The sequence below is a fragment of the Saccopteryx leptura genome, chromosome 3 (genome assembly GCF_036850995.1).
Source record: "Saccopteryx leptura isolate mSacLep1 chromosome 3, mSacLep1_pri_phased_curated, whole genome shotgun sequence".
NCBI classification, from domain to species: domain Eukaryota; kingdom Metazoa; phylum Chordata; class Mammalia; order Chiroptera; family Emballonuridae; genus Saccopteryx; species Saccopteryx leptura.
Window position 1 is genome coordinate 167100303 of NC_089505.1, and position 576716 is coordinate 167677018.

The 576716-nt window shown below is 39.2% G+C and overlaps 5 protein-coding genes, 3 non-coding genes and 2 pseudogenes across 24 annotated transcripts; 4 read left to right on the forward strand and 6 right to left on the reverse strand.

The window, feature by feature from the left end:
- The first annotated feature begins 19152 nt into the window (after nucleotides 1-19152).
- Nucleotides 19153-279220, forward strand: EVI5 (ecotropic viral integration site 5). Of its 5 annotated transcripts, none has more exons than XM_066376780.1 (20): nucleotides 19153-19577; nucleotides 82196-82425; nucleotides 98685-98874; nucleotides 99525-99749; nucleotides 100546-100620; nucleotides 111943-112068; nucleotides 113885-114028; nucleotides 115006-115095; nucleotides 115204-115301; nucleotides 143752-143812; nucleotides 152724-152777; nucleotides 154605-154637; nucleotides 155191-155337; nucleotides 181117-181251; nucleotides 184707-184847; nucleotides 187126-187284; nucleotides 196177-196323; nucleotides 205581-205676; nucleotides 237739-237834; nucleotides 276087-279220. In XM_066376780.1, the coding sequence occupies exons 2-20, from the start codon at nucleotides 82277-82279 to the stop codon at nucleotides 276399-276401; spliced, it is 2481 nt and encodes an 826-aa protein (XP_066232877.1). In that variant the 5' UTR covers nucleotides 19153-19577; nucleotides 82196-82276; the 3' UTR covers nucleotides 276402-279220. The 5 variants fall into 5 exon arrangements, with proteins under 5 accessions (XP_066232877.1, XP_066232881.1, XP_066232880.1 ...); XM_066376783.1 differs by lacking the exon at nucleotides 276087-279220 and adding an exon at nucleotides 244554-244648 and having other exon boundaries at nucleotides 19154-19577; XM_066376781.1 differs by lacking the exon at nucleotides 19153-19577 and adding an exon at nucleotides 66812-66965.
- On the reverse strand, nucleotides 23469-23575 carry LOC136401896 (U6 spliceosomal RNA). Its single transcript, XR_010750821.1, has one exon. It is a non-coding gene; the product is annotated as a U6 spliceosomal RNA (small nuclear RNA).
- Nucleotides 162204-169024, reverse strand: LOC136397302 (eukaryotic translation initiation factor 3 subunit L-like; annotated as a pseudogene).
- On the reverse strand, nucleotides 244390-244465 carry TRNAG-GCC (transfer RNA glycine (anticodon GCC)). The gene has a single exon. It is a non-coding gene; the product is annotated as a tRNA-Gly (tRNA).
- Nucleotides 279221-302034: 22814 nt separating the features above from the next.
- On the forward strand, nucleotides 302035-313437 carry GFI1 (growth factor independent 1 transcriptional repressor). 5 transcript variants are annotated; one of them, XM_066376789.1, is made up of 7 exons: nucleotides 302035-302060; nucleotides 304559-304766; nucleotides 305084-305266; nucleotides 307063-307538; nucleotides 307660-307797; nucleotides 309016-309181; nucleotides 311545-313430. In XM_066376789.1, exons 2-7 carry the CDS (start codon nucleotides 304652-304654, stop codon nucleotides 311721-311723), a joined length of 1257 nt encoding a protein of 418 aa, XP_066232886.1. In that variant the 5' UTR covers nucleotides 302035-302060; nucleotides 304559-304651; the 3' UTR covers nucleotides 311724-313430. The 5 variants fall into 5 exon arrangements, with proteins under 5 accessions (XP_066232886.1, XP_066232887.1, XP_066232882.1 ...); XM_066376785.1 differs by lacking the exon at nucleotides 302035-302060 and adding an exon at nucleotides 303546-303715; XM_066376786.1 differs by lacking the exon at nucleotides 302035-302060 and adding an exon at nucleotides 303546-303715 and having other exon boundaries at nucleotides 304562-304766.
- An 81807-nt stretch (nucleotides 313438-395244) lies between these two features.
- RPAP2 (RNA polymerase II associated protein 2) lies at nucleotides 395245-493223 on the reverse strand. Of its 5 annotated transcripts, none has more exons than XM_066376799.1 (13): nucleotides 493093-493223; nucleotides 492322-492367; nucleotides 488495-488609; nucleotides 486657-486755; nucleotides 486416-486481; nucleotides 483212-483300; nucleotides 465978-466013; nucleotides 462475-463408; nucleotides 456716-456795; nucleotides 449772-449852; nucleotides 437171-437239; nucleotides 408915-409064; nucleotides 395246-396959 (listed from the first exon to the last, which is right to left on the reverse strand). In XM_066376799.1, exons 1-12 carry the CDS (start codon nucleotides 493163-493165, stop codon nucleotides 408923-408925), a joined length of 1830 nt encoding a protein of 609 aa, XP_066232896.1. In that variant the 5' UTR covers nucleotides 493166-493223; the 3' UTR covers nucleotides 395246-396959; nucleotides 408915-408922. The 5 variants fall into 5 exon arrangements, 4 of the variants coding, with proteins under 4 accessions (XP_066232897.1, XP_066232896.1, XP_066232893.1 ...); XM_066376796.1 differs by having other exon boundaries at nucleotides 456716-456798; XM_066376798.1 differs by lacking the exon at nucleotides 395246-396959 and adding an exon at nucleotides 399807-401529 and having other exon boundaries at nucleotides 456716-456798.
- LOC136401793 (U2 spliceosomal RNA) lies at nucleotides 455857-455931 on the reverse strand (annotated as a pseudogene).
- A 56-nt stretch (nucleotides 493224-493279) lies between the features above and the next one.
- On the forward strand, nucleotides 493280-540006 carry GLMN (glomulin, FKBP associated protein). 5 transcript variants are annotated; one of them, XM_066376803.1, is made up of 19 exons: nucleotides 493280-493370; nucleotides 494186-494261; nucleotides 494690-494815; nucleotides 499353-499469; nucleotides 501426-501534; nucleotides 503063-503303; nucleotides 504600-504702; nucleotides 511486-511673; nucleotides 513706-513759; nucleotides 515851-515881; nucleotides 515987-516076; nucleotides 517346-517387; nucleotides 517493-517566; nucleotides 519138-519222; nucleotides 519852-519961; nucleotides 520778-520841; nucleotides 536135-536258; nucleotides 537359-537441; nucleotides 539895-540006. In XM_066376803.1, exons 2-19 carry the CDS (start codon nucleotides 494223-494225, stop codon nucleotides 539994-539996), a joined length of 1782 nt encoding a protein of 593 aa, XP_066232900.1. In that variant the 5' UTR covers nucleotides 493280-493370; nucleotides 494186-494222; the 3' UTR covers nucleotides 539997-540006. The 5 variants fall into 5 exon arrangements, with proteins under 5 accessions (XP_066232900.1, XP_066232898.1, XP_066232902.1 ...); XM_066376801.1 differs by lacking the exon at nucleotides 539895-540006 and adding an exon at nucleotides 537553-537919; XM_066376802.1 differs by lacking the exon at nucleotides 539895-540006 and adding an exon at nucleotides 537553-537919 and having other exon boundaries at nucleotides 493352-493370; nucleotides 494196-494261.
- LOC136401540 (small nucleolar RNA SNORA23) lies at nucleotides 501808-501989 on the forward strand. Its single transcript, XR_010750570.1, has one exon. It is a non-coding gene; the product is annotated as a small nucleolar RNA SNORA23 (small nucleolar RNA).
- On the reverse strand, nucleotides 538021-547850 carry C3H1orf146 (chromosome 3 C1orf146 homolog). Its single transcript, XM_066376806.1, has 5 exons — nucleotides 547782-547850; nucleotides 542828-542921; nucleotides 540030-540198; nucleotides 539636-539714; nucleotides 538021-538966 (listed from the first exon to the last, which is right to left on the reverse strand). The coding sequence occupies exons 1-5, from the start codon at nucleotides 547848-547850 to the stop codon at nucleotides 538793-538795; spliced, it is 585 nt and encodes a 194-aa protein (XP_066232903.1). The 3' UTR covers nucleotides 538021-538792.
- Nucleotides 547851-576716: the final 28866 nt, after the last annotated feature.

The following is a 576716-nucleotide window of genomic DNA, read 5'->3' on the forward strand; positions in this document are numbered from 1 at the left end:
GTTGCGCATTGCGACACCTTAGTTGTTTATTGATTGCTTTCTCATATGTGCCTTGACCGCGGGCCTTCAGCAGACCAAGTAACTCCCTGCTTGAGCCAGCGACCTTGGGTCCAAGCTGGTGAGCTTTTGCTCAGACCAGATGAGCCCACACTCAAGCTGGCGACCTCGGGGTCTCGAACCTGGGTCCTCAGCATCCCAGTCCAATGCTCTAACCACTGCGCCACTGCCTGGTCAGGCAGTATACACCTAATTCTTAACACAGCTTCATCATCTTCTTGGTTTTCAGGTTTATCTCTTGAAATTGATATGGGAAAGTATTAGAGCACAAAGGGAACAAAGAGAGTTTCTCTTGAATAGAGTTAGACATAAATAAGACAGGCAAGTGATAACAAGGGGTTATGCAGAACAACCACAACTAGAAAGCTCCACCACTAGTTGATTCCTGCATGTGCTCCTACCACGGATTGAACCTGCAACCCTGGCGCATTGGGAAGACACTCCAGCCAACTGCGCTACCCAGCCAGGATGAGTATTCTTGAAATATTTTCTTTTCTTGGTTTCCCAGACTCTACAATCTCCTGGTTTCCCTTCCACTTCATTGGCTGTTTTTTCTCAGTCTTTTGAAAGCTGTTGGCTAATACTCCATGATTAGAAATCTAGTGATTTATGTAGAAGTTTCACTCAAATGTAAATATCAACACTACTGGGAAGTGAATAGTTTTTAACATTGTCAATAGTTTTCAATACACTGGAGTGAATAGTTTTTAACATTGTTTTCCTAAGAAGAGGAGTTTTGAATGAGATGATGAAGGAGAAAATGTTCCGGCAATGGACTTGTGATAATCATAAAAAGAGATAAATAATTAGAAAATTGAGAAGAGTTGGGTCCCAAAGACAAATTTGAAGGATTTAATGATTGAAATATTAGTAGTTGCCCTGGCCGGTTGGCTCAGCGGTAGAGCGTCGGCCTAGCGTGCGGAGGACCCGGGTTCGATTCCCGGCCAGGGCACACAGGAGAAGCGCCCATTTGCTTCTCCACCCCTCCGCCGCGCTTTCCTCTCTGTCTCTCTCTTCCCCTCCCGCAGCCAAGGCTCCATTGGAGCAAAGATGGCCCGGGCGCTGGGGATGGCTCTGTGGCCTCTGCCCCAGGCGCTAGAGTGGCTCTGGTCGCAATATGGCGACGCCCAGGATGGGCAGAGCATCGCCCCCTGGTGGGCAGAGCGTCGCCCCCTGGTGGGCGTGCCGGGTGGATCCCGGTCGGGCGCATGCGGGAGTCTGTCTGACTGTCTCTCCCCGTTTCCAGCTTCAGAAAAATGGAAAAAAAAAAAAAAAAAGAAATATTAGTAGTTAAGAGAATATCTGCGTCGGCCTAGCGTGCGGAGGACCCGGGTTCGATTCCCGGCCAGGGCACACAGGAGAAGCGCCCATTTGCTTCTCCACCCCTCCGCCGCGCTTTCCTCTCTGTCTCTCTCTTCCCCTCCCGCAGCCAAGGCTCCACTGGAGCAAAGATGGCCCGGGCGCTGGGGATGGCTCTGTGGCCTCTGCCTCAGGCGCTAGAGTGGCTCTGGTCGCAACATGGCGACGCCCAGGATGGGCAGATTATCGCCCCCTGGTGGGCAGAGCGTAGCCCCTGGTGGGCGTGCCGGGTGGATCCCGGTCGGGCGCATGCGGGAGTCTGTCTGACTGTCTCTCCCCGTTTCCAGCTTCAGAAAAATGAAAAAAAAAAAAAAAAAAAAAAAAAAAAAAAAAAAAAAAAAAAGAGAATATCTGCAAAATTTTGATATTGTAGCAGATTATGAATCTGGGCAGTTAGATATTTGTCTAACACAGAAAGTAGAAACTTCAGTCTGAGGGTGATGTTTTCTTTTCTTTTTTTTCTTTTTTCTTTTTTTTTTTTTGTATTTTTCTGAAGCTGGAAACGGGGGAGAGACAGTCAGACAGACTCCCGCATGCGCCCAACTGGGATCCCCCCTGGCACGCCCACCAGGGGGCGACGCTCTGCCCACCAGGGGGTGATGCTCTGCCCCTCCGGGGTGTCGCTCTGCCACAACCAGAGCCACTCTAGTGCCTGGGGCAGAGGCCAAGGAGCCATCCCCAGCGCCCGGGCCATCTTTGCTCCAATGGAGCCTTGGCTGCGGGAGGGGAAGAGAGAGACAGAGAGGAAGGAGGGGGGGTGGAGAAGCAAATGGGCGCTTCTCCTATGTGCCCTGGCCGGGAATTGAACCTGGGTTCCCCCGCACGCCAGGCCGACGCTCTACCGCTGAGCCAACCGGCCAGGGCCTGAGGGTGATGTTTTCTCAACCAGAGTGTTTATGCTTGCCTACCTGCCTCTCATTCTTATATTGCCTAACCGTACTGTTGGAATTCTTTGGAAATGTGTGTGGTCTTGGAAACTAGGAACTGGAATTGAAGGTCACAGTGAATGTACTGGCCACAGATCTGTGACTTCTCAGCTTTGACATAGTTTCCATGATCACTAGAGGCTTGGGGACTAAGGGAGCTCAGGAGATCTGTCAGGAGTTAGATAGGCTTAGGTTTGAGTCCTGACTCAATGGCTTACTCATTGGATTAATTAAACAAGTTGTTTAACTGCTCTAAACCTCAGTTTCTTCATCTGTAAAATAGGATTAAAGGTACTTACCTCACAGAGTTGTTTCAGGTATTAAATAATATAGCTCATGTGAAGTACCCAGCATTATATTTGACACATAGTACATGCCCAATAAAGTATAGCTATATTTGTAATTATTTTCATGTGGGTGTATGATGGTTTGTCTTATGTGTCAACTTGGCTGGGCTATGGTATTCAATTATATAATCAAACACTGTGTTGCTGCAAAGGTATCTTGGAGATGTGATTAACATGTACAATCAGTTGGCCTTAAGTAAAAAAGATTATCCTTGATAATGTGATTAGGCTTTATCTAATCCATTGAAAGCCTTAGGAGCAAAACCTGAAGTTTCCTGGAAAAGAAATTCTGCTTTAAGTACGCAGCATAAAATCCTGCTTGAGTTTTTAGTTGCCAGTCTATCCTATACATTACGAATTTAAGACAGCAGCAACAACTCCTGGCTGAGTTTCCAGCCTATCAGTCTCTCTATAGATTTCCGACTAGCCAATCCCCAAATCACAGGAGCCAATTTTGTAAAATAAAGGTATTGTATGTGTGTGTGTGTGTGTGTGTGTGTGTGTCCTATTGGTTTTGTTTCTCTGGAGAACACTGACTGATATATGGGGTACACTTTGGGCATAGATCAACACAAGAGTTTTAGAAAATTCAAAAGAAAGGATAGAAGGAGATAGGACAAGAGAGTTTATAAGAAAAATAGAATTTTCTAAGTAATGCACTAGACCCAATTAGAATTTCCACAGAAAATGGAAGTCCTTCAACTAATGTGCAACCCAAAATATCTACACAAAGCTGGGCCTGGTCCCCCTGGAGAATCCTCACTTCACTATTGCTGCGGATTTTCTTCCACTGTGAACTGTTTTCTCTACCACATCTGTGGTGATCTGAGATTCATCCAGAAGAGCTGTGAGAGGTGCTTTTCTCCTCATGGCTGAGGGACTTTATAATTAGACTGAAGACTGAATGGTGATGTACCAAAATCGCTGCAGGAAGACTGGCCCTGCCAGCCTTCTCTTATTCCTTCAAGGCTCTGGAAAAAAAGTGAAAGGCAACAAAATGCATGGGAACAAAAATCTTCATCCTAAGGATTTTAAGGACGGACTATTTCATGGTTTATGTCAGTCACGTGCTGGCTGTTATGTGTTCCCAAAAGTACTATAAATATCACATAGTGATAGGGATCAGAGTTAGGTGTTGCTGTTTTAGTGTCCCAAAGGCACCCAGCTATTAATTAAAACTCGGACAAACTAAATGCTGCATCTGAGCAATGAAGTGTTACTTAGGCAGAATTTGTTTAGACATTACTCAACATAATGATTCAGAAAGTAAAAATTCAACTTGTCAAATGACTCAGAAACTCATTTCACTCTTTGCTTAAAACTACTTAAAAATAAAAGCATTACTATGCTTGGATGACATTCTGAACTAAGGGAAGCATAACAAGCATAAAACCAGTGGGGGTTGTCTCAGTGAGAAACATTTTTTAAATATTATAAACATTAAATGCCTAGTTTATTAAATATAGCCAATTAAATATAGCCAATTAAAGTAAGATAAAAGATGTACTTTTATCTTACTTAAGTTTTAACTTTCTAACCTATCACCCCTGTTTTCTTCCTCCATCTATCCTTCATATACTTACACTAAGCTTCACCTTCCTGAAATTCTAATTTTATCAGATCATGATTAATAATGAGCTTCTCCTGATTTAATTTCAAGTACCTAAAACAGTAGTATCTATTTATATATTCTAATTAAAACAGTTTTTTCCATATAAAAAGTGTTTTTAAAGATGAAGGAAGATCATAATGTCAGTGGACAGTTATTGGAAATTACGCAATCATTTGGACAAATTACCTCTGAAAAAGTTTGATCTAAGTAAGGATCCCCATCCTATCAGGGGTTCATATGTTTCCCAGATCTTGCCCAAGAGTAGGGGGAGGAGTGTGGATAAGATTAAGCAGGGCAGCCTGACCAGGCAGTGGCGCAGTGAATAGAGCGTCAGATTGGGATGCAGAGGACCCAGGTTCGAGACCCCGAGGTCGCCAGCTTGAGCTTGGGCTCATCTGGTTTGAGCAAAAGCTCACCAGCTTGGACCCAAGGTCGCTGGCTCCAGCAAGGGGTTACTCGGTCTGCTGAAGGCCCACGGTCAAGGCACATATGAGAAAGCAATCAATGAACAACTAAGATGTTGCAACGCACAATGAAAAACTAATGATTGATGCTTCTCATCTCTCTCCGTTCCTGTCTGTCTGTCCCTGTCTATTCCTCTCTCTGACTCACTCTCTGTCTCTGTAAAAAATAAATTAAAAAAAAAAAAAGATTAAGCAGGGCAAAGTGTGATCCTTAGTATACCCAACAATTTACCAAGCCAAAAAAGCCAAAAAGATGGTGAGAAGGAGGAATGCAGCAAGGACTGAAAACTTAATAAAAGCAATGAGGACTGACTCAAGAATCAAACTGAGGGGTCAGGAAGAATTGGGTATACAGTAAAACTGATGACCGTGAAACTGAATGAGGAGGCAAATAGTGAGCAGATATTGGTAAAATTTTGTATTGTTAGAGACATTTTATCCTATTTCCCATGAAAGAAATAATGTGAGGAAGAATGCAGCTGTAAAATCAGAGAAAAGGTATTGTTCAACTGACCAAAATCTGAGTTTTCATCTCATTTGTATCTCTGTCTATACTGTGTCTGTATTCAGGTGGCTCAATGTGTTTGGAGTAAAATGTACAACCCTGCTAAGTTCCCTCATTTTAAATTCGTGACCATGAACTTCAACTGGCTTGTTGATGATGCTTGGCAATAATACTATGTTTCTCTAGTGAATATTTTTTTTCACTATCCTAGACAACTGTTTCATCCCTTCTCTTGACTCCTTAAACTGCCAATGTTTTCTCCACCCTCACTCTCAGATGATGACATTACTTCTTGTTTCACTGTGAAATTATAAGCACATTCTGAAAAGAATGTCCACAAATTCCCAGCATATCTACACAGCTACCTACTTTTGTGCACATATACTCTGCCTTCTCTTTTGTAACAACAGATGAATTGTTCATGTTTCCATTTGAGGCTAACTCTTCAATTCCAGCACCAGATCGCTTCCAGCCTCCTCTGTGCTGTTGCTCCAGTAGTTCTCCCCTCTCAGCAGATTTCTCACCCTTTATTCCCTTTTCTGGTAGATCTTTCTCGTTAACATCATTTTTAAAACAAAACACACTTTCTTTGCCAGTCCTGCATTTTTCACCTTTCCTTTATAACAAAATCCTTTCAAAGATTTGTCTGTTTCTCTAATTCCACTTTCTTCTTATTTTTTCTCGGAACCATTCCAGTCAGGCTTTAGCCTACACTGTTTCATAAGGAACAGCTCATGGTTACCAATGAATTTCATGTTACCAAATCCAGTGGTCAGTTCTCTTGACCCATCAGTAACATTGACTCAGTAATCTTTTCTGTCATTTATTTTTTTATTTTTAGAGAGAGAGAATTGGTTGATTCCTGCATATGCTCCTACCAGGGTTTGAACCTGCAATCCTGGTGCATCAGGACAATGCTCCAGCCAATTGAGCTACTCATCCAGGGTGAGTATTCTTGAAATACAGTACTTTTTTCCTCTTGTCTTCCCAGACTCTACAATCTCCTGGTTTCCCTTCTACTTCATTGGCTGATCTTTTTCAGTCTCTTTTGTTAGTTCCTCTTCTCCCCAACCTCTAATTGTGCCCTACCTAAGACTCAGTCTTTGAGCCTCTTCTCTTTTTCACCTATATTTATTCCCTTAGTTCAATTTCATGATTTTAAATGTATCAGTATGTCTGATCCCATTTTTATAAATAAGTAAATCAACTATAGCAGGGGTTGGGAACCTTTTTGGCTGAGAGAGCCATGAACGCCACATATTTTAAAATGTAATTCCGTGAGAGCCATACAATGACCCATGTACATTACGCATTATCCAATAAAAATTTGGTGTTGTCCCGGAGGACAGCTGTGATTGGCTTCAGCCACCCGCAACCATGAACATGAGAGGTAGGAAATGAATGGATTGTAATACATGAGAATGTTTTATTTATTTTTTATTTTTTGTATTTTTCTGAAGTTGGAAACAGGGAGGCAGTCAGACAGACTCCCGCATGTGCCCGACCGGGATCCACCCGGTATGCCCACCAGGGGGCGATGCTCTGCCCATCTGGGGCGTTGCTCTGTTGCAACCAGAGCCATTCTAGCACCTGAGGCGGAGGCCATAGAGCCATCCTCAGTGCCCAGGCCAATTTTGTTCCAATGGAGCCTTGGCTGCAGGAGGGGAAGAGAGAGACAGAGAGGAAGGAGAGGGGGAGGGGTGGAGAAACAGATGGGCGCTTCTCCTGTGTGCCCTGGCCGGGAATCGAACCCGAGACTCCTGCACGCCAGGCTGATGCTCTACCACTGAGCCAACCGGCCAGGGCCAAGAGAATGTTTTATATTTTTAACGTTTTCTTATTTTTATTAAAGATTTGTCTGTGAGCCAGATGCAGCCATCAGAGGAGCCACATCTGGCTCACAAGCCATAGGTTCCCAACCCCTGAACTATAAGAATGCATTCATATACACAGAAATGAGACAGAAAGAAAATAAACCAAAAAATGAATAATGATTGTCATTTGGTAATGGGATTACAAGTGATTTTAATCTCTGTGCTTTTCTATAATCATAATTTATACAATTACTGTGTAATGTTTCTGTAATCAGATAAAAAAAGATGCATGGCAGGAGGGATGCAGAGAGACTTACCTAATAAACTTTAAAACATTATTTTCCCACCCTAAGCATCAGAACACTTGGAAATAATCACTGAGATGCAGATTTGAAACAGTGCTTTAGGGATGGGGGAGAAGAACCTTGGTTAACGAAAACTATGCCAACTTGCTTGCATTATTGAAGATGGGACTTATTTATATTTCCCAGGCTCTGAATCACTGAGACTCAAGGATGGTCTTCTGGGGAAATACAGTGGAAAGTCTGAAGGTGTGAAGATCTCCCTGAATCCTTGGCTCCTGGTTTTTCTTTGAAGTAGAGTGAAAATTCACTGAATATTTTGTTTCCTAAAATGTTGGAATTCTGACAGTATTAAAGAGTCTTTCTTTTTTAATTTTTTAATATGTAATATTTGCTCAAAAAAGAATATTTGTGTGTAATGAAACTCAGCAATTAAAATAGCCTTCAACCCAGAACTTTACCTCGTCACTAAACATTGCCACCAATGCTATTGCAATGACCTGGGTCACTCCTTTTCTGTCCTATTCCCCTGCCTCCCTCCCAGGAGGAAAAGAACCCACTAACCTGATTGTGGTTATCATTCTCATCTCTGTTTTAATCATTTTCTTGGGCATGCATATTTTCTTTTTCTTTTTTAATGTACAGAGAGCTTATAGCAGCTTTATTTATTTTCTTCAATTTTAATTGAATTTATTGGGGTGACATTGGTTAATAAAATGATATAAGTTTCGAGTGTATAAGTCTATAATACTTCATCTGTACATTGTATTGTGTTTGCCACCCAGGTCAACTCTCTTTCCCAGCATTTATCCCCCCTTTACTCTCTGCTGCCTCCCCCACTCCCTTTCCTTCTTGTAATGACCATACTGTTGTTTGTGTCTATGAGGTTTTGTTATTTTTTTTTTTTTGCTTATCTTTTACCTTTTTCACCAAGCTCCCCAATCTCCCTCCTCACAGATAGCTGTCAGTCTGTTATCTGTATCTATGGGTCTCTTTCTATTTTTTAAATTTTTGTTCAATAGATTCAACATGTAAGTGAAATCATAGGGTATTTTTCTTTCTCTGACTGGCTTATTTCACTTAGCGTAATGCTTTCCAAGTCATCCATTCTGTCACAAAGGGTGAGATTTCCTTTTTTTTTTTTTTCATGGCTGAGTGGTATTCTACTGTGTAAATGAACCACAACTTTTTTATCCACTCATCTTGGGCTACTCCCAGATCTTGGCTATCATAAATAACATTGCACATTTACAATACTATGCAGCCATAATAAAGAAGGAAATCTTGCCTTTTGGCAACATGGGTAGACCTGGAGAGTATTATGCTAAGTGAAATAAGCCAGGCGGAGAAAGACAAACACCATATGATCTCACTTATATGTGGACTCTAATGAACACAATAAACTGAGGAACAAAATAGAAACAGAGGCAGAGTCACAGGGAACAGATGGACAGTCAGAGGGAAGAGAGGATGGGACTAAAGAAGGTGAAGGGATTAGCACATATATATGGACAACAGGGTAGCAATACCAAGAGGGAAAAGGGGAGTGGAGGTAGGGGAGGAGGACAAAGAAGAAAATTGGGGTGGAAAGAGACTTTGCATGAGGCATGGGGGACACAATGCAGTGTGTAGAGGGTGTTGTATTGACTGGGACTCTTGAAACAATGTCAACACAATAAATTTTGAAAAATGCTGCAATGAACATAAAGGTGCATATATTCTTTCAATTCAAACCAATTAAAAATTGGGCAAAGGCCTGACCAGGCGGTGGTGGCATGGTGGATAGAACATTGACCTGTGACGCTGAGGACCCAGGCTCGAAACTCTAAGGTTGCCAACTTGAGCGTAGGATCATAGACATGATCCCATGGTTGCTGGCTTGAGCCCAGAGGTCACTGGCTTGAAGCCTAAGGTTGCTGGTTTGAGCAAGGGGTTACTGGTTCAGCTGGAGCCCCCTATCAAGGCACACATGAGAAGCAATCAATGAACAACTAAAGTGATACAACCAGAGGCAGATTAAGGTCAGTTTAGGCCCCAGGCACAGAAGAAAATATTGGGCCCCCTAAACTTGGTGTCATTAGAAAAAAGTGTAAAGTTGAGGTTTTGTGGGGCCCTTCAGAAGACGGGGCCCAGGGAGCACGCCTGGTATGCCCGCCATTAAATCCGCCTCTGGACATAACTATTAGTTGATGCTTCTCATCTTTCTCCTTTCTTGTTTATCTCTGTCTCTCTCTCTCTCTCTCTTACTTAAAAAAAAGTGGGCAAAAGACTTGAATAGACACTTCTCCAAAGAAAACATACAGGTGGCCAATAGACATATGAAAAGATGCTCAATGTTACTAATCATCAGAGAAATGTGAACTGAAATTGCAATGAGATGTCACCTCACACCCGTCAGAATAGCTATCATCAATAAATTAACAAACAAGTATTGACAAGGATGTGGAGAATAAGGAACCCTCATACACTGTTGGTGGGAATGCAGATTAGTGCAGCCACTCTGGAAAACAGTGAAGAGTTTCCTCAAAAAATTAAAAATGGAACTGGTTTATGACCCAGTGACTCTTGAAAGTGACTCCACTTTCAGGAATATATCCGAAGAAACCAGAAGCATTGAATTGAAAGAATATACAGGGTGGGGCAAAAGTAGGTTTACAGTTGTGTGTGAAACACAGAGTTTATTCTTGTATTGTTGTTCATTAATTATTGTATTTTTTCCACAAAACAACTGTAAACCTACCTTTACCCGACCCTGTATGCACTCCTATGTTCATTGTGGCATTATTTACAATAGCCAGGATTTTTATTTATTTATTCATTTTTATTAGAGAGAGAGGAGAGAGAGAAAAGAGATAGAGAGAACAGAGGGAGGAGCAGGAAGTATCAACTCCCATATGTGCCTTGACCAGGCAAGCCCAGGGTTTCGAACCAGCAACCTCAGCATTCCAGGTCAATGCTTTACCCAGTGCGCCACCACAGGTCAGGCACAATAGCCAGGATTTGGAAGCAGCCCAAGTGCCCATCAGTAAGTGAGTACATAAAAAAGCTGTGGTACATTTACACAATGGAATGCTACTTGGCCATAAAATAAAAGGAAATCTTACTTTCTGTGACACCATGGATGGACCTCGAGAGCATTATACTAAGTGAAGTAAGCCAGTCAGAGAAAGACAAGTACCGTAAAATTTCACTTATATGTGGAATCTAATGAACATAAATAAACAAAAACAAAATAGAGACTCATAGATACAGAGAACAGACTGTCAGCTGTCAGAGGAGAAGAGGATTGGGGAGCTTGGTGAAAAAGGTAAAGGATAGCAAAACAAAAATACAAAACCTCATAGACACAGACAAAAGTATGATGACTACTAGAGGGCAAAGGGCGTTGAAGGGTGGCAGAAGAGGGTACAGGGAATAAATGGTGATAGAAGGAGACTTGATTTTCAGTGGTGAACACACAATACAATAAACAGATGTTTTGTTATAGAGTTATACACTTGAAATCTATATAATTTTATTAACCAATGTCACCCCATAAATTCAAGAAAATTAAAAAAAGAATTTTCAAAATATAAAGGAATGAAGGAAATATTTTTAAAAAGCTATAATTATTACAGAGACAATCTTTTAAAACTAATATATTTTTTTCAAGGGAATGAAGAATAATAGAGAATAGTGTAATTTAGATATCTCACAAGATATTATTTCACTTGCTTTGGTATTACATAGTAAACTCTCAATTGATAGCCCTGAGTAACACAAATGTAACATCCATTTCTAGAGCATTATAGCCTGCAGTATTATAAACTCTGTTAAAGAGTAAAAAGTAATAAAAAAGGTAAGTCCCACCTAGTTAATAATTTTGTCTAGCGTCAAATTCCAAGAGCTGAAATTACTTTTTTTTTTTCCCCTGCAGTTGGAAACAGGGAGGCAGTTAGACTCCTGCATGCGCCTGACCGGGATCCACCCGGCATGCCCACCAGGGGGCGATGCTCTGCCCATCTGGGGCGTTGCTCTGTTGCAACCAGAGCCATTCTAGCACCTGAGGCAGAGGCCATAGAGCCATCCCCAGCGCCCGGGGACAACTTTGCTCCAATGGAGTCTTGGCTGCGGGAGGGGAAGAGAGAGACAGAGAGGAAGGAGAGGGGGAGGGTTGGAGAAGCAGATGGGTGCTTCTCCTGTGTGCCCTGGCTGGGAATCGAACCCGGGACTCCTGCACGCCAGGCCGACGCTCTATCACTGAGCCAACCAGCCAGGGCCTGAAATTACTTAATATTTCAAAACTTCATGCCAATGCCTCAGAGTCAGAACTCCAAATATATTAACAGTTGACAAAGAGTTGTCATACTGAGACAAATCAGGTCACTGAAGGAAGAGAAAAGAAAGGACAGAAGGAAGGGAGGGAAGAAGAAAAGAGGAAGAAAAAGTGGAAGAAAAACAAAATCAATTACCACTCATAAGACCAAAGAACTTTGGTTACTGCATTCCTAGTCTTCCATGTTCCTGGCTTCTCCTGAAGGCACTACCTAATGAAAGTATAGGGAGGAAATGCAAGGGTGTTCCCAGTGGCAGAGCCGTTGTAAACACTCACTATGAGTCAGCTATAAATTCAATTCAAATCCCCAGTCTCCCTGTTTTCTTTGCTTATCATGATTACCACCAAAATGACTGCTGCCTTTAGAAACTCTAATGGGAAACAGGTAAATGTCTAAAACAATGTTTAATTTTATATTAATACACAAAAATGTAACTTCTGGAACAGGAAATATTTTGTTATTGAGTTAGGGTTTGTATACATTTGCTTAATCTTCAAAACACAGGGACAGCTTGTTAACATTTCTTCAGTTTTATTTTAAGAATATTATCTCTTTGTATTGTGTCCATTTGAGTGATGAACAAGAATTTATGAAGTGTTAGGTTTAATTCCATACCTTTAAGAAAGGGATATTAGTAACTGACTCTTCATAATTCAATACTATATCCTGCTGTGCTGTAATTGGCTGCTAGCTATCTTTTGTGAATGTACATTCTCAGAGGAGACCTGATGTGTCAGTACAGGCTTCAGATTTCTCATGTGGGGATCAGATGAGGAAGATGACTGGTTACCACAGTGTTAGCTCACAAATTCTATTTGGCGGCAACGTTGATGGTTATGCAGCCTTTCAGTGATGACTTCAGCAGCAGTTGCTTCCCAGTCACTTTAAGGAGAGCAGTCCACAACAAAAGCTAAATTAATTGGACTATAAAGCAACACCTTCCCAACATAGTTTCTTCATCTTTTTCGGTGAAGTTGGGTCAGAGTGCTAATTAACATTAGCTGAAGTTTGCATTTGACTTTACTGTTATTAAGCCATTTTCACATGAAATAACACATTTCACCAACACCTCTATTGTTAGCAACTCTTATCCTTATTTGCCCGATTAAGAAACTGAAGCTCACAGAGGCTAAAGGCCAGACAATTGGCAGGTAGTAGAGTCAGGATTTTTGTACTTCAGAGTCTTTTTTAACAATCTGTTTATTTATTCTTGCACATTGGTGCTGTGTGGCTTTAGATAATAGCAATTATAATGACTGCCACTTGTTGAATGCTTATGTGCCTTGCATACATTATTTCACTTTATTGTCACTGCAATGCTTAGGTTGATATTATTATTATTATCTACATTTTTTTGGATGAGAAGATTGGAGCTCCAAGAGGCTAGGCATACTTTTGGCAAGCACACTTGAAATTTTAGGTCATAACTAGTCACTTGCATTAACATAGAGGTTGTTACTAGGTCCCTGATAATTGAATAAAGTGAAATTAGCACGTACTCTAGTTGCATCGAATTTTACTTTGCTTTAAAATGGATATTTTAGGAAGTCAAGAAAATGGACTTTTTCTTTTGTTGGTGGGGTAGATATTGGCAATCTTTTGATGTCTCCTTTTCGTGGCACAATTTCAAAAGCTGTTGTTGGGTTGATAATGTGAATGTCTTAATATCACATATAGAAACCATGCCCAAACTCTAGAGCCAGAGAGCTGGTTCTTTACCACAACTGTGACAGATCTAGTTTCTACCTGTGCACAAGGGCCAAGGGATGGCAATAGAATTGTGTGCCCCTTTAACAATGTTATTTCCTAAGATAACGTGCCTTGCAAACAATGGAATGTGGTGGAGGTAAACTGGTGAGGTTATAGCCATTCTTAAAGTCTCAGTATGTGGCCTGACCAGGTGGTGGCACAGTGGATAGAGCGTTGGATTGGGATGCCGAGGATCCAGGTTCGAGACCCCGAGGTTGCCAGCTTGAGCGGGGGCTCATGTGGTTTGAGCAAGGTTCACCAGCTTGAGCCCAAGGTTGCTGGCTCGAGCAAGGGGTTACTCAGTCTGTTGAAGGCCCACGGTCAAGGCACATATGAGGAAGCAATCAATGAACAACTAAGGTGTCACAATGCGCAATGAAAAACTAATGATTGAGGCCTGACCTGTGGTGGTGCAGTGGATAAAGCGTCGACCTGGAACTCTGAGGTCGCCGGTTCAAAACCCTGCACTTGTCCGGTCAAGGCATGTATGGGAGTTGATGCTTCCTGCTCCTCCCCCCTTTCTCTCTCTCTCTCTCTCTCTCTCTCTCTCTCTCTCCTCTCTAAAAAATGAATAAAAATAAAGATTAAAAAAATGTCTTAAAAACTAATGATTGATGCTTCTCATCTCTCTGTTCATGTCTGTCTGTCCCTGTCTATTCCTCTCTCTGACTCTCTCTATCTGTCTCTGTAAAAAAATGAAAAGAAAAAACTCTCAGTATGTAGAGTGGCCACACTTTTGTGTTTGACTACCTTTTGAATTCATGTTGTGGAAAGCAATGAACCAAGTGTAATAGGTTTTCACTATTTCATTGTAAGCCTTCATTTTTCCAAAGCAAAAAATATTTGAACATTAGCTGGGAGTCTCAATGGAGTGTGTTTCTCCTTTTTCTAGAATTGTGTTGCCAAGAGAATTTTCTGATGGATGGAAAGGTTCTATATTGGTGTTGTGCAAGGCAGCCTGGGTCCACATGTGGCTATTATTAAGCACTTGACTTGAAATGTATACTGTAAGTGCGATGGAGAAAATGAAATTTTAATTAAAGTTTAAATGTAAATAGTCATATGTGGCTCATGGCTGCTGTATTGGACAGCACAACCCTAGAATGTCCTGGTTATCTAAGGAAGCCCCAAATGCCAGCTGCTTGGGTGGGGGGTTCTATTTATCAGTGGGTCTGACTCCACCTTTGGAAGTTGAGAGCATGGTGTTCTTCCGAGACCAGATGAGATCAGGAGCTTTCAGGGTGGTATGGCCGTAGATGAAAGCATGGTGTTCAGAGACTTAACTCTTACCAGGTTTAGAGAGGATAGAGCTCAGACCTTCCTTTCTGTGACAGTGACACAATCAATGCTAAGTTGCAGCGTTTGAACAGAGGCAACTTTGAATTGCTAACTGAATTTACCTTAAATTAAACTTTTCTGAGGAGAGTGGCACTGCTCATTGCATCCATGCTTCCTCTGTCTTCTATTCTAGTTCAAAGTTCCAGAGTATAAACAGCAGAGTGGCAGAGAGCTGGAGCAGAGGTGGTGTTGGTGTGGAATTCACACAGTGGAATTTCACTTACTCAAGTGCTCAAGAACTCATGAGAGGTTAGAATTAGCTATTTAAGTGAAAAGTTAAAGTGTAAGCTGTTTCGTCAAATAAATTGATGAGCTCAGGATGAGTGAAGGAAAGGAATAAATGAGGGATAGTGCTAGAAGCTCAGTGCTAATGGTACAGTCTTGTCTTCTTAGGCGAATGACCTCATTTAAGCTAATACATCTCAGGAACAGCAGTACTGATTATTTAGATTATTTAGATCACACACACACACACACACATCCACAGTACCAACTAAAAAATATATCATTTATACCAATAAAATCAACAGCAAGCGTATTCTTTATCATTCAAAATATACTGAACAGGTACTATGCAAAGTGCTGGGGCTACTGAGAAGCCTAACTCAAAATAGGATTTCAATCATTGCAAAAGCTCTTGATCAGTGGGTAAGTAATAACCCCTTCTGGCATTAGACTGATTGGATTCAAAGCCATGCCCCCTCCCCAGTTTTCATTGTATAAATAGAGGCAAGTTACCTAGTACTTAATAAGTCTTAGTTTTCTCCTATGCAGGGGGGTTATAATATTACTTGCTTCCTGAGGATAGTATGAGGACTAAAGGAAATAACGTATGTACAGCCCTTAGCCAATACTCATACACAGTGAGTTCTCAACTGTGTGTTAGTTTTTTTTTTGTATTTTTCTGAAGTTGGAAACGGGGAGGCAGTCAGACAGACTCCCGCATGCGCCCTACCGGGATCCACCTGGCATGTCCACCAGGGGGCGATGCTCTGCCCATCTGGGGTGTTGCTCTGTTGCAACCAGAGCCATTCTAGCGCCTGAGACAGAGGCCATAGAGCCATCCACAGCACCCTGGCCAACTTTGCTCCAATGGAGCCTTGGCTGAGGGAGGGGAAGAGAGAGACAGAGAGAGGAAGGAGGGGGGAGGGGTGAAGAAGCAGATGGGCCCTTCTCCTGTGTGCCCTGGCCGGGAATCGAACCCAAGACTCCTGCACACCAGGCCGACGCTCTACCACTGAGCTAACCGGCCAGGGCTGTTAGCTTATTTTTAAAATAATCAACTTCATTTATTGTTATACAGTTTTTAGATAAAATTTACATTAAATGAAATGTGAACTGTACATTTTTGACAAAGTGAATACATTTATATAAATCCCACTTCTACCAAGATATAGACCATTTTTATCACCCAAAAAATTCTCTCATGTTCTTCCAAATCAATTCCCTGCCAAAGGCAACCAGTTATAATTTTTTCACAACAGATTAATTTTGTCTTTTCTAGAATTTCTAAGAAGTAGAATCATACAGTATGTACTCTTTGTGTCATTCATTTTTGAATAGGTAATATATTCACATGGTTTGAAATTGAAAAAATACAAAACGTCAGGCAGTGAGGTGTCCTTTCCAGCCCTGTCCCTTAATCATCCAATCTTCCTCCCTTGAAGCAACCAATGTTATTACTGTAGTTTTATGTGGGCCCATTCCACTTATTACATTCAGGGGTTTATTCAAGGTGCTTTGAGAACTCAGTTTTGTAGGTTACCCAAAGACTCACTCTTGTAACAGCCCAGCTAAAACAATATAATTTTAAAATAGCTGGAATTCCTTTCTGATTCTAAATGTCAAATTGTGACATTTTACCCTTCTAGAACATGGGTAATCTTTAAGCCCATCTTGTTCAAGTTCTAGCATTCTATGAGTCTTTCATTTATTAAACAAATATGTATTGAACAACTATGGAAATAAATCATGAGCCAAAGAAAACCAAGCTCCTGGCCTTATGGCGATAGTAGTCCAGTGGGGGAAACAAAAATTCACCAATTACAGTTTCAGTGCAGTGTGATATAGAAAGTGCCAAGGTAGGGAGGTCTGAAGGTGCTTCTTGGAATTAGAGATTAGATCTGAGATTAGAATGAGGGTTGAAGAACTTGCTAGGCACAGAGCAAAGCACGTGAAAAGGCTCTGTAGAGCAGGGGTCCCCAAACTTTTTACACAGAGGGCCAGTTCACTGTCCCTCAGACCGTTGGAGGGCCTGACTATAAAAAAAACTATGAACAAATCCCTATGCACACTGCACATATCTTTTTTTAAAGTAAAAAACAAACAAACAAAAAAAAAAACGGGCCCTGGCCTGTTGGCTCAGTGGTAGAGCGTCGGTCTGGCGTGCAGAAGTCCTGGGTTCAATTCCCGGCCAGGGCACACAGAAGAAGCGCCCATCTGCTTCTCCACCCCTCCCCCTCTCCTTCCTCTCTGTCTCTCTCTTCCCCTCCCGCCGCGGAGGCTCCATTCAGCAAAGATGGCCCGGGCGCTCTAGATGGCTCCTTGGCCTCTGCCCCACGCGCTAGAGAGGTTCTGGTCGCAACAGAGCCACGCCCTGGAGGGGCAGAGCATTGCTCCCTGGTGGGCAGAGCGTCGCCCCCTGGTGGGCGTGCCGGGTAGATCCCGGGCGCATGCGGGAGTCTGACTGTCTCTCCCCATTTCCAGCTTCAGAAAAATACAAAAAAAAAAACCCAAAAAAACCCCCCAAAAAACGGGAACAAATACAATATTTAAAATAAAGAACAAGTAAATTTAAATCAACAAACTGACCAGTATTTCAATGGGAACTATGGGCCTACTTTTGGCTAATGAGATGGTCAATGTTCGGTTCCATATTTGTCACTGCTAGCCATAACAAGTGATATGACGCGCTTCCGGAGCCGTGACATGTGCATCCCGCATCACCGGAAGTAGTACTGTACGTGAGCAACACCGCGCTGACCACCCCCCTTCCAGAAGTGCGGCGGGGCGGATAAACGGCCTCAGGAGGCCACATGTGGCCCGCGGGCTGTAGTTAGGGGACCCCTGCTGTAGAGGGAGGTAGCTTTGAGGGATTCGGAGAGACCTGTGTGTCTGGAACACAGACTACAGGATGGAATGTGGTTTGAGCAGTGAGAAGACATGGAGAGGTGGGCAAGGCAGGGACTATGCAGGGCTAGGTTAATTAAAGGGTTTTGTCTCAGAGAATAGGAAGCTATCGAAGTGGTTTATGCTGGGAAGTGACAGGGTGACAGAGCCTTAGGAAGCCTGTGTGAAGAAGAGATTAAAGAGGGGCTAGAGCCCATGTGGTTAAACTAGGTTAGTTCCTCCTCCCTACACCCCAAAGGTAGTTTAGACTAAGATGGTAATGGAGAAGATAGAGCAGGGCAGATTCAAGGCCAATTGGGATGTAAAATCAACAGGATTTTCTATTAGAGGAAACATAGAAGTGAAAGATATCAAGATGTCTCTCAGTTTTCCTATACAAGATGGATTCAGTTGCAATGAAATTGTTCCAATTGTTTTAAGTTCATTGAAATTAACTTAAAAGTTATGTAAAATTTTGCCTCATAAAATTTCCACATTTCAGTTGTTAGCTGGGTGGAGGGCATGGCTCTACTTCCTGTTTTTTGGTATTTTCTAATCTTGTTAAAAAATTGAGTTTTTCTTCTTCTATAGTATTTATTACATTGGAAGCCTTTCTAGAGATTATAAATTTAAATGAGAAAATAACCAGGGCTAATTTCTAGGCAAATAATTTTGAATTTTCTTTTTTGTGCTGATAATTACTGCTATCATTTTGTCACTTCTAAATGTAGAATGAAAGTAATTTATATTGCCTTCACTGTTTTTCTTGCCTGTTTTTTCTGGGATTAAACCGGAATTAGTATGTCGTTTCTGTTCCAAACTAAGCACTTTCCTTCTAAGAATTTCTTCGTTGATGTTGGATGGCTGCCCGGCTCGACCTCACATATTTGTGTCCAGGTTCTGCCCCGTGCCGGAGTCTGCATAAACACAGTGTGTCGGAGGGACTGACGCTAGAGTGATTTGCAATCACAAGTGTCATTTACAAATTGATAATTGTTTTTGAGTGAGACTTAGGTCGCCTCTTGGGGAGCTCAGCAGCCTTCGGAAGCCCCCGCGTCCGCGTCGCGTGCCCGCGCCTGAAATACAGGCGCGTAGGCGGGGCAGCGGGGCGGCAGCACCGGGTCCGCAGCCGCAGGCGCGGGGTCGCTTAGGGCCCCGAGGGCTGTGTCCTGTACGGCTCTCACATGCCAGGGGCGGTCCTGAGAGACGGAGGAAGTCAGCAATTTGTTAGGTGGAAGGCTGGTGCTTTGGAAGAGGCGGAGAAGGGAGCGGGATTTCCCCGCCCCCGGTGCCCATGGTCCAATCGCTTCGGCTTCTCCTTTTCTCGGCCGGCCGGGCCTCTAACCTGCTCGAACCATTATGCAGTAGAGTCGGCCCGGTCTCTTTAAGGCCCTGCCGCGCCTGCGCTTTGGGCTTTCCTGACGCGGCCCGGCTGGACCCCGGAGGAGCCCGCGGACGGGCGGGCTAGGGTCGCGTAGTAGTGGAGACAGCGGCGGTGCGCGGAGGGTCGGTGCATGTCGGAGGCTGCTCTGAGCCCCTGAGTGAGCGCGGCGCTCGACAGAGTGCGGGGAGGACGGCCGGCGGAGCCCGGAGCGGGCCGAGGCGCTTAGACACGGCGGCGCGGCTGCCGGCTGGATGGGAAGTTAATGTTTACCGCGGAGTCTACCCAACGTTTCCAAGGTGAGAGGCGCCCCGCCAGGCCGGGCGGGCTGCGATCCCGGGTTCCGCAGGGCGCACGGCGAGGCCGAGTCGCCCGCGTGGAGGCCGCCACCAAACTTGCAGCGCGAGCTGGCGGCGCGCCCTGCACCACCCGGGCCTAAGTTCCCTGGGTCGGCTGCGGCCCAGGACGCTCCTCTCGTGGGAACTGGGGAAGAAACTCTCCAGCGGGTCTTCCAGTGGCGTCCCAGGGAGGTGGAGGGATGGGGCAGCTTCGGGGCGCTTCTTCGTAAATCCTGTGCGCTTCACCCCAGCGCTGGAAGCCAGAAGTCCATTCCCTCTGGGTGACCTGACAGGGCGAGACCGTGCGCGCCCCTGGCAAAGTTAGCGTCTTTTTTTGGCCTCCGGGGTTCTGTGCAAGGTCCTGTCTCCAGGCAGGTGATGGGCAAGCCAGGTGTGCTAGCAAGGATGCAGTTGGGGAGCGGTTGTAGCCGTCACTGAATCACCTTATGACTAGCGGGGCAAGCCTCAAAATAACCGCAGAATTTCCGGTAGGTTGAATTGTGGTTTCGGTGTTCGCTTCTAGATGCTCTGATTTTTTTTGTCTCTTTCTGTCTTTTGGTTTTCTTAGATCAACTCAGTTGACATTTTTGCACCGAAGAGTTAATCAAAACTTTGGGATTGGTTCCTTTGCTTTGTTCATATCCATTTCTTTTAGAGGAAGATTTCGAAAAGCAGCATTTTCTTGCTCAGATATCTTTTCTTTGGGTTACAGTGTAGAATAATAAACTCCTTTCTTTGCCGAAGTAAGGAAATCAGGTGCTTCATGAAGATCAAGAAAAATTACCTGTTGGTAGTTTTTACCTTTGTTATGGGGTATGTTAGTAGGTATTTTTGTTTTTTAATTTTATTAGTAAACTTTCATCAATTTACAAGAAAGTCCTTTTACATTAAAATACTAGCCTTAGGTTTCTGAGAACTGTGTGTCAAATAAATCTTAGAAAACTTAATGAAGTATGATGTACAGAAAAAGTGCATAACTTAAGTGGGCCAGCAAAAAGTTCTTCCTGTGCCATCACAAATCAAGAAATGGACTTATCACTTGGTTGGGGATTTATACCCAGGGTGGAATTGTTGGTTTGTAAGGAATGTGAATGATAACTTTAGTATTAGGCCCTGATGAACATTTCCCCAAAGTGGTTGTACCAGTCAGCAGGGAATGATATTTCATTTACTCCACATCCTTCCTGATGCTTTTCAGTTTTTAAAACTTTTGCTGTTCTAGCAGAGATACAGTAATATATTAGTGTGGGTTTTATTTTGTATGTTCTTGATGATTGTGGTTGAATGTGTGAGAGTATGTGTGTGTGTGTATGTGTATCTTCCATTAGTTTTTTTTCCCCACTCTGTTTCTTTTTTTTTTTTTAATTTTAATTTTTTTTTATTTTTACAGAGTCAGAGAGAGGGATAGATAGGGACAGACAGACAGGAACGGAGAGAGATGAGAAGCATCAATCATCAGTTTTTCGTTGCAACACCTTAGTTGTTCATTGATTGCTTTCTCATATGTGCCTTGACGGTGGGCCTTCAGCAGACCGAGTAACCCCTTGCTCGAGCCAGCAACCCTGGGTCCAAGCCGGTGAGCTTTGCTCAAACCAGATGAGCCCGTGCTCAAGCTGGCAACCTTGGGGTCTCGAACCTGGGTTCTCCGCATCCCAGTCCGATGCTCCATCCACTGCGCCATGGCATGGTCAGGCCCCACTCTGTTTCTTGACCTGTCACTCATTTACTGGCTATATTTTATGAGTGGAAATTCTCAAATTTAATGAAATATACTTAATCTTTTCCTTTATGATTACTACTTTTTGTACCCTATTTAAGAAATCTATGCCCTGGCAAGTTAGCTCAGTGGGTAGACCATTGGACCAGCATATGGGCATCTTAGGTTCGGGTCTATGTCAGGGCACATAAGAGAAGTGACTATCTGCTTCTCTCCCTCCTTCCTCTCCCCTTTCTTTCCCTCTTCCTCTCTTGCAGCCAGTGCCCCATTTAGTCTGAGTGTTGGCCCGGGTGCTGAGGGTAGCTGAGTTGGTCCCAGGGCGTCAGCCTTAGGTGCTAAAAATAGCTTGTTTGATTCAGGTATCCACCTCAGATGGGGGTTGCTGGTTGGATGCTGGTCGAGGTGCATGTGAGAGTCTGTCTCGCTATCTTCCCTCCTCCCACTTAAAAGGAAAAAAAATCTATATCTGGTCTAAGACTATAAAGATATTTTCTGTGTTATGTTATAGGAGTTATATTTTGTTCTACTTTTCACATTTAAGGTATATAATTTATAGTAAATTACATATGAATAGTAGGGGTCAAGTTTTACTTTTTATCATTTGGCTATCTATTTGACTCAGCACAATTTATTGAAAACACTATCCTTGCATCTCTGCAATTTGTGGCACTTTTTCATTATCTTCTTGTTTTTTTGTTTTTGTTTTTGTTTTTTGTTTGTTTTTTTTTTCATTTTTCTGAAGCTGGAAACAGGGAGAGACAGTCAGACAGACTCCCACATGCGCCCGACCGGGATCCACCCGGCACGCCCACCAGGGGCAACGCTCTGCCCACCAGGGGGGGATGCTCTGCCCATCCTGGGTGTCGCCATGTTGCGACCAGAGCCACTCTAGCGCCTGAGGCAGAGGCCACAGAGCCATCCCCAGCGCCCGGGCCATCTTTGCTCCAATGGAGCCTTGGCTGCGGGAGGGGAAGAGAGAGACAGAGAGGAAGGCGCGGCGGAGGGTTGGAGAAGCAAATGGGCGCTTCTCCTGTGTGCCCTGGCCGGGAATCAAACCCGGGTCCTCCGCACGCTAGGCCATTATCTTCTTGTTAACATCACAAATTTTGGGAATTGGAATTGAATCTATATATCAATTTGTAAAGAATTGATATTTTAACAATCTTGAGTTTTCCAATTTATGTTGAGTTTCCAGTTTATAAAACTTTCCATTAATTTAGGTCTTTAAAAAATATTCTCAGTAATGTTTTATAGTTTTCTTTGTAAAAGTCTTGCACATCTTTTTTAATGCCCCCCCCCTTTTTTTTTAAAGATTTTACTTACTGAGTTTATAGTGATGAGATAAGGGGGGAACAGCAGGAAGCATCAACTCATAGTAGTTGCTTTTCATATGTGCCTTGATTGGGCAAATGTAGGGTTTTGAATTGGTGACCTCAGTGTTCCAGGTCGATGCTTTATCCACTGTACCATCACAGGTCAGACAAGTCTTGTGCATCTTTTGATATTTGTCCTTAGGCATTTGATATTTTTTGTTATTATTATAAATCATATTTTAAAACATTTATGGCTAGCCCTGGCTGGTTTGCTCAGCGGTAGAGCTTTGGCCGGTGTTTGGAAGTCCCAGGTTCGATTCCTGGCCAGGACACACAGGAGAAGCGCCCATCTGCTTTCCACCCTTCCCCCTCTCCTTTCTCTCTCTCTCTCTCTCTCTTCCCCTCCAGCAGCCAAGGCTCCATGGGAGCAAAGATGGCCTGGATGCTGAGGATGACTCCATGCCTCTGCCTCAGGCGCTAGAATGGCTCCGGTTGCAGTGGAGCAATGCCCCAGAGGGGCCGAGCATTGCCCCCTGGTGGGCATGCTGGGTGGATCCTGGTTGGGGGCATGGCACATGTGGGAGTCTGCCTGCCTGCGCCCCCTTCTCACTTCGGAAAAATACCCCAGAGAAACCTATTTATGGCTGCTATATCAAAATAAAACTGGTAATTTTTTTGATGGAGGCCTCTGGGATTATTTAAAAACAATTCTCAGACATCATTTCATCAATAAATTCTAAGTTTTTTTTTTAAAGAGTTGCAATTTTGCAGTTCAATGCAATACACGGTGTTCCGCCTCAGTTTCCCCTTTGGGCAAATGCACAAAATATGGAACGCTTCACGAATTTGCGTGTCATCCTTGCGCAGGGGCCATGCTAATCTTCTCTATATCGTTCCAATTTTAGTATATGAGCTGTCGAAGCGAGCACAAATTCTAAGTTTTTAATCTTCATATAGGACCTAGTCTTCATATACCTATGTTCTAGTTTTCCAAGTTTTTGTTTGTTTGTTTGCATGGTATCTCAGTGTCTTGGACCAATTAAAGATATATATAGTATTTAGTATATTAGGCTCTAGGGATGTAATACTGATTAAGATGTTGTCCCTGCCCTTAAGAAACTTAGAGTCTATGATGGGTTGTAGAATTTCAAGAAGAGACCTTTGTCCTCCACTAGGAAAAATGCTGTGATGAAAATTGGGTTGGCTGCATGCAAAGGGGGCATTTAAATCAAACTGGGGAGAGGTAATATGTAATATATCTGACTTTCAGTGTTCTGGGACTTGGGCAAAGGAAGTGGCCTGTGGGTGGGGGCTACTATTCACTGTATGTACAGTAGTCTTCCCCCCCCCCCTTTTCTGCAGGAGATACCTTCCAAAACTTCCCAGTGGATGCCTGAAACCCTGGATAGAACTGAATCCTATATACAGTATATGCTGTTTTTTCCAACATATGTATACCTTTTCATTTTAAAGAAGCACTTTATGGCTTCTCATTGTTACATCTGAATTGCCAGCATCACTACCTTTGCACATTGGGGTCATTACTAAATAAAATAAGGGTTACTTGAACACAAGCATTGAGGTACTCCACAGTCGATCTAATTGATATGGCTACTAAGTGACTAATGGCCGGGCCGTGTATACAGTGTGAATACTCTGGACAAAGGGATGATTATGTCCTGGAAGGGATGGGGTGGACAGAGTGGGATGGTGCAAGATTTCATCACGCTACTCAGAACGGCATGCAATTTAAAACTTAAGAATTGTTTATTTTTGGAATTTTCCATCTAATATTTTCGGACAGCTCGTGGATTGCAGGTAACTGAAATTGGAAGGTGAATAAGGGGGGACAACTGTACTTCTGCTTAATCCCTTAGCTTTCAACCTTGAGCGTCACTTCAGTTTCCTCTTCTTGGGTCTGGAGTCTTTGTGTTTCCAGAAATTAAATTTATGAGAGGATGTGATTAGTATGGAAGGGAAACTGGAGGTTCTGTGTACATACTTTATACAGACTTTAAACCACTAAGCCCTGCTTTTCAGCCCTGTACCTCTCCCCCACTGACTGTATACCTGGAGATTCCCAAGTGCTGAGCTTTACTGGAGTTCTGTTAGTGAGGCAAATCATTTACTGACCATATTTCCTTGTGCAGACCTGTCAGTTTAGTCTCTCCTCCTGTACTTAGTTACACATTCCTCCATCTCTTTTGTTGTTTCATGGATGCCATATCTTTTCTTACCTGTTTGAGAATGTTAAAGGTAGTTTCTTTAAGCTTTCTTTTCCTTGCATAGTTTGCTTCCTCCAAGTTGTTTTTTCATGATTAAGAGTGGTAACTAGTCTGACCAGGCAGTGGCGCAGTGGATAAAGCATCGGACTGGGATGTGGAGGACCTAGGTTCGAGACCCCGACGTCGCCAGCTTGAGCGCGGGCTCATCTGGTTTGAGCAAAGCTCAGCTTGGACCCAAGGTCACCAGCTTGAGCAAGGGGTTACTCAGTCTGCTGTAGCCCCACGGTCAAGGCACATATGAGAAAGCAATCAATGAACAACTAAGGTGTTGTAATGAAAAACTGATGATTGATGCTTCTCATCTCTCTCTGTTCCTGTCTGTCTGTCCCTCTCTCTGACTCTCTGTCTCTGTAAAAAAAAAAAAAAAAAAAAAAAAAAAAGAGTGGTAACTAAAAGTGGATTGGAAGCCCTGAGTTTATGGGTGGGGCTTACTGATTTAGAGATTTACTCTGTAATCCAAAAATCTAAAACAGTGGTTCTGAATTTTGGCTGCACATTAGAATCATGGGGAGCTTTAAAACACACACGTGTGCACCACACGCATACATGCTGCTGCTAGACCAAATACATTAGAATATCTGGGGGTAAGACCCAGATAGCAATAATTAAAAAAAAAAAAAGGTGGGCCCTGGCTGGTTGGCTCAGTGGTAGAGCGTCGGCCTGGCGTGCAGGAATCCCGGGTTCGATTCCGGCCAGGGCACACAGGAGAAGCGCCCATCTGCTTCTCCACCCCTCCCCTTCTCCTTCCTCTCTGTCTCTCTCTTCCCCTCTAGCAGCCAGGCCTCCATTGGAGCAAAGTTGGCCCTCACGCTGAGGATGGCTCTGTGGTCTCTGCCTCAGGCGCTAGAATGGCTCTGATTGCGGCAGAGTGAAGCCCCAAGATGGGCACAGCATCGCCCCCTGGTGGGCATGCTGGGTGGATCCCGGTCGGGCGCATGCGGGAGTCTGTCTGACTGCCTCCCCGTTTCCAACTTCGGAAAAATACAAAAAAAAAAAAAAAAAAAGGTGTAATTGCATACAGTAAAATACACAGCTTTTAAGTACAATGCTCACAAAAATTAGGGAATATTTTATAGCTTCATATTCATTTTGAAATATCCCCTAATTTTTGTGAGCAGTATATATAGCTTGATAAAAAGCATTGTGCAAACCCTAGAAAATTCCTTTATATTCATGCCTGACCTGTGGTAGTGCAGTGTATAAAGCATTAACCTGGAATGCTGAGGTTGTCTGTTCGAAACCCTGGCCTTGCCCAGTCAAGGCACATATGAGAAGGAACTACTATGAGTTGATGTTACCTGCTCCTCCCCTTCTCTGTCTCCTCTCTCTAAAATTAATAAATAAAATTAAAAAATATTTCTTTAGGCTCTGGCCAGTTGGCTCAGTGGTAGAGCATCTGTCCAGCATGTGGATGTCCCAGGTTTGATTCTTGGTAAGGGCACACAGGAGAAGTGCCCATCTGCTTCTCCACCCCTCCCCCTCTCTTTTTTTCCCTCTCTCTTCCCATCCTGCAGCCATGGCTCGATTGGAGTGAGTTGTCCCTGGGTGCTGAGGTTGGCTCTATGGCCTCCACCTCAGACGTTAAGAGGAGCTTGGTTGCTGAGCAATGGAACAATGCCCAGATGGGCAGAGCAACGCCCCCTAGTGGGCTTGCCAGGTGGATTCCAGTTGGGATGCATGTGGGAGCCTGTCACTCTGCCTCCCCTCTTCTCATTGAATTAAAAAAAAATTCTTTCATATTCCTTTCTTCTATATTCCCTACCCGTGCCCAAGGCAGCTACTATATTCTGATTTCTATCACCATAGATTAGCATCTGTGTTTTCTAAAGTTGCCAATGTCATTCCAGTGTGTGGCTAAAATTGAAACCATTAGTTGGGTGGACTGTTTGAAGCTACCTCCAGTGTCTCTGTCTTTCCTTTCGTCTTGGTCAGATTTATCAGAGCATGTTCGTTTTCTGCTTAAGGACAGTTCTTGTTGCCAGTGATCTGGGAAATTAGGGAGAGAGGGCTGAATGGGTAATGAGCCATAGAGCATTTAGTGTGTAAGGTCACATAATTGCTTCTTTTTGTTAAAATACCTATATGTGTTCTACCATGTATGGTTTACCCCCTTAAGGGATAAATCTCTAATCAGTTGATGCATTGAGGGTGGGCCAGGTAGCAACTTGGAGGAATGTTGGTTTTAAAATATTTAAAAAGCCTTCAGCCTGACCTGTGGTGGCGTAGTGGGATAAAGCGTCGACCTGGAACACTGAGGTTGCCGGTTCGAAACCTTGGGCTTGCCTGGTCAAGGTACATATGGGAGTTGATGCTTCCTGCTCCTCCCCCTTCTCTCTCTCTCTCTCTCTCTCTCTCCCCTCTCTCTAAAAATCAATAAATAAAATATTAAAAAAAAAAAAACAACCTTCACCTGGTCCTCTCTTGTTTTAGTTTCCCAACCCCCTCTTTGTTCTGGTAGTCCCTGAGCCTGTTCAAGATTCTGCAGTGAGACGGGGTTTCTTCTTAATTGTCAGCGCTGATGACTTATTTGGCTGTCTGAGTAGTCACTTACCACTCATCCATCTTCCTCCCAGCTTCCACAATTGTGTTGCTGTTGTCTCTTTTTCATTTTCTCTGACCTTATAGTTTGCATTCTAAAAACAGAACAAAAGAACAAGGAAAAAAAATTTTTTATTCTTGATTTAGTAGTGTTTTGGAACGGAGCAGAATTAGATGTGTGTGTCAATCTGCTATCTTAACCTGGAGTTTATCATCTGCTTTCCATTATTAAAAAATGTGTTGCCATTTGCTCTCCACTGTTATCTCCTCCTTATGGGATTATAGCTTTTGAATTTATTTACTGTTATCGAAATAGAATGATGTCACGAGGGAGAGAACCTAAATATTGACTCAAAATGTCATTTCTCTAGAAGTCCCAAAATTATTTTGAGAAGTACTCATTGTCTCAGAATCTTAATATCTCAGGCTTAGAAATGATTTTTAAAGATAAACCAGCCTATTGAGTATTTGATAGTTTCTGTAGTGAGAAATGCATGGTAAAGAAATGAGTGCCTGGAGAAACTGATTGAGCTATGGATCTCTGCAACGGGTCTGAAAATCCATATGTGCATTAAACATTTAATATTAAATGAATAAGTAATAGATCTTGTTTACTTAGAATATAAAGTTATTTAAAAAATTATGTGGTTTTCTCATATCGATCAATAATACTTTACTGTCATGGGAGAAGGTGTAATACTCAGAAATTTTCATTTTGAAAAAAGATTCACTACACCAACAAAAGTTAAAAACTATTGCTAAGGTTATAGAGGTCTTAATTTATAGTTAACATAAATTGGTAAATTAATGAGAGCCACCTATTAAAGACTCTTATGTTAAGCTCTTCTATTAGCCTTGTTATTCTTCAAACTTTTCTTTAAAAACACTAAGGCAGCAGGTTTCCAAATGATCTTGGAGACAGAGTTTTTACTATGAAGTTCAGGATGGAATGAAAATAGTATTCTCAATATAATTTCTCTTAGGCTAACTTTATAAAATTTAATTTGTTTACCTTTAAATTATGTCTATCCTTTTCTGTGTTAAAATGTCCTTTCTTATATGAAATTTGTGATGCTAGATATTGGTGGGCATGTCCTTATTTGGTAGAATAAAAGGCTGTCAGCCTTCTGTTCCTCTTCAAATTAATTTTTGATGTTTTTGTAAAATACAAACTTACCACTGTATACTAGCCTTTTTGCTCCTCCAGAAATTAATTATTTTATCTTTATGTTTGCATATAAAATTCAAGCTATCAATCAAAGATAACATGGGCAGTTACTCTGTATCATAGGTATAATAGTTCCTCCTCATTGGAAACAAGTGGGTTAATTAATTTGTCTTCAGTGGGTTGAACCTGTTAACTTTGGCTCCATGTGTTTATTCAGAAGGAGTCATCTCATTTCTCATTATTGCAAGTTGCCTGGTGTGTTTAATTGTTGCCATTTCCAGCTGTTTATTTAGTTCAAAAGAGCTCTTCCTGCCTGTGCTGTCTGTTTATCCTTTAAGTGGCCAAAGACAATGTGGTTTTAGTGCTGGTTAATTTTCTTTGCACTAATCCAACCCTCACTTCTGAAAAGTGTTTCCTGAAGCTGGTTACACTGGCTATAACCAGACCAAGTGGACATAAAACTTCATTAAATTTCTAGGTCATTTACTGACTCAAAGTGGCCAAAGACAATGTGGGTTTAGTGCTTGTTAATTGTTCTTTGTACTGATCCAACGCTCACAGTTGTACTCTGAAAAGTATTTCCTGAAGCTGCTTATGTTGGCTATTATTTGATTCTTCATTGTTGGTTTTACTGTTCATTGTCTTGAGTTCATTATTAGGACTCTCTCGTTAAGGAACTGCTAACTACTGTATTATAGGAAGGGACCTTATGAACAATGGGAACTGAACTGGCTTTATTATGGATAATTGCTCTCTCTCTCTCTCTCTCTCTCTCTCTCTCTCTGTCTTTATTAGGAAAGTGTAAGCATTGACAGAGAACTGAAGATGGGGATATTGTCCTACTTTTGACTTGGTGCTCAAATGATTAGGTGCTGTCTTCTTTGGCCTGGCATAGTTCTTTGGCTATGCCAGAAATGAATCTGTCATTCTCAAAATTATGTTAGTAAGTTTGTCAAAACAGTGTTAGCAAATACTTTATGAAAGTGTAGCTTTAATGAACAATTGTGTAATATGTAATGAGTAATTGGATAATATGATATCTTAATGAGATACATGAGAAAAGGATAGAAGAAACATTTAGTATCTTCAGGTATACTGGAAACCAAAATAGTTTAGAAGACTGAGCCAGAATTTGATAATGAGAAGATAGACTGTGAAGTAAATTGAGAATAAATTTTAGGGAATAAACCCATAAAAAAAGTAATACCTTTGAATATTTATTTGAACTACATATAAGAGATGAGAATAAACTTAGTTTCAACTTGGCTGCCTTTTTGGAAATGTAGAGAAACTTCATTTGTATTGCCAGATAAAAAAGATTGTCAAGCATGACAGTACATTTACTTTTAACACACAAGACAAGGAAAATGAGTCAGTAAATGATCTAGAAATTTAATAAAGTTATAAATATTGTTCATAAATCATTAAAACCACCAAAGAACATATTTAGCATTTTCTTTTCTTTTTTTTTGTATTTTTCTGAAATTGGAAACAGGGAGGCAGTCAGACTCCCACATGCGCCCGACCGGGATCCACCCGGCATGCCCACCAGGGGGCGATGCTCTGCCCATCTGGGGCATCGCTTTGTTGCAACCAGAGCCATTCTAGCGCTTCAGGCAGAGGCCATAGAGCCATCCTTAGCGCCTGGGCCAACTTTGCTCCAATGGAGCCTTGGCTGCGGGAGGGGAAGAGAGAGACAGAGAGAAGGAGAGGGGGAGGGGTGGAGAAGCAGATGGGCGCTTCTCCTGTGTGCCCTGGCCGGGAATCGAACCCCGGGACTCCTGCACACCGGGCCGACGCTCTACCACAGAGCCAACAGGCCAGGGCCATATTTAGCATTTTCTATATGTCATGCACAATGATAGGTATTGGGAAGTCACCGTTGATAGATTCTTGTTTCTGAGAAAGAAAATTTTTTTATAAAAGCATAATTTAGTGATTAAATTGTCTTAAAACTTGAGTCTTTTCTTTTACTACTAAAGAGAAATGCTGAGTGAAGTAAAAGTTTTAAGTCTTAAACTTTTTTTTAGGTAAAATTTACATGTAGAAAAATGCACAGAACTTAAGTATACAATTGATTGAGTTTTGATACATGTATTTGCCTGTGTGAATCCCTCATGGTTCATTTAGTCCAGGGGTCGGGAACCTTTTTGGCTGAGAGAGCCATAAATGCCACATATTTTAAAATGTAATTCCGTGAGAGCCATACAACGACCCCTGTACGTTAGGCATTATCCAATAAAAATTTGGTGTTGTCCGGAGGGCGGCTGTAATTGGCTCCAGCCATCTGCAACCATGAACATGAGCGGTAGGAAATGAATGGATTGTAATACATAAGAATGTTTTATATTTTTCACATTATTATTTTTTTAATTAAAGATTTGTCTGCGAGCCAGATGCTGCCATCAAAAGAGCCACATCTGGCTTGTGAGCCATAGGTTCCTGACCCCTGATTTAGTCAATCCCTATTGTCCTGTTATCTTTTAGATTAGCTTTTCTTGTTCTTTAACTTCATAAATAGGACAATACAGTGTGTATTCTTTTCTGTCTGGCTTCTTATGTTCAGCATATGATTTTGAAATTCATCCATGTTGTTGCTCATATCAGTAGTGTGGTCTTTTAAATTGGTGTGTAATAATGCATAGTATAACACAGTTTGTTTATCCATTCTCCCATTTGGCTATTATGAATAAAGCTTTTATGAATGCTTGGCTACTAGTCTTTTTATTTATTTATTTATTTATTTATTTATTTATTCATTTTTTTTTTTTTTTTTTTTAGAGAGGAGAGAGAGAGACAGAGAGAGAGAAGGGGGGAGGAGCTGGAAGCATCAACTCCCATATGTGCCTTGACCAGGCAAGCCTAGGGTTTCGAACCGGTGACCTCAGCATTTCCAGGTCGATGCTTTATCCACTGCGCCACCACAGGTCAGGCCTAGTCTTTTTATTAACATACATTTTTATTTCTCTTGGATAAATAACTTGGGGCAGAATTACTGAAATGTATGTTTAACTTTAGGAGACATTGCAAAACAGTTTTCCCAAGTGGTTATACTATTTTATATGTCAACCAGCAATCTATGATAGGTTTACTTGAATGGCAAATTAGAATTGAATTTCAGAAAGATTATCTTGGTATAATGGATACAAGACTTGAATTGGGGAAAACCCACAATAAAGTAATACAGTTGGAAATTGATATGTTCCTGTTCTAAGGAATTGATAGGGAGGAAGATAATTTCATGGGTTCTAGAGCTGTGATATATGGGTGAGGCTAAGGGAGGGGTCAGTTGACACCCATGTATCTGCCATGGGCTGCTAGACATCGGTGTGTCAATCATTAATAGAGAGAACACAGCGGAGGTGTGGCTTTTGGAGGGAAACGGGGTAATAATTGTTTTGTCTGTAAATAGTAATAGGGGTGGAAAGAAGTAGATGAGATAACTCTGGAAGTGTGTGTAGTAAGGAGAGAACCCAGGATGGAATTGGAACTTTGGGGGCCATTGACATTTAAGAAATGAACTGATGGAGAGTAGTCTGCAAAGGAAGAGAATATGTAGTAGCTGTTATAAAAGGAAAATCAGGAAAGTGAGTTAACAGAAGCTGGAAGAATAGAGCTTTGAAGGAAGGAGGAGCTTGAATGTTACTAATGTGACTAAAAAATATAGCCTTTTTGGAGGTTAATTTAAAAAATCTATTGAAATTTAAAATATAGCCCTGGTTAGAGCGTCTCAATACACCAAGGTTACGAGTTCTATCCCCAGTCAAGGCACACATAAGAATCAACTAATGAATGTATAAATAAGTGGAATGAGAAATCAATGTTTCTCTCTCTCTCTCTCTCATCAAAATACATACTTTTAAAATAGTGAAACAGACTCCTGCAAGCACCCTGACTGGGATTCATCTGGCAACCAAGCCCTCATCTTAGGTTGATGCTCAAATCAACTGAGCTATATATTTTTTTAATTCAATGAGAGGAGGGGAGGCAAAGACAGACTCTTGCCTGTGCTCTGACTGGAATCCACCTGGAAATCCCACTAGGGGGTGATGCTCTGCCAATCTGGACTGTTTCTCCGTTGCTCAGCAACTGAGCTCTTTTTATTTTTATTTTTTTATTTTTTATTTTTTTAAATTTTTATTTATTCATTTTAGAGGAGAGAGAGAGAGAGAGAGAGAGAGAGAAGGGGGGAGGAGCAGGAAGCTTCAACTCCCATATGTGCCTTGACTGGGCAAGCCCAGGGTTTTGAACCAGCAACCTCAGCATTCCAGGTCAACGCTTTATCCACTGCGCCACCACAGGTCAGGCAACTGAGCTCTTTTTAGAGCTTGAGGTAGAGGCCATGGAGCCATCCTCAGCACCCGGTGACAACTTGTTCCAGCTGAGCGATGGCTGCAGGAGAAGGACAGAGAGAGAGAGGAAGAGAGAAAGAGCAAAGCAAGAGGGGAGAGGTGGAGAAGCAGATGGGCACTTCTCCTATGTGCCCTGACTGGGAATTGAACCTGGGACATCTACAAGCCAGGCCAACGTTCTACCACTGAGCTAACTGGCCAGGGCCCCTGAGCTATTTTTAGCACCTGAGGCTGATGCACTGGGACCAGCTGAGCTATCCTTAGTGCCCAGGGCCAATACTGGAACCAGTTGAACTGGCTGTGGGAGGGAAAGAGAAAGAGAAGGGGGAGAGGGAGGGGGGGGGGGACGAGAAAGCATATGGTCACTTCTCTTGTGTGCCCTGACCAGGAATCGAACTGAGATGTCCATACACTGAGCCGACACTCTATCCACTGAGCCACGAGCCAGGGCCCAAAGTATTTAAAAAAAAAAATTAAATATATTATTGGAATCAGTAGTTGCAACTTATGGAATAATTTATAGAAAAACACATAAATGTAGAAAGGTACACTTAGAAGTGTTCATGGCACCTAATATATTATAGTAAAAATTTGGAAACAACCCAAGTATATCCATCAGTAAAGGATTGTCTAAATAACATATGATGCATTCAAATAATAGAATGCTATGCAGCTAATGGAGTATGGTACACACACACACATATGCACACACACATACTGTATTAGTTTCCTATTGCTGCTGTAACAAATTATCACATACTTAATGGCTTAAAACAGATATTTTTACTGGGCTAATATTAAGGAATTGGCATGGTTGGTTCTTAGAATAGAATCTGTTTCCTTGCCTTTTCCAGTTAAGAGTTGCATTCCTTTTATTTCTTGCATTGCATTCCTTGGCCCCCTATCTTCAAGGCCAACTGCATAGCATCTTCAGATGGACCCAACCCAGATAATTCAGTATAATCTCCTCATTGTAAGATCCTTGACTTAAATCACACCTATCAAATTTCTTTTGTCATTGAAACATTGACAGGTTCACCTGCTGGGGTTTTATCAGAGCCTGACTGACCTGGGGGCAGGAAATAACCAATTCCAGCCCACTCTAAATATCCCAGCCCACAGAAGGGAGTGAGGTGAGGTGTGGGTGAACACTGAGAAGTAATGTGATATTCAGTACAGAGATAAGGCTCACTAAAAGACTGAGATTGACTTCTCCTGTGTGCTCTGACTGGGAATTGAACCTGGGACATCCACATGCTGGGCCGACATTCTACTACTGAGCCAACCAGCCAGAGCCAAAGTGAATTACTCTTCAAGGTGGGAAGCTTGATTAATCATCTCTAATCTTTGAGCAACCATTGTCTGAGTTTTGACAATGGTGTTAGGATATTTGGTTATACAGCACATCAACAATTTGACAGTGAGGAAGAGTGAACAAATCAGAACAATGATAATTAGAACAATTTGTAAACCAGATCTTAAAATGGCCCTGAGTCTGGCTGGGAGCTGAAAAGTGTTAGAAAGTTTAATTTCCAATGAGTTAGGGATGCCAATGGTGACTTTTGAGTGACGTCTAAGGGGCTTTGTGAGTTTAAGATATTTGGTTGTTTCTAATTATATCTGGGAAGAGGTGTTTATCTAAGTTTAGAAGGGTGTTGATTATAGCACAGATGCCACCTTGTGCTGCAAGTGAATAGACAAGAACAATGCAATTTATCAAGTACTATGTGGGCTAAGGAATCCAGAGATTTTTGTTGAACTCTAATAGCTGGTGTACTGGGTCAGGCAATTCTGTTAACTCTTCTAGTCAGTTTGTGTAGCATAACTTCATAGTCAACTGTCAATATTCCAAACCAAGTACTCCAAATCATTAGAAGTCAATTTAACTGATTACCAGAATAACCAGCTGGGAGGTTGTTACATCTTTGTGATTTTCCATAGCTTCATACTCAGAGGAGTCTTTATCTGGATAATCTTCTATTATAGAAAGGGACCTCTGTTGTCTAAGGGTCAGAGCTGGCATTAGCTTTAGAATGGTAAAGAAAGTGGTTATTTGTCCTAGAATGCATTGTACGCACATCCTCCAAGAATACAAACATTTATCGGCCCAGAGGGTATTGTTATAGCCACAAACAAAAGTATATGCAGAAGGTGCACATAAAATGTGGACAGATTTCAGAAATTAAAGAGTTATTAATAGGGCAGCCTTAGGAATACGAAAAAGAGAGTGCATGCTTTCTGTAAGTCTGGCATAAAGGTTAATGATACTGAGCTTCTGTCTTGTTATTACAAATGGTTTTTAGGAAAACCCAGGATTTAGAGTCATAAAAGTAGATTATATTAAAAAGGCAGGTGGTATATATTTCTCTATTGCTTAAGTTTTTATTCTTACAGGCTTTAGAGGTTTAATAGGTGTCTTCATGTAGCCTAAGAACATTTTAGATTGAGAGTGTAAGGAATAAATGAACTGGTTCTAGGGAATAAATTCAGTAGGTCACATTTATGGAAAGTCTTTTGTTTTCAATGGTAATTTTAGGTACAGATGAAAAATTTGTTATGGGGGGAGTGCAATGGGATCATTGTTGTTGAAAAAGTAGTAGCAGGTGAGTGATGGTAAATCTAACAGATGGGTTTCCGGAGCTGGGTAAGGACTGAGAAAATTGAACATAGATTATTTTCTATCTGTTCTCATATACCAAAGATATTAAAAATAAAGATAGAAGAAATTATATGATTAAAATCAGTTGAACACAGTAATTAAAGTTTGAAGGTCCAGAAATAACAGAAATAAAGCTAAGATAGCTAGTAAATGTCTGTCCAAACATGTCATGAACATAGGCTAATAATATGGAATGATTATAGTAGGCAATCCAAAACACAGGGAAGATGACTGGCTTGTCATAGGAGTATTTAAAGCATTTTTGTGGCCAAGAATATAACTACAAAAGTAATTATGAAATAAACATAGGGTTATACGTGGCAAGGATTAGCTTTATTGGCCTGGTCCTGAATCTTGGGAAAGCTGTCTGCTCCTGATATTGTTTGCTTCTCATCCAGGTTGTGGTTGGTGTGGGGTTGATTTGTTGTTTTGTCTTTTTTTTTTTTTTTTTTTTTTAAAGATTTTGTTGATTGATTTTACAGAGAGAGGAGAGAGAAGGGTGGGTGGAGTGAGAAGTATGAACTCATAGTTGCTTCACTTTAGTTGTTCATTGCTTGCTTGTCCTATGTGCCTTGACTGGGCAAGCCCAAGGTTTTGAACCAGTGACCTCAGCATTTCAGGTTGATGCTTTAAAACCCACTGTGCCACCACAGGCCAGGAGAGCTGAATATTTTTAATTTGACATCTCCAAGAGGCTGAGATGTTCAGTTGGATGAATGAGGTGTAGGTGAAGGTGTCTTTTTTTAAATGAAGGACATGAATCCACAAGTCAACACTTTTGAGTTTAGTGGCAAGGGAGTCAATAATACTTGATATAGCCCTTTCCAACAATGTTGGAGGGCATCTTTGTGACAGCGATGTTCCCAGTGGACAAAATCTCCAGGTTGGAAATAATGATATTGCAAATCTGCATTTCCTGAGAGCACACTGTGAAAAGATTGCTCTCCAAGCTTTGCATTATTTTCAGGGGCTGTTACAAGTTCTTTAATTTTTTGGAAGGTCTCTTTTTAATAAGATATGTTTGGCTGGCAATGATTTCAAAAGGAGACAATGTTTGCCAAAAGGAGTAGATCTTAGGTTAAGAAAGAGTTTAGGTCAAGACAGATTAAAAGATTAAATGACTTTGCCAGTTGAGTTTTAATCACCTCATGTGTTCCACAAGGTCGGAGGACTGGAGATGACAAATGTAATGAAAATTTTGCAATATTGGCCAAATCTCACATATCTATTGTAAAATTTGTCCTGTAAAGTAAGTTTACTGGTTGCTTTGGAGTTTGGTGGGGATGGCCCAGGTTGGAAAAATTCTTTCTAGAAGTACTTTAGTGACAGCTGTGGCTATACACTCTGATATGGGAATGCTTCTACTCAATGAGAATGCACGGAAATCATCAGTAATACAGTACATGTTTATATCCTTGAGAGGGGGCAAGATGGTAAAATCCATTTGCCAAATCTCATAATTTTAGCATATCAAGAAGGCCTAATTAGCTTAATTCTCCCCTTTTGTAAAGAGATTTCCTTTGAAATGTTTTTGGGATCCTTCTTAAAAATACCAAAGTTATTTTCTGATTAAAATAAAAGATTAATTTTTGAATTTTGGGAAGTGTGTCAAACATCAAAAGTCTTTTTTTTTTTTTTTTTTTAATTAGTGAGAGAAGTGGAGGCAGAGACAGAGTCCTACATGTGCCCGGACCAACCCAGATCCACCCGGCAAGCATGGCAAGCATGGAAAGCCCACTAGTGGATGATGCTCTGCCCATCTGGTACATTGCTCTGTTGCTCAGCAACTGAGCTCGCCGCAGGCAGAATCCATGGAGCTATCCTCAGCACCGAGGCCAACTTGTTCCAACCCAACCATGGGTATAGGAGGGGAAGAGAGAGAGAGAGAAAGAGAGAAATGAGAGGGGAAAGGGTGGAGAGCAGATGGGTGCTTCTCCTGTGTGCCCTGACTGAGAATTGAACCTGGGACATCCACTTGCCAGGCTAACACTCTGCCACTGAGCCAGCTGACCAGGGCCAACATCAAAAGTCTTAATACACTTGGTCAAATAAGATTGTAGGTCACTATGAAACAATACTTAAAGGATCTCAGAGGATCAGAATCTGGGAGGTCTAGAATTAGTGGAAGACCTGACATGTGCTCCAGGAAAGACAAAGCTAGAGCTTATAAAGGCAAAAGCCAAAAGTTATAACAAAAGAAACTTTTCCTATCTAAAAGGATTGGTCAGGTCTGGGTGATGAGACTCTGAGGTAAGAGTCAGCACGGAAACAGAGAGTCAAGTTTCAGGATGTGCTTCTATGGCAAGCATGCAAGTCCAAAAGTCCAAACGCAATCCAGGTGTAGAAGTGTTAAAGCTTGACTTCTCTAATGGCCTTTTGACTCCAATTTAAAGACCCCAACATTGTTGATTCCATTTGCAGATGATTTTTTTCACAGAAGAGATAGAGCAAGTATCAGAACCAGACTCAGATGTAATAGGGATGTTGGAATTATCAGACAAAGAAAGAATTTAAAACAACTATGGTTAAGATGCTAAGGGCTCTCATGGATAAAGTAGACAGCAATGCAAAAACAGATGGGCAGTGTTAACAGAGATAGAAATTCTAAGAAGCAACCAAAAAGAAATGCTAGAGATCAAAAACATTGAAACAGAAATGAAGAATGGTTTTGTTGGGGCTTTTTGGTAGACTGGACATGGACTGGACAGAGGAAAAAATCTCTGATCTTGAGGGTATTTCAATAGGAACTTCCAAAACTAAAAAGCAAAGAGAAAAATCACACACTGAAAAAAGAAAAAAAAAGAACAGTACAGAATATTCACACCTGACTGTGGTGGTGCAGTGGATAGAGCGTCAACCTGGGGTGCTGAGGTCCCAGGTTTGAAACCCAAAGGTTGCTGGCTTGAGCACAGGCTCATTTGGCTTGAGTGCAGGCTTACCAGCTTGAGTGTGGGGTTGCTGGCTTGAGCGTGGGATCACTGACATGATACCCTGGTTGCTGGCTTGCAGCCAAAGGTCGCTGGCTTGAGCAAGGGGTCACTAGCTTGGCTGGAGTCCCCTGGGTAAGGCATGTATGAGAAGCAATCAGTGAACAACTAAAGAACTGGAACTACATGCTTCTAATCTTTCTCCCTTCCTGTCTCTCTCTCTCTTGCAAAGAAAAAAAAAAAAAAAAAAAAAACCCAGAGAAAAAACCCAGACAAATCTGTGGGACAACTACAAAAGGTTTAATTTACATATAATGGGAATTCTATAAAGGGAAGAAGAGAGAAAGGAACAGAAGAAATATTTGAAATAATAAATGATGTAGAATTGCCCAAATCAAGTCGGATACCAAATCACAGATCCAGGAAGCTTAGAGAACAGCAGATCAGGATAAGTGCCAAACAACTATACCTAGGCATATCATTTTTTTAACAGATTTTATTCATTCATTTTAGAGGGGAGAGAGAAAGAGAGGAGGAGGAAAAGAACAGGAAGCACCAACTCCCATATGTGCCTTGCCCAGGCAAGCCTGGGGTTTCGAACTAGCGACCTCAGTGTTCCAGCTCGACTCTTCATCCACTGCGCCACCACAGGTTAAGCGGCATATCATCTTCAAACTACAGAGAATCAAAAATAAAGTTTAAAAAATCCTGACAGAAGCCAGGGGAAAAACATACCTTAGCTGTGGAGAAACACTGATAAGAGTTAATTATATCGAATTTCTCAGAAACTGTGCAGGCAAGAAAAAAGTACACTAAAATATTTAAAGTGCTAAGAGAAAAATAAACAGCCTATAATTCTTTACCTTGCAATATTTTTCTTCATAAGTGAAGGAGAAATGGAGTTTTGTGGGTGGAGCGCAGAGCGCATTCCTAGCAGCTGTGGCTGATGCAATGCTGTGAGAATACTCCAGCTCCCAGAACCCTCCTGGGCATACCCAGGAAGGAAGCTCGCCCACTATAAGGAAGTGACTCAGCGCCAACCATGCAGCTCCCTGATCTTTTCAGCCATTGACTATGAAGGACATGCTGTTAACACCCTATAGGCTGAACCCATGTATATAAGCTAGCTTACTTCCTGAATAAAGTGGATCTGCGTCACTGAACCTGGTCCCCGGAGTTGGGTCTTTGCGTCTCCATCGTCCTCACCCCTGGCAGGACTTGTCCACAGAGTTTCTGAAACAAACAAAAATTGAAGGAATTTGTTGCCTTGCAAGATGTGTTTAAAAAGTTCTTTAGTGAGAAGGAAAATGACACATGTCAGAAACTCAGATCTATATAAAGTAAGGAAGATCCATGAAAAAGGAATAAGTGAATATAAAAGAAAACCTTTTATTTTTCTTGTTTTTATTGATCTAGTAAGAGTTTGCTCAAAATAATATTAACAGTATATTTGATTAAGTATGTTTATGTATAGATGTATACTTATGCATAAGTGAATGATATAAATTGAACAAGGGATGTTTGGGGAAAGATTTATGATTATTATATGGTACTCTCACTACCCATGCAGTGGTATAGTGCTATTTGAAAGTAGAATTGGAGAACAACTAGTAGAAAAATAAAAAAAGAATTACAGTCATTTCCCTTTATCCTTATCCATGGGGGATATGTTCCAAGACCCCCCAGTGGATGCCTGAAACTGTGGATAGTCCCAAACCATTTATATTCTATGGTATGTATACCTATGATAAAGTTTTATTAAGTAATTTATTTTTATTTATTTATTTTTAGAGAGAGTGAAATAGAGGAAGGAAGAGAGATGAGAAGTATCAACTTATAGTTGCATCACTATAGTTGTTCATTGATTGCTTCTCATACATGTCTTGACTGGGGGGCCCCAGCCAAGCCAGTAACCCCTTGCTCAAGCCAGTGAACTTGGGATCATGTTGATGATCCCATGCTCAAGCTGGCCCTTGCTCAAGCCAGTGACTCCGAGATTTTGAACCCAGGTCCTCTGTGCCCCAGGTCAATGCTCTATCCATTGCACCACCACTGGTCAGGCAAGTTTAACTTATAAATTAAGCATAGTAAGAGATTAATGACAATCACTAATAATGAAATAGAACAATTACAACAATATACTATAATGAAAATATGTGAATTTGGTCTCTCTCTCAAAATATCTTACTGTACTGTACTCACCCTTATGTAGTATGATGTAAGATGATACAGTGCCTACTTGATGTGAAGAAGTGAGGTGAATGATGTGGGCATTGTAACATACTGTTAGGCTACTACTGTAATGGTTACTTAACCACAAGCACTGTAATACTGCAGTAGTTGATCTGATAACCCAGACTACTACTAAGTGACTAATGGGCAGATAGCATATATAAAGGGATGGTTTATGTCCCAAGTGTGATGGTGCAAAATTTCATCATCCTACTCCGAATGGCACACAATTTAAAACTTATGACTTAAGAATTTCTTGGACTTCCCAGTTCATATTTTCAGACTGCAGTTGACTATGAGGAACTGAAACCATGAAAAGTGACATGGTGGATGGGGGAGTACTGTATAACCTGTATCTTAAGAAAGGAGAGAAAAATGGAATAATATAAAATGTTCAACTTAAAACCAAAAATGGCAGAAAAAAGTTGGAAGACAAAAATAGGAACAAAGAACATGGGCAACAAATAGAAACAGTAATCAGTATGGTAGATATTAGTCCAACTATATCATAATCACTTTGAACATCAGTGGTCTAAATTCACAAATTAAAAGATGCTGTTAGGATGAACCAGAAAACAAGAACCAACTATGTTATCTGTAAGAAACTTACTTTATAAAAATACATATAGATTAAAAATAATTGATGGAGAAAGACATGTTATATACTATTGCTAACAGTAATTAAAAGAAAGCAAGAGTAGCTATATTAATATTAGAGAGGATTTCAGACCAAAGAATGTTTTGAGGGATAAAGAGGGGAATTATTTAATGATAAAGAGTCAATTCTCCATGAAGACATTGTAATCCTTAATTTGTATGCACTGTTTAAGAACATCAAACTACATGGGGCAAAAACTGATAGAACTGCAAGGAAAAATAGATTAATCCACTATTATAATTGGACATAAATACTCTTCTATCAGAAATGGACAGGTCTAGCAGACAGTGAAGACATAATAGAACTCAACAACATGATCAGTCAACTGGATATAATGGACATCTAGAGACTACTTCATCCAACAACAGTAGAATAAACATGCTTCTCAAGCTCACATGGAATGTTCACCAAGATGGCCACATTTTGGACTGTAAAGCCAATTTCTTGAAAGACATAATCTGCCAAAACACACAAAATTAGACAACCTGGATAGGCCTATATCTGCTAATGAAATTGAATTAAAAAATTAATAACCTTTCAGTACAGAAAGCACTAGGGCCCAGATGGAAATATACCAAACATTTAAGGAAAACATTATACCAGTTCTCTACAATCTTTCAGAAGATAGAAGCAGAAAAAATACTCCTAACTCATTATATGAGTCTGGCATTACCCTAATACCAAAACCAGACAAAGACATTACAAAGAAAAAAATGTGTAGACCTGAACCTCCCATGAACTAATAATTTGCTAATATTGTCAACAAAATATTAGCAAATTGAGTCCAACAATGTATTAAAAAAATGACATTTTGGCCTGTGGTGGCGCAGTGGATAAAGCATTGACCTGGAACGCGTGAGGTCGCTGGTTCAAAACCCTGGGCTTGCCTGGTCAAAGCACATATGGGAATTGATGCTGTTCCTCCCATCTTCTCTCTCCTCTCTAAAATGAATAAATAAAGTCTTTAAAAAACTGACATTTCATGACCAAGTGAGATTTATCTCAGGTATCAAAGGCTGGTTTAACTTTTGATTATCAATTAATGTAACCCATTTCAGCCACAGTTTAAAGAAGAAAAATCACATGATCATAGAAACAGGTGCAGAAAAGGAGTTTTCAAAAATTCAATACCCATTCATGATAAAAACTAAGCAAACTAGGATAGTGGGGAACTTTTTCAACTTTGTAAAGAATATATACAAAAATATGTAGTTAACATCATACTTCATAGTGAGAGATTTGAAGCCTTTCCACTAAGATCAGAAACAAGGCAAGGATATTCACTATCACCACTGCTTTTCAACAGTATGCTGGAAGTCCTAGTTAATACAATAAGATAAGAAAAGGAAATAAAGGTATACAGATTGGGAAAGAAGAAATAAAACTGTCCCTGTTCACATGACATACTGTCTATGTAGAAAATATGAAAGTTTCAATTAAAAAAACCCGTCTTACCTGACCAGGTGGTGGTGCAGTGGATAGAGCGTTGGACTGGGATATGGAGGACCCAGGTTTGAAACCCCGAGGTTGCCAGTTTGAGTGCGGGCTCATCTGGTTTGAGCAGGGCTCACCAGCTTAAGCTCAAGGTTGCTGCCTCAAGCAAGGGGTCACTCAGTTTGCTATAGCCCCCCGATCAAGGCACATATATATGGGAAAGCAATCAATGAACAACTAAAGTGCCACAACGAATTGATACTTCTCATCTCCCTTCCTGTCTGTCTGTCCCTATCTGTCCCTCTCTGACTCTCAGTCTCTGTCACAAAAACAAAAACAAAAACAAGCCCTTCTACAACTGATAGTAGGGTTACAGGAAAAAGGGTTATACACAAAGCAGGTTGATGACTTATATGCCAGCAACGAACAATTGGAATTTGAAATTAAAAATTCAGTACCATTTTTAGTAACTCCTAAAAAAATACTTAGCTATAAATCTAACAAAAGATGTGTAAGCATCTATATGAGGGAAAAGTACAGAACTCTGGTGAATGAAATCAAAGAATTAATTGAATGAATGGAGAGATATTCTATGTTCACAAATAGTAACACTATTTTTAAATGGTCAGTTTTCCCCAACTTTACCCATAGATTTAATGCAATCCCAATCAAAATTTCAGCAATTTTTTTGTGTGGATATAACAGACTGATTCTAAAGTTTATATGGAGAGGCAAAAGACCCAGAATAGCCAACACAATATTGAAACAGAAGAACAACATTGGAAGGCTGACATTACTTGATTTCAAAGTATATTTATAAAGCTGCAAAAATCAAGATTGTATAACATTAGTGGAAGTATAGAAAAATAGATCCATGGAATAGAATAGAGAGCCCAGAAATTGACCAAAATAAGTATAGTCAATTGATTTTTGAAAAAGGAGCAAAGCAATACAATGGAGAAATGAGTCTTTTTTTTTTTTTTTTTTTAATAAGTGAGAGAGAGAGTGAAGGGGAGGGGTGGAGAAGCAGATGGTCACTTCTCCTGTGTGCCCTGACCGGTAAGTGAACCTGGGACATCTACATGCCCGCTGACACTCTACCACTGGGCCAGCCGGTCAAGGCACTTGCTTTTACTTTTAAAAGTATAGCCACTAGGAAATTTAAAAACCAGTGTGGCTTGCACTTGTGACTCACATATTTTTATTGGACAGCCCTTTTCTAATCTATCTAGATTTTAAATTCCTCAAGGCCTTTGCATGTTGTTCCCTTTTTTGCCTATTTCTCTGCACAGCTAGTTTCTTCTTGCTCATCTTCTAGATCTTAACTTGAATGTTGCCTCCTCAGAAAGGATGTTCTTAACTGTTCTATAAAATTAAGTTCTTGTTTGTTGTTCTCATGTAATACAGTCTTTCCTGCCTTTGTTTGTTCACAATTTGTCTGACTTTTTAACTATCCCATGAGGGGAAAGTACATGTCTCTTTTATGACTGAATTCATGTATATTCAGCGCTCGGAAAAGTACTCCTTCAGAGTAAGTTCTAAATAAATACTTGTCAAATGAGTAATACTGAAATGCCTTCTTCTCATGTCTGTGGTAAGGATCAAATATGTGAAAATATTTTATAAACTCTCAAGGGCTGTACCAAGGTTATTTATATATGTAAAGAAGCTGAAGAAATTGGTTGTGTTGCCCTCTGGGAAATTAAAATACAATTGGATGAAGCATAGTCAGGGAATTTAGCTTGCATTTCAGTGTATTCTTTAAATTTTGCATCTCATAGTTTGACACAGTATTACATGTATTGTGTGTGACCTGGAGGTTTTGATGGGTTTCATATTTTGTAAATAATTTTTAAAAATCATTACCTCCGTCATTTCCTCCTTCCTTCTTGCTTATTGAAGAATATTTATTTTAAATATAACCATGAAACTTGGATTTTTATATTAATAATACTTCACACTTGTTAAATAGTTTTCAAGTCTTTTCCAAATCTTCTAGCTCCATTAATTTTGAAAAAAGTGACACATAGCCAGAAAGAGAATAAAGTAAATTGGTTGGATGAATGATTTGCCCAAGGTCACAAAATTTTTCTATGGAAGACCCAAGATTAGATTTAGCTTTTCCAACTTTTATTTCTTTTTTTTTTTTTTCTAAATTTTTTTTTTTTTTTTTTGTATTTTTCTGAAGCTGGAAACGGGGAGAGATAGTCAGACAGACTCCCGCATGCGCCCGACCGGGATCCACCCGGCACACCCACCAGGGGCGATGCTCTGCCCACCAGGGGGCGATGCTCTGCCCCTCCGGGGTGTCGCTCTGCCGCGACCAGAGCCACTCTAGCGCCTGGGGCAGAGGCCAAGGAGCCATCCCCAGCGCCCGGGCCATCTTTGCTCCAATGGAGCCTTGGCTGCGGGAGGGGAAGAGAGAGACAAAGAGGAAGGAGGGGTGGGGGTGGAGAAGCAAATGGGCGCTTCTCCTATGTGCCCTTGCCGGGAATCGAACCTGGGTCCCCCGCACGCCAGGCCGACGCTCTACCGCTGAGCAAACCGGCCAGGGCCACTTTTATTCCTTTTAACATACAGAAGAGTAAACAGTAATTCCATCTGGTTTTTTTTGTTTTTTTAAGATTTTATTTATTCATTTTAGAGAGGAGACAGAGAGAGAAGGGAGGGAGGGAGGAGCAGAAAGCATCAACTCCCATATGTGCCTTGATCAGGGAAGACCGGGATTTCGAACCAGCGACCTCAGTGTTCCAGGTCGACGCTTTTACCCACTGTGCCACCGCAGGTCAGGCTAATTCCATCTGGTTTTATGAAATCTTATTAACTAGTAATAGAATGGAAACTTAAAAAAATATTTTTCTATCCCTTCAACACTCCTCCCATTTGGCAACTATCAACTTGTTCTATATCTATAGGTCTTTGTTTTTAAGATTCTATATATAAGTTAGGTCATATAGTATTTTTCTTTCTCTGTCTGACTTATTTAACTTAGCATAATACCCTTTAGGCCCATCCATGTTGTTGCAAATAGCAAGATTTTATTCTTTTTTATTTTGTGTGTGTGTATGTGTGTGTGTGTGTATCACATCTCTTTTATCCATTCATCTATTGATGGATATCTAGGTTGCTTCCATATCTTGGCTATTACTAATAATGCTGCAGTGAACATGTTTTTTGAATTAGCATTTTTACTTTATTTGGATAAATACCTCAAAATGAAATTGCAGGTCATATAGTAGTTCTATTTTTAAGTTATTTGAGGAATCTCAATACTGTTTTTCACAGTGACTACACTAATTAATTTACTGTTCTACAGTGTACAAGAGTTCCCTTTTCTCTATATCCTTACCAGCACTTAATTTTCGTTGATTTTTTTTTTTTTTGTATTTTTCTGAAGTTGGAAACGGAGGCAGTCAGACAGACTCCCGCATGTGCCCGACTGGGATCCACCTGGCATGCCCACCAGGGGGCGATGCTCTGCCCATCTGGAGCGTCGCTCTGTTGCAACCAGAGCCATTCTAGCGCCTGAGGCAGAGGCCACAGAGCCATCCTCAGCGCCTGGGTCAACTTTGCTCCAATGGAGCCTTGGCTGCGGGAGGGGAAGAGAGACAGAGAGGAAGGAGAGGGGGAGGGGTGGAGAAGCAGATGGGCGCTTCTCCTGTGTGCCCTGGCCGGGAATCTCATTGTGGTTTTAATTTGCACCCTCTTCCCTGATGATTAGTGTTGAGCATCTTTTCATTTGTCTGTTGGCCTTCTGTATGTCCTCTTTGGAGAAATGTCTATTCAGATCCTCTATTTTTTAATCGATTGTTTGGGGTTTTTTTTGTGGTTAACTTGTTTGAATTCCTTTTATATTTTGCATTTAACTGCTTATTGGATGTATCATTGATTTATATCTTCTCTCTTTATGGGTGATTTTTTGTTTGTTTTTGTTTAAATATTTTATTTATTGATTTTACAGAGGGGGGGGGAGAGGAGGGAAGGAGAAGCAAATGGTTGCTTCTCCTGTGTGCCCTGATCCAGAATCGAACCCCGGACTTCCACATGCCAGGCAGATGCTCTACTGCTGAGCCAACCCGCCAGAGCCTGTTGGAACATTTTTGATTACTGTTTCAATTTTGTTTCTAGTAATGTTTAGATTTTGAATTTCTTTCTGATTCAGTCTTGGACTGAATTACATATATACTTCTTGAAATATATCAGTTGCTTTGAGATCATCAAATTTGTTTGCATATAAATATTCATAGTGTGCTTTAATGATTCTTTTATTTCCATGGTGTCAGTTGTAACTTCTCTTTCATTTATGATTTTACTTTATTGAGCTATATTTCTTTTTTTTCTTAATGAGTTTGGCTAAAGGTTTGTTAATTTTGTTTACTTTTTCAAAGAACTTTTTAAAATTGACCTTTTCTGCTGTTTTTTAGATTTTTATTTTGTTTATTTTCTCTTTGATCTTACTATTTTCTTTCTGTTTAATTTTAGTTTTTGTTCTTTTTCTAGATTTATTAGGTATAGAATTAAATTTGGGAATTTTTTGTTTATTTCTTGAGGTAGGCCTGTGTAGCTGTGAAATTCTCACTTAGAATTGCTTTTGCTGTGAAGAACAGACTGATAGTTGTCAAAGGGGGTGGGTAAAAAAGATGAAGGGAGTAAGCAAAGGGAAAAATAAGGGCATAGAGGCAGACAACAGTATGGCAATTACAACAGGGAAAGGGGAGTGGGAGGAGGTAGAAAAGGGTATGGGGAGATAAATGGTGATGGAAGGAGACTTGACTTGAGGTGGTGAACACACAGCACAATGTACAGATCATGTGTTATAGACTGTACAGTGAAACTCAAATGCAATAAAAATAAATATTTTATTTAAAAATGGTTACTTTTTTTTCTTTTTGTATTTTTCGGAAGTGAGAAGCAGGGGGAAGGCAGACAGACTCTCACATGCACCCTATCGGGATCCACCTGCATGCCCACCAGGGGGCGATGCTCGGCCCCTTTGGGGCATTGCTCCACTGCTGCTGGAGCCATTCTAGCACCTGAGACGGAGGCCATGGAACAATACTCAGCATCCGGGCCACTTTGTTCCAATGGAGCCTTGGCTGTGGGAGGGGAAGAGATAGAAAGAGAGAAAGTAGAAGGGGAAGGGTGGAGAAGCAGATGGGCGCTTCTCCTGTGTGCCCTGGCGTGGAATCAAACCAGGAGTTTCACACGCTGGGCCGACGCTCTACCCCGAGCCAACCTGCCAGAGCCAAAAATGTTTACTTTTATATAGCAAAAAGGAACCGCTTTTGCTGCATCCCATAAATTTTGAAAAGTGTGTTTTTATTTTCATTTGTTTCATGATAGTTTATTTCCTGTTTGTTTTTTTTGTTATTTTATTGTTTAGTAGCATGTTGTTTAATCTCTACATATTTGTGCTTTGTCCATTTTTCTAACTCTAATTGATTTGTAGTTTCATGTCACTGTTGTCAGAAAAGATGCTTGATATTATTTCAGTCTTACTGAATTTATTGAGGGTAATCTATCCTGGAGAATGTTCCATGTATACATGAAACAAAGTATTCTGCAGTGTTTGGATGAAATGTTCTATAAATTTCTATTAATTACACTGGGTCTAGTGTGACATTTAATTTTCTGTCTTTATGATCTATCCATTGATGTGAGTGGGGTATTAAAATCTCCTATTACTGTATGTGAATTTCTCCCTTTATGTCTATTAAAAATTGCTTTTTAGGCCCTTGCCGGTTGGCTCTGTGGTAGAGCATCGGCCTGGCGTGCTGGAGTCCCGGGTTCGATTCCTGGCCAGGGCACACAGGAGAAGTGCCCATCTGCTTCTCCACCCCCCCCTTCCTTCCTCTCTGTCTCTCTCTTCCCCTCCCGCAGCCAAGGCTCCACTGGAGCAAAGTTGGCCCTGGTGCTGAGGATGGCTCTGTGGCCTCTGCCTCAGGCGCTAGAATGGCTCTGGTTGCAACAGAGTGATGCCCCAGATGGGCAGAGCATCGCCCCCTGGTGGGCGTGCTGGGTGGATCCCGGTCGGGCGCATACGTTAGTCTGTCTGCCTCCCCGTTTCCAACTTCAGAAAGAAAAAAAAAATTGCTTTTTATATTTAAGTATTCCTGTGATGGGTGCATGATATTCACAATGTTATATCCTCTTCTTGGATTGACCTTTATAATTATGTAATGTAATGTTCTTCCTTTTTTTTTTATACATTTTTTGTTTTAAGTTCTGTTTTGTCTGGTAAAAGTATTGCTTTCTTTTTGTTTTTGTTTGTGTGGAATTTTTTCTATCCCTTCACTTTCAGTCTGTATGTACCTTTCCATTTGAAGTTATAATCTCTTGTAAACGGTGTATAGCTGGGTCATGTTTGTTCTTTCTTTCTTTTTTTCTCTTTCTTTTTCTTTTCTTTTCCCCCCCTCCCTTCCACCCCTCCCTCCTCCCACCCTACCCCTCTCCTCCCCTCCCCTTCCTTTCCCTTCCTTCCACAGGTTCCTGCCTCACCTTGACTGGGATCCACAAGGCAATCTCCTGTCTGGGGCCAATACTTGAATCAGCCAAATTATTTTTAGTACCTGAGGATGACATACACAGACCAACCGAGCTATCCTCTGCACCCGGGGCCATGCTCGAACCAATCAAGCCACTGGCTGTGGGAGGGAAAGAGAGAGAGAATAAGGGGAGGGTGGGGCTGAGAAGCATATGGTTGCTTTCCCTTACTGGGAATCTAACCCAGAACGTCCATACACTGGGCAGATGCTCTGTCCACTGCGCCAACTGGCCAGGGTTGGGTCATGTTTTTTAAATAAATTCAGCTACCCTATGTCTTTTAATTCATGCATTTAAAGTAATTATTGATAAATATATATATTAATTTTAAAAAATTGATTTTGTTTTTATAGCTCCCCTCTGTTTCTTTAATTTTTCTCTTGTGGTTTGCTTATTTTTAGTGTTTTGTTTGGGTTCCTTTCTCTTTATTCTTTGTATATCTTTTGTAGATTTTTGGTTTGTGATTACTGTGAGGTTTATTTCATTCTATATCTGCAGGCAATCTATTTTAAGCTGATAGGCACTTTAGTTTGAATATTATATAAGGACTACATTTTTACCCCCCCTGCCACTTTATGTTATTGATGCCATATTTAAGATTTGTTTGTGCTGTTTTTCCTAATTACTTATTATAGTTTAAGTTTGCTGCTTCTTTCTTTTGAATATCATAGTAGCTTCTAAAATGTCTGATTCACTATATTAAATATTTGGCTTCATCTGTAAGATTATTTTCCTTTCTCATATATTTAAAATTTTCTGCTTAAAGAAGACCATTATAACATTTCTTTTAAGGATGGTTTAATGGTAATTAACTCCTTTAGTTTTTGCCTGCCTGGAAAACTCTTTATCTCTCTATAAATTTTGAATGATAACCTTGCTGTGTAAATTAGTCTTATTTGTAGATTCTGTTCTCTCACCACTTTGAAGATGTCCTGCCACACGCCCTTCTGGCATGTAAAGTTGCTGCTGAAAAATCAGTTGATAGCCTTATGGGGTTTTCTTTTTATGTAATTTGTTGTTTTCCCCTTGCTTTGTTTGAGATTGTCTCTTGAACTTTTGCCAGTTTAATTACACTATGTCTTGGCATGAGTCTTTTTGGGTTCATCTTGTTTGGAATTCTTTGTGCTTCTGGACCTGAATGTCTTTCCTTTTCCAAGTTAGAAAACTTTTCAGCCACTATTTATTAAATAAAATTTCTTTTTGTTTTTCATCTACTTCGATCTCTTTATAGTGAATATTTGAGTGCTTGATATTATCTCAGAGAGTCCTTAAACTACCCTAATTTTTAAAATTCTTTTTTCTTTTTTCTGTTCTAATTGGTTGTTTTCCTTTGGTCTGTCTCCCAGGTTACCAATCCACTCTTCTGTATTAATTTGATGTTGGTTCCTTTTAATGTGTATTTCATTTCAGTTGTTGTATTCTATAGGCCTGTTTGGTACTTGATTATGTTTTCTATCTTTTTGTTGAAATTCTCACTAAATTTCTTTGGGCCACTCTCCAGTTTGGTTAACACCCTTATGACCATTTCTTTGAGTTCTTTAGCAGGCAGATTATCCATTTCCTTAGAGTGTTCATCTTTTTTTTTTCCCTGAAGATTTTTCTTGTTCCTTCATTTGAGAGAGATTCTTCTGTCTTTTCATTATTGATTGATTGACTGACTTTTTGAGAGAGAAAGAAAAACAATTGATTTCTTGTTCCACTCACGCATTCATTGGGTGACTTGTTATGTACCCTGACTGGGGATCAAATCCACAGCCTTGATATATTGGGATAATGCTCCAACCAACTGAGCTACCTGGCCAGGGCTTCACTTTGTTTGACTTTCTGTATTTGTTTGTATGAATTAGATAAAATATTGATAGCTATCTCTCCCAGTCTTGAAAATGTGGCCTTATATAAAAGTGACTTCTGTGTAGTTTGTGCATGCCAGGTGGTTTTTACGGGCCTGTAGGAGCCAAGTGAGTGCCTAAAGCAACTGGCCTTCTAAGCCAAGTGGCTCCAGATAGGAAGGCTAGGTTAGTGTTGAAATGCTCTGTTGATCCTGCACGCTCCATTTGTTCGAGCCAAAATAGACTTGGAAGGTGTGTCTGGGAACATGCTGGAGCCACCTTGCAGGTAGGCCAGAGCACCTGCAGGTAGGATAGAGCTACCACCCATCTTGTTGAGGTGGAAGGGGATGTAAACAATGGCGCTCACCTGCCCCTCAGACCCCAGAGAATCCCCACAGTTCCTGGAGAGCTCCCATGTCTCTTCCAGCCTTCTCTGCTAGAGATTGTTTCTTTTTGTACAGAAAGTGGTCTTGTGTAGAAGCTTTATGTGCCAGGTAGCTTTGGGAATCTGGGTGGAGCCAGTCAGGCTCATATAGCCCTGGCACATGGGCTTCCCTAGCTGAAGCAGCTGCCAGCAAGGAGATTTCCTGCATGTGGTGACACTGCTCTGGCTTGTTCTGGAGAGTTCCTATTGCTCTCAGAAACCTCCTGTGGTTTCCTAGCCTTCTCTATTTGGTCTCTTTCTCTTGTTTGTTGTTCAGAAGCTGTAATTCAGCCCTCAGTTGCTTTACAGGAGTAATTGCTTTCTGTACACACGTTTATTTGCATTGACTCATGGGGAGGGGGTGATTCAGCATCCTCCTCTACTGCCACCATCTTGAACCTCTCAGGAGTTATTTTTATAGATTTTATTTTCTTTGTAGGGGTAGTTAGGGTGTTTATTTAAAATAGTATCAGACCTGAGAGGTAACAGGTCTTGCAATACTTATAAATGAACCCTTGTTACCTTCAGTTTCGGCTGTATTCTTTTGTCTTTTTTTGGGGGAGGGGGTCATTTCTTAATGTGCTGAGGTTATCAGAGTACAACTTAGTATTTTAGTCAGTATTCAGGTGTATCTCTTGCTTAAGTTAAAAATGTAATTCTTTTAAGAAATCACCTCTATAGGAAGGATGCTTGTCAAAAGGGTCAGTTTGATTTTTTTGCTTCAGTATTTTATTTTATATACATATTTGTATATAAGAAAACAAAGGTTGGTTAACAAAGTTTGTAACATATTGATGATAAGCCCATCAATAGCAGTAAAGGTCTGGAGGAGGGTGATAAGTTTTACTTTGTAAATTTTGGTCAAAGATGGGGAGAGGAAACAATATTCCAAATACAATTAAAAAATTGTTTTATTTATTCATTTTAGAGAGAAGGAGAGACAGAGAGAGAGAGAAGGGGGGGAGGAGCTGGAAGCATCAACTCCCATATGTGCCTTGACCAGGCAAGCCCAGGGTTTCGAACCGGCGACCTCAGCATTTCCAGGTCGACGCTTTATCCACTGCACCACCACAGGTCAGGCACAATTTTGATATAATTAGTTTAAACCTCTGACAAAGCTTAGGAGACATGAGCCTCTTAAGTAGCAGTTGCAGCGCAGCAGCAGCAGTGTGGCAGCCTCAGTGGCAGAGGCAGTGAAGGTAGCAGTAATGTAGTGACAGTGGCAAATATTTGAGTGCTCACTATTCTAGATAGTGGCCTCAGAGTCATATAAACATATTTAATTTTCATGAAAACCATAGGAAATTAATATGCTTATTAACCCACTTTTTTTAGGTGAGGTGTTGAGATATCAAATGGTTAAGTAAATTGCCCAAAGTCACACAGCTAGTAAGTGGTAAGATGGGACTGGAACCTGGTATAGAGTTTGTATTTGATCCAGCATAGAGTGAAAAGAGAAGTTGGTCCAAGATGGATTTGTGTTGGACAACATCTGCTAAAGCATAGAAAGGGTCCAACAAAAAAAGATTCCTGAGTAGTAGAAGGAAAACCCTAACGACACGTCATAAAAGCTGTGGGAATAGAGTACAAGAAGGAAGAAAGGATCGTGAGTTTGAAAATAGCTACCTTTATTGAATGCTAGTCATATGCCGACTGATTTCTGTGCATTTTATTTATGATTATCCACCCATTTTTTAAAGTAAGCAGCTGAGGCTTAATGTCGGTAGTAAGTAAAGGAGTTTGGACCCAGATCTCAAGTTTTAAAATCTTTGTGTCAGTCACTAAGTGGTTCTCCTTTGCAACAATATTATGTGAGTAATATGAAATTAGAACTTGTGGTAAATAGTGATAGATAAAATTAAGAAAGCCAGCTCAAGAAGTACAAACATGGAATAATGTGAATTTTAGAAAGAGAGCAAAGACATAAATCAGGAAAATTTCCCAGAACTGAAGGATATGAGTCTCTGAATTAAAAGGGCCCAATTAACTGCTAAACACTACGGGTTTTTTTTTTTTTTTTTAAATTGAATTGAGGCATTTTATTGCAAACTTTTACAATTAAGGGGCCAAAGAGAAGATGGAAAAGTTCCCAGAGATGAAAGGAAAAAGGGATAATTAATAAAATTAGAGTGATTTAAAATTATTTATTTATTTATTTATTTATTTTTCTTATTCATTTTAGAGAAGAGAGACAGAGAGAGAGAGAAGGGAGGAGGAGCAGGAAGCATCAACTACCATATGTGCCTTGACCGGGCAAGCCCAGGGTTTTGAACCAGCGACCTCAGCATTCCAGGTCGACACTTGATCCGCTGCACCACCACAGGCCAGGTGAAAATTAGAGTGATTTTAATATCTTAAGCAAGAATACTGGAAGGTAATACTGAAGCCAATTATCTTAAAAAATATGAGGGAAAATTATTTCTAGTCTAGTTTTTTTTGTTTGTTTGTTTTTGTTTTTGTATTTTTCTGAAGCTGGAAATGGGGAAGCAGTCAGACAGACTCCTGCATGAGCCCGACCGGGATCTACCCGGCATGCCCACCAGGGGGCAATGCTCTGCCCATCTGGGGCGTTGCTCTGTTGCAACCAGGGCCATTCTAGCGCCTGAGGCAGAGGCCCAGAGCCATCCTCAGTGCCTGGGCCAACTTTGCTCCAGTGGAGCCTTGGCTGCGGGAGGGGAAGAGAGAGACAGAGAGGAAGGAGAGGGGGAGGGGTGGAGAAGCAGATGGGTGCTTCTCCTGTGTGCCCTGGCTGGAAATCGAACCCGGGACTCCTGCATGCCAGGCCGACGCTCTGCTGCTGAGCCAACTGGCCAGGGCCTCTAGTCTAGTTTTTTTTTTTTTCTCTAAAATGTTTATTGTATTGATTTAAGACAGAGAGAGGAAGGGGGAGAGAGAGAGAGAGAGAGAGAGAAAGAGAGAGAGAGAGGGAGAGAGGAACAACTAACCGCTCCTGCATGTGCCCTGACTGAGAATCAAACAGGCAGCCTCTATGCTTTGGGACAATGCTCCAACCAACGAAGCTATCCAGCCAGGGCTATTTCTAGTCTAGTTTTTAATGCAGCCAGGTTTTCAAGTGTGACAGTAAAATATATTTTTACATTTGTAGTGTCTCAAATTTACCTCTCAGGCACCCCCCCCCCCCATAAAGCTATTAGAGGGAGGTATATTTGAAAGTACCCTACCAAAATGACAGAATGTACCAAGAAAAAGGAAGACTTGGGGTTAAGAAACTTATTATTCATATTATTCAACCCAGAAGAGAGGTGAAAGAAATATCTGGATGACAGTGAAGGAAGGTCCCCACATGACACATGTGCCCAGGTGTAGAGAGCAACCAGTTCAGAATAGAACAAGTCAGAAGGTTTTTAGAATTAGGCCTGTTCGAAAATAAAAAATTTATTACACATATGATAAATGTGTTGATATAAAATTGGGTAAATTGGGGAACATTTGGGCATGAATTAATAATTAAGTACATACAGAGCTAAACAAGCAAAATTAAAACATTTAACTCAAGGTAATGTAAAAAGTTGGGCCAAGAAACTTAAAAGTAATCACAGCATACTTCATAAAACAGCTGTTACCAAAGTTACATAGTCATATTGATGTACACTAAATCTTGATTTAACCAAAAGCATGTTTTAATTATATAGGGATGATGAGATATAAGAAGTGTGTATATTTTATGGTGGTCAAGGAGGTAGATGGTTTGGGTGATGGAGAAAGAGAATAAATTGTCCATATTCATTGTGGGAGGTCAGTAGATAAAATATTTAATACTTTATTTTTGGTTATAGTCCTCATATAACTCATAAAAATTTATAACTAAGGGGGAAAAGGTGATGAAATAGACATTAGCTAAAGAAAGACCAGGTATTCTTATAACTGGGTCTCTGGATGATATAAACCTTCAAAAACTGTTTCCAAAATTTTGTTTATATGTGCATGAAGTTCTCAAAGGGATTTGTGACCCCTAAAATGTCCAAATTTCTGCTTCAGTAAGAAATGGTGATGGTGTTTTTCAGTATGCTCATGAGATGTGGTTGTTTTAATGTTGATTCTTTATTTTTTTCTTCATTTATTATTTCATCTTCTATGAAAAATGACTTGGACTGGGAAACTACTATTTTGTTTTTGGTTATTTATCAAAATAAATCTCTGAAGTATTGCTTTGTATCTTTGTGTTACTTTTCAAATTCATGTCTTCAGCTCTTCTGGTTCACTGATTTTTCTCTTTATGAGTGGCTAATACCCTGTTTAACCTTCTATCCCTCCATCCTCCCACTCCTAGTGGGGTTTTTTTCCATTTCATTTATTTAGTTTTTTTCCCCAGAAGTTCCATTTGGTTACTTAAAAAATCTGTGTGATCTTTGTCAGTCTCCCATTTCTTGCTAATTAAAAAAAAATTCTCTTTTATTGCGTTAAGCATTTTAGAAGCATGTTGTAATCTGTATTGATAATTTCAGCAGTTCAAGTGTTTGTGGGTCTAATTCTGTTGGTTTTAGCTGTCACTTTTGCGTTTTGATTCCCTGTGTGCATTAGATTTTTAAATTGTGAACTTTTCATTTGTGACAACTTTGGTGGCTTAATTGAGCATTTTAAGTAAAGGGACTTCAAGAGCAGTTATATGAAATTAGTATGTATATTTGAAAATCTGATGCTGTGAGTCCAATTTTAGCAGTATGTAGACTGTGTGTGCTTAGCTTGAATCTATGTTTAGTGACCATTTGAATGCTTGGCCAACTACTTTAATTCTTTTTTTTTTTTTTTGTATTTTTCTTAAGTTGGAAACGAGGAGGCAGTCAGACAGACTCCTGCATGCGCCCGACCGGGATCCACCCGGCATGCCCACCAGGGGGTGATGCTCTGCCCATCTGGGGCGTCGCTCTGTTGCAACCAGAGTTATTCTAGCACCTGAGGCAGAGGCCACAGAGCCATCCTCAGTGCCTGGGCCAACTTTGCTCCAATGGAGCCTTGGCTGCGGGAGGGGAAGAGAGAGAGAGAGAGGAAGGAGAGGGGGAGGGGTGGAGAAGCAGATTGGCGCTTCTCCTGGGTGCCCTGGCTGGGAATCGAACCCGGGACTCCTGTACGCCAGGCCGACGCTCTACCACTGAGCCAACGGGCCAGGGCTGCCAACTACTTTATATTTGAATATTTTCATGAGCTCTGAATGAGGTCAGAATGATTTGGCTAATTAAAATTAATAGTCATTATATTTACCAGTCTTTTTTTACATATAGAACTTTTCTTTTATTCAACAGACATTTACTGAATATTTGCTTATAATAGACACAATTTTTGATACTAGGGATATAGAGATATTCAGGACACACAGTCTCTACTTTTGGGAAAGCCAATTAGGATATTGAACTGAGAAAAACCTTACTGAGAATTTATGAATGCCCAGCCTTTGTTGTTGTTCACATTATATAATGAATGGTTGCCTTCTAAAGAGTTAAAATTTATAGGGTATATTGGCAAGTTAAAGGGAGATACTTTGTTCTGAGGTAAGAGACAAAGATGTTTTGTAGTGAATGGAAAAGTAAATGAATTTAATTTTAGATCATTTCTGCTTTGTTAAGGCAAGGCTGTTTGTTTGGGACTGTTGAACCATGTGGTGAAGATACATGGAGAAACTATGAAACTAGGAATAGACTAGAGACTTGATTGGAGATGAGAAAGTCCTCAGGCATTGCCTACATCATAATCTGTTCTGTTATTTTATAAGAATTTTGTTCTGACCTAAATTTTTAAAAAGTTTTCTTGATATATAACTTATATATTATACAATTCACCCATTTAAAGTTTATAATTCAATGGTTTTTATTTTTTTTATTTTTATTTATTTTAGTGAGAGAGAGATAGAGATAGAGAGAGAGAGAGGCAGGAAGGGAGAGAGATGAGAAGTATCAACTCATAGTTGATGTGGGATAGGCCATTGACCATGTTATGGGTTGAATTGTATCCTCCCAAAAGGTATGTTGAAACCCTAAACCTCAGTACCTCAGAATATGACCTTACTTGGAAATAGGATTGTTGCAGATACAATTAGAGGAGGAGGCACAGACACCTGTGCTGTGAATGCCATGTGAATATGGAGGCAGAGAGAAGCGCTTGAAATGCTGCAGCTACAAGCCAAGAAATGTTAAGAATTGCTGGCAAACCACCAGAAGCCAGGAAGAGGCAGGAAGGACTCTTCCTACAGATTTCTGAGGGAGAATGACCTTGTTGACCTTGATTTTGGACTTCCAACTTCTAGAACTAGGAGATAATAAATTTCTGTTGTTTTATGCTATCTTAGTATGTGGTGCTTTATTACAGAAGTCCTAGGAAACTAATATAGGGTATCTTTGTAAAACATAGCCAGCTACAGATATGTTGTAAAAATTGCTCCATAGCTCTGCCCCCCCATTTTTAAAATTTTTTATTTATTTTTATTTTTTTATTTTTCTGAAGCTGGAAATGGGGAGGCAGTCAGACAGACTCCTGCATGCGCCCCGCCGGGATCCACCTGGCACGCCCACCAGGGGGTGATGCACTGCCCATCCGGGGCGTCGCTCCGCTGCGACCAGAGCCACTCTAGCGCCTGAGGCAGAGGCCACGGAACCATCCTCAGCGCCCGGGCCATCTTTGCTCCAGTGGAGCCTTGGCTGCGGGAGGGGAAGAGAGAGACAGATAGGAAGGAGAGGGGGAGGGGTGGAGAAGCAGATGGGTGCCTCTCCTGTGTGCCCCAGCCAGGAATCGAACCCCAGACTCCCGCACGCCAGGCCAACGCTCTACCACTGAGCCAACCAGCCAGGGCCTGCCCCCCCATTTTTATCTGATAATGATACCTATTTACGATGCTCATCTATACTTTTTTACAGCCAACAGAAACTTACCAGGAGGGGCTGTTTTAATAGCCATCAACTTAGTTTATATGTTAACATGTTTTGATGAATGAGTACAAAATATTAAGGATTATTAGTGTATACAGTTGCAAAAGAAATTTGGAATAGGAGTTACAGTCATTGAAATATGCTATTTGATGATTAAAGTTAATCAAAAGTTATTAATAGTATTAATTGAGTGCCTACTACTCACATAGCTTTTGTTTCTTAAATCATCAAAATTCATGCAAAGTAAAGAGTAATATCTTTGACCTACTATACTCTTTTTGGGTGACAATATGAATATACAATATATGAAATAAACTTGTTATTTCTTAAGGAATTAAGAGGCAGTACATTTAAGTGGTTAATGATATAATAATATAAGGATAATATGACACATATACCATGGGATTTTAGAGGTTAAGTTAGGTGATAAATCAAGCATCTGAGCATGAGTGCTCAGTTCATATTAACTACATTATCTTTATGTGTTTTTGTTTGTTTTTTTTTTGTTTTTTTAGAGAGAGACAGAGAAGGACAGACAAGGACAGACAGGAAGGAGAGAGATGAGACGCATCAAGTCATACTTGTGGTACCTTAGTTCTTCATTGAATGCTTTCTCATATGTGCCTTGACCTGGAGGCACCAGCTGAGCCAATGACCTCTTGCTCAAGCCAGCAACCATGGGGTCATGTCTATGATCCCACACTCAAGCTGGTGAGCCTGTGCTCAAGCGGGATGAGCCCTTGACAGTGTACAATAAAATAGTTATGTTCCTGAGAAGTCCTATAATAAAAAACTATTTCACTTAATCCACAGGACTTCAGCTTTCAGTAATATGGTTCAATACATATCTTGGAAAAACGCTTCCTATGTAGAGCATCTTCAGATGCAAATATCCTTTTATTTTCTTTCTTTCTTTTTTTTTTTTTTCATTTTTCTGAAGCTGGAAACAGGGAGAGACAGTCAGACAGACTCCCGCATGCGCCCGACCGGGATCCACCCAGCACGCCCACCAGGGGCGACGCTCTGCCCACCAGGGGGCGATGCTCTGCCCATCCTGGGCGTCGCCATATTGCGACCAGAGCCACTCCAGCGCCTGGGGCAGAGGCCAAGGAGCCATCCCCAGCGCCTGGGCCATCTTTGCTCCAATGGAGCCTTGGCTGCGGGAGGGGAAGAGAGAGACAGAGAGGAAAGCGCGGCGGAGGGGTGGAGAAGCAAATGGGTGCTTCTCCTGTGTGCCCTGGCTGGGAATCGAACCCGGGTCCTCCGCACGCTAGGCCGACGCTCTACCGCTGAGCCAGCAAATATCCTTTTAAACGCAAAGTTGTATTTCCAAAAAAAAAAAAAAAAAAAAGGTGGGGGGAGGGAATGCCTCTGGGCCAAAAACAGCCAGAAACTGGAAACCAGATGGCCTTCAAACCTTCATGTGTATTATGTGAACTTATTTACTTTTTGGACTTTTTTGAGTAATTGAAAACTGGAATAGCTATGTCAGTCAAAGCCAACTTGAGAAAGAAAATAATTTAGGCATTTATGTAACAATAAAGGGATCAATTCTCCCAGAAGATATAATAGTTGGTGAGGCAAAAACTGATAGAATTTCAAGGAAAAATACATAACTTACCGCTGTAGTTGGAGACTGAGCACCTTTCTTTCATTAATTTATAGGAACAGAAGTTAGAAAACCAGTAAGGATATAGTTGAACAGTACCATCAGTCATCTGGATTTAATTGACATTTATAGAATTTTTTTTTATCAACACTAGCAGAACACACATTTTTCTCAGACTCACATGCAACCATTACCAAGGTGGACTACATGCTGGGCCATAAAACATACCTTAACTTGTGCTGTCAGCCCACAGTAAATTAAGTTAGAAAAAAATAAGATAGTTAGAAAATCATAAACTATTTGAATATTAAATGACACAGATCTAAATAGTGTCAAAAAAAGTTTCAAGAGAAATTTAATATATTTTGAAGTAAAGGAAAAGGAATAGCAGTAAAAGTAGTGCTTAGAGGTTAGATTGTAGCATTGAATGTATATATTGGAAAAGAAGATTCCCTGGCCAGGTAGTTCAGTTGGTTAGAGCATTATCAGGGTACGCCAAGGTTGTGGGTTTGATTGCTGGTCAGGGTACATATAGGAATCAAGCAATGAGCCTGACTAGGCAGTGGCAGAAGTGGATAGAGCCTCGGCTTGGGATGTTGAGGACCCAGGTTCAAAACCCCAAGGTTGCTAGCTTGAGCGTGGACTCATCCACCTTGAGCTCGGTTCGCCACCTTGAGCACAGGTTGCCAGCTTGAGCGTGGGATCATAGAAATGACCCCATGGTCACTGGCTTGAGCCCAAAAGGCTCTGGCTTGAGCTGAAGGTCGCTGACTTGGTTGGAGCTTCCTGGTCAAGGACATATGAGAAAGCTATCAATGCACAACTAAGGTGCTGCAACGAAGAGTTGATGCCTCTCATCTCTCTCCTTTCCTGTCTGTCCCTATCTGTCCCTTTCTCCCCTTCTTTCTCTCTTGCTGAAAAAATAAATCAACCAATGAATGCATAAATAAGTGGAACAAATTGATGTTTCTCTTTCTCTGGGGCACCAACCTGCCGTGCATTTGGAAAAACATGTATAGCTTTTGACTCCTTAAAAACTTATCTATAGTTCTGTGGTATCTGCAGGGCATAGGTTCCAGGACCCCGTGGACACCAAAATTGAAAATACTGTTTTTGAACTTAGGCTGGTTGAAACCAGCCTCAGTGATACAGAACACTGTGTATTTATTGAAAAACTCCACGGTTAAGTGGGCCTCTGCAGTTCAAATGTGTTGTGCAATGGTCAATTGTATAAGGAATGAAAGAGGCAAATTTTTAAAGAAAAATCTAATTCTGGCAAAATATATATTAGATTTACCATTTTAAGTGTATAGTTCAGTGGCATTCACATTGTTGCACAACTATCATCACTACCCATCTCGAGAGTACCCATTAAACTCTGCATTCACCACTCCCCTTGCAATCCCCATTCTACTTTCTGTCTCTGTGAATTTGACTACTCTGGTACCTCATATAAATGGAATCACACAATATTTGTTATTTTGTGATTGGTTTATTTTACTCAACCTAATGTCTCAGGCTTCATTCATGTAGTATATATCAGAAGTTTCTTCCTTTTAAAGACTGAATAATAGCCTATTGTATGTCTATACACATTTTGTTTATCTGTTCATCCCTTGATGAACACTTAAGTTACTTCCACCATTTGGCTATTGTGAATAATGCTGCTCTGAACTTTGGTGTACAAAGATCTCTTTGAGACTCTGATTTTAATCCTATTGGGTATATACCCAGAAATAGAATCACTAGATCCTGTGGTAATTATGTTCAATTTTTAAAAATTTATTTAGAAAATTTATTTTAACAGGGTGACACTGATTAATAAGTGTACATACACTTCAGGCAAACATCACTCCATCATTTAATTAGTCAATTATGTTGTATATCCATCTCCTAATGCCAAATCATTTTCTGTCACCTTATATTTGTTACTCTTTACACCCTTCCCCCAATCCCTCTTGCCCCCTCCCCGACTTCTCCCTCCCCTGGTAACCACTGCACTCTTATTTATGTCTATGAGTCTCAGCTTTGTATCTCACCTATGTGTAAAATCATACAGTTTTTAGCTTTTTCTGATTTCCTTATTTCATTCAGTATAATGTTCTCAAGGTCCATTCATGTTGTTGTAAATGACCCTATGTCGTCATTTCTTATGGCTGAGTAGTATTCCATTGTATATATGTACCACATCTTCTTTATCCAGTCCACTGTTGAGGGGCACTTTGGTTGTTTCCATGTCTTAGCCACTGTTAATAATGTTGTGATAAACATGGGGCTGCATATGTCTTTACATACCAATGTTTTCGAGTTTTGGGGGTAGATACCCAATAGAGGGATTGCTGGGTCAAAAGGTAGCTCCATTTTTAATTTTTTGAGGAACTACCATACTTCCTTTCATAATGGTGTACTAATTTGTAATCCCACCAGCAGTGAATGAGGATTCCTTTTTCCCCACAGCCTCTCCAACACTTGTTATTACCTGTCTTGTTGATAACAGCCAATCTAACAAGGTGTAAGGTGTATATCATTCTGGTTTTGATTTGCATTTCTTACATAGCTAGTGAAGATGAGCATCTTATACCTGTTGGCCATTTGTGTGTCCTCTTGGGAGAAGTGTCTGTTCTTGTCCTCTCCCCATTTCTTAATTGGATCGCTTGTTTATCACTGAGCTCTGTGAGTTCTTTGTATATTTTGGATATTAACCTCTTATCAGAGCTGTTGTTTGCAAATATCATCTCCCATTTTGTTGGCTGGCTATTTGTTATAATAACAATATACTGTAATATAATAACAGTATAATAACAGCCAGATATTGTAATACCTCCAGCTTTGTTCTTTTTTTCTCAGAAGTGCTTTGGCTATTTGAGGTTTTTTTATGGTTCCATACAAACTTGGTGATATTTTGTTTCATTTCTTTAAAAAATGATATTGGAGTTTTGATGGAAATTGCATTAAATTTGTATATTGCTTTGGGTAATATGGCCATTTTAATTATGTTGATTTTTCCAGTCCATGAACATGAAATATTTTTCCATTTCATTTTGTCTTTTTCAGTTTCCTTTAATAATGCTTTGTGGTTTTACATTCTTTGTTAGGTTTATCCCTAGGTATTTTATTTTACTTTTTGTTGCAACTGTAAAAGGGATTTTTTTAATTTCATTTTCCAAAGTTTTATTGTTTGCATATATGAAAGCAGTAGACTTCTCTATATTGATTTTGTATCCTGCGACCTTACTGTATTGGTTTATTGTTTCTATTAGTCTTTATGTGGAGTCTTTGGGTTTTTTCTTTTTTTTTTCCTTTTTTTAATTTAATTTAATTTTATTTATTTTTAATGGGGTGACATCAGTAAATCAAGATACATATATTCAAAGATAACATGTCCAGGTTATCTTGTTGTTCAATTATGTTGCATACCCATCACCCAAAGTCAGATTGTCCTGTCAACCTCTATCTAGTTCTCTTTGTGCCCCTCCCCCTCCCCCTTCCCTCTCCCTCTCCCCCCTCCCCCCGTAACCACCACACTCTTATCAATGTCTCTTGGTCTCACTTTTATGTCCCATCTACGTATGAAATAATGCAGTTCCTGGTTTTTTCTGATTTACTTATTTCACTCCGTATAATGTTGTCAAGATCCCACCATTTTGCTATAAATGATCCGATGTCATCATTTCTTATGGCTGAGTAGTATTTCATAGTGTATATGTGCCACATCTTCTTTATCCAGTCATCTATTGATGGGCTTTTTGGTTGTTTCCATGTCCTGGCCACTGTGAACAATGCTGCAATGAACATAGGGCTGCATGTGTCTTTACGAGTCAATGTTTCTGAGTTTTTGGGGTATATACCCAGTAGAGGGATTGCTGGGTCATAAGGTAGTTCTTTTTTCGGCTTTTTGAGGAACAACCATACTTTCTTTCATAATGGTTGTACTACTTTACATTCCCACCAGCAGTGGATGAGGGTTCCTTTTTCTCCACAACCTCTCCAACATTTGCTATTACCTGTCTTGTTAATAATAGCTAATCTAACAGGTGTGAGGTGGTATCTCATTGCAGTTTTGATTTGCATTTCTCTAATAACTAAAGAAGATGAGCATCTTTTCATATATCTGTTGGCCATTTGTATTTCTTTCTGGGAGAAGTGTCTGTTCATATCCTCTTCCCATTTTTTTATTGGATTGTTTGTTTGTTTGTTGAGTTTTATGAGTTCTTTGTATATTTTGGATATTAGGCCCTTATCTGAGCAGGTGTTTAAAAATATCATTTCCCAATTAGTTGGCTGTCTGTTTATCTTGTTATCAGTTTCTCTTGCTGAGCATCAACTTCTTAGTCTGATGTAGTCCCATTCATTAATTTTTGCCTTCACTTCTCTTGCCTGTGGAGTCAAATTCATAAAATGCTCTTTAAAGCCCAGGTCCATGAGTTTGGTACCTATGTCTTCTTCTATGTACTTTATTGTGTCAGGTCTTATGTTTAGATCTTTGATCCATTTTGAGTTAATTTTAGTACAGGGGGACAAACTGTAGTCCAGCTTCATTCTTTTGCATGTGGCTTTCCAGTTTTCCCAGCACCATTTGTTGAAGAGGCTTTCTTTTCTCCATTGTGTGTTGTTGGCCCCTTTATCAAAAATTATTTGAGGGTTCGATTCCCGGCCAGGGCACACAGGAGAAACGCCCATTTGCTTCTCCACCCCTCCGCCGCGCTTTCCTCTCTGTCTCTCTCTTCCCCTCCCGCAGCCAAGGCTCCATTGGAGCAAAGATGGCCCGGGCGCTGGGGATGGCTCTGTGGCCTCTGCCTCAGGCGCTAGAGTGGCTCTGGTCGCAACATGGCGACGCCCAGGATGGGCAGAGCATCGCCCCCTGGTGGGCAGAGCGTCGCCCCTGGTGGGCGTGCCGGGTGGATCCCGGTCGGGCGCATGTGGGAGTCTGTCTGACTGTCTCTCCCTGTTTCCAGCTTCAAAAAAAAAAAAAAGAAAGAAAGAAAAAAAAATTATTTGACTATATATATGTGGTTTTATTTCTGGGCTTTCTATTCTGTTCCATTGGTCTGAGTGTCTATTTTTCTGCCAATACCATGCTGTTTTGATTGTCGTGGCCCTATAATAGAGTTTGAAGTCAGGTATTGTAATGCCCCCAGCTTCATTCCTTTTCTTTAGGATTGCTTTGGCTATTCGGGGCTTTTTATAGTTCCATATAAATCTGATTATTTTTTGCTCTATTTCTTTAAAAAATGTCATTGGAATTTTGATGGGAATTGCATTAAATTTGTATATTGCTTTGGGTAATATGGCCATCTTGATTATATTTATTCTACCTAACCAAGAACAAGGAATATTCTTCCATCTCATAATATCTTTTTCGATTTCCCTTAACAATGGTTTATAGTTTTCATTGTGTAAGTCCTTTACATTTTTTGTTATGTTTATTCCTAGGTATTTTATTTTTTTTGTTGCAATCGTGAAGGGGATTATTCTTTTGAGTTCATTCTCAAATGTTTCATTGTTGGCATATAGAAAGGCTATTGACTTCTTTCTGTATGTTAATTTTGTATCCTGCGACCTTACTGTATTGGCTTATTATTTCTAGTAGTCTTTTTGTGGATTCTTTGGGGTTTTCGATGTATAGGATCATATCATCTGCAAAAAGTGATACCTTTACTTCTTTTCCAATATGGATGCCTTTTATTTCTTTGTCTTGTCTGATTGCTGTGGCAAGAACCTCTAGTACCACATTAAATAAGAGTGGAGAGAGTGGACAACCCTGTCTTGTTCCTGACTTAAGGGGGAAAGCCTTCAGTTTTGTGCCATTTAGTATGATGTTAGCTGATGGTTTATCATATATGGCCTTTATCATGTTGAGATATTTTCCTTCTATACCCATTTTGTTGAGAGTCTTAAACATAAAATTGTGTTGTATTTTATCAAAAGCCTTTTCTGCATCTATTGATAATATCATGTGGTTCTTGTTCTTTGTTTTGTTGATATGGTGTATTATGTTAACCGTTTTACGTATGTTGAACCATCCTTGAGATTCTGGGATGAATCCCACTTGATCATGATGTATTATTTTTTTAATATGTTGTTGTATTCGATTTGCTAGTATTTTGTTTAGTATTTTAGCATCTGTATTCATTAGAGATATTGGTCTGTAGTTTTCTTTTTTTGTGCCATCCTTGCCTGGTTTTGGTATAAGGGTTATGTTTGCCTCATAAAATGTGTTTGGAAGTATTGCTTCTTCTTCAATTTTTTGGAAGACTTTCTGTAGAATAGGAACCAAGTCTTCTTTGAAGGTTTGATAAAATTCGCTGGTATAGCCGTCTGGGCCTGGACTTTTATTTTTGGGGAGGTTTTTAATGTTTTTTTCTATTTCTTCTCTACTAATAGGTCTGTTTAGGCTTTCTGCTTCTTCTTGACTCAGTCTAGGAAGGTTGTATTGTTCTAGGAATTTATTCATTTCTTCTAGGTTGTTGAATTTAGTGGCATAAAGTTTTTCATAGTATTCTACAATAATTCTTTGTATATCTACGATGTCCGTGGTGATTTCTCCTCTTTCATTTTGAATTTTTTTTTTTTTTAAAGCTTAGTCTTTCTTTTTTTAATCTTTTTTTTCTCTGTTTTTCTTTATTCATTTTTAGAGAGGAGAGAGAGAGGGAGAGAGAGAGAGAAGGGGGGAGGAGCTGGAAGCATCAACTCCCATATGTGCCTTGACCAGGCAAGCCCAGGGTTTCGAACCAGCGACCTCAGCATTTCCAGGTCGACGTGTTATCCACTGTGCCACCACAGGTCAGGCCTTGGATTTTGTTTATATGAGTTCTTTCTCTTTTTTCCTTGGTAAGTCTTGCCAAGGGTTTGTCAATTTTGTTGATCTTTTCAAAGAACCAGCTCCTTGTTCTATTAATTTTTTCTATAGTTTTTCTGTTCTCTGTTTCATTTATTTCTGCTCTGATTTTTATTATCTCCTTTCTTTGGCTGGTTTTGGGTTGTCTTTGTTCTTCATTTTCTAGTTCCTTAAGGTGTGAAGTTCAGTGGTACACTTGGGCTCTCTCTTGTTTGTTCATATAAGCCTGAAGTGATATGAACTTCCCTCTTATCACTGTTTTGCTGCATCCCATAGATTCTGATATGTCGTATTGTCATTTTCATTTGTCTGTATATATCTTTTGATCTCTGCACTTATTTCTTCCTTGACCCATTCATTCTTTAAAAGTATGTTGTTTAGTTTCCACATTTTTGTGGGATTTATTCCCTCTTTTTTGCAGTTGAATTCTAGTTTCAAGGCTTTATGATCAGAAAATATGCTTGGAACAACTTCGATTTTTCTGAATTTGCTGATGTTGTTTTTGTGGCCCAACATATGGTCAATTCTTGAGAATGATCCATGTAGATTGGAGAAAAATGTATACTCAGTCACTTTGGGATGAAATGTCCTGTAGATGCCTATCATATCCAGGTGCTCTAGTGTTTTGTTTAAGGCCGCTATATCTTTGTTGATTCTCTGTTTGGATGACCGATCTAGAGCCGTCAGCGGTGTATTGAGGTCTCCAAGTATGATTGTATTTTTGTCAGTTTTTGTTTTAAGGTCAATAAGTAGCTGTCTTATATATTTTGGTGCTCCTCGGTTTGGTGCATATATATTAAGAATTGTTATGTCTTCTTGATTCAGTGTCCCCTTAGCCATTATGAAATGGCCATTTTTGTCTCTGAGTACTTTTGCTGTCTTGTAGTCAGCATCATCAGATATGAGTATTGCTACGCCTGCTTTTTTGTGGATGTTATTTGCTTGGAGTATTGTTTTCCAGCCTTTCACTTTGAATTTGTTTTTATCCTTGTTACTTAGATGAGTTTCTTGTAGGCAGCATACAGTTGGATTTTCTTTTTTGATCCATTCGGCTACTCTGTGCCTTTTTATTGGTGAGTTTAATCCTTTTACATTTAGTGTAATTATTGACACTTGTGAGTTCCTTATTGCCATTTTATAGATTGCTTTCTGTTAGTTTTGTGCCTTGTTTGATTCTTCTCTTTCGTTTTTCTATCTTTTGTTTTTATTTGGTTGTGTTCCATACATCTTTCCTCTGTTGCTATCTTTTTTAAATCATGTGCTTCTGTGGTGGTTTTTTCAATGGTGGTTACCTTTAAGTAATGAAAAGGGTTCCTACCCTGTTCGTTGTAGTGCACTATTTTGTGAGTACTTTTGCACTCCATCACCCTTTGCTACTGTTAATCTCCATCCTCTCCTCCCCTTTCTTATTGTTGTCACAGTTTAAAGTTGGTTTTGTTATGTTCTTCTTGGAGCTTTTACTTGTGGCTTTGCTGTTGTTTTTTTTTTATTCTTTGTATCTGATTGGAGAACCCCCTTTAGTATTTCCTGGAGTGGGGGTTTTCTGTTGATAAATTCTCTCATCTTTTCTGTATCTGTGAATGTTTTTATTTCTCCTTCATATTTGAAGGATAGCTTTGATGGGTATAGTATTCGTGGCTGAAAGTTCCTCTCTTTCAAGACTTTAAATATTGGGGTCCACTCTCTTCTAGCTTGTCGAGTTTCTGTTGAGAAATCGGATGATAATCGAATGGGCCTTCCTTTATATGTTGTATTCTTCTTTTCCCTGGCTGCCTTGAGAATTTTTCTTTGCAGTTGGTTTGTGCCCATTTTATTATGATGTGCCTTGAAGTAGGTTTGTTGGGGTTAAGAAAACTTGGAGTTCTGTTTGCTTCTAGAATTTGAGGTTTTAGTTCTTTCCACAGGCTTGGGAAGTTCTCATCTATTATTTGTTTGAGTATGTTCTCCATTCCATTTTCTCTCTCTTCTCCCTCTGATATACCTATTATTCTTATGTTATTCTTTTTGATGGAGTCAGATAATTCCTGTAGGGCTATCTCATTTTTTAAAATTTTTGAATCTCTTTCTTCTTCTCTTTGTTGAGCCTCAAGTTGCTTGTCTTCTATTTCGCTAATCCTCTCTTCTATCTGGCCTGTTCTATTAGCTAAGCTTGTTACCTCATTTTTCAGCTCATGAATTGAGTTTTTCATCTCTGTTTGATTTGTTTTTATAGTTTCAATTTCCTTGGAGATATACTCTTTGTGTTCATCGAGTTGTTTTCTGAGCTCCCTAAATTGCCTTTCTGTGTTTTCTTGTATATCTCTGAGTATTTTTAGGATTTCTATTTTAAATTCTCTGTCGTTTAACTCCAAGGTTTCCAATATCTTAAATTTTTTCTCCATAGATTTTTCCTCATCTCTCTGTGTTACCTCTCTTTCTTTTGTATCCATGATATTCGATTTTCTCTTCTTTAATGGCATCTGAGGGTGGTTTTCTTGATAGTATTAATGAGATTTTATAAGGAATAAAAAGATAAAAAAATAAAAATTAAAATTAAAAATTGCGTTTTTTTAAAAAAATTAATCATTAAATAAAGAAAAATAAAATAAGATAAAAATTTGAGAAAAAAAGGGAATTATTCCTCCCCCTCCTTTTTTCCTCTCCTCTCCTCTCCCCTCTTTCTTGAGAAAATCTTGTGATGAACTGTGAATTATATTGTACTAAAGAGAACAAACAATACCTGTAGTGGAGGGCCTGAATTGGGGAGAAGTAATAAAGGGGTAAAGGAAAAAGAAAAAAAAATATATATATATATAAAAAGGGGGGGGCAGTATAGACCCACAAAAAGCAAATTAGGAAAAAATTTGGGTCAAGAATAAAATGATTTGCTTTTAGGTGTTGGCTGACTCAGAGTTATGATGAGAGGAATAAGAGGGAAACAGGAAAAAGGGGTGGAAAATTAAAAAATTACTATTGTATTTAGTGGAACAAGAACTAGATAAAATGGAGAGCCAGGGATGGGAGCACTGCTAATGTGTTAAAAAGGTGAAGTAAAAACCCTCCAAAATGCCACAAACAAGTTTGAGTCCCAGATAAGATAATTTGTTCGTTATTGAGGTTTGAATGAGAGAAGACGTAAAGGAGAGAGGAAGAGACTAATATAGAGGGAGAAAAGAGAGAGAGAGAGAGAGAGAGAAAAGATGGAACCACTTAAAGAAGAAAAAAGAAAAAGGAGGAGAGAGAAAGAGAGAGTTAGGGGTTTTGGATTGCAACCCTCATAGAGAGAAAGGAGGAGGAAAGAAAAGATAATGGGAGATGTAACACTTATGGGTAGTGTAGTTCAAAGAGAGGCGAGAGTAAGACTGAGAGAGAATTAAATGATCAAATTGGAATAGAAAAAAAAATCAAGAATGAAGAAAAGAGACACAGACGAACAAATATAATAAAATGGGGTAGGTTATAAAGTCTGCAGATTATTCTTGATTTTGAGAGGTTGTCGTCTTGCTTTTTCTTTTCTGTCTTTCTGGTCGGTGACTTTGTACCCCGGGTTCTGCCCCTGTGGCACGCTCTGGAAGAGGTTTGCAGTTGATAATTCTCTATGGCGATGTCATGTATTGGGCTTCAGTCTCGTTGGCAGTCGAGGCTCATTAGTGTTTATAGGCTCCAACAGTGAGAGGGTCTCTCACTGTAAGAGTGTTCCTGGAGCCTCTCTCCTAGTCTTTCCTTCCACAATTAGAAGCCTGATAATCCAGCTATGGGGTTGCTGCTGCCTCTGCCTGGATAGTAAGAGGCTCAAAGAGCTGGCAACTCCCCACTCTATTCCCACTCAGCACAGAGCTCTGAGTAAGGCTCAGTCAGTCAGAGCTGCTAGCATAATCAGGCGGGGCTTCCTCCCACTCAAAGACCTCTGGCTCTGCCCCTCTGTGGGATAACATGGGTGCCCACTCCTGAGGCGTTCGGAGGAATCTCTTGCCCACTCTCCGTGCGCGCCCACCAGGATGTCAGACCAGCCAGGTCACACTTCGAGTGAAATCCCTACCCACACGGAAAAGATCGAGCGTTGGAATTGGCTCTCGCTCTATCCCTGTGCGCGGCGCCCTCAAGGTGCTGGGGCAGCTCAGAGATTCCTCTCCTGACCCGCTCACAGGCCTCTGACTCTACTCCTCTGTGGGAAAACACGGGCGCTCACCCCTGAGGAGTTCGGAGGAATCTCTTGCCCACTCTCCGTGCGCGCTGACCTGGATATCAGGCCAGTTGGAATCAGGCTTTCTCTCACTCCGAGAAAGCCCTCTGCCCACATGGAAAAGTTACGGCGTTGGAATTGGCTTTCGCTCTGTCCCTGTGCGGCTTTCCCAGGGCGCTGGGGCTTCCGCTCCTGGCCCGCTCACAGGCCTCTGACTCTGCTCCTCTGTGGGAAAACATGGGCGCCCACCCCTGAGGAGTTCGGAGGAATCTCCTGCCCACTCTCCATGCGTGCGCGCTGACCAGACTATCAGGCTCAGGCGGGACGCCTCTCACTCCGAGAAAGCCCTCCTCCCGCACAGAAAAGTTCCGTCGTTGGAGATGGCTCCAGCTCCTTCCCCGTGCCTGGTCCCCTCAGGGCGCTGGGGCTCCTAGGAGATGCCGCTTTTTGCCCACACAGAGGCCTCTGACTCTGCTTCTCTGTGGGTTAGCACGGGCTGCGCCCACCCCTGAAGTGTTCGTAGGAATCTCTTGCCCGCTATCCACGCGAGTGCCGACCAGGAGATGCAGAAAATGGCTGCCCCACTTGTCTTTCTTTGTCTGGGTTTGGCGCGCGTGTTAGCTTGAATTGCCCAGGTTTTTCCGCGGCTTGGATCTCCGTGCCACAGCCTGGTTTGGCTGTTTGTACCGCGGCCTGGATCTATTCACTCCCTATGCCCGCCTTAGTTTCTATATTCTCAGTTCTCAGTGAAAGCCATCCTGTTTGGATTAGAGAGGAAGGCGGAGCATTTCTTACTCCTTATTTCCCCCGGGGTTTGACCATATATCTAGCCAATCTTTCGCTCGACCCTACCTTCGGGTGTGTTGTGAAGCATCTGAAGACTCCAAGGATAGGTTTTTCTGTTTCTGGTTGAAGAACTTGTTCAGTTTATGGGGAGATTTTCGGTATCGCTTCCTACCGCGCCATCACTCTGACATCATCTCCCAGGTTTTTTCTATATACAGGATCATGGCATCTGCAAAAAGTGAAACCTTTACTTCTTCTTTTCTAATCTGAATGCCTTTTCTTTCTTTCTTTTGTCTGATCACTCTTGCTAAAACTTCCAGCACTGTGTTGAATAGGAATGGAGAGAGTGGGCAGCCTTGTCTTATTCCTGATTTTAGAGGAAAAGCTTTCAGTTTTTCACCATTTAGTATGATATTAGCTAATGGTTTGTCATATATGGCCTTTATTATGTTGAGGTATTTTTCTTCTGTACCCATTTTATTGAGTGTTTTAAACATAAAGGAATGTTGTATCTTATCGAATGCCTGCTCTGTGTCTATTGATAGGATCATATGTTTTTTGTTCTTTGTTTTGTTGATGTGGTGTATAATGTTAATTGATTTATGTATATTGAACCATCCTTGTCCTACTGAAATGAATCCCACTTGATCGTGATGTATTATTTTTTAATGTGTTGTATTCGATTTGCTACTAGTATTTTGTTAGGATTTTTGCATCTGTCTTCATTAGAGATATTGGTCTGTAGTTTTCTTTTTTTGTAATGTCCTTGCCAGGTTTTGGTGTGAGGGTTATGTTGGCCTTATAAAATATGTTAGGGAGTATTGCTTCTTTTCTATTTCTTGGAAGACTTTGAGAAGGATAAGAATCAACTCTTCTATGAATGTTTGGTAGAACTCACTAGTGTAGCCGTCTGGCTCAGGACTTTTATTTTGGGGGAGATTTTTGATAGTTGTTTCTATTTCCTTCCTGCTTATGGGTCTATTTAGGCTTTCTACTTCTTGGTGACTCAGTCTAGGAAGATTGTGTAGTTCTAGGAAGTTATCCATTTCTTCTAGATTGTTGAATTTAGTGCCATATAATTTTTCATAGAATTCTACAATGATCCTTTGTATGTCTATGATATCTGTGATAATTTCTCCTCTTTCATTTCAGATTTTATGAGTCCTTTCTGTTTTTTCCTTAGTAAATGTAGCCAACGGTTTCTCAATTTTATTGATATTTTCAAAGAACCAGTTCTTTGTTGCATTACTTTTTTCTGTAGTTTTTCTGTTCTCTATTTCATTTATTTCTGCTCTAATTTTTTATTATATCCTTTCTCCTGCTGATTTTGGGTTGCCTTTGTTCTTCTTTTTCTAGTTCCTTAAGATATGATGTTAAGCTGTTTATTTGGTATTTTTCTTGTTTCTTGATATAAGCCTGTAATGATATAAACTTCCCTTTTATTACTGTTTTTGCTGCATCCAGAAATTTTGATATGTCATATTGTCATTTTCATTAGTCTGAATATATCTTTTAATTTGGGTATCTTTGGAGAAATATCTGTTCAAGTCCTTTGCCCTTTTCTAATTTGTTTGAGCTGTTGTTATGTTGATTTTAGTTCTTTATATATTCTGGATATAATCCCTTATCAGATATATGATTTGCAAATACTTTCTTCCATTTTGTGGCTTGTCTTTTCACTTTGTTGTTAGTGTCCTTTCATGAACAAAAGTTTTAATTTTGAAGTCCTGTTTATCTATTTTTTTCTTTTTAAAAAAATTTTTATGTATTGATTTTAGCAAGAGAGGAAAGGAGAAAGAGAGAGAGATAGAAATATTAGACTGTTCTTGTATGTGCCCTGACCGGGGATCAAACAGGCAGGGGCTTTGGGATGATGCTCTAACCAACTGAGCTATCCAGCCAGGACTATTTTTTTCTTCTTTGTTTGTGCTTTTGGCGTCATATTTGAGTAGTCATTGCAGAATTATTGTCATGAAGCCTTTCCCCTTATGTTTTTTTTTTCTAAGAATTTTATAGTTTTAGTTCTTATGATTAGATCTTTGATCCATTTTGAGTTAAGAAGTCTTTTAAATGATCTTAACCTTGGATTTCTTAACCCCTAAAGACATTACCTGTCCTACAGAATTATGAGCATTAAGTGAATAATGGAAGTTAATATTAAGTGATATAAAAATCCTAAAAAAATAAAAGGCTAAATTGTGGAATCAGCCTTGATATTGTAAAATAAGCTAACCCAACAATGATAAAAATAAAAATAACCATAACAACTTACCTGAAGTGTGCCAACCTTTTCTTCTTTTAATAAAATCAAATTAAATTTGTGTCTGTTTGAGGGCATTTTTAAAAAGTAAAGTTTGTTGTACAGTAAAATCCTGAGCAACTTTCTGGAACCGCCAGCCTTCAGGAATTAGTTTGAATTCAGAAGTCTCAAAAATAGGAGGTCATAGAGGTGAACAGAATATTTTGCAGCTCCTAATTCCTCATCTCAGATCCTCCTCAATCTACTGTAATCTTGTTTCTGCTTTTCTTCATGGGAAAACAGGCTGATTGAGGTCATCAGTGACCACATTCATTACCAGGTTTTGGTCTTGTTCCCTCTTGTAGTGGTTAAGAAGAAAGACTCAAATCAGACTGTTTATGATTGACTCTTATTAGCTTTCTGGTCTTACATAAAGTTGTATACCTTCTCTGTGTTATCATTTCTTCACTTTTGAAATGGGGAAAGCAACACCTACTGTAGAGTATTTTAGATTTTGAATTGAAAATTGGAGTCCTTAAAAATAGCCCTTTTTGGAGTTCAGAGCATCCTTGTAGGTTCTAATAAAATGTAAAATAATAAAGGAACTATGATTATTTCTCATGGGTGATCTTATTTAAATATTATAGTAATATCTAAGGCTTTTACTAAACATTATTATTTTTAATAAATTTTTATTAATTTTAATGGGGTGACATCAATAAATCAGGGTACATATATTCAAAGAAAACATGTCCAGGTTATCATCTCATTCAATTATGTTGCATACCCATCACCCAAAGTCAGATTGTCCTCTGTCAACTTCTATCTAGTTTTCTTTATGCCCTCCCCTCCCCCTCCCCCTCTCCCTCCACCCCCAACCCCCCGTTACCACCACACTCTTGACCATGTCTCTTGGTCTCGTTTTTATGTCCCACCTATGTATGGAATCATGCAGTTCTTGATTTTTTCTGATTTACTTATTTCACTCCGTATAATGTTATCAAGATCCCATCATCTTGTTGTAAATGATCTGATGTCATCATTTCTTATGGCTGAGTAGTATACCATAGTGTATATGTGCCACATTTTCTTTATCCAGTCTTCTATTTTTTTTTTTACAGTGATTAAGGCCTTTAAGCAAACTCTTGGCCAATACAGCAAGAATCCATAAAAGAGTAGTGTCCTTAACATGTTCACCAAGTCCAAGTTGGCACCCACACCATTCCAAATCCCTGCAAATACAACCCAACCCTAGTTCAGTCTGTTAGGAGCTGTCCCAAGGAGCAGGAGTCCAGGAAAAGTCCGCATGGCACTGGAATTGTTGTCACAATTCTATACTTTGCAGCTCACGTCCAAGTCCCAATGACCACTGCTTTTAGCTGGTAATGATTCAGGTAGACTGGAAAAGCCATCTGCAGCATGTGTGGAGATGGAGCTTCTGTTCTCCTCTGCCTGGAGAGATGAGACCAGGTTGCTTTTTCCTGGAGCTCTGCGACTGTGGCGTGGTAAAGAGAACCTTGGGATACACTAAGCTGGGTGGCAAAGGTAGATTCATAATAGAAGTTGTCAAAGGGAGGAAAGAGAGCTCTAAATTAGGAGTAGGTCTCAGCCTGAAATATGAGTGGGGCATTGAGGTAGGAGAAATAAAGGAAACACTATATATTAAACAAAGCAGCAGAAAAAGGACTATCAACACCCACAACAGAGATCTTCGAGGGAAGAATAAAAAACCTGACTATTCAGGCAAGACATAGTTAAGTGGCCCTTGTGCAAGTGAGATCAGTTTACCTGCTTCTTGGAAGAAATACCCTAGGCTCGTCCACAGTGTCATAGATGGGGCCGATGGCCCTGAGCACCTTCAGCCTTCAGTGGCAAACCCCAGCATTCTGGGCAAGGTTAGGTCATAGGTGACTAGAGCAGGGCTGGAAGAGACTGAACCCTCCCTTAGAGGAGCAAGGGGGAAGCCTACCTTCCAGTGTCCCTGTTTCCTCACAGCAGAGGCATGTAAGCCTGGCAGGCTTTAGCTCAGTGACCTTCCTATTCAATATTGAAGCAGGACCCAGATGGAATCTTATGAGACCCCTTTGGGGTGTAGGAGCCTTTAAGGGTGTATCCTAAAAGCTGGTAGTTCAAAAAAAAAAAAGCTGGTAGTTCACCCGATCTCTATTGGGCTTTTTCTGCCTCTTGGTACCTTAAAAGCCATGCTCAGAAGATCTCGCTGAGGGGTTTGAGGATCCCCATCCACCTATATAAATCTTTTTTGTATATCTGGACCTATTTGGAAAAAGACAAAACAGTGTTATTAGCTGGATCAAATAAAAGAAGGTAGTAGTTTGCAGGAGAAAAAGATTTGGTGTCTCCTGTTCATCATCATTCAAAAGAAATTTTAAAAATTTTAAGTAAAAAGCATGATATGGTAGACCCGTCGGAGCTCCAGGATATGACTCCCCCTTTTAAATTTTTTAAAATTGACCTTAAAATATTTGCTGGGTACACTTTAATAATACCTTGACTTTAACGATTGTAAGAAATACACATAATTCGAAAGGTTTGACAAAATACAGTAAATGCTTTTGCTACATATGCAGGAGCATTGTCAGTTTAACCAGTTTAGGAAATCCAATAATAGAAAAATGCATACAGACAATGAGCTATAAGATGCTTAGCAGCCTCTCCTATTCTGACAGAGGTTACTATAAATCCAGAATAGGTATCCACTGTAACGTGGACATAGGACTGTTTGCCAAATGAAGGTATATGAGTAACATCCATTTGCCAAAGTTGTCCTGGTAGGAGTCCTTGAAGGTTAACTCCAAATGAAGGAACAGATTGTAGTATAGGACTAAACATTATTTATTCATATTTATTTTATTATTAAGATTTTACTTTTTTAGGGAAGTTCTATGTTCACAGCAAACTCGAGTGGAAAGTACAGAGATTTCCCTGGCCCCACATACATTTCCCCTTTATCAGCATTCTCCCCCAGTGTGGTACCTGTGTTACAACTGAGGAACCTGTGTTGACCCGTCTTCATCACCTAAGGTTCATAATTTATATTACAGTTCAGTCATGGTTTACATTCTATAGGTTTGGACAAACGCATAAAGATACATATTCATCATTAACGTATCATATAGAGTATTTTCACTGCCCTAAAAATCCTCTGTGCTTTGCCTATTTGTTCCTTCTCTCTCTCCAACCCTTGGCAAACACTGATCTTTTTACTGTCTCCATAGTTTTGCCTTTTCCAGAATAACCTAGAGTTAGAGTGGGATTCAGCCAGTTCGCTCCAGTTTGACAGACTGATACCTAATTTTTTGTTGAGTTTGGTGAACTGGTTGTTAAAATGGCACTTGTAATCAGGGTTCTCTCTAAGGTGGGTGCCTGGGCAGCTGCCCAATGTGGAAATCACAACTTTACATTCCTTACTCTTTTTTAGTGTTCATCTGTGCAACAGCATATTCTAAGTGCTGTAGTAATGTTCATTCCGTCCATAGGTGAAAAAAATTTGATGGAACTATGCTTGTAATATTTATTCATTTCATAAAACTCATAATACCTTTGATGAAATACTTATTTTAATCCCCTCACATTTATTACTTCAATAAACAAACATATAACATAAAGAGAAAAAGTGGCCAAACAGCTAGGGGGTGACAAGCTGTCATTGGAAATAAGTAACAGTTTTATTTTTTTTGTCAGGCATTATTTAATATTTTTTATTAATATTTTAAAACATATAACAATCTAATTTTTTGTACCTTTTTTATTGTCCTTATTTAAATATCAAATGCATGAAATAATAAACTACCTTTTGGTATATCATTTTTTTATACTTAAAACGATCATTAGGGCAGAGAACTGTTTGTTAAACTATTTGAATCCTACCACTGGTTAGAATCATACATTATATAGCCTTTTTAGATTGACTAAGCATTTTTTTTTTTTTTTTCATTTTTCCGAAGCTGGAAACGGGGAGGCAGTCAGACAGACTCCCGCATGCGCCCGATCGGGATCCACCTGGCATGCCCACCAGGGGGCGATGCTTTGCCCCTCTGGGGCGTCGCTCTGTTGCATCCAGAGCCATTCTAGCGCCTGAGGCAGAGGCTACAGAGCCATCCCCAGCGCCCGGGCCATCTTTGCTCCAATGGAGCCTAGCTGCGGGAGGGGAAGAGAGAGACAGAGAGGAAGGAGAGGGGGAGGGGTGGAGAAGCAAATGGGTGCCTCCCCTGTGTGCCCTGGCCGGGAATCGAACCCGGGACTCCTGCACACCAGGCCGACGCTCTACCTCTGAGCCAACCGGCCAGGGCCTGACTAAGCATTTTTAAAATTGAGATAGAATTCACATACTATAAAATTCAATACTTTTAAGTGTACAGTTTGGTGGCATTTGGTATATTCACAAGGTTGTATAACCATCACCACAATCCAATCCCAGAACATTTTCACCAATCTAGAAAGAAACCCACACCCATTAGCAGTCATTCCCCCGTTCCTCCTCCCCCTGTCCCTTGAAGCCACTAATCTAACTTCTGTCTCTAGATTTTCCTATTCTGGACATTTCATATAAATTGAATTATATATTATGTGGCCTTTTGTGTCTGATTACTAAGCCTTTTAAATAATGTTTTTAACCATTTCAAAGTATGTTAATGTTTAAAAAGAAATTTATAACACCTCTATGAGGTAGATAGGAACTTTGTGATGTAACAGCAGTGTCAGATTTATTATATCTTCATGACCTCAGTTTACCGTAGGATGAAGGAAAGAGGTTTAGAGGCAGTGGAGTGGAGATTTGGGAAAGTAGGGTTAAAGGGAAAATGGGACATGATGATCTATAAAAAATAACTCAGTCCTGGGGGATTTCTAAGACCATGAGTATTAAACTTTATTAAAGTGCAACTGCAATTAAATACTTCAGTTATATTTAAGAATTTAGAATTTAAAGATGGATTGTTGAACCTTCAATAGTTAAAGACTAAATTTCATTTCAGCAAGGTTGAACAGATGTCTGGATGATGCTCTTGGTTATTTTAACTCTTTAAATGGAAGCTTATTGCTACAGTGTACAGAAGGGGTATGATAAATTTATTTGTTTTAATAAATAACAAATTAAAATTTGATTTAATATAAAAAATGTTGTCTTTGTTGCAGTTATCTTTAGCAGAGGACTTCCATGTAATGAAAATTTAAAGCACTAATTCTTGAAATTTGTATGTATATTTGAAATTAATGGTATTAGTAAAAATAACATTTTTCTATAAATTTTACCTAGTAGATTTTCTGTTTTAAAAATACAGTGTGCTTTTGAGATGCAAATTAGTGCCATCTTCACAATTGAATTTGAAGTTGCAACTATGTAGAGAAGATCAGGAGGATAACAAATCACAAGTAGGCTATCTTGTTGTTTACCATGGCTCTTACCATTTCCTGACAGAAAGGTAGTTCTGGCTAAATTATTCCATGGTTCCTATCTGGTCTTTTGCCCTGATGAACTGTGCTGCTAGACTATATGCATTGATGAGCACTTCTTTTACCTGGAAGGGTAAACGATCTGCCCCATACTTCTTTCCCTTGGGTTCTATCCTTTATCCTGCTTGTCATTCTTGGGGGTTCTTCCCTTAATAGTAAGAGCCCCTGATCTCATCTGTAATACCATTCCCAAGGGAAGTAATTTCCAGGAGAACAGTATCTGCCAAGATAGTCTGCCAGGATTTTTATTTGTGTGTATATATCGGTGTTTTAATTTGTGTGTATATGAATTGCTTTATATAACCAAGGTTGGCTGAGAATATGCTGATTCAGAAAATAATTTATAGTGTGTCAGCCATTTACCTATTGCATAAAATTTAAAATCTTCTCAAAGCATATAAAAGCACTTTGTACTTTTCAGCTTTTATATATTTCTAAGGACTTAAAATCAAGAGGCTTTTTTTATGATGGTTTTCTAAAAGTGTAATCCCTTAAAAATCTACTATACTTTATACCTTATTTATTAACTCATATCATTATGAATAGTTTTATGTAACTTTAAAACTTGGTTATTCAGCCTGACCAGGCAGTGGCGCAGTGGATAGAGCATCGGACTGGGATGTGGAAGACCCAGGTTCGAGACCCCAAGGTCGCCAGCTTGAGCGTAGGCTCATCTGGTTTGAGCAAAAGCTCACCAGCCTGGACCCAAGGTCGCTGGCTCAAGCAAGGGGTTACTCAGTCTGCTGAAGGCTCGTGGTTCAAGGCACATATGAGAAAGCAATCAATGAACAACTAAGGTGTCACAACGAAAAACTGATGATTGATGCTTCTCCTCTCTCTCCGTTCCCGTCTGTCTGTCCCTATCTCTCTCTCTGACTCTTTCTGTCTCTGTAAAAACATAAAAAATTTAAAAAAAACTTAAAAAAAAAAACTTGGTTATTCATATTGTTTTTCACTCTGATATGATATGATAATGCCTTGTTTGAATATTATTTGTGTATGTTATATCTTTCAGCTGAATTTGTTGTATACATATCTGCTTAATTTATGATTTATGACAGATATTTGGACATCTGTATAATTCATTGCATCTTAGAGATGGAAGAGAACTTAAAGGCTTTTCTAGTTCTGATTGCCCACTTAAAACAGAAACACATCTTCAACAAATTTTTTTTACAGCAGTTCTTTTTTTCCTTTTTAAAGACGTTAACTATTCAATTTTTAGAGAGGAGAGAGAGAGAGAGAGAGACAGAGAAGGGGGGAGGAGCAGCAAGCATCAACTCCCATATATACCTTGACCAGGTAAGCCCAGAGTTTTGAACCAGAAACCTCAGTGTCCAGATCGACGCTTTATCCACTGCACCACCACAGGTCAGGCTCAACAAACTCTTGACATTGGGATATCATAATTTCTGCATTATTATAGCCATTAGTAGAGAATCTACTCTTTTTAGGCATCCCATTCTATTTTCTGAATAGTTCTAGCTATTTGAAAATGGTGCCTTCAATCTACTTCACTATGTTAACTGTTTATTATAATTTTGTTTCTTTAGAAGTAGACGCTCTTTAGTAAAAATAGTCTTCAGTGGTTTGAATATAGATGTTATGGATCTCTTTACATCTTATTTATGTCAAGCAAACCCAGTTTTTTTTAATTGTTAGTCATGTTATAGCATTTCCCTATCCTCATCACTTAATGAACATGTTTGCATTTCTTGACTCCCTTTTTTTTTCTTTCTTTCACTACAACCCCAATAAAGAACACATTTTATATCTCAACTCAGTACACCCATACATATCCATATATGTAAGTATATAGTTTCAATACATGTATGTAACTGAAACAAAAAATTTCATAAGACAGTATATCTTCTTTTTTTTTTTTTTTTTTACAGAGACAGAGAGTCAGAGAGAGGGGTAGACAGAGACAGACAGACAGGAACGGAGAGAGATAAGAAGCATCAATCATTAGTTTTTCCGTTGCACGTTGCGACACCTTAGTTGTTCATTGATTGCTTTCTCATATGTGCCTTGACCGCGGGTCTTCAGCAGACTGAGTAGCCCCTTGCTCGAGCCAGTGACCTTGGGTCCAAGCTGGAAAGCTTTTGCTCAAACCAGATGAGCCCGTGCTCAAGCTGGCGACCTCGGGATCTCGAACCTGGGTCCTTCTGCATCCCAGTCCGACACTCTATCCACTGCGCCACCGCTTGGTCAGGCTTCTGCTCTTTTTAATTAAAAAAAAAATGCTGGTGTTACCTACTGAATTGATTTTATCACTCCCTGATAGATTTCACCTATAGTTTTGAAAACATTGTTCTAGTTTGTTGATGCTGGAGAACTGAAAGTTTCCAAAAGCTGGATGTTCCGGTGATCATTGCTAAAACAGGTTATACCTTTATCACCTCAAAGGGAATATTCTGATGGTGATTATTAAGTAAAAGTTAACAGGATTTTCAAGTTCTTGGTAATGAATACTGTAAAACTAAAATGTACATAACTTTTATTTTTATCCTTAGGTGGCGACAGACAAGGTTGCAGAAAAGCTGAGTTCTACTCTCTCATGGGTGAAGAACACAGTATCATATACAGTCAGTCAGATGGCCAGTCAGGTGGCAAGTCCATCTGCTTCATTACACACTACATCCTCATCTACCACACTGTCCACTCCAGCCCTTTCACCATCTTCCCCGTCACAGTTGAGTCCAGACGACTTAGAACTCCTGGCTAAACTGGAGGAACAAAATAGGTGAGTGAAGTTGCTTGACTTTTTCTGTCTCCGATTATCACACAGACTCAACCGTTTATATCATAAGCAAAAATTTAAATAATTACTCATATTAAAAATATCTGGTTCCTAGGCCTTAGTCGACTGGCTCAGTGGTAGAGCGTCAGCGTGGCGTGTGGAAGTCCTGGGTTCGATTCCTGGCCAGGGCACACAGGAGAAGCACCCATCTACTTCTCCACCGCTCCCCCTCTCCTTCCTCTCTATCTCTCTCTTCCCCTCCTGCAGCCAAGGCTCCATTGGAGCAAAGTTGGCCAAGGCGCTGAGGATGGCTTCATGGCATCCGCCTCAGGCACTAGAATGGCTCTGGTTACAATGGAGCAATACCCAGGATAGGCAGAGAATCACGCCCTGGTGGGCATGCCAGGTGGATCCCAGCCAGGCGCATGCAGGAGTCTGTCGCTCTGCTTCCTGCTTCTCACTTCAGAAAAATACAACAACAACAAAAAATGTCTGGTCCCTAGTCTTTGGCTTATTGTTTATGAAAACCATTTAAAAGTATTCAAGTCTATTTTGGAGAGTTTGGTCTTAAAACTAAAATTGGACTAAAATTTTCTTCTGGCTCAGATAGTGTTAGATACTTATTTTCTTAATATACTGTAGAATGTTTCCTAAATTTTTCCCAATTTTAGAAAATAATTTAAAGGCAAACAAAACCATCATGTTTGTTATAAATTCTCTAAAATAGTCTCCTTTGGTTAAGTTGTTAAATAATTTAACCAGGATGGATATTACGTTTTAGAGTGGGAAATCTCTTCATACACTTAATTATGGAGGGCAAAGTACTTATTTGTATCCTCTTCAGTTTCTTTCATCAGTGTCTTACAGTTTTTAAAATTCAGGTATTTTATATCCTTAGTTAAATTTATTCCAATATTTTTTTTGATGCAATTGTAAATGGGATTGTTTTCTTAGTTTCCCTTTCTGATAACTTGTTATCAGTGTATAAAAATGAAACCGAGCCTGACCAGGCTCTGGCACTGTGGATAGAGTGTCGAACTGGGACCAGAGGACCCAGGTTCGAGGCCCTGAGGCCACCAGCTTGAGCACGGGCTCCTCTGGTTTGAGCAAGGCTCACCAGCTTGAGCCCAAGGTCGCTGACTCGAGCAAGGGGTCACTCTGTATGCTGTAGCCCCCGGTCAAGGCACATATGAGAAAGCAATCTTTGAACAACTAAGGTGCCACAACGAAGAATTGATGCTTCTCATCTCTCTCCCTTCCTGTCTGTCTGTCCCTATCTATTTCTCTCTCTGACTCTCTCTGTCTCTGTCACAAAAAAAAAAAGAAATCAATTTCTGAATATTTGAATATTTATTTTGAATCCTGCTATATTACTGAATTTATTTATCAATTCATGTAGTTTTTTTTTTTATTTTTTGTTGGGATCTTTAGGGTTCTCTATATACACGATCATGTTATCTGTAAATAGTGGTTTTATTTCTTGCTTTCCAATTTGGATGCTTTTACTTCTTATCTGATTGCTGTGGATAGGACTTCCAGTAAATTGAATGGAAGTGGTAAAAACAGACATCCCTGTCTTGTTCCTGATCTTAATCGAAGTGCTTTTAGTTTCTGCCCATTGAGTATGATGTTGGCCCTGGGTTTGTCATATATGGCCTTTATTATATGCAGCTGTGTTCCCTCTATTCCACTTTGCTGAGAGTTTTTTTTTTTAATCATAAATGGGTGTTGGATTTTATCAAATGCTTTTTCTACATCTTGTTGCTCTAATCATATGATTTTTAGCCTTCATTTTGTTTATGTGGTGTATCACATTTATTGATTTGCGAAGATTGTACCAACTTTACATCCCCAGAATATATCTCACTTGATTATTGTGTATGACTTTTTTAATGCTGAATCTGGTTTGCTGATATTTTGTTGAGGATTTTAGCATCTATGTTCATCAGGGATATTGGCCAATAATTTTCTTTCCTTTTGATGTCATCATCTGATTTATTTTGGAGTTAGGATAATGCTGACTTCATAAAATGAGCTTGGGAGTCTTTCCTCCTTTTGAATATTTTGGAATAATTTTGGAAAGATAGGTGTTAGTTCTTCTTTGAATGTTTGGTAAAATTTACCCGTGAAGCTGCCCAGTCCATGACTTAGTTTGCTGGGAGTTTTATTATTATTATTATTGCTTTTATTTCATTAGTTGTAATTGGTCTTTTCAGATTTTTTTTTTTTTTTCATTTTTCTGAAGCTGGAAACAGGGAGAGACAGTCAGACAGACTCCCACATGCGTCCAACCGGGATCCACCCGGCACGCCCACCATGGGGCGATGCTCTGCCCACCAGGGGGCGATGCTCTGCCCATCCTGGGCGTCGCCATGTTGCGACCAGAGCCATTCTAGCGCCTGAGGCACAGGCCACAGAGCCGTCCCCAGCGCCCGGGCCATCTTTGCTCCAATGGAGCCTTGGCTGCGGGAGGGGAAGAGAGAGACAGAGAGGAAAGCGCGGTGGAGGGGTGGAGAAGCAAATGGGCACTTCTCCTGTGTGCCCTGGCTGGGAATCGAATCTGGGTCCTCCGCACGCTAGGCCGACGCTCTACCGCTGAGCCAACTGGCCAGGGCTTTTCAGATTTTTTTTATTCTTTCTGATTTAGTTTTGGAAGATTGAGTTTGTAGGAATTTATCCATTTTGTCCAAATTGTCCAATATGTTCTCATATAGTTCATATTATTTTTAAAAAATTTTATTTTTTAAGTTGAATTTATTGGGATGACATTGGTTTGCAAAACCATATGGTTTCAAATGTTAGTCATTTGTAATATTTTCTTATAATCCTTTATATTTATTTGGTGTCAGTTGTGACTTCTCCTCTTTCATTTCTTATTTTATTTATTGGGTCTTCTCTCCTTTTTCCTTAGTGAGTCTGGTTAAAGGTTTATCAATCTTGTTTATTTTTTCAAAGAACTAGCTCTAGGTTTTATTGATCTTTTGTATTTTTTTTTTTAGATTTTATTTTGTTTCTGCTCTGATCTCTATTTTTTTCTTCTATTCACTATGAGCTTTGTTTGCTGCTCTTTTTCTATTTCCTCTAAGTGTAAAGATAGATTACTTGAGATTTTTCTGGTTTCTTGAGGTAGGTCTGTAATGCTATGAATTTCCCTTTTATGGCTGTTTTTGCTGTGTCCCATAGGTTTTGGGTGGTTGTATTCTTTTTTTTTTTTTTTTTTTGTATTTTTCTGAAGCTGGAAACCGGGAGGCAGTCAGACAGACTCCTGCATGTGCCCGACCGGGATCCACCCGGCATGCCCACCAGGGGGCGATGCTCTGCCCCTCTGGGTCGTCGCTTTGCCGCAACCAGAGCCATTCTAGTGCCTGAGGCAGAGGTCACAGAGCCATCCTCAGCGCCCTGGCAAACTTTGCTCCAGTGGAGCCTTGGCTGCAGGAGGGGAAGAGAGAGACAGAGAGGAAGGAGAGGGGGAGGGGTGGAGAAGCAGATGGGCACTTCTCCTGTGTGCCCTGGCCGGGAATTGAATCTGGGAGTCCCGTACACCAGGCCGACGCTCTACCACTGAGCCAACTGGCCAGGGCCTGTATTCTTATTTTGATTTGTTTCAAGGTATCTTATGGTTTTTTTCTTGATCTCCTTGTTATTCCATTCATTGTTTTGTGACATGTTATTTAACCTCCATGTCTTTGTGTGTTTTTCAGTTTTTTTCTTGTGATGATTTCTGGTTTCATGCCATTATCGTCAGAGAAGATGTTTGATATGATTTCAAGTCTCAAATTTATTGAGACTTGTTCTGTGTCCTCATGTGGTCTATCCTAGAAAATGTTTCATGGGCACTTGAAAAGAATGTATATTATGCTTCTTTTGGGTGAAATGCTCTAAAGCAGTGGTCCCCAACCCCTGGACCGCGGACCAGTACTGGTCCATGGGCCATTTGGTACCGGTCCACAGAGAAAGAATAAATAACTTACATTATTTCTGTTTTATTTATATTTAAGTCTGAACGATGTTTTATTTTTTAAAACTGACCAGATTCCCTCTGTTACATTTGTTTAAGACTCACTCTTGACCCTTGTCTTGTAAGTTCGACAATTATATTTTAAAATACCACAGTTTTTACACTGGTCGTATAATTTTATTTTGTGCATTTATCCATCCCACCCTAAAGGCTGGTCCGTGAAAATATTTTCTGACATTAAACCGGTCCATGGCCCAAAAAAGGTTGGGGACCACTGCTCTAAAGATGTCAATTAAATCCATGTAATCTAGTGTGTGATTTGAGGCTCCTGTTTCCTTGTTGATTTTTTGCCTGAAAGATCTATTGATTGATGTCAATGGGGTGTTAAATTCCCCCACTATGCCTGATTTTGACTTTCTTTATGTTCATCAAGATTTGCTGTATATAGTTAGCTGCTCCTATGTTGGGTGCATAAATTTTTACAAGTGTTATTATCTTCTTGTTGGATTGCTCCCTTTATTATTATGTAGTGTCCTTCTTTGTCTCTTATTATAGCCTTTGTTTTAAGTCTATTTGACAGATAAAAATTTTGCTACCCAAGCTTTTTAAAAACTTTCATTTGCATGAAATATCTTTTTTTTTTTTTTTTTTTTTTTTTTTTTATGAAGAGAGATGAGAAGCATCAATCATCAGTTTTTCGCTGCCACACCTTAGTTGTTCATCGATTGCTTTCTCATATGTATCTTGACCACGTGCCTTCAGCAGACCAAGAAACCCCTTGCTTGAGCCAGCGACCTTGGGTCCAAGCTGATGAGCTTTGCTCAAACCTGATGAGCCTCCGCTTAAGCTGGCGACCTAGGGGTCTCGAACCTGGGTCTTCCGCTTTCCAGTCCGATGCTCTATCCACTGTGCCACTGCCTGGTCAGGCGAAATATCTTTTTACATCCATTTACTTTTTTTTTTTTCTTTTCTTTTCTTTGCATTTTTCTGAAGTTGGAAACGGGGAGGCAGTCAGACAGACTCCCGCATGCGCCCGACTGGGATCCACCCGGCACGCCCATCAGGGGGCGATGCTCTGCCCATCTGGGGTGTCACTCTATCTCAATTAGAGCCATCCTAGCGCCTGAGGCAGAGGCCACAGAGCCATCCTCAGCGCCCGGGAAAACTTTTGCTCCAATGGAGCCTTGGCTGTGGGAGGGGAAGAGAGAGAAGGAGAGGGGGAGGGGTGGAGAAGCAGATGGGCATTTCTCCTGTGTGCCCTGGCTGGGAATCGAACCCGGGACTCCTGCCACTGAGCTAACCGGCCAGGGCCTACATCCATTTACTTTTAATCTGTGAGTATCTTTTTTCTGTGGTAAGTCTCTTGTAGACAGCATACATATGTATCTTGTTTTCTTATCCATTCAGTTACCTGTGTCTTTAGACTGGAGCACTCAAGCCATTTATATTTATTTTTTATTTTAATTTTAATTTTTTTTAAGTGAGAGGAGGGGAGATAGTGAGACAGAGTCCTGCATACGCCCTGACCGGGATTCACCTGGCAACCTCTGTCTGGGGCTGATGCTCAGTCAACCTGAGGTTGATGTGCTTAGACTAGCTGAGCTATCCTCAGCATCTTAGGCTGATACTCGAACCAATTTGAGGCACTGGTGTGGGAGGGGAAGAGAGAGGGAAGGGGGAGAGGGAGGGGAAGAGAAGCAGATGGTGGCTTTTCTTGTGTGCCCTGACCAGGAATCGAACCTGAGACATCCAGACACCAGGCTGACACTCTATCCACTGAGCTACCAGCCAGGGCCGCCATTTACATTTCAAGTGATTATTGGTACATATTTATTGCCACTTTATCCTTTTAATGCTGTTCCTCTGGTTTTTTGTTTGTTTATTTTTCTTTTATTCTCCTTCTTCTTTTAAAGAAGACCCATGAACTCCTTTATCTATTTCTTGTCTAAGAAGCTCTTTATTTCTCCAGCCTTGCTGGGAACAGAGTCTTCATTGTAGGTCGTTGCATTTCATTACTTTGAATATTTCATGACAATTCCATCTGGCCTGAAATGTTTCTGTTGAAAAATCAGTCTTTTTTTTTTTTTGGTATTTTTCTGAAGCTGGAAACGGGGAGAGACAGTCAGACAGACTCCCGCACGCGCCCAACCAGGATCCACCCGGCACGCCCACCAGGGGGCGACGCTCTGCCCTCCAGGGGGCGATGCTCTGCCCCTCCGGGGCTTTGCTCTGTTGCGACCAGAGCCATTCTAGCGCCTGGGGCAAAGGCCAAGGAGCCATCCCCAGCGCCCGGGCCATCTTTGCTCCAATGTAGCCTCGCTGTGGGAGGGGAAGAGAGAGAGAGGAAGGAGAGGGGAATGGTGGAGAAGCAGATGGGCGCTTCTCCTGTGTGCCCTGGCCAGGAATCAAACCCGGGACTTCTGCACACCAGGCCAACGCTCTACCACTGAGCCAACCGGCCAGGGTGAAAAATCAGTCTTATGGGAGCTCCCTTGAAGGTAACTTTCTCTATTGCTTTTAAGGTTCTTTATCTTTAACCTTTGCCATTTATATTATGATGTGTTGGTGTGGGTCTCTTTGGGATTCTCTGCACTTCCTGGACTTCTGCATCTTTTTTCTTCATTGGATGAGAGAAGTTTTCAGTCATTAAAAGAGATTCTCAATTCCTTGATATCTCTCTTCTTCTTGTACCCCATATCATGCTGATGTTGTTATGCTTCATACTGTCCCCAAAGTATATACTTTATTTCCCTTGCTTGAGAAGACATTCAAAAAGATAATGCTAAGTGATGACATAAAGTATTCTGCCTATGTTTATTTCTTCTAGAAGTTTCATAGTTTTAGGTCATACATTTAAGTCTTTATTTTGAGTTTATTTTTGTATATGGTATAAGAAAGTAGTCAACTTTAATTGTTTTGCATGTTATGTGTCCAAGTTTCCCAACCCACTTATTGAAGATGCTATCTTTACCCCACTGAGCACTCTTGCTTCGTTTATCATAGATTAGTTGATTATTCAGGTGCAGGTGGTATCTTTTTTTTTTCAGAGACAGAGAGAGAGTCAGAGAGAGAGACAGACAGACGGGAATGGAGAGAGATGAGAAGCATCAATCATCAGTTTTTCGTTGCGACACCTTAGTTGTTCATTGATTGCTTTCTCATATATGCCTTGACCATGGGCCTTCAGCAGACTGAGTAACCCCTTGCTCGAGCCAGTGACCTTGCGTCCAAGCTGGTGAGCTTTTTGCTCAAACCAGATGAGCCCGCGCTCAAGCTGGCGACCTTGGGGTCTCGAACCTGGGTCTTCCGCATCCCAGTCTGACGCTCTATCCACTGCACCACCGCCTGGTCAGGCCGGGTGGTATCTTATTTTAATTTGCATTTCCCAAAGGTAGTGAGCATCTTTTTATGTGCTTATTTGCCATTGATTTATTTCCTTTGATAAAATGTCTGTTTTGAAATTATTTCATGTTTAAAAAAAGTTGTTTGCTTTTTTATTATTATGTTTTAGATGTGCATATTTTGGATACAAGTTCTTTATCATATATATGCTTAGTCAGTGGTTTTTTTCTTATAATAGGAGTATCTTGAAGATCAGACATTTTAAATTGGATTAAGTCCAGTTTGAAACTTTTTTCTTATTGATTGTAGTTTTGATCACTCAAGGTTACACAGATTGGCTCGTACATTATATTTAGAAGTTTTATGTTTTACATTTAGATCTGTGGTTCATTTTGATTTAATTTTGTATAGGGAACAAATATAGATAGATCAAAGTTCATTTGTTGAATATGCATACTTAATTGTTTTATATCATTTGTTGAAAAGACCATTCTTTATTTAATTACTTTTGCACTTTTGTCAAAAATCAGTTGTCCAAAAATATATTGGTCTTTTTCTGGACTCTATTATGTTCCATTGATCTATTTATCTATCTTAATGCTGATATGATACTATCTTGATTATTTTACTTTTATTAATAAAGTCTTGTGTTCACATAGCCTTAATCCTCCATCTTTGTTCTTTCATTTTGACTATTTTTGATTCTTATCATTACAATATGAATTTTACATCAAGTTGTTAGTTTCTACAAAAAATACTTGCTGCAATTTTAATTGGAATTACATATATTGAATCCCTGACAGTATTGCCTTCCACCTATGACCACAATATATTTCTTACTTGTGCATGGTATTTTTTTTTGTAAATTTAATTTTTGATTGTTCATTCCCAACATAGAGGAATACAGTTGTTTGTCTTTATGAATTATGTATCCTGCTTCCTTGCTTAACCTCACTTGTTATTCTGGTAGGTGTTGTTGTTTCTTAAGATTCCATTAGATTTTCTATATAGGATATGAGTGTGTTTCTGTGAGCAAAAGCACTTTTACTTTTTCCTTTGCAACCTGGATGCCTTTTATCTCTTTTTCATACTTTATTGCAACTATTTGTACCTCTAGGACAAATAGTTTCACAGACATCCCTTTTGTTAGGGATAGGGTAAGGATTATATGTGCATCAAGGTATTGATTTAACCTTTTGCCCCTTTGTTTATTACATTTGCAAGATTTTGAGCAAAATCTTTTGGTTGAGGTTTTGGGAAGAGATAATCTAACATAATATGTAGATTAACAAAGTTTTTTGGATAAGATGAATTTGGATAAGGGTTGTGAAAGAGAAAAGTAAATGTTAGGTTGTGTGAAGGCAGTTATGAACAAGTAGGTCCTCAGAAAAAAGAAAATGACAGAGACTATTAAGGAGAATAAAAGGAGGTAATCATGGTAAACTTAGTGAAATATGAAGTTAGGGCAGGACTGGCAAAGTAAAGGCCTTATAGATAGTGCTAAATGGTATAAAGGATTTGTGAGTTTTGAATTGCTTCTTGTGTGGAAAATATTTTGCATAAAAGATAACTTTTGGTGCTGAGTTTGTAAGTGACCAATTTTTAATTTATTTTTATGGCTGTGATCAATAAATAACCTGCACAACTAAAATGCAAAGCCCTATATTAAAAATTATTGTGTGTGATGTATGAGTATAGATGAACTTTTTCTCCAAGTAATTCACAATTAACTTCAGAATACCAGATGTACTTGGCATATATGTTAATTGCTGGAGCTATTTAAAGACGTTCAGAAGAGAGATTTTTCACAAGTAAAACTTGGAAGAAATAAAAGGAACAGGAGATTGTCACCTTTTCTTGTGTGAAATTCTAAACAATATGTAATTTTTTTTTTTTTTTTTTTGTATTTTTCTGAAGCTGGAAATGGGGAGAGACAGTCAGACAGACTCCCGCATGCGCCTGACCGGGATCCACCCAGCATGCACACCAGGGGCGACGCTTTGCCCACCAGGGGGCGACGCTCTGTCGTGACCAGAGCCACTCCAGCGCCTGGGGCAGAGGCCAAGGAGCCATCCCCAGCGCCCGGGCCATCTTTGCTCCAATGGAGCCTCGCTGCGGGAGGGGAAGAGAGAGACAGAGGGGAAGGAGAGGGGGAGGGGTGGAGAAGCAGATGGGCACTTCTCCTGTGTGCCCTGGCCGGGAATCAAACCCCGGACTTCTGCACGCCAGGCCGACGCTCTACCACTGAGCCAACCGGCCAGGGCCCAATATGTAATTTTTTTGTTAGAATTTTGAGTCTCTCTCTCTCTTCCACTCCCCTGTCCACCCTCCTCCTTCCTCCCTCCTCCCTCCTCCCTCCTCCCTCCTCCCTCCTCCCTCCTCCCTTCATCCTCCTCCCTCCTTTGTCCTCTATCCTCCTCTTTCTCCTCCCCTCTCCCCGCCCCCAATTATTGAAACCCAGAATCCATAGGAAGGATTTTTGTGTAAAGAATAGGTGAATGTAATGACATCTTTTTTTATATTTCTCTGACTCTAGTAAAATATAAAATGACAGGGAGCATTTGAGATTTTGATTTCCATAATTTGTTGTCAGTTTGACTAAAATAAGGTGACCAACGTTTTTACAATGAAAAGGAGGACAAAAATAAATGGAAGAAAACAATATCATAAATAAAAGAAACATTTTATTCATTGCAACAGTACTACACTACAGTGTGTCTGTAAAGTCATGGTGCACTTTTGGCCGGTCACAGGAAAGCAACAAAAGACGACAGAAATGTGAAATCTGCACCAAATAAAAAGAAAACTCTCCCAGTTTCATACCTATTCAGTGCAGTTCGATGTGGGCTCACGCACAGATTTATTAGGGCTCCTTAGGTAGCTATCCCATTATAGCCTCTACAGACTCATCACTGACTGATGGCCTACCAGAATGGGGTTTCTCCACCAAACTGCCGGTTTCCTTCAACTGCTTATCCCACCGAGTAATATTATTCCTATGTGGTGGCGCTTCGTTATAAACGTGCCGATATTCACGTTGCACTTTGGTCACAGATTCAAATTTAGCGAACGGCAGAACACACTGAACTTTCGGTAGCGTCCACATCTGGACTGGCATGGCTGTGGGCTGCTCCGCTGTATACACGGTGTTCTGTCATCATCTACGCATGCACACATGCTGCCACATCAACCTACAGAAACTGGGAGGGTTTTCCTTTTCTTTGGTGCACATTTCACATTTCTGTCGTCTTTTGTTGCTTTCCTGTGACCGGTCAAAAGTGCACCATGACTTGACAGACACACTATATAATATGATAAATGCATAATAAAAACATTTGTAATATATATTTTATATTGTAATTATGCTTGCATGCCTATTAATTTTTAATGATAATTATAAGAAAAAAGTACTCATTTAGATACAAATAGGTCACATCACACGCAATGGATCAACTCTGCATCGATCGAATACGGACATTTACAGATTAGTCTTCCAATATCAAAAAGGAGGACGCTTTTCGAGAGAAGACAGAACTTACAAAAGAAGGACTGTCCTCCCTAAAGAAGAACAATTGGTCACCTTAACTAAAAAACTCTTTTAACCCACCCCAGCCCCCACAGCCCTGGCCCATGGCTCCGTAGATAGAGCATCCACCAAGCATAGGGGATTAAGCCCCCAACCCTGTCATGGCACACAGGAGAAGTGACCATCTGCTTCTCCCCCGCTCCCTCACCCCTTCTTTTCCTCTTCCTCTCTCACAGCCAATGGCTTAACTGGTTTGAGCATGGCCCCGGGCACTGAGGATAGCTCATTGATCCGTTTTCTGTTGGAGTGCATCAGCCTCAGGCACTAAAAATAGCTCAGTTGATTCTGGCATTGACCCCAGACGGGTTGCTGGGTGGATCCAAGTGGGGGCACATGCGGGAGTCTGTCTCTCTACCTCCCCTCCTCTCACCTTAAAAAAAAAAGAAATTACCCCTCCCAAAATGGCAAATAGTAGTAAGATCTATCTTTTCTTTCCTTGTTCTTCCCTGCTATCCCACCAATGTATTAAGTCCAAGGAAAAAATTATGAGAATAATTACTTAAATTTTCTCTGACCATTTTTGTGGTTTGTAATATAGATATGCAAGTTATATATGTAAATACATATTATGAGACACAACTACTACTTGTAACGTGGGTTCCTTTTCTTTCTCAAATGTAGATGAACCTTTGGTTTATACTACTCAACTCTCTTTGATTCAGAAAGTATAAAAATGGCAGTGTTTTAGAAAATTAAAATAACAAATTCTATAAAATACATTTTCCTTTTCATATTACTGCAGTTATCACTTGAAAAATAAGTGCATCTGGCAGTCACAGATATGTGAAGAAATGGTTCAATACAATGTCAAAGATCTGTTTGACGAAGGTTAATAATTCATAGCTTTAACATTGAAACAGGACAGCTATTTTTATCTGTGCGGTAAATGTGCTTTTTTTCCCCCAAAATACAAAGAATTTGTATTCTTGGCTTTGGCAGAGATGAATTTAAGAAGGTAAGTTTCAAGAGTAATAGCGATGCATTTTAATTAAGTAGGGGGATGGTGGTGGTTTAAATTTTGAGTGGGCCATTATTTGCATGGCTTAAAAGTTGTATTGCATCTACGTTTGCTTTCTTTTACATTCTATTATTTGAATCATATTTTGCTTTTTAGCAGATTTTGAGTATGAGGATGAGGAAGTGATAAGGGTTCTTATACACTAAAGTAAATGGATTTTATTTTTGATATGGTAAGCAGAAATGTTTGAATCTTTAATTTGCAAATCTTTCTACCTATTATTTTTTAATCTAGTAAAAAGAATGCTTGAAATTTTAATTTATGTATCTTTGTAATATCTGTTATGGTAGCCACTAGCCATATGTGGCAAATAAGCACCTGAAATGTGACTGATCTAAATTGCGTTTGCTCTAAGAGTAAAATATACCCCAGATTTTGAGGAGTTGATTGTAAAAAAGGATATCTCATTAATTTAAAAATTTTATTACATGATAAAGTGATATTTTTACTATTTTTGATAAAATATTAATAATTGCATCTGTTTCTTTTTGAATGCAGTCACTATACCATTTAAAATTATGTGACGCTGTGTTGTATTTCTGTTGGACAATGCTAATCTAGATAACCTTTAATCTTATTGTTATAATTTTACCACCACAGCATTGGTATCTGTTTTCCTAAGGATACATAGCCATGAACATTAAAGGAAGTAAAAAAAGAAATGTTAAAAAGTCTTGTATTTTTAATCATAGGAGAGGTCTTTAGATCTTCACTTGAACTCTTTATTATTATTTATTTATTTATTTATTATTATTTTTTTTTGTATTTTTCTGAAGCTGGAAACGGGAAGGCAGTCAGACTCCCACATGCGCCCGACTGGGATCCACCCGGCACGCCCACCGGGGGGCGATGCTCTGCCCATCCAGGGTGTCGCTCTGTCACGACCAGAGCCATTCTAGCGCCTGGGGCAGAGGCCAAGGAGTCATCCCCAGCGCCCGGGCCATCTTTTGCTCCAGTGGAGCCTCGGCTGCGGGAGGGGAAGAGAGAGACAGGGAGGAAGGAGAGGGGAAGGGGTGGAGAAGCAGATGGGCGCCTCTCCTGTGTGCCCTGGCTGGGAATCGAACCCGGGACTTACGCACGTCAGGCCGACTCTCTACCACTGAGCCAACCGGCCAGGGCCATTATTTTTCTTTTTATTGAAGATTGTTTGGAGTACTTTTTATCTATTGCCTCATTTTCTGAGGAAGTTGATAATATAACTAATTTTAAAAGTTTATTTTACTACTTTTTCTTTTGCAACTTGCTTAGCTTCTGATCATCTCTTTTTTAAATTTAAAAGTCCAAGAAGTTAAGTTTGCCTGGAATTGTTTGTCTATAAAGTAGTTTCTAAACCATGAGTTTCTGATCAGACTATGTATATTTGGGAGGGGCTGTACGACTCATTTCTTTACCTTCTCTAATATCTCATCTCAAAGAAAGAAAACCAGATGAAAATCCTGATGCTTTCAGAACTGGAGAGTTACCTGTAGTTTAGGCATTTCTTTTAAGAGCCTTCCCTGAATTGTTTCCAGTGCTAATTCCTTGTGCTTTCTCTTCTCCTTTCTTTGTTTCTGTTGAGGAGAGACAGGAATTCGTGCTTGATGATGTTGATGTGAAAGAGCGTGACTCCCCTGAGTCAGGCATGTATTTTGCTGCCACTTTTTTTAGCTAGTAAGTTTCTGGCTTTTCCCCAGCACATTCATATCCTGTTTTCTTTGGTGTAACATTACAAGGGATGTTTGAACCCCATGTTTGAAAAGTTGCTCCCTCTGCAATAAGTGCCAGTGATTTAGTTTTCCAAGTGTTTTTTCACGTAGCAGTTTTCTTCCCCAGCTTTCTTAGACCCTTCCTTCCCTTACTTAATTCTTGATAAATTATTGTAGCAGTTTATACATTACGAAGGGCAAGTTGACCCGTTGCTATTTATCCTTCTCTGTCAGTTCTGGTATCCATAGGAAAACATTATGCTGAGTTCAGTAGGATATTTAAAAAGTTTACTATCAACTCTTCATAAATAATTGCCACATTTCTATTTGTAGGCTCACCTCTCATCTGAACTTCAGACTTTTCATCGCCTGTGCTTCTTATCTGCATGGATGTCTCCCAAGCATTTCAAACTCCAGATACTCAAAGGAGAACTCATTCTTCTTTGAATTTTTCAATCATAGTACTGTAGAAAGACTTTTTCTTTGATGTTTCTCAAATACGTGTTGCCACAAGCTAATCTTCTTTCCTCTTCTGTGTCCATCATAAGTGCACACTCTGCCATTTTCCTTACATAGGGCATCCCCTCGGTAAGGAGAAGGCTCAATTCCCAGTAGCAAAGATATGGTGAAGGTAATCTAAGATAAGACCAAGACTACTATGTGTGTTGACATATTCTCTTATCAGTTTAGTCTTTAGTCCTACCCATCAGGGAACTGGAAATGCTTTCTCTCTGCCAACTCTTTTAAGCTTCTGGAAGTAACCAATCCTAGACTTTACTCTTGATACCAATTGAAGTCCACCTGATACTGGTTTTAGCATCTTCATCTCAGATAATGTGGGGCTGTAGCCATTTTGAGTGCTACCATTAGAGATGGAGCTACTCTTAACAGAAACTTGGAGTTGCTTAGTTAGGAGACTGAGGATTATGTATTCCCCAGTTAATAGATCAACCTTTGATGTCTTAGTCTGGCAGTATTCTATGAGGGTGAATAAATATGGGTTTATTAATTATTGTATAATAGTGGCAGATAAGAAATGGCCAGGAGGTCACACAAACCAATGGCAATGCCTTTGGTTATAGCATACAATGTTCTTGCTAAACCAGTATTTTTTTCTTCTGTCTGATAAATTTCTTCTTGTGTTAGTCATAAGGAAATTATGATGGGGTTGGAAGGTAAATTTATTGCAGTAAATCTATGCAAGCCAATGAACCTTTATGCTCTGGGAGGAGGAAAATAGGTAAGTCTTGTTTTGTTTTGTTTTTAAATGAGAGTAGGGGAGATTGTGAAACAGATTCCCCCATTTACCCCAACCGGGATCTACCCAGCAACTCCTGTCTGAGGCTGATGCTCGAATCAAGTGAGCATCAGTGTCTGAGCCCGAAGGTCAGACAAACCGAGCTATCCTCAGTATGTAGGGCCAGTGCTTGAAACAAGCCACTGGCTGCAAGAGAAGAGCAGAGAGACAGAAGAGGGCAAGTGAGGGGAAGAGAAGCAGATGGTCGCTTCTCCTGTGTGTCCTGAGCAGGGATGGAACCTGGGACATCCACATGCCAGGTCGACACTTTATCCACTGAGCCAACTGGCCAAGGCTGTTTTTTAAAATTTTTTTGAGGCAACCCCATACTGATTTCCACACTAGCTGCACCAGTCTGCATTCCCACCAACATTGCACATCCTCAGCAATATTTTTGTTGATTTATTGATGATAGTAATTCTGACAGGTGTGAGGTTTCATTGTGACTTTAATTTGCATTTCTCGCCCTGGCCGGTTGGCTCAGCGGTAGAGCGTCGGCCTAGCGTGCGGAGGACCCGGGTTCGATTCCCGGCCAGGGCACATAGGAGAAGCGCCCATTTGCTTCTCCACCCCTCCGCCGCGCTTTCCTCTCTGTCTCTCTCTTCCCCTCCCGCAGTGAGGCTCCATTGGAGCAAAGATGGCCCGGGCGCTGGGGATGGCTCCTTGGCCTCTGCCCCAGGCGCTAGAGTGGCTCTGGTCGCAATATGGCGACGCCCAGGATGGGCAGAGCATCGCCCCCTGGTGGGCAGAGCGTCGCCCCATGGTGGGCGTGCCGGGTGGATCCCGGTCGGGCGCATGCGGGAGTCTGTCTGACTGTCTCTCCCTGTTTCCAGCTTCAGAAAAATGAAAAAAAAAAAAAAAAAAAAAAAAATTTGCATTTCTCTGATGATTAGTGATGTTGAGCATATTTTCATATGTCTATTGGCCATCTGTGTATCCTCTTTGGAGATGTGTCTATTGAGGTCCTCTGCCCATTTTTCAATTGTATTGTTTGTTTTTTGGGTGCTCAGTTATACAAGTTCTTTATCAATTTTGGATACTAACCCTGTACTAGATATATCATTGGCAATGTTTTCCCATTCTATGGATTCCCTTTTTATTTTATTGATGATTGTTTTTTGCTGTTCAAATGCTTTTTAGTTTTATGTAGTCCCACTGTTTATATTTTTTCCTTTGTTTCCCTTGTCCAAGAAGATATATCAGGAAAATATTGCTGTAAGAAGTGTCTGAGATTTTACTGCCTATTTTTTTTAACTGAAATTAGGTATATTTTAAAACTATGGCTAAATTGCTGTAGTGAAGCTCCAAGTGTCACCATTACTTTATCTAGTATCACTGTGAGATTGGGTCTTCAGCAGTTTTTAATTCTGTTTCAGATTGTTAGAGACGGATACTAAGTCTTTAAAATCTGTAAATGGGTCAAGAAGAAACAGTGGCTCCTCTCTTGTATCAAGTTCATCAGCCTCTAGCAACCTCAGCCACCTTGAAGAAGATTCTTGGATACTTTGGGGAAGAATTGTTAATGAATGGGAAGATGTACGTAAAAAGAAGGAAAAGCAAGTTAAGGTAATCATATTCTGTGTTGAAGTTCTTCCTTTTGTCTTAAAGGGCATCACGCATGGATTGATAGAGGATTAAAAATCAGATTCAAGTACTTTCCAAGTACTGTAATAAAAAAGTGTCTTTTATAAGTTTCATTTATTTGTACCAATAGAAGTTCTGGTTTGTAGATATCAGTTGTTATAGAGGTTTCCTAATTGTAGAAATATATAGGTGGAAATTATTTTAGGAATTAAATTCTATCATTTTATAGTTTCAGAAATGAAGTTGTGACATCACATGTCCTTGAATTTATCAGTTTTTTACTTTTTTCTGCTTGATAACTGTCTTTTATAAGATGGTTACTGTACTGCCATTCATAGTTCAGCAGATTATGAAGTCTTTAGTACTTTTAGAGGTCATACTTTGAGTGAGGTTATAAGAATTTATCTATAACATTGTAGCCTCTTTTTCCCTGACCATACAGGATATGCCCAAGGGCGAAATCTTAGCCTTGGTTAAAAGGTTCCCTAGCCTTATTATATCTATAAGTAGCTTTGTGAATTATGAATTTGATAAAGTTTTCCATTCCACTCCAACCTCCAATAAGTCTTCTTTGGATTTCAAGGTAGGAGTCTTAAATAATTCATTAAAAAATTTTTTATTTTTATTTTTAGGAACTTGTTCGTAAAGGGATACCACACCATTTTAGAGCATTAGTTTGGCAACTTTTATGCAGTGCACAAAGTATGCCAATTAAGGATCAGTATTCAGAACTCCTGAAAATGACTTCACCTTGTGAAAAATTGATCCGAAGGGACATTGCTAGAACCTATCCTGAACACAATTTTTTTAAGGAAAAAGATAGCCTTGGGCAGGAGGTTTTATTTAATGTAATGAAGGTAAGTTCTATTTATTTATTTTTTGAAATGAAGTGAATTCTCAGAAGGTTGGAATTACACATTTTTTTACAGCGAAGCTAAACTCACTCCAGTAATCAATTGCTTTGGCAATAAGTTTGGCTTTAGTGTAATTTTTACTTTAATTCTAATGCGACATTACTGTCTAGTTTAGAGAACTTGTTAGAAGATTCATTCCATTGCTTGGTATTAGGTGGCCAAAATAAAATAACCTAAAAATCACTACATGTTCAGAGATCTTCTATGAAAATGATACTTCTACGAGTTTCACAATCTGTGAGCAAATTTTTCTACTTGATGTGATCAGTGTTGTTAAGAGCTCTTAGCCCTTGAAAGTGTGTACCACTGTAAATTTTTCTTCAATATTGCCTTTTCTCCTTCCATAGTTTTTTCCCTTCAATCTACTGCTGAGAAATAATGATTTATTGTTAAAACCATTTCAATTTTGCCACTGCTTTTTTTTATCTTAACCTACTCTGGTTTTATCTTTATCAAACATACATTTGAAATTATTTTTAAGCTCTGTTACTTTTCTGAGAACAAATAATTTTTTTTTTTTGTCTCTAGGAGCAGTTAGTGTGTAACTGGGAAATTGTCAAAAGAAAATGTTATATAATCCTTTGCTTTTTAAATATCTATAGGATAATATCAACAGCAAGCAAGTAAGAGTTTGTCTTAAAAATGGTCTTAATTTACTTGTTTCACTATTTTTAGGTTTTTAGGAAAGGAAGGTATACTACATGTTAAAGTATTTTGAACAATATCTTTTACTTTTTAGGCATATTCTTTAGTGGATCGTGAGGTTGGTTACTGTCAAGGAAGTGCTTTTATAGTTGGATTGCTGCTTATGCAGGTAAGTTAGTACCAGAGTTTAATGTCCAGTTAAGTTCTTTATTAAAGTTGGACTGGAGCATTTAAAAAGCATCCTTATACTTAAGTAGATATTATTTTTTCCTAAACATAATTTAATTAGGAATATTTAGTTTGCCCATAAAAGATTACCAAAAGTGTTGAAAATAACATACAATAATATCCTGCCAGTAAATGAATTTCAACTTTTTGGCATTTACATTTGGATCACAGTATTTACTAAAGCTTATATTTACATTTAAATCATAACTTGTCAGTATTTAAGGAGGAGTGAGCTTTTTTCAACTAAGAGGACATAATTAAAATGTTGGTATGAAATCTTATGTTGTACAGACTCTGGAAATTATTCAGGAATTTTGTTTGTGAAGGAGCTAAGAGCTTGTTATAGGCTGTAAAATGTGGCACTCAGTAATCCCAGGGGTATAATATATATTTCCATTGACAGTGACTTATTTTGGAGTGGATTTGACTGGGATGTTTTCAGAAGTCAGGGACAGAATAATCATAACTTTGTAGGGAAATGTCATAGAGTGTTATATCTTCAGTCTTGTTAAAAAATTTTTTAAAGAAAAGTTCATCAGAAGGCCATCTATGACAAACTGACAGCCAACATCATACTCAATGGCCAAAAATTAAAAGCTATCCCCTTAAGATCAGGAACAAGGCAGGGGTGCCCCCTTTTACCTCTCTTACTCAACATAGTTCTGGAAGTCCTAGCCACAACTATCAGACAAGAAGAAGAAATAAAAGGCATCCAAATTGGAAAAGAAGAAGTAAAACTATCATTATTTGCTGATGATATGATACTGTACATAGAAAACCCTAAAGTCTCAGTCAAAAAACTACTACTAGACCTGATAAAATGAATTTGGCAAGGTGGCAGGATATAAAATCAATATTCAGAAATCAGTGGCATTTTTATACACAAACTGTCTGAAGGATAAATTAAGGAAACAATCCCCTTTACTATTGCAACAAAAAAATAATAATAAAGTACCTAGAAGTAAATTTAACCAAAGAGGTAAAAGACTTATACCCCGAATACTTTAAGACATTAAAAAAAGAAATCAAGGAAGATACACACAAGTAGAAGCATATACCGTGTTCATGGTTAGAAAGAGTAAACATCATTAAAATGTTTATATTACCCGCCTGACCTGTGGTGGTGCAGTGGACAAAGCATTTACTTCAAATGCTGAGGTTACCAGTTCTAAACCCTGGGCTTGTCTGGTCAGGGCACATATGGGAGTTGATGCTTTCTGCTCCTCCCTCCTCTTTCACTTTCTTTCTCTCTAAAAATGAATAAATAAAAAAAATTTTTTTAAATGTTTATATTACCCAAAGCATTCTATAGATTCAATGCAATTCCTATTAAAATACCAATGATATACTTCAAATATAAAACAAATATTCCAAAAATTTATATGAAACCAAAAAAGAACATGAATAGCCTTAGGAATCTTGAAAATGAAGAATAAAGTGGGAGGTATCCTGATATCAAGTTATACTACAAGGTCATAGTAATCAAAACAGCTTGGTACTGGCATAAGAACAGGCATATAGGCCTGGCTGGTTGGCTCAGCGGTAGAGCGTCGGCCTGGCGTGCGGGTGACCTGGGTTCGATACCCGGCCAGAGCACATAGGAGAAGCACCCATTTGCTTCTCCACCCCCCCCCTCCCCTCCTTCCTCTCTGTCTCTCTCTTCCCCTCCCGCAGCCAAGGCTCCATTGGAGCAAAGATGGCCCGGGCGCTGGGGATGGCTCCTTGGCCTCTGCCCCAGGCGCTAGAGTGGCTCTGGTCGCAACAGAGCAACGCCCCGGAGGGGCAGAGCATCGCCCCTGGTGGGCGTGCCGGGTGGATCCTGGTCGGGTGCATGCGGGAGTCTGTCTGACTGTCTCTCCCCGTTTCCAGCTTCAGAAAAATACACACACACACACACACACACACACACACACACACACACACACACACACACACAAAAGAACAGGCATATAGATCAATGGAACAGAACAGAAAACCCAGAAATAAACCCACACCTTTATGGTCAATTGATATTTGACAAAGTACGTAAGAGCTTACAGTGGAATAAAGACAGTCTCTTTAATAAAAGCTGTTGGGAAAATTGGACAGGCACATGCCAAAAAATGAAACTAGACTACCAACTTACACCATTCACAAAAATAAACTCAAAATGGATAAAGGACTTAAATGTAAGTCGTGAAACCATAAACATCTTGGAAGAAAACATAGGGAGTAAACTCTCTGATATCTCTTGTAGCAATGTTTTTGCTGATTTATCTCCATAGGCAAGTGAAATAAAGGATAAAATAAACAAATGGGAGTATATTAAACTAAAAAGCTTTTGCACGGCCAAAGACAACATGAACAAAATAAAAAGACAAACCACACAATGGGAGAACATATCCGCCAATATGTCTGATAATGGGTTAAAAACCAAAATTTATAAAGAACTTCTAAAACTCAACACCAGGAAAGTAAACAACCCAATTAAAAATGGGCAAAAAGAACTGAATAGACACTTCTCCAAAGAGGACATACAGATGGCCAATAGGCATATGAAAAAATGTTCGACGTCATTAATCATCACAGAAATGCAAATTAAAACCACAATGAGATACTACCTCACACATGTCAGAATGGCGCTCATTAACAAATTAACACACAGTAAGTGCTGGTGAGTGTGTGGAGAAAAGAGAACCCTCCTGCACTGCTGGTGGGAATGCAGACTTGTGCAACCACTGTGGAAAACAGTATGGAGTTTCCTCAAAAAATTAAAAATGGAACTGCCGTTTGGCCCAGCTATCTCACTTTTAGGAATATATCCTGAGAATATCAAATCACTGATTCAAAAGAAGATATGCACCCCCATGTTTATTACAGCATTGTTTACAATAGCCAAGATCTGGAAACAGCCGAAGTGTCCGTCAGTGGAAGAGTGGAGTACAAAGCAGTGGTACATATATACTATGGAATACTACACAGATGTGAAAAAGGGGAAATACTGCCTTTTGCGATGGCATGCATGGACTTGAAGATTATTATGCTAAGTGAAGTAAGGCAGACAGAGAAGGACAAATATATGATCTCACTTATATGTAGAATCTAGTGAACAAAGTGAACTGAGGAACGACATAGAGGCAGAGGTGAGGTCACCAGAGCAGATGGACAACAATCAGAGGGAAAGGGTGTGAGGGGATGGGCTCAGAGAAGGTGAAGGGATTAGTGAAATTATATATACATAACACATAGATACAGATAATAGGACAGCAAATCCTAAAGGGAAGGGGGATGGAGTTGGGGGAGAGGGGGCAAAGGGGATATAAAAAGGGACATGGGAGAGGGGGGTGAGGGTGTTATATTGAGTGGGACACTTGAATTCATGTTAACACAATAAACAAATTAATTTTAAAAAAAGAGAAAAGTCCATCATACTCTATTGTTTAGTCTCAGATTACAATATCTGAAAAGAAACATTGGAAATAATTTTATTTGAATTATTTGGCTGCTTTTTGCATTTTAATTCTGCACTGAATTCTATGATTATTTAACTTAGATTATTTAACCTCTCTCAGAGTCTTTATTACAGGGGTTGGGAACCTATGGCTCGTGAGCCAGATGTGGCTCTTTTGGTGGCTGCATCTGGCTCACAGACAAATCTTTAATAAAAAAAAAATTTTTTTTAAATGTAAAACATTCTCATGTATTACAATCCATTCATTTCCTACCGCTCATGTTCATGGTTGCAGGTGGCTGGAGCCAATCACAGCTGTCCTCTGGGACAACACCAAATTTTTATTGGATAATGTGTAACGTACACGGGTCATTGTATGGCTCTCACAGAATTACATTTTAAAATATGTGGCATTCATGGCTCTCTCAGCCAAAAAGGTTCCGACCCCTGCTTTATTAGGTAATATTGTCCACTTTCAGAATTATTCTGAAGGCTAAATTAGGTAGTATATGTAAAAACCTAGCATGGTGTTTGGTACATAGTAGATAAAAAATAAAAGTTTAGTGACTTCCCAGGATCACATATCATTGTAGATAAAGCAGAGTAGAAATAAGGAACTGTGTTTCCTGATACTTTGCTTCAATTAGCCAACAGTTCTTCCTGAGTTTTAAAAATGTGTAAGTACCAGGAATGTACACATTTCTTTTCTGAGTGTCAAAAACCTGATGTTAGAGATGCTGGTTTATAATAAAAATAACTGATTTTCACTTTGTTTTTATAACAGAAGAACTGCTCTTCAAAGTTATTATTGCAAGATACTTGTCTATTTTTAGTATCAGGTTATAAATAATAATAATAAATTAAAAATATTAATGTTGGAAATATATCTGTTTTATAGAATTGTGATTTTCCTAACTTGTAATTGGTTAGTATTGGTAGGCCTTTCAGGATTGAACTCAAACAGCTCTATTATCAGTCCAGTGATTGTGTCATAGTTCTGTTCCTTTTACTTTCGTATCAATTCCAAAATAAACTTTCAGTAGCCTTTCTGTTCCTTTTACTTTTTTATTGGCTCCAAAATAACATTTCTATTGAGCATCTGCAGAGCAGGTTTTCTCTACTTGAGCTATGAACCCTACAACACCTGACCCAGCTCTCTAGGAAGCCCAAGGGGCTGTCCCACTTTTTTCTTCTGGACACTGCCGTCAGTGCTGGCAGTGATACAAACTTTTATTCAGTAATTGACTTACTGTTCTCAGTGGCAGCTAGTACACTGCTATAACAATAGTTTAATAGACAACCAGGGCCATAAGTTAGAAAGTGTGGGTTCAGCCAGATTAAAAAACCCCTCTTTGTTTCTAAAGCTTATTCTCTTATACCCTGTGCTATACTGCCTCCTACAACTAATTTAGAAACATTTTTTGCAACATTAGCTTGTTTAGCACATGTGTTAAAATAAAAGTGTATGTTTTGTGTATATCTTAGTACTCCTATAAAATTTGTAGATATTGTTAAAGTGTTCATATTTTTTTCTAATAGAAAGGAATGACCATACAACAACTGGGTGATTGTTCTTCATACTTATATTTTATGTGGTGTCATACTTTTTCACTTTGTGACCATCATTGTAATCTTCTTGAGAAGGACCCAGTGATATATATCACTTTTTAAAATCTCCTTTTTGTTTTTTGTACACTCACTTGAACTTTTTTTTTCATGTCACCATTTTTCAAACCTTCTCCAGTTCCTGTATCAGTGCTATTATAGAGAAGAGAGAGACGAAACTTTTTAAATATGTTCACAAGAAGAAATTCTTGTAAAACAAAAAGAGGTTAATTGATTCATTCCCACTATAACTGGCATAGGGGGTCAGGAGAGAATTGGAAAGGGGAAGGTGGTGGCAGGAGATGGGGTTGGAGAAGTAGCAAGGGGTTACGTCATGTAAGACCTTGTAAGGAATTTGGCTTTTATTGAGGGAAGCCACTATAGAGGCTTTTTGTTTTGATCAGTGGAATGAACTGATCTAAGTGATGATTTGAAAGGATCACTCTGGCAGTTCCATGGTATGTGGAGAATTTGGGAGGGAAGAACAAGGGAGGCAGGGTGATTACTGAGGGAGCTCTTGCACTTGTCCAGACAATGTACTACTGTCTTCATGGTGGTTCGACTAGGTGTTATGGTGAGAAGTGGTTGATTCTTGAAACATTTTGCATCTAGAACCAACAGGATTTACTTTTAAATTGGATGTAGAATAAAAGAGAAAGGAGGAATGATGACTCATAAGGTTTTTGAGCAGAAATATGGGGCTAGAAATAGCAGGGTAGGAAAATCAAACTGTGGTTTGAGATGTTTGTTGGACATCCAAGTGGAGATGTAACTGGGCAGGTGGGAATATGAGATGAGAATTGGGGGAAAAGTCAGGGCTGATAGAAGAGAGAGACTGAAGGCTATAAAAATGATTACATTATGGGTAGAATGGTAGATGTTATGGTGTGAGAATAGGATAATTGTCTTTTAATTACATCTGTTTAAAGAAAATTGAAAGGACTCTGGCAAGGTGACAGCATAGGTAAACAGTACATGGTACTTGCCTCCTTTCACAACCACATCAAAATTACAACTAAATTACAGAACAACCATCATTCAGAACTGCCTGAAATCTGGCTGAATAGAAGTCATACAACTAGGGAATTAAAGAAGGAAACCACATCAAGACTTGTAGAAGGGGTGGAGATGCAGAATGGGCTGGCCCCTCACCCACATGAAGCAGATAAGAAACCAGGAGGGATAACTCAGCTACAGAGGTTCCTCCTGAGGAGTGAGGGGCCCCCATCCCAGGCTTCCAGTGCCAGGAAGAGAAGTTCCCATAACTTCAGGATGTAAAAACCAGTGGGGATTGTGGCTGAGTGAGACAGAGGCTGCTGGAGTCCCGGATATTCCTCTTAAAGGGCTTATGCACGTACTTACTTGGATTCACTCTGAGCTCCAGTGCTGGGGCAGCAGCTTGAAAGGCATCAGAGACATACTGGAGGAACTGAATTGTCCAGCATAAGAGTAAGAGTTTGGGGGGAGGGCGGCTTTCTGCCAGTCCAAAGAGGCACTTTGATGAGCCCTCCCCCTACAGAGCCAGTCTATGAGTGCCATATCTGAGACTTCATCAGTCTGGCTCACACTGTTTGGCCCCATCCTGGTGATTCCCAGAGGCCCTGGCTACCCAACTTTTAGGCCCATCTAAGCTGTTTACAGTGGCTTTTCCATACAACTGTCCTTTCGTCTCATACTTTAGACTTTCCTAAAATCTCTCAACAAGCAGTATCCGGCCTCAGCATGCCTCATACCTCTTGCTAAGTGGCCCTAGGCCACTAGACCTTACCTGGGTAACTCCAAGCCCAGCATAAGTAGCGTCCAGCTGCAGATTGCTTTGTAGCTCATGTAAGGTAGCCCCGGGCAGGTGGCTGACCTTGGCCTGAACCTTCTAGGAGGCCTCAGAGCCAGCGCACCCAATGAACAGCTTTAGACTATATCGAAGCATCACCACCCAACCACTTCCAGAAGTGACATACTCAAGGGATGGACTCAGCAGACACCAGAGCCCAGTTAAAGTAAGTCCTGTTGGGGAGTGGGCCCCTGCACAGCTTATCCTCCATGGTGATTGGAGGTCAGAGCCAGTCCTTGCAGCTGCTTAGCCTAGGGGGTAGATCCCTCCCAGTGACACCAATAGCAATCAAGCCTCAAATATAAGAGGAGGGTGCACACAGCCTACATGGAGGGTACACCTTGAGTAACCAGCAGAGTAATTGGGGAGGCTGTGCCACTGGGCCCTACACAACAACTACATTAGGCCACTCTACCAAGTCTGGGAGACATAGCAGCTCTACCTAATACATAGAAATAAACACAGGGAGGCAGCCAAAATGAGGAGACAAAGAAGCTTGTCCCAAGTGAAAGAACAGAACAAAACTCCAGAAAAAGAGCTAAACAAAGTGGAGACAATTTACTAGATGCATAGTCCAAAACACTGGTTATAAAGATGCTCAGTGAATTTGGTGAGAACCTCAACAGCATAAAAAAGGACCAGTCAGAATGAAGGCTATACTAACTAAAAGAGGAATAATTTACAGGGAATCAACAGTAGAGTAGATGAAGCCGAGAATCAATTTAGCAATTTGGAATGTAGAGAAGCAAAAAACACCAAATCAGAACAAAAAGCAAAAGCAAAAATATGAGGATAGTGTAAGGAGTTTCTGGAACAACTTCAAGCGTACCAACATTTGTATTATGGGGTGCCATAAGGAGAAGAGAGAGAGCAAAAAATTGAAAACCTACTTAAAAAAACGGTGACAGAAAACTTCCCTAACTTGATGAGGGAAATAGATATACAAGTCCAGGAAGCACAGTCTCAAACAAGATGAACCCAAAGAAGACCACACCAAGACACATCGTAATTAAAATGCCAAAGGTTAAGTACAAAGAGAATTTTAAAAGCAGCAGGAGAAAAGTGGTTAGTCACCTACAAAGGAGTTTACATACAGACTGTCAGCTGATTCCTTAACAGAAACTTTGCAGGCCTTAAGGAGTGGCAAGAAATATTCAAAGTGACAAAAAACAAGGACCTACAACCAAGATTACCCTGCCCAACAAAACTATCATTTAGAATCCAAGAACAGATAAAGGGCTTCCCAGACAAGAAAAAGCTAAAGGAGTTCATTACCCGCAAACCAGTTATTATATGAAATGTTAAATGGTCTTCTTGAAAAAGAAGAAAGAGGAAGGGAGGGATCAATAATATGAGTAATAAAATAGCAATAAATATATATCTATAAATAATTGAAAAAACAAACAAACAAAAGAAATGAACAAGCAGAAGAGAAACAGATTCATAGATACCGAGAACATTTTGTCAGTTGCCAGATGGGAGGCGGGTTGGGGGATGGGTGAAGAAGGTGAAGGGATTAAGAAGTACAAATTAGTTGTCACAGAATGGTTTTGGGGATGTAAAGCACAGCATAGGGAATGTAACAATATTATAATTATGTATGGTGTCATATTGGTGCAAGATTTATTGGGACAATCACTTAGTAATGTAATGCATAATCACGGGTATACACGTGAAACTAATATATAGTATGTCAACAATAATTGAAAAATAAAAATTATTTAAAAATGAAAAAAAGAAGTTGAAATAGCAAACAAGGTTAACAGCTTAGAGATGAGTGGGGAGGAGGTTTTGGAAGCTTGAGGACAGAGAAGAAAGTTTTAAATGGCCTAGAATGAGAGTAATTGAATTTGTGAAGTAAAACATACTAGATAGCATTGAAGATTCACTGAGATTAGTAGTCCTGAATTCAAAGTGAGACCAGTCATCATGGATAAGTGTTTTTATTTTACTCAGTCACTCTCTGCTGCCTAGATGTAGTTATAGAGTTGGATTTATCCAATGGAGTTTTGCAGTTGTAATTATAACTGAGGGAGAATGACTAAGTAATTGTGGATTTAAGAGAGTGAATACATAGAGCAGCAACGTGAGCAAAGGAGAGAGCTGGGAACACAGTAAGGTAGTATTGTGTAAATGAATGAGAGGACTTCAAGGTCAGATCATTGTAAATACTTTATGTATATTAATCTTCATTGCATCCCTGTGAAGTAAGTGCTATTATTTTACTCATTTGATAGATGGTAAAACTGAACAATGGAGAGGTTAAATAATTTGATGAGGGTTGTGTAGCTATTAGTGGGATTTGAACCATAGCTAGTATGGCTCTACAGCCTGAGTTAATAACTGCCTGCCAAGATCATTGGAGCAAAGGAGGGCGAAGATGTGCTAGGCCAGGGAATTAATCCACATGAACATGAGTGGGGTTTGAAGGGATGACCCAGAGGTTTGTAGTTGCTGAGAAAAAGAGGAGTACTGGGTAATATCTGCTGGTAGATGTTTCAGAGAGAATGGTGAGTTAATGCTGTGGAAGTGGCAGTGAGGTTGAAGAAGGGACACGTGCCTCTCTACCCCCTGGCTTCTTCCAGTGTTGTGGGAAAGAACACAGCCGCCTCACGGTAGAGCTAGGTTTTGGATTCAAATTGTTCTTAGGGGAAAGCCAGATTTCAAGTAGAGGAAGAAGGTGAAAGAACATTTGATAAAGACATAGAAGATATAGTTAGGATATTTTGTTGAGGCATATTTCGAGTTCCAGAAAGTGATGTAGAAACGTTTGGGGACGGTTGGAAGTGGGGTTAAATTAGTGGAGCAGTAGAATCACATAGGATGAGAGTTCTGGGATGTTGCGTTTCTTGTAGTGATGGACTGAAATCAGTGGTGCTCTAGGGCTTAATTTGATTAATAAAGGTGGTTTCTGTAGCAGACTTGTGGCTATACGTGTTGGAAGGAAGGAAGGAAGGAAGGAAGGGGAAGGGAAGGGAAGGGAAGAGGGAGGGAAAGGAAAGGAAAGGAAAGAAAGGAAAGAAAGAAAGGAAAGGAAAGGAAAGGAAAGAAAGAAAGAAAGAAAGAAAGAAAGAAAGAAAGAAAGAAAGAAAGAAAGAAAGAAAGAAAGAAAGGAAAGGAAGAAGGAAGGAAAGGAAGGAGGAAGGAAGGAAGGAGGAAGGAAGGAAGGAAAGAGGAAGGAAGGAAGGAAGGAAGGAAGGGAATAAGGGAATAAGGGAATAAGTAAATACATACATACATACAAGTTGCCAAGAGTAATGCTTACCTCCTGTAATGGTTGTGTTAAGGCCAAAAAATAAAAAAAGGTTTTGTTATTAGAAGCAGTCTTCAGTAAGAAGAATGCCTAAAGATCTTTGAGGTTTTCTTTTTTGAAACACACTGGTATAATGATTGAATAAGCATTAGAAAATTTGATCTTTTTGAGAAAGATGGCTTAATAATTTAGATAAATATTATGCTTGTATATTATGAAAATGAATATCAGTATAGCTCTTTACAGAGCTTTTACAGTCATCTTATTTGATATAATTTCCTAGTGAGTTACACATAAAATGGGAAGTTGATACCTTGAAACTCCAATTACAGACTCTTTGAAAACTTATTTTACAAGTTCTTGTAACACTATACCCTATCACTTTTGCTCAGAAACTTCAAAAGGCTTCTCACCTCACTTAAGGTAAAAGTCCAAATCCTTACAATGAACCTCCAAAGCCCTGTGTAATTTGGTTCCCTGTTATTTTTCCTCCATAACCTAACTACCACTTGTAACATTACTCTTAATTTAATAGCCCCTTATTTCCTGTTCTTTGAACATGCCAATCTTGATTCCATTTCAAGGACTTTTTATTATTCTCCCAGGATTGTTTCCTTAGTTTTCCCTTACTTTCTTCAATATTCTGATCAAGTGTTGTCTTATCAAGGGACTTTTCCTGACCTACTTATGTAAATAGCATCTCCCCAGCATTCCCTGTTACCCTTTATTTTATTTTTGTAGTACTCATCACCACCTGACATATATTGATTTTTTTCATTTATTGTCTATTCCTCTCACTGGAAAGTACAGATTTCTTGAGGGCAGAGATTGTATTTATTTTGTTCCCTGCTATATACCCAAAGAGAGAGAAGTATCTGCCTCTAAATGAATATTTGTTGATTGAATTAATGAATTAGGTAAGTGAGACAGTTAGTCTCAGAGATTGTTAAATTTGGCTAATTTTTCATTCTCTGTAATAGAATGGGAGATTAAAACTTTGATTTCTAGTCTGTTGCTCTTAACATTATATCATATGGCCACTCAACAGTGTTTACAGTTGGATGGGTACTTAGTTTAAATATATTTTAGCTTATTTGTATATCACAGAACATTAACCTTAGTTGCTTTTATTTTCCTAATGTAGATGCCAGAAGAAGAAGCTTTCTGTGTATTTGTTAAATTAATGCAAGATTATAGACTTCGTGAACTTTTTAAACCAAGTATGGCAGAACTGGGCCTTTGTATGTACCAGTTTGAATGCATGATACAGGTAAAAGTGTACTGGTAAAAAAATGCATATTGCCTTTATATTTTGTCATCTTGGTTTGAGTGACAGCTAAGCAAATTTAATGTTAGAAGCATCATAACAATTGGAAAAAAATTGTTTTAATCTCATGAGCATTTGTTGCTTAATTAACACACACTTTAGACCTGCTTTCCATTTAGCATTATCTGCAGATATCTGGACTGTCACAATCTGGAACTTGACTGCAGTTTTCATATTCAAACCTTAAATATGTCTGCTAAATGTATTATAACCCCATTGCCTAAATGCCTGAGTTTCCTTAGTATGCCTTATTATAGCCTGTTATTGTTATGTAGATATGCTTTCTTACAGAGCCCATGACATTATAACAATGACATCAGTTTATTTTCTTTGAGATTGCCTCTTCTCTCTTTCAGTTCTCTCCTCTGCCTTTGCCTTTTATCTCACATTTTGCTAGCCTGTAATCTTTTCAAAAAATAATGTTTCCAGCCTTTTATGGTGCTGTTTTAAGACTCAGATTCTAGTGACAGCATGAGGGTGAAGTGAAATGGAGAGGAATCAAAATTAAGTGAAAAATACCTTTGAAATATTTTATCTTTCTGGATTTAATTTTTATATTTTATATGTAAGTAAGTATACTACATTGTCCTGTAAAATAATGATGTGAATGTTCTCATTTATGTAAATGTCAATTAGATAAGCAGAATTTGAGAATATAGGTTGATGATTCAGCTGGCACGAGAGACATTTTTGCCAGTCTCTTTTTCTCTGGCAGCCTTACCCACAGGAATTTTTTAATGCTCCATCTTTTCTATGTGTGGTGGGAGGAAGGGGATATGTAAAATGGTTTTTTTTACATTTTAACACAAAATAGATCTTGAGATGATAGTTAATTCTTTTTCTGAAATAATAAGCTTTTTTTTTTTTTTTAAGTGAGAGAGAGGGGGTGTAAGAGACAGACAGGAAGGGAGAGAGATGAGAAACATCAACTCGTAGTTGCGGCACTTTAGTTGTTCACTGATTACTTTCTCATATGTGCCTTGACTGGGTTGGGGGGACCTCCAGCTGAGCCAATGACCCCTTGCTCAAGCCAGCGAGCTTGGACTTCAAGCTGGTGACCTTTGGGCTCAAGTCAGTGACCATGGGGTCATGTCTGTGATCTCATGCTCAAGCCGGTGACCCAGCACTCAAGCTGAGCTTAAGCCTGATGAGCCCGTGCTCCAGCCGGCAACCTTGGGGTTTTGAACCTGGATCCTCAGTGTCCCAGGTTAATGCTTTATGCACTGTGCCACCAAATGGTCAGGATAAGCTTGTTTTTTGTTTTTTGGGTTTTTTTTGGTCAACCCTTAAATGCTCTATTTTCAGTTAATATGTCATTTATGTTTTGAATTGCTAGTATTGCTGAAGCATCTGTATTTTGGGTGTGAAGGTAGGAAGGTAAGGTGATTAATGGTAGATAGCACCTGAAAGTATTTTGAAATAGTATTTCTTCCCTTTAAAAATTTTTTTAAATAGTATAGTTTTTAAGAGTATCAGATAACCATGTACCCACCAATAAGGTTAGATAAATATAAGAATTTTACTTTATTTTATTAATAAATCAAATGTTATAGATAAAGCCAGAGTCCTAACTCTACATTCTTTTCCTTTTCTGTCCTTCCCAGATAGTAATGTTTATCTGGAATGTACTAATTTTTACATCTTAACTTTTCTGTGTGATGTTTGATTTTATCTTTGTATATAGTAGGGTAACCTAGTGTATATCCAATCATTTGGTTTAAAATAATCAATTTTACTGAATTCTTTTTCCCCCCTTTAGGAACATCTTCCAGAGCTCTTTGTTCATTTTCAGTCTCAGAGTTTTCATACCTCAATGTATGCATCATCCTGGTTTCTGACTATCTTTCTTACAACTTTTCCGTTACCAATTGCAACAAGGATATTTGATATCTTTATGTCTGAGGTAAGCTAATGGGCAGACTGGGCAAGGAATCATTGGGTTAATTAGAGCAGGACAGTGAGGAGAATGATAAAGGAGACCCATGTGTCCTGTGCTAAACTTCTTGCATGGATGATAGCATTGAACCTTATAACAACACTATTAAGTACTGTTCATTTCCCCATTTATTAGATGAGGAAGCTGAGACTTTGAGGAATGCTAAGTAGCTAGCTTGTCTATGGACACATAAGCACATAAATAGGTATAGTAATCAAGATTCAAATCTAGGCATTCAAAATCTGGAGCCCACACTCTTAAACCTATATATAACCTCCTGATTAATTTCATGAGAATTATTGAGAGATAAAATTTGCCTTGCAGTTAATATGTTGCAATGCAAGAAGTAATGAATTTTAAGTTCCTTCTCTTCCATGAACACATTGCAGGTAGTCCTTTTAATTATCATTGACATGTAGTAGTGATCCTCTGTCTTCCGTATTTTGGATGAGACTGTAGGAAGGTAAGGATAGGTTAGATGAGACTGTAGGAAGGTAAGGATAGGTTAGTAGATAGCCCCTGAAAGTATTATTAATTGTTATGAATTACATCTTAACCAAACCCAATGTTAACTGTTATTAATTATATCTAGGGAAGATGAATTTGTGTTACCTAGCTAAATTAATTTAGTCTGGAGCCAGTAAACTATGACTTGTGTACTGGTTTGCAAACCACTTGTCTGATAAATAAAATTTTCTCAGAACACAGCCATGCACACTTATTGATGTGTTGTCTTTGTCTGCTTTGGGCTGCAATGGCAGAGTTGAATATTTGTGAAAGTATATGGCCCACAAAACCTAAAATATTTACTGTCCGACACTGAAAAATGTTTGCCAACCTCTGGTTTAGATTCCTAAATTTTTAACTTATTATTCTTTTGAGTGATTAGTTTTTGTTAATGGAAGAGTAAGATAAATTTGACTTTATATAATTTGTTTCCTCAGGGTTTAGAAATAGTGTTTCGAGTAGGATTAGCACTTCTTCAAATGAATCAGGCAGAACTGATGCAACTAGACATGGAAGGGATGTTACAGGTAAGTCAGTTTATGATTTCTTGAATGCCTTTAGATTTTACTGTTAATTAGTTGATAATAAATTGCACCAAGTTGCTCTTTATATATATATTTTTTATTGTTTCTTAGCACTTTCAAAAGGTCATTCCACATCAGTTTGATGGAGGTCCAGACAAATTAATCCAGGCAGCTTACCAAGTCAAGTATAACTCAAAAAAAATGAAAAAGTAAGTTTTTTATGTTTTGCTTTTTAGTTATAGGGGTTTGTTGAAGCATATAGGAAATTAAATAGAAGTGGCAAACATTTTAATGATAAGTGCAGTTTTCCTCCTCAGTTTATACAACTGTAGTATTTTATTTGGTGGTAATGGTTTTAATGTAACAAATTTAATATTGAAATTTCATACTGCTCTTAATGGTGGTACATAGACAATTGTGAATTACCTTTAAAACTCTCTCTTCCAATCCACATGGATTAGAATTAGGAACCTGGTAAGTATATATGTGTGAGCGTGCTATTATTTTGAAACCACTTTTTGGTGTGGTCCAATTCACTGACATTCTTTTTCTTTCAGTTACTGCAGAGTATCTCTTAAGTTTGAGATTAGCATAACCAATAAGAAAGTCACTACGTGAATTAAGAACTTCCATGTTTATTTATAGTATATTACTTTTTGGTGAAACTTCTTGGTATATATTTCATAAAAGTTCAAGATAAGCCACCTTAGCTCATAAATATTAATTTTTTAAGTGTGCTAAAGGTGTTAATTAAGAACGACAGCTCTTCTAGCTTTTAGTACTTAAATAAACCTTAACCTGAGGTCATAGTTAACATTCCTAATACTAGTTTCTATGGTTACAAAATGCTTTATAATGATAGCCGTACTATGTGCTAACAGTCCTCAATAGCTTTGCCGCTGTAACATGAAATTACATTAACATGTAGGACATTACTCCTATGATGTTACTACTCCAGAAAGTATATATATTAGAATGTAAGTGAGAATTATGTTATTAAAATTAGTTGTAAAACAAGTCTATGAGTGTTAATTGTTACTATTAGTAAATTACTTGTGAAATTTCTAATAGCAAGCACATTACACCATCATGTTGAGACATTATAAACCAAAAAGCTGATCTGTTCTGTAACTGATAAAAACCTAAAGGAGCCCTCTCAATTTTCTCTTCTTTGTAAAACTATAGTTAAATCACATGAGCTAGAAAGAAAATTTATATTACTTTTAAAAAAGCTTATAGAAATCAATGTTCTCTTTTCTTTCCTCTTCATCTCTCTCTTTAAAAGTAAATTAAAAGGCTTATAGAGAAAAAGATAGTTTTTTAGATCTTATTTATTACTAGTATAATCCCATTTCTGAAATTTCAGTTATCCTACTTACTTGTCAAACTTCTGACCCTTGAGTTCTTTTACTCCCTTACTCATATATCTCTGTTGTGCTTTATCAAGATCATCTCTAGTGTGATGTCTAACAGCCTTCCTCTCGTCTGAATGAGTATACCTGCTCTGATGTTGGTACCCTATACTCATGTAGCCAAGTGTTGGAGAAAATTGCATAGTGAGTGAGAGTCTGGCAGTGAATTTTGTCTCCAGTGCCACCCTATGTATAATTTTATTGACCTAATTTTCTTCCCATTCCCCACAGTGGTTATTTCAAATCTTACCATTCTTCCCAAGATCCCATCTCAATTTGCCATATCTGACTCTCCAGCAGATTACCTTACTTTTTAATTCATCAGCCATCATTTTCAAACTTTCTGAACTTTTTTCCCTGGTAACTTCCAGTTTACAGATTTAGCAATATTTATTTTCTCTCCTTTTCTGAATATACTTTTTCTATTCCATTATAATGCTAAATCAGAATACAGGATGTTATTCATCCCCATCTCTTCCATGTCCTTGCCTCATTAATTGTTCCTTTTGTCTTTTATCTTCCAATGTCTCTTTTTGTGTTCACGTTATTCAGTATATAAAGAGCATTTTTGAGTTCTGACTTAAAAGCAACAAAAACAAACCCTTCCTTAGTATAACATTCCGTTCTCTTTTTATGAAGCTTAACTTTGAAGGAAAGAATAGTTTATACTCATCAGCTCCAGATCATATTTCTGTGTCCTTTTTTTTCAATTGTGACATTTTTCAAACATACGTATGACAAAATAAGCTAGCATAATAAATATTCATATGCTTCTCATCTAGATTCAACAATTAATATATTGTCATATTTCTTTTTTTTTTCTAAGTGAGAGGAGGGAATATAGACAGACTCCCACATGCGCCCCCACCGGGATCCACCTGGTGACCCCCCATCTGGGGACCATGCTTCAACTGAGATATTTTTAGTACCTGAGGCAGGGACTACATGGAGCCATCCTCGGTGCCTGGGGCCAACGCACTCAACTCAATCCAGCCATGGCTGCAGGAGGGGAAGAAAAAGAGAAAGAGAAGGGGAGAGGGGAGGAGAAGCAGATGGTCACTTCTTCTGTGTGCCCAGATCGGGAATCGAACTTGGACTTCCACATGCCAAGTCAATAGTCTACCACTGAGCAAACCGGCCAGAACCAGTCATATTACTTTCATGTATTTTTTTTCTTAGGTATTTCAAACTAAATTATAGAAATCATGACATTTTAATCCTTACTACTTCAGTATTCATCCTATAAGATAAAGGCATTTGCCACCTGTACCACATTGCTATCACCACTTAACAATAATTGCATGATGTCTAGTACCCAGTCTATGTTCAAATTTCCCCCAGCTGTGCCAAAAATGCCTTTTTAACTTTAATTGCATTTCATTCAGCCCTTTTTTTATATTTCTTTGAATTTATTTATTTATTTAATTTATTTCTTTGAATTTAGATCAGCACTGCCCACTCCAAATCCTCTTTTAAATACACTGAGTAGTAGAAAACAGCAAGTTAGTTTTACAGAGAATATTCAATCTTAAGGATTTGTCTGATCATCGTCATGAGCTCATTTAATTTCTTTATCCATTGTATTTTCTGAAAAGTAGGAGCTAAATTTAAAGGCTTAGTTACATTAAGTACAGACATTTTTTGCAAGAATACTTAATGTGATATTGTGTACTTCATATTCAACTAATAAATGTGTAATGCCTGTCTCCCCCACCTCTATTAGTGATGCCATGACTGATGACTGGATGAAATTAATGACAGTCAGATTTGTTTTTCTATTTTAAAATTATATTTTTCCCTTTGTAATCATTGAATAATCTTTATTTGGTACTTGAGCATCATGAGACTATCTAGTTCCCTGGTCGGCAAACTGCGGCTGGCAAGCCACATGTGGCTCTTTTGCCCCTTGAGTGTGGCTCTTTCACAAAATACCATGTGCGGGCGCTACCTCGATAAGGAATGTACCTACCTATATAGTTTAAGTTAAAAAAATTTGGCTCTCAAAAGAAATTTCAGTTGTTGTACTGTTGATATTTGGCTCTGTTGACTAATGAGTTTGCCGACCACTGACCTAGTTCATCATGAGTTTCCACCCAGGTGCTTTAGCATCCATTTGATAATGATACTTTTCATGTTTAAATCATTTCACTTGGGATAACAAAATTATGACTTCTCCAGAAAGTCTCCCATCCAAGTACAAACCAGGCCTGACCCTGCTTAACTTGTAAGGTCAGACAGGATCGGGCGCGTTCAGGGTAGTATGGCAGTAGACAAAATTATGATTTTTCTAATACATTTATTAGTTGGTTTTATTGCTTAACACTTTAATTAACTAGAACTAATTTTACCCTACTGGAAACAGAAATAAGTGCTTCATTTTTTCTCTTTAACTACCAATATCCAGAGAAGGGAGTTAATAGAAGTGATTTTTAAAAAATAATAATAATAATAATAATTATTATTATTTAGTAGGGTCATTATTAAGGACTTATGGAATTATATTCAGTAGGCTTTAACCTAATATAGTCATTATTTTTGTTGTTCATATAGACGTAATTTTGGTTGCAGGAGCCCTTTTAGGATGGCCCCTGTGTCTTTTTAGATATGGTTCTGTTACCCTAAACACTATTCTGTTATAGGAACAAAAGATGTCCTGGCCTCATTATTTGTATGGGTTCTTTTTAGTGAGGAGTAGTATTTAGAGAACAAAATTAGGTGTGAGAGGGCCTCACTATTATTTAGGGTGTCATAGTTTTTAGGGTCTTCCAATGGACAGAACAAAATATGTATTGGGAAACAACATAACTTCATAGCACCCTCTTTTTTTGTTTTGTTTTTTTAAGTGAGAGGTGGGGAGGCAGAGACAGACTCCCGCATGCGCTTAGACTGGGATCCACCGGGCATACCTCCTACTGGGGGATGCTCTGCCCATCTGGGGCCGCTGCTCCATTGCTTAGTGCAACCGAGCTATTTTAGAGCCTGAGGCGAGGCCACCAAGCCATTCTCAGTGCCTGGGGCCAACTTGCTCAAACCATTTGAGCCATAGCTGTGGGAGAGGAAGAGAGAGAGAAGAGTGAGAGAGAGAGAAAAAAGGAGAAGCGGTGGAGAGGCAGATGGTCATTTCTCCTATATGCCCTGATTGGGAACCTGGGAATTCACACACCGGCCGATGCTCTACCGTTGAGCCAGCTGGCCAGGGCCTCATAGCAACGTCTTAACTACTTCTTAACCCTTTGTAATCTGGTATTTGCTCTTACTCTTCTACTAAAACCACTCTTTTTGAATTCTTTCTATTCATTTATTCAAGAAATACTTTTTTGTGTATTCAGTACATGCTGACATTGCTCTACGTGCTGAAAATAAAATATTAGATAAAATCCCTGCTCTCATGAAACGTATGTTCTGGTGTTTGTGTGGTGAGGCAGAAATTAAAATTACATGTCAGGTGGTGATAAGTGCTGTGAAGAAAGACAGTCTGTACAAGAACACTAAAGAGTAACAGGTGGGTGCTATTTTTTTTTAAGTAAGGTAGTGGGCAAAGACCTTTCTTAAAAAGTGGCATTTAAAGAGGCCTAATAAAAGCAAGAGACAAGCCAGAAAGATAATTTAAAAGGGCTTTGCAGACATGAGAGGACAAGCAGTGCAAAGGCATGGAGGCAGAAGTGTGCTTGGCATATTTAACAAAACCACTTTGGCAGCTGTGTGAAGGAGATGGGGTCAGGGTAGATTCAGGAAGAGGAGTTAGTAAAACTATTAAAATAATCCAGGCTAGAGAATCATGAAAACTTAGATTAGGATTTTAGTAATTGAGATGCTAAGAAATAATTGTTTCCCAGTTGCAAATCAAATAGATGTTTTTTTATTCCTAATCATACTTGACATATTAACTTTGGAGGTATGTGATTATTTCCTCTTATTTTTAGTTCAATTTCTTAGATTAACATTGATTAATAACATTAGTTTCAGGTGTACAGGGTTTTTTTGTTGTTTTTGTTTGATTATTTTTTGAGAGAGAGAGAGGGAGAGAGAGAGAGACAGGAAGGGAGAGAGAGGGTGAGAAACATCAACTTGTAGCTGCTTTCACGTTAGCTGCAGATTGAGCTTCTCATCTTGCCAGTGTCTCCTTGCTCAAGCCAGTGACCTTGTGCTTTTCATGCCAATGACCTTTGGGCTCAAGCTGGCAAGTTTTGGGATTGTATGGACGATTCCCTGCTCAAGCCAGCAACCCTGTGCTCAGAGCCAGTGACCTCAGGGTTTCAAATGGGTAACCTCAGTGCTCCTGGTTGACACTTTTCCAGTGTGCCCCCACTGGTTAGGCAGGTGTGCAATTTTATAAGACATGTATATATTGCATTGTGTCCTCACCTCCCAAAGTCTAGTCTCCTCCTTTCACCATGCATTTGACCCTATTTACCCTTTTCATTCTCCTTCCATTCTCTTTCCCTGCTGGTGACCACCATACTGTTTTCTGTGTCTATGAGTTTCTCTGTTCATTTGTTGCTATCTGTTTTATGTCCCACATCTGAGTGAAATCATATGGTTCTTCTTTTCTTGAGTTATTTCACTTACCATGGTACTCTCAAGATGCATCCATATTATTACAAATGATAATATTTTACCATTTTTTATGATGAAGTAGGATTCCATTGTATATACCCCGTTTCCCCGAAAATAAGACATCCCCCAAAATAAGACCTAGTGCAATTTTTTTCAAGCTTAGAAATATAAGGCCTCCCCTGAAAATAAGACCTAGTGCGTCTTGAGGAGCAAAAATTAATATAAGACACAGTCTTATTTTTAGGGAAACAGGGTAGATTGTTGTACATGAAAATAGAGTCACAAGAAATTCTTGATGGAATTCAGAGTTTGGCTGGTTATGCTGATGTTTGTGATGATATGACTACAGTATATTAATAAATGTTGATTTTTTTGTTCAACAATAATTGTGAATTCTTGTTCATGGAAAAATAAGACATCCCCTGAAAAGAAAACCTAGCACGTCTTTAGGAGCAAAAATTAATATAAGACACTGTCTTATTTTCAGGGAAACACGGTAGTACTATATCTTTATCCAGTCATTTGTTGGGGACACTTAGTGTGTCTCCATGTCTTGGCTATTGTGAATCATGATACATTAAACATAGAGGTACATATATCTTTAAGAATAAATGTTTTCAAAATTTATGGGTAGGTTCCCAAAAGAAGGATTGGGTCATTTGGTAGCTCTATTCTTAATTTTTTGAGGAACCTTCATACTATATTCCATAGAGACTGCATCAGTTTACATTGCCATTAGCAGTGTACGAGGGTTCTCTTTTCGCCACCATCTTCTCCAGTATTTGTTATTTCTTGTCTTACTGACAATAGCCATTCTAACAGGCGTGATGTGGTATCTCACTGTAGTTTTGATTTGCATTTCATTTAAAGCTATTGGAGTTGAGTGTCTTTTTCTATATTTCTTGGCCATCTTCATATCTTCTTGGGAAAAGTGTTTGCTTAGGTCCTTTGCCCATATTTTAATTGGATTGTTTGGTTTTTTGTTGTTGAGTTATGACTTCTTTATATAGTATTTTGGATATTAGACCCTTATTAGAGGTACAGTTACAAATATCTTCTCTTGTTCCATTGGTTGCTCTTTTATTGGTGGTTTCTTTTGCTATGCAGTAGTTTTTTAGATTGATGTAGTCCCATTAATTTATTTTTGCCTTTACTTTCCTTGAGTTTGAGGTCAAGTTCACAAAAACTCCTCTGAGACCAAGTCCATAAATTTAGTATCTATGTTTTCTTCTATATATTTTATTGTTTAAGGTCTTTTATTTATTCAACTTTTTCATGTATTTTGAGTTAATTTTGTGTATAGTGTCAGATAACAGTCTAGTTTCATTTTTTACTTGTGATTTTCTCATTTTTGTAGCACCATTTATTTTTTTTTATTTTGTATTTTTCTGAAGTTGGAAACGGGGAGGCAGTCAGACAGACTCCTGCATGCGCTGACCGGGATCCACCCGGCATGCCCACCAGGGGGCGATGCTCCGCCTATCTGGGGCGTCGCTCTGCTGCAATCAGAGCCATTCTAGTGCCTGAGGCAGAGGCCACAGAGCCATCCTCAGCGCCCGGGCAAACTCTGCTCCAATGGAGCCTCGGCTGCGGGAGGGGAAGAGAGAGACAGAGAGGAAGGAGAAGGGGAGGGGTGGAGAAGCAGATGGGCGCTTCTCCTGTGTGCCCTAGCCAGGAATCGAACCCGGGACTCCCGCATGCCAGGCTGATGCTCTACCACTGAGCCAACCAGCCAGGGCCAGCACCATTTATTGAAGAGGTTTTCTTTTCTCCATTGTGTGTTTTTGGCTCCTTTGTCAAAAATAATTTGCCCTTCTATGTGTGACTTTATTTCTGAGCTCTCAATTATGTTCCATTGGTCTATGTGTCTGTTTTTCTGCCAAAACCATACTGTTTTGATGATTATAGCTTTGTAGTACAAGTTGCAGTCAGGGATGTGATATCTCTGGCTTGGTTCTTTTCTCAGAATTGCTTTGGCTGTTCAGGGTCTTTGTGGTTCCATACTATTTGAGGATTTTTTGTTTTATTTCTTTGAAAAATGCTGTTGGGATTTTGATGAGGATTGCATTAAATCTGTATATTGCATGGATAAGATGGCCATTTTAATATGTTAATTCTTTCAAATTATAAACACAGAATATCTCTCCATTTCATTGTGTCTGCTTCAGTTTTTTTTTTTTTTTTTTTTTTTCATTTTTCTGAAGCTGGAAACAGGGAGAGACAGTCAGACAGACTCCCGCATGCGCCCGACCGGGATCCACCCGGCACGCCCACCAGGGGCGATGCTCTGCCCACCAGGGGGCGATGCTCTGCCCATCCTGGGCGTCGCCATGTTGCGACCAGAGCCACTCTAGCGCTTGAGGCAGAGGCCACAGAGCCATCCCCAGCGCCCGGGCCATCTTTGCTCCAATGGAGCCTTGGCTGTGGGAGGGGAAGAGAGAGAGACAGAGAAGAAAGTGCAGCGGAGGGGTGGAGAAGCAAATGGGCGCTTCTCCTGTGTGCCCTGGCTGGGAATCGAACCCGGGTCCTCCGCATGCTAGGCCGACGCTCTACCGCTGAGCCAACCGGCCAGGGCCCAGTTTTTTTTTTATCAACAATATTTTGTAGTTTTCAGCGTATAGGTTCCTCACTTCCTTTTTTTTTTTTTTTTTTTTTATTTCTCTGAAGTTGGAAACGGGGAGGCAGTCAGACAGACTCCCGCATGTGCCCGAGCAGGATCCACCTGGTTCGCCCACCAGGGGGCGATGCTCTGCCCATTGGGGCGTTGCTCTGTTGCAACCAGAGCCATTCTAGCGCCTGAGGCAGAGGCCACAGAGCCATCCTCAGCGCCCAGGCAAACTCTGCTCCAATGGAACCTTGGCTGCAGGAGGGGAAGAGAGAGACAGAGAGGAAGGAGAGGGGGAGGGGTGGAGAAGCAGATGGGCTCTTCTCCTGTGTGCCCTGGCCGGGAATTGAACCCGGGACTCCTACACGCCAGGCCGATGCTCTACGACTGAGCCAACCAGCCAGAGCTCCTCACTTCCTTTGTTAGGTATAGTCTTAGGTATTTTATCCTTTTTGTTGCAATTACAAATGGGATTCATTTTCTTTTCTGATATTTTATTGTTAGTATATAGGAACATTACAGACTTTTGCATATTGATTTGTATTTTGCATCTTTACTATATTTGTTTATTGTTTCTAATAGTCTTTTGGTGGAGTCCTTAGGGTTTTCTATATATAGAATCATGTCATCTGCAAATAGTGACAGTTTTACTTCTTCATTCCCAGTTTGGATGCCTTTTATTTCTTTTTCTTGTCTGATTGCTCTAGCTAGGACTTCCAGTGCTATGTTGAATAATAGTGGCAAAAACCACTATTAACTTGTTCCTGATCTTAGAGGAAAAACTTTCAGTTTTTCTCCATTGAGTGTGATATTAGTTAGTTTTTCTCCATTGAGTGTGATATTAGTTGAAGGTTTGTCATACATATATGGCCTTTATTATATTGAGGTACTTTTCTGTCTATTTCCATTTTATTAATCATAAATGGGTGTTCTGTTTTGTCTGCAAATGCTTTTCCTGCATCTATTGATGTGATCATATGATTTTTATCTTTTATTCTGTTAATGTGGTATACACATTGATTGATTTGCATTTGTTGAACCATCCTTGCATCTCTGGAATGAACCTCACTTGATTGTGATGATACATTATCATTTTAATGTATTCACTTTGCTAGTATTTTGTTAGGACTTTTGCATCTATGTTCATCCGATTTATTGACCTATAATATTTTTGTGTATATTGTTCCTACTTTGTTTTGGTATCAGAATAATGTTGGCCTCATAAAATGAGTTAGGAACAATTCCCTTTTCTTTGTTTGGGAGAGTTTGAGAAGGATAGGTATTTAAATCTTGGAATATTTGGCAGAATTCACAAACGAAGCCTCTAGTGTTGGACTGTTGATTGGTCTACTTCGGTTTTCCAGTTTTTCATGGTTTAGTCTAGGAAGATTATATATTTCTAACAATGTATTTAATTGAATTTGGTGGCATGTAGCCTTTCATAGTATTCTGTATAATCCTTTTGTATTCCTGTGTTGTCCTTTGTAATTTTTCCTTTATCATTTCTGATTTTATTTATTTAGGTCTTTTCTCTGTTTTTCTTACTTAGTCTAACCAGAGGTTTGTCAATTTTATTTTAAAGAACCACTTCCTTGTTTCATTAATTTTTTATTTTGCCTTTTTTTTTTTTTTTTTTTTTATATATAATTTTATTTTTTTAATGGGGTGACATCAATAAATCAGGATACATATATTCAAAGATAACAAGTCCAGGTTATCTTGTCGTTCAATTATGTTGCATACCCACCACCCAAAGTCAGATTGTCCTCTGTCACCTTCTATCTTGTTTTCTTTGTGCCCCTCCCCACCCCCTATCCCTCTCCCATTCCCCCCTCCCCCCCGTAACCACCACACTCTTATAAATGTCTCTTAGTTTCACTATTATGTCCCACCTACGTATGGAATAATACAGTTCCTGTTTTTTTCTGATTTACTTATTTCGCTTCGTATCATGTTATCAAGATCCCACCATTTTGCTGTAAATGTTCCGATGTCATCATTTCTTATGGCTGAGTAGTATTCCATAGTGTATATGTGCCACATCTTCTTTATCCAGTCATCTATTGATGGGCTTTTTGGTTGTTTCCATGTCCTGGCCACTGTGAACAATGCTGCAATAAACATGGGGCTGCATGTGTCTTTACGTATCAATGTTTCTGAGTTTTTGGGATATATACCCAGTAGAGGGATTGCTGGGTCATAAGGTAGTTCTATTTTCAGTTTTTTGAGGAACCACCATACTTTCTTCCATAATGGTTGTACTACTTTACATTCCCACCAACAGTGTATGAGGGTTCCTTTTTCTCCACAGCCTCTCCAACTTTTGCTGTTACCTGACTTGCTAATAACAGCTAATCGAACAGGTGTGAGGTGGTATCTCATTGCCGTTTTGATTTGCATTTCTCTAATAGCTAAAGAAGATGAGCATCTTTTCATATATCTGTTGGCCATTTGTATTTCTTCCTGGGAGAAGTGTCTATTCATATCCTCTTCCCATTTTTTTATTGGGTTGTTTGTTTGTTTGTTGTTGAGTTTTATGAGTTCTTTGTATATTTTGGATATTAGGCCCTTATCTGAGCTGTCGTTTGAAAAAATCATTTCCCATTTAGTTGGCTTTCTGTTTATTTTGTTATCAGTTTCTCTTGCTGAGCAAAAACTTCTTAGTCTGATGTAGTCCCATTCATTAATTTTTGCCTTCACTTCTCTTGCCATTGGAGTCAAATTCATAAAATGCTCTTTAAAACCCAGGTCCCTGAGTTGAGTACCTATGTCTTCTTCTATGTACTTAATTGTTTCAGGTCTTATGTTTAGATCTTTGATCCATTTTGAGTTAATTTTTGTACAGGGGGAGAGACTGTAGTCCAGTTTCATTCTTTTGCATGTGGCTTTCCAGTTTTCCCAGCACCATTTATTGAAGAGGCTTTCTTTTCTCCATTGTGTGTTGTTGGCCCCTTTATCAAAAATTATTTGACTATATATATGTGGTTTTATTTCTGGACTTTCTATTCTGTTCCATTGGTCTGAGTGTCTATTTTTCTGCCAATACCATGCTGTTTTGATTGTCGTGGCCCTATAATAGAGTTTGAAGTCAGGTATTGAAATGCCCCCAGCTTCATTCTTTTTCTTTAGGATTGCTTTGGCTATTCGGGGTTTTTTATAGTTCCATATAAATCTGATGATTTTTTGCTCTATTTCTTTAAAAAATGTCATTGGAAGTTTGATGGGAATTGCATTAAATTTGTATATTGCTTTGGGTAATATAGCCATCTTGATTATATTTATTCTTCCTAGCCAAGAACAAGGTATATTCTTCCATCTAATTATATCTTTTTCGATTTCCCTTAACAATGGTTTATAGTTTTCATTATATAAGTCCTTTACATTCTTTGTTATGTTTATTCCTAAGTATTTTATTTTTTTTGTTGCAATCGTGAAGGGGATTATTCTTTTGAGTTCCTTCTCAGTTGTTTCATTGTTGGCATATAGAGAGGCTATTGACTTCTGTATGTTAATTTTGTATCCTGCGACCTTACTGTATTGGCTTATTGTTTCTAGTAGTCTTTTTGTGGATTCTTTGGGGTTTTCGATGTATAGTATCATATCATCTGCAAAAAGTGATACCTTTACTTCTTCTTTTCCGATATGGATGCCTTTTATTTCTTTGTCTTGTCTGATTGCTCTGGCTAGAACCTCTAGTACCACATTAAATAAGAGTGGAGAGAGTGGACAACCCTGTCTTGTTCCTGATTTAAGGGGGAAAGCCTTCAGTTTAGTGCCATTTAATATGATGTTAGCTGATGGTTTATCATATATGGCCTTTATCATGTTGAGATATTTTCCTTCTATACCCATTTTGTTGAGAATCTTAAACATAAAATTGTGTTGTATTTTATCGAAAGCCTTTTCTGCGTCTATTGATAAGATCATGTGGTTTTTGTTCTTTGTTTTGTTGATATGGTGTATTACATTAACCGTTTTACGTATGTTGAACCATCCTTGAGATTCTGGGATGAATCCCACTTGATCATGATGTATTATTTTTTTAATATGTTGTTGTATTCGATTTGCTAGTATTTTGTTTAGTATTTTAGCATCTGTATTCATTAGAGATATTGGTCTGTAGTTTTCTTTTTTTGTGCCATCCTTGCCTGGTTTTGGTATGAGGGTTATGTTGGCCTCATAAAATGTGTTTGGAAGTATTGCTTCTTCTTCAATTTTTTGGAAGACTTTGAGTAGAATAGGAACCAAGTCTTCTTTGAATGTTTGATAAAATTCGCTGGTATAGCCGTCAGGGCCTGGACTTTTATTTTTGGGGAGGTTTTTAATGTTTTTTTCTATTTCTTCTCTACTGATAGGTCTGTTTAGGCTTTCTGCTTCTTCTTGACTCAGTCTAGGAAGGTTGTATTTTTCTAGGAATTTATCCATTTCTTCTAGGTTGTTGAATTTAGTAGCATAAAGTTTTTCATAGTATTCTACAATAATTCTTTGTATATCTACGGTGTCCGTGGTGATTTCTCCTCTTTCATTTTGGATTTTGTTTATATGAGTTCTTTCTCTTTTTTCCTTGGTAAGTCTTGCCAAGGGTTTGTCAATTTTGTTGATCTTTTCAAAGAACCAGCTTCTTGTTCTATTAATTTTTTCTATAGTTTTTCTGTTCTCTAATTCATTTATTTCTGCTCTGATTTTTATTATCTCCTTTCTTCGGCTGGTTTTGGGTTGTCTTTGTTCTTCTTTTTCTAGTTCCTTAAGGTGGGAAGTTAAGTGGTTCACTTGGGCTCTCTCTTGTTTGTTCATATATGCCTGAAGTGATATGAACTTCCCTCTTATCACTGCTTTTGCTGCATCCCATAGATTCTGATATGTCGTATTGTCATTTTCATTAGTCTGTATATATCTTTTGATCTCTGCACTTATTTCTTCTTTGACCCATTCATTTTTTAAAAGTATGTTGTTTAGTTTCCACATTTTTTTGGGATTTTTTTCCTCTTTTTTGCAGTTGAATTCTAGTTTCAAGGCTTTATGATCAGAAAATATGCTTGGTACAACTTCAATTTTTCTGAATTTGCTGATGTTGTTTTTGTGGCCCAACATATGGTCAATTCTTGAGAATGATCCATGTACACTGGAGAAAAATGTATACTCAGTCACTTTGGGATGAAATGTCCTGTAGATGTCTATCATATCCAGGTGCTCTAGTGTTTTGTTTAAGGCCACTATGTCTTTGTTGATTCTCTGTTTGGATGACCGATCTAGAGCCGTCAGCGGTGTATTGAGGTCTCCAAGTATGATTGTATTTTTGTCAGTTTTTGTTTTAAGATCAATAAGTAGCTGTCTTATATATTTTGGTGCTCCTCGGTTTGGTGCATATATATTAAGAATTGTTATGTCTTCTTGATTCAGTGTCCCCTTAGCCATTATGAAATGGCCATTTTTGTCTCTGAGTACTTTTGCTGTCTTGTAGTCAGCATCATCAGATATGAGTATTGCTACACCTGCTTTTTTTTGGATGTTATTTGCTTGGAGTATTGTTTTCCAGCCTTTCACTTTGAATTTGTTTTTATCCTTGTTACTTAGATGAGTTTCCTGTAGGCAGCATACAGTTGGATTTTCTTTTTTAATCCATTCTGCTACTCTGTGCCTTTTTATTGGTGAGTTTAATCCGTTTACATTTAGTGTAATTATTGATACTTGTGAGTTCCCTATTGCCATTTTATATCTTGCTTTCTGTTAGTTTTGTGTCTTGTTTGATCCTTCTCTTTTGTTTTTCTATCTTTTGTTTTTATTTGGTTGTATTCCATACATCTTTCCACTGTTGCTATCTTTTTTATCTCATGTGCTTCTGTGGTGGTTTTTTCAATGGTGGTTACCTTTGAATAATGAAAAGGGTCCCTACCCTGTTCATTGTAGCGAACTATTTTGTGAGTACTTTTGCACTCCATCGTCCTTTGCTACTGTTAATCTCCATCTTCTCCCCCTCTTTCTTTTTGTTGTTGTCACAGTTTAAATTTGGTTTTATTGTGTTCTTCTTGGAGCTTTTACTTGTGGCTCTGTTTTTTTTTGTTCTTTGTATCTGATTGGAGAACCCCCTTTAGTAATTCCTGGAGTGGGGGTTTTCTGATGATAAATTCCCTCATCTTTTCTGTATCTGTGAATGTTTTTATTTCTCCTTCATATTTGAAGGATAGCTTTGATGGGTATAGTATTCGTGGCTGAAAGTTCCTCTCTTTCAGGACTTTAAATATTGGGGTCCACTCTCTTCTAGCTTGTAGAGTTTCTGCTGAGAAATCGGATGATAATCTAATGGGCCTTCCTTTATATGTTGTATTCTTCTTTTCCCTGGCTGCCTTGAGAATTTTTTCTTTGCCGTTGGTTTGTGTCAATTTCATTATGATATGCCTTGGAGTAGGTTTGTTGGGGTTAAGAAAACTTGGAGTTCTGTTTGCTTCTTGAACTTGAGGCTTTAGTTCTTTCCACAGGCTTGGGAAGTTCTCATCTATTATTTGTTTGAGTATGTTCTCCATTCCATTTTCTCTCTCTTCTCCCTCTGATATACCTATTATTCTTATGTTATTCTTTTTGATGGAGTCAGATAATTCTTGTAGGGCTATCTCATTTTTTTTAATTTTTGAGTCTCTTTCTTCTTCTCTCTGTTGTGCCTCAAGTTGCTTGTCTTCTATTTCACTAATCCTCTCTTCTATCTGACCTGTTCTATTAGCTAAGCTTGTTACTTCGTTTTTCAGCTCGTGAATTGAGTTTTTCATCTCTGTTTGATTTGTTTTTATAGTTTCAATTTCCTTGGACATATATTCTTTGTGTTCATTGAGTTGTTTTCTGAGCTCCCTAAATTGCCTTTCTGTGTTTTCTTGTATATCTCGGAGGATTTTTAGGATTTCTATCTTGAATTCTCTGTCATTTAGCTCCAAGGTTTCCAATATATTAAATTTTTTCTCCATAGATTTTTCCTCATCTAGCTGTGTTACCTCTCTTTCTTTTGTATCCATGATATTCGATTTTCTCTTCCTTAATGGCATCTGAGGGTGGTTTTGTTGATAGTATTAATGAGATTTAATAAAGAATAAAAAGTTTAAAAAAATAATAAAAAAAAATCGAAAAGAGTTGTTTTTTTTTAAAAAAAATTAATAATGAAATAAAGAAAAATAAAATAAAATAAAAATTAAAAAAAAAAAAAAAAAAAAAAAAAAGGAAATTATTCCCCCCCTCCTTTTTTCCTCTCCTCTCCTCTCCCCTCTTTCTTGATAAAATCTTGTGGTGGACTGTGAATTATACCAAACAATGCCTGTGATGGAGGGCCTGAATTGGGGAAAAGTAATAAAGGGGAAAAAAAAAAAAAAAAAAAAAAGAAAGAAAAAAGAAAAAAAAGAGCATATGGACCCACAAAAAGCAAATAAGGAAAAAATTTGGGTCAAGAATAAAATGATTTGCTTTTAGGTGTTGGTTGTCTAAGAGTTATGATGAGAGGATTAAGAGAAAAACGGAAAAATGGGGGGACAAATTAAAAAATTACTATTGTATTTAGTGGAACAAGAACTAGATAATATGGAGAGCCAGGGATGGGAGCACTGCTAGTGAGTTAAAAAGGTGAAGTAAAAACCCCCCAAAATGCCACAAACATAAGTTTGAGTCCCAGATAAGATAATTTGTTTGTTATTGAGGTTTGAATGAGAGGAGATGTAAAGGAAAAAGGAAGAAACTAATATAGAGGGAGAAAAGAAAGAGAGAGAAAAAGAGAGAGAAAAAAAAAAGAGGGAACCACTAAAAGAAGAAAAAAGAAAGGAGAGAGAGAGAGAGAGAGTTAAGGGTTTTGGAGTGCAACCCTCATAGAGAGAAAGGAAGAGAAGAGAAAAGATAATGGGAGATGTAACACTTATGGGTAGTGTAGTTCAAGGAGAGGAGAGAGTAAGACCGGTAGAGAGTTAATCGGCCAAATTGGAGGAGGAAAAAAAAAAGTATCAAGAATGAAGATAAGAGAAACAAACGAACAAATATAATAAAATGGGATAGGTTATAAAGTCTGCAGATTATTCTTGATTTTGAGAGGTTATCTTCTTGCTTTTTCTTTTCTCTCCCTCTTCCTGGTCGGTGACTCTGTACCCCGGGTTTTGCCCCTTTGCCACGCTCAGGTGGAGGTTTGCAGTTGATAAGTCTCTATGGCAATGTCATGTATTGTGCTTTAGTCTTGTTGGCAGTCGAGGCTATTAGCATTTATAGGCTCCGACAGTGAGAGAGTCCGTGTTCCTGGAGCCTTTCTCCTAGTCTTTCCTTCCTCAATTAGTAGCCTGATAATCCAGCTATGGGGTTGCTGCTGCCTCTGCCTGGATAGTAAGAGGCTCAAAGAGCTGGCAACTCCCCACTCTATTTCCACTCAGCACAGGGCTCTGGGTAAGGCTCAGTCAGTCAGAGCTGCTAGCATAATCAGGCGGGCTTTCCACCCACTCACAGACCTCTGGCTCTGCCACTCTGTCCGGTAACACAAGCGGGTGCCCACTTCCGGGGCGCTTGGAGAAAACTCTCACTCACTGGCTGCGTGCGCAGACCAAGATATCCGGCCAGCAGTCTCACGTTCTGAGTGAAACCCCCGACCGCAGGGAAAAGTTGCAGCGTTGGAATTGAGTCTCGCTCCGTCCCCGTGCGCGGCTTTTGCAAGGCGCTGGGGCGGCCCGAGATTCCGCTTTGGCCCACACAAAGGCCCCTGACTCTGCCCCTCTGTGCGATAACAGGGGCGCGCACTGCCGAGGCACTCGGAGGAATCGCTCACTCCTTATCTGCGCGCGCAAACCAGGATATGAGGCCGGCCGCTTTCCCTCTGAGTGAAACACCCTCGGCAAGGAAAATCTCCACCATTGGAATTAGTTCTCACTCCCTCCCGTGCGTGGCTTTCCCAGGGCGCTGGGGCTGCCCAGAGACTCTGCCCTCGGCCCACAGAAAGGCCTCTGACCCTGCCTCTCCGTGGGGCAACACGGGCACTGACTCCCGGGGCCTAGGAAGAAATCTCTCGCCCACTAACTGCGCACCAACCAGGAGACCGGGTAAAATGGCCGCGCCGCTTGTCTTTCTTTGTTTGGGTTTGGCGCGAGTGTTAGCTTGTATTGCCCGGGTTGCCACAGGATCAGATTTTCCTCGGCTTGGATCTCCGTGCCACAGCCTGGTTCGGCCGTTTGTATTCACCCCCTTTGCCCGCCTCAGTTTCTATATTCACAGTTACCAGAGAAAGCCGCCCTGTTTAGGTTAGTGAGGAAGGCGGAGCATTTCTTACTTCCTATTTCCTTCGGGGTTTGGTTATATATTTAGCCAATTTTTCACTCAATCATACCTTTGGGTGTATTGCGAAGCATCTGGAAGCTCCAAGTAAAGGTTTTTCTGTTTCTGGTTGAAGATCTTGTTGAGTTTTGGGGGAGATTTATCGGTATCGCTTCCTACCCCGCCATTACTCTGACGTCTATTTTGCCTTTTTTGTTCTTTGTTAGGTTTAATTCTGCTGTAATTCTTCTTATTTCTTTCTTTTTACTGATTTTGGGCTTCATTTCTTGAAGATGAAATATTAGATTGTTAATTTGAGATTTTTCTTGTTTCTTGATATAGGCCTGTAATGCTGTGCACTTCCTTAGTACCACTTTTGCTGCACGGCAAAAATTCTGATATGTGATATAGTCATTTTCATTTGTTTCTCTATGTCTTTTGCTCTCTTATTTTTTCTTTTACCCACTGTTGTTCAGTGGCATGTTGTTTAACCTTCACATATTTGTGATTTTTCCAGCTTTATTCTTAAGGCTAATTTTGAGTTTTATACCATTGTGGTCAGAAAATATGCTTGGTATGATTTCAGTCTTCTTAAATTAATTCAGACTAGTTTTGTGTTCCAACCTATGGTCTATCCTTGAGAATGTAACATACACATTTGACCAGAATGTATATTTTGTCAGTTTGGGATGTAAAACTATATAAACTGGTTTTGTCTTTTTGGTTTAATGTGTTATTTAAGGCCCTTTTAAAAAAACTCTCATTGTATAACACACTAAAGACTATATATAACATGTTTGGTAAAAACACAAAGATATGTATAATATCTTTAAGTTATAAAGTATAACAATAAAACAAATACTTCTGAATTCTTCACATAGCCTGAGTGCCCCACTGCAAGTGGTAATCACTATCCTGAATTTGGGGTTTATCAATTTTCTTGTTTTTTAAAAAATAGTCTCACTACATACATAGGTAGTTATGCTTATTTTTGAGTGTTATGAAAGTTGTATCATGCTATATATAGTCATCTGTGACTTGTGTTTGTTGATTACATTATGATGGTATAATCTGTTAGAATTTTTGTGTTGCTGTAGTTTATTATAATTTTCACTGCTGTATAATATTCCATTGAGTAAACCTACCATAATGTATTCATTTTTCTCATAGTCATTTTAGACTTTTAGATTTGTTTGTTTGCTGTTATGCTATTGAAATATGAATATTTCTGTGAGAATTTTTCTATGAGGAATATTTAGGAATGGGATTGCTAGACTGCAGAGTAGGTCAGGTTTAACATAAAATTTTCCAAAGTGCTACTATATAATAGTCTCACCCAGCAATGTGTAAGAGTTTTCTTTGTTCTACTTAGTCATGAACACTTATTATTCTTAATTTTTGCTGAATTATTCAGTATAAAACATGCCTATCTCATTTTGGTCTTAATTTATATTTTCCTAAGTATTAAAAAGAATAATCCTCTTTTTATATGCTAATTGGCTGCATATTTTCCCTCCATTTTCTATTACAGTGTCTACTTCTTATTGTATTGACTACTTCTTAGGGGTAGTAGTGTTTATATATATTTTGGTTAGTAATACTTTATCAGTATTAAAAGATGAATCTCTTGTCCTGGCCAAACAGCTCAGTTGGTTAAAGCACCATCCTGAAATGCAGAGGTTATGGGTTCAATTTTTGATCAGGGCACATGTCGGAACAGATCAGTGTTTCTATCTGTCTCTCTCTCCCCCTTCCTCTTTCTCTGAAACCAATTAAAAAATAATAAACAAATAAAAGATTAGTCTCATTGATTTATACTAAGGACCTCTCTTAGAATATGTAACAAAAGACTTGGACCTGGCTCTGAAGAAGGTTTAAGCTTCCTGTAGGTTGGAATATGGCAGAGTAGAAAAATAAATAACTTGTTATAATTACAGCTTGGTAGTTCCAGTATATCAGGTTCTATAATATAACATATAAGAGATGCCTAACTTATTTGTCTTAAACCTGCATACACAGTCTGTTGGGGGTCAGTATAATATTCAGAACATGGTAACTGGATTTTCAATTTCCATCTATATTTTCCTCACATTTATCTGCCTGATAACATTCTTATGGTAGAAATAATCTTGGTTCTTCTTTGCACATGCCCTTTCACAGTTTGTCTTCTGCCACTTTATAAAAGAAAAGCTGCCCTGGCTGGTGACACAGTGGATGGAATGTCATCCCAAAGCACCAAGGTCACAGCTTGAGCCTGGGGTTGGCGATCCTGAGGTCACTGGGTTGATCCCGAGGTTGCTGGTTCAATTCTGAGCATGCTGTCTGGACCTCAAAGGTGCCAATTTGAGCCCCAGTCAGGGCTCCACCTCAAAGGTGCTGGCTCAACCCCAGCAGTTGCTGGTTTGAGCCCTGGTCGCACATATGTGAAGCAACAATGGCACAACTAAGTGGAACAAAAGAAAAAAAGAAAGAAAAGAAAAAAGAAAGAGAAAGGCAAACATGTCATACTCCGAATCTTATACTGATATATTGCTTTGGGATAAAAAACAATCATTGGGGTACCAAACAAAAAGGACAGTTTTAGAATGCCTTACTCTATAGGAAGTGTGTCCTGAGAAAGCAAAACAAGAAAAATTGAATGGAGCTTGACTGGGCAGTGGCGCAGTGGATAGAGCATCAGACTGGGACATGGAGGACCCGGGTTCGAAGCCCCAAGGTCTACAGCTTGAGCGTGGGCTCATCCAGCTTGAGTGAGGTCTCACCAGCTTGAGCACGGGGTTGCTGGCTTGAGTGTGGGATTATAGACATGATCCCATGGTTGCTGGCTTGAAGCCCAAGGTCACTGGCTTGAGCAAGGGGTCACTCACTCTGCTATAGCCTTCCCAGTCAAGGCACATATGAGAAAGCAATCAGTGAACAACTAAAGAGACTAAGGAGCCACAACAAAGAATTGATGCTTCTCATCTCTCTCCCTTCCTACCTGTCTGTCCCTCTCTGTCCCTCTCTCTGTCTCTCACAAAAAAAGAAAAATTAAATGGAACACCTTCTATTTCATCGAGCTGACAAATGTTTCACAAGACTGCTTTATCTTGAATGTAATTGAATACTTCAAATCATGAACAGAAACAAATGTAATGGTAATAAAACACTGTCAAACTTGTATTACATCTAATCTAAAATATATTAATATCATAGGTTACAAAAAGATTACCTTATCTTTCTTACCATTAGAACTGGAAATAGAGTGGTGGTCACAGGGGCAAGTATTAATGTATATTTTATCTGAGTTGAAAAATGAAAGCAAACTTTAATGACAGAAAGAAAATATAATTTGACTCATTGGTTCAATAACAATGACTGACTTTGCCATTTAGGCTATAGAATAGACATTATCCATAAATTAAATGAGAATACATCTCATTTAAAATTTAGTGGAAAAGTTTAAAGCACATACAAATTACATTATTTGCAAATATATACACTTCAGGTAAAAATAATTATAAAAGTTTTTAAAATGTATGAGAGAAAATATTCTTTTAGCAGGAACATGAAGAGGAAAACTGGAAAAGCACCAATATGACTGGGTAAGGGTATGGCAGAGGCTGAAGACTCAGTTTGTTTTCTGAAGGAGATGGTACCAGTGTACCTTTCCAAAGACCTTATGTTTCTAATTGCTGCAGTTTAAATGATGACTACAACAGGAAGTTCCTCCTGTAGGTAACTTACAGAAGTACAAAAAACTGACACAGAATCAATATACCATATGATGTCCATCAGTGAAAATGCCAGGAAGGAAAAATGAAGCAAGATGAAGGACTTAGAGCAGGTGTCGGGAACCTTTTTGGCTGAGAGAGCCATGAACGCCACATATTTTAAAATGTAATTCCGTGAGAGCCATACAATGACTCGTGTATGTTACACATTATCCAATAAAAATTTGGTGTTCCGGAGGACAGCTGTGATTGACTCCAGCTACCCGCAACCATGAACATGAGCAGTAGGAAATGAATGGATTTTAATACATGAGAATGTTTTATATTTTTAATGTTATTGTTTTTTTTATTAAAGATCTGTCTGTGAGCCAGATGCAGCCATCAAAAGAGCCACAGCTGGCTCATGAGCCATAGGTTCTCGACCCCTGACTTAGAGTGATGCAGTGCTCTTTTAGATAGAGCATGCAAAGATAAGGCACACAGACTAATAAGGTGCCATTTGAGCAGACACCTGAGGGAAGTGGAAGAGAGTCATGTGATTATCTGGGGGAAGTGTATTTTATCCTGAGAGAACAGTAAATATAATGACTGAGGCAAGAATGAGATGGCATGTTTAAGGCCAAGATGACTAGTATAGGCAAATAGGAGTGTGGTAGGCATTGAAGTCTGAAACATGGGGAGATATCTTTAGCACTGTGCTATCCTATGTGATAGCCATTATATACATGTGGGTATTGAAATACAATCATAGCCCTGGCTGGTTGGCTCAGTGGTAGAGCGTCGGCCTGGCGTATGGAAGTCCCGGGTTCGATTCCCGGCCAGGGCACACAGGAGAGGCGCCCATCTGCTTCTCCACCCCTCCCCCCTCCTTCCTCTCTGTCTCTCTCTTCCCCTCCCACAGCCAAGGCTCCATTGGAGCAAAAGATGGCCTGGGCACTGGGGATGGCTCCATGGCCTCTGCCCCAGGCGCTAGAGTGGCTCTGGTCTCAACAGAGCGACGCCCGGATGGGCAGAGCATCGCCCCTGGTGGGCTTGCCAGGTGGATCCCAGTCGGGTGCATGCGGGAGTCTGTCTGACTGCCTCCCCGTTTCCAGCTTCAGAAAAATACAAAAAAAAAAAAAAAGAAAAAAAATACAATCAAAGATTCACTTCATCACTTATATTAGCCACATTTCCAATGCTTATTAGCCACATGCTACTATATCAGCACAAAAATAGAACAGTTTCAAAAGTTTTATTATGCATTGTTGGCCTCCTCAGGGACCTGACTTACAGTGTGTAAGTCTGAGGAGAGACCATTAAAGAATTTTGAGAAAAGTAACATCATCTGATTTTAAAAGTTTTATTCTTTTTGCTGTTTAGGATTATTAGAGCTTGGCCAGGTGAAGATAAGGGGAGGGCATTTTAGGCAGTCAGTCTTAGCCTTTGCTTTTTGTTTTTTTATAATTTTTATTTTGGCATACTTTTTAAAACTTTTTGAAAAGTTACAAATATAGTACCAGGAATTCCTATATACCACTTACCTAAATTCACCAGTTGTTTACATTTTGTTCCATTTGCTTTATTATCTATCCTCTCTCTCTCCATCTGTAAAAAGGTCATGTGTGTGTGTGTGTGTTTGTGTAAGTAAAATTTATACCTATTTTTGGGGGGATGCATTTGAGAATAAGTTGAAATATAGTACCCTTTATCCTTTGAAACTAGAGTATGTACTTTCTAAGAACAAGGAGGTTTTTTTTTAACATAACCCAGGAAATTATCTTAGATACAACACTATTATCTAATCCATGGTACATGTTCAAGTTTTATCGCTATATTAATAATATTATTTATTGCTGTCTATCCCTCCCACCCCCAGCTCCCACCCGCACCCACTCCCCACCCTTCACCCTTTGTCCAATCCAAATACTTAAGTACAGGATTAGTATTGCATTTAGTTGCTGTGTTCCTTTGATTTCCTTTCTTCTGAAACACTCTCCTAACCTTTCTTTGTGTTTCTTGACCTTGATATATTTGAAGAGTACAGAAAATTCCACGGTTTGTGTTATTTTGATGTTCCTTCATGATTTAGGCTGCACATTTTTGGCAGGTATACCACTGATGTTATATCTTCTCAGTTCATACAATAGGTATTCAGCATCAGACGTCTTTCCAAGGGTACCTGGGATGTTTTCCTAGAAACCATATATTTAGGCCACAAATTAAGTTTCAATAGATTTTAAAAAATATAAAACAAAATGAACTTAGAAATCAATAACAGAAATAAAACTGGAAATATCACCATTTTTTGGAAATTACACAACACACTCTTTAATAACCAATGGATTAAAAAAGAAATCACAAGGGAAATTAGAAAATACCTAGTGATGAATGAAAACAAAAACACAACATACCCAAATTCATGCGATGTAATGGAAGCAGTGTTAAGGGAGGAATTTATAGCTATAATACTTACACTAAAAAATTAAAATGATCTCCTGTCAACAACCTAATCTATAATTTAAGGAACTAGAAGAAGAAGAACAATATAAACCTGAAGCTAGCAGAAGGAAGGAAGTAAAGATTAGAGCAGAGATAAAATAGAATAGAAAAACAATAGAGAAAATAAAAATAAAACTCGATTCTTTGAAAGCATCAACAAAATTGACAAACCTTTAGGTAGATGGACTAAGGAAAAAAGACTCAGTAAATAAAAAATAGACAATTTGGACTTGATACATTTTTAAATTTTTATGCAACCTAAAACACTTTTAACAGTAAAAAAGGTAATAAAATGGAAGAAAATATTTATAAATGATATATGATAAAGGGTTAATATCCAGAATATATAAAGAATTCCTAAAAGTCAATAACAAAAAGCAAAGAGTGGATTTAAAAACTGGGCAAGGGACTTGAATATATATGCTATCTACAAGAGACCCACCTCAGAGCAAAAGATACATACAAACTGAAAGTGAAGGTATGGAAAAAAATATCCCTTGCAAGTGTAAACAAACAAAAAGCTAGGATAGCAATACCTACATCAGATAAAATAGACTTCAAAAGCAAAGGCCAGCCTTGGCCTGGTGGCTCAGTGAATAAAGTGTAAAGCCAATAGCCAGGGCCACCATCACAGCCGCCTGGCCCATGCAGGTTCTCATTGGATTCGGACAGTCGGTAAAGAAACAACGGAGCCAAAAGCTGGTGGGCTATCATCTTTAATCCTAGCTTGCACCCGGCGGGCAAGTAAAACCACACACTGGGCTCCAAAACCCACTCATTCAGTGCTCACAAAGCTTTCGACTTATCCGAGTTTCCTAGAATCAAAGGTTTCTAGCTCACCAGACTTATTCACCTCTGTTCCCCAACTCCTTCCTTCTCTCTGCACAAACTGCACAAACTGGCTTTTCCTACAGTACTCTGCCATCTTGGCTGCTTCTCCTGGCCTCCTCCACGTGGCTTTCTCTGCTCTTCTCTCTAATGCTAATCTCAGGAACCGAGAGAGCAAGCTCCCAGTTTGTCCCACTTTATAGTATAGAAACAAAAGCTTTAATGCAATATACAAAATAGGAAAGTCTCTAATACAAAGTCACTTATCTGAGGCATGATGGGATGGCACCACCCCACATCAAAAAGCGTGGGAAAGGCCCTGGCCAGTTGGCTCAGTGGTGGAGCGTCGGCCTGGCGTGTGGAAGTCCCAGGTTCGATTCCTGGCCAGGGCACACAGGAGAGGCGCCCATCTGCTTCTCCACCCCTCCCCCTCTCCTTCCTCTCTGTCTCTTTCTTCCCCTCCTGCAGCGAGGCTGCATTGGAGCAAGGATGGCCCGGGGGCTAGGGATGGCTCCTTGGCCTCTGCCCCAGGCGCTGGAGTGGCTCTTGTCGCAACAGAGCGACGCCCCGGAGGGGCAGAGCATCGCCCCCTGGTGGGCAGAGCGTCGCCCCCTGGTGGGCGTGCTGGGTGGATCCTGGTCGGGCACGTGTGGGATTCTGTCTGACTGTCTCTCCCCTTTTCCAGCTTCAGAAAAAAAAAAAAAAAAAGCATGGGAAAGGCTTAGTCCTAAAACCAAGCCCCAGGCTACAAGGATCCTGCCTGCCCACAGCCCGCCCCCAACACACATTAATATCACCTGGGTGATGGGCATCCACGTGGGCAGCACCATCTTTAACAAAGTGAGGATAATATATTTTATCTGCCCAACAAAAGCCATCCCAGTGCACTGAGGTTGTGGGTTTGATTCCAGGGTACATATGAGAAGCAGTCAATGAATACACAACTATATAAATGGAACAACTAAGTGGAACAACGAATTAATGCTTCTGTATCTCCTTTTTCTCAAATCAATGGAAAAAAAAAAGAAAGACCTTAGCAAGAGACAAAGAAGGTCACTACATAATACCAAAGGGATTGATCCAGCAAGAGGATATAACCCTTGTAAACATATACACACTCAATGTAGGATCACCTAAATATGTTTTAAAAATCTGGGTGACCATTAAGGGAGAGATCGACAGCAATACAGACATAGGATTGGGGATTTTAAGACTCTACTGGGTTAGATCTCCCAGACAAAAATTCAACAAGACAATAGTGATCTTAAATACCACGAAAAGTGAGATGTCCTCAGTATATCCTAACAAGGTGCATGATGTCACTATATGGTAATCTGTATATGGTGATGGTAATCTTGATCAGTTGTTGGCTCAGCTCTTTCCTGCTAGAATACTGTCCTATGAATTTACTATTTTCCCCTTTATAATTCGTAAATATTTTGGAAGAGATACTTTGAAACTATGCTTAAATTTTTATTCACTAATTTTGGAATCCATTGATTTTTTTTGCCTGTGGCAGCTATAATATTATTGTGGAGTTCTAATGGTGATTTTTATATTTGCCTCATTCCTTCTATGTTTATTAGTTGGAATTCTTTTGTTAGGAGTAGTTGTCCCTTTTTCTCTATTATAAATGTTAGTTGATTTTAGTATAGTAATACATCACATTAAAATGTTTTTGGTCAGTGGCGAGCCATATATACTGTACAAAGGTGGTTCCATAAGATTACAGTGGAGCTGAAAAATTCCTGTCCCCTAGTGATATCGTAGCCATGGTAATGTCATAGTGCAGTGCATCACCCATGTGTTTGTGGTGATGCTAGTGTAAACAAACCTGCGTTGCCAGTCTTACGAAAGTATAGTACATACAATATATACAGTACATAATAACTTTGATAAACAACTATATTACTGGTTTATATATTTGCTTTATTATTCTTTTAATTGTTATTTTAAAATGTATGCTTTCTACTTATAAGAAAATTGCTTGCTAAAAAAACAGTGTGCTATGTTAACGTCTCATTTACCTCTGCAGCAGCCTCATACATCTTTTGGTTACTGCTTCTCTTGATTGCATCATTTTCTCTTGTGCTTGCTTTAATCTAGTTTTGTTCTTCGTGGCTCCTGAGCTTTTGTACAATGATGAAACCACCTAACAATGCATTTCTCAGAATATATCCCTGTCATTAAGCTTTTCTTTTTTTTTTTTTAAATCTCTTTGGTTGAACTCTACAGATGTATTTTAATTTGAGAGGGGAGGATGGGCAGTTTCTTTGTAAGTTTAGGGCTGTAAACTTAGTGCTGTCTTTGGTGCCTTATACATTTACTTTATAAAGCAGTGATTTTTCAACCAGTGTGCCACATGAATTTTTAAAACATTCAATACTTGACTATTCAGCTAGAAACTGCCTCTTTTCCCTTAGATTGTTAAATTAAAAAAATGACAACAGCCAACACAACAATAGCTGTTCCATGTAAATGCCCTGTCTTGAACCATAAATATATGAGTCATACCATAGAGTTGCATCTTATTGGTCATGTCACATAATTAGGTTGCATTTGATTGTTTAATTTTTGGTGCCAGAAATTCTTATATAAAAATACAGACGCCTGATTTTTTAAAAAGTCACTTTGGAGCAAAAAGGATAGGTAATTACTATTATTTTTTGTAAATCAAAATTATACCTTTTTTTTGTCAGATAGACAAAAAATAAATTTTTTGGTGTGCCTCAGAATTTTAGTAATTATTTATGTGTGCCATGAGATGAAAGGGGTTAAAAATAGCTATTCTTTTATTATTATTATTATTATTCAGTGAGAGGAGGGAAGGCAGAGGCAGACTTGCATGCGCCCAGACTAGGATCCACCCAGCAAGTCCACTAAGGGGCACTGCTCTGCCCTCTGCAGAGCAATGCTCCATTGCTCAGCAGCTGAGCAAGTCTTCCTAGCACCTGAGGTGGAGGCCATAAAGCCATCTTCAGAATCCAAGGCCAACTTGCTCCAATTGAGCCATGACTGCAGGAAGGGGAGAGAGAGAGAGAGAAATAAGCGAGAGGGGGAGGGGTGGAGAAGAGGATGGGCGCCTCTCCTGTGTGTCCTGACCAGAATTGAACCTGGGACTTCCACATGCAGGGCTAATGCTCTACCACTGAGCCAACCAGACAGGGCCCAAAATTGCTTTTCTAAAGTTTCTTTTATATGGTGCTTATTTTTTATTTTTTTTATTTTTCTGAAGCTGGAAACGGGGACAGTCAGACAGACTCCTGCATGCGCCCGACCGGGATCCACCCGGCTCGCCCACCAGGGGGTGACGCTCTGCCCACCAGGGGGCGACGCTCTGCCCCTCCGGGGCGTCGCTCTGTGTGACCAGCGCCACTCCAGCACCTGGGGCAGAGGCCAAGGAGCCATCCCAAGTGCCTGGGCCATCTTTGCTCCAATGGAGCCTCGCTGCGGGAGGGGAAGAGAGAGACAGAGAGGAAGGAGAGGGGGAGGGGTGGAGAAGCAAATGGGCGCTTCTCCTGTGTGCCCTGGCCGGGAATCAAACCCTGGACTTCTGCACGCCAGGCCGACGCTCTACCACTGAGCCAACCGGCCAGGGCCAGTGCTTATTTTTTTGTGAAGTAATTTTTTTGTAAGAATTCATGTAACTATTTGGATTTTAGTTCTCATATCAAATATCTCAAGTTATAAGTTGGGGAAACCTAATGAAATTATGTTTTGCGTTAATATATAGTTTTAAATTTTGTAATTTAAGAACTACTTTTGAATGAAAAAACACTTTTATTTATTTATTTTCTTCCCTTAGGCTTGAAAAGGAATATACTACAATTAAAACTAAAGAAATGGAAGAGCAAGTCGAAATTAAGGTAAGCATCTCAGGACTTCTAAAAGTGCTGAATATAAATTGATTGGAGTCAGTTAATTTGGCTGTAGATGTTAGGTTATGTTAATATACCATATTTGTTACCTACTTATAGCACATTTAGCAACGATGTTTGTATTTATTAATTGATAAGTTTATTTCCCATTCAGTAATTATAGTTAAAATAGATATTTCAAAAACCAGAATAATATGACTGGAGTGGTTTTCATTCTAGTGTAAAAGAGAGCAACTTTTTCTAGTTATGTTGTTGGATCATCAGGAAAAAATACTTCCATGGCGAAGAAAGTTTTTCCATTTAAGCATATTTTTTAATGTTGAGAAGAAGATAATTTATAGCATGCTGAGCTAACAGCAATAAAGTCTATGGTAGACCAAATAGAGCAAATCATTGCACTAGAACTAGTCATGGCTGCTTTAGAGATACAGGAAGCTTTGGCTAATTCAGTTATTTTTATTACAAAGCAGAGGTTATACTTGTGAACTACTCTCCAGAGAAACAGGTAGATTTCCAACTTAAAGGCCATATAAATTCCTATATATACCTTAAAAGTCTTATTTGTACTTTCAGTAAGGTCAGAAATTAAGTTGACGATCTTTTGGCATTGTTTGAGCTGGGAGTTAAGGAAAGTTGTATTGGCTTTTATGCTGATATTTTAGGATGGGGTTGAGGAGTAGGAACATGAATTAATGAAGGAACTCAGTGATTAGCTGATCCAATGTCTTATCTCTTAGTTTCCCCCCCCCCTTAAAAAAAGAAACAAAAATAAAACAGTATTTGAATGACTCCACTTCTTTTTTTTTATGTTTGGGTATGTCTGTCTGATTTTTTATTTGGACCTGGCAAGGCATGAGGTGACCACCTTATTCACAGTTAATTTACTGTGTATTAATTCAGCCTTGCTGTATAATACACTATATTATTCACACCCTACACTCCTTTTTACAAGGGAATGGGTTCTGTTAGTATTCCTTCTTGCCATGATCCTCCTCAAAAGCCTACTGGGATACCATCTTCCCTAATTTCTTTTGTGACCTCTCCATCAACTCTCTCTCCCTTCTCTAGATGTTTTATTTCCATTTTGTTCCCTATTCCCGTCAATTGTAAATAGATAATTCTACATATTTCAGACAGACACAGAGAGAAAGAAAGGATCCCTGTGGATATTTTTCCTTCCTTTTAAAAATTCTGTCACCCGACTTCTGCTCTACCATTTGCTTTTTTTTTTTAGGTACCATGAGTAAGGGTAATATTAAATCATACCCTCCACTTCAAGCTACTGAAAGTAAAAAAAGTACATCATCCTGATGACTGGGGAGAGAGTATGGGTTATCGCATACCAAGAATATTCGGAACTACAAATCAAGAATCTGAGGATGGGGAAGCCATCCTGTTCATTTCACCATGCTATGTTATTGGGGAAAACAAACAAACTCAGGTCTATAAACAATTCTTGGTCTTGAAGAAGTTTTTTTTTTAATTAAGTCACATGAATATAGGAATAACAAAAGTTCCTTTTAAAAAGGTCTTTAGCAATTTTTAGCCTATATTTGCAGGGTTCTTTTTTTCAAATTTTGGTTTTTGGGGGAAGTTATAGTTCAGTTACCTCACAAATACTTTTCCTTGCCAGCTCCATGTGTCTTAGGCAAAAACAGGTGGCATAAAGTGATTTATAGAGAAGAATCTGGGAAACAAAAAATATTAAAGGAACATATCAGGTAAATAAAGTATGCTGATCTCAAAGGTAGTCTCTTCCTTTTATAAAATCTTGTTTGCACATAGTTATTTCATATTCTTCTACCGTATCCATGTCTTCTTTTATTCCTCCTGGCCCTCCTTCCTGCTTCCCACCAAAAGACAAAGCCAAACAATTTTTGGGTGACTGTACTATTTTTCACCTTACGTTTGGGTGTGTCTCGTTTTTGACTTGGACCTGGCTACTCATCTCAGTCATAATCAGATGACCACCTTGTTTGTAGGATCGGTCATGATCAGATAATGATCAGATATTTACATTTATTAGCTATGTATTATTTGAGGCTTTCTCTAAAATGGGATATGCTACTTTCTTATTCACAATCTTCTCTGTCTCTCAAGGTCCCTTTTACAAGGGAATGAGTTCTGTTAAACTAGTACTTTCTTATCTTGGTTCCCCTCAGGAGCCTTCAGGGACATAGTCTTGTACTGTTCTTGACACAAGCACATAGTATGATCTTCAGTTTATTTGATGTTTTGATATGAAAGTAAAGAAAAAACAGCCTTTGGTATTGTACAGTATGTTCAAGTTTTTCATTGTTTTTACTTTAATTAAAATTCTAAGACCTTTGGTTTGATGACCTTTTATTCTAAGAATTATATCTGTTGGTTGGCTCCTTGATCAAGATGTGACTTTTAAGTATTTTCCACCCTTCTCTGAAAGTGTTATAAACAGGAAGATTTTTATAATAATGCTTTCATATGGAGACTCTTCCATTTTACTGCGAGAAATGTTTTGGTAATAGAAACATTTTTATTAGTATCTTCTTCCAATCTATTGATGTTTCACCTGAGGGATAAGAGATATGAAATATTAAGATTCTAGCTCAAGTTAGGATAACCTACAAATCTTTAAAAAAGAAAAACCTTTGTCCTTCACTTTAAGACAAATGTATGAACTGATAATATTTAAATTTGTGCTTTGGGGCATAAAGGTCTAAAGCTCTGAAAATAGGAGGTGTTAGAAATTCTGACTTATTTTTATTCAGCAATTAAGTTTTTTAATTTCAGAAATTATGAAATATTCCAGATATGTTGAAAAACAGAATAATAATAATAAAACATTTAGGTATCTACTGCCTAGCATGAAAAAAAGAAATTATGAAAAATATCTAAATCAGTCAGTAATAATTTTTAGCAATGTGAGGTATTAGTATTGACAATCATATTTATTCAACACTTAATATATAAATTTCTATATGTATCTTAAAATTTTTATTTGTACTCCCTGTAAGGCCAGAACATTCTTAAGTAGATAAAAAAGAGTCGAATTGAAGAAGTGAGCCTACGGTAAGCCAACATTTAAACATTAGGAAGACGAGGGTAAAGCAGCAAAGTAGGAGAATATCAGGGAGGTGTAGATAGTGTCCTAGAAGCCAAAAGAAAAGAGTAGAGGGCAGTTATTTGAGTGTTTTGTTTGTTTTTCCTTTTTTAAGATAGAAACAAATGTTTTTAAAATATGCACATATTTTTATGGTGACAAGTAGGAAGAATTGATACATGAATAACAGGACAACTGATAGAATCAAGAGGATATGGGATTTAGTGCATGAGCAGGAGATTTAAATTGGTCTACTAACAGTTAATCCACAATAACAGTAGAGAAGGAAAATATATGGGCAAAAACACAGGTAAAATGTAGGATGTGGTTGTGGGAGCTTGTGAAGTTCTCTTCTGACTTCTTTAATGTTTTCAGTGAAATACGAAGCTCATCTGATAGTGGGCTAGGGTTGCTGGTTCAAAGAAAGAGGTGGAAGTACAGAATAGTGGCCTATGCGTGGGAGAAGGCATGGACTAAGTAAATGCGTATTTATTGCTAGGATGCATTAAGAGTCCAAAAGAAGTCAGTGATTGTTAATTTAAATAAGCATCATGGTTATCTTTTTTTGGTCATATTTACCAGCATAGGTGCAGACACAGTGTTGTCAGTAGTGATTTCTGCCCTAGAGTAGTGATTTCAACAGGCAAGTATATTAACTACTAATAAAGAAATGGGGAATGTGACATAAAAGCAAAGGAAAGTCTATAATGATTGGAAATTAAACTTTGTAAAGAGGGAAGATAGACATCAGGGAGTGAGGAACGATGAGAAATTGATAGGCTCACTGGATTGTCCCTATGAGAAGGAGAATTGTTAAACTTAGGTTATGTCACAAAATAAGTAAGTTGGAAGGAATAGGAAATGATGATTGAAGAGTGGGTTTGAAACCAAGATTTTCCTATTTTGGGATATTTGTTCCTCACTTTTCATGATTAAAAATGTGCTTACAGATAGCATATTTTACATACATTTTTTTGCACCTTGAATTTTCATAACCAGTTCTTAGAAGTAGAATTATTGAATTATAGGATATTAATAGTTTTAAGACATTTGATATGTACTAAGTGAATTTCTTAAAGAATAGTTCCAAAGTATATTTTTCTTAGCAGTGAGTTTCCATTTCACCAATACTTCGCCAACATGAGGTATTTTATTCTTGCTCTCATTCTCATTTTTTCTTCTCTATATTGGTGGGTCAAAAAGTCTCTTTTAAAAGGGCCCTGGCTGGTTGGCTCAGTGGTGGAGCATTGGCCTGGCGTGCAGGAGTCCCAGGTTTGATTCCTGGCCAGGGCACACAGGAGAGGCGCCCATCTGCTTCTCCACCCCTCCCCCTCTCCTTCCTCTCTGTCTCTCTCTTCCCCTTCCGCAGCCAAGGCTCCACTGGAGCAGGGTTGGCCTGGGCGCTGAGGATGGCTCTGTGGCCTCTGCCTCAGGTGCTAGAATGGCTCTGGTTGCAACAGAGCAACGCCCCAGATGGGCAGAGCATCGCCCCCTGGTGGGCATGCCGGGTGGATCCCGGTCAGGCGCATGCGGAAGTCTGTCTGACTTCCTCCCAGTTTCCATCTTCAGAAAAATACAAAAAAAAAAAAAAAAAAAGGAAAACTTTAAGTGTACATATCTATTGGTATTTTTGTGGTTTTCACTTAAAAGTTTAGAAAACACTTTTAATTAGTTACAGAAACTGTGATTAAAAAGAAAGATGCTCAAAAATTTGTGAGAAATCAGGTGATAGATTTTAGTTAATAACTTTCCTGTGTATCAGCCATAAACATTTCAAAACTATCTTCAAAGAGATTTCATTTTTTTAAATTTTTATTTATTTATTTATTTTTTACAGAGACAGAGAGTGAGTCAGAGAGACGGATAGACAGGGACAGACAGACAGGAACGGAGAGAGATGAGAAGTATCAATCATTAGTTTTTCATTGCGCGTTGCAACACCTTAGTTGTTCATTGATTGCTTTCTCATATGTGCCTTGACCACGGGCCTTCAGCAGACCGAGTAACCCCTTGCTGGAGCCAGCAACCTTGGGTCCAAGCTGGTGAGCTTCTGCTCAAACCAGATGAGCCCGCGCTCAAGCTGGCGACCTTGGGGTTTTGAACCTGGGTCTTCTGCATCCCAATCCAACGCTCCATCCACTGCACCACCGCCTGGTCAGGCCAAAGAGATTTCATTTAAAGTAAAAATAAAACAATATCTAGGAGTAAGCTAAATGAAAAATAAGATATAACCTAAGAAATAAATACTGAAAAACTCTGCATACAGACATTTTAAAAAGATGAGTAAGGTACAGATAAAAATAACTCCATGCTGTGTAACACATGAATTTCCCCACAAAATGCACATTAACAAACCCAGTCAAATTTAATTTTTTGTAATTTTCCAGAGAAATTAAAAAACCTAAAGAATAATTATAAAAAAGACAAAAGTAACAAAATGATATCCATACCTGACTTTAAAAATGAGTAATACTTATCACTAACCAAATGTTTAATATATATATATTAAGCACTATGCTATCTCATTTAATTTTTCTGTTATTTTTGGAGGTGTTATTATTCTAATTCTAGATGAGGATATGGAGAGTCTAAGACACTGAATGACATGCACAGGTGTTAATTGTAGAGTAAATATTTGAACTGAAATCTGCCTAACTTTAAAACCCAGTCTCTTTACTATTTTAGTATACCAGTAAAGATCTGGGTAGGATAAACAAAACAATATAACGGAGGGGAAAATTAGTTCTATCAAATATTAAAAAGCATTACAAAGCTATGTAATTACCAAAGTACTGTGATACTAGTCCAGAAAAAGACAAACACCTGATATTTAATACATAATCCTGAAATCGTCTTTACTGACTGATAAAGCCTATTATAGTTATCAGTTCATGAAGTAGATATCACACAAATGGGAAATTGATATTTATTTAAAAAGTGGTATTAAGAAATTTGGATTGATGTTTGAGGGAAAATCAATTTAAATTTTTATTTATAATAGAATTTCACAAGATTTAAAGGGGATGGGATAGGAAATCCAGGTAAATGTTATTTTATTTTATTATTTTAACAGTATTTCTATTGTAACATTAACTTTATTCACTCAATTATTTGTTTGAACTTAATTTTCTAAATCTTTTAGTATAGGCAAATGTTATAATTTTATTTTGATGAAATATGTTGAAAATATTTTGAGAATCACATTTCTTGCGTTGGTTTTCCAGACTTTATCAGCATTTAATTATTGCTTATTTGTGTAGACCACCATGCTATTTTGTATTGTAGTTTGGGATCATATATTTCAAATCATCTGAATATATTTTAGTGGACAAGACAAGAAAATTTAATTTACATAGTATCTTTGTCATAACTCTTAAGATTTATTTGTTCTAATTTCTAGTTCACTTAATAAGATACAGTAATTCATAGAATCTTTTATTTTTTGATTTGAGACTTTATGTGTTATACTTTAGTATTTATTGGCAAAATATTAAATTGAATTAACAGAAGAATTTTCTGAGGAAGACATTTTTATCAGGAATTTAGAGGGAGAGTAGGGTTGGAAGAAGGCTGGATTGAGTGGTGGAACAAAGTGGTGCAAAAAGGTAAGAGGAGCCTGACCAGGCGGTGGCGCAGTGGGTAGAGCGTCAGACTGGGATGCTGAGGACACAGGTTCGAGACCCCGAGGTCGCCAGCTTGAGCATGGGCTCATCTGATGTGAGCACAAGCTTACCAGGTTGTACCCAAGGTTGCTGGCTCAAGCAAGGGGTTACATGGTCAGCTGAAGGCCCATGGTCAAGGCACATATGAGAAAGAATCAGTGAACAACTAAGGCAGGGGTCTCAAACTCGCGGCCCGCTGAACAATTTTGTGCGGCCCGCAGACTAATCCACGAAGTTCAAGAAAAGTGTTGCGTAACAGTTGCCTTTTGTAGACCTAGTGCGGCCCGCCAAACGGCTGTGATCTTGCTCTGCAGCCCACATGCTGAGTTGAACTTGAGACCCCTGAACTAAGGTGTCGCAATGTGCAACAAAAAACTAATGATTGATACTTCTCATCTCTTTGTTTCTGTCTGTCTGTCCCTGTCTATCCTTCTCTCTGACTTTCTTTCTGTCTCTGTTAAAAAAAAAAAAAGGTAAGAGGAGTTTTGAAATTAAAGTGATGACAAAATGGAGGGATAATATTTAGCAGAAGGAATAATTTATATAGAGGATTAATATGAAATTATATTGGTTATACAGTGTGTCCGTAAAGTCATGGTGCACTTTTGACTGGTCACAGGAAAACAAAAGACGATAGAAATGTGAAATCTGTACCAAATAAAAGGAAAACCGTCCCAGTTTCTGTAGGATGATGTGGCAGCATGTACGTATACGCAGATGATGATGTAACACTGTGTATACAGCAGAGCAGCCCACGGCCATGCCAGTCGAGATGTGGACGGTACAGAGGAAAGTTCAGTGTGTTCTGTGGCTCGCTAAATTCGAATCCGTGACCAAAGTGCAACGTGAATATCAGCACGTTTATAACAAAGCGCCACCACATAGGAATAACATTACTTGGTGGGATAAGCAGTTGAAGGAAACCGGCAGTTTGGTGGAGAAACCCCGTTCTGGTAGGCCATCAGTCAGTGATGAGTCTGTAGAGGCTATACGGGATAGCTACCTAAGGAGCCTTAAAAAATCTGTTCGTGAGCCCACATCGAACTGCACTGAATAGGTATGAAACTGGGAGAGTTTTCGTTTTATATGGTGCAGATTTCACATTTCTATCATTTTTTGTTGCTTTCTTGTGACCGGTCAAAAGTGCACCATGACTTTACGGACACGCTGTATATGCAAAAATAATGTTTTTAAATGTAGAGTGTTTTAGATTACTACTTGATGGCAGTATTTGACAGGGTTTTGGGAGTCAGGCATTGAACAGTTAGGTGAAGATTTTTTTTAAGTCTGGTTTTACTTAAAAAAAAATTTTTTTTTAATATTTATTTATTGACTTTAGAGAGAGAGGAAGCGGAGAGAGAGAGAAACAGAAACATCAATCTGTTCCTGTATGTGCCCTGACTGGGAATCGAATCCACAACCTTTGCATATCAGGATAATGTTCTAACCAACTAAGCTATCTGGCCAGAGCTGGTTTTACTTTTTGAACTATGAGGAAAATGCTAGTAATTGGAGCTTTTAATTTTTCTTACATTTACAACAACTCACGAATAAATCATTCAATGAAAACAAGTCATTCTTTATATTTTCAGAATGTAAAGGATTTTTTTTTCCAGAATGTAAAGGATTTTGCAAGTTGGTATTTATAATGCATTATAAATGGCGACTGGTCTGACTCAAAACTGACAATTTGATATTCATCTTATGAGCATGCGTTTTTCAGATTTTTCATTTTTTTATTTGATAGGCATTTGATTACTGTTTACATAGATAGGCTTTGTCAGAGATAAATGAGTTAGAATCTATTCTGTCTAATGGAATGTTAAGACATAAGAAAATACAGTATTGGTTGTAAGTCATTATGATAGATCCAGAAGAGAAAGGGATTATTTCTGTATGTATTGTAGCATATATTTAAAATTCAGTCACAGCTGACATGATAAATGTGGTCATTTTCTTTGCCATGTATTTCTTACTCTGAGCCTTTAAAAATTTGACAGATGATAATATAACCATTTCTTAGACTCTTTTCTTATTTATAAAAGGTGGTACATTTTTAAGGACTATGATTTAGGTATCTTTGTTCCCTGTCAGGAATGCTTGCAAATAAACCTTTTTGTTCGTTCCTTTGCATCTTTTTTTTTGTTTTCTTTTCCAGAGGTTACGCACGGAAAATAGACTTTTAAAACAGCGCATTGAAACATTAGAAAAAGTAAGTAAATGGCTACTTATGCAAGCTTCTGTTGAATATACGGTATTTTTTCTATTTTACATAAAGGCTCTAGAAATCTAGACATACATCTCTGAAGTAGTGGTATTGACTGCTTAGCTTGCCTAACTCTATACTTCTTAACTAAATAACTTGTCATTAATAAAAATTGATCACTACTAGTTTTTGAATTTTAAAGTTTTAACGAAGGTTATTATAATAACATTTTATTTCTTTATATATAATCTCTAAAATGTCTGTTCTTCATAGGTAACTTGAGAATCTATTCTGTATAGTATTTTAAAGATGAATTTCAAATTTTGCCCTGTCTCTCTAGCCACATAGTGAATGTGTCAGTGATTCCTGTAAGGCCTAGCTAGGATTGCTTTAAGTTTAATCAGAATGACTGACTGATTTCTTATATAAAAATTCACCATGATTTTCAACACAAGGGAATTGTGCTTAAACTTTTGTTTCTTAAAATTATTTTGATACCACTTGTTACATCTTCCTCTTTGTTTCATATAATAACCGGGCCAATGTGGAAATATTGCATTCTTTCTGATATAGTGTCTTTTGTAGTCTTGTTTCTGATGCTATAAGATTATATTGAGTAATAAAAGTATAGTGTAAGAGTTTTGGTTTATTTGAAGAAAAACACCTGAATTTGCAAAGTATTTTAGTGTTTTGGGAGGTTTGTGTGTGTGTTCTTTTTTAACTAATGATGAGAAAGAGTAGATTTAAAAGTACTCTTTATGGTATTACCAAGTATATAAAAATCTTCCTTGAAAATCTATAGATCAATATTTAAGAAAGCAGAAAATACAACATAGTTTTGCATATTTGTCTTTTGTTTGAATGTGTTGATGGTTTTATATTAAATAGTGCTACACAAGGACCAAGATGCTTATTACACGTCTATTTTTGTTTCAGGTTTATTATATTAAGTCAAAAATAGTTTTCTTTTGTTTTCTACATCTTATTAGAGTTGCTTTGATAATAATTCTACTTTTTTGGTGACTGCAAAAAAAGTTGAGCTTAGTTTTTAAGTTGTTTTAATTATATACTTTTTTTAAAATTTCACTAAACTCAGTGTACAGTAAAATATATGTTTTCTTAGGTGGTCTTTTATCTTTGGAGTCAGCCATTTTTACAGAGAAAGCATTTCTTTTTCATTGAACCTCCTGAATGATAAAGGTGCTGTTAGGAAGCTTGGATTTTGCTTCTAAAAACTAAATACCGTTTTTACTGGCTTAGACGGCCCATGTGTGTCCTTTAGCACATAGAATTCTGTAAATACATATGTATCAATTAAATTCTACAACCAAAAAAGTTTACTTACTCAGTTATTGCTAGAGTATATTACATTGAGCTCATTAATTTTATTTGTAATATTTTTCTTGCTTTACGTCTTTGGAACTTGGGGTTGCACAAATTGCTGTCACACTTTGTAAGTGGAATTGCTTATTCAAATTCCTTCTACCTTTCATATAAGTGGTTTGACAATATGGCTGTCTCTAAAATATTTAAAAGTATGCTTTAAGAAGAAGATACTTGCTTGTCCCAAATAATGAAAAACCTCTTGGAATTTGTGTTGTCTTTTCTAGAAGCACATGACTTTCTGCATCTTTATTTTAATATATATTTTTTAAGGTTTAAGAATAAAAACACAATCAGTAAATAAAAACATTTTTAAAATGTACATGTCTATTTTAATTATGTAAAAAGTAGGTGGAATTTGGGTATGCTTTGTTTCTTCTTATTCCTAATTTTATCATCTTTATTTTATTTCTTTCTCTTACATTTCTATCTGAATTTTTCCTTTTGTAGGAAAGTGCTTCCTTGGCAGATAGATTGATACAGGTATAGTTTTTGGTATTTTTTTTTTAGCATTTTCTCTAACTCCTAAGAAAAGTCTTAAATCTAGAAATTTGTATTTTAATGTATGCAATTTTACATGCATTTTCTGAGAAATAATTTTTTTGGGTGGCATATATGGGTATAAACTTATTTTTTATAACACTATTATTATCTTGGTTTATTAAAATAAGCACCTTTTGCACGTTTTAAAGCTAACCTTATTTTAAAGTATTACGAAATGGCAATCAGTAGATTCTGTAAAATTAACTGCTATTCATTGAAATTTTAGTCCTGCATGTACAATTCAATAATATTGCATGAATTGAATTTTTATTGACTGAAAGAATTGTCCTTAAGATTGCCAGATGAATTTTCCATTTAGTTCTCCCAAATTTGCTGGAACAATAACGAGCTGCTGGCTAACAATTGCTTAGGCTGTTCTGTTCTTTGAGGTGATTTTTAAAAAATATGCCAAAGTAAATAACTAAACCTCACAAAGGCAGTCTTTCTTGACCTTATCCTAAATTGCTTTACACACACAAAATTATGTCCTAAGGGACAAGTGACAAGAGCCCAGGAGGCTGAGGAAAACTACCTCATAAAACGGGAACTGGCCACCATCAAACAGCAGAGTGATGAGGCCAGTGCTAAACTGGAGCAGGCTGAGAATATCATCAGGAAGCTCCAGCACCAACAACAATGGGTAAGGAGTCTGGTAGTACTTTCTCTCACCTTTCTCATCCCCTTTCCATTAAACCTTTTTAAAAAGCACAACTTCTATGCTCCTGTTAAAAATAATTTTGTTTTCTACTTTAATAAAATTCTTAATTTTATGATCTGTAATACTTAGTGGTCTTATTGTGGCCTAAAGACTTCTCATTCTGACTTTTTTTTTCTGTATACACAGTTTTGTTAGAAATAGATAATATTTTCATTTCTTTCATTATGTTCTCAAGTCATGGAAAATAAGTAATGTATGTCAGACCTACTTTACAGGTTTTAGAAATCTGTTTCATAATAGGTATTTTATGGGTAATTTTTAAAGCATAACTTCAGCTAGTTTTCGTTAATGATGTAGATGAAGTATTATTCAATATAGAATATATGTAATTATATTATTTAAAGCTTTGATAATGTGATTTATGTCTTATGAAATACATTAGCCTTAACTTCTTACATCAAGACATTAAATTTTGGATTAAGGTATATGCTTACATTTTTTTCAAAAGTAGAGACGTTGTCAAAATGAGAAGGAATGAATTTATAAAAATTATGTTAACTGACTTAGGGCACTGAGCAACTACTAATTGTACAGCTATCCTCAGGTATCTTTTGCCACTTATACATCACTTTCCGTTGGCAAAATCAGACTAGTGTTATCTTACTCAAGAACATGAGAGTTAAAAAGAAAAGTCAGCTGTTAACCTTTGAAAAGTATTTCTTGTTTCAGTTCTCTGTTTTCAAGTAGGTGTTGGATTGTAACAGGGTAGGCAGAAAAAAGTTGTGTTAATCTGGAACTCTACATGGATTGGAGAGTGAAGAGAATGACTAAAAAGCGGACATAACTTTTAGTCAGTAAAATTAAGAAACAACATCTGGATTTAAAAATCAGAATACTAGACACAAAAATAAAAAATGACAACTGAAAAAACAATTATTTTCTATTATATTTTTAAGATGATTAAGAAAAATGAGTAAGAAAGTGGTAAAGAATACTCAAAAGATAGGAACTCAGATATTTTGCTCTGCCTTTGTATGAAATGTCAGTAATATCAAAACATAAAATAAGAGATACTAAGGCTTTAGGGTTGGCAAATACAGTTTTTCTATTTAGTAATAGTTAGAGATCTGAAAAGATGACCAGTGACCTTGATGGTTTATTAAAAATTCCTAGAACATCTGATTTGTAAACAATTAGAAAGATAACTTTTACTCACTAAGAGCCAGTTTACTCGTCATAACAAAGTAACTTTGTTTCTGTACTAAGCAAAAACTTTCATAAGTAAAGTTTTACAAGTTATTTGGTATGCTTTCATCACAACTTTCTAGTCAAGTAGAGAAATATAGATGAAAGTAGTAAATTTAAGTGGTTTTATAGCTGATTAACTACATCCAGTTGATATTCATGTTGAAGAGAAGAAATATTAGAGATCAATGCCTCCTGAACCTATCCTTCAAGTATTTTAATCTATTATCTATTTAATCTTCATATGTGAGGTATATTTCAGAATTGTATATTTCAGAAATCTAGTTAATATGTTGAATGATGAATCAGTATTCCAAAATATTTAAACAATCTATTCATAATAAGAAACTAAAATACAGTGGTACCTTGAGATACGAATTTAATTTGTTCTGTAACCGAGCTCATAAGTCAGTCAACTTGTATATCAAACTGCCGATACTGGACCTGTACGCCAACACGCCAACTAGCGGCAGCTTCCCAACTCACGACTCGTATCTCAGAATTTCATTCAAATCTCGAACAAAAATATGGACCGAGTCGCAGCTTGTATCTTAAAAAATGTGTATGTTGGTCTGTTTGTAGCTCAAGGTACCACTGTAAAAGATTATTTCACAGAAATAAATCTGTGACTTTGCCTTTAAGTTTAAAATTCAAAGCTATATCTTAGTGATGCTTTATATAACAAAGACCTAGAAATTTTAATTGACAGGAAATCAGGAATTAGCCAATACTGTAATATGGCTGTCTTTTCCTTTCTGCCCCCCATCACAAATATAGTCTTCCTAGAAATATAATGATCCAATTCAATTCTAAGTAGCTTGAAGAAAATTGGTAGTGTTGTATTTAGTTTGAATACCATAACTCTTGTGAATGTTTACAGACTATATACTGGTAAGTATAGAAAAACTGGAAGCCCTAGATAGTTTTATTTTTATTTATTTATTTATTTTTGTATTTTTCTGAAGTTGGAAACGGGGAGGCAGTCAGACAGACTCCTGCATGCACCTGACCAGGATCCACTCGGCACACCCACCAGGGGGCGATGCTCCGCCCATCTGGGGCGTCGCTCTGTTGCAACCAGAGCCATTTTAGCTCCTGAGGCAGAGGCCACAGAGCCATCCTCAGCGCCTGGGCCAACTTTGCTCCAATGGAGCCTCGGCTGCGGGAGGGGAAGAGAGAGACAGAGAGAAAGAAGAGGGGGAAGGATGGAGAAGCTGATGGGCGCTCCTCCTGTGTGCCTTGGCTGGGAATCGAACCTGGGGCTTCCACACGCCGGACCGATGCTCCACCACTGAGGGAACTGACCAGGGCCCTCTAGGTATTTTTAAACTATACTAAAAAAGATTTCATAAGAATATCATAGGTATAGCCATTTTCAAGTATTTGAGAGGTAATCTTATGGAAATTATTTAGCATTTTTTTGGATAATTGCTTCAGGGGACAGAATACGCTTAAGATCTAAGGATATAAATCTTACTTTTTGGAATTTTGACAGACTGAGTAGTTGCTTTGCAAATAGTGAACATACTACTAGTACAAAGTGAACATCTATTACTAAAGATTTTTATTACAGCCTTCCAATATAACTTCGTGAATTCTACAAAACTCTCAGAATAAGGATTTTAAATCTGTATTCCAGCAGGAAGTATTGAAATACCAAATAATCATCTACCACCACCACCCTCTACTGGCAATGTGGTGCTCCTTGACTTACAATGTGGTGGTTATGGCCCATAAAGCCATCATAAGTTGAAAATATAGTAAGTTAAAAATACATTTAATATACCTAACCTAACAAACATCGTAGCTTAGCCTGGCCTACCTTAAATATGATCAGAACACAGTATCCAAAAAACACTGACATCACAATGAACTGTGGAGTATCGGTTGTTTACCCTTGTGATCACATGCCTAACTGGCAGCTGTAGTTCCCATCTTTTTTTTTTTTTATGTTAAAATTCTTTCAATGCAAAGAGCATTATCAAATGGACATTAAAGTGTTATTTTTTGACCCGGATTTTTATATAGCACTTCTCTTTCCCCTTTTCTCCAAATACAAGTAGCAGCCAATTACATAATCATGAAAAAGAAAACAATCTGACTGTTCTGTACCTATTCTCAAGCTATCAGGTTTGTATAATCTTTGTATTTTGCTCAGCTCTATATGGCTCTGATGTGATAATTTTATAAAGGAGTTTTCATTCATTCGTTGGAAGAATAATGTACAAAGTATTGTCCTACTTGCTGAGAGTGTGATAGTAAACAAGAAAAATAAGGTCTGTTATTACATGAAGTGTATGTTCTAGTTGAGGTGAAATATATTAAACATACATAGTTTTAGGTTATATTGATACTAAGGGCTGTGAAGAAAAATAAAGCAATAGCAAGGTGGTAGTTGCAGTGCTATTTTAAATAAGGTAGTTTAGGAGAACTTCCCTAAGGTAGTAAGTTTGACCAGAAATTGAATTATATGAGGAAGGAAAACATTTGAAGATACGGGAAGAAGCATTCTAGACAAAAAATACACCTAATATTAAGGCCTTGATGAAGGAAGAAGTTGGAGGTTTTCAAGATACAGATTTATAAACCCGATGGAAACTGAAAGACATATTTTTTAAAGAAATATATATAAATAGCAAATAATAGAGGTAGAGTAGAGTCATTTAAAAAATTACTACACATACAGACCAATGGGACAGAATTGAGAGCACAGAAATAAAACCACATATATATGGACAAGTCATCATAACAAAGGAGACAAAAGCACACAATGGAGAAAAGAAAGCCTCTTCAATGAATGGTGCTGGGAAAACTGGAAAGCCACATGTAAAAGAGTGAACCTTGACTGCAGTCGTCCTCCTGCACAAAAATTAATTCAAAATGGATCAAAAACCTAAATATAAGACCTGGAACAATAAATTACATAGAAGAAAACATAGGTACTAAGCTCATGGACTTTGGCCATACAGAACAATTTATGAATTTCACCCCAAAGGCAAAGGAAGTAAGCACAAAAATAAATCAATGAGACTACGTATATCAAACTAAAAAACTGCACAGCAAAAGAAACTGACAACAAAACAAGTAGCCAGCCAACAAAATGGGAGATATTTGCAAACAACAGCTCCAATAAGGGGTTAATATCCAAAATATTCAAAGAACTCCCAGAGCTCAGTGATAAACAAACAAGTGATCCAATTAAGAAATGGGGAGAGGACATGAACAGACACTTCTCCCAAGAGGACACACAAATGGCCAGCAGATACAGTGGTCCTTCATCTATCGGGGGTTAGGTTCCAGAACCCTCTTCCCCACAATAGGCGAAAATTCGTGAAGTAGCAACCTTATATTTTATTTATATAATTTTAAGGCTTTATAAACCCTCCCCACACTCTTATAATAAACCTTTCCCACACTGTTGTTAACCTTTCCCACACTCTTATAAACACTTCCTATGCTCCTAAACACTTTCTACACTCTTAAACCTACATAATTTTAACAACATATAAAATTCTATATAGGTACTCACCAATGAATACTAATATTTTTAATTAATATTTTTTATATTTTCAATTTTTTAGGCTAGAAAATGTTTATTTTACCGCAAAAGATAATTAAAACAATAAATATATAAAAATACCTATATGCTGCAAAATTCTGCAATATAGTGAAAAATCCACGGTACAAAATTAGAAATATACAATTTAAAAATCTGCAATACAGTGAGACCACGAAAAGCGAACTGCAATATGGTGAGGGATGTATATGAAAAAATGCTCATCTTCACTAGCTATTCAAGAAATGCAAATCAAATCCACAATGAGATACCACCTCACACCTGTTTGATTGGCTTATCAACAAGACAGATAATAACAAGTGTTGGAGAGGCTGTGGAGAAAAAGGAACCCTCATTCACTGCTGGTGGGAATGCAAATTAGTACAATCACTATGGAAGAAAGTGTGGTGGTTCCTCAAGAAATTAAGAATAGAAATACCATATGACCCAGCAATCCCTCTCCTGCAGGGGTCTCAAACTCAACTCAGCATGTGGGCCGCAGAGCAAGATCACAGCCATTTGGCAGGCCGCACTAGGTCTACAAAAGGCAACTGTTACGCAACACTTTTCTCACTGCAGTTGAAAACAAAAAAAAAATCAGTACAACAAGCACAATCGTACATGCAGTTTACTCAGTGTCACAAAACGACCAGAAACTGTAGTTCGCATCACAACTGCTATTAACTAAGCTAATATCTAGCTAGGATGCTAGAGAAATGAAAAATAAAAGTAGGCCCCTAGGCTTACTTAATTTTATCCAAAATATTTTGAACTTCGTGGATTAGTCTGCGGGCTGCACAAAATTGTTCGGCGGGCTGCATGCGGACCGCGAGTTTGAGACCCCTGCTCTACTGGGTATATATCCCCAATACTCAAAAACATTGGTACATGAAGACATATGCATCCCCAGGTTCATCGCAGCATTTTTCACTGTGGCCAAGACATGGAAACAACCAAAGTGTCCCTTGATAGAGGATTGGATAAAGAAGATGTGGTTACTACTCAGCCATAAGAAATGACAACATAGTACCATTGACAACAACATGAGAGGAACTTGAGAACATTATACTGAGTGGAATAAGTAAATCAGAAAAAACTAAGAACTAGATGATTTCACACATAGATGGGATATAAAACTAAGACTCATGGACATATATAAAAGTGAAGTGTCTATGGGGGAGGGGTCTTGGGGGAGGGGAAGGAGAGAGGGGAAAAGGTGTAAAGAGGGATAAATAAAAAGTGACAGAAAATGATTTGACTTTGGGTGATGGATATACAACATAATCAGCAGTTCAAATACTATAGATGTTCACCTGAAACCTGTGTACTCTTCTTGGTCAATGTCACCATGTTAAAGTTAATTTTCTAAATAAAAAACCAAAAATGTTTAATCAGGTAAAAAAAAAGAATGAATAAATGAATCACACAGAGAACTGGTAAGGTTGCAAGTTTTAATTCAGCCATATCAATTATTACATTAAATGCAAGTATTTGAAACATACCAATTAAAAGATTGGTTAATAAGACAAGACCTGTCTATAAGAAAGTCACTATATGCAAAGACTTTGTTAGGTTAAAAGTAAGTGGGTGTAGTAGCAATGAATAATTGGAAAGGAAATTAAGAAAACAGTTCCACTGACAGTAGCATCTGAAATAATAAAGTACCTAGGAATTAATATAAGAGGATGAAAGACTTGTATGCCAAAAACTATGAATTCTTATTTATTCATTCATCTATTGATTTACTCATTCATCTGTTGATGAAAGAAATTAAAGATATAAATAAATGGAAAGCTATCCCATGTTCACGGATTTTTTCCCCCCATGTTCACGGATTTTAAGACTTAGTATTGTTAACATGTCAGCACTTCCCATTATGATCTACAGATTCAATTCTGAACCCTATCAAAATTCAGGTCTTCTGCAGAACTGGGAGAGCTGATCCTGAAATTCACATGGAATTGCAAGGAGCCCTCAATATTGAAACTAGTATTTTTTCCCCAAAGATCCTTTACTGAGATCTATTTAAAACATTTCAGCCCTGGATTCAAATAAACTTCATCTCAGTTGACAAGCTGATGGCTGAACTAGGTAAGGGCTTCACAGTGGTAAAAATACTACCTACTGGCAATGACATCAAAACAAATTCCTGACTAATGTGAGTGGAATGTACACAGGGTCTCTGTCCCATCTTCTTCAGGGTTCTTTTGAGCTCCTCAAATTTGTGAATCAGCCTTATGAAAAAGTCCCCAGTGACTGGCGACTTTGATGTCTGCTATGTGGATTATGTCCTTACTTAACCTCAACAGCCGACTGAAATTCACCATGAAGAGCAGAGATGTCACTGGTCCACACCAGGTTCTTCATTTTGTGCTTGAAGGCAAGAAGCTGGATCCAGAAATCCTGCTCTGTGAGGTCAGGAAGCCAGCAAGTTTGGCCACAGTCATAGTGGTGTAGAGCTTGGGAAGCTGCAAATGGTTGAGAGCTGAATCTGCTGCTGCACTTCATCAGAAAATACCTTCAGCTGCTGCAAGAAAGGTTCCTTGTGGTAGTTGGGGTACACATTGTCATAGTTGGTAGCTACAGGAGACAGGAATTTGCGGGAGGAATAGCTGAAAAGTTCCTTGTAGACCTATGAGCCACCTTTCTGCATGTGTAGCATCTTATTCCTGTATTGATCCTGCAGCTGCAGGCGAATGCTCCAAAATTCATGGGGTACATGGTGAGGACGATGGCCGGTAGTGCATGCATATATTCATTCTACTTGTTAATCATCTCATACTTTTATGTGGTCCTCTGGAACATGCTCTTGGTCCTCTGGATATAAAGTAGGATGTTGGCCAAGACCTGGGTGGTATCCCAGTGATGACACACCATCAGATATGCAAAACCAACATAATAGTATGTGGTGACCTAGCACTCGGGCACATGGGAGTACATGTTCTTCCTGTTCAGTTCAATATTCTCCAGCACCTTGGTGGCCTGCTGATAATCCCCAACAGGGAGTGCAGATGCAGAAGCCCCACCAGGCTGAAGTGCCCAATTATCTTATAGAGAGAGTGCTGTCCATGCTCCCCAGCCGAACTTTCAAGGTCACCCCCACTTGTGTACATATCCAACTGACAGATGATGTTGGACTTATCTAACAGAGTGGAGGATACTGCGAGCATTCCAGATTTGGGGATTAGAATGAAGGAAGTTGATTTCCTCCTCCGACTTCTTGGCAGTCTTACAAATAGTACTGACTAGGCCTGACCTGTAGTGGCGCAGTGGATAAAGCGTCGACCTGGAAATGCTGAGGTTGCCGGTTCGAAACCCTGGGCTTGCCTGGTCAAGGCACATATGGGAGTTGATGCTTCCAGCTCCTCCCCCTTCTCTCTCTCTCTGTCTCTCCCTCTCCTCTCTAAAATGAATAAATAAAAAAAATAAAATAAAATAAACAAATAGTACTGACTAAATGACTAAAACTGATGGATGAACTCATCAGTGATATCCCAGAGCCACTGGTTGGGTTGTTCAAGGGACGAAGTACCATCAGCTTTAAGAATGTAGTTGAAGAGATTGCAGTAGTTGTAATAGGATTCAAACCTCTGCTTCAAGGAAGGCCTCCCACTGACTTTGGCTCATATATGCCTATGGTATAATTATTTGTACAAAATCAGGAAAAGAGCATTGTTGCCAGTCTGTGAAGCAATGGCTTTGGCCTCAGCCCACATGTATTCTTGAATAATCTTTCTGTCAGCTTTGTCCAGCTGTTCTCATTAGATGTCCTGGATCTCATATACTTTCTAGTCAGTGTCATTGCTGGAGACACAACTTGCCTGTAGCTCAGCTCATACACCTACTGGTCAATCAAATCTGAGATAGTTTTGTAGAAATATTAGATGAAGTTTTTGATCACTTTAGAGATCACCTGATAGGTCTACTGTTTATACTGATGGTCTTAAGCCAGATCCTGCTTTGAATCTCCTGTGTGCATAACATAGTTGCCTGGGTAAGCATAAACATTGTATGCAGCCTCCGACTCGTAATTATCAGTGGAGTAAGACATGGCTGCAAGACTCATGAACTTGCTGGAAGAGCTGAATATAGTCTTGAAAAAGAACAGAGTTGAAGGACTCACATTTTCCTCATTTGAAAACTTATTACAAAGATAGAGTAATCAAACTGTGATACTAACATGAGGATAGACATATACATATTGCTAGTGTTATATATGATCCATGTATTCAGACATATAGAATAGAATAGACATATAGAATAGGAATTGAGAGTCCAGGAATAAACCTATACATCTGTGGCTAATTGATTTTTGACAAAAGTGCCAAGACCACTTGATGAGGAAAGAATATTCTCCAACAAATTGTGCTGGGGAAACTATAATAGATAGCCCCATGCAAAAGAATGAACTTGTACCCCTACAAGACACTATATACGAAAATTAACTCAACGTGAGCAATGATCTAAATAGAGATTTTATAGCTTTAACTCAAAACAAAAACAAAAAAAACTCTTAGAAGAACATATGGGGATAAATCTTTATTACCCTGGAGTTGGCAATGGGTTCTGAGATGTGGGTGAGCAACAAAAGAAAAAGAAAACAGTTAAATTGAACATCATCAAAATTTAAACCTTTTGACATCAAAAGATATTATCCAGTAAATGAAAAGGCAGGCTACAGGATGGTAGAAATATTTACAAATCATGTATTTGAAAAGGATTTAGCATTCAGAATATATAATGAACTCTTACAACTCAACAAAAGGACAAACAACCTAGTTTAAAAATAAGTAAAGGACTTAAATTCACCTTTCACCAAAGAAGATATATAAGCGGACAACAAGCATATGAAGACAGCATATTTAGTCTTTGGGGAAATGCATATCAAAATCACAATGAGGTGCCAATTCATGTTCACTGAGATGGCTCTAATAAAAAAAAGTGAAAATAACAAGTGTTGGCTAGTTGATGGAGAAATTGGAACACTTGTATGTTGTTAGTGGAAATATAAAAGGGGCAGCTGCTATGGAAAACAGTTTTGCGGTTTCTCAAAAATTTAAACATGCCTGACCAGACGGTGGCGCAATGGATAGAGTGTCAGACTGGGATGCAGAGGACCCAGATTCGAGACCCTGAGGTCACCAGCTTGAGCACAGGCTCATCTGGTTTGAGCAAAGCTCACCAGCTTGCACCCAAGGTCTCTGGCTTGAGCAAGGGGTTACTCGGTCTGCTGAAGGCCCACAGTCAAGGCACATATGAGAAAGCAATCAATGAACAACTAAGGTCGCAGTGAACAACTGATGATTGATGCTTCTCATCTCTCTTTGTTCCTGTCTGTCTGTCCCTGTCTAACCGTCTCTGACTCTCTCTGTCTCTGTAAAAGAAAAAAAAAAAAAAAGTTAAACATAAAGTTATCATATGACCTACATAGAGTTGCCATATGTCCCATAATTCATCTCCTAGATGTATACCCAAAAGAATGGAAAATTGATATTCAAACAAGTATGTAGCAACACATTTGTAGCAACATTATTTGCAAAAGCATGGACACAGTCCAAAAGTCCACCAGTGGAAGAATGGATAAAATTATTGTGGGGTGTGTGTGTGTGTGTGTGTGTGTGTGTGTGTGTGTGTGATGAAATATCATTCAGCCAAAAGAAGTACTGATACATACTCTAATATGAATGAACCCCCAAAACCTTAAATGAAAAAAGCCAGACACAAAAGACCAAAAGATCACAGATTGTGTGATTCCATTTATATGAAGTACCTAGAATAGATAATTCATTGAGACAGAAGGCGGATTGATGGTTGCCAAGAGTGTGGGTGGGGAAAAAGCAAGGAACTGCTTAATAGGTGATCTTACTTTGAACTGATGGAAATGTTTTAGAACTAGATAGAATTGGTGGTTGCCAACATTCTGAATATTCTAAATGCCCCTGAGTTGTTGTTCACTTTAAAATGGTTATGTGCCTCATAAATTTTGCCTCAATAAATTGCTTAAAGGAAAAAAAAAAAAAGACTAAAGAAATGATGGTTTAAGGCCCAAGGAAACAACAAATTTAGTTTGAGGGATACAGCAGAAGAGAGAACATAAAAACATCCCAGTGCTAGATCCCATTTGTAAAGGTCAGGGTAGGACCAGAGTAAGCTAGTTTATGTGAGGAGCCTGAGAGGATTAGGAGCTGGGATTAGACATGTCTTAATTAGAGTTGTAGTTTGCATTTAGACTAAAGGAAGAATGCAAAGAAAAGCAAAGGTCAGTGGTGGCAGCTGGAGAAGTGACAAAGCAAGTTGTCAGACCAATGGACTAGACCAGTGGTGGTCAACCTGTTCCCTACTGCCCACTAATGGGCGTTCCAGCTTTCATGGTGGGTGGTAGCGGATCAACCAAAGTATAAATGAAAAGATAGATTTAACTGTAGTAAGTTGTTTTATAAAGATTTATTCTGCCAAACTTAGTGAAAATCTGACATAAAGTACTTGGTAAGTAATTATTATTATATGCTTTAACTTGCTGTAACTGCTTTATAAATTTTATAAAGTAAAGTTACTTCCCTACTTTATAAATCACCATTACTGTGGAACCAGTGGGAAGTTAGAAAATTTTACTGCTAACAGAGATACAAAAGTGGGCAGTAGGTATAAAAAGGTATAAAAAGCCCAGACTACCTCTGAGCTATACGAACTATAGCTCAAAAGGCAAGAGAATTAAGATATAAAAGAAACAAGAATTTGAAATATCAGGAGATTAGTGGACAAATGGCAGAGCACCTTGGGCCAGGTGTTGAATATGAGGCGATATTACCGACAGCTACAATTTAACACGATTGGGAGGATGTGATGTTTGGATAGGCTAGCTCTATTAATGTGCCAGAGTAAAGCAGGTGTGAGGTTTTTTTTATGTTCCTCTACCTAGGAATAAGGTTGTTCACAGAATCTGAGTGAATCTGAAGTGGTCTCAGTTATAAAAGGAGTAACAGAGGCCAAGTAAATTGTTATATGAATATTAGGAATATAGATAGCATGATAGCTAATGAGGGTGATTCTCTGCACCGCCCCCCCCCACCCACCCAGTGAATTTCCAAGAGTGAAGAAAGATCAAGGTGGTCTGCCTTTTTTTTTTAATTTTTTTTTATTTTTTTATTTTTTACAGGGACAGAGAGAGTCAGATAGAGGGATAGATAGGGAAAGACAGACAGGAACGGAGAGAGATGAGAAGCATCAATCATCAGTTTTTCGTTGAGACACTGTAGTTGTTCATTGATTGCTTTCTCACATGTGCCATGACCGCGGGCCTTCAGCAGACCGAGTAACCCCTTGCTTGAGCCAGTGGCCTTGGGTCCAAGCTGGTGAGCTTTTTGCTCAAGCCAGATGAGCCCACGCTCCAGCTGGCAACCCCGGGGTCTCGAACCTGGATCGTCCTCATCCCAGTCCGACGCTCTATCCACTGCGCCACCGCCTGGTCAGGCGAGGTGGTCTGCCTTTAACTGTTGGACACAATGTACTAATTTCACTGGGAGGAAAAATGTAGAAAGATGAAAAAGATATACCATGGAAACACTAGAAAGCTGAAGTTTCTGTATTACCAGATAAAGTAGACTTCAAAACAAGGGATAGTTCCAGGAATAAAGAGGGACATTTGGTGATAGTAATAGGGTTAGTTCACCAAGAAATCATAACATTCTCATTTAGGATTGTCTGTATTTAGGAATATATGTCTCCAAACATATGTATCCTCCTAATAGAGGATCATGAATCTGAACGAACAGAACTGAAAGGTGAAGTGGACAGATCCACAGTTATAGCTGGAGTCTTCAATACCCTCTCTCAGTAACTGACGAAACAAGTAGGTGGGAAAATAGTATGGATATAGAAGACCTAGACAGCATTATCAACCAACTTGACCTGATCAGTTTTATGTAACACTTTAACAGAATGCATATTTTGCAGAATACATAGTCTTTTTAAGCACAAATGGAACGTTTACAAAAATAGAATGTGTTCTGGACCACAAAATAAACTTTAACAAATTTAAAATAATTGAAGAATATACAGAATATCTTCTTTGATTCTAACAGCATTCAGTTAGAAATTAATATGTACCTGGAGAATCCCAAAATATTTGAAAATTAAACAGTATGTTTCCACCTATTATCAAAGAGAAAATTTCAGAGGAAATTAGAATGTATATAAAAGGAAGACAAAATTTTATCAAAATTTGTGAGATCCACCTAAAGGAGTACTTGGTAGAAAATTTATAGCATTGAATGCTATATTAGGAAATGACATTAAGTTTCAAACCAATGATCTAAACTTATACCTGAAGAAACTAGATATATAAGAGCAAATTCAACCTAAACCAAGTAGAAGGAAGCAGTGATAAAAGGAGTAGAAACAAGTAAAATTAAAACAGTACAAAACAAAAATAGAGAAAATCCCTGAAATAAGCTGTTCTTTTGAAATGACCAGTAAAGGTGATAAACCTCAGTCCAGACTGACTAGAGAGAGGAGAAATAACCAATGTCAGAGATGGTGTTGACTTTTTACAGGTGTAGTCAAGTTGTCTCCTATTCAGAATTTGTCTGATTCCTTTCTCATGATGTCATATTTATGGTAAATTAGATTCAGTTAAACATTTTTAACATTTAGATGATAGATGATGTTATGAACTTTATTTTGCTTTAAATCAGGAAGTATGTAATATAAGTTGTTCTTACTATGTAGAAATGTTGAGTTTGATAACCATGCTAACTTTAGTTACCACAGACTCTTTACCTTGTAAAGGTATGGTTTCTTCTTTGCAAGTCTTAAGTAATCTGTTGGGAAATACTTTTGTACCAAATAAATATCTTGTTCTCTATTCATTGACCTTTTACTTGATGGTTTTAGCAACCACTGATTGGGTTTCCAAAATAATGATTTTCACATTTTTTCATTCGTTCTACACTTAGTAACTTATGTTCCTCTATAAAGATACCTTTCTTTTTTATCCCCTTTCATCTCTCTTTTATTTACTCACCATAGAGTATCACTCCAGACTCATAGACTTTTTGTTTGATTAATGTTTTATATAACTTTAATGGTTTTGATAGTTTTTTTTACAATAATAGATCAAACTTTCCCAAACCAGTTTTGTTTTTTTTTTTGTATTTTTCTGAAGTTGGAAATGGGGAGGCAGTCAGACAGACTCCCGCATGCGCCCAACCAAGATCCACCCAGCATGCCCACCAGGGGGCGATGCTCTGCCCATCTGGGGCATCACTCTGTTGCGACCAGAGCCACTCTAGCGCCTGAAGGCAGAGGCCACAGAGCCATCCTCAGCGCCCGAGCCAACTTTGCTCCAATGGAGCCTTGGCTGTGGGAGGGGAAGAGAGAGACAGAGAGGAAGGAGAGGGGGAGGGGTGGAGAAGCAGATGGGCGCTTCGCCTGTATGCCCTGGCTGGGAATTGAACCCGGGACTCCTGCACGCCAGGCTGACGCTCTTATCACTGAGCCAACTGGCCAGGGCCTCCAAACCAGTTTTTAAAAGGTAAATTTTATTTTTAATTAAGTTTAGGTGTTGATGTTTTTTAAAAAGGATTTCTGCTCTACAGTTTTTGAATTGTTGTTTTTAACAGAGAATTGATTTTATTTTATGCTGGCTCTTGATAATTTGAACCTGATATTGTTGGTTTTCAAAAATTACTAATTTCTTATCAAATTTAGTATGTAATAAATTTTGTATATGTTAAGTATATACATACACTAAATAAGTATATATATATATATACACACATTAAATGCTAACTTAATTATTAAATTTTAAATATTAAATTAAGCATAAGATAAAACCAAGCATTAAGATTAAACTGTCCCTTTAAGTATTTGTTTTGTGTTCCATGTTGGTTTTTCCAAGGAACCTATACCAATGAATGATACAATAAATGATCCAATAATATTTTATACAATTGCCTCTTCTGACTTTGTCCTTTTTGAATATTTTATGTTGGATAGTTTTTCCTGAGATCAACAGTCTTTTAGAGTCTTGAACACGATCAATTTAAAAAGCTTTTTGCCTACACATGACTAATTATTATTAAGGTACCCTGAATAAATAGTTTTGTCTAGCAGTTGTTGGCTAAGATCGGCATGAAGAAGGATTGTAACAGTTAAAGTTGCCTAATAGTGGAATGATTGCCTTTTGAAGTTCTTGGGACCTTCATACTAGGAAATACTTGGAAAGGTAGGCAAGATATCTTCTGACCTTCCTTTTGTTTCTTATAATTCTAGAAGAAAATGTGAAGAAATTATGAGATACTTTTAAAAACCAAGGATTTGATATGAGAAATAAATACTACTCTTACTTAGATTAAACTCATAAATAAACTTTACTAAACTAAAAACCACCTGGTTTTCAGTGGAAGTTGTGAAATCTCCAGATAATTTATTTTAGGAAATGTGTTTGTTCAGCAGCATTTAGGAATTGCCCTACGCCTGATTTACCTAGCGACTTTGTTTTTCTTTATAAATACTGAAGTTAGTGTTTAACATCTCTTCCTGTGTTATAACACTGTTTAGCTTTAGTGACATTTCAAGAAAAAGTCATTTAATTTGTAATTACTGGTAAATTGATATGTCTTTCTAAAATCTTCAAAATATAGTGATGACTTTACAACCTAAGAATTTGATAAACTCTTATGCTGTTTATATGCCTATAAATCTGGACAGAGGTTTTATTCAAAAAGTAATTTTGAGCTTAGTCTAAGATTAAATGTTTTACATTTATACATAGTCACCTTTTCTTTTTAACTTAAATAATAAATGTGGGTTCACTATAATGGTAGTAATTATTTCATCATTTTTTTCAGCATTAAAACAAATCTTAGAGTTAAGAGTATGTAAATAACCAGAGATGAACTTTCATCCTAAAGTATGTATGTAATTTTTCAGATATTGGGAAGAAATCATTTAAAGATGATGTGCCAATTTAAAAAAATTCAGTGTGACACATATTTAAATAGTACATTCATATTGTTTGGAATTTTTTTAAAAAGACTCTTTGGAGCATGTAATAGGATTACAAGCATTACTTGGGGGTCATATGCAGAGAGGGAGAGTAAGATACAACTTTTCATTTTCTTTTTCTCTTGTAATTTTGTCCTGTGGTATAGATCCTATTCTGGACTATTTGCCTTGTGTAATAGTAGTTTTTTTCAAATGCTTGAGGTTTGACAGTAGAAATGTACCATATGTTCACTCTCTTATAAATTTAATTGTTGAAACAAGTGGATTATAGGTTATTTTTGCACCGTTCAATTCCCACTCTGCATTTTTAATATAAAGTGTGCAATAGAGGGGTTTTGTTGGTGGTGTTTTTTAAACCAAGAATTGACTAATTTATTTAATAAATACTCCTGGCTCACCTACAATGAAAAGCACAGTGTAGTTCTGGCAGTGCAGTGGTAAATCAGTCAGACTATCCCTGGCATTGCTGGTATAATGTATATACAAATAGACATTTAAAAAATTATTTGCACAATTATTTAATTGGTGTTGTGATAAATGACACAAAAAAGAAGATTACAGGGTTCCAGTAAATGTGTGAGTTCCTGAAGAAGACATACAATTGTCAGGTCTTAAACTTGTTGCTTAATATATAATTAAAGTTAGACACTATTTGATACATCTGTATGGACAATTTTTTTTTCAATTTGAATGTTTTTTACTTAATAATACAAGAAGCTTCTTTAAATACAAATATTTGCAGCTCACTGTATCACTCAAATATCCTTCAAACATTGAATATGAAAATTTATTCTTTTGTTTTACTCAAGACACAAGCAGGAAAAATTACTAAGGGCTTTCCATCTTATCTTTACCTTTGTAATTTTTTGCAACACCAGAAAAGCATATGGGATTGAAAAGAGACACTCCACCTACTAAAATGTTTTTTCCTGTCAATTTCATTAGCACAGGATTGCTGGAATTACAGGAACATTAAGAGATTCATTGACAAAAGTGAACTTGATGTAAGTGTAGTGAAGTCACTCATTATTTGTAGACTTTTAAATGAATGGCTGCTTGCTGACTTATTAGTGATCAAAATTGTGGCAGTTGTCTTGGTAAAACAAATTGTATATTTGTCCAGATTACTAATTTGAAAATAAATATACTCTTCTAAGAATTTCTTATTATAAATACATTACGTGAGATGTCTAATTTTTTTTAGATGCTTAGATTTTAAATGTTATACCGTTCTTAGAACAGTACATATAAAAACAATATACCACTCTCTTTAAAACAAGGTGGGACAAAAGTAGGTTTACAGTTGTTTGTATGGAAAATAATAAATAATAATACAAGAATAAACTCTGTGTGTCACGTACTCACAACTCTGAGCCTACTTTTGCCCCACCTTATATTATTTCAATTCTTATATGGCTTAAAGGCTAAGAACATAGGTTCTGTACTTTGTAGTCCCTATTTATGGAACTGATGATTGCTATTTGACCTTGCTATCTTTTTAGTTACCTTATTAGTAAAGTCACAGGGCTGTAATGTGACTTTATTATAATAATTTTGTATGGTTCCATATGGTTACTAGACTTATTATGGTAATCACATTGTAAGGTTTATAAATGTCAAATCACTATGTTGTACACCAAAACTAATACAATATTGTATGTTAGCTGTACTTTAATAAATAATGAAGTATAAAAAAATGAAGTAGTGAAGGATAAGTGACAATACAAAGCACTTAGCATTTGTGTGGCACATAATAAGTGCTCGCTCAATTATTAGCTGCTGTCATCATTGTCATTATCATGATAAACTTTAAAACCTGTCTTATAAATTATACTTTTTTCCTCTGTGGGGGAAAAAGAACAAGTAGTTTATAGTCCACCGCAGCCTCTTTTAACATGACTACTTTGATGCCAATCCTGCCACTCACTGTGTGTCCTTGGATAAGTTCCTTAACCTCTCTGTGCTACAGTTCATCCTATGTTTATGAGAGGGTTGTTGAGACTCAAGTGGGTTGTTATTCTCTAGAACAATGCCTGGTACATAATGAATACTCAATCAGTGGTAGCTGTTATTAGGATTAGTATTAACATTATTCCATTATTATGATTCTACCAGCTTGCTTGGCCAATGGCATAGACTGCTAGTAATAAAAAGCCAAAACTTACAAAGAACTAAAACAGATAAGGTAAAAAATTTTAATTTAGACTAAACATTGACAGAAGTATCATAAGTATCACTTTCCTGACAAAATTTAGATCTGCAAAGGTTTCAATAGGGAAAATTTTAAATGGTAGAAATAATGACCAAAAAAAGAGAATTTAATTTCTGAAGCACCAGTGGGTCAAATTTGAAATGGACCAAAAAAAAAAAAACAAACAACAATAAAACCTCTAATTAATACATTTAATCTTATTTGTAAAATTTATATTTATGTTGTATTAGGGTTCACCAGAGGAACAGAAGCAATAGGATACAAATACACACACATGGAGATTTATTGTGAGGAATTGGCTCATGCCATTATGAAGGCTGAGAAGTCACACAGCCGTTTGCAGCCCAGAGACGTAGGAAAAACAGTGGTATAATTCCTGTCTGAGTCCTGAGAACCAGGAAAGCCAGTGGTATAAATCCTACTCCAAGGGCAGGAAGGGCAGGAGGAGCCCGATGTCCCAACTCAAGCAGGCAGAAAGGAATTGAATTTTACCTTCCTCCTCTTTTTGTTCTCTTTAGGCCCTTAACTAATTGGATGCTGCCCACTCACACTGGGGAGGGCAATCTGCTGAGTCATCTGGAAACACCCTCAGAGACACACCCAGAAGTAATGTTTAATCCTGGCTCCCCATGGCCTAGTCAAGTTGACATACAATTAACCATTAGAAGTTCAGCCCTTTTCAACTTGGTACCCATGTGATCTCCTTAAACCATACTTAAGCCTCCCTATGAGACAATAAGTGTAACAAGGCCATGATTCTGCCTAATGTGATACAGTTATCTTACACACAACCAAAAATGCTTATGCCTTCCTCCGAAGAGAAGTTAAAGACCTCGAGTGATATTTTCTCTTCTCAATATCCTGTAACTTAAATACTATGTCATAAAATTAACAATACTTATATATTAATAGTACTGAAGTTAATGCATCTTATACAAGGGAATAAGAGGAAAGAAGATAGACAGCCTGACCTGTGGTGGCGCAGTGGATAAAAGCGTCGACCTGGAATGCTGAGGTTGCCGGTTCAAAACCCTGGGCTTTCCCGGTCAAGGCACATATGGGAGTTGATGCTTCCTGCTCCTCCCCCCTTCTCTCTCTCTCTCTTCTCTAAAAGGAATAAATAAAATTTAAAAAAAAAATAAAAATATAAATAAATAAACACTAGATTTCCAATTAAAAAAAGAAAAGAAGATAGATGATAGATAGTTGATAGATAGATAGATATAGATATACAAATGTATTTACAGCAAAATTAAAAGAAACTATTCATGACAATTACCATCCTTGTTTCTGTAACAGTTCACGTAGTAGTAGCTAGTATTGATGACTGACTACCTTCTTCTACTCTGTATTTCCTTTGCCTTCAACAGGTACCTCAGCTGGTCATGATTCTTTACCCTGTGGGGTGACCCAAACCTTTATTTCTGGAGAATCTAGGCCAGGGGTCCCCAAACTTTTTACACAGGGGGCCAGTTCACTGTCCCTCAGACTGTTGGAGGGCCAGACTATAAAAAAAACTATGAACAAATCCCTATGCACACTGCACATATCTTATTTTAAAGTAAAAAAAACAAAACGGGAACAAATACAATATTTAAAATAAAGAACAAGTACATTTAAATCAACAAACTGACCAGTATTTCAATGGGAACTATGCTCTTCTCACTGACCACCAATGAAAGAGGTGCTCCTTCCGGAAGTGCTGCGGGGACCAGATAAATGACCTCAGGGGGCTGCATGCGGCCTGCAGGCCGTAGTTTGGGGACCCCTGGTCTAGGCCCTCAGTAATCCTTCCTATATTGGGTTGTTGTAATTTTTTGTTGACCTCGACCACAAGCATGATAATACTGAGAGCCATCCTAAAGCAGTGATGGGCAATCTTTTGAGCTTGGTATGTCAAAATTCATCATAAAATCAAGCATAACTTGGGTGGTGTGTCAAAACCTATAATTTTGTGATATTTATAGTTTAAATAACAAAAAATGTATAATTGTAATATATAACTGTATTTAATAAACCAAATACTAATTATTTAACTTACCTGCTTAGTGACTTCTTTGTTTATCTGTCAGTCTGTTTCTTTTGTTGATCTTGATATTATTTAACTTGTATGGGGTGCCGTGAACTAAGATAAGTGAGGGGGAAGGGGAATTCTTTAACTAACCTGCCTATTAGTGACTTTTTTGTTGCTGAATTTCATTGGCTAAATCTTCAATTGAAGGTTGGTATTTTGTACACTTCAAGCCCAAGCAAGCGCTACTAACTTCATCTGTCAATCTGTTTCTTTTGTTGGTTTTGATATTACTTAACGCTGAGAATAAGGTCTCACAAAAGTACGTAGAGGGAAAAATTGTGAGTAAAGCCATTGCTATATTTTTCAGGGTGCTGAAAGTGTCTGGTAATCGGTTCCAGGCACTCCACATTTCCTGTTCATAGTGGCACTCCTCTTGATTCTCCAAGCGGCACCTTTCCAGATTCTTTGACCTCAAGTCGACAAACACCTGAGCCCAGATGCTGTCTTGAAGTTCTGCAAGTTGCATCTTATGTAAATTAAGATGGCTGCTGCTATTTCTAATGGCGGGAAATGGCACCCATAGCACAGGCCCTCGCCTCTCCCAGCCTTCCCCTCACTTATCTCAGTAATGATGGTCAATTAGAAATCCACGACACCCTAGAACAGTAGATTGGATGATGGTTGCTGTGGTTATGTGGTTGCTGATAATGGCGATCACAGGGCCCCCAGAGATGCATCCCCCACGGCATTCCGCTGCTCCCTGCTTGGCCGGCCGGAAGTGAGGTCAAAGATCCCCTAACGGCCTAACCAGAAGTCCCAGAACTAGACTCTCTGTGCTGGAGTTCTGTTGTTTTGGCCTACAGACCTCCGGCACAGAGTGTCTACAAACAGCAAATGTTTTATCCTCGGCTACTGCACCTGGCTGTGCAGGCGCCGAGGATGAAACGTCCTTCTTGGCATGTGGCCCCATACTTCTCTGGTATGCGGCCGCATGCGGCCATGTGTCATTGAAAGTGGCTATGCGTGTCAGTGCTGACACGCGTGTCATAGGTTCGCCATCACGGCCCTAAAGGAATTATTATACTCCAGACAAACTCTTCCTAATCTCTACTGTGGAATAGTAGGCCAGTGTCTCCTTGGCAGTCAGGATCAGTCACTCTAGCCAGCACTATAACTCCCTTCTTTGCCTGTTGCTCCAGAGGCATAAGGACCCCAAAGTGCCCAGATGAGTTTTCACTTTTGGTTTAGTGAAATTATTGTTGTGTTGCTTGGTGGAAGCATTCCTCCCTCTCAACTAAACTCTCTAGATCAACAGAGTATAAAGTCTCAAAGTAAATACTTTGCTAGTGAGTCACTAGGGGCAATGGTGAGTGGTATCACTACTAATATATATTTCCACTTCTTGATTCCTGTATCTGTGAATGCTTATTATGGAAGAAATAGCACCACATATTAGATGCTGATTCAAAGTATATTCATACTTCTGGAGAACCTTGCTCCAGCCCTGTGAAGTATTGCTACCTAGCTGGCGCTGTTACTGAGCCTTCAAAAGGCCATTCCACTGTGCTGTCAACCCATCTGCTTCAGGATGTTAGGGAAGATGGTAAGACTAGTAAATTATGTGAGCATAGGCCCGTTGTTGCACTTCTTTTGCTTTGACATGAGTTCCTCAATTAGAAGCAATGCTGTGTGCAGTACCATGCATGGATAAGGCATTTTGTAAGTCTATAGATGGTAGTTTTGACAGAAGCATTGCACATAAGAAATGCAAATCCATATCCAGAGTGTCTTTTCCAGTAAGAACAAAATGCTACCCTTTCCATGATAGAAGCTGTCTAGTGTAATCAACCTGCCACCAGGTACCTGGCTGGTCACCCCAGGGAATGGTGTATATTATCAGGGACTCTGTGTTGGTCTCTGCTAACTGACTGATTGGGATGCTCAGCAGTGGCCATAGCCTCAGCGAATGGAAGTCCATGTTATTGAGCCCATGCATAATCTCCACCTCTGTCACCATGGCCACTTTGTTCATAAGTCTGTTATTGGGCAATGACAGAGGTGGCTGGGAAGAAGGCTGGCTGGTATCCACAGAATGGGTCATCTTATCCAGCTGATTTTAAAATCCTTCTATACTGAGCTTACCCTTTGATGAGCCATTCACATGGAACCAAAATTTCTTCACGTTCTCAGCCCATTCAGAGAGAACTATATACATACAAATTTCTGTCACCAGTTTTTCCTTATCTATTAGACCAAGGCATGTCCAGCATTTTCAGTTCACTCACTGTGGGTCACCTTTTGGTCTCGTTTCAACCAACAAGCCAAACAAATGCTGGAACTTTTTCTAACTCCCCAAGCTACAATACTAAGTGTAGAATCGCTGTTTAGTGAGACCATATCAATGTTAAGAATTAATCCCAATGAAAATACTTTTTTTCCAACAACAATGCATATGAATATAATTGGCCAGGGTGAAATGGGCTTAGTGAAGTTAGAGTCATTCTGAATACTTTTTAAAAGTATATCAATGGCCCTGGCCAGTTGGTTCAGTGGATAGAGTGTCGGCCCAGTATGTGGAAGTCCTAGTCAGTATACACATGAGAAGCAACCATCTGCTTCTCTTCCTCTCCTTCTCTCTGTCTTTTCCTCTTGCAACCAGTGGCCCGATTGGGTGAAGTATTAGCCCCAGGCACTGAGTATAGCTTGGTTGATTCGAGCATCAGCCCCAGATGAGGGTTGCCAGGTGGATCCCAGTTCTGGACCATGCAGGAGTCTTGTTTCCCCATCTCCCCTCCACTCACTTAAAAAAATAAGTATATCAATGTTTGTATAGTTTTCAGTAATGCATTTGTATTAAGATACATGGAATCAAAACTTCCAGGCTCAAAACAATAAGGCCTACATGGAAGAATTGTAAAAATGCCTTCTACACTTCAATTTAGTGTGAAAAGTAACATTAAATATTAAATAATGATACCCACTGTAAGAGCTACAACAGGAGGGGATCTATGTAGGACTGTAGGATATATGTAGGACATGAATAAAAAAGAATGAAGGTGGAGGGGAACAGACAAATTCAAGAGGTGTCTGAAAGAAAAATTACTCAGGTTTTGTGATTGAATAGTATGGGTTGAATATAAGAGGTGAAGTTGTGACCTGGTCATGTGTTAAATGATGGGATTCTTAGCAAAACAGCATATACATTAAGAGGAAAAGATAGGGAGTTTAGTTTTGACATGTTGAATGTGAGGTGAATATGAGGCCAGCCAGATGCAGAAGACCAATAGGAAGTTGTGAGTATGGATCTAGCTTAACAGAAAGATCTGTGCTGGAAATATAGTTTTAAGGGTCATGCCTGTCTGTCTGTCCATCTATCTGTCTATCTATCTATCTATCTATCTATCTATCTATATCTATCTATCATCCCTAGAGTTTCATCATTGTATGTTTTCTTCCTCTTCCTGTCCCTCTTCCTGTCCTTCCAACACCTTCTCTTTTTTTGCTATTTTATAGATGCCTCCTTGGTAATTTCATTCTTTTTGTCTAAGTAGACTATATAAAGACAATATCTGATACATATAGACAGTATCTGACACTCCCTACATGTATAAACCTGTATAAACAATGGATGAAATAAAATGGGATGGATCTACAAAATAAGAAAATTAATGGAAAGATTGATAGGAAGCACGGTATTGGGGACTACTAATTGATACAGACACACCAGACATAGCTACTTGTCTAAAGTAGAGTTGGTAGAGGAGACAGAGAAGATAGGTAGGAGAACTACAGAAGAGTAACACCACAAAATCTAAGGGAAGAGAAAGCTTTAAGAATAATCATTTGGCTGATGAAGGTAAGAACTGAATAAAAGGGCTTTCACTGAGTTTTTATGTTGTTATTAGGTATTGGTATTGTTAATAATCAGAGCAGTTTTATCAAGGACTACAGCTCATTTACAGTGTTGAGGAACAGATGGGAAGTATGAAAGAAAAAATGACATATAAACTATGGAATTTAGAATTTATCACTTGAACAATAGAATACAATTAGAAGTTTTGTAAATTTTATTGAAAAAAATTCTCCCAATATCAGTACATGTTTTTTGTGCTTGATTGGATCATTTGATTTCTACCAGATCAATGAGTCCATTCTCAAATGGGCCATTAGGCTTTGATGTATTCCTGGCATCTCCTAATCTAGAGCCTTAGCCAACAAACCTGAACTGCAGTTCTCAGAGCTTTAGATTAAGAGCAGAAACCCTAGTATTATTCATAAAGTAACTAGGATCTCATTAAACAAAAATTATGGCACCTGCAGTGTGGTCATTCCAAAAGATTACCTTTCTCTATTTGATAAAATAAGTATTTGCTAAAATGCTATACCTGTTGCAGATGTACTTCTTCTATTGAAATGTTTAATATCAGAAAATTACTAGGAAAAATATTATTTAATACATTGAATTAAAAAGTCCTCATTTGCTTAAGTGAACTGTTCGCTTAAAAAATGACATCTTTTTAGGTAACCGGAGCAAGGGAATACCAATATGTTTTAGTTAAGCACTTAGTAGTTTTTAAATAGAGTTTTAGTTTGACATCTGTTTTGTTCCAATATACTGAAGAGTAAAAGAAACCATTGTTTCCTCATGCTAATTCAGTAAGAGATTGTTCTCTGTAACTGTTTTGAAATTTTGAGTTACCACTTTTTCTTCAGTACATGAATTAAAAGTGAAGTGATAGTTTATTTGAGGAAGTCTTTTACAGTAGTGAATTAGATATCTTTTTGCTTTTTTAGAACACCTTTTGTATAGAAACTGGTTTAAAAAGGGCTTTCTTAAGTGGCTGTATTAGTAATTCACATTAGAGAGTAGGAAAGGGAATGGACAGGTTTCAAGCTTTTCTGGTTACTTTGTTACTGCAGCATCAGCGTTTTTCTCTGCTTCCAGAGATCATTTCCATGCATATCTTCAAAAAGATCTACATTACTAAGAAAATATATTTTTGTTTTGCTGTGATTTAGGATGGTTGACATTATTGTGGATTCCTTGTATTTATTTCTATTAGATTAAAATAGAATTTTCAGTAAATGTGTACTTGTCTTCTGTAGTCTCTAACCAGTACTGTCCAATAACAATATAATGTGAGCCACATATACATTTAAAATGACAAATTAAAAGTTGTAATTAATAATTACAGATAAAAATATTTTTTGTTTAGCTCAGTGTATTCAAAATATTATTTGAACAGTGGTAATCAATATAAAAGTTATTAATGAGTCATTTTGTTTTCTGTATTTCATATTTTCAAAATTCCGTTTGTATTTTACACTCACAACCTTTCTTCATTTGGCCTAGCCACATTTCAGGGGCTTGACAGCCACATGTGACTAATGACTACACTATTGCACAGTGCAGTTCTGCAGAGTCAGAACAAATTCTTAGTACCTGAATGGATAGAAAGATTAAAAGAGATATTTTCTAGAAATTGGATTTGATTACTGTAATAACCAGTTACCAACACCCAATAATGTGATCATCTCTATGAATATCAAAGCTGGACTTTTTTATTCATTAGAAAGTTAATTGGAGGAGATATGCTGAAAATACTGGTAGATGGAACTTACACTGTTTGGGTATCCTTAATAACTGTGTTGTACAATTGCATTTATTTCTGTTGTATATATGTATTTATGCTTCATGGAATTTCAGTCTATGTCTATAATTTTTAGCATAAATGCAGTTCCAACTACAATGAAGATTTTGTGCTACAGCTAGAGAAGGAACTGGTTCAAGCCCGGCTGAGTGAAGCTGAGTCTCAGTGTGCCCTAAAGGAGATGCAGGATAAAGTCCTGGACATAGAGAAGGTGAGAGCAACACAAATGCGGTTACTCCCAAGTTAGACGGGACGTGGGTTAGAATAGATACATGTTAAGTACTTATTGAGCCATTAATTTAGACTTGGTGTTTTTACACATTAGAAACCTTACATGTTACTGAGAGAGGAAAGGAAAAAAACACGCTTCCCAATTATTCTTTGTTGTTGCCGTACTATTCAAAGCCTCATATTTAAGGGTAAAAATGGAGGTTAGAGTTCTTTTAGATAAAAACAACCAGGATAATTAAAAAAAAATTCATTGAGGCCCTGGCCGGTTGCTCAGTGGTGGAGCGTCGGCCTGGCGTGCGGAAGTCCCGGGTTCGATTTCCGGCCAGGGCACACAGGAGAGGCGCCCATCTGCTTCTCCACCCCTCCCCCTCTCCTTCCTCTCTGTCTCTCTCTTCCCCTCCCGCAGCCAAGGTTCCATTGGAGCAAAGATGGCCCGGGCGCTGGGGATGGCTCCTTGGCTTCTGCTCCAGGCGGTAGAGTGGCTCTGGTCGCAACAGAGCGACCCCCTGGAGGGGCAGAGCATTGCCCCCTGGTGGGCAGAGCGTCGCCCCTGGTGGGCGTGCGGGGTGGATCCCGGTCGGACGCATGCAGGAGTTTGACTGTCTCTCCCCGTTTCCAGCTTCAGAAAAATACAAAAAAAAAAAAAAAAAATTCATTGAGAGGAGAGGAGGCAGAGAGACAGACTCCCACATGCACCCTGACCAGAATCCACCCACCACACCCACTAGGAGGCGATGCAATGCCTATATGGGGCATTGCTTGGTTGCTCAACAACCAAGCTTTTCTTAGCACCTGAGGCAAAGCTATGGAGCTATCGTCAGTGCCCCAACCAGGATAATTTTAATAGGAATAATTTAAATATTGGAGAAGAGAAACTTAGGGAATAGAAATTAACTGTTGTCCTCAAATATAGTAATATCTTCATCTGTAAGAGTTGGATATAACTAATACATAAACATTTCAGGGAAATTTTCATCTGAATATAACTTAAACTTCCCAAGCTATAGTAAGCCACCTCAAGATATATAGGAAGATCTTAGTCTGAGGTATGCTAGAGAAGCTAACTTACCACTTTTCAAAGTCACTAAAGAACTTTAAGGATTAGATGAGTAGTAGAAGTAGAAACACTTTTAGGTTTCTTATAACCCTCATACACAAGAGTTTGTGTTCTAGATAACAAACTCTTTTTCTCATCTATAAAATCATTGACGGCTTGGGCTCCATGTTGAGTATTTTTCTTTCACCTCTGGGTAATACCTAGCTATTGAATCAAAGGCTCATAATAATGGACATCACAGACTCAAGTTGTTCTTAACTATTTTTTTGATAAAATAGAGGAGGATATAGCTACAGTCAGTAATTGGGATAATTTTGCTAGAAATCTACTTGTTTTTATATGATTTTTGGAAAATTTATTCTCCTATATGAGAAAACAATACTATGAGAAATACCTAACAGAATATTTGGTCTTAGGAGTAGTCTGGGTCCCATGATTTATTTATTTATTTATTTATTTTTCATTTTTCCGAAGCTGGAAACGGGGAGGCAGTCAGACAGACTCCCGCATGCGCCCGACCGGGATCCACCTGGCATGCCCACCAGGGGGCGATGTTCTGCCCCTCTGGGGCGACGCTCTGTTGCGACCAGAGCCACTCTAGCGCCTGAGGCAGAGGCCACAGAGCCATCCCCAGCACCCGGGCCATCTTTGCTCCAATGGAGCCTTGGCTGAGGGAGGGGAAGAGAGAGACAGAGAGGAAGGAGAAGGGGAGGGGTGGAGAAGCAGATGGGTGCCTCTGTGTGCCCTGGCCGGGAATCGAACCCGGGACTCCTGCACGCCAGGCCAACGCTCTACCGCTGAGCCAACTGGCCAGGGCCTGGATCCCATGATTTAAATGAGAGTCTGAAATCTCTCTGTTTTGAATTTTTGGTAGTAATAAATGTCCTTGAGTCCAGTTTGAAAGTAGATTTCTTAAGGAACTTTTTTGGTATTCATGGTATGACGGATAAAGGAAACTAGTAGCTCTCATGCTTCTTGTGGTTGATTTCCTCATGCACGTTCTCCTTTCGTGCGTGTGCAGTGAATGTCTGATTTTCAGTAGAGAAAATATTTAAAGTTCATCATAAAAATGCCTATTTGGCAAGAATAACTTTATTCCGTCATCACTGTGGGCTAAAATTTTCATGTCTACCATCAAATATTTTAAAGATAGAAAATTTTATAGATTCAAGTTAATCTCATTAGTACCCATTTTACCTAGGGAGCTTTTACTGGGGGCCTAATTTAGAATCTCTTGGTCACTCCCCAGAGCAGTTTAATACAGGTATACCCTATATTCTAAGGTGGGTCTTTCAGTATGGTAGGAGAGTAATCTAAATCCTGTACCCTTGAAACAAATATTTAGATCACCTTGGTATTAATTGTGTGACCATTGATCTAAATAGAGACAAATGTACAAAGATTTTACACTTCTTTCCAAGGTGACATGCTGAGAAAATACAACAAAACAGATTTTATACTATTCTTTTCCATATATCTATAAAATGTAAATGATGTTTATGCTTCATTTGGAGTCCTAATCACAGGTTAGTAAATTTATTGCCATGTTGAAACACATTTTTAATCCTATTGCTTTGTAGCACTGATTACTATTTTATGAAATAAAACAGAGTTAGACTTTCTGGTCTCAAAATTAAGTAGTGACCCTCACACATTCCTTCATTACCCTCACATATTCCTGGTGGGAATGTAGAACACTGCAGCTGCTTTGGAAAAGTTTGATAGTTTCTAAAAATTAAATGTGGAATTGCCATCTGATTTAGCAGTTCTGCTCCTTGATAGATATTCAAGAATTAAAAACCTAGGTCCACAGAAAAACTTCTACACAAATAGTCATAGCATCATTATTCATAATAGCCCAAAAGTGGAAATAATACACATTATGTATAGATAATACACCTGATGAATAGATAAATAAATGTGGTCTAACTACATAATAGAATATTATTTGGCAATACAAAAGGATAAACCTTGAAAACATCCTAATTGAAAGAAGCTAATCATAAAAGGCCACATATTGTATGGTTCCATTTATATGAAATGTCCTGAATAGGCAAATCCATAGAGACAAAAAGTAGATTAGGGGTTGCCAAGGGTGGGGGTGGGGGAAGTGGAATGACTGGTAATGGGTAAAAAGTTTATTTTAGGAGTGATTAAAATATTTTCAAATTAGAGTGTGATGAAGGTTGCACAACCCTGTGAATATGCTTAAAAACCACTGATGACTATACATTGAAAGGGTAAGTTTTATGGTCTGTGAATTATATCTCAAATTATGTCAAATTAAGTATAATTACTTATGGGACAAAATAGCTCACATTTTATATGCTTTATTTCTTAAAGTTAAAAATCCAAAATTAAATTTTCTCTTGCTTTAGAGAAACAACTCGTTTCCTGATGAGAATAACATTGCAAGGCTTCAGGAAGAACTCATTGCGGTAAAACTGAGAGAAGCAGAAGCTATTATGGGTTTGAAAGAACTTAGACAACAAGTCAGAGATTTAGAGGAGCACTGGCAGGTATATCAATGTATTTTGTGTGCTTTTTAAAAAGAGGGTAACATTGCAACACTATTTACAGTGGCCAAGACATAGAGACAAAGTGCCCTTCAATAGAGGATTGGATAAAGAAGATGTGGTACATATATACTATGGAATATTATTCAGCCATAAGAAAAGATGAAATACTGCCATTTGTGACAACATGAATGGACCTTGAGAACATTATGCTAAGTGAAATAAGTCAGTCAGAGAAAGCTAAGAACTATATGATTTCACTCATATGTGAGATATGAAAATGAGACTCATAGACATAGACAATAGTGTGGTGGTTACCAGACGGAGAAGTTGGGGAGATGGAGAGGGGAGGTAAAGGGGGCCAAATACACGGGAAGATGGTTTGATTTTGGGTGATGAACACTCTGCACATATACAGATCATGTACCATGGAGATAAACACCTGAAACATATATGGTACTATTTTAATTAATACCACCCCATTAATTTTTTTTTTTTTTTTTTTTTTTACAGAGACAGGGAGAGAGTCAGAGAGAGGGATATATAGGGACAGACAGATAGGAACGGAGAGAGATGAGAAGCATCAATCATCAGTTTTTTGTTGCGACACCTTAGTTGTTCATTGATTGCTTTCTCATATGTGCCTTGACTGTGGGTCTTCAGCAGATCAAGTAACCCCTTACTCAAGCCAGCGATCTTGGGTTCAAGCTGGTGAGCTTTACTCAAACCAGATGAGCCCGCGCTCAAGCTGGCAACCTCAGGGTCTTGAACCTGGGTCCTCCACATCCCAGTCCTCTATCCACTGCACCACTGCCTGGTCAGGCCCACCCCATTAACTTTGATAACATAAGTAAATTCTTTAAAAAAAAAATAAATAATAAAAAGAGGATAAAACTTGAGCATTCAATTCATGTGAGTTTGAAGTCATTGATCAACACTAGGATATGAATGTCAAGTATGAAACACCCTGTATAATGTACACAACTGAGAGCACTTACAAACTGTTTCTCCCTTTTAACTCTTAAAGATAAAATAGAGATCAAATAATATAATTGTTGTCATACCATTGTAATTTATTCATCTTTTTCTAAAAATCTGTAAGGAAATAATCTTTTATATAGTACATATTTCTTTTGTTGCCATGAAATCCATTTTTCAGTGTGGAACAGTAGAATATAGATTTGTCTATAAATTTTTAACTTCTTTTGAAAATTGGTATCTCATGAGATAGATCAGATATTTAGCTAGTTATATGCCAACCAGTTTATTCACATATGAGGGAAACTGTTGACAGGGATAAGAAAAAACAGAATCTGTAAGACGAAAGGGAGAGAAGAAAACAAAAACTACGTGGTATTTTTTTTTTTTTTTGTATTTTTCTGAAGTTGGAAACAGGGAGGCAGTCAGACTCCCGCATGCGCCCGACCAGGATCCACCCGGCACACCCACCAGGGGGCGATGCTCTGTTGCAACCAGAGCCATTCTAGCGCCTGAGGCAGAGGCCATAGAGCCATCCTCAGCACCCGGGCCAACTTTGCTCCAATGGAGCCTCGGCTGCGGGTGTGGGAAGAGAGAGACAGAGAGGAAGGAGAGTGGGAGGGGTGAAGAAACAGATGGGCGCTTCTCCTGTGTGCCCTGGCCAGGAATCAAACCCAGGACTCTTGCACACCAGGCCGATGCTCTACCACTGAGCCAACTGGCCAGGGCCTACACGGTATTTTGGAGTAGTGATTTTGGTTTGAATTGGGGCAAGTGATGCATCTAGCAAAGACTGAAATCAGTCTTTGGCATGGCTGTAGCTTTTCTTTCTTCTGCTGCTGCTGCTTTTTATTTATTTATTTATTTTGCAAATTATTAGGCAGCAATAAACTGGAAATTAAAAACAAGCAAACCAATACTTTTACCATGAGTATTTTGAGAACACTGTTCTTAATTTCAAATATTGCTTCCTTAATTCATGAATAGCTTCATGGTTTTTTTTCCCCCCTTTCTTGGGATTTCATTACAAATGATATGAAAATCTCATTAAAAATTAGGGTAAAAATTGTATTGTTTGCAATAATTTATGCACAGTATAAAAAAATTGAGCTATATTTGAGTTTTCCCAAATCTGCAACTTACTGGCAGAGAGATCTGCAGTGTGACCTTTCTGAGGTTACCAATCACAATTTCCATTTTCATACCTTAATAAAGAGGAAAATAGTCCTAACTTTTTACACTTTCTGGGGATTAAATAAAATACTGGGAAGATTTGTTGCAATATAATTTTTTTTTGTTTTAGCGCCACTTAGCTCGTACTACTGGGAGATGGAAAGAACCACCTAAGAAAAATGCAGTGAATGAGTTACAAGATGAACTGATGACCATTCGACTTAGAGAAGCAGAAACACAGGCAGAAATAAGAGAAATAAAACAAAGGATGATGGAAATGGAAACACAGGTATGGTAGAAAGCTCAATAGCTTTAAAAAATATTGTTAGCACATCAAAAGTTTATGCACAGATTGTATCATCCCTAGACTAAAAGTAACAGGTGAACATATAAAGCTGTCTAGATGACAATTTTGTAGCCCAAGTAAAAAGGGCTAAAATTGTGTTCTTTGATATCAGCGTTTTAATGTCTTTGACCCATTCAACAAAGTTTAAACAAGTAAATAATACTCCATTTGACTTTGTTGCCTGCCTTGTTACACAACTTGAGAGGGAATATTCATGTAAACAAAATTTCTCAACACTAGTAACATTTTGGGCCAGATAAATCTTTATTGTGGGGACTGGCCTGTGCTTTTAGGATGTTTAGCATCATCCCTGACATCTACTCACAGATGCCAGTAGCACTGAATGCCTTCCCTTCCCCCATCCCACACTGGAATGACCAAAGTATCTCCACACATTGCCAATGTCGTGGCAAAATTCCCTGTTTTAGAACCACTAATATAAAATAGAATGCAGATAATGCTTTCTAAAGTTGTGTAATGTGGTGATTCTGAGTAGTCAATTCCAAAATTATACTCCTTTCTTCTCAAGTCCTCCTGTCTCTAATAAACTCTATCTTAAATATACTTAAGTTCTGAAAGGTCCTTCTGATGAAATCTATTTGTATTAAAAAGGTACATTTGGGTTTTATGTGGTGCATTTGTGCAGACTGTATTCTTTGTTCTCTGTAATGTCATTTTGTTTCCAAACACTTATTCAGTCAGTAGGGGGCACAGCTAACTCATGTATCATACTTACCTGCAAAAATCAATCATTCCACCTTGAACATAACATGAATATTTAAATCCTGTAAAATAAATATACTTTGTTTTATATTGTTCAAAGTTATTTTGTATTTTTATTGTATTAAAAATAACTAAGATTATGAAAAGTAGAAATCGAGCTGTATAATGGAAGTTTTATTTTTATAATCAAATTTTATCTCATATAGATATTAAAGATGAAAACACAGCTTTTAAGCCACGTTCAGGATTTATTTCATAGTGGGTGTAGATGAATGAATCTAATTCAACAAATATGGTTTTGAGAACTTGTGACTACAAAGTACTGTCCAGCCTACAAAGAACTTACGGTTGAGGAATCAGACATTCACAAACTATATTTAATACAATTTATTATCTGATATTATGGATGTTAACCAAATATTGTGGTAATCACTTCATAATACAGGGCAGAGAAAAAATAGGTTTACATTTGTAAGTACATGAAACAGAATTTGTTATATTATTATATATTAATTACTGTATTATTTTCCATATGAATAGCTGTAAACCTACTTCTGCCTCACCCTGTATATGTAAGTTAGATCATTATGCTGTACACTTTAGGTTTATATAGTGTGTATGTCAATTCTATCTTTTTTTCTTTTCTTTTTCTTTTTTTTGTATTTTTCTGAAGTGAGAAGCGAGGAGGCAGAGAGACAGACTCCCACATGTGCCGTACCGGGATCCACCCGGCATGTCCACCAGGGAGCGATGCTCTGCCTGTTTGGGATGTTGCTTTGGTTGCAACCGGAGCCATTCTAGCGCCCAAGGCAGAGGCCATGGAGCCGTCCTCAGCACCGGAGCCAACTTTGCTCCAGTGGAGCTTTGGCTGCTGGAGGGGAAGAGAGAGAGAGAGAAAGGAAAGAAAGTGGGGAAGGGTGGAGAAGCAGTTGGGCGCTTCTCCTGTGTGCCCTGGCCTGGAATCGAACCCAGGACTTCTACATGCCAGGCTGATGCTCTACCACTCAATTATATCTTAATACAACTGGATAATATATAATTTGGAAATATAGTAATTAGAGAGTTAGAAATTACTCTGGAGAATAGTAGGGGAAAATTAATTCCAACCAGGTGGTTTGGGGGAAGGCTCTCCAAGGAATTTGTATTTTGAATTGTGCCTGACTAATGAGTATGATTTTGGATGAATTTTGCTGGAAGAAGAATTGTTCCTAAGTGCCAGGCTTAAACTGGAGATGATCCATGAAGTTTTCTCATTTTAAAATGAGAAAAATAAATAAGAACAGTGTGATGTAATGGTAATGCTATGTTAGTCATTCAAAGAGTTTTATATCAAACACCCAGCACCCAGATTAAGAGATGTTTCCTTGTTGGTACATAGAGCTCCAGTTCCTTCATTTTTAAGGAATTATATGAAAGTCTACCAAGCGAGTATGTCTTATTTTATTGAGCCACATTCCTCTTTGTATCAATGTGTCACAAACAGTGCTGCTCTGAACATTCTTGCTCATATTTCTTTATGCATATCTCTAAGGAAGAGATGCAGGGGTTTTATTATTTTTTTGTGCCATGAATCCCTTTTGCAGTCTGAAGGCCCTTCTCAAGATAATGTTTTGTTTTTTGTTTTTGTTTTTTAGGTGAGAGAAGGGGAGATAGTGAGGCAGACTCCCACCTGCAGCCCGACCAGGACACCCAGCAACCCCCATCTTGAGTTGATGCTTGAGTACCAAGCTATTTTTAGCACCTGAGGCTATTGCTCTCAGACCAGCAAAGCTATCCTCAGCACCTGGGGCTGACACTGGAACCAATTGAGCCACTGGCTATGGGAGGGGAAGAGAGAGAGAAGGGGGAGAGGAAGGGTAGAGAAGCAGATGGTCGCTTGTCCTGTGTGCCCTGACTAGAATCAAACCTGGGATGTCCATATGCCAGGCCAACACTCTATCCACTGAGCCACTGGCCAGGGCTAAAATATTGTTTTTTAATACATAAGATAAAATATATAGGATTGTAAGACAAAACACTTTAATTGAAATACAGTTATTAAAGTACTAAAAGGTAAACAGGTTTGTGACGTTTACACAGAGACATACACAATACATCCCCATTGCTGGATTCAGGTTTTTAAAAGATGTTTTTGTACGTAAGTTAGATTGTACTACATTTTCCTTTTTGGGTGATTCTTTCCTGATTTTTGTCCCAAGGTGTGTGCATTGCATTGTATTTTATCTTTTTCTAGTCTCAGAAATTTTATGTAAGATTGGAATTACCCATTACTTTAATATTTGCCAGAATTTATTTAAAGAATTTTGTATGGTAACTATTGATCCTAATTGTTTAAGGGTTACAGATCTTTTCAGGTTTTCTTTATCTTTTTGAGTCTGGTTTGGTAAGATAAGGCAAACTTCTGCAAGATTTCAAGAAAATAAAAAAGGCATAACTAAAAACTATTAGGAATAAATAAAGGGTCATAAATACAGGGTGGACAAAAGTAGATTTACTTATTTTAAAAAAAGTAGATTTACAGGCCCTGGCCGGTTGGCTCAGTGGTAGAGCGTCAGCCTGGCGTGCAGAAGTCCCGGGTTCGATTCCCGGCCAGGGCACACAGGAGAAGCGCCCATCTGCTTCTCCACCCCTCCCCTTCTCCTTCCTCTCTGTCTCTTCCCCTCCCGCAGCCAAGGCTCCATTGGAGCAAAGATGGCCTGGGCGCTGGGGATGGCTCCTTGGCCTCTGCCCCAGGCGCTAGAGTGGCTCTGGTCGCAACAGAGTGACGCCCCGGAGGGGCAGAGCATTGCCCCCTGGTGGGCAGAGCGTCGCCCCCTGTTGGGCGTGCCGGGTGGATCCCGGTCGGGCGCATGCGGGAGTCTGTCTGACTGTGTCTCCCTGGTTTCCAGCTTTAGAAAAATACAAAAAAAAAAAAAGTAGATTTACAGTTGTTTATATGGAAAAATAATGCAATAATTAATAAATAATAATACAAGAGTAAACTTTTATGCACTCAAAACTGTAAACCTACTTTTGCCTTACCGTTTATAGATTCAGTGAAAATAGTTCATTTTTAAAGATTCGCATATCAACTTAAGTAATACATTTGAAAATTAGATGAAATAGACAGTCTCTTTAGGGAAATATGAGTTGAGTGTTTTTGCTTTGAATTTTCTCAAAGTTGTTGGACTGTGTCTTCCATAAAGTTTGGAAAATTCTGGGTCATTATTTCTTCAAGTATTTCTTCTGTTTTATATTGTCTTCTTTGGTGATTTCAATTATACATATGTTAGTTTGATGTCCAGCAAACTCTTAGATCCTCTGTGCTCCCCTGCCCCTATTATTTTATTTCTTTGTTTTTAAGCTTCTATTGACTTATTAAGTTCATATTCTTTCCTCCATTTTGTGAGTTGTCTGAGAAGGCATTGATGTCAGTTTTCACATCTATTACTATGTTTATCTCTTTTTTTAGAGAGAGAGAGAGAAAGAGAGAGAAAGAGGGACAGACAGGAAGGGAGAGAGATGAGAAGCATCAACTCATAGTTGTGGCGCCTTAGTTGTTCATTGATTGCTTTTTCATATGTACCTTGATGGGGGGGCTCCAGCCAAGCCAGTGTCCCCTTGCTCAAGCTGGTGACCTTGGGCTTCGAGCCAGTGACTTTGGGCTCAAGCTGGCAACCTCAGGGTTTCAAACCTGGGTCCTCAGAGTCTTAGGCTGACGCTCTATCTGCTGTACCACTGCCTGGTCAGGCATGTTTATCATTTCTAGCACTTCATTTTCAGTTCTCCACTGATATTACCTAGCTGGTAATATCTTGCATGTTTTTCACCTTTCCCTTGGAGCCTTTAGCATATTAATCACCCTTTATTTTAAATTTCCTATCAAATAATTCCAACATCTGTGTCATATTTGAGGCTGGTTCTTGTCTCTTGGTAGTATTTTGTCTTTTCTAACTTTTCCTATAGTTTGTAAGTTGTTTCTGTTGAAAACTCAGTATCTTGTGTAGGACATTAGACTAAGGTACATCCTTCTTATGCCTGATCTGCGTGCCTCTTTCCTTCTGCTAGGATTTTAATGTGGGGGGTTTGAGTTAGTATGGTCAGGAGTTGGGCTGGGTTTGAGGTTTGTTGTTTCTGTGGTTACCCTCATTACACCACAGGCTTCAAATTCCTCTAACAATATCTTATTTTTAGATTGGGGGCTGGTTTGACAAAGTGTTTACTTAGTGTCTTTATTCTTCCCTTTGCACAGCACTTCAGACAGGATTGATCTTAGCAGTATTCCACTGTCACCTGTTCCAGGAAGCTGGCAGGGCAGAAAACACCTCTGCCCTATTGTTCTGATAAAGCCTCAGTCTTAGGCTGCCCTGTTTCTAGATCTAGGGTATTTGGCCTTGTTAGTGCTCCTGCCTGACTCCTAGCTATAATCCTAGGCCTGAAATACAGTCCTACCCCTTTCTAAGGTACAAAGGTTTTCCTAGTGATCCAAGGAGATTAGTATTGATATTTTAATCAGGTTAAACCTTTTATTCTCTAGAGGAGGAAAGAGTTAGTGCTCTTCCTATATTGGCTGCTTTTCCCCCACCTCAAACCTATACCCTTGGTCTCTCTCAAGATTCTCATCAGTCTTTTTTGTATGTACCTGTGGGAGTCCATGAAGAAGAAAGTTGTGAACTATGCTGTCCCATTGGGTGCCATACTCTCAAGCCAGCCCACATCTGGCCTCTACCAGTTTGATATTTATTCTAACCGAAGTATGCTTAATAGCTCTGCCCTTATCTTTTTTTAGATTTGGGGCTTGTTGTTGGCATCTGAACTCACCTCTCTGGGTTCAACAAAAGTCATGAAATGGATAAAGTTGAAAATTCCTGTCTTAGAGCATCATTTCTCACCACCTTTTTTTTCTATTTTATCTTACAACCCCTATTAGGCAGTATTTTTTATATTTTCTTATTCTCTTTTCTGTCTCTTGACTTCTGGGATACTAATTGTTTCTTTATTGTTTTTTATCGACTTAACCCTTTAATCGAATTTTTAATGTCAGTGGCTATATTAATTTTAGAAATTACATTTGCTTATTTTTAAATTTGCCAAACTTGGCCCTGGCCGGTTGGCTCAGCGGTAGAGCGTTGGCCTGGTGTGCGGGGGACCCGGGTTCGATTCCCGGCCAGGGCACATAGGAGAAGCGCCCATTTGCTTCTCCACCCCCCCCTCCTTCCTCTCTGTCTCTCTCTTCCCCTCCCGCAGCCAAGGCTCCATTGGAGCAAACATGGCCTGGGCGCTGGGGATGGCTCCTTGGCCTCTGCCCCAGGCGCTAGAGTGGCTCTGGTCGCGCAAGAGCGATGCCCCGGAGGGGCAGAGCATCGCCCCCTGGTGGGCAGAGCGTTGCCCCTGGTGGGCGTGCCGGGTGGATCCCGGTCGGGCGCATGCGGGAGTCTGTCTGACTGTCTCTCCCTGTTTCCAGCTTCAGAAAAATACAAAATAAATAAATAAATAAATAAATAAATAAATAAATAAATAAATTTGCTAAACTTTTTTGACAGTGGCTTGTGTTTTACTTATGTTTGTGCCTCCTCTTTTTATGTCTAATAATGTTAAACATAAATTCTTTTTATAAACTTTCTGTGATTTTTATTATCTAGAGTTCTTTAAAATCTATGCTTGCTCTCTTTTATCTACTATTTATCATTCATAGGTAATTTTGTGATTTGTTTATATGTGAGTGTTTTGTAATTTTGGATCATAGAATTGTAATCGGGGTGCAAGGAGTTTTATCTGTGGGAATTCTTTGCAGCTTATCTTGGAGGTATATCCCTCTGCAGTATAGCTATTTGTTTTAATGATAGCAGGCATGACAGTAGTAAAAGTTTGTGGAACATTTTGAATACAATACTATAATTTTATAGACAGACAAAGATAAGTAAAAATGAAGATGAAGAAACCCAGAGGCAGTGGAAAGTTTTGGAGCTTTAATCTATTAGATGATCCAGATTTTTCTTATTTTTTTAATTTATTATTAATTTTAATGGGGTGACATTGATAAATCAGGATGCATGTGTTCAGAGAAAACATCTCCAGGTCATTTTGACATTTGATTATGTTTCATATCCCTCACCCAAAGTCAAATTGTCTTCCGTCACCTTCTATCTGGTTTTCTTTGTGCCCCTCCCCCTCCCCCCACACCCTCCCTCCTTTCATAACCACCACCCACTTGTCCATGTCTCTGAGTCTCATTTTTATGTCCCACCTATGTCTGGAATCATATAGTTCTTAGTTTTCTGATTTACTTATTTCACTTAGTATAATGTTATCAAGGTCCATCCATGTTGTTGTAAATGATCCGATGTCATCATTTCTTATGGCTGAGTACTATTCCATAGTATATATGTACAAAGCTTTTTAATCCACTCATCCACTGATGGACACTTGGGCTGTTTCCAGATCTTCGCTATTATGAACAAAGCTGCCGTAAACTTGAGGGTGCATTTCTCCTTTTGAAACAGTGCTATGGTGTTCTTGGGGTATATTCCTAAAAGTGGGATAGCTGGGACAAAAGGCAGTTCGATTTTTAATTTTTTGAGGAATCTCCATACTGTTTTCCATAGTGGCTGCAGATTTTTTCATTAAAACTGGAGGCAGGGTCATTTACAGAGAATGAGGTAGAAAAGGTATAATGATATCAACAACTGAGCATTTATTATCTTTTAAATTTCAGGCATTGTATGAGACTGATTTCATAAACTTTTCTTATATAATTCTCACAGCAGCGCCTTGAAATGCAAGTGGTAATATCTATGCTTATACCAGTGTACTGAAATTTGATGGGATTAGATAACCTGGCCAATGTTGAAGAACTGTTAAGTGAGGAGCCAGATTTTATTTCTCTTTGGTTATGAACATTTGTACTGTTTCACACCCTTGAGAGAATAATTTGGGGTTGAGAAAATTCAGGCATGGTCAAGCCTGAATGGAAGAACTTTCTCAAGTTACTTGAGTCAGGGTGTGTGTGTGTGTGTGTGTTTTAAACATGCCCTATAATTATAATACACTAAGCAGCTAGTGTATATTGAGTTCTTACTATATATTAAGCTTGTTACATGTGTTAATTCTGAAGACAATCAAATGAGAAATAGGTAGTGTTTTTCAAATGAGGAGATAGAGATTCAGATATTAACTAAGTTTACTTAATCTAGAATTCAAAGTCAGTCCATGCTCCATAAAAATAGATTGTGCTGTGCATTGGAGGAATGTAGACATGTACACAACGAAATTCGTAACATCAGTTTCACAGTCAGTAGATGGCGATGGTACCCTCAGTTGGCCTGCACTTTCTTTGAGAATTGGAAAGAGGAACTAAAGTCATCTTCTTCCTGTATCTATCTACCCACTTTGCACCATGTTGCCTATTTCAGCAATTAATACTTTCAAGTTCTGTGTGACCATCTTTTTATAGTTTATAGGTATTTATTGCATAAATGGTAAATTGAACTATAATGAGAGTTTCTAATATGAAAGTTACATATTCTTTTTTTTTTTTTTGTATTTTTCTGAAGCTGGAAACAGGGAGAGACAGTCAGACAGACTCCCGCATGCGCCCGACCGGGATCCACCCGGCACGCCCACCAGGGGCACGCTCTGCCCACCAGGGGGCGATGCTCTGCCCCTCCGGGGCGTCACTCTGTTGCAACCAGAGCCACTCTAGTGCCTGGGGCAGAGGCCAAGGAGCCATCCCCAGCGCCCGGGCCATGTTTGCTCCAATGGAGCCTTGGCTGCGGGAGGGGAAGAGAGAGACAGAGAGGAAGGAGAAGGGGGAGGGGTGGAGAAGCAGATGGGCGCTTCTCCTGTGTGCCCTGGTGGGAATTGAACCCGGGACTTCTGCACGCCAGGCCGACGCTCTACCACTGAGCCAACCGGCCAGGGCCTGGAAGTTACATATTCTTTTAGATGATTTTGTTTTTAAAGCCATTTATAGATTTTTTTTTTTAGTTTTTAAGTATTTATTGAGTAACTTTGACCATAACTAATAATACTAACATTTTTTTTATAATTTATAAGCATGAATGGACAGATAGAAATTTGTAAGATTTTTCAGGCCTATTACCTATATAATCTGAATATTTTTATTATGATTAGAACCAGATCAATAGTAACCATCTTCGAAGAGCAGAACAAGAGGTGATCAGTCTACAGGAGAAGGTGCAGCATCTCTCTGCACAGAACAAAGGACTGCTTACTCAGTTAAGTGAAGCAAAGCGCAAACAAGCAGAGATTGAATGCAAGGTAACTATATCAAGTAGCTAGTTTGTTTTTGTTAATATAAAAATGCTTTTTTTTGTTTGTTTTACCTCATCATTATTACATTATCTTAAAACCAAATAAAGCTATCAGAACCTTTTCCTGAATTTTGTTTGGTGGTTGCTTTCAGACCAGGTTAGCGCATCTTGCTCTGATGTGGATTTTAGGCAGGAAACCTCATTTTCAATCACTTGGTTAAATGCCAGTGCACGAAATTAAGTTAACTAAGGAGTTAAAACTGGTATCTCTTTGCAGTTTTTCTTTTGACCAGTAGCTCTTTAATAAAACCAAAGCTTTTAAGTTCTCAGTAAAAAAAAAAAAAAAAAAAGGTAATTTAGAGAGGTAAAGCTACTTTGCTATGATAGATACCTTATTAGTGGGCAGTGAATGTTGACATGTTTTCTGGATAGAGAGCAAGAGAAGAGTGTGTGTGTACCAATGGGTTGGGAAAACTGTACATTTCTCATTACTATTTTAATAAATTTTTATATTTTTTGTGTGAAGTGTTTAGATTCATAAAGCATGAAAAATTACTTGAATGCAAGTGCATTTTTACCTGAAATAAATTTACAGTATAACTGTTGTGAAAGAGAAAGAAGATGAAAAGTAGGGTGGGCAGAGAGGGTGTGTGTGTGTGTGTGTGTGTGTGTGTGAAATAACTAAAGAGATGACTGTGTTCTGAGTATTAGAATGGATTCCTGAGGACACGTTGTGGGATTTAAAAAATAAACTAGACATCCATCCTTCCATGGTGAGATAGTAGGAATGATGCCCTTTAGAGATTCCAGCTCTATTATTCTATGATAAGAAATAAGACTTTCAATGGCACATATAAAGCTGTAATTCCATCAACTTGTTCTGATGTCATTAAAAACCAAGAGTGAAGCTTGAGTGGTTTATCAGTGTCACTGAAATCCAGAGATGAAATTACATCCTAATTAATATGCATGGCTGTTACAATTTACACTGACAGAAATCTGTAAGCAGTACTGAAATTTGTACTAATTTAAGAGTAGTCCCTCTTGAAGGATAGGACTAGACTATAGTTAGAAATAAAATGATGTGGCATGAGGTTATATCAAATCTGACTGAGATATTATTATGCTGTATTGTCTGTGCTGACTTATTTTTAATAAAGAATTAAATGTAATTTTTTTCATTATTGGCCTAAGTTTTTTTTAAAACGTGTTGATAGCACTGTTGGGATTTAATATTGTCCCTCAAATGCCTTACCACATTTTAATCAAAGTAAAGTGTTTTTTGGAAATAAATATTTGGGGAGTTTGCTGATTAAAATAATTGTTTTCTTTGAATTTATTTAAGCAATGGGCTCAGGTTCAGAATTTCAGGGAATTTTAAAAACTGTTTTGAGATTTTAAAAATATGTTAATTGTTCCTTAATACTTCTGTGAAATATGTTACAGATGCTGACTCTGATCATATCTCCCCTGTGTTTACATTGTATATTGATTTATTTAATCTTTTATAATGCCTTTTGCAGATTTCAAGAAAGACTAGTGTGTTGTCAATCTAGCACCTAGTCTGTTCTGATTAAATGTGTGTGTGTGACCTTGTTATGCTGGAACAATTCAAGAACAACCCTAAGTTTCAAGGAAGTCAGTCCTTTAATTGTATAACCCTGATTAATTTTCATTTTGTTTTATACGATTATACTTTATTAATTGTTGGTAGGTAGTTTTAGTTTTCACTTATTTAAAATGTCCGGATATTGTTTTAACATTAATGTTATTTTCCCTCTGTAACTGAATTTGAATGTTCCCACTGAAAGATGAAATAGTACATGTCCATGATCCCCAATATGAAAATTCCAAACACTATAAAACCCAAAGGTTGTTTTCATAAATTTTACACAAATTCTTTTGGAAGCAAAACCAGATTTGAATTGAAATATGGCCATTTATCATTTTTGTTTATCCCAGGTGGTATGGGTGTTTCTATTTCACTGCTTCATGGTGTTGAGCACTGAGTATACTGTTTCATTATGGATGCTGCCTCAGACCCACTGGATAAGACTAATGTATGGTTTATATACCATATTAAATTTCTGAAATCTAAAATATCTAAAATTTCGTAACACACCTGGTCCCAAAGGTTTCAGTTATGAGACTGTGGGATTTTCTATATAAATTGAAATTTGAAGATTATAGGAAGATTTTTAGATTCTCTACTTATATATTATATATATTATAGATTATATATTTAATATATATCCATGTGAAAACATATTAATTTCTATACCAAATTGTAAAATTCTGTAATAAATAATGTTAAGTGAGGAAAGTCAATCAAAGTGTTTTGCTATGATTACAATATTAATATTATAACTCTCCTGTTTGCTTCTACCTCATTCTCTTCCTGAATCTACCACATACTTCTTTTATTTTTCCCAGGTAATGCTTTTAAATTTATTTATTTTTTACAGAGACAGAGAGAGAGTGACAGAGAGTCAGAGAAAGGGATAGATAGGGACAGACAGGAACAGAGAGAGAAGAGAAGCATCAATCATCAGTTTTTCGTTGTGACACCTTAGTTGTTCATTGATTGCTTTCTCATATGTGCCTTGACCACGGGCCTTCAGCAGACCGAGTAACCCCTTGTTCGAGCCAGCGACCTTGGGTCCAAGCTGGTAAGCTTTGCTCAAACCAGATGAGCCCGCGCTCAAGCTGGCGACCTCGGGGTCTCGAACCTGGGTCCTCCGCATCCCAGTCCGACGCTCTATCCACTGCGCCACCACCTGGTCAGGCTGCTTTTAATATTTTTTGATATGTACTTTCAGAGTTTCTTTTAGGCAAATACTAATAAGTAAAAGTACATATTTTTTCCTCTTCACTCTTTTGCATGAAAGTTAGCTTACTATATATTCTGCTTTTTGCTCTTTTGTGTGATATGTGTTGTAGAACTTTAAATATCAGTCCTTGAAGAGTTTCCTCATTAGTTTCTAAGGTATATTGTTATCTATTTCATGGATGTAGCCTCGTATACTTAACTAGGTCTTTATTGATGAACACATGGCCTGTTCCCTGTGTTTTGCTACCATAACAGAGTATAGTGAATAACCTTATGACATATCTAATTTCATATTTATAGAACTATATCTATATCTACACTTCCATATAGGATAAATTCATGTAAATTTTATTGTTTGGTCAATGGGTAAATATAATTGTACTTTTTGTAAGTTTTACCAGATTACCCTCCTTAGTGTTGCACTATTTTATACTTTGACCAGCAGCAGAGCATTATAGTACCTGTTTTGTGTTAACTTACAAAGTGTGTAGGCAAATCTTTTTGTTTTAAATAGATGTCATTTACATATTCTAGGACAGTGATTCTCAAATAGGGTTGGAAGGTAGTGAGATTATGAGATTTCAGAGAATGATAGTGTCTACTTATATATTCTTCAAATATTTAGGCATCTTCTATTTGTCAGTTCCTCTTTTAGGAAATGAAGATACAGTAGTGAAGAAGGTGGATATAATGTTGAGTGAGATAATAAGTAAAAATAGGTAAGATCGTTACTAATGATAGACTGTGAACTGGGAGTTAAGGGGAAGTGGTAAATAAGGTCCAGTGCCAGAAGGTGGTGTCCAAGCTGAAACCTAAAGAGTAAGAAAGAATCAGCCTTACGAAGAGCCAGGGGAAGATCGCTGCGTGAATGGGTCAGAATTCAAGACCTCAAAGCAGGAAAGAACTTGGTGGTTGAGTCTCAGATGTAATGGAAAGCTTAACGAGACAAAGCCAGTGAGGTAGGCTGGGACTCTACATCTTACTGTGTAGATTTTTTCCAGTCCGTGGTAACTAGTTTGGGTTTTTACTCCTAAGTACTATTGGAGGCAATGAAAGATTTTAAATAGGAAAGCAATATATATATATAATATATATAATATATTATATATATTATATATATTGTTTTACTACATTTGCTTCAGTTTTTTTTTTTTACTTTTGATTTGGAAATAGTTTTATATTTAAAGAAAAGTGGCAAAGATAGTACAGAGAATTCACATATACCCTTTAATCAGTTTCTCCTAATGTTAATGTCTTGTATAACCATGGTACATTTATTGATGCTAAGAAATGAATGTTGACACAATGTTATTACTCAACTATAGATTTTATTCAGATTTTCCCATCATGTCTTAATATCCTCTGACCTGTGACAGTTTCTCAGTGTTTTCTTATCTTTAATTATATGATACATTTACTATTGAAGAATGCTCATCAGATATTTGGTAGAATTTTGGATTGTCCCAATTTTGGAATGTCTGATGTTTTCTTATGCTTAGACTGAAGTATTTTAGGAAAGAACACAGAGATGAAGTGTCCTAATCACATCATATCAGGGGCATGTTTTATTACTTCTAGATATTTTTTATCGCTAGTGCTGTTAACCTTGGTCATTTGATTAAGTTGGTATCTGCCAGCTTTCTCTACTACAAAGATATTTCTTCTCAGACTTTATTACAAGCAAGTTAGTAAGTCCAGCCCATGGTTCAAGGTGGGGCAAGACCATTAAGATACACTTCCTGAAGGAAGGAGTATCAAAGAATTTGTGGACATATGCTAAAACCACCACAATAGTTAAATATTTCGGAGGAAATTATTTTGAGGCTCTACAAATATTCTTAATGTTTCAGCAAGTAATTTTAGCATTTATTAGGGGATGTTGCTTGTAGCAATTACTGCAATTATTTTTAAAAAATAACCACATGCCACTGTGTGTGGAAATGGGTTTGAGGTAGGGTTGGAGAGAGATCTGATGTGAGATCATCGCTTATAATAGTACAGGACAGAGGTGCTAGCTTGGGCCCAGGAATTGGCAGTTAAACTAAAGAGAAATAGATCAAATTAAGATATACTTTTCTGAAAAAATAAAAAAAGATATACTTATATACTTTTCTGGAGAACAATAAGACTTGGTGATTAGATAGATTGGAGAGGGAGAAGATTAGGGGAAAGTGATGTCTAAATTTTTGTTTTTATACTTGATTGATATATTGTTTATATAAAATTAGCAGGGTATAAATTACCTGTAAAATTTAGTGGCTTGAAATGGCAGTTAGCACCAATACCGCAGAGTTTCTATGGGGTCAGAAATTCAGGAGCAGCTCAACTAAGTGGTTCTGGTTCATGAAGCCACAGCCATCTGAAGGTCTAACTCACACAAGAAGATAAGGTTTCTTAGGTGGTCACTCACATCATTGCAAGGTGGAACTGGCTGTTGGAGAGATCACTGTCCTCAAGGGGCTTTCTCTTAGGAAAAGATATAAACAAACACACAAGGACAATTCAGTAGGAATAGTGCTATGATTGAGGAGAAATATAGGACACTGTAGTGGAAATTTAGTATAAGAGTAATGGTTCAAAGAAGGCCAACTAAGAAATGATTAAGCTGAGGCCTTAACAATATGTAGGAGTTAGTCAAGGAAAGGCAAAAGGAATAGCATGTGTGAAGAGCAGAAGTGAAAAAGAAAAACATGGGCCCTGGCTGGGTAGCCCAGTTGGTTAGGGTGTCGTCCCAACATGCTGAAGTTGCAGGTTCCATCCAGTCAGAACACAGAGAAGGGTCAACCAGTGACAGCATGAATAGGTGGAGGAGCAAGTCAATGTGTTTCTCTCTCTCTTTGTCTCTCTCCCTTCCTCTCTTTCTAAAATTAATTAAATAGAAAAATAGCAACATGTTTGAACTAAAAGAAGTTTATTCTAGCTGGAGAGGAGGTTGGTAAGGAATACTGGAAAGATATGAAGCTAAAGCAATGAATGGGGAGCCCAATATTATAGAGCCTTGGACACCAATATAAAGACCTGGAACATTATTTCAATATCTGTGTAGTGCCATTACGCGTTTAAAATAAAGGAGTGACAAGACCAGATTTGAATTTTATTAAACACAGATACTGGTTTGTTAGATCCAACTAGTAAAGGCTTGCAAGAACTGATTGTTAAATTTTCAAGAATTTTGTGGCACATTTGTTAAACAGCCATGTTAAAATTGTTATTTAACAAATTAAAACAAGTTTTGGTAGAACAAAGGTAATAAACATTCAAACTTCATAGTTCTTAATTATTTTGCATTTTACTATTATCTGTGGCTTCTGAGGTTCTTTATACCTGCTGTAACTATGGTGGAACTACCATACAGTAATGTGCTACAGCATATTTCTTCCCAACTCTATATTTCAGCCATTTTATGCTGGCAGCTTGAAAGGAGAAGTATTTACACCACATAAATTGGCAAACTACATATAAGGACTTGATTTATTGTTTTGTTGATTATCTACACCAGGATTTGGCAAACTATACATATATACCATAGCCCAAATCTGTCTGGCTGCCTGTTTTTGTAAATAAAGTTTTATTGGAATACAGCCTTTTTCATTTATTTCTGTATTGTCTGTGACCATTTTCACACTCCAGTGGCAGATAGAATAGTTGTGATGAGACTATATCACCCTCAGGTATATAAAATACAATGTGTCTGTAAAGTTATAGCGCACTTTTGACCAGTCACAGGAAAGCAACAAAAGATGATAGAAATGTGAAATCTGCACCAAATAAAAGGAGAACTCTCCCAGTTTCATACCTATTCAGTGCAGTTCAATGTGGGCTCACACACAGATTTTTTAGGGCTTCTTAGGTAGCTATCCCATATAGCCTCTACAGCAGTGGTTCTCAACCTTTCTAATGCCGTGACCCCGCAATACAGTTCCTCATGTTGCGGTGACCCCAAACCAAAAAATAATTTTGGTGGCTACTTCATAACTGTAATTTTGCTACAGTTATGATTCGGAATGTAAATACCTGATATGCATTATGTATTTTCCGATGGCTTTAGGCGACCCCGCTGGGGTCGCAACCCACAGGTTGAAAACCGCTGCTCTACAGACTCCTCACTGACTGATGGCCTACCAGACGGGGTTTCTCCACCAAACTGCCAGTTTCCTTCAACTGCTTATCCCACCGAGTAATGTTATTCTTATGTGGTGGCGCTTCATTATAAACGCGCCGATATTCACATTGCACTTTGGTCATGGATTCTAATTTAGCGAGCCACAGAACACACTGAACTTTCCTCTGTACCGTCCACATCTCGACTGGCATGGCCATGGGCTGCTCTGCTGTATACACAGTGTTACATCATCATCTGCACACGCGCACATGCTGCCACATCATCCTACAGAAACTGGGATGGTTTTCCTTTTATTTGGTGCAGATTTCACATTTCTATCATCTTTTGTTGCTTTCCTGTGACTGGTCTAAAGTGCACTATGACTTTACGGACACACTGTATTTACTATATGACCCTACAAGGAAAAGTTTTGACTCCTGCTCTAGACTAATAATGCAGATTAAAGCTTAAAAGTTTGTTGTATCTTCAACCTTTACATTGTGAACAGCACAAAATATTAAAGTGCTTTTTCTCATATTTACTATAATCAGAAAAAATTTACTCCTGACAAATGAGTGAAATTCTCACTTTCATCTACTCTCTCTAACAAACAAAAATACTTAGCCCGTGTTCATATTAAAATTTCACTTACTCCTTAGTTTCAACCATATGTGTATTATGGATACAAGAGTTCGGTAAAAATAAGTGAAAGCATTCTGTGAGAATATATTGACTAAATAGAATTTACAATAATGAGTATTGAATATCTTATTATCTGAGTGTTTCGTACTATGCATCCTGTATATCCATTTATATTAAGATATATAATAAACTAAAGCATAAACCTGTGTATATACACACAAATATACTGCTCACAAAAATTAGGGGATATTTCCAAAATGAATATGAAGTGATAAAATATCCTCTATTTTTGTGAGCAGCATATATGCATGTGCACATCAACACACACACACACATGCACATGAACGTCCCTACCTGGGTGCTGGTTGTTAAATCAGCACAGCATTGGCCATATGCACATTTACAAATAATTTAAAGCAGTATTTGCTTGAAGTAAAGTACCAATATCATATCTGAAATACAAGAATATAAATTTTTATTTAAAAGCTTAATTATTATACTTTAAATTTACTATTTTTAAAATTTTGGTATTATAATATTGTCAATATTGTATAATCACCATGCTACATATTTTGTATACTAATTGGTAAATTTCAACTGAATGTAATGAAGGAGCAAAATATTTTTGCATACCCCTTTTCTTGATCGTATTTGCTTTATATTTTGTTATTTCTGGATGAGTATTAGCATGGATATTGCAGAATATGGTTTTAGAATTTTTCCTTTGTGAAATTTTGAGGTAGTGGGATAAATAAGCAGAACTGTAATATAATCTAATTTTTATTATTCTTTGTAATATAATGTTAATATTCATTAGCATGTATTGCTTCAGAAGAAATATAATTTTGAAAATACTAGCTAGCACACTCCGTTAGTATCCATATTCTTGATTAGTCTGTTGTCCTAGTTACTTAAGTGTTTCAAAGTTCTCAATAATTGTTCTTTCATGAAAACTTGACTTTCAGTCACCAGGAATTTGAATACTTTTAATTGTTATTTTTGAAAGATCTTTAGCAGTGTTTATTTACATGAATGTTATTTCTTTTCTTTTTTTTTTTTTTTTTTTCCTTTTTTTTTTTCTTTTTCTTTCATTTTTCTGAAGCTGGAAACAGGGAGAGACAGTCAGACAGACTCCCGCATGCGCCCGACCGGGATCCACCCGGCACGCCCACCAGGGGCGACGCTCTGCCCACCAGGGGGCGATGCTCTGCCCATCCTGGGCGTCGCCATGTTGCGACCAGAGCCACTCTAGCGCCTGAGGCAGAGGCCACAGAGCCATCCCCAGCGCCCGGGCCATCTTTGCTCCAATGGAGCCTTGGCTACGGGAGGGGAAGAGAGAGACAGAGAGGAAAGCGCGGCGGAGGGGTGGAGAAGCAAATGGGCGCTTCTCCTGTGTGCCCTGGCCGGGAATCGAACCCGGGTCCTCCGCACGCTAGGCCGACGCTCTACCGCTGAGCCAACCGGCCAGGGCGAATGTTATTTCTTAATATTTAATAATGGAGTGCTATTATATATAGTCTTCATTTCATATCAAGTTTAGGAGATAATAGCCTTTTTTCATTTAATCATGGGTTTATTTGTTATTTTCTAAAGTTGAGACAGGTTACTGTGTTTATGTTTTATTAGTAGTTTATTATTAGTTTGGTTTATCCTATGGTTTATTATTGGTTTGTTCTGTTTGCCGCCCTAGAACAAGGAAGAAGTGATGGCTGTGAGGCTCCGGGAAGCGGACAGCATCGCTGCAGTGGCTGAACTTCAGCAGCACATTGCTGAGCTTGAGATCCAGGTACTGTGTGACAATAAGAAAGTGCACGTAAAAACAGTGCATAGTTCCTCTTCCCTCTGCCTCTGAACAGTGACATATCTTCACCCTAAAAATGACTGATTTTGTTTTCAAAATTTAATAATTTTCAAGTTTATTCTTTTTATTGTGGTAAAATACACATAACACATTTTAAAAGTGTACAGTTCTGTGACACTTAGTACATTCATGTTGTTGTGCAACCAAACTCCAGAACTCTTTTCACATTGAAAAACTGAAACTCTATGCCCAATAAACAACAACTCCCCATTCTCCGGTTCCCCCGAGCCCGGGAAACCACCCATTCTACTTTCTGTCTCTGAATTTGACTACATGTAAGTAAAAATCATGCAGTATCTGTCTTTTTGTGATTGGCTGTTTCACTTGGCATAATGTCATTAAGTTTCATCCATGTTATAATATGTGTCAGAATTTCCTTTTTTTTTGTATTTTTCTGAAGCTGGAAACGGGGAGAGACAGTCAGACAGACTCCCGCATGTGCCCGACTGGGATCCACCCGGCACGCCCACCAGGGGCGATGCTCTGCCCCTCCAGGGCGTTATTCTGCTGCGACCAGAGCCACTCTAGCGCCTGGGGCAGAGGCCAAGGAGCCATCCCCAGTGCCCGGGCCATCTCTGCTCCAATGGAGCCTTGGCTGCGGGAGGGGAAGAGAGAGACAGAGAGGAAGGAGGGGGTGTGGGGGGTGGAGAAGCAAATGGGCGCTTCTATGTGCCCTGGCCGGGAATCGAACCTGGGTCCCCTGCACGCCAGGCCGACGCTCTACCGCTGAGCCAACTGGCCAGGGCCAGAATTTCCTTTTTTAAGTCTGCATAATCCATTGTATATGTGTGCCACATTTTGTTGATCCATTTATCCATTAATGAATACTTGATTTTCTTCCACCTTTTTGCTATTATGAATAATGCCACAGTGATCATGGTGTATAAATTCCTGTTTGAGTGCCTGCTTTCATTTCTATATGGTACATACCCAATAGTAGAATTGCTGTACCGTATGGCAATTCTATGTTTAATCTTTTGAGAAGTTGCTATACTGTTTTTCACAGCAGCTGCAGCATTTTAAATTCCCACCAGCAATGCACAAGGGTCTCAAATTCTTCACATCCTTCCCAACACTTATTAATTTTGTTTCTTTTAAAAAAAATAATAGCCATCCTGCCTGACCAGGCAGTGGCGCAGTGTATAGAGTGTCGACCTGGGAGGCTCAGGAACCAGGTTCAAAACTCCGAGGTCACTGGCTTGAGCACAGGCTCACCAGCTTGAGCACAGCATTGCTGGCGTGAGTGTGGGATCGTAGACATGACCCTGGGTTGCTGGCTTGAGCCCAAAGGTCGCTGGCTTGAGCCCAAAGGTCACTGGCTTGAAGCCCAAGATTGCTGGCTTGAGCCCAAGGTCGTTGGCTTGAGCAAGAGGTTACTGGTTCAGCTGGAGCCCCAGTCAAGGTACATATGAGAAAGCAATCTATGAACAACTACAGTGCCACAAGTTGATGCTTCTAGTTTTTCTCCCTTCCTGCCTGTCTGTCCCTGTCTGTCTCTGTCTCTTTCTTTTTTTGGTTTACACTCAAAGGTAACCTTTTATTCTTTCCAATTAGGATGCTATTATTCTGCAGACTTAGCAGATGAGGCTGTGTTATATAAATAGAAGTGATTTTTGTAGGGTTCTTCTAACTGAAATATGGATGTGGTCAAATTATAATCAAGGTAATATATATAAGTAATGAGCTGAGCCTACATTCTAATTCATTTATTTAATGGTAATAAATGAGCAAAGATGAAAACACTGATTTAGGCAAATAGCAAAATAGTAACGTGTGCTTGAGCACAGGAACTTATTCTTTGTAGTGAATGCTTGCTAGTGGTAACAACTTCATTTGTTAATTGTATCTGTGATATTAATTAGTTAATTAGCATAACAGTCATATCCTGTTCTCCTGTGGTCAGTCTAAGAAATCACAAGTTTGTTTGTGTATTTATTTATTTATAATTTAATTTATTGTGGTGACATGGTTAGTAAAATTATATAGGTTTCAAGTATACAATCGTCTATAATAATACATCGTCTGTATGTTGTATTGTGTGTTCACCACCCCAAGTCAAGTCTCCTTCCAACACCATTTATCTACTTTTTAGCTTCTTACTTCCCCCACCCCCTTTTCTTGATAATCGCCATACTGTTGTCTGTATCTATGAGGTTTTTTTCTTTCTGCTCAATTCCTTCACCTTTTTAATCCAGATACCCAATTTCCATCCCCTCTGACAATTGCCAGTCTGTTCCCTATATCTATGAGTCTGTTTCTATTTTTTTTTTTAGTTTATTTTGTTCATTAGATTCCACATATAAGTGAGATCATATGGTTTTTGTCTTTCTCTGACTGACTTATTTCACTTAGCATAATACTCTCCAGGTTCATCTGTGCTGTCACAAAAAGTAAGATTACATTCTTTTTTTTCCAGCTGAGTAGTATTCCATTGTGCAAATGTACAACAGTGTTAAATCCACTCATCTACTGATGGGCACTGGGGCTGCTTCCAATTCTTGGCAATTGTAAATAACACTGCAGTGAACAGAGGGGTGTATATTTTCTCTCAATTCAGTGTTTTGAGGTTTCTTCAGGTAAATTCCCAAAGGTGGAATAACTGGGTCATAAGGCAGTTCCATTTTTAAGTTTTTGAAGTAACTACATACTGTTTTCACTAGTGGCTATACCAATCTGCATTCCTACCAACTGTGCTCAAGGATTCCCTTTTCTCCACATCTTCCTCAACACTTGTTTGTTCATTTATTGATGATAACCATTCAGGTGTGAAGTGATCTCATTGTGGCTTCATTTTGCATTTCTCTGATAAGTTGAGCATCTTTTCATGGTCTATTGGCCATCTGTGTGTCCTCACTGGAGAGGGTCTATTAAGGGCCTTTGCCCATTTTTTAATTGGATTGTGTTTTTGGTGTTGAGTTTTATAAATTCTTTATACATTTTGGATATTAATGCCTTATCAGATATATCATTGAGAAATGTGTTCTCCCATTCAGTGGGTTATCTTTTCATTTTGTTGATGGTTTCCTTTGCTGTGCAAAAACTTTTTAGTTTGGTGTTGCACTACCATTTATTTTTTTAAATGTTTTTATTTTAATTGAATTTATTGCGGTTACATTAATAAAATTATATAGATTTCAGGTGTACAATTCTATAATACATCATTTGTGTTTATCGTCCCAAGTCAAGTCTCATTTTATCACCATTTATCCTCTCTTTACCCTCATCTACCTCCCTCTTCTTCCCTTTCCCTTTTGGAATTGCTATACTGTTGTCTGTGTCTATGCAGAGTTTTTTCTTTGCTTAATTCCTTGACAATTCTCTCTAGAGTATTATCTTTAGAGAATCTTTAGAGAATTGTCTGTTCAAATCTTTGGCCATTTTTTAATGAGATGGTTCTTGAGTTTTAGAAGTCCCTTATAGAACATTGTTAGTGTCAATCCCTTATCAGATATATGGATTACAAACATTTTCTCCCATTTTGTGGGTTGTCTTTTTGCTCTCTTTTTTTTTTTTTTTTTTTTTGATGTACATTTTCTTTTCTTTTTTTGAAGTCCAACTTACCTATTTTTTCCACCTGGAAATTGTATAGACACTTCAAATTCACCACGTTTAAAATCAAATGTTCCTATTCCAATTAAATTTTTTTTCTTCTTTTATATCTCAAGTCTTGTGATTGAATTTTTCAACCTAGTAGGAATTTCACTTATGCTTTTTTTTACCCTCTACCATATATACCAGGGCTGTGGTATATAGAGTGTGCAAATTTTCAACTTTACCTGGTAATACCCAATTATTTTACTAAGTACTTGTGCTAGTTAACATTTCTACCAACATTTTACCTCCTCACTTGCTCTTGTAGATTTACCTTCTAATAAATGTCTTGTCCAACTCTTCAATTTCTTCAAAAGAGAAAAAGTCCAGAGTAAATCTAAAACTAAATCAAAAGTAATTTTAATCATTCCAGGAACACTTAAGAACTTCCTTGGCCTTTCTGTACTCCCTGGCACTCCATTCATCTGCCCCCAACAAACATTTAGTGACTTCTTCTCCAGTTTACTTTTCTCCAGCCTCAGCTCTTCCACAGAGCTACCAGAGTTATCTTTCTAAAACATAAAAACTTTTATTGACTGCCTTTTATTTACCAAATCACATCAAAGCTCCTCAACATAAAATGTTTCTCTTTTTGTTATTGCCCAACCTACATCTCTAGCTTCATCTCTCACCATTACCTCCCAGCCTTCCTCCCCACTGGCTACACACATACACTCTTTTCAAAATTTTTGCATTCTTTCAAAATTCTGTACCATTCTACATACTGCTCTGTCTTCATACATTGCTATATTTTCTGTACCCCTTGTCCTCTGCTTTTGAGGTATTTCTGCTTACTGAGTTTTTCTTGGCTAGCTTACTATTAATACACTTAGTTTTCACCTGGAGTTTTCAGTGAACATGTTATTGATTCAAATTCTACTCATTTATTTACTTATTACATAAAGATTAATATTCATAAACAGACCTTTTGTTAAAACCTAGAACTTATTTTTCAATTCTAAGAATAAAACATTTTAGGTTAGTCTTAGTCAAGGAAATACCTTAGATCACTTTCAAGTTCCACTAGGGGGAGAACTCAACTTAGTCAAACATTTATACTTCCAGTTGCTTCACACCAACCCTTTCAATTACTGTTACTCTAGTGAATAAATGTTTTAAGCTCTTCATTTAATAAATTATATTATATAATCTGTTATTTGGTATCATCAAAGACTGCTTTTTAATATAGTTAAGAAAATTATACTTTTGTAAATGTTATATTTAGATGAGAAAATACATTAGATGAAATGCTCATTTTTATAAACACTGTAGCATTATGTAGTAGATATGAGGCTGAAGTTTAGTAAAAGATTCTTTAGTCAGTGGGACATTTTTATAATTTAAAGTTTATAATTTCCCCCATGTTATTGTTCTGAAATAATTACATCTGTAATACTTAATATTCTTTATGATAATGTTCTTCCACCCTGTCTTTGGAGGAACTATTTTATATTAGGGTCTCATAGTGATTTTAATCTTTTTTAAGTGTAGCAGCTTTCAAATTTTGGCTATTTTCCTAAAACTGTTTATAAAAGTTATCACCTAAGTGTCTTCTTTCTCAAACAGAATAGCACTTTTTCATTGATTTTAGTCACCATACTTTATTGCTTATTTGGGTTGAACTTTAAGGTTCCAATGTATATCATTTTAATACTTGTGACAGTTGTTACAATTATGAATTTTAAATACAGATCTCCATTGTTTTCTTAGGTAAAATTTCTCTGGCCAAATTTGTATGTAAAATAATATTCCTGTTCTAATCAGTATTTCTAATATACTCAGCTTTATGTTTCTTCAAAACAATTATTTCTTTGCCATCAATGATACATTTTTGTTGTTCACATTCCCCACCAGAATGGAAGCACCATGAGAGAGAAATTTTTTTTAGAGAGAGAGAGAAAGAAAAAGGGGGAGAGAGACAGAGACAGACAGGGAGGTAGAGAGATGAGGAGCATCAACTTTTGTTGTGGCACTTTAGTTGTTCATTGATTACTTCTCATAATTCCTTGACTAGGGGGCTCCACCAGAGCCAGTGAGCTCAGAGACCATGGAATTATGTTTGTGATCCCACGCTCAAACTGGTGAGCCTGTGCTCGCTCAGTGAGCCTGAGCTCAAGCCAGTAACCTTGGAGTTTCAAACCTGGGTCCTCAGTGTCCCAGGTCAACTCTCTACCCACTGTACCACCACCTGGTCAGGCAAGAGAGGAATTTTTGCCTATCTTACTCAATTTTTATATTACTCTGTGCTTGGTATATAATGTCTGGGACATTGCCATGACTCAAATACTTGTATTTGAAGAAACTGAACGAATACAGTAATTCACTCATCTGCTAGTGTTTCTACAATAAGCGACGTTTCATGTATGTGATTTGAATATTCAGTTATTTAAAATTCAGAGATTATCATTATATTCACACATGTATGAATTTGCATACATTCTTTCTGACATATTAGGAAGGATTAAATGAATTCAGACTCAGCCTAAATGCATTTATCATTGTACAGAAGGAGTTACTGAGCCTGGGTTTCTTATTTGAAATGTCATTGGATAGAATTTAAACCTCTGAAAATTTAGGCACATTTATTGTTGGTGTTAATGGCTTTTATTACATATAAGATAATAGCAATTATTTTTTAAAGGAGAAATTAATTTTTTCCTTGCCTTCTACACCTATACATTACAAGCTAATTTTCAGGTAGAATGCCTTAGGCTAATGGAATTTCTGTAAGTAGCCTGCAAAAATAAACATGACATACTCTGATCAAAATAAAAGGCTTCAAGAAATTTAATTTTTATTAGGAACAAGAGGATTTTAGAATCCTAAATGACTCTGTGGTCACAACATTTTGTCTTTTTGGTTTTTTTTATTTTGAAATTAAATTTAATGAAATGACATTGATTAACAAGAGTACATATGTTTCAAGTGAACATCTTTATAGCATTTGAACTGTCGATTGCATTGTGCGCCCAAAGTTAAATCATTTTCCGCCACCTTATATTTGTCCCTTTTTTCTCCTCTCACCCCAACCCCTCCCCCAAGTAACCATTCACTTTTATCTGTGGTCTTTTTGTTATTTTATAATTGCTAGAGATTTTGTGTTGGTTAACAATGTAGATTTTGAAGTCAAACTTTTTATAACTGCCTCTTTTACAAGTTATTTTTATTTACTCATTCAAAAGTGAGGATCCTAAAGTTACCTACCTGTCTTACACTTGGGATTAAGTGGTAAAGCATGTGTAAAGTGTTCTTTCTTCCCTAACTGTCCTCCAGAAAAACTGCTCATAAATGATCTTATATTAAAAAAATCACACACATTGTAGGGGATTCCAAAAATTACAACCAAATTGGAAAGTGCAGAAGGTATTTGATTTCCCTTTAGAATGGTTTTTATCTGTTCCAGATAGTGAACTTATCCCCTTGCAAGAATTGTATATAGCTTCAAATCAAGAATTGCTTTGACTTTTTGGCTTTTCCTAAAATGTACATTTGCATAAGCTTATTTCTGTCCACTGTGAGCCCTGTTATTTCACTTACTCTTTATTTTTTTTACATATTTTCCATTTGGGAGAACACATACTTTATTATTTTAACGTTAATTCTTTCAGGATACTAATAATAAGACTATTATTAATACTTAGCATTATTGATTGCATAAAACATGACAGGTGGTATTCTTAGCCACTTAAGTATATATATTCACTTATTTAGTTTTTACAGTAACTACATGGGAATAGGTATTGTTAATATCTCTTCTATTTTATAGTTGAGAAAACAGGCAGAGAGAAGATTGTAAAATGAGATTTTGTTGGTTTTTATGAGAACCCACTCAAACTTAAATTCTTTCTGGGATTAAAATGAAATTTTTTCTTTAATATTAAAAATGTTGTCATGGTAGTTTTATAATTCTTCTTAGCAAATCAACTGCAGCCTATAACTCTGCTTATTATATAGTTACTCCTAGTCCTACTAGGTACTGCTAGTTCCCTGTTCATCATTTAAAAATCTTTCAGTAGTTTCCCATGGCTTTCAGGACAGAGTTCAAATTCTCGCTCTCCTCCACAAGATCCTTCCTGCTCTGATTCTTGCCTCCCTTTCTAGCTTCATTTCATACTTTTCTCAGCATGTGCCTGTACTAGAGCCACCATGAGTTAGTTAAGAATCCTTCAAATCTGTCGTCTGATTCACTCTCTTGTTTTTCTTCTCTCCTCCTTTCAGCTTATTTCAAAGGTCAGCTTAAGCTTGACCTGGTGTGATCAGTCTTCCCTGATGAGGCCACCTCAGAAATTTTGCCATTTCTGCTCCTCGAACACTGTTATAGACCGCTCTTACACCATTTCACGCTATTATAGTCGTTCTCATTTAAAAGCCTAGATGTGAAGGAGATTAAGTTATGAATTTAAATGGGGTATTCGTTTCAGGTCAACAAATGTTTATGGAGTACCTACTATGTGCTAGTCACTATTCTAAACATTTTAGAAGAAATAGTGAACAAAATGAAAGTCCCTTTTCTCCTCAAGCTTATGGTAGAGGGGAAGGCAGATGAACAAAATAAATGAACTGTAGATGGTGTAATTTAGAAGATAATGAATGAAATGGGAAAAAAAACTGTAGGAAAGGGAGAGGGTTGGGTGCTGAGGGTATGGTACTATTGCTATTTTAAATAATGTGGTCAGGAAGGGCCCATTAGAACCTAATATAAACAAAGATTTGAAAGAGGTGATTTGTTGATTTGGGGGAAGAATTCCCTATTAAGGAAATAGGGCAAAGGGCCCAAGACCAAGAGTTTGTCTGAGTATATACCCTTAGTGGAGTTATAGGGGAAGTGGAGGGAGTCTGAGAGGTAAATAGGGCAGATTACGTAGGGCCTAAGAATTTAGGCATTTCTCTGAATAAGATGGAAAGTCATTGCAGGGTTTTGAGCTTATGAGTGATCAGTTAGATGACATTTAAACTATTGAAAAGATTGAATTGATTCAGAAAATAGTGCTTGCAAGAATTCATAGTATTTAGATGTGTGAAATCATGGTTAAAAATTGTTTCCTTGGCTTTGGCCGGTTGGCTCAGTGGTAGAGCGTCGTTCCAGCATATGCAGGTTCGATTCCTGGTCAGAGCACACAGGAGAAGTGCCTCTCTGCTTCTCCATTCCTCCCCCTCTCCCCTTTCTCTCTTTCTCTCTCTTTCCACCTCTTCTGCAGCCATGGCTCAATTGGAGCGAGTTGGCCCCAGGCGCTGAGAATGGCTTCATGGCCTCTGCCCTCCTGCACTAAAACAGGTAGTCAACCTTTTTATACCTACTGCCCACTTTTGTATCTCTGTTAGTAAAATTTTCTAACCACCCACCGGTTCCATAGTAATGGTGATTTATAAAGTAGGGAAGTAACTTTACTTTATAAAATTTATAAAGCAGTTATAGCAAGTTAAAGCATATAATAATAATTACTTACCAAGTACTTTATGTCAGATTTTTGCTAAGTTTGGCAGAATAAATCTTTATAAAACAATTTACTATAGTTAAATCTATCTTTTTATTTATACTTTGGTTGCTCTGCTACCGCCCACCATGAAAGCTGTAACGCCCACTAGTGTGCAGTAGGGACCAGGTTGACCACCACTGCACTAAAAAATGGCTTTAGTTGCAATGGAGCAATGGCCCCAGATGGGCAGAGCATTGCCCCCTAGTGGGTTTGCCAGGTGGATCCCAATCTGGGCACATGTTGGAGTCTGTCTCTGCCTCCCCTCCTCTCACTAAAAAAATAATTAGAAAATAAAAATTGTTTCTTCCTCCTCTTAGTGGAATTTTCTACCTTTATTATAGAGATCCAAATATTATTTTATAGTTGAGGACTTTATTTTTATTTTATTGTTAAACAGAACTCCCCACTTTCCAGGTGGTGGGGAAAAAAACATAGAAAAGTTCATTTTGTTCAGTTAGTTGAAGAAAATAGATGGGAATTGAACCCAAGCCTTCTGATATTTAACCTGGAATTCAGTTTATATTTTGATTGTTATAAAAAGGGCTAAGCACATCTATGAAATTAATTCTGCTTTTTTTTTTTTTTTAAATAATGGAAAGTTTTTTATTTAAAACAGTTTAGTTCTACGCAAATCCGACTTTTTTGTTCTTTTCCTGGTACCCAGTCACATTTACCCACTTCGGTTAGCTTGCCCAGTAGATAACCTCTAGGGTTGCCTCAGATGGGCAATACCCCAACCACTTGGGGCTTAAAAACACCCACTCAGAATTCTGTTCTGACATAAATGAAGGAGTTAGGTTTAAATCAGTGTGCCCAGATCAGTATGCAGTTTTGACTGAGATAGAGAGGAAATGATAAAATCTTTACTATTGAACTTTATTATGTATTTTAATAAGGTTTCATTACCATGACATTACTAAATGATGAAGTTTATCATAAAACTTTGTGATCAATTTGTGGTTTCCAACTTCCTGAGCTAATTTGTTAGTTTCATAACAGGCGGTAGTTTATATGCCAACTGGGCTAACAAACTTCTTTTTGGAAGATTCTCTCCCCCCCCCTCCCCGCCTTGAAGCACAATAGTTTCTGTTTTGAGCAACTTACTTGAACATTAAAATATTTTTTTTTTAATTTTCTCAAAATTTTAAGCATTTTTAAGTTAGAAAAAAATATCTATTCTGTAATCTTATCTAGTCAACACCAATTCTTAACAAAGGAAGTTAAGTATATAGTGTATTTTACTTAGGTTGCTATCTAATCATTAGATATAAAATTCAGTTGAAATTTTTTTTACTAACGTGCTCAGAGATGATTCTTTGGTATCCAATGTTAGTATGCAGTTAAATATAAAGGGATTAAATATCTAGAGGTTTTAAGGGTATTACTATATCTAGAAATGAAGGATATCTTTCAGATACCCCAAACCAACTCATAGTAGCACCTGAAGAATTAGTACCATAATATCAGTGCTCCCCTTGGTGTTATTAAAAATTAGTTTATGTACACCTTGCACGCAGATCTTGGTCTTGAATACCATTTATAATAAAAGAAACCGATGCTTCTCAGAGAAATAGCTGAGTCCAGTACTGGGACAGGAAATATACAAGATGCGTCTAGAGCATCTTACAATGCTAGAAAGTAGTAAAGTGCTACAAAAACAAAACGAAAGTCTATATTAATAGAAATATGTTAAAGGGACAAAGAGGAGCTAACTGAATGAGCTCCCAATCATCAAAGGCAGAACAATGTTTAAAGTAGTAGTGGATCATAACTCAAAGTAGAAAATAAATATTCATGAGTTCATACTGATATAGATAATGATTGAATAAATTAGTAAGTGGGGAAGAAGAGATAAATCTCTGTGTGAAAAATTCTAGATACTCTGCCCTTAAAGAGGATAAGCATAAATCCCTACTCCTTAAGTGTGGGCTATGCACAGTGACTCCCCTCCAAAGAGGACAGTATGGAAAAGCAGGATAAAGAATAACTTTACTGTGGTGAAACCTGACAAACACTACTTTACTCAGATGATTAAGGTCAATATTAACAGTAATAAATCACATTAATAGTATGTACTCGTGCTATGATGTCATAAAAATGGCTGTCACTTTACCTCTGTGGTCTTCCACTAACCCTGAACCCCAATCTTACCGTGAAAAAAAATATCAGATAAATTTTGATAGTGGAGCATCTTACAGAATGCCTGACTAGTACTCCTCAAAGCTGTCAAGGTCATCAAAAACAAGCAGTCTGAAAAACTATCCTAGCTGCGAGCTACCTAAGGAAACATGACAACTAAATGTAATGTGTCCTGCATAAAATCCTAAAACAGAAAAAAGACTTAAAAAAAAAAAAAACTAAGGAAATCTGAATAAAGTAGTAAAAACTGTGTCAATATTGGTTCCTTAATTGTAATAAATTGACCATACTAAGGGAAGATGTTAACACTAGGGGAAACAGTGCAGGAGGTAAATAGGAACTATCTTCTCAATTTTTCTGTCAATCTAAAACTGTTCTTTAAAAGAAGACTATTATAAAAAATAGTTTATGTAAAACCATGGTTTTTAGAAACCCCTGGAATTATACAGAATTTTAAGTATTGGTCACACAATTGATCCATTTCCAATTAAACTATAATTTATAAGAAATATTTTCTAGCTTTTGTACCTTGTACAAATGCTGATTTTTTATGTGTGCATTTAGCTGGTCCTATATGAAACATCTCTCTTAAAATGTGTGTACTTGTATGTATCCTGAAAAGGAATTAAATCAGTCTTAGCACTGAGAAAATTTTTTTCTTTTTTCTATACTTTTCAACTTACCTCATTTTCTTAAAAATATTTATATATACTTTATTCTTTCTAGTTACTAAAATAAAGAACATAAACCCTTTTGTCTGTGACTTTTTTTTTTTTGCTTGTTAAGGTTTTATTGGGGCTATGTGAATAGTTAGATCAATTTATTTATTTTTATTAAATTTGTTGGGCTGACACTGGTCAATAGGGACATATAGGTTTCAAGTGCACATTTCTATGCTACATGATCTGTGTATAGCATTGTGTGCCCACCACCCAAAGTCAAATAATTTTTCATCACCATATATTTGGCCCCCTTATCCTATCACCCATCCCCCTTCCCTCTGGTAGCCACCATACTGTTGTCTGTGTCTGTGAGTTTCAGTTTGATATCCCACGTATGAGTGAAATCATGGTTCTTAGCTTTTTCTGACTGACTTATTTTGCTTAGTATGATATTCTCAGGGTCCATCCAGGTCGCAAATGGCAGTAGTTCATCTTTACTTATGGCTGATTAGTGTTCCTTTGCATATACATATATGTACCATATCTTTATCCAGTCCTTTATCAAGGACACTTGTATTGTTTCTGTGTCTTGGCCACCATGAATAATGCTGCAATGAACATAGGGGTGCATATATCTTTGTGAATAAATGTTTTTAAAAATTTGGGGTAGATACCCAGAAAAGGGATTGCTGTATCATATGGTAATTTTATTCTTAATTTTTGAGGAACTTCCATACTGTTTTCCGTAATGGCTGTACTAGTTTACATTCTTATCAGCAGTGAATGAAGGTTCCTTTTTTCTCCACAGCCTCTCCAACACTTATTATTACCTGTCTTGTTGATAATAGCCATTCTAACAGGTGTGAGGTGATATCACATTGTAGTTTTGATTTGCATTTCTCTAATAGCTAGTGAACTTGAGCACCTTTTCGTATATATGTTGGCCATAACTTTAAGTTACAGGAAACTGTTTTAGAAACTCACCCAATTGTACATGATATGAGTATGATTTGTTTTTAGATGTTTCAAATGAGTCACCTTGAAGTCACAGAGAGGCTACCATTTACCACATTTACTATTCTGATTAATTTGTTTTAGAGCAAAGTACAAATCAGTAATAACTTTAAAGCTAAGAGGTTGCTATTGATGATTCAGTAAGACTATGTTGATTAATCACGGTGATTACTTATCACCTGTGGAGAATTTACTCAAATTATTGGGTTTTCCTCTGTTATAATAATTTCATGTGCAGTTACAGTTTTCTTAATACATTTGCTTTAATACACGAATTGAAAAATATCAAATTAGGATTTAGAAATTGGGCCCCTGCTGCAAGTTAATATGGTTGCCTCTGTGACAGTTGAACATAGTTTCATAATATAGCCTTGAAAAAAAAGTATTATTTAACCTTTAAAACAGTCAAGATTGCCTTTTTATGGTCTCAAATAGTTTAACTTTTACAGAGGAGAGAGAGGTTGAATATATCTTTATGTAGCTAATCATTTTTTTACATTTTTAAAAATCTCTGGGTATAATTTAAAATATTTTTTTAAATGTAAGCTTTACACTTGTATTTGAGACTAAGCAACCTGCATTGTGTCATGACCCTTGTTATACCACAAACCTTCTGTAATACTACTCCCAGTGAAAAACCCACATCCTTTGTATAACCTTAGATTTATTTTGAAATCTCTATGAAGAGAGCATAGAGATTACTAATTGTTTCTGTTATTTCCTTTAAGGGTGTGATGTCTATTTGTAAACTGTGTTTTAAGTTTTAAGTTGTCAGGCTTAAAATGTCAAAGTATATTAAGTACTGGATTTCCTATTCTAAACTAATTATTTACAACTTATTAACTAATTACAAGTTTCAGTTGAGAATTGGATGGTATGTTAGACATCTGTAGAGCATTCGAGAAAGGAGAAAGCAATGTACTTCTGGTAGCCATTACTTCTGATACTACTGGCCAGGATGATACTATTTAACAATTGTAAATTTAATAATAAGACACATGTTTTACTCCTATTCTTGTCTTTATTATTTCCTTCTACTTTAGATTTATTTTGTGTTTTTTAATGTAACCTCTTAAGACAGATCATACAGCCCATGTTGCTCTTATTATTTAAGAGCATTAGCAACTACTTTTGAGTAGGGGAATGCTTAAACCTTAGTATTCATACTTGGAATAGTCTATGTCTTTAAGAATAAAGAGCATGACTGGTGGTGGCGCAGTGGATAAAGCATCGACCTGGGACACTGAGGTCCCAGGTTTGGAACCCCAAGGTCACAGGTTGGAGTGCAGGCTCATTCAGCTTGAGTGCAGGGTTGCCAGCTTGACCGTAAGATCATCGAAATGATCGCATGGTTGCTGGCTTGAGCCTAAAAGGTCACTGGCTTGAGCAATGGGTCACTGGCTTGGTTGGAGCCCCCTGGTCAAGGCACACATGAGAAAGCAATCTTGAACTGAAGTGCTGCGACCAAGTTGATGCTTCTCATCTCTCTCCCTTCCTATCTCTGTCTTTCTCTCTCTCTTTCTTACAAAAAAAAGCATAAAGATCTGTAAGACATATTAAATAAGAAAAACAAATAATAAAAATGATGTATGTCATAACCATTTGCATACATTTAAAAAGTATGTATGTATTATGTGTACATACAGATATGTGTATGTATATATAAAAGTATTTGAATACATTGGAATGTCAACTGTGATACATGTCAAAACTGTTTACAGTATTTCCTATGAGGATAGTGCTTGGTAGGAAAGGGCTTGGTACAAAAGAGTAAGGGTCATCAATTTAGTTTTTTTTTTTTTAATTTTTATTTATTTATTTTTTACAGAGACAGAGAGTGAGTCAGAGAGAGGGATAGACAGGGACAGACAGACAGGAACAGAGAGAGATGAGAAGCATCAATCATTAGTTTTTCATTGAGTGTTGCAACACCTTAGTTGTTCATTGATTGCTTTCTCATATGTGCCTTGACCGTGGGCCTTCAGCAGACCGGGTAACCCCTTTGTGGAGCCAGCGACCTTGGGTTCAAGCTGGTGGGCTTTTTCCTCAAACCAGATGAGCCCGCACTCAAGCTGGCGACCTCGGGGGTCTCAAACCCGGGTCCTCTGCATCCCAGTCCGAGGCTCTATCCACTGCGCCACCGCTTGGTCAGGTGTTTTTATACTACACAGATTTACATGGCTACCATTATAATTTTTTCTAGTGTATATACATTTGAATAATTTTTGAAGTAGCTATTGCTAGAATGGACATAAAAACTAGGAGATCCAAATAATTACAGAAAATAGCAACAAAGAAAACTTGGTCAACCTAGCAAAAGTGACTCACTCCTCTAGCCTTAAAGTCCCTGAGTAGTCTGGCTCCTGCCTGCTTCCCTGACTGTCTTATAAACAACACACCCCTCCTGTTATGCTGTAGCAACACCAACCATCTTTGTTTCTTGAACAAAGAACATTCATTCCTTCCTTAAGGCTTTTGCTCATGTTTTTTCTTACATTAGGAATTCTGTGCTTCCTGATCTTCCCAGTGCTGGTTCCTTCTCATCATTTGTATCTCAATGTAAATGTCACCAACACATAGAGGTAGTCTGTGACCACCACCTTTGTAAAGCAGTCCCCTCACTCTGTGGCTCGCTCTTTCATCATCATGATTTTTTTAAATTTTAATATCTCTTATCAGTGCCTGAAATTATCTTCACTTTAAAAATGAACTCAAACCAGCCCTGGCCAGGTGGCTCGGTGGATAAGCATTCTCCCTGAGCACTGAGGTCGCCAGTTCAGTCCCCCAGTCAGGGCATGTAGAAGAAGCAAGCAATGAGTTCACAACTAAATGGAACAACTAAGTGAAACGAGATGAAACTTCTCTTTCTTTCTCTCTCAAATCAATAGAAAAAAATTTTTTTTAATTAACTCATGCCTACATATAATACATTAAAACCTTGTTTGTCTTATTTCCTGCTATATTATACCTTGTGTCCTGGCATATAACCGGTGCTCAAAAAATAATTGCTGAATGAATTTTAAGGGGCAGAAAACAACCATGTATAAGAAACTTTGATATTGTATGCCATAAGAGCAGGTAGCAGGTTCTAAGTAATGTAAACATTCATTTATTTAAATAAATGTTGCCTTAGAGATAAATTAAAACTGATCCCATAATTTCCTCCCCCAGCCATTGAACAATATAGTAAAAAATAGTTGTTTTTTAAGACAAATACTTTCCCACTAGAAGCAGCCTGACAGGGGAAAAGAGCATAGCCCAATACAATAAACTTGAAAAGTGACAGTTTAGGAAAGAAATAGACTATTCTTTAGCAGAGAGGCCTACCAGGGCTTGGCTGCTAATCTCAGCAGTCTCCCATCTCCTACCCCACACACCAAGCTGTATAGGTAAGTCAGCAAAATCCTCCACGAATTTGTTAATATCTCGGATGTGCAAAGAAGGAAAATGAGTAATTTCCTGACTGAAGAGTTGTAGAAGTTTATGAAAGGAACAACCCTGTAAAAGAGATTGGAAATTTTAACTCAGTTGAAGGCCCTGGAACAACACAGTGAATTCAGGAGATTATCTGAATTCTAAAACTCAGATTTTGACATATCCTCCCAATTAGGTTATACAAGATATTTAACAAAATCACAGAAGACTATGTGGATCCCATGTTTAGCCAGGTTCTTCCTTTACCTGCGCTATCCCTCAGGCCCGCACTAATTACTAAAATGTCTGTTGCACACCAAAAAATACATTTTTTGCCGATCTGCCAAAAAATAGGTGTAATTTAGATTCATTCATACCAGACAACCGGTTATTATTGTATTGGCTATTATCATGGGTTGTGATTTTTTTGTTGTTGTTGCTGTTTTTAGAGAGACACAGAGAGGAAGGGGAGGGGGGAGGGAGGGAGAGAAGGAGAGAAGGAAGCATTCATTTGTTGTTCCACTTAGTTGTGCCTTCATTGGTCATTTCCTGTATGTGCCCTGACCAGGGATTGAACCTGCGACCATGGTGTTTTGGGACAACGCTCTAACCTACTAAGCTAATCAGCAAGAGCCTGTTTTTGTTGTTGTTTTAAGTGAGAGGAGGGGAGATGGGAAGTCAGACTCCCTCATGCGCCCAGACCAGATCGACCTGGCAGCCCCATCTGGGCCGATACTGGAATCAGCCGAGCTATCCTCAGCATCCGGAGCTTACGTTCGAATCATTTGAGCCATTGGCTGTGAGAAGGGAAAAGGGAGGAGAAGAGAGAGAAGCAGATGGTTGCTTCTCATGTGTGCCCTGACTGTAGATCAAACCCAGGACATCCACATGCTGGGCCAATACTCTATCCACTGAGCCAACTGACCATGGCCCTGTTGTTTATTTGACAGTCCAAGAGAAAGAGATCAGTGTCCTTGACTAAAAAGTCAGGTATCCGTGTGTTTTAAAATTTCTTGTGGCACACCAGTTGAATGGCACTGTCTCAGGCTAGAGAAAAGTGAGAACAACTTGAGCTTGGAGAGCAAAGAAAATCATTTGTTGGAATGTCTGGACTATCACCTAGCCATGAGCATGATGAGAAGAAATGCACAGCAACTTAGTTTATGTTATTAGAACAGAGAAAGAGAAAAAAATGCCATTCAACAAGATCCCAACCAAAAAGAAATGTAATTTAAGGATGAGAAGAATTAAATTGCTTCATATTATAAAACAACTAAACAGGAATTCAGTAAAATTGTTATCAAAAAATAAGATTATAAAAAATTATAATGAGGTAAGAAAGAAGATTGTACCACTAAGGAAACAAATTGAAGTCTAGTGCATCATTACCAAAACCAGAAAAGAATAGTTTATTTGATAGACAGTTCTAAAAAGTAGAATAAAGGCATAGAAGAAAAATGTAAGATCAAGTAACTACAGAGGTTAGGATTGTAAAACAAGGCCCTCACCAGTTGGCTCAGTGGCAGAGTGTCGGCCAGGCATGTGGATGTCCCAGGTTTGATTTTTAGTCAGGGCACACAGGAGAAGTTCCCCCTCTCCCTTCTCTCTTTTTCTCTCTCTTCCCTTCCCATAGCCATGGCTCGATTGATTCTACCACATTGGCCCTGGGCGCTGAGGATGGCTCCATGGAGCCTCCACCTCAGGCACTAAAAATAGCTCAGTTGCAAGCATGGCCCTACATTGGCAAAGAATTGGCCCCAGACAGGGGTTGTCAGGTGGATCCCTGGTGGGGTGCATACGGGAGTCTATCTCTCCTTCTTTCATTTGGAAAATGAAGAAAGAGAGAAAGAAAAAAATGGGTTGGCATTTTCCATTGTGAAAAGACTGCTGGGATACTGCTCTGATGATCCTGATCCTATCTTTTAAAAAAACTGCTGGATAGTGAAATCCAGCTTTTAAAAAGTCAAAATAAAGACCTAGAAAATGTGGACACTGCTTGAAAAGATGGTAATGAGTATTGTGTTAATTTAAATTAAAAAAGGTACATGAATAACATAAAATAACACCATTTTTAGAAAAATTCTAACACATATCCTGCTGTGATTTGTCTCACAAATATGGGACCAGGAGTGAAACCTGATTTCACCCCCAGATTTTTCCAAGCTAGCCACGTGATCCTTGTTAAGTTAGCCAGCCTCTGAGTCTGTTTAATCCTCTTGTGCTATTGGAGCCAGGCTGTGCTTAGGTCAAACCATCTCTGAGGACAATGTACAGATAAAGGGACCATGCCATAAACCAGACTTATTATTGGTTGATCGATCTAGGGAAAGTCTTGCTAAGAGGGAAGAGTGATGATAAAAATACAGAGTTTGGAAACAATAGGTCTAGACCAATGGTCCCCAACCCCTGGGCTGCGGACCGGTACCGGTCCGTGGGCCATTTGGTACCAGTCCACAGAGAAAGAATAAATAACTTACATTATTTTCTTTTTATTTATATTTAAGTCTGAATTATGTTTTATTTTTAAAAAATGACCAGATTCCCTCTGTTACATCCATCTAAGATTCACTCTTGATGCTTGTCTCGGTCACGTGATACATTTATCTGTCCCACCCTAAAGGGCAATCCGTGAAAATATTTTCTGACATTAAAGTGGTCCGTGGCCCAAAAAAGGTTGGGGACCACTGGTCTAGACCATAATAATCATTAAGCTGGGAGAGGAGGATTTAGGGAAATAACAGTGATGGGTAGTAAAATGCCAAAAAAATGAAATGATGTTTAAATAGCTCTAGAAAGGCTTTTTGGAACTAATTCTCCTGACCTGTGGTGATTGCATTGGATAATGTGTCAACCTGGAATGCTGAGGTCCTTGGTTTGAAACCCTGGGCTTGCCTGGTCAAGGCACATATGGGAGTTGATGCTTCCTGCTCCTCCCCCCTTTCTCTCTTTCTCTCCTCTCTCTCTCCCTCCCCTCCCCTCCCCTCCCCTCCCCTCCCCTCTCCTCTCTCTACAAGAAATAAATAAATAAATAAATCTAGGAACTAATTCTTCAGAAGTCTTGTATCCCCAAAGCAGCACTCACTCCCCAAAGGTCTGCTCGGGTCTTAACTCAGCCTAGCATGACCGTGTTTATCATTAGTAAACGGGATATATTGACATCTATCCTTTCTTCATAGTGAAAAAAGTGAGGTGAGAGCTGCTTTACACTACACAAGAGCACCTATTTGGAGTTTAACTTTGTGGTATCAAAAACAAAAAACAGTGCACCCTTCAGTAGCTTTAGTTGGTAGCATAAAAAACAAAGCCAAGAAATAAAAGTGGAGATGAATCCTTCACTGAGATTATAACCCCCATGACATGGAATATGAGGATATTAAAATACGACAATTACTACTATCCAGAAGATGAGTCACATTCTCTTTAGCTACTACAGTTTTCTAGCTGTGAATACTGTCTCAGTGAGCGAGATAAAGCTTAATGAGTGTCTCTCTGATGCTTTCTTTTATAAATCCAATCTTTCTTAGAGATTTCTTTATGACCAACCCTATGCTTTTCCCAGAATTTAAAGTCATCTGCCTACTTTTATTTTTATTTAAAATTTTTTTTTTATTTATTTGAGAGAGAGAGAGAATCATCAATTTCTTGTGTCACCTATTTATGCACTCATTGGTTGACTCTTGTTTGTGTCCTGACCAGGAATTAAACCCACAACCTTGGCATAGGGGGACAATGCTCTAACCAACTGAGCTACCTGGCCAGGGCTCATCAGCCCACCTTTTAGAGTATTTTTGTGAAGAGACAAATGACAGGCTAAAAGACTCTTGCACATGTTTAAAGTGATGTCAAATATGGAGAAATTTCTTTGACCCCATAGTTAAACCTGTAGCCTAGTCTCTTAACAAGAGGCAAAAATATCTTAGTCTGTACTAACTCCCTTGGTCCAACCACCCATTAAATATACATTATATTAGTTTTACTTTACTGCCTACTTGGTTTGGAAAAGGGAATAAAAACAGTGCTTTAGTTGGAGTTTTGTTCAATGGGGAGGTTTTTCTATTTCAACTTGTATAATACACAATTTTTAGACTTGGACTTTTCAAAAATATTAACAATGTCATGAAAAATAAAAAAAGTAGACAGACAATTGTATATTAAAAGAGGCTAAATAAATATAATAACCAAATGTAACCATTAACCTTGATTCAATTGTGGACAGTAATAACTATTCTGTGCCTTTTAGGGAAATTTGAATAGGAACTACATGTTCAATGACTACACTATTAATTTAGTTGTTATAATATCATTTGGTTATGTAAGACAAGTTACTTATTCTTAGGATATGCGTACTGAAATAATAGTAGTGAAATGTCTTATCTGCAACTTACATTCAAATGATTCAGAAGCTATAGGTAAATAAAATGAGAGAAAGCAAATGTGGCAAAATAGTAATTGGTGAATGTAGCTGAAGGGCATATGGGTATTGTTATACTATTATTTTAAATCTTCTTTAACTTTGAAAAATTTGTAAACTAAAAAGCTATAGAAACATTTTTTAAGATGTAAATAATATACAAGGTGCTTTTATATTTGCCTCCTGACCTAGAGTGCTTACTACTACCTCATCTATGTATTTAGTACATTAACTAGGTGTTAGAGCCATGCTGGCGAACCTTTTTATAAAAACCACCCGCTTTTGCAGTGCTGGTCAATCTGGTCCCTCGATTGACCAGCACTGCAAAAGCGGGTGGTTTTTATAAAAAGGTTTGCCATCACGGTGTTAGAGAGTATTAAAAAGCCTATGGCTTGTAACGTTGGCTTTTAAAATCTCCTATCTTCCTGTCTAAAGAAGTGTCCTTCCTGTGGCAAGATAGGGTAAATAATAACCAGCATTAAAAAATAGATAAAGAAACAAATAAACAAGAGTGGATTTCTAGGCATGCCTATTACAGTATCTCTAAAGATGAGGCTGACTAAATTCGTGAGTTTAAACCAGTGGTAGTCAACCTGGTCCCTCCCACCCACTAGTGGGCGTTCCAGCTTTCATGGTGGGCGGTAGCGGAGCAACCAAAGTATAAATAAAAAGATAGATTTAACTATAGTAAGTTGTTTTATAAAGATTTATTCTGCCAAACTTAACAAAAATCCAACATAAAGTACTTGTAAGTAATTATTATTATATGCTTTAACTTGCTGTAACTCTGCTATATAAATTTTATAAAGTAAAGTTACTTCCCTACTTTATAAATCACCATTACTGTGGAACCAGTGGGCAGTTAGAAAATTTTACTACTAACAGAGACACAAAAGTGGGTGGCAGGTATAAAAAGGTTGACCACCCCTGGTTTAAACAAACCTGCCCCTGCTTCTTCTCTCGCCTCCACAATATTTTTTAATATTATACACTACTAAACCCCACTATCCTCTCAAGCACTTGTTCAAAGCACCTGAACATATTCATCTCAGTTTTAGTGCAGTATAGCATGTAAAAACATGCTGCTTGGAGCTATAGAGAAGACATTTCACATTTTCTTTCCAATCTTCTAGCTTGAGGAACCACCCCATATAATTATTCAACTTTCTAAATAGTGTGTTGTAGTACAGTAGATGTAGTTGAAGATATCTTTTTTTTTTTTTTTTTTTTTTTCATTTTTCTGAAGCTGGAAACAGGGAGAGACAGTCAGACAGACTCCCGCATGCGCCCTACCAGGATCCACCCGGCACGCCCACCAGGGGCGGTGCTCTGCCCCCCAGGGGGCGATGCTCTGCCCATCCTGGGCGTCGCCATATTGCGACCAGAGCCACTCTAGCGCCTGAGGCAGAGGCCACAGAGCCATGCCCAGCGCCCGGGCCATCTTTGCTCCAATGGAGCCTTGGCTGCGGGAGGGGAAGAGAGAGACAGAGAGGAAAGCGCGGCGGAGGGGTGGAGAAGCAAATGGGCGCTTCTCCTGTGTGCCCTGGCCGGGAATCGAACCCGGGTCCTCCGCACGCGAAGATATCTTTGATTAAAATGTCCACTTTCTACTGTGACGGTTTACACACTGCATAAAGACAGTCACTTTTATTTTCCTGCTGACTACATTCAGATTTACTGATTTTTCAGTCAGCTGTAACAGAAAATGTGGCACATCCTTGGCTCCTTCTGTCTCTGCCTCACCCAGTCTCTGGTTACAGCTCCATGGTTGCAGGGAGAAAACAAGTGAGTGTATATGTCTTAAGTCGTTAATAAACAGTGCAGGTAGACAAACACCTGAATCACTGCTCTTAGTAAAATATTCCTCTCCACAGATTTATGTTATATTAAAGAATATAGCTTTTTAATTACATCAAACTGTTACCTAATGAAAAATGTAAAGAATTAGACTTCATGATTCCCTTATTCATTGCCATATTTACTCATAGATATTGACGCTTTTAAGTTTTTAAAGAATCATTTTGCTGGTCTCCAAATACTTGTTTCTTTTTTTCATTCTTTAGAACAGTTATCTTTGTTTTCAATCATAGAGGTCATATATGTGGAATCTTTTCAGATCCCAAACATTTTTATTTAGTTCCTCATCATATATTACTAAATTTTAAAGTAATATTTTTTGTTTGAAAGCTAGGTTAACCAAGAAAGGGATTTGAGATCAAAATTGAACCACCCTCTGTAGACGGTGAACTGACCAGCTCAAACTAACATAGAAATAATGTGAAGTGAAACTGATAGCAGAATTGAAAGAAATTAATATAAGAACCCTTGACAGTTTTCCTCTATTTTTGTTTTTAAATATATGCTTTCTGGAAATGTAGAGGCTGTTTGTAAATAAGGTTATGAGCCTTGGTCATTTACCTCATTTACCATTGTGGTGGAAGTTGAAAGAGATATTTCTCTCTTTTTTATATGTAAAACTATACTAAGTAATTTTTATAATGAGTGTAAACTCATGAAATATTTGAGATCCTTAAGAAATAGGATTAAAAATATTTTATAATTGGTACATAAATAGAATTTTGAGTTTGTGTTAAAAAGAAAAGTTAATTTTCAAAGATGGTTCAGCCCTGGCCGGATAGCTCAGTTGGTTAGAGCGTCGTCCAGAAGCACAGAGGTTGCCAGTTCAATTCCTGGTCAGGACACATACAGGGACAGATCTATGTTCCTCTCTCTCTCTTTTCCTCTCTCACTAAATCAATAAATAATTTTTTTTTTAAAGTGGTGGTTCAAACCAGGGCGTTTCAAGTTTGGTCTGCACACTGGCTGTATCATAATCACCGCATGTAGCTTCCCACGTGTACTGATTTTCAAGCTTCATTCCCAGACATTGAGAATCAGTAGATCAGAAATGGCTTCTGTTCATCTATATGTTTACAAAATTCCCAAAGTGATTTTTCTCCATAATCATCTTTGGAAATGACTGTTTTAAGCATTTCTTAGATTATGTTGCTTATATTTTTTTATTTATTTACTTAGATATATTTTAAAAATAGGATGTTTTTGCAGATAAAAGAAAACCCAATTCTGAATTTATTTGTGGCTTAAGTAATAAAAGGGATTGATTGACTCATGTACCTGAGAAGACCAAAGGTGCAGGGTGTGCTTCAGGAAAAATGCGATTTGGGCTCCACTTTGTTGCATTTAACCATGATTCTCAAGGCTCTGCCCTTATCATTTTTCTCCTCAAAAGGTTTTCTTTATTGTGTTAGAATGGCTAACAGGTAAGTTTTATACCCACATATCATAATGTACAGAATAAGGAGCTGTACCCATACTTTCCAGCAAAAGTTTTAAAAATTACACTCTTTGTACAACCCTTGACTTAATCACTGTGCAACAAGTTGGGATTATCCTGTTTGGTTTAAACCCTAACAATCAGGGCCTGCACGTGGGGTTAGGGATGGGGGTAATTCCAGTCCTAACACCACTGCATAGTGAGAGGGAGAGAGGATGGATCTTGAGGCCACAACCATAAAATCTACTGTAAAATATTATAAACTGTAATTGAACCCTCTCTAAAATTATATTCTATTTTAATGAGGTACTAATTTATATGATTTAATCACATTGCTTTTTAATTTCTTCAGTTTCCAGTAAAATGTGAAGAAAATAGTATCCATTCCTATAAGCAAAAGGTAGATTTTAAATGAAAAACCACTAACCTTTGAGAGTTATATATCTTGTCACATATGTAAATGAAGTACAGTGCTTACTTTGATGACTTCTTCCTCCCTATATTTTACTATGAAAAATTTCAAATATACAGAAGTTGAAGGAATTGTACAGTAAACACCATAAACCCACTCTCTTCATTCTAAAATTAATATTACGATGTGTTTTATCTGTCATTTTACCAGATATCTGTCCACCATTCTAGCTACATTATTTTTTTGCATGGTTGATGCATGGTTGAGTAAACTAAACTTATTATACTTTATTCCTAGTAACTTAAATGTGCATATTACTAACTAGATTTATGGATGACCTTTTGATTAAGAGGTTTATGTACAAAGCTCTATGGTTTAAGGCCTTATTGTGAATTAGATTATTATAGATATCATAATGGTAATTGCTAAAATAACTATTCAAAAATACATCCAAGAATGAAATGTATATTTAAACTTTTTTCATATGTTACTTTATGTCCCCTTAGTATAAAGTTTCTTTTATTGTGTGCCAAAAGGGTATATAGTTAAGGTCTGTTCAGTGAAATTAGGAATACCAGAATTTCTGATGTGTTGGAGCTCTTTAAGTTTGTTACTTACTTACCTAATTAGTTTTGCTTAGGAAACTGGTTAACTGGCAATCTATTGTTATCAGCTAGACAAAGAAAAAAAAAGAAGCAGGTTCCTGGTAAATTTATTAGTGTAGCTGACATTTTCCCACCTGCTTATCAGAAAGAACCATAAGGACATTGTTTGAAAATAGAAAGCTTAAAAATACTAGCAGAAATACCTTAAATATTAGAATTGAATGAACTGTCTCACAAGTAAAATTAAATTGATATTCATTTCTTAGAATATAATGGTTAATTAGCTTTTGGGGATATTATAAATATATGATTATTCAGATTTTTCATAAAGAGGGTCTTTAAAAGATTTTGAATTAGCACATTTAAATAAGAGCCTAATTGTGGAACATGTAAATCTAAGACTTTTAGATAGTCATTTATACATTTTAAATTTACTAAAAAGCATTTAAAACATCTCACTTTTCACTTCTGTTTTGAAAGCTACACTCCCTTTAAGCAGACTGTTGAATCAGAATACCCCATGCAGAACTTTCCAACTGTTGTATCTGTCACTCTCATGTGCTACTAATGTGTGACAAGTGTGTCTGTCTTATCCTAGGGTTGCCACTAGAGCCTGGGGCTGCTTAATCACCCTTCTTCTTTCCTCAGTTTAGCCAATGTGCCTTACAAGTTATTTGTGGAGTGTGTGTGTGTGTGTGTGTGTATCCAGAGAAACAATGGTTTAATGGGCATAATAGTCTGACTTTTTGTATGTAAAAGTTTTTCAGAAGAAACCAAATATTAAGCTTTACAAAGTTATATTTAAATCTTAAATGAACAATATACAATTGGAGTTAATAAAATATATAAAGCTTTTCTCTTTGAAATTCTGCCTTTTTTTCTTTAATGAATGGAAATTCAAGGAACATCTGGGTTGTTTTAGTCGTAAAACCTAAGAGGGCTTCTTTGATTTCCACAAATGTCTTTTAGGGATCTTTTTTTTTTTAAGTTAAAAACACTTCATTAAAATTTTTTTCATTGGCTCTGACGGTTGGCTCAGTGGTGGAGCATTGGCCCGGTGTGTGGAAGTCCCGGGTTCGATTCCTGGCCAGGACAACCTGGAAAAGTGCCCATATGTTTCGCTACCCTTCCCTCTCTCTTTTCTCTCTATTTCTCTCTTCCTCTCCCACAGCCAAGGCTCTATTAGAGCAAAGTTGGCCCAGGTGCTGAGGATGGCTCCATGGCTTCTTCCTCTGGCTCTAGAATGGCTCCCATTGCAACAGAGCGACACTCCAGATGGGCAGAGTATTGCCCCCTAGTGGGCATGCTGGGTGGATCCCGGTTGGGTGCATGTGGGAGTCTGTCTCTCTGCCTCCCTGCTTCTCACTAAAGAAAAATACAAAAAAGAAAAAATTATTGGTTGATATTAGAGAAGCAAAGAGAGAAAGAGAAACAGAGATTTGTTATTCCACTTATTTATGCATTCATTGGTTGATTCTTGTATGTACCCTGATCAGGAATCAAACCTACAACCTAGTCTTATGGGAATGATGATCTAACCAACTAAGCTACCAGGCCAAGGCCAAAACACTCCATTTTTAATTTTAAAATTTATTAACTGCCTCATTTTTTGTTAAATACTGCCTTTCTCCAAAGAAATCAAGGTGCTGTAACAAAGTTTTTAGCTAAACCCTACTAAGTCTTACTGTTGGAGAAAACATCTCTTTGGAGTGACTTGTTCACTTTTTGTAAAAACGGATTTAATGATTCCTATCTTGACAATCTTTTTTTCATACAAGTCTCCCTGTAGAAAAAAATGTGTATTAATTATTGTTACTGGTCATTTTGCATTCTTTAAAGTATTTCTGCATTCTTGAACTTCTTACAACATTAGAGTTTACATTGGGCTTTGTTATTTTATTTGCCCTGAGATTCTTATTGTATCCACGTGACATTATTGTTGTGGGATGTCCAAAATCTTCAAGAACATTGCCTTCGTTGAGGACCAGATTTAAAGGTACCTTTCTCCAAATCTGATTCTAAACCACAAAGTATCTAGCCTTTCCATTTCCTCCTGAAGGATTTCTTTCTATTAGTGGATAGTATTTTCTATTTAATCCGCCATTTAAAGGGAATTATTATGATGTGATACTAAAATTAAAAGCCATCAAAACAGACAGCTGAATACATATATTCAAATGAGTAATTCTCATCAAATTAGTTTCTTTTGGAAGTATATCTACTTACTCAGTTGCTGCCATTTGTCATATTACATGTTACTTGGGAAATACATTTTAGGAAAATAATGGTTTCATTAGTGAGTAGTCTCTCTCCCTATATTTTTCTCTTTCTTACATTCTTCTCACTTTACTCACTCAGTACTTATTCCCTTCAACTTGACATCATCCTTTCCCTCTTTGGGATTTACATGACTGAGATAGAGTAAGTCTATAGAAAATCAAGGAAAATCTTAAAATAAGAAAGTCATGAAACAGACTGAATTTGGGAGGTGAATTATATACAATATGTTTTTAAGAGGTAGGGCTTAATTCCTTTGAGGAGCCTCAATAGAGAAGGTCTGATAAATGCTCAAAATATTCTAGCTATTATGGTTGCAAGTGACAGAAACCCATATGTAAACTTATTCAAATAATAAAGGAACTTTATTGATTCATATAAGTGAAAAAACAGGTAAGGAAAACTTCAGAGATGATTTCATTAGGACTCTGACTTGGTGTGTTTGCTCTTCTGTTGGTTCTGCCCTTCTCTGGCTGACATTTTAACTAAATTTTCAATTATATATATATATATTTCTTAAATACAGGCTTATGGCTAAAATTCATAGGTATCTTTTGTGTATATTTAAGAAGCCTATCATATTTGGAATATAGTAATTATTAAATAAGGTATATTTTCTTAGTGATTTAGATGTGGTATTCATGTATTTAAATATATAAGTTTTAGAGCCTGTAGAAACTATGGTTGTTCTTTTACAACTGTGCAACTAATAATTACGTTAACTACTTTAGCAGGCTATAAGGCCAGTGGCCATGGCCATGCAGGTTGACCTTAGATTTGGGCAGTCAGTCAGTAAAGGAACTGTGGAGCCAGAAAATGGTGAGCCATTCCGTTTATTAGAGTTGCAATGGCAGATGAGCAAGCAGGCAGGGACTGCTTCCCTCTCTCAGGGCTGATGAGCAAACAGGCCAGGCAGGGGGAGCTCCTTCTCTAGCAAACAATAGCAACAACAGCCTCTCCCAATGGTGGCAGGCAATCTACAGTCTGCCACCTGGGCGGGCAGGCACCTACAGCTTTACATAGACTACACACACATGGTGCTGCCATGTGCTCATGCACCACTCAGGAAAAATAAAAGCGAGCAAGCCTAACACACTTGTTTGCCCAACAAGGCCATATTCCAGTTAAAGGTTTTTAAGGCAGGTTGCCAACAATAAAAGAACTAAAACTCAATAAAGGGATGGGCTACAGCAGCCATTTTCAACACATGTGCCACAAGAATTTTTTTTCTTGTATTTTTCTTAAGTGAGAAGCAGGGAGGCAGAGAGACAGATTCTCACATGCGCCAGACCAGGATCCACCCGGCAGGATCCACTAGGATCCATCTGGGGCCATTACTCCATTGTAACTGGAGCCCTTTTAGCTCCTGAGGCAAGGCCATGATGCCATCCTCAGTGCCTGGGCCAACTTGCTCCAGTGGAGCCTTGGCTGTGGGAGGGGAAGAGAGAGATAAAGAGAAGGGAGAGGGGGAGGGGTGGAGAAGCAGATGGTTGCTTCTCCTGTGTGCCCTGACCAGGAATTGAACTGGGACATCCACATACTAGGCCAATGCTCCACTACTGAGCCAACCAGCCAGGGTTCATAAGAATTTTTAAAACATGCAATATCTGACTAGCTAGAAGCACTGACCTCTTTTCCCTTAAAAGTTAAATAAAATGACAACATTCAACATAACAATAGATGTCCAGTGTGAATCAATCAAAATTATACCTATTTTTTTGTCAGATAGGAAAAAATATATTTTTTGTTGTGCTATAATTTCAGTAATTAGTTTATATGTGCCATGAGATGAAAAAGGTTGAAAATTGGCCCTGGTCGGTTGGCTCAGCGGTAGAGCATCAGCCTGGCGTGCAGGAGTCCCGGGTTCGATTCCTGGCCAGGGCACACAGGAGAGGCGCCCATTTACTTTTCCACTCTTCCCCCTCTCCTTCCTCTCTGTCTCTCTCTTCCCCTCCCGCAGCTAGGCTCCATTGGAGCAAAGATGGCCGGGGCGCTGGGGATGGTTCTGTGGCCTCTGCCTCAGGCGCTAGAATGGCTCTGGACGCAACAGAGCGACGCCCCAGAGGGGCAAAGCATCACCCCCTGGTGGGCATGCTGGGTGGATCCCGGTCGGGCGCATGCGTGAGTCTGTCTGCCTCCCCGTTTCCAGCTTCGGAAAAATGAAAAAAAAAAAAAAAGAAAGGTTGAAAATCACAGGCTTATAGGAATAACTTGATTAAAGGATTCGAGGAATAGACAGTGTAGTTAAGAATTCAATTGAGGTGGCAAAGACAATTAGTGTGGAAGAGCAGTTGTGTTAGAATGGTGCCCTGACTCTATAGAAGGGCTACCAGTTCTGTTGCTGGAGCAGTTCTAGTTAGTTTCTCTTTCTACAAAGGATGTTAGGGGAGTGTGTGTAGAAAGAAAATGAAGGGGAGACTAGCTGCAGTCAGAGGACCAAATCAGGTGATGTCCAAAGTCCCTTCCCACTGTGAATGGAAAGATAGCAGTAGGTATCCCACACTGGAAAATGCTCTTCACTGCAATTCATTACTCTCAAGGTAATTGTACATGACCTAAGGCACATTTAAAACCTACTTTCAAAAAAACCTCTAAATAGTTAGATAACATTAAGATAACTTTTAGAGGACTTTCAAAGCTCTCCCAAATCAAAATGTGTATCTTGCTGCTCTACACATATGGATATTGAATGATCTTCAAATTGTATTCTTGAGAGACAATAGCAAATATAGAACAGTGTGGCCTAACCTGTGGTGGCGCAATGGATAAAATGTCAAACTGGAATGCTGAAGTCCTTGGTTTGAAACCGTGGGCGTGCCTGGTCAAGACACATATGGCAGTTGATGCTTCCTGCTCCTCTCCCACTTCTCTCTCTCTTTCTCTTTCTCTCTCTCTCCTCTCTCTAAAATGAATAAATGAATAATTAAATAAATAAATAACTTGAAAAAATGCTTTATAGGCCCTGGCCATTTGGCTCAGTGGTAGAGCCCCCATGTGTGGAAGTCCAGGGTTTGATTCCCAGTCAGGGCCCACAGGAGAAGTGTCCATCTGCTTCTCTACCCTTCCCCCCCCTTCTCCTTTCTTTCTCTCTCTTCTCCTCCTGCAGCCAAGGCTCCATTGGAGCGAAGTTGGCCTGGGCACTGAGGACAGCTACATGGCCTGCTACAGGTGCTAAAATGGCTCCAGTTGTAACAGAGCAATGGCCCAGATGGGCAGAGTATCACCCCCTAGTGGGTGGATCCCGGTTGGGTGTATGCGAGAGTCTCTCTCTCTGCCTCCCTGCTTCTCACTTCAGGAAAAAAAAAATGCTTCATAAAAAAAAACAGTGTGTACAGAGTCTGTAGTACAAATAAAAGTATGTGTGTTGGCCCTGGCCGGTTGGCTCAGCGGTAGAGCGTTGGCCTGGCGTGCGGGGGACCCTGGTTCGATTCCCGGCCAGGGCACACAGGAGAGGCTTCCATTTGCTTCTCCACCCCCCCTCCTTCCTTTCTGTCTCTCTCTTCCCCTCCCGCAGCCAAGGCTCCATTGGAGCAAAGATGGCCCAGACGCTGGGGATAGCTCCTTGGCCTCTGCCCCAGGCGCTAGAGTGGCTCTGGTCGCGGCAGAGCGACGCCCCAGAGGGGCAGAGCATCGCCCCATGGTGGGCAGAGCGTCGCCCCTGGTGGGCGTGCCGGGTGGATCCCGGTCGGGCACATGCGGGAGTCTGTCTGACTGTCTCTCCCCGTTTCCAGCTTCAGAAAAAAAAAAAAAAAAAAAGTATGTGTGTAAACATATATGTTTGATTATATATGTATATAGTAACATGGGAAGACTACATTATAAAACTGTTAACAGTAGTTGTCTTCATGGAAGAAAATGAGTGGTTGGTGACTGTTAAAAGTAACTCAGTACTTTTCCTGTTTTCAGGAATTAGTAGTTTAAATTAGATGTCTCTGGATCAAAGCTTTTTAACATTGTAAGTATCATATGTGGCTTCCTAATTACAAATAATCCAGAGGTCAAAAACAATTCTGTTTTCACTCTCTAGTAAGTCCTTTATCTTAAAAGTTTACATTTATTTTCAGATGGTATAAGAAGGCAGCAGCTCCTTCCCTCCCCAATCTATATCCCTGGAAAATGGCCCCTGTACAGTTCTGGAACAACTCCTAGGCGTGGAGCACATTTAATCAGCTATAGTCAGGGCTCCCAGCACACATCTCTGAGCTCATTGAGCAGAAGAGATTCAGAGCTGTCCTCCTTTTTAAGAGGGATAGGAGAACCTTTTTTTCCTCCCATTCTCTGTTCCCCAAGCAAAAGCAGATTCCTAGTGTAGCTGTAGAAGTCTCACGACCTTCTCAACTAAGCATTGAATTTCTTACAAAGAAAAATCACTTGCCCTCAAAATGATAAGTGGCTTTGAAATTCTAGGGTAATTATTTCACAAGTAGATCCACTTAACTATTGATTGGTAAGAGTCTCTCAAAAATGTACATTTTGTAAATTGTTTTTATTGTAGCCAGTTCCATTAAACATTATTTAGAAATATTCAGTATAGTTTACTATGAATTATTGTTCAGACATAGTTTGAGAACAGACTTGTTCAGAATTTAGCCACTTAAAGGATGTGCTATTATGCTGTCCTATAATTTCAAATATTTGAGTACATGCTGTGAAGTTTTTCTTTTGTTTTTGCCTTGTTGTCACAAAACAGAAAGAAGAAGGAAAGCTTCAAGGACAGCTTAGCAAGTCCGATTCTAACCAGTATATTAGGGAACTGAAAGATCAGATAGCAGAGCTGAATCATGAGGTAAGTGATAAATTTTGATCTTCACATATTTCTTCCTTCCTCTGTATTGTAACAACACTTTATTACTGGTTATGACTGCCTCTTTCATAATAAATGTTTTCTGTGAGTCCTTGATTATAATTGTTTTAGAAGATTGTCTTCTTTTTAACAAGATTTTTTTCTGTTCCAATATTGAGGATTTAGTTTCCTGAAACCTCTTTAATCACAATCTAAAATAGTCAATTAATATTTGCAAGAAACCTATTTTTTATTGTGATCTAAGGACCCTTGATAGTTTGTCTAAGTGTCAAAGTGACTTTAGTTAAACTAAATTTTTTATACCAATAAATTTGTGGTATTTACCGTTGTGGGTAGAGGGAAGTCTTTTTACTCTTCTTTTCCCCTACATGGTTGTATTTCTGAGATTGCATAAAAGGATACTTGCCTAATATCAGTTAACAGATTTCTTAGTATTTGAGCACTTTTAAACGGGCACTACCTTGAATCTGTGAGATCTGACTCATAAAATTCAGACAGTTTTACTAAGATACGATATTAAATAATTTATTTAAACTAATGTATTTTTATTTGAGAAATACTTTTTGTTAATGTGGCTCTAGGTCAATTCCTTATTCTCTATTATTTTCTAATGATAAATATCTTTCTAAATATGAATGAAAGCACATTTCTCATCTTATCTTGAGTTATTTTTACAATAATGTTTATTTGCAGCAATGAGATTTGATTAGGTAACATAAACCACTTTGTTAAGAAAAAAACTCATTTTGGCTGCTAATTTAATTTAAACCTCAAAGGGAAAAGTTTGGACATTACCCTTTCCTGGTGTTACACTCTTTAGTTAAAGTCTGAATGTTTTGAGTAATACTTGCTGGAGGTAGTCAATCTAAGTAAATTCTGAATGAAGAGACAAAACATTAACAGAAATGATAAATTTTAGATGTGGTTTAATTTGTCCTAAAGTTTGGGAGGTTATTCTTGTAAATTCTGATTTTTAGCTATAATAACATGTGAGGGATTTGGGATTATGTATAATTTTTACTTATTTGTGTGCATTTTCTATAATCTATTCTCATCTAATAGCCAACTATGAAAAAACAAGTTACAAATAAGCATATTCTAGAAATCCTTATTCTTTTGAGAACCCGAGCCTTATTACTTGCACTCAAAAGGTTTTTTTCAAGGAAATTATGACTAAAATTAAAAAATCTCCCATTTTTAATTTTGACTTCTAGTATGAGAAGAAAGTTTTGATGTTGCTGAATTAAGAAAATTCTATGTGGATTGACTTTATTTCTAAGACGAGCCTAAAAATCAGTCAGCAAATATTAAATTTGCCTGTCAACTACCATGACTAAAAATAATAATATTCTTCTCATCAGAACTGTCAGATAATAATTCAGAGGAGGTTTAACTTTAACACTGATTTTTTATGTGTGGCCTATGAAAACAATCTTTTATGTTATAGAAACAAGTGAAGAAAATCAAGGGTGGAATTCTACTGTTAAAATAAAGAGCTAGATTGTGCAAATTAAAAGCTCAAACAGTTAGTGATGAGGTGCTAATTGTGCAATTCAGAATAGGCCAGAGTCCTGGGCTTAAGTAAACCCCAGTCAGAACACGTGCTAGAGAGGAGAGTGAGTGAGTACATAGCTGGGGACCACAAAGCTCAGGGGTGAGAGTGGGCTCAGATCACAGAGGTTGGCAGTTTAGAGGAGGCCAGATTCAATTAAGATTTATGTGACTAAGTTGTGGAAAATAGGGGTAGGTTGAATAGAATCAGTTTATAGTGAAATCTTCAAAGCTAGAAGAGATTAAATTTACTAAATAATATAAATCATGAGTATTCAATTGGAGAATCCTTTTCATTATATTTTCTGAGCAAATTTTAATACATTTACCTGTTTTAAATTTTATAACTAAAGAAAGGATAAATGAAAAAAAGTGAAAGTTTAAGTCAAAATACTGGTTGTAATAGGTTTATTATGAAAATTGCTATTTGTTAGACCAACTTCTTAAAAGGGTTAATTTTAAAAAGGTCACTTTCTTATTTTAGTGATTTTTCATTTTATTTGTTTATTGGTTTATTTTTAATCACAGTTGACATACAATGTTATATTTGTTTCAGGTGTACAATATAGTGATTAGACATTTGTATAACTTACAAAGTGATCACCTTATTCTTGTAATGTAGCACTTCACAGTGAAAAAAATATATAACCAAAATCAGTCCATAATTTTCAGCTTAACTTTTGCCTGTATTGCTAGTATTTACCAGAATCTTTGACTTTCAACATAAATATTAACCTTCAAATATTAATGAAATGAGTGTGTAATCATTAATAATCACTTTATTATCTAGCTTTTGTACTTCTCTAAATGTTGAAGGAAGTATTGAAACACACTTTGCAGATACAGCATTGTTCTACATGTTATAACAACTATGACCACTAAGAACAGTATGGAATAGGAAAGAGGATTAAGCAGGTTATTTTTTATAAATGGCTGAATTTATTGTTGAGCCATAACATAACAATAATAGTTTCTATTTAGTATTACTGTATATTGAGAGAGCTTGGCCCTCTATAGGCCATGCATTTTCAGACACTTTATTATTATTAACTGTTCTTCACAATAGTCTCACATGTTGTTGGTATTCTCAGTTGAGTGGATATAGAAACAAACTCACAATGATTAAGTAACTGGCCCAGAGTTATACAAGTAGTAAATGGTCAAGCCAGGATGGAATTCAGTTTGGCCTATTCTTTTCTGTTCTGCTCACAGAGACATTAGATTAGAGAGTATGTCATCAATATTTAAAATTTTGAGAATGAGGCCTGACCTGTGGTGACGCAGTAGATAAAGCACCAACTTGGAATGCCGAGGTCGCCGGTTCGAAACCCTAGGCTTGACTGCTCAAGGCACATATGGAAGTTGATGCTTCCTGTTCCTCTCCCCCCCATCTTCTCTCTCTCTCTCCCTCTCCTCTTTAAAATGAATAAATAAAATCTTTTTAAAAATTTTAAGAATGGCAATTAATGACAATATTTTAACAATAATATTCCTCTCTTGACAAATGCATTTGCATATATCCCATTAGTGAATTCTGCAGTTGACCTAGCCAGAAGAGCCCTTATCACTTCCTGTTTAATGTGGCAAATGGAGCTTTTTCACTTCCTGCAGTTTACTGTGATCCATTCCAGTATCTTCTTTGATTCCCAACCCCTGTAATTCCTGCTCTCATTACCTAATTAACTTTGTTCCTAATTTTACCTACTGTTCTTAGAAATTTTTTAATTTGGAGCTTCTTATATCCTGTTAAGATCTTCACAGAAGCCACTGTGGAAACCCTCGCCCCAGACCTGGCAAGAGCTATGGTTCAATCTTCCCTGTCCCTACATCTTGTCCTCATGGTATATCTAGAAAAGAACCTGGATCCCAATTCAAGTGCTTTCCTTATCTCATCTTCCACATCCTACCTTTCCTTCCATCTATCATCATAGCACCCACTATGTACTAGGCACTGGATTTTGAACTGAAGATAAAGATTGAAACACAATTCACAGCATCAACGGGGTCACAATCTATAGTGAAAAATACAGCATTATAGTAGCTGCCATTCATTTAACAGTCAGTCTCTGCTAGACACTGTACTAAGTGTTATAGTTTCATTATTTCTTTTAATCTTTACAACAGCCCTTTGAGTAAGTAGCATCATTATTATTCATGTTTTACATATAATAAAGTTGAGGTTCTTGGGTATTAAATAATACCCCATGGTCAAACAGTAGGCAGTGATAGAGGTAGGATGCTACTTCAGACTATATAACTCAAAGCCCATCCAATGCACTCAACCACCATATGGACTCCTTTGAAAAACACAAGGGAAAATAAGCTGGTAACAGCATCTGTGCTGGGTTTTGAAAAATGAAAAGAAAATTTTCAGGCAGATTGGGCATTATTAACATTTAAATAAGCAAAATTATAGGTACCAGGAATGAATAAGACATCTACTTTTGCAATATAGTTCTATCTTACAGCTACTGACTACTAAAAGCAAAGAATATTTTTTAAATGTCAGGAAAGGGAGACAGAAGGAGGTAGAAAGTTAATCTCATTTATAAGCCAAAGGAAATGTACATAGGAATCATTTAGGTATAGACAAATTGAGAAGTATAATCCTGTACTTCAGCCAAATTACCAGTTCACTAAGCTTCTCTTGGTTCTTCAAAGCTTTGCTACTAAATGTATTTACAGTATTGTTTCATAGGAAAATGTATATTAAACAACTAATTTGAAAATGTTTTTGGAATACAGATTATGTTTTCACTTGTTCTTCATGGTGTTTTGATGGATGTTGTAGGAATACGTAAATTTATTCCAGATTAAATATAGTTTGTTTATACTTAAAATTAAATATTTTTCCATTAAACAGTTTTGATCAATTTTTCCTATGGTTATAAGACTTTTCTTCAGCTAGTCTTCAGTTGTTTACTTAGGTTGATTGTTCTATATTTTAGTTGTAATTCCAGTTTGGTCACAGGAGGAGGTGAGTGTAACATCTACTAGTCCAGGGGTCAGGAACCTATGGCTTGTGAGCCAGATGTGGCTCTTTTGATGGCTGCATCTGGCTCACAGACAAATCTTTAATAAAAATAATAATGTTAAAAATATAAAACATTCTCATGTATTACAATCCATTCATTTCCTACTGCTCATGTTCAAAGTTGCGGGCGGCTGGAGCCAATCACAGCTGTCCTCTGGGACAACACTTAATTTTTATTGGATAATGCATAATGTATATGGGTCGTTGTGAGGTCAGAAAGTAAACTTCCCTCATTTTAATCAAGTAGTCAGCTAGCTAATTGCAGAAAGCCCTTTTGATGAAGAAGATGGCTAAAAGAAAAAAAGACGAGAAGTATTGTACTTTTCAGCAGGAATGGACAGAGGAATCTGCATTTGTGGAGAGAGCAGGTTCTTCAGTGTGTCTAATATGCAATGATAAAATTGCATCGATGAAATGGTCAAATATAAAGCGGCATTTTGACACATATTACATTTGCATCGAAATATCCAGCAGAGGACAGCAGGAAGAAAGCATGTTAAGAGCTGTGCAAAGTGCAAGCTAGTCAGCAGCAACTCCGTGTTTGGACCCAACAAAGTGATTGGAATTTGGCTAGCTTTGCTGGTGCTTTAGCAATTGTGAGAAATGGAAAGCCATTCACAGATGAGGAGTATGCCAAAATATTCATGGTTGATGTTGCCAATGAACTTTTTGACGACTTTTCAGATAAAGATAAGATAAATGCATAAAAAACATGCCTCTGTCAACAAGAACTGTTTATGATCATACCATCATGATGGCAAATCAAATTGAGGCAACACAAGTGAAGGACATAAATGCAGCACCATTCTTTTCTCTCGCTTTGGATGAGTCAACAGACGTAAGCCATTTATCCCAGTTCAGCGTGATTGCAAGGTATGCTGTCAGTGACACACTATGTGAGGAAAGTCTTGCTGTTTTGCCTATGAAAGAGACAACAAGAGGGGAGGATTTATTCAAGTCTTTCACTGAGTTTGCTAAAGAAAAAAATCTACGGATGGATAAACATTTCTGTGTGTACTGGTGGTGCTCCATGCATGGTGGGGAAAAACAGGATTCGTAGCACTTCTTCGGGAACATGAAAAGAGACCCATCCTAAGTTTTCAGTGCATCCTACATCAGGAGGCGCTTTGTGCTCAGATGTGTGGCGAGCAGCTTGGTGAGGTGATGTCGCTGGTCATTTGGGTGGTCAACTTTATTGTTGCCTGAGCTTTAAATGATTGCCAGTTTAAAACACTGCTGGATGACGTTGGGAATAATTATCCTGGTCTGCTTCTGCACAGCAGTGTGTGTTGGTTGTCAAGAGGGAAGGTGCTCAGCTGTTTCGCAGCTTGTCTGAGCGAAATCTGGACTTTTCTTGAAATGAAAAACGTCGAGTATCCTGAGTTAGCTAACACTGAGTGGCTCCTGAAGTTTTACTGTCTCGTGGACATGACTGAACATCTGAACCAGCTCAATGTGAAAATGCAAGGCGTTGGAAATACAGTCTTATCCCTTCAACAAGCAGTGTTTGTAGTTGAAAACAAGCTGGAACTCTTCATTGCCGACATTAAAACAGGTCATTTACTACACTTTGAATAACTGGAAGAGTTTAAAGATGCATGCACAGCAAATGACCGAGCTCAACATCTTGGAGAATTTCGTGAGCGCACTTCTCTTTTTTTTTTTTTTTTTTTGTATTTTTCTGAAGTTGGAAACGGGAGGCAGACAGACTCCCGCATGCGCCCGACCGGGATCCACCTAGCATGCCCACCAGGGGGCGATGCTCTGCCCATCTGGGGCGTTGCTCTGTTGCAACCAGGGCCATTCTAGCGCCTGAGGCAGAGGCCATGGAGCCATCCTCAGTGCCCGGGCCAACTTTGCTCCAACGGAGCCTTGGCTGCGGGAGGGGAAGAGAGAGACAGAGAGGAAGGAGAGGAGGAAGGCTGGAGAAGCAGATGGGTGCTTCTCCTGTGTGCCCTGGCCGGGAATCGAACCTGGGACTCCTGCATGGCAGGCCGACGCTCTACCACTGAGCCAACCGGCCAGGGCCTCACTCGTCTTTTTAAGTTCATCACCCATCCACACGAGTGTGCAGTGGACAGCGCCGACCTGAGTTACTTCCCCGTGTCTCCATCAGATATTTGGAGCTACAAGCTGCTGACCTGAAGGCCTCAGCCATGTGGGTGAATAAGTTCAAGTCACTGAATGAAGATTTGGAAAGACTTGCACGACAGCAAGTAGAGTTGGCGAGCAAACACAAGTGGGGAGAAATGAAAAAACTTCAACCTGCGGACCAGCTGATTGTCAAAACTTGGAATGCGCTCCCATCACGGACCACACACTGCAGCGTGTGAGTATTGCTGTACTGACAATGTTTGGCTCTACGTATGCATGTGAGCAGTCTTTCTCACATCTAAAGAACGTTAAGACCAAACCTACGATCATGTTTAACGGATGGAAGTCTCAACGCCTGCATGAAGCTTAACCTCACCACGTATCAACCAGACTACAAAGCCATCAGCAAAACCATGCAGCACCAGAAGTCACATTAATGGTAAGAAGTACTTTATTCATCATTGGTTAGCAACAGCATAACAACGTTATTAAAAAGAATTCAGAGACTTATTGTACTTTAAAAGTGTTGGTCTTACATAAAATGCACACATTCACTTGTATTTAGTGTTAAACATATTGTATGGCTCTCACAGAATTACATTTTAAAATATGTGGTGTTCATGGCTCTCTCAGCCCAAAAGGTTCCCGACCCTTGTACTAGTCCATCACTATCTTGAATCTCCCTAGCTTTTTTTTTTATTTTTTCACAGTTGACATATATGAGTTCCAGGTGTACAGCATAGTGATTGACATTTATATAGCTTACAAAGTGACCACTCCCATAAGTCTAGTACCCCTCTGATACCATACATAGTTATTACAATGTTATTGACTGTATTCCATATGTTCTACTTTTTATATCCTTGACTGGTTATATTTTTAAGTAAGAGGAGGGGAGATAGTGAGACAGACTCCTGCATACACCCTGACCAGGATCCACCTGAGAACCCTAGTCTGGGGCCAGTGCTTGAATCAACCAGGCTATTTTTAGTCAGTGAGGCTGATATGCTTGAACCAATCTAGCCATTGTCAGCACCCAGGCTGATGCTCAAACCAGTTGAGCCACTGGCTGTGGGAGGGGAAGGGAAAGAGAAGCAGATGGTAGCTTTTCTTGTGTGCCCTGACTAGGAATCGAATCTGGGACGTCTATACGCCAGGCTGACACTCTATCCACTGAGCCAACTGGCCAGGGCCCCATGACTGTAAATTTTCCGTTTATAATCATAATCCCTTTCCCCTTTATACCTGCCCCATCAACTCCACCCCAACCTGGCAGCCATTATAATGTTTTCTGTATTTGTAAGTTTGTGTCTGTTTTGTTTATTTTGTTTTTTAGATTCCACATACAAGGGAAATCATATGGTATTTGTCTTTCTCTAGCTGACTTATTTAACTTAGTGTAATACCCTCTATGTCCATCCATGTTGTCTCAAATGGTCAGATTTCATTCTTTTTTTATGGCTGAGGAATATTTCATTGTATATATGTACCACATCTTTATCCATTTGTTTGTTGATGTACCCTTAGGTTGCTTCCAAATCTTGGCTATTGAAAATAATGCTACAGTGGATATAGGGATGTATATGTCTTTTCGATTTTTTTTTTTTTTTTTTTTTTTGGTTTCTTTGGATAAATACCCAGGAGTGGAATTGCTGGGTCCTTTCTTGTCTCTTGTTATAGCCTTTGTTTTATTTATTTATTTATTTATTTATTTATTTATTTATTTATTTATTTATTTATTTTAGAGGGAGAGAGATGAGAAGCATCAACTCATAGTTGTTTCACATTAGTTGTTCATTGATTGCTTTCTCATATGTGCCTTGACTGGGGGGGCTCAAGCTGAGCCAGTGACCCTTTGTGCAAGCCAGTGATTTTGGGATCATGTTAGTGATCCTGTGCTCAAGCTGGAGACCTTGGCATTTTTGAACCTGGACTTGAGTGTCTCAGGTTGGTGCTCTAGCTACTGTGCCATCACCAGTCAGGCATTATAGCCTTTGTTTTAAAATCTGTTTTTCACAAGTGTCTTTCATGCCTGATGCCCCCTTTTCCCAAGCCTCCTTAAATATTGTAAAGGGAAAAATAAAAACATCTTGTGTCTTTTCTATAATTACTAGTAAATCTGCTTATGTTTTAATCTCTTTGATCTGGTTTTGTTTATGTGTTTTTTATATGGTATAGTGGTTTTTTTTTTACTTCCAGAAGGTAATTTTAATATTTAATTGGCTTATATAAATTAAGAAATGTAATAGAAACCAATCCCTTATTTTCAGCATCATGTAACCTAGGAAAATAATATTAAAGCTAGATTAAGTTTGGTTTGAATAGACATGTCTTTTAAAGTTATTAACTGTAAATACCGTATGTTTGTTCTACCTGGGTTTACAAAAATAAGTTTATGTTATCTCTGTTACAAATTTGTTAAGAAAGTAGCTTGGATAATGATTGACTTTAAAATTCACTGAGTTGTTAAGAGCTAATAAATAGAAATAAAAAATTTTAGATAAAACTGGTTAGTAATAATTATGTTATATAACATATATGTGTGCTTAAGCATATATATGTTTGCTTAAACATAGTTTTCCAAAATCATTTGCTAACTTAAAACTTTAGTTTTACTAAGTTAAGTTATTTTAAAATTATTAAATATCAAAAATAAGTTTACCTACCTTTGACTTTTTTTGTGTGTGTGTGTGAGAGGAAGGGAGATAGACAGACTCCTGAATGTACCCTGACTGGATGGAATCCACCTGACAACCCCATGTGGGTCGATGCTCAAGTACTGAGCTATTTTTATTTAACACCTGAGGCTGAGGCACTCAGACCAAATGAGCTATCCTTAGCACCCAGGGCCATGCTCAAACTAATAGAGCCACTGGTTGTAGGAAGGGAAGAGGGAGAGAAGGGAGAGAGAAACATATGATCTCTTCTCCTGTATGCCCTGATCAGGAATCGAACACAGGACATCCATATGCTTTGGCTTATTATAAAGAAATTAAAAGATAAATTTGGATCTATTAATGATTAGATCTTCTTTATTTTTTGAGATATTTCTAAAAAATGTATATTTTGCCCTGGCTGCTTGGCTCACTGGTAGAGCATTGGCCCAGCGTGTGGATGTCTTGGGTTCAATTCCTGATCAAGGCACACAGGAGAAGCAACCATCTGCTTCTCCATCCTTTCCCCTCCCACAGCCAAGACTCCACTGGAACAAGTTGGCTTGGGTGCTGAGGATGGCACCATGGCCTTGCCTCAGGCGCTAAAATGGCTCCAGTTTCAACAGAGCAACAGCTCCAGATGGGCAGAGTATTGCCCCCTGGTGGACATGCCAAGTGGATCTCGGTCAGGCGCATGCAGGAGTCTGTCTCTGCCTCCGTGCTTCTCACTTAAGAAAAAAAAATGTATATTTTGTCTGATATGAGTATTGCTACCCTAGCTTTTTACCATCCCTTTACTTTCTATCTCTTTGTGTATCTTTTGATCTGAAGGGAGTCTCTTGTAGATAGCACATGTAAGGGTCTTGTTTTCTTATCCATTCAGCCACCCTGTGTCTTCAGAGTATTTAACCCATTGCATTTAAAGTAATTGTTGATAGCTAAGTATTTATTTCCATTTTATTCATATTTTTTATCTTTTGTTTTTCTTCTTAAAGAAGACCTGTTAACATTTCTTGACATACTGGTTTGGTTGGTGGTGATATCTCCTTTAGCTCTTTCTTGTCTCAGAAGCTCTATTTATCCTTTGCTTCTAAATCATAGCCTTGCTAGTTAGAATAATCATGGTTATAGGTCCTTGCTTTTCATCATCACTATTTCATGACAATCCCTACTGGCCTGCAAAGTTTCAGTTGAGAAATCAGCTGACAGTCTTATGGGAGCTCCTTTAACTAACTGCTATTCTCTGGATGCTTTTAAGATTGTCTTTTTGTCTTTAACCTTTTGCATTTTAATATTGATGTATCTTGGTGAGGGCATCTTTGGATTCATCTTATTGCACTTCCGTGTGTGTGTGTGTGTGTGTGTGTGTTTTATTCACCAAGTTAGGGAAGCTTCCTGCCATCATTTCTTCAAACAGATTTAGCAATTTCTTGCTCTCTCTTTTTTTCTTCTGGTACCCTATGATGTGAGTGTTGCTATGTTTGATGTTGTCCCAGAGGCCCCTTAAAACTATTATTTTATTTACTTATTTGCTATGCTGATTGGATGTTTTCTGCTACCTTGTCTTCCAAATCACTTATTATATCCGCTTCTTCACTGAATCTACTGTTGATTCTCTTAATGTAGTCTTCATTTTAGTTATTGTCTTCTTCATTTCTGACTTTTTGTTTGTTTGTTTTTCTATCTCAATTTTTATGTTTCCTATCTCTTTGTTTAAAAAGTTTTCACTGAGTTTATCTATTATATCACTAAGTTCATGGAGCATCCTTACAACCAGTGTTTTGAATTCTGCAACTGGTATGTAGATTGCTTATCTCTATTTTGTCTAGTTCTTTTTCTAGAGTTTTGTTCTTTAATTTGGGACATGTTTCTTTGTCTCCTCATTTTGGCTGACTCCCTATGTTTGTTTCTATGTATTAGGTAGATCTGCTCTGTTTCCCAGTCTTGGTAGAGTGACCTTGTGTAGTAGGTGTCCTGTGTGTAGTAGGCCCAGGGGCATAATCTACCCATTTACCTGAACTGGCTTCTCTAGATGTGTCCCTTGTGTGGGTTGTGTGTGCCCTCCCGTTTTAATTGAACCTTCATTGCTGTTGGCACCTCAGTGGTAGGGACTGACCCTCAGACTGATTGGCTGTAAGCAATGGCTGTGCCTACAGCAGAGGAGCTCTTGTACCGGGGCTGTCTCCATGCAGCATGATTCACTTTAGCAGGTCTCTAGTGCCTGCTGAGTCTTCTCTTTGGGTGTGTTGTTGGTGGAGGTGGTTAGGTGCTGCACTGGTATGATCTAAAGCTCCATCAAGTATATTGGTTCTGAAATCTCCTGGGAGGGTTCTGGTGAAGGCCAAGGTCTAGTAATGCCTGTGCCAAGCCTGGGGCTACCTGGTATAAGCTACAAAGTGAGATGCAGATGGCTGTCACTTGTTCTGTGTTTGGAGGTACCTGGGAGAGGCTGAGCTGCGAACCAAAGCTGGCTGCCACCAGTGATCTGATTGGGGCCTCTGAGCCAGTGCAGGGCACACAGGGGCTAGACACTACTTTTTGAGGGTTTATAATCTGTGAGAGATATTAAGAAAATCCACAGCAAAAGCTAACACAGGCAATTTGTATAGAAAAGCCACTGTAAGCGACTTGGGTGGGCCCCGAAAGTTAGATGTGGCTGAGTCTCACCAGTGTGGGCCAAACCAGATTGATGGAGACTCAGAGTTGACACCTGCAGGCTCTGTCGGGGGACAGTTCAACAAAGGAACAATGGCCTCTGCCAGCACTTATGTCTGGGATAAAGCTGCCCCTCCAACTCTCTTCCTGATGCCAGACAATTCAGTTCCTCCCCTTATGTTCCTGGTACTTCAGGCTGCTACTTCAGTGTTGAAGCTTGAAGAGAATGAGTTGATCAATGAGTAAGTCTCTGTGTGAGCTCTTTAAGAGGAATGCCCTTCCATTCCTCTAAAAGTAATGCCTTCCCATCTCACTCAGCTATAGTCCCTGCTGATTTCCACAGCCAGATGTAATAGGGACTTATCTTCCCATCACTGCAGACCTGGGCTGGGAGCCTGGTATGGGGCTGGCACCCCTTTCTTCTGGGGTGGGGAAGTGGGACCTCCTCAGCCTAGGTGTGGCGCCTCCTTGTTCTGCATCTCTGTCCTTCCTACCAGCTTCTAGGTGACTTCTTCTGTATATTCTTAGTTATGGGACTTCTGTTCAGCTGTTCCTCAGGTATTTCTCAATGATAGTGTTTTGTAGTTTAGTTGTAATTTTGATGTGCTTTTGGGAAGAGGTCAATACAGTGCTTACCCACTCTGCCATCTTGACTGAAAGACCAGTATCTTTTTTATATAGAGAAAATTTTTTTTGTTTTTTATTTTTAGTTTTCTATGTGGTAGTTGCTAAACCATGTGTAGATATTTTGGATAATTATTTTAATCTTCACAGTTATCCTATGAAAATTATTTCCATTTTATAGGCTCAGAAAGGCTACATAATTTGTCCACAGTTACATCACTAGTAAGTGGCAGAAACTGGAATTCAGGATCAGGACTCTCAGTCAGACTACAGTGCATTAAACCAAAATGAAATAAAATCAAAACAAGCCATATATTGTTAAAAAGAACAAAGAGGGGGGATCCTTAAAGCATTTTTATTCTTTAATACCTTTCCTTGTTACAGACAGGTTGAAGGAAGATACAAACAGCAAACTACAATTTTTGAGAAAAAGAAAACTGTAGGAATATAATGTAGAACCATGAATAAGACCTATTGGTTTGCAAAAATACATACCATAAAAAATATATATATTTCTTATAAGTGGGCCTCAAACTTGGCTCTAAGGTTTTTAGCAGACAACACAAAAGGGAAACCTGATTGCTATATACATTTCAGAATGTCTATGTGTTAAAAACAGACCAATTGGTAAGAGGAGCTACTACAACTATTCCTAATACTAAAACCAAACAACAGCTTCATTGCGTTTTCATAAAGATGACCTCATAGTGTGAGTTCACTAGCTATTATTATCCTTAACATTCTATAATAGAATGGGTTCATAATCATAATATATAGAAGCATAAAAACTTTTCTATAGTAGTATAACACAGAAGAGTGCCCAGGTGACAAGTTTACAGGTCAATAAATTATCACAAAGTCATCACACACATGTAACTACCACCTGAGACAAAGAAACAGACCCCAAAGCTCCATCCATACTTCTTTCTAATCTCTACTCACTCCCTCTTCCTCAGATAACCATTATTTCTACTAATACAATAATTAAGTTTTTGAGTTTTACATAAATGACTTCTTATAGTATATATTTTGTGTCTTGCTGCTTTTGCTCAAAATTTTTGTAAGATTTAACCATGTTATTTTTAAATATAGCTATAGGTTATTCATTCTCATTGCTGTATAATTTTTCTTTGTATATAACAATTTATTTGTTTATTCTTTTGATGAGTATTTGAATCATTTCTGGTTTGGTCTGTTAAGAACATTGCTGCAAGTGGTCACACCAATTTATACTTCCATGATCAATGAAGACAATTCTTACTCTTCTACATACTCATCAACATGTGGAATTGTTGGTCCTTATCTAATTTTAGTCATTCTTTGGCTGTGAAGAGTTTTCTTATTATGGCTTTATTGTATATTTCCTTAATTACTTATAAGATTGAGTGCCTTCATCCCGGCATCTAGAACAGTGTTGGCATGTAGTAGATATTCCATGAAAATGTTTTTAATTACTAAATAATTGTCAGAGGCTTTGCTGATAAGGTAGCTTATAAGCTGTGATCCAAATGCTAAGAAGCTTCCTGATATGCAAAAATCAACAGAAGGAACTTTTTAGGCAAAAGAAAGAAGTAGCACAGAGACCCTAGAAGAAACTTGAGAAACTGTACTAATGTGGCTGTAGGCAAATAGAGGGTCGAAGAAAACGGTGCAAGATAACTTTATAGATATAGAGTCACAGGGCTCTTTGTAAGCCTAAATCGTTTGGGTTTTATTCTTGGTTTAGTGGGAAGCCTTTGGATGGTTTTAAGCAGAGTGCTGTGATCTGATTTGCCCTGCCTGCTGTATGGTGAATTAATTGTAGGAGAGCAAGAATGGAAAAAGGGAAGTTCATTAGGAAGCTGTTAAATAAATCCAGGTAAGAGCAAAGGTGGCTTAGAAGGATGGAAGGAATGGAAGTGTTAGTGATGTGGATGTACTAGAGATGTGTTTTAGAGGTAGAGCACTTGCTGATGGATAGTATGAGGAACATAAAAGAAAGCAGTTGGTGACTCCTAGAGTCTTTTGGCTTGACAATTGAGTGAATGGTTGGTGCCATTTATTGAGGTTGGGGAAGGATAGAAGATTAAGAGCTCTTTTTATACTAAGGTTGAGATTTGTGTTAAACATTAAAATAAAAGTATCAGTAAGTCAATGAATATGTGAGTATTCTAAAAAGAGTTCATGACTAAAAACAGTTTTAGTTGTCATTGACATATACTTGGCATACATAGATAAATAAAAGGTGGTCCAGGACAAGTCTGTGGCACTCCTGACCTTTAAGGTCAAGAGAGCCAGCGAAGGTAATCATAGCCTCCAGTGGGATAGGAAGGAAACTGGCGCGTGTGGAGGCACAGGGGTTCCCGGCAAGGAGGCTTTCAAGAAGGGAACATTTCAACATAGTTTTTTCAATTGGACTTTCTGAAGAATGAATTTATTTTAAAAGATTTCTTCAGCATTTATCAGAGAATAATGGATGATTTATCTGAAAAGACTCTGAAAGGAGGTATGGTCTGTCACTGAACAATTACTGAGACCCTCTTCCCGAAGAAATTAGAGAAATGTAAGCTATTTCAGGACACGACAAAGAACTATTATAGGATGTTGTAAACAACACACCATCCAGGTAGGTGAAGCCAACTTTCTTTCTAAAGATAGCCATTGTACTGGTTTCTGGTACCCAGAGGTCTTCTGTCACCCTGTCCCCTTTATTGAAAAGGCAGTTTTTTAAGTTATCATATGTCACAAGAGTCTTTTATTCCTATCTGCCAATTACGAAATTAGGAGTTTGTGTAAATAAAAGGAACTCTGAGCAAAGTCCTTACTGAAGTTTGGCTTAGAAAATATTTATACATCTGCTCTTTAAGCTTTTAAATTCTGATTGAATTTAATTAAATATCTACCAAAAAAGTATTTTGATGTCCTAAATATTATTAGTGTTTCATATATGTACCCTTATTCTCATTTTGTTACTAAGTTAGAATTTTTGAAATAAGGAACTTTAAGAATCAAATGAGAGGCTTATTTTTTCCCTTGCCCTTATATTTTTCAGTTTACAAATAGTATCTTTTGAACTTGAATTTTTTTCTTAAAGAAGCATTTTAAAGACTCATTCAACATTGACCTATAGGCATTAAAACCAGAATATTAAAGATAGAAAAGAACTTAGTTATTTGGCTTTAAAATTATTGATAGATAAATTTTTCTATTTCAGACTGAATTTTTTGTTTGTTTGTGTTTGTTTTATTTGGATGCTTGTTTTATACTGACTGTTTCTGCCAATCTCCATTTTCTTTTAAATCTTGCAGTTGCCCAAGTATATTATCTAGTTCACAGACTGGTAACCTAGAATAGAATTGACATTATTACTATCAAACTGCATTGATAGGAACAGTTTACATCTTGAGGCAGATATAAGAATCAAAAATAGTGTTTTCTGCCTGACCAGGCAATGATGCAGTGAATACAGCATCGACCTGGGATGCTGAGGACCTGGGTTCAAAGTCCCAAGCGTGGCTTGAGCGTGGGCTCGCCAGCTTGAGCCTGGGATCACTGGCTTGAGTACTGGATCACAGACATGACCCCATGGTCTCTAGCTTGAGCAAGGGGTCACTGACTTGGCTGGAGCCCCCCTGGTCAAGGCACATATGAGAAAGCAATCAATGAACAACTAAAGTGCTGCAACTATTAATTGATGCTTCTCATCTCTCTCCCTTCCTGTCTGTCTCTATTAAAAAAAAATAATGTTTTCTAATTGTACTGATGGCTGCTGATAATTAAATTTTAGTTTTAGAGTTATTTAAGAGAAATTTCAATATGTGGAGTTACAAATTTTCATAGAAAAAAATGCTCAGTTCCTGTGTATAGTAGATTCTTAATGAAAGAAATTATTTTCTTAAATTTATTCTTTCTCTAGTTAGAGAAAGGTGAGGTACTGTGCAGGAGCTCATACGAGCCTCAGTACAAGTAAATTGCTTTTTGCTACCCAAAAGGTCCCATGTAGCTAATGAGAGATCTTATTTTATATAACTACAAAATACACTTTAGGGCCCTTGAATTAAATGTTTAACACTATTTTTTAAATTTTGAAACCTCCATTTATTTTAATAAATATTTAAGTAAAAATTATTTTAATAACTTATTTAAATGAGTGTTATTCTCTTCTTCTTAATGTTCCATTTTATCTTAGATAAGCAGTTATCTAAGATAAACAGTATTGCACAATGTACAATATCTTATGTCTTGATTAATTCCACTATGTAAAAGACTTAAAGTTGAGATTTCAGATTCATATGTATATTTTTAAGCCAGGCATGTCCTTAAAAGTTTATCTACTTTTTCTCTTGATAAATGAGGAAGCTGAGGGGCTGAGAGTTGAGGGACTTACCCAGAGTTGTGCAGCTAGTGAGTGGCAGAGGCGGAACTGCTGCCCAGGCGTTCTGGCGTCTGAGCTGCTGTGTCCCACTGCCCTGCCACAGGCCTGCCGCCCGCCGAGCTGTCAGTGTCAGGTATAGTGGGAGTTCCATAAGTGTTTAATTAAATTAAAATTAATTCTCTCAGATGAGAATGAAATATCTAGTAACCTGAAATCTGTCACCTACTATTTACTTTTCTTTCAGCATTAGGTTCTGGACTTCTTTTCCATCTGAGGCTGGGGAGTTGGTCTGACTTGCTCCTTCTAATTTGACTTCAGTTTTCAGTGGCTGCTACTAAAATCTTAGCTTTTAAATATTAGGTGATTTTCTGAAAATAGAGGCAACTGAGATTTTCTAGCCAAATTTGACATTTTCAGGAACAGAAAACTAGATAAAAATAGTGAAACCAACTTCATATATTCTTGTTATTTAAAAAAATACGATGACATAAGTCAGCTCAACTATTTAATACATTCTGTTTCAAGAGTTTGTTATTTGACTGATGACCAAACTTCCAGCAATTGTTTCTAAATTAATTTTTTTAATCTGAAGAGCTACAGTGTGTCCATAAAGTCATGGTACACTTTTGACCAGTCACAGGAAAGCAACAAAAGACGATAGAAATGTGAAATCTGCACCAAATAAAAGAAAACTCTCCCAGTTTCATACCTATTCAGTGCAGTTCGATGTGGGCTCATGCACAGATTTTTTAGGGCTCCTTAGGTAGCTATCCCGTAGCAGGCATCCCCAAACTACGGCCCGCGGGCCGCATGTGGCCCCCTGAAACCATTTATACAGCTCCCGCCGCACTTCCGGAAAGGGGCACCTCTTTCACTGGTGGTCAGTGAGAGGAGCACTGTATGTGGCGGCCCCCCAACGGTCTGGGGGACAGTGAACTGGCCCCCTGTGTAAAAAGTTTGAGGACCCCTGCTACAGACTCGTCACTGACTGATGGCCTACCAGAACGGGGTTTCTCCACCAAACTGCTGGTTTCCTTCAACTGCTTATCCCACAGAGTAATGTTATTACTATGTGGTGGCGCTTCGTTATAAACGTGCCAATATTCATGTTGCACTTTGGTCATGGATTCGAATTTAGCGAGCCACAGAACACACTGAACTTTCCTCTGTACCGTCCACATCTAGACTGGCATGGCCGTGGGCTGTTCCGCTGTATACACGGTGTTACGTTATCATCTGCACATGTACACATGCTGCCACATCATCCTACAGAAACTGGGAGGGTTTTCCTTTTATTTGGTGCAGATTTCACATTTCTGTCGTCTTTTGTTGCTTTCCTGTGACTGGTCAAAAGTGCATCATGACTTTACGGACACACTGTATATATCTTTCCATTCATTCATTCTTTTTTTTTTTTAGTGAGAATAGGAGAGGCAGAGAAACACACTCCCACTTGCTCTCCGACTAGGGCCACCCAGCAGACCCACTAGGGGGCGATGCTCTGCCCATCTAGAGCCATTGCTCCATTGCTCAGTAACGGAGCCATTTTATTTAGCACCTGAGGCAGAGGCCACAGAGCCATCCTCAGTGCACAGGGCCAACTCACTCAAACCAATCAAGCCATGGCTGTGGGAAGGGAAAAGAGAGAGTCAGAGAAAGGAGGAGAGAGAGAGAGAGAGAGAGAGAGAGAGGGAAGGAGTGGAGAAGCAGATGGGTGCTTCTCTTCTGTGCCCTGACTGAATTGAACCCAGAACATCCACACACCAAGCTGACACTCTACCACTGAGCCAACTGGCCAGGGCTTCCATTTATTCTTTACCGTCAAAAAGAATCTATAATATAATATACCACATTCAGGGAAAAACTATAATAATCCCACACAAAATATATTACTTTTACTCAAGACTTTTAGACCACTTTCTAGTGTTATGTCATATTTATAAAAAGACGGTGTTCTACTCAATTATATGCATCTATGTATTCTATTCCTACTACAGGTAAAAAAGAGTTTTTAAATTCCTTAATGAAAATATATGTTTTTAATGATACTGATTTCATTAAAGAACTGGAGTTGACTCATGAGAATATGAAACGAAAGATAGGCCTGGTAGAAGAGGGTAAGGTATGATAATGAAATCACTTAGAAAAGAAAAAAAAAAACAGTGAGGAAAGAAATTAGAACCTAGTAAAGATAAGATACGAAGGAAAGAAGCCTCTTGGAAATATTGACTAAATATATACCTCGAGAAGTTTTGTTAAGGGATTTCTAAGATAAAATCAGGGTGAGCAGCCAATTTAGCGAATTCAGAATCAGTCTAAAACTAGGGATTTGGATCTGGAACTCAGAATTAAAGGACCGAATAAATATCCTTGGGAGATAATATCACACTGGCCAAGGGAGGGAACCACTTGGAATTGTAAGATCAGTTTTTGATTTTTAATTTTTCCATTTGATTTGAGATGGAGAGGAGAAAGGGAGAGGAAGAGAGTGAAGCATCAGTTCTTTGTTCCATTTGATTGTTCCATTTAGTTGTGCACTCATTGATTGCTTCTTGTAGGTTCCCTGACTGGGGATCAAACTCATGACCTCAGCATGACGGGACAATGATTTATCTCCTGAACCACCTGGCCAAGGCCAAAAGTACGGTGTAGTCTTTCTGTCAAGGAATTTATAATCTAATGGGGAAAAGTTAATTTGATAAAGACTATATAGTTGGTGCTGATAGTGAGCACTTCATAGTTCAGAAACAGGAGTTAACATAGCACTTAATTTCATTTATTTTACTTAATGGTTTGTTGGTCAAATAAGTTTGTAAATATGATTTTTATGTTTGCTTGCTTATAGTTTGCATTGGGGGCTGGGCAGTGCCTGGTTGTGAAACTGGATAATGTGTCAGGGCTTTGTGAGTTCTGAATGAAGAGGGAAGTGTTTTCCCTGTGTGTTTGCTCGTCAGCTGGTGCAAGACTTTAATAAAAGAATGGCCCACCATTTTTTGACTCCACTGTTTCTTTACCATCTGTTGGAATCTAATGAGAACCTGCATGTGAATGGCCATGACAGTGGTGGCCCTTGGCCTTACATGGTTCTAATATTCTTTTTGATACTTAGGAACAATCTAAACTGTGAATTCCTTGATGGCAAAGATTGTGTCTTATTCAGCCTTACATTCCTTAGAGTCTTTCAAAAGTCTTCAGTACTATGAACTCACAGATTAAGTCAGTTCTTTTGGTTTTCAGATGTCCTAAATTTGACCAGTGGGAACTCTTTCAAGCTAGCACCAGTATCTTTTTTTTGGTATGTCTTTAAGCATTTTTGTGTTTTCTGAGAGTAGGTGGAAAATCTCCAATAGTACTTTACATCAAATGAGTATAGCTAGATATTCAATAGTAAGTTAGTGAAACAATGCTTGTTAGTATTGACCTATAAATTGCTTAATAAATGGTCCCAACAATTACTCTATGACAACTAGATTGGAAACATAAGTCATAAGAAAGCTCTTCAAGGGAAACTGGGTGTCAAATACCACTTGGATCATGAAAAATACAGATGATAATAAGCATTTTAAAAAGGAAATGGAGCTAACTACAAAGCCTGTAGTGACAGGTTTCATAATTACTTAGAGTAGTTCATAAGCAGATTTAATTCAGTATGGGTAGAAAAGACTTTTTTTCTTAAGCATTCCCATGAATAGACCATCTAATAGCATACCCTTAGATCTTACCAATAGAAGTGCTTGAAGATTTCATTCAACCTGATATAGGCCACCAAAACGCTATACTTCTGAAATCCAGTGAACTTACTCATTACTCAGGTTTCAAGACTTGAGTATTTGTTTTTAAATTTTATTTATTTAAATGCTAATTATCCTACCTCTGCATCTAACTCTTGACTTTTTCCTTTCATTATCATCCCTGTGTAAACTTTTAAACATCCATAGAATGGAGAGGGAAGGGGGAAATATATATTCATGTAATTTATCAGGTTCTTGATAGCAGTTCTGAATTTCAGTTTGTTGGTTTTATTTTGTTTTGTTTTGTTTGTTAAGTTTAGTTTCTGGATACTGTGTCTGTTCTCCATCCTACTACAGGTGGTTGAGAAACTGTCATCTTTAGAACAGTGGAACTTAGAGTCAGGAGACCTCAGTTCTCTGCCACTGAATACTATGTATTGTTTCTTAAAAAAAAAAAAAACAAAAAAAAACCTAGCATTTAAAAATTGAATTACTTGATGCAAAAAAAAGTTTTTAAATGATTGCCAGCTTTTTCAAAATTCTGGCAAGGTTGAAAAAACTGGACTCATATTTAAGAATATATAGCACTAAAAACAAGTGTTAAGAATTGGTTAGCTTGGTGAATAACAACAAAAGAATATCTATCTAAATTAGACTGAAATAATTCAAACTGGCTCTGAGAAGCATTGACCTCATAGTTCTGCCATTGATTAACCTTGACCTTGGGAAGCCAGTTGACTTCCTATATTCATTCAGTCAGTGAACATTTGAATATCTTTTAGGTCCCAGGCATCCTCAGTTTCTGCATTCCAAAAGATCTTTAAAGTCCTCTCCATCCCAGCCCTGGGCTAGATGTATAAAATTAATAGTCCCAATCGTTAAGGAATTCAGACTGGTAGGGAGAGTAGTCAGTGTAGGCAGTGCTTTTGGTAGAATCACGTGACACCATGGTCTAGAAACATGTCAAAAAGTCTCTTGGTGTGTATTGAAGGAAGAAGATAGCCAGGAAAAGGAGAGTAGAAGGATATTTGGAGAGAGGCCATCATATGCAAGGGTTTGGAGGCAAGTTAAAGAGCTCACAAAAGAGACTGAGGATGAGCAGCTATAAAAAGTAAGAAGGCAAAGGGCATCTCAGAAAGCAGAGTGAGAGACTGTTCATGTGTGTGGTACTGAAAATAACATTCACAGAGACTGATCTGATGGCCAAGGGTAAAGCTTTCTTAATCAATCAAAAGGAAGTTATTAAAATGCAATTGTCTTCCTTGATTATATTTTGAATTATATTCCTTTTAAAGCTTGGGTCTAAATTGTGCTTCTCAGAGCCAATTTAAATTATTTTAGTCTAATTTAGATAGATACTCTTTGTGTTGTTATTCACAAAGCTACCCAATACTTAACACTTGTTTTTAGTGCTATATATTTTTAAATATGAGTTCAGTGTTTTCAACCTTGTCAGAAAACTTTTTTTTTTGCATAAGTAATACAATTTTTAAATGCTAGTTGTTGTTTTTTAAGAAACAATAACATAGTATTCAAACTAGGAACATTTGGAAATAGGCTCCACAAATTTACTGTCAACGAAAGGAGATTTGATAAAAGATTAACAGCTAGCTGTCTCAGATTTACAAATACTAAAAATTTTACATTGTAGTTGGAAGTCTTTAGTGCAGTAAATCATGTGCTTTTCATGGACCATATCTCACAGATGCAGTTGGACACAAGATAATCAGATTTTTACTCCCTACAAGCTCTACAGCTGAAATGTCATAGCAATAATACGTGTCAAAGACTTAGTGCTACTTTGCTGCCTGTCTGATTTAAGTTGTTGTGGTCAGTCTGAGGAACCTGTGATATGATAAGATATCATTCATTAGGTCATATGGTTTGCAAGTGCCCAGATCTTAACTAAGCAGCCTGGGAGCACTCCGAATGGGGAAGAGAGGGGTACTGACCTTGTCTGTTGGAAAGCTTATTTTGTGTTCAGTGACAAAACAGTGTGTGTAGTTATATATGTATATTATGCATTTTTTAAAATCATTTTTCATCAGGAATTAGTTTTAGTTTCTGAAAAAAAGTGAATACTACAAATGCATTCATCTTCCTTTAATACTTCAGTCTAAAGCATTAAAACTTTTATTGGAAGTATTATCTGCCAACTTAAATGACAGGAGCCACCATTTTTTTTTTTCTGAGGGAAAAACTGGATGTTGAAAATTAACATTGTTGCTGAATTTTTAAAATTAAATTAAATTTTTTATATTTTCTAAATAGAAAGTTATTTATTTTCAATCTGGCAACATCTCCATTGGAAACATGCCCATAAAATATACTGCTCACAAAAATTAGGGGATATTTCAAAATTAATATGAAGTGATAAAATATCCCCTAAATTTTATGAGTATAGATATACACACATATATATATCTTTATTGACATAATTAATATGCAGTATTGTTTACCTGAAGTATACAGTTCAGTGGTTTTTTAATAAAGCCACATTTTTATCACTCTAAAAAATAATCCCACTTTCATTAGCATTCATTCCTCATTCCACCAATCTCCCTTTATCCAGCCCTAGGCAACTAATAATCTTTCTTTCTCTATAGATTTCCCTATGTTAGACATTTCACTTAAATGGAGTTATTTGATATGTTGTCATTTGTGATTGGTTTTTTTTTACTTAACATAATGTTTTCACACTTCATTCAGATTATAGTATGTATCAGGACTTCATTCCTTTTTATTGCCTAATAGTATTTCATCATATGGATATACCACATTTTATTTATCCATTTATCAGTTGGTGGACTTTTGAGTTGTTTTCACTTTTTGGCTATTATAAATAATGATTCATGCATTATAAATAAGCATTCGTGTACAGGTTTCTTTGTAAGCATGTTTCCATTTGTCTTGGATATATTCTTACTAGAATTGGTGAGGTCTTATGGTAACTCTCTCTTTAACCATATAAGGATCTGTCATATTGTTTTCCAAAGCAGTTTTATCTCATTGTACCTTCCTACCACTGTATGTATGAAAGTTCCAATTTCTCTATAGCCTTGCCAATACTTGCTTTATCTTTCTTTTTTATTGTAGCCATCCTAGTAAATGTGAATGTCACCTCATCTAGGTTTTGACTTGTGTTCTCCTGATGGCTAATGGTATTAGGCATCTTTTCCTTTGCTTGTATTGTATTGGGTTATTTGTATTTTTATAATTAAATTGTAAGAATTCTTTTATGTTTTAGATTGAAGTACTTTATCAGGTAAAAGATGTAAAGTTTGGTTAAGTGACTAGATGGCCTTATAAAACCTAGGACAGCTTTAGAAAGGAATAATTCCTCTTAAAAGAATTCAATCTAAGATAAAAAAAAAAAAAAAGAAGTATTTTCATGAGGGTGTTTTGCTAAAGGTTTGAATTTTTTCAGAGCTTCAGCTAAAGGTTAAATCAAATGAAATGTATGTGGTACTTTGATGTAGCTTTAAAAGTTCAGAGTGAAACAAGTGTGAAGTGATTTATTTCCTGTAATTGGTCATAAATTTACATAGAACTTCATATATTCCTAACCTCATCACTATTGACATTAGACTACTGTCTAAATAATGTTAATGGTTTCAATTTTATCAAGATATGTCAGCTGCCAGGAAGAGGACAATGACAGTTTCATTTTGTTTGACCCAGTATACTGGATAAATCTAAGTGTGCACTCTAAAGAAAGACTTTATAAATGACCTTTGCTTCTTCTCCCTCTTTCCTTCTCTAGTAACAAATGCATAGTATGTTTCTTTAATTTCAAACTTTCCTTTCTACCTTTTTCACTTATTAATGTGTAGGTATAGATTTTTCTATGCTTCTAAAACTGTCAGTTTTAACTATTGCATTTTATACATTTAACATAGAATCTATGTTTTTTAAATTTTTAAGTGTTTTACCTGATTTTTTACTTAGCTTACAGCCAGAAACATTTTCAGCATTGTCTATTTTATATTATTTTAATAAAGTTCTTAAAATTTTAAACCCTTTTTTAAGTACTGTAGGTCTGAATTTTGGCTCTTGTCTATGTAATGCAATCATCAAAAAAGTCATGACCTCCAGTTGATCACTTTGATTGGTTTCCTGTCTGATTCACTGGAAATCTTCTGGTTTGTGTGCTAGTTGCTAGTTTTAATCTTTGTCATGTGTATAATTCCGTTTTTAAAGAAGCTGATAATTGAGAATAAATTTAGCATATCATTTCCCATTTGCATTTATTTTAAAATTTGAAAACTATTTTGTAAAGAATTCAAGAAAATTACTAATAAAACTTTCAGGGGAAAATAAAGCCCTCTAGAACTTAGAAATAAAAACCTATGTTATTATTGGACTTTATGTCCAACTTCCTATATAAAATATGAAGTTTAGTTATTTGAAATCTTATATATCATACATCACTTACAGAAATGTTACATTTGGCTTTAAAAGCTTTATAACACTGTATTTTACAGATTGATTATACAAACCCAAATGTACAAATAGGAGCTTTTATAATCTGATATGACTCAGTCTTGGAAACTTACTGCAACTGTTTTGCACTTCACTTGGTGGTATCACATGACTCACTTCAGTGGTTCAAACCCTGTCTAGTAGTGATCAAAGTTCATTTGGTTAGGGGTTTTTTTGGTGTGTGGATGATTTTTTTCCACTTTGTTGTGGATTGATAGTCTTTCAAAATACTCAGTGCAGTCCTTGTTACTCTTTTGAATCTGAGAAAGTGGTAGTTGCACCATTCAACCTCCAATCACACACAGGGGGAAAAATACTAACTTGAAGTAATGCACATGAAGGTACTTTTAACTGTAAAGCATCATGTAAATCTAAGGATTAATTTTTTTAATTTTACTTTTCAATTACAGTTTACATTCAATATTATTTTGTATTAGTTTCAGGTGTACAGCACAGCGGTTAGACAATCCTATATTTTACAAAGTGTTCCCCTCAATATTTCCAGTGCCCACCTGGCCCCATGCATAGTCATTACAGTATTACTGACTATATTCCCTGTGCTGTACTTTATATCCTGTGACTTTTTCAACTACCAATCAGTACTTCTCAGTCCCTTCACCTTTTTACCCAGCCCCCCCACCATACTCCCCGCTGCCAGTCATCAGGCTGTTCTCTATCTATGAGTCTGTTTCTGTTTGGTTTGTTCATTTATAGTTCTTTAGATTCCACACATAAGTAAAATCAGTTGGTATTTGTCTTTCTCTGACTTATTCCACTTAGCATAATACCTAAGGGTTTATTATTAATTCTGTTACCCGGGCATGTTAAAATTGAAGAAGAATAACCTGTTGTTTCTCTTTAAAATCAAGTATAACTTTTCAGTTATAAAATCAACCCTAACTTTTTCAGATTACCAGTATTCTGTAATGTGCTGAAAGAAAGCAGCACATAAAGAACATCTGTCCTCTGCTTGCATGGACACTAGTGCAGGTGATCAAATTTTCTTAGTACAGATTTCTTTGTTATTTTTTAAGAAGTTATAATTAAAAATCTATAAATCTCCAAAACAATGACATTTCTCTGTCTTACAAAAGAAAATTCTATCTTAACCTTTAGTGTTTTAGTTTAGCTAATGAAGTAGACTAATAAAAAAGCTTTTGAATACTTATGTGCTTTTACTGATCATGAAGTCCTTTGGGAATATTCATCTCTGCAGTTTCTTCCTGCTTTAAAATTTTAATGATAATTTTCCTGTGAAATGGCAGTAGTAGTTTTTAATGCTCTTTTTTAGTGTTTGAATTTTTTTATTATTATGCAGTTAGAAACTGCTGTTTCCTGTCAAAACCTACATTCATCAGACTATGAACATGACAGTTTCCTGTTTTCTCATTAACTATACTGCATTTTGTGCTTTATTCTTTAAAGTTATATGATATCTTTTTTTTTTTTTGTATTTTTCTGAAGCTGGAAATGGGGAGGCAGTCAGACAGACTCCCGCATGCGCCCGACCGGGATCCACCCGGCACGCCCACCAGGGGGCGATGCTCTGCCCATCTGGGGCATAGCTCTGTCGCGACCAGAGCCACTCTAGTGCCTGGGGCAGAGGCCAAGGAGCCATCTCCAGCGCCCGGGCCATCTTTTGCTCCAATGGAGCCTCAGCTGCGGGAGGGGAAGAGAGAGACAGAGCGGAAGGAGAGGGGGAGGGGTGGAGAAGCAGATGGGCGCCTCTCCTGTGTGCCCTGGCCGGGAATCGAACCCGGGACTTCCGCACACCAGGCCAATGCTCTACCACTGAGCCAACCGGCCAGGGCCATGATATCTTAGTTATCACTTTCTTTTCCTAGTTACTAAATGTTTTCTTAAGTCAGTATTGTTTAATACGTACAAAGAAATCCTAAAATCTTATCTCTTTGTCAATAGTGAGAGGTTATAATTTTGTATAACTTTTTAAGTTGAAATGAATATGCCAGAATGTACTCAGTATTATTTAAATAAATTCTACGTTTTTACTATTTTTACTCTGTCTCTTAATGCATAACATGATGAAGCAGTCCACATCAGGTAAGAAATAGTACATTATTTGGATTTTATATATATATATTAGTATTTCCATCTGTCTACTTATTAATATTTTCATTCAGCATGTAAGAGGATGGGATGAATAATCAGTACTTGAAAGATTTTCTCAAAAATCTTAAAATTAAAAATAAAATAATAACAATAATGAATACTGCCATCTTTTCGGTATATTTCATCATTTCTTATGTTCCAACTCTTTGTCAAGTCAGAATGCTAAGATCTGGGATACAAAAATGATTAAGAAAGAGTTCCTACCAGCAGGGGCTAACAGAAGAGGTAGGATATATGTACAGCAATCAGTCATTCCATATTTTTCCAGGCAATGCTAATTTTAAATATTTAATTCCAGTGTTAAATCATATAATTCGGGGAAAAAATTATCTATAAATAATACACTCAAATATATATGTGTGTTGATCAGTAAAATACATTAAAGTATTTATGAAATATTTATGGCTGTTGATATTTAAAATGTTATAAAAATTATAAAAAGTTTTATTAAAATGATCACATTTTTAACTTAATATCAAAATAACACTAGAAAACAAAAATGCTTTTAAAAGTAAAGGAAGCAGCATTAATCTTTTTTATTTTATATTATTGGGCTATTTGGGGGTTTTGTTCTGGCGAGTGTAACTACTTTATTATCAAAATGATCATGCTACAAATAAATTTGGAAGCACAGTTTAGAGGTTTTATTGATGACCTTATTTTGAAATACAACTAAACAAATAACTGAAACTAAGAAACTCAATATGCACAGAAATGTTTATTTTGAGATTTATGTCCTACCTTGTTTCCCACAGGTTTTTGCGGGAGTTCGCAGGAATACTTATAATAGAAAAATAACATAATATTAGGTTAATTAAATAAGTGAAATTTCTGATACCAGACTTTCACTTACAAAAATGGCAATAGCATGTAGTTCAGTATAGTGTAATATAGTAGTTAAAAGAATTAGCTATAAGTCAGCAGCTAGTAAAATCAGAGTTAATATTATCACACAAAAATGTGTACAGCCTCAGATGGACGTGCAGAGGTGGCAGCTGCAGGCCTGTGGGCCTGTGGTTGCAGGGGCCTCTGGCCTCCGGGCTGTGGACCAAGGGCCTGCCGCAGACAGGCAGCCCACCGATATTGATGGCTGCTGACTAATCAGGACGGGGTTGCTGAAGGTTGGGTGTCTGTAGCAGTTTCTTAAAATGATACAACAGTGGAGATTGCCTCATCAAGGGACCCTTCCTTTCATGAACCATTTCTCTGGAGCATGTGATACTACTGTTTGATTGCATTTTATCCACAGAAGAACTTCTTTCAAAATTGGAATCAATCCTCTCAAACCCTGCCACTGCTTTATCAACTAAGTTTATGTAACATTATAAATCTTTTGTCATTTTAACAATCTCTACAGCATCTTTAGGAATAGATTCCAGGTCAAGAAATCACTTTCTTTTACTCATCCATAAGAAGCAACTCTTCATCCATTAAAGTTTGATTGTGAGATTGCAGCAATTCAGTCACATCTCCAGGCTTCACTTTCAATTCTGGTTTTCTTGCCCTTTCTACCACATCTGCATTTACTTCCTCCACTGAAGTCTTGAATCCCTTGAAGTCATCTATGAGGTTTAAAATCAACTTCTTCCAAATACTGTTAATACTGATATTTTGACTTCTCATGAATTATGAATGTTCTTCATGGCATCTAGAGTGGTGAATCTTCTTCAGAAGGTTTTCAATTTACTTTGCCCAGATCCATCAGAGGAATCATTATTATGGCATCCATAGCCTTATGTAATATATTTGTTAATTAATAAGACTTGAAAGTCAAATTCCTTCTTGAGCCATGCTGCACAATAGATGTGTTAGTAGGTATGAAAACATTAATCTTGTTGTACATTTCCATCAGAGCTCTTGAGTGACCAGGTGTAGTGTCAATGAGGAATATTTTTTTCTGAGTACAGGCAGAATAGATTTAGCATAGTTCTTAAACACCCTAAGATTTTTGGAATGGTAAATGAGCATTGGCTTAAACTTAAAGTCAACAGCTGCATTAGCCTTTAACCTGTTTTCTGAAGCTTTGAAGCCAGACATTGACTTCTCTTCTCTGGCTATGGAAGTCTCTCCTACATGGCATCTTCTTACACTATAAGGCTGTTTTGTCAACATGGAAAATCTGTCATTTAGTTTAGCCACCTTCATTATCTTAGCTAGATCTTCAGGATAACTTGCTGCAGCTTCTAAACCAGCACTTGCAGGCCCTGGCCGGTTGGCTCAGTGGTAGAGCGTTGGCCTGGCGTGCAGAAGTCCTGGGTTTGATTCCTGGCCAGGGCACACAGGAGAAGCGCCCATCTGCTTCTCCACCCTTCCCCCTCTCCTTCCTCTCTGTCTCTCTCTTCCCCTCCCGCAGCCAAGGCTCCATTGGAGCAAAGTTGGCCCGGGCGCTGGGGGTGGCTCTATGGCCTCTGCCTCAGGCGCTAGAATGGCTTTGGTTGCAACAGAGCAACGCCCCAGATGGGCAGAACATCGCCCCCTGGTGGGCATGCCGGGTGGATCCCGGTTGGATCCCGGTTGGGCGCATGCGGGAGTCTGTCTGACTGCCTCCCCGTTTCCAACTTCAGAAAAATACAAAAAAAAACCCAGCACTTGCAGCTTTACCTTGCACTTTTTTTTAAGGAGATGGCTTCTTTCCTTAAATCCATGAAACCTTTGCTAGCTTCTGACATTTCTTCTGAAGCTTCCTCACCTCTCACAGCCTTCATAGAATTGAAGACAGGTAGGACCTTGCTCTGGATTAGGCTTTTGTTTAAAGGAATGTTGTGGTAGTTTGATCTGTCCAGACCACTGAAACTTTCTCCATATCAGTAATAAGGCTGTTTCACTTTTTTATCCATGTATTCGCTGGAGTAGCACTTTTAATTTCCTTCAAGAACTTTTCCTTTGCATTCACAACTAACTCATTGGCTAACTTATTTAGTGCAAGAGACCTAGCTTTAGGCCTGTCTCAGCTTTCAACATGCCTTCCTCACTAGGCTTATTCATTTCTAGCCATGCAACTCTTCTTTCGCTTGAACACTTAGAGACCGTTGTAGGGTTATCAATTAGCCTAATTTCAATATTGAGTCTCAGGGAATAAGGAGACTGAGGAGAAGGAGAGAGATGGTGGGGGGAGCACAACCAGTTGGTAAAGCAGTCACAACATGTAACATTTCCCAATTGTGGACAGTATTCATGGTTTCCTGAAACAATTACAATAGTAACACCAAAGATTACTGATCACAGATCACCATAGCAAATATGATAATATAGTCATGCATCACTTAACAATGGGGATGCTTTTTAGAAATGTGTCAGGCAATTTTGTCATTGTGCAGACATCATAGCATACACTTACACAAACCTAGGCGGAATGGCCTTCTACATACCTAGGCTATATTGTATAGCCTATTACTACAAACCTGTACAGCATATTACTGTACTGAATACTGTAGGCAATTGTAACAAGGTAAGCACTTATGCATCTAAACATATATGGTGAGAGAGACAGACAGGAAGGGAGCAAGATGAGAAGCATCAATTCTTTGTTGTGGCACTTCAGTTGTTCATTGATTGCTTTCTCATATGTGCCTTGACCAGGGGCTCCAGCTGAGCCAGTGACCCTTTGTTCAAGCCTGTGACCTTGGGCTCAAGCTGATGAGCATGTGCTTAAGCCAGATGAGCCTGTGCTCAAGCTGGTGACCTCAGAGTTTCAAACCTGGGTCCACAGTGTCTGATGCTCTGTTCACTGCACCAATGCCTTGGCAGGGTAACATTTTAAAGTAGAAAAAGTACAGTAAAAATACAGTATAAAAGATAAAAAATGGTATACTAGCGTAGTACACTTACCATGAATGGTGCTTGCTGGGCTGGAAGTTGCTCTGGGTGAGTCAGTGAGTGAGTGATGAGTCCATGTGAAGGCCTAGGACATGCATTACTATCAACTTCATAAGCACTGTACACCAGCATTACCACAAACACAAGTATTTCAGTGCAGTACAGCATGACAATGAATACAACATCACTAGGTAATGGGAATTTTTCAGCTCCTTCTCATGGGCCCACCTTTTATATGTGGTACGTAGTTGGAGCACATGACTGTAATGAAAAAGTTTGAGATATTGTGAGAATTATGAAAATATGATGTAGACACACAAAGTGAGAAAGTGCTGTTAGAAAGATAGTGTCAATAGACAGTTTGGAGTTGCCACAACCCTTCAGTTTGTAAAACTGAAATATTTGTGAGTGCAGTAAAGCTAAGGTGACCAACTTTTTTACAATAAAAAGAACAAAAATAAATTGAAGAAAACAATATCATAAATAAAAGAAACATTGTATTCATTGCAACAATAATATACTATAATATGATAAATGCATAATAAAACATTTGTAATATTTTATATTGTAATTATGCTTACATGCCTATTTTTAATAATTGTAAGTACTCATTTAGATACAAATACATCACATCACACACAATGGATTGACTCTGCATCAATCGAATACGGACATTTACAGATTAGTCTTCCAATATCAAAAAGGAGGACATGTAGGAGGACACTTTTTGAGGGAGGATGGGACTTACAAAAGAAGGAGTGTCCTCCCTAAAGGAGGACGACTGGTCACTTTAGTATGCCTATATAATGATTTTGGTTGTATTAGTACTGTATTCGGTATCAACATTGTTCGTTGACAGTCACCTTGTTGAGTCTATATACATTCACAGTGGAACATCAAGCACACAAGTGCTTAAGTGCACGACTTCTCAGGCCTCTGCTCAGAAGTGGAGACCGAAGGCAGCCTGAGAAGTCTTATTTTTCACAAGTTATGATGGTTTATCAGAGAAGTTTGGAAAACTGTGTCGTTTTCTTTGGGGATGGGTAATTTTTTTTTCTGACTCTATTTTAAACAGCTTTATTGAGATAACATTTACATATAAAGTCCTTCCATATTAGTGTAAAATTCAATGGCTTTTTGTATATTTACAGAGTTGTGCAACCATACCACAATCTAATTTTTGGAATATTTGTCACCCCAAAAAGAAACCTCATGTTTATTTTCAGTCATTGCCTTTCTCCTTCCTTCTCCCCTGGCGCTAGGCATCCACTGATCTGCTCTCTGTCTCCACAGACTTCCTCTTCTGGATGTTTCACATAAATGGAATCATGCAGTATGTCATATTTTGCCTCAGGCTTCTTTGACTCAGCATAATGTTTTTGAGGTTTATCCATGTATCAGTACTAATTCTTTTAAGTTGCCAAATAGCATCCAATTGTATGGGAACAATGTCTTAATGTGATTATTTTCCCTGATACATTTATTCAAATGGTTGTCTTCATTTTTTCATTTTCTTTTACGGTGTCTTTTCTTATGTGTAACTCTCCTGCAGTACCATGTAAGTGCCCTGTATGTGTTCATCTCTTTTGTTCAAAGGATTTAGTTGCAGTATTCATTTCACCTTGATGAAGAAACCCCTCCTCTGACCTGCCCAGGCTATTCAGTGAGGACTGGGTGCCCTGGCCACTTGCACAGCTGCTGTCTCAGGAGCTTTCTTGTCATCTTTTGGATTCCTTTCACCTCACTTTTGTATTGGACTTCCTTTTTCCTGGAACAAAAACAAAAGGATGTGTTTTTCTTTCTTGATGTACTTGAATTTGATGGAGTAAATCACCTATCTTTCTGGAAAAAATAAAAGATTTATGGGAGATTAACTGTAAGAAAGTTTTATCTGATTTTGGTTCTTATGATTCACCCAAAAGAGGGTTTTCTTTGAGGGGGAGGGGTTCAGTCCTTGCAGCTTCTAACTCATATTTTAGTCTCACACTTGACTGATAGTTTGAATGAGTATAAAAAAACATTTTAAGATAATTATAATTTTTTAATGTAGATTAGAAATTATTTTTTTCTCAGAATTTTGAAGGCATTACACTATAGTTGGGAAGTCTGATACCATTCTGATTCTTACTCTTTTATATAAAACTTGTCTTTGTTTTGGGCTGGATGCTTTATTCTTTGTACCCAGTGTCTGGAAGTTTTATTGTGATGTAACGTGGTGTCGGTCTGCTTTCATCCATTGTGCTGAATACTTCATGGGCTTTTTAATTTCAAAGCTCCTGTTTCTTATGTAAGAGAAATTTATGTGTAAGATTGGTTTTTGTTTTGTTTGTTTGTTTGTTTGTTTTTTTAAATTGCTTTTTACAGTATCCTGTTCTTTTTCCATGAATGCAGTGTCTTCAGAGAGATTAAGGGATTTTTTTTTAAGTTTTCTTCTCTTTAGATAGTCTGTTTCCTCCTACTTGCCTTTTTTTCTGGCTTCTCTTAGATACTTTCCTCAAATGTCTGGTAATACTTGACTGTCTACTCAAACTTTAAGATTGGAGAACTTACAAAGCTGATAGGAAGTTCTGAAAGGCTGGGTAGGGTTTGCTGACGGTGACAGTCATTGTAGGGTGATCTTACTGAGACCTTTCTTTGGGGAACCCCTTTACTTACAATTCCAGAGAGTCCTGGTGCCTCTTGTTTGTTTGGTGAATCTCAAAAGTACTTTCAGGCACATTCACTGACTTTAAAACCTATGTTTGATTTCACCTAGAAAAACAATACTTTTTTTTTCCCCATGATCTGAATTTATTACTAGCACTTTGCAAGGTGGTGGTGGTTGTTAGTGTCATGAAGCTATTCCTATAGTCTTTAACTAAAAATTAGAAAAGATAATGGGCCTCAAAAGGGCATACTAAAGTATAAATGTGCACTTTCAAGACAGAGGTAGTCACACCTTTTGTCAGATTCCCAATCCCTTGCTTGACTCAAAAGAGATATCAAACAAAATCAAACTAAGAAACATTTGCCAGAGCAATGGTCCTTACCTAAGATGTGCATCAAAATTGTTCAGTTTTGGCCCTGGCCAGTTGGTTCAGTGGTAGAGCGTCGGCCTGGCATGCAGGAGTCCCGGGTTCAATTCCCGGCCAGGGCACACAGGAGAAGCGCCCATCTGCTTCTCCACCCCTCCCTCTCTCCTTCCTCTCTGTCTCTCTCTTCCCCTCCTGCAGCCAAGGCTCCATTGGAGCAAAGATGGCCCGGGCGCTGAGGATGGCTCTGTGGCCTCCGCCTCAGGCGCTAGAATGGCTCTGATTGCGGCAGAGTGACACCCTAAGATGGGTAGAGCATCGCCCCCTGGTGGGCATGCCGGGTGGATCCCGGTGGGCGCATGCGGGAATCTGTCTGACTGCCTCCCCGTTTCCAGCTTCGGAAAAATACAAAAAAAAAAAATTGTTCAGTTTTGTTGAACATACATTCTTAGACCCTACCAGGAGAAAATTTCAGAAAAAAATGTTTAAATAGACTGTTCCTTACTGGATGGTGGAGTCAGTGTGTTATTCTACTGAAAGATGGTGTCTATTTGTATATACCAGACACACACAGGACATGTTCATAGTTCAGAACCACATTTGTCTTAAATAATTAAGAGTTCCATTTCAGGTGAGTCAGCTTTCTTCTGACTCAGCCCTGTTTGGTTGGAACAGAGGATTACCTACCACAGTGATTCTCAAACTGAGGATATAAAAATCTTCTGAGAAGCTTGCTAAAAATGTAAGTTCTAGGATTTCACTCTCTGACTTTGATTCCTTAGATATGAGAAGCAGGTCTATATTTTTAATAGGCATACTCTTTTATCTTGATACAGATGATCAATAGACCACATTTTGAGGTATGCTAATCTCAGTTTGCTACTGATAATATCCCTGAAAGTTTTGGGGGGAGGGTTGGGTTGAGAAGGTTAATTATCTGCTTTTTAATTAAGGTGTTTAAATTAAGGTGACCAACTTTTTTACAATGAAAAGGAGGACAAAAATAAATTGAAGAAAACAATATCATAAATAAAAGAAACATTTTATTCATTGCAATAATAATATACTATAATATGATAAATGCATAATAAAACATTTATAATATTTTATATTATAATTATGCTTACATGCCTATTAATTTTTAATAATAATTGTAAGGAAAAAGTACTCATTTAGATACAAAAACGTCACATCACACGCAATGGATCGACTCTGCATCAATTGAATACGAACATTTACAGATTAGTCTTCCAATATCAAAAAGGAGGACATGTAGGAGGACACTTTTTGAGGGAGGACAGAACTTCCTAAAGGAAGACGATTGGTCACCTTATTTAAATATAATTAGCTCCTAAAAGTTCAATCATAAGGATAAGCAGTACAGCTCTTAGATCTGAAACCCAGGGGGCATAGCTCTGGTTTTCTTCCTGCCCAATCCCGCTTCACAGGATGAGAGTCCCGAGGACACCCCGCCGGAAGTCCCGCCCCACCCAGGTCACACTCCCGATACTTTGTACCTTGGAATTCCTTGCCTAGTTAGTGTCCACTTTCCTCCTAGGTCCAGGCAACAACTAAGTAAGAGGTTCGGTTTTACCAAATAGTCCCTTACCTTCAACTTTTTCTTTTGTCCACCAAAAAATTTCTGTATGGATTTGTTGTTCTATATTAGCAGTTCTCAAATAAAGAAGCATTAATTGATGTCTTCTTTGTCATTGAGGAAATGACTCCTCAACTTTTAATTAGTTTTATATAATATTTGAGATTGGTTATTAATATCTGATATGAGGCTGTAGTGTTTTAATTGCAATAAATTTTGTTCAAGCAAAGAAAAGCTACAACTTTCCCAACAACTGGGAAGTTGTGGTTCCTCTGCTGTACTCCTCCTTTATAACAGCCAGGAAGAAGGAAGACACGTGTTCCATATTATTTCTTCAAAAGCGTCAGGGGTGAAGAGAGAAAGGAAGAGATTAACTGACATAATTTAACACTTGGAGCTATAAATCATGTGTTGCAATATGGTGATAGGATGTTGCATCAGAAGGTGGCGGTTGTAATGCAGTGAGTATCACAGCCATGGGGAGGCTTTGTGGTGCTCTGTGCCCTTTCCCTGAAGATTCAACCCCAAGTTTGTACCCTTCTGCTCTGCCAAGGACAAAGGTGTTACTGCTGTTACATTGTACCCCACTATAATTTTGTTCTCATGGCCTAGGGCACAGGAATTTGTTTATGGTTGAAAGTTTGCCTGAGGCAGACATGATTGTACTTTCTGAGGCCCAGCACCAGTCCTGTTTCCTGTTATCACAGACAGGCAGGGAAGTGTTAAGGTTTCTTCACATCTTCCTGGAAGTCTGTAGGGAAAGCTGGGAAGTATTATGGCAAAGCTATAATGTCTTTACTCTTAGAACCGTTAGTTTTGAAAGTGCATGTAATATCTCCTGAGTATTTCATCCTGCCTTTATCTCAAGATTTGAAAGATAGTAAGTAACCAGGAATTTTGAGAAACAAAATTGAAGCATCATAGTAATGATAAGGGTAGGAGATATGGAGTATATTCCAGCAAAATTCTTACTAATCAACACAGATTTTGGTAGTTAATTGTTTTTTATTATTATTTTATACTTCCTAACACATGATAGTATCAAGATTAAATTTTATATTTTAAAACAAAGTCTGAGGACAGAACTAATGTCTTAATTACATGGTAGTGCAAATAGTGGCATCCATGGTGGTGGGAATTTGAAGGAACTTAAGCAAAGAAGTGACAGATGATGAAAAGAAATAACCTTACGTTTTGATAAAACTGGTTTTGGAGAATGTGGTTTACATATGTGACAATGGGCTTTTTAATACTGAACTCTAGAATTAGACTTGCTCACCCCATAAAATGTCTCCACAACCCTTTTGCCTTGAGGATCACACCCTATAAAACTCCAGGGATAGAGAAACAGCCTGGTTTCCAAAGCTGAGAAGAAAGGAAAGAATAGCTGAGCTATATGCACAGCCCCTCCCCATCTCAAGGGTGAGAAAGGTGCTCCCTCTCCCTGGGGAGGAGTAGAAGGCAAAAATGTGTGCACTGCTGGATTCCCCCCACAGGAATAACCTTAGCGGGAAGAAGCATTCCTGCCGTAGCAGCGATAGTGATGTGGTGGTTCTAAGGGTATTATACCAGGATATGGAAACAAATTATAATCATTTGTAAATCATTTTCGTCATTCACTGAATTGAGGATATAGGCTCTTAAGACAGTGTTTGTGATAGTTTAGAGCAGGGGTCCCCAAACTGCGGCCCGCAGGCTGCATGCGGCCCCCTGAGGCCATTTATCCGGCCCCCGCCGCACTTCCAGAAGGGGCACCTCTTTCAATTGGTGGTCAGCAAGAGGAGCATTGTTCCCATTGAAATACTGGTCAGTTTGTTGATTTAAATTTACTTGTTCTTTATTTTAAATATTGTATTTGTTCCCGTTTTGTTTTTTTACTTTAAAATAAGATATGTGCAGTGTGCATAGGGATTTGTTCATAGTTTTTTTTATAGTCTGGCCCTCCAACGGTCTGAGGGACAGTGAACTGGCCCCCTGTGAAAAAAGTTTGGGGACCCCTGGTTTAGAGTGTAGTCTTTAAGCCCATGTCTTCTAGAGATGCACACTGAAACATTTACAGGTGAACTGATAGGATATCTGAGATTTACCTCAGTGACCCAGGGAAAGGCATAATGTAATAAGACTTTTCATGCTGTGTTAGTTGTTGAAATGAGGTGCTGGGTACACGAAGTGCATCAGTTACCTCTAGTAAAACAAAGGCTCAGTGTGAGTCTAAACTTTACTATCAGCTACCTGTCCTCAGCAAGTTGCACTACCTGAGTCTATTTCCTATAGAAATGAAGATACATCAATCATGTAGGACTGTTGCAGTGATTCAATTAAAATAAGTTATGTGTCCATACACACAGAAGGAACTCAAAAATTGGTAGTTACTATTATATCTGTAAATGGAAAAAGATCAAAGCCTCATCTTCCATAAACATAAAATGTTTGCTTTCTTGGTGGAAGTGTGTATTTATTTCCCCCTGTTGAGTATATCCATTTGGATTTTGTTTTCACAGCTCCAGTGCCTAAAAGGCCAGAGGGGCTTCTCAGCCCAGCCCCCTTTTGATGGAATCCACATTGTCAACCATTTAATAGGAGATGACGAGTCATTCCATTCCTCTGATGAAGATTTTATAGATAATTCCTTACGAGAGAGTGGCATTGGTTTTCCTTTGCACAGAAAATCTGGCCCAATGTCTTTGGACCCCGCTGTGGCAGATGGCAGCGAAAGTGACACAGAAGACAGTGTGACGGAGACCAGGGAGAGCAGCCAGGGGGCTCAAAAGGAACGGCCCCCAAGAAAAAGAGGATCATACTCAACCACTGTCTGACCATCACTGTGACCTGGACTGTGGGGTTCTTTTAAGGGATCAGTTACATGATTAAGGGTTTTGGGGACATATCTGTTTCATATGTACATATATATATATTTTTTTCAACCTTATCTGCCTTTTTATCTTTGCCAAACCTTCACCACTGACTTACCATTGCCATAAAGTAGACTGGAATATGGTTAATGTGAAAAATACGGTTTTAACAGTATTATTGAATATTAATGTTTCTTGTGTAGAAAATGCAATTATATCTAGATGTGGGAACCATTTTGAAGTTCAGAATTATGAAAATTTTAATTTTCTCACAAAACTGTTCTTGTGCAATATTTTATGCTCAGTAAACAAATTCTGTATTTCTGTTTATCAGTTTGTTTCAGGGCAGCTGTCTGCAAACATTTGACCAAGACATACATCTGATTTATTTGTGCTTTTGTGTTTGAGGAATTTATTTTCAAATGAAATTACTGTTTTATTAGTGGGCCACTGGAAGTTCCCAAACACAGTGTCTTTTTTTCATATAATTTTATATATACAAATTAATAGTTATCTGCCTTGAGAGTTTAAGCTTTAATTTTTTATTTTTATGGCATATGATACATCCGTATATTGCTTAATGGTCAGAGCAGTAAGTCAACTGCAAATATACTGGTTTTTGTATGTAATTTATAAATCTGTGTCACCTAACACTGAGCATCATTTTATATGGAGACTGTACTTGTTGCAAAATGACCGCCTTCGGCATTCTAACAGGACTTCTATAAATATCAAGTTAAAAGGAAACAAAATAAAACCAAACACTAATATTTTAATAGCTTTAGTATTTTGCTTGGCATTCAACACTAGCAGATCCATAACTATACTGATGCTTGTTCAGAAACACTACTGGTGAGATCTTTTACTTCATGTGTATGAATTGTCTGTGATTAAAGAGGTTATAGCACACATTGCGTAGTGCTAATATTCTACTTAAATATAAATTAAGCAATGGACTGAAGTCCAAGATACACAACAATAATATCTGCAAATAATCTAGGAACATTATCTTCAGATTCTCTAATTACTAATCTATAGATAAAGCCATAAGAACTCTTTCCTACCAATTCTTCCTTCTTTTATCATCTAGACTGTTTTTCCTAAGAAACTGAATATCATGGATAAATTGGAGGAAACACCGAATTACAGTTACATCATGGAAAGACAAGAATGTGTTGAGTGGATGCTTTCCACTCTCGTTTTCATCAGCAGCCTATAGAAAAAGTAGCCTTTGAGGATAAGAGGGGAAGGTAGAGTTCAGTATATGTGGAGAGCTAATTTTGCACAACATGTTGCATGCAGTAGAAAAATGATGTATATTACAGAATGGAGTTAGAAGAGACAAAAGTAGTTTTCTGTCTGAAACCAGGAGTGAAGCCTTGTGCCTGTCCAAAGCCTAAGCTTTTCCCAGCAGGCCCTTTATAGCTATCTGCTTGAGAAAAGAGACTGAGGCATGCCTGCTGTGTCTGTGGCACCAGGCTGCATTCTGGTCAGTAAGCAGTTTACCTGTGGCCACTTGTAAGCAAGTAGCAGAGCCAAGGTTTTCATTCAGATCTCTGTGGCACCAAAGCATTTGAAAAGGGTCAGCTAATGAATTTCTCAATACCATGCTTTTCTGACAATGTGATTTTAAATGAATTTAAACCACATTTCACAGCTTATGAGTGTAGATACTCCTAGAATTATATGACTGGTGCTTTTGGGGTGCATCACTGTCAGCCTTGAGGCTGCTGATGCTGGAGTGAAATGAGATGATTCATGGCCACATGATTGCTTTGACACCCACATCAAGAAATCTGAATGATCTAGACCAAAGATCAGCAACTACACCCATGAGCCAATTCCAGCTGGCCGCCTGTCTTTACATGACCTACAAGCTGAGTATTTCTACATTTTCAAATAGTTGAGGGAAAAAAATAAAAAAATATATTTGTCATATTAAAATCATAAAATTCAAATTTCAGTATTGATAAATAAAGTTTTATTGAATGCCCCTGCTTATACTGTCTTGGCTGCTTTTGTGTTACAGTGGCAAAGTTGAGCAACCTAAAATATCTACTGTTGGGCTCTTCAGAGAAAAAGCTGACCTTTGATTTAGATACTCTAAAATATAGGCTTACTTCAGTTTGTCTCAATAGAAGATTGAACCATTTGCTTTTGATGTTGAGCTAATGGTTTGGAAACCTAAAATTTCCTGGTGGAACTATTCAAAATGGAAAGTGTGCCAGCTGTTTGAAATCATGAAGTCTTTGACGCTATAGACAAATTTGAAAGGATATCAGTACCTTCAGAAGTGGAGAAAGAATTCCAGAAACCCAGCATTATTCTATAAAGTATGTATTGACCTTCATTGAGTCAAGGTTATTAATTGACTTTAAAAGAAAACACCTTTCTATAATCATTTTTGAATTCTAAACTTTGAAAGATATTCTTAGAAAAATTCCTAAGTACTGTTTCTGGTTAGGAATTAGGTATTAAAAGAGTCAAGGTAAGTAAATCTGAATCTGTTGATGCTCTTATAATTTAGACAGTTTAAAACAGAAACAATCTTCAAATTCAAGATCTTTGGTTTAAAATCTTTCTGACCTGTAGGATACAGTAGGCTACTAATCTCTGATTTGATTCTGTTTCATTCATATTAAGACTTTGAGGTATTGGACAATGTTTTCTTGATAGATTTTTATTGGTCTCTGTTAATTTTGTGTCATGTAAATGTTATTCAGATCAACAGAGTCCACGAATATTGAGGTGAAGAGGAAGTGAATGAAATAAATTTTAAAAACTCACAATTAAAAAAAAAAACTGCCTTGAGTTCGTCACCTCCCTGGTATAATTGCCATCCTCAGTTGAAAAGCTGAGCTAGCAGCTTACAAGTGATCTGAATAAAATGGAAATTGCATTGAGGTGATACAGCAGACCTTTTAGTGCAAGAAAATCTGCTCACAAAAATTAGGGGAAATTTTATAACTTCATATTCATTTTGAAATATCTCCTAATTTTTGTGAACAGTATATTTCAACAGCCTTTGTAAAAATCAGTGGTAAATATTTCATCCTGGAAAAAGAAGTCAAAGGTGTAACTTTACACAATTTCTATCTTATTAATTGATAAATATTAGGCATTCAATATTTGATGACTAATTGAGATGTCAAATCCAACTAACTTGCTGACTATTTTGGAAGGGAAAAAAAAGTTGTTTTTGTCTTTTGTCTCATCGTGCAACTTGCTACTCTCCAATTAGTGCCTTTGATTGAAAACAAGGTCTAGACCTTTTTTTTTTTTTTTAGACCTTTTTTAAGTATTTTTTTTTCAGACATAAGAAATTATTTGGTTCCTCTTTCTCCTTTATCTTTTACATAACACACTATAATTTTCAGATTTAAATAAGAAAAGTATATAAATTGTGTTTTGGTAAAGCCCTTTTATGGCCAGCTTGATTATTGTAGCACCAAATGTTGACAGTTCACATCTCAGAAATCAATGATTTACTTTATTAAAACAGTGAGCTTTAAGCAAGGAAGTTGCTACTGCTCTATCATTAACAAAACAGTAAGTTTAAAATTTTAATTAAATTTAATTTAATCATTCTACTGAAATTAAAATTTCCAGTTAAATGTGGAATGGATGCTATTTATAATCCAAGTTTTTACATCATATCTGTTGATCTACCTATCCCCTCTTTTCACTCCAAAGAAGAGATGATGGAATAATATATTAGGTATACTATAGAGATGCCAAGTTATGATGTATTCCATTTACTGTTGGAATTTCTTATTGTAACATTGTATGATAACCTGAAATATTTACTTGTGCCTTTGCTTTAAACAATTAAAGTTTTCCATTTTATAAGAATTGTTGTTTCCTTAAACTATTTACTGAAAATGGGAGATGCATCAAAACACTAACAAGTCTGCCAGAGACTGCCACTCACACACACAGGCCTGGTCACAGGAGGACTCCGTCAAACGCCATGAATGGCCAAGGTAATGAGGCAGCTTAGAAAAAAACAAAACTCCAGAAAACAAACTTAAAAACATGGAAATATGTGATTTAAATGAGAATTCAAGATTGCAGTTCTGAAAAAACTCAGCAAGATGCAAAATACTAAAAAAATGCTTGCCGTAACAGATATTCGTTAGTAAGGTTTGTGTTCCATGGGTACAGGGACCATTTCCACCAAGTCACCTATGCGTAATTAGTGGCAGGCAGGCTGGTCTGAGATATTTTCAAATTAATGAAAGGCCAGATACCAAGATATGCTATTTCCTTGGGAACCTACTAATATTTTTGAAAATATTAAGGGCTATATTTTCATCTCATTGTATTTTAGGTTATTAAATTATCAGCGACTGATTCAATAAATATATTTAAATATATTATCTGAATATACATATAGAAGCTATTATAAGAAATTTGTCTTCTATAACTTTATCACAATGTTAATATCATTTAGTTCAGAAGCAGTAGTTCACTATATATTCTGCTTTATTCCCAAAAGGATTTAAGGTACTGTACTTACAAAGGTGTATGAAATATGACAAGATAGTTACAACCCAGGGTTTCTCTACCTTCTCACTTTTGACACTTGGGGCCAAATTATTGCATGACACTGTCCTGTACATTGTAGGGTGCTTAGCAGCATCCCTGGTCTCTACATACTAAATTAGTAATTTTCAACCTTTTTCATCAAGGCACATATAAACTAAAACTAAAATTCTGCAGCATACCAAAAAATTATTTTTTGCCTGTCTGACAAAAAAATAGGTATAATTTTGATTCAGTCACACCAGACAGCTATTGTTGTGTTGGCTAGTTTTTTATTTGACAAGGAAAAAGAAGTCAGTGCCCCTGACTAAATCATTAGGAATGCATGTTTTAAAATTCTTGTGGCACATCAATTGAAAATCACTACACTAGATAGAAGCTAGTGGCACCCCCTCCTTGTGTTGTGACAACCACAGATGTCTCCCTCCAGTTGTTGCTAAATGTCTTTGGTAGGGAAGGACTGAGATTTAAAATTGCTCTTGGTTGAGCCTGACCTATGGTGGCACAGTGGATGGAGCATTGACTTGGAACGTTGAGGTCGCTGGTTTGAAGCCCTGGGCTTGCCTGGTCAAGGCACTTGTGAGAAGAAACAGTTGAAGCTTCCTGCTCCTACCCTTTTCCCTGTTCCTCTCTAAAATCAATAAAATAGGTTCTGGCATGGCCAGCTGGCTCAGTGATAGTGTATCAGTCCAGTATATGGACAATCCTGGGTTCAATTCCTGGTCAGGACACATGAGAAGCAACCATCTACTTCTCTCCCCTCGCTCTCCCCCTTCTCTCCTTCCCCTCCTGCAGCCAGTGGTTTGATTGGCTTGAGCATGGGTCAGGCGCTAAGGATAGCTCGGTTGGAGCGCATCAGACTCGGGTGTTAAAAATAGCTCTGTTGATTCAAGCATCAACCCCAGACAGGGGTTGTCATGTGGATCCCTGTCAGGGAGCATGCAGGAGTCTGTCTATCTCCCCTCCTCTCACTAAAAAAAAAAAAAAAGAAAAAGAAAAGAAAAAAATCATTAAATAAAATCTTTGGGGAAAAAAATAAATTTGTCCCTGGTTGAGAATCTCTGATATAAATTTAGAAATGGATCAAAAAATAAAGAGCCACTAGGGCCAAAACTAAAAATACATAGACCTGTTAAAGATGAATCACAAATCTGGAGTCTGAAAGAAAAGTAAAATATGAACCTCAATGAGGTGCTACTTCACACTTAAGATGGCTATTCAAAACAACATAAAAACAATATAGCAAATGTGATAAGGAAAAATTGGTAATGGAAAAATTGGAACCTTGTACATTGCTGCTAGGAATGTAAAGTGGTGCAGGCATTGTGGAAAAGTTTTGGCAGTTCCTCAGAAAAACTAAACGTAGAATTACCATATGATCCAGCAATTACACTTCTGTATATATAACTCAAAAGAAAGCAGGGGCTCGAACAGATATTTGTACATCAATGTTCACAATAGCCTTACAAGAGCCAAAAGGTAGAAACAACAAACGGTCTGCATGAATGGGTAAATAAAAGGTGGTATATATTACATATAATGAAATATTCAACTGTAAAAAGGAAAGAAATTCAGATACATGCTACAATATGGATGAATCTTGAAAACATTAAGTAAAAAAAATACATACACGTAGTATGGTTTCGCTGATAGAAAGTACCTAGAATAGCAAATTCATAGAAATATAGTAAATGTTAGCAGGAAATAGGGATGTGGGTGAAAGGGAAGTTACTATTTACTAGATGCAGAGCTCGTTTAGGATGATGAAAGTTCTGGAAATGGATAATGATGATGGCTGCACAACACGGAATGTATTTAATGCCACTGAATTGTATGCTTAAAAAATGGTTGAAATGGTTTTTAAAAAAGGCATGTTAAGAACTTAGCATCAGCTTATAAATTAAATGTGTTCAAACAAATATGTATAGAAGGGAAAAGAATTCCAAAACCTAAAAATTATGAAATTTACCCATTGTTATTTACCCATGAAATAAAAACAGCTTTTTTAGGTTTAGAATTCTGGCACTAAACTGGGATGCAAGCTTTGTTATTAATGAAACCTGGACAAGTCACAGGACTTGATGGCCTCCTTGCTGCTCCTTGTTCACCAGACTTGCCCTTGGAATGGCCTTCCGCCGCATTCCCATGAGGTTGCTCCCCACCTCCTCCTGGTCTCTGCTTCAAGGATCTCCTGCACAGGAAGCCTCTTCTGACCCTTCCTTTTCAAAAGCTCCTTCCCAGCTTTATTTTTCTCTATTGCATTGATGACTGTCTGACAGCCTTGTGTTTTACATCATTTTTTTTTTTTTTGGTTTGTTTGTCTACCCACACTAGAATGCAAACTTTATGACTTTTTGTGCATTAACTTGTAATAAATATCTGTTGACTGTGTGAATGAATAGTTGAATAAATCACTGTTTCTTACTTAGTTTGTTCACTATTAAAATGGGATAAACATCTGTGAAATGCAAATGTCAGTGGAAAACCCAGAATCTCCATGCACCAGGCTAGCTCCAGAGCCCTCTAATTATCGAACCCTGCATGGCACAAGGCATCAACCAGGCCCTGCTGAGGTGGCAGAGATGAGCCGGACCGGCTCCCATCTTCACACTTGGAATGAGAGACAGAGCACCGGTACAATGCAATGGGAATTCAGATTACATCCAGCGTGGGGAAAGGGTCTCCTTTGTACTCTTCTCCCTTCTCTGCCCGTCCAAAAGCTCCACGCTGCACCAGGGCAAGAACCATAATCCCTGTCACAACTGTTCTGTAGGCCTCACTGTCTCCAATGTCTCCTGCTTTGGGTGCGTGGCTACATGTCTCCATCCCTCCAGATTTTACCAAAGATGTCTAGCAATGAAGCATCTTAAATCAGTGTGTAGGATTTTAGGCCCAGAAAGTCTTTTTATATCCTCCTGAATTGATTCTTAGAAGACAGCTGCTACTGTGTCCTCACCCTCTTGTCACCCAGGGATGACCACATTTTCAGAGATTGGAAAGAAAGGCTGCCCTCAGTAACAGGAGGGAGCAGGGCAGGTGGAAAGAAACGAGTTGACTTTCAAGATGTTGTTTCTTTGATTTTTTTTTTAAAGGAAATGCACACTGTACACATGAGAGACTCCACGGCCGAGAGATGCTGTGGCAGTTGAGATGCACCTGGGAGCTCCTAACTGTTCCCTGCGTCAATCGCAGGCAGCCTTCCACGCAGCCCGGAGGGGAGCAGCAGTCAAGCCGCTGCACCTCCAATCTCGTCTCCTCCCCCACCGAGAGCTCGAAGTCCTCTCCAAGCAGAGGCTTTCCTGGTCTCTGGTGTCACTGCTGCTCTTCCCACTCCAGGACTGGACTAGGTGGCCCTTCTTGGTGTTTGCTGTCCTACTTTTGAGGCACAATGGTGTGTGGACCTGCTGACCCTGCCAGGCTGACCTCCGGGTGGGCAAGAAAGACACCAGTTCCCCACGCCCTATGTTGTCTCTTCTGTTTTCTGTGTCTTGTGTTCCAGCCTCTGCCCTTATGCCCTTCACAGCTCAGGAGTAGGCTAACCACTCCTTTGTTTTGAAACCTTTGGTGCATGAATGAATGCTTGTCCCTGCAGCCTCCTTACTACCAGATAAGCTTCTGGCCAGGCTTGGGCTGCTCTGCCTAAAAAGGAGTCTCGAGACACATCCCTCAGCTCTCCTCCCGAGCCAGGCCGAGCTGCTACTAGAACTGCAGAAGCAAAGTTCCGGGTGATGAGGTGGAACACCAAACAACGGGGAGTCATGGTAGAAAGCATAAATTCATAACCATGATGAAAAATGTCATGCATTTTGCCCCAGTAAAGTCTTAGTCCACTCAAAGACTAAGGCAAAGTCCAACCTTTTCTGGCAAACTGCCTTCTAGTTGTGTTCTTTGGAGGGATGTTCCTGGCCAGCAGCCCCCCAGCCACTGCTGGGATTTGAGTAATCACAGGCTCAAGTGGGACATGTGGGAAGGTGTGTTGTTTGGTCTGGCTCACAGCCCTTGACACTCTGTAGCTATTTTAAAATGGATCCTGCAGCCTTTCATTTGCTTCACTAATTTCTCTAAAATAGAATTGTTTATTTTGGGGTCAAAGTTGGAGAAGCTTCTTGTTCATCACCACACTGCTCTTTGGCAAGACTAAGATGGCACATGTACCAGAGCCTAAAAGGATTTGGCACACAGTGACTGTTCAATCAATGTTAGCTAAAAGAGAAATGGTGCATTGCACGCCCAAGTCCCCAGAACCAGCACAGGCACTCAGTACATAGCTATTGGCTTAACCCAGGGGTAGTCAACCTTTTTATACCTACCGCCCACTTTTGTGTCTCTGTTAGTAGTAAAATTTTCTAACTGCCCACAGGTTCCACAGTAATGGTGATTTATAAAGTAGGGAAGTAACTTTACTTTATAAAATTTATAAAGCAGAGTTACAGCAAGTTAAAGCATATAATAATAATTACTTACCAAGTACTTTATGTTGGATTTTCACTAAGTTTGGCAAAATAAATCTTTATAAAACAACTTACTATAGTTAAATCTATCTTTTTATTTATACTTTGGTTGCTCCACTACTGCCCACCATGAAAGCTGGAACGCCCACTAGTGGGCGGTAGGGACCAGGTTGACTACCACTGCAATGGTTCTTCTCTTGCCTTGACCTCTGATCTGCACTCCAATTCTATATGTTCCACTGTCTACGTGGTATTTCCACATATACATGTATTGCTTGAGGTGATGGCGTGACAGTTTCTGTGGGGAAGCTGTTAGGCTTGCTCGCGGGGTTACCAGCTGCAAGCACTTTGCCTGATTGGTGTGTGAGTGCGTGGCTCCGCCACATGTGTGTATGGCCTATATAAGGCTACGGGTGCTTGCACTCAAGAGAGATGGGGGTTGTGGATGTGTGGATGTGTGGATCCAGAAGCCTGCCCTCCACTGTGAGGGGCCATTCTTGCTGTTTGTTTGCCTGAGAGGCTGTTTCCCCTGCTTGTGTGCTTGTCCGCCACAATTGTGAGACTTCATTAAATGGAATGGCCCAATGCTTAAGAGCTCCGTGGTTTCTTTACTGTTTGCCCAAATCCAATGTGAACCTACCTGGCCATGGCAGTGGCCACCAGCATTACAGTGTCTATTTCCTAATTCCTGTCAGTGGTGGGAATTATACTAGCCCTTGTTATTATCATCACATATCCTTGAATCTCAGTAGCTTACAACATCATTTCCTGCTCATGCTACATGTCCATCAGTAGGTGAGGGCTGCTCTACTCTACATAGTTTTTACTCTAGGACCCAGGCTGATGAGCATTGCTGATTATTCTAGCAGAAGGAAAGTGACATGGTGAACCACATGCTGGCTCCCACAGCTTCTGCCAGGAACTTACATACATACATACATCCCTTCCAGTCACTTTTTATTGGCTGAGGTATGTCACATTACTAAGACTTCCCCAAGGAGAGGCAATGAATATTTAGAAACACAGAACTTTGTGACGACAACTATTCTAAGTACATTTTTAAGATAACAATTTTATTGTGATATAATTTACACAACATAAAATTTAACCTTTTAAAATATACAATTATATTATCCTTAGTTTATGAACAAAATTGTACAACCATCACCACAGTGATAATAGTTCACACCATTCACATCAATATAATAATATCACCCCAAAAAAGAAACCTGTATCTATTAGCAGTCACTCTCTACTCTCTCCTACCCATAGCCCTCGCTAGGGTAGTTACTGATCCTCTTTATTTCTACGGATTTGCCCATTCAGGATATTTGATATAAATGGAATTATATAATGTTACCTTTGTGTGTGTTTCACTAGCATAATGTTTTTGAGACTCATTCATGTTGTGGCACCTATTAGTACTTAATAAATTTTTTTCTCAATAATATCCCAGTATATGAGTATTCCACATTTTGTTTATCCATTCATTAATTGATAAACATTTGAGTTGATAATAGTATTATGCTTTTCTACCTATTTTAATGGCTGTACTTCATATGAACATTCTTTAATATGTTTAATAATATTCTATTATTGGGCATGTGTTCTCTATTATTGCCATGCAACTGCTCAAAGTAAGTTGTAACACACATCTTTTTATTATTTATTGATTTCACTTTAGTTGTTCACTGGTTACTTGTTATATGTGCCTTGACCAGGCAAGCCCAGGGTTTTGAGCAGGTGACCTCAGCGTTCCAGGTCAATGCTTTATCCCCTTCACTACCACAGGTCAGTCACATCTTTATTTTCTTATGATAAATTACTAAAAGTAGAATTCCCAGATCAAAGGGTATGTATATTTTAAGTACTTTTTTTCTGATACATATTTCTAATATATCTTCCACAAATTAACATTCCCATTAGTAACATATAAGAATGTTCTTTTTCTTATAGATCATACTTTTGGAAACAATATCTAATTTAAACTATAAATGTATATTTATTATAAATGGAAACTTGTGATATTAAGTGGACTTAGGGGAATTTTTCTCTCTAATTTGAGAGAGAGCTTTGTGTATTATCATATTCATATGTATTATTCACATATTTTTGCTATTATGCTTCTAACCATCCTTAGAATGATGACTCTGGCTTATATATAGTTATCTTTTCTCTGTTTTAACTAAGAGCATCCCTGTCCTTGAGCCACAACATATAGGAATTAGATTAGGGTGTTCAGGGCACTGAGGATAGCAGGGTGGCGGAGAGCTTTCAAACCCCTGGTGATTTATCATTAGCTGAATTTAAAATGAGCTGCTTTAAATGTAGAAAACTCATCACCATTTTCCCCAAAAATGAAGGTGTCACCTTCTTAAGATATGATTTGTCAAGGACTGCTGGGTAGCCAAGAAAACCTTGGTAGGATTAATGAAAAACCAAAATTTAGAATGACCACCTAACCCTTATAAAATTAAAAGTCTTCTATAATTTTTTTTTTTTTTTTTGCCTCAAAAGTTGTTGGGAAGAAGGGTCCTATTAACCACAGGCTTGCTATTGAAGCTGGGTGATGGGTACATGGGGTTCAGCTTACTATTCTATTTACATATGTCTCATATTTTCCAGAAAAGAAAACACAAACAAAGTAAAACAAAAACAATAAAAACTTTGTTGCTGTAAACTTGTGGGAAAACTGAGTCAAACTATTAGATCTGGCCATTTGAACGCAATTTCCAAGTCAAGACAACACTTCTGATGTGAGTTGTCTCATGGGAGGCTCACTTATCTCTGCAAACCATGGTCAACGGCCTTGCTTTTTGTAGTTCCCAAGCCAATTTCCAACTGGAGCTCAGTAATGGTCTCCTACTTCCAGAAACAATTTAAAAAATACAAAGTCAATCAAATACCTGGAATGCTAGAAATATTCTACATCTTGACTCAGGTGCTTATCTATCAAAAAATTAACCAAGCTATACTCTTAAGATGTATGCACCTTTACTGAATATATATAAATTATACATCAATAAAAGTTTATAAAAGAGAATAAAGCACCCAAGACTTTATCTCTAGAGCTGTTTAAGAATTGTTATGATCCCTGGCCAGATAGCTTGGTTGGTTAGAGCATCATCCCAAAGCACAGAAGTTGCCAGTTCAATCCCTACTCAGGGCACATACAGAAACAGCTCGATGTTCCTGTATCTCTCTCTCTCTCTCTCTCTCTCTGTGTGTGTGTGTCTCACTCTCCCTAAAATCAATTTTAAAAAATTATATATGTAATAAAAGAATTGTTGTGAATTACAAGCTCTGATTCTTATAAACAAGAGCTATTACTGACTTGCTCCCTCTCCAGGCAGGACCATGCCTGGTTGAAGAGCAGCACTAATCTCATCCCAGCCTGAATACAGGACTATCTAGTGTGTTTGCTTATTCGGGGCGGGGGGGGGGGGGGGGGGGCATAACCAGAGTTAAAAGTCTGAGCTTTAATGTCAAATCCACTTAGGTTAGAGTCCCATTAAGTAACTGTATGACTTTGGGCAAAGTAACTTCTCTACCACTCAGTTTTCTCATTCATAAAATAGGAACAAAAATAACAACACTGCCTACCTCATAGGGTTGTTGTGTTTAATGAAATAATGTGGGAAAGAACTTGACACAATCTCATCAGCAGCAACCAATAAAAATTAGTTATTAGCTTGATTGACAAACTTCACACCTGAATTTCAGGCTAATATTATACCTAAAAAACTAGGCAGACTTTACTGGTCAGTTGGCTCAGTGGTAGAGCATTGGCCCAGCGTGTGGATGTCTCAGATTCAATTCCTGGTCAGGGCACACAGGAGAGGCAACTACTGTATCTGCTTCTTTACCCCTCCCCCTCTCTCTTCTCTCTCTCTCTCTCTCTCTCTCTCTCTCTCTCTCCCTCCTGCAGCCATGGCTCAGTTGGAGCAAGTTGGCCCTGACTCTGAGGATGGCTCCATGGCCTCACCTTAGGCGCTATTTGCTTAGCATGAGAGCAATGCCCCAGATGGGCAGAGCATCCCCCAGTAGGGGGCTTGCTGGGTGGATCCTGTCCAGGAGTATGTGGGAGTCTGTCTCTCTGCCTTCCCACTTCTCACTTAAGAGGGAAACAAAGAGCCTGACCTGTGGTGGCACAGTGGATCAAGCTTCGACCTGGAACACTGAGGTTGCTGGTTAAAAACCCTGGGCTTGCCCGGTCAAGGCACATATGGGAGTTGATGCTTCCTGCTCCTCCCCCTTCCTCTCTCTCTCTCTCTCTCTCTCCTTTAAAAATGAATAAATAAATAAATAAATAAAGAGGGAAACAAAGAAAGGCAGACTTTAGACATGGCTTGTCTATTATATGCCAGCATTATACTTTTTATTGCTTTGAAATTCCTCAACCTTTAGGTCTGTTGGCAGGAATTAAGCATAGGACAACTACACAGGTTCAACACAGAAATCCTCTATCCTGCTACCCTAATTAACACTTACATTAAACCTTTGTTTCTTCTTCTTTTCCAAGTGAGAGGAGGGGAGATAGAGAGACAGATTCCCACATGCGCTCCAACCAGGATTCACCTGGCAACTCCTGCCTGGGACTGATGCCCTGCCTATCGGGAGCCATGCTTGCAACCAAGCTATGTTTAGCGCCTGAGGTGAGGCTCCACGGAGCCATCCTCACTGCTGGGGGGCTGATCCGCTCAAAACAATTGAGCCATTGCTGTGGGAGGGGAAGAAAGAGAGAAAGAGAAAGTGAGAAGCGGGAGGGGGAGGGGTGGAGAAGCAGATGGGTGCTTCTCCTGTGTGCCTTGACCAGGAATCAAACCCAGGACATCCACAAGCGGGGCATACACTCTACCACTGAGACAACTGGCCAGGGGTACATTAAATCTTTAAAACCCTGTCTTGGCCAGATAGCTCAGTTGGTTAGAGCATTATCCTGATGTGGGTACGATCCCTTGTCAGGACACATACAAGAAAGAACTAATAAATGCATAAATAAGTGTAACAATGAATCAATGTTTCTCTCTCTTTCTCCCTTCCTTTCTCTCTAAAATCAATCAGTAAATTAAAATTTTAAATGCTACAGATAAAAAAAAAAATTTAAAAACCTGAGAGATTAAACAGTTTTTGTAGGTGAGTGAGACTATGCCTTCCTGTTGGAAAAAACAGAAAAGCAGGCATTATTCTATATACATATACTGTAACATGATTCTTATTACCTCAAACTCAGAGCACCGGATAAAACCCTCTTTCTGCCTAATCACTGACAAAATGGTTAAATATTTACAAAATAAATTTTCATTTGGTATTTGGTGGCTATTTCTCAACTTTTAACTGGTTTATAAACATTACAATGTTATATAAGTAACTTTGTTTAATTACCGCCATGAATATCACAAATACTTTATCCTATAGTATGGCAGGAAATAGCACTACTCAAAGTTCTGACTTCTGGGGGTGTTAATTCAGATTTTATTTTGGTATTAATATTTTAAAACTTTTTATGTTAAGGTTATGTTGACATTGAAGCTATTGGAGTTATTTAGATGTTCCTTGTACTATTCTTTCAACTTTTCTGTGCTGAAAATATAGAGTTGGAAAAAGTATTCCATGTTCTATGAATATGACCTTTTAGGGTCTCGTATGTGTGCTGCGTGCACTCAAAACCATTTTTTCGGGGAAAGTTTACACCTGACTTTGCTTTTTCCTTGTAGGTGAGAAAAGCCTCTTATGTGCCAGCTGTCCTCAGGTGCCTCGGCTTCAATATGGGTCAAATTCTACCCTTGAATTGTCTATTGAGCATATGGGTCTGAATTCAGACAACTCAGAGTAACTGCATTCCAGGATTTTGCTGGGATTATAATCTCATTCTGTCATCCAATATTTATTTTAAACAAATTCAGTAGGGAGAAGCAATTGTCAGGAAGGGTTATTTGAAGCACACATCAGCTTATGTGCCTTTTCAGACACTCTAGTGTCTAAACCATATCCATGGATTAAACCAGATCAATAGACAGCTGGTGCCTTGCTAGCCAGTGCTAGAGTCTGCCAAAGAATTATTTTTACAAAATTGTATTTTTATACAAATGTCAGCAATGCATATTGAGTGTTGTGAGAAACAATTTTGTTGCATTTATTTTAAGGATGTTTGAAAATATTATTTGTTTCTTTTACACAATAACCACCTTTTAGGATCCAAGAGAGAAATACTATATCTAATATTGGTACCAAGAATAGTTAATAGTAATAGTTAATCTAATCTTTGTGATAAGAAAGAAAAGGAAAAGGGAGGCAGAGAGAAGGAAGGAGAGAGGTAGGGAGAAGAAAGAAAAAAGAAAGGAAGAAAGAAGGAAAGAGGGAGGGAGAAAAGGAGGGAGAGAGGGAGGGAGGAAGTAAGGAAGGAAGGAGGAAGGAAGGAAGGAAGGAAGGAAGGAAGGAAGGGAAGGAGGGAAGGAAGGAAGGAAGGAAGGAAGGAAGGAAGGAAGGAAGGAAGGAAGGAAGGAAGGAAGGGAGGGGGAAGGAGGGAAGGAAGGAAGGAAGGAAGGAAGGAAGGAAGGAAGGAAGGAAGGAAGGAAGGGAGGGGGAAGGAGGGAAGGAAGGAAGGAAGGAAGGAAGGAAGGAAGGAAGGGAGGGAGGAAGGAAGGAAGGAAGGAAGGAAGGAAGGAAGGAAGGAAGAAGGAGGGAAGGAAGGAAGGAAGGAAGGAAGGAAGGAAGGAAGGAAGGAAGGGAGGAAGGAAGGAAGAAGGAGGGAAGGAAGGAAGGAAAGGAAGGAAGGAAGGAAGGAAGGAAGGAAGGAAGGAAGGAAGGAAGGAAGGAAGAAGGAGGGAAGGAAGGAAGGAAGGAAGGAAGGAAGGAAGGAAGGAAGGAAGGAAGGAAGGAAGGGAGGGAGGAAGGAAGGAAGGAAGGAAGGAAGGAAGAAGGAGGGAAGGAAGGAAGGAAGAAGGGAGAAAGAGGAAGAGAGGGAGGGAAAAAAGGAAAAAATATTTTTCTACTTACCCTCTCTGACTCCTTCCTCAGAGAATCCTAGGCAAAACAGACATTTTCACTAGAGGCATAATGGAATACCCCCATATCAAATGCCTTTCTTCAATTCAAGCTGCAAAATGATTCCTAAACCAGAAGCAAAAACATCTTGGTGCAAAAAGCAGATAACTTTCTTCTGCTACTGGTAGAATATGCTGATGCTACAAAATCCTAACCCCAGCCTTATATTACATGAGTTTCAGATCTGTAGCAGTAACTGTTCTCACTGGTTGTGTTCTAATGGAGTCTCCGGAAAAACAGAACCAATAGGGTAGAGAGATACATAAGAGGAAGGTTTATTATAGGAATTGGCTTACACGATTATGGAGGCCAAAAAATACCACCATCTGCAAGCTGGAGAACTAGGGAAACAGTGGTATAACTCAGTCTGTGGATAGGAGGGCAAGTCTGTTCAAAAACCTGAGAACTGGGTTCCAATGTCAGCAGGCAAGAGGAGAAGGACATTCCAGATCAAGATGGGTGGTGGGGGATATGAATGCACGGCTCCTCCACCTCTTGTTCTGTGGGGCCCTCAGCAGATGGCCCGAGGCAGCCTTGCTGCCAGCCCACGTGGGTGCGGGCGGAGCTTCTTTAGGGCTACTGATTCAAATGCGAATGTCTGCTGGAAATACCCTCACAGACACACTCAGAGATAATGTTTTACCAGCTACCAGGCGTCCCTCAGCCCAGTCAAGTTGACACATAAACTAACCATCACACTGGTCAAAAGAAAAGTCCTTATATGCCAGGACATCTCAGAGGCCTGGGACAGGAGTCTTCAAACATTGTCTCTTTTACTCACCGTCCCTGCTATAGTCACTTCTTGATTGGTTGAAGGAGAGCAGAGAAACCGCCATACCCATTTCTGTACCCCCACATATTGCATGGTACGTGACATTCAACCAGTGCTCAGTAAATATTTGTTGAATTAAAATGGATTGTACAACTGAGTCCGCAGCCTCCCCCTCATGTGGGACTACTGTGCCAGCACTGGCCTTTGCATCCTGCCAGCCTCAGCGGCTGCTTTTGAACTCAGCCTCCACACTGGGCACCAGCTTATTATCTAAGGCTGAGTTCATTCTGGCTCTGGCTTTTGTGTTTCCTTGTTGGCACCAGGACATTCTTTCTCTCACTAGTGAACAAAAAGACTGTGAGGTGCACAAGCAAATTCGCGATTTGCACAGGAGCCCTGTTTATTCTTTCATCAGATAGGGATTGGGTAGGGAATTGAGGGGTGCGCGCGCGCGCACGCGTGCGTGCGTGCGTGCGTGCGTGTGTGTGTGTGTGTGTGTGTGGTCTGTGAGAGTGTTTTAATTAAAGCTCAAATGAAAGCCCATGGTGGCCCTTACTGCTATACTGGCCTTTACAGTTAAGAATATTTTAGAAAGAGGCAGTGCTCCTTGGGCATTTCTCCACCTGCATCAGCCTCAATGATCTGCTCCATTTGCTGGGGACCGTGAGAGTTGGAAGTGACCTTGGAAAAAGCCCAGAACCCATGGACGTCTGTGGTAGATGAGGCCTGTGAGCAAGGAAAAGGAATTTGAATCTCTCAGGTGGTCAATCTGATTAAGAATGTCAAAAGTTTATATTAAAATGCTTCCTGGCAAGTCCTGACTGCTGCCCAGAGTGTGCAAGCTTCTGCTCCTACTGTGAAGCCTTTGAGGCCTCCCTCCCAGATCCTGCCGAGGGACTGCAGCCACGTCGGCCTTGGTTTTGAATCTGAACTCTGTCCTCTGGCTGTGTGAACTGGGGAAGGCAACTGGGCTATTTCCAAAGGCTGTTTATTGGGATGGTTGTTACAGATAATGTATGAAAGGCCTTGAAGAATGTTTGCCCTACGATGATAACGGTAAACACCTACTCTATGCTTCACATCTATTAACTTGTTGAATCTGTGCAGCTCAACAGCCTATGACGTAGGCGCTAATATTATAATCATGCTTACTGATTAAAAGAAACTGAGGTACAGAGAGGTTAAGGAACCTGTCTAAGAATAATAAATGACAGAGCTGGAATTTCCAGTCTAGGCATTTAATTACTATAGTTGGCTGCTCTTCAGTTATTATGGTATTTGCATTTTTCCTTGACATGGGTGTAATTATTACACTCGGGAAAATAATTTGTCAATATGTGTTCATAAACTTTAAAGGTTCTTACCCTTTAAAAAAATAAAAATAAAAGGTTCTTACCCTCTGATATGGTAATTCCACTTCTGGCAATCAATCCTAAAGAAAGAATTATATAGCCCTGGCCCCGGGGTTGGCTCAGTGGATATATGTCCCTGCATGGTGAGGTCACGAGTTCCATCTCCGGTCTGGGCACCTACGAGAAGCAATCAATGAGTGCACAACTAATGGAACAACTAAGTGGAACAATGAATTGATGCTTCTCTCTCTCTCTTCTTCTACTCTTTCTTCCTCTCTCTCTCTCTCTCTCTCTCTCTCTCTCTCTCAAATCAATAGGAAAAAAATTTTTAAGACAGAATTATACATACATAAAAACTCAGATGCAGTTCTTAGAAAATCACAGCATCATTTATAATAGGCAAAAAGAGAAACAATCCAACTGTCCAGTAAAAGGTGAGTAAAAAGTTATAACACAATATCTAATTATAGAATATGATCATAGTATGCAAAATAAGCATCTAGATTCTTTTCTTTTTTTTAGATTGGGGAATAAAAACACTCCAAAACAGTACTAAAGGTTAAATTAAGGTGGTAGGATATAGGAGTGTGTTTTCATTTTTTCCTTCATCTACTTTTCAGATGTTCTACCATGCTGCATTTGACAACTTACTTATTGAAGCTGTTTTCTGGGCTGTGGTAATGCCAGGTAACCTCACACTGCTGGGGTAATGGGTTAGAAGCTTGCAGCAGAAGGTGCTGAAGTGTGTTTATGCCGTCCACCTAGTGATGTGCCTGTGAGGGAGAGCTTGGGCGTGTTCATGTGGCTGATTCTCCAAAACTCACAGCTGACCTGAAGTTTCTGGGAGCCTCAAACCCCATCTTACCTCTGGCCATAGGGTCCGATATTCCCTCTAGATGAGCTGTGTTTTGTGAGTAATTTTAAAAGTTAACAATATACAGGCTTTACTGTTTTAAAGTGAAGTGTTTCATCTGGAGTAGGGTAAAATGATCACCAAACATCCTGGAGGAAATGATGAAAAACTTAAAAGAAAAATAATTTTACATTTTCTCTCTTGTTACATTTTCCATTCATCAAGTAAAATCTTTTTTTTTTTTTTCCATAAACGTTCATGCTGGGTATGTTTCTGTGAAGAGTCATCTCATGCAGCCCACACATAAGATGACACTTTATTCAGTCAATCTGTTCTTAGGAACAATGTAAAAATATATATGTGGTGAGGTTAACAATTTTCTTACTTGAATTCTGAACACTAAAGCTAGCAGCTCCCTCTCTCTTCAGGTGTTTGAAATCTTTCATGTAAAGTTTAATTTACAATTTTTTTAAATAAATTTTTATTAATGTTAATGGGATGACATTAATAATTCAGGGTACATATATTCAAAGAAAACATGTCTAGGTTATCTTGTCATTAAATTATGTTGCATACCCCTCGCCCAGAGTCAGATTGTCCTCCGTCACCCTCTATCTAGTTTTCTCTGTGCCCCTCCCCCTCCCCCTAAATCTCTCCCTCCTTCCCTCCTGTGTCCTCCCTCCCCCCACCCCTGGTAACCACCACCCTCTTGTCCATGTCTCTTAGTCTCGTTTTTATGTTCCACCAATGTATGGAATCATGTAGTTCTTGTTTTTTTCTGATTTACTTATTTCACTCCGTATAATGTTATCAAGATCCCACCATTTTGCTATAAATGATCTAATGTCATCATTTCTTATGGCTGAGTAGTATTCCATAGTGTATATAATTTACAATTTTTATAGTCATAGAGTATATTTTATCATGTGTCAAGATTTACATTTATTGGTCCCAAAATGTTTATTGAAAGAAAATAGTGTTTTCCTTCATGTTTGAAAAAGTTCCAAATATTTTTATGAGATTTAGGTCTTACTCATAGCATAAGTCCTATATTAATCAATCTCCAAATTTCTACTTTAATCAATTTTCCCAATTTTTGCACAGTTGGTAAAAAGCATTACCCACTTTCCATAAATGATGATACCATCAAGTCTTTTTTTCTTTTTAAAAAATTTTTATTGAATTTATTTTTCAGAACCCATCAAATCCTTTTTTTTTAATTTACTGATTTTTAGAGAGAGGAAAGAGAGGGAGAGACAGAAGGAGAGAGAGAAGCAGGAAGCATCAACTCATAGTAGTTGCTTCTCATATGTGCCTTGACCAGGCAAGCCCAAGGCTTCGAACCGGTGACCTCAGCATTTTAGGTTGATGCTTTATCATCTGCACCACCACAGGCCAGGCAGAACCCATCAAATCTTAATCTGACTTATAGTGTTATTTGAATTTTATTTTGATAACCTCCTATTTGTAAGAGTAGAGGGGAGATAATTATATTACTTAACATTTGAATTAAGTCATCACACAATTATCACTCTACATTCATTTTCCTTGAATTCATACAACTTAGAAATATGTATATGTATATATATATATATATGACTCATTTCTGTCTCACTATACCCATAAAGACAGCTAATTCAAAGAAAAAAATAGTTTTTGACACCATGAGGACAGAACCAAGGCAAATGATAGGGTGTGGTCACTGTCTAACAAGTACTTCATGTGCATAAAAAAAAGTCTTCTTCTATCTAGTCTTTAATAGAAATATAATGGAAATCATAGTTGATTTTTATAATCTTTTAATCGTTTGTTAAATGATATTAATTCTTTTGGCTTACACATTATATAAACATGCTATCCAAAACACTTTTTCTGGTATGTATCAAAGAAAATATTCATTGTTGGATTCAGAAATTCTACCCCTAAAATTATGCCCCAAAGAAGCAATTTAAAATGTGGGCAAAGCTATATTCAGGAAACTTAGCATAGCATTATTTAAAATAGTAAAAAATGAAAACAAGCCAAATTCTAAGACAGGGGGATTGAATAAATTATAGTAATCTAGTTGATAGAATCCTTTTTATAGCAATTAAGAATGATGAAAAATAATATTAGAGATAGGAAGATGATTGTCATAATTTTTATTTAACTAAATGTTACTATAAAATAGTGTTTGTTCAGTTGGCCCTGGCCGGTTGGCTCAGCGGTAGAGCGTCGGCCTAGCGTGCGGAGGACCCGGGTTCGATTCCCGGCCAGGGCACACAGGAGAAGCGCCCATTTGCTTCTCCACCCCTCCGCCGCGCCTTCCTCTCTGTCTCTCTCTTCCCCTCCCGCAGCCAAGGCTCCATTGGAGCAAAGATGGCCGGGCGCTGGGGATGGCTCTGTGGCCTCTGCCTCAGGCGCTAGAGTGGCTCTGGTCGCAACATGGCGACGCCCAAGATGGGCAGAGCATCGCCCCCTGGTGGGCAGAGCGTCGCCCCTGGTGGGCGTGCCAGGTGGATCCCGGTCGGGCGCATGCGGGAGTCTGTCTGACTGTCTCTCCCCGTTTCCAGCTTCAGAAAAATGAAAAAAAAAAAAAAAAAGTGTTTGTTCAGTTAAAGAAAATTTGAAATATAAAGAAAATAGAAATATAATATTCAGTGAAAAAAGCTGACTACCATTTGTACCTATATGATTACATCTTTTTTAAAAGAAGCAGAGCAAAAATACTGGAAAGCTGTTTTACTGAGGTCTCCTCTTCTCTTTATCAAATTGTGGCTAGTATAATTTATAATGGAAAAATATTTTAAAAGATAAAACACCACCTTTATATAGACAACATCTCTTGTCTGGCTTACAGAGAAGCCTCATGCCCAGTCCCATCCTATGATTTTTCTTTTTACGGTGTTTATTAAACATTGATTTCACTTTCCATGTGTCTCCCACAACTACTCTTTAGTCAGTAGCTCATGGTGTTTGACATGTGGAAGGTATTTCCTGTTTAAAGATGGGTAAACTAAGTCCTAAAACAAGATAGCTATTCATTTAACTTCCCCAAATAAATCCATAGAACTCTAGAAATGAAAATATATCCTTGATTCATTCTTTTTCTGACCTTTAATTTAAAAAAAAATCCAAGTCCCTAAGAATTGCTGTAACAAGGTTAATTCATATAAAGTTGAAAAATTGTAGCAGGACATGGAACAAGGAGGTTAAAGCCAGGATGCCCTCACTGGCCCCATTCTTCCATCCTGGGTGCCCAGAGGAACCTGTGAGGAGTGGACATCAAAGGACTGCTCCATCACCTTGCAAGGTGGGTAGGTACTCGGACTTCACAGTGAGAAACTGAGGCGGGGAGAGTTGAGCTAACTTGCTCAAGGTCACAGAGGTAATAACTGGAAGAACAGAGGTTGATACTCACAAATGACTGTCTACAGAAAGCATGGACTCTCTCCCCTCCTGTAGCATCCTGTGAGCATCAAACAAGGCAAATGTTAAAGCAATGGATGCTGGAAATGGAGGCATCACCCCTCTCTGGCGTTCCTGGATCATCCACTCTTTCTCTGCCTTCCCAGATAGAACAGAAATGGTGACTGTAAAGCTTTGTGAAAAATATAAACAAAATACTGGCAATATCCTGTTACAATTTTCTTTTCTCAATGTTTCAGATCTTTTATTGTAGGGAAATTCTCATGAGTTACTGCTTGAAATAAATGGGACACTGGACAGAGTTTGGAAATGTTTGCCATATGAAGATCGACATTTGTTGTTTGGCATCAACAGATACACTATTATTATTGTTACTTAATAGCAATTAGTAAATTACTGGAAAAAATAGTAAATTTAACATTCTTTTTTGTGAAAATCAGTACTTACAGAAAATTATACCCCAAGCCTATAGTATGCTTATGATTAGATTTATTTCAGTTCCAGAGGAACATATGGAAGTAGGGATTCTTTCTAGCTTTTAAAATTTTGCACTGGGTGGGTGGTGCCTTATTATCTTTACTCTCAGGTTGGTGGTAAATGAGAGGTAGTTTGGAGTAGCGGGAAGTCAGATTCATTCTATCATCAGTTCCAAGTCTGGACTCTTTGCTGTTCTTTTAGACAGTTTCTTAATCTCTCCACGTGCCCCTCTTCTTCCTTTTCTCCTCTGCTCCCCCTAAGTGTGGGAATCACATTTCAACACTATACACCTGGGAAATGACCCGATCTTGCTAATAAATATTTTAATGTGTATTTATTTATTTGAAATTGTAATACAGCCACATCAAACAAAAAGGGGAATTTGATGTCATCTCCACCCACTTGCTTCTCTCTGGATGTTCTTATCCCAATCCCCAGTTTTATTTTGCTAACTCAGAGGTTGGAAAAGGCAAACAAAATAAGCTCACTAGATCTAGTCTGAATAAAATGGATTTATTCTAAGGTGCTATGCAGGGTGATTAGTTGTCCCCTTCATCTTCTCGCCATGTTTTCTGAGATCTTTAAACAGCAACAATCAATTAAACTTCTAAATAGTCACAGTGCCTTTTCAAGAAATTTTAACTTTGAACTTGCTAATATGCAAAGGAAATGGTCCAGCCATTTCTCTAGAACTTGACTGATAAATTTTCTTTTGTCTCATTTATCATTTTCTTTTAAATGTTTACCTTTGTCTGCTTCATATAGGATAGAAGAAATAAGAGAAAGATTTGTTTTGGAATGCTTTAAGATTTTTAGACTTTGGGCCAAGACAAAGCATACAAGAAATAAAAATTTCATTAAAAATTTACTTAATTTCCCTTCAGCTAATTCATTATTTGTATCCTCCTGATTGAAGTTGGCTACCTCTGCATTTACATACTTACAAAAGATGTGTTGAGCAAATGAACAGTAGTGTGAAGAAAACAGCTAGGCAAACATTTTAAAAAGTGCGTTTAGTCCAGCACCTCACATAGTAGGTGTCAGCCATTGCTTTATAAAACATAATTTATTAAAGCATGCTTGAAGCACTGCCATGGTAATCAAATATTTTCCACAAATCTGCAGATTTACAGTGCAAATTAAAAATCACTTTTTATAAAACATTCTTTAGGAAAAGCGTTCTAAGGGACTTTTTGGTGACAATTTTGGATTAATCTAATACATGGTGGTTATTTTGCAAGAATTGAGGAGCATTACAACCTTCTGGTATCTGACACTGGAGACTTACTGTGCATGAAATAGTGACCAAAATCTAAGTCAATTCATTTAGGAAAACAATGTAATTATGATATCCACCCTGTCAGGACAGGGTTTAGGCTTGAATATACACAACAGATCACACTACGGATCATGACATACAGTCTAGCGTTGGAGGTTGCTACATTTGTTTATGTGTGAGATTTTGACTTTTTCCCGTTTTAGTAATAGAATTAATTAATCAGTGCTATTTATTCATTTACTCCGTCCACAGACATTAAGAGACTACCAGGGACGTAATGCTGTAGATCTAGTTGCCCACACTCGTGGAACACACAATCCTGGCGAAGATTTACTTTTCTATCATAATCAGGTTCTTGCTTTTATGGCGTTTTACTACTCCCCTTAGGACAGGGTGCCTGGGTGACATAAGGCAGTGGTGTGGAGCCCGCGCCTGGGATAACGCTCTCCCTGGCTCACCGGGGCTGGGCGGAGTCAGCGGAACAGCCACTGTCGCTGCCCACGCGCGCTCCCTCTTGCGCGGCCTTTAATTTCGCAGCTCAGACCACCGGAAATTAGCCACAGCCTGAGCGGACCCGGCACCGCGCGGGTGAGCGTGGCGTGAGGAGGGCGCGCCCGTCAGCCCAGCCGGGCGCCGGGGGACGCGCCGCCAGCGCCCACTCCGCCGGGGGCTCGGCGCTCGCCCACCTTTTCCAAATTTAACCATTACCTAAATCCGAAGGGAAATGAGCAAACCTCTCGGATTGGGTGTCAAGGTATTTTCAGCCTCGTTGGGCGTATTTATCCCGAAGTGTTTCCACAACAAGCTATTTCGGGGACGCGGGGCAGGTTTCGCTCTGCGGACGCCGCGGCCACTCGCCGGGCTCCAGGCCGGCGGCACCGCGGACTGGTGATTCACGGCCCCAGCCCAGGGGCGGCTCAGCCCAAACTGGCGGCTGGATTCGGGGGTGTCCCGGGCCAGATGGGCGGGTAGGCCTCCTAGGAGCTGGGCGCTTCCACTCCCGGCGCTCCTGTCAATCTGTGTCCTGAATCTGTGTCTTCTTGCTGCGGAAGTCTCCCAGAGCCAAGAATAGTTCATTTTCTTTCGAGTCATTTCTAGTGTCTGGGTCCTCCGGGTCTCCCCACCCCCGCCGTCCCCCAGAGATAAAACGGGAGAGGTGGGCCACCGGGGAGGGAGGCCGGAAAGGCCAGGTCTCCAGCCCACCTAGCCCCCTGCGCAAATGAGCAGCGCGCCCCGCCGCCCGACGGGGGGATGGGGCAGGTCTGAAAGGACTAAGCGATCTACTTCTTAACGCTCAGGAAGTGAAGCTTGTGGTTTTGGGGGCTGAGCTCGGAAGGAGATAAAAAAAAAAAGAGAGAGAGAGAGAGACAGCACGGTCTGTCCCGAAAGCAACTCAGTTTGAAAACTACGAGCGCGGTGCCCGCGCCCTGACCCCGCAGGTAGGTCCGCTGCGCCTGTTTTACACCTCCGTCCCTGGCGGGGGCGACCGCGAAAACTGGAGGGGCGCGGGCACTGCGGGGGAGAGCAGAGAGTGCTGCTAGATTCCCACAGGCTCTCAGTAACTGTGCAGCCGCGGAGAGCTCTATACACTGGGTCTGGTGAGATCCGCACGACGGGGCTGGGGACGCGCTCCAGGACGTTTGGTGGTTCAGGAACGCAGGATCCACCCGGGAAGGAAATCTGCGGCGGGGAGGCGGCGGCAGCTAGGCTCAGGAGGCTGCCTACTCGTTGCCTCCAGCTCCCGCCTTCCTAGGCCCTGACGATGAACAGTGGCCCTGCGGACCCGAGTGCGCTGAAAGGGCCGCTCCGCCCCGCCCCCCCTCCCCCCCCAGGCTGTCAGCTGCTAAGCGAGGTAGCCTTCCCACGCGCTCAGCGCTCGGCCGGCCGGCCCTACTACACCCCTACCCACCCCACCCTCCTAGGAACCCGCAGAACCAGGGAGAGAGAGGCGCGGGGCTGTGGCCTGGGTGGGGAGGCGGCCTCCGCGCCCTCCAGATCCCGCGCGGTCCCAGTCAGTCCAGACGGAGCAGACGCGTACAGCTCGACCCACCCCCCACCCCCGACCACCGAGGTCCGACTCCTCGCCAACGGATACCCAAGGTGCAGCAGGGCCCTTAGGATCGTTTCACCTCGTTTTCCCTTTCCTCCGAGTTTCATGGTTTTTAAAGAAATTATTGTGGGTTTTTTTTCGTTCACTGTCTAATCATATATGGCTAAAGGGGCTCCTCACATCGGGGCGCAGGGGAAACTGAAGTAGCAGAACTGCGCCTTAGGTCAGCCCAGCACCTCGAAGGCTCCCGGAGGGCCGACCCTTGGGGCAGACCCGGACGGGGGTTGGCAGCACCCTCACCCCTAGGGGGCCTTCTGGCACTCAGAACGCGGGAAACGTCGCTTGGGGTTCCGCTACAAGTCCCAGCCATCTTTTCTACTAAGCCTGTCTCCACTCCTCTCCCGAGGAAAGGAATACAGGGGGGCTTGCAATGCTCTCCACGTAATGAGTGCCCTAGAATTCTTTTTGAGCCCGGAGCGCCAACGGGCAGACTTAGACCGTGTCCTGCATCCTGCTCTGGGATCCGCGCGGCTCCTGGTCTGGCAGTTTAGGTTTCGCAAAGCCTAAGAAAGAAGGGTCTTGCTCAGGCCCAGAATCACCTGCGCCCTTGTTTCTGAACTAGCCAAGACCACGGAGAACTGTGGTGCTCGAAAAGCCTGAAGTTCGCAAGTGAACCCAGCCCCTATCTCCTTCAGCCCCGGAGAAAGGCCGATTCATTTCCCCGGGAACTCCTAGCCATCCTAGTTCCGCCCCCGGAGAGAGACCAGAACAGAGCTGGAGGCGCTATCCCGCCTCCCCGCGGGGCTCAGGTTTCGACCCTAGGATTAGGTGAACTGATTGGGGGTTAATGAGAGTGGCATAGCGGACAGTTAGCTCTCTCCCAGGCCCGCGCGGGGACCTCTGCTCTCTGGCCGCTGCCAGAGCAGCCTGCGCTTGCCCGCGCCCGCTGAACTGTTGTTGGCTCTCCGCGGACTCCTAGACACCACGCGCTTCCCAGCCAGCGCGCGCGAATCGGCCTCAGCTAAACCTAGGACAAGGTTTCTGGTGAGCAGAGTGAAAGTGGTTTTCCCTGGGACTTTGTTTCCAGGGTTATGTCTCCATGGTCTGGGGTGTCTTGCCCCGGACCCTGCCTGCTCCCGCCGCACCAGCGTTTCCAGGTCAACTTTTTCCTCGCATGGGGCACAAGTGTGGGACGAATAAGGTCACCAGGATGCGAGTTTTTCTCGGGGCCGGGGTCGGTCCTCTCTGCTACTCCCCCCGCCTAACCTTCTTGTCCCTCTGCTCTCCTACTTTCTTTCTCCGGCCTCTGCTGCCCCCAGTTCCTCTGCGGTGGCGCCCCTCCCCCACCATCCGGCCCCCTCATCTTGCCTAGTGTGCCCCGCTCCTGCCCCCTTTTCACTCCAGTTTGTAGCTGACTCTTGGAAGACTTGGCAAGCCTCTTCCGGGTCCGCCACTACTGACACATTCCCTGGCCCTAAATTTATCACCGCACCCCCGCCCTCTTCCCCAGCCCGAAAACGGAGCTCAGCAGGCAGTGAATAGTCGAGATGGAATAACTGGCGGGTTGAGTACTCCGATCTTTGGAGAGTTTGATTGCCGGAGACAGTGTTGCTAGAGAAGGGGAGGGGCCGAGGGGAGTGGGCAGGGCACAAGGGAGAGGCCTGAGCCCCGGCCGGGGACGGGTTTTAGCGCTGAGCTGTGGCGGCGACTGCAGCGGGCTCGCACCACCTGTCCGAGTGCCACCTGGTGAGCGTGGCGCGGCGAGGCCAAGCTCCTCCTCCCGCGGGCCTTTCTAGTTCCTCCCCGGCCGGAGCTCTATCTCTGCCAGGCTGTCCATTCCCGGGCTCGGAGCGTGCTGACCCGTGTTTCCACCTGGTTCTCTTCTAGCAGGACTCTGCCTAGTTAGGGCTGAGCAAGGACTCGGGTGGCAGTGGGGCTCAAGGAACCCTTGGAACGGAGTGGGGGCCGCGCCCGACCATCATGCCGCGTTCGTTCCTGGTCAAGAGCAAGAAGGCTCACAGTTACCACCAGCCGCGTTCCCCGGGACCCGACTACTCCCTCCAACTGGAGAATGTACTGGCGCCAGGCGGAGCAGGTGCGGGGCGCGCGCGGGCCGGGCGGGGCAGCTCCCTGGGATGTAGACACCGTACCCCAGGAACCTGGAGCGGAGACCCGACGCCCCCTTTGCTGCATGTTCTGCTTCCTATCGCCCGTCCCCCCCACCCGCTACTCCCCAGGCTTGCTGCCTAGGTGCCACGGCCTCTCTGATCTCGCCCTCAGATCCGGGCAGGTTACTGGCCAGGTCTGGGGAGAGAGGAGGACGCCCGGTGCCACGGTCTGGGGAGCGCCACTTCAGAACTGTCGGGCCCAGTCAGGTCCAGCCTGAGCCTCTATGCTGCCTCCTCTCCGCAGACAGCACCTCGAGCGCAGTGGGGGCGAAGACGGAGCCTCGGGGCCGTTTGTCCCCCGATTCGCAGCTGATTGAGGCCCCTGACAGAGCCTCCGCATCCCCCGGCAGCTGTGAGGGCAGCGTCTGCGATCAGAGCTCGGAATTTGAGGACTTCTGGAGGCCTCCATCGCCCTCTGTGTCTCCAGGTAGGGACCCTGGGGCCCAGGCGGCAGGGACCTCTCTGCGAGGAGTAAACCCGTGCTGCTTCGGGCGCAGAAATGCTAAATGGATGGCGGAGAGTCTTTCCTAGAGGAGGGAGAGTTTTCGTAGAGTATAGGGCCCCGTGGGGAGGCATCCGGCCTCTCCGAGACTGTGGCAATCTGCTTGCGGGTCTGCTGCGTGGATCCGAGGGGGCGGGAGCCAGGTTGCTCATCCCTACCTAATTAGTTGGCGCGGGGCGGCTGAAAGAAAATAAGTCGTCTCTATCGACAGCAACGCTGATACTTCGTTTTCCGCCAGAGTTGATTGTTTAGAAAGAAATGGGATCTCAGAATCCAGACCCCCGAGTCTCAAACAAACGGAGACTTGGGAAGTCTGAAAGGAAAGTGTCGTTGCCTTTAAATTCTACTCTCGCTCCCGCGGCGTGGGACCTGGCGTAGCTGAGTGCCAAGCGGAAGGGAGGGACCCACTCCGGGGGGAAATCTTGGCCCCCGCTGGGGCTTCGCGGGCGCAGATTGGGGGCCCATTTTATTTTTCGTTCTGCCTGGTCGGTCCAGTTCTGGGGCTAACAGGCTGGTTTCATTTCCAGCCAGCAATCAGGTTTCGAGAAAACTGAGTGAGCACATTGGGTGGGGTGAATCTAAGTTCGGTCCCGGGGAAGGAGAGCGCAGCCCCATCGAATCTGCCAAGGGCCGGTTAATTCCAGTTGCATCTATTAGTTTTAAAAGACACCCCCAGCCCCATCCCACACTCGGTGCGTTGACTCTCGGCTAAAGGCTTAACTCCAGGGAGTGTGTCTGGGAGACCGCAACCCCAGGGTTCTTCTTGGCTGTGCAGGACACAGACTCTCAGCGCCAGGGCGCCACCAGCATCTCCCCAACGGAAACTCGGGCTGCAGCCTCTCTTTGAAGCGGCTAGCTTGGACTGGAGTCTGCGACGTGTGAACAGATTTGTAAATCCGTGTGCGCTTACAGAAAGTTACGGAATTTGCTTTTAGCAAAATTCAAGTTGGTTGGGGGAGGCAGAAAGCTGCGAGTTGGAAAAGTTATTCCCCTTACAGTTGGTAGCTAAACCTGAATTGTAAATTTTTTCTAAGAAGTTTGGGTGTTTTCCCCCCGTCAAACTATGATGGGAATGGGAAATATTTGGCAGGCAGGTCAAACTCCAAGCCCCCTTTCTGCTTCTCCTTTGTTACCTGAACTGGGTGGGCACTTAATAACTTTAAGTTACTGCCTTCTCAGTGTTTGTTTGTTTTTTAAGGCAGATACGTCTGGGTAGACAGGACTGCATTTTATTGGCCTTCTCCCTCCCTCCTTATCGATCCCAGGAAAGAAGAGGGACGGAGTGAGGACACTTAGATACCAGAGAGCACCCCTGCTAGGCCCTCTGCCCAGGAGCGCTGTCCAGGGCGCGGAAGATGGCCTCTTTCTTCGTCTTTACTGCTCAGCTCAGAGCATTTATTAAGCACAGACAGCGTGGCACGCCTTTCTCTATGGGACCACCAGGTCCACTGGGCCAGCCAGGAAAAACCCTCTGAATGTCGTGCGCTTCCGCTGCCCTGGCACAAAATTTACCTATCTCTTCATCCGATGTCATTTAAATTACCTGTTAGCTGCCTTGCTGCCTCCAGTGGTCCTCGAGGCCCGAGGGACTGCGCGGGTGTTTTATCCTGGGGGCGTCCCTAGCACCTAGCGCGGCACCTGGTGCACAGAGTGCTCCACAAATGCTGGGTGCCTGGCAGCCTGTTTTAAGCCTGACCGGACGCCCTTTTGTGTCTCCGCAGCCTCGGAGAAGTCGGTGTGCCCATCGCTGGACGAAGCTCAGCCCTTCCCCTTGCCCTTCAAGCCGTACTCGTGGAGTGGCCTGGCAGGTTCTGACCTGCGGAGTTTGGTGCAGAGCTACCGGCCATGCACGGCCCTGGAGCGCGGCGCCGGCCTGGGCCTCTTCTGCGAGCGCACCCCGGAGCCGGGCCACCCCGCGGCGCTGTACGGCCCAGAGCGGACGGCGGGCGGCGCGGGGGCCGGGGCGCCCGGGGGAGGTAGCGCAGGAGGCGGCGCGGGCCTGGGGCTCTATGGCGACTTCGGGCCAGAGGCAGCAGGGCTGTACGAGCGGCCGACGGCGGCGGCGGGCGGGCTGTACTCGGAGCGCGGCCACGGGCTGCACGCGGACAAGGGCGCCGGCGTCAAGGTGGAGTCGGAGCTGCTGTGCACCCGCCTGCTGCTGGGCGGCGGCTCCTACAAGTGCATCAAGTGCAGCAAGGTGAGGCTCCCGCGCGCCCGGCTTGGCCGGCCCAGCGCCCGCGCCCCCAGTTCGCACCCAGCCCGCGCTCACGCTCCTCCGCCCCTCTCAGCGGCCTTCTCCCTGGCCCCACCCACCTCAGGTGTTCTCCACGCCGCACGGGCTTGAGGTGCACGTGCGCAGGTCTCACAGCGGCACGAGACCCTTTGCGTGTGAGCTATGCGGCAAGACCTTCGGGCACGCGGTGAGCCTGGAGCAGCACAAAGCCGTGCACTCGCAGGTAAGAGGGGTGGGGGGCGGGGGGCGCGGCACGCGGCCCTGCGTAGGTTTCCGCGGTCCCGGGGGTCTCCTCTATGCAGCACCTGCCGCTCTCCTACTGGAGGCCTTCTCCTTGGACACCCCGGGACTGCTCTCAGTCTCCTCAGCCTTGTCCACTGGCCTAGATGTAGGGAAAGGTGGGTGGTGGCCGGCCGGCTCAGTCCTCGAGTCAGCCCCAGAGTTTGGTGTCACGTCGTTGTGAGCCTGAGTGTGATCCTGATGCTGCTTTGGGCTCGGGGAGAGTTTGGATGCACGCTTGCTGCTGATGTCAGTGTCAGACTTACTAGCTTTGTTTCTTTCACTCAGCTTCTTTTTTACCAAATGACTGTCAACTTAAATTGCATCGATCCCTTCGACTGAAAAGGAGGGATCTCAGGGGCATTTAGAGCATCCAATAGCATATTTGTCCTACTGTGCTTTCATTCATTCGTTTAAAATACTTGTCCAATTTTCAGATGCTAGGCACATGCGCATCTAGGTCCCTAACAGGATGCCCCCGCCGAGATTACAGTTTAGCTGAGGGACAGAGGGTAGATAAGCAAATTAGTATGCAAATAACTATGACAGGACAAGTGCTTACTTACAGACACTTAGTTACTAAAAAGTTTTCTCTTAACTCTCTCAACACCCGTACTGGCTGGAGGGAGGGGACGTCATGTGACTGAGGTCTAAGCCTCCTGTTGAGGAGGGTGGAGAAGTTATTGTAAATGGGTGTCAAAAAAGCAGGGTGGGGATACGGTTTTGCCATGGGGTGTGGAAGGTTGTGGGTGAAAAGTGTTTGGGTAGAAAAAAATGTTAAAAAATGATTTTAATTTATTGATTTGAGAGAGAGAGAGAGTTTGCTGTTCCACTTGTTTCATTCATTGGTTGCTTCTTGTATGTGCCCTGATGGGGGTATTCAACCCACAACTTTGGCTTATGGGGGCGATGCTCTAACCAATTGAGCTACTTGGTTAGAGGATGTTCGGATAGGAGAAACAATGTTGAAGGGGAAGAGGAAAAGGGTGTGTGTGGGGGGGATAGACGTTGAAAATAGAGGGAAGAGGGAGGATATAATGGGGCGGGCTGTTGGGAAAGGAAGTCTGAAATGAGGGAAAGCCCTGGTTTTGAGTCAGTTTAGTGGTAAGGAGAGTGGCACCTAGATGACTGCAATAGGAATGCCACATTTCTCTTTCCACAGGAACGGAGCTTTGACTGTAAGATCTGTGGGAAGAGCTTCAAGAGATCATCAACGTTGTCCACACACCTCCTCATCCACTCAGACACCCGGCCCTATCCCTGTCAGTACTGTGGCAAGAGGTTCCATCAGAAGTCAGACATGAAAAAACACACCTTCATCCACACTGGTGAGCTGAAGGCCCTTGGCTTGTAGGAAGCACCCAGTGAGAGATGTGTGTGTGTGTGTGGGGGGGGGGTAAGGGGCATGTTTTTTCCCCTGAGGCCAGTTCACCTTTCTGTGATAGTCTGGCCTCAGAATGAGTAGTAAATGAGGTCTAACCAATACAGTGTATAAAAGAAAGCAAGGCAAATTCTCTTGGGTTCATTTTCATACCTGGTTCTCCCCAGAGGGGCCTTGATTTGGGATTGTATCTGAAGAACCACTCAGCAGATCAGCTGCAGGTTCCCTGTTCTTCCCCTAGTTTAGCAGCTGCTCCTACTGCTGCCTACTCTGGGTGAAATGCGAGGCTCCAGAGTCCTCTCAGAGCTATAGCTTTCAATCTTTACCTAGAGATTGAGGACTTTCTCTAGGGCTCCCACCCAACCTTTTAGAGGAGGGGCTGATGTGTGGCCTCTTGGCTGCATTTTTAGGAGTCTGAGAGCTTATTATGAGTGAGGAGGAAAAAACAATGATAAATATTACTAAGGTCTCTGCTAAGCTCTTTGTAAATGTATTATCTCATTTTATGTTCACAACAGTCTGGGAGATAGAGACTACTCCTTATTCCCATTTTAGAAATAAGGCAAGTGAGGTCCAGAGGGGTTAGGCAACCTACCCAGGGTCACATTGCTAGTAAGCAGCAGGACCAGGACTCCAATCTAGTTCTGACCTCAAGTGTCTATGCTCTTGACTACTGTTTAATTTATTCTATTTTCAGATTCATGGAGGTTGGTAGATATAAAAAGCTTCCATTCATTTACTGCCCTTTAAAAAATATCAGCAAGTTCATGACATAATAATTCTTTACCTATTATAATGCTTTATAATTTATAAGTACTTTCAGGTCTATCACTTTATTTGAGCCTTACTACCATTCCATAAAGTAAAAGGAGCTGAAATTATTATTCTGAAACTCAGAGAGATGGGATGATTTAACAAAGGGCATGGGCCCGTGGAATGCTCTTGCTTCCAATTCGGTACTTTTTTTCCTATTTTTTTCTTTTTCCTAATGTTTTGCTTGTGTGTATGGGGCCATTTTTAATGCCAGAAGAACTCTCTTTAATAGTTAACAAGGCATTACAACCAGCAATCAGACTATTTTATTTCAGAATATGAATACTAATTTGAAACAAATTGCAGTGTATTCCAGACACTTACTATTAATATTTATAAATATGCTTGGGCAGTGTAAATGCCCCCATCAGGAAACCCAGAAAAATATCCTACTTTAATCATGCCCTCTTGCCTGAAATTTCTATGTAACTCACTCCTTTTAGTAGAGGTATTCAAGACGCTTATCAAAATGCAACTGGGATCTTGACTGAATGAAACATTAAGCCCTTATCAAACATTTACATTATAGCTAGAATTCGTTCCTCAGATTTGTTTGACCCTAAAGGGATAGGATAAGTTTTGATGACTAGTTCCTTATCAAAGAAATCTGAAGCGAGAAGTTGGAAGGGGTGCAGCAAAAGGGACAGAGGGTTCTTCAAAAACAAACTTTATTTTGCATTTTTTCCAAGGCCAAGCCCTGACTATAATGCCATACTGAGGTTATTGGGAAATCCATGCTGTGTCTCCAAGTGATAAAACAGGTCATGAATTGGGGAAAAAGACAAAACCTTTTCTGTCTGTTATTTATTAATCTATGGTGAAGAGTTGCTGGTATTTAAAGACTCCTCTAATATAACCTCATAAAAAGAAAGTAAAATCAAGGTAGAAAAGGGACAGTTACATTAAGAAATACTTTATGACCCAAATGTGGATTTTTAAAAATAAGACTTTGAGAAATGTCCATGCTTCAGATGCATTCTGTTGTCCTTCAAGAGCAAGGAAGCAGACAGGCTTACTGGTCCATGCAAACCAACACCTACTTGGAAACTCAGATTTGAAAACTTCCTCTGAATTAGAACAGTCACACGGTTTGAAGGACAGCCCCCGCCCTTACCCCTCCCCCTCCCCCTCCCCCTCCCCCACCCCCTCCTGTTGAACATCTGCTGTGGGAGCTCTTTGCTTGTAAAGTAAGAGGAGTTCTCCCAGGGTGGATTCAGCTGCTAGCCTGGGTAGGGCACGTGGCCTTTGCTCTGTTTCCGTTTAGCAGGAAACGGTTTGAGGCCTTTGGCTGGGAACCCCCCCTCAGAAAATCTCCCTTTCACCTGGTGCACCCATGGCTTCCATGTACATGCCTTACAACACGTCACCCTCCAAGTTACTTGAAGTACTTAAACTATGGTGCCACCAGCTGCTGCCAAGAGCATGTGGGTCACAGTGAGTCCCGTCTAGCTTCATATGAGACTCATAATTCCTCCCCTCCCCCGTCCATTCCTGCAGGTGAAAAGCCCCACAAATGCCAGGTGTGCGGCAAGGCATTCAGCCAGAGCTCCAACCTCATCACCCACAGCCGCAAGCATACGGGCTTCAAGCCTTTCGGCTGCGACTTGTGTGGGAAGGGCTTCCAGAGGAAGGTGGACCTCAGGCGGCATCGGGAGACACAGCATGGGCTCAAATGAGCGCCCTGGCTGGCCACAGCAGCAGTTACACAACACTAGGGAGGGCAGCCTCCCCTCTTGCCACCACCCACGCCTGACTTCTCTGGGCCCCCAGTCCAGTCTGCAGGTCCCACCCAGGGGACCCTCCATCTTACTTCCTGGAGCTGCTGGAGAGGATAAGGTACCTTTTCCAAGTTAGTCCTGGAGTGAGAACCAGGTGACTCACTGTGCTTTGGACACACAGAATGGGCTCCTCTACCCCGAAGACTCAAAGTCAAGAGCAGATCAGATAAAATCTTGGGGCCCTCAGTTGGTCCTATTCTCAGCTGTGCTCCGAAGACAGACGGTCCTTCCGGTTTCTTCACCTCTCCTCCGGACCTACCCAGATACTTGTATGCAAGAGGGAAAAATTACCATAGACATGCTAGACACACGCTAATGTTTTTTTTTTAAATCTAGAGTGAAGAATGAGTGTTATTTTTATTTTTTTTCTTCTGGAGAGTCTGTTGACCCTTTCTGTTGGGTGCTGCTTGTAAATCTTGGAGGAATAATTTCTCCCACTTGAAGACTGGTTCAGAAATTGATTTGGGGAAGTAGTTTTATACTTTTGAAATGACAAGATACACTGTTCAGCCTGCCCCAAGAAAGTCTGGAAGAAAAGTGGACTTGGTGATGAGAGGAGATGAGAGGCCTGCAGGAGGCCTGAAGGCTCCATCAGAGGAGGTGAGAGCACAGAGCAGCGCCTTTGGACAAGATATCATCTATTTACTCAGCAAATGTTTATTGACCACTGGTTACCATGGCGCCAGGCCCTATACTAGGTACTGGGGAGCCAGAGATTAAAGTCATCGTCTCTGCTCTTGTGCTTCCAAAGCTAACAGTTATACCTCCAGGTGGTTGGGTTCATTGTTTCCCTCCAAAGGAATTTCAAGAAGACCAGAACAGAATCTTGAACCTTCCCTTCTGACCTGTTTGGATTTTATCAAGCATAAACAAAAAATAGCTGAACACATACTTCAAAGATTTGTGTGTATATTCAGTTTTTTATTGTTAAGCTGATTTTTTAAAGATGTCTAAGTTAGCAGGCATGTGGGAGTAAAGATTCTGTCTTCAATTCTTTGACCTTCCCTATGTACCATAGAGGGAAAAAAGTATTTTCCTTTGATGAGGTTTATAAATGTTGTTTTTTTTTTTAGCTCTTCTGGAGCACATTATGTTTGTTAATACGTATTTATTAGAGTGACGTTTTAAGTTAATAAAGTATTAAGGCTCTTACATACTGCTTTTTCATTTAGGCAGGGGATTTGTGAAAGGCCCTGTAGTCTGTAGGGCACTTGGCGCTGAAGAGACTGCAGAAGTAAAGCAGACATACCAATGTCCAGAAGAGAGTAGATTTGGTTGCTCTGGTTTTCCTATGCTTTTTTTCTGCGCCTCAGAGACCCTTATTTCTTAATAGAAACATTAGATGCACAGTATTAAGTTCCTACCTTGTAGAGTCTGTGGTGCTCCCACATGTATACAGGCTCTTTCTTCTGAGAGTTTCAGGTGGTTTTGTTTGTTTGTTTGTTTGTTTTAAGGGACAGAGGGCTCTGAGATGAATAAAGAAATCACAAGCCTTATAGTTTGGGTCTTAGTCACAGCTCTGTCACCAACACATCATGTGACTTGAGCAAATCCTTTGACCTCCCTGATATGGATTTCCTTGACTATAAAATGTAGATATGGTTGTAGCATCCCAATATAACCCTGACTACTTTGATTCTATGGGGACTGGAGAGGAAAGATAGTATCTAAGATTGGCTTAGCTGCCTCACCTGAGGTAAGTTACAAGCCTAAAGATGCATGAGAGGCAGTGAAATTGGGACCTGGGTTATTTCTGGCTCTATCCCACCTGTGGGCATTTCTTACACAAATCAATCCCTTCAACCAGAATAAGATCCTGGCCTAAATCCCAATTACCTGAACTTTTTCTGACATTACCCAGGTAGGGTATGCATGGCCCATGGTGACTACCAATACATTGTCCATTTCTATTCAAATCAACGTCACACATATTGATTGAATACCTACTACATGTCTGGCACTTTTCTCATTACTGGGGTATAGCAGTGAACACCATGTCCTGGGCAGGTTTATTTATTTGGTTATGCCAAATCCCAGCACAGTGCCTGGCACACAGTAGGAGACCAACAAATACTTGCTGAGGTGTTAAGTGAATAAGCAGACATAATAAGCTCCTGCTTGATCCTGGCTGGCTTGGCTCTCTACAGTACAATTGCTTTAAGGCCCAGGAAACAGAACACGTAAGACTGAATTGGTGGGTTAAGAAGGCTTTTTAATTTTTTAAAATTGATTTTAATTTATTGTGTTTACATAGATTCAAATGTCCCACCTAATATATACATTCCCCCCACCCCCGTGTTCCCCTCACATCCCCCTTGCCCCCCTCCTCCCAAGGCCCTCCCCCCTTCACTCTAGGATTTGTTTTCCTGCTCTCTATAACGCTGTGTTCTGTATATATAATTTCACCAATCTCTTTCCCTTCTCTGATCCCATCCTCTCATCCCCTTTCCCTCTGTCCGCTTGTTAAAGAGGCTTTGATGCTACTTTTCTCCAGTTTCTCCAAAATCTCAGTCCTTGGCTGTACTCACTTGGTTTTCAACACCATGTCTTTCCATGACAGTTTATTCTCATTCAAAATTTAAATTTGCTTGCTCTATAACACAAGTTTAAGATAAATTTCTAGAACTGATGGGTGAACAGTTGCAGTGTCCAGGAACCTCTTTCTAGTGTCCCAGAAGGCAAAGTTCTCAGCAAATAAAGATCACAAAACTTCCTTCCCACAGAACCCACCACATATACTGGTTGATTATTTCCAACCTGGTTTGAAAAGTAAAGAAGTTGCATGGAGGGGTAAGTAGAATTGATTGAAATCTAGTTGTCTGCCCTGTTCTCCCGTTATGACACTTAGAACTTTTGGTCCATTTTCATAATCCTTGTTTATGCTATACATGAGGAGTCTTCATTTTTATGTCAACAATTATGCCTTAAAAAAAACACACCTTGATATCCCCTATGCAGAATCAAAACAAATTACTGCGCCTGTTACTGTGTGAAATTTGAAGATTGCAAATATCTGTCTTAATGTTATTACTTGACTCCATTAAAAATAGATTGTGAATATTCCATGTCACATTATTCATGAGGCAGGCCCTATGCCTTTTGTCTGCTGGAGTAACAGTAGAAAGGGTAACAGGAGACACCAGAGCACACCTTTGTTTCTTTCACTAAATTTTTAATAACACCTCCAGCTAGCCAGTTGGTGAAGCTCAGCTCTTGCATAAAAGTGGAAAAGCACAGCTATCTCAGAGAAGACCAGCTCTTTCAGTAGCTAATTTGAGTTTGTGTTCGTGTACACCAGAGAAGATTAAATTACCTATCGAGTGTGCCGAGCTATCAGGATTCAGGCCACGTAAAAGGTGAATTTCATCTGATTGAGTTGAGACACGAATGGAACAATTGAGTTTTAAAAGCACCGCCCTAATTAAAGTCATAGCAAAGTATCTATCCTGGGCGAGTTCTTGACTGCAATTGTCCTTGACAATCAGGTGGCAATAGTGATTTGACCCGTCATTTTTTTGTGTGCCTGTTTGTTTAACTGGGTCATTTAACAGAAAGAAATAAATTTAGTGGAAGGCCTAAGAGGACTGTCTACTTTTTATTGTGCATTTCTAGAGCTGTATTTGTTTAAATCTCTGCTGCTATGTTATTTCTATAGTAAACACCTTTCAGGAAGTACATGATACATTTATTCTAATAATATTTCATTCATTTAAATTTTAAAACTAAAAAATAAATTTTATCCCAAATCCTTCTAGCTTAAAAGTTTATGTTCTTTTATTTTTTTAGTGTTTCTTTCTGATTTTTACCTTCATGTGTGTACATGCACATTTCATATTTTTTTACCCCATGATCAGGGTATTTACAATTTATGTCTAGATAGCTCTCTTATTTATAATATGGACACATACTTAAAACTGAAATACAGGGTGAGCAAAAGTAGGTTTACAGTTGTTCGTATGGAAAATAATACAATAATGAATAAAAATACAAGAATAAATTGTCTTGCATACTCACAACTGTAAACCTACTTTTTCAATCCCTATATTTATATTTCACAATGAGAATTTTGGCAATTTTTATGGTTAAATTTTATTGAAATCTGAGTATTTCTTAGGAATTTTATTTATTAAGATAAAGTATTTTCTGAAGTTTTACCTTAAACTTATTCCCTTTTTAAATAAAATACTTAAAGCATATAAGAAATTACAGAGAATAATACAGTAAACATCATTCTGCCATATTCTGATTTTATTTTTGAAATAAAATATTATAGGCATGGTTGAATATCATCTGGAAAATGTTTTTCCCTAATCCCATTCCCTTTCCTCTCTCAGCCGAGGCATCGCTATACTAAAATTGGTAGATATCATTGCCATAAATATTTTAAACCTTTACCAATCCCCATATACAATATATAATACTGTTTAGCATATTTTAATTTAATACAAATGTTATCACAGTATATATACATGCTTGTGCACCTTGCATTTTTTGTTTGTTTTGCTCAATACTTCGTTTCTAAGATTTATCAATGTTGGTACATGTGGTTTTGTTCACTTATTTTAACTGCTGCATATGGAATTCTATCACATGAATACTTGGTGATTGTTTATGTTCTGTTAGAAGAGTTTTGGTTATTTCCAATTTTTCCAGTCACAAACAATTCTGAAGTGAGTAACCTTTTACATATTTATGTGTGAAAGATTCTTTAGGGTATATTCCTGGAAATGCTGGATATTACTGAAGAGTTCTTCAAAGTGATTGTATCAATTTATATTCCTACCAGTAGTATAGGAAAATTCCTGTTGCTCCACATCTTACCAATACTTGGTATTATCAGACTTTTAAAATGTTTGCTAGTCATATGGCTGTGAAATGTTATTGTAACTTGCACTTTCCAGTTGTGAGTGAGGTTGACTATCTTTTCATAAGTTTATTGACCCGACAGGTTTCCTTTTCTGTTAGATGCCTCTTCATGTATTGTGTCCACTTTTTGGCTGGGTTTTTACTGTTTTGTCAGTTAAATGCATTGACACCTCTCCCAGTCTGTAGGTCATCTTTTCATTTTGGTGAGAATCCGTTTGTTTTTCTTGTTTTGTTTTTTTGTTATTGTAGTAAAATGTATCAGTCTTTTCCTTTATGCTTTTTATATCTTAAGAAAAACCTTCCTTAATTGGTGGTCATGAGCTTACCCCCTATATTTTTCTTTTAAAAATGATTGCTTATAACATTAGCTTTTTTTTTTTTTTTTTATTTTTTATTTTTTTTTTCTGAAGCTGGAAACGGGGAGAGACAGTCAGACAGACTCCCGCATGCGCCCGACCGAACATTAGCTTTTTAATTCACTTTTGTGTATATGGTATGAAATAAGATCTAATTTTTTAAAATTTCCTACATGGATACCAATTACTCTAACATTACTTATTGTAAATTACATCCTTTCCCTTCGTTTGTAATGCTACTTCTGTCATATGTAAAGTTTCTGTTTCTGTATGATTTTTTGTCTCTGGGCTTCCTGGTCTGTTCCACTGGTCATTTTGTCTACCTCTTTGTAAATGCCATAGTGTCTTAATTAAATGCAATATAAAATCTTATAGCTAGTAGGGAAGGATTCCCTCTGATGTGTTTCCACCTCTTCAGCAGAGTCTTGGCCCTTTGCTCTTGCTTGTGAAAAACTCTTTTGGAGGTTTTTTTGGTACTAAATTTATTATTTAATTAGGGAGAATTGAAATTTTGATATTGACTCTTCTCATCCATAAATATGGTATAATGTTTATTTATTTAGGTCTTCTTTTATGTCTTTCAATAAAATTTTATAATTTTTGGCATAATTTTCTTTTTTCTTTATTCATGGTTCTCATAGTTCTGTCTACTATTGTGTGGGAACAAAATTATCATATTTTCTTATGTTGATTTTGTATCCTGCAACTTTGCTGAACTTTCTTTTTAGTTTGTTGCTGATTATTTTAGATTTTTTTGTAAGATGATATAAAAATGCAAAGAATTTTAGCTTTATTTTTTTGTTTCCAATGTATTTTTCTTGATTTAATATACTAACCAGGATAGCAAATATGGAGAAAAGTAGGCATCTATACCTTATTCCTAACTCCTGGGAAAGCTTTTAATTTTTCAGTTTAGTGTGATTTTGGGGGGATAAATTTTAGTACATAACATTAAAAAAGTTTAAAATTTCTGTTTCTCTTTGGTAAGAATTTCTGTTTGTGTGCATGGGTATTTAATTTCACTGTGTGATTTTTGGCCATCTGTTGAGAAAATGTGTTATTTAGTTTCTAAATCTTATGGCTTTTATTTTTTAGTTTGTGAATATGGCAATGAAATTTATAAATTTTTAAATTATCCTTGTATTGTTGGAGGAACAAACCCCAACTTGGTCATTTTGAAAAACTACATTGCTAATTTGGTTTGCTGAACTTTACTTAAGATTTTTGTGTTTATGCTTGTTAGTGATATTAGCTTATAATCTTTCTTGTACTGTCCACAGGTGGTTTAGATGTCGAGTATTTGATAGAACTTATCTGGGCTTCTTTTTTTTTTTTTTGTAAAAGAAGACAAAGGGGAGGGTATATTTTAAGCTTTGATGACTATAGGTCTGTTTAGGTTTTTACTTTCTTTATAAACCAGCTTTAATAGATTATATATTTTAGGAAATGTTCAGTTTCTTCTAAGTTTTCAAATTAAATGCCACAGTATTTAAAAATTAGTATAAAAACAGGCCCTGGCCGGGTGGCATAGATGGTTAGAGCATCATCCCAACATGCTGAATAACTGGAGCAACAGAGTCAATGTCTCTCTCTCTGACTCCCATTCTCTCTCTCTCTAAAAATCAATCAAAAAAATTAGTATAGAGGCCCTGGCCGGTTGGCTCAGCGGTAGAGCGTCGGCCTGGCGTGCGGGGGACCCGGGTTCGATTCCCGGCCAGGGCACATAGGAGAAGCGCCCATTTGCTTCTCTACCCCCACCCCCTCCTTCCTCTCTGTCTCTCTCTTCCCCTCCCGCAGCCAAGGCTCCATTGGAGCAAAGATGGCCCGGGCGCTGGGGGTGGCTCCTTGGCCTCTGCCCCAGTTGCTAGAGTGGCTCTGGTCGCGGCAGAGCGCCCCCCCCCCCCCCCCCGAGGGGCAGAGCATCGCCCCCTGGTGGGCAGAGCGTTGCCCCTGGTGGGCGTGCCGGGTGGATCCCGGTCGGGCGCATGCGGGAGTCTGTCTGACTGTCTCTCCCCGTTTCCAGCTTCAGAAAAATACAAAAAAAAAATTAAATCTCTACTAGTTTTATAATTATATTCAATATTTTTATTGTAATATTGTTTATCTGTGCCTTTTTCTTGATTAATCTTGCCAGAGGTCTTTATTTTATTAGTTTTTGCAAAATGTTCACATTGTCATTTGTTTTTATATCTTAGTTAATAAGATTTCTTACTTGACAGATATATATTTAAAGTGCATTTAAAATTTTAAATCATTTTTTAGTAATTTTTAATGAATTATAAATTTAATTACATTTTGATTGGAGAATATGACCTACATGATATTTAATCTCTGATATTTGTTGAGATTTATTTTGCAGCTTTATCCATGGTCAATTTTTATAGAGAATATGTGCTTGAAAAGAATGTATACAATATTTTTAAATTTTTTAACCATTTTTTATTTTTCAATTACAGTTGACATACATTATATTAGTTTCAGGTGTACAGTAATTAGACCTTACATAATTTACTAAGTGATCGTTCCAATAAATCTCGCACCCATATGACACCATACATAGTTATTACAATATGGCCTGACCAATGGTGGTACAATGGATAAGAGTGTCAACCTGGGACTGAGGTCCCCGGTTCGAAACCCTGAGGTTGTTATACTGGTTTGAAGCCCAAGGGTGCTGCCTTGAACCCAGGTCACTGACTTGAGCAAGGGGGTCACTGGCTCAGCTTGAGCTCTCCCTCTTTCACCTCATCAAGGCGCATATGGGAATCAATCAATGAACAACTAAAAAACAAAGTAAAGCAACTGTCAGTTGAGTTGATGCCTCTTGTCTCTCTCCTCCCTCTTGCTCTCTCTTCTTATCACTCTCTCTCTAAAAAAGAAAGAATATTATTAACTATATTCCCTATGCTGTACTTTACATCCCCATAACTATTCTGTAATAACCAATTTGTACTTCCTAATCCCTTCACCTTCTTCACCCATCTCCCCAACCCCTCTCCCATCTGGCAACCATCAAAAAAAAAGTTCTCTGTATCTATTAGTCTGTTTCTGTTCTGCTTGTTCATTCATTTTGATTTTTAGATTCAAATATTGAGAGATACTTATTGCCATTTTATTATTCATATTTTTAATCCTTTTCCCCCCTTCTTCTCAAAGAAGACCCTTTAACATTTCATGTAATATTCTTTTGGTGGTGATGAACTCCTTTAGCTTTTCTTTGTATGAGAAGCTCTGTATCTGTCCTTTGATTCTAAATGATTGCTTTGCTGGGTAGCATAATCTTGGTTGTAGGTTCTTGCTTTTCTTTTCTTTTTTTTCCTGAAGTGTGAAGCGGGGAGGCAGAAAAACAAACTCCTGCATGCGCCCAACCGGGATCCACCAGGCATGCCCACTAGGGGGTGATGCTCTACCCATCTGGGGTGTTGCTCCGTTGCAACCAGAGCCAACTGGCCAGGGCTGGTCCTTGCTTTTAATTACTTTGAATGTTTTTTGCCACTGCCTTCTGGCCTGCGAAGTTTCTGATGGGAAATAAGCTGAAAGTCTTATGGAAGCTCCCTTGTAGGTAACTAACTGTTTTTCTCTTGCTACTTTTAAGATTCTCTCTTTATCTTTAATCTTTTGCATTTTAATTATGATGTGTCTTGGTGTGGACCTCTTTGGGTTCATCTTGTTTGGAACTCTCTGTGCTTCCTGAACCTGTATGTCTATTTCCTTCACCAGGTTAGGGAAGTTTTCTGTCATTATATTTTCAAATAGGCTTTCAATTTCTTGCCTTCTCTTTTCTTCTTCCAGCAGCCTCATGATGTAAATGTTGGGAAGCTTGAAGTTTTCCTCAAGCCTCCTTACATTCTCTTCATTTGGGGTTTATTTTTATTTTTTTGTCTCCACACTGGCTGCTTTCCCACTTTTGTTTCTATGTATTAGGTAGAGCTGCTATGTTTCCCAGACTTGGTAGAGTGGCCTTGTATAATAGGTATCCTGGAAGGCCCAGCGGCACCGACTCTCTACTTGAGCTGGGTGAGCCCCTGTATGAGGTATGTGCACTGTCTTGTTGTAGTTGAGCCTTGGTTGCTGTTGGCATCATTGGGAGGGGTTGATCCCTAGGCCAATTGGCTGCAAGGACCAGCTACAACTACAGTGGAGGAGCTGCTGTGCAGGTAGATGATTCTACAGGGCAGGACTTAATTCAGTGGGGCTTTGGTGCTCACTGAGTCTGCCCCTTGACTCTTGCTAATAGAGGTGGTAGGGTTGTAATCCGGTGTGGTCTGAAGCTGTCCACTGGGTACACTGGCTGTGGGGCCTAACAGGTGGTGCAAGATTAGTCACTACCTGTGCCCTACCTGGGGCCAACCAGCAAGAGCTACAGAGCAATCTGCAGATGGCTACTACTTGTACTGGGATTGGAGGTGCCCAGGAGAGGCCAAGCTGTGAAGCAGGCTACCTCTATGCTGGGCCTAGGGCTGCTTAACAAGAGGTGCTGGGTACACAGAGGCCAGATGCTACTTGTTTGAGAGATTTTAGGAAAGTCTATCTGAACCATAAAACAAGAGAAACCAGTTGTATGGAAAAGCCACTGGAAATGGCTTGGATGGGCTTGCAAGATAGGTGGAGCAGGGTCTCAGGGAATCACCAGGGTGGGGCAAACAGTGTGAGCCAGGTTGATGGAGACTCAGATATGGTACTTGCCTGTTGTCTCTGTGGGGGAGGGAGGGTCTCAGAAAAGGAACAATGGCCTCTGCCAGCACTTTTGTCTGGCAGAAATCTGCCCTCCCCACCCAGCTCTTGTCTTGATGCCAGACAATTCAGTTCCTCCCCATATGGCTCTAGTTCCTTTCAAGCTGCTGCCCAGCCCTGGAGCTCAGAGGTGGTAAGTCTGAGAAAGTCTGTGTGTGCGCCCTTTAAGAGGAACTGTTTGGGACTCCATCAGCCTTCCATCTCTCTCTGCCATACTCCCCACTCGTGTTTACAGTCAGAAGTTATGGGGACTTCTCTTCCTGGCACTGGAACCCTGGGCTGGGAGGTCTGATGTGAGGCTGGGACCCCTTGCTCCTCGGGGGAATCCTCCTCAGCCAGATCTCCCTCCTGATTTTTATCTTTCATATATGGTTGTGGGACCAGACTGTTCCACATCTCTGCCCCTCCTACCCATCCCGAAATGGCTTCTTCATTAATTTTCTAGTGGTAGGACTTCCATTCAGCTATATTGGTGGTTCTGAATGATGGTTTTCCTGTAGTTTAGTTGTAATTTTGATGTGGTTGTGGGAGGAGGCAAGTACCACATTACCTGTGCTGCCATCTTGATTGTTAGTCCATAAGTATGCTTTCTAATTGCTGATAATACAATTATTCCAACTTTCCTTTGGTGTTTACATAGTATTTTTTCTATCCTTTCATTTAAAATCTTTCTATGTCCTTATGTTTTAGGTGAGTATCTTTATAAACAGCATTAACTGAATATTGTTAATATTGTTTATCTTTTTAAAGTCTTTCAGACATGACTAAAATATAATTTCCAATCGAAACTTTAATTTCTGATACCACTTGATTGTATTTGTGTATGTGTGTGTGTGTGTGTGTGGGGGGGGGTGCATTAAAGCCCCTGACCTTTTGATCACACACACAGGAGAGAAAAGTATCCGATTCATCTGACCAACAGAGTAAGATACTACTTTACTCAGCCAATTCATTTTCTGGTATTTGAGGAAAGATCTTAATTTGCAAGATTTTTAAAGCCTGAATTTGTTGTAACTGTAGAGGAGAAACAAAAGCAGAAACTTAGATTTGTTTCTTGATGCTAATTTTACAAACTTCATTGAGAATTTTTTTGTTTTGGTAAATAAGGAAGCATAGTTTCAATTCTGTCTTTTAACATGTATTAGACAATTTCCTAGGTTGCCCTTTCTGAGAAGTCGAATTGATTGGCATGGCTCTATGAGACTTTGCTGCTCTGTAATAGCTTCGCTGTCCTTAGGGTGAGGAAAGCTAACTGGATATCTCTTCTGTTGACATTTTGGAAGAGCCAGGAACAACCCTTTTGTCCATCTATCACCTCTTGGACATACCTTCCCAAAGATTTAACACCAACTCTCTTTTTCCTTGTTCTGAAACTACTGTTGAAGGAACTCGAATAAGAAAGAGTAACAAGTTCTTGACTCAGTGGAGGGAGTTCCACCACGATATATTTTGTCATGCCATCTTCCTGAGTTATTTTTGCATGATTATTGGTTACATCATGTGTTTAAGCACTATAAAGAAAACATATAAAATAAAAAATTTAAATATCAGGATCAGATGAACTCCGATTTTTTTCCAAATCCAAGTGTTCTCTGATTTTAAGTTGTTTCTTTTTTCCCCCCAAGAATTTACAATCTAAACTGACAACTATAGTGGCATTTTGCAAGTATGTCCTTTCACTTAGAAGAGAGTTAAAATGAGGAAGCTATAGAAAAGAGATCCAGGTTGTTTCACAAGTATGGAGCTTTGTGACTAGCTATTACATCTGGAAATCTCTCTCTCCATCTGTGATTCAGAAAGGACAGGAAGAAGCAACTATAGTCAATAGATATATATTAGTGTATGCCAGTAGACTGTGGATTTATATTTATACCACATATATATTTTACATTAAAGAAATCAGACTGTAGCAAAGGCATACAACACTAAAACTTAATTTGTATTTGGTGATTCACAATTCAAGCCTCATGTCATTATCAGGTATGTAGAAGGGTTGATCAGGATTGAGCTGTCTGACAGCTTGACACATGCACTGGTATCAGCATGTGAACTAGTGTAGTAGACTGGGAGACACATTGCCATCAAGCACTCGTGCCAGAGGTGTGGCTGATCCAGGGCACCCCCAAACTTACACTTTGTGCATCACTAAGGATCCCCTGATGTCCTCACGGAGATTCCGTTTTCACTGATCACTGTTGGTCCAAGACTAGGAAGTATTAGGTATGTGATGTGGGTATGAAGTTTCCTAGAGAATCTTCTATTAGCTTGGAGAAATAGAAAGGTTTAGTGAAAAAGAGCATTGAATTAGGAATCAGGAGCTCTGACACATAGTCTCTGTATTAGTCAGGGTTCTCCAGAGAAACAGGACCAATATGATATTTATTTATTTTAAGAAATTGGCCCTGGCCTGACCTGTGGTAGCACAGTGGATAAAGCATCGGCCTGGAACGTTGAGGTCGCCAGTTCAAAACCCTGGGCTTACCGGATCAAGGCACATATGGGAGTTGATACTTCCTGCTCCTCCCTCCTTTCTCTCTCTCTCTCTCTCTCTCTTCTCTAAAATGATTTAAAAAAAAAAAAAGAAATTGGCCCATGTAATTATGTCAGCTGAGAGATTCTAAGGTTGGCACTCAGCAAGCTGGACCCCAGGAAGAAGAGTCTGTGGTGTAGTTCCCGTCTGATTCCAAAGGTCTGAGAACTAATGGTGTAAGTCCTTGTCTAATAATAGCTCATTAGTCAAGCAGACAAAATTCCCTTATTGCCTTTAATTTTCTTTTCATTTATTGATTGATTTTAGTGAGAGAAGAAAGAGAGAGTGAAACAGGAACATTGATCCTGCATGTGCCCTGACCAGGGATTGTACCTACAACCTCAGCATGTCAGGTCGATGCTCTAATGACCAACCAAACCATCTGGCCAGGGCCCCTTATAACCTTTGTTCTATTCAGTTGATTTGGTTTTCTTTAACTGATTGGGATGAGACCCACATACATTAGGAAGGCCTACTGATGCAAATGTTAATCTCATCTGTAAACACCCACACAGCATGACCAGGCAGTGGCACAGTGGATAGAGCATAGTACTGGGATGCAGAGGACCCAGGTTCGAAACCCCGAGGTCGCCGGCTTGAGCACGGGCTCATCTGGTTTGAACAAGGCTCACCAGGTTGAGCCTTGAACAAGGTCGCTGGCTTGAGCAAGGGGTCACTCGATCTGTGTAGCCCCCAGTCAAGGCACATATGAGAAAGCAATCAATGAACAACTAAGGTGCTGCAACAAAGAATTGATGCTTCTCATCTCTCTCCCTTCCTGTCTGTCCCTATTTGTCTCTCTCTGTCTCTGTCACACACACACCCTCACAGACAACCCAGAATTATGTTTAACCAAATGTCTGAGTATATACCATGACCCAGTTAAGTTGACACATGAAGTTAATCATCACAGTCTCTAAACTGCCAGTTTATTTGTCAGCACTAGTTATGCCTGACCAGGAGGTGACATAATGGCTAGTGTGTTGACCTGGGACGCTGATAACCAGGTTTACAACCCGAGGTCACTGGCTCGAGAGTGATGTTGCCACCTTGAGCATGGGATCATGGACATGATCCCATGGTCGCTGGCTTGAGCCCAATGGTCACTGGCTTGAAGCCCAAGGTTGCTGGCTTGAGCAAGGGGACACTGGCTCTGCTGCCCCCCACAGCCTCCGGTCAAGGCACATATGAGAAAGTAATGAGTAAAAAAACTAGAGGTGCCGCAACTGAGTTGATGCTTTTCATCTCTCTCCCTTCATGTCTGTCTGTCTGTCTCTCTCTCTCAGAAAAGCACTAGTTGCTGTAACAACTCCAAAATCTCAGTGGCCTACACAATCAGTTTATTTGTTACACATGTCACAATTGGTTTGAATATGTTCAGGTTGCAGTTTTCACAGGTGTTTGAGAGATCTCAGCAACTTCTATCTTGTGGTTGTCTATGGTGCTGCTATCTTCTAGAGATTTTTTGGGGTCCTCTGTTGGATTATCTACACTTAACTGGCTAATGAATGAGTTAGAGTGCATAGAGGATCATATGAGTGCATATGGGACCTTTATAAAGACAGACTGGGCAATGGACAGATCACATGTATTCAGATTTCATTGGCCGGAACACCAACAGATGATCCCAAACTAACTGCGAAGAAAGCTGGGAAATATAATTTTCCTTTGTATTAAGCAAGGAAAAAATGGAACTGATGAGCTTCTAGCCAGTCTGTTAGCCTGTTTCCTTCTTTATAAAGAGAAGAGGATGGACTAAATGTTCTCTACGGGACTTTCCAGCTCTGACCGTCTAAATTCTATAATTGTCAAAACCCTGCCTGGGCCCTGAAAACACCAGCTAGGACTTGATCTCTCTCAGTCCAAGAGGGAAGAACAATGCTGAGAGTTCCCCCAAGGATTTTCTAGCCTATACATGCCTATACCTGCAGCCTCTGGGAAGTTTATTTCCTGAGTTCGCAAGAATCAAAATGTCCACCTCTCCCAGGGGGTAGCTTTACCTAGGTTATGGTGCCAGCATCCCAAGCCCCTTACTGGATGTGTGTGCAAATACTAATGTGGCCATAAAACTTCTTCCTTATCTCCTCTTCCAGTTCTCATGCTGTGAAAAGCAATATCCCCTTGGGCTCCTTCCCTAAGGTTCTAGAATACCAACAGAGAGGGGCCAAAGCTAGATAGACTCCAGCCGCAGAGAGCCTGGTGGAGAGCTTCACAAAGGCTGGGCTGTGTCAGAGTGACTGTGTTCTCAAGCTACTTTCTTTTCTATATTTTCTTTTTTTTTTTTTTGCACTTTTCTGAAGCTGGAAACAGGGAGAGACAGTCAGACAGACTCCCACATGCGCCCGACCGGGATCCACCCGGCACGCCCACCATGGGGCGATGCTCTGCCCACCAGGGGGCGATGCTCTGCCCATCCTGGGCGTCGCCATGTTGCGACCAGAGCCACTCTAGCGCCTGAGGCAGAGGCCACAGAGCCATCCCCAGCGCCCGGGCCATCTTTGCTCCAATGGAGCCTTGGCTGCGGGAGGGGAAGAGAGAGACAGAGAGGAAGGCGCGGCGGAGGGGTGGAGAAGCAAATGGGTGCTTCTCCTGTGTGCCCTGGCCGGGAATCGAACCTGGGTCCTCCGCACGCTAGGCCGACGCTCTACCGCTGAGCCAACCGGCCAGGGCTCTTTTCTGTATTTTCTGATGCTCTGTAGGTTATTTGTTTCTTTTCTTGTTTATTATGTGACTCCCCATTGGATATTAAACTCTACAGTCTATTATTTACTACTGTATCCTCAGGGCCTATAACAGGGCCTGGCATAAAGTAATTATTTTTTGAATGAGTATGACTTAAAATTGTTTAATTTAGTCTAAGTTCCAGGCAGCAGGATTTCTTGGGGAAAGTATGTTAGTAAATACATCCATATATTTACCTACCTGGGCTATATATGCCATCTTTGATTATAGATAGTATCTCATCACAGATATTGATTATTCTCTCGTTCTTTTTCTTTTTTCTTAAGCACGCGAGGCAAGAAGGAAGAGGGATGAGAAGCATCAACTCATAGTTGTGGTTCTTTTAGTTCATTGATGGCTTCTAATATGTAGGTAAATATACTGTCAACACTAGGAATTTCAGAATAACAAGCAAGAGGCGAAGGACAGACTATCCCTCATGGTTTAACCTAAGGTTGGGGGACCAGAAAGGTTAAAGCAGACTGCAAACACTGTTTGTCCAGGCCAGGAAGCATCTGCTGTCAGCATTCAGTTGAGCTGCACTTTCTCCACATTATTCCAGTAGGGTATTTGCAAAACTGAACTTACAAGGACGATGGTCAATTTCTGAGTATGAGCAGGCATTTCTACCCTGGAGTGTGGCTGTGTCTTTGTAATCCCAGTCCCAGGGAGTACAGGGGTTAGTGCTACTCCTTTTTGTGTATCAGATAAAATCTGAATGTCCTGTAGCTCCTCTTGTCCCTGAAAAAAGGTGTGAGTGATCACTCCTTAGTTTATGTGTTCAGTTTCACTGTGATCATTGTCTCTTTGAAAAGTCTGATTTCCTTTACTCACCACCCTACCTTACAAATTAAACATAATTTGTAAGATAAATATGCAGCAGAAAAGGGAGCAAAAATATATCATATATATCAAAAGTCTGGTGCAGAGTAGACACTCAGTAAATAGCCCTACCATTGTTAATATTATTTTTATCATTATTATCTTCTTATATTAGTGACTGACACTTATTAAGACTTTACTCTGTGCCAAGTAATCTACCTACATTCTCTCATTTAACTCTAACACCATGCCAATGAAGAATTTCATTTCTCTTTACAGAGAGACAGAACCAGGCAGTCTGGCTCTCCAGGCTAATCTCAGATTATTTGCATCTTTCTTTGGAGCCAGCTCATGTCATTGGTTGATTTTACTTCTCAATTAGATCATGACAAATTTTTATTCTTAAAACCAGATAATCTTACAATTAAATCATATACATTTAATTAAGAAAAATTTTTTTTCCCAAACAATTCATGAGGATATTTAGGAAATTAGCTATTCAGTGCTAAGGGCTACAATTTACAGTCCACCTCTCCCAAACCTGAGACTATTCCATTACTTGGTGCCCTTTGATGCCTAACCCAAGTTGTTACCATCTACCTGGTGGAGACCAGGCTTCTCTGTGTCCCTCAATAAGTACAATTGTATGATATACCTGATCTAACAAGTCACTGATGTCCAGAGGTAAAGCTATACTCTCTACTCTCTTTGTTCACTAACTTACTTATTTGAAAATCAGAAATGCAGATATATTTTCTGGCAGCATTTGGGAAGTGAGATTACATATGCCATCTTTTTAAATTTTTTAAATTAATTTGAGAGAGAGAGAGAGAGAGAGAGAGAGAGAGAGAGAGAGAATTATTCCACTTAGTTGTACATTCATTGGTTGACTCTTGTATGTGCCCTGACCAGGGATTGAACCCACAATCCTGGTGCATTGGGATGACGCACCAACCAACTGAGCTATCCAGCCTGGGCTACATATGCCATCTTTGATTACAGATAGTATCTTATCACAGATATTGATTATTCTCTCTCTCTCTCTTTTTTTCTTTTTCCTTTTCTTTAGGGAGCAAGAGAGACAGGAAGGGAGAGAGATGAGAAGTATCAATTCATAGTTGTGGCTCTTTTAGTTGTTCATTGATTCCTTCTCATATGTGCCTTGACCACGGGCCTCTAGCTGAGCTAGTGAATCCCTGCTCAAGCTGGCAACCTCGGGGTTTCAAACCTGGGACCTCAGCATCCCAAGGTGACGCTGTATCCACTGCGCCACCATCTAGGTAGACAGATTATTCTTTTTATTGTTGTGGAACTGACAACAATTCACTTAAAATTTTTTACTATTTGTTATATTAAGAAGAATATATGCAATGGAATTGTAAATTGTGGGTATAATAACAAAATTGAATAATGCTGATTCTAGCCCGAGCTTAAAAGCAGAATTTTATTAATATCATTGACATTACCATATATTGCCCTAGCCTATTCCCCTCAGCACCACTGTATATTACTTCTTTTATTTTCATAGTTTTTTGATAAGACTAGAAAGACCTAAAATATTTTGTGATAAAAAAATCAGTTCTAGTTCTCTCTACAAACTTTGAAATAGTAAGCACGATCTCCATAGCAGGCACATCCCTCCCCAAACCCTTGCTTCCCGTACACTTAAACATAGGCTACAATTATTACTTCTCTATTTAGAGATTATTGTGGTTTTACTTTTCATTGTGTCCTTGTGGGTTTTCCTGTTTTGGTTGCCATTATAAATGTCTCTTTTATTCCCCCATGTGGCCACTTTCTTAAATACCTTGTTTAGCAAATCTTCAATGGACTGTGGTTTCACTGCCTATCTGCCAGCCTCAGGGATATTCAGATACTTTTGTTCCATTCCAAGGATAGAAAACATGCAATGATAATTTAGGCTCTGTGAACTGTGGGAGAAGGGAAGAGAGCATTTATCTCTTCAACTCCTATAACATGTCAAGTTTTTTGCCTGTATTTTCCCAATTGAAAATTTCTAATAGGTAATTGTCATTATGTCTGGATTATAGATAAGAAAACTGAAACTCAGAGAGATAATTGCCCAAGGTCAAACAGGTACTAAGTAGTGGAGCCAAGATTTGAAACCTGGTCTTCTGAAGGTATGATGGGTGGGGAGACAGGTCAGCCTAATGAGTCAGTCAGTCTCATTCCTAGATATCTCAGCCCACTCCCTCTCCTTGTGGAAATGGGAATGCCAATCTTCTTCATTCACTTCATAGGGACATTGTGGAGCCGAGTCAGTAATACTGTCAGGACAGATACTTTAGCCATCAAAAGCACTGCTTGTGTTATTTTCTGGTGGTCAGGCAGGCAGTAAGTGAGCATGTCATTCTGGATCATCGTTGTATGTGGCAACCAGCGAAGCTGAACACCTCTAATTCAGACTGCATCCCAAAACTCAGGCCAACCATGTGCTCACCCATTTCCATTTACCTGCTCACACAGACTCTGACAGTGTATTTGTCCCTGTCCTACTCCTCCCAAGTCCTTTCACTGAAGTGAAACAAAGAACCCTGGGGAAGAAGGCTCAGAAACAAGACTCTTAGCACACATACTCAATGCCATTCCTGACTATTATTTTGGTCAGAGCATCTGAATATCTAAAAGTGGAGATTCTTCACCTTCTCTCTGCCTGTGGTATCAGGTCAGTTTTCTTCAACAACCTGCTGATTGGTCATGGCAATGAGAAAGTGTGTGCGTGTTAGCATTCTGAAGGTGGTTTGGAGATTTGCTCCCACTGAGTTGATAAACTTCCTTTTTCTTAACGGTTTTCTAGACTCCAATCCTAATCATTGCCTTCTTTCCAAATTCTCTGTTGTATGTTACTCAGGAAGCATGAGTAGTTGTAAACCACAGAGGTTTGTTTTCACCAACCGCTGGATTCAACCTGTAGAAAGCTGGACAAAGCACAGCTAACCCTTTCAGGAGCCCAGAGCAACTCCAAAGTGAAGAAAGTGAACTCAATTTGTATTGTGTAAATTGTACCCTGAACAGTCTCAGGAAGTATCACAGCTTCCTGATTGCAAACCCAGATAAAGTCAAAGGCCACAGCTGCTAAGGACAAAAGCCACCAACCCAAAAAATAAAGAAAAACGACATCTCAAGGTTGCAGTTGTTACAAAGTCCTGTTAGGTACATTGGGGTGTAAAAGAGAATTCAGATAAAGGAATTAATTGGTTTTTGTGTCTCATGAACTTTGGAAATAGTAGGGAAATGGGGAGATCTGAGAGTTCTGACTACTAATGCTATGAAGTCCATTTCTGTATGGCAGCCTTACTGTACAGCAATTTAAATCTGATGAGGAATTGTATCAAAAGTATGGGTTGAGATGCTGGGAGATATTGGGACACTAAAGTGGAAAACCTTATCCCTTAAAATCTCTTCCCTGCTTTCAGTACCTGCTGTTAAATATAAAAGCCACTGTGTACTGTCAATATTAAGAAAAAAGACTCTTTAGCTTGAAAAGGAGATCAGGATTGAGTGCAAAGAGCAGAGTTCAAATTCCTTTGCTGACCAGTTGTGTGACTTTGAACAATTTAATACTAGTTGCTTTATCTGTTAAATGAAAAGATTATATATGCAAAATGCCTCTACCAGAGCAAGTGTTGAACATATAATAGTTAATATGCTATTACTGTTAACCAGTGGCTCAAAAACTTATCAACTAACTCCCAATTTGAAACATAACAAGGCTGAAACTTCTATTTCTGAATAACCTTCTAGGTCAGTGATGATTTTCAAACGGTGTTCTGTGGCAGGTGTGCTGTAAGAATTTTTAACAAGTGCAATACCTGACTATTTAGTCAGGGGTACTAACCCCTTTTCTCTTAGATTGTCAATAAAAATGACAACAGCCAACACACCAATAGCCATCCAGTATGAATGAATAAAAATTATACCTATTTCTTTTTGTCAGATCGGAAAAAAAAATTTTTTGGTATGCCGCAGAATTTTAGTAATTAGTTTATGTGTGCCATGAGATGAGATTAAAAAGGTTGAAAATTGCTACTCTAGGTTGAAGCAACTAAAATTCTGGGTAAAATATTTTCAGATTCTTGTAAATACATCTAAAGTAAGAAATTTATTGATTTCAAAACCAGTAGTGAAAGTAGGAAATCTACTCAGGAAACAAATGCCAAACCAGCTATCACCCTGGAGCTTTTTTCAAACTCCAGAGAGTCCTTCCTCCTCGAGGGCTTCATGAAGCAGGCTGTGGAGTTAGAGTTAAAGTCGAGGTGAAGAACTTATAGGAAACCCACCCTATTACTCCCTTGGTGCAAGGGTGAATAAAAAAAATCACACTTCACAGAAGGAGATAATGAAGAAATGCCTATCTTCACCTTGATGCTGGTGGAGGGGGCAGAAATCTCCCTTTAAAATTCATAAATCAGATTGGTTCTTCACATGTTTCCTGTCAGAATTAATTTTAATTTAAATGGGGTATTTTAAGCTAAAAATTTTTAACTAACTATTGTCTCAGATTGGCAGCACCCCAAGCAACTGACAGAAACCAATACAAACTTCTCTGGAGGAATTTAACTTTAATTCAGATTTACAAGAATTCCTCCAGGTTGAATTCCAAGGCAGTACATGAAAAGATGCTCAGCGCCATTAGTCATTAGAGAAATGCAAAGGAAAACCACAGCGTAATATAACTATATATCTACCAGAATGGCTACAAGTAACAGGCCTGATACTACATGCAGAGAAGGATATATTACAACTGGAACTCTCGGTCACTGTGGGTGGGAATGTAAAATGGTACAAATACTTTAGAAAACCCTTTGGCAGTATGTTAAAGAAGCCCTGGCCGGTTGGCTCAGCGGTAGAGCGTCGGCCTAGCGTGCGGAGGACCCAGGTTCGATTCGCGGCCAGGGCACACAGGAGAAGCGCCCATTTGCTTCTCCACCCCTCCGCCGCGCCTTCCTCTCTGTCTCTCTCTTCCCCTCCCGCAGCCTTGGCTCCATTGGAGCAAAGATGGCCCGGGTGCTGGGGATGGCTCCTTAGCCTCTGCCCCAGGCGCTAGAGTGGCTCTGGTCGCAACATGGCGACGCCCAGGATGGGCAGAGCATCGCCCCCTGGTGGGCAGAGCATCGCCCCTGGTGGGCGTGCCCTGGTGGGCGTGCCCCTGGTGGGCGTGCCGGGTGGATCCCGGTCGGGCGCATGCGGGACACTGTCTGACTGTCTCTCCCTGTTTCCAGCTTCAGAAAATAGCAAAAAATAAAAAATAATAAAAAATAATAAAAAATAAAAAAAAAGAAAAGCTAAACATACACATACCATATAATTCAGCTATTCCACTTCTAAAATTTACCCCCCCAAAATAAAAGCACACATCCATAACAAGATGTTCCTCAATATTCATAGCAACTTTATTTGTAATGCCAAGAGCCGGACATGTCCAAAACAAGTGACAAGATAAACAACTGTGGTACATCCACACAAGGGAACAATACGATAAGTGAACTATTGATAGATCTAACAACATGGATGAACTTCAGAATAATTTTGTTGAGTGAAGGAAATCAGACCCCCCCCAAAACACACACACACACACACACACACAAACCAAAAATCTAAAAAAAGTATACTGTATAATTTCTTATGTATAAAATTCTAGAAAATGCAAATTAATCTATAATGATGGAAAGCAAATCAATGGTTTCTTGATGGGAGGTAGTGGCAGGAAAGGACTGGAGAACAGCCTCACAAAGGGGTATAAGGAAACTTTAGGAGGGTAAAGCATTTATAATCTTGGTTGGGGTGATGGTTTCATGAGTTTATGCATACATCAACATTTATCAAAGTGTACACTTTGAATATGTGCAATTTATTGTATGTTGATTATGCCTCAATAAAACTGTACCCAAAAACCTCAAAGCATTAAAAAGAAACTAGACATAGCTGAAGAAAGAACAGAACCATATTTGAAGATGTTATCCATATATATTAGAGTGAGATAAAAAGAGGGACATGTTATAAAGAGACTAGAGTATGACAGCCCAACAGTTCTAGGGTAAAATGAGAATATAAAAGAGCCAGTGTTTCTTAGATCCAGCATATGTGAAAAGAAATTCTCCCCTAGATAAATTATAGTAAAACAGCAAAATACAAATACATGAGAGAGAATTTTAGCCAGAGAGAAAGGAAATATTAAAATATGGGCAATTACACTGACAATTCAGAAGAGCAACTAAGGAAGAGAATATAGTGTAAGAATTTCTTCAGTGTACTGAGAGAAAACAGCTATCCGATCTAGAATTAATTTAAGAAAGCTATATTTCAAGAAAAGGGATTATTTAAAGACTATTTTCAGGCAGCAAAACAGAGAAAATCAATTAAAACAACCCCTCGCCCTCAATAACCTGAGAGAAGGTATCACCCAAAGACATTAATTAATGGAAACCCTAACGGTTGTACTTTAGCAGAATAAAAAATGAAAAGCCTGTGATGCAAGAAGGAACGTTGAACAAACATATTAACAAACATGAGGGCATATCCAGCTAACCTGACTATGGAGCAACATACTGTAACAGTGTCTGATTATTGGAGGGAAAATAGACTGGAATTAATACTGTGTTTGTACTGGAATTGTAATTGTCCAGAGTCCTTGATTATTTAGGAGACAAGTAAAGATATAAATTTTAGACTTTATGTTGTTAGTGTGCTAAGCTAGTTAGTTTTTTTTTGTTGTTGTTGTTTTTGTATTTTTCTGAAGCTGGAAATGGGGAGAGACAGTCAGACAGACTCCCGCATGCGCCCAACCGGGATCCACCCGGCACGCCCACCAGGGGCTATGCTCTACCTACCAGGGGGCGATGCTCTGCCCCTCCGGGGCGTTGCTCTGTTGCGACCAGAGCCACTCTAGTGCCTGGGGCAGAGGCCAAGGAGCCATCCCCAGCGCTCGGGCCATCCTTGCTCCAATGGAGCCTCGGCTGCGGGAGGGGAAGAGAGAGACAGAGAGGAAGGAGAGGGGGAGGGGTGGAGAAGCAGATGGGCGCTTCTCCTGTGTGCCCTGGCCGGGAATCGAACCGGGGACTTATGCACGCCAGGCCGACGCTCTACCACCGAGCCAACCGGCCAGGGTAGTTAGTTTAATCCCTGAAATAATCAACATAGTGCATACTCTTTCTATACAATTAGAGGGACATGAAATTAGAAAATGAAAAAAAAAATCAATTCAAGAGAAGACAAAGCAGAAAAGAGAAAAAACAGATAGTAACAGGATCTAGAGTATTTAAAACAGTGCCTGGTATGTTATTATATTATATGCTTATAATGTGTTATTATTATAACTCTTATTTCTACTTTGAGAGCTCTCTCTGTAGCATTCATGACAAGGACCCTTTATCAGGCAAGTTCTACTAGTTCTGATAGTTCCTTAATTTCAACAAGTTGATAACACTAACTAAAAGACAGGCAGTAACCTGGGGAAACAGTCTGATCTTTGTTCCTTCATCTATAAAATGAGGGTGTTTGGAGCAGAAGTTCAAATTAGATGGTTCTGTATTTTTAAACCCCTATGAACCAAAAGAAAGAGGAAATCTGCTGACTCAGTCTAAAAAAAAAAATACCCAGTTCAGAAATGGTTTATCTGGGCGAGTGGCCACCTCACCACAGACACTCACAAGGTCTGTTCCCACCCAGTAGGAAGCAGTCAGTGGCTCTTCTCAGAGCAGAGCCTGATAAGCTTGGAGACCACTGAGCAGGAACAAAGTGAAGCCCCCACTCAGAAGAGATTTGTCAAAGGCACTTTTCCCAGCCAGGATGGAAGGAATTTGTAGGCTCTCATAGGAGCCTCAGGCTCGGAGCTCTGCATCACAGCACTGGAGCTGGGCTGCCAGGCAGCATGAAGCTATCAAACAGACCTATTCTCCTCTCTAATTGCACAAGTCTTTTTAAATGCACCCCCTTCCGCTAAAAGTTTTAGATGGTGAATTTCTTGAATCCCTCTACTTGTCATCCACTGTGATGTGATACTGTCTTCCAGATCTAGGTGTTGCGGAGGGAATTCAGGTATGGAAGATGACTGGTTCAGATTCCAAAGATAAGCCTGGTCTGTGTGGTGGCCACTGAGGGGAGGGCAGAGAGCCTCTTAGGGACGTTCCCTTAAATGAGGGTGCAGTGTGATTCCGTGTGTGTGTGTGTGTGTTTTATGATTTTACTTATTGATTTTAGAGAGAGGGGAGAGAGAGAGGGGAGAGGATCTGGAAGCATCAACTCGAAGTAGTTGCTTCTCATATGTGCCTTGACCGGGCAAGCCCAGAGTTTCGAACCAGCGACCTCAGCATCTAAGTGTGGTTTTATCTAATCTTCCTTGAAATTGCTCTGTTAATTGTTTTATCACTGAAAAATCTGCTGAACTCAAGCTCCCCCTCTGTAGCTTTTGAAGAGGGGGTCTGCCTTGTCAGAAAGCAGTGTCATAAGCAAAAGGCTATATGTACGAGGACGTTTACCAGAGCACGGTTGAAAACTGTGAACTATCAGCAGAGTCATGGGCACATCCATCTGTTGTAACACTAGGAATCTGACATGTAGCAAATCAAGCCACTGAGTGGTATATAAAGTATGACCCCATTCTGGTAATAATAATGTTAGTATATGTAGGGAGAAAAATCAGAAGAACACGCACCAAAATATTAAAAGTGATTTGGGGATGGGGTGGAGTGGGATGGAATTTGGGGAGACTTCATATGTGTTGAATCTGCAATGTTTCAATTTTATATGACTTTGTATTGCTTTTGGATCAGAAGGAAGGAAAGAAGGGAGGAAGGAAAGAAAGAAAGGCAGTGTTAGAAACATTTCTCCATTCCTTTGCCCCTGGTCTTGATGTAACTTCTCATTATCCAGGGGAGGACTTGGTGCTGAGAGTTGCACTCATGGTCAGATGTTTTCTCCTTAAGACAGAGACACTTCCTTTCCACAGCTGCAGACATGCCCCACAGTGTCCAATACAGCAGTGTATTGTCTGTGCCGATTTGTAATGGCTCTGTGCTTAACAGGACACGTTGTACCTGTAGGCATTTATTATTAAAATACTTGAGGCAGCTCACTGTAGTATTTGGCCACTAAATTTAAAATTTATTTATATATCATTTTTAGTTAAATTGATAAAAAGTCATATTTTTCGTAGAGTTTAATTTTTAAAAAGTATTCAATATGTGAGGGTATTTACTGCAACAGGAAGAATGGAGAGCTTCAGGGTGCTGAGAGTAAAATCTGATGTAGACTATACATTCAAAACTTTACGGTTCCTATGGCTCTTGACATTTTACACATGTCTATATACATACAACTGGAAAATTTGACCCCAGACATTGCCTCAGTTTCCTGGATGTTTCCAGGGAGGGAGTGGCCTTTTATTTTATATCTAGAAACCCAGACTAACAAAACTTGGCATATTTTCATAGGTTGTTTGGTTTGTAATTTATTTCATTATTCACTCATTTAACAAACATGTATTATTATGACCATTAGTATTAAAAATAATAACTCACACCTGACCAGGTGGTGGTGCAGTGGATAGAGTGTTGGACTGGGATGTGGAAGACCCAGGTTTGAAACCCCGAGGTTGCTGGCTTGAGCGTGGGCTCATCAGATTGAGTGCGCGGTTGCTGACTTGAGCGTGGAATCATAGACATGGTCACTGGCTTGAGCCCAAAGGTCGCTGGCTTGAAGCCCAAGGTTGCTGGCTTCAGCAAGGGGTCACTTGCTCTGCTGTAGTCCCCCAGGTCAAGGCACATATAAGAATGCAATCAATGAACAACTAAGGTGCTGCAATGAAGAATTGATGCTTCTCATCTCTCTCCCTTTCTGTCTGTCTGTCCCTCTCTCTATTTCTCTCTCTCTTGTCTCTGTCAAAATATATATATATACTGCTCACAAAAATTAGGGAATATTTCAAAATGAATATGAAGCAATAAAGTATTCCCTAATTTTTGTGAGCAGTGTAATAATAACTCACATTTAATAGATATTTACTACTTGCTAATTGTTAATACTAGCTAACATTTAGTTCCCACTTATGACCTGCTGCTCTTTTAGTGCTTTTTTTTTTTACCTGACATTGGAAAGGATACAAAGATAACCTGGACCCCAAAAGAGGTATATAAATAATCCAAATATAGCTCTGTACTCAAAAGGAGGGTGAGATGTAGTTGCTGGACTGAATAAATGACTGCCCACTGAGGAAATCGAAGAAGCTTCAGGAGGGAGTTGGCAATACAGTATATTTGAATATTTAAGTAAAGGTTTTGGTCATCTGGAGAGGGAGAAGGGACATTGCTAATAAAGCCAGAAATAGGAATGCACAGGGCATATGCAGGGCCCTGGGTGCCAGGGCTGGAGCTTGTGGTACATGAAGGGAAGACAGGAGAGAAGGCTAGAGGGGCAGCTGGCAAGAATGTTCCAGTTGTAAGGGCCAGTGAATCACTTATCCCAACGCCCTCATTTTACATATGAAGGTAGTAAGCCCCACAAAGGGAAGGCCTCTCAGGTTTTCAGTGGTGGGACTGTAATTAGACCTCAAGCGCTCCTGGCTCCCACTTGAGCTCTCAATTAGGCTGGGACAGGTCAAGGGCTGCCTAGAATGCTAGGCTAGAGCTGGGGGTCATCTCAGTGCAGAGGGAAGCCACTGAACCTTTTGAGCAGAATGTGAGCAGCAAAGGTGAGGCAGGGGCTAAGATAATTTGAAGGTTTCTAGGCTAAGTAGCTTGGAAGCTGGAAATTGTATTTTGGTAACTCTAATTTCATATCACATGACTTCTGTTAACACAAAATCAGATCTACAAAAATAATGATTAGCTCAATTAACAACAATAAGTTCTCAAATAACTACTTGATTGAACGTAACTTCTTTTTAAAAAGTCATGTCTTTAGACACAGACTCTTTTTTTGTTTGGTTTTGTTTTTTTAAAATTTACTTATTTATTTTAGAGAGGTGGAGGGGAGAGACAGAGAGAAGGGCAGGGGGAGGAGCAGGAAGCATTAACTCCCATATGTGCCTTGACCAGGCAAGCCCAGGGTTTCGAGCCGGCGACCTCAGCATTCCAGGTCGATACTTTATCCACTGCACCACCACAGGTCAGGCCAGAGACACACACTCTAGTTTAAGAGTACATTAAGGAGGTTTGGAGAAAGTGGGCACATTCTGTAATGGGTATCAGGTGCTCAGTTTGATGATTCTGAGTCTTCGTTTCTGAACTTTGGGAGATGAAGACTCTGTCGTCCACATCCCCATATACCTTTTATTCTCTTTACATTTTGACAAAGAGATTAAATATTGACTCCTTTTCTTTTTTGAGTTCTTTGCTAGAGGCTTATTTTAGTTACATTTATTTTTAGTTTTACTTTCCTTAAAAATAGTATCTCCCAGCACCAGCAGGGATCAACAAAAAAAGGTTACCTTTGGTCACATACACACACACAAAGCCTCCCAATCAGCAGTATGAATCTCATTCCCCTCACCTGTACAACTGCAGGCCAGAGCCTCACCTTGCAATCACCTGAGCTCTCACGGGGAGACAAAGAGCAGAGAGAGAGAGACCACCTAGGTTCTAATCCCAACTCTGCCACTCATGAGCCCTAAGAGTGCGGGCAAATCATGTAACATTTCTGAAGCTGAATCTTATCTGTACAATGGAGATAGTTAATGATAACTCATTCAGGGTTTGCACTGGTTGTTAAAACTGCCAGCCAGTGGGCCGAGAGTGCTGACCGGAGTGCCAGGTAAGCCTCTTGTTCAACACTAAGCTAAGTGAACCGGCTCCCCACACTTCAGGTCTGACAAGCCACTCAGCGAACAGCATCTCTGAGAGCTGTCAGTTCCTAAGAAACTAGCGCCCTTATTTTAGATGAGTTCTAGTACTGAAGATATTACACAGCATGGCCCTGGCTGGTTGGCTCAGCGGTAGAGCATCGGCCTGGCGTGCGGGGGACCCAGGTTCGATTCCCGGCCGGGCACACAGGAGAAGCGCCCATTTGCTTCTCCAACCCCCCCCCCCTTCCTCTCTGTCTCTCTTCCCCTCCCGCAGCCAAGGCTCCATTGGAGCAAAGATGGCCCGGGCGCTGGGGATGGCTCCTTGGCCTCTGCCCCAGGCGCTAGAGTGGCTCTGGTTGCGGCAGAGCGATGCCCCAGAGGTGCAGAGCATCGCCCCCTGGTGCGCAGAGCGTCGCCCCTGGTGGGCGTACCGGGTGGATCCTGGTCGGGCGCATGCGGGAGTCTGTCTGACTGTCTCTTCCCGTTTCTAGCTTCAGAAAAATACCAAAAAAAAAAAAAAAAAAAAAAAGAAAAAAAAAAAAAAAAGATATTACACAGCCACTTTCACGGTGTGCTTCTCCAGGGCCAATTGTTTTGAGAGCATTAGTAATAGTCTTTAAGGAAGATGTGTATTTCCACATATCTGATTTATATAAAACTATCCGCCCCAAACCAAAACAGACCTTTCTGTCCCCCAGTTTGGCCTGCTTCCCAGCTGTTCACGCTCCCTCCGGGATTGTTAGAAGGTCCACTTGCTCCGCAGGAGCCCCAAGAAAGTAAACAGCCCAACCAGGCAGGCACCCCACCTACCATTTTATTTTCCTAAATCACTCCTTTAGCTAATATTTCAGGGACAGACATGCGACGCATCTGGCTCCAACCAAATATTTTCAGTCACTTAGATTCCAAGATAAATATTTGCCATTTCGTTGGCAGTAACATAGGTAGCGTGAAACAGGCAGCAATTTATCAACTTCCAATCAGGGCGGTCACGCATGCTCTGATGCCTTGGCCCCGCCCCCTTCCCCGGGAGCCCCCACCCCCCACTCATCTCCTCCCCCCTGCACGGCACCGCCCCCACGCTTCCGGTCTCCGTTTCCAGGTGTTTGGAGTCCCAGGATTTCTGAGGCCCTGCTAAGTGAAGCCTAGGGGAGAGGCCGCGCGAGTTTGCTGAGTTGCTCCATTTCAAGAGATCATTTCTTTTTCAACAGGTGTTGCCTTTCCTTGTAGAGCCTGGTTGTGGCCAGACAAGGGTTAAGTTTCCCAGGACTCTTGGTCAGCGTGTTTTGAGGTCAAGGGTCAGAGATGCCTCTTGTATTACACAAAGCCTGTTGTATTACAACAAATTGCTGCCATAAGAGACTCTTGACGCTGGCCTAAGGTTTTGAGCTACAGTGAATAAACAGTGCCCTGGGCTTTGGGTCTTAAGTCAAATATTTGCACTTAAGTGAGAATGAATATTATTAGTCTATTTCTTGAAGAGGCACATTTTAGTAGGAAGAATAATAAAGGGAGATGAGGACACAGGAAAATTGAGGGTAGAGTGAGTGTGTATTAGAAGCCAAAAAAGGCATTATCACCTCTTTGAGGTACTGCTGAGACTCTGGAACTAAAAACCATTTATTTCCCCAGGAAAAGATTTGTGAACACAGTATTCTGTCTGTAATCTGAGGAGATTCATGGATCCCCAGAACCTATCTATAGACTTCTCCACCCCTTCCCTGGGATTCCTGGACCCCAGGTTAGGAGACCTTGGAATTTAGGTACAAGATGTCCTGGCACAGCACCAGGACATTCCTTGTCTGATGCAGGGGCAGGACTGGTATGAGGAAAGTGAGGCACTCGGCTTGGGCACACACTGTAAGGGGGCATCAAAAAGTTAAGAAATCAAGGTAAGCAATGTTTTGATGCCATATATATTTTTTCTTTTTTCTTTTTTTTTGAGACAGAAAAAGAAAGGGTTTAGAGAGAGAGAGGCATCAACCCATTGTTCCACTTAGTTGTGCCATTGATTACTTCTCAAATGTGCCCTGACCAGGGCTCAAACCAGTGTTCTCAGGGGTCAAGCCAGTGCCCTAGGGGGATGAGCCGGCACCCTCAGAATTGAGACTATGACCTTGGAACTCCTGAAAGACACTCCACCCACTGCCTCACCGGCTAGGGCACTTGATGCAATATTTTAAACAATCAATTTTGCAAACTATGGCTGTGGTTTGTCACCTCTTTTTGTAAATAATAGTTTATTTTAACTAGGGCTAGGATTAAGATGACATGGGTGAGGCAAGATTGCACAAGTGTAGGGTCAGATTCTGTCTTTATTTAAAATTTAGATATTTTATCATAGATTTTTAATTTTAATTTTTTTTTTTTTTTGGTATTTTTCTGAAGGTGGAAACGGGGAGGCAGTCAGACTCCCGCATGTGCCCCACTGGGATCCACCTGGCATGCCCACCAGGGGGCGATGCTCTGCCCATCTGGGGCGTTGCTCTGTTGTAATCAGAGCCATTCTAGTGCCTGAGGCAGAGGCCATGGAGCCATCCTCAGCACTCCGGCCAAGGAGGGGAAGAGAGAGAGACAGAGAGGAGAGGGGGAGGGGTGGAGAAGCAGATGGGCACCTCTCCTGTGTGCCCTGGCTGGGAATCGAACCCAGGACTCCTGCACGCCAGGCCGACGCTCTACCACTGAGCCAACCGGCCAGGGCTGATTTTTAATTTTTAAAATAGTGCATTAAGATATTATTTGTTTTGAATACTGAGTTTTTTGTGCTCCCCTCACCCTTTAATTTTGCACTGGACACTAATACCCTTGTTGCCTTACCTTTGCCTGAGCCCTCCTTATGTCCAGGATGCTGTTTAACTAAAAACTAAATGTAAGTGATTGCCTGCTGTGTGCTAGGCCCTGAGGGCCCCGCCTCCACCCCCACCCCCACCACCTGCATTTCCAGACAGCAAGGGTGGTGGGAAAAACTCTGGCCTGTCATGAGCTGGAGGTCTAGCCTTGGCTCTGCCATGTCCTGGTCATTTATCTTTTTTGAATCTCTTCTTTTGTGTGAAATGAGAGGATAAGTCTGGATAATTTCCATTTCTGGCAATCTATGGTTCTGTGACTTTGAAAAAGGCAACTAAGCCAAATTGTTCCTTAGAGAACAGAGCCCTTAGTGAGCAACCAATTCCACGCCTCAGACACCTAAAAACTTCCTTGATTTGCCCCTTGATGAAAAAACTTTGCATACTACAGCCTTTCATTTGTCTTAGAGTGAGGGCCCTGACCATCAAATACCTCCTGAACTTGAGTACTGATTGCTAGAATCAAAGATTTTGAGAGCTGATGAGTAAAATGCATAGAGGCAATTTTGTTTTAAGGATACTGAGGCTCAGACAGGTGAAGAGAGGAGGCCAAGGTAGCACGGTGTCATATTTAGAACTAAAACCCCACTCTGACCACCATCCAGTTTTCCTTCCACCTCACCGCAATGAAACGTGATGCCTGCCTTTCTAATCCTTTCAGAGAATTTCCTAGAAGTACTTTGAATTCTCTCTCATTGTCTCTCCAACTCCTGTGTTTTGCTAGTTTCTTCATTATGATGCTCCCCCAAACAACTCTGGAATTCTCCTAGTTCTGAGGGAGCCAAATTTCTTTCTTTTTTCTTTTCTTTCTCTCAAAAAGAGAAAGAGAGAGAGAGAGAGAGAGAGAGAGAGAGAGAGAGAAACAACCTGTTGTTCCACTGGTTGCTTCTCATATGTGCCCTGACTGGGGCTTGAACTGGTGACCTCAGGACTGAACTGGCACTCTTGGGATCAAGACTGTGACCCTGTGATTGAGCAGGTGACTCCGGGACCTCTTTGCTCCAGGATGATGCTTTATTTATTGTGCCACTGGCCAGGGCCAAAAATTTTGATCAGTGTCATATCTTCAATGCCTTATGTCTCCCAACTTCATATTGGATTATTACATTTCTATGGCAATTTTTTAAAAACTGTGTAGACTTTGAGAAGAATATATCTGCCAAGAATAACCACTTTTGGGTTTTTTGTGGGCACAAATTCATAACTAGAATTGAGCAGCCATTGCCAACAGACCTCTCACATACCACCTTTCAGGAACGTCACAGAAATGCCAGCCTCCTGCACTGTGCTCCTGCTGTCTGAGTCAACCCTTATGAATGAGCTCCTGGTATTATCTTTTGACCAGTGGGCTGACTGACACCTGCCCCATCCAATCTGTGCAGGTATTTCCTCATTTGCATCTACACTGACCAATCAGAGTGGTTCCATAACAACCAAGCAGAACACATGAAGCCATTCAGGACAGTGATATTTTTGACTAATTAGAATGTGCAAATTTGGAGTTCTCATTTGCACAAAAATGGACCTATCTGGAACCAGGGTGGGAACTTTCTCTATAAAAAATTGGCTTCCCTTTTGAGGGGGAATGCACTTTTGGTTTCCATTTGAGCCTAAGTTTTTCCAGTTTGCAAACTGTTCACCTGAATAAAATTTCTCCTATCTCTATACCCCTGATCTGGAGGTTTTGTTGACATTAGATTGGTGGCAACAAACTCTTGTTGACAGCTGCTGCAAGGCATATAATCTTAGAAAGCTCATTTCCTCCTTGTTTCTTTTGAAAGACATTTTTAAGCATGGAGAGACCAAGTGATGCATAACAACTACATGAGGTAGGTACTGTTATTACTCCTATTTTACTAATGAAGAAACTAAGTAACAAAAAGGCTAAGTAACTTGCCCAAGGTCTCCCAGCTAGGTATCAGAAGCAGAATCCAAACCCAGGCATCCTGACTCCAGGATCTGTGCTTTTCACTGGCACACTGACCTCTCTCGTAGGCCATTTTGCCTTAGTGTGGACAGTCCTGCAGTGAGAAGCTGTCTCAGGAGGTCCCTGTTCTCTTGGTGGGTAACTTTATCAGTTAACATGTTTTGCTTTTATTTGTTGGGACAAGCCATGGACAGTTGTCCAAAAATGGTTTCATATTACCTAAATGAGAAGAAGGATAAAGGAGAATGAAGGACACAAAATTAAAATCCCTCAATCTGCCCTGTCTTCATCCAACATTCCTGACCTACTTCCAGTCTGTGGGTTTCCTGAAAAGATATCAAGTTCTCTCTTTCAATTGTGTCTTTAGAAAGTGAAATCCCTACCCTATGTGTTTATACCGTGTTCCAGGAAAGATTAAGGTGGCCCAAATGGATGATAAAATATGGTTAAGTAGCATAAATTTGAAGTATATGAACATGATCCAGCAATTTTACTTTTAGGTATTGTCCTTCATATATAGTTACAGGAGCTTACAAGGATAAACATTCAAGGATTTTTATTATTTTTGTGATTGTACAAAAAATTGTACAGTTTAAATATACATCAGTAAGAAAATGGCTAAATAAATAATAAACAATGGAGTAATTTACGTTGAAATACTCTATTAAAACAAAAGGTAGTTTTTTATGTATTAATATGGAAAGACGTCAGTAACTGGAATTTGAAAAGTGATTTTTTAAAGTATATATATATATATATAGGTAAAAATATTTTTATATGGTGTACATTGAAAAATGTTTGGGAACATAATACTCCAAATTATTAACAATGTGCAACACTTTTTAAGTAGATTTTTAAATTGTGATAAATAGATATAACACAAAATGTGCCATTTTAACCTTTTTTTTTTTTTTTTTGTATTTTTCCGAAGCTGGAAATGGGGAGGCAGTCAGACAGACTCCTGCATGCACCCGACTGGGATCCACCCGCATGCCCACCAGGGGGCGATGCTCTGCCCATCTGGGGCGTTGCTCTGTTGCAACCAGAGCCACTCTAGCGCCTGAGGCAGAGGCCATAGAGCCACCCCCAGCGTCCGGGGCCAACTTTGCTCCAATGGAGCCTTGGCTGCGGGAGGGGAAGAGAGAGACAGAGAGGAAGGAGAGGGGGAGGGGTGGAGAAGCAGATGGGCGCTTCTCCTGTGTGCCCTGGCTGGGAATCAAACCCAAGACTCCTGCATGCCAGGCCGACGCTCTACCACTGAGCCAACCGGCCAGGGACCATTTTAACCATTTTTAACTTCATTATTATTATTATTATTATTATTATTATTATTATTATTATTAAGAGGTGAGGAGGGAGAGATAGACTCCCACATGTACCCAGACTGGGATATACCCCTACCAGGCGATGTTCTGCCCATCTGGGGCTGTTGCTCCATTGCTTGGCAACCAAGCTATTTTAGTTCCTAAGCTATTTTAGTGCCTGAGGCCAGGAAGCCATCCTCAGCATCTGGGGCCAACTCGCTCCAATTGAGCCATGACTGCAGGAAAGGGAGAGAGAGAGAGAGAAAGAGAAATGAAAGGGGGAGGAGGAGTGGAGAAGCAGATGGGTGCTTCTCCTGGGTGCCCTGACTGGGAATTGAACCGGGACTTCTACATGCCAGGTTGATGCTCTACCACTGAGTCAACTGGCCAGAGCCTTAACTTTTTTTTGATGGAGATTCAGGGACAGATAGGGACAGATAGACAGGAAGGGAGTGAGGTGAGAAGCATGAATTCTTTATTGCAGCACTTTAGTTGTTCATTGATTGCTTTCTCATATGTGCCTTGATGGGGGGGGGGTACAGCAAAGCAAGTAACCTCTTGCTCAAGCCAGCAACCTTTGGGCTCAAGCCAGTGACCATGGAGTCATGTCTATGATCCCACACTCAAGCCAGCAACCCTGCACTCAAGCTGGTGAGCCTATGCTCTATCTACTGCACCACTGCCGGATCAGGCTTAGCTTCTTTTTTAAAGTGTAGTAAAATTGTGTATAACAGTATATTAATTTCAGGTGTATAACATAACAAGTCATTCTTTATATACACTACAAAGTGATCACAATATATCTAGCTACCATCTGTTACCATACAATTGACCCCTTCACTCATTTCATCCACCCCCACCCCCTTACAGTTTGAAAACCACCAAACTGTTCTCTGTATTTATGAGTTTTTCTTTGTTTGTTCTTTTGTTGTGTAGATTCTACATATAAGTAAAACTTATATGTTTTACAAATCCCATTTGTCTTTCTCTGACTTCTTTCACTTAGCATAATAATTTCAAGTTTCATCCGTGTTGTTTCAAATGGCATGTTTTTCTTTTTTATGGCTGAGTAGTGTGTGTGTGTGTGTGTGTGTGTGTGTGTGTGTGTGTGTGTGTGATCTTAATTCATTGAAGGACATTTAGGTTTTTTTCATATCTTGGCTATTGTAAATGATGCTGCAATGAATATAGGTGTGCACATATCTTTTCGAATTGATGTTTTAGTTTTATTCAGGTGAGTACCAAAAAGTGTAATAGTTGGATTGTATGGTAGTTCTATCTTTAATTTTTTGAGGAACCTCTATACTGTTTTCCATAGAGGCTCCAATTTACATTCCTACCAACAATGTATGACAGTTCCCTTTTTTCCACATCCTTTCCCACATTTGTTATTTTTGTCTTTTTGATAATAGCCATCCTGACAGGTGTGAAATAATACAGTCATTCCTTGTCATATTGTGGTTCACATTTCACGGTCTCACTGTATCATGGATTTTTAAATTGTATATATCTAATTCTGTATTGCAGATTTTTCACTATATCACAGGATTTTCCAGTATATAGAGATTTTTATTTACTTATTATTTTAATTATTTTTGTGGTAAAATAAGCATTTTCTAGCCTAAAAAATTGAAAAGGTTTATAAGAGTGTGGGGAGGGTTTATAAAGCATTAAAATATATATAAATAATAAAATAAATATAAGGTCATTACTATACGGATTTTTACCTATCTTGGGGAGTTCTGGAACCTAACCCCTGCAATAGACGAAGGACCACTGTAATCTCATTGTTGTTTTGACTGTGTTTCTCTGATAATTAGTAGTATTGAACATCATCAGACGCTCCTATTGGCCATCTATATGTCTTCTTTGGGAAAATGTCCATTTTGGGTTTTTTGGGTTTGTTTATTTGCTTTTGAGTGTTTGAGTTCTTCATATATTTTGGATATTAATTTCTTATCAGCTATATGATTTGCAAATACTTTTCACATTCATTATGTTTCCTTTTCATTTTGATGATAGTTTCCTTTGCTCTTCAGAAGCTTTTTAGTTTGATATAGTTCTACTTGTTTGTTTTTGCTTTTGTTGCCTTTGCTTGGAGTTGGTTTTAGAAAGTCAACACTAAGCTTGACCGGGCAATGGCGCAGTGGATGGAGCATCGGACTGGGATGTGGAGGACCTGGGTTCGAGACTCCAGGGTCCCCAGCTTGAGTGCAGGCCCATCTAGTTTGAGCAGGGCTCACCAGCTTGGACCCAAGGTCACTGGCTTGAGCAGGGGGTCACTCAGTTTGCTGAGGGCCCGCAGTTGGGGCACATATGAGAGAGCGGTCAATGGGCAACTAGGGTGTTGCAACGAAAGGCTGGTGGTTGATGCTTCTCATCTCTCTCTATTCCTATCTGTCTGTCCCTGTCTATCCCTCTCTCTGACTCTGTCTCTGTAAAAGAAGAAAAAAACCAAAACAAAACAATAAAAAAGTCAACACTAAGACCAATGTCAAGGAGCAACTAGCCTGTGTTTTCTTCTAGGAGTTTTATGGTTTCAGGTCTTACATTCAAGTCTTAAATTCATATGGTGGTACTTTTTGTGTATACTTATGGTATAAGATAGTGGTCTAGTTTCGTTCTCTTGCATGTGACTATCCAGTGTTCCCAATACCATTTATTTATTTTAATTTTTATTAAATTTATTGGGGAGACATTGGTTAATAAAATTATATAGGTTTCAGGTGTACAATTCTGTATGTAACACATCATCTGTATATTGTATTGTGTGTTCACGACCCCAAGTCAAGTCTCCTTCCAACACCATTTATTATTATTTTTTTGTATTATTCTTAAGTGAGAAGCAGGGAGGCACAGAGATAGACTCCCACATGTGCCTGACCGGTCCACCCACCAAGCCTACCAGGGGGCGATGATCTGCCCATGTGGAGCCATTGCTCCATTGCAACCAGAGACATTTTAGCACATGAGGTGGAGGCCATGGAGCCATCCTCAGTGCCTGGGCCAACTGGCTCCAGTGGAAGCTTGGCTGCGAGAGGGGAAGAGAGAGAGAGAGAGAAGGGAGAGGGAGAAAGATGGAGAAGCAGGTGGGTGCTTCTCCTGTGTGCCCTGGCCGGGAATCAAACCTGGAACATCCACATGCCAGGCTGATGTTCTATCACTGAGCAATCAGCCAGGGCCCACCATTTATTGAAGAGACTTTTTCCCCCATTGTATATTCTTGACCCCTTTGTTTAAATTAACTGGCCATATATGTGTGGATTTATTTCTGTGCATTCTATTCTTTCTCACTAAACTATGTGTCTTTTTATGCAAATATCATACTTTTTTTTTTGTATTTTTCTGAAGCTGGAAACGGGGAGGCAGTCAGACAGACTCCTGCATGCGCCCAACCGGGATCCACCCGGCATGCCCACCAGGGGGCGATGCTCTGTCCATCCGGGGCATCGCTCTGTTGTGACCAGAGCCACTCTAGAGCCTGAGGCAGAGGCCATGGAGCCATCCCCAGTGCCCGGGCCATCTTTGCTCCAATGGAGCCTTGGCTGCGGGAGGGGAAGAGAGAGACAGAGAGGAAGAAGAGGGGGAGCGGTGGAGAAGCAGATGGGCGCTTCTCCTGTGTGCCCTGGCTGGGAATCGAACCCTGGACTTCTGCACGCCAGGCCAACACTCTACCACTGAGCCAACTGGCCAGGGCCTGCAAATATCATACCATTTTGATTACTATAGCTTTAATATAGTTTGAAATGAGGGAGTGTAATACCTTTGTTTTTCTTTTTCAAGATTGCTTTGGCTAGTTTTCTGGACTCGGTCCTCGGGCTTCCTAGTACTGGTGGGCGGAGTTCCAGGGAGGGCAGCAGTATTTCCCGGGCTCTTGGGCAGCTTGAAGCCTTTGTGAAGATTAAGCAGAACCCCTCAGTCCATACTGAGCAATCAGCTCCTGTGCACCGGATGCTGTGCTCGTGGTTGATGATTCAATCAATTCATCAAGAAACAGCAGTTGTGAGGTGAGAAGATGGCAGTGGAGTAGTTGGATGTTCCAAGTTCCACCTCCCAGAACCAAAGTGGGTTACAACTTAACATGGGAACAATCATCTTGAAAAACCAACTTTGGACTAAACTAAGAGGAATCTATAACCGAGGATTACTGAAGAAACCACACTGAGACTGGTAGGAGGGGCGGAGATGTGGAAAGGGCTGCCCCACTCCCAGGAGCAAGGGGCAGCCTGGAGGGACTCTCATGGTGGGGTGGGTTGCGTGGAGAGTTGTGAGTCCTCAGCCCCAGGACCAGAACCCCAGCCTAGAGCCCCAGAGATTAGAAGAGGCATATGGACAGTATTTAGCTGAGAGAAGAGCTGGGTTACTGTTTGCAAGAGGGAGAGAGAACTTTCAGACCCAGGCTCCATCTTAAAGGGACTGTGCAGAAAACCTTGTTCATAGCCACTTCCCAGGGCTCCAGGAGCAGGGAGTGCTGAGAGGACTGGAGTTGTGAGAGGAGAGTGTAATCTTGGAAGCACAGGAAAAGACACTCTGGGAGACAGCCACCCTAACCCCTGTGCTGCTGAGTCCCCAAATCTAAAGTGGCCATTTTTCCTGGGAGAAGCAACACCAGCAAAGGGAAGCAATTACTCCACCTACCAGAGTCTCTCCTATGCCAGTCAGAGCAAAGAGTCACTTAGAAGCAGGGGGTGAGTCAGGGACACAGGTTTTGAGTGCTGAGGTGTGGGCTACACTGCCCCCCCACACTGCTGAGTACACCCTGAAGGGCAGGTGAACCTGGTGGCAGCTGCGTGCTTTTGGCAGGGGCGGTGCCCAGCTCGCAGGGTGCCCACGTGCCTGGCGGTGACCATGCCTGAATGCCCGAGGAGGCAGTGAAGGGCCAGTGGGCAGACCACAACTCGGGAACACAGAGGCCACACTCACTGGCCAAGAGTAGATAAAAAGCCAGCCTAGTAGTGCAGCTGATATGTACAATGGCACCTGGGCCCAGCAGAGGCAGCCACAAATTCTGGATCGCCTGTAGCTCCAAGAAGGTTGCTAAGGGCCAGACATAGGCAGTGACCCCACTGGTCTGCACCAGGTTCCACCCAGGGAGGTCCAGGGCTGGCACATCCAGGAACAAGATACAGAGAGCATCAGCTCAGGATCTAATAACCATAGTTAGAGTGGTATCTTAAGGAAGGGCTTCTCACGTCTGACCCAGCTAAGGCACAGAAAACGCCAACACAAATAGCAAAAAGAGCAGTAGCCACAGACAAATAGCCCACAGCGGATTACAAACAATAGCTGTTGCCAACCCAAGAAGATCTAGAAACAACACAACTGGAAGCTGGAGGCAGATAACACCAACCCTATACTCAGGTAGCTACACAAATAACATACCAAAAGGAGCAGTCTATACACAGACAAAATGAGAAGACAGAGAAATGCAATCCAAATGAATCAATAAGATAAATCCCCAGAAAAAGAACTGAATGAGATGGAAATAACCAAGATACTGGATGCAGAGTTTAAAATAATGACTGTTAGGATGCTCAAGGATCTTAGAGCAACAATGAAGAGACATAATGACCACCTAAATAAAGAGATAGCAAGCATCAAAAATGTCACTAAAATCATGACACAAAAAAGAGTCAGTCAGAAATGACAAATACAATATCAGAAATGAAGACTACACTAGAAGGAATTAACAGCAGGCTGGATGAAGCAGAGGATTGAATCAGCAATTTAGAGGACAAGATAAATGAAAGCATGGAAGCAAAACAGCAAAAAGAAAAGGGGCTCAGAAAGTCTGAGGAAACTCCAAGAGAGCTCTGTGACAACATGAAGAGAAACAACATCTGCATCATAGGGGTTCCTGAAGGAGAAGAGAAAGAACAAGGGATAGGATAGATGATTGAAGAAATCATAGTTGAAAACTTTTCTAAATTGATGAAGGAAAAAGTTACACAAGTTTAAGAAGCACAGGGAGTCCCAAAGTACAGAGGAACCCAAAGAGACCTACACTAAGACACATCATAATTGAATACCAAAGTTAAGAGATAAAGAAAGAATACTAAAAGCTGCAAGAGAAAAACAGTTAATCACCTACAAAGAAGCCCTCATAAGGATGACATCTGACTTTTGAACAGAAACACCTGAGGCCAGAAAGGAATGGCAAGAAATATTCAAAGTAATGCAAAACAAGAGACTACAACCAAGATTTCTTTATCTAGCAAGGCTATCATTTAAAATTGATGGAGAAATAAAAAGCTTCCAAGACAAAAAACAAACAAACAAACAAAAAGACTCAAGGAATTCATTACAACCAAACCAATGTTGCAAGAAATGTTAAGGGATCTGTTATAACAGAACAAAGGGGGGAAAATCTAGAAAAAGAGATGTAGATTTAAAGAATAAAATGGCAATAAATAACTACATATCAATAATAACCTTAAATGTAAATGGATTTAATGCTACAAACAAAAGACATAGGGTTGCTGCATGGATAATAAAACAGGACCCGTACATATGCTGTATACAAGAAACACACCACAAAACAAAAGATACACATAGACTGAAAGTGAAGGTATGGAAAAAAATATTTCATGCAAATGGAAATGAAAAAAAAAAATAGCTGGGGTAGCAATACTTATATATGACAAAATAGATGTTAAAACAAAGGCTATATAAGGGATAAAGAAGGTCACTACATAATGATAAAGGGAGCAATCCAACAGGAAGATATAACTATTATAAATATCTATGTGCCTAATATAGGAGCACCTAAATGTATAAAGCAGGTTTTGATGGACATAAAGGGTGAGATCAACAGCAATATTATATATAATGGATCACTATATCAATGGATAGGTCCTCAAGAAAGAAAATTAACAAAGAAACAGCAGCCTTACAGGACACACTAGATCAACTGTATTTAGTAGATATCTTCAGAACCCTTCACCCTAAAGCAGCAAAATATACATTCTTTTCAAGTGCTCATGGTACATTCTCTAGGAAAGACCACTTGTTGGACACAAAATGAGTCTCAATAAATTTAAGAAGATTGAAATCAAGCATCTTCTCTGATCACAGTGGCATGAAACTAGAAATCAACTACAATAGAGAAACTGAAAAACATTCAAACACTTGGAGACTAAATAGCATGTTATTAAATAACAAATGAGTTAACAATGAGATCAAGAGAGAAATAAAAATTTCTTTGAAACAAATGAAAATTCACATAAAACAACCAAAACTTATGGGACACAGCAAAAGCAGTCCTGAGAGGGAAGTTCGTAGCATTACAGGCATATATTAAGAAGCAAGAAAAGCCCCAAATAAACAACTTAACCCTAGATCTGAAAGAACTAGAAAAAGAACAACAAACAATGCCCAGAGGAAGTAGAAGGAAGGAAATAATCACTATCGGGGAAATAAATGACATAGAGGCAAAAAAAAAAAAAAAAAAAAAAAAAATACAGAAGATCAATGAAACCAAGAGCTGGTGCTTTGAAAAGGTAAACAAGATTGATGAACCTTTAACCAGACTCACTAAGAAAAAGAGAGGACTCAAATAAATAAAATTAAAATGATAGTAGAGAAGTAACAACTAACACAGCAGAAATACAAAGGATTGTAAGAAAATACTATGAAGAACTGTATGCCAAAAAATTAGACAACCTAGGTGAAACGGACAAATACCTAGAAACATATAATCTTTCAAAAATCAATCTGGAAGAATCAGAAAACCTAAACAGACCAATTACATCAAATGAGATTGAAACAGTTATCAAAGAACTCCCAACAAACAAAAGTCCTGGACCAGATGGCTTCACAGGCAAATTCTACCAAATATTCAAAGCAGAACTAATTCCTATCCTTCTCAAGCTATTTCAAAAAATTCAAAAGGGGCCCTGGCCAGTTGGCTCAGCGGTAGAGCGTCGGCCTAGCGTGCGGAGGACCCGGGTTCGATTCCCGGCCAGGGCACATAGGAGAAGCGCCCATTTGCTTCTCCACCCCTCCGCCGCGCTTTCCTCTCTGTCTCTCTCTTCCCCTCCCGCAGCCAAGGCTCCATTGGAGCAAAGATGGCCCGGGCGCTGGGGATGGCTCTGTGGCCTCTGCCTCAGGCGCTAGAGTGGCTCTGGTCGCAACATGGCGACGCCCAGGATGGGCAGAGCATCGCCCCCTGGTGGGCAGAGCATCGCCCCATGGTGGGCGTGCCGGGTGGATCCCAGTCGGGCGCATGCGGGAGTCTGTCTGACTGTCTCTCCCTGTTTCCAGCTTCAGAAAAATGAAAAAAAAAAAAAAAAATTCAAAAGGAAGGAAGACTTCCAAGCTCTTTTTATAAGGTAAGCATAATCCTCATTCCAAAACCAGGCAAAGACACTACAAAGAAAGAAAACTATAGGCCAATATCCCTGATGAACTTAGATGCTAAAATTCTCAACAAAATATTAGCAAACTGGATCCAGCAATATATGAAAAAATTCATACATCATGATCAAGTGGGATTTATTCTGGGGAGGCAAGGCTGGTACAATATTTGCAAATCAATCAATGTGATTTACCACATAAACAAAAGGAAGGAGAAAAATCACATGATAATATCAATAAATGCAGAAAAAGCATTTGATAAAATCCAGCACCCATTCATGATCAAAACTCTCAACAAAGTGGGAATACAGGGAACATAGCTCAACATGATAAAGGCCATCTATGACAAACCCATGGCCAACATCATACTCAATGGGCAAAAATTAAAAGCTATCCCCTTAAGATCAGGAACAAGGCAGGGGTGCCCCCTTTCACCACTCTTATTCAACATAGTTCTGGGAGTCCTATCCACAGCAATCAGACAAGAAGAAGAAATAAAAGGCATCCAAATTGGAAAAGAAGAAGTAAAACTATCATTATTTGCTGATGACATGATACTATACATAGAAAACCCTAAAGTCTCAGTAAAAAAACTACTGGACCTGATAAATGAATTCAGCAAGATGGCAGGATATAAAATTAATATTCAGAAATCAGTGGCATTTTTATAAGCCAACAATGAACTGTCTGAAAGAGAAATTAAGAAAACAATCCCCTTCACTATTGCAACAAAAAAAATAAAGTACCTAGCAGTAAATATAACCGAGGAGGTAAAAGACTTATACTCAAAAAATTATAAAACATTGATAAAAGAAATCAAGGAAGATATGAACAAGTGGAAGCATATACTGTGTTCATGGATAGGAAGAATAAACATCATTAAAAAGTCTATATTACCCAAAGCAATCTATAAATTCAATGCAATTCCTATTAAAATACCAATGACATACTTCAAAGATATAGAATAAATATTCCAAAAATTTATATGAAACCAAAAAAGAACACGAATAGCCTCAACAATCTTGAAAAAGAAGAATAAAGTGGGTGGTATCACACTTCCTGATATCAAGTTATATTACAAGGCCATTATACTCAAAACAGCTTGGTACTGGCATAAGAACAGGCATATAGATCAATGGAACAGAACAGAGAACCCAGAAATAAACCCACACCTACATTGACAATTGATATTTGACAAAGGAGGTAAGAGCATACAATGGAATAACGACAGTCTCTTTAACAAATGGTGTTGGGAAAATTGGACAGGTATTTGCAAGAAAATGAAACTGGACATCAACTTACACCATTCACAAAAATAAACTCAAAATGGATAAAAGACTTAAACGTAAGTCGTGAAACTATAATCATCTTGGAAGAAAACATTGGCAGTCAGCTCTCTGACATCTCTTGCAGCAATATATTTGCTGATTTATCTCCACGGGCAAGTGAAATAAAGGACAGGATGAACAAATGGGACTATATCAAACTAAAAAGCTTTTGCACAGCTAGAGACAGTATTAACAAAATAAAAAACAACCCACACAATGGGAGAATATATTCACCAATACGTCTGATAAGGGGTTAATAGCCAAAATTTATAAAGAAATTGTAAAATTCAACACCAGGAAGGTAAACAATCCAATCAAACAATGGGCAAGAGAAATGAATAGACACTTCTCCAAAGAGGACATACAGATGGCCAATAGGCATATGAAAAATGTTCAACATCACTAATCATTAGAGAAATGCAAGTTAAAACCACAATGAGATACCACTTCACACCTGTCAGAATGGCGCTCATTAACAAAACAACACATAATAAGTGCTGGTGAGGTGTGGAGAAAAGGGAACCCTCCTGCACTGCTGGTGGGAATGCAGACTGGTGTAGCCACTGTGGAAAACAGTATGGAGATTCCTCAAAAAATTAAAAATGGAACTGCCTTTTGACCCAGCTATCCCACTTTTAGGAATATATCCTAAAAATACCAAATCACTGATTCAAAAGAAGAAAGGCACCCCCATGTTTATTGCGGCATTATTTACAATAGCCAAGATCTGGAAACAGCCCAAGTGTCCGTCAGTGGACGAGAGGATTAAAAAGCAGTGGTACATATACACAATGGAATATTACTTGGCCGTGAAAAAGAAGGAAATCTTACATTTTGCGACAACATTGATGGACCTGGAGACTATTATGCTAAGTGAGGCAGAGAAAGAAAAATATCATATGACCTCACTCATTTGAGGAATCTAATGAACAATGTAAATTGAGGAATGGAATAGAGGCAGAGGTGGGATCAAAGGGACCAGAGGGAAAATGGACAGAGGGAAAGGGGATTTGAGGATGGGATCAGAGAAGGGAAAGAGATTAGTGAAATTATATATACATAACACTGCGTTATAGAGAGCAGAAAAGCAAATCCTGGAGGGAAGGGGGAAAGTGTTGGGGGGAGGGGGTAAGGGGGGTGTCGAAGGGAACATGGGAGAGGGGGGTGAGATATATTCAGTGGGACACTTGAATCTGTAAACACAATAAATTAAAATAAAAATTTTTTTAAAAAGATTGCTTTGGCTAGCCCTGGCCAAATAACTCTCTTGGTTAGAGCGTCCAGATATGCAAAGGTTTCAGGGTACATACAGGAACAAATTGATGTTTCTGTCTGTCTCTCTCTTCCTTCCTCCCTTTAAAAATCAATCAATAAATTAAAATTATAAAAAGAGAGTGCTTTGGCTATTTTGTGGTTCCAGACACAATTTGGAATTGTTTTGTTTCTGTGAAAAATACTATTGGAATTTTGATAAGGATTACATTGAATCTATAGATTGCTTTAGGTAGTACGTATATTTCACAATGTTAATTCTTTTCTAAAACTTCTTCAGTTACAGTTGACATTACAATATTATATTAGTTTCAAATGTACAACATTTATATAACTTATGAGGTGATAACCCAATCAGTGTCAATTATCTTTAGTTAACCCTTCAAGGTGAATTATAAGATTATACTCATCACATAGGCAAATCAGATACAATTTATTTATGAGACCGGCACACCTTGTAATCACCTACTTGCAATGCCATAGAAAAGAGACTATTATCAGACAATAAGAAGACTTCTACAGTCACTCATTTAGGAAAAGACAGTAACAGCAGCCCAGGAAACAGCTGGCTAAGAATTTTGGTCCAGTATGTTAGCGATGTTTTAACACTCCATCATTTTGGCTGATAAAATGCCATTTCACTAAATCCTTTTTTATTTTGCTATCTTTGCTCTCGTCCTTTATTTTTTTTTAAAGTAATGCTTACAGTGTAGATTTACAACTAACTGCTTGAGACCAAACTAGAAGAGGCAAGCAGGGCTTAAATGAGTTAATACTTTAGTATAGTCCTTAGTGATTGTAGTTATTCTGGGTCACATTTTCTGGATATTATTTAGATGTTCATTGGACAAATGCAGGCTACACATTTTCTCTTTGACTGCAGCTAATAAATTAACTGGCAGTGGAATCAAGTCCTTGTCCTTAGTGACAGCTGGGCCCTCCCCTGGAGCTTCTCTGCAATCCCTTCATTTACTGCTAATTGACTTCCTAATTCCCCACAGCAGCTGTTGCAAACCGTTTCCACTTTCCTCCATCCCCTTAATCTTCTCCCTGCTCTCCATGCACTAAGTGGCAGGTGATCGTGCATGCGTGACCAGTTCTCTTTCCCACTGCCTTTGGGTCTGCTACCATCCTCCCCTCATCTCCCTGGGGCCTGCTGAGAGACAGAAACCCCTTGTCTCTCAGGGCCTGGCTTCTTCATTTCCTCCCTCTCTCCTAGCTTCAGTCTTTCCTCTTCCCTTCACCCATGAGCCAGCTCAAATCTTCCTCCACCTATAGAAGCCTGACCGTATTTCCCCTGACATTAATTCCTTTCTCCTTTCACTGCTGGCACCTTCTTAACTTTTTCTTCATAATCTTGTAGTAGAAAAGTAGGAAATTAGAAATAATCCAACATGTTTCAAACACCTATAATCACACTTCTAGAGGTAACCACCTATGTTAACATTTTGGTTTATCTCCTTCCAGCCTTATTTCTAATCATATATAATACTTTTATTTCGACATTGAGAGCATTCTGGATGTTCTGCTTTGTAACCTGACACTTTTTCTGTCAGTATTTTACAACATGATTTTTACTCATTGCATTAAAGTTTCCCTTGTATGAATGCATTATAATTTATTGAGCCATTTTAAGCCATGATCTTAAGGTTATTTACAATTATTTGCTATAGTTAACATTACATTACAACCTGTGCTAATAAATCTTTGCACATATTCTTGATTATTTCTTTAGTATAAGTGTTTAAACAAAAGTTCCTGAGTGCCTATTTTAAGTATTTGGGTACATGTTGTATTGCAAAATATAAACGTTTTGGAAGAGTAGCCTACTATAACTTCAAAATTAAGTCCCATTCACTAAATTCCAAGTGCTCCTGGCCCTTCCACCGAAGCCGCTCTGTCAGAGGTCAAGGTCAGCATCCATTACTAATCACAATTCTTCTGAAGCCTTATCCTGCCTACTCTCTTTACAGAAACAGCTACTTTCCTTTTTCTCTCTCTCTCTTTTTTTAAGTGAGAGAGACAGACAGGAAGGGAGAGAGATGAGAAGCATCAATTCTTCACTGTGGCACCTTAGTTGTTCATTGATTGCTTTCTAATATGTGCCTTGACCACGGGCTACAGCAGACCAAGCAATTCCTTGCTCAAGCCAGCGACCTTGGGGCTTCCGGCCAGCGACCATGGGGTCATGCCTGTGATCCCATGCTCAAGCGAACGACCCTGTGCTCAAGCTGGTGAGTCTTTGCTCAAGCCAGTGACCTCAGGGTTTTGAACCCAGGTCCTCAGCATCCCAGGTTGATGCTTTATCCACTGCGCTACCACTGGTCACTCTTCTTCTTTTAAATATGTTTCTTCTGTTTACCTGAGTCCTTCTACCCATCTGGTAACACATTTTCAGGATCATTCTGGTTTCTTGTCTTTTGCCTGATCTTTTCCTTATTTTCTAATCTTACCTCAGACTTTCAACTATTGAGTGAATGCCAGTGTCACAGAGATCTCAGCATAAATCTGAGGTGGTTGGGGGTCTGCTGGCCACTCCAGCCTCACATCTCAGGACTCTTCCCTGACTGCTTCCCCCTCTCCCTACACGTTATGCTTCAGTCATTTTGAACTGCTTGTGTTTTCTGTGCCTTTGATTATGTAGTGCTCTGTGCTTTGAAATGGCTTCTCCTCTTTTCCTTTACTTATCCTTCAAGATTTCCTTCTTTGCCTGACCAGGTGGTGGCGCAGTGGATAGAGCGTTGGACTGGGATGCGGAAGGACCCAGGTTCGAGACCCCGAGGTCGCCAGCTTGAGCGCGGGCTCATCTGGCTTGAGCAAAGAGCTCACCAGCTTGGACCCAAGGTCGCTGGCTCCAGCAGGGGGTTACTCGGTCTGCTGAAGGCCCACGGTCAAGGCACATGTGAGAAAGCAATCAATGAACAACTAAGAAGTCACAACTTGCAACGAGAAACTGATGATTGATGCTTCTCATCTCTCTTCGTTCCTGTCTGTCTGTCCCTGTCTATCTCTGCCTCTGTAAAAAAAAAAAAAAAAAAAAAAAAGATTTCCTTCTTTTGGGAAGCTACATGACAGCCTTCCACTAGCACTTTCATGCCTCTTTGGCCCTGGTCGTGGCTCAGCAGGGTGACCCTCCTCTGCGCTCCCAGGTCCACACTTTTCTCCTTGTGCTGTGATGACTGTGTGTCCCCTCCAGGTGGTGAGCTCCTGGAGGGCAGTCATTGTGACTTTGAGGGTTGTACCCTCAGAGGGTAGCATGGTTCTTGTCACCTGGTAGAGAATTGTAGTGGATGTCTTTCATCCCATGGTCACACCATACTGTGATTTGTCCTCTGCCTTACCCTTGAGTCCAGGTTTGGGTGGGACTGACTTAAACCCACCCTAACGTGCAGGGGTAGATCCTTGCTGGCCATATTGCCCATCACAACAAATGACAAGAAAACATTTTTCCATTTAAAAAGTAATTGATCCTGATCTGTGGTGGCACAGTGGATAAAGCATCGACCTGGAACGCTGAGGTCCAGGCTTGCCCAGTCAAGGCACATACCAGAAGCAACTACTGTGAGTTCATGCTTCCTGCTTCTCCCTCCACCCCTGCCTTCTCTCTAAAAATAAATAAATAAAAAACTTAAAACAATAAAATAATAAAAATAAATAAAATTGAATTTATTAGGGTGACACTTGTTACAAAATTATACAGGTTTCAGTGTATAATTCTACAACACATCTCTGTTCAGCATATTGAGTGTTCACCATCCCTGGAGTCAAGCATCCATCCATCACCATGAATCCCCCCTATCCCCTCCTCCACCTCTTCATCCTTCCCCCAGCAATCACTTTTTTTTTTTTTAAGAAAAGCATTCTTGCTGCCCTGGCTGGTTGGCTCAGCAGTAGAGTGTCAGCCCAACATGTGGAAGTCCTGGGTTCGATTCCTGGCCAGGGCACACAGGAGAAGCACTCACATGCTTCTCCACCCCTCCCCCTCTCCTTTCTCTCTATCTCTTTCTCTTCCCCTCCAGCAGCCAAGGCTCCACTGGAACAAGTTGGCCCAGGCGCTGAGGATGGCTCCGTGGCTGCTGCCTCAGGTGCTAGAATGGCTCTGGTTGCAACGGAGCAACGGCCCAGATGGGCAGAGTATCGCCCCCTAGTGGGCATGCCCGGTGGATCCCAGTGGGGTGCATGCAGGAGTCTGTCTCTCTGCCTCCCCGCCTCCCACTTCAGAAAAATACAAAAAAAACCCACAAAAAACATTCTTGCTGTTCTGTGAGCTATTAGAAGAGACGTGTTTTTTCTTTCCCTACATGATGTAACATAAAAATTTAAGATAGAATTGTTTATTCATTTTGCTGGCATGAAGGGGTGCCTGGAAATGCCTGAGGTCTGTGTGTGCAAGACGGAGCAGAGACACAGAGGGAGTCAATGTGTGCATGTATGTGTGTATTATTATTATAATGGAAATGCCTGAGGTCTGTGTGTGCAAGACGGAGCAGAGACACAGAGGGAGTCAATGTGTGCATGTATGTGTGTATTATTATTATATATACAACACAATCACGTGAGTTATGTTTCTCATGTGCCAGGTGCTATTCTACGTGTTTTATAAATATTAACTCACTTAATCATCATATCAATCTTATGAAGGAGATACTATTATTATCCCTATTTTAGGCAGAGAAAAGCAGTACATAGAAATGCTAAATAACTTGCCCAAGGCCGCACAGCTCATATGTAGGGATTTGAAGCTGGGCTTAGTCACAATCTTGTGCTGTCTGTCACTGTACTGTGGCACCAAAGAAGGGCTTAACAAGCAGGGCTTTCTGTGAAGTCAAGCATCTAGTCAGTGTGCTATCCTTGCTTCTCTGCACTTGAAGTCTAGGGGACAACAGTCCTGTACCTGGATGCAGTGAGGGGTCAGGCAGGCTTTCCGCTTTCTTCTCCGTGGCTAATTAACACTCCACCTATGACCTCTGAGAAAGCTTTTTGATACCAGAAAGCCAGATTAAAATTTTTTTAATTGATTTTAATTTATTGTGCCTACATAGATTCAAGTGTTCCACAGAATATATCTCCCTCCCCCTTACCCCCATGTTCCCCTTTGTACCCCCTTGCACCCCTGCCCCCAATGCTCTTCCCCCTTCCCTTCAGGATTTGCTGTCCTGCTCTCTATAACACTGTATTATGTATATATAATTTCACTAATCTCTTTCCCTTCTCTGATCCCACCTTTTCCTTCCCTTTCCCTCTGTCCACTTTCCCTCTGGTCTCTTTGATGCTGCCTCTACCTCTATTCCATTCCTCAGTTCCCATTGTTCATTAAATTCCTCATACAAGTGAGGTCATATGATATTTTTCTTTCTCTGCCTGGTTTATTTCACTTAGCATAATAATCTCCAGGTCCATCCATGTTGTCACAAAAGGTAAGATTTCCTTCTTTTTCATGGCCCCAATAGTATTCCATTGTGTATATATACCACTGCTTTTTAATCCACTCATCCACTGACGGACACTTGGGCTGTTTCCAGATCTTGGCTATTGTGAACAATGCTGCCATAAACATGGGGGTACCTTTCTTCTTTTGAATCAGTGATTTAGTATTTTTAGGATATATTCCTAAAAGTGGGATAGCTGGGTCAAAAGGCAGTTCCATTTTTAATTTTTTGAGGAATCTCCATACTGTTTTCCACAGTGGCTGCACCAGTCTGCATTCCCACCAGCAGTGCAGGAGGGTTCCCTTTTCTCCACACCTCACCAGCACTTATTATGTGTTGATTGGTTAATGAGCGCCATTCTGACAGGTGTGAAGTGGTATCTCATTGTGGTGTTAATTTGCATTTCTCTAATGATTAGTGATGTTGAACATTTTTTCATATGCCTATTGGCCATCTGTATGTCCTCTTTGAAGAGTATCTATTCATTTCCTTTGTCCATTTTTTGATTGGATTGTTTACCTTCCTGGTGTTGAGTTTTATAAGTTCTTTATAAATTTTGGTTATTAACCCTTTATTAGACGTATTGTCAAATATGTTCTCCCATTGTGTGGTTTGTCTTTTTATTCTGTTCAAATTGTCTTTAGCTGTGCAAAAGCTTTTTAGCTTGATATAGTCCCATTTGTTCATCCTTTCCTTTATTTCACTTGCCCGTGGAGATAAATCAGCAAATATATTGCTGCGAGAAATGTTGGAGAGCTGACTGCCTATGTTTTCTTCCAAGATGATTATGGTTTTATGGCTTACGCTTAAATCTTTTATCCATTTTGAGTTTATTTTTGTGAATGGTGTAAGTTGGTGTCCAGTTTCATTTTCTTGCAAATACCTGTCCAATTTTCCCAACACCATTTGTTAAAGAGACTGTCGTTATTCCATTGTATGCTCTTACCTCCTTTGTCAAATATCAATTGTCAATGTAGGTGTGGGTTTATTTCTAGGTTCTGTGTTCTGTTCCCTTGATCTGTATTCCTGTTCTTATGCCAGTACCAAGCTGTTTTTAGTACAATGGCCTTGTAATATAACTTGATATCAGGAAGTGTGATACTACCCACTTTATTCTTCTTTTTCAAGATTGTTGAGGTTATTCGTGTTCTTTTTTGGTTTCATATAAATTTTTGGAATATTTGTTCTATATCTTTGAAGTATATCATTGGTATTTTAATAGGAGTTGCATTGAATTTATAGATTGCTTTGGGTAATATAGACGTTTTAATGATGTTTATTCTTCCTATTCATGAACATGGTATATGCTTGCACTTGTTCATATCTTCCTTGATTTCTTTTATCAATGTTTTATAATTTTTTGAGTACAAGTCTTTAACCCCTTTGGTTAAATTTACTGCTAGGTACTTTATTTTTTTTGTTGCAATAGTGAAGGGGATTGTTTTCTTAATTTCTCTTTCAGACAGTTCATTGTTGGCTTATAAAAATGCCACTGATTTCTGAATATTAATTTTATATCAGGTCCAGTAGTTTTTTGACTGAGACTTTAGGGTTTTTTTTTAACTTTGTTTTTTTTTTTTTTTTTACAGAGACAGAAAGAGAGAGTCAGAGAGAGGGATAGACAGGGACAGACAGACAGGAACTGAGAGATGAAAAGCATCAATCATTAGTTTTTTGTTGTGCATTGCAACACCTTAGTTGTTCATTGATTGCTTTCTCATATGTGCCTTGACCGCGGGCCTTCAGCAGACTAAGTAACTCCTTGCTTGAGCCAGCGACCTTGGGCTCAAGCTGGTGAGCTTTTGCTCAAACCAGATGAGCCTGCGCTCAAGCTGGCGACCTTGGGGTCTTGAACCTGGGTCTTCTGCATCCCAGTTTGATGCTCTATCCACTTCACCACCGCCTGGTCAGGCAAGAGACTTTAGGGTTTTCTATGTATAGTGTCATGTCATCAGCAAATAATGATAGTTTTACTTCTTCTTTTCCAATTTGAATGTCTTTTATTTCTTCTTCTTGTCTGATTTCTGTGGATAGGACTCCCAGAACTATGTTGAATAAGAGTGGTGAAAGGGGGCACCCCTGCCTTGTTCCTGATCTTAAGGGGATAGCTTTTAATTTTTGCCCATTGAGTATGATGTTGGCCATGGGTTTGTCATAGATGGCCTTTATCATGTTGAGCTATGTTCCCTGTATTCCCACTTTGTTGAGAGTTTTGATCATGAATGGGTGCTGGATTTTATCAAATGCTTTTTCTGCATTTATTGATATTATCATGTGATTTTTCTCCTTCCTTTTGTTTATGTGATAAATCACATTGATTGATTTGCAAATATTGTACCAGCCTTGCCTCCCCAGAATAAATCCCACTTGATCATGATGTATGAATTTTTTCATATATTGCTGGATCCAGTTTGCTAATATTTTGTTGAGAATTTTAGCATCTAAGTTCATCAGGGATATTGGCCTATAGTTTTCTTTCTTTGTAGTGTCTTTGCCTGGTTTTGGAATGAGGATTATGCTCACCTCATAAAAGGAGCTTGGAAGTCTTCCTTTCTTTTGAATTTTTTGAAATAGCTTGAGAAGGATAGGAATTAGTTATTCTTTAAATACTTGGTAAAATTAGCCTGTGGAGACACCTGGCCCAGGACTTTTTTTGTTGAGAGTTGTTTGATAACTCTTTCAATCTCATTTGATATAATTGGTCTATTTAGGTTTTCTGATTCTTCCAGATTGATTTTTGAAAGATTATATGTTTAAAGGAATTTGTCCATTTTACCTAGGTTGTCTAATTTTTTGGCATACAGTTCTTCTTAGTATTTTCTTACAATCCTTTGTATTTCTGCTGTGTCAGTTGTTACTTTTCCACTCTCATTTCTAATTTTATTTGAGTCCTCTCTTTTTTTCTTGGTGAGTCTGGTTAAAGGTTCATCAATCTTGTTTACCTTTTCAAAGAACCAGCTCTTGGTTTCATTGATCCTCTGTATTGTTTTTTTAGCCTCTATGTCATTTATTTCCACTCTGATCCTTATTATTTCCTTCCTTCTACTTTCTCTGGGCTTTGTTTGTTGTTCTTTTTCTAGTTCTTTTAGATCTAGGGTTAAGTTATTTATTTGGGATTTTTCTTGCTTCTTAATATATGCCTGTAATGCTATGAACTTCCCTCTCAGGACTGCTTTTGCTGTGTCCCATAAGTTTTGAGTTGTTGTATGTTTATTTTCATTTGCAGAAAGCCAGATTTTAAAATGCTCCCTGCTTAGAAAAAGCTAGGTAGGAATCTGTCTCTTCATGTGGTTTATTGGATCGTAGAATATGAGAGTTGGCAAGGGCCCTTAAAAACGATACCCTTTGACACCGTAAGTTACTGATGTGAAGACTGAGGCCCATCAAGGAACTGAGCTTGCTCAGGATCACAGGGAGAATCTGGGTTGCACTGGGACTGGTGCCTTTGCCAGGATGTCCAGGTGCAGTATTTTTGCTGTACTGGTGGTTTGTAGCTCTTTCCATTTCAGGAGACTTTATAGAACTCAGAATGTCCCAGGCCTGCTGAAAGAGCATAGTGACCACTAGGACTGGAAAGCAAAGGGCATAGTCAGCTCAGACATAACCATAAGCAGGATGAAAGCCCCATTATCTGACCCTTCTACCTAGGATCACTCTGAATGACATCTCCCAGGACACCTGGCGATCTTGATGGGCATGTCAAGGTTACTTTTAAGTCTTCATCATCTTTGACATCTCAGAAGAATCTGACACTGCTATTTATTTCCTCTTCTAGACCGTTTCTTCTCCATGGCACCATGACCTCTTGGCTTTCATCCATTTCCTCTGGCTGTTTCTTCTCTAATGCCTTTGTGAGTTCTTGTTTCTTCACTTTATGGTTTATGTCCATCCTGGACCCTCTCTCCCCCTTACTCTCTTCTTCCTGAGTATGACATCATCTATTCTCATGGTTTTAATGATTTACATGCTGGTATTTCTTAAGTTCATATCTCCTGTCTCTTCCCAAATGTCAGTCTATATAGTCGTGTTACCAGCTGGGAAGCTGTACTTGAATATCTCATGAGTGCCTTGGTGCCCACACAATGAAGCAGCTCTCATTGTCGCTCTATCTCAGGGGTCGGGAACCTATGGCTCGCGAGCCAGATGTGGCTCTTTTGATGGCTCGCAGACAAATCTTTAATAAAAAAAATAATGTTAAAAATATAAAACATTTTGCCTGACCAGGTGGTGGCGCAGTGGATAGAGCGACGGACTGGGATGCGGAAGGACCCAGGTTCGAGACCCCGAGGTCGCCAGCTTGAGCGCGGGCTCATCTGGCTTGAGCAAAGAGCTCACCAGCTTAGACTCAAGGTCGCTGGCTCCAGCAGGGGGTTACTCGGTCTGCTGAAGGCCCGCGGTCAAGGCACATGTGAGAAAGCAATCAATGAACAACTAAGAAGTCACAACGTGCAACGAGAAACTGATGATTGATGCTTCTCATCTCTCTCCGTTTCTGTCTGTCTGTCCCTGTCTATCTCTGCCTCTGTAAAAAAAAAAATTAAAAAAAAAAATTAAACATTTTCATGTATTACAATCCATTTATTTCCTACCGCTCATGGTTGCGGGGGGCTGGAGCCAATCACATCTGTCCTCCAGGACAACACCAAATTTTTATTGGATAATGCATAATGTAAATGGGTCGTTGTGAGGTCAGGAAGTAAACTTCCCTCCTTTTAATCAAGTAGTCAGCTAGCTAATTGCAGAAACCCTTTAGACGAAGAAGATGGATAAAAGAAAAAAGATGAGGAGTATCGTACTTTTCAGCAGGAATGGACAGAGGAATTTGCCTTTGTAGGGAGAGCAGGTTCTGCAGTGTGTCTAATATGCAATGATAAAATTGCATTGATGAAATGGTCAAATATAAAGTGGCACTTCGACACATGCCATACTACATTTGCATCAAAATATCCAGCGGGGGACAGCAGAAAGAAAGCATGTCAAGAGCTACTGTGCAGAGTGCAAGCTAGTCAGCAGCAACTCTGTGTTTGGACCCAACAAGGTGACTGGAATTCGGCTAGCTTTGCTGGTGCTTTAGCAATTGTGAGAAACAGAAAGCCTATCACAGATGGGGAGTATGCCAAAACATTCATGCTTAATGTTGCCAATAACCTTTTTGATGATTTTTCGGATAAAGACAAGATAATCAAATGAATAAAAGACATGCCTCTGTCAACAAGAACTGTTCACAATCATACCATCATAATGGCAAATCAAATTGAGGCAACACAAGTGAAGGACATAAATGCAGCACCATTCTTTTCTCTCGCTTTGGATGAGTCAACAGACGTAAGCCATTTATCCCAGTTCAGCGTGATTGCAATGTATGCTGTCAGTGACACACTATGTGACACACTACGTGAGGAAAGTTTTGCTGTTTTGCCTATGGAAGAGACAACAAGAGGGGAGGATTTATTTAAGTCTTTCACAGAGTTTGCTAAAGAAAAAATCTACGGATGGATAAACTTATTTCAGTGTGTACAGATGGTGTTCCGTGCATGGTGGGGAAAAACAGGATTTGTAGCGCTTCTTCGTGAACATGAAAAGAGACCCATTCTAAGTTTTCACTGCATCCTACATCAGGAGGCGCTTTGTGCTCAGATGTGTGGTGAGCAGCTTGGTGAGGTGATGTCGCTGGTCATTCGGGTGGTCAACTTTATTGTTGCCCGAGCTTTAAATGATCGCCAGTTTAAAACACTGCTGGATGAAGTTGGGAATAATTATCCTGGTCTGCTTCTGCACAGCAATGTGCATTGGTTGTCAAGAGGGAAGGTGCTCAGCCATTTTGCAGCTTGTCTGAGCGAAATCCGGACTTTTGAAATGAAAAACGTCAAGCATCCTGAGTTAGCTAACACTGAGTGGCTCCTGAAGTTCTACTATCTCATGGACATGACTGAACATCTGAACCAGCTCAATGTGAAAATGCAAGGCGTTGGAAATACAGTCTTATCCCTTCAACAAGCAGTGTTTGCATTTGAAAACAAGCTGGAACTCTTCATCGTGACATTGAAATGGGTCGTTTACTACACTTTGAAAAACTGGGAGAGTTTAAAGATGCATGCACAGCAAATGACCCTGCTCAACATCTTGATCTCCAGCAGCTAGCGGGCTTCACATCTAATCTCCTGCAGTCATTCAAAGCGCGCTTTGGGGAATTTCGTGAGCTCACTGGTCTTTTTAAGTTCATCACCCATCCACATGAGTGTGCGGGGACAACGCCGACCTGAGTTACATCCCTGATGTCTCCGTCAGAGATTTTGAGCTACAAGCTGCTGATCTGAAGGCCTCAGACATGTGGGTGAATAAGTTCAAGTCACTGAATGAAGATTTGGAAAGACTTGCACGACAGCAAGTAGAGTTGGCGAGCAAACACAAGTGGGGAGAAATGAAAAAACTTCAACCCGCGGACCAGCTGATTGTCAAAACTTGGAACGCACTTACCGTCACATGCCACACACTGCAGCGTGTGAATATTGCTGTATACTAACAATGTTTGGTTCTACGTATGCATGACATCTAAAGAACCCTAAGACCAACCTACAATCATGTTTAACGGATGGAAGTCTCAACGCCTGCATGAAGCTTAACCTCACCACATATCAACCAGACTACAAAGCCATCAGCAAAACCATGCAGCACCAGAAGTCACATTAATGGTAAGAAGTACTTTATTCATCATTGGTTAGCAACAGCATAACAAGATTATTAAAAAGAATTCAGAGACTTATTGTACTTTAAAAGTGTTGGTTTAACATAAAATGCACACATTCACTTGTATTTAGTGTTAAACATATTGTATGGCTCTCATGGAATAACATTTTAAAATATGTGGCATGCATGGCTCTCTCAGCCAAAAAGGTTCCTGACTCCTGCTCTGGCTCTTCTGCCCTCATGGGCTCTGTCTCAGTAAAGTTGCCACCACCCACATAGCTCTATTCTTTTTCTTTGTTTGTTTTAATTTTATTGAATTGATTAGGGTGATATTGGTTAATAAAATGATATAGGTTTAGGTGTACAATTCTATAATATCTCATCTGTATATTGTAGTGTGTGTTCACCACCCCAAGTCAAGAGTCTCCTTCAGTCACCATTTATCCCCTTCCCCCTCTTCTACCTCCTTCCCCTCTGTAGTCACCATACTGTTATCTTTGTCTATGAGATTTCTTTTTGCTTAATCCCTTCACCTTTTTCATCCAGCCCCCTAGTCCCTCCCTTCGACATTTGCCAGTCTTTTTTCTGTATCTATGAATCTGTTTTTATTTTCTTTATTTACTTATTTTGCTCATTAGATTCCACATATGAGTGAGATCATTTGGTACTTGACTTTCTCTGGCTTACTTTATTCAGCATAATACTATCCAGGGCCATCCATGCTGTCACAAAGGGTAAGAGTTCTTTTTTTTTTTTTTTAATAAATTTTTATTAATGTTAATGGGATGACATTAATAAATCAGGGTACATATATTCAAAGAAAACATGTCTAGGTTATCTTGTCATTAAATTATGTTGCATACCCCTCGCCCATAGTCAGATTGTCCTCCGTCACCCTCTATCTAGTTCTCTGTGCCCCTCCCCCTCCCCCTAACTCTCTCCCTCCCTCCCTCCTATGTCCTCCCTCCCCCCACCCCTGGTAACCACCACACTCTTGTCCATGTCTCTTAGTCTCGTTTTTATGTTCCACCAATGTATGGAATCAGGTAGTTCTTGTTTTTTTCTGATTTACTTATTTCACTCCGTATAATGTTATCAAGATCCCACCATTTTGCTGTAAATGATCTGATGTCATCATTTCTTATGGCTGAGTAGTATTCCATAGTGTATATGTGCCACATCTTCTTTATCCAGTCTTCTATTGAAGGGCTTTTTGGTTGTTTCCATGTCTTGGCCACTGTGAACAGTGCTGCAATGAACATGGGGCTACATGTGTCTTTACGTATCAATGTTTCTTAGGTTTTGGGGTATATACCCAGTAGAGGGATTGCTGGGTCATAAGGTAGTTCTATTTGCAGTTTTTTGAGGAACCACCATACTTTCCTCCATAATGGTTGTACTACTTTACAGTCCCACCAACAGTGGATGAGAGTTCCCTTTTCTCCGCAGCCTCTCCAACATTTGCTATTACCCGTCTTGTTGATAATAGCTAATCTAACAGGGGTGAGGTGGTATCTCATTGTAGTTTTGATTTGCATTTCTCTAATAACTAATGAAGCTGAGCATCTTTTCATATATCTGTTGGCCATTTGTATTTCTTCCTGGGAGAAGTGTCTGTTCATGTCCTCTTCCCATTTTTTTATTGGATTGTTTGTTTGTTTGTTGTTGAGTTTTATGAGTTCTTTGTAAATTTTGGATATTAGGCCCTTATCTGAGCTGTTGTTTGAAAATATCATTTCCCATTTAGTTGGCTGTCTGTTTATTTTGATATCAGTTTCTCTTGCTGAGCAAAAACTTTTTATTCTGATGTAGTCCCATTCATTTATCTTTGCCTTCACTTCTCTTGCCATTGGAGTCAAGTTCATAAAATGTTCTTTAAAACCCAGGTCCATGAGTTTAGTACCTATGTCTTCTTCTATGTACGTTATTGTTTCAGATCTTATATTTAGGTCTTTGATCCATTTTGAATTAATTTTAGTACACGGGACAGGCTGTAGTCGAGTTTCATTCTTTTGCATGTGGCTTTCCAGTTTTCCCAACACCATTTGTTGAAGAGGCTTTCTTTTCTCCATTGTGTGTTGTTGGCCCCTTTATCAAAGATTATTTGACCATATATATGTGGTTTTATTTCTGGGCTTTCTATTCTGTTCCATTGGTCTGAGTGTCTATTTTTCTGCCAATACCATGCTGTTTTGATTATCGTGGCTCTATAATATAGTTTAAAGTCAGGTATTGTAATGCCCCCAGCTTCATTCTTTTTCCTTAGGATTGCTTTGGCTATTCGGGGTTTTTTTTTTTTTTTTTTTTTTTTTTTTTTTTTTTTTTTCATTTTTTTTTTTTTTTTCTGAAGCTGGAAACGGGGAGAGACAGTCAGACAGACTCCCGCATGCGCCCGACCGGGATCCACCCGGCACGCCCACCATGGGGCGACGCTCTGCCCACCAGGGGGCGATGCTCTGCCCATCCTGGGCGTCGCCATATTGCGACCAGAGCCACTCTAGCGCCTGGGGCAGAGGCCACAGAGCCATCCCCAGCGCCCGGGCCATCTTTGCTCCAATGGAGCCTTGGCTGCGGGAGGGGAAGAGAGAGACAGAGAGGAAAGTGCGGCGGAGGGGTGGAGAAGCAAATGGGCGCTTCTCCTGTGTGCCCTGGCCAGGAATCGAACCCGGGTCCTCCGCACGCTAGGCCGACGCTCTACCGCTGAGCCAACCGGCCAGGGCTATTCGGGGTTTTTTATAGTTCCATATAAATCTGATGATTTTTTGTTCCATTTCTTTAAAAAATGTCATAGGAATTTTGATGGGAATTGCATTAAATTTATATATTGCTTTGGGTAATATGGCCATTTTATTTATATTTATTCTTCCTATCCAAGAACAAGGAATATTTTTCCATCTCATTGTGTCTTTTTCTATTTCTCTTAATAATGCCTTGTAGTTTTCGTTATATAGGTCCTTTACATTCTTTGTTATGTTTATTCCTAGGTATTTTATTTTTTTTTGTTGCAATCGTGAAGGGGATTATTTTTTTTGAGTTCGTTTTCTAATATTTCATTGTTGGCATATAGAAAGGCTATGGACTTTTGTATGTTAATTTTGTATCCTGCGACCTTACTGTATTGGTTTATTGTTTCTAATAATCTTTTTGTGGAGTCCTTCGGGTTTTTGATGTATAGGATCATATCATCAGCAAAAAGTGATACCTTTACTTCTTCTTTTCCGATATGGATGCCTTTTATTTCTTTGTCTTGTCTGATTGCTCTGGCCAGAACTTCCAGCACCACATTAAATAAGAGTGGAGAGAGTGGACAACCCTGTCTTGTTCCTGATTTAAGGTGGAAAGTCCTCAGTTTTATGTCATTTAATATGATGTTGGCTGATGGTTTATCATATATGGCCTTTATCATGTTGAGATATTTTCCTTCTATACCCATTTTGTTGAGAGTCTTAAACATAAAGTTGTGTTGTATTTTATCAAAAGCCTTTTCTGCATCTATTGATAAGATCATGTGGTTTTTGTTCTTTGTTTTGTTGATATGGTGTATTACGTTAACCGTTTTACGTATGTTGAACCATCCTTGAGATTCTGGGATGAATCCCACTTGATCATGATGTATTATTTTTTTAATATGTTGTTGTATTCGGTTTGCCAGTATTTTGTTTAGTATTTTAGCATCTGTATGCATTAGAGATATTGGTCTGTAGTTTTCTTTCTTTGTGCCATCCTTGCCAGGTTTTGGTATGAGGGTTATGTTGGTCTCATAAAATGTGTTTGGAAGTATTGCTTCTTCTTCAATTTTTTGGAAGACTTTGAGTAGAATAGGAACCAAGTCTTCTTTGAATGTTTGATAGAATTCATTAGTATAACCGTCTGGGCCTGGACTTTTATTTTTGGGGAGGTTTTTAATAGTTTTTTCTATTTCCTCCCTGCTGATTGGTCTGTTTAGGCTTTCTGCTTCTTCATGACTCAGTCTAGGAAGGTTGTATTGTTCTAGGAATTTATCCATTTCTTCTAGATTGTTGTATTTGGTGGCATATAGTTTTTCATAGTATTCTACAATAATTCTTTGTGTATCTATGATGTCTGTGGTGATCTCTCCTCTTTCATTTTGGATTTTATTTATTTGAGTCCTGTGCCTTTTTTCCTTGGTGAGTCTTGCCAAGGGATTGTCAATTTTGTTGATCTTTTCAAAGAACCAGCTCCTTGTTTTATTGATTTTTTCTATAGTTTTTCTGTTCTCTATTTCATTTATTTCTGCTCTGATTTTTATTATCTCCTTTCTTCGGCTGGTTTTGGGTTGTCTTTGTTCTTCTTTTTCTAGTTCCTTAAGGTGTGAAGTTAAGTGGTTTACTTGGGTTCTCTCTTTTTTGTTCATATAGGCCTGAAGTGATATGAAATTTCCTCTTATTACTGCTTTTGCTGCATCCCAGAGATTCTGATATGTCGTATTTTCATTTTCATTTGTCTGTATATATCTTTTGATCTCTGAGCTTATTTCTTCTTTGACCCATTCATTTTTTAGAAGTATGTTGTTTAGTTTCCACATTTTTGTGGGTTTTTCCCCCTCTTTTTTGCAGTTGAATTCTAGTTTCAAGGCTTTATGATCAGAGAATATGCTTGGTACAATTTCAATTTTTCTAAATTTGCTGATATTGTCTTTGTGGCCCAACATATGGTCAATTCTTGAGAATGTTCCATGTACACTAGAGAAAAATGTATACTCTGTCGCTTTGGGATGAAGTGTCCTGTAGATGTCTATTATATCCAGGTGTTCTAGTATTTCGTTTAAGGCCACTATATCTTTATTGATTCTCTGTTTGGATGACCGATCTAGAGCCGTCAGCGGTGTATTGAGGTCTCCAAGTATGATTGTATTTTTGTTAGTTTTTGTTTTAAGGTCAATAAGTAGCTGTCTTATATATTTTGGTGCTCCTTGGTTTGGTGCATATATATTAAGGATTGTTATGTCTTCTTGATTCAACTTCCCCTTAATCATTATGAAATGATCATTTTTGTCTCTGAGTACTTTTTCTGTCTTGTAGTCAGCATTATTAGATATGAGTATTGCTACACCTGCTTTTTTTTGGGTGTTGTTTGCTTGGAGTATTGTTTTCTAGCCTTTCACTTTGAATTTGTTTTTATCCTTGTTGCTTAGATGTGTTTCTTGTAGGCAGCAAATAGTTGGATTTTCTTTTTTAATCCATTCTGCTACTCTGTGTCTTTTTATTGGTAAGTTTAATCCATTTACATTTAGTGTAATTATTGACACTTGTGGGTTCCCTATTGCCATTTTATAAATTGCTTTCTGTTAGTTTTGTATCTTGTTTGATTCTTCTCTTTTGTTTTTCTATCATTTGTTTTTGTTTGTTTGTATTCCATTCTTCTTTCCTCAGTTGCTACCTTTTTTAAGTCAAGTGTTTTTGTGGTGGTTTTTTCAAGGGTGGTTACCATTAAGTAATGAAAAGGGTACCTACCATATTCATTGTAGTACCCTATCTTATGAGTATTTCTGCACTTCATCGTCCTTTGCTACTGTTAATCTCCATCCTCTCCCCCCCTTTTTTTCTTTTGTTGTCACAGTTTAAGTTTGGTTTTATTGTGTTCTTGGTGGAGCTGTTACTTGTGGTGTTGTTTTCTTTTGTTCTTTGAATCTGGTTGGAAAACCTTCTTTAGTATTTCCTGGAGTGGGGGCTTTCTGCTGATAAATTCTCTCATCTTTTCTGTATTTGTGAATGTTTTTATATCTCCTTCATACTTGAAGGATAGCTTTGATGGGTATAGTATTCTTGGCTGAAAGTTCCTCTCTTTCAGGGCTTTAAATATTGGGGTCCACTCTCTTCTAGCTTGTAGAGTTTCTGCTGAGAAATCTGATGATAATCTAATAGGCCTTCCTTTATATGTTGTACTCTTCTTTTCCCTGGCTGCCTTGAGAATTTTTTCTTTGTCATTGGTTTGTGTCATCTTCATTATGATGTACCTTGGAGTGGGTTTGTTGGGGTTAAGAAAACTCGGTGTTCTGTTTGCTTCTTGAATTTGAGGCTTTAGTTCTTTCCACAGGCTTGGGAAGTTCTCGTCTATTATTTGTTTGAGTATATTCTCCATTCCATTTTCTTTCTCTTCTCCCTCTGATATACCTATTATTCTTATGTTATTCTTTCTGATGGAGTTAGACAATTCCTGTAGGGCTTTCTCGTTTTTTATTATTTTTGAGTCTCTTTCTTCTTCTCTCTGTTGTGCCTCAAGTTGCTTGTCTTCTATTTCACTAATCCTATCTTCTATCTGGGCTGTTCTGTTAGCTAAGCTTGTTACCTCGTTTTTCAGCTCGTGAATTGAGTTTTTCATTTCTGTTTGATTTGTTTTTATAGTTTCAATTTCCTTGGTAATATATTCTTTGTGTTCGTTGAGTTGTTTTCTGATCTCCCTAAATTGCCTTTCTGTGTTTTCTTGTATATCTCTGAGTATTTTTAAGATTTCTATTTTAAATTCTCTGTCATTTAGCTCCAAGGCTTCCAATATGTTAAATCTTTTCTCCATAGATTTTTCCACATCTATTTGTGTTACCTCTCTATCTTTTGTATCCATAATATTCGATTTCCTCTTTCTTATTGGCATCTGAGGGTGGTCTTGTTGATAGCACTAATTAGAATTAATAAAGAGTAAAAAGTAAAAAAAAAAAAAAAAAAAAAAAAGGTAAAACACCCCACAAAAAAAAAGTAATAATTTATTATTTCCCCCTTTTTTCTTTCTTCTCTTCCCCTCCTCTTCCCTCCTCAGGGAAATATCGTGATGACCTGTGAATTATATTATGCTAAATGGAACAAAAACTGCCTATAACGGAGGGCCTGATTTGGGGTGAAGAGTTCAAGGGGCAAAAAAAGGGAGTAGGGACCTACTAAATGCAAAAAAAAAAAAAGGAGAAAATCTTAGACAAGCATAAGATGATTTGCTTGTAAGTGATGGTCGACTAAGATATATAATGAGAGGGATAAGAGGGAACCAGAAAAAAGGGGAAAAAAAAGAATAATAAGAAAAAAAATAAAAATAAAAAGTAAAAATCTGTTGTAATAAGTGGAGCGAAGACTAAATACAATGGAAACCTTGGGTTGGGAGGAATGCTAGTGAGTTAAAAAGCAACATAAAAAGTACCCAAAATGCCACAAAAATAAACAAACAAACAAAAAAACCAAAAACAAAAGCGAAAAAAAAAACCCAAAAAAACCTGAGTCCCTAATTAAATAATTTGTTCATGATTGAGGATTAAATGGGAGGAAAAGTAAAAGGAGAAAAGAAGAAACGAATAGAAAGGAAAAAATAGGAAAAAGAGAAAAACGAAGGAAGAAAAAAAGGAAGAGGAAAAAAACAAAATAAAGCAAAACAAAAAAAACAAAAGGGGAGAGAGTGAGAGTTAAGTGTTTTGGAGTGTAACCTTAAAGGGGAGTGAGGATGAAGAAAAGAAATAAAATGTAACACTCATGGGTAGTGTAGTTCAAGAAAAGGGAAGTATAAGATGGGCAGAGAATAAACGGACCGAGGTGGAGGAAATAGAAATAATAATAATAAAGGCAATAAGATAGAAGAAACAAACAACAACAATGAAAATTAGTGGAACAAGTTATAAAGTCTGTGGATTTTCCTTGATTTTGAGAGGTTAACTTCTTCCTTTTTCTTTTCTCTCCCTCTTCCTGGTCGGTGACTCTGTACCCCAGGCTCTGTCCCTGTGTCACACTTAGGTAGGGATTTGCAGTTGATGGGATTCTATGGCAATGTCACATAATTGGCTTTAGTCTTGCTGGTAGTCAAGGCTTGTTGGCGTTTGCAGGGTCCAACAATGAGAGAGTTTGCTTTCCTGGAGTCTCTCTCCTAGTCTCCCCTTCCTGAATTAGCAGCCTGGTGATCCAGCTATAAGGCTGCTACTGCTTCTGCCTGGGGAGTAAGAGGCTCAAAGAGCTAGGAAATCCCCACTCTATCCCCACTCAGCGCAAGGCTTTGGGAAAGGCTCTGGCAGTCAGAGCCTCCAGCATAATCAGGCGGGGTTGGGAGTCAGTTGTTGTCAAGGTGACTGTTCAGCGCCTAGCATTCAGTTGGACCACTCAACCCAGGCTTTCCACACTTTGTAGCCTGTTTTGGCTGGGAAGAAGAGGCACTAGTCGCTGCTTGCGACTAGTGTAGTATAGATCTTATTATCTGCCAAGTCCCTCTTGTTAGCATTTATTCCTGAATATGGAGACTCTGTCAATCAGAAGTTGCCCCCGCCCCTTTAGCGAGAGGCACTAAAAAATATCACGCCTCTTGTCTTGGATCGCTGAACTGAGAGAGATCTTATCAATTAGAGCCCCGTGGGTGCACAGATTTTGTGGGTTAAGCTAATTTCAGTGATTGGATCCACAGCTGTGCTCCAGGAAGTATTTCAGGCTGCCCGCGCGCCCCTCCCCCAATGCTTGATTGTTAGCTTGAATGGCTGGGTGAGGTGCCCCGCTCACGCAGAGAATCTCCCAAGGAGGAAGACAGCCCTGGCGCCTCTCCCGCTTGCCCCGCCGCTGGCGGCTGGGCGCACCAGGCGTGCGGGATAATGGGGCACCCTGGGTGTGCAGGCCAGTGGGGCGCTCTGGGCTCGTGGGACGCCCAGGGCACGTGCGCGAATGGGGTGCTCCGGGCACCAGTGGCTGGGGACTCTCACTCGCAGTGCGCAGGCCGCTGGGGACGCTGGCGGTGCTCGCTCTGCGACCGGACGGCAGCACCGGGCGAGCGCCAGCGGCTGCTCGCCACTCCCGAGTGTGGGCCGACTCACCACAGGCGCACTCCCTCCGCGGCTTGCTTGAATGAACGTCCCTGTGGTAGTTAGCTTCCCCACACCCTCGTCTCTCAGATTCAAGTGATAACAGTCCTTTCACTTTCAGTTTGTGTGGAACTCCGGAATGCTCCGAGGATAAATTTTTCTGTTTCTAGTTGATAAATTTGTTGAGATTTTGGGGAGATCTGTTGGACGCGCTGCTCACGGTGCCATTTCCGTGACGTCACTCTTTTTTTTTTTTTAGCCCTATAGTTCTGACACTCTTTTATTTATTTTTTCTTATAAAGTGAGAGGCAGGGAGGCAGAGACCAACTCCCACATGCTTCCTAACTGGATCCACCTGGCAAGCCCTCTTCTAGGTGATGCTTTGCCCATCAGGGGCTGCTGCTCTGTTGCTCAGCAACTGAGCTATTTTAGTGCCTGAGGCAAGGCCATGAAGCCATCCTCAGTGCCTGGGGCCAACTTTGCTTGAACCATTCGAGCCATGGCTGTGGGAGGGGAAGAGAGAGGGAAGGGGTAGAGAAGCAGATGGTCACTTTTCCTGTGTGCCCTGACCAGGAATCCAACCTGGGACTTCCACACACCAGGCCAATGCTTTACCACTGAGCTAACCGGCCAGGGACCTGATACTCTTTACTTTTCCTTCTTCCCATCCCCATGGCCACTTACCTGGTTTAGGACTTCAGCATCTGTAATAGCCTTGTAACTGGGCTCTCTGCTTTGGACTTGCCCCCCACTAATTTGTTCTACACATGGTAGTCAAAATTAACCTTTTTTCTATTTAAAAAAAATTCTTTTTTAATTATAAAATTGTTACATACTTGTAAAAATTTCAAACAATATATACTGCTCACAAAAATTAGGGGATATTTCAAAATGAATATGAAGCAATAAAAAAAGAAGCATTTGATTTTTTTTTATTAAACAAAAACATTAGAAAAGCAAATGACAATTCAATGGAAGTTGTTCAATTTTGCAAATAAGATGCAAAACTAACTTTTATTTCAGTGGTGGAAATGCACTATACAAAAGCCTGACAGGCCTGACAGTACTGGAGTATCTCACGTTCCCTGATTCCCTGGTTTTTGTGAGCAGTGTACTAGAATATATAAAAACTGAAAGTCTCACCTGACCTGTGGTGGCACAGTAGATAAAGCATTGACCTGGAACACTGAGATCACCAGTTCCTAACCCTGGGCTTGCTGGGTCAAAGCACATATAAGAAGCAGCTACTGTGAGCTGATTCTTTCCACTCCCCTCCCCCTTTTCTCTCTCTCTCTCTAAAAATCAATAAATAAAAATTTAAAAATTTTTATTTTTAAAAATGAAAATCTCTCCTCCACCACATTTCCAACCGCAGTGTAGGCAAACAGTTTAGTGTATTTTCTATTAGACTCTTTTCTATACTTACCAAACAAATATTGACTGGCATCTACTATAGACCACACACCACTTTATTTTCTAACAATCCACAACTGCCATTTCTTTGCACATCCCAGGATCTAGGCTCATTCCTTGATTTTGCTCATGCTTTTTCCCTTTTCTCTTCCCTCCCCGTCCTTCCTCCAGCCAACACCTATACACCCTTTATGACGATCTCATGTGTCCTCGCCTCCGAGACCCCGCGCTCAGCCTCAGCAGGCAGGCCCCCCTTTGCCACGTTCACCGCATTATCAAGCAGCATTATTGTGAGCTCTTTTGGGCTATTTCTCCACTGGGGATGGGGTTACCTCTGGAGGAAGAAACTGTCCCTCATTCTCCATGGCATTGCCCACACTCAGCCTGAGACCTGGCACAGTGTTTAATTCACATGACTGAGTGACTGTGGCTCTTATTACTGCAGTGCGAGTGCTTCGGGTCAGGGACGGAGCTGTCTCAAGCAGAGAGGGCTGTGATGCTTCCCATAGTTCACAGCAAGAATAGGAGACACAGCATGCTAGGGCCTGAGCAACAAAAGAAGGAGTCCCAGAGTGGGGAAGGGAGCCTCGTGGCACCAAAGGAAGGAAAGGAACTCATATTTATACAGGACCTTCACATTTACTACCTTGTATTATCTTATTTAATCCTCTCAACAGTACCATCCTCATTTTACAGGGGAGAAAACTGAGTATCAGGATATAGAGTACCTTGCCCAAGATCACACAGTGAGGAGCAGAGCTGAGGTTTAAACCCAATTCTGTGAGTTCAGAGTCCAAGCTCTTATGCATTGTGCATATTGGTGCTTAGGCAGGTATGGCTGGTCACCACTTGTCCTCTTCCTTACCCTTCAGGGGAACCTGGAAAGGTTTGTGTCCAGCAGTTTCTGCAGAGATACCTAAAGGCCTTCAGCCTCGGGGAGAGCATGACAGACGCAGCGTCTGGATCTTCAGACTCTGTGAGTCGTTTCGCTTCCATGTACCCTGAAAGAGGTGCCGAGGCTCTAATTGAGACTGAAGGCAGTTAGTCTCCCAGGCTTCTGGTGGAGCTGTGAAAGGCTTTGGGAAGTCTCCCCCAGCCCAGCCTTCCCCGTGTCTCCCGTGGGTGGCTGTGACTCTCTTAGTCTCCTCCTGGCCCCTCCCCAGCCCAGATTAGCCCTGTCTGCTGCTGTGTCATTTCAGGACCTGCTGGGCCAGAGCACACCTATGGGATAGAGTCATCGCTGGAGGGCTAGCGGCCTGGGCACCAGCCCTTCGCTGTCTGAGCTCTGGGTACTTCTTGGCAGTTTTGAGCACCTTGTGGTTGGAGAAGGCCCCATGGACAAGGTGGGGGTGTGAGGGACTGCGGGAATAGGAGCTGTGTGCAGGGTAAGACCGACTCACAGGGGTTGCTAGTCCTTCCATCCACAGATGTTTGCTGATGCTACCCCAGGGATTGTTTGGTTCTTGAGGGCAGGGATGCCAGGCCTGAGAGGGGCAATGGTAATAGTGAGAGCTACTTTTTTTTTTTTTTTTTAAGATTTTATGATCTTAGAGAGAGAGAGAAAGAGAGAAAGAGGGGAGGAGCAGGAAGCATCAACTCTGAGTTGTGGCTTCTCATATGTGTCCTGACTGCACAAGCCCGGGGTTTGAAACCAACAGTCTCAGTGCTCCAGGTCAGGTTGATGCCCTACCCCCTGCGCCATCACAGGTCAGGCAGTAACAGCTACTTTCTATCTAGATCATCTATACGTCAAAGCCCATACATACACTCTGTCATTTAGTCCTCCAACAACTCGGAGAGAGCTATTAATAGTTGCATTTTATAGATTAGACAGTAAAACAAAAATCCCTGAAACTCAGAGGTTGCCCATAACCACTGAGGGAGTTGGGATTTGAACCCAATCCCAGATTTGTTCATCTCGAGCCTGCTACTCTCCTAGGAAATATAAATTGCATCCCCACCATCAGAGAGCTCACAGCCCTTGTCTACGGTGCCCAGACATTCAGCATCCTCTGTCGTCATTGTCTGCTCCTCACTGTGCTCCAGGCCCCGACACACCGACACACCGGCAGGTCCAGCATGCGTCCTGCTATCTCTTGTCTGCAGAGCTTTGCACATGCTGTCCGCTCTGCCCACAATGCCTCCCAGCCCCCTTTCCCTGCAAACTCCTTCCCATCTTCTAGTCTCAGCTGTGCATCACCTGGCCCTCAAAGGCTGGGACCTCAACTTCCCGGGGATGGGGGGGCATTTGCTGGTTAGCTCTGCACTTCCATTTTCCTCTTCTCTTGCAGGAAGTTCTTGGACTCCCCAGTTTGGGAAATCTGCTCCTCCATAGTTAGCCTCCCAGTGAATGTAACTGACACCCCCCCCCCCCCAGTTCCAGCTCCAGGCCTGGGTCTGATGGTTTGAGCCAATCAGCATCTCTCATTCTGCCTGCCACTATGATCAGTTCAGGGATGGGGTATACTCAGAAACAATGACGCTAGGAGATTGAATACAGAAGTATGTAAGTGTACAGCCTGGCCATGAGAACTAGAACTCAACAGAAGAGAGACTTAAGGGGGACAGTCTGGGAGGAATATAGGTTAGGGGACTTGGCTTCTATCATTAAAAGTAGGATATTTTGTCCCCCATATTTATTCTTTGTTTACTTTCAACTTTCAGGACCTTGGAAGAGAAGAGGGGTGCTATTCATGGAGGCCCCTTGGAAACCCAACATCATCTTTTGCAGGTGCGCGCGCACACACACACACACACACACACACACACGGTCTTAGATCATTTAATGTAATATACCTTGGATTATATTTACCTATTTTTTAAATAAAAATTATCTTTTAAAATTTATATCACAAATATTTTCCTAGATATCTTATTTCTCCATGGCCTTTGTTTAGGTACAAAAGTTGTAAACATTTAGACAGTCAAATGTATCTTTCTTCTTTTTTAGATCCTCCAAGTTTCTAGTCTTTGCTAGGAAGGTCTCCCCTATTTGGTTTCAAGTACAGTCTCCAAAGTTTTCTTGAAGTGTTTTTTCACTGTTTTACTCTTTACTTTGAGATATATATTTTTTGTCCATTTGAAAGTTTATCCATTTGGAATTGTGTGTTTGGTGCATTGTGTTATTAGGAGTCAGTCTAACTGTGTGCAGCTGTAACAGAGACCTAGAAAACAGTGGATTAGACAGAATAACATTTATCTTTAACAGAAAATAAGTCTGTTGCAGGCAATTCAGATGCTGTAGTCCTCAGGAACCCAGACTGATTTTAGCTTTATATTCTGCTCTCCTTCAGAACTGGCCTCATCATTATGGCCCAAGATGAACTCCAGACCTCACGTCCCTGTTCCAAGCAGGAGGATGGAAGAAGGTATGTCCCAGGTATGTCTTACAGAAGTGTCCCAGAATCTGCCACCCAGAAACTCTGCTCATCCTGGTGGCCATGACTGAGTTATATGGCCATGTCCAGCTCCAGTAGAGGATGGGAAGTACTTTTATTCAAGATCAAAATTCTAAAGATTTTTATTACAAATCAAGATTCTAAGAAGGTATAATGGACGTGTGGGGATTAGCGATCGGCAGCCTCCCAATCAGGCGCTCTGTGGGCGGTGGGGTATGCATCTTTCGTCAGTCACTCCTGACCACTAGGGCAGAAAGGAGGTGAATGGCAAGGGGCACAGAGGGCGGAGGGGCGGCAGGAATAGGGCGCCAGGCACGGAGGGTCTGAGTGAGTGAGCAGTGGAAGCTTGATGAGAAAGGAAAAGTTGTTTAGGGGACGGTAGGTCAAGAGAAAGAGGAAGGACCACAGGGTCAGTGATCTCGGAGAGATGGAAAAAGCAGATGCCCAGCTGGAGGGACGGGAGGCTGTGTGAATGAGCGGCAGATTTGGCAGTGCCAAGATGGACAGTGCGGCTGTGGCTGAGGGGGGTGACGTGAGTGGGTGAGGGGTGTGGGAGATCAGGGTCACTCGGTGGAAGGAGGCCGCCCTGCTATGGAGGCTCCTCCCCTTGCACTGCGAGCTGCCCTGGGAGGAGGGGGACATAGGGTCCAGGGAAGCTGGGGCCAGGGAGGGTGAACCCCAGGGGAGTGACAAGGGAGGAGAGGGATGGTCCTGCGGCACATGGGAATGTGAAGGCACTGGTGCTGCCTCTGGCTTCATCTGCTGACCCAGGCAGACACAGGCATGAGAGACAAAAGTCATCAGTGAGGATGGCGGCAGGAGGTGCCGCAGGCAGGGGGTGACTATGTCTCAGGGAGGTCCAGGACGAGGAGAGAACCTTCTGTGAGGAGGCAAAGGAAGAAGGGGACTGGTTTCCCATGGAACGAGGGGTCTGGTGGGCACAGAAGAAAACTTTGAAGGGAAGAGGAACAGCTGGCATTTGGGAGAAGAGATAGAGAACAATCTTTATGGGGTTGAGAATGAGAGAGAACAAATGGGAAGGCTCACGTTTTGGACAGTGACTTAAGGCTACAAGATGTAACATCTGGACATGGAGGATCCACTGAGACCGCTAGGGTCGAGCTGTGTTGGGGACCCAAACTGGGACACCAGAGTGAGTTGGCTGGTGCAGGGCTGCTTGCCTGTGGGCCAGCCCAGGTACGGGCTCCGGGTGGTCAGGGGCCACACCAAGAGTTCCTATATAAATGTAGAACAGTACAAGCGAAAGCGAGAGAGCTTTCCTTCCCCAGAAGCTTCCCTTGCTTAGTTCCTCTGGCTTCCAGGATCGAGTCTGAACCCAGTAATGACTATCCCTCACCCTGTCATCTGTAGAGACAGTCCTGGCTGCCCAACAATGCCAGGAATCATGTTCTTCTAACATCCATTTTGATTTACAATCTTCTATGTTTGAGATGGACTTTTCTCTGTTGACAATGGGCTGGGTTTGGCCTATTCATTAGGTGTGGAACTCCTGGCTTTGTGGTAAATCCTGATTGGAAAACAATATAAATACATTTCCTGGTAAATGTGTAAATATATATGGATGTTGGCTGTTCCCCTCCCCACCACCAACCTACACGGCAGAAGCAATTCGAAGCAATTTAGACATGCTCAGCATCTGGCCCTCATAAAGACCTTGGGTGAGTCATGATTTTGCACCAACAGAGAGGACTTCTTGCTTGCGGAGAGAATTATATTTACTTGCCATTCTGCCTGTGACCTTCTCTACTGGTTTATGATAATCAGTCTGATTTGTATGTAAGGAAACTAGTGAGATGAGAATTTGGGGAAGGGAGCAGGAGGAAAAGGACCCAGACAGCTTCATGGTCAAGGCAGACCACCAGTTTTGGGGGAGAATGAATGATATGTTTTTGCTTTTGAGGAGCCAGCAAAAGAACCCAAAACAAAACCCAAAAGTCAAACAAACCAAAGAAAACAGCAGACAGAGCCTCGCCTTGTGAGTTACGAGGCGTCTCCGGCGAGCTGCAGGCTGCCCTGCACAGATGAATGAGGGGGGAGCTCTGTCGTGAGAGCACCATTGTGTGTCCGCTGTGGGCTGAGCTTGAAAAGCTGTCTCATTTAGTGCCCAAGACAACCTGTGAGGGAAGTGGCATCAAACCATTTTAGCTGAAGGAACTGAGACATGGAGAGGCTAAGTGGCCTGTCCAAGGTCACAAAGCTTGTCAGGCCTCAAACCCACATCTGTCTGGCTCCAAATCCTATGTTCACCCCACTATTTCAAGCTGACATGAGGTCAACGGACACATTCCAGTCTCCCCTGGGGAGGGGAGAAGCATGGGGTGGCTTCCCTGCTCCGATGTGTCCTTGTGTCTGTCCCTGGTCCCCACAGAAAGTCCAGCCCAGCTCGGTTCTGTATCCTCAGAGCCCTGCTCGCTGCTCGAGAGCAGGTGGGCTAATCTGATAAACGGCTTCCTGCTGAGGCTGAGGGCGAGTTAGAGGGCTGCGGACTGCCCTTGAGAGGGGCAGGAGGGGGACGCCAGTGCCCGTCCGAGAAGCGCTCGCTCGGGGTGAGGGGTGAGGGCTTGCGGTCGGTTGGTCAGCCCTGGCTGGGAGTCCTGGCTCCGCCTCTTGCTAGCAGGTGACCTTAACTCGTCCACCTTCAGTGTCCTGATCAGGGAAGTACGGAGAAAAGTGCCCCCTTAGGTGTCAGTATTAAATGAGATAATGTGGGAAATGTGCCTGGCATCTGTGTCATACATTTGTTATACATAACCACGGGAGCCGCAGGGGTGGTTTCCATGGAGGCGACCTCCAGGGGAGCTGTTTAGGCATTGAGTAGTTTTGGGGTCCCATTCCTTACATCCACATCATAGTTGATCATTTACTCATTTGTTCAGAGCGCTGCGTGTGTCAGCTCTGAGGAAGCACTTCCGAGGCAGGCAGCGCCCTTGCCCTTGTGGAGCTCACAGTTGAGCCGGAACCACGTGGCGGGGGGCGTCTGGTAGTCACGGAGGGAGCAGGGCTGGGGAGCTAAGCCTGACCGCCCCAGGGGGGTGAGAGCGTCTGGCTTTTTAAAATCCAGGTCGCTCTTTAGGTGTTCACAGGGGTCTTACTCTGGGTTTGGGCACACCTCTTCTTTAGTGGAGACAGAAAAAGCTGGGCTGACAGACTGCTGAGCAGTCTGGGGGAGGCAGAACTCGGGGGATGCGTGGTCTCCAAGGCAGTCCTGGGGGCACCTCCCATTTGGTGCTGACAAAAACTGACCACCTCTGGCAGAGACAGACTGATGCCCCTAGCTCAAAGTTTGGGGGATAATCCACTTGTTATCTGAGCCATTTATAGAGTGGGAGGTGTTGCCCTATCTACCATGGATGGTAAACATATAAGGGACCTGTTCGCATTCCAATGCACTGACTCACAGCTCACCTGGCTGTTGTTGGACAGATCAGTGAGTTCTCCTGGGAGGCAGTGAGATGGGTTCCTGGGTCCAGGAGTGGAGTTTGGAGAAAAGGCTCATGGTGGTCTGCTTGGTAGGAAGCTCAAGTCTAGCTGTGCTGGGAGTCGGGCAGGGGGAGGCACAGAGTTTGCCCTTCTGAATTTTTCAGCTCTCCCACGATCCAGCCTATCCTCACTCGACCCCATTATCCTGCCTGGTTCTCAACAACCAACACCTGTACCAAGCTAGCAGGCAATTCCTCATGAGCCCCGAACACGTGAAAGCTCATTCTCACATCACGACTTTGTTTGCAGTTGGATCCCGACTGTTTCACTTGTTAGCCACACTAGCTCATCTCAAGCCCAGCTCTCACTCTGCCTCCTTCAGAAAGCTTTTCTTTACTTCAGTAAAGGATGACCTTTCTCCTCTTGCATCTCCCAGTTTAGTGATTATTCACTAGTGAGCTCATTCATTCATTCATTCGTTCAATGCATTGGCAAGTCCTACCCATTCTATATGAAAAATACTTTGCAAATCCATCCGTCTCTCTCCGTCTCTGCTGCTCCCACCCTGGTTGTCTCTTGCTTGGATTATTAAATATCCCTGTAACTGGTCTTGCTCCCACGCTGCTTCTCTCCAGCCCCTCTGCCATCCATGGGGCGTCAGTGGTCTTGTAAGAAGGTAAATTAGCTCCTGTCACTTCTCTGCTTACAATCTTCTAGTAGTTTCCCAAACTCCTTCCAACAGCCCACAAGGCTCTGCTAATCGGGTCCTTGGGAACCACTTCTCATCCAATCATTCCTTTTGCTCATTGGGCTTCAGGAGCCTCAACCTTCTTTCCATTCATACAAAAGGCCAAACCATTACCACTGTCTCAAGCCCTTTGCCCTTGTGGGGCACGCAGCCTTCTGTTCAACCATAACCTCTGCAGAGATCTTTTCTAAACTCCTTATCTAAAGTGGCCCCTGCCCTCCTCAAGTCACATGTTATCTCATTACGCTGCTTCCTTTATATCATTAACATTTTCTGAATCTGGTTTCTTTGTACTGTCTGCTTCTTTCCATGAGCGAGAGAGTGCTTCCAGGATAGAACCTGTCTCATTCACTGCTATGTCCTTAGAGTTGAGAATAGTGCTTAACATATATGAAACCAAAAAATATTGCTTAGTAATGTATTATATGGGTATTAAATATCTTCTATATAGGAAGCATCGAAAATCACTACCACTACTGATTAGAGATATAAGTGCTTATACTTGAAATAGGGTTTCTCAAAGGTGGTCCTGGAAACTCGGGTGGTCTGTCAAAGAGTTTGCAAGTAGTATAATGGTTTTAGAGGAAAAACTAATGAAACAATTTTTAACTGATTTAAAGTGTAAGATAAATTAGATTTCCATAGAAATTCTATTACCTTCTTAATAATTATTTTATAAAATTTACTTCAAGGCCTGTATTGGTCAGTTCATCATAGCTAATTTTAGTTATCAATTCTAGATTATTTTGGATGTGTTTCATATTATGATAGTATTAAAATTCTTAATGGAAAAAAGCTACATTTTCTTAGATAGTGAGACAGACTTCCACATGCACCTCAACTATGATCCACTTGGCAACCCCATCTGGGGCCAATGCTCAAATCAATCAAGCTATTTTTAGTGCCTGTGGCTTACACAGTCAGATTAACCAAGCCATCCTCAGTGCTCCAGTCAGTGCTCAAACCAATTGAGACACTGGCTCTGGGAGCAGAAGAGGGAGAGAATGGAAAGAGGGAGAGGGGTGAGAAGCAGATGGTTGCTTCTCCTGTGTGCCCTGACTGGGAATTGAACCTGGGATGTCCACATGCTGGGCCGACACTCTACCCATTGAGCCACCTGCCAGGGTAGAGCTTGTATTGCATTAAATCTCTCATGACTCAAAATTAATATTTTCAATAGTGCAAAACAGAATAATTCTGTAAGTGTAGGTATTGAATGTGGTCACCATATGAACACACACCATGAATCTGTATGAGATAGGACAAAAAAATCTGTAAAAGTGTTGATTTAATACAGTAGCTAAAAAAGAGCAGCTGCAGTTCAGGTAGGAAATACAGTGCTGAATGTTTGAAAATAGACTTATTGGGTTGTAATGGTCCCCAAGGGCCTCATTTCTTTGTCCGATAGTGGCTGTAATGCTAGTGGCCAAGGCCAGGCAGGTCCACATTGGATTCGGGCAGACAGTGGAGAAACTGTGGAGCCAGAAAGGATTGGGCCATTCCATTTAATAAAGTCTCATAATGGCGGACAAGCACACAGGCAGGGGAAACCACCTCTCAGGCAAGCAAACAGCAAGAATGGCCCCTCACAGTGGCCGGCAGGCAATCCTCAATCTCCCTCGAGTGCAAGCACCTGTAGCCTTACGTAGGCCATACACATGTGGTGCAGCTATGCACCCATGCACCAATCAGGCAAAGTGCTTGCAGCTGTTGTAACCCCGCAAGCCTAACCTGCGAGCAAGCCTAACACAGCTGCCCCACAGTGGCACAAAGCCATTAAATTTTGACGCAGTTTTCAAATAAAGTATGGATACCTCTCTGGTAAAATCAAGTCATAATTTCCAGAGTAAGTGTAGGAAACATTGATTTTGTCAATATCAGTAAAAATAGAAAAAAAAGCCCTGGCTGTTTGGCTCAGTGGTAGAGCATCGGCCTGGCGTGCAGAAGTCCCGGGTTCGATTCCCGGCCAGGGCACACAGGAGAGGCGCCCATCTGCTTCTCCACCCATCCCCCTCTCCTTCCTCTCTGTCTCTCTCTTCCCCTCCTGCAGCGAGGCTCCATTGGAGCAAAGCTGGGTTTGGCTCCTTGGCCTCTGCCCCAGGCGCTAGAGTGGCTCTGGTTGCAACAAAGCGACCCCCCCCCCAGGGGCAGAACATCGCCCCCTGGTGGGCAGAGCGTCACGCCCTGATGGGCGTGCCGGGTGGATCCCCGGCGCAAGCGGGAGTCTGTCTGACTATCTCTCCCCGTTTCCAGCTTCGGAAAAATACAAAAAACAAACAAACAAACAAAAAAAAACCCAAAATAGCAAAAGTGTTGTTTGAAGTTCTGCTTCTCCAAACAAAATCACATACAACTCACATGACTGTGAAGATGCTTGAATGATCAGCTTAAGCAAAGTTACTGAGGAGTGTTGGGTTTGGAGAGAAAGTAGAACAAGCTTTTTACATAATTTCTTAATCAAAAGATCCTGCTGAAAGTCAGTAAAAAAAGCAAGTAGAAATGGAATCTGACTTGGGCTTAAGTGAATCCTCACTGAGTTGACTACAGTGTGACCTGGGACAAACTGCAGCCTCTCTTTGCCTCTGTTACATCATTTGTTCAAAACTGGTGTAATAATTTATTTACCTCAGAAGGTTGTTGTTAGGGTGAACTAATTTAATCTATGTGAAATACTTGGCATAGTGCCTATGTTACTGTTCTAATTATACACAAACATTACTTTGAAACATACTAAAACAAAAATAAAAATTGTGCAAGTTTTTACCTAGTATCAATGATCTCTGTGTCTTTATAGTCCATTAAATAACCCTGAAGGAGTATATTTTTTTATTCTCCATTTTCAAATAAAGAGGCTGCTGCTCAGAGAAGTTGACCACCTGTCCAAGATCAGGCAGCTAGTTGTTGCCAACTGCCCCAGTGTTAACATTTCAATTGGATCAGTCTGACCACAAACCCCAGTCTTTTCCCATTTTGCCTCCTGGGCTCATGGTTTACTGAATACTTTATAAGCCCGAGCTAAAACATGAGCTCCTGTGGGATTATGGGAGTGAGCAGGTTGCCTCTCCTTCTCTCTACACACCTCAGAAAAACTGCATCAGGCACCACGGAAGGCACTGAGTGAATGGCTCTGCATGGGAAGGCCTGGCCCAGGGTAAGTGCTTCATAGTATTTCTTGAATGAATGAAAGTGCGTGTGTGTGGTTCTGAAGCCCTGGGCAGATGTTAGGTTGCTCCCCAGAATGCAGGTTTTGTATGGGGAAGGAGAGACGCTAACACCTCTATGCTGCCTGTACTCCATGCTGCTTAGCCTCTGTAGGAAACTCAGGCTGCCCTGTCATGCCTGCCCGCCCCCAAGTCCCCCCTCCAGGACCTGGAGCTGAACAAGATGAAGGCTGAGTGAAACTGCATTTTTCAGCCAGCAAATCCCATATGTGCCTAAAAAGTGACCCAGAAAACTTCACACACCCTCAAAAAATGCTTTTATTGTTCCCACCCCCAAAATGGCTCAGAAACTTACTTCTGTAGATATATTTACTTCTCTCACCAACATGAGTAAGCTGGCTTGCTTGCTTTTAAAAATTGTTTATTTACAGAGAGCGGAAAGTAGACAGAAAGAAAACAATTTGTCGTTCCACTCATTCACACATACATTTGTTGCCTTCTGTATGTGCTCGAACCTGGGGTTGAACCCACAACCCTGGCACATCGGGGCGATGGTCCAGCCAACTGAATTACCCAGCCAGGGCACAAGCTGGCTTTCTTGGTGTGTGTGTCACTTTCTACAAGACTCAAGGCTTTAATCATGGAGAGAACAAAGTTGTGATGGGTATGTTTGCGGGTTTTATTGAATAGTTAGAAAGGTCTTCAGTAATAGAGCTTCCTCTCCCTTAGTAAATATTCCTTCTCTGTCCTAGAGGCTTTCCCTGAGAAATTCCTCAAGAAACTGAGTTGTTTTCCCAAGGTTTGCTCAGTGGTGCCATAGTTTCTCAATCTCTAAGCAACCTGGAAGCTTCAAACTAAACATTTCTAGGCTTTAAAACCAAATTGAACTCTGACTGAAACCAGAAGCCCTCCACCAGTGCAGCTCCCTGTGGCAAGGACCCTTGTTCCACAACGGAAGTGGGGGTGGAGGTGGAGGAGGAATCTCTAATCCCAGGTGGGTTTTGATTGGAACAGTTCCATTTTGAGCTCCTTTTCTCACTTCAAAGCTCATTGGTCTTTTTTGATGCCATAGAGTAGGAGTTTGAGACTTGGTTTCTAACAACTGCTCTGCTGGAAGTGGCTGACCCTGTGTCAGGTAAACCTCTCTGGGTCATACTTTGTGCTGTTTTAAGTGAGAGATCCAGACTAGTTCAGTAATTTTTTAAATTGATTTTAGAGAAAGGGGAGAGAAGGAAGAGAAACATCAATTTGTTGATACGCTTATTCATGCATTCGTTGGTTGATTCTTGTGTGTGCCCTGCTGGGGATTGAACCCGCAACCGTGGCATATCCAGATGATGCTCAGTAATTTTCAAATTCTTTTCCCTAGTAGTAAGACTGTACAAAAGAACTCTACCTGGATGCCCAATATGGGAAAGACGTAGAGCTGCTCTGCTGGAGTTCAAAGGTAGACCCTTTCTCCCCATGTGTGGCCAGACTGAATGTAGCTCTAAAATTCTGTGTTTTAATTTTCCCCCTGAAGGTGGATAATATGTTAATAGGACAGTGGAAAAAGAACAAGAAAAAGGATGGAGGAAGTTAATAGGTCATATACTATGCTCCTCCATATCTAAATGAAGACATGTAAGGTATTAATAGTAAATTTTCTCTGAAAAATCTTAGACATGAAATTATATTGTTGTATGTGTGCTAACCTCAAAAGAATAACATTTTAGTACCTTAAATGGACAGTGTCTCGGCTGTATGGCCCTAGCCGGTAAGGGGTCAGATGAGCTCCCAGGGGTCTGGCTTTTCCTACTTATCTAATAAAAGCTCTCATTGCTGTAACTTCACTTTATTGCTCTTATTTCTGTCACAGGCCCTGTAAGCTTGGTTGTGTCAAGAGTTAGCCAGAAAATAACCAGCTTCCACTTTCTTTAATTATGCAAACTAGAGCTATGTGACTGAGATCTTGCTTTAGTCTGCAAGACATAGGGAGTTTTGCAAGCCCCAGGGGAGTGCAGAATTTCCTGAAGATGGTGCAAGGTGCTGCTTTCTTCTGAAGTCACACAACATTCTCCTTCAGTTTGGTTATGACTGCAGAGGTGCTAGGAAGCAAACTGAAAACTAGCACCTGGGAGTGGCCTATCAGCCTGAGGTGAGGCCATTGCCTTTAGGGGAAGGGCCTGTGCCAATGCTTGTTAATTTTGACCAGTGTTACCTCTCAAGTTGTTCACTGGAAACCCATTTTCTAACACGTAGGTGTTTTTGCTGGGGGAAGGACACGGGAAGACTTGGAAATGGATAGAACAGATAGCTGCACGGACCGAAATTTTACAAAAGTTCCTATTTTGCTAGTTTAATTTGGAAAAGAATATATGAGTTCCCAAAGAAAACGAGCTTTATTGAGAAAAAAAATTAAGGCATTTCATCAGCAACCACACAGGGTGTCCCTCCACAGTCACAGCCCCACAAATCTTAGCCTCCAGCTTGTGCTGCAGTGGGATCGGGCTGGTCAGTAGGGACTCGGGCTGGTCCGAGCCTCCCGCAGACCTCTGTTGGCACATCTCAGCCTGGCAGAGGTGGGCTTCTAGACATCTTTTTTCTACCAGGGCTTATATTGTGAGGTTACTAAACATTTTCAAACTTCAGAATGGTCTCACTTGCTGGGGTTGAGGTAAATCTTTAGGGAATCGATCCTGTTCTCTGAGTAGACTCACCTGGTTTTTTAAACATGACTATAAGCAGGTTCTGAATAATACTTCAGAGACTCTACTTCAGGGGTCTCAAACTCGGGGCCCGCAGACTAATCAAACTTCGTGGATTAGTCTGCGGGCCCGAGTTTGAGACCCCTGCTCTACTTAGTATATTAAGCCTGGTTGGGTTCTTAAGTGTTTGACAATCTCATGGGAATGGAATTATTTAAAAGGCAAGGTTAAAAAAAAAAAAGCCATTCTCTGAATATAACAGTATATGAACTAGTTGTTTCTAAAGTATTTAAATAGAAAGTGAAACTGAATCAGTTTACTTTTCATAATAAAAGCTACCTAGAATTCAAGTCTTCTTCCATGAAAAAGCATTTTTCATTAAACTTCTTCCCATTCTTTGAAATTTGGAGTTCACAAGAAAACCTGGAGGTCATGTCTTTTTTGGTGCCCTGACCAGGAATCAAACCCACAACCTTGGCAAATAAAGATGCTCTAACCAATTGAGCTACCCGGCCAGGTCCTGGGGGGGGTTATGCTTTATTGAAGGTGACATTAACTTCAATAATGAAGAATGCCACATGGAGGTGAGGAAGAAGGGACAGAGTGTAGGCTCTGAGTCAGAGCACATGATTGAACCACAGGTTGGATCAGACAACCAAGATTTGGGGAAGCAAGTTTCTTTCCCAAGAAATTGAAATCAGGTTTTTCACTTGTAAGGTAGTACAGTCACTTTCTCTGCTATCTGCTTAAAAGTACATTATTACTGCTCTAATAGTCTTTAGCCTGTTCCAAACCCTAGTTGAGTCTATCTCCTTAATCATGTTTGTCACTTTGCTCGTCCTAAAAAGAACACACCCTATGTCTTTCCTGCCTCTGAGCCTTTCCTCATGAGGCCGCCCCTGCCTGGGCCATCCCTCCCAACTATCGAATCACCTCCCGTCCACCCTCAGTGCTGCCACAAATGCCCTTCCATCTCTGGCCACCACAGCATACTCTATGCCTTTTAGGTGATATGACAATATAATCAGAATACTTTTGAAAATAAAAGCCTGTAATTAATGATGATGCTGAGCTGACAGGTATAAATGAGGGACTATCCCAGGCAAACCAGGATGGCTGTTCCTTTCCAGGGTATCTGCCCTGGGGCCTCCTTCCCACAGGCAGGATGAAGATGCTGAGAGCAATGACTGTCTTGTCTCTGAACCCATTCTTGTGTCCAGCCAGTTATTTAAAAAAACCACAAAACTTATTTTGGACCTTCTTATTTTGCAAAGATAGTGTTTCAATACACCCTTCACCCAATTTCCCCCATTGTTTACATTGTGTATTTCCATGGTACATTTGTTAAAACTAAGAAACTGCATTGCTTTATTATGATTGACTAGATTCTAGACTTTATTTGGATTTCCCATTTTCCCACCAATGTCCTCTTTCTGTTCTGGTCCAGTCTAGGGCACCAGACTGCATTTAGTTACACATCTCTCCTGGTCTGTGACAATTTTTCAGCCTGTTTTACATGACCTTGACAGTCTTGAAGTACTGGCCAGGTTTCCTATAGAAATATTGCTCAAACTGGATTAGTCCATTTTCTATAATTAGACTGAGGTTACAGTTTTGGGGAAGAATGCTACAGAGGTGAAGTGCCCTTCTCCTCACACACATCGGGAGACGCATGACATCACTGAGGATGTGGAACTTCATCACTTGAAGGTGTTTTTCCCTTCTCCATTCTTTGGGAACAAGTCACTAAGTTTAACCCACTCTCAAGCAGTGAACTAAGCTCCACTAGTACCTACACACAGTATTATTCATTTACTTATTATTATTATTATTTTTTGTATTTTTCTGAAGTTGGAAACGGGGAGGCAGTCAGACAGACTCCCGCATGCGCCTGACTGGGATCCACAGGCACGCCCACCAGGGGGTGATGCTCTGCCCATCTGGGGCGTTGCTGTTGCAACCAGAGCCATTCTCGTGCCTGAGGCAGAGGCCATAGAGCCATCCTCAGCGCCCGGGCCAACTTTGCTCCAATGGAGCCTTGGCTGCAGGAGGGGAAGAGAGAGACAGAGAGGAAGGAGAGGGGGAGGGGTGGAGAAGCAGATGGGCGCACACCAGGAATTGAACCCGGGACTCCTGCACGCCAGGCCAACGCTCTACCACTGAGTCAACCAGCCAGGGCCTCATTTACTTATTTCAATACTGGCATTTCTTTTCTGACAACTTTTTCATTTTCTGTGCAAGAGCCTATGTAAGAACAGCTTTCCTCCCCACTCAGTGGATGGGCCACGGAGCTGCAGACCAGACTGCTGCTGTAAGCACTTGCTTCCTTGCTGGTACTACAACGTGCTACAGGCTTACCCCGTTTGTATTTTTGCTGCCCCGTTAATGAGAACTAGCTATTTCCCCAAGAAACATGTTTTCATTTCTTTTGGGATGGACCATCAAGTGAAATTTCTGGGTCATATGGTAAACTTCTATTTAACTTGGGAAACCTCCATACTGTTTACCAAATCACCATTTTACATTACCACCAGCAATGTATTAGGGCTCCAGTTTTCCCACATCTCTCCAACACTGTTTGTCTTTTTATTATATTCATCCTAGTGGGTGTGATGAGGTATCTAATTTTGGTTTTAACTTGTGTTTCCTAATGCAAGTGACTGGTGATAAAGAGGATCTTTAAATATGCTAAACCATTTGTATATCTTCTTTGCTAAAATGTCTAATCAAATCTTTGCACATTTAAAAATTGAGTTATATTTAAAATTTAAAAATATTTTATGTATTCTGGATATATCCTTTATAAAGTATGATTTGAAAATATTTTCAGTCTGTGGTATATCAATTTCCTTAATGATGTTTTTTGAAGTATAGAAGTTTTAAATTTGATAAAATCCAACTTATTAATATAGTATTTTCCTTTACGGATTGTGCTTTTGGGATCTTATTTAAGAATTATTTTCCTAAACCAATGCCATGTAAGTTTTCTTCTAATAATTTTATAGTTTCAGCTCTTATATTTAGGTGTCTGTTCCATTTTGAATTTACTTTTGCATATGGTGGGAGGTAAGGGTCTAAATTTTTTTTTTTTCTTTGCATCTGATAACCAAACATCCCAGAACCATTTGTTGAAAAGACTATCCTTTCTTCATGAAAATGCCTTGGCACTTTAGTCAAAAATCAACCATAAATGTGAGAGTTTACTTCCAGCTCTCAAATTCTGTTCCACTGACCTTTATGCCTATACTCATATCCACACCACACTGTCTTAACTACTGTAGCTTTGTAATACGTTTTGAAACCAGGAAGTACTCCTCATTTTAAGAACTGTTTTGACTATTCTGGATCCTTTGTATTTCCTTAGAAATTTTAGAATCAGCTTGCCAATTTTTCAAAAAAGCAGGCTTTTTTGGGAAAATGACATGGTTTGCATTGATCTATAGAACAATTTGGGGACAATTGCCATCTTCTAATTCATGAACATGAATAAATTTATATCTTCTTTAATTTCTGTTTTATAGTTTTCATTGTATAAGTCTTGTACTCTTTTCTTAAATTTATTCCTATTTAATTCTTTTGGTGAGATTGTAGATGGAATTGTTCATTTTATTTTTGGATTTTTCATTGCTAGTAGACAAAAAATTGATTCCTGTATGTTGATACTGTAGCCTGTGACCTTGCTGAGCTTGTAACTTTGGTGTTCCCCACTGTAGTAGGCTGCTTTCTGGTATTTACATGGCTGGGCGTTTAGCAGCTGTCACTTCTTCCAGATTCCCAGAGTATAGATCAGATTCTGTTTTGTTTCTTGTCCCTCGAGTAAAGCTGCCCAAATTGTCTGAGGCCCCCTTAACTGCCCTGGAAGACTTGCTGCTAACTTGCATGCTTAAATATACATTTTGAAAAAGCAGTGTAAATTCTAGAGATTGTCTCTCTTAAAAATATACTAGAGATTCCTTTTAAAAAAAATTTCCTTGAGTCCAGAAAACTCTGGGATACTCCTGTTTTGGACTAGTGAGGTTAACCACATTACAGCCAAGTCAGCTTCTTTAAAAGAATAATGACTAGAATTCCAAAGGACTTGATCTTCAGTTGCATTTACTGACCTCTTTACTGTTCTTTAGAATCTAGAGTTTGGACTATGAGGCCAAAATAGAGGACTTTTATCAATTTTTTTTTTTTGGTCAAGTGATGCAATGGCTGGAATCATTCAGAAAAAAAAAAGGTCATCTAATTTCTTAAATATTAATTTGTTTTAAGATTTTAATTTAAGATACTTCCTTTTCCAAATATAAATACTATGTCTTACAACCAGAGATACGAGGACCTGGTGGTCATTCTTTTTGGAATAACGGCTCTCCTATCTGGGGAAGTCACTCCCTATAGTCAGGGATGGGGAGGCGGGGGGTTGAAATCTGAGAAGGTAAAGGTTTTTCTTGGAACAAAGCTAGTGTCAGTCACCACCAGATCATTATTGGGCTAGAATTCCAGAAATGGTGTACAGTTCACTTTCTATTCATTCTTCATGGATTATACCTGTGAAGCAAAAAAGGACAGTCTGCATAAAACATTGAAAATACTTTACCAGCTTTTAGAGATACTGTGTTGTTTTCCCAATATACATTCCATTTTTCCTCTTTATGAAGCAATAATGGTTGGGTGGGATAGATAGACCAAAGTTCATACACAGCTTGAGGAATATGTTTTGATGGATTTAGGTCAATAAGAAAATCCTCCTCTCCCCCTATTCCTTCCCAGAATGAATGTGTTAGCTTATAGTGTTTCTGTAGCCATGTGGATTGGTTCAGCGGTGCCCTGAATTAGTATGAAGTTCAAGACTCTCACTTGGACAGAGTGGGGCAAAAGTAGATTTACAGTTGTGAGTATGGAAAACGTTTGTTCTTGTATTATTTATTATTGTATCATTTTCCATATGAACAACTATAAACCTACTTTTGCCACACTCTATATAAAGCTCGAAACTACTGAGCAATTTGCCACCTATAGTAGATACCTTCTAAGACGGTCCCCAATGATCTTTGCCTCTTGGTATTCATGCCCTTATAGAATCCTCTCACCTTAGGTGTGGGCTAGACCTAGTGATTAGTTTCTAACTCATGAAATACAGAAAAAGTGATGGACTGGTCACTTCTGAGATTACTTACAAAAGGAACATGGCTTCCATTTTGGGAATTACCTCACTTGCTCGCTCTGAGGAAAGCCTCACACCAAATTGTGAGGTGCACTATGGAGAGACCCATGTGGCAAGGAACTATAAGAGGTCTCTTGACACTGATCAGTGAGAAACTGAGGCCCTGAGTTCAACAACCTGTGAGGAACTAAATCCTGCTAACTACCACATGAGTGAGCTTAGAAAAGGGGATCTTTTTCCTGTCGGGCCTTCTGATGATATCACAGCCCTGGTACACAGCAAAACCACAACCTCACACGACTCTGAGCCAGAACTAATCTATGTCCAGATTCTTGACTCATAGAAAAAAATGAGATAGAAAAGGTCTGTTGTTTAAAGCCACTATGTTTTAGAGTAATTTGTTAAGTAACAGAAGATAAATATACCGCCATAGGAAAAAGTTTGAGCTGGTTTTTTTCCTATTTGCAACTGAAAGCATATTCACATATACCAGCTAGTAGCAATTTAATCTTGCAAAGGTTATCAGACATTAAAATTTTTATGTTCAAATGAACTTACACCTTAAAAATATCATGCAAACAGAAAAAAAATCCATCTGCCTACTCACAACCATCTCCATTTCTCACATGGAAAATCACATAAGACCTCATTCATTCAGAATTCCTTTTAATACAGTCTGGGCAAAGGTTTACACAAATAAAAAATGTAAATAAATATAAGAGGAATTTAAAACATCTTGTTGAAAGTTTTTTTTTTTTTTTTAAGGTTAAGAGGAGGGGAAGATAGTGAGGCAGACTCCACATGCGCCCCAACCAGGATCCACCAAGCAACCCCCTCTGGGGTCCATGTTCCAGTACCAAGCTATTTTTAGCACCTGAGGCTAACATGCTTGGACCAACTGAGCTATCATTGGTGCCTGGAACCACGCTTGAACCAATTGAGCCTCTGGCTGTGGGACGGGGAGGGGGAAGAGAAGCAGATGCTTGCTTCTCCTGTGTGTTCTGACTGGGAATTGAACTCAGGATATCCATACTGCAGGCCAACGCTCTATCCACTAAGCAACCAGTCAGGGGCCGCTGAAAAGTCCTTAAAAGTACTTTAATACCATTTGTTTATATACAAATTTTAAATATGCTACTTAAGAAATTTTAACTGCTGTCTCACCAGGCAGTGGTGCAGTGTTTAGAGCATTAGCCTGGGATGCAGAGGACCCAGGTTTGAAACCCAGAGGTTGCTGGCTTGAGTGTGGGATCATAGACATGACTCCATGGTCACTGGCTTGAGCCCAAGGTCATTGGCTTGAGCAAGGGGTCACTGGTTTGGCTGGAGCCCCTCGGTCAAGGCATGTATGAGAAAACAATCAATGAATAACTAAGGTGCCGCAACTAAGAGTTGATGCTTCTCATCTCTCTCCCTTCCTGTCTGTCCCTGATTCTCAAAAAAAAAAAAAAAAAAAAAAAAAAAAATTGCTATTTATTCATTAAAGCAGGTCTAGAAGGACTTCTGGTTAGACATTCTTTGTTTTCGGTCTATCTGGAAAAAAAAACACCTTTCATCCAATGGAGAAAGACTGTTATGAACTAAAGAGTATGATTAACTCAATCCTCTATATCTGAAGCCCAGCAAAAAAAACCCCCAAAAAACCTCACTGTAGTCTTAGAAGGGCCTTTGAATTGATGCTTACAAAGGCCAAGCTGAGCTCCCTCCTAAACCCTTTGTTTTTCTTGACTGCCAAAATACCTCTTTCAAATATCCTTTTCATATATTTAAAGATTTGCTTGAAGGTTTTTTTGAAATAAAAATTCAAATACTAAAATATAAAATTATATAAAGTGTGCTTCTGGAAAGCAGACAGGATTGAAGGCAGAGGTGAGGGGCAAGTTTTTCTTTAACTATATATGAAACTTTTATTGTTTAATTTTAACTTTTATAACAAGGTTGTATTGTTTTTATAATTTACATAATAATTGCGAGTTAAAAAAGAAAATGATCCCTGAGAGGGTCTCATTTGTAGTTTAAGGTAAATTTCTTCAATGATAACATTAAATCAAAACCTATCAGGTGGGTCCAAAATGGTGGTGCAGAAGGAAGCTAAATTGCCCCTTCCTACAAACACATCAAGAACACACCTACATTCAGCAATTCCTCCTGAGAGACAACTGAGGACCAACTGAATAGTTTCTGCACAACAAAGGAGAAAGAAGTTCAGGAATCACGAGAGGAGAGTGCTCTGGGACAGAGGGACCAGTGAGTGCCACTGTTTATGTTCTCCCTCCACCGGATAGCACAAGAAGCTCTATGCAGGTGGTCTGGTGGACTTGCGAGCCTGCTGTAGTGTGTTCCTGGCCGTCGTGCCCAGAGCTTTCTTCAGTGAAACCAAAAGGGTGCTGTGATGTGTGCCCTGGCTGCCTAGCCTAGACCCCAGCTCTGGCTGCAGACAACTGGTTGAACAGGGTGTTGCCTCACCCAGATCTTGCTCCTGTGGCAGTAAAAGAGCACCCAGGCATGCATGCACTAAACTGCCCGGCCAGCACCCCACTCTAGCCATGGACAATCAGACCAAGGAGCTACTACATGCATACGTGTGCGCCAGGCTATCCCACCCCAAGCCTGTTCCTCCCAGGCAGCTGGCACCAGGCACTATAATACATACCCATCCTGATTCCAACCATGCTGCCACAAACCAGGCAATAGTCTACATAGACGTCACATCTACACAGGCCACCTTTTCAGGATTGGGAGCGATAGTTATTGCATGTAATTCACAGGAACAAACACAAAATCAAAATGAGAAACCAGGAATATGTTTAAAATGAAGGAACAACAACAAAAATACAGATAAAAAGCCAGGATGAAATGGAGATAACTTGCCTGATAAAGAATTTGAAAAATGACTATGGGCATGTTCACCAAACTTTAAAGTGAGAGGAATGAAGAAGTTGAACAAAGAGTTAGGAAATATAAGAACCAATCATAGCTGACGAGTATAGTAATTGAAATGAAAACTACCCTAGAAGAAATCAGCAGATTAGATAACACAGAAGAATGGATTAGTGATGTGAAAGACAGAACAATGGAACTCATCCAATCAGAATAGCAAAATAGTACCAAATAAAAAAATAAAACAAGGAAAGTTTAAGGGATCTCTAGGACAATATCAAGGACATAAACATTGCCATTACAGGGATCCCAGAAGGAGAAGTGAGAAAGGAGCAGAATGTTTATCTGAACACGTAATGACTGAAAACTTAATACGGGAAACAAACAGACCTCCAAGTTCAGGACACACAGAGTTTCAAGCAAGATGAACTCAAAGAGGACCACAACAAGACTAATTAAAATGGCAAAGATTAAAGATGATCATGAAAGCAGCAAGAGGAAAACAACTTGTCACATACAAGGGAAATCCTATAAGGCTATCAGCTACTAGTTTCTCAGCAGAAACTTTACGGGTCAGAAGAGAGTGGCATGATATATTTGAAATGCTGAAAGAAAATAACCTAGAACACTATACCCAGCAAGGTTAGCATTCAGAGTTGAAGGATATTTTCCTGACGAGCAAAACAAATGGAGTTTATCACTATTAATCCAGCTTTACAAGAAATGTTAAAGGATATTCTTTAGCAGAAAATGAAAACCATAGCCTGACCGGGCAGTGGCGCAGTGGATGGAGCGTCGGACTGGGATGCAGAGGGCCCAGGTTCGAGACCCTGGGGTTGCCGGCTTGGGCGCGGGCTCATCTAGCTTGAGCAAAGAGCTCGCCAGCTTGAGCCCAAGGTCGCTGGCCCCAGCAAGGGGTTGCTCGGTCTGCTGAAGGCCCGTGGTCAGGGCACGTGTGGGAGGGCAATCGATGAACAACTAAGGTGTCGCAATGAAAAACTGATGATTGATGCTTCTCATCTCTCTCCGTTCCTGTCTGTCTGTCCCTGTCTATCCCTCTCTCTGACTCTGTCTCTGTAAAAAAAAAAAAAAAAAAAAAAAAAAGTGAAAACCATGATAAGAAAAAAAATACATGAAAGAAATCTCATAGGTAAGGCAAATGTATATTTATTTTATTTTATTTTTTTTCCATTTTTCTGAAGCTGGAAACAGGGAGAGACAGTCAGACAGACTCCCGCATGCGACCGACCGGGATCCACCCGGCATGCCCACCAGGGGCTACGCTCTGCCCACCAGGGGGCGATGCTCTGCCCATCCTGGGCGTCGCCATGTTGCGACCAGAGCCACTCTAGCGCTTGAGGCAGAGGCCACAGAGCCATCCCCAGCGCCCGGGCCATCTTTGTTCCAATGGAGCCTTGGCTGCGGGAGGGGAAGAGAGAGACAGAGAGGAAAGCGCGGCGGAGGGGTGGAGAAGCAAATGGGCGCTTCTCCTGTGTGCCCTGGCCGGGAATCGAACCAGGGTCCTCCGCACGCTAGGCCGACGCTCTACCGCTGAGCCAACCGGCCAGGGCGCAAATGTATAATAGACACACCAAACCAGCCATTTAAAAAGCTGCATGAAGACAAATGTAGCAAAAATTAACCATAACTATAATAGTTAGAAAATACACAAAACAAAGATCTAAAATACGTTGTCAAAAACAGAGCATGGAGGGGGAGTAAAAATGGAGCACTTTTAGAAAACGGACTGTTATAACAGGTGGCTATGTATGAACCTTATGGTAACCACAACCAAAAAACTAGAGAAAGTACGCCAAAAATAAATGAACAGAGAACTATAAAAACAAAAATTAATAAAAGAGTAGTAAGTACATATCAATTTATAATTACTTCAAATGTAAGTAGACTAAATAATCCAGTCAAGAGTGGATTAGTTCTGAGAAGAATGTTATCAGTATAAATAGTTTGGCTAAATGAATTAAAAAAAAACCCCAAAACAAAAAAACCCATGATTATATGCTGCCTATATGAGACTCATTTCAGACTGAAAGGCACACAAAGATACTGAAAGTGAATGTATGGAAAGAGCAATTCCATGCAAATAGAAATGAAAAGAAAGCTGGAGTAGCAATACTTATCAGACAAAACAGACTTTATTACAAAGACTGTAAAAAGAGACAAGGAAGGGCATTATGTAAAGGCCATTCCAACAAAAGGATATGATAATCATACATATCTATGCACCCAATACAGGAGCATCTAAATATGTACATAAAGCAATATTAACAGATATAAAGGGAGTAATTGACAGTGATACAATAATAGTAGGGGACATTACTACCCCCCTTACATCAATGGATAGGTCTTTCAGGCAGAAATTCAATAAGTGGGCTCTGGCCAGTTGGCATGGTAGAGCATCAGCCCAGTGTGTAGAGGTCCCAGGTTCAATTCCTAGTCAGAGCATACAGGAGAAGTGACCATCTCCTTCTCCACCCCTCCCCTTCTTCCTTCTCTCTCTTTTCCCTTCCTGCAACCATGGCTTGAATAGTTTGAGGCCCCAAGAGGATGGCACCATGGCCTTGCCTCAGGTGCTAAAATAGCTCAGTGGCCGAGCACTGAAGCAGTGGCCCCAGATGGGCAGAGCATCTCCCAATAGGGGGCTTCCTGAGTGGATCCTGGTCAGGGTGCATGCAGGAGTCTGTCTCTCTGCTTCCCCGCCTCTCACTTGATAAAAACGAAAGAAAAATGAAATTTAGTAAGTGGACTTAAACATCATATTCAACCAGATTTACTTAATAGATATTTCTAGAACATTTCATCTAAAAACTGCACAATACACATGCTTTTCAAATGCACATGGAATATCTTTCAAGACTGATCACATATTAGGCCACAAAGCAAGTATCAGTAAATTCAAGAAGATGGAAATCAGTGCAAGCATCTTTTCCCACAATAGAATGAAACTAGAAATCAACTATAAACATGTGGAGACTAAACAACATGCTACTAAACAACCAATGATCAAAATGGAAATCAAACAGCAAATCAAAAGATACCTTGAGCTAAATGAAAATGAAAACTCAAATTTCCAAAAAACTATGGGACACAGCAAAAGCAGTTCTAAGAGGAAGTTCATAGCTATATAGACCTGCCTCATGAAACAAAAAAATTCCCAACATACAAAACCTAACATTATACCAGAAGGTACTAGAAAATTAAGAACAAACCCAAAGTAAGTAGAAGGAAATAAAGATCAGAATGAAAATTAAAAAAAAAAAAAAGACAAAATAGAAAAGCTCAATAAAGCTAGACCTGGTTATTAGAAAGGATAAACAGAATTGGCAAACCTTTAGCCAGCTTTATCAAGAAAAAAAGGGCCCAAATAAAGTCAGAAATGAAAATGGAGAAATGACAACTGACACCACAGAAATACAAAGGTGATCATTAAAAAATACTATGAACAAGAGCCTGACCAGGCAGTGGCGCAGTGGATAGAGCGTCGGACTGGGACACCAAGGACTCATGTTCGAGACCCCGAGGTCACCAGCTTGAGTGCGGGCTCATCTGGTTTGAGCAAAAGCTCCCCAGCTTGGACCCAAGGTCGCTGGCTCCAGCATGGGGTTACTCAGTCTGCTGAAAGTCCGCAGTCAAGGCACATATGAGAAAGCAATCAATGAACAACTAAGGTGTTGCAATGCGCAACGAAAAACTAATGATTGATGCTTCTCATCTCTCTGTTCCTGTCTGTCCCTGTCTATCCCTCTCTCTGATTTTGTCTCTATAAAAAAAAATACTATGAACAATAAATATATGCTAACAAATTGGACAACCTAGAAGAAATGTATACATTTTTTGAAACAAATAGCCTTCCAACATTGAGCCAGGAAGAAACAGAAAATCTGAATAGACCTATTACTAACAATGAAATTTAATCATTAATCAAAAAAGTCTCGCCCTGGCCGGTTGGCTCAGTGGTAGAGCGTTGGCCTGGCGTGCAGAAGTCCCGGGTTAGATTCCCGGCCAGGGTATACAGGAGAAGCACCCATCTGCTTCTCCACCCCACCCCCCCTCCTTCCTCTCTGTCTCTCTCTTCCCCTCCCGCAGCCGAGGCTCCATTGGAGCAAAGATGGCCCGGGCGCTGGGGATGGCTCCTTGGCTTCTGCCCCAGGCGCTAGAGTGGCCCTGGTCGCAACAGAGCGACGCCCCGGAGGGGCAGAGCATCGCCCCCTGGTGGGCAGAGTGTCGCCCCTGGTGGGCGTGCCAGGTGGATCCCGGTCGGGCGCATGCGGGAGTCTGTCTGTCTCTCCCCGTTTCCAGCTTCAGAATAGAAAGAAAAAAAAAGTCCCAACAAATCAAGTCTAGGACCAGATGGCTTCATAGGTGACTTCCACAAAAAAGTTAAAGAATTAATACTCATCCTTCTCAAACTGAACTGCAAACTCATTCTATGAGGCCAGCATTACCCTGATACCAAAAATCAGACAAATACTGTACCAAAAAAATTACAGGCCAATATCCCTAATAAACAAATGCAAAAATTCTCAACAAAATGATAGCAAATCGAATTCAACAATAAATTAAAAAGGTCACACAATAAATCAAGTAGGATTTATTTTAGGGATTCAAGGAAGGTTCAACATCTATAATAATCACTATGATACACCACATCAACAAAACCAGGTATAAAAATCATATTTCAAAGATGCAGAAAAAACATTTGACAAAATTCAACATCTAGTTATGACAAAAACTCTCAACAAAAGGGTACAGAGGGAATATACCTCAACATAATAAAGGTCATCTATATGACAAACTCATCATACTCAATGGTAAAAAGCTGAAAGCTTTTTCTCTAAGATCAGGAACAAAGACAGGGATGCCCACTTTCACCACTTTTATTCAACATAGTATTGGAAGTCCTAGCCAAAGCAACCAGACACACACAAAAATAAAAGGCATCAATTTTGGAAAGAAGTTAACTGTCATTATTTGCAGGTGACATGATAATATATATCGCAAACCCTAAAGGCTCCACCAAAAATCTATTAGAATAAATGAATTCAGTAAAGTAGCAGGATACAAAATTAATATGCATAAATCCATTATGTTTTTATAGACTAAAACAATCAGGAGAAATTAAGAAAACAATCCCATTTACAACTGCATCAAAAAGAGTAAAATACCAAAGAATAAATTTAACCAAGGAGGTGAAAGACCTGTACATGGAAAACTATAAGATATTGAAGACGACACACACAAAAAAATGAATAAAATGATATACCATGCTTTGGGATTGGAAGAATTAAATTCATTAAAATGTCTGTATTAACCAAAGGAATCTACTGATTCAATGTAGTCTCTATCAAAATACCAATGGCATTTTTCTCAGAACTAAAACATATAATCCCAAAATTTATATGGAATCACAAAAGACCCCAAATAGCCAAAGCAATTGAGAAAGAACAGAAAAATTGAATTATAACACTTTCTGATTTCAAACTATGTATATTACAAGGCTATAGTAACCAAAACATTATAACCCTGGCACAAAAACAGATACTTAGATCAGTGGAGCAGACTACAGTCCATAAATAAACTCTCACTTATCTGTTCAATTACTCTATGACATGGCAAAAATATACAATGGAGAAAGGAGTCTCTTCAATAAATGCTGTTGGGAAAACTGGACTACTCTCTTACACCATTATACAATAATAAACTCAAAATAAGGAATTAAATATTAAGATCTGAATAAAAAATTGCTAATCAGTCTTAGCAATATTTTTCTGGATATGTCTTCTTAGTCAAGAGAAACAAAGCAAAAATAAACAAATGGGACCTCATTAAACTAAAAAGCTTCTGCACAGGGTAGGAAACCAAAAAATAAAAAGAAAACCTACTGAATGGAAGAGGATATTCACAAATGATATATAATATATGATACAGTTAATACAAAATATATATGGAACTCATGAAACTGACCAAAAAAAAGAACAACCAGATTAAAAAATGAACAGATCTGAATAGACATTTCTCCAAAGAGGACAGATAACCAGCGTCTATAAAAGGACGCTCAACATCATAATCATCAGGAAAATGCAAATCAAAACCACAATGAGATTCCATCTCACAGGTGTCAGAATGACTATCATCAAAAAGTCAACAGCCTGACCAGGTGGTGGCACAGTGGATAGAGGGTCGGACTGGGATGCGGAAGACCCAGGTTCGAGACCCCGAGGTCGCCAGCTTGAGCGCGGGCTCATCTGGTCTGAGCAAAAGCACACCAGCTTGAGCCCAAGGTCGCTGGCTCAAGCAAGAGGTTACTCCGTCTGCTGAAGGCCCGCGGTCAAGGCACATATGAGAAAACAATCAATGAACAACTAAGTTGTTGCAACGTGCAATGAAAAACTAATAATTGATGCTTCTCATCTCTCCGTTCCTATCCCTGTCTATCCCTCTCTCTGTCTCTGTAAAAGAAAAAAAAAAGTCAACAAATAACAAATGTTGGAGAAGATGTGGAGAAAAGGAAACCCTCATGCAGAGTTGGTGGGATTGTAAATTGATGCAGGCACTACGGAACACAATATGGAAATTCTTCAAAAAAATTAGAAATAGAACTATCATACAATCCAACAATTCCACTTCTGCGTATTTATCCAAAGAAAACAGAAATACTAATTTGAAAAGATATAATCACCTTTATGTTCATTACATTATTTGCAATAGCCAAGAAAACAACCTAGGTGTCCACTGATAGATAAATGAAGGAGATGGGGAATATATATATGGTCTACTGGAAAGTTCTGTCTGTTTTTGGAATAAAACAAAATACAAAATTTTCTTGCCGTCAATAAACTTTATTAAATAATATAATTGCCATTATTATTAATGATTTCTTGCCAGTGTGAGGGCAATTTGTATATCCCATTTTTGAAAAATGTTTTATCTTTTGATGCGAAAAATTGAACCAGTGCTTGTTTGATATCTTCTTCATTTTTGAATTTTTTGCCCTTCAAAAAATTTTGTAAGGACTAAAACAAGTGGTAGTCAGAGGGTGCTAAGTCCGGGGAATATGGTGGATGTGACAGAATTTCCCAGCCTAGTTCTGCAATTTTTTGACGAGTCCTCAAAGCAGCATGTGGCCTGGCATTACCATGATGCAGTATGATGTTCTTCCTATTGAACATCGCCGGCCTCTTTTCTAAACTTTGTTTTAGTTAATTTTCTACGTCAGTATGTATACATATTAAGTGATAAAAATAGAGGCACACATGCGCCAAATAAACGTGCTTATGTGTCGAAACTTGTGATAGAAACGGACAGAACTTTCCAGTAGACCACACACACACACACACACACACACACACACACACACACACTATGTAGTACTACTCAGCCATAAAAAAGAATGAAATCTTGCCATTAGAGACAACATGGATGGATCTATAGAGTACTGTGCTAAGTGAAATAAGTCAGAGAAAGACAAGTACCACATAATTTCACTCATATGTGAAATTTAAAAAACAAAGGAACAAACAAAAATAAACTGAGAAATGGCAAATAAACTGGTGGTTGACAGAGGAGAGAAGTAGAATATGTAAAAAAGGTGAAGGGAAATAAGATGTACAGACTTCCAGTTATAAAATAAGTCACAGAGATGTAGTACACAACACTGAGAATATAGTCATAATATTGTAATAACTTGGCAGGATGACAGATGTTTACTAGACATAGTGTGGTGATTACATCATAATGTATATAAATGTTGAATCATGTTGTACATCTGAAACTAATTTAATATTGTAGGCCAACTAAACTTTAATTTAAAAAAATCTGAGCACTTACAAGTATGTGAAATGAGAAGCAAGGAGAGGAAGAGATGAAGAGTTATGATTAAAACAGGATGAGGGAGAGTGCATTCTGAGGGGCAGCTCTGAAAGAGGAAAGAACTTGGGAGAGTAGGAGAGAGCTATGCATCTGGGAGCAGGGTCAGGATTCAACAAAGCCAGACTTACACATTCACCTGCTTATCTGTACATGAGCTTTCCAGGGTACTGACTGGGTTGGGGATGATTTCCTTGAAGAGGAAAGTAGGATGAGGATGTCCTGATTGTTGCAGTAGTTCGGTTGGAGTTAGTTGCTACTTCCTGGAAAGAAACTTACCAGATGGGACATGGGGAATGGTCTGAGTATGAGTAAGAAGGTGACAGTGGCAGTTTCCAGGATTACAAAAAACAGAATTAACTGTGGTAAGCCTGTACAGGAGGAATACAACAAGGATGGGCACAACGTAACAAGAGTGAACAGGAAGTGAGCGGTCAGCTGAGAACTAAGGGACGTCATGTTCTCCTAAGCTTAGCAAGCAGAAGGCATCATAAGGTCTATACTTAGTTTTTTACATTTCCAAAATAAAAAGTCCAAACAGGCAACAATTGAAAAACAAACAAAATCCAGCTTACCACTCTGGTTAACAGCTGGTTCTAAATATGATGGTTAAATTTTCAAGGTCTTCATTCTTTAACTTTAATTCTTCAAGCAGGGTTGATACAAACTGTGTAAACACTGTATTTTCCTGAGAATGCTTCTGAATGCCAAGAATCGGGGTCAGTCTGAAACAACCAGAAACATTAAGTACACATCCATGAAATGGATAGGACTAAGGAGCGTCTATCTTCGACATGACAGAGGGGTTTTGTCATGGCAGAGATGAAGTCTCTCATGTAACAACATTCCCAGGGAGAGGCTTTACTAACAAAAGCAGAAGAGAAATCTCAGGAGAAAAACGGGAAGATTAAACATATTGCTAAGTATAGAAAAAAGCCTAAAAACCTGAATCTATAATATGTTTTTTATCACGCCAGCCAAAACTACCAAAATTCTGCTCAGAAAAAAAAATTAATGAAGTCTTTCACTTGGAGAAAGGATGCTTACAAAGAAGCTTGGAGCTGAGAGTTGCGTTAAAGAAAATTTATACTGAATATTCGATTATATCACCTGGAAAAAACAATAAATAAAAAAAACAAGATTACCTTTTAGATAAAACCTTAACATTTTTATTTTGAAAACACTAAAGAGATGAATTACATCTTATAAGGCACTTAAGCACATAATACAAACTTTATAAGGAATACTGTTTTTTCCCTTAACCATTTCTCATAAATACCCCTATAGATTGATTGCATATAATAGATTATTAAACATAATTTACATTGAAATATTAGTAAGCATAATTTTTATTTTTGAACTTATATTTTTAGATTTTTTTCATTTTTAGAGAAAGGAGAGAGAAAGAGAGAAAGAAGGGGGGAGGAGCAGGAAGCATCAACTCCCATATGTGCCTTGATCAGGCAAGCCCAGGGTTTTGAACCGGCGACCTCAGTGTTCCAGGTCAATGCTTTATCCACTGCACCACCACAGGTCAGGCAACTTTCTAAAAATTTTAAGTTGACTTAAATCCTTTTTGGAATAAGGTGTGGTATAAATACTCTAATAGCTCCTGTGTACCTCTAAACATTAATAATCCAGTGGAAAGTCATGTAATAATTGTGTTTTCTTTTTAAAATTATCTTCTCTAGAAACCAGGCTTATGAGTACAAAAAAAATGAAGGATTGTTTTGACAAGCTGTAAAGTCATAATGAATAATATATCAAGAAAGATGCTGAGCTTTGAAAAATCTTATACTATAACTTTATGAACAATTCATTCAGAAGAATTATGATTGGCTTCTATCTCCAAAGTAATTTATATTTAAAGCTGAATAAGGACTGTGTATAATCTTTGTTTTTCAGATTCCTCAGCTCACCTACTTTAATTTGTTTTATTACTTAATAGCAATTGACTATATGCCCACTCTCCCAGCCTGCTGCTTCCTAGGCATTTGCTGAATTTCCATGTGATCTCCACAGCAAGAGCTTTCTTTGTACATACTTGCACAGATGAAACAGAGGCAGGATCATAATGCTTTATCAATTTATTATGGTTTTGGTCAATAATAAGAATTGGTTATAAGCATTGCTAAAGATGCTACTAACAAACTGCTGGGATTTTTTAGGGGAGGTATATGGCGCCCCAATGACGGGCGCTGTCTGGCTGAGTGGAACTGGAGGACCTATCTGATGTAGAAAAGCATTGTACTGAGTTTGGCGACTGGGTTCTACAGACCGCCTTTGCCAGCAGTGACCAGGGAAGAGGGCTTCGGAAGCCACAAAGCACTAAGCAGTATAGTCCCTATGAGTGCTTAGAACCAGGACCAATGACAAACGAACAAAGACTTATTACTAGAACTGTTCCTTTCCTCGTCAATAACTGTTCGTTTTTTTTTTTTTTTTTTAAGAAACAGGTTTTTGCGAAGGGAGGGGAGGGGGCTCTCAGAGGGAAGAGACCCGAGCACAAAGGAGGTCCGCAGCGGGACCAGAGAAAAGTCCCAAGAAAGGGAGAGAGAGAGAGAGAGAGAGAGAGAGGCACCCCTGGGGGTCAGACAGGAGGGAGAGAGAGTTGGGAGTCCGTGGAGAAGGAAAGATTAGGAGTGGAGGTTTTAGGTGAGGTTTCTCTGGCCAGAAAAAGGCCTGCGCAGTGGAACAGGAGGCACAGAGATTAAGGACGGATGTGTGAATAATTAGAAGCCGTGTCTTTCTCCTGGTTCTTTCTCGGAGGGGATGAGGAAGAGGAGCGGTCCTTGCGGACTTCTACTCCTCCCGGGTTTTCAGCACCAAAATGTAAGGTATTTGTCCCCACCGAGAAGGAAGGAACAGGCTCGGAGCCACCAAGTGTGGAATAACAAAAGGCTTTATTGAGTACAGAGCGGGCATCCCGCCTGGAGAGGTTCCCTGGCCCCGAGGAAAGATGGAGGCCAGGGAAGTCGCCAATAACTGTCTTTTTAATAACGTTTTTATTTATTGATTTTAGAGAGAAAGGGGCAGAAAGGAAGGGGGGGGGAAGAAGAAAGGGAGACATTGATTGGTTGTCCGACTTTGTATGCATTCACTGGTTGATTTTTGTATGTGCCCTGACTGTGGACTGATCCTGCAACCTTGGCCAGGATGCTCTACCAACTGAGCTACCAAGCCAGGGCCACTGCTTATTTTTGTAAATAAAATTATATTGAAAAACAGCCATGTCCATCTATTTACATATTCTATAGTGCCTCTGTGCTACAATAGCAGAGGTTGAGGAGTTGGGACTATAGGGCCAGCAAAGCTGAAAATATGTACTTTCTGGCCCTTTATAAAAACTTTGCCAATGCTTATACTAGAAGACTATAATGTGTCAATTTTAATTTAAAACACTAATATAATGCTTTATATACACAGTATAGCTCTGATTATAGAAAATATTTTCTTGATTCATCCTCTTGCTTGTACATAGTGCCACCTCACTGCTGGAATGTTTCAGAACATCTATCAGTGAGGTGAGATGATCTCCCAATTCTTCAGGAAGACCAAGCATTAATACAAGACCAACCAGGCACTGGCTGGGTAGCTCAGTTGGTTAGATCATCCTAATATGTCAAGGTTGTGGGTTTAATCCCTAGTCAGGGCACATACAAGAATCAACCAATAAATGCATCAATAAGTAGAACAACAAATCGATGTTTCTCTCTCTCCCTTCCCCCGTCTCTTAAAAAAAACAAAACATAAAAAAAAAAAAACCCAAAACAAAAAAAACCCACTAAAAACCTTGGCCAAGAATGAGTAGTTCTAAGTGGGCCTGAGCTGGCTCAGGTTATAGCTTTTTTTTTTTTTTTTTTGTATTTTTCTGAAGCTGGAAACAGGGAGAGACAGTCAGACAGACTCCCGCATGCGCCCTACCGGGATCCACCCGGCACGCCCACCAGGGGGCGATGCTCTGCCCCTCCGGGGCGTCACTCTGCTGCGACCAGAGCCACTCTAGCGCCTGGGGCAGAGGCCAAGGAGCCATCCCCAACGCCCAGGCCATATTTGCTCCAATGGAGCCTTGGCTGCCGGAGGGGAAGAGAGAGTCAGAGAGGAAGGAGGGGGGGGGTGGAGAAGCAAATGGGCGCTTCTCCTATGTGCCCTTGCCGGGAATCGAACCCGGGTCCCCCGCACGCCAGGCTGACGCTCTACCGCTGAGCCAGCCGACCAGGGCTCAGGTTATAGCTTTAGTTCACTTCCAGTCCTGCAGAAGAAACTGTGGAGCAAGGGGCTGTCCCTGGAGTGGGTGCTTGGTAGTACTTTCTGTAGGAACAAAAGTACTACAGCCTCACAGGTGAAACATAAAAGGGAGGAAATTCTTTTTACTCTAAATGAGGTGAAGCCCTGGCCAGCTTGCTCTGCAGTAGAGCACTGGCCTGGTGTATGGAAGTCCTGGGTTCGATTCCTGGCCAGGGTTCATAGGAGAAGTGTCCACCTGCTTCTCCACCCTCCCCCTCTACTTCCTCTCTATCTCTGTCTTCCCCTCCTGCAGCCAAGGCTACATTGGAGCAAAGCTGGCCCAGGCACTGAGGATGGCTCCATGGCCTTTGCCTCAGATGCTAGAATGGCTCCAGTTGCAAAGGAGCAATGACTAGAGGGGCAGAACATCACTCCCTAGTGGGCATGCAGGTGGATCCTGGTCGGGTGCAAACGGGAGTCTGTTCGCCTCCCTACTTCTTACTTCAGATAAATAAATAAACAAATAAGGTGAGATTTACTCAGGAGTAAAATCAATTTAGAATATCTACAATCCAACTAATATATAGGTCTTTTTTTTCTGGGTATTTATTTCTGGCTGTTTCTACTGTTCCTGAACGGGGTGTATTCTTATTCTTTTTAGGTCTGTGAAAGTAACTGCAAAACAAGAACTCAACTGTTTTTGGAATCTATACTTCCTTTCAGTCTCCTCCCATTAAGAGTTAAATGATCTAAGAAAAGAGTTGCAAATTTTTTTAAAAAATTTTTATTTTAATGAGAGGAAGGGAGACAGAGATGGATTCCCACATCTGCCCCGACTGGGATCTACCTGGCATGCCCACTAGGGGGCGATGCTCTGCCCATCTGGGGCCCTTGCTCCATTGCACTGGAGCCATTTTTAGCGCCTGGATTGGAGGCCATGGAACTTCAGCGCCTGGGGTCAACTCCCTCTAACAGAGCCTTGGCTGCAGAAGGAGAGGAGAAAAGAGAGAGAGAGAGAGAGAAAAGGGGGAAGGAAAGGGGCAGAGAAGCAGATGGGTGCTTCTCCTGTGCGCCCTGACTGGGAATTGAACCTGGGACATCCACATGCCGGGCTGATGCTCTCCCACTGAGCCAACCGGCCAGGGCTAAGATTCTTAATGTAGTGATTTGGCTCCTTTACACAGACGGCAAATAAACTACCTCCATTATCTTGGAGGGGCATTCTATACCTCTATGTGTAGTATGTAGCAATGGTTAATAAACTTTAAATTCTAGACATTGTTCCTCATGTATAATCTAAACATCTCTTGCAGAATTTTATTTTCTCCTTCATAGTACTATTTTTTGGGGTAAGCTCTTAAAAGTTACTTCTTCATATTAGTAAAAATGGTTCTCAAGTAAACCTTTTTCTTCATGGATGCCATTTGACTAATTTAGATTGGTGTTCTTCCCTATACTTCTAGCTTCTCATTTTCCTAAAATGTAGTCCTCCAGAATATACTGTCCAAATTCATTACTTCAAAACCTAAAACAACTATCTCCTCCCACAGAAAGATTATCATGAAATGAAATCTCCCACATCTAAGTTATGCTTGAAGTACAATCTCAGGACCTTAAGCAGCAACCTCCCTCCCCCTCCCACACATTTTGGTAAATTGACTCTCCAGGCTCCTCCTTTCCCCTTAATCCTTTACCTATACAATATTAATTATGATATGCTAATCACTTATCTGTCTAACCTTTTCATTAAAGAATAGCTCCTACCCTATTATATATTGAAAAAGACTAGGTTCTACTCTAGTCCTGCAACTTCTAATAGTGTATATCAAAGAAAACCACAAAAAACTGGACCCAAATAACTAATTCTACTTAAAAAAACAGTAATATACCACAGTTGGTATTTAACAATGTGTTTTATGTAGGAAATACCTTTAAAACAACAGAAAATGTGATTGGCTATGAGTAAAAACAAAAGGTTTTAATGTTTCAACTTATTTCCTTCAAGTTCTTTTAAGTATGAATAAAAACCTCTAAGGGTGAAGCAAAAAGGATAGCTTACCACAAACAGTCCGTATATTGGAGAACATAATTTGGAAAAAAAAAAGATATAACTTGCAATGTATAAATCACAAACAAGAGAAGAAACTTCGCATAAAAACACGACTGATTCAAATCTCCATTCTGAAAAGACAGGCAGCCTTCTATAACTAGTTCTTTACCATATGGTAAATGGCATGGCAACAAAAGCAAAAAGCTAAGTGACAAACTGTATCTTAATGATAAGACCTTTATTTAGCTGACTGCTCCACATATGCTACACATGAAAAAGAGAATGCAAGTCAGGTTAGGACAAGTACCCACTATTTGTTATTACTGAGCTATCAAACAACATCTGGTTAACAGGAATTATTATACACAGTAGTAAGGAGTTTCAAAGTTTGACAACTGAAACAACAGATTTTTAATTAAAAAGTGGCATTTTAAAATAGATCCTTACATCCAAGGATTGAGAGCTATACAATCTCTTGATTAAACCTCAAAGTTACCCATAATTTTCTGAGTCACTGATTTGTATCTTACCAACAGAGAAAGCAATCTCAAGAATTGGAAGTTGGGGTTTACTGAGCAAATGAAGCTAAACAACTGATCAAACTCTTACCCATCTCCCGTAGTGCAACACAAGTCAGTAACAAACTTGGACTTTTAAATGGCCTTCCCGACTATTGTCCCTATTGCTTTGCTCATTGCACTCAATCCCACGGAGGAATACACAGTGCAGTCCTAAACACTGGAAATCACAGCACAGCCTGAATTACCCTTTCCTGAATAATCAATAATCTGTGTGAGATGTGTGAAGATCACATCAGGTACTTGCCTGAAATGATGTAGCATGGACATCCTCCACCTTGACCCTTAAAACTAAGAGAAGCAAACACCCTTAAGGTTTTTTGAGAGTTATAATTTCCAAACTTGCAAAATCAAACTGGTAGGCTGTTGTAAAATGACAATGAACAACACAAAATGACAATTCAATCTTAAGGGAAGAAAAGCTGTGAGAACATCTATGGAAATAAATGTCACCAGAAATAATGCTTCTGTATGGTTTGGGGTTGGAGGAAGGGAAAGGAAGTGAAAAGCCACACACTTTCTGTACCTATCAGATTTGAGAAATTACTGGGTTCATACAGAGTTCTGTTGCCACAGGGAAACCTGTTCTGCTGATTACCATGCATAAGGTGATGCACATGCAGAGGCTGCTAACAGATAATGTCGGGCCTGAAAGAATTAACACTCACTCTCATCCCTCAGAAGTTAGGGCTGGGAAGAAGGTAAGAGGAATATTTCTGTTAAACAGAAATTTGTTTATGTGCACAAGGCACTATGCTCATCACTTCATCAATTAAAACAGAACAGATGCTAAGATACCTGACGCTTTGGGGCTTAGAATCAAAAGAGCCTGACCAGGAGGTGGCGCAGTAAACAGAGCGTTGGACTGGGATGCGGAGGACCCAGGTTCGAGATCCCGAGGTCGCCAGCTTGAGCGCGGGTTCATCTGGCTTGAGCAAAAAAGCTCACCAGCTTGGACCCAAGGTCACTGGCTCGAGCAAGGGGTTACTCGGTCTGCTATAGCCCCACGGTAAAGGCACATATGAGAAAGCAATCAATGAACAACTAAGGTGTCAAAACGAAAAACTGATGATTGATGCTTCGCATCTCTCTCCGTTCCTGTCTGTCTGTCCCTATCTATCCCTCTCACTGACTCTATCTCTGTCCCTGTATTAAAAAAAAAAAAAGAATCAAATGAAAACAAGTCTTCTGGGACAGATGAGGTATCTTCATTAATAATGGCCTGGGCAAATGAAGAATCTAAAAGATAAGGTTTAACTGCATAGTCTTATTTTATTATACCATCACTTAATTTCCTCAAGTATGATTCAATATCAACTTAACTAGTTTCCTTTTGACAGCCAAAGTAACTGAAGGTTTGCAGGGAGTAAGGGATTCAGCCAGGGTCACACTGGTTAAGAACAGTGTTAAGAATGGACACCTTTATCAGAAAATCACCTTGCTTATCTATTAAGTCTCACCATTCCTTTCTTCCTGCATGACAATAACAATTGTCACTTTACCTACACTTTGTCTTCTTGTAAAAAATGAGTTGGGATTTTCCTTCCTCCTCTCTATGAACAAGTGCTAAATGATAAAGAATTAAACCAGAGAACCTCTGCACAAACATACACTCAAAACTGAAACAGAGAGCTGTAACCAGTAAGTAACATGAAGGGGTCAAAATGCCATCTATTTTCAGAAATTTGAGGGCCCACACAAACCCAAGACATTTTACAAAATGCCTCTCTCAGATATTAAAAAAAAAATTCCAGTACAAACTTTCAAAAGGAATTTTATCTGTGTATTCAGGGCTCTTTATCATGCAAGTAATTAGGATTTCATATTTAATATAACTCAATTTTTCCATCTTGCTTTTTTCTTACTGGGGAAAAGGCAGAAGATTCAATGCTGTCAGCAATTCTCTAAAAAAATTTGTCTGATCTATGGCCCATGGTTTCCTCCCGGAAGTAACACAGCCACTGGGGACAGGGAAAGAAACAAAATAGCCACCCTGTGGGAAAGCTCCTCCCCCCCAATAACATGGTCTGGGACAGGTGCAGCAGTAACTACTTCATGGCACTTTCCTAAGCTGCTGCTGATGTTGTTTTTAAGTAAACGGTAAACATGGTTTTACCATTGACAATGAAACAAATGCCAGTGGTCAGAGCTGAGTTTAAAAATCAGATACTTTAAAATGGGTGGTGGGTGGGTTTCTAAACTGAAGGAAATAAATTTGCTTCTTTTGAAGAATGTCTATTCTTTTTCCCAGTTCCCTTTTGTGGCAGGATCTCAACCACTAAGGCAAACAAACAAGCATCAGTGATTTCCAAGTTTGCAAAAAGATTTTTTTCTTTATGAAACTCATTGGTTTTCAACCTTTATGTGAAGTTGCAACAAGTGTTAACTCCAAAATAAGGTTCAAATGACTTTCTTAAGGTCACACAAGTCAGTAAGAGATAAGCAAATAACCCCAGAAGTACTCCCACCAGTCTATACTCCTAACCACTATACCACACAAGCGCATGTCTGATTCATTTTAAGAAATGAGTATAGCTTATGATTTCAAAGGCTTACTTGTATATGCTCAAATAATTTTTTAAATTATTACAAAGTAAAACGTGCTAATGAAACTGACAATTTTATTGTTTTTTATTCATCTTTTCTTCTAACAGCCAAGAAGCACCTTCCAACACCATTAACAAAATGAAGACTTTAGAAGAAAGCTAAGAAGTGCCTCTAAACAAGCAAACCCTGGCAGACACAGCTAAATTAACTGATTTAGCATATCTCTACCTAGCACACTAATTGTGTTTGCACAAATTATAATCACCTTGGGAACTTAAAAAATACTTAATGTCCAGGCCCTACCCCAGACCAATACGTACACCAAAATCTTTGAAACTAGTTTTAGTATTTTTAAAAAGCTCCCTATGTGATTCTAATGTACAACCAGTGTTGAGAACCACTGTTAAATCTTTTTAATTTTTAGAGAGAGGAAGGGGGAGAGAAACATTGATTTGTTGTTCCACTTATTCATGCCATCACTGGTTAACTTTGTATGTGCCCTGATGGGGGATTGAACCTATAACCTCAGCAGGCTGGGACAACACTAACCAACTGGGCTATGTGGGCAGGGCCAAGAACCACTGTTAAATTTCTGAAGTGAATAAATTTGTGCAGTGCTGATCATTTGTTCTACTTATTAACTACACTGTTGGAAGAAAATGAATAGCAAAAATAAAGATCTTTACATAAATACTATGTAACAAAGAGGAAGGTAATATGGTCCAAAAGAAAGGTCTCCTCTCTAGGAATTTATACAATACAGTATGTCCATAAAGTCATGGTGCACTTTTGACCGGTCACAGGAAAGCAACAAAAGAAGATAGAAATGTGAAATCTGCACCAAATAAAAGGAAAACCCTCCCAGTTTCTGTAGGATGCTGTGGCAGCATGTGCGCATGCGCAGATGATGACGTAACACCATGTATACAGCGGAGCAGCCCACGGCCATGCCAGTCAAGATGTGGACGGTACAGAGGAAAGTTCAGTGTGTTCTGTGGCTCGCTAAATTCGAATCTGTGACCAAAGTGCAATGTGAATATTGGTGCGTTTATAACGAAGCGCCACCACATAGGAATAACATTACTCGGTGGGATAAGCAGTTGAAGGAAACCGGCAGTTTGGTGGAGAAACCCCATTCTGCTAGGCCATCAGTCAGTGACGAGTCTGTAGAGGCTATACGGGATAGCTACCTAAGGAGCCCTAAAAAATCTGTGTGTGAGCCCACATCGAACTGCACTGAATAGGTATGAAACTGGGATGGTTTTCTTTTTATTTGGTGCAGATTTCACATTTCTATCATCTTTTGTTGCTTTCCTGTGACCGGTCAAAAGCGCACCATAACTTTACAGACACACTGTATTTTTGCCTCTGGAAGTTAAGGAAGGCTTTAAGGAACTGGTGACATCTGAACATTTGACATCTGAGGACATTTGGCATCTGAAGGCGAGGAGACACCGACTGAAAAAAGTATTTTTGCACAGTTCAGTGTTGACAAAGATGCTTATAAGGGGCAACAGTAGACACAATGTATGGACACAAAAGAGAAATAAGTTGGATAGGCAGGTTGAGGCCACTTTAGGAGGGTCCTGAATTTCAAACAAAATTATGTGGTAGGAAATGGGGCATCACTAGGTTTCTGGACAAAGGCCTACCATTATTAGAATTAAGCTGCAGTGAGATTATTTTAAACCTGGAGGAAGAATGGACTAGTTGAGGGCAGAGACACATGGCAAGGAGACCTGTTTAATAAGAAGGCTGTAACTGCAACAGTCTAGGCAAGTAAGGAAAGACTCAGGTGGCTTAGCAGCAGTGGAAAAGTGAAGAACTGGATAAGAGAAGTTAAAAAGGCAGGACTTAGCAAATGAGTGGATTTTGTAGGTAAGGGCAAGAGAAGCACCAAAGACAGGTCAGATTTTACTTCTGGATAATCAGGAAGATGGAAATGTCACCAGAGGAAAAGAGGACATTTGGAAGGGAAGATGAGCTCTGTCTCCAATTTGAACATTTGTATTGCCTGAGGGATATCCAAATGGAGATGCCCAGTAAAAAATAAAAATAAAAAAAATTAACCTTCAACCCTAGGAGAGATGTCAGAGCTGAATATAACAACTCTGCGGGAAGATATATTTGATTGGGAAGATCAATTTTCTCCTCTAGGATAACTCCATTATCCTGTACCAACTATGTTTGTCCTGATTCCTTGCACTCCTCTCTTTTACCACCACTCTTCTGAACCTCTTGCATCCTTCTCTTTGCTTTTCTACTCATCAACTACAGCCTAATATCAATGCTATGCCTGCTTTCCCCACACCAACAACAGGATAGCTGAAAACTACCTGGGTCAGGGGAGGGGGAGGAGGAAGGGAACTTTGAAGATTGATACCACTACAAATCCATGATCTGTGGCCTCATCTGGTCACCCAGTGACACTTATGTTAGCAAGTGTCCTCTGGCCCTTGGTTAGTTCCTTTTCTAGATTCTCTCACTGACTGCTCTGGACCACTATTTATACTCTATACAACTACCTGCTCTTTACTCTTAGAACACAACCTCATATCCTGCTTCCTCGAAAATGAAGTCAGGCCCTGGCCAAGTAGCTTAGTTGGTTAGAGCTCTGTCCCAGTATACCAAGGCTGCAGGTTGAATCCCAGCTCAGGGCACATAAAAGAATCAACCAATAAATGCATACGTAAGTGGAAAAACAAATATGTTTCTCTCTCTCCTTCTCCTCCTCCCCACCCCTCTCTAAAATCAATTTAAAAATTTAAAGAAAAATGTAATCAGGCATTTTTAAGTTTCTTCCTTCGATTTATAAACCTACCTATAGTCACATATTCTTCACTTTTTTCTTCCTGTCTCAGAAGATGTAGCATCATATATATATATATATCAAGCTATACCATCTGCCTGTGGTCGGGATCCGTTTCTTTGCAACCCTCTGGGACTCTGTTCCATTGTGTATATCTACTCCCAACCTACCTTCACATTATTTTTCTTTACTAGCTCCTTCTCCATACCCTATCAACATGCTTAAGTCTCTTTTAGCCAAAACAAATGGTTACTGTTCAATCTCTCTCCTACCCTTATCAAGTTTCTCAAAAGAGAAATCTGCATTTGTTGACTCTACTTCCTCGTCTCACTCTGGGATATAAGGTTCATATATCCTTTCAAATGATATAAAAGTTTTTCCAAATGTGCACTTTTTTCCCCCTTAAGAATACATCTTTATTCCTACTTTCAATGTATAACTATGTATCTCAATGTACAACTAATTTTATAATTATCACATGATGCAATGAATTGTTAGGCATTTAATTTTATACTTGCAGGAATTCTGGAGCATGTGTAAGTCTTAGCATTTCATATAAGCTACATTTTTCTGTGCACTGAAACTATAGGTATACTAGTTACTACTCGGGGGTTGCTTTATTCTTGCAAACATTTTTGCAGGTCAGCTGCTTTGTCATTCACTGCAATTAAAAACCTCCCTGTGCAAAACATATTAATATGGGCCTGAAAAATTCAACTGAAAGAAAATAAATAACAAAACTGTGAAATAGCACAGGCAATTTGGTTACTGTAATGTAATTTCACCTACATAGAAACTGTAGATGTTCACCAAGCAGTTTATAGTAGTTTCCTGAGTACCTGCTCCACTGGAATACTGGTGGTAGGTCTTCTGTATTTTCATGTGTTACATCTTTTCAGGCAGAGTCTACCTGAGCTACATTAACATGACAAAGACAACTCTCAAACTCCTCCTTCAAAACGGGGTAGTGGGACAACACAAACAGCAATAGTGAGAACTAGACAATACCAAGCCTCATTTTACCCTCTGGACTTTATCATTTGCTCTAAACCTTTGTAAAACACTGCCTGGCCTGTGGTGGTGCAGTGGATAGAGGGTTGACCTGGAATGCTGAGGTCATCGGTTGGAAACCCTGGGCTTGACCGGTCAAGGCACATTTGACAAGCAATCAAGCAATGAACTAAAGTGAAGCAACTATGAATTGATACTTCTCACTCCCTGTCCCTTTCTCTCCTCTCTCTGTAAAATCAATATATTAAAAAAATCTTAAAAAAAAAAACCCTGAGTAAAACAAGCATTTAAATTTTGCCTACAAGAACCATATGACTTTACTGTTAACTAGAAATATCAGAATAACAAGAGTCAGAGGCAGGAAGAATGTTAAAAAGGTGTTAAGTCTCTATAATACACAATTTAATTGGAAGTGTTTAAAGACAAAGACAGGCAATCGGGAGCTTGAATTTCATAAGTACAATACATCTGAGAATAATCACTTTTTCCGTTTTATAACTTTTTCTCGAGTTTGCAAGAATAGTTAATACAATGTATTGAGTAAAACTAGTTAAAGACTTTGCTTCTAGGGTGAAATTTTCCATTGGGATCCATTAATATTTGATAAATAACTTCCAATTCAATGAACAAATACCAACAATTAAAACATTAAAGAATTCTCCAGAATTGTGTCTCTGATGCATCAGATAAAAGATTTAATGCCATATTTACATACTTGGTGATTAACTGCCTTTTAACTGAGTTTTCTATTATCAGTCCATAAAAGGTAAAAGAGTAAGTCTATGGAAGATAAAAGTAGTATTTGGAATAAAGTTTTTAAATCCAAGAAACATTTATAAAAATTAAAATGTTCACTAATTTTATAATTATGAGTTAAAAGATAATCTCACATTTACATCTAGCTTTGATTGGTTTTAATTTTATTAAAGAGTTTACAAAAATATATTTGCAAAAAAGCAATGCTAGATTTGGCTAAAAGTATCAGTTCCTTTTAGCCTAAATAGTCATATTCCTCAGACTATATCTGCCCTGGAAAATATGAATCATTACAGAGACACAGGGTCACTGTCTTTCCTTTCATTGTATTTTTGTTTTCCCTGTGTAATGAAATTTTACCAGTGTTACCAATTCTGTGTTTAAGTCCATAACATCAACAATAAGTTATCCAAGTTTTTCCTATTCATTCGATTTATTCTACAAATGTTAACTGAGTACAGTGAAGTGCCAGATTGAGTGCTTGGCACTAGGGAGACTGAAGTAATCTAGACCAGCGTTTTTCAACTGTAAGTCCATGAACCGGTGCAGGTCCACGAAAGAGTTAACCACTCTGATGTTTTGGTTAACTATTGCATGGGCTGGCACAAAATTTCTGGCGGACCAGCAAATGAAATGACTGATATAGACAATGTTCCTTGGCTGCACGGAGATTGTTTTGGTAAGAAACCAGTTTCAAATTCACCTTACTTAATTTAGACATCTTTCCAGGTTAGTACTGTTCACACATTGTCCAAACACAATTTTTTGATGAATGGAAGGTCTCTTATTCTTCTTTAGAAGTGTGTGTGTGTGTGTGTGTGTAGTAAATGTATACGTCCCTAACACTGATTTGTGGACCATAAAAAATGAGAAGGCTGGAAAGGTAAAAAAGCATACATATGGTAAAAAGTCACCCAAATTAAACAGTAGCTGTATAGGTCAAATGCTGCCCTAAATTATTTCTCCTAGGGCAGATCGCTGACCTGTGGTGGAGGAGGGTAGAATCAATCAGAGCAAGTAATGCTAATATAGGTTTTCAAAAGGAGAAACATAAAAGGTTTGGTTTATTCACTTTTGAAGTTAAGTACAGGAGATAAAATGTTATAAAAAAAACACTGACATTCAAGGCAAAAAAGAAAGAAATGTGGAGGAAACAGTGGGAAAGAGGATGGGTGACAGGGATTAGGGAAGAAAAAGGAAACCTCAAATATTGTATTTTTGCTCCATAAGACGCATCTGACCATAAGACACACCTAGGGTTTTAAGGAGGAAAAATAAGAAAAAAAAATTCTTAACCAAATGGTGTGTTAAAATATTTAATAAAATACCAATTTTTTTGCTCCATAATTTCCCCCTCCATTTTTTGGGGGGAAAAAGTGTGTTTTATGGAACAAAAAATACAGTATGTTTTTGATGAAATTCCCAGTTTCTTCATGGGCCACTTTCTATCTGTCATTCTATGTCTTGTTAGTAATCCCAATCCTACCTAACAACTTCCCTCTTGCTTTCAAGATGCTCAAGCCTCCACTGTCCTGACAAGTAATCTGATGATCTGCCATGTCAGATCAGGTTATAATCCCTCTCTCCTTTCCTTTCTGCCAACCATATGAAAAAGTGGCCAACATTTCTGCATGTAGTATCTTTAAAACTATTTACTACAGCAGCCCTTGCAATCTGGTCTCTTCCCATCATTCTATAAAACTTGTTTTCTTAAAAGTCACCTACAACCACCTAATTGCTAAAACCACAGGCTGTTTTCAGTCCTCCTCGTTTGGCAGAGAATAACTACTGCTTTCAGAAAGATAGTAACCACCTCTTTCTTGAGTCTCAAGCTCACTTTGGATTCCTCGATAATGTCCTGTTGTATACATACTTTCCTGAGGTACACTGTACAGTGGAAAGTGCACACATTTTGACCTTGGACAAAGTCTTGAACTTCCCATAGTCTGTTTCCTTCCTCTGGGAACGGGACATGACCACTGACGTCACTGATGTGAGGATCAAATCAAATAGCATATACTGAGTCTAGCACCGTATGTGCACATATTGATGCTCAGAAAACGTCTGCTTTTTTTTTCCTCTTTCTGCTGTTTCCTCAAGCATCCTGGGCATGGATGTGGGTGTGCCAGGGTTCTACCTCATGTTGACTCTGCATTTAACACCTGCTACCTTTACCCTCTCACCCACCCCTATGCTGACTCCAAAATCTAGGTCTCTGATTTTCCTTACCATTCAGTTCCAATTCCACATTTTTAACCACCTACCTGGGAACCAGCCAAGTAGATAATCTTACTGAATCTTAAAATGAATGAAAATAGTCTCAATGCTTGTAAAGCAGATATTAAACCAAATGTACCATCTCTTCAATTAGTTCCTTCTACCCACTTCCCTACAGGCTCCAGCATTTTCCCAGCCATCTGTTCTAACACTGTGAAATCATGTTTGACTCCCCCCTCCCCCAACTCTGCTTTGCTAAAAATGTGGAGACCCGGGACCTATAATGTCTCTCATCTGTCTCTAACATGTCACTTTCATTGCAATCATTTTAGTTCACTGCCTCAGTGCTCTTTGGTTAACTAGGCTGTTACTAGCAAAGGCTTTGAGAAAATCAATTTCGTAAATGATGTGGACAAGAGCCAGAATGTAAGGGATTAATAAAACACAATCACTGACAACCAAATAGCTCTTCAAGAAATTTGGTTAAGTGAATGGATTATAGTCTATGGAACAGTGAGGTTAAGAATAAAGGATAGGTGTATTTGTTTTTTGTTTTCTTCTCAAAAAAACCCCAAACTTTAAAGATGAATAAGCACTTGCCGGCAGTAGGAGTCAACAAAGAGCAAGAAATGATTGCTTCCTAATTAGTCTCATTCATCCATTCTCTGCCAGATATTGTCAATCTATGATATTTTAGGCAAAACGCTAAGTACTGAGTATAGAATAATGAGTAAAATCAGATAATAGAACCAGCCTCTAAGAATAGTGAGTAAATTCGAATATAGAACCAGCCTTTAAAATCTTTCAATTGAGTGAGGGAGACTGACATTATTCATGTAATCATACGGTTAAACACAAAACTGAAAACAGGACAAGTGCTTGAAAAGGTAAGTACCTGGTGTTATAAGGCCTATTTATAAAGATGTTTAATGTAGTCAGGGAAGTCAGGAAAACTTTGAGGAAGAAACACTTCCTCAAGTTCTAAAAGATGAAGGGAAATTAATCAAATGACTGGAGAGGGCAGACCATTCTGGGCAGAGAGACAACCTATGGTGAGAAAGAACATGATGAGAAGGGATGACAGAAGGGAGGAATGGTGGACCGGGGAGAACAAGATGGGGCGACGTGAGGTGAGACTGGAGAGAAGGGGCTGGACCACACAGCGCCATGTAAGCCACAGTAAAAGAGAAATAACTCTGAGCGCAATGGAAGCCTTAGAAAAAACTGGTAAAGGCAGAAGCCAGGATCAGATCTGACTCCAGATCTCTGCAAGGCTGATCATCCTAAAACACAGGCTTCATGATGGTACTCTCTGCCCACAGTTTAAATGACCTTTACTGTCCACTGAAATAAGTTTACTTGTCATTGAAAAACCTATGTCTGCCACAGACCCAACTTCCCAACTAGTTATCTTGTACTTTTAACTACAGCTCTTCTTTTTTCATGCTATAGGTACCTCCTAGAACGGTGTTTCCCAACGTGGGGCCCACACCCCACAGGGGGGCAATTTGAAAATGGACTCGACACGACTTTTTTTTTTTTAATTTTTATTTATTTATTCATTTTAGAGGAGAGAGAGAGAGAGAGAGATAGAGAGAGAGAGAGAGAGAGAGAGAGAGAAGGGGGGAGGAGCAGGAAGCTTCAACTCCCATATGTGCCTTGACCAGACAAGCCCAGGGTTTTGAACCGGCAACCTCAGCATTCCATCGACACGACTTTAACTCTTTCGCCCCGGGCCATTTAAATGCAATGCTAGATATCGGTGCCAAATTTAACAAAAAATGCAATTCTTAAATAATTGCGGTAAATAATTATTAAGTATAATTTCGTTTGACGAGACCAAAATATCAACTGGGTGATTGGCATCATCAAGTAAACTTCGTCCTGGGTTCACCGTGGAGTGTGCCGTCTGCCGCGGGGAACCCCGGACATTTTAAAAACTCGCTAAACAACGCAGTTATTCTCACCTAATTGGCCCATCGCAACTTCTGTAGTGTTTCACATCATTCAGTTAGTGTTAATTTGAAATAAGTGTCAGTCAAAACTGTTGTAAAAGCTCGTTGATTTAATAAATATACATATATATATTGTATAGATATAATTGGTAAGTATTTGATTTTATTTTTATCAATATTAAACTCTTTATTAAGTACTTCTTGCATCGGGGCTAGAAAGCACTAATATTTTATAAATATTATTGGGGCCATAATAGTGCATGCACGACAATTTTAATTTTAGAAGCATAACTTTCCAGAAAATTTTGTCAAGTGGAAAAAATATAGATACCTTTTGATTTGCGGTGGTAGTGTAGTAAATGTGTTATATACATTTAAATAAATATGAATTTTTAGTATACATTTACTCTGTCACATTGAATATATTTTAACACATATTTTAATATTAGTTTTTAATTGATCTTATTTTTATTTCTTATAGCCCATAGTAAAATGAGTGGTACAAGCAAGAGAAAAACTCGTCAATATTCGGAGGAATATTTAAAATTTGGGTTCATACCCGCTGTTCACGATGAGCGAGATTCCTTTTTGTCTTTTATGCCAGCAATGCTTGACCAACGAATCAATGAAACGAGGTCGTCTTGAGGCGCATTTGAGGGCGAAACATAGTGCTCATATTAATTCAGATTTGAGTTACTTTAAAACTTTAAAGAAAAATTTTGAAAAAGAACAACATTAAAGTTTCTATTTACTGCTCGTTCTTCAACTAATAATCGTGTTCTTGAGGCTAGTTATCAAATTTCTTTATTCATCGCTAAAACTGGAGAAAATCACACTATAGGAGAGAATTTAATAAAACCGTCAATATCAGCATTTCTTAAAACGGTTCTTGAAAAAGATGACAAAGATGTAAAAGCTATGCCACTCAGTGACAATACTGTTAGCAGAAGAATAGACGAAATGAGTGAGGATATTGAAAAACAACTTATTGAAAAGCTGAAAACAAGAAAATTCTCCTTGCAAATGGATGAATCAACTTTGAGAGACAGTGAGGCAGTATTGATAACTTACGTAACATATATTGATAAAGGACATTTTGCTGAAGAAATGTTGTTCTGTAAAAGATTAGAAAGCACCACTATCTCCAAAGATATATATAATAAGCTAAAAAACTACTTAGATGTCAATGATATACCAATGAAAAATATAACATCTTGTGTTGCAGATGGTGCTCCCAATATGATGGGCAAGAAAAATGGCTGCTTAAAATTGATGAAAGATGCGAATCCAGAAATGATTCTTGTGCATTGTGTTATCCATAGGGAAAACTTGGTAGCTAAAAACATCTCGCCTGTTCTGAATGAAGTATTACATACAGTAATAAAGTGTGTTAATGCTATTAAAGCTAGTGCCAAATGTGAGCGTCTTTTCAAGCTATTTTGTGAAGAACAAAATGAAGACCATGTGAGACTTTTACTTCATACTGAAGTAAGATGGCTATCTAAAGGAAACTGTTTGAAAAGATTTATGGAACTGTTTGATACTCTTAGTGATTTTTTAAGCGACAAACCTGAAATGAAGTATCTGTTAACAATAGATGGTAAATCATTTGTGAGTTATTTAGCTGATATCTTTGAAAAACTAAATATATTAAATAAGCAACTTCAAGGAACAAATAAAACTCATGTCAATGCAAAAGCAAAGATATTTGGTTTCATTACCAATATTGAGTTATGTCAGAAACATATTAACAACAAAAACTTTAAACAGTTTCATTGGCTCCAAAAATGTGAAGTAACTGATACCGCTTTACTTAATGTCATTGTCAATTACTTATTGTTATTGTCAATCATTTGAATATTCTATCGGCTGATTTAAAAGAAAGATTTTCTGATTTAAAACCAATTGATTTCCCAACATGGATGATGCAGCCAATGTTAGTGGATTTGTCTGATGTATCAAATATGCAGTATCAAGAAGAACTTGCAGAATTGCAAAATGATGAGTCAGTTAAAGCTTTACTTAATATCAAAGGAGCGATGGCATGGCTTTGTGAGGAAACAGAAATCAAATACCCAAATTCAACCAAATGTGCAAGAAAACTATTGCTACCGTTTTCCATCTTCATTTTTAGCTGAATGTGGATTTAGTGCTGTAAATGATTTATTGGTAAAAAGAAGAAATCGGCTGGATATAACACAACGTGGAGACTTGAGACTAAAGCTAACCAAATTGGAACCTAATATAAAATCTCTGTGCAGCAAGCATCAAGCGCAAGGATCACATTAAATTAAAATAATAAATTAATATAGAAAAATCTGTATTAAAATTATTTGAAATTTAAATTTGTTTTTCATTATATGTTTTGAAATTTTACTTACTGTGTTTTGTTAACAATTTCATAGTGATTTCTTCCTAGAACCTATCATTTATGTTTATTAAGTGAACAAATCAATTTTTTAATGTTAAAAATTATGTATGTTACATAGGGGGGGACATAAAAATTTTAGAAAGGTTAAGGTGGGGCATGGCACAAAAAAGGTTGGGAAACACTGTCCTAGAATGTCCCCATTTTTTCATTTCTATTTTTAGAAACCCCTTCCATCTTTTGGGCCCATCACAAATCCCTCTTCTGTGCAATCTTTTTTTGATGTTCCTAGTTGAGATAGATCTTTGCTTCTTTGAACCCCCATGACAGTTTGTGCTTCTCTTTGCCATTTAATACACTCACCCTTCATGTAGTTACCTGTGCACATACTGACCTGCCCTTTTCTCAACCTCCAGCAGGCTGTCAATTGTCTGGGGGTGTGGGCTTTGTTTAACCTTTGTATCCCCCACAGAGGCTAATACACAGTCTTACCCACAGCAGCTGCTCAATAAACATTTGATGGCTATGTTTTGAGTCAGATTTCTGAGTATTTGAAAACTCTGCCATTATTGTGTGAATACCAGCTTTTACACTGATCTATGGTTATGACGCTGCAGCAAAGTGTGAGTCTCCTCTCCTGCTCTGGTATATATGGGCACTACTTATGCTGGTTTTCATCGCATGATATTAAAGGCAAAAAGAAAAAAAAATCCAAACAAACTCTTTAAAAGAAAATCAGAGCTGCAAATTAGGTACCTATCAATCGTTAGTTAATAATCAGATGGTGCTAATCCAGAGAAGAACCTCAAGTTACTTTACCTAGTTCAAAAAAGAAATATTAGTGAGTATTGGGGGTCTTTTCATCAATCAGAAAAAAAGTAGGAAGCTAAAAAGAAAAATATTATTCTAGAACTACTTAAAAAATTTCCCCAACCTATGGTGGTGCAGTAGATAAAAGTGCTGACCTGGAATGCTGAGGTTGCTGGTTCAAAACCCCAGCCTTGCCCAGTCAAGGTACATACGAGAAGCAAGGAGTTGATGCTTCCTGCTCCTCATCTGGCCCCCACCTTTCTCCCTCTCCTCTCTAAAATCAATAAGTAAAATCTGTAAAAAAAAAAAAAAAAAAAAAAAAATTCCTTAAATGTGACCAGAACACAGAATCAGAAACTCTCACATAAAACAGCAGCTTTCTAGACATCCTTATTACAATACTTGATAACTTATTCCCAGAATAAAATGTAAAGAATAATGTGGAAGGGAGAAAAAAAAACTTCATGATTGTGGATGAGACTTCTGTAAGCAAAATATTTTAAAGTATATTTTTACATTAAAAAGCCAACTTACACATTTCATTTCGCTCTTCACCACCTTCAGTGTAATGCTGAAGTGCTAAACCACTCTACCATTTCCTTCTGCATCCAGGGAAGGTTCCTCATCTTTGATGTGTAGAGCAACAGAATATCAGCTAAGTCTGTAGTACAAAGAGAGTAAAAGAATCTTGGGAGTATTTCTCCCGTTCACTCTCATGAGTACACTGTAATTTTCCAGAGAGTGAAAGCCGTATCATTCCATGCATGTTGTCAAAGCTTAATGACTAACATACCTAACAAACTAGCAATATTTGGGCAGTGTCACCATGGCTTTCTAGCAGCAAAATCCACTAGTTTCCTATACTAAATAAACTCATATTCATCGTCTCTTTCAGTAGCCTTGAGATATTGCATTACAGCTTCTTTCTCATAACATCTCAAAGTTAAATTTGATTTAACCTGGATTTAGTCCAAACCCTCACACTGCCAACAGGAAAACATTTACAATGAGGTTAAGAAATTTGTGCAAGGCTGCACTGCTAGTGCAAAGGAAAAAATAGGATATCATCCAGAATGAGACTGAATTTAGTTTTAAGAGACCTGTGCATAGCTAATGGTGGTCTCTGGGGTAAGGTAATTACATTTCATGAATCTATAACGCTGAATAAAAATTATTTAAATAAACTTAAATTACACTTAATTTTATCCTAAGCACAAATCTAAAGGTCCCAAATTAAAAAACCAAGAGGCATGTGAGGCTATTACTATTAAGAACATCTAAGAAAAAGAAGACAATAAGAACATATCGTGAAGAAATATGCCATTATGGGCTTTCTATTTCAGGACAACTATCTAGAAAATTGAGATAAAAGCTTTGATTAGAAAAGACTGTGATAGCCAAATAAAATAAAATGTTTTTCTTGTAACAGATGGTTTATATCCTGATAATGTTTACATTTAATGCTTTAGGATTACCTATTAATAAGGAAGCAGGGATGCTTTCCATTGATATTTCTAATTCAAAAGAAACAAGTTCTTTGTAACTCACTTTGTAGTGATATATTACACACAGGTTTGTTTAAAGGGCTGGGCTGTAGGGACTTTAAAACTTTATATCTAAATCCTGTTTGTGACAAATCTATAGAGCAGCTTTGTAGATGAGTATTGGAAAACTTTTTCGTAACTGTTGCTATGTAACAATTCTTCAGAATAGTGGCTCCAACTTTTTTTTCAGTGCACTAAGATGGAAAAAATGCTCACATTATTACATGCAAAACTCGGAGGCTGGGGAGAACCGTGCCCTTAAGCCTCAGACTTCCTAGCCTTCCCTGCCTTGTCCTGTCAGTGAGCTCAGTCAGGATGTGAAGATGTCATTGGCAGATATGGAGATGGCCTCCTTAAGTCAAGATTGTGACTTGCAAGGCCAAGTTCTACTTGCTACTTATTGTCAGCACTGCCGCCATTGCTGCTGCTTGTGATAGGGAACATGGAGAGCACATCTTTTTGCTGAGAATCCTTGGTAATTTGATATGTATTTTGGCCAGAGGTTGGGGACTCTCAGCCACTTATGAATAAAAACCTGACATTATAAAATTGCCAAAAATTACATTTTCTTTAAAAAATATCTGGATTTCCACATGGCTCTGCTGGCTGAGGGTAAAGTTACTTTAATGAAAAATACTATACCATATATATATTGAATATTTATATAAACTCACAGCAATGAGTGTAAGGAGGTTGAAAATAATCTAAGTATTGTTTAATTCTCAGTAAATATGTAAATACTTAAAGTTCACAATGACAAAGGTACTGTGTATAAACACCATAAGATAAATCCCAGATTTATACAAGCAAGAAAAACAAACAAAAAGAATCTTATGGATATGGAGGAATCCAAAATAAATACCACTAGTTACAGTTCAGATATTTAATTTATATAGTCTCATTTTCAACACTATTATCTTTTTTTTTGGTGTGTGTGTGTGTGTAGGTGTGCTCACAGGCACTCATTCTGCATATGTAGTAGAAATTCCTAGAACACAGAATTTACTATTACAAGTCCAGGAAAGTCAAAAATCAATTAGACAAAAAAATTTTGCAAATATAAGTCTCTGAAATAACTACTGGGTGTGAGGCAAGAAGAGATGAAAAAACTCAATCTATGGAACCTATCCATTAGCAGTGGAAATTAAAAACAGTGCAGCCACTGTGGAAAACAGTCTAACACTTCCTTGAGAGGTTAAACACAGAGGTAATACATGACCCAGTATTCCACTCGTAGGTATATACCCCAGGGAACTGAAAACATATGTTCATACAAAACTTGTACACAAATGTTCATAATAGCCAAGTAGAAAAAAAAAATGAAATTACCACAACTGGTAAGTCAATAAACCACATGTTGTATTACCCATAAAATGGAATATTACTTAGCTATAAAAAGGAATGGAGTGCTGTTGTGTGCTACAATATGAAAGATCCTTGAAAACATGATTCAAGTGAAAGAAGCCAAATGCAAAACACCACAAATTATACGACTCCATCTGTACAAACTGTTCAGAACAGGTAAATCCAGAGACAAAGCAGACCAGGGGTTGCCAGGGGATCCAGGAAGAAGAAATTGAGACTAAGCTAAATCTAAGGTTTCTTTTTGGGGTGATAGAAATGTTTTGGAATTAGATTATGGTCACAGTTGTATAATACAGTGAATATACTAAAACCCAGTAATTTAAATTGTACACTTTAAAATGGCAGATTTTATGTCATGTGAATCTCTCAATAAAAAATTCATTTAAATATAAAAAAATTCATAATTATAAGGAAACAAAAATTTTTTTTCAATGATTTTCTATTATAGTCTCAAATATTGAGAACTAAATTGGGAATGTTAAGAGAAAGGCTTTGGGATACTTCTGAGAACCAAGAAATTTCTAAGCAACCATCTTCATTTTTCACTGTGACTCACACATTTCTTTAAGGAAATTAGTGATGGGTGGGTTACAAAAAACAATATGCTGAGGCAAAAAGCCTTAGTCACATCTTTCCATTCATGCCTAGTACCCTAGGGAAGTGACTCTCCCGAGTGTCTATCCGGATGATGGTTACCTAAAGTGGCTGCCCATGTCCAGTGAAGGCTTTTGTTTAGTGATCATGGTTAGGTTGAGCTTGTTTAAATACCATTTCCTAGGACTTACATGCTACTCCCTGAACGACAGGAATACTCAAAGCTTTTAGGGGGAATAAACTATTGCATGGTCTCTGCCTAGGAAGTGGACCATAGTTCACTGGAAACAGACAGTTCAATAAATAAAATGAAAGCAGACATTTTTGGAGATGATCTTGAAAGCTTTCCATTAGAAAACATCAAAGGTATAAAAGTACCATCTATCCATGTTAGACTACCACAAGTCATTCTCTATCCTCTATTCTTTCTAATTAAAAAAAATGTAAGCATTCATCTCCTTCATTAGATAACCAAATCATTTCCATGGAACACACTACATACCTCTCTCCTATCTACCTACTAAGAGACATTTGACTCCTATCTACAATTAACCATACATAGATCATCAGTAGTGGCCCATTTACAAAGGTTTCATATTAAACTTGGGTGAAAGAGTTACATATAAAATATAAGAAGCTTTGAGGAAACTGATACCCATTTCTGATGTGTGGGCTACACCTAAAGAAAATCAGGTTCAGTCAACTTGCTTCCCCACAGCCTTCTCCACTGGCTTCTCTTGGGCTGCCAGCCTTGCTTGGGACCTTTCCCTAGGTTGCTCAGCTTTAGGTCAACATCTGCGTAATCCCCTCTTGTGTTACAGGCTCAAGTATAGTAACAAAGGTCAAAGAAAACTGGGAAGTCTAAGAGCAAAGGGAAGAGTGAGGGAAGAAAAGGGACTGAGCAGAGAAAGAGGACCTATGGGCTACATATAAAATCTTTTAAAAATTCCTGTTAAAATCTTTTGAAAGAAACTATTCTGAGTATAGTGACCAAGATTACAAGTGATTCTTTGGTTTTTGCTTTCCTATATTAAAGGCAAGATGATAATTATGAAGAATACAAGAACAGCTATATAATATACTATGAGGAGGCATCAAAAATGCACTTTAATGTAACTAATGACGCTTTCTAGTTTGGTATATAAACACGTCAACATATATAAATATATATATTAAATAGCTTTACACAACAGGGTATATACGTACTAAAATATTTATAGCAGACTATCTCTCTATATATAGTTATACACATTTTATGAAAAATTATGCACCAAGACTGTGAAAAGAGCCCAAAATCTCATTAGAGCACTATTTATGTGGGAAAATCAGGTTTAGCTCTGTATTAGTTCAACATCTAGTATGTAAGAATAAAATCTGATAGAGTTCAAATAGGATATAAAATCACCATAACCAAGTGATTAAATAATAATACCAATGACCAGGTTTATTTCATTTGTAATTAATTATTTAAAAAGAAAAAAACTGGGTCAGTTATCACTATTACAGATGTTCTTCTATGTCAGCAGTTCTCAACCTGTGGGTCGCGACCCGGCGGGAGTCGAACGACCAAAACAGACCCCTGACAAATGGAAATAGTATTTACTGCTACAACCTCAAGGCTGATTCCACAATGTGAAACATACAATACATCTAAGGCGTGTATAGCTTGTTTCTTGAATTGAATTAAGTTACTATTTTTATGGGTCATTGACCCTTGAAATAAGAGGTTCCCTACACTTCATTCAAAGTTAGGAAAGTGAAATAGTGCATAAGAGGACTAGGAAAGCTTTCAGTATTTTTTTGCCATATGGGTGCCTCTAATAAAATCAAACACTAGTGGTTCATTTTTGTATGGAAAATCACGTGAAATTTTATGGTAGCCTTTATGATTTCATTTTCCACACTTTATTTGTTCCTTGCTATATATTTTGGAGATGTGGCAAGATAAAAAAAATGAGTAGGACCTAACATGTGTCCCTAGTAAGCAGCTGCTCATTAAGATAATATTTCCAGTTACTGGCTTAGAAAGCAAGATTCTGAGATTACTGCTGGGCCTCGGCCTCTGACTTGTCAACCAAAAAAGTTACTTCCTCTTTAGTATAATGAATTGCAGAAGTACATTTAAACAGTTATCTGTGAGGGTTTATTAGCAGGCATAGGATATGGTGGGTGAGCAGAGATACTGATTTTTTTTTTTTGCCAGAGACCAAAATATTTACCAATTCCATAAAATGGAAAGAACTTTCTGAAAAATTAATAAGATCTGTTTCACAAATAACCAATTCAACTGGAAAACTGAATAGTAGAAATTATAAAAGATTTGTTCTTATGGTTGATAAAAAATTTATAACAAGGCATTCAAGTAAAGTTATTTTCTGTGTTCTGATTTAATGAATCATGTGAGTTGTATCTTGGTTGGGTGACACGAATGCCGGCTCAGTGAAGCCTACTCTAATGTCTCCCAGCACAGCCTTCCTTGGGACACAGTAAAGCCAGAATAATATGTCAGACTAAAGTAATATCAAAGAAAGAGAAAGCAGGGCTGGAGATGCTATGAGGTTGGGCTCATAACGCTTCTTGACCTGTGAGTGTCCAGCATGTATTCAAAGTCCTATGGGCTTCAATGACCTAACAAGCACCAAGTAGCAACAGTAACGCAGTAATGAATGGTCCTCAAAAGAAGACTTTTGCAATTCAAGCTGAAAAACACTACATTTACTAGACGGTTTTAACCCTGCTGAAAGACATCCTTAGAAACCACTAGTGATTTCTTAAAAGGTGAGTGAGTACTAAATGTTTTATATATGCTTGTGTAGTATTTACTTTAGTTCCTCTAAATCTGTTTGATTTTAAAGCTATACAATAATTTGGAAAACAGAACTTTTCTGATGCTATTAATGGTAAAACATGTTGAAAAAAATGAAATAGGATTAGATATGTTGGTAAAAATACAGATTTAAAATAATGAAGCCCACTTAATAAAAAGCATTGTTACAAATGAAACTAAAGGACTATTCTGTGTATATTCCACATGGGGATGTTCTTTCCCTCAGGAAAAAAGATGGTAAAATATAAAGAAAATTATTAGTTATCAAAATACAGCATATTTGGCCCTGGCCGGTTGTCTCAGCGGCACACAGGAGGTGACCATCTGCTTCTCCACCTCACCCCCTTCTCTCTCTCCCTCTCCTGTTTCTCTCTTCCCCTCCCACAGCCATGGCTCAAGCGGTTTGAGCGAGTTGCCCCTGGGTGCTGAGGATGGGTCCATGGTCTCTGCCTCAGGCACTAAATATGGCTCGGTTGCAAACAACGGAGCAGTGGCCTCAGACAGGTAGAGCATTGCCCCCTAGTGGGCTTGCAGGGTGGATCTTGATCCTGGTCAGGGCGCATGTGGGAGTCAGTCTCTGCCTCCCTCTCACATAATAAAATAAATTAAAAAAAAAAAAAAAACAAGAAAAAAAATTACAGCATATTTCTTTTTTTTTTTTTTCTTTTTTTCCGAAGCTGGAAACAGGGAGAGACAGTCAGACAGACTCCCACATGCGCCCGACCGGGATCCACCCAGCACGCCCACCAAGGGCGACACTCTGCCCACCAGGGGGCGATGCTCTGCCCCTCTGGGGCGTCGCCCTGCCGCGACCAGAGCCACTCCAGCGCCTGGGGCAGAGGCCAAGGAGCCAACCCCAGCTCCAATGGAGCCTTGGCTGCAGGAGGGGAAGAGAGAGACAGAGAGGAAGGAGGGTGGGGGTGGAGAAGCAAATGGGTGCTTCTCCTATGTGCCCCGGCTGGGAATCGAACCCGGGTCCCCTGCACGCCAGGCCGACGCTCTACCACTGAGCCAACCGGCCAGGGCCCAGCATATTTCTTTACATAAAAGTTATTTTATTATAAGAGAAAGGAAAATAAGGCATGTTTACAAAATCAATGAATAGCTCCATTTTCCCCTAATCAAAATTCTTAGTATTTAGCATTTAGAATTAAAATCTGAAAGAGTACTTACAAGGACAGCAACACCATAGCAATTAAGGTCCATTCTGCTGGTTTGTGGATAATATTTCTATTTGTTAATCTGAAAAACAATATGATAAAATTTACCAAAGGATTATTACATTTTTCTATTTATAGATAAGTCAGATTTATAACATCATGTGTCAAAGAGCACTCAATATGTTTTATTCTTGTTATATTTGATAGGAAACAGTCAATAGCATAATAATGTGGCTTGATATTCAGTATCTAATAAAAACTATCCCAAAAGTAAGTGCTATAGGCCAACTCTTATATATTTAAAACAATACTATTATTAGACAAAATGGAAATAAAGAAACAACATGGAAAATTTAATTGCATGGTTTACTAAAATGCACACATGTACACACCTCTCTATAATCATATGCTTTATGTTTTCCCCAACCAAACATTTTATTAAAGCTAACAAGGTAAGCAACTTCTGATTTTAATTTTTTTTTAAATTTTATTTATTCATCTTACAGAGGAGAGGGAAAGACAAAGAGAGAGAGAGAGAGAGAGAGAGAGAGAGAGAGAGAGAGAGAGAGGAGAGAGCTCCCATATGTGCCTTGACCAGGCAAGCCCAGGGTTTCAAACCGGCGACCTCATCATTTCCAGGTCAACGCTTTATCCACTGCGCCACCACAGGTCAGGCTGATTTTAATTTTAATTCACCTTTTGGAGCTTTCTACCTTGTGCTAGGTTGGCAGTAGACGATTAAGGGATGTCATAATCCATAATTTACAGAAATGAACATTCACTTAATAAATTTTAAGACTATGTCTTTATCAAGAAAGCTTAACTTTTAAAAAATCAGTAGTATACCCTACCACTTAGCAGTTGATGACAACAAAATACATTGTAATAATCTTAGTTTATCAGAACACATTTACAAAGATCATTCTAAATAAAAAGTAGAAAATCAATAAGGAAAAAAAGCCAGTAATATTTGATAAAGAGCTGTTATGTATATAAAAAATTCTTAAAATTTAACATTAGGAAAACAAACAGCCAAATTCAAAAATGGGCTAGCCTTGGTTAGGTAGTTCAGATGGTTATAGCATGTTCCCATATGCCAAGGTTGCACAGAATCAACCAATGAATGCATAAATAAGTGGAACAACAAACTGATGTTCTCTCTCTCTCTCAAATCAATAAATCTTTTTTAAAAAGGCCCTGGCCGGTGGCTCAGCGAATAGAGCATCAGCCCAGCATATGGACATCATGGATTTGATTCCCAGTCATCAGGGCACACAGGAGAAGCGACCATCTGCTTCTTCCCCTTCCCTCTCCCCTTTCTCTCTCTTTTCCCTTCCTGTAGCCAGTGGCTAGATTGGTTCAAGCATGGCTGAGTGTGGCCTGGGGCACTGAGGACAGCTCCACTGGAGCCAGACTCAGGCACTAAAAATAGCTCGGTACTCTAGCACCTGCCTGTGATGGGGTTGCTGGGTGGATCTAGTCAGGGCACATATGGGAGTCTGCCTATCTCCCTGCCTCTCACCTAAAAAAAAAAAAAAAAAGAAAAAGCCAACTATCTTAATAGACACCTCACTGAAGATAAACAACAAATGAGCATGTGAAAAGATGCTCCATATCATATGTCATCTGAGAAATGCAATTAATTTAAAACAAGGTATCACTCACTATACAACTATTAGAATGGTCATATCCTGGACATTGACAAAACCAAACGCTGATAAAGCCTGTGGAGCAAAAGGAACTTTAATGCATTGCTGGAGGAATGCAAAATGGTACAGCCACTTTGGAAGACAGACTGGCAGTTTCTCACAAAAGTAAACAAACTCTTACCATACAATCCAGCAATCATGTTCCTTGGTATTTACTCAAAGAAATAAAATCTTATGGCCACACAAAAATCTGCACATTGATGTTTATAGAATCTCTGTTCACAATTGCCAAAACTTGGAGACAAACAAGAGTCCTTCAGTAGGTGAATGCATAAATAAACTGTGGTATACCGTATTCCAGGGGTCCCCAAACTACGGCCCGCGGGCCACATGCGGCCCCCTGAGGCCATTTATCCGGCCCCCGCCACACTTCCGGAAAGGGCACCTCTTTCATTGGTGGTCAGTGAGAGGAGCATAGTTCCCATTGAAATACTGGTCAGTTTGTTGATTTAAATTTACTTGTTCTTTATTTTAAATATTGTATTCGTTCCCATTTTGTTTTTTTACTTTAAAATAAAATATGTGCAGTGTGCATAGTGATTTGTTCATAGTTTTTTTTTTAGTCTGGCCCTCCAATGGTCTGAGGGACAGTGAACTGGCCTCCTGTGTAAAAAGTTTGGGGACCCCTGCCGTATTCAGACAAGGGAGTATTATTATTCAGCTATAAAAAGAAATGACCTATCAAGCCAGAAAAAGACATGGAAGTATTTTATATCCAAATTACTAAAGTGAAAGAATCTACTCTGAAAAGGCTACATACTGTATGATTCCAACTATATGGCATTCCTGAAAAGGTAAAACTATGAAAATAATAAAAAGATCAGTGGTTGCCTGGGGGTGGGTGGTGGGTATGTGGATGGGAGAAAGATAGATGAGTAGATGAGTAGGTAGAACAGAATGTAGGGCAATGAATATTCTGATACTATAATGATGAATACATGTTATTATATATTTGTCCAAACCCATAGAATACATAAAACCAAGAGTGAACTCTGATATAAACTATAGACTCTAGCTCACTGTTTTTCAACCACCAGTAATTTTGTGCCAGTCTGCGAAAGAGTTAACCACCTTAATGTTTGTATGATGATTAAAGACCCATTCAATGATCTTAGCTGAATTTGCTTATGCTAGGGTGATTTCTGCCTTAGTGGTCCCTTAAATAATTCTATTTTCACTGGTTCCCAAGTGTAAAAAGGTTGAAAATCACTGCTCTAGGCGATAATAATTTTTTCAATGTAAGTTCACCAATGTAGCAAAGAGTGTATATTACTCCCATGGGGAATGTTTATAATGAGGGAGGCTATGTATGTGTGAAATCAGAAGAAATATGGGGAAGCTTTGTACCTTTATCTCAATTTTGCTATGAACCTAAAACTGCTCTAAAAAACCATAAAGTCCTTAATCAAAACAGCTAGTAAGTAAATAGGGAAAGGATACGAGCAGGTGATTTACAGAGAAGGAACACTGAATGACCAGTAAACATCTGAAAAGGAGCTCAATCTCACTAGTTATCTGGAAAATTAACATAAAAACAATAATTCATTCCATCACACTGGCAAAAATAAAATACTGACAATATCAAGCATTGGTGAAGACAAAAGGAAACAGTACTTAAAATTTTTTTTCCCACTGATTTGAGAGAGAGAAGGAAGAGAGAGGAGAAGGAGGGCAGGGAGGGAGGTGGGGAGGAAGGGAAGAGAGGGTAGAAGGATGAGGGGGAAGGAGGAGAGAGAAGCATCAATTCATTTTTTCACTTAGCTGTTCCATTAAGTTGTGTACTCCCTGACTGCTTCTCCTATGTGCCCTGATGAGGATCAAAACCATATCTAGAGCACTGGATTGATGCTTTATTCATTGAGCCACCTGGCCAGGACTGAAGAAAAAGTACTTTTAACATACTGTTGATGTGAGCAATCGAACAACTTGCCAATATCTAATAAAGCTAAAAATGCATATAAGTAGCTTAGGTATTTATAGATATAAAACCTAAACAAGCCTGACCAGGCGGTGGCGCAGTGGATAGAGCGTCGAACTGGGATGCGGAAGACCTGGGTTCGAGACCCCGAGGTTGCCAGCTTGAGCGCGGGCTCATCTGGTTTCAGCAAAGTTCAACAGCTTGGACCCAAGGTCGCTGGCTCGAGCAACGGGTTACTCGGTCTGCTTAAGGCCCGCGGTCAAGGCACATATGAGAAAGCAATCAATGAACTACTAAGGTGCCACAACGAAAAACTGATGATTGATGCTTCTCATCTCTCTGCGTTCCTGTCTGTCCCTATCTATCCCTCTCTGTCTCTAAATAAATAAATTAATTAAAAAACAAAAACCTAAACAAACTCTCACTTATGAATGAGGAAATGTGTATGAAGATAGAGTGACACTGCTTGTAATAAAAAGAAATAATACATTGTGGCAACTGTTAAGGAATGCTAAATAGCTGTAAAAATGAATGAACTAGTCTTATATATTTTGTTCATCATAATTTGAATGAAAGGTAGCAAGTAGAGTATCACATTATTTATATAAATCAAGAACAAACTCAGTAATATTTATGTACACATATATGCTGTAAAAAGTCTAAAAACAAAGACTGGAAAGAAACACATCAAATTCACACTATCAATTGCTTCTGGGGAGGAAAGAATGGATTGGGAAAGGGAACAAAGGGAACCTTGCATTGCCTATTCCATCTGCCAGAAACTACCGTTCTCCAGATAAATTTCCTTTGCATTAAGCCCTATCTGGACCACCCTATTGAAAAGTAAAAACTTTCTACCTCCAGCCCCAAGTTTCTGACTTCCTTACCTGCTATATATTTTCTTTTTCCCTTGTACCACTTACCATCTTTTTTTCCCCCTACTAACCTTATCTTTTAACACACAATGATTGTTTATTATGTTTTCCCTGAGGGCAGGAATCCTTATGTTTTTCACCTACTCATTCCAAGTAACCAGAGCAAGTGCTTCACAGTCAGTATTCAATTAATTTTTTTCTAAACAAATGAATTAACTTATATTTTATTTAAAAATGCACATCTGAATAAAATACTTTAAAATATTAAAATTAATTCTGTGTAGAGAATGTGCATCTTTGTTAATCTGATTTTTTCCAGTTAAAATGTTTTACAAAATTTATTTTTATTTTTATTTTTTTAATTTTTTTAATTTTTCCGAAGCTGGAAACAGGGAGGCAGTCAGACAGATTCCTGCATGCGCCCGACCAGGATCCACCCGGCATGCCCACCAGGGGGCGATGTTCTGCCCCTCTGGGGCGTCGCTCTGTTGCATCCAGAGCCATTCTAGCGCTTGAGGCAGAGGCCACAGAGCCATCCCCAGCACCCGGGCCATCTTTGCTCCAATGGAGCCTTGGCTGCGGGAGGGGAAGAGAGAGACAGAGAGAAAGGGGGGGGGGGTGGAGAAGCAAATGGTCGCTTCTCCTATGTGCCCTGGCCGGGAATCAAACCCGTGTCCCCCGCACACCAGGCCGACGCTCTACCGCTGAGCCAACTGGCCGGGGCCGTAAAAACATTTTTTAATTTAGTAAAACAGGAACAACAGTGCTGCCTACCTCACAGGGCTCCTGAGAGGATTAAATGTAGAAAAGGTGCCCATGCTGCCCAGTTCAATGGACATCTCTCAGTGCTCACCTTCATCTATCAGCAGCATTTGAAACAGTTGATCACCCCCTTCTTGGAATACTTTTTTCATGTAGTTTCCACCTGCCTGATTTTCTCCCTCACATTGGCATTCCTTCATACACCTTTTTTTTTTGTATTTTTCCTAAGTGAGAAGCGAGGAGGCAGAGACAGACTCCCGCATGTGCCTTCCAGGATCCACCCGCCAAGCCACCAGGGGGCAATGCTCTGCCCATCTGGGGTCATTGTTCCATTGCAACTGGAGCCATTTCAGCACCTGAGGCAAGGCCATGGTGCCATCCTCAGCACCTGGCCAACTTGCTCCAATGGAGCCATGGCTGCGGGAGGGGAAGAGAGAGACAAGAGAGGAGGAGGAGTGGAGAAGCAGATGGTTGCTTCACCTGTGTGCCCTGACCAGGAATCAAACCTGGGACATCACATGCTGGGCCAACACTCTACCACTGAGACAACCAGCCAGGTCTACACCTTTTAATTTTGGATTGCCCCAGTTCTCTCATCTCCTCAATATATGCTCATTCCCTTGATGTCACCCAATCTCACGGCCTTAATTATTAGATAACTATGTGCTAACAATTCTCAAATTTGTTGTTTCTAGCCTGGACCTCTTCCCTGAATTCCAGACTTCTATATCTAATGGTCTACTTAACATTTCCACTTGGATGTAAAACAGGCTTTTCTAAACAATACAGCCAAAACTGAGCCCCTCACCCCCTCCCAAAACCAATTCTCCTGAAGATAGCTCTACCTCAGTAAATAGGAACCCAATACTTTCAGAATCCTCTTGCTCAAGTCAAAAATCTTATGGTTAAACAAGTCCTGATAGTTCTAACTTCAATAAAGAATCAGATTACTTATTACTATCACAGCTTTTACTTTGGTCCACATTTCTTGCATAGATTTCAAAAGCAGCGTCCAAAAAGTCTTGCTGTCTCTGCATATCAACAAATCCCAATAATATATTTTGTTTTTAAAAATTTACATATATCCTCTTTATTACACTAGTTCCATAAGACAAGGAATTTTTGTGTTTTGTTCACTGCTTTGTTTGTAGCAAAATAATCTAACACAAAACCAAAAAAGGCCAATTAAGCATGAAAGGAAAAACTGGCAAATACAATTAAATAGAAATTTCCTTTTCTATTATATTCAAATCCTCCAAAGTTAAGACAAATTTAAGATTTCATGAACTTCCTTACGCATACAGCAAATATGCACTGTATGCCTGCTCTGTTTAAACCATTGTTTCAGGCTCTTAGGAAAGTGTGACAAGTCTTTCTTCGCTTTCACTTCAAATACTTCTAGTGGAAGACAAGCAAACTTTACTTGCTCTCATATTTTTCCTTTTGCTGGGTCAAAATAATTTCAAGCAGAGATGCTGAGTATATTTACTATTGTCTGAGTGATAAATCAAAAATGAAAATAAAAATATTTGATAGAAAGCATTTAAAAAGCAGTTTCAAAATATAATTTGAAATTTAATATAGGGAAAAGGTTTGATTTACCACTAAAACTTAAAAAGAACTTTTGTGTCAAAATATAATTTTAATTCAAATTAGATTTGAAAAAGTATCTTGAGTCAACACTGAGGACAGTGAATAAAACCTAGCAACTTCTGATGGAACCACTATGACAGGTAAATCAATATAACATTCCGGATAAATGGCTGTGATGCAATTCAGTGGAAAGGACAGCCCTAGTCACTGGGGAAAGATTCCTCAAAGAGCTGAAGAAGCTGCTTGATGTTAAGTTCTAACAGGCTTTCAACTCTGGCTGCACATAAGAATCACCTGGGGGGCTTTAAAAAAAAATACTAATGTCTGAGCCCAACCCCAACTAAATGAAACTCAGTCTGCAGGGGTGGAGTCAGGCATCTGTAGTTGTTAAAAGATCCCCAGGTATTTCTGATGCACAACTAGCTTGAGAATCACTGTTCTACAAGTTTCTATTATTGATTATCATTTCAAAGAGAAGGATATGGTTATTTATGTCAACCTTTTCCCACTGCCAGTATTGACTGAAAAGCTTTTCCAAAACTAGTCACTGTCATCAATATGCCATTTTTTCAGACTTTACTTACAAGCCATTGCCTGCAAATAGTCACATACTTGCTGAAGTCATCCTGCCAGAATCTGAAGACCCCAAGTGAGTTATCTTACCAGAGGTCATTCTGTACTCAAGTAATCAATATTTTTCTAAAAAACAGCAAAGCCAATTTCAGCCATTGTTATAAAAGCTATAGATTTTGACCTGCGGGTGCTAAACGGTAGAGATTTGAAAAATAAATTAACAAGGTTTCTATAACATCCCCTACATCAAAATATTGCTTTGGGTCTTATTTCCCCCAAACTTTTTATTAAATTAAAAACATATAAAAGAATATAAAATGTATGACCATATACTCAACACTACTTTGATAATTTCAATTCCTGGCCAATCATGTTTTATCTATATTACCTCATATTCAACATCCCCTAATCTGGATAATTTTGAATCAAATCTCAGAAATCACACCATTTCAGTTAGGCTTTCTTTTATTTTATTTTAAAGTGAGAGGTGGGGGGGGGGGAGAGAGAGAGAGAGAGAAAGAGAGAGAGAGAGGCTCCTCCTGCATGTGCCCTGACCAGGATCAAATCAACAGAGATAAATCCTTAGCAGCTAGAGCTGATGATGCTCAAACCAATCAAGCCACTGGCTGCAAAAGGAGAAGAGAGATGGGGGAGAGGGAGGAGAGGAGAAGCAGATGTTCGTTTTTCATGTGTGCCCTGACAAGGGATCAAAACCAGGACATCAACATGCTGGGTCAATGCTCTATCCACTGAGCCAGCTGGCTAGGGACAAATTAGGCTTTATTTTAATTTAATGCAAATATTTCAGAAAGTAACTGGAAAGAAGTTACAACAATAAGAATGACAGAAAAAGATGATAAAATAATTAGTGTGTGACTTGAGATTTCTCTCACATCCCTCATCTGTAAAATGGGATAACATCACTATTTTTCTGGATATTAAATGAGATAATATATGTGAAGTGCCAAGGACAACCTGATACCCAGTGAGCACTGTAATGACATATACTGACATGGACCAAACATTATTAACAGAAGACCAAAAATAACATCCTGGACAGTCATTTCTAACCTGAAATACTGAAATTCCTAGAACATATGAAATAATGAGGCAATCGTGCAATTGTAGTCTAACATTTTTTCCCCAATGGGTTTCTAGTAAGTTTTGAGAACTTCAAACAGTTTAAAACTACAGGCTATCCAATTAGCTCTATAGAAAGATAGCTCAAGAAAACATAGTTAAAGTAAATTAAATTACTTGTTAATATATTCTAAGTGAGTGGAATAAAAAATTAATTACAAAATTTGTGTTTGTAGTACAAGATCAAAAGTCTTATTCTAGTATCTCTTCTGATATGTCTTTAATGACTTTACCATTTTGCTCAGAATGATGATTAAATAAACACTATCTTCAAGAAACTGTAGGGGAAGTCCTTTACAAATCAATGAAACAGGGCACCTGGTTTTCATCTTCCCTCAGCTAACCTTTCTGTTAATATGATATTCATTTTCTGAAAAATTCTGAACAAACCCTAAACTTCAGTGCTTCTACACTGTGTATATTTATTCAAACCTTATCATCAGTGGAGACAGTTGAAAAATACATTTCCACCCCACTTTTGGATGTAGGGTTCTGACAGGTATGAGAAAGCACCTAAAAAACAAGTATCTCTCTCTTCATCACCAATAGAAAAACACAGGAGTTCTACTTTGGTCTTGGTATTTGGTCCAAACCCTCTTTTGAGAGCAGTTAGTTAAGTCTTCAAAAGAAGACATAGGCCAATTTGAGCATCACCTGTGGCAGTTTTTTTTTTTTTTAATTTTTATTAATTTTAATGGGGTGACATTAATAAATCAGGACACATATGTTCAAAGAAAACATCTCCAGGTTATCTTGTCATTCAATTATGTTGCATACTCGCCACCCAAAGTCAAATTGTCCTCTGTCACCTTCTATCTGGTTTTCTTTGTGCCCCTCCCCCCCCCCCCAATAACTACCACACCCTTGTCCATGTCTCTTAGTCTCGTTTTTATGTCCCACCTATGTATGGAATCATGCAGTTCTTAGTTTTTTCTGATTTACTTATTTCACTCTGTATAATGTTATCAAGCAGTTCTAAACTTGTATGTGATCAATGATCTTGTGATTGCATAGCTTCCATGATATCCAATGAGTTTAACAATCTCAGTAATGAGAACAATGATGTCATTCAAATTTATAACTGCCTGAACATTCACTTTCAGATATAAACATTCTAGATGAAATGAAGTGAAAATATCCTTATGTAATCCGTTTTATGAGTCAAAAGCAGAATAAAATGCTGCAGTAATTAATAATGTTTATGAAAACTGTTAATTTTTATGTATAAACATTTTTGATTATTTAGGAAATAGATTGTTAATACTACCAGTAGATTTAATAGATTACTGTCTCAAGAACATTGTATCTTAGAAAAATATTTATAAAAATTCAAATAATGTAAAGGAATAATAATGATTTTGTCATAATTCAATCTTTGTAGAACTGCATTATGTACTAGCATTTATATTAAAGAAAATAACATCTAAGAGTTGTATTCCACCTGACCAGGCGGTGGCACAGTGGATAGAGCATTGGACTGGGATGCGGAGGACCCAGGTTCGAGACCCCGAGGTTGCCAGGTTGAGCGCAGGCTCATCTGGTTTGAGCAAAGCTCACCAGCTTGGACCCAAGGTCGCTGGCTCGAGCAAGGGGTTACTTGGTCTGCTGAAGGTCCACGGTCAAGGCACATATAAGAAAGCAATCAATGAACAACTAAGGTGTCGCAACGAAAAACTGATGATTGATGCTTCTCCATTCCTGTCTGTCTGTCCCTATCTATCCTTCTCTCTGACTCTCTCTTTGTCTCTGTTAAAAAAAAAAAAAAAAAAAAAAAAAAGAGTTGTATTCCATGTAAGCCATGAAACTTTCAAGAAAATGTCCTATTGGGGAATTCTTCACATCTTGTGATGAATTAAAAACAATGTCCCCTTGGCCCTGGCCGGTTGGCTCAGCGGTAGAGCGTCGGCCTGGCGTGCGGGGGACCCGGGTTCGATTCCCGGCCAGGGCACATAGGATAAGCGCCCACTTGCTTCTTCACCCCCACCCCCTCCTTCCTCTCTGTCTCTCTCTTCCCCTCCCGCAGCCAAGGCTCCATTGGAGCAAGGATGGCCCGGGCGCTGGGGATGGCTCCTTGGCCTCTGCCCCAGGTGCTAGAGTGGCTCTGGTCGCTGCAGTGCGACCCCCGGAGGGGCAGAGCATCACCCCCTGGTGGGCAGAGCTTCGCCCCTGGTGGGCGTGCCGGGTGGATCCCAGTCGGGCACATGCGGGAGTCTGTCTGACTGTGTCTCCCCGTTTCCAGCTTCAGAAAAATACAAAAAAACAAAACAAAAAAAACCCAAAAAACAATGTCCCCTCAAAATATGTTAAAAAATATATACAAATTACATAAACAATAGATATGCAACAATCCAAATATAATCTCTAATCAAAGTAATAAAAAATGTTAAGACAAAACTACAGAAAATTGAAGTAACCCAAACATGTTTTGTTTAGTCAAACTTCATAATAAAGACTCTAAGAATATCTAAGACAACTCCTATTGTCTTGAGTCTATAAAGGCTAAACATTTAAAACACAAAATGTTAAACATGATCCTTTTCAGTATCTGCAGATGAAGAATGTTTGAGATTTGCCTAAACTATGAATCCTAGTTGCTTCTAGTAAATACCTTATTGAAAAATGTTTTCCTGAACTACTTTTGAGGCACACAAAAAGGTTAGTGATGTTATCAAATATGCTAGTTGAAAGTTAATGTCTACTTAGTATTTCTGATATAAAGTATGATAATTACAACATAAATCTAACAGCTCACAGTACCAAGAAATTGTTCCTGTACAATAATCTTACATTTTCTTTTTTTTTACAGAGACAGAGAGAGTCAGAGAAAGGGACAGATAGGGACAGATAGGAAGGGGGAGAGATGAGAAGCATCAATCCTTCGTTGCAGCTCCTTAGTTGCAGCAACTTTGTTGTTCATTGATTACTTTCTTATATGTGCCTTGACTGGTGTGTGTGTGTGGGGGGCTGCAGCAGAGCCAGTGACCCCTTGTTCAAGCCAGCGACCTTGGACTTTAAGGCAGCTATCTTTGGGCTCAAGCCAGCAACCATGGTATCATGTCTATGATCCCATGCTCAAGCCAGCGACCCTGCACTCAAGCTGGTGAGACCACACTCAAACCAGATGAGTCTGTGCTCAAGCCAGTGACTTCAGGGTTTCAAACCTGGGTCCTTCGCATCCCAGTCCAATGCTCTATCCACTGTGCCACCGCCTGGTCAGGCTATAATCTTAAACTTTTAAAATCTTACTACTACTGTTGACAACTATAAACCATAATGATAATTAATTTTTTGGATGAAATGACTCTTTTACTTTTTAAGTTCATTCTATGTTAGTGTTATCTGGCTTTAATTACAGGCAAATATTCACCTTAATATATGGTCATTGGCATTTGGCCAAAATGTATATTTGGTTAACCTCTACTAATCGGTATTTGAAGGCCTACCCCTATGCTTCTTGGTAGGGAATCTAGTCTTAGCCTGGTTGAATATTTTTACCTTGATAGTTTTAGAAAAATCCCAATTGCTCTGCTTCACAATATTCTCTATTCTTCCTTTCTTTGTACTTATCACTTTAACTCTGTTCCACACTGTTTTGTACTGTTCACTGTGCTGACCTTATCTTCTCACTGGAGAGTGCTTCCTTGAGGGTGGTAATTTAATATTGCATGATGCTTCTTTTCCACTGTCCATGGTGCCTAGCAAGATGCTTGTCATCTGATATGTATTTAGTAATTCACTAAGATCCAAGATGTTGTTGGCTAATCACCTTTATGTCTTAATATCATTTCCTTTATAGTTTTCGGCTATTGTATAAATAAACTACCCAAAGCTAAATATATCAAAGTCTGAGTAAATAAAGAATGGCATTTTATGAAAGACAGAAGTAATACTGTTTTGTAGTGGAGAAAATAAACACTGTATTTAGACCTAAGGCACTATAGGTAAGTCACTTTCATTCTTCATGCCTTTGTCTACCTATGAATTCTACAAAGCAATCACATTCAAGTTAAACTGAGAAAGAAAATCATAATAATAACCACCAACCTGAAAGTTTGAACAAGATTTTTAAGTTGTGTGTAAATATCTCCTAATGTAATCTGAAGAGGCCCCAAAAGTCCAGGCAATCTGAAAATAAAATATTACATTTCTTTTAAAATATAATTTAATTATATAGACACATTTTTGGGGGGGCGGGGTCTTGCCTAAATCTGGATGTTCCATAGGTAATAATGGCACTCAGGTGGAGGCAGTTAAATAAGCTAGGTTGTGAGTGGTGAGAAGTCATAAGGAAATACTTCATATCAACCTCACACTCCACTGTGTATTGTAGTTTATGCTACAGTGTGAGGCACTGAAACATAAAATTATTTTGGCTGCTATCTAAATTCTTGTCTCCAGTTTTTTGTTTTTGTTTTTTACCTCTTTACTTTCAAATATTAGCCCCAATAGAAAGAACATAAGGCCAGGGAACTGCCCCTCAAATGGTCAAATTTGGGAATGTGGCATATCTCTCATTATTAAATCCTTATGGTGGGAGCAAAAACTGGTATATTTCTGAAGAGCAAGTAGATAATATATATATTAACATTTTAAACGTGAATACTCTTTGACCTATTAGCTTTTTTCTTCAAAAAATTTTTTTCTTCAAAAAAATTACTCTACAGAAGTCATCAGATAAACATAAAAAAGACTCTTACTGCAGGAATATTTTTAGTAGTAAAAAAATGGAGACATATGTTCATCAATATGTGATTGGTCAAATAAATTATCACTGGGGAACAAAATTTTTGTTGCATCCACAAAAACACTTGTTCTTACCTAATTTGAGTGCGCTGATCTCAAATCTGACATTAGTTTTTCTCTGTAAGCTAAAGTTTTTTTTTTGCAATTCAAGATTTTAGGTTTTCATCTTATTGTAAAATTTTCAACATTTAGTTTAACATAATGAAGTAGAATGTCTTCTTGGGCATCATCTTTGTGAAAATATAACAATTTATATAATGCAGTAAATACACTAATACACTAAAAGATATGATTGCATCAGAATTTGTCTACAATTTCAAAATAGAACACATTAAAACACTTATTTTAATCATAAAATTTGCGCAAAATTTATTTAAATTCTATTCAGGCAAAAATTTGCATTTATGGCTCTTGCATTTGTGTACTTGTTGAGGACAATCTCGTTTGATGCTCCAGAGGTAGTCTGCTCATCACTAACAGATCCAAGATTTTCGGGAAACTTATCAAGGTGACTGTTCAGGAAGTGAATGTTAATGCTCATGTTACATCCCATGTCACAGAAAGCCAACAGCATCCTTTGAATCAAAAGTTCATAGTTTTCTGCTTTTTTGTTGGCAAGGAAGTTCTTTGTAACTGCCACAAAAGATTGCCATGCTGCTTTCTCCTCCTTACTCATCTTCCTGGCAAATTCTTCGTCACGCACGAGGGTTTGAATTTGAGGTCCATCAAATACACCTGCTTTTATCTTCTTAAAAGACAAAGCAGGAAAAGCAGAAATAAATGTTGAAAGCATTCACTTTCCCTATTCAAAGCCTGAACAAGCTGCTTCATTAAGCCAAGTTTGATGTGAAGTGGGGGAAAAATGATCCTGTCTCGATTAACTACAGATTCATTCACAATATTTTCATCCCTACTTCCAGAGCTTCAGGTTTTGGCCACTCCTTCTGTGTCTGGTGTTTCTCCCAAGCTTGGCTGTCCCACAAACACAGAAAGCAAGAATACTTCGTGAAACTTCTGTTGTCCTAGCAGGAAATTTACCATTTTCAGATCCACACAAATGATCCAGTTATGTCCCTCATACTTCAGAAAGTCAAGGACAATTTTTATGTCATTATAATCTTCTTGAAGATGAGTTGAATAACCAATTGGAACCGCTGCATAAACATAACCGTTGTGTAGGAGAATACATTTCAGACTTCGTTTAGAGCTGTCAAGAAATAGCTGCCATTCTGTTGGACTGTAAGTGGTAACACCTAGCTGGCTGAGAAGACAACTGATATGACAATAAATAAAATGTTTGTCTTTGGAAAAAAAAGTCCACAAAAATTTGTTCATGCTTCCTGAAATGGGATACTTTAGCTGACTGGTGAAGTACATTCTTTTCTTAAAGCCTGGAGGCTAATAACTCAGCTGCTTTCTTTGATAGGTCCAAATCTCTTACTAAGTAATTCAATTCAGATTGGCTAAACTGCTGAGGGGTTAATGACTGCTTGGCATCAGAAGAAGACCCTTCGGATTCTACAACCATTTCCTCATGCATCTTATCAAAATACACTTGATCACCATGTTCACTTTCTTTGTCCTTAGAAGAAATAAAACCATTGAAAACTGGAACCGGGGTGTCTCAGAATGTGAGATAGGTTGTATTGAAGGAATATTAGGATATGTGATCATATGCCATTTTTTCTTGCCGATGCCCGTTGTATGGATCAGACAGAAATAACAGTCACTGCTGTGGTCTTTAGGTTCACACCAAACCATGGGAATACCAAATGGCATTCCTTTGCATTTTCCTTCTGTCCAGTCACGAAGCATTTCCTCACAATTATGACACACAATATGAGAGCCCAATTCTTGTCTTGATTGCCAAGGGGAATTTGAAAATAGGCAATATATGCATGTGTCACAAATGATGAAATATTGTGCCTTTGACATTGAAGTTTGTAACAGCCACATATATAACAGAAGGTGTCAGGACTATTCTTACATTTACGCCTACTCGAAGAAGCCATGATTCAATCTTAAAACAAAATAAGAGGGTGTTTTTAATAGATAATATTTTACATTTAAAAACAACTACAATTATGTAAAAGTGATGTTTGTAAAACATTAATTGCCTTGTGGTTATGTTCAAGCCAAGAGTCGTTGCCCTTTAACTCCAATTTAAAAACCAGTGCATGCCATTAACTTTAACAAGAAGAAATTAAAATTGCATAAAAACTAGAGCATGCACCAAAAAATGAATTTCAGATTTGGAATCAGCGATGCAGAAATATATAGAAACAGTTCTAAAACCTCAAGCAACAGAAAATGAAAAAAAAATATTGTTCCCCAGTGTTATGATATATCCATATAATGCAGTGGTTCTCAACCTTTCTAATGCCGTGACCCCGCAATACAGTTCCTCATGTTGCGGTGACCCCAAACCAAAAAATAATTTTGGTGGCTACTTCATAACTGTAATTTTGCTACTAGTTATGACTCGGAATGTAAATACCTGATATGCATTATGTATTTTCTAATGGCTTTAGGCGACCCTGCTGGGGTCGCGACCCACAGGTTGAGAACCGCTGACATAATGGAATATAATAGAACCTTTAAAATGATAATGTGAATCTATTTTATTAATATGGAAAGATATTCATGTTAACTGAAAAATGCATATGGATTATTGTCCCATTTTTATAAAAACAAATATTATATAATGCTATTGTATATAATACATAGTAGATATGATATCAAATGTTTCATTTCTTACAGGTTTATACTATAACATAAGGAACCAAAAAGGAATTATACATATATAGTCTACCAGAAAGTTCTGTCCATTTTTGGAATAAAAAATACAAATTTTTCTTACAGTCAATAAACTTTATTAAATAATGTAATTACCATTATTATTAATGATTTCTTGCCAGCGTGAGGGTAATTTGTATATCCCATTTTTGAAAAATGTTTTATTTTTTGATGTAAAAAATTGAACCAGTGCTTGTTTGATATCTTCATTTTTGAATTTTTTGCCCTTCAAAAAAAAATTTTGTAAGGACAAAAACAAGTGATAATCGGAGGGTGCTAAGTCCAGGGAATATGGTGGATGTGACAGAATTTCCCAGCCTTGTTCTGCAATTTTTTGACGAGTCCCCAAAGCAGCATGTGGCCTGGCATTATCATGATGCAGTATGATGTTCTTCCTATTGAACATCGCTGGCCTCTTTTCTTGGACTGCTGTCTTTAAATTATCCAGTTGCTGATAATACTTCTCCGAATTAAACTTTTCGTTCAGTTTTAAAAGCTCATAATGTATTGGTCCTCAAATGTCCCACCATATACACAACATTCTCTTAGAGTCAAATTTGTTTTAGAGGTGGAAGGGCTAGGTTTTCTGGGTTCACAATATGCCCTTTTCCTTACAATGTTGTTTTTTTTTTTTTTTTTTTTTAACTTTAAATTTTTTTTTTAAATTTTTTTATTTTTTATTATTATTCATTTTAGAGAGGAGAGGGAGAGACAGAGGGAGAGAGAGAGAGGAGAGACAGAGAGAGAGAAGGGGGGGAGGAGCTGGAAGCATCAACTCCCATATGTGCCTTGACCAGGCAAGCCCAGGGTTTCGAACCGGCGACCTCAGCATTTCCAGGTCGACGCTTTATCCACTGCGCCACCACAGGTCAGGCCCACCTTACGATGTTTTTGTAGGTAATCCACTTTTCATCCCCAGTTATCATCCAGTTCAAGAAGGGCTCGATTTTGTTGTGAGCAAGCAGAGATGTGCATATAACGACTCGATCATCCAAATTCTTCTGACTTAATTCATGTGGCACCCATCTTGAATATTTCCACACCAATCCTATCTTCCGAATATGGTCCAAAATGGTTTGCTGAGCTGAATTAAGCCTTTCTGCGATCTCCAATGTTGTCAGAAAAGGATCTTGCTCCAACATGGTCTTAACAACATCGTCATTGATCAAAGATGGTCGCCCAGAACGTGGCTTATCAGAAAGGTCAAAATCACCTGTTTCAAATTTTTCAAACCATCTTTTGCATGACCTATCAGAAACTGTACCTTCACCACTTTCAATAAATTTCTACATGCTTCTGTAGCATTTCCTCCTTGTTGAAATTCTTATCAAATACAGTGGCGTAAATGAACTTTATCAGTAGCCATGGGTACACTATGGCTTCACACATAAGACTAACGTGAATCAACTTTGTTTTAGTTAATTTGCTACGTCAGTATGTATACATTAAGTGATAAAAATAAGCACACATGCGCCAGATAAACATGTGCTTACATGTCGAAACTTGTTGTGATAGAAACGGACAAACTTTCCGGTAGACCTGATATATTCACATATATACATTAATCAGCATATGTGTCAAGGATAAACATCAAAATATTAAATCTAGTTATTGTTGAGTATTGGGATTATAGGTGACTGTCACTTCCTTCTTTATACCATTTTGTAACATTTAAATCTTCTGCAGTAAGATGTATTGCTTTTCTTTTTAAAATTTATTATGAAAGTTTCAAATGTTTCAATATATATATAATATATATATAATAACCCATATATATATGTTCTCAGATTCAACCTCCAAATATTGTTACATACGCTTCATTATTTTCCCTTCTTTTTTCTTGCTGTAATAAAGTAAATCTGTGACATCATGTCACTTAATCTATTTCCTTAGCTATCTCTAAATACGAAGGCATTTTTATACAATCCCAATAAAATTATCTAATAATTCCTTATTATTCAAATGCAGAATTCCAAATTAATAATACTTCATATCTGTTATCCAGTATGTTTCATTTTCTTTATTAAAAAAAATGCCCTTTTGTAATTGGTTTGTTCTGATCAGAAACCAAAAAAAGTCTTACTTTTATAATGAGAAAAGCTCAACTGCATTTATAAACAACCAACCAACCAACAACAAAAAAATTCCTATGTCATTATAATTATTTTGTTTTCAGTGTTCGATGTGCTTCTTTTTGTTTAAGTTATTCCACCTCTTCTCAAATTTAATTTTTGTGCTAATATCAATAATTTGGTCTTCTAGCAGGATCCTTTTGGTATCTTTTGTTGCAGCCCAAATCCAGAAGAAACAGAATTCTTTCAATGACATGTCTATGTGGCCTTAAATTTAAAATTGGCTACTTTCATTAGCTAAAAGTTTTAGAAAATTATTTTCAGATAGATCCCTATGCACTGATTATATACCAGCATAGATTATCCATCCCAACTTTAAAAACTATGTAACTAAAGCATACCTTCTTTTTCTATCAGTGACTTTTACAGTTGTTTTCTAACCCAATATTTAGCAGAAACAAATATATGAGTATGAGGAACATATAAAAGGCAAAATTAACAACATATTTATCATATATGAAGAGTCTAACAAATAAAAGATAATAATTATTACTTTACTACACTTGATCTTGGCCAAAAGGCTGAGAAGCGATAAAAGATAATAAATATTACTTTAAAGATTTATTTAAAATGGAAAAATTAGAGAAAGTTGCTCAAAATATGGCTTCCAAAAATATGCATTTGTTATTTTTGAACTACATAATTAAGACTTCTCCACGTGGACAGTACCATAAGCAATGACTGTACTTTCCCATTTTTTCTGCTAAAGAATGAAAATACAGGTTGAAAAGTTCAAAACAGCTTTTATATCTCTGACAAAAAAATTTTTATGCTCCTTTTGAAAGAGAAACCAAGATTGTAATTTTATAAATGCCATTTATGACTGGGTTAATTACAGAAACAGTAATTTCCACCATGGGAAGCTTAAAACTAAAGTGCAAAGTTGAGTTGAACAAAATCTCAAGTTGATGAGTGTGAAATTGTCCTGTGAATATGTATGCAGAGTGAGTTAACAGACCATTAACTTGAGAAAGTCTTATTCATACATGAAACTGATGACACATTTACCACAAATCAGTATTTAAATGGGTCTAGCTCTTATATTTTTCCCCTGACTTCATTGGATTATTAAATTAAAGTGAGGTAGTTTGGTTTCTATTTCATTATCTCAACCTTCCTCATTACTATGTGCTTCTGGTATACAAACTTAATTTCAGCATTTCCTTGGCAGGATATCTTAACAATCTAAATTTCTCAGGTGAGGAAATGGATGTATACTTTTCACATTATTCTTCACTGTCCAAAATTCAATGATAAAACCACAAATACAAAGTTAATTTAAAAATATTGTAAGTAGAATAACAATTACATACTTACACTTTACTCAATTTTTCAAGTACGATGCGTTTTCTAATCTGGTTCTGAGAATCTGAATCTATCAGTGGAAAGGTGAGATCCTGCTGAATCACATTTTTAAAGGAGCAAAACAAAATCATGAATTTACATTCTTTGATAAAAACAATTAACATTAAAACACAAAAGTTAACATCTGTGTTATGGCAGAATAAAAAATAGACTGGAAATTTTAGGATTTAAATTTGATATCAGTTCAGTCATTAGGCTGGTATGAACTTAAGTCATCTGTACTCTTTCAAAGGTGTTTTCTCATCTATATAAAAGGAATATTAATATCTTCATTGAATGAGAAAATGTATATACAAAAAGACTTTGTAAAATGCTAAATGCTATATGCTATATAAATGTACAAGATTAAGATAAAAATTAGCAAATACTATAAATATAGTTCGGGGAATTCCACTTCTAGAAATGGCAGACAAGACAATTCAAACCACCTCTCTTGTTGAGAAATGAAAAAGCTGGGAAAAAACCCACATTTGTTTGAAAGCAACAGATTGCTAACAAAGAAGTAAAGAATTATGGCCTGAGATTCTGGAGAAGATAATTCTAGAGAGGCCACTGACTAATTTCAGAAGAGTCAATATAAATACTGAGAATCCAAGCACTGCTTTTTAAATAAACATTAGAGTTTGGGGCATGCCAAGAAGGAAGAGGCACTAGTCACACTCACCAAGTTTGTTTAGAAAGATCACGCTCTAGGAGTAAAAATGACTAGGATTTAAGGGACTGAAGCCCAGTTTCAAATCAGGAATTAAGATTCCTGGTTGGATTAAGGTGATTTGGGGCTGCTACGAATCATCTGCCAGTGGCGAACACAAATCCATTCTAGAGAAAAGTAACATCAGCCTGGGTCTCAAGTTATCTCTGTAATTTTTAATATACAATGTTTGCCACATAATGAAACAATAAGACAATATGATCAAACTCTGAAATACTAGCCCATAGAAATCAACTGTCAGGAAATCCAGATAAAGAAGTTACCGACTTTATTTAAAATTAGTGTTGAAGATATTCAAAGAAATAGCAAGATTAAAATTTTCAGCAGAGAACTGAAAACTATAAAAGAGAACCAAACAAAAATCCTAGAACTTAAAAATATAGTATTTAAAAGAACTCAATGGATAAATTTAATGATATATTAGAAATAACTGGAAAAGAGAATACTGACCTTGGGAAATATCCAGAATGAACCACAGTCAGACCCAACACTCATCTCCCCCTCCACACAATACCAAGTATAAAAAAAATATGAAACAAAGATACAGTTAGTTATCTGGTAACTGAATTACCAGATAATATTTAAAACTATACCAAAACTAATAAAAAATATCAAATCACAAATTCAAGTAATATAACAGCCAAAACAACAAATATAATCACAGGTATGCAAACCATTTTAAAGTTGAGAGTAACCAAAAAAAAAAAGTCTTAAAAGTACCTCAAGATAGAAAACACAGTATTTGCAAAGAAGGAGTAATAAGAGAAATAAACGAAAGCCAAAAGACAAAAGAATATTTTCAATGGGCTGAAAGAACATAACTGCTAATCTAGAATTCAATATCCAGGAAAATACCTTTCAAAAGTAAAAGTGAAATAAAAAATTTTGTTACAAACAAAAACAGAAAACATCACTAGCAAACTAACATTAATAAAAGCAAAGGATCTTCTTTAGGCCCAAGGCAAATGATCCCAGATGAAAAAATTATGATGCAGTAACAAATGAAAAACAATGACAGTAATTAATTGGACTAATCCAACTCAATATTGACTATAAATAATCTGGAAGGATTTAAAATGTATTTAGAACAAAAGTACACAGGAAAAGCACGTAAGGAAAGAAGGGGTAAATGGAGTTAAAGTTCTAATTGTCCAGGAAGCTTAAAAGTATTAAGTTACATTAGACCTTAATAAGACAAAAAATTCAGGTTTTATTTTCTTTATTCATTTTCAGAGAGAGAAAGGAGAGGGAGGGAAAGAGAGCGAGAGAGCGAGCTGGACCAGTGGATAGAGTGTCAGACTGGGACGTGGAGGATCCAGGTTCGAAACCCCAAGGCCACTGGCTTAAGTGCAGGCTCATCCGGCTTGACCAAGGGCCCACCAGCTTGATTGTGGGGTCACTGGCTTGAGCGTGGGATCATAGATATGACCCCATGGTTGCTGGCTTCAGCCCAAAGGTCGCTGCTTTGAAGCCCAAAGGTCACTGCCTTGAAGTCCAAGGTTGCTGGCTTGAGCAGGGGGCTACTCGCTCTGCTGAAGCCCCCAGGTCAAGGCACATATGAGAAAGCAATCAATGAACAACTAAGGAGCCGCAACGAAGAACTGATGCTTCTCATCTCTCTCCTTTCCTGTCTGTCTGTCCCTATCTGTCCCTCTCTCTCTGTAAAAAACAGAGGAGAGAGAGAGAGAGAGAGAGAGAGAGAGAGAGAGAGAGAGAGAGAGAGAGAAGGGAGGAGGAACAGAAAGCATCAACTCCCATATGTGCCCTGACTAGGCAAGCTCAGGGTTTTGAACCGGCACCCTCAGCATTCCAGGTCGGTGCTTTATCCACTGTGCCACCACAGGTCAGGAAAGATTCAGGTTTTAATCTTTAGGGTAACCACCTAACAATTAGCAAAATACTGTATAAGAAGGAGAGTAAAAAAAAAAATGGAATAATGATATTTAATACAAAGAAAGCAAAAAGGAAAGAGAAACACAGAACATGTGGAATGCAGAAAGCAATGAGTGAGATGGTAGATTTAAACCCAAATATGTCAATTATGACATTAATTGTAAATGGACTAACTTCTCCACATAAAGGATGAAGATTATCAGCCTAGATTTAAATAAGGTAATCCTTGAAAATACTAATAAAAAAATGCTAGTGCCAGCAAAGTAAACTCCAAGAGGAAAAAAAAATCAACGTAGAGAATGGTTATTCCATAATGCTAAAGGTTTAATTTTCCAGGAAGACACACAAACTTACATTTGCACCCAATAACAAGTTCTCAAAATATTAAAAGTAAAATCCATAAAACTAAAAGGAGAAATAACAAATCCCTAATTATGGTGAGAGATCTTGACCTATCTCTCCCACCTCTCTCAGTAACTGATGAATGAACAAATAAAAATCAAAAGTGCTTCTCAACTTTGATGTGCACGTATTTCCAAAAAGAAAACCAATAAAATGTGACCTATACTCCTCACCATAACAAAAATAAATCCTAGGTGAACTTCAGATCTCAATGTGTAAGGAAAAGCAAAAAAGCCTGTAGAAGATTAACTAACCTGGGCTAAGCAAAGATTTCTTACAGAAGTCACTAAAAGCAACAATTAAACCAGACTGAAGACACCAGTAATGAGAGTGGAAGGACAAGTCTCAGAGTAGAAGATGATATTCACAATACACATAACTAGAAATGGGCTTGAATCCTGAATACATACAGAATTCCTACAGATTGATAATAATAAAAATATGTAGATAAATTCAATAGGTAAATGGAAAAAAGACTCAAACAGTTACTTCAAAAAAGAGATTATCCAAATAGTCAAAGCAAATGAAACAGAGAAACAAATCATCAGAGAAATATAACCAAAAAGCAATACCACCACAATGATGAAAACTAACAGTATCAACTATTGTGAGAGTATGGAGTCATGGAAACTCTCATACTGTGGTAGTAGAATATACTCACACAACCATGTTGGAAAACCATTTGTCATTATCTAGTAGAGTTGCATATATCCATACATTATGACCCAGAAAATTCAGCCCTAGTTACATACCCAACAGAAATGCATCACATTAGGAGAGACATATATAAGAAAGTTCATATAGCCCCAAACTGAAACAACCTAAAGGCTCATTATTATAAATAAATTGTGGTACCTTTCTAAAATGGAATACTATGCAGCATTTAAAGAATAAAACTAGAATTATGCCTATAACAACACAAATGACCCACAAACATAATGTTGGATGAATTAAATTGGACACCAAAAATATATATATTCTGTGTGAATCCATTTAGATACAGTTCAAAACTGGCTAAACTTATCTGTACTACTATAATAATCATTCATTTTGGAAACAGGTAATGACTAGGAGGAGACATAGTTGGGCTCTGGTTTACTCAAATTTCTTGGCTTGGGTAGTGTTCATTTGTGATAATTAAAAGAGCTGTATACCGACTATTTGTGTTAGACTTCAGTGAAAAAGTCCTAAAATGTTATACAATAAGGAGCAAATTTCAGGGATTAATTTTTTCCTTCTTAAGGCTTATAAGCACAAAAATCAATGTTTCTCCAAACTTAATATAAAAGTTATGATGCTGTCTAATAACACAGTTGAAAAGATTTCAAATATAGTACTGGGTTAAGTAATATTTTGGAGGAACACAAGAAATTTCCATATGACTGGTGGTGGTGCAGTGGGCAGAGCATCGACCTGGGATGCTGAGGACCCATGTTCGAAACCCCAAGGTTGCCAGCTTGAGCGTGAAGTCACTGGCATGAGCATGATCCTATGATCCCATGGTCGCTAGCTTGAGCCCAAAGGTCACTGGCTTGAAGCCCAAGGTTGCTGGCTTGAGCAAGGGGTTACTCAGTCTGCTGAAGGCCCATGGTCAAGGCACATATGTGCAGCAATCAATGAACAACTAAAGTGACACAATTACAAGTTACGAGTTGATGCTTCTCATCTTTCTCCCTTCCTATCTGTTTCTCTGTCTCTCTAAAAAAAAAAAAATACAAGAAATTTCTCAATTTTTACACGTCCATTTTCACCTTCTTTCTAAATTTCCAAATGTGTTTTAAATTTACAGCCACATTTACTCAGAAATATTTAGTAACAAAGTTTTGTGATAAAAACCAGGTATTGCCTATTCCTCTCATGTCAATTGATTTCATTTCCCAAACTACACATCAACTAAAACTGGATATTAGAAGTACTGAAAAATCTCCCTAAATCTCAGTGGCATACATTCAGTCTCTACATATAACTACTATTTACTGAGTACCAATTACATGTCAGGCACTGTGATAAATGCTTTATATACATTATTTTTAAAACTCATAACAAGTGAAGCAAGGAAAATTACTTATAGTCCCATTTACAGATAAGCAATCAGACTCAAGAAACTAACTTTTCTTACAGCTAATAAATGACAGAGCAGATATTCAAATCTAGGTCTTACCTGAATGTGCTCTTTTCATTTTCTCTCTATTATTTCCCAATAAATCTCTTTTAATATATTATTTTTATTTATAATATTTTAAATGGGCATACTTGCCAAATATTATACAAATATTTTACCATTCAACTAGTAAGTCTACTTCACTGCAAACAGTCCCACTGGAAATAAAACACAAAGATATGTACCCCATGTAGGAATCTGAAAGAATACATATGGATACAGAAAAAAACAAGCCTCTTCAGAGGTTCTACATATTACATGAAGAACCTGGTTTAAAGAAAATTCTGTCCCACAATCCTAGGCTATTTCTCCATTACAGAAAAACGCTCCACATTTATGAAAATTTTCAGGGGCAAGCTTCTACTGACTTAGAAAATAGTAGTGCCAATACTGAAGATGGCACTTTAAACCAAAAGACTGACTAAAGAAGCCTTCTGAAAATTTAACGTTTATCTCTTCAGTATTTTTCTTACTGCTCTAATATTTGCTATGAAGAGAGTTCCATGTTAGCAATATGGAAAACTCATTATCATTAAGACATACCTCTTCTGAGTCTTGTGATTTGGTGGTTTCTTCATTTAAAACGTATTGTCCTCTATAAAACTCTCTGATCTTTAGATTCAATGTTTCAGTTTCTTTTCTCAACTTCTCATAACTTGGAAGTGGTTTAATGGCTGTATTTGAAGCCCTAAAAGGCAAAGACTCATCCAAGCTGTACTGAGATTCCCTCAAGGCAGGGGAATGACCTTCTGGGTCAGAGTTTATGTCATCTTCATGTAGTTCTTCTTTTATCAAAGAGGCTGAAGAGGATTTCAGACACAAAGAAGCATAATTCTGGCCATACAAAAACTTCAAAGTTTCTTCTGTCTTCCACTCAATCAAAGTCTCCCTTAGAACTTTAAGTAAGTTTGCCTTTGCAACTTCAGGACACACCTGCACTGAACTAGAAACTGACCTAGAAACTTGGTTTGATTTGGTAAATTTACTCTTAAAATGCTCAGCACTTTTTTTACTTATGCCTACTAGAGTTATTTCTGAATTACTGTATTTATTTTCAGAAATTTCTGAAGCTTTAAATTTTTTTTGCAAAGGACTATTTGAAGAAATTTGAGTATTTACTTTCTGTAAAGGAAGTTCATAATCAGCAGCTTTCTCCTGACAACTTAGCCTGCAATTGCCTAACTGCTCAGTAACATCCACTACTGTCTGTTCTTTGTCTTCCTGCTTAAAGTTAGCATTTTGACCAGCTTTCTTCTTCATGATGCTTTTTTTGTGCAGCTGTGGCCTTATACCTGTTGCATTTGGTATGTTGCCTGGTAGAATGGAGGAAACAAAGTCTTGCTCATTATCACTGCTACTATCACTCTGAGTGCTAGAAGAACTAGATTCATACTGCTTCTGAAAATGGCCAGGATTATCAATATCTGATGTTCTAATGGCCTTACTACATAACAGTACTTCTTCTCCAGAATGACCACTGTAAAAGGAAAGAAACAAAATAACTGTAACAGAAAAACAGAATGAACCACAGAACTTATACTTTATACCTTTCAAGGCAGAAAATTTTATTCCTTATGCAAAGCCTTATTTATAGGCTAATATTTATGTAAGTGTATATACGTACTTCAGAGAAAGCTATAAATCTGTAATTTCTCTACATCTTATTTATTTAAAGTAATTCACTTCTTTCCTTGCCCCCTTTTTTCCAATTATTTTAAAACTGTTATAGAATAACAAAAAGAAAAGAAACAATTTCACCCAACTGAATTATTCTTTATTTTGGCCTATTCCATTTCTGTGACTATTTCATATACCTTTAAAAAAAAAAAAAATTTCTGCCTGACCAGGCGGTGGCGCAGTGGATAGAGCGTTGAACTGGGATGCAGAGGACCCAGGTTCGAGACCTCAAGGTCACCAGCTTGAGCACGGGCTCGTCTGGTTTGAGCAAAAGCCCACTAGCTTGAACCCAAGGTTGCTGGCTGCAGCAAGGGGCTACTCGGTCTGCTGAAGGCCCGTGGTCAAGGCATAGAAGAGAAAGCAATCAATGAATAACTAAGGTGTTGCAACGCGCAATGAAAAACTAATGATTGATGCTTCTCATCTCTCCGTTCCTGTCTGTCTGTCCCTGTCTATCCCTTTCTCTGACTCACTCTCTGTCTCTGTAAAAAACAAAAAACAAAAAAACCCAATTTCTTCTGAAAATTTCATTAATAGTTTCTCAAACATATATATACGTGTATGTATGTATACACATACACACACAAACATTATAGAAACTTTGTTTAGGCTTTGAAAGATAAAAAGATGAAAAGAGATATTTAACATTTTCCCATTCTGGTTGACAGACATACAGAAAATTTCAAAGAAGGAAAACCACAAGGAAGTCCCAGCAGAAAATAAAGGTAGCAAATCAACATTTATCAATGAAAAATGTTTATATTTGAAACTCCAGAATTACAACATAATTCTAAAATTAAAAGACAACAGTTTTCCTATTGACTATATTCCTTCAATTTTCAGGTTTAAAAAACATTAAGAATTATGAAAGAGTGAAGGCAAAGAGTAGCTTCATCTATACAGACTTGAGGTACAGAAGGATAGGTGAGCAGCTGCTGTAAGCAAATGCACGTATCAAAACTGTAAAAGACCCAGATGAAGAGAACTCTGGATCAAAAAACACATGAAGGGTAGTGAGAGAACTACAGTACCTTTCATAGAATTTTTCTGTAAACCTAAAATTAATCCCCAAAAGAGGCTATTAAATTTTTAGAAAATATTTTTAAAAATAAAATAAGATAAAATAATGCAGCAATTTTAAAAAACATGCAGTGCGGTGTGTAAAGGAAGAGAAACAGAGTTGAAAGTAAGGTTGTAGATGGGAATGGAGAAAAGTGGATATCTATCCAGTATTAGATATCAATTTTTAGTTAGAATCTAGCTTATATCATCATGAGACTTGTTTCTTGCAAGTGTAACTTGAAAAAGAAATAGAACAGCCCTGGCCAGTTGGCTCAGTGGTAGAGCGTTGGCCTGGCGTGCAGGAGTCCCGGGTTCGATTCCCGGCCAGGGCACACAGGAGAAGCGCCCATCTGCTTCTCCACCTCTCCCCCTCTCTTTCCTCTCTGTCTCTCTCTTCCCCTCCCGCAGACGAGGCTCCATTGGAGCAAAGATGGCCCAGGTGCTGGGGATGGCTCCTTGGCCTCTGCCCCAGGTGCTAGAGTGGCTCTGGTCGTAACAGAGCCACGCCCAGGAGGGGCAGAGCGTCGCCCCCTGGTGGGCATGCCGGGTGGATCCTGGTCGGGCGCATGCGGGAGTCTGACTGTCTCTCCCCGTTTCTAGCTTCAGAAAAATACAAAAAAAAAAAAAAGAAATAGAACAATTTAACTTCCATATATTTCAAACTTTCCCTTGGAATTTGAAGGTATTATATTTTTTTATACTATTCTGAACTATAAAGTAAAGCTATACATCAATAACTAAATATCTCTCATTTGTGCTCAAGTCCATGTAATAGTGACTAATAATCAGGAAAATTTATTCTGGGAAATAAAAGGACATGTTGTGAGAGATGATTATGGTTGGGCAAGCAACACCATGAGGGCAGTTTAGGAAAAAAATCCACAACTTGGAATTTCTATTAATGCTTTAGATATTCTTTCAAATAATTAAATAACTGATACAGAAATGTTTTATTCTATAAAATAAGACTACAAAAACCTTTCAACAAATGTAATTGGCACAATCTAGTTGACAAAGCAGCATAGTATCTCAGATCGAAGCTGTGTTTGTATCATATTTCAACAGGTTCAATTAGACTTTCTTGGTAGAAACAGCTGTACAATAAATCACATACAGCAAACACATCACCTTACCATCAAAAAAGAAAAAGCTGTACAAGGCAAATATCACTTCTTTGTGTGGGCTACAGTGGGCACTTACATAATGCACCAGCACAGGAAGTCCAAGAGCTCATATCACCTGGCTTACTCTTAATGTTTCTATTAACACGAATATATAGAAGGTAAGTGATACCGATTCAACCATACCTTTGCCCTTCCTGTAGCAGCTGAAAATCAGGACACCTGTGACAAAAACACAGAAATAGAAAATTGAAGGTAGCTGATATATCTAATACTTTCAAGTGTTTATTATAACTACATTGGATAGAAAATATAATTAAAAGGATATACTTCATATAAAGATTTTTTAAAGGAAAAAAAGGAATTAATTTGGATTAATATCTCTGTGTCCAAAATTTACTCATTATTCTCTAAATGTCTTACTTTTCATGTTCATTTCTGATTTCTTAAATAGACCACAAGCTCTTTGAGAGAAGAGATTATACAAATTCTTGTATTTCTTTTACATGGTTAGTAAAACTTTTTGCACTGAGAAAGCAGCTATATTTTAGGATGGAATGTGAACTGTGCAGATAGGTGGTTTAATTTCACTCTAGGAATAATTTCTGGTATTTATGCAATGCCAGAAATCACTTTTGCCTAGGCATCGTGATATTAGAAAGTGAAGGAAAAGCTGTTAGCTCAATATAAAAAGGAGCAAATATAATAGCAAATGAATCCAAAAGAAAAGAAAACTGTAAATTACTTTTGAGGTGACTCAGAAAAAGCACCTTCTAAAGACCACAAAATGGATTAAATTAAGTAGGTATACAAAGGACTAGAAAAAGGAGCAATACTCGTTCACTGACATGAAGATGTAATAATGTCAAGATGTCATTCATCTCAACAAATTTGATTCCATACAACCCAACCATAATCCCAGGAAATTATTTTGTGGATGTTGACAAATTGATTTTAAAGCTTTGATGGAGAAGCAAATATCCAGATTAGTAAACACAACACTAAAGGAGAAGACTAAAGTTGGAAAACTGACATTACCTGACTTCAAGACTTACTTTAAAACTACAGTACCCAAGACAGTGTGGTACTGAAGAAAGAACAAATACCTAATTAGAATAGAATAGAAAGCTCCAGAAACAGACCCATATAAACATAGTCTGATCTCTGACAAAGAAGTAAAGGCAATAATACAGTGGAGAAAAGATAATCTTTTCAACAAATGGTGCTGGAAAAACTGGACATCCACATGCACAAAAAAATGAATCTGGACACAAACCTTATACCCTTCACAAAATAACCCAAAAGATCACTGCCCTAAATGTAAAACACAAAGTATAAAACTACTAGAAGATAACACAGGAGAAAACATAGATGACTTTTTAAATACGACACCAAAGGCATGATCCATGAAAAAAAAAATGGATAAGCCAGACTTAATTAAAATTAAGAATTTCTACTCTGCGAAAGATATTGTCAAGAGAATAAAAAGGACAAGAGAGAGATTAGGAGAAAATAATTGTAAAAGACATATCTGATAAAGAACTATTATCCAAAATATGAAAGAACTCTTAAAGCACAATAAGAAAACAACTCATGTCCACACTACCCAAAGCAATATATAGACTACATGCAATTCCTGTTAAAATATCAATAGCATACTCTACAGATATAAGTATGCCAAAAATTTATACGGAACAAAAACAAAACAACAACAACAAAAAAGAAGCTGAATCGTCTCAGCAATATTGAAAATGAAGACCAAAATGAGAGGTTATCATACTTCCTGATACCAATATTACAAGGCCATTGTAATCAAAACAGCCTGGTACTGGCATAAGAACAGGAATACAGATCAATGGAACAGAACAGAGAACCCAGAAATAAACCCATGCCTTTATGGTCAATTAATATTTGACAAAGGAGGCTAGAGTATAAAATGGAGTTAAAGTTTCTTTAATAAATAGTGCTGGGAATACTGGAGAGATACATGCAAAAAAATGAAACTAAACCACCAACTTACACCATTCACAAAAAGAAACTTAAAATGGATACGTAAGTCATGAAACCATAAAAATCCTGGAAGAAAACATAGACAGTAGACTCTCAGACATCTCTCATAGCAATATTATTGCCAGTAAATCTCCTCAGGCAAGTGAAATAAAGGATAAACAAATGGGACTATATCAAACTAAAAAGCTTTTGCGCAGCAAAGGACACCATTAACAAAATAAAAAGACAACCCACTCAATCAGAGAACATATTCACTGATATGACTAATGAGGAGTTAGCAACCAAAATTAATAAAGAACTTATAAAACTAGCCTGACCAGGCAGTAGTGCAGTGGATAGCACATCAAACTGGGATGCAGAGGACCCAGGTTCAAAACCCCAAGGTAGCTGGCTTGACTATGGGATCCTAGACACAACCCCATGGTTGCTGGCTTGAACCCAGAAGTCGCTGGCTTGAAGCCCAAGGTCACTGTTTTGAGCAAGGGGTCACTTGCTCTGTTGTAGCCACCCTCCTCTCCCTGTCAAGGCACAAATGAGAAAGCAATCAATGAACAACTAAGGTACTGAAACGAAGACTTGATGCTTCTCATCTCTCTCCATTCCTGACTGTCCCTATCTGTCCCTCTCTGTTACAAAAAACAAACAAACAAACAAACTTATAAAACTCAACACCAAGAAGGTAAACAATCCAATCAAAAAGTGGGACCTGCCTGACCTGTGGTGGTGCAGTGGATAAAGTGTCAACCTGGAAATGCTGAGGTTGCCGGTTTGAAACCCCGGGCTTGCCTGGTCAAGGCACATATGGGAGTTGATGCTTCCAGCTCCTCCCCTCGTCTCTCTCTGTCTCTCCTCTCTCTCTCTGTCTCTGTCTCTCTGTCTCTCTGTCTCTCTCTCCCTCTCCTCTCTAAAATGAATAAATAAAAACTTAAAAAAAAAAAAAAGTGGGACCTGTGGTAGTGTAGTGGATAAAGTATTGACCTGGAACGCTGAGGTTGCCAGTTCAAAACCCTGGGCTTGCCTGGTCAAGGCACATATGAGAAGCAACTACAAATTGATGCTTCCCACTCCTCCTCTTACTCTCTCCCCTCTCTAAAATCAATAAATAAAATAAAATGGGCAAAGGACCTAAATAGACACGTCTCTAAAGAGGACATACAGATGGCCAACAGGCATATGAAAAAATGCTCAACATCACTAATCATCAGAAAAATGCAACTTAAAACCACAATGAAATATCACCTCACATCTGCCAGAATGGTTTTTATTACCAAATCAACAAATGAGTGTTGGTGAAAAAGGAACCTTCCTGCACTGCTGGTGGGAATGCAGACTTGTGTAGCCACTGTGAAAACCAGTATGGCATTTCCTCAAAAAATTAAAAATGAAACTGCCTTATGACCCAGCTATCCCACTTCTAGGAATATATTCTAAGAATTCAAAAGATGATATGCACCCTTACATTCATTGCAGTGTTGCTTGCAATAGCCAAGATCTGGAAACAGCCCAGGTGTCCACCAATGGACGAGTGGATAAAAAAGTTGTAGTACATACACACAATGGAATACTACAGTCGTAAAAAAAAAAAGAAATCTTACCTTTTGCAACAGCATGGATGGACCTGGAGATTACTATGCTAAGTGATATAAGACTGGCAGAGAAACACAAATACCACATGATCTCGCTTATATGTAGAATCTAATGAACAAAGTGTACTGAGAAACAGAATAGAGGCAGAGGCAGGGTCACAGGGAATAGATGGACAGCTGTCAGAGGGAATGGGGAAGAGCAGATGGGATCAAAGAAGGTGAAGGGATTAGTAAAAATCATACACCTATATACAAACAACAGGGAAGCAATAGCCAGAGGAAAAGGGAGAGTGTGAAGGTAGGGGGAAAGAACAGGAATGGGGGAGGAAAGAGACTCTGCATGTGGCATGGGGCGGCACAATGCAGTGTGTAGGAGGTGTTATATATATATATATATATTCTTTTTCTTCTTTCCTAAGTGAGAGGAGGGGAGATAAGAGAAACAGACTTCTGACTGGGATTCACCTGGCAACCCCCATTTGGGGCTGGTGCTCTGTCCACCTAGGACCATGCTTCCAACTGAGCTATTTTTAGTACCTGAGGTGGAAGCTCCAATGAGCCATCCTCAGTGCCTGGGGCCAGTGCGCTAGAACTAATTAGAACTAATTGCTCCGTGGCTGCAGGAAGGGAAGACATAGAGAAAAGGTGGAGAGTGAGGGGTGAAGAAGCACATGGTTGCTTCTCCTGTATGCCCTCATCAGGAATCGAACCCGGGACCTCCACATGCCAGGCCAATGCTCTACCACTGAGCCAACCACCCGGGACGGAAGTGTTACACTGAGTGGGACACTTGAAACCATGTCAAAACAATTAAAAATAAAAAAAGCCAATTTAATTAAATAACAGACCAAAGACCTCAACAGACATCTCACCAAAGATACATGAAAAACAGAAAAAAGATATACAGAAGGCAAATAAGCCTATGTAAAGATTTTCTACATCAAATGTCATCAGGAAAATGCAAATTAAAACAATGAGACACGGCCCTGGCCAGTTGGCTCAGCGGTAGAGCGTCGGCCTGGCATGCGAGGGACCCGGGTTCGATTCCCGGCCAGGGCACATAGGAGAAGCGCCCATTTGCTTCTCCACTCCGCCCCCCTCCTTCCTCTCTGTCTCTCTCTTCCCCTCCCGCAGCCAAGGCTCCACTGGAGCAAAGATGGCCCGGGCGCTGGGGATGGCTCCTTGGCCTCTGCCCCAGGCGCTAGAGTGGCTCTGGTCGCGACAGAGCGACGCCCCGGAGGGGCAGAGCATCGCCCCCTGGTGGGCAGAGCGTCGCCCCCTGGTGGGTGTGCCGGGTGGATCTCGGTCGGGCGCATGCGGGAGTCTGTCTGACTGTCTCTCCCCGTTTCCAGCTTCAGAAAAGAAAAAACAAACAAACAATGAGACACCATTATACACACAGTATAGCCCAAATTCAGAACACTAACAAGATCAAAGGGTCCAAATGTTTGTGTCCCACCTCCCCAAATTGATATGTTAAATCCTAATGCCCATTGTGATGGTATTAAGAGGTGGGGACTTTGAGAGGTGATTAGGTCATGTTGGCAAAGTCCTCAAAAATGGGATTAGTGCCTTTATAAGAAATTCTAGAACGATTCTTTCCCATTCCATCATGTGAAGATATAACTAGAAGTCTGCAACCCAGAAGAGGGTCCTTAGCCAACCACACTGCTGATCTCAGATGTCCAGCCTCCATAACTCTGAGAAGAAATTCCTGTTGTTTATAAGCAACCCAGTCTGCACTATTTTGGTAGAGCAACTTGAAGAGACTAAAATATGTACCAAAGACCTTAATAGGTACTTTGTTTATTACATATGGCAAATAAGGATATAAAAAGATGCTCCACTTCAGAGGTCATCAGAAAATGCAAATTAAAACAAAAATGGGATACCATTACACACCTATTAGAACAGCCCAAATCTAGAGCACTGACATCAAATGCTGATGAGGATATGAGGATGAACTGCTGGTGGAAATGCAAATAGGACAGCCACTTTGGAAGACAGTTCAGTGATTCTTTACAAAACTGAACATATTCTTACCAAACAATCCACAAATCATGCACCTTGGTATTTATCCAAAGGAATTGAAAACTGATATCTACACAAAAACCTGCACATGGACATTTATAGCAGCTCTAGTCATAATCGTCAAAACTTGAAAGCAACTAAGATGTCAATAGGTGAATGGATAAATAAACTGTGGTACATCAGATATGATGTAAAAAGAAATGAACCATCAAGCTATGAAAAGACATAGAGGAAACTTAAATGCTAAGTGAAAGAAGCTAGTCAGAAAGGCTATATACTGCTAATAATTCTAACATTCTGGAAAAAGTAAAACTATGAAAACAGTAAAAAGATCAGGAGTTGTAGGGTGGGAGAGGGAGAGAAAAGATGGAGCACATAAGTTTTAGGGTCTGATATTGTAAATGGTAGATACAGATCATTACACATTTGTCCAAACCCACAGAATGTACAATACCAAGAGTGAACCCTAACCTAAACCATGGGTGATAAAAATATTATATGTTGATGAAGGCTCATCAAATACAATAAATACACAATTTTGAAGGCGGAAGTTAATAATGGGGGAGCTATGATTCATGTGCGAATATGGGGTATATGGGAAATCTTTGTACCTTCTTCTCCATTTTACTATGAACCTAAAATTGCTCTAAAAAGTCAGTTAATAGGAAAAAAAAAGTAAATATAAGGAAGTAAGTGTATATTAAAAAGAAGCTAAAGCACTGAGCATATATCCCATTTAAAGGGCAAAACACAGCTTCAATGAAGGACATATTGAAAAGACCTTCAATTAAAAAATGTCAAGCTAAATGGTTGATAGAACCAGAAGTTATATGAGTTATGACATTTAAAGATTGCTGGTGAGGCCCTGCCCAGTCAGAGTTGGTTAGAGCATCATCCTGGTACGCCAAGGTTGTGAGTTCAGTCCCCAGTCAGGCCACATACAAGAGTCAACCAATGAATGCATAAATAAGTGAAAGAACAAATCAATGTTTCTCTCTCTAAAAATCAATCAGTAAATAAAAATTTAAAGACTGTCAATGAAAAATGTCAGAGTTACAAGTATTTTCCTATATAAGCATATATCACAGCATCAATCTATAACTATTACCTACATATTCCATTCATTTTTTGTTCAGTCTCAAGCACAAGAATGCTGCAGGGAAAAGGTTCTCTTGGCGTTAAGGGAGGGACTGCTAACTGACCAAGGCATTCTTTTCCATTACACACCTTTTGTGCTAGATGTGTACAAAATACAAGATGAAACCAATTATTTGCCACCCCTGCTTTAGAGATTCCTCTGCAGTTCAGGAATTCCCCAAGACAGGTAATAAAAAATTTAGAAGAAGGCAAAATAAGGCAATGGCAATGAATTGCCTGAGAGTAAAAATTTAATCTATTTTTTCTTCTTCCTTTGTCCCTCAGCCAATTGAGGTGTATTCTTTCCCAATCATCCAAATTATTCTGTTTACCCTACTTCGTCCCACTCACTAAAACTCTAGTCACTGGCGCTACCATGGTTTGGTGTTGCTCAAAGAAAACAAATGACACTGCTTGGGTGGTGAATAACCCTGCCTGCTCCAGGGATATTTATAACTCTCATTAAGAGTTTTTTTGGCCTAAATAATATGTTAACGTTAACAACAGTGTCTTATTGCCTGTTGACTACTTCCTCCCACTTGTAGTTCTCTCACTCTTCCTATTCCATTTTCCAGCCCAGGTCTTTTGCCTAAAATTATGAAGGGTCAGTACCATGCAGCTCTCTGCCATTTGGTCCTACACTGGAGTCTGAGTATCACTGCAAGGAAGAAAGTAGGTGTAGACACAGTAAATCTCAACTATACTGCTCACAAAAATTAAGGGAGTATTTTATTGCTTCATATTCATTTTGAAATATCCCCTAATTTTTGTGAGCAGTGTAGATTCTTATACTGGATGGCTAACCTGCAAATGCAGAGTGTATTCCATCATTCAACAAATTCCTTCAAAAATAAAATTATAAACTATTATCATATATGTATGGACTATGCTTGGTATGGTAAGTAATACAAAGAATAGGTTCCTATTCTTAAGGACCTTACAATTTGGTAGAAAGAAAATTCATGCTCTAAGAGCTTTAGAAATATTAATCTTAATAAAAATCATGTACCTACTACTATCATCCTGATTTTATAGATAAAAAGACTGAGTACTAATAGAATAAGTAATTTGCTGAGTCACATAGCTCATAAGTAGTAAAGCCAGAAATATATTTTTTTTCTTCTTTTCCAAGTGAGAAGGGGTGAGATACAGAGACAGACTCCTATATGTGTTGCAACCAGGATCCACTCTGCTATCCCCATCTGGGGCTGATGCTATGCCCACCTGGGACCATGATGGCAACTAAACTATTTTTAGTGCCTGAGGTAGAGGCACCATGGAGCCTGGGGCACTGGAACCAAAGAAGCCATGGGTGTGGGAGGGGAAGGGAAAGGAAGAGAAGGGAGAGGGAAGGGAAGAGAAGGGAAAAGAGGGGAGAAAGGGGAAAAAGAAAGGGGAAAGGAGGGGAGGGAGATAGAGAAGGGGGAAGGGCAGAGAAGCAGATGGTCACTTCTCCTGTGTGTCCTGCCTAGGAATCAAACCTGGGACATCCACACGCTGAGCCAACCACCCAGGGCCAAGAGAATATTTGATAAGGAGAGATGTATGAGCTGTCACAGGAAATCAGAGTATTCTGAAACACTTCCTGCTGAGCCAACAAAGAAAAGCTTCAGATTCAGCTGAGTCTATAAAGATACAGTTTGTACCTAAAGGTATTTGAGGCTAATCCTATGGATTTTACTCTGTTGTTTTACTATAAACCTCTCCTTTTTCCACTTTCCTTTTTTATGTTTTCCTTTTAGCAAATGTATCCTGCCTCTCAAACTCTGTCCTTCAAACATACAGCCCTGCCCCCTTTCATTGTAAACCTTCTTTAAAGAAGCCTGTACTCATTTTCAATTCCTTACCTCCTAGTCAGTCAGCAATCCTCTTCCTCCTAGAGTCTGCAGGCACTCTTGATAACATCACCAATTACTATAGGACTGGTAAATTTAATAGATACTTTCCAGGATTTTTTTTTCCTCTTTAAAGTAGAGGGAAAAGAATCAATATGAAAAGAGCATGAAAGAGGAAGAAACAGGAACAAATCATAAAGTAAAGCCTGACGAGAGGAGAAAAGATCAGGAACACAGAGGGAACTACATCAGCAATGTGGAGGCAGAGAAGTGGGAGTCTAGAGAGAAGACAACGCTGAAGGAGATCCTGCTGGATGCCCTCAACCACTTCAGTTAGGTAGTAGGTTAAATTATGTATGATGAGTTGGGGTTAGGGTCAAAGTCTAAAGAGAGGAAAAAGGATCTGAATGTATCAGTCAGTAAGAAACAAAGGAAAAAGAAATATGAGCACAGAGTTGACAGGAAACAGAATGAACTAGAAACAGGACCCAAGGAAAGTAAAGAGAGCAGGTTCTGGGCTAGACATATCGAGGTTTAAATCAGAAATCAAAATATATATATGAGCTGAGTGTGAGTGACTAAACCTTTAGAGTGAGTCACTAAACTTTTGAGCCTCAGTTCCACCATCAATAAAATGGGTCATAATACTTACCCAGGGATACTGTGAGGACTGAATTAAATAAGACAGTTTGTCTAAAGTGCAAATGGTCTTATTTGAGAACTTTACCCAATAATGTTCAGCAACCTAAGCATAGAAAAAAAGGATGACATGCAATGGTAGACATGGTAGAAGGTTGAGGGAGAAAGAATCTGGGATTATTTGAGAGAATACTGTAACTGATGACTGTAGAGCTCAAGAAAACAAATTTAATGAGGGTCTGTCAACCCAGTGAATAGAACTGAGGTACAGACAGGGGGTCAAAATGAGGTCACAAAGCACACTCAGGAGTGATAGCTGTAGATGAGATAGAGGTTGTGGTCAGAGGCGGAAAGCTTTTATTTCAAGATCTTGGAGGCAGAATAGTTTTAAATAAGAATGAGGTTGAAGTATGGTTGAATCAAAGTGTAATCAAAATGCAAACATTATTCTAAATCACGTACACAATTTAAGATAATTTTATGAGACATCTCCAACTATACACTTGATATTTTTTGAGACAAACACTGAGTTAAAAGAAAATTCTATCTCTAAAGAAGGCAAGGGTAAAATCAGAATATAGTAAGTGCCTGCTATGTGGTAGGTAGATTTTTTTAAATTGTGATAACATATATAACAAAAATTACCATGTAACTGTTTTAAGTGTACGATTCAGTGGTATTAACTACACTCACACTGTTCTGCAACTATCACCACTATCCATCTCCAGAACTTTTTCATCTTCCCACGCTTTCTGCTAGGTAGTTTTACATATTATTTCATTTAGTCCTTACATAACTTTTTATAGAGGAGGAAAATGAAGTGTTAAGAGATTAATTGACTTCCTAAGGTCAATACAGGTAACAAGAACTAAATCTAGAATTTGAATTTAGGTCTTTCAAAGTCTAAGCATTTTCTACACAATACTGCCTCTAATCAGAGTCAGAGAAGACTGAAGAAAACTATGAGGATACAACTTTTGCTTAACCCTTCTCTTAAGAACTCAGTATAGTTTATAAGCAACTATTTTTCTTTTTCATTGTTCCAACAATAATTTAAAAAATACTAAATGTTGTTTGTAGATTATTTTTTGAGTGACCTTAATAGTCTCCTTGATTCCCACTCTATAAACTAGAGATGGTACCCGACAGTAAAATAAACTAAATGTAAATTTAATGAGGTACATATTGAATAAGAAGTTCAATATAAAACTTGTTTTTTCTATGAGCTGTTTTAAAAATGAGGCCCCAAGTTGCTCTTTCTCTTCTTCCCTTTCTTAGATGAAATTCAAAAGCTTTTTGTTTGTTAAAAGTGTCATTTCTCTTGTTTCTAAAGTATCTTCTATTCCTTTCAGAATTTATGTTGCCCTGGAGATAATTCTCAACTTAATTGTGATAAGCTCAATTAAAAAACCAGAAATAAGTAATCATGTTAATTAAAGAATACCTTAAACTTATTCCTCATAAATATTTTCAAATTATTTTCACTAAAGTATAAATAATTAATTGTAACTTTAGCAAAGTAAATCTAAAATTAGAAAATGTACCAAAAATCCTTTTGTATGCCTGTATGTTTGTATGCATGTATGCATATTCCTCACTTAGAATATATATATATACATATATATATATATGTATATATATATATACACACACTACATATGAACCAACAGAAGCAGCAGGCTACAATTGCTCCTTGTAGTGGGAACTTTTAAAATATAATCTGAGACATGTTAAAACCTGTTTCAGAAAGTTTTTATTCTGTACACCAAGCAACAAAGTTAGCTGTTCAGGAAGAGGTTATAGAAGTTGTTCTGTAGAGGTTTTTGGCTTCCGCACCTCTGAGATTACACTATGTTTATTGCCAAGAAGTATGTGTGAAAATCCCCTACTTTGAGCCACATGATGGCGCTTTTAGCTCTGTCAGCATTAACCACTCACCCTAACTTGATCTTTTAAATCAATTTGATTCTCAATATCTGTCCTTCTTAGTTTCAACTCCTGGTTTTTTAGGTTATGATTCAAGAAAGTGCTCCCCTGCAAAGATTTGTCAGAGCCTCCAGTCAACTAAACAGAATTTATAAATGCAACTACACAACTAGCTAAATGAGCACACTGTCTCAGAGAAACAAAACTGTATGTGGTCTGTTTCTGGCCACCAAGTGGGTAAAAAAAATTTCTGACTCACAACATGAGAAGCATCACACTGCATCATGACCCAGGCCAAATAGGTCAATGTTTTGTCTCTGATAGGGCATCAGGAGACATTTTGTATGAAGCACTATTGCTCTCCATGACATTAAGTATATACTCCAGATATTTTTTTCCTTACCTCAAAAATAAAAATGAGGGCCTAGGAAACCTCTAAGGCCCTTTATGACTCCAAAGCCTAGATAAAAATATGGACTTAGAATTCATATATTTGTCTAAATGTTTCTTAAATTTATTTGTACATTTTTTTATAAATCAATGAGATAGTGAGCTTACTATGGTATAAAACAATCTTAGAAAATTTAAGAGACACTATAAATTTAGTATTTTAGAATCCCGTGCATAAGTTTATATTCACTTTTACAGTAATGTAAGAAAGACCATATTGTGTCAAGTTCAGTATTCTATTTCCAAATGGTATGTAAGATCATGATACTCCTGCAGATGTCAACTTCAGGTTGTTCTGGACATAGTATAAAGCATTCCTGGTTTTCCTTCATAATTTAAAAACTTTGATCTAAGCCTTAATCAGTCATCTTCACAGAGTGAAGAGTTCAAATTATTTATGTCCATAACTTTTATTCTAAATTCTTTTTTTTTCTTTTCATTTTTCCGAAGCTGGAAACAGGGAGGCAGTCAGACAGACTCCTGCATGCGCCCGACCCGGATCCACCCGGCATGCCCACCAGGGGGCGATGCTCTGCCCCTCTGGGGCGTGGCTCTGTTGCATCCAGAGCCATCCTAGTGCCTGAGGCAGAGGCCACAGAGCCATCCCCAGCGCCCGGGCCATCTTTGCTCCAATGGAGCCTCGGCTGTGGGAGGGGAAGAGAGAGACAGAGAGGAAGGAGAGGGGGAGCGGTGGAGAAGCAGATGGGCGCCTCTCCTGTGTGCCCTGGCCGGAAATCGAACCCGGGACTCCTGCACGCCAGGCCGACGCTCTACCACTGAGCCAACCGGCCAGGGCCTATTCTAAATTCTTAAACGAGACAGACTTCCCTACAAGGGCAAGGTGGTATAACTTCCCTAGTCTTATGCTAATAATTTTAATTTTTATCATTTTTATAAATGAGATATTTCTTTATCTAGAAAACTTTCACTATAGCAGCAGACTTAGAACTGTAAAGCACTAGAACTAAAGGGAACTAAGACCTTAAATGCAACTTTCTACTTTACAAATGAGGAAACTAAGGCTTAGTGTTGATAACAGACTTTTGTATAGTAAAACAAAAAAAACCTAAGCCAGATCCAATAAAAAAGTGCTCTTAAAACTATACATCAAAACTAAACAATTCAGTGGGCTGCAACCAGCATTTTAAAAAAGTAACAGAGTAGAAAATATCAGAGGTTTTTCATGTAGTGAGGATAAATATTGTTTCATAAAACTTATGTGTCAGTTACTGTATAGGTATGTTATAACTCATAATGTAAAATGCATTTATTACAGTGGTCAAAAATTTTGGAAGTCACTGCAATAAAATATTAATTCTTTGAGTGGATTTTAAATTTTATCCTTGTTTTAAAATTGATTACTGTTATATAAGTATTTAATAATTAATAATAAAATAATAACCAATATTAGTAATAATTATCATTAAAATTATTGTGATGATGTATTTATTATGATTCAATATAAGCTAATAAAAATATTTCTATTAATTACTATAAATGCCATTTAAAAGAATGTTATACCCCATATCTATTTGAACAGACCTTAAAATATTACAATTCTGTTCAGCTTATATGTGCAACAGCTAAACTTAAAATATTGAATTCTAGACTTCTGGTTATGAGCACACATATATATATCAAACATTCTCTGTGAAAACACAGTGACCTCTAGTGGCTTGACATAATCCTTGCCCATGAGACTTTTTAAGGTAACACTGATGCATCCAGATATAAAATACTGATATGGTCATATATTGAAAAATATTATATATAATTAAGTTCTATAGTTATACTATGTACAATGTGGCAAATGTATATTATAGATTACTCATGGTTACTTCCAATCAAGTGGAATATAATGAAAGAATCCTGGCCAGGTTTGGAATCTATCAATAGCTTAAGAAATCCTCTTACTTTTTCTGAGCTTGACAGAGATTGAATTAAATCATCTGTAAGGACCCTTCCTGCTCTTTAAAATTTTTTTTTAAATGTATTAATTTTTTTTAAGTGAGGAAGGGAAAGGGAGAAGAATATGGAGAAAGAAGGGAAAAAAGGAGAAAGGAGAGAGGGTGAGGAGGGGAAAGAAGAGGAAAGAGAGTGGTGAGAAGGGGCAAAGGGGGCAAAAGGGAAAAAGAGAGGGAAGGGGAGAGGGGAGAAAAGAAGACAGGGGGAGGATAAAAAGAGAGTCAGGGAGGGAGAAAGAGACACTGGTTTGTTGCTCCACTTATTTATGTATTCATTGTTGGGGTTTTTTGGCAAGAGAGAGAGAGAGAGATGAACAGACATGGACAAACAGTAAGGAAGAGAGATGAGAAGCATCAACTAATAGTTGTAGCACCTTAGTTGTTCACTGACCAGCGGACTTCAGCCAAGCCAGTGACCCCCAGCAACCTTGGACTCAAGACAGTGCCCTTGGGCTTCAAGCCAGCGACCTCTGGACTCAAGCTAGTCACCATGGGGTCATGTCTAGGATCCCACACTCAAGCTGGCGATTGTGCGCTCAAGCTGGTGAGCCTATGCTCAAGCTGGCAACCTCAGGGTTTCTAACCTGGGTCTTCAGCATTCCAGGCTGACGCTCTATCCACTATGCCACTGCCCGGTCAGACCATTGGTTGATTCTTAAATGTACACTGACCACGGATTGACCCTGCAACCTTGGTATACGGGAATGACACTCTATTCAATTGAGCTACCTGGCCAGGGCTTTCTGCTCTTTAATTATGATCCTTTCTTTAATTCATTTTGTATGCCAATGTCAGATAAATTATCTTCAAAAACATCTGATGGCTCCCCAGTATTTGAGGATGTACCAAACTTAGCTTGGACCCTTGATACCTATCATTATCTTCTATTTTTTTCCCCAAAATACACCCTTTATTTCAAGTGAGCTAATGTTCTCACTATTTACTTTCAATGCCCCAATCAGTTCACTCCCTACAAATTTATTTTCTCATATCTACTTATAGTTTCTAATTGTGAAATATTTTATTCTACTTATATAACCAGTCCCCATCAGAATAAGTACAAATTTATTTCACTTGTCTATGTATTAGTTTTGCCATCCTGATGAGATTTAAATTTAAACTCACAGGTTGAGTAATATACATGTGTATAATCTTCCAGATACTAAGCACATAGTATACATGTTGAATGTAAATTCAGTTGATTAGCTTAGATTAGGGAAACCAAGGCCATTTCATCTTTTTTTTTTTTTTTAAGTGAGGTAGGGAATGGCATAAAGGTAAGGTAGAATTTTAAGAACCACAAATATAAACTGACAGGGCTCCATATTTTAAGGAAAGTGATAGGGCTTCAAATGCCTGTGTTTAGGCATTCTAAACATAGGATGGTAAGATTTTAGGAAAAGGTTATAGGGAAGAACTGTTTTAAATTAGCTAAAGGACGTAACAATATAGATATCTGAAGAAAACAGATGACAGGAAAGGTAGTTTGATAAATGGTTTTGAAGCATATATGATGATCAGCTAAATGAAAGGGCTAAATTTAAGAAGTAGAGATGATATCTTTGGAAGTAAAGTTAAAGATAATGTAAGGAAACACTGGTTTTAATGGTGGGAAATGGTTGCTGACATAGGGCTAAAGAGGCAATGGGTGAAAGAAATTAAAGAAACGAGAAAAAGGGTAACAGTTTGAAAGGTGCTCTCAGCTTCTCAGTCAACTTGGAAAATGCTAACACCTTTTATCTTCCAAACAAGAAAGTCATATATATAGGCTGGTGGAGAAATGAACAATTTAGTCTTATGCTTAATTCAGTTAACAAAGGACATAGGGTGGTATGCATTACATATTTTAAGCCCCACAGGAATAGATCATCAGGCAAGGGTGTCTGCCAATAAAGATACTGTCATCAGTACAATTGATGCTAGTTCAATCTACAGTAGCATCATATTACACTGTGTACCAGATTAAGACTAAGGGTTTTGTTTTGTTTTTTAGGCAGTTTCATAACTTGCATCTCAGTACATTTATGTCATTGACTTTATTTAGCACAGATCCTATTTTACCACAAACACCACTGTCTTGTGTTGTTATAATATTCTCTATCAAACATGAATTGCTTGGTACATTATCTCATTATTTAAGCCTTGGTTAGGAATTTTTAGACAATTTGGTATAATTATATAACAATAATTTTGTTACTGTTTTTATATTATTATGCCATTTGCCCTGCAATAATAAATTTTCTCTCAGATTCAGCAACTAATAAAATGTTTAAACATTTACCAACAGGCAAAATTCTAGAAATGTCCATAACTTTTTTGCTATAAATGACTCTCAATTGGGATTTTTAAAAGTTATACAATATTGCACTGCTTTTGAATAAAAATTGAACAAATTAGTAACCTGAACTTTTTACTCTTAGTACATAGTTTCCTAACAAACAAGAGTTGAAATGGATCCTAAGATCCAATATTTTCTGAAAAATATTTAACATTCTTACTCCAGGCAGGACTATTATATTAATAGAAATATTAAAAGAAGTAACTGGGGCCCTGGCCGGTTGGCTCAACGGTAGAGCGTCGGCCTGGCGTGCGGGGGACCGGGGTTCGATTCCCGGCCAGGGCACATAGGAGAAGCGCCCATTTGCTTCTCCACCCGTCCCCCTCCTTCCTCTCTGTCTCTCTCTTCCCCTCCCACAGCCGAGGCTTCATTGGAGCAAAGATGGCCGGGGCGCTGGGGATGGCTCCTTGGCCTCTGCCCCAGACGCTAGAGTGGCTCTGGTCGCAGCAGAGCGACGCCCCGGAGGGGCAGAGCATCGCCCCCTGGTGGGCAGAGCTTCGCCCCTGGTGGGCGTGCCAGGTGGATCCCGGTCGGGCGCATGCAGGAGTCTGTCTGACTGTCTCTCCCCGTTTCCAGCTTCAGAAAAATACAAAAAAAAAAAAAAAAAAAAAAGAAGTAACTGGCCAAAAGCACCTATTTACCAGATGGGATGCTGTCGGATTCATGAATTTTTGAATAAAGCCAATTAAATCTTTAAAAAAGAAAAACAAGAAAAAAAAGAGAAAGAGAGAGAGAGAGAGAAAGAAAAAGAAAGAAAAAGAACAGATGTAGCTGGAAGCAAAGTTGGAAAGGAGGAAAGAAGAAGGAAGAAAGGAAGGAAGGGAGGGAGGGAGGGAGGGAGGGAAGGAGGGAGGGAGGGAAAGGATGAATAGATGTAGTTGGAAGCAAAGTTCAAGTTTTGTGATTAAAGCTAAAAAACAAACAACATTTTATGCACTATAATTTTCTGATTTTAAGTATGAAATCCTAAATAGCTATGCTTAAAATATAACCATTTCCCTACAATTAAAATGTATACAGTGGTGCCTGACTAGTGATGGCGCAGTACACTGAGCACTGACCAGGGATACTGAGGTCCCAGGTTCGGAACCCTGAGGTCACCAGCTTGAGCGTGGGATCATCTTGCTTGAGTGCGGGGTTGACTGTGGGATCATCAACATGATTCCATGGTCACTGGCTTGAAGCCCAAGGTTGCTGCTTAAGCCCAAGGCTGCTGTTTGAGCCCAAGGTCTCTGGCTTGACCAAGGTGTCACTGGCTCAGCTGGAGCCCTCTTCCTTAGCCAAGACACACATGAGAAGCAATCAACGAGTAACTAAAGTGCCACAACTACTGGTTGTTGCTTCTCATCTCTCCCCCTTCCTGTCTCTGTCTCTCTCCTGCTAAAAAGTAAAACAAAATAAAATGTATACAGTGGTAACATTCCAAAGATGACTAGACCTATGTATACCTCAAAAGCAGAATAAAACTTTTCAGAATAAACATATATATAATTATTTAAATTACCTTTCTTCTTCTCGAACCCACAGTGGAGCTTTAGGAATTTGTGCTTCAAACCACTTAGATGCTTTATAACAAAAATTGCTGCAAAAACACTGAAAAGAATGTTATACAACTAGTTAGTTTTTTTTATTGTGAAACACAACATATATACAGAAGAGTATAAAATAAATGTGTAGGTCAAAGAAAAGAATGAACCCATGAGCCTACCACCCAAGGAAAGAAAGAAGGTATAGTACCCTGAAGGCCTCTTTGTGCCCCTCCCTGATGGCATCACAGTTCACATTCCCTGGAGGTAACCACTATCATAAATTTTGTTGTTCAGTTCCTTGCTTTCCTTTAGTTTTGCTACCTATATTCTTATAAACTCTATCATTCAGTTTATTTACTTTTAAACTGTGTCTAAAGGAAATCACATTATTATATTGTATATATCCTTATCGTTTCTTGTTCCACATTATGTTTTTTGAGATTCATTTACAGAGATGAAGCTAATTCATTTACACTATTTGAGTACTCTACCCTTTATTTATTGTTTGTGGACTACTGCGTTGTTTCTAATTTTCTTGCTATCACTACTTGTTACCAGTGTTACTATGAACCTTTTTTTTTTTTTTTTTTACAACTTTTAAAATTAAAGTGTGGTAAAATATGCAAAATTTACTACCTTAATCATTTTTAAGTGTATATATAGTTCAGTGACATTAAGTACCTACTCACTGTTGTGCAACTATCACCACCATCCATGACCAGAAATCGCATCTTGTAAAACTGAAACTCTGCACCCATTAAACAGTAACTCCCCACTTATGCCTCCTCTGAGAACCACCACTCTACTTTCTGTCTCTATGAATTTAAGTCTTCTAGTTACCTCATATAAGTGGAATCATGATTTGTCCTTTGTGCTGGCTTGTTTCACTTAGCATTTCTTTAAATTTCATCCATATTATAGCATGTGTCAGAATTTCTTCCCTTTTAAGTTTTTAAGGGTAATAGTCCATTTTATGCACATATAGGACTTTGTTTATCCAATTAGGAAAATTCATGTACATATATGGTCTACCAGAAAGTTCTGTCCGTTTTTGGAATAAAACAAAATACAAATTTTTCTTACCGTCAATAAACTTTATTAAGTAATATAATTGCCATTATTATTAATGATTTCTTGCCAGCATGAGGGCAATTTGTATATCCCATTTTTGAAAAATGTTTTATCTTTTGATGCAAAAAATTGAACCAGTGCTTGTTTGATATCTTCTTCATTTTTGAATTTTTTGCCCTTCAAAAAATTTTGTAAGGACAAAAACAAGTGATAGTCGGAGGGTGCTAAGTCCGGGGAATATGGTGGATGCGACAGACATGCTTCTAAAGCATTTCTTCCTTGTTGAAATTCATAAAAATTACAGTGGCGTAAATGAACTTTATCAGTAGCCATGGGTACACTATCGCTTCACACATAAGACTAACGTGAATCAACTTTGTTTTAGTTAATTTGCTAAGTCAGTATGTATACATTAAGTGATAAAAATAGAGAGGCACACATGTGCCAAATAAACACGTGCTTACATGTCGAAACTTGTTGTGATAGAAACAGACAGAACTTTCCGGTAGACCTTATACATACTTTTGCACATGAGCAAGAATTACCTTTGGATATATAACAAAGAATAGAAAGGCTTGATCATAAAGAATATGCACATATGACTTTAGTAGATAATGCCAAACAGCTTTTCAAAGACATTGTACCAATTTTTACTGTATTTGACCAGCAGTATCTAGTTACTAATATTAGCAGATTTTTATACTTTTGTTAATTTGGAGGCTGTGAAAACATAACTCAATGTGTTTTATTTGCTATCTTTCTGACTACTGATAAGGTGAGTACCTTTTCATACTTTCATCAGTTATTATTCTTTTTTTTTTTTTTTATGAGGAAGGGAGATAGATAGACTCCTCCATGTGCTCTCACTGGGATTCCCCCAGCAAACTCTGTGTGGGGCTGATGCTCAAATCAACTGAGCTATCCTTAGCATCTGAGGCCAACGCTTGGACCAATTGAGCTATCCTCAGTGCCTGGAGCCAAGGCTAGAACCAATTGAGCCACTGGCTGAGAGAGAGAGAGAGAGAGAAAGAAAGAGATAGAAAGAGAGAGAGAAGGGGGAGAGAGAGGGGAAGAGAAGCAGATGATTGCTTCTCATGTGTGCCCTGAGCAGGGATCAAATCTGAGATGGTCACACATTGGGCTGATGCTCTATCCACTGAGCCAACCACCTAGGGCCCAAATTTTTTTAATAAAATTTTCCTATTAGGTTGTTTCTCTTTTTCTTATACAGTAGATTATATTTTTTGGTTATGAACTGTGGCCAGATATAGAAGAAATACAATTCCTTCTGATTTGGAGCTTATCTTTTCATTCTTTTTTGGTAACTTCTAGGAAGAAAACATTTTTAATTAAAAAAAATTTAAATTTCTTGATTTTAGAGAGAGAATGGAGAGGAGGGAGAGAGAGTGGGGGGGGGAAGAAAGATTTGTTGTTCCACTAATACATTCACTTGTTGATTCTATACATTATATGCCCTGACCAGGATCAAACCTGTAACCTTGTTGTATCAGGATGATGTCGACCAACTGAGCTACCTGGTCAGGCCTAACACTTTTTTATTTTAATGTAGAAAAACATCAATTTTTCCTCTATAGTCTATAATTTTTTTACCTTAAGAAATTTTCTCCAGTCCAAGTTTACATTCTCCCATACTGTCTTTGAAAAGGTTTGTCTTTTACAATTAGGTCCTTAATTAATGTAAAACTGATCTTTGTATGTACACTGAGATGGAAGTCAATTTTCATTTCTTACATATGGATAACTAATTGTGCCAGTACTATTTATTAATTCATTCTTTCTCCAATGATCTATAATATTCTTATTGTCATAAATGAAGTATCCACATATGTGGTATGTTTTTTCTTTTTTTGTTGTTCTATGATTTACTTGCCTGAATTTGTCCCAATAAAAACTTTTAATTTTTAAATGTTCAAGTACTAATTAAGGCATAAGCAAAGAGTTTTTAAAACATCTTGAATGAAATATCTATAAATAAAAAACTTTTAATGGGACTATTTTCTAAAAGGCAAGATCTTCAAGTTATTTTTAGAATTTCACTTAATATATTAAAATTTAACTGTCATATTGAAAATAGACTTTAAACTTACCTTTCTTTCAGTAATATCATAAACTTTATTGGTTTTGGTAGAAATTTTATATTTCTGTTTTGGTACCTAAAGAAAAGAAAGTACAGCTTATAAAAGAATTCAAGTAATAAATTTGAATTTGTTACAAATTATCTATATATCATGTTATTAGTTCATGACTTCAGTTTCACTTCTTGTTCTTTCTATAAAGTATTTTGTTAAATATAAACATTAAATGTTTATAGTTAAAAAAATTACTTACAATTCCTAGCTTCTTGTGACATAAGGGATAACCACAGAGTTTGATAATAGAACGTTCATCAACAACGTCGCTGTAGTGACCAGGTGTGATAAACTTCCCCTGTAATGAAAAAAAAGGAGCAACCCCCCCCCCCCCAGATTATTGGAAAAAGTTCATTTATCAGCTCTCTAGGCTCCATAGATCACATCTGAAAACACAAAGATAATAACAGTGCCTATCTCATAGGTTTGATGTTAGAATCAGAGGAAAAATACAGAAAAAGAACTTAGAAAAGTGCTTGAAATATAGTAAGTACTCAAAAAATGTTAATAATTATTTAAAAAGAACAAAAACAAAAAATAAACTTCTGCCACAATAGACTATGTGCCTTTGTAGATTATACAGTTCCTGAAATAATTGAGGCAGGAGGAAGAAATGGTGCTATAGTGATTGATATGCCAAAGCAAAATACTGATAGTATATTATTTTTAAAAAGTATCATTCAAAAAATAAAACCCCATAGAATAAAAGATATAATTTTACCTATTTTTAAAGCATGATCTTAAAATAACAAATATAACAAAGGTAACTCCTGAACAAATTTTTGTGAAAAATCTTTCAGTTTCTAAAAATCTGTACAGGAGAATGGTGAAGTGATAGATACAAGGTAACACCAAGTTTTTTCCATTGACATCTCACTTCCTGAGATTATTTTTGAAGAAGTTTTTCTGTTTTTGCAGGGACGGAAAAACTTTTTATTGAGAATGGCATAAGGTACTTGTTTCTTTTTTGTTTTGTTTTGATTAAGTGAGAGGCAAGGAGGCAGAGAGACAGACTCCCGCATGTGCCAAGCAATACCCACAAGCCTCCTACAGGGTGATGCTCTGCCCATCTGGGGCTGCTGCTCTGTTGCTTGGCAACTCAGCTATTTCAGTGCCTGAGGCGAAGCATTGGAGCCATCCTCAGCACCTGGGGTCAAACTACTCTGACCATTCAAGCCATGGCTGCGTGAGAGGGAGAGGGAGAGACGGAGAGGGGGTGGAGAAAGAGATGGCTGCTTCTCCTGTGTGCCTGGATCGGGAATCAAACCTGGGACTTCCACACACGAGGCCAAGGCTCTACCTCTGAGCCAACTGGCCAGGGCCAGTACTTGTTTCAAATGAAGCATTTCAGGTCTGTGTTTGTCTTTAGAGTATCATGGTATGCAGATTCTGATACAGTTACCTATATCAAGTTATATATAATCATATTTATATTCCAGAGATTTAGAAAAATCTCTGAGTCACAGTAAGGATTACCTTTGTAACAGAAGTTCTGAGTTTTAATTTTCAATTTCTTTTTTCCTCTTAAGGATTATGATCATAAAATGTACATTTTCATTTAAAATTTTAACACAATAGAGCTGTTAAAGAAAACAAAAAAAATACAGATTATAATTTTTTTGTTAGGTGTTAAAGGATAAAGGATCTATAGTTGAGGTTTTCAAAATACCCAAATTAATGGAATTACATTAACAAAAGTAATCTCTTTAAAAATTAAAACAGGTCAACCTACAGGTCAACCTATGGAAAATGACATTGGGATAATTAGTGCGAATGATGAAAATCAAGTGAGATTAGCAGTCTGGTTAAAACAACTACTACAAAGGGGTAAAACATGTATGTTATTTTTCATTAATATATTTAAAGTCTTTACACAAGAAATGTATAAATGATTTTTTTTAAATGCATGAATTATATAGCATGTTACCTATATGTGGTGACTGAACAGAGTCAAAGATTTCAAGAGTGCAAGTAAATTTCATGTTGCACAGATTTAACATTTTTCTACCACAAAAGTAGTAATTTGTGAACACATACACACTCTCTTAAGAATTCTTCTGTAATATTCTCTTCTAAAAGCTGTTCAACAATATGCAGAGCTTTTCTCTCAAACTCAATCTTCTTTCTCACTGTCTCTTCTAGTTCTGCTTTCCTAAAATAAAAAATAATTATTTAAAATTTAAAAATTATTGTACTTAAAAGTTTTATCATAGCCAATTTGTTTTAAAATACAACACTAACAACTTGCTATTTTTGCCATTCAAGCTTTTTCATGCAATACTTTTCAAAAAATAACCTACTGGTTGTACTGTATACCTAGAAAGTCAGCCAGATTTCCCGAACCCAGAGCACAAGGAAGAACTTAAGAAATTCCTACAGAAAAGAAAATGGGGTGAAAATTTTTTGCCAGTTAGAGTTTATACTGTATTACTTTTGTGTGTACCTAAAAAGGGATGCTTTTCCACTGAAGTCTTTAAAAATAAGAAGAGATTATCCTGACCTGTGGTGATACAGTGGATAAAAGCATCAACTTGGAACACTGAGGTCACTGGTTTGAAACCCTGTGCTTGCCTGGTCAAGGCACATATGGGAGTTGATGCTTCCTGCTCCTCCCCCCTTCTCTCTCTCTCTGTCTCTTTCTCTCTTCTCTCTAAAATGAATAAATAAAATCTAAAAAAATAAAATAAAATAACTTAAAAAAAGTAAAAAGAGATTAGAGATGAAAAATATAATTTTGGCTGTTCTTACAAGTAAAAATTTATTTTTGTCAAGTCTCAAAAGTTAGCAGATACCCAGTCTGATAGGACAGAGTCATATTTGCAAAGAAGCGTTTACTTAGTTTTGCTCTAAAGTCTTATTAAATAACTATATTGATATGATTATAGTTTAGGATGATAGCATCTTCCTAGGAAGGCGGGTCCTTGTCCTAGCACCAATGGAACTGTCAGTCTTTGCTTACCCCACACATTGTGAAATATAAAAACAGAGGCTATCAAATCAAACAATGGCCCTAGAACAGTGGTTCTCAATCCTAACTGCACATAGGAATCACCTGATGAGATTTTTAAAGAAGATACTGTGCCCAGATCCCACTGCAGGCCCATTAAGTCAGGATCTCTGAAGAGGGAGCCTGGTTATTTGTGTTTCCTTAAAGTGCTCTAGTCTTAGTGTGCAACACTAATCACTGTCACAGGACCAAAGATACCAACTATCTTGGTGAGGTATTTGCTCCTTTCTTACACTGGTTTCTACCTGCCTACAAGAACAACCTTTACTGGCCTCCTGGAACTTGACCTGGCTCTCTTATTTGGACCTAGAATGAACTCACCTTTACTCTCTACCTTCAAATTTTTAGAGTCTTAATTCTTTACCTAGAGCAATATGTTTTACAAAACAATTTGGAGGCCTGACACAGGCTTGCCAACTATAAACAAATAAGGACATTAAACAAGAAAAAATTTACAACTAATAACTGTTTTCTAATCACTTCATAAAGGCAATGCTTACATCGAAAAAGTATAAAAGACATGAACACAGATTAAAAGGCAGTTCTTTTACACTGACTATATCTGGCTTTATGAAAAACATTATTTTATTTTTCTCACTTTACTGCCTGCCAATGAAAATTATGTCATATACTATGATCAGTACACAACCTGCATTAGGAATTGCTGATTTAAGCGTTAACTATTTCAAACTGCCATGCTCCTCTTTACTGATGGATACCTACTTCCCATGGACAGCCAAGTCTCACAGCTGCCCAGCATTCCTTTAGAGTCTTAAATCAGAGCTACAGCTTATGTAAATTATATCTGCCAATATTTACCATAGTAAGATTAAAAGTGAGAAAATTTTAAAACACTTATTGATTAATAATATACCTACCCATTACATGTTAACTTATAAAAATATTTATTGTGAAGAATGGAATTGTTTTATATTTTTGCAAAGTTCTTTAATTTCTGGCTTAAAAGTAGTCACCTATATTGAAAGTAGAAGTATTTTGCTGTTGGAATAAATTAATAAAGGATCACTGTTGGGAAAATAGCTGTGTTAGGCTTGCTCGGTGGTTCACCGGCTGTAAGCACGTAGCTTGATTATTGAGTGAGCACATGGCAGAGGCACATGTGCATTGCCTATGTAAGGCTATGGGTGCTCGCACTCAGTGTGGATTGCAGAGGGTGAATGTTGGATTTCCTGCCTGCCACTGAGCGGGGCCGTTTTGCTGTTTGTTTACCAGAGGGTTTTCCCTGCCTGTTGACTCATCCACAGTTGCAAGAATTTATTAAACAGGAATGGCCCAACACTTTCTGGCTCTGCAGTTTCTCTACTGTCTGCCCAAATCCAAAACGGATCTGCCTGGCCTAGGCCACTGGCATTACAATCACTCACCTCAACATCTGTTTTGGTTATCCCCATAAATTTTAACTGTTTCATCATCTTGGATGATCTGCTCAAAATACATTTCATCTTATCTATATTCCATAAATGGTAGTGCTTAAAATAAAATAGCACCTCCTTAGGTTGGTGGTCATATCAGTGTTGAAGAGAGTAGCAATATTTCTTAAAGCTAAGTCAGTACAACCATGCTGCACCACAGGGAAATACAAGTATTCCCATTTCAGTTCACTTCACTTTACTGCAGTTGACAGATGTTGTGTGTTTTACAAATTGAAGGGAAGACCCTCTACCAGCAAAAAGATGATGACTTGCTTTATTGCGGTGGTCTGGAACTGAACCTGCAATAACTCGGAGATTTGCCTGTACTCTCCAAAGCATATCTCATATCCATCCAATTTCTCCATTCCAAATGACCACCATACCTAACAGCTTAAAACTTTTTGAAATGTAAATTCTATCACTTTATTAAAGTTTTCCCATTTGCATGTAGAAAATCTAAATTTCTCACCATAGCTGACCAGGTACTAAATGAATGGAATCCTGGCTTTCTAACTCTTTCCAATAATCCTTTCTTCTCTTGCTCAGAATGCTACACAGCACCCTGGGCATCCCTCCTCTCTGTAGACTAAACCTTTTCCTGTTGCACATACTGCCACCCCTGGCTGGAGGTCTCTCCTCACTACTCTGGTTAATGCCTACTGAGCCTTCAGGTCTCAGCTGAATAATTATTAGTTTCTGAGAAGCCCTCCTCTGAAAACCTGCCACTCTCCCTGCCAACCTCCAGCTAAATTAGACTCTGGTTATGAGTTCCTCCTCCTTTACAGCCCTCATCACAATTTGTAATTATATATTTACTTGTGATAATTTAATTGGTATTTCACTGTTCCACTACATAGGATTTGTTTTATGCCTATTCTGCTCAAAACCATATTCTCAAGCACTGATAATTTTTGAAAGACTAACATAATGCCAAAACCAGAACTTCATAAAATATCATAGATATGTACTTCTCTATTCAAACTCATAGACTACTCCTTTCTAGAAACCTTTTGTGACAGAGACAAATCTTGCCTTGTTAGGATAAGCCAAGAGACAATACACGACAACTTTCTGCTGAAAATATGGGCATAATGTAAACAAAGAATAGAAAAGGTTTCTTGGGGGTCTCTGGCATATAAAACACAAAAAGGTGAAAGTGTCCAAAAAGGTGGAAATTCAGGTGGTGAATTCAGGAATGTTTATTCCCACAGACACCTTTCTACAGATACTCATGCCTTCACCAGCAATCTCCAAGTGTCTGAGTTTGGTACTCCTGATGGAGTAGGACGATGGAATGGTCTACGTGAGGATCTCCCCCTTCTCATATGAATTTTCTTGCAGCCATCATTATTTTTTTTAAAAATACTTCATTTAATAAGAAATAAACAGCCAAGAGAATGCAGTTGTTCAAATAGTTCTCATACCTTTTGGAGGCATCTTCTTGTTTCAAGGTACTTGTTTGTTTAGTACCTAAAATTTAAAAACAAAAAACAGTAGGTCAAGTTCAACCCAAATACACTACGTTACAAGATAGTTTCCTGCCCAAATAAACTGTATCATCTTTTCTTCTTTTCCACATATTCCACTTCCAATCCCATGTGTAAATCAAGTGAAATGAAACGGGAATCCAATTTGTTTTTGTAAATTAATTATTCCCAAATTGTTTCTGGTTAACATGTATCTCTTTCGGAGTTGAATTTTCTCCTGTAAACATAGTCGCAGCACTCCTGAAAATCTGAGATCTGGGTACTTTCAGGGGTAACCTCTCTCCGTCCCCCAAATATTCACTTCCGGGTAAGAGGGGGGGAGGTCCTCCTATGGCCGAGGGAACCGGCCACCGAAGCAGCAGGACGACTGGAAGGAGGATGAGTGCTAGGTCCAAGGGCCGTTGTCCATGGCCTGCCGACGCTGCCCTGGTCACCTGCCCACCCAGGAGACCCCTGCTCTCGGCTCCCAGGCCCTTTCCCTCAGGGAGGGGAGCACAGCCCATCCTGGGGACAATCCCGGTGTCGAGTGCGGGGGTCCGGCCGGAGTCTTTCCCAGGAGGCGCGCGGACGCGGTGGGGCGCTCTCGGTCCCTCGGCGCCGGGACCTCCCGCCCCGGGCAGCCTGCGGGAGCGCCCCGCGCGCCTTAGTCTGCACCTCCCGAGGGCTCGTTCTCAGGGTCCCACGGTGGGATGGGCCCCTTATGCCTACCTGCCGCGTTCCGGGAGGCGCGGCGGGGTCCGGCCTGGCGGCGGGCGGAGGGCTGCCCGGCAAGTTCAGCCATCCGGAGCGTCGTCAGAGTGTCGGGCCGTCCAGGTGTCTCTCGCCGAGGCTGCGTCTGCCTTGGCGGCCGCGCCTCCGTCCGAGGCTGCGTCTCCCTCCGAAGCCCCGCCTCCCCCGGCGTAGCGCGCGGCGGGCGGCGCGGGGCGGATAGCGGCCTGTGCGGCCGGCCGAGACGGAAGAGGACGCCCAGGGCGAGGGGTCCGGCAGTAAGTGGAGGCGAAGGAGGTCCGGGGCGCGGCGGCTCGCGGCGGGCCTGGGGCCGCGGAGAGGCGGCGCCGCGGGCGGGCTAGGCCCGGTGAGGGGGTGGGGCGCGAACGCCGAGGCGCGCGAGAATGGGGAGAAATGGCTTCTCCCCAGGATGCCGCCCGCACGCGCGCGGAGGTTGTACCCGCCCAGAGCGTGGAGCTTTGGGGACCCGCGGAACCGCGCCCCTGCTGCGGGGCTGTGGCCGAACTGTGGCGCCGGGGTAGGGGGCGGGCTGCGGGGTCGGGACGGGGCGCCCCCGAGGGCCGCCGGTTAAATTTGGCTGGATCTGGCTGGATCTCTTAAGGGGATTGCCACGGTCACACTTGGGGTTTAGGGCATCTGAACTTCACCACCTCTGGGTGAGTTGTGACTTCAGTTTTTGTCAAGTGAGACATTAAAACTCCCTATTGATTAGAATTGATTTTAGGCCCGACTTTTGGAAATGTTTTCAGAAATGAAACACTTTGCTTTTTTAAATGGACTTTGCATAATCCATATTTGCGATCCCCTTGGGTGTGCTCGAGGAGGATTTTTTTTTCGGTTGTATCTTTCAGAACTACACTAAGCAGAAAAATAAAACTATGCTTAACAAAACCTAAAAGATGTAACAGGAGGTTATTTTTTAAAAAACAGATTTTTATTTAATTACTAACTTTAAGTAAAAACATTTCAGCTTTAAAACTTATTTATTGTAGTACTACTAATTCGTCAGAATATGACATTAATATTTAATGTAATATCTTTGATAGTAGACCGTGTGCTTTATATTAATTAGTACATTTCAGCATTAAAAATAGGAAAAATAACGAGGAATGGCTGTGGAAGAACTTCAATCCATAATAAAGAGATGTGTAAGTAATTTTTTCTTTTTGTAAAGTTAAATACCTTTCAAAATATGGGAAGGGTACAGATTACTTTTAATTACATTTGCAGTCACTTAAATTGTTTATCTTCTTTAATCCTTGCCCTTTTTTGACCTGTGAATAAATAGCATGTGGATGGGAAGGCAGATTGGATTATTTCTCCACGTGACATACTTATCTAAATAACCTTAAAATTTTAAATACTGATCCTTATAGATTTGTTTGACACAGTGTGAATTTCTAGGTAATTTATTTATTATTTATTAGGCTAACCCTAATTTTCATACATATGCTTATGTGCAGCTTACTTAAAATTAAACATATTCCCTTTTGTCAGAGATAAAATAAATCAGGTAATTACTTGAATTTTTATTTGCCTGAACATGTTTGATTTTTGTTTATTTTGGTTTTGCCAGCAAATCTTAGATGAGCAAGACTTTAAAGAAGAAGATTTTGGCCTTTTTCAGTTAGCAGGCCAAAGATGCATAGATGAAGGGCACATAGACCAGCTGTTAGAAATTATTCAAAATGAAAAGAATAAGGTAAGTATGATCTTTGTGTATACTTTTCTGTCTTTATGGGGAAAAGAAAAGATCCACATTATACAATTATTCATTCATTCATTTATTCATCAAACTTTTAAGAATCACCTTAAATTTCCACAATAGGAACCGGGAAAACAAAAAAGGAATTAGGACTATGCATATACTTTAAGGTACTTTACAGTCTGGTGGAAGAGATAAACATGTAAACAATTAGCAGTACAGGGGCAGAATAACTGAAAAGTGCTATCTATAGTTGAAGTATAATTAAAGTGCATTAGAAGTGCAGGGATTACTTCTGGTTAAGCACCAAAAGTCGCATTTGGATCATTAATTTACATTGAGAAATATCAATCTCAGGCAGGCTAGATACTGATTTTTGGTGACTAGCACATTGTATTCTTCCAGCCAGATGTGTATAGAAAACCAAACATCAACTAAGATAATATATATATATTGTATAATATTTTGACAGGGGGAGAGCTGGATACCTTACTGACCAATACCATCTAGCTACTATTATCTGAGATACCATTCTCCACAAATGGGAAAGGATCTTTTTGGGATCAGAAACAACTTATTCTCAGATTCTGCCAGATTTTGTGTCCTTCGACTTCTTGCACAAGGGAAGACAGTTCCAGGAACACTTTCTCATTTATAGTGCTGTTTATTGATACAGAAGTTTTCTTTGTTGCACTCACATCTAGTTAAGCTGATTTTGTGATTATATCTAGGGCACCTTGATTGTATTTGGGAGATTCCTAAAACTTGTGATCACACATTGTTGTAGAGCCTCTTAGTAGTTTAAAGGGCTTACCTCTTTTTTATTTAAAAAGTTTTTTTAAAAAATTAGGACACTATTTAAAATGTTTGTTTTTGATGTACTTACAGTACTTTTGTAACCCAAAATAAACTAAATTTAATGTTTTCTTTAACTCCTTGATTTTTTTCCCAATTGCATTTTCAGTGCTTAATCTTTGAAAATACCTTACTCGTTATAATTATTAATTGTAACGATACAATTAATAATAGCTATTATTGAATATTTACCATGTGCCAGATGCTGTCTTAAGTGCTTTACAACTGTTGACTCATTTAGCCTTTTCAGAATCCCATAATGTACTACTATTAAATTCATTTTGTAGGTAAGGAAACAGTTGCTGAAAGGTAAGTGAATTGCCCAAAAGTAACTCAGCTTTTATGTGACATCCAGGATTCAGACCTGTGCAGCCTGGTTTCAGAGCTCTTAACCACTTTGCTCTGCCTCCAGTTAGTACCAGTGGCGCTTGTAAGGAAGTTTTAGAGTAGACTAGAGGGGACTCATTGATTGTGGGGGTAAGAGAGAGTGAGGCGTCAGAGATGGTAGGTTTCTAGCCTTAGAGGATAAAACATCCAAAACAGAAGAAGACAACCTAAGAAGAGGAGAAAGTTTCCTGAAGGAAAACAAATAAGTTTACTTTAGAAATGGTTATGAGTTTAAGGTGTAGCAGGCAATTGAAAAGCAGTTTAGCACTCAGGAGAAAAGTAGGAGATTAAGATGTAGATTTGTGCATAACTTCGAGATCAGGCGATTGTGATAGATTTAAGCTAGTGAGGTTTACCTAGTCTTAATAGGTTGAGAATCACCTTTGTAATGGTCTGCTAAATTCAAAGAATCTTCAGATATTGATAAAAGTTTTTAAAACTGACTACAACTTAATTTTTTTGCCAAGTGATGCAGTCAAGATTGATCAAAATTTAGTATTAATCTGCTTTATGTAAAAAAAATTTTTAATGTAGCCATATGAATAGTTTTTCCTAAGACACTGTAGTGCAGGATTTCTCAGCATTGACAACAGTGATGTTTTAGCAATCCTTATCCCATTAGTGACAATCAAAAATATCTAGATATTGCCACATATTCCCTATTGAAAACCTATTGAAAACCATGGGTGTCATGGGGGAAACATGGGCTTTGGAGCTGGACAGACTTCTATGCAACTCCTGGCTCTACCACACGTTAGCTTTTGGACATTGGGCATGTCAGTAATCTCTAAACTCTGGCATTCTCGTCTATCATTTAGGGATAATAATCTTACCCTGTCAGGTTCTTAGTATTAAATTAAACAAATTGTATCTTATGGATGGTCAGTATTTATTTTTTTCCTCATAACTATTCACTATTTACATAATGACTGGATACCTCACAGCTGAGATTATATTTGTAAAATAGTTTATCAGTTATTTTTTTAGCTTAAATACACAAATCATTTAAATTTGGAATTCCTCTTATAGTCAGTTATTCTCAGAGACTCACAGGGTAGAAAAGGAAAGACATGCTTAGTTGGAAAAGTAGCTCACAGGAACTATACTGCTTACAAAAATTAGAGGATATTTCAAAATGAATATAAAGCTATAAAATATCCCCTAATTTTTGTGAGAAGTATAGTTAGGTTTTAAAAAGCAAGTATAGACTTATAAGTAATGGTAGAATAAATAGTAATTTGGGAAAAAATGAACTGTATAACAAATGCCTGATTAGTAAAGACCTAAATATTAAAATCCAGGCCACACAAAAAATAGAATGAAACAGAACAGAATATCAAATCTTTGAAGGAAGGATACTTTGTTATACTTAAAAAGTAACATCTTTCAACCTGTATTTATGAAATACCTGTTTCGTAATAGGCCCTGCCCTAGATGACTAGATGCTGGGAATAGATATAGCAGTGAACAAAAATCACTGCACCTATGGATCTGAAGTGCTGAGGAAGACTGTATAAATGATAAATGAAAATAAAGTGAGCTTAGGGGGTTGGACTGGGCCCAGTGAAATTGCAGAGACTTCAAAGAAGTAAGGGTATAAATTGTGGGACAGTCTAGGGAAGGGTGTGCCAGGCATAAGAAGTAACTATTAGATACTAAGAGATCAACTGAGGTATCTATTTCATTAGGTGAAAAGCATGATTATTTTGCTACATTTTAAAAGTCAGTTTGTCTTTATTTTATGCCATATTTCCAGTATAAGTTTTTTTTTTATTTTTCCACTGATTGAGAGAGAGAGAGAGAGAGAGAAGCATCAACTCATTGTTTCATTTAGTTGTTTCATTTAGTCGTGTTCTTATTGATTGCTGCTTGTATGTGCCCTGACTAGCGATCAAACCTGTGACCTCCACATGGTGGAACAGTGCTTTATCTACTGAACCACCCCAGCCAGGGCATCCAACATAATTTTTAGTGAATAAAAAGAAAGGTGAAATATGGAATATCTTTAAAAAAAATTTTTTTAATGAATGTTTTTAAATCTATGGAGGAAAATTCATTTAAGACCTAAAAGCAGAAAAGGGACCAATGAAAATAATCAATGTATTCTTGCTATTTAAAAATAAGAACAACCAAAAAGCCAAATAATTATTTGTTGTAAATACACCTAAGTGAATATTAACAATAGGGAGCGCTGCAGATTGAAAATGTCCAGTTAATAAGTGAGCAAAGATGTAAATAGATAGGATTTCCTCTCGTGAACTCTGTGTTCTTGTACCCTAACATATTCTGTTGCTTGTTCTCTAGGACATCTTAAGTCTTATACCTTTACACGTTGCTGTTGCAGAGTGTCTAATGTATTTCCCAGCCTTCTGGACCTGTCAGACTTCTCTGTTTCTCTAACAAGCCTTAGCTTAGCTATTGCCTATCCTGGGAAACCTCTTTTGTCTTCCCCAGATGGAAGTGACTATTCTTCTATATTACTGTCATTATCTTATAAGACTGGGGTCGTAGAGGATGTATTACTATATTCATTTGTCCTCTTAATACATGTGTTACAAATGAACTCAAGTGTCAACTCTTTGAGGAGAGTTTACTGGTGTTCCTTTATTTCAAGCATCTAGAATATTTTAGGGACCTGACATGGTACATGCTTGATATATATTGAGTTGAAGTAGAATGCAGGCTAGAGAAGTGGTGGAATATCTTCCTGATAGTTTTGAAAATCTGTGGTTTTGAAAATGAATGTGAATCACTAATTATAAAGATAAACTTTTATTTGTGTGGTAAACATTCTGAAATAACTTTGAAAATAGAAGCAGTTTATAGGTAGGAGAGATAATTAATGAAATGGCACCCTCTCCTTGTACATAAGTTACATGATTATAATATGTTTAGAGATTGTCCAAGGAACATTAAAAGGTTCGTGACCATTGGCTGGATTTCTCTATGAGTCAGGGAAGTATCAAATTCTCCATGAAAATTAAGTACTTGCTTATAGTAAGCAAATTAATTTTCTTATGGGAAATAGAGGTATTATTTAAATCTTGAGAAAAACCAATTTACCTGTTTAAAAGTAAAGTCCCATCTGCCTTTTTTCAGAGAAAGTATTAAAAATATCTTAAAATATTGCTATCTGTTAATAGCCAACCCTGGGAAGTCAATGGTGAGATTTTGTAGGACTTGCTTGCTTCAAGGATTGTATTTAGAGGAAATTCTAAGCTCCTCCAAATTAAGAAAGCTCACTGAGAATCCTATAGATGGCAGTATTTGCTTTACTTTGAAAATGTTATAGGTCATCATCAAGATTATGGGCTGGAATCTTGTCGGTCCTGTTGTTCGATGCCTTTTACAGAATAATAAGGAAGATGATAAAAGAAAATATTTTCTGATGCTTGATTTATTGATAAAGGTAAGTTAACAAAACTAGGTTTTCTGTCACAATATACATCAGTACTTTATAATTTTCTTTAATGTTTAATGCTTGTTTTGTTATTGTTGGGAAAGCTTTTAGTTCATGAAAATACAGGAGGGAACTCTGAAGAAAGGCACAACCCTATTGATTGGATGAGCAAAGTCTATTTCAGTTTCCCCAGATTTTCTAGACATAAGAATTGTATAATTTCATCTCAGATCCACTAATTTAGAATTTCTAAGAAGATACCTAAGAAGCCCTATTTTTTTTTTTTTTTTTAATTTTTCTGAAGTGGAAACGGGGAGAGACAGACAGACTCTCGCATGCGCCCGACCGGGATCCACCCGGCACGCCCACCAGGGGCGATGCTCTGCCCACCAGGGGGTGATGCTCTGCCCCTCTGGGGCTTCGCTCTGCCGCCACCAGAGCCACTCTAGCTCCTGGGGCAGAGGCCAAGGAGCATCCCCAGTGCCCGGGCCATCTTTGCTCCAATGGAGCCTTGGCTGCGGGAGGGGAAGAGAGAGACAGAGAGGAAGGAGGGGGGGGTGGAGAAGCAAATGGGCGCTTCTCCTATGTGCCCTGGCCAGGAATCGAACCCGGGTCCCCCGCATGCCAGGCCGACGCTCTACCGCTGAGCCAACCAGCCAGGGCCAGAAGCCCTATTTTTAATAAGTAGCTTATTATATCGATGTGGAATTCAAAGTTTAGAGATGTAGTTCAAGGCTACACTGATCTTTTGGCAACACTGGAACGAGAATCAAATCTCAGTTCTCTTTGCTCTGTGGTATGTTCCCTAAAAGAATATGAAAAACGTAGAATGCAAGCAATCACATTGAAAATAGGAATAGGGAGTAGATCAGTTGTGACTGACAGCTTTAAAAAGTGACTCCTGGTAAAAGGTTAGTAGAATTATAAGTCAAAAATGATGATCAAGAAAGATAAATCATGGCCTTGACCGGTTGGCTCAGCAGTAGAGCGCTGGCCCAGTGTGTGGAAGTCCCGGGTTCGATTCCTGGCCAGGGCACACAGGAGAGGCGCCCATCTGCTTCTCCACCGTTTCCCCTCTCCTTTCTCTTTGTCTCTTTCTTCCTCTCCTGCAGCCAAGGCCCCACTGGAGCAAAGTTGGCCCAGGCACTGAGAATGGCTCCATGGCCTCTGCCTCAGGCGCTAGAATGGCCTTGCCAAAACGGAGCAATGCCCCACGTGGGCAGAGTATCACCCTTTGGTGGGCATGCCGGGTGGATCCCAGTTGGGCACATGCGGGAGTCTGTCTGACTGCCTCCCTGCCTCTAACTTTGGAAAAACAAAAAAATAAAATTAAAAAATTTTTAAAAAAGAAAGATAAATCCTGAGGAAAATGACATGAAAAGAATCTATCTAGACATCAGTGCAAATAAACACATATACTTGGAAAGTGGGAACTCCATCTATACTTTAGTTATTAGCTATAAAGCCTTTTTTAAAAACAAGGCAATTTCAGGTGATAAGATACAGCCATTCAGAAGATAATTCAAAGTTTTATCTGCTCAGGAAGGGCAAAAGAGACTGCATTCATCTAAAATACCATGATAATCTGAGATAAAAAGATCCATCTGCTTTGAGCTTGGGGAGCCCAAGGCAGCCTTTGGGGAAGACAGCTAAGCCCAAAGGAAACCTCAGATCTGGCGATCAGCCTCTCCCTTCTGGTTTAACTTTCCTTCAGCCAGAAATTTAAGTTTCTAAAATGAAGTTGTTCATTAGAGACTCTTTGACTTTTGACTTATTGCTTTTTAGTTGCTTTTGATTTGACAGTCACAGATTCTGTTTTGCTACTGTAGCAAGTGTATGAGGTGTTTTACTGTTAAGCAAAAATAATTCTATTTTTCTCAGTATATGCTTTCTTTTAAAAATAATAATCATGTGGCTTTAAATACAACTTGTATTAAACAGGTTCAATTGTGAATATTTTTATAGTTATGTAATCCAAAGGAATTATTGTTGGGTTTGCTTGAACTGATTGAAGAACCCTCTGGAAAACAGATATCCCAAATTATTATTCTTTTACTTCAGCCATTACAAACAGGTAATGAGTATTTTGATATCTAAGTGTCTTTTATTTTCTGTGTAAGTGCTTGATATTACTCTAAAGTTTATGACTAAATTAGCCCTGGCCAGATAGCTTGGTTGGCTAGAACATCATCCTGAAGTGCAGAGTTTGCCGGTTCCATTCCCAGTCAGGGCACATACAGGATACAGATCGATGCTCCCCCCTCCCCAGACCAATAAATTCAAAAAGAAAATTTTAAAAATAAAAGCCATATTTCATTTTAGACTTCTGTTTCATATTTAAATGGCTGATGCAATGTGTGCACAGTTTTCATCTGTGTCTAATAGCAGTGTCTGTATGTGTTCTGCATTCAAACTTGCTATCCACACAAACGTCATAAGCCAAAGAGTAAATTGGGATCATAGTACTGGTGTAGTGTTGTCTCATGGACATAATTTCCCACTGGCCAGCCTCCAAATTCCCACACAGAACTCTGGGAATAGCAATACTATATAGCTTGGGGGAATTTCATGTAATATATCTGTAGTAACTCACTGCATTTTTTTGTAAAGAAAAAAAAAGTGTATGACTTATTATTGAGTACTATACTCTGCTTAAACCAGCAATAGAAATGCCAGTTTGAATCCTACTGCTCATAGAAAGATAACAGTACCTGACTCAGAGTGGGTACTCAGTAAATATTTATATTTTGTTGAATATCATGCTGTTTTTCATGTGCTGTGTTGTAACTTAAATATTTATGCCTAATCTTTCTATCTACAACTTAGTCTAGAATTTTCTCTATAAACATATTTAAAAGATTACCTCTGTGGTGTGTGCACTATCCAGTCTGATAACATTGTGGTAGTGGTAGTCCTATGTCTTGGTTTAGAGCAACATTGGCAGGGCATTGCTCACCCGCTTTGGGAGGCTGGTGTTGAAAACAGCAAAAGTACTACCAAAGAATGAAACATCAGGTGTGGAAAGAAAAGCCTTCATGGCTGAATGCGTAACAGTATTGGTAAGAAGGGATCTTAGCAACCAAAGCAGACAGTGTTTATCAGTGGAAATAGCCTACTTTTTAATTTTATGACCTACGTATAACTTCAGAGTCTGATAGAAGGGCCCAGAATCAGAAATTAGAGTAAATTTGTTTTAAATGTGGATACCCAGTAGCTTTATACCACTTGAAATATTCAGCCTTTTAGAAATATTGTCTCCCATTTTTATAGTGCCTTGTATTTTACAAGACACTTCCTCTTTATACTTAGAGCAACCAAAATATATGTGAAAAAGTGTTTCTGCTTTAAGTATGTAATCTCTTGTAAACATACAAGATTTCATGGCATCCATTTTAAAGTGCTATAATTGCAAGATGCTCCGTTACTTTATGCACCACTAAAAGAGGGAAAAAACCCCACTGCCAATTAAGTTATTGTATGTCATCCTGATTCCAGAGTTGTTAAAATATGAAAAAAGAGTTATCTATGTTAACTGCACTGCTTGCTTCATTTTTAGTGTGCTTGATGAAGCTACCTCAAGTAACAACTTGGTTTCTTTTTAGTGATACAGAAACTTCGTAGCAACAAGGCTTATTCAGTTGGATTAGCATTGTCTACCATTTGGGGTCAGCTGTCTCTTCTTCCTGTTCCATACTCAAAAGAACAAATACAAACAGATGACTATGGCCTTTGTCAGTGTTGCAAGGCCTTAACAGAGTTCACTAAGCCTTTTATAGGAGAAGTAGTTAATGACAATGAAAACTCACCAGAAAATGAAAAGTTAAAAGATGAATTACTGAAGTTGTAAGTATATTTTTAAGAACATTTCACAATGGACTTAAGTAATTGATAGTTCAGTTATTTTATGTTTCTTTGCTTTATTTGTTTGCAGTGGGAATATAAATCTAGTTTCAAATTTTAAATTTTCAAAAATAGAGGGTTCAGTTGCTATAGCATAGGCATTTAATGAGGCATTGATATTTTTTAAAATTGAAAAGCAGAATCCATCTGTTTAATGTACTTTATATTCTTTTATGAATTGTCTTTACTCATGATAGTAAATGAATATTAGGAGCTGGGAAAATAGATAGGTGTAGCTCAAAGAATCTGGTCTTGCTGTGGGGAACTTGTGTTTTAACCCTCCCTTTGAAAGCAGAAGCAGCACCAGACAGTTGAACATCTGACTTGATTGCAAAAACACTACTGAAGTACCCAGTACCATTCACTCCAGGTGTATTCTAGACTAATCATGCTCTATTCAATATGGCTTTCAAGCACTTGACATATGGCTAGGCCAAATTAAGATGGCTCTGAGTGTAAAATACACTTGGATTTTGAAGACTATAAAAAAAATACTAAAATACCTTGATAGTTTTTATACTGGTAACACGTTGAAGTGATAATATGTCATATATTGGGTTAATAAGATAAATTATTAATATTAATTCCTCTTTATTATCACTTTTTTAATGTGACTGCCAAAAATTTTTAAATTATATATGGGTCTTGCATTATATTTCTATTGGACAGTGCTTACCTAGATTATTGAATTACATGGACCAATAATTTTATTATTAAAATTTAGAGACTAAAATTACTGTTAGCTTTTTATTCTGTCAGGTTAGGACATAAACATGTATTTTTTACTATTTGTAAAACCCATTATTTTTTGAGAAAAAAAAGTATTTTAACTAAAGAAATAGGGAAAGCTTAGTCACAGAATAGTTTGATTTTCTAGATAAAACAAATACAGTTTTATGAAAAAATCACTACATTGTCTCGATTTTTCCTTGAGCTAACAAAAACTTCATCATGGATGAGCACTGTTCCTCTGAAAGTCATTCAGTATCCATGGGTATAGTCCAGATGTGGAACTGAATCTTACCACATTGGGACTAGCAAGGTGTTCTCATGCTCTTTCATTGCTAGTAAGAGGGATCTTATATCGCCAGTTTGACACGCCATTAAGTTATTGGTGCTTATTTATTTTTTATGTAAAATTAACTTTGATTGGTTTATAGAACATATGTTTATATTATTTATAGGTATTTTATACTTAGGAAGTCCTGTATTCATAGTTACCCATTTCTTACATCTTAGTTGTTTCAAAAGCTTGAAATGCCCTTTGCTGACAGCACAATTCCTTGAGCAATCGGAAGACATTGAAAATGATCCTTTAAGGTGTTTTGCATCTGAAATAATAGTAAGTACAGCTAATTTAATCTGTTAAAAAAATCTTCTATAATCTAAAATGTTATCCTGCTGTATTCTCATGTACTGTACCTGAGCATGTAAATGGATACATTTACTTAATAAAGTGATATGTATTTTTTTAGAACATAGATAAAAAGAAAATAAATACCACTAATTTCATTACCCAAGTGTAAATAATATTAACACTTTCCAATTTTTTTTTTGGCTTTTATAGTCATTAACAAGTAAATATTTACATAATATATAAAATTTTCAAAAATCCCCTCATATGTGACAGATGAGAGATGATTGGTGACTGATATAAATAGGAATGCACAGTTTAGAGCAGTGGTCGGCAAACCACGGCTCGTGAGCTGCATGCAGCTCTTTGGCCCCTTGAGTGTAGCTCTTCCACAAAATGCCACGTGTGGGTTAATAACAATGTACCTACCTATATAGTTTAAGTTTAAAAAATTTGGCTCTCAAAAGAAATTTCAGTAGTTGTACTATTGATATTTGGCTCTCAAAAGAAATTTCAATCGTAGTACCGTTGATATTTGGCTCTGTTGACTAATGAGTTTGCCAACCACTGGTTTAGAGGGAATGCTGATGGTCAGGATTGTAGTGAGGAGGCTGTGAGTGATGGAGGGGAAGGGGAAGGAGAGGAGGGATTTTCCCAGGAGCACATACGAGTATGGGGCCTCTTCACTGTTGCCTAGTGCTAGAGTACAGTATAATCTCCTGGGTACAGAATAAATACCAACCTATGTATATATGCATCCAATTTTGAGAGATAGTTGTGAAAGTTGGAAACAAAGGATTTTAAGCCAGGGCATGACGTAATCAAATTGTGTTTTGAAGTCATTACTTTAATGGAGGATGAACTCAACTGAGATATGATTGAAAATAGGGAAAGCAGTTTGGTGTCTTTTTGGAGTTAAGTAAGAATGGTGAGAGCCTGATTATGAAATGGTGATGGAGACAAAGAGGAGCAGGCAGATTTGAGAACTTCATAGTAGGTAAAATTAACACTATTTGGCCATTGACTCGATTTAGAAAAATAGTAAAAAGGTTGTGTCATGGATAAGGTTTTTGCTTGGGAAATTGGGCAGTTGAAGATGTCAGTAATTGAAATAGAGAAGACAGAGCAAATAGCAGGGGGATTTTGTGCTTTAAAAACTTTTTTAATGAAAATTTTAAAACATCCAGGAAAATAGAGAGAACAGTATAATGTATCCTCATGTTCCCGTCACTCAGACTTAACAATATTTGACATTTTGCTAATCTTGTTTTATCCCTGCCCTTTTTTTGCTGTAGTATTTTATAGCAAGTCCTAGATATATCATTTTATCCATAAGTCTTTAAGTATGCTTCTCTAGTTGGTAAGGAGTTTTTTAAAAACATAACCATAATGTCATTATGACACCTAGCAAGATTAAAGTAATTTCTTTATATATCTAATACCTAGAGAAAGAAGATCTTTAAGGAGTAAATTTTGATTAATAGTAGATGAGATCACCTAAAGAGGTAGATCAATTTGAGAAAAGGGCTCAGGACTGAACCCTGTATAGTACCAGCACTTAAGATGAGCCCACCAAACAGATCTAGGAAGAAGAGTTAGAGGTGGTAGAAATGTTCCAGAAACCGGGGTAGCAGAATTTAAAGAAGAAAGGATTGACACCATCAAGTGTGGCAGAGAAAGCCTATGAAGTAAAAGTTGAAAAGCACCCATTGGGTGTAGGAAGTAAGATTGCATTGGTAATCTTAGCGAGAACAGTTTGAGTGGAGTATTAGAAACAAAAATCAGCAGTTGATAAAGGAGTGCATGAAAAGTGAGAAAAAGGAGATGACTATTTATTAAAAGTATAACCTATTCTTTAAAAGAATTTGGAAGAATAAAGATGTAGCAGCTAGAAGACATGGGCTTAGGAAGGTAATGCAGGAGATAGGGAGGATTGAACACGTATATAGGCTGTGGAGGTGGAAACAATTAGAGGGAAAAAGAGAAGTGTACTGGGATAATAAATAACATGGCTTGAGAAGCTGACAGCTGGGCCCAGGATCAAGGATACCTGGAGAGGGAGGTAAGAATGGCTATGCATGTAGAGAAATTTGTAGCAGGAATGTAACATTAGAATTGAGGGGAACCAGATCCACTGGCTTCAGGTTTCTAGGTAAAGATTTAAGAATGAGGAGGTAGAAATGGGGATTCAATAAGGGGCTTCAGAAAACTGGTAAACATTTGGATACGGTGGGGAAAGGAGAGAGATGTTGGGAGACCGTGAGAGCATTAGTTAGTGGAACTGAGCACTTGACAGTGTTTGTAGACCACAGCTGCAGTAATAAGAATCTGTATTGTTGTGTGACTTTCTACAGTCAGCTGCCTGGGTGTGGAAGTAGAGCAGGTAGAGTACAACTATTTTTCCAAGGCAGGCATTTTATTGGGTAGATGCAGCTAAAGGAAATGCAGGGTGCAGATAGTTCGCAGTACCAATAGTGCATCAGCTGGATAGGGAAAGAAGGGGAATTAGGAGAGGGCAGATGGGTAGATTATAATGAAGGGATTACAGGACTGGAGAAGTCAGAGAGGAAAGCAGGTTGGTAGGAGAGGGGAATAAGAGGTTGTGGTCAGAAAGTGAAATGCTGGAGTTTAGGTATCTAATATGCAATAATAGCTCCAAATGTTGACAGAGATCCAGGGTGGAATGAGTTGCCAAAATGGATTAGAAGTTAAGGTCACTAGAATTTAGAAATCAAGAACCATGAAGCCGGCCTGTTAGAATTGTTTGCATGAACATTTAACTTTCCTAGAATCACAGCAGGAATTAGAGAAGAAGATTGTAAGGAGATAACCAAGTCTTCAGTGAACATTGAGGCATGACTGGGAGTCAGCATATGACAGAGATAAGGACAATAAAGGGCAGTATGGTATCTGTCACAAAGGAAGAATGTGCTTTTCCTTGAGAGTGCTGGAAAAACCAGAACAATACTAAGCTTCTACTCATACCACCCTTTCCCACAGCTGCCTTCCTGGCTGTGCAATGTAGGAGGTATGAGAGGATGAGCAGTTCCCACTAGAAGTCAGTCAGGTTTGATTAAGTCAGAGGTAGAGCAAGCATCCTGAGCAGAGGTTGAGGGTGTAAGGGGAGAGTTTCTAAGATCACAGTGGAAGGAAGGAGCATTATGAGTAGAAAGAGCCAGCAGGGATGAGGCACAAAGCAATTAAAAAACAGACACGAGGCCCTGGCCAGGTGGTTCAGTGAATAAAGCATCATCCTGGTGTGCCAAGGTTGCATGCAGGTTTGATCCTGGATCAGGGCACATATAAGAAGCAACCAGTGAGGACACAGCTACAATGGAACAACTAAGTGGAATGAGTTGATGCTTCTCTCTTGCCCTTTGCCCCACCTCCATTGCCTTTCTCTCTCTCCTCCTCTTTTAATTTCCCCCTTCTCTATTCTCTCTCTCAAATCAGTGGAAAAATTAAAAAAAATAGAGGTGATATCAGGTTAAGAGATAAAGTGAAGTGGTGCCTTCTGTGCTCAGCTAAGTGCATGCTTAAGAGTGCTGGCCCCAGCCATTGCTCTTTTGGCACAAGTTATTTTGATTAGAGAACTGCTTGACTGTCCCAAGGGCTGCAGCATAGGAACATTTCTGAAATGGCAGAGGCTACCATGAAAAATTGTAAAGTGGCTGGTATGTCCTGGGTCTAAGCAAAAGTGCTCAGATAGATAGTGAAGGCCCTAATTTGGACACAGGTGGACCCCAGATCTCCAGAGCAGCATGGTAGACTCTGGTTACATATGATGATTTTTAAACAGGCTAACCTTATTCTGGAAAAAAAAAACATAGCATTGGTTGAATGAAGAAATGGAGTTTCATGATTAAGAGGACATTTGGAATCTGAGCCCAGGAAACATATTGTGTTCCAGCTATAACAAGAATGCGTGGCTTTGAAGATCAGTGCAGCAGTATATAGATTTAGCATCTGGTAGCTGAATAGCAGCAGTCTCTTGTGACTGAGGGTGATTTTCCATGCTTCCTTTTTGTGTTCCAAAATGACTTACAGAGCAGGACTTTGGGAATTAGAGGATTTTAACTCCCGCAAGGCTGGAAAGTTCTATTGGCTTTATAATTCTCAGCTCTGTCTGGCTCAGAGCCCAATACTCAGACATTTATTGAATAAATAATGTGAATATGTGGAAAATATTCATTCTGATTTAGCTATTTGGTCATTTCCTTTTATTTTTTACTTTTTTATTGAATTTATTGGGGTGACATTGGTTAATAAAATTATATAGGTTTCAGGTGCGCAATTGTATAATACATCATCTATATATTGTATTGTGTGCTTACTATGTCACCCCCTTTTGACTTGGATGTAGTAGTTGTGACCTTAACTTTCTTTTTTTTTTTTTTTATTTGTTTGTATTGGAGTTTTTTTGTGGAGTTTCTTAGTAAGTATTTGACATCGGTATTATGTCATTTTCTAGATAAGGAAACTGAGAGGGGTTAGGTAAGTCACCCAGTGTCTCACAGCTAGTAAGTCATAGAGTCAAAACTCAAATCAGTTCCATTGGATTCTGAAGGTGAGGTGCTTTCTAGTATACCAAAAGTAGAAATCATATAAGAGACATCGAAATGACCTTAATACTTTCTGAGTCTCTTTTTCTTTCTTTCATGCTTAATAATAAAAAAAAAGGTAAGACTGTAGTTATCTCCATTCATGTAGGAATGCTTCTCTTTCTTTCTCGTGATACAAGAACCCATAGAACCTGAGGTATGAGCAGTGTTTCATCAGCTGTTGCTGCTGCTGACCAGTATTCCTTCTGCCTACTCTGTCTGAGCAGGCAGTGGTCAGTGGAGTCATTCCTGGAGTATTCTGCATCTGAGCCATTAACTGTCATTTCATGATGTTTGTATATTTCACATTTTTAGATTGCTCTCAAAAATCTCTGAAGCACTTTTTTAAAAATTATAATAAAGTATATATATATATATATAAAACATAAAATTTGCTGGTTTAACTATTTTAAAATATATAGTTCAGTGGCATTAAGTACATTCACATTGCTGTGCAACCATCACCACCATCCATCTCGAGAACTTTTTTGCCTTCCCACTCAGGTCCTTCAGGTTGTTGGCAGAATTTCTTTCTTTCTTTTTTTTTTTTAAAGATAAGAGGAGGGAGATAGACTCCCGCATGCACCCCAACCAGGATCTACCTGGCAACCCTATCTGGGGCAAATGCTTGAGTACCAAGCTATTTTTAGCTCCTGAGGCCAACACTTGGACCAGCCGAGCTATCCTCAACTCCTAGGGCCATGCTTGAACCAGTTGAGCTACTGACCGCAGGAGGGGAAGAAAAAGAGAATGGAGAGTGAGAGGGGGAGAGAAACAGTTGGTCACTTCTCCTGTGTGTCCTGACCTGGAATTGAACCTGGGACATCCATACACTGGGCTACACTCTACCCACTGAACCACTGACCAGGGCCAAAGTTTGTTTTCTTGAAGCTGTAGGATTGAGGTCCCCATTTTCTTTTTAAAGATTTTTTTGCCCTGGCCGGTTGGCTTAGTGGTAGAGCGTTGGCCTGGCGTGCAGAAGTCCCGGGTTCGATTCCCAGCCAGGGCACACAGGAGAAGTGCCCATCTGCTTCTCCACCCCTCCCCCTCTCCTTCCTCTCTGTCTCTCTCTTCCCCTCCCGCAGCCGAGGCTCCATTGGAGCAAGGATGGCCCGAGCGCTGGGGATGGCTCCTTGGCCTCTGCCCCAGGCGCTAGAGTGGCTCTGGTTGCAACAGAGCGACGCCCCGGAGGGGCAGAGCATCACCCCCTGGTGGGCGTGCTGGGTGGATCCCGGTCAGGCGCATGCGGGAGTCTGTCTGACTGTCTCTCCCCGTTTCCAGCTTCAGAAAAATACAAAAAAAAAAAAAAAAAAAGATTTTTTTTTTTTTCATTTTCTTTTTTTTTTTAGAGAGAGAAAGGCAGCAGGGAGGAAGCGGGAATTATCAACTCATAGTAGTTGCTTCTCGTATATGCCTTGATCAGGCAAGCCCAGGGTTTTGTACCAGCGACCTCAGCATTCTAGGTTGACACTATTCACTGCACCACCACAGGTCAGGCTGAGGTCCCCATTTTATTGCTAGCTGTTGGCCAGGGACCACTTTTAGCTCCTAGAGGTTCCCTGTAGTTCCTCGCCTCACATCTTTCTCCATAGGCCTTATCATAACATAGCAGCTTAATTCTTTTTTTTTTTTAATTTTTTTATTTATTCATTTTAGAGAGGTGAGAGAGAGAGAGAAGTGGGGGAGGAGCAGAAAGCCTCAACTCCCATATGTGCCTTGACCAGGCAAGCCCAGGGTTTTAAACCGGAGACCTCAGCATTTCAGGTCGTTGCTTTAGCCACCACAGGTCAGGCGCAGCTTAATTCTTTAAAGCCAGCAGCGGTGGGTTTCTGACTCTCAAGGACTGCCTGGCCCCTCTTTATAAAACATTCCATCTGATTAAGGCAGGCCCACCAAGAATAGTCAGTCTCCCTCTTCAATAACAAAATCAGCTGACTTGGGATCTTAATTACATCTGCAAAAATGTCTTCACTATTGTCATATAACATAGTCTAATCATGCAATCATGCAGAGACATCTTGCCTTTTTTTTTCTTTTTTTGTTTTTGGCTAAAAGCAACTCCCATAGGTCCCACCCACACTCAAGGGGAGGGGATTATATAGGATGTGAATATAGGGAGACACACTAGATTCTGTCTGCTATAGCTTCCTTTTTTTTATTCATTTCACAGGGTTTTTTAACAGCAATTGGATACCCTTTCCCCAAATTGATGTTTAATCATGGAAGGAAAAAGAGAACTTGGGATTATCTTGAATTTGAGGAAGAAGAAGACAGACAGACAGCAGACTCTATGGCTTCTTTGGCATACCTAGTATTTGTACAGGGCATCAGCATTGATCAGCTGCCAATGGTCTTAAGGTAGGCGATGGTGTTTGGGTCATTTATGTATTCTATAGGGAAAATCGCCAAACTTGTTTATCTAATGTTTAATATATGTTTATTAGTGTACTGATAAGTTTTAAATGAAGTATAAAGAAAAGCTCTCTTTAAGTAATACTGCTTATATTCTGTTAAAGCTAGTAGTCAAGTAGTGAAAAGGGGGTGAGGTGATGGTGAAGTAGACATAAGGGAATGATAGGGACAAGAGTAAGAAAGTATTAAATTGGGCTTGGTTTTAAAGCTGTTGGGACCACCCTGGACGATAAGGGAGGTAACTGGCTAATTACCCCCGGGGTAGTCTAAATCATCATGATCTTTTCACTGGACTACTGATGTGATCCTGAGTAGGCATTTATTAGTCCCTTAACGAAAACCCTTCGGTGGCTTCTTACTTACTGCTCTAAGAGTAAAGTCTAAATGCCTTTACATGAGACAAGGTAATGCATGGTCTCCTGCTTGACTGTCCTGATTCACCCCTTACCACCCTTTTTTCTCTTTACTATGCTCCAGTGACAGACTTTCTTTTGGTTTCTTGTTCCCGTGTGCCATGAACCTCCCTGCTCTAGAGTGCCTTTGTATGTGCTTAGAACCATCTCTATCTTAAATGTCACTTTCTGAGAAAAGCCTTCTTTCATCACCCTATTCAGGTTGAATCTTCCTATTATAATTAGCTTGACCATGTCCTTCTTTTCCCATAATTTATCAAAATTATTTCTAAAATAAATACATAATTTGATAATATATCTTTTGGGCATTAAGACCCATAATAAGGATTATTTATATGTCTTGCAGGCCTTGGATATATTCCTTTGTGTACATTTGTATATGTATATATGAATATACCTGGGATATATTGGTATGTAAGTGTTACAATAATGGCTACCATGTATTAAACATTATCCTAACAGCTTTATATGATTACCTAATCCATATAATAACCCTATGAAATAGAGCTTTATCTCATTTGATAGATGAAAATAATAGGCTTAAACAAGATAAGATACCACTGAAGACCATACAACTAATTAGTGGGTGTAATGCTGGTGGCCGAGGCCAGGCAGGTTCACACTGGATTCGGGCAATCAGAGGAATTGTAGAGTTGGAAAGCGTAGGGTCATTGCCATTAGATTCTCGTAAGAGTGGAGAAGCAACAGGCAGGGAAAAACCGCTTCTCACGGTGGCAGGCGAGCAGTTCACCAAACAGCCTCTTGCAGTGGTGGGCAGGCAATCTGCCCTGAGGGTAAGTACCCATAGCTTTATGTAAGCTATGGCATGTAACTCTGCCATGTGCTCATGCACTAATCATGCAAAGTGCAAGTGAGTAAGCCTAACATAGCTGTTTTTCCTACAGTGGGATAGGTTGAATTCAAACAGTTCTATCTGACCCTAGAGCCTATACTCTTAAACACACTCTACCACCAAAATGACTTAAATATGTGTATTAGTTTGCTAGAGTTAACCATAACAAAGTACCACACACTGGATAACTTAAAATAACAGAAATGTATTATTTCACAGTTCTGGAGACTAGAAGTTCTAGGTCAAGAACAGGATTGGTTCCTTCTGAAGGCTGTGAGGGAGAATCTGTTCCATGCCTCCTGGCTAGCTTTTGATGGTTGCTGGCAGTCCTTGATGTCCCTTGGCTTGTAGACGCATCACTCCTTTCTCTGCCTTCGTGTTCATACAGTACTCCCCCCATATGCATGTCTGTCTACATTTCCCTTTTTATAAGGACAGTCATATTGGATTACGACTCACATTAATGATCTCACTTTAACTTGATTAATTCCAGTGTGAGAGGTTCCTGCTCTGCTCCTGCCCATTCCTACCCCAATTAAAAACAAAAAACAAAAAGCAAGACCTTATCTCTGAATAAGGGCATATACTGAGGTAGAAGCAGTGGAGATTAGGATTCCAACATATCTTTTTGAAGGGAACATAATTCAACCATAACATTATGCATGTAAAATTTCTATAAGTACCTATGTGTGTGTATTTTTTTCTATTTTAGCCCATCATACCTTTTGCAATTTAATATGGGGCATACTGAAGTCTTTTTGCAAAGGTAAGATCATATACATGACATCTCAAAATTAAGTAGTAGTACTAAAATAATCCTTGTCACAATCAGGGAAGACTACCTTCTGTTTAGCAGGCCTTAATTAATTAATTGGTTACTTAGAGTGAAGCAAATATGTACAGCTAGAGACAGAAATGAATCAGAAAGGTTTTACATCAAAATCTCTTTTATTTTATTTTATTTTATTTTTGTATTTTTCTGAAGCTAGAAACGGGGAGAGACAATCAGACAGACTCCCGCATGCGCCCGACCGGGATCCACCTGGCACGCCCACCAGGGGGCAACGCTCTGCCCACCAGGGGGCGATGCTCTGCCTCGACCAGAGCCACTTCAGCGCCTGGGGCAGAGGCCAAGGAGCCATCCCCAGCGCCCGGGCCATCTTTGCTCCAGTGGAGCCTCGGCTGTGGGAGGGGAAGAGAGAGACAGAGAGGAAGGAGAGGGGGAGGGATGGAGAAGCAGATGGGCGCCCCTCCTGTGTGCCCTGGCCTGGAATCGAACCCGGGACTTCTGCACGCCAGGCCGACACTCTTACCACTGAGCCAACCGGCCAGGGCCAAAATCCCTTTTATTTTAAACTCAAGATAGTATAAAAATATTCTCTAGGATTTCCAATCTTCTGCTTCTGAGGTTTCTTTTTTTCAAAAGTTGGTAAATTAAAACAGCTCTATTCCACTATAGCCTCCTCCATCAACTAAAGCAATTAATCTATGTACTTGCTTCACGGATTCAATCTGAATGGCATTAAAAGGAATGAGGTGTCTTGAGTCCACCTGTTAAAACATTATTGACAGTGATATCACTTAACAACTTTTTTCATTTGAGACACTAAGAAGCAAGACTTTCTCTTTTAAAAAATTACAAATTAACAGGTATTTAAGAATTTTTCAAAACTATGCTTTGTTTCCTTTTCTACAGCATGTTTAAGTTACCTCTTGAGATCAATCAGGGCCTTTCATTACTCTCCTCTAGGAACACTAGTGACAGTTTATCAATCCTGTCTCTTCCCAGGTGAAGGAACTTTTGTAACGTGGCAAATGTCCAAAGCCTCGGCCTGCAAGGCAGGAGTTTCCAAGGGTCTCCTGGCACAAGTAGTTATTAACTAAATTTACTGTACTATGTATGTCTTACTGATTTTGCATTCGTTTTACTTAGTTTCTGTTACATTCATACAATGAGAATATGTATTGATGTGAATCTTAAGTCCTATATTTTAAGGTTTCCAAACTGTTTAGTCATTGAGTCAAAAATATAACCCTTCCAACTCCTCGCATGGTTAGAATAAGAACCTAGAGCCTCGTCGGCCTAGTGTGCGGAGGACCCAGGTTCGATTCCCGGCCAGGGCACACAGGAGAAGCGCCCATTTGCTTCTCCACCCCTCCGCCGCGCTTTCCCTCTCTGTCTCTCTCTTCCCCTCCCGCAGCCAAGGCTCCATTGGAGCAAAGATGGCCCGGGCGCTGGGGATGGCTCTGTGGCCTCTGCTCCAGGCGCTAGAGTGGCTCTGGTCGCAACATGGCGACACCCAGGATGGGCAGAGCATCGCCCCTGGTGGGCGTGCCGGGTGGATCCCGGTCGGGCGCATGCGGGAGTCTGTCTGGCTGTCTCTCCCTGTTTCTAGCTTCAGAAAAATGAAAAAAAAAAAAAAAAAAGAACCTAGAGCCTGAGATAATATTCCTTTTTGCCATATTCTTTTAAACCTTTTTAAAAAATATCACAAATGAAAAGCATTTATTTTATTTGTATAAAAAGTTAAAAGATTTTAGAGATTAATCAACTGGAATACAAAGTACTATACCAAGTATTATTGATTTCTTAGCCCTTGCTATTTGAAGATCTGTAGGTTTGATATCTGAAAACAAGGCCTGAGTGGGCTGAGTTTGGTCATATTTGGATGTAAGTAGCCAAATCAAAAGCTCAAAGATGGATTACCAATTTTGACTAAGTTCTTTAACAGAATTTCTCCCTAATGATACATATTAAAGACTTTAAATTTCAATATTTGGTTTATTTTTTTCTAAAATGAATCATTTCAAAAAATTTAGAAAATTCATGTCAGTAAATTTTAATATTCTCTTCCAGAACAGAAGAATCTGTTTTTTCCAAAGGACTGGTAAGATTTGTTTGCACCCATCAAAATTTAATGATACAGTCATGTCAGCAAATATAGCTGTTGCCTTTACCATGTATGTATTTCTGCATTTATTTTCATTTGTAGGATCTGTTGGAGAATGGTTTGTTGAGACTGGAAGACAACAGTCTACTTCACCAGTATTTAGAAATCAAGAGTTTTCTTACTGTACCTCAGGTAAGTGAAATATGGATTTTAGTCTTAAAATAGCCCCTTTCCTATTCTGAATTTAAGTAAAAGTCTTTTCACACCTCTCTCCCACTTTCCTCTCCATATCCTTAGAAAACTTGAGTGCCATTGCTGTCCAGCAGAACTTTTGTGATGGTGAAAGTGTTCTGTTTTCTGTGTGTTACAGTGTTGAAGCCACTAGCCACATTGAACAGTTGAAATGTGGCTAGTGTGACTAAGGACCTGAATTTTTAATGTAATTTAAAATTAGATTAGTTATATGTGGCTAGTGGTTACCATAGTTGACAGCATTCGCATCTAGTGGAAAAACTAATTTTCTTCTTTAACACTGTTTCTCTAGGGACCTTGGAAAATGAAGCTTCTTTATTCTTATTATAATTCAGGTCCTCAGGACTTCATCAAGGCATGCGTTGACTCCTTACTAGAAAGACATTTTGTTTTTCCCTTTAATGATAATTTTGCCTAGTACTGTTTATCATAGCCAAATAGGTCCTTAGATGTTGATTTAAACTTGTTCTTCCACTATTTAAATAGGAAAACATGGCTTTTATTAGTACATTAAGCCTAACAATTTTTAATGGTAGATTATACTTCTGCATGTTTGATATATTTTGGCTGCTCTAGACATAATTGAAAATTAGCATTCATTGCTTATTTACAATTTTGCAACACCCCATTCAATATCACTTACAAAATGGATTATACTTTGTTTCCTATAGACACAATAGTAGAATGAAAGAATAGCCTGACCAGGCGGTGGCGCAGTGGATAGAGTGTTGGACTGAGATGCAGAGGACCCAGGTTTGAAACCCTGAGGTCACCGGCTTGAGCATGGGCTCATCCGGCTTGAGCACACCCTCACCAGCTTGAGTGAGGGGTTGCCAGCTTGAGTGTGGGATCATAGACATGACCCCATGGTCACTGGCTTGAGCAAGGGGTCACTTGCTCTGCTGTAGCCCCCTCCCTCAAAGCACATATGAGAAAGTAATCACTGAACAACTAAGGAGCTGCAGCGAAGAAGTGATGCTTCTCATCTCTTTCCCTGTCTGTCTGTCCCTATCTGTCCCTCTCTCTGACTCTTTCTCTGTCTCTGTCAAAAAAAAATAGAATGAAAGGATTAGGGGAAAATTTACTTCATTTTTAAATTGCCTCCCCTCACTTCTCTGAATTTTTAGTATTTGCTATTGATGATATAGTTGTTTCTTTGCAGTCAATATAAGCTATTCACATCTGAATTAATTTTTTTTTTATTTCCAGGGCTTAGTCAAAGTAATGACGCTTTGCCCTGTTGAGACATTGGTATGTAAATGCTTTGGGACTAAATAATGAGTTACAGTGAGAAATTTTAATAAACAATTTATCCTTTATTCAATTTATGTAACAATATTATTTCTTCCATTTTAGAGGAAAAAAGCTTTAGCTGTGCTTCAGCTGTATATTAACAAGTTGAATTCTCAAGGCAAATATACATTATTTAGGTATGTATCAAGAATAGTTAATTGTGAAGTGTGTGCTTAATTAAAAACCAAATTAATGCCATAAAATTATTCTAGGTTATAGTATTTTAGTATATTTTAAATGTAATTCAACTCTATTTGGAAGCCATATTATAATAAATTCTTATCTGTGATGGATAGAGAACAATGAAATATTATGGATACATATATATTACATAAATAATAGTATATATTTTATTCAGTTAATTAAAATACTCTGAAACTAAAAATGACAAAAGATTAAACAGCTTGATAAAGCTCCTATTAGAATTTTTCATATGTCAACAATTTCTATTCACGGTTGAAATTAAAGGCTCTGAAGTCATTGACAGGCTATTTACTTTAATAGAGCTTATTAATAGTGCTCTTTGGGGGGAAAAGTAATTCTCTGAGTAAAAACCAACTTTCTATAAAAGGTCAAATAGTAAATATAGGCTTCATGGCCAACATTCGTTGCAGCTGCTCAATTTTGTCTTTGTAGTGAGGTTAGGTATGTTCCAGTAAAATAGACAGCAGGCTGGATTTGGCCTGCTGATCTTATTCTGTTGACACCTAGGTAAAAATATTAGTTAAAAACAGATTCAGGCATTATTAAAGTGCTAAGAAGTCTTCTTTGGGATTGGCTGGAACGAACACTCTTGATCCTATCTTTTCTTCATTTCTATTGATAGAGTCAGAGCAGGTTTATGAAATCTCAATTTTATGCTTAGGTCTTATACCTGCTCTACCTGTATTCCTACCAGGAAATCCCCTTTTTTTCTTAAGATAGTCAGATTGGCCCTGGCCGGTTGGCTCACTGGTAGAGCGTCGGCCTGGCATGCAGGAGTCCCGGGTTCGATTCCCGGCCAGGGCACACAGGAGAAGCGCCCATCTGCTTCTCCACCCCTCCCCCTCTCCTTCCTCTCTGTCTCTCTCTTCCCCTCCCACAGCTGAGGCTCCATTGGAGCAAAGTTTGCCGGGGCACTGAGGATGGCTCTATGGCCTCTGCCTCAGGTGCTGGAATGGCTCTGGTTGCAACAGAAGGGCGCCCCAGATGGGCAGAGCATTGCCCCTTGGTGGGCATGCCAGGTGGATCCCAGTCGGGCGCATCCCAGTCGGGCGCATGCGGGAGTCTGTCTGACTGCCTCCCCGTTTCCAACTTCAGAAAAATACAAAAAAACAACAAAAAAAAAACCCAAAAAAGAGATAGTTTTCTTTCTTTGCTATTGTTAGTCTAACCAGACTAGTCTCCTTTTACAGAGATTAATTTGGGAAGTTTTTAGGTGATTACACTAGTGTCTGTTCTTGCTATCATTGCAGTTGTCTACATATAAGATTCCAATTTGATTTGATAGAAATTTCATGTTGGAAAAATCCAGTTAAAACAGAATTTTCTAGTTAGAAAAATAACCCATAACAGTGACTTTGTAATTAGTTGATCACTTTGCTAATTGTCTTCACTGGTTTTTATATTCCTAGAAATAACGCATGGCCCATTTGAGTTTATAAAACTTATATTATCATTATACTGTAGTCCAGGATAGTTTTAAATGTATTGTAATTTTGCTTTTAAGGTGCTTATTGAATACAAGTAATCACTCAGGTGTGGAGGCCTTTATTATTCAAAATATCAAAAATCAAATTGATATATCCTTAAAGGTAAGAGCATAGTTGTATCAATTACTAGTTTATTTTGTAGGATATATTTATTTATTTGTGGAATACATTAATGTGGATTTTTGCTTTATGGATTTTTTTTCTATTTTTAGTATTAAGTTATATTTTTTCTCATTTCTATTATTTCTTTTTTAAAACCTGAATTTTGAAACATTTTTAACTATAGATTTAATATGTATTTTAAATTATTATTTTTTCTTCTTTTTTACAAGTGAGAGTACGAGAGATAGAGAGACAGACTCCCCGCATGTGCCCTGACCGGGATCCACCCGGCGATTCCCATCTGGGGCTTAATATGTATTCTTTGGGCTAATAGCATGACTTTTTTTCTGTTTTGTGTACACTTCTGAAATATAAATGGAAACTGAAGTCTAATCTGTTTGTGAATACTCAGTGATTCCATATAGAAAAGAGAGAGAGAAAATGCACCAGTGTCACCAACTGGTAGAGTTGGTTCCTGCTGTCTAGAAATAGTGAATGACAGAACGGAAATTAAAGTTAAAAAATACATATTTTAAATGTGTACTAGTTTACTTTTGTCGTAGCAAGGTGTTAGAAAACACATTCATCAAGCTATTAAAGCCTTTCTCAGTTTTTCTTTTGCTTTACAGAGAACACATAACAACAAATGGTTTACAGGACCACAGCTAATTTCCCTTCTAGATTTGGTACTCTTTCTCCCAGAGGGTGCTGAAACAGACCTACTGCAAAACTCAGATAGGTGAGGAGATCATTACTAAGGTTCACGTAGTAAATTGAGAATAAAATGGGAAACCTCAAGTAATAAAACATATTTTCCTATGATTTTTATGTGATCTATGGTTAATTCATAAAATTACAAAAAGATTTTCATATTTAAGTAATAGGTGCTATGTAAAATCAAAATAAAAAACTCTTCTTGTCAGAAGTATGACCAACAATATGATTTTGTATCTTGAATATACCCAGCATTCCAGTATTGCTTATGGAGATTTGTAACTGCAGCATTGGTGACTAAAAACTAAGAATTTCATGTGTATAACTTATACAAAGCATATGTATTTAGGTTTTATTGTTTGGTTTTCTAAGACATGTTTTTTTTTGTACAGAACATGTAATTTTACTTTCATTGTACTAGAATGAGGGTTGAGAAATGGTTATACACATTTATAAAAGGAATCTTAAAATTCAGGAAGCAACAGGTGATACTCCCAAATGTTAAGGCTAACAAGACTTCCATGGGGTGGGGAAAGAACAGCGTTTTTCACAGTTGCATTTTGTGAACTTGGGGAACAAGAGTGATAAGTGACTACTATCCCAGTAGTACCTGAAGTACATGGATACTGCTCCAGTCCATGGAATACATGCATGGACAGGTGTGCAGCTGCACAGTTTGGCACCCCAAGCCCCTGCGTTGTTCAAGGGTCAGTTGTACTTAGAATGGCAAACATAATAATCAAAATATATCCTAAGTTTTAACTTACTTTATTCATTGACATTGCTGTTGATTTTCTAAAACTGTACTGTAAGTAACAAATTATATATTTTTAATTAACAGGATAATGGCTTCATTAAATTTATTGAGGTATTTGGTTATCAAAGATAATGAAAATGACAATCAAGTAAGTGAATTTTTTCAAAAAGGAACTGTGAGTATATTAAAAATGCATAAGGAATGTTTTGGATTTCCACATCAATATCTACTTAAGCCAATATTTCATGTCTTACCCAGCTACAGAGGCTGGAAGGAGTATCAACAATTATTCTGAAACCTGAAGTTAATTCCCAGGGTCCCTTAGCATCCTGTGTCTAGCTTTCCTTTCCTTTTCCTGTTGTACTTCTGCTCTCTTACTGAAAGCATTGCTTAGAACTGGTAGGTAGATAAATTGGAAGTCCTAAGTCAACTAACCTTTTGGAGCTCAACATATATTTGGGTTTCTTGTTCAGTTGCCTCCACCTATAAGTCATGATGTCAGTCTGGGCTGTATAAAATAAAATCATCTGATAATTTGATGTCCCCTCATCAGACATGACAAACTGAAGCATTTTCAACACTAAAATCTGTTATCAGCACCTTTTGGATAATGTGTAGGAGTTGGACTTCTTTTTAGTAGTGCATCGTTATTAGAAGTATTCAATAAATAGAAAACTATTTGAGGGAGATTATATTTGCTTTTTATTTTCTCTCTTTCTACCCATTCTAATAGTTGCTTTCCCTGTGTGTCAGTCTATTAACTTTACCTGACTCACATGTGTTGGTCATCTGTTTTTGTTTTTTACAAAGTCATAAAAGAAATATCAGTAATTGACTTTTATATAAGATGCCAGAGAACTTTTAAGTAAATCATGATTTGGAATGAAAAGTTTAGGAGAGAAGTAGTAGTTTGCTTCCTTTATTATTAAATCCGGTTGGTTCACTGATTTGACATTCCTTTTTATCCAAAAATAGTGATTTGCTGTCATTGACTCCTGCTAGCTCTACAGGAGGGTGCTTTTTCTTTTCTAACATTGTATTGTGAAAATTTTTAAACATACAGCCAAGCTGAAGGGATATTTCAAGGATCACTGATTTACCTACCTATTTACTCTACTTTTATCATGGATTCATCCATCAGTTTTGTAAATTTTTTGACATATTTCAAGGCAAACGGTGAACATTCTCATGCTTTCCCCTAAATACTGCAGCATATATTTCATTAAGTAGAGTTAAATATACTTCTATAGTTTCTCTTGCAGTTAAAATTTACATGAAATGAAATGCACAGATTTTAAGTATATATTCAAACTTAACAAATGTATAGATCTATATTATTACAGATCGCTAACAAATACAGAACATCGCTATCATCACAGGAAGTTCCCTGGTTTTTCCCTTCCCAGTTAATTTTGACCTCATCACCCACCCCCTTCCAGTGGCAACCATTATTCTTGCCAAGTGCTGTATATCATTTATTCTTAACAATGCCTAAGTACTCATTATTTTTATTATTTTTTTTTTTATTTTTTATTTTTGTATTTTTCTGAAGTTGGAAACTGAGGAGGCAGTCAGACAGACTCCCGCATGCGCTCTACTGGGACCCACCCAGCATGCCCACCAGGGAGCAATGCTCTGCCCATCTGGGGCGTCGCTCTGCCGCAATCAGAGCCATTCTAGCGCCTGAGGCAGAGGCCACAGAGCCATCCTCAGTGCCTGGGCCAACTTTGCTCCAATGCAGCCTGGCTGCGGGAGGGGAAGAGAGAGACAGAGAGGAAGGAGAGGGAGAGGGGGAGGAGTGGAGAAGTAGATGGGTGCTTCTCCTGTGTGCCCTGGCCGGGAATCGAACCCAGGACTCCTGCACGCCAGGCCGACACTCTACCGCTGAGCCAGCCGGCCAGGGCCTACTCTTTATTTTTTACTTTTCATAGGTAACATAGACACAGGATGGATTTTTAACTGGCACAAGGACACACCTAGTGGCCAGAACCTTTGAATCACAAACTAAATCCTAACTCCTAAAAGAGCTTCTGATCGCCTGACCAGGTGGTGGCTCAGTGGAAAGAGCATCCCTCCTGGGACACGGAGGACCTAGGTTTGAAACCCCAAGGTCGCCAGTTTGAGTGTGGGCTCATCTGGTTTGAGCAAGGGGTCACTCGATCTGCTGTAGCCCCCTAGTCAAGGCATCTATGAGAAATCAATCAATGAACAACTAAGGTGCTGCAGTGAAAAATTGATGCTTTTCATAATTCTCTCCCTTTCTGTCTGTCCCTATCTGTCCCTCTCTTTATCTCTCTCTGTCTGTCACACACACAAAAAAAGAGTTTCTGATCAAAGTAGAAAGGATAAGTAAAATTCAACATCAGTGGAGGCCCTTCTTTAGGAAGGTGTCCTTAGGGTGAGGTATGAATTTTTACTTTTTCAAAGTAATCCAGAAAGGCCATACCTACGCCGTACCTACAGCTGATCTGATACGCCTAATGTGAAGACAAAGAATCTTCTTGATTAAAAGTTGATAGAGCCCTGGCCGGTTGGCTCAGCGGTAGAGCGTCGGCCTAGCGTGCGGAGGACCCGGGTTCGATTCCCGGCCAGGGCACACAGGAGAAGCGCCCATTTGCTTCTCCACCCCTCCGCCGCGCTTTCCTCTCTGTATCTCTCTTCCCCTCCCGCAGCCGAGGCTCCATTGGAGCAAAGATGGCCTGGGCGCTGGGGATGGCTCTGTGGCCTCTGCCCCAGGCGCTAGAGTGGCTCTGGTCGCAATATGGCGACGCCCAGGATGGGCAGAGCATCGCCCCCTGGTGGGCAGAGCGTCGCCCCCTGGTAGGCGTGCCGGGTGGATCCCGGTCGGGCGCATGCGGGAGTCTGTCTGACTGTCTCTCCCTGTTTCCAGCTTCAGAAAAATGAAAAAAAAAAAAAAAAAGTTGATAGATAAGTATGGAGCGCAGTGTATCTCGGGCAGCAGTGGTCCTCTGCCTAGAGAAGGAAAATAGCAGTTTAGAATTGTGCAATTTCAGCTATGACATTCACAACTAATGCTTCACTTTTATTCGATTTGAACATTATATTGTAAAGAAAAGCTTATAAGATTTTCTTATTTAATGGTTTTTGAAATTTTTTCTTAGGGATAAAATATTCCGATGTTTATTGCCATGAAAGGTACACTAAGAATTATTGTACCAAGGAAATTAACAAAAAATCCAGTCCAAGATGGCAACCTGACATCTTTCAGGCAACTTAAGATAAGCCTGTTCATCATGGAAGCATTTCTAACCCAAGTACATTAGATCATGTGTGTATAAATGAAAGGCAAATCTGTTTGCTGTGGTTAATCAAAAAATGACAGCTTCTGCGGTTTTAGAAATTTTTATTAAAAGAGAAATAATACACTTGAATGATTCTGCATTGTGGGTATTCAAAAGGACTCCTTCCAGTTCCTTTTTTTGTGCCATAAAGTGTGCTGAGAGGGTAACTAGTAAGATAGAGCTGAAAAGCAATTCTGAAAGGTATAGAGGAAAGTTAAAGAACAGTATCATTCAGTACCAAACCAGATGATTCATAATTGAATAATCTGTTTTCCTGCTATTTTGGGTCGCTGTCAATTGACTTATTCTTTTCATAAGTCGTTCCCCTCCTCACGATACTATTTCATACCTCTTTGTTTCTCTGCAAAAGTTACAGTAACCCTGTCCCACATCTCGTTTTCACATTACTTTTCTTGAACCTCCATCTCTAGTGATAAAGCCAACTTAGTTTTTATACCTAATGTTCTCTATTATTTGGTAGGCATCTTTAAATATGGGGTAGTGGCTTGACCAGATGGTGGTGCAGTGAATAGAGTGTCGGCCTGGGATGCTGAGGACCCAGGTTCAAAACCCCAAGGTTGCCGGCTTGAGCATGGGCTCATCAGTTTGAGCGTGGGTTCGCTGGCTTGAGCATAGGATCATAGACATGACCACAAGGTTGCTAACTTGATTCCAAAGATTGCTGGCTTGAAGCACAAGGTCGCTGGCTTGAGCAGGGGGTCACTCGGTTTGCTGTAGCCCCTTCCTGGTCAAGGCACATATGAGAAAGCAGTCATTGAACAACTAAGGCGCCACAATGAAGAGTTGATGCTTCTCATCTCTCTCCCTTCCTATCTGTCTGTCCCTATCTGTCCCTCTGTCTCTTTTGTTTCTGTCCCCCCCCAAAAATATTTTACTTCCTTGTTGACATTGGACAGAGCCATTTTAGATCATTGTTTCTCAACATACGCTCCTAATAAGAATCACTTGGATATTTTTTTATGTCTATATAAATGCAAATTCCTGGGTTCAGCCCCAAATCTTATCAGTCAAAGCCTCTGAGTGAAACACAGAAATCTGCATTTTTAACTTAGTGAAATTTGAGAACCTCTGTATGTTATGAATTATGAATAAAATCTATTTTATGTGATATTTGTATATGGTAAAAGAATATTATTATTTAGAACTGAATGATAAGGATATGCTAGATGTTAAAACTTGTGGGATATGGCTAAAAGGGGTACTTAGAGAAAAAACTCCAGTTTTACATGCTTATATTAGAAAAGACTATAAAATTGTTAATGAATTTTTGGCAAGATTTCAGAAATTCATGAAGATACAATATGTTAATTAAAAAGGGAGTGTAGCCTGACCAGGCGGTGGCGCAGTGGATAGAGCGTCAGACTGGGATGCGGGGGACCCAGGTTCGAGACCCTGAGGTCGCCAGCTTGAGCACGCGCTCATTTGGTTTGAGCAAAGCTCACTAGCTTGGACCCGAGGTCGCTGGCTCGAACAAGGGGTTACTCAGTCTACTGTAGCCCCACGGTCAAGGCACATATGAGAAGGCAATCAATGAACAACTAAGGTGTTGCAATGAAAAACTAATGATTGATGCTTCTCATCTCTCTCCGTTCCTGTCTGTCCCTATCTGTCCTTCTCTCTGACTCTCTCTCTGTCTCTGTAGAAATAAATAAATAAATAAATAAATAAAAAGGGAGTATAATTATTAAAACAGCACAGATTGTAAAATAGTATGAAAATTGCATGAAAGCATACCAGTAAATTTGAAATTTTCAGTGAAATAGAATTCCTTAGAAACTATAATTTAAAACTGCCGCAGTACTAAGAGAAATCATGAGGTCAAATAATTTTACCATAATTTCAAGAAATACTCAATTTTATATAAAATGTTACAAAGGCTAGAAAAAGAATAGTGACTAATGTTATCAGTCTATTTAATAAAGTATGACCTTAATACCAAAACAAAAGGAATAATATGCTGAAGGAAGGTTTTAGGCTAATCCGATTTATGAATATAGATACTAATATTACCATACCTAATTGAGAAAATAAAATTTATTTTAAGTCACAGGAATAAGTTGGATTTCCAGAAATGCAGTTATTGTAATTCATATGTTAGAGGAAATACTTGATCATATCGATAGTTACAGAAAAAAAATTTGATACATTGAACTTTCGAGTTAACTAGAAAATATAATTTATTATTTACAATTGCAACAAATATATGAGCTACTTAGGAATACATGTACAAATATGTATAAATCTTTATAGAGGAAGTACAACATAGAAGGATATTAAAAAGTTGTAAGTTCAGAATTCATAATGTATGTGGATGGAAAGACTATCATTAGTCAGTTCTCAAATTAATCTAAAAATTCAGAATAATTTAAATTAAAATACCAATTGGTTTTTTTTTTAAGCGAGTTTCAGATTGATTATAAGTTTCATATGGAACAGTTAAGGATCAAAAATAAGCCACGACAATTTTGAGGAACAAGTTGTGAAGAGGGAAACATGCCTGTCAGGTACCAGTATTTTTTATAGAGTCACAGTAATTTGGTGTTACCTTAGGGAAGGATAGATTGGATAGACCGACCAGTGGAATGTAATAACCTAAAAATAGATATACATAGAAACAATATATAATGATGCTAATGGTAACATATTTATTGAGAATCATATGCCAAACTATGCGTTAAGGATGTATTAATGCATTTAATTCTCCTACCAGGTGAGTATTACTGTTTTCTTCATTTTATAGATGAGGAAATGGACACATAATGAGGAAAGTATCTATAACTCACTCAAAATCACATACGTAGCTAGTTAGTTGAGCAGCCAGTTTGTGAACTTCGGCAATGTCCCAGAAGTCATCTTTTTTTTTTTTAATTTATTGATTTGGAGAGAGAGAGAGAAACATTGATTTGTTATTCCACCCATCCATACTTTCATTGCTTGATTCCTGTATGTGCCCTAATTGGGGATCAAACCTGCAACCTTGGCATATTATGACAAAGCTCCAACCAACTCAGCTAACTGGCCAGGGCTGGAGCTTGTGTTCTTAATTCACCATTGCACTCTATTCCTTGTGTAAAATGAAGATGCCATTACAAATTAGAAGGGAAGAATGGGGGGTTTCCTATGTGAGGGAGAAATTAGTTGTCTGTTCTACATAATACACAAAACAAAATTGTATTTCCCCATGTATAAGATGCACCATTTTTGGAAAAATTGGGTGTCTAAAAACTGGGTGTGTCTTATGCAGTGATTGTGGCATTTCAAATGCCATAGATGGAACTGAGGATGAGGCAATATATGAAGACAGTGATGCGTCGTCAGACACAGATGAGGACAAGCTAATGGGTGGAAGTTTTGACAGTGATGAGGAGTTGTATGAATTTTATGATGAATAAAACTTGAGTTCAATAACTTTATGTAATACTTTTTTTCTTCAAATTTAGGGCCCCAAATTTAAGGTGCGTCTTATACATGGGGAAATACAGGACTATTGAAAAGGAAGTTAGAAATTTTTAGGAGACCTAAGGGTGGAGAAGGATTTCATAAGTAAAAACACTAAGCACACACACAAAAAAATGATAAATATAATGACATTTAAACTAAGACTTATTCAAGAAAACTATACAGACTGCAAAAATAAGTCACATTGAGAGAAAAAAAAATCATTCTTCCATCCATAATTAGTATAAAAAATATCTACATAAGTATAAAGCAAGAAGAAAAAGACCACAAATCAGAAAACTAGGCAAAGGATTACAGATATTGAACAGACAACCAAAAGATGAGGAAATCCAAATGGCTAATAACCGCATAAGAGTCCCAGTATCACAAGTGTTTATGGAAGTACAGTTTAAAACTTCAGTGAGATAACCATTACAAGCCCATCTAATGGCAAATGGTAAAAGGTGGACAGTATAAGTCAGAAACAGCGATGAAACAAATTGGTATGATCACTTTTGGCGATCAGTTTGGCATTTTTCAATAAAGTTGAAAGATGAGCACTGTGAGTCAGCAACTCCTCCCACAGGTATATATTGTAATTTAGAGCAGTGATCTTTCAACTTCTGATCATAACCAAACATATTAGTGAGTCATTAAATCATTCTAGTGGATCAAACGATCAGTTTTTTACGTAATGAAATAGAATATAATTGAAAACATCAAGTGGCTTGTACATATTTTTAATAAAAAATTATGGATGTTGCAATAAATGTTATGGCCAATTGCAAAAAACTGTGAGAAAATGGCAGAGATATAACAGGTTCGCTAGAACAAGGGTGTTCAGTGTATCACTTACTAACATCTTCTAGAATGTATAGTACAGTATTTAATGGTCAGTTTGACCATTACCAGAGCAGAAGAGCTAACATTGTACAGTTTAATTTCATAGTAATATAGTATGTTGTTAGTTGTGAAGCTAAATGTACCACTGCCTGTAAAATTGTCAAGTTTTACAAATTATTTTAATAATTGTATTTTCAGAATGAATTTTATTAAAGGGTATACTTTTTTTCTCAAATTCATGACTGTTGCAAAACTTTCATCCCATGTGTATAAAATTGCACTCAAAATATTTTTTTATTAGAAGAAAAACAATAAAATGAAGTAAAAAAATACGGAACAAGTTGAACTGTTCTGAAACTCTAAATAATGACAATATTCATAAATATATTGACTCTATAATTAGTAAACTTTGTCTTCATTTGAGCCACATTTTAAAGAGAAACAAAATAGGCGCTGGCCAGTTGGGTCAGTGGATAGAACACATGTCGGGTTTGATTCCTGGTCAGGGCACACAAGAGAAGTAACCATCTGCTTCTCTTCCCCTTACTCTTCCCCTCTCTTCCTTTCCCGCAGCCACTGGCGCGATGGGTTCGAGTGTCGGCCTGGCTGCTAAGGATAGCTTGGTTGGTCCGAGTATCCATCTCAAGTGCAAAAAATAGCTTGGTAGATTCAAGCATCATCCCCAGACGAGGGTTGCCGGGTGGATCCTGGTGGGGCATATGTCGGAGTCTCTATCTCCCCTCCTCTCGCTTTAAAAAAAATAAAAAGAAAAAATAAGTGCAAGGCTTTCAAGTTAAGATTATGTAAAATAGTTTAATCAAAACTAAATATCCAATGAAAATGATAGATTTTGATATGCTATTAGTAAGTTTTCTTGCCGATATTTACTGAATTGGAAACACTGGGTTTTTTAAAACTTAAAATGGAAATTTTTTATAGGAATGGCAAGTGACAAAGCAGAACTGGAGCAATTACCTTTTTAAATTGTCAGAAACACTGCCAAAGTTGTTTGAAATCAATATATTTTATTTTGGAAAGCACTGATGTCTAAAAATCCTCTAAATCTTATAGATACATTGTAATGGTGGTGAAAATAGTTAATTCTAAAAGTTCACTGAGTAGCCACTCTTGAAACTTTCAGTTATCAGAGCTAAGCATGACCATTGTATAATATCCAAGTTCATTTATTGTTCCTATGGAAAGTTCTAGGTAGGACACATGAACTCAGGAATAATATTCATATGTTTCTAGTTGGAAAGCAGTATCATTTGGCAAATATTTTCAAAGAATATTTGTGTAGCAAAGTTGGCATATATACTGCTCACAAAAATTAGGGGATATAGCTTCATATTCATTTTGAAAATATCCCCTAATTTTTGTGATTAGTATATGTCTGATTTTCTGGCATGCCTAAAAAATAAAATTTGAAACTAGGGAAAACATGATTATATGTTTGCATATGTTAAACTTATCTGTGGGTTGCAAAAGATTATTATTATAGAAATAAGGCTTAAGTGTAATTGCTTTAACTAATATATGTCCTGACAATGAATAAAATATTATTGAATATAGTCTGAATATAGTAAAATTCGATAAATTGTTACACCTCATTTCTCATAAACATTTAATCACTTTATAAATTTAAAACATTCACAAAAAATGATAAAAGTACATTTACTTTTTAAAATCCTCTATGAGTAAGTAGGTTAAACTTGCTGGTTTAAGAGAATTGGTGAAATTTAGTTCTTCATTTACACCAAAGAGTGAATATAAAACATTATTATCATTTTGGGAATAAGGTTTCAAAAAATTTGTTACTAAGGGAAAGGGTGAAAAAAAATTTCAACTTAGCGCAATTTTTTAAAAAGAAAATCTTTTTCCTATCCTTAATAGATAATGGTTTTGTAAATATTTTTTTCCAAAGAGCAGAAATTTTTAATTTGATGAAATGCAACATACCAATTTTATTCTTTTATATGATTTATACATTTTAGGTTCTAAGAAATCTTTGCTTAAGAAGGTCATGAAGATTTTTTATAGAAGTTTTATGGTTTTAGATTTTATATTTAGGTCAGTGATCAATTTCAAATAAATGTTTTTTAGACAGTGTGAGGTATGGGTTAAGATCTTTTTGTTTTGACTCCAGCATTATTTCATGAAAAACTTGTCTTTAATTTGTTGAATTGTCTTGGTACCTTTGTCAAGAATCAATTATTTTTTCTTTTTCTCCAAGTGAGAGGAGGGGAGACAGACAGACCCCCTGTATGCACCCAGACTGGGATCCAGCCAGCAAATCCCATCTAGGGCCATGCTCTGCCCATTTGGGGCCATGCTCATAACTGAGCTACAGAGATGGAGGCTCCATGGAGCCATCCTCAGTGCCTGGGGCTGGTGTGCTTGAACCAGTTAATCCGTGGCTGCAGGAGAGGGAGAGGGAGGGGTGAAGAAGCAGATGGTTGCTTCTGTGTGCCCTGACCGGGAATTGAACTTGGAACATCCACACACAGGGCTGACACTTGACCACTGAGTTAACAAGCCAGGGCCAACAATCGATTTACCATACAAATGGGGGTCTGTTTTGGGGCTCTATTCTGTCCCATTGACCTATATCTGTTCTTTTACCAGAACTATACTATCTTGATTACTGTAGCTTTATAGTACATCTTAAACTCCAGTAGTGTTGGTCAACAACTTTGTTCTTCAAAATATATATTTTGGCTATTTCAGGTCCCCTGCTTTTCCCTATATAGTTTGGGACTATTTTGTCAGTTTCTATCTGTAAAGGAAAAACACTTCTGTATTTCTTCTCTACTATCAATACTTCACTTTTTTAAAAAGTGACTGTGGTAAATATTTACATTTGATAAAATTAGGTGTGAGTAAAAGAGTATTTTCTCTGTACTTTTTATGGTTGAATGTGATTTTTTCTGTAGAAAGTCATCAGTAACCTTTGTGGCCTTGAAAGCCTTCAGTGATACTGGTTAGTAGTAGTGCGTTCTACCTGTCTGCTTAGAGGTAAAAGGAAAGAAGAAGGTTAAAAGAAAAAGGAATAGAGAAAGATAGAAGACTGGAGGGAGGGATGCACAGGTAACTGAAAGCAGTGGGTTCCCGAGGTAGAGTGACACGCTTAGTAGCCCATGTGACATCACAGGTTGAAGAAGTGTCTGCCACCCTACAGCATAACCCATGTTTTCCGTGAGAAGACAAGAAAACTTTATATTATGGAAATTGAAGTTCAAAAATATAACTTAATGTATAAAATTAAAACGGTAAAAAAAATGGGTTGATTGTTTTAAAATCAACAAAAAGAAAAGTAGTAGTAATCAAATTCCCACCACCCATTGCTGTTAGAGTGTATGCCCTCGCTGAGGCTTTGTACCAGCACATCTGTACATACTGTTTTCTTTTTAAAAATGAGATCACACTATAGGAATTATACTGTTTGTAACCTTTTTCACTTACCAATATGTACCAAAGAACGATATTTTAATGGTGGTTTAGTTTCCCATTGTGTAGATACATCACAATGAAGTACACTGCTCACAAAAATTAGGGGATATTTTATCACTTCATATTCATTTTAAAATATCCCCAAGTTTTTGTGAATAGTATATTTTTATTCCAATTTTTCATTAAACATTTTTGTAAGTATCTCTGCTTTGGCATCATTACAATATACACCTTTAATTAGTTCCCCAGGAAAAGTTCATAGATGCTGAGTGAAAATGTATGCATACTTTTGAGGGTTTAGGTTGTTGATAGTTCTGCTCCAAAACTTCATTTTCCTAGCATTATAAGAGTAATAAAAAAGGACAGCTATAAAAGGATATGTCACAGTCACTAAAATCATCAGTTATTCAACACAGATATGGGTATATTTTATTCGGAGGGCTCTATGTAAAATGTCATACTACTTGGATCAAGATAAGTTCACTATAAAATAAGGTTTCAAGTAGTCCAGTTCTAGTTAAGGATATGTGTTTTCCTAAGTTTCCTTTTTTTTTTTACTTTAAATAATTTTTATTTTTCAGTTACAGTTGACATATAATATTATACAGTATTAGCTTCAGGTGTACAATCTAGTGATTTGACATTATAGAACTTACTAAATTATCACTGCAGTAAATCTGGTACCCATCTGACACCACACATAGTTATTACACATTATTGGCTATCTTCTCTATTCTGTATTTTACATCTCTATGACTATTCTATAACTACCAATTAGTACTTCTTAGTCCCTTCACCTTTTTCACTGATCCCCCAAACACCTCCCATCTTAAAGAAGACCCTTTAACATTTCTTGTTCTGATTTGGTGGTGAGAACTCCTTTAGCTTTTTTTTGTCTGGGAAACTTTATAGGCCCTTTGATTCTTTTTTTTTTTTCTTCCTACTTTTAAGTGAGAGGAGGGGAGATAGTGAGGCAGACTCCCACATGCACCCGGATTGGGATCCACCCGACAACCTCCATCTGGGGCTGATGCTTGAGTCAACCAAGCTATCCTCAGTGGACAAGGCTGATGCTTGAACCAGTCAAGTCACTGAGAGAAGAGAGAGAGAGAAGGGGGAGTGGGAGGGGAAGAGAAGGAGATGGTCGCTTCTCGTGTGTGTCCTGACCAGGGATTGAGCCCAGGATGTCCACGTGCTGGGCTGATGCTATATCCACTGAGCAAACCAGCCAGGGACTGCCCTTTGATTCTAAATGATAGCTTTGCTGGGTAGAGTCATCTTGGTTGTAGGTCATTGCTTTCATCACTTTTAATATGTCTTGCCACTCCCTTCTGGCCTGCAAAGTTTCTGTTGAGAAATCAGCTAACAGTCTTAATGGGAGCTCCCTTATAGATAACTGCTTTTCTCTTGCTGCTTTTAAGCTTTAACCTTTTGCATCTGAATTATGCTGTGTTTTGGTGTGGGCCTCTTTGGGTTCATCTTGTTTGGGACTCCCTGTGCTTCCTGTACTTCTGTGTCTCTTTCCTTCACCAGGTTAGGGAAGTTTTCCATCATTATTTTTCACAACGATTTTTTCAATTCCTTACTCTCTTCTTCTTTGGGCACCCCCTTGATGTGAACGTTGGCACACTTGACTCCTCATTTTTTGGACTTTCTTTTTGCTGTTCTCATCGGGTGTTTTCTGGTTCCTTTCAAATCTCTAATTTGATCTGCTTCATCTACTCCACTTTTGATTCCCTATAAAGTTTTCCTCATTTCAGTTCATGTATTTTCATTTCTGACTGGCTCTTTTTTGTTTTCTAGTTCCATTTTTATGTTTCCTATCTCTTTGTTGATGTTTTCACTAAGTTCATTTACTCTTCCCCTAAGTTTATTGAGCATTGTTATAACCAGTGTTTTGAACTCTACATTTGGTAGATTGCTTATCTCTATTCTATTTAGTTGTTGTTTTTTTTCCCCTGGAGTTTTGTTCGGTTCTTTCATTGGGACATGTTTCTTTGTCTCATTTGGCAACCTCCTTGTGTTGGTTTCTTTGTATTAGGCAGAGCTGCTGTGTCTCCCAGGCTGGACAGAGTGACTTTATGTAGTAGGTGTCCTATAGGATCCAGTGGCACAGACTCCCCAGTCACTGAAACTGGGCATTCCAGGTACACATCACCCCTACCCCCCCAGCGCCCCTGCCACATGGGCCGTACTCACAGTCCTGTTGTAGTTGAGCCTTAATTGCTGTTGGCACATCAGTGGGAGTAATTTACCCCAAGGCAAGGACCAGCTGCGACCACTGTGGAGGATCAGCTGTGTAAGCACTGACCCCACCGAACAGGACTTACTTCTGTGGGGCTATATTGCCCACTGAGTCCACCTCTTGAGTGTCACTTATGCAGGTAGTCTGGGGCTTCACAGAAGATGTAGACCAAGGTCAGCTGCTGTGTCCTTTCCAGGGCCACCCAGCATGAGCTACGAAATGATTTGCTGGTACTGGTGCTGGGCTTGAAGGTGCCCAGGAGAGGCCAAGCTACTGACTGAGGCCACTGCCACTAGTGCCAGGCCTGGGTTGTTTGGCAAAAGGTATGGGGATGCCAAGGTCAGATGCTGCTTGCTTGAGAGATTTTAAGAAAGTCTGAAGCATGAGCCAAGACAGGCTGTTCATATGGAAAAGCTACTGGAAATAGCTTGGGTGAGGAAGGGTCATGGGGAATCACTAGGGTGGGTCAGTGTGAGCCAGGTTGATGGGAGACTCAGATATGGCCTGCTGGCTCTGGGGGAACATTTTTTTTTTTTTTTCTGAAGCTGGAAACGGGAGAGACAGTCAGACAGACTCCCGCATGCGCCCGACCGGGATTCACCCGGCACGCCCACCAGGGGGCGATGCTCTGCCCCTCCGGGGCGTCGCTCTGCTGCGACCAGAGCCACTCTAGCGCCTGGGGCAGAGGCCAAGGAGCCATCCCCAGCGCCCAGGCCATCTTTGCTCCAATGGAGCCTTGGCAGCGGGAGGGGAAGAGAGAGACAGAGAGGAAGGAGGGGGGGTGGAGAAGCAAATGGGCGCCTCTCCTATGTGCCCTGGCTGGGAATCGAACCCAGGTCCCCCTCATGCCAGGCCGATGCTCTACCGCTGAGCCAACTGGCCAGGGCTCTGGGGGAACCTTTTGAGCCCTGCCAGCACTTCTGAGAGAAAGCTGCCTCTCCAGCTCTCTCCCTAATGCCAGATAATTTACTTCCTCCCGAATGTCCCTGGTACCTTTTCAGCTGCTGCCCCAGTACTAGAGCTTAGAGCAAATGGGTCTGGTTTGTGCTTGTGTGTTAGCCCTTTGAGAGGAACTGCTTGGGACTCCAGCAGCCTTTTCATTTCACATAGCCACAGTCCTGACTGGTTTTTATAGCTGGAAGTTATGAGAACTTCTCTTACTGGCACTGGAACCCGGGCTGGGGGGCTTGGTGTGGGTCTGGGTCCCCTCATTCCTTAGGGGGTACCTGTGCAGCTCAGACCTCTCCCAAATTGTATCTGCCATAAGTACGGGACCAGCCCATTCCAGTTTTCTGCCCTTTACCAGTCTGGATATGGCTTCTTTATCTCTAGTTGTATCCGTCTGTTCAGGTAGATTTCAAGCAGTTCTGAGTGGTTGTTCTGTAGTTTAGTTATAATTTTGATGTGGTTTTGGAAGAATTCAAATACTGTGTTTACTGCCATCTTGACCAGAACTTCCTAAATTTCCTTTTTTAACTGAAGTATTTTCCCTTGTAAAGAGTACCTGGAAACAATACCAGTGAACTCCCTTCTGTTTTAAATGAACGTGAGACTCTATGACTCCCCTCTAGTACTATGAGAAGAAATGCTCTTGGAGTAAAAACCTCTAATATGTATGATGAAATAAGCCTAAGGTGTCCAGAATCTTTGTCTGCATTTATTGCCAATAAAGTCCATACCAGTTTTGTGTTAGAAAAGTTTCAATGGGGAAAGAAAATAATCCTCTAGAATTTAGATCTCTGACAGGGGTATCAATGGAAAGATCAAGAGTTGAAGGGATCTATAAGGTAGATTCACTGTGGAGATGTTTATAGGGAAAGATAAATGTGTTAGAGACCATGTATATTATCATCAAATAATTTTCTCATGTATAAAACTTGTAAGTTACAGATCTCAAAACCAGGAGCTGCCCAAATGCATAGCAATGAGTGTACTGACCAAATTAAATTTTTGTTTTGATTGGTATTCAATAAAATAACTAGATGTAGATTAAGGATGTATTATTAAACCGTAAACTCGACCTTAAAAGGCAAGGATCATGTCTTACTAATTCTTGTTTCTCCAACTCTCAAACACGTTTAATAAGTCACTTAATAAATGTTGAACCAAATAACTAATACTTTTAATAATTCTTCTTAACAGACTGGATTATGGACAGAACTTAGAAAAATTGAGAATAATTTCTTAAAGCCACTCCATACAGGACTTAATATGTCAAAAGCACATTATGAAGCAGAAATTAAAAATAGCCAAGAAAATAGCCAAGGTTGGTAATTTACAATTTCATTTTTGCTTAGTTCTAAAAATTGGTCAACTTTTAAAAATGTTTATTTATATTCAAAGTAAAGAACTTTTTAAATCTTATACTTGTCTAATTTATAGAAAATAAGGAACTATGACAGCTAAGTCATTTATTTCAGTGGTCCCTAACCCCTGGGCCGCGGACTGGTACCGGTCCGCAGAGAAAGAATAAATAACTTACATTATTTCCGTTTTATTTATATTTAAGTCTGAACAATGTTTTATTTTTTAAAAATGACCAGATTCCCTCTGTTACATCCATCTAAGACTCACTCTTGACGCTTGTCTCAGTCACGTGATACATTTATCCGTCCCACCCTAAAGGCTGGTCCCTGAAAATATTTTCTGACATTAAACCGGTCCATGGCCCAAAAAAGGTTGGGGACCACTGATTTATTTGACATAATTAAAATGATTTTTAGCAGATCTGTAAGCTAGTTAACACTGAAATTGTGTTAACAAAGATTTAAGCCAAATTAAAATCTATTCTGGTTTAAAAATCTTAAGTCCTAATTAGGAATCTAATTGTATTACAAGTATTTCTGTTTGGATATCATTGTATTTCTTTTGGCATTATTTAGTCCACCACCACCACCCCAGCCTCAAGTAAATCTATACAAATTTTAAAAAGAACTTAGGGTCCAGAATTACTTTTTTTTTTTTTCAGAATTACTTTTTAAAGTCAGCAATTCTACTACAATAATCTTGTGATATTTTCCATATAGCTATGATAATATTTCTATAGACATTACTAGAATTTTTTTTAGTATAAGTGTATAATTCTGATTATATACTAAAGAAAAAGTTTTTGAATTTTCATTCATCCTATACATGCCAAAATACTAGTTACTTAAAGAAACATTAATTCACGTGTTACAGAAGTTATATATTTGCTAATAACTTGATTTAATCATATCCCAAGCTATTAAACACTAAGATTTCATTTACACAAATAATGGACATTTTTTAAGTAGGAGAATGATTAAAGTAGCTTATAAATTTACTGTTGAAATCTGAGAGTTGTTTTAATGGTTAAACGTGACACACATTTTTCTTCTCTTACAGAAGTCCAGAAACCTAAAGATTTTTGTTCTGTAACTGTAGGTGGAGAAGAGATCCCTACTATGCCTCCTGAAATGCAGTTTAAGGTAGAACTGAAATGTCCCTAAGCTCCATCCACCTGAAGTCTTTTCTTTTTTTATTTTGCTTTGTCATTGTAAATGCAGACTTAATAACACTAAATTTTCTTGGCATCACAGGTTCTACATTCAGCACTTTTCACATTTGATTTGATCGAAAGTGTTCTGGCTCGAGTAGAAGAACTCATAGAAATGAAAACAGAGTCTACCTCTGAAGAAAATACAGGGATAAAATGAAAGTTCCATCTCCTAAAAATTAATACTATATTTCCCATTATGATTTAACACTTTTACAAAAGTTTTTCTGTAAAATACCAATAGAAAAATAAATGTAGCTTTTCTCATCTGTTTCTGTAATGACACATAATGGATGAGTAGTAGTATTTGGTTTTAAAAATATAATCTGCATGATAAATAATGCCCATATGTAATAAACACTATTATTAAAATTCAGTACAAATTAATAATTTTTATTATAATTTCATAAGCTGTAGTTGAATTGCCTCTTTCATGCATGTAGCTGTATTAAGTTTTTTTTGGTTGTTGTTCTTTTAAGTGAGAGAAGGGTTTTAAGTGTTGTTTTAAGATAGACTCCTGCATGCGCCCCTGACCAGGGTCCACCCAGCAACCATCTGGGGCCGTTGCTTGCACCAATTGAGCCACTGGCTCCAAGAGGGGAAGAGAAAGATGGGAGAGAGGGAGAGGAAGAAAAGCAGATGGGTGCCTCTCATGTGTGCCTGGGATGTCTGCACACCAGGCCAAAACTATCCACTGAGCAAACTGGCCAGGGCCTGTAATGAGTTTATAAAAATACTGATACACTTTATCTTCCAGTTAGATCAGGGGTTGGGAACCTTTTTGGCTGAGAGAGCCATGAACGCCACATATTTTAAAATGTAATTCCATGAGAGCCATACAACAACTCTTGTATATTACGCATTATCCTCATCCAATAAAAATTTGGTGTTGTCCTGGAGGACAGCTGTGATTGGTTCCAGCCACCCGCAACCATGAACATAAATGGTAGGAAATGAATGGATTGTAATACATGAGAATGTTTTATATTTTTAATGTTATTAATTTTTTTATTAAAGATTTGTCTGCGAGCCAGATGCAGCCATCAAAAGAGCCACATCTGGCTCGCGAGCCATAGGTTCTCGACCCGAGTTAGATGCTATTACATTTTAGAACTAGTATTAAGTTAGGTATCACACCAGTTTTTTTCTAAACAGTGTTAAAGAAATTGCTCAACAAAATCCCGGAAAATAAATCACTTTTAATTATATGTATTTTTTATTTTAAAATTAAAAAATCTTTAAAGTAACTGTATATTTAAACATTATAGTTCAACTAGTCTAAATTATTTTAATATTCTTCCAAAAGAACATTTATAATTGACATTCTGATTTGGGTTAAATGAATTGCTGAGATTTATCTTTTGAAGTGTTTTCCAAACAGGACTTTGCTCAATGATGTAAGCTTTAGTTGTTGTCATTCTGTAACAGATGCTATCTATGTGTGGTTTGGAGGTGATCTGGAAAAAGATAAAAACATGTAACATTATTTACAGAACAATGTAATTTTTACAGGAACATACACACAAAAATACTTTGAATTATTCAAGTATTGATCACTTTCTGTGTGCTAAATACTATGTATGTTATTAGAGTAACAGAAACCTGTCTTTAAAAGTTTGAAACAGCAAGCTAAAAAGTAGAATATTGTAAGAGTTGCTTTAATGGAGATATATTCCAGGTGTAAGTAAGGAACACCTAACTGCCTAGGGGGTTTTGGGGGCACTCGTCACATAGGAGGGTAAGAATGAAACGAAAGTGGACAACTGCAGGAAAGCCTTCTATAAAATAGTATGTTTGCACTTGGCAGTTGATAACCTGACCAATATTTATACTTGAGAATTTGAAGGAAGATTTAAATAACTAATAGGGCCAACACATTGTGTATGTGGCCAAATGCTCTTCAGGTCCACATGAGTCATTTTGGTAGTGGCTATGGGAAATAAATTCTGAAGATTTGAGAGGCTGAGTTCAGGCTTGGGAAAGAGCTGCATGCTGAAATGGCAACTTCTCTGCAGGGAACTGAAGCAGAGTATTTGTCAGTCCTGTTCAAAAGTATGCACTTTGAAGTAAAGAACAAAGTGTATTGAGTGTGTTTGTATGCATGTTATTTTCCCTTGGTGACTCACCTTAGCTACAGTGCACATAAGATTAACGGCATTTACTGTGTTGTGTACTGGAAGTATCCTTAAGTTACTACCCAGGAATCTGAAAAACAATTCATAAGTTAAACAGATCATATAACTTACACCTGTTATCTTTAAGTGGAAAAAGAAATCTCTTATTTGTTTTTGTTTACTCATTCATGCCCTGCTTATTCCACAGAGGATTTGATACGGCTTTGTAATCAGAACTTATATGAATAAAGTGTTCATTTTTGGTTTGCAGAAGAATCCCAGAAATCAACATGAATTTTGGAACTTGTCACCCTGTTATCTTTTGGGAAAATACATCTGCCTGAAAGAATTAAATGAAGTAAACACAATATAATTTAAGAAAAGTAAGTCTAGTGCTCTTCCATACCTCTGCTGAATCCTGAACATCAATTTCCATTCCTTGAGCCCATGGAGGGCAGCAGATAGAACTAAAAAACTATTTTGGTGAATGTTAATAAACTTCTCAATTTTGGCTAGAAATATTTCTTCATATGACATAAAGCATTCTTTAGTATCCATCAATAAGAATGCAACTCCTAGGAAAGGTGAATATAATATAAAACATCATCATAAATATTCAAACATGTTTATAAACTAAGTAAAATCAATAAAAATAGCTGTATATATAACACAGCTATAAGTGTGCAGGCCCTGAACCTTTAAGGAGTAGAAACTACTAAAACAAAATTCTTAGAATAATTTAGGTAATTCTTTGAAGTAATCTATATAAAAGGATGACTTACTCTAAATAAGGGGAAAAAACTTTGGTCAGTAAACATTTTCAGACTAAGATACAATAAAGGTAACAGCTAATTTTACTTAAAAGGTAACTTTCCATGTAATAATTATTAAAAGCTGGAGATCAACTAAAGAAAGGTAGTCTTGCCTGACTGGTGGTGGATAGAGCATCGACCTGGGACGCTGAGGTACCAGGTTCGAAACCCCAAGGTCACCGACTTCAGCACAGGCTCAGCCCAAAGCTCACTGGCTTGAAGCCCAAGGTGGCTGGCTTGACAAGCAAGGGGTTACTGGCTCAGCTTGAGCTGCTCCCTCCCCCACTGATCAAGGCACGTATGAGGAGCAATCAATGAACAACTAAAAGTGACACAACTACAACTTGATGCTGCTTATCTCCTTCTCTCAAAAAATAAGAAAATTAAAAAAATATATATATATATAGAAAGAGAGAGACAGACACCAGGCGGTGGCACAGTAGATAGAGCATCAGACTGGGATGCAGAGGACCCAGGTTCGAAACCCCGAGGTTGTTGATTTGAGTGTGGGCTCATCTGGTTTGAGCAAGGCTCACCAGCTTAAGCCCAAGGTTGCTGGCTTGAGAAAGGGGTCACTCACTCTGCTGTAGTCCCCCGGTCAAGGCACATATGAGAAAGCAATCAATGAACAACTAAGGTGCTACAACGAAGAATTGATGCTTCTCATCTCTCTCCCTGTCTGTCCCTCTCTGACTGTCACAAAATAAATATCTCAAACTCTTAAAATTTACAAAAAAAGTCTTGCCTGACCTGTGGTGGCGCAGTGGATAAAGCGCTGACCTGGATTGCTGATGTTACCATTCAGAACCCCAGACTTGCTGGGTCAAGGCACATACAAGAAGCAATGACTACAAGTTTATGCTTCCACACCTCTCCCCGCCTTTCTCTCCTCTCTCTAAAAATCAATAAATAAAACTTAAAAAATAAAGGTAGTCTTAAGTAGGCCTTCAATTATTTCCTGGAGAAACTTTTGTACCAGAACATAAGCTATTATATATATATAAATTAACACATACTATACAAGTTAATACATATTATGTAAATTAACACAGATACCTAGGATCTCTTAAACAGTATCAGGCCTATAAGAATGGTCCAAAAGGGATACTTGATCTAATTAACTCTTTAAAAGATGATAAAAATTAGTTCTTTAAAAGACATAATCTAAGAAAACTGACTGATTATATGCTAATTTAGGAACTTGAGCAATTTATATAACATCTCTGAACTTAAATTGCCTCATCTGCAAGACTGGAATAAAATTTCTTCACTAGGTTTGTTGAAAAGATTAAGGATTAGATAAAGTACACAGTAGGCAGTCACCAAAAATATTTTACTTCTCTCTAGAGTGAGCTTGTACTTTCAGCCTGGAGGTATTTCTAGGAGTTTTTGAAAGCACCAGTCTTCCAAAATGTTTGCTAGAGTACAGGTTTGTTTGCAACCCTCCTAATGAAATCCTTCACCTCCACCTCTTTTTATTACCTACATCGTTTCCCAAGCACAAATGCAACTGCCCCTTTCCCATGTCCCCAGCCTTCTCATACCCTACTCCAGGGGTAGTCAACCTTTTTATACCTACCGCCCACTTTTTTATCTCTGTTAGTAAAATTTTCTAACCGCTCACTGGTTCCACAGTAATGGTGATTTATAAAGTGGGGAAGTAACTTTACTTTATAAAATTTGCAGTTACAGCAAGTTAAAGCATACAATAATTACTTACCAAGTACTTTATGTCGGATTTTTGCTAAGTTTCGCAGAATAAATCTTTATAAAACAACTTACTATAGTTAAATCTTTTTATTTATACTTTGGTTGCTCCGCTACCACTCACCATGAAAGCTGGAATGCCCACTAGTGGGCGGTAGGGACCAGGTTGACTACCACTGCCCTAATCTATTATAATTCCTTTCTGTACTTTGCCCATGACTCACAGTTGTACAATAGTAGTATGATTTAAGGAACAGCTGTATGTCCCCATTTGGTTCTTTTAGTTAGTATTTTATATTCAGCAAACACACAAAATCATGAAAAACTCCCGTATTTTTTCTGTGTATGGAATTGAACAATATTGTGATGTTGACTTCTTTGTTAATACGAGTAATACACATATTATTAGGGAGATACCTTTGGTCTATTTTCATCTTAGTTTCAAAGCAAGTAGTTTTTACCATGCTTTACCTGACTCCACTAGTTTAATTGTAGTTCAACAATTGTAATCTTAAAAAGAAATATATTTGATTGGCCATATGTACTACTTTTGCAGCAGTAACCAAGCTTTATACATTTACCTCTCCAAAAGAAAACACCTTAAACTTATTTGGTTAATGAACTACCAAATTATTAGAACTTATATAAGAAACTTAAATCACAGCAATTAGCCAATATACTGTACCAGTACAAGAAAATATAATGGCTCCATTTTCCACTGACTTTGAATACCGAACCTTGTGGCTTCGATTTTCTAGGGCAGTTGCAATTTCACAACTCTTGAAAAAAATTTTCAGAAATACAAACTTAAGACATGCTTAGAATAATTTTTTATTAAAGTTAATACATTAATTTTAATAGCTTCTTTTAAAACTATACCACTTAAAGATTTGATCATCAAAAGAGACACTAAATGTTCTCGCTATGGAGAATGAAAAATAAAAACAAATATTTAGTTCTGTTATGAATTGTGTACTACAGTTATGTTACTTAGAGACAGAAATTAAGGACATAAATAACTAAACTATAAAAACTAGAACAATGCAGCCTGACCAGGTGGTGGCACAGTGGATAGAGCGTCGGACTGGGATGCAGAGGACCCAGGTTCAAGACCTCGAGGTCGCCAGCTTGAGCACGGGCTCATCCGGTTTGAGCAAAGCTCACCAGCTTGGATCCAAGGTCACTGGCTTGAGCAAGGGGTTACTTGGTCTGCTGTAGCCCCACGGTCAAGGCACATATGAGAATGCAATCAATGAACAACTAAGGTGTCGCAACAAAAAACTAGTGATTGATGCTTCTCATCTCTCTCCATTCCTCTCTGTCCCTACCTATCCCTCTCTCTGACTTGCTCTCTGTCTCTGTAAATAAATAAATAAATAAATAAAAACTAGAACAATGCAAACTTTTAAAAAAATGACTTAGAGTTGGATTCTGATATGCATTAATGCCTAACAGAAATGTGGGGGGTGGTGTGTTGCTTAGATGGGTGACAGAACCATGAAGTGCCTGACATAGAAAACCATGAAGAGACAACCAATTCTCAAATTCATCTGTTTATCATCTTTTAAACATTTTAATATACTTTTAAAATGTCTTAAGCCTTAGGTGAGTTCAAAAACTGTATTAAAATAAAAACCAAACTTTTGGTTTAAATACTAACCATTTCAAAACTGATCTAGTTTCTGATTCCACCAAGTAATTAGATCATAGTATCCAAGACACTAAAATATAAGTGGTTAAAAGTGTTACCAGATTGGTCATAACTCAAGCTTGTTATTCTCCAAGCAGGTAAAAATCCCTTGGATATATGAATTTTATTTTATACTTTTCCCCAGATCCATATATATGTTAAGCACACAGGCTGGAATTAGGTATAAAATATATGCTTTCTTTCCTTCCTAAGGGGAGCATTTTGTGCCATTCAAACAGAGCTTGACCTAGAGTTCAACTATGACACTTCCCGTGAGCTGCTTCTGCTGTTTTAAAAGTATACATTGCTTCCAGCGATAGCAGACTAAGTAATTTAGGCCAACCTTCCTGCTGAAGGCAAGTGGAAAGCTGGACAACTTTAAAAATCTGGTTGAATGCATCAGAGAGCTAGCAAGATAGTAAAAAACTGCAAGAACAAGATCTATACAGAAATTTAAAGATAAGAGACCAGCATTTAGGCCATTTTTTTCCCTGAAGGCATCTATCTGCCAATTCAGGAAGAAACGGATGAGAGGCTGAACAGAGCCTTTGACAAAAGTAGAACAGCTCTCACAGGGATTGCAGCCTAGCTTAAAATCATATGAATCCCTGAAACTGTATTAAGTTGATACTGTATTACCAGTGTTCCTGAGCACCTTGAAGAAGCACTCTCTAGGACAACCTTTCTCAACCAGGTCTCCTCATGTAAACAACAGAACAAACAAAATGCTTTGGGTGACTATTTTCTCAATTTTTCTAAACTCGTACCATTCTAGATGCACAGGAAGTAAATTCATTTTTATATACAATAGGGACTTTAGGGCTTGGGTTGCTAGATTAACAAATAAAAATACAGAACACTCAGTTAAATTTGAATTTCAGATAAATGACATAATTTTTAGCAGAAGTATGTCCCATGCAGTATTTGGGATGCACTTATACTAAATTCATTGTTTATCTGAAACTCAGATTTAATTGAGTGTCCCATATTCTCTCGGGAAACCCTCTTAAGGCATTAGTGGTTTAACTCTCTTGCAGAATTAAGAATTCTCTAGAGAAAAATAACACTATTTTAGGCTGCAAATTATTTCTAGAAACAATTTTTCAAATATAAATTCCAGGCCTTGGCCAGGTGGCTCAGCAGTAGAGCATTGGCCTGGCATGTGGATGTCCCAGGTTCAATTCCCGGTCAGGGCATACAGGAGAAGCAACCATCTGCTTCTCTACCCTTCTCCCTCTCCTTTCTATTTCTCTCTTTCCCTCGCTCAGCCATGGCTCCACTGGAGCAAGTTGGCCCAGGTGCTGAGGATGGCACCATGGCCATTCTCAGTTGCAATGGAGCAACGGTGCCAGATGAGCAGGGCATCGCCCCCTAGTGGGCTTGCAGGGTGGATCCTGGTCAGGTGCATGTGGGATTCTGTCTCTCTGCTTACGTGCTTCTCACTTAAGAAATATACCAAAAAAAAAAAAAAAAAAAAAAAAAAATTCCAACACAAAAGTAATCAGACATACAAAGAGAAAAGATTATATGAAAAAAAACCATGGGGATACATATAGTGAAGTTATCAGATATATGCCTTAAAACAGCTGTTTACTATGTTCAAGAAGATAAAGACAAGGTTGAGACTTTTGAAAAAGAACCAGAAACTATGTAAGTGGTGTGTTGTCACAGATGTGAATCAGGAAAGCTTCATAAAATTTGAGTCAAATCTTTGAAATGGAAAGCAGTTTATTAAACAGACAAGTGAAGGGAGTAGACAAATGAGAGAAGAGACTGGACAGATAGACTAACATAGGCAAAGGCATTCAGACATGAAAGTATGATTCTCATAACGGTAAATGTATAAGGTATATAGGAGTCAGTTAATTTGGGGACAATGGTAGAATAACTGCTGGCAAATTGTGAAGACCCATGTATGCCATGCTAATGAATTTCAACTCTATGCTATTGGGCGAGCCAACTAAAAGAATTATAATAAAAATAATATAAGAAAATAATGAAGATAAAATTAGAAAGAATGTAAGAGAAAATAGGAAAGTTGAACAGTAATTTTTCAATATAACCAGGAACTAAGACTAGATTTACCAAAGTAAAGTCATGGGAAGAAGTAGGTTTACAGTTTTTCAAATGGAAAAAGACATGCAGGTTATGATTATTATAATAGCTTTATTAACTCAAAAGAATGTTACAATGGCACAGTAAACCTACCTTTGCCTACCCCGATATGTTACATGGAATATTAGCCCCATAAGATATTAAAAGATGTTCCTTATTCAAGTAAGATTGGGAGCCTGACCAGGCGGTGGCGCAGTGGATAGACTGTCGGACTGGGATGCCAAGGACCCAGGTTCGAGACCCCGAAGTCACCAGCTTGATCGTGGGCTCATCTGGTTTGAGCAAAAGCTCACCAGCTTGGACCCAAGGTCGCTGGCTCAAGCAAGGGGTTACTCAGTCTGCTGAAGGCCCGTGGTCAAGGCACATATGAGAAAGCAATCAATGAACAACTAAGGTGTCACAACGAAAAACTGATAATTGATGCTTCTCATCTTTCTCCACTCCTGTCTGTCTGTCCCTATCTATCCCTCTATCTGACTCTCTCTCTGTCCCTGTAAAAAAATAAAATAAGATTGGGAAATACTATTACTTTGTCTCTTTGGGGGTAATTACAATGCATTTTAACAACTAAAGGCTCTGATGAGTAGTAGAGTTTAAAAAAAAACTTTTTACACCAGCATTCCAAATAAAATTTATTACAATACTTATTTATTTCTATAACATAACATATATTAATATTATGTAAAACTAGTGTTCTGCCTAGCAAAGCTATTTAAAGAAAAAATATAAATAAAAACAAATGAAAAAGGGCATTTAACTGTTATTATAAAATGAAAACAAAAATGCCAATAAAAAATGAGAAAAAGAGAGGGGAAAAAACAGAAAAAACCTCATGAATATTGACAACAGTGGGTGACTGCTGGGGCAGTGGGAAGAGGGGTGAGGAGAGGCAGAGGAGAGTATAAGGGAGATAAATGGTGATGAACGCAGACGACTTGGGGTGGTGAACACACAATACAGTGTACAGATGATGTGCTGTAGAACTGTGCACCTGAAACCTGTATAACTTTGTTAACCCGTGTCAACCCAATAAATTCAATAAAAAGGAAAAATAATTTTAAAAATAAAATTTTATCACAGATCAAAGTCAACTTAATAAATTTAATCACCTCCATGAAATGAGTAAATTTAAAAATATATATAATTGATGAAAATACCCTGGCTGGTTGGCTCAGTGGTAGAGCATTGGCCCAGCATGTGGATGTCCCAGGTTTGATTCTCCATCAGGGCACAAAGGAGAAGCGACCATCTGCTTCTCTACCTCTCCCCCTGCTCTATCTCTCTTTCTCTCTCTGCCCCCCTCCCACAGCCATGGCTTGATTGGTTTGCGCACATCCGTCAGGCACTGAGGATGGCTCCATGGAGCCTCTGCCTCAGGCACTAAAAATAGCTCAGTTGTGAGTATGGCCTGAGATGGGCAGAGTATCTGCCCCAGACGGGTTGCTGGATGAATCCTGGTTGGGCACATGCAGGAATCTGTTTATATCTCCTCCTTGCACTTGGAAAAAAAAGAAAATAGACTCAACATAGTATAAAAGCTAATAGAGCAAAACCCCCTAGAAACCAGTATTTTCTACATTTATTAACATACCACCAGCACAGAAAATTTATTAGGAAAACTCCTTTATACTTGAAAGAACAAATAATTTCCATATGACATAAACTGCCTAGATCTAAACAAAAGGTGTAACAAAAAAGAACCCCCCACTCCCTACAAACCCAGCTTAAAAATCGTAGCCCAATCTTTAATAAATGACTCAAAAATAAAATCTTAGCAAACTGAATTTTAAGAGAATATGAAAGAAAAATCCACAATTATCAAATACCTTTTTACCTTAAGAGATGAGCTAATAATAACGGTGGTTGTCCATTTTACTTTTTCTTTTTCAGCACTTTCAGCCATCTGTCTTTGGGTGGACCCAGCTTCTAATGGTGCCACAATCTGAGAAAAATATGAGCAAAAAGAACATACAAAAATGTTTGTTTGATGAGTAAATTAAGGATAGAAATAAAACTAGGGTAATGGAGACATTCTAAAAAATTTCTGAGCCCTGGCCGGTTGGCTCAGTGGTAGAGCGTCAGCCTGGCGTGCAGAAGTCCCAGGTTCGATTCCCGGCCAGGGCACACAGGAGAAGCGCCCATCTGCTTCTCCACCCCTCCCCCTCTCCTTCCTCTCTGTCTCTCTCTTCCCCTCCTGCAGCCAAGGCTCTGTTGGAGCAAAGATGGCCCGGGCTCCTTGGCCTCTGCCTCAGGCGCTAGAGTGGCTCTGGTCGCAGCATAGCGACGCCCCTGGTGGGCGTGCCGGGTGGATCCCAGTCAGGCGCATGCAGGAGTCTGTCTGACTGTCTCTCCCCGTTTCCAGCTTCAGAAAAATACAAAAAAAAAAAAAAAAAAAAAAATCTGAAAGTCAAATTTTGACACTGAAAAAGTATCTGTCTTGATATTCATTAAGCTTATTTAATATGTGCTTCGTATTAATAAATAGTAAAAACAATGGTTCCCATTTCAGAGCACTAATTTAAAGACCTGTGTCAAGAACCATGAAACTTCTGCTTACAAGCTAACTAGTAGCTCTTCTACTTGCAAGCTAAATAGTCTGACAAGTTCCATGTATACAGCTAAAGACATAAGGCTCTTGGGTTAGAGCAAAAAGCCAGTCTTTACTCACAGCAATGAGAGTATAATTTTCTTCTGGCAGTTCCCCAAAATCCAATTCCCATTGGGTAATGGGACAAGGCCAGTTAACAGCACAGAGAGTGAGTTGTATTACAGGAAAGCAACCTTGGGCACAGGAAACCCTAACCTTTTATAATGGGCTGCAAGCAAAACTGCCCTCTGCTCCAGAGGTGAATTCTATCTCTTAAATTACAAAGTTTTCACTCTACAAACATCCTTGAAAAGATAGCTCTGGGTTGGGGCCAGGATATTTGTATTTCTAACAAGTACACTGATTAACATTGTTGATGCTGGTTTGGGGACCCCACTTTAAAAACCACTGCACTAAGAGAAGAAAGAGCATTCCGGGCAACAGTAACAACAACAAAGCACTGTACTCTGGCAACCGAATAATTAAAGAAAATAATGTAATAAAAGAATTTCAAAAAGTTTGGTGTATTAAAGTTTAAGGTATACATGTCTGAGATAAGCAAGGGGAAAAGGTAAAAATTAATTACTGCAAATCTAGTAGCATAAATTGAATTTCACTGTGGTCTAAATTAGGGACTTTCCTGATCTTTACTGAGACTGAACACTTTTAAGCCATATTTCTACTTCAGTGAAATGCTTGTCTTTTGTGAATTTTTCTATTAGATTTTCTTTTTCTCATTTACTTGTAGGATTTCTTTAATTTATTTATTTATTTATTTTACAGGGACAGAGAGAGTCAGATAGAGGGATAGATAGGGACAGACAGGAACGGAGAGAGATGAGAAGCATCAATCATCAGTTTTTCGTTGTGACACCTTAGTTGTTCATTGATTGCTTTCTCATATGTGCCATGACCGCAGGCCTTCAGCAGACTGAGTAACCCCTTGCTTGAGCCAGTGACCTTGGGTTCAAGCTGGTGAGCTTTTTGCTTAAGCCAGATGAGCTCGCGCTCAAGCTGGCAACCTTGGAGTCTCAAACCTGGGTCCTACCGCATCCCAGTCTGACGCTCTACCCACTGCGCCACCACCTGGTCAGGCTGTAGGATTTTTTTATACAGTCTAGATATCCACGTGTAGGCAGCTATGTGTGTTTTATCCCAATTTGGACTTTTCTTTTCCCATTCTTTATGGTCATATTTGATATACAAAAAAAAATTTCAATATTGTCAAATTTATCAATCAGAAATCCTTCCCTACCCCAAAGTCACAGATATTCTCATTCTCTTCGATTGTCTTCTACAGTTTCAGTTTAGCCTTTCAAATTTAACTCTTTAATTCATCTTGTATAAAGTCTTCAGTAGATAACCAATATCATTTTTTTTTAAAATATGGCTATCTAGTTGATCCAGCACTATTTATTCAGTATTCCTCCCACTGGTTCATCTGCAATGCCACCTCAGTCATACATTATTTCTGCATATGCATAGGTCTCTTCTTCCCTTTCTCCCTCCCTTCCTCCCCTTCCTTCCTTCCCTCTTCCTCTTTCTTTCTTTCCTTCTTCTTCTTTCTTTCTTTCTCTTTTTTCCTTTCAATTTTTGTGTTCTCTATTCCATTCCACTGTTCAGTTTAGTTATCCCTATTGAATAATTACATTAAATATGAACAAAAAAATGTTCCAGTCAAAGCAAAATACAACTATATGGTGTCTTCAGAGTCAAGGTTATAAGTATATTTAGAGTAATAGAAACAAAAAGATACACCATGCAAACAGTAACCATAAGAGTAATGGAATGGCTATAATTCATAAAGAAAAAACAAAATAGACTTTAAGATAAGAATTTCAGTAGAGACAAAGATTCATGCTTTATAATGATAAAAAGGTCAATATATCAGGAATATATAACAATTATAAATGTATAAACATCTAACAGCAATACAAAATACATAAAACAATAGTCATACAATGTCCTCTAACCACAACAGAATTAAATTAATATAAATATAGTAAAAGTTGAAACCCAAATATTTAGAAATTAATTATAAGTAACTCATGAATCAAAAAAGAAATCTCTATGAAAATTAGCAATAATTTGATCTGAATGAAAACAAAAATATATCAAAATTAACCTTTAAAGACTAAATTAGAGCCTGACCAGGCGGTGGCGCAGTAGATAAGAGCATCAGATTGGGATGTGGAGGACCCAGGTTCGAAACCCCGAGGTCGCCAGCTTGAGCGCAGGCTCACCTGGTTTGAGCAAGACTCACCAGCTTGAGTCCAAGGTTGCTGGCTTGAGCAAGGGGTCACTCGGTCTGCTGTAGCCACCCCCCCCTCAAGGCACATATGAGAAATCAATCAATGAACAACCGAGGAACCGCAATGAAGAATTGATGTTTCTCATCTCCCTTCCTGTCTGTCCCTCTCTCTGACTCTCTCTCTGTCTCTGCCACTAAAAAAAAAAAAAAAAAAAAAGACTAAATTAGAAAAGACCTGAAATTAGTACCTTACTCCACTTAAAAAAAAACAAACCTAAAAGAACAAAACCCAAAGCAATGAAAAAGAAGGAAGTAATAAGGATTTAGATAGAAATCAATGAGATAAATACAGAAAATATAAAGTTAATGAAACAGAAAGGTGGTGCAGTAAATAGAGCATCAGACTGGGACGCAAAGGACCCGGGTTCAATACCCCGAGGTCACCAGTTTGAGCACAGGCTCATCTGGTTTGAGCAAGGCTCACTAGCTTAAAGCCCAAGGTCGCTGGCTTGAGCAAGGGATCCCTCAGTCTGCTGTAGCCCCCCGGTCAAGGCACATATGAGAAAACAATCAATGGACAAACTAAGGAGCCGCAACAAAGAATTGATGCTTCTCATCTCTCTCCCTTCCTGTCTATCTGTCCCTATCTATCCCTCTCTCTGTCTCTGTCAAAAGATTAATTAATTAATTAACAAACTTGACAGCTACACTAAAGAAGAAGAGAGAGGATATAAACTACCAAATCTAGAATGAAAGGATAACTACTGCCAATGATTCAGAAGTTAAAAAGACTACGTATAAGGTAACACCATAAACAACTCGGTACCAACAAATTTGATGACTTAAATAAAATGGACATTCTTCTACAAAGTCAGGAATTATCAAGAGTAAAAAAACAGAAATAAAATATCCCCAGAAATCTAAATAGATCGACTAATAAGTAAAGAAATCAAATTAGTAGTTTAAAACCTTTCCACAAAGAAAAGCCAAGGCCAAATGGCTTCACTAATGAATCCTATCAAGCAATTGTTTCAGAAAATGGAGAAGGGAACAGTTTCTAGTTCATTTTTTTGACGGTAGTTGTTCGCCAATATGAAATCCAAACAAAAATATCGTAAGAAAAGAAAACTAGAGATCAATTTCCCTTGTAAAAACAGATCCAAAAGTCCTTAAAAATATATTAACACACTGAATCCAAAAGTTTATTTAAGAAATTACAGACCTTTTAAACCCAAGTGGGATTTATGTTAACAATGCAAGATTGGTTTAATGTTTGAAAATAATATACCATATAGCCTGACCAGGTGGTGGCGCAGTGGATAGAGCGTTGGACTGGGATGCAGAAGACCCAGGTTCGAGACCCCGAGGTCGCCAGCTTGAGCGTGGGCTCATCTGGTTTGAGCAAAAGCTCACCAGCTTGGACCCAAGGTTGCTGGCTCGAGCAAGGGGTTACTCGGTCTGCTGAAGGCCCACGGTCAAGGCACATATGAGAAAGCAATCAATGAACAACTAAGGTGTCGCAATGTGCAATGAAAAACTAATGATTGATGCTTCTCATCTCTCCGTTCCTGTCTGTCTGTCCCTATCTATCCCTCTCTCTGACTCTCTCTCTCTGTCTCTGTAAAAAAAAACAAAAAAATACCCTGCCATTCAAAACTAATTCTTCATTATAAAAGTGAAAAATGTTCTGGAAGCACACTGATAATCACTAACAAAGGTCCCAGAAGTTACTACATCCCAATTATTTCCCCAAAGAAAAACATTTTGAGATAAAAGAACCTGCCCTGCTTATAAGACAAGAAAATAAAAATCTTTGCTTTTAAAGCATCTTCTTTCAGTGGTAAGATCTTTTACATTAGTATTAAATGGAAGGGTTCTAACTATCAAAACAGGAACCTCTTACATTTTTGTAAGAAGCTATTTCCATTTTTTTTACCTTTTTTTCTGTGACAGAAACAGAGAGAGGGACAGATAGGGACAGACAGACAGGAAAGGAGGTGAGAAGCATCAATCTTCGTTGTAGCACCTTAGTTGTTCATTGATTGCTTTCTCATATGTGCCTTGACTGGGGGGGGCTACAGCAGACCGAGTGACCCTTTGCTCAAGCCAGTGACCTTGGGCTCAAGTTGGTGAGCCTTGCTCAAACCAGATGAGCCCGTACTCAAGCCAGAGACCTCGGGGTTTCGAACCTGGGTCCTCCATGTCCCAGTCTGATGCTCTATCCACGGTGCCACTGCCTGGTCAGGCTATTTTTCATTTTTTTTTAAAGCATGGATATCACCAACATGAGGATATACTGAGAGTCAGTTTTTATTCCATGGAGAAAAAAAGATTAAACCAGTATGGCTTTGGGAGCTAAAGATACTGGAATTCTCCAATGTTAAATCAAAACCTAAAGTAAATGAGATCAAGAGTATTTAGATGTTGTTACTAAAAGGTTAAAATATGCAGTATTTAAGGTTATTTTTAAAAAGACTTGTCTAATCATCTTCAGAGCAGTATAGCATAATGGTTAAGAGTACAACGTCTAGGGTTAGAGTACCTAATTGAAATCTTGGTTATGTTCACTTGGGCAAGTCACTTAAGCTCTCTAAAACTCAGTTGTCTCTCCGAGGTCGCCAGCTTGAGCACGGGCTCATCTGGTTTGAGCAAAGCTCACCGGCTTGGATCCAAGGTCGCTGGCTTGAGCAAGGGGTCACTCGGTCTGCTGTAGCCCCACGGTCAAGGCACATATGAGAGGGCAGTCCATGAACAACTAAGGTGTTGCAACGAAAAACTGATGATTGATGCTTCTCATCTCTCTCCGTTCCTGTCTGTCCCTATTTATCCCTCTCTCTGACTCTGTAAAACAAAACAAAACAAAACAAAACAAAAACTCAGTTGTCTCAATCCCTCTTTCACAACACTTTTGTTGTGAGGATTAAATGAGATAGTAAAGTAGCAAGATAGTACAATGGCTAAAAGTGTGGCCTGGGAGCCAAGCTGCCTGATGTGAATGCTTGGTTCTGCTAACCTACTAGTTGTAAATGATTTGACCTTGGGCAAATCACTTAACTTCTCCATGCCCTGGGTTTCCTCATCTATAAAAGGAGAATATTTCCTGTTCCATTGGGCTATTAAGATTAACGTATTATATAGAAAACACTTAAAACAGTTGCGCATACAATAAGTGAGGCAGTAGTCTATTGAAATGTGCTTTGAAAAATAGCAACTTTCAATAAATATTAAATACCACTATTAAACAAAAGGCACAATGCACAAGATTGTTAATTCTAAATGTAAATTTATGTATTTTTTAAAAAGAATGTTTGGGTGCTCAAATTAGTAAAAGAAGAGCTGCCCCTTCTTTTATAAAGTTAACAGAATTTCATGTTTTTTATTTCTGCTCCTTAGAATGTTCGAGTCCTATGGTTATTTTGAAGTTTATATTATACCTCAACATTTCCATGAAGCTTTCTTTCCCTGATATTTCAATTTTTAGTGTTCTTCTATATTGGCCTCATGATAGATATTTAATAACCATTTTGTTATTTGAGTAATGGTGTCATCCACATCCCAGGTGTTTCTTTCCAGCACAGACAGTTTTGGGGGAGAAAAGAGAAGAGAGAGGATGCCCAACTGATTTAAACTGTTAGCTAGGTAGCTACCTAGTTATTTTTTTATTTTTATTTTTTTTGTATTTTTCTGAAGCTGGAAACGGGGAGAGACAGTCAGACAGACTCCCGCATGCGCCCGACCAGGATTCACCCGGCACGCCCACCAGGGGCGATGCTCTGCCCACCAGGGGGCGATGCTCTGCCCCTCCGGGGTGTCACTCTGCTGCAACCAGAGCCACTCTAGCGCCTGGGGCAGAGGCCAAGGAGCCATCCCCAGCACCCGGGCCATCTTTGCTCCAATGGAGCCTTGGCTGCAGGAGGGGAAGAGAGAGACAGAGAGGAAGGGGGGGGGGTGGAGAAGCAAATGGGCGCTTGCCTATGTGGGGGAACCCGGTTCCCCCACACGCCAGGCCAACGCTCTACCGCTGAGCCAACCGGCCAGGGCCGCTAACTAGTTATTAATAAAGGAAGGGAGCAAATGGAATCTGACATTAAGCATAATAAACTAGGGAGCTGAATCAGATATTGTCTGATTTACTGAATGAAGCCACAGCATTCACAGGCTCCCCAGGGGCAGCTGCATCCTTTGCTAAGAGAACTTAATTCCTGAAGAGGGCAGTAAGAATCATTATCCACAATTACTGAGGGAGGAATAAAAACCGCAGGGGAAATTCCTTTGCTGGGCACATGCCCAGTAGAAAGCAAGATGACTCAGGGGAAGTACATGCGCAGTAGAAACCAGATAATGCAGCAAAACTTTGAGGCACGCGCATGAGGAGACAAAATGGCAACATAGAGGGGCAGAGTCTATCCTGGGAAAAGGACCAGAATGAATAGGGGTAGGACCCAGCAGAAGCCCACAAAGTAACTGAAAGGATCGGAAAGGGTTGGAAAGGATCGGGAAGGACTGGTTAGTTTGAAAGAAAGCCTGCTCTCACCCAAGCTCGAAGTTATATACTACAATCAAAGGCCCATGTGGGTTATTTGTGTTGTGTTCATTATCCTTAGTTTCTGTGTCTCTCTCCATAGCAGCTGTCCAGTCCAAGCATAGACGTGGGTGCGGCGGTGCAGTGCCAGGCAGAGCAGAGCCAGGAGCAGACACTAGGCTGGACTACCAGAGCCAAGCATGACGGCATTGTAGTTCTGGATCCTGACCCTCCTGGTGGGCAATTATGATCATCAAGCCCAGGACTTCTTCCAAGCAGGATGAAGCTGAGCCATCTGGTCACTAACGAGATACTGGGCACCTAGGGAGAGTCCTTTATTTTTGCTCCAATAAATCTTACCACTACACCTCATGTATAGATCCCCAAAATGCTTTCCTCATGACTCCGTGGAAGAACCCTATTTCCACTGGCAACAAAACTTGGTAATAAAATTAAGAGCTGCTCAGAATGGAGACATAACTATCACAAAAGAAAAGATTGGTTGGAAATGAAATGAAATGTATATACATATATTTAAATATATTTTATTTTATACTGTGGGAATGCTTAAAGAAACAGAACAGCCTGACCTGTGGTGGCGCAGTGGATAAAGCATCGACCTGGAACGCTGAGGTCGCTGGTCCAAAACCTTATACTTGCCGGGTAAAGGCACATATGGGAGTTGATGCTTCCTGCTCCTCCCCCCTTTCTCTCTCTCTCTGTTTTGGCTGGATTTTGAACAACAAATGTGAAAAAGAAAATATTTATATAATTTTACACTTTTGGAAATTCAGGCTGAGAGTGAACAATGCCAAAGGTCACATATACCCACAGAGTAAAAATGGGTTCACTTTGGGTAGTATGGACAAGTCTTCCAATCCATGGATACAAGATGTCTTTCCACTTATTCCTGTCTTCTATTTCTTTCATCAGGGTTTTATAGTTTTCAGTATACAAGTCTTTCACCAACTTAGGTAAGTTTCTTCCCATTTTATTTTTTACTGTTTTTGTAAATGGAGTATTTTTTAATTTTCTTTTCATATTGTTCACTGTTAATATATAGAAATGCAACTAATCTTTGTATGTTGATTTTATGTCATGCAACTATACTAAATCTGTTAGTTCTAACAGATTTTTTAATGTAGTCTTTAGGATTTTCTATATATGAGATTGAGACAGCATAGGGACTTGAGCCCAGGGCTGAAGGAATGCCAGAAGGCCAAAAGCAATACCAGATAAGCTGACTGCAAAAATGTTGCCACTCCAGCCCAAGTATGGAGAAGGAGTCTTACTTCCTATCTAATCCTTTGTAGATGTCGTAACCACAGTTCCACATGCACAGTTGATCCAAGTTTGATAGCTATAAAACCTCCCTGGTGGTGATAGTAAACAGTTTGCCATCTTGGCCATTACAGCACATGTGGGAAGGTAAGTTTTGCTAAGCCACACAACAGAAGGAAGAAGTAGCTCCACCCCGACATGGAAAATTCTGCAAGCTTGACTTTTTCCAAAAGTCCACCTTTCTAAGCAAGCCTCTTTAGTCCCTAGTTTATAAAAGTAGGCAGGCAAAGCCAGCCCAAGTTTGGAAGACTGCTGCCTCCCTTGTGCTCAAATATAACTTTAAGAAAATGTGTCCACAAATTTCTCTGGCAGTTCCTCTTGATTTCTATCTTGGGGAACCCAAGAGCCCGAAATGTAACAAGATCATACTGTCTATGAACAGGGACAATTTTACTTTTTCCTTAACAATTTGAATACCTTTTATTTCTTTCTCTTGCCTAACTGATATGACTAGGATTTCCAGTACTATGTTGAACAGAAATGGCAAGAGTGGGCATATTTGCCTTATTCCTGGATCTTCAATTTTCATCTCTGAGTGTGATATTAGCTATGGGCTTGTCATATATCACCTTTATTATACAGTCATGTACTGAAAAACAACATTTTGGTCAACAGCAGACTGCATATATGATGACGGTCTGATAAGATTATAATGAACTGAAAAATTCCTATCGTCTAGTGATGTCACAACAGTTCTTTGGTTTAATAACCATAGCACAATTGCAAAAATCAATACGGGTGTGGTTGAGATGGCAAACAACTTTACCCTGAGTATGGATGATGGTAACACTGAAGAGTTCCTAGAGGTGGTTCCTGAGGAACTAATGAGTTGTCCAAATAGGTTCAGAAGCACATTACAAAAGAAGATGTAAGAGAAACGGAAACTGCAGAAGAATTGCCAGAAAATTCAGTGAAGGGTTTAGCAGAAGCTAAACAAGTCCACTAAAAAGTTTAGAAACATGGAGCCCAATACCAAAAGGTTTTGATTAATAGAGAAGAATGTTCATGGTGCATTATTTGCTTATAAGCAAATCTATGATGAGAAAAAGAGAAAAACTAAGCAAACCAGCATGGATATATTTCTGAAAAGAGTGACACCTCTCAAGAAGAGCCTTGGGCAGGTCTTTCAGGAGATATTCCATAAGAAGGCATTGTCTGACCACACAGTGACGCAGTGGAGAGTGTCGGCCTTGGATGCTGAGGGCCCAGGAGTGAAACCCCAACATTGCCAGCTTGAGCATAGGCTCATTGGTTTGAGTGCAGGCTCACCAGCTTGAGCAGGGTCGCCAGCTTGAGCAAGGAATCACAGATATGACCCCATGGTCACTGGCTCAAGCCCAAAGGTCACTGGCTGGAGTCCAAAGTTGACAGCTTGAGCAAGGGGTCACTGGCTTAGCTGGAGCCTCCAGTCAAGGCACATATGAGAAAGCAATCAATGAACAACTAAGGGGCTACAACTATGAGTTGATACTTCTTCCCATCTCTCTCCTTTCCTGTCTCCTTCTCTCTCTCTCTCTCTCTCTCTCTCTCTCTCTCTCTCTCTCTCTCGGCGTGCACTAAAAAAAAAAAAAGGCATTGTTATTTGAGATGACAGCTCCATGTATGTCACTGCCCTTGAAGACCTTACAGTGGGACAAGATATGGAGATGGAAGACAATGGTACTGACTCTAGGTAGGCCAAGTCTGATGTATGTTTGTGATACTGTGGCTTAAAATAAGAAATAAATATTTGATCTTAGTCCCATTTCTGACATAGATCTCCCAAAATCCCTGGAATTCCTTAAGTCTTGAGAGTGATAGAGTTGTCCTTTGTTAATAAAGTGACTTTTAGGAAGCACCTGGCCTGACCAGTGGTGGCGCAGTAGACAGAGTGTCAACCTGGGACACTGAGGTCCCATGTTCAAGACCCTGAGATCACCAGGTTAAGTGTGGGTTCATCTGGCTTGAGCACAGGCTTGCCACCTTGAGTGTGGGGTGATCGAAATGATCCTATGGGGGCAGGCATGAGGCCAAAGGTCGCTGGCTTGAGCACAAAGTCACTGGCTTCCCTGGAGCCTCATCCCATCTGACATCAAGGCACATATAAGAAGCAATCAATGAACAACTAAAGTGATCAACTATGAGTTGATGATTCTCCTCTCCCTACCTCCTCTGTTGCAAAAAAGAGAGAGAGAGCACCTGAAGATGGGGACTGGCCACCAGAAAACACAGCCATGTGATTAGAGGGTTGGAAATTTTAGTCCTCCCCCCTCCATCTGACATCAAGGCACATATAAGAAGCAATCAATGAACAACTAAAGTGATCAACTATGAGTTGATGATTCTCCTCTCCCTACCTCCTCTGTTGCAAAAAAGAGAGAGAGAGCACCTGAAGATGGGGACTGGCCACCAGAAAACACAGCCATGTGATTAGAGGGTTGGAAATTTTAGTCCTCCCCCCTCCCCACCTCCAGGAAGGAGAGGAGGCTGGAGGTTGAATCAGTTACCAATGGCCAATGAATTAATCAACCACGACTATGTAAGAAAGCCTCCATAAAAACCTAGAAGGACAGGGTTCAAAGAGCTTCATGGTTGGTAAACAGTTCAGAGGTGCTATAAAACAGTTCAGAGCTTCATGGTTGGTAAACAGTTCATGCTGGGAGAGAGCATGAAAACTCTATGCACTTTCCCACATAACTTGCCCTATGCATCTTTTTCATCTGACTGTTCCTAAGTTACATCCTTTTATAATAAACCAATAACCTAGTAAAATGTTTCCCTGAGTTCTGTGAGCTGTCCTAGAAAATTAACTGAATTTCTGATTTATATAGCCAGTCAGTCAGAAGTATAGGTAACAGCCTGGGCTTGTAACTGGCACCTTCAAAGTGTGGGGAGCAGTCTTACAGGACTGAACCCTTAACGTGTGGAATGATGTTGTCTCCAGGTAGACAGTATCAGAATAATGGGGTAGAGGTAGTCTATTCAATAAGTGATGTTGGGAAAATTGGAAAGATACATGAAAAAAATAAATACGGAACTGGACCACCTTTTTACATCCTACACTTCTGGGAATATATCCTAAGAAACCTGAAACACTAATTCAAAAGAATATATGCACCCCTATGTTTATTGCAGGAGTATTTACAATAGTCATGATCTGGAAACAGCAAAAGTGCCCATCAGTAGATGACTGGATAAAAAAGCTATGGTACATTTACACAGTGGACTATTACTCAGTGGTAAAAAAGAAAAATTATCCTTTACAACAGCATGGATGGACCTGGAGAGTAGTATGCTAAGTGAATAAGCCAGTCAAAGAAAGACAAGTATCATATGATTTCACTTATATGTCGACTCTAATGACCAAAATAAACTAACAAACAAAATAGAAACAGATTCATAGATACAGAAAACAGACTGACAGCTATCAGAGATGAGGGGGTTGGGGGAGCCTGGTGAAAACCAGGAAAGGATTAAGCAAAGCAAAAAACTTACAGACAACAGTGGGGAATAGCAGGAGGGAAAAGAGGTGGGGGGAGGTAGAGGAGGATGATGGTGGGGGTTAAGATAAATGGTGATGCAAAGAAACCTGACTTGGGGTGGAGAACACACAGATGATGTATTATAGAATTGTGCACCTGAAACTTGTATAATTTTATTAACCAGTGTCATCCCAAGAAAGTCAACATATTTCATTTCCCTTAATTCATGAGCTTCTTAATGTCAACCAAATTTATATTCTCCATGTTACTCAATACAAAAGTAGGTCAAAGCAATATTTGGAAACTAACTAATCTAAATGAAAGTCACTTTCAGTGGTGGTGAGTTAATATCTCCTAAGGCAGTTTCATGCTCCTTTTGAACAACTCTAGCAATTAGAAAGTTCTTCCTTCTGGGTTAAAATCAGCTGCTCTTTAATTTCTTCATTTATTGCATGAATGAATGAATGACAAGTTAACTAGCTCTATGAGAGGAAGGACACTTTCTGTTTTATCTAATACTGTATCTCCCAACACCTGGCATACAGTAGACATTTAAAAAATACTTGTTTTTGAATGTGTTGCTAGCTGGCTGGGGGAAGGAGTGTAACTTTTACACCCTCCCCCCCATAACATTTACTACAATCCACCTCAAAATGTACCCACATAATATACTTTCATTTAAATCTTTACACTTTTATATGTAGGTTTTCATAAATAATTTTAACTAATTTAACTAAAGCTAAGAGAAGATAAGTAATTCTGTGCATTAACAACTGAGAAAGGAATTGGGAGCAGGCGATCCCCAAGAGGGTCCTGTCAACGGCGAAGAATGAACCACACAACTCGAGCTGAGGCTGCGGGGCCCATTCCCGTTCCTGGGGAAGGTCCTGGGTTGGCTGCCACGCGGCCTCGGAGCCACGTGCCTCCGGGCGGGGATGTCACCTCCTCCAGGGGCACACTCCTCTGAAAAGAAAATGCTTGGACCCAATAACCTCTTAAGTCTTTGCCTGTTCCAAGGCCCTAGTATTCTGGGCTTTTTGTTGCTGTGGTTTTGTTTGTTTTCCCCAAGTTTTCAAAAATAAATGAATCTAATACTGCACAAGAAGCTCCCTTAACTCCTTTTTCTGCTCAGCCTCCCCAGTTCTCCAAAGACAGAGGTTGGCTTCAGGGCCTCCACCTTTCTTAAGAATTTTTTTTTTCTAGTGCTGGGGGAGAGAAGAGATTACGAACAACAGCTATAATATGTAAAATATAAACTCGCCGGGTGGATGACGATACTTCTAAAAAGGAAGCAGGTCTACAATCAAACATGAAAAACCCGAGGAAACCCCTTTCCAGGCCAGGTGACATTACAAGGAATAAATGGGTGTGGAGGACCTTCTCTCACTGGACCTGAGCCCTGAGGTCAAGATTTGATCTTGGCAAAGCTGAGGGAAAAAACACATTGCTGGAAGAACAAAGAATGGAGAACGTAAAGAGGCTAATCCTCAAATGCCTCACCCCCTCCCCCAGCCTGCAAACATACCTGATCAAGCAGCTCCTCGGCGCTAGCTGCGTGGCTACCAAGCTTCCAGAACCTTCCCTTAAAGCAAAAAGCGCTACTAGAGGGGCAGAGAGACCCAAGATTGTTCTCTGGCCGCTCTAGCCCACCCAGCGCCTTCTCTACTCTCTGGGCTTTCGCGCAGCCGCAAACCCAGATCCCGTAGCCCTACCTATGCTACACAGTCGCGCCCTATTTTGGTCCTCAGATCAAAAAGCAAAACTGTTTTGTTTTGTTTTGCATGGACTGTTAAGAAAAGGGAGGTGTTGTTTTTTTTTCTTGTTAGACTTAAGTGCCTAGAATTGATTTTTCAGTTTTCTAAATTTTTGTGCTACTACTATGAACCGCATAAAATCAAAGTACCCTTGGGTTTATCCAAATTATGAAAAAATGGGCCCTGGCCGGTTGGCTCAGTGGTAGAGCGTCGGCCTCGCGTGCGGAAGTCCCGGGTTTGATTCCCGGGGCACACAGGAGAGGCGCCCATCTGCTTCTCCACCCCTCCCCCTCTCCTTCCTCTCTGTCTCTCTCTTCCCCTCCCGCAGCCGAGGCTCCATTGGAGCAGTTTCCCCGGGCGCTGAGGATGGCTCCATGGCCTCTGCCTCAGGCGCTAGAATGGCTCTGGTTGCGACAGAGCGACCCCCCAGATGGGCAGAGCATCCCCCCCTGGTGGGCGTGCTGGGTGGATCCCCGGTCGGGTGCATGCGGGAGTCTGTCTGACTGCCTCCCCATTTCCAGCTTCAGAAAAATACAAAAAATTGAAAATTAAAAAAAAAAAAAAATGAAGACCATCATATTCATTAATACTTATTAATACTTATACATTAATACTTATTAATACTTATACTGTGTGCTTGTAATTGGGATTCCACTGTTTTCAGACCTACAATAAGTTCAGCAAGTCATTAGATGCTGGTGCTCACAATTGTAAACATTTAACAAGAAAGAGACAGAAAACACACCACTTGCCTGGAGCCTAATGGTTAGAGTACAAAACTGCTTATGTGTCTTACTTTTTAAAACATGCATTTCTGTTGTATTCCTGTGAGTGGTGTGGGGTGTAGGGGGGAGTACTCTAGGAAGAATCTTTTGCCTGACCTGTGGTGGCGCAGTGGATAAAGCATCAACCTGGAAATGCTGAGGTCGCTGGTTCGAAACCCTGGGCTTGCCTGGTCAAGGCACATATGGGAGTTGATGCTTCCAGCTCCTCTCCCCCTTCTCTCTCTCTGTCTCTCCTCTCTCTCTCTGTCTCTCCCCCTCTTCTCTAAAATGAATAAAAAAAAAAAAGAAAAAGAATCTTTTGAAGTACACGTATAATATGGGTTAATTATTCCCTAGGATAATCATTTTGTAAATTTGGAGTTTGGTATAACTGACACTATTAAAATTAAGTGCACTCTTTTGCTGCTTCTGTTGGACATTTTGTTACGGACAGATCAGAGGAAACCTGGCTCCAGCCACACCTTCTGGGTTTAGGAACTCAAGGAATTGACTCAATGACTGGTGTTGCCAGAAGACCCTTCTTGGAAGGTCCTCACTGTTTCAGAGCAGGGTAATAGCGGAGGGGTAGAGGAGATATCCAAGACTAGGCAGCAGAGGGTCTTAACAGATAAAATGCAAGGCAGCATTCCTTCTCTACCTGTGATACTATAAGGAAACTTAGCTGGGTTGAGAGCAGAGACTATAGTTCTGGTAATGAAACTGGCAAGTGCAAAGGATCCATTCTAGGGAGGGTATGGAAGTTCTGTACAACTCACCCAAACAGGGAGGAAGAAGAAAACTAATCTTACTGAGAACCTCCTTTGTACCTGGAGCTATACCAGATACTTTACATACATGATTCTATTAATCTCCATAAATGCTGTAAGTACATGTTATTCTCATTTTAAAGATGAAACTGGGTCTCAGAGAAATTAGTTATTTGGCCAAGATAACACAGCTAGTCAGAAAAGAGATGAGATTCAGACCTAAGTCTATCAGATGTCTAAGCCATATCCCTACCTGTACAGCTCCTTCTCCACACATGAACCCAGTTACAAGATCTGGAACACTATTTAGGTCACATGAGTAGCAAAAATGATTTAGAAATCCACACACCGTGGAGATGGCATTGTATATTCTTATTTCCTTTCTTTAATTTATCCTTCCTTCATTCAGTCAATCAATACATATTTAATTGTGTAATTAAATATGTGAAGAAAAAGCCTAGTGTCTGGAGTCAAAAAAGCCTGGCTTCATATTGTGCCTCTGCCATTTACTTAGGTATGTGACCAGAGGTAAGTAATAACTCAGCTTTCTTATCCTAAAATAAAAATAATAATTGTGCCAGTTCAGCCTGACCAGGCGGTGGCACAGTGGATAGAGTGTCGGACTGGGATGCAGAGGACCCAGGTTTGAGACCTTGAGGTCACCAGCTTGAGCGCAGGCTCATCTGGCTTGAGCAAAAAGCTCACCAGCTTGGATCCAAGGTCGCTGGCTCGAGCAAGAGGATACTTGGTCTGCTGAAGGTCTGCGGTCAAGGCACATATGAGAAAGCAATCAATAAACAACTAAGGCAGTGATAGTCAACCTGGTCCCTGCCGCCCACTAGTGGGCATTCCAGCTTTCATGGTGGGTGGTAGCAGAACAACCAAAGTATAAATAAAAAGATAGATTTAACTATAGTAAGTTGTTTTATAAAGATTTATTCTGCCAAACTTAGCGAAAATTCGACATAAAGTACTTGGTAAGTAATTGTTATTATATGCTTTAACTTGCTGTAACTCTGCTTTACAAATTTTATAAAGTAAAGTTACTTCCCTACTTTATAAATCACCATTACTGTGGAACCGGTGGGTGGTTAGAAAATTTTACTACTAACAGAGATACAAAAGTGGGCGGTAGGTATAAAAAGGTTGACTACCCCTGAACTAAGGTGTCGCAATGAAAAACTGATGATTGATGCTTCTCATCTCTCTTCGTTCCTGTCTGTCCCTATCTATCCCTCTCTCTGACTCTCTCTCTCTCTGTAACGGGGGAAAAAAAAATTGTGCCAGTTCATAGGTCGAAATTTCTAAGTCTTTTAAAACAGCGCCTAAAACATAAGCACTTAATGTATTTACCTGCTATTGCTATTATTATTCAAATGTTCCCTTAATGTTATCTGTCAATTGTGCTATTATCTGGCCAGGTCATTCATTCTTCCACTTTCCTAGAAAACTGTTTTATACTTTCTCCTCTCTTCAAATCTTCAGCACCTTTTCCTCATCCTCACTTTCAGCTGAAGGTCTTCCTTACCTTTTTTAAGTGAGATAAGAGCATCCAACGTGAATTTCCAATACGCACAAGCACATTTACCCATATACTATCATTTGTACCCACATAGTATGCTTTTCCTGCAATTATGGTGGATGAACTGTGTATGCTCTAACATAAAGCCAACCTTCCAGGTGGCACCTGATCCCACCTTTTCTTGTTTACTCAAGAATACATTTCTAAAAATTCTCTCCTGTCTCTCTCACAACATAAGTTTTCTCCTCTTCACTGACCATTCTCACTAACAAGTAAATATGCTGTTATTTCACCCATCTTAAAATCTCTTGATGCCGGCCCTGGCTGGTTGGCTCAGTGGTAGAGCATCGGCCCAGCATATGGAATCCTGGGTTTGATTCCCGGCCAGGGCATACAGGAGAAGCGCCCATCTGCTTCTCCACCCTTCCCCCTCTCCTTTCTCTCTATCTCTCTCTTCCCCTCCTGCAGCCAAGGCTCCATTGGAACAAAGTTGGCCCTGGCATTGAGGATGGCTCCATGGCCTCTGCGTCAGACGCTAGAAAGGCTCTGTTTGCAATGGAGCAAGGCCCCAGATAGGCAGAGCATCGCCCCCTGGTGGGCTTGTGGGGTAGATCCCGGTCGGGCACACGCGGGAGTCTGTCTCTCTGCCCCCCTGCTTCTCACTTCAGAAAAATACAAAAAAGATAAATAAAAATCTCTTGATCCTGCTTCCCACTCCAACTGACCATCCCATTTCTCTGCTCTCCTTTACAGAAGCACTCAAAAGGGTGCTTCAATTTCTAATGCCCCTTCTCTCTTTCTTTCTTGAACTCAATCAGGCTCTTTCATTTTCACAATGCCATAGAAACTGCTCTTGTCAAGGTCATTGCTAAATCCAGCAGACAGTTTTCAATACTAATTTTAGTTGGCCAGTCAGCAGCATTTGTTGCAGTTGGTCACTTTCTTCTCTTGGATACACTTCCTTCCCTTGGCTTTCCTTACTATGTTCTCATGGGTTTCCCCTAACTCCACTGGCCATTTTCAACATCTTTTATTGCTTTTCCCCCAATACCCAACCTCTTAGGAGCACCCCAAGTGCAGTTCTTAGGCCTTTTTTTCTTCTCTGGCTAAATTCACTCCCTTGATGACTCATCAACTCATGTCTTTAAATATAATCCATGTGCAAATAATCCCAAATGTCTATCTCCAGCCTTAGCCTTTCCCCTGAACTCCAAATTAGTATAAGCAATTGCTTATTTAATTTCTACTAACATCTCAAATTTTACATGTCCAAAACTGAACTTCTAATTTCCCCCCTACCACCCAGTCTTTCTCATCTCAGTTAATAACTCACATTTTTCCTGTTGTTAAATTTAAATTCTTAGCCTGTCTCTTCTATGCCCCAGCTCATCCATCAGAAAATCTTGTTATGCCTGATCTTAACCACCATCGACTCTCACCTGGGTTATTGCAATAGCCTCCTAACAGGTGTCTCCTTGTTTATGTCCTGCTCCCTGGAGTCCTTTTAAACATAGCAACCAGGGTCATCTTGTTAAAATAGAAGGCAGAAGAATTAAAGCTGAAGTCCTTTATGATGACTTGCAAGGGCCCAACTGATCCAACCCCAGATTCCCTATCTAACTGCTTCTACTCCTATCTCTCTCACTTGCTTCTTTTGTTCCAGCCACATTGGCCCCCTCACTGTCTCATATCTACCCGGCATGCTCAGGGCTTTTGCACCAGCTTTCCTGTCTAAAATGCTCTCCTCCCAGATATATTCATAGTTCACTCTCTCTTAAGATCTAGCTCAACTATCTTCTTCCCAATAAAGCCCAGCTTGACTTCCTAATTTAAAATATTGGAATCCCTCCTGATCCCTCCTAGCCTGCTTTGTTTTTTTTTTTCATAGCACTTGTCACTTTCTAACATACTGTATAGTGTCTGTACTTACTATGTTTATTGTTTATGGTTTTTCTCCTCTCAATAGAATGTAAATTCCACAAGAGCAGGGACTTTTGTCTGATGAATCTCTAATGCCTAGAACAATGTCTGGTACCTATCAAGCACTAATATAGTCAAAGGTTGACATATCATTCACCCTCACATAGAAAGCCCCTTCAGATTTGTGCCTCAATGATAACATATCATACTTCATTGAATATTAGTAGCCATAAGATAAATAGTAGAAATGGGGGCTTCTATTTTAATTAAAATGCTTAGCCTTATTACTTTGGGGCATAAACTAATTTATTTCATGCTTTGGTTTTCTGGGTCCAAGCTAACTAATTTGTCTGAGAGGTATTTGCTGGAAATAAATGTTTAACAGCTAACTCTGCTAACTAGTTTTCATTCAGAAGGCTTATGTATTACCATGATTCATTCATTATCAAAATGAATAAGGTTGTTTGAGTTGTGCTTTTAAAGGTGTCTATATAATTCAGGCTCAAATATATTGAAATTGAATATGCATATATTTGGCAACTCAGCCCGACTCCCTGAGTCACTATTCCCAAGAATTTCCCTAAGAAATGTGTTCAATTTACATTCCTGCTTACTCTCAGAACATTCCTAATCCAGCAGCTGTGAGAAAGTTATAATAAAAATTAATTTCATAAATTATTGATTTCTAGATTGAAAGTGTAAACTTCAATTTGAAAGCATAGAATTAATAAAAAATATATATGTATTTTATAAACCTTGCAATGCCATATTTCCACATTAGTTGCAGAGTAACAAACTGTGCAAAACTCAGCTTAATGTTTTTGTAAGATGCCTTGGTTTTATAAGCAGCAACAAACCTTCTAATCTATTTAGTGGCGTGAGTGCTTTGATAGAGCTATAGTAATGAAGGTACTTCAGTATTTTCCCCTTTTAGTTGGTTGCAAATATTGGAGAAAGCATTTTCTTTTGCAGCTCCACTGCATGTTCTTTTTATTATCTACTTCATTCCTGATGTTCTGACCTTGATGTTGTAACCTGTCAAAAGGAAATACAAACACACACACAAGATTAAGGGAACTGTAGAGGAAATCTGATGAAAGAAAAGTGGCTGTTTTCAAACTAACCTTTCAGCAGTTTTCTTTGATATGGAAACTGACCTCATACAGTATACTATATTCTCAGACCCTAACCAGGAATATAAATTCTGATTTTTAAATGAGGGATTTAAATGATTTATTGTTTTGAAAACAGAGGCTCAATTTAATTAAACCATAGGATGCTTCTAAAGTAACGTGGAGTTTTTTGGCTTCAAAAGCTTTTCTGTTTCCAAATAGGGTTGAGGATGTATGTGTATGGTTTATATAATCAAAACAAAACATCTTCAGTTCTTGCCCTGGCCGGATGGCTCAGTGGTAGAGTATTGGCCCTGCGTGTGGAAGTCCCGGGTTCGATTCCTGGCCAGAGCACACAAGAGAAGTGCCATTCTGCTTCTCCATCCTTCCCCCTCTCCTGTCTCTCTATCTCTTCCCCTCCTGCAGCCAAGGCTCCATTGGAGCAAAGTTGGCCCACGCGCTGAGGACAACTCCATGGCCTCTGCCTCAAGTGCTAGAATGGCTCTGGTTGCAGCAGAGCAACGCCCCAAATGGGCTGAGCATCGCCCCCTGATGGTCATGCCCCGTGGATCCCAGTGGGACGCATGCGGGAGTCTGTATGTCTGCTCCCCCGCCCCCTGCTTCTCACTTCGGAAAAATACAAAAAACAACAACAACAAAACATCTTGAGTTTTCTACTCAGGCACTAAGAAAAAGTTTTTGCACACTCCCACCTCACTGGTCCTGTTCATCCTCTTTGACTGAAGTCTGTCCTGGTTCTCACCTGACTCTCAGGTGACTCTCAAATCCCTGTGCTTTAGCTACTACTGTTGGTTAAACATCTTAAAATTTTTGAACATAACTCTAATTTAATGGTAAATTCCTCAAAGTTGACATTTTGATAGGTTTGTGTTTTAGAGAAGGGAAACTGTCTACAGTTGTCTTTTATAATGTAAAACAACTACAAAAAAAACTCAACACACCAGCAAATAAAGTCTGAGACCATAAAAATTCCTAAATTTAAGGCTGATTAAATCAGATAAAGAAATTCCTACCTAGGCTTTCCTTCAAAGCCTAGTCAGATTTTATCATATGACTCAGACACTGTCTGAAAAAAGATAAAATATAGATATCTCTTTGCCCCCTGCCTCAGATCAAGGGTCTGCATCCATTAGAAGTTTTGTGATTATCACTTTATCCCATACACATTGCTTTTTGAGGCAGCCAGAATTGAATTAATTACCTCTCTTCTTTTCCTCCCTTTACCTCCATTATTCGCCTCCTGTTGTTCTACAGCGAAAAAGAGCTCTAGGAGAACAGGAAGGAGGTAGCATATTGAGAAATGTAGTGTCTCAGTGATAACACTGTAGGCAAGGGCAGAGAGAGGATAAACTAAGAACAGTTCTTAGAACTAAGAATTTTGTAGTCCATCATTTCAGAGTGATAAATGATCAGACAATGGGATAGAAAAAGCTAGCAGAGAGAAACTGCAGTAGGTCAGTGCCTAGTAGACACGGAAATTGAAATAAGAACTAGAATACATACAAATGGATAGGGAACAGAACCAAGAGAAACAGACACATTCTGTCTTCTAATAAACACTCTTAGGACTTTTATTTGTGGAAAGGTGAGTAAAAGAAGAAAAAAAGTCAACATGGATCATATGAAAAATGCCAGGACGAGGTAAAGGAAATAGCATCATAGAGACTCAATAGCCTAATATTATCAAAATAAAATAACTTATTTTTCCATTCCCATATTTCAGGACTTTAAAAATACTGTATTATATAAATATGTGTATATTTTTAACTATTTCTAATTATTCATTAAATTTTTAAGGTTAAATTACTGAGTCAATGATTATGAAAACTTTTAAGGCCCTTATTTCTATTGCCAAAGTGCTTTCCAGAAAGTTTGCATCAGTTTACACTGAAACCAACACTATATGAATTCAACGCCAATCTCACTATACTCCAGAAAACATTGTTTCTTTTTCTTTTTTCTTTTTAGTGAAAGAGAGATAGAGAGAGAGAGACAGACATTCAGTAAGGGGGAGAGATTAGAAGCATCAACTCATAGTTGGGCATTTTAGTTGTTCATTGATTACTTTCTCATATGTGCCTTGACTGGAGAGCTCCGGCCAAGCCAGTGACCACTTGCTCAAGCCAGCAACTTTGGGCTCAAGCCAGCAACCTTGGGCTTCAAGCCAGCGACCTTTGGGCTCAAGCCAGCGACATGGGGTCATGTCTATGATCCCACAGTCAAGCTGGCAACCTCGGAGTTTCAAACCTGGGTCCTCAGTGTCCCAGGTTAATGCTGTATCCATTGCGTCACTGCCTGGTCAGGCTTTGCCAAGTTTCATGCAAATATGATTCCTAATTTGCTTTCCATTTTTCTTATCATAAAGTTTTTAGGATATAGATTACTTAAAGTAAGAAACTATATATACTTCAACTTTTCACTTAGGGTAAACAATCAAAATTAATAAAGATAAAAAATGATTTAAAAAATTAAATCGGATATAATTATATTATTGGTGATTATATAAAAGGAAACTAAAATATGAAAATGAGATTATTTTCATATACAAATGAAACATCACTCCCACAGATGACTCAGGTATCCAGTCACATCTTTCCAAACAGAGTACTTGAGAAAACTCAATTTTCCCCCTTTGAATTCTTACATATGTAATATTTTTCTTTATTTAGCAGTATTACTAACTTTAGAATCTACTGGCTAAATTGTTGTTTCCAAGATGTCAAGTCAATGTTCTGTTCAAATAAATATTAAGATTATCAGTAATTTTTAAGAAAAAAATTATGGGAGAATGAATTAAACAATAATCTTACGATTTCTATCCTATTTTAAAAACAAATTAAAAGGCAGCCAATAAGGGTGTTAAATCTGTGATGGCAGCAATAGCGGCATGATAATGACACATCGCAAATAAATCTGTTGTGGTAATATAATTTGGCTCAGCCATTTGTGCTGCATATGATAGTCTAAAGTGTTTTCATTTCCTCCTTAGTAATTTTTACATTTTCTTAATTCACTGACTATGAAAGGCACAACCATCCTACACACTGTTTTTGAATTGAGATTTAATGTAATCTGCCCAGAATTTTAGCTTGATTTTAAAAATTGGAAGTAAAATTGAATTCTAAGCAAGTTATTATATGACTAATAAATTAAGTAATGATACTTGGAATTGTTTTTCCACTTTAATATATTTCAATTGGTTAGTTGAGTCTGATTAATTCCAATAATTTTTATAATGTTGACAAAGCATCTGATTTGTTTTCGTTTGTTATCCCTGACTAATTGAAATGGGTTAATGGACATTCAATTATTTACTTACAATATTCTCATTCATCAATTTTATTATTACTTGTTGAATTTATTCATATTTTCAAAACCTCCCTTTTTGTGATTCATTTTTAAAAGTAACTCATGTAATATTAACATGATAGAAATGCAAACTTCCTATATCCAGGTAAACTGGATTCACAGAGTCTTGGTGTAAAATTTCACAATACAAAAATAATAAATATCACTAGAGAAAAGTATATAGACAATACAAACTCCAAAATATCTCTTGCAATATAGATCATTAAACTGAGCCAAATATAGTCTTCACCTCTCCCCCTTGCATCCCCTCCAAAAACAAAAAAAAACTAACAGAAGATAGAGTTGGGAAGCGAAAAGATCAGTTTGTTGAGTTTCTGAATTTTAAAAGACATTATAGCCTGACCAGGTGGTGGCGCAGTAGATAGAGCATCAGACTGGGACTCAGAGGACACAGATTTGAAACCCTGAGGTTGCTGGCTTGAGCACAGGGTCATCTGGTTTGAGCAAGGCTCACCGGCTTGAGCTCAAGGTCGCTGACTTGAGCAAGGGGTCACTCGGTCTACTGTAGCCACCCCCCGCCCCCGTCAAGAAACATATGAGAAAGCAATCAATGAACAACTAAAGTGCTGCAATAAAGGATTGATTCTTCTCATCTCTCTCCCTTCTTGTCTGTCTGTCCCTATCTGTCCCTCTCTCTCTTTCTGACTCGGTCACAAACAAACAAAAAACATTAATATTGTGCACCTTGGCTGCCTCAGTTGCTTCCTAAATGTGACATATTCAAATTTAAAATTATATTTTTTCCAATCAGGAGCCATTAACCTTCCCTTTTTTTTTTGTATTTTTCTGAAGCTGGAAACGGGGAGAGACAGTCAGACAGACTCCCGCATGCGCCCGACCGGGATCCACCCGGTACGCCCACCAGGGGGTGACGCTCTGCCCACCAAGGGGTGATGCTCTGCCCCTCTGGGGTGTCGCTCTTTTGTGACCAGAGCCACTCCAGCGCCTGGGGCAGAGGCCAAGGAGCCATCCCCAGCGCCCGGGCCATATTTGCTCCAATGGAGCCTTGCTGCGGGAGGGGGAGAGAGAGACAGAAAGGAAGGAGAGGGGGAGGGGTGGAGAAGCAGATGGGCGCTTCTCCTGTGTGCCCTGGCCGGGAATCGAACCCGTGACTTCTGCACGCCAGGCCAACGCTCTACCACTGAACCAACTGGCCAGGGCTAACTTTCCCTTTTTTACCTGTTAGAATTCTGGGTTATGAGAAAAAAATAACCTCTATCCCTCTTCCATGTCTTCACACTCAATTGGCATCCACATCTTGTTCATTCTGCCTCCTAATTCTTTCTCCAATCCATCCTCTTATTTCTATGCTCATGATTACTTTCTTAGATTGGGCCTCTTTCTTTTTTATTCTAGTGACCCCTCTCACAGGTCTTTCTTCCTTGAGGCTCTTCTCTTTCCAAAATTTTTTTTTTTTCATTTTTCCGAAGCTGGAAATGGGGAGGCAGTCAGACAGACTCCTGCATGTGCCCGACTGGGATCCACCCAGCATGCCCACCAGGGGGCGATGCTCTGCCTATCTGGGGCATCGCTCTGTTGCGTCCAGAGTCATTCTAGCGCCTGAGGCAGAGGCCACAGAGCCATCCTCAGTGCCTGGGCCAACTTTGCTCCAATGGAGCCTTGCTGCAGGAGGGGAAGAGAGAGACAGAGAGGAAGGAGAGGGGGACGATGGAGAAGCAGATGGGCGCCTCTCCTGTGTGCCCTGGCCGGGAATCGAACCTGGGACTCCTGCACGCCAGGCCGACGCTCTACAGCTGAGTCAACCGGCCAGGGCCTCCAAAATATTTTTTACACTATACAACTAGAGCAATGTTGATAAAACAGTCTTATAATGTGTTTACATTTGATTAAAAATTTTTGAATATGTTTGGCCTGAATGGTTTGCTCAGTCTTTGGCATGGCTTACAGGGTTCTTCCATTTTAGCCTGCCTGCACTTTTCAGCTGTATCTTTCATGACTGTCTCAGGTGTATTTGGTGCTTAAGTTGTAATAAACACCCAAAGTTCCTAGAAATGCCCTGTATCAGTTCAATTGGTACTCTTTGTGCTTGATCTGCCTCCAACCTTTTCCTTGATGGTCCCTGATTCATTGATTATCCCCAGCTTATTTTCAAACTGCTCAAGTTACTTTCATCTTAAAAACAACGGTATCTTAACACTACTACTGTCTCCTTTTCAGTCAGGCTCCTTGAAAGAATGTTTTTTATTTTAAATTACTGTGTTGATGTCAGTCAAATAAGTTTGTAAATATGATATATGTTTGCTCGCTTATAGTTTGCATTGGGTGTGTGAGACATGCTGTAAGCCAGCAAAGTCATTATAGCCTAAGGCTTAGTTTTAAGACTAAGCCTTTTCTGCCCTTTTAATACTAAGCTTTTCAAAACTAAGCTTTTCTCCACACTCTTGACTGTTGCATGATGTGGGGTGGTGAACTCTCATGAGGAATCCCATATGCCTCAGATAAGTGGCTTTGTATCAGAGACTTCCTTGTTTGTATATTGGCTTAGAGGTTTTGATTTCTACACTATAAAATGGGGCAGACGGGGGGGGGGGGCTTGCTCCCTGTCTTTGTTCCTGAAATTAGCATTGCAAGGAGAGGCAGCCAAGATGGTGGAGTACTGAAGGAGAAGCCAGTTTGTGCAGAGTTTGTAGAGAGAAGGAGATGGGGAACAGAAGTGAATAAGGCTGGTTAGCTATAAACCTTTGATTCTAGGAAACTCAGATGAGTCAGTGGCTTTGGGAGTCCTGAATGGAAAGGAAAGTGTTTTCCCATTGTATTTCTCACCCGCGGGGTGCAAGCTAGGATTAAATGTAATGGCCCACCAGTTCTTGGCTCCGTTGTTTCATTACCATTTGTCCCAATCATAGTGAACCTGCATGGGCCAGGCAGCTGTGATGGTGGCTGTGGCTACTGGCTTTACAGTTGACATGGTGTTGGTCAAATAAGTTTGTAAATATGGTTTATATGTTTGCTCACTTATAGTTTGTATTGGGTGTGGGGGACAGGCTGTAAACAGGCAGGGTCGTTGTAAAGCCAGTAGCCACGGCCACCATCATAGCCACATGGCCCATGCAGTTTTGCATTTGATTCAGACAGACGGTAATGAAACAACGGAGCCAAGAATTGGTGCACCAGCCTGACCAGGCGGTGGCGCAGTGGATGGAGCGTTGGACTGGGATGTAAAAGGACCCAGGTTCGGGACCCTTAGGTCGCCAGCTTGAGCGCGGGCTCATCTGGCTTGAGCAAAAAGCTCACCAGCTTGGACCCAGGGTCACTGGCTCCAGCAGGGGGTTGCTCGGTCTGCTGAAGGCCCGCGGTCAGGGCACATATGGGGGAGCAATCAGTGGACAACTGGGGTGTCGCAATGAAAAACTAATGATTGATGCTTCTCATCTCTCCATTCCTGTCTGTCTGTCCCTGTCTATCCCTCATTCTGACTCTCTGTCTCTGTAGAAAACAAAAAACAAAAAACAAACAAACAAAAAAGAATTGGTGCACCGTTAGCTTTAATGCTAGCTTGCACCTGGCGGGCAAGTAAAAACACACACTGGGCTCCAAAAGCCACTCATTCAGTGCTCACAAAGCTACTGACTTATCCGAGTTTCCTAGAATCAAAGGTTTCTAGCTCACCAGACTTATTCACCTCTGTTCCCCATCTCCTTCTCTCTGCACAAACTCTGCACAAACTGGCTTCTTCAGCACTCCACCATCTTGGCTGCTTCTCCTGGCTTCCTTCACGTAGCCTTTCTCTGCTCTCTCCTCTAATACTAATCTTAGGAACCGAGAGAGAGCAAGTTCCCAGTCTGCCCCCATTTTTTTTTTTTGTATTTTTCTGAAGTTGGAAACGGGGAGGCAGTCAGACAGACTCCCGCATGCGCCCGACCAGGATCCACCCGGCATGCCCACCAGGGGGTGATGCTCTGCCCATCTGGGGTGTTGCTCTGTCTCAACCAGAGCCACTCTAGTGCCTGAGGCAGAGGCCACAGAGCCATCCTCAGCACCCGGGACAACTTTGCTCCAACGGAGCCTTGGCTGCAGGAGGGGAAGAGAGAGACAGAGAGGAAGGAGAGGGAGAGGGATGGAGAAGCAGATGGGCTCTTCTCCTGTATGCCCTGGCCGGGAATTGAACCTGGGACTCCTGCATGCCAGGCCGACACTCTACCACTGAACCAATTGGCCAGGGCCTTCTGCGCCCCCATTTTATAGTGTAGAAATCAAAACCTTTAATCCCATATACAAACAAGGAAGTCTCTGATACAAAGCCACTTATTTGAGGCAATAATGGGATTCCTCATGAGAGTGCACCACCCCACATCATGCAATCAGTCAAGGGTGTGGGGAAAAACTTAGTCTTAAAACTAAGCCTTAGGCCAGGGGTCCCCAAACTTTTTACACAGGGGCCAGTTCACTGTCCCTCAGACCGTTGGAGGGCCACCACATACAGTGCTCCTCTCACTGACCACCAATGAAAGAGGTGCCCCTTCCGGAAGTGCAGCAGGGGCCGGATAAATGGCCTCAGGGGCCGCATGTGGCCCATGGGCCATAGTTTGGGGATGCCTGCCTTTGGCTATAACCACCCTGCCTGCTTACAGCCTGTCCCCCACACCCAATGCAAACTATAAGTGAGCAAACCTATATATCATATTTAAAAACTTACTTGACCAACAGTCATTATAGCCTAAGGCTTAGTTTTAAGACTAAGCCTTTCCCACCCTAAGTGATTTTGTATCAGAGACTTCCTTGTTTGTATATTGAATTAAAGGTTTTGATTTCTACACTATAAAATGGGGGCAGAGGAGCCCATGCAGGAGGAGAGCAGGGAGAGCAGAGAAAGGCCATGTGGAGGAGAGGAGAAGCAGCCAAGATGGTGGAGTGCTGAAGGAGAAGCCAGTTTGTGCAGAGTTTGTGCAGGGAGAAGGAGATGGGGAACAAAGGTGAATAAAGCTGGTGAGGTAGAAAACTTTGATTCTAGGAAACTCGGATAAGTCAGTGGCTTTGGGAGCCCTGAATGGAAAGGGAAGTGTTTTCCCACTCTGTATATTTCTTGCCCGCTGGGTGCAAGCTAGGATAAAGATGATGGGCCACCAGTTTTTGGTTCTATCGTTTCATTACCATCTGTCCGAATCAAATGGGAACCCTCATGTGAATGGCCACAATGGCGGCTCCTGGCCATACAATTATCTACACTCTCACAGCAATAGGAGGATCCCAAACTTATCATTCTCTTGCTAACATTGAATTTCTTTCTTTCTTTTTTTTTCTGAAGTTGGAAATGGGGAGGCAGTCAGACAGACTCCCGCATGCGCCCGACCAGGATCCACCCGGCATGCCCACCAGGGGGCAATGCTCTGCCCATCTGGGGTGTTGCTCTGTTGCAA

Coding starts and splice junctions, on each gene's coding strand:
- EVI5 (XM_066376780.1), top strand. CDS start 82,277: ATGGCCAGTCAGGTGGCAAGTCCATCTGCTTCATTACACACTACATCC. Junction 155,338..181,116: donor TCCAGCACCAACAACAATGG/GTAAGGAGTCTG, acceptor TATAATTTTTAG/CATAAATGCAGTTCCAACTA. Junction 196,324..205,580: donor AAGCAGAGATTGAATGCAAG/GTAACTATATCA, acceptor TTGCCGCCCTAG/AACAAGGAAGAAGTGATGGC.
- GFI1 (XM_066376789.1), top strand. CDS start 304,652: ATGCCGCGTTCGTTCCTGGTCAAGAGCAAGAAGGCTCACAGTTACCAC. Junction 305,267..307,062: donor ATCGCCCTCTGTGTCTCCAG/GTAGGGACCCTG, acceptor GTGTCTCCGCAG/CCTCGGAGAAGTCGGTGTGC. Junction 307,539..307,659: donor AGTGCATCAAGTGCAGCAAG/GTGAGGCTCCCG, acceptor CACCCACCTCAG/GTGTTCTCCACGCCGCACGG.
- RPAP2 (XM_066376796.1), bottom strand. CDS start 493,165: ATGGCTGAACTTGCCGGGCAGCCCTCCGCCCGCCGCCAGGCCGGACCC. Junction 488,610..492,321: donor CAAGAAGATGCCTCCAAAAG/GTATGAGAACTA, acceptor TTTTTATTTTAG/GAAAGCAGAACTAGAAGAGA. Junction 463,409..465,977: donor CTGCTACAGGAAGGGCAAAG/GTATGGTTGAAT, acceptor TTCCTTTTACAG/TGGTCATTCTGGAGAAGAAG.
- GLMN (XM_066376801.1), top strand. CDS start 494,223: ATGGCTGTGGAAGAACTTCAATCCATAATAAAGAGATGT. Junction 501,535..503,062: donor ACTTCAGCCATTACAAACAG/GTAATGAGTATT, acceptor GTTTCTTTTTAG/TGATACAGAAACTTCGTAGC. Junction 517,567..519,137: donor GGCAAATATACATTATTTAG/GTATGTATCAAG, acceptor TTTGCTTTTAAG/GTGCTTATTGAATACAAGTA.
- C3H1orf146 (XM_066376806.1), bottom strand. CDS start 547,850: ATGGCTGAAAGTGCTGAAAAAGAAAAAGTAAAATGGACAACCACCGTT. Junction 542,922..547,781: donor TTATTAGCTCATCTCTTAAG/GTAAAAAGGTAT, acceptor ATTTTTTTCAAG/AGTTGTGAAATTGCAACTGC. Junction 540,199..542,827: donor CATTATATTTTCTTGTACTG/GTACAGTATATT, acceptor CACCTTTCCTAG/GAGTTGCATTCTTATTGATG.